Source organism: Carcharhinus amblyrhynchos, chromosome 1, assembly GCF_965287045.1.
Source record: "Carcharhinus amblyrhynchos chromosome 1, sCarAmb.v2.hapA, whole genome shotgun sequence".
NCBI lineage: Eukaryota > Metazoa > Chordata > Chondrichthyes > Carcharhiniformes > Carcharhinidae > Carcharhinus > Carcharhinus amblyrhynchos.
This window is the reverse complement of record NC_137324.1, coordinates 81,944,894-82,460,934: the sequence shown is the minus strand read 5'-3', so window position 1 is coordinate 82,460,934 and position 516,041 is coordinate 81,944,894. Positions and strand designations below refer to the sequence as shown.

General features: G+C 41.5%; 3 protein-coding genes and 1 pseudogene across 7 annotated transcripts; 1 reads left to right on the top strand and 3 right to left on the bottom strand.

The window, feature by feature from the left end:
- Positions 1-50,127: 50,127 nt before the first annotated feature.
- On the bottom strand, positions 50,128-74,415 carry commd8 (COMM domain containing 8). Its single transcript, XM_080188056.1, has 5 exons — positions 74,270-74,415; positions 67,941-68,096; positions 64,153-64,305; positions 58,802-58,957; positions 50,128-52,870 (listed from the first exon to the last, which is right to left on the bottom strand). Exons 1-5 carry the CDS (start codon positions 74,312-74,314, stop codon positions 52,850-52,852), a joined length of 531 nt encoding a protein of 176 aa, XP_080044182.1. The 5' UTR covers positions 74,315-74,415; the 3' UTR covers positions 50,128-52,849.
- Positions 74,416-80,449: 6,034 nt separating this feature from the next.
- On the top strand, positions 80,450-277,697 carry atp10d (ATPase phospholipid transporting 10D). 2 transcript variants are annotated; one of them, XM_080188039.1, is made up of 23 exons: positions 80,450-80,658; positions 161,692-162,026; positions 164,264-164,458; positions 192,502-192,706; positions 200,072-200,157; positions 201,536-201,642; positions 202,471-202,602; positions 206,297-206,424; positions 210,338-210,590; positions 213,193-213,428; positions 214,812-215,000; positions 221,022-221,640; positions 233,208-233,302; positions 242,466-242,592; positions 243,623-243,807; positions 250,541-250,844; positions 253,656-253,732; positions 255,704-255,829; positions 257,727-257,927; positions 263,065-263,145; positions 267,315-267,419; positions 271,925-272,112; positions 273,937-277,697. In XM_080188039.1, the coding sequence occupies exons 2-23, from the start codon at positions 161,743-161,745 to the stop codon at positions 274,484-274,486; spliced, it is 4,473 nt and encodes a 1,490-aa protein (XP_080044165.1). In that variant the 5' UTR covers positions 80,450-80,658; positions 161,692-161,742; the 3' UTR covers positions 274,487-277,697. The 2 variants fall into 2 exon arrangements, with proteins under 2 accessions (XP_080044165.1, XP_080044171.1); XM_080188045.1 differs by lacking the exon at positions 80,450-80,658 and adding an exon at positions 81,425-81,486.
- LOC145354254 (protein CDV3 homolog pseudogene) lies at positions 136,590-137,293 on the bottom strand (annotated as a pseudogene).
- Positions 277,698-283,463: 5,766 nt separating the features above from the next.
- On the bottom strand, positions 283,464-508,060 carry corin (corin, serine peptidase). Of its 4 annotated transcripts, none has more exons than XM_080188007.1 (22): positions 507,949-508,060; positions 505,116-505,260; positions 469,666-470,154; positions 460,603-460,810; positions 412,493-412,671; positions 369,545-369,658; positions 354,676-354,783; positions 351,874-351,984; positions 345,209-345,331; positions 338,715-338,822; positions 338,173-338,404; positions 332,049-332,194; positions 326,510-326,617; positions 316,505-316,618; positions 315,224-315,334; positions 312,323-312,452; positions 307,113-307,235; positions 300,633-300,682; positions 294,704-294,878; positions 292,375-292,646; positions 290,120-290,253; positions 283,464-287,028 (listed from the first exon to the last, which is right to left on the bottom strand). In XM_080188007.1, exons 1-22 carry the CDS (start codon positions 508,015-508,017, stop codon positions 286,852-286,854), a joined length of 3,426 nt encoding a protein of 1,141 aa, XP_080044133.1. In that variant the 5' UTR covers positions 508,018-508,060; the 3' UTR covers positions 283,464-286,851. The 4 variants fall into 4 exon arrangements, with proteins under 4 accessions (XP_080044133.1, XP_080044148.1, XP_080044141.1 ...); XM_080188022.1 differs by lacking the exon at positions 507,949-508,060 and adding an exon at positions 505,820-505,885; XM_080188015.1 differs by lacking the exon at positions 507,949-508,060 and adding an exon at positions 505,689-505,872.
- Positions 508,061-516,041: the final 7,981 nt, after the last annotated feature.

Genomic DNA, 516,041 nt, shown 5'->3' with positions numbered 1-516,041 from the left:
CACCATCCTGACTTGGAAATATTTTGCTGTTTCTTCACCTTTGCTGGTCAAAATCCTGGAACTCTCTCTGTGAGTGAATTTGCAGCACATGGATGGCAGCAGTTCAATAAGGCAGCTCACAATCACATTTTCAAGAATAATAATTGCTGGCCTAACAGTAGGTGCACACATCCCATGAATGAATAAATTTGAAAAAGTATCTGCCCCCATGGAATTCTGCTCTGTACCCATTATTTCTTGGGCTCAGCATTCCGCTTCTCATGAAGGAGTAGACATGATTAAAGAGTTATAGGTGAAAGCAGCAAAAGATTCATCATCCATTGCCTGAACATCTCTCCCCCTCAAGCACAGTTTAGTTCAAGTTGGAAATAAAGATTAACTGCACTTGTTCAGGCCTTATTAACTATTATGAATAAGCAATTAGCACAGCATTCAGAGCTTTGGCGAGGTATCCAAATTTGATAAATTTTTCTTAGGCAAGGGTATCCTACAGAAACAAGCTGGGTAGATGGAACTAAGAGACGGGATTGGCCATGAACTAAATGAATGATGGAGCAGGCTCAAGGAGTAGCATACTCTTCTCCTGTTCCTATACATCAATATACAGGGTATCTGACAAGAGTTCTGGTCTAGCAAAAAGGGAGTTAATGAAAATGAAGGTTTGTCATAGCAGGAGAGTAATAATTAGCATTGGAGATTTGTGATCATATGCATGAGTGTAGAAATCAGGCATATTGTGCTGGTAGAAGAAGGAAAGGAAGGTTTGGAAATGCAGCGGACAAGAGAGGTTCATGGGTGAGAATGAGGATTACTCCAGTCAGCAGGTTTTTCTTCTTGGCATGAGGGTGAAATTGGCAAGGGCATACTTATTGCTCATCACCAGTTATCTTGAGAACATGGCAGTGGGCTTCCTGCTTGAACTGGTGTTGTTCTTGCACTGATGATACTTCCACGATGGTATTAAGTGGCAAATTCCAAATTATTGGTCCTATGACAATGAATGAATGATGATACATTCCCAGGTTAAGATGGCAAGGCAAACAGCCTGGCATTGATCTCTTTGCTCAAGTAAACTCAATTAAGAAATAAATAATGATGTCTTAAGGAGTGTACATATTACAGAGAAGGAGGTGCTAGAAGTTTTAAAGCACGTCAAGGTAGATAAATCCCCGGGACCTGATGAAGTATATCCCAGGACATTGTGTGAGATTAGGGAGGAAATTGTGGGCCCCCTAGAAGAGATATTTGAATCACCGATGGTCACAGGTGAGGTGCCTGAAGATTGGAAGCTGGCAAATGTTGAGCTTTTGTTTAAAAAGGGCTGCAGGGAAAAGCCTGAGAACTACAGGCTGGTGAATTTCACATCAGTTGTGGGTAAGTTGTTGGAAGGTATTTTGAGAGATAGGATCTACGGGCATTTAGAGATGCAAGGACTGATTAGGGAGAATCAGCATGGCTTTGTAAGTGGAAAATCATGTCTCATAAATTTGATTATGTTTTTTGAAAGGGTAACCAAGAGGGTAGATGAGGGCAGTGCAGTTGATGTTGTCTGCATGGATTTTAGCAAGAACTTCGACAAGGTACCACAAAGTAGTTTGTTGCATAAGACTAAATCTCATGGGATGCAGGGTGAGGTAGCTAAATGGATACAAAATTGGCTTGATGACAGAAGCCAGAGGGTGGTTGTAGAGGGTTGTTTTACAAACTGGAGGCCTGTGATCAGCGGTGTGCCTCAGGGATCAGTGCTGTGTCCACTGTTATTGTTATTTATATTAATGAGAATATAGGAGAACATTAATGGTTAGTAATTTTGCAGATGACACCAAGTTTGGAGGCATAGTGGATAGTGAAGAAGGTTATCTCAGATTGCACCGGCATCTTGATCAATTGGGTCATTGGGCTGACAATTGGCAGATGGAGTTTAATTTGGATAAATGCGAGGTGATGCATTCAGGTAGATTGCTCAATTAATGATAGGTCATTGGGGAGAGTTACAGAACAAAGAGACCTAGGGGTACACGTTCATAGCTCCTTGAAAGTGGAGTTGCAGGTGGACAGAGTGGTGAAGAAGGCATTCAGCATGCCTGGTTTCATTGGTCAGAACATTGAATACAAGGGTAGGGATGTCTTGTTGAAGTTATATAAGACATTGGTAAGGCCACACTCGGAATATGTGAACAGTTCTGGTCACCTTATTATAGAAAGGAAATTATTAAACTAGAAAGAGTGCAGGAAAGGTTTATTAGGATGCTACAAGGACTTGATGGTTTGAGTTATAAGGGGAGGCCAGATAGACTGGGACTTTTTTTTCTGGAGCTTAGGAGGCTGGGGATTGATCTTATAGAGGTCTATAAAATAATGAGGGGGATAGATCAACTAGATAGTCAATATCTTTTCCCAAAAGTAGGGGAGTCTAAAACTAGAGAGCATAGGTTTAAGGTGAGAGGGGAGAGATGCAAGAGTTCCAAAGGGGCAATTTTTTCACACATAAGGTGATGAGTGTCTGGAACAAGCTGCCAGAGGTAGTAGTAGAGTCAGGTACAATTTTGTCTTTTCAAAAACATTGATACAGTTACATGGGTAAAATGAGTATAGAGGGATATGGGCCAAATATGGGCAATTGGGATTAACTTCGGGGTTTAAAGAAAAGAGCGGCATGGACAACTTGAGCCGAAGGACCTGTTTCCATGCTGTAAACTTCTATGACTCTATGGCTCTATTCTGTGTAGGTATGGCCAATTTCCAACAATTCCTGAGCCTCTTGGTTCGATCACTTTGCTCAGAAAACAGGCTAAAATTTAAGTTTAAAGGCCAGAAGATTGAGAACACTATAAAAATGGGCGTACTGCCAGCCACAAACTGTGACCTCATTGATCAAGAATCCAAGCAGACTGAGGTTTCAAATCTTCAGGCTTGATAACTTTTCAAAACCTTGGAATCCTGCATATGAACCCTGGGGAACTCCCTGGTGAATTAAACAAAATGCTATCACATATATTCCTCTTTTCAGTCTATTATCAGGGAAAATCTGTAACTTAGAAATTAATGTTAGCGATATGAGTACTATCAGATGGGTACTTGGAGCCCAAAATTCATGAGTCCTGACTTTTTGGGAAGGAGTGTGATTAATAAGAACAAAAGATAAAGAAGCAGCAGAAGACTTGTTCTCTAAGACTGTTCTGCCATTCAACATGATCATGGCTGATCCTCAGACTTGAACCAACTTTTCCACCCACTCCTATCCTTTAATTCTTTGAGAAACCAGAATCTTGTCTATCTCGACCTTAAATATGTTCAATGATAGGACATCTGCAAACCTCTGGGGTCAAGAATTCCAAAGATCCACAAGTTCCTGAGTAAATAAAATCCTTGCATGATTGGCCACATATCCTAAGACCGCACTCCCGTGTTCTAGAGCCAGGGGAAACAACCTCTCAGTGTCTCCCCTATAGAGCCCCATTCAGAATCATGCCTTTCACAAATAAAGGGCTCTATTTTACAAACCCTCTGGAGACAGGCTAGGAGGCAACAAACCATGCAGAATAGTGACAGAGGAAGCTGAAGGGAAGCCCAAGGTCTTCCTGCTGACATGAAATATTTGCAGAAGCGAGTGCAGCAGCGGCATGGCTACGGACTGATCAGAGTTAAGTGGCCAATTAATTCATTTAATTGGCCAATTAACAGTAATTCCCTTCCCTGTCAGCTTTTAACTCTGTTGGGATGGGCCCAGCAGTGTGTGGGGTGACTGTCAGACAAACTATGGTCACATCCGAGTGGGGTTCTTGCAGTGGTACCTCTCTCCGTGGCCTCAGGCAGCTGCCCACATAGCTCTGCAGCTTCTGCTGGAGGGTTTATGTCCCCAGGGCACCAGGACCTGCCTGCCTGATCCTAGCACAGTGAAGTAAGAGACTTGCCTGGACTTTAAGGATGTCTCAACATGGAGGTGTTCTCTCTCTTCTTCTTCCTATCATGGCATTGGGCCCCTCCATTCATGATGCTGCCAATAAGGCTGCAGATTTGCTGGCCTTATAATTGAGCTCGCAGTTCTGGGAGATCTGGAGAGAGAGTGGTCCATAAGAACATAAGAACATAAGAAATAGGAGCAGGAGTAGGCCATCTAGCCCTTCGAGCCTGCCCCGCCATTCAATAAGATCATGGCTGATCTGTTGTGGCTCAGTTCCACTTTCCCGCCCTCTCCCCATAACCCTTAATCCCCTCTCTTATCAAGAACCCATCAACCCGCTTCTTAAAAATATTTAGCGAGGCAGCCTCCACCACTTCAACGGGCAGAGAATTCCAGAGATTCACCACCCTTTGAGTGAAGAAGTTCCTCCTCAACTCCGTTCTAAACCGCCTCCCCTTTATCTTGAGGCTGTGCCCCCTAGTCCTACTGTCTTTTTTGAGCGGGAAGAGTCTCTCCACCTCTATCCTATCCATCCCATTCATCATCTTATACGTCTCAATGAGATCTCCCCTCATTCTTCTAAACTCTAACGAGTACAAGCCTAGTTTATTCAACCTCTCCTCATAGCTCAATCCCCTCAACTCCGGTATCAGCCTAGTAAACCTCCTCTGCACTCCCTCCAGGGCCAAAATATCCTTGCACAGGTGCGGCGCCCAAAACTGCACACAGTACTCCAGCTGCGGCCTCACCAATGCCCTATACAGCTGCAGCAAGACCTCCCTACTTTTATATTCAATCCCCCTCGCTATGAAGGCCAGCATCCCATTCGCCTTCCTGACCACCTGCTGCACCTGCAAGCTGGGTTTTTGCAACTCATGCACAAGGACCCCGAGGTCCCTCTGCACCGTCGCCTGCTGCAGTTTTTCGCCACGTAAGGAATAGTCCTTCCTACCATTCTTCCTACCAAAGTGGACCACCTCACACTTGCCAACATTAAATTCCATTTGCCATTTCCTGGCCCATTCGCCCAGCCTATCTAGATCCTTCTGCAGACTCTCCACACCCTCCGCACAATTTGCCTTTCCCCCAATCTTGGTGTCATCAGCAAATTTCGACACCCTGCACTCGGTTCCCTCCTCCAGATCATCTATATAAATGGTAAATAGCTGAGGCCCCAGCACCGACCCCTGGGGCACCCCACTAGTCACTAACCGCCAATCCGAATAGCACCCATTGACCCCCACTCTCTGCCTCCTATTTGACAACCAATCCTCTATCCACGCTAACACCCTACCCCCAACTCCATGTCCCCTGACCTTCTGCAATAACCTCTTGTGAGGTACCTTGTCAAACGCCTTCTGAAAATCCAGAAAGACCACATCCACCGGCTCTCCTCTATCCACTGCCCTAGACACATCCTCATAGAACTCCAGTAAATTTGTCAGACACGACTTCCCTTTAATGAAACCGTGTTGCGTCCGCCCTATCAAGCAATTCCCTTCAAGATGCCTCGCAATTTCCTCCTTAATGACGGATTCTAACATTTTACCTGCCTCTCAATTAGTATCCTGTCCAGTGATCTGCAGTGCTTGGCATTCACATTTAATCAGAGCATCAGGCTAACCTTTAAAATGGAAAATTTTCAGCCAAGATCAGACACACAATTTGTCAGCTCACAGCTCCGTGATTGCAATATGACCAAATGCAGCTCCCACACTGAGCTACTCTACATTTCTGTGATATGGCCCCTGCACAGTACAGGATGGGTTAGGCTAGGCAGCCTTCCTTCTTTAAGGTGCTGTCCCTATAAAAAAATAAAGTTGCACAATACACTCCAGGATGCTGGATAGTTGGTGTGTTTTGCCAATCAGTGACAAGCTATGGTAAATAAGGGATGAGGAGGGTCTGCCCATGTTGGCCATGTCATCCTGGGTACATTGAAGAAATTGAAGCCAGAAAGGAGGCCATGTTTCTGGTAGGGGCAGGAAGTCCTCAAGACAAACCTTCTGAAGGCAATGGAGCATTTGAAGAGGATGGCCAATGCCAGAACATGACTCCACAAACCTGGAAGCAGTGTCACAAAATGTTTAATACCTCATTGAAATGGTCAAGGTGAGTGAAGTGCCACTGCTCATCATATCTCCCTCTTACACTGCTCAATGCACCATATCCCGCACCCATCACAACATTGTGAGTCAGGACTCATCCCTAACATCCTTACTTTCCACCTCAACCTCACATCACAATGCCCCACACCCACCTTTAACTACCACACACTCCAGATCTTCAGCTAAAACACAAACAGACTGACACACAAGCTCTGACATTCTGTCCTTTTTTTTAAGACAAAGTTCCCACGGAGGAGCACACAAATTCATCTGTTCAGCGCCAGTGGCACAGAGCCACAGCCACGATGGTAATCCTTGCCTTTGACTCCTAATTCTGAAAGGTGCCATGAAATGGAAACTATCAATGGAGTGGGAGTGGACAGCTTGCTTTCTTTCCTTCCCCCATCCCTCATCCCTACCCCCATCTTCAATCTTACTCTCTCCTCAAGTTTTTGTTTGATTTCATATAGTGAAGAACTGCCAACTGCACAGGAAGGCAAGAAAAGGATGGAGAACCTAGGATTTGCACCATTACTTCATCGAACACTCAGCCACAGCTCAGATATTAGCACTGCATGGACATGAGAAATGAATTTAGGATCAGGATCGTCACGTGGTGAGTCACCAGGCACAGATAGGCTGTAGACTGGATAAGGAGATGGATCAGATTGCATGCAAGCGATCCTGAGAACAAGGTTCCAGACTAGTTTTGCTGGGGTGCTGGTGTCAGATGAGGAGCTGCCCAGACGGATTATCTGAAGCTCCTAATGATGCTATTCACGCTGAGGTGCTTGGTGCATCGGCAAGTCTGGCAGGTAACCCACAGTTATTGACTAGAAGCGTGGAGGAATCCGACTGCATCATGACACAGGATAGCATACAAAGCTTGGAGCTCACCCTTTCCACTCTCCGAGTGTTGGGCACTTCATGGCATTACTCTCAGACCGACCTAGATTTGGAGCGTCTGCTGGCTTCTACTGCCACACAGGTGAAGGTGCTCAATCTATCAGTGCTACAGTGGAAGACTAGGTAGGGATCATGAGATCTACAGCCGCTGCCATCCAAGCATAAAAAAGCTAACCTTATCGATGTGGATTATAGTGCTCAAGGGAACCTGTTTGTTTGCACAGCTGTCCAGCAATCTGTCCTCCATCAGATCAAAATTTCATGGGATTGGCAGTAACTCCATAATGCATGAATCCACTGTCCTTTCTCAGAATAAGAGCATTCATGCTGCCACAGCCTCCAGTCTGCCAATGCCTTTGCTGTTGTCTCTCAGCCAGCCAGCCAGCCCAGGCTACTGTCATCCAAGTCAAGATGATGCCATCCAGAAACCAGACCTGTTAGTCCCTGAGCTGCTCAAGGTTGCCCTCCCAGGCCATCTGCAGTCTCCCCCAGTGGAAGTCAGCAGCCTACTACCATCCATGCTGCAGCAACTGGAATAACACCACATAGGAACATCGGAATAGGCAAAGGCACCCAGAGGATAAGCACCAAGAGAATGCAAGAGTAATTAGTTCAGCTTTTATTTAATATAATTGATGTATTACTGGATGAAGCTGTTGTGTGCTGTTCTTTTGCTGTTAGTTTTTATTGAATGATATTGGCCAAAGCATTTTTGTCACATGGAAACTGAAATGGGTGTGTTTGAGAATTGTGGATCTGTGTTGGCGATAAGGAAGAGCCATGTTGGATAAGATATTAATTCTGTTTCTCTTTCCATTGATGCTGCCAGACCTGCTAAGCTGTTTATAGCACTTTTGGTTTGTATTTCTGATTTCCAGGGTCTGCAATATTTTGTTAATATATAAGGGTGAATGAGGAAGTTTCTTTTTAACTGAAGCAAAGCCTGACGAGGCAGTTCCTTCAACTCTGTCCAGTGCACAGGTCGTAAGTGGCCTTCCTCTTCTTCCTCCTCCTCCTCCTCCTGCCCCCAAGGTGGCCTCTAGATCCCTGAGGGTAGTGGCTGGGCACTCATAATTTTTTAAAAAATTCATTTTTCAGGCAATGGGTGTTGCTGGCTGGGCCAGAATTTATTGCCCATCCCGAACTGCCTTCACTTCAAAGCATATTAAGAGTCAACCACACTGCTGAGGGTCTCTGTGGATCTCTAGGGATCTCAATTCCCATGATAGGCGAGGTGGGAAAATTCCACTCATGGGGCCTGATTTTACCATTTTCATTCTAAGTGCTGAATCTGGGTATAATGCAGATCCGACTTAGAAATCTGCTTTCAGGCACCCCCATACGCAGTCAGCCTGAAAAAAAATCACAAATCCTATTTGTGCTGTGAACGGGGCTTAGTGTGGCCAAAACGATTGGAGCTCTGAACTGTGCATGTGCAGTTAGAAAAAAATTTGAAAAAGCTCGCCTGTGTTAGATCGCTCCCAGGCTGCAGAAAGTGGAGAAAGCAGCCAGGAGCAAAAAGCGGGGGCAATGGCCCCCACAGACATCACTGTTCCTCTTATCCATCCCCCCCACTACCCACAAACATCACTGGCCCCCTTATCCACCCCCATCTTGCTACTCACACACATCACTATCCCCCTTATCTACCCTCCCCACTACCCAGACTGATTGCCACCCCTGGCCCCCCACCCCACCGATCACCCGCAGAATGGCAGGGGACTCCCTGACTCTGCCTGCCCCACCAGAGATTCACCTGCCCCCCCCCCCACCAGAAATCCAACTGCCCCCCCCCCAGAGGAAAATCTGACCCACCTCTTCCTCCCTCTCCACCAGACAATGATCGACCCTCTCTCCCCCCGCAACCCCACCCCCACCAGAGATACATCTGACCCACCTCCTCCTCCTCCCCCCACCACCGCCCATCTCCCCCCCCACCTCAAGCAGGCAACGATCTGACCTCACTCCCCTACCCGCCAACCAGAGGATGATCTGACCCACCTCCACCCCCCCATCACCGATCTGAGTCAGAGAGCAGTTCGAAACATTGAACTTGCTCTTCAGCAGCTGGAGCGCCCGATTCAGACTTTTATTTAGCAGGTGCATTACGGCGCAGTTCCGGATTGGCAAATGCCGTGGCAAGAGGGGAAATGCTGATAAAGTTGGGCGATAGTTCATTAACTCAATTTAAATGCGTGCAAATTCATTTAAGTTGTGCCAGTCTTGGGCGCGAATCGAACCACCGCCATTCCCAGGTTTCAGTAAAGTGGCAATCTGCGCGGATGCAGGCGCGGATCACATTAATGGCCTCACACCCAACTTAACTATGTTTCCGTGCCCAACGCAATGGTAAAATCGGGCTCCATGGTGTCTGAAATTGAGCTAAAATAGAGCATTGGAAATCTTGGAAATTCTGCAGAGAAGTCACAGTTCAGAAGGGTGCACAGAAATATTCAAATCTTCTAAAAGTAGCAGGATAAGATTAAGGAAAAATAAATACAAACACAAAGTGAAAGCTGCAAGTAAAATACTGGGTGAGTTAACACGGCTGTAAACTTTCCCCACTCTGCTCTGATAGAAATGAAATGAGGTATGAGATAGAACTGGTGGTTCTCCCAATTGCAATGGCAAAATTACAAACATGCAACAGGTTTAATTAGAAAAATCAGAAAAATTACAAGTGGCCACATTTCTAGCACTGCTGCTGAGGGACTGCTACAACTTGTACCCCATACTATACCTATCCAACAAACAGTGACAGTCGAGATTTTGAAAGCCTTGAACACTAAACATAAAGCCTTTCAGACCTATACACTATTTGAAGAAAAGTGGGTTATTTCCCAAGTATCATGCCTAGTTTCTGTTCTTCAGCCAAAGACAAATTTCATTCATTTTCTGTTTGCAGGATCTCATCGAGCGCAGTTTGGTTGCCAAATTACCCAGTAAGACAACACAGATTTCATGTCAATACAATTAATTGGCAATGGCACAGTGCTAATGATATGAAAGAATGATATTAACACAAGCTTACTTTCTATGAGTAAGACTTACGAAATTGTCCTCGCATTGTGGAGCTTTGACTGTCAGCAGTACATAAAACAGTGGCAAAGTGGTAATGTCATTGGATTAGTAATCCAGAGATCCAGGCTAATGCTCTGGGAACATGCACCGCAATTCTCCCATTGCAACCTGCATCTTTTCTGTCGGGTCGCAATGGGACACGCACGCCTCTGGCCTTGAACAGGGGTTTGTGCATGCACCAGGAACGCATGCGCATCTCCCAGAGCCAGCCAGACCACATTGGAAACCAGCGGGAAGGCTGGTAGGTAATTTAAATCTTTTCTGCATGTATTTTACATATGGATTTGGATAAATTATCAGGACCTTTCAAGTCCTGATTGAATTTCCCACCTCGCCTGGAATCCTTCATTCCAGCGGGGTTCAGACTAGCTCTCCACATTCGGGGAACTAGCAGGAGATCTCGCCAGAATGTAGATGGGCAATCGGGCCCCCCCAGGGGATTGGGCAGTTGGGGGGGGGGGAGAATGCCCCATAGCCATGGGCACCCTGGCAGTGCCAGACTGTGCCAGCCTATGCAAAATGCCCATGCCCAGGGGGCACCTCAGCACTGGGTAGTGCCAAAGGGGCAGGGCCTATTATGGGCGGGACATAGGGGTGTGCAGTGGGGGTGGGGAGTCCCACTGCCACTCTGCATTGGGATCAGTCTGGGATGGAAGGACGCAGTGATTGGGGCAAGCTGGGGGCATGGTCTGCCAAGTGGGACCTGGAGGTTCTGACCACAAGTGGGGGGGCGGGGTGGGTAGGGGGTTAGTGGCAGAGGGAGGGGGGCTGCCAGGCTGAGGGGGGATCGCCACTGCTGGGAATTGGGATCTGGACATCGGGTGTCAGGACTGGCCCAAGAATTGCTGTGGGGACCACGATCAGGCTGTGGGGGGCGGAGGGGGGTGCTGGAGGCGCAGACTGTAGGGGTCCCAGGCTGGCCAGCGATTGACAGATTGGAGCCACTGCACATGTGCAGGGTTCCAGAACTGTTTGGGTCTGGCACAAATACATCCCGTCCCCCGGGATTTGAATGAGATTCCTGACTGGGACCTCTGCAGTGCGCAGAGTGGGGAGATTCAAGTGAGATGACAAATCAGTCAGGATTTAGAACAGTTCTCCCACCAATTCAGCACTTTTGGGAGAATCGCAGCCATGTTTTCAAATCCCTGGTGGAATTTGAAATCAGTTAATAAATCTGGACTTAAAATCTGAGGGCGAATTTTCCCATTCCGCCCCATCATGGCAATCATAGCTGGCGAGGGGCGGACCATGGGAAAATCCATTGAGTTCAGGTGGGGTATTCTGGTTTTGGGGCAAGCGCAGCTAGAAAATCCTGCCCCTAGTCTCAGTAATGGTGACCATGTAGCTAAAATCAATCATGGTAAAACCCTTCTGGTTAACTAACTTTATCCATTCTTCTATTTTTATAACAACATGAAGCTTCTTCATTCTGTCCAACTCTACTTTCAGTTGGTCTCTCAGCATTCCCGATATTTCCTGGGCAGGTGTGTTTTGGGCATCACAGTTTTGTCAATCTCAGTGGGGTGCTCTCCCTTTAGGCAACCAATCCTCTCGAATGCATCTTTGTACCCATTTAGGATGCCATCGGAGGTGACAGTCAATATTCTCTTGATTAGCTTCAGATCTACACATGTTTTGATTCCAAGAATAGGTGTTGCATCATTTGTCACCAAAAGTGCTTAAGACATTGTTATATTTCACTTTAAGTCTGCATTAGTCTTCTATAGCAATTTCATCACTTCTGTAAGCTGACAGTTTCACTTTTGTTTTAATTAACTGTTTTCCTTCACTTATCTAATGATACAAGCTTATGTGAATGATATTGGCTTGTGCACCTGTGTCAAGATTGAAATTCGTCCTCGTGTTGGCAATTTTTAAACCAACTTTCTACTCACCTTCTCTAGAATTTGCTGTTACTGCTGCACCAGTGAAAAGTTTCGATTTAGTGTCTGTGTCAGCATATGCAATCTGTGCACTTTCTTCAATTTACACATTTTAGTGAAATGATTTAGTTAATCACAGTACTTACACTGCTTTCCATGGACTGGTGATAAGTTCTCTGTTCCACATCAACTGCATTTAAGTGTTTTAATAGCAGTTTTATTCTTTTTACCTTTAGACTGTCTATTTCCTTTACTCCAAGCTATTCCTGTTTAGCTGCACCTAATCGCTTGACTGTGTGAGGCTTCTCAGCTTCCGTCATTCAGTTAATCTGGTCTCTTCTGCTCTGCAGATACTTACTGCTTTCTCCATCAAGGGATCCACTCTTCTCAAAAACTGTTCTCACAGAGAATCATTTGTGATCCCACAGATTATTCTACCGCAGATGAATGATCTTTCAAGTTCTCCAAATTCATGTAATTTAGCTCATTTTCTCAGCTCAGTTGCACACTGACTAATGTTGTCACTGCTGTGCGTGCACATAAAAAAATTGTATCTTTAATGCATGATGTTTTTCTTAGGGCTGAAGTAAGCTTTGAATTTTCCAGTTATTTCTTTCGAGTCATTTCATTTCTCATCATTTTCAAACTTGAATGTGTTATAAACTTCTAGGGCTTCTTCCCCTGCTACATGAAGAAAGGTGGAAGACAGGACTGTGGGTCCATCTCTGTGAGGTGGAGGCCAAAGCCCTGCCAGAATCTCCTCCAGCTTTTGGTGTGATTGCCCTCCAAATGCTGGAGAATCTCCTTCGTTGCATTTTGTTTACTCCTGACACTATGGGTGGGATTCTCCAGATGCCCATGCCCCAAGAATGAAAATTCCCACCCGAGCTCAATAGACCTTTGAATGGTCTATTGAATTTTCACTCAATACGGTTCCCACAGTGAGTGAGACGGAGGAGTGTCAGCCCATGCCTTATTTTTATGTTGCAGCCAAACCATTGCTATAAACTAACTTCATTGCTAAAATATTTTCGGGACATGAGTACACAACTGAAAGGCATCTGCAGCCCTGTTACAATCCTCTCTTACCTGTGCAGTCTGGCCATTGAGCTCACCAGGTCAGGTGACCTTATGAAGTACAGACTGTACCGAATTGTATCTAATATTGGAGTCTACTGCTACAATCACTCTACCAACAAGACAAAAAGTAACAGGTGAAGTGAAGACTAGAAAAAGTGTGAGGCAATGCATTTGGGAAGGGCAAACAAGGCAAAGGAATCACAATAGGATACTGAGAAGGGAGATTGGAGTGCACAGGTCCCTGAAAAAAACAAGACTGGCAGGTTAACTGGTTAAGAAGGTATATGGGATAATTTACTTTATTAGCTGAGGAACAAATATCAGGTTGCTAAATTTACTGATGATGTAAAGATAGGAAGACAGTAAGCTCTGAAAAGGAGTCTGAAAAGGGATGTAGGCGGTTAAGTGAGTGGGCGAAACTTGTTAAATGGATTAGAGTGTGGGAAAATGTAAATAACCCACTTCGCCAGAAGAACAGAAAAGCAGAATATTATGCAAATAGAGAGGCTGCAGAATTCTGTGGTATAGAGGAATCTGAAGGTCCTGTTACATGATTCACAAAATGTCAGCATACAGGAACAACAAGTAACTAGGAAGGCAAATGGAATGTTGTGGTTCATTGCAAGGGCAATTAAGTGTAAAAATAGGGAGCGTTGCTCCAGTTGCACAGGGCATTAGTACTGTTCTGGTTCTTTTATTTAGAAGGGACATAAATGTATTAGAGACAGTTCAAAAAAAGGTTCACTTGACTGATTCCTGGGATGACGGGGTTATCTTATGAAGAACAGTTGTGTTTGTATCTATTGGAGTTGAGAGGTGACCTTATTGAAACTTATAAGATCCTGAGAGGACTTGATAGGATGGATGTTGGAAGGATGTTTCTTTCCACTTGTGGGAGACACAGTTTAAAATTATGGGGTCTCCCAGAGATGAGAATTTTTTTTCCCCTCAGAGTATCATTAGTCTGAGGAATTCTCTTCCCCACAGCATAGTGATGCAGGTGCAAATGGTTAAAGGCTCACTCCTGCTCCTAATTTGTATGTTCGTATGAATATATGTTCAAATAGAATATAAGAGCAGACAGATTATGCTGCAGCTGACAACTGAGATATGACGTTGCAGTGATATCAGGGATCGAGCTCAGAAAATAAAGGACTGAGTACAAAACATTTCTGGACACACGATGGTCGGGAAACATAGGAACGGAAAGAAAGAAAGAGGGATGACTGTAATTATTAAGGAGAATATTACAATGCTGGAGAGAGGGTACCTTGGAGAGGTTGAGAACTGAATCTATTTGTTTAAGAAGTAACAAACAACAGAGGTGCCAATACATTACAGCATGTATTCTATAGGCCGCCAAGTAGTAGAAAGATATAGTAGGACAATTTGCAGTGAAATCACATAGATGTCTAAAAGCTATAAAGCAGTGATAGTAGGAGATTCAATTAATCCAGCACAATATAGACTGGGATAGTAAGTGTAAAGGGCAGACAGAAGAAAGAGTTTCTGAGGTTGTCCAGGAGAATTTTCTTGATCAGTGTATTTCTGGCTCAGTGAGAAAGGCGGCATTGCTGAATCTGGCACTGAGGAATGAGATGGGTCAAATGGATTTGTTGGCAGTCGGAGAACTTTTAAGGAAATTGTTTGCAATATGCTAAAGTTTAGTTCACTTTAGAAGGAACAAATAACATCCCAGAAATAATTATAAAGCAAGAGGTGAGAGGGAGGGAGGAATTTGAAACAATTACAATCACCAAGGAAAAGGTATGGAGGAAATTATTAGAACTAAAAGGTGAGAAGTCCTCAGGTCCTGATGGAGTTCGCCCTATGAGTTAATAGATGCATTGGTTTCAATTTTCAAAAACTCCCTAGCTTCTGAAATGATCCCATCAGATTTTGCAACAATATGTTCGGTCCTGTGACCCAAGTCATTGACAGAGATTGCAAGCATTTGAAGCCCAAGCACTGATCTCCGCAGCACTCAACTTATTATATCTTGCCAACCCAAAATAGCCCATGTAATCCCACTATTCAAGAAAGGAACGAGGCAAAAAGCAGGAAGTTACAGACAGGCCTAACATCTGTAATCGGGAAAATGCTGGAATTTATAATTAAGAAACTTATAGCAGGGCACTTCAAAAATCTTAATGCAATCAGGCAGTCAAGATGGCACTGTGAAAGAAAATAATGTTCGACTAATTTGTTAGCATTTTTAAGAAAGTAACAAACAATATGATTAAAGGGGAACCTATAAATGTGGATTTGCAGAGGCAAGATGCTATATCAAAGGTTACTGCACAAAATAAGATCAAGTAGCTTAAGGGATAACATATTAATATGCATAGGGGATTTGTTAGCAAATAGGAAGCAGGAGGATTTTTCATTCATTTGTGGGATGTGGGCATCACTGGCTAGTGTTATGTATTGCCCATCTCTAATTGCCCTTGAGGAATGAGCAAAAATGGGCCATTTCAGTTTGGTGAGTTTATCAAGTGGAGTGCAAGATATAGGAAGTTTGCTCCCCTGCTGGGGAAGGGGAGGGTTCCTTTTCAGTGGGACCAGAAGATCCTGCCGGTGGGAAGGATCAGAAAATTCTTCCCAGAGAGTAAGATGAAGCAAAAAAAGGGTACATTTGACATATGTCAATTTGATAGTACAAATGAGAACCAGGCGAAATATGGGAAGTTCAGAGGAGAAGTGAGAAACCAGAGAGGCAAAAAGTGCATGACAGGACGTTTGAATTGCAAGGAACCACAATGATTTTCCTCTACTTAGGATCATTTTTAAATGAAACAAAATCCAGACTCATTGTCAATTTTATTTCTGTTTAATATCCTAATTATGTTAGGGGTTGTGAATTTTAGCAAAATGAAAAGAACATGGTTTGAACACATTGATCCAAATTAACAGCAACAGATTTATTGAAAGAGATGTTCTCTGCAATGCACAGACTACGGTCTGTACTAGGGGACCCGGGAATTTTCACAGTAACTTCATTGCAGTGTTAATGTAAGCCTACTTGTGACTAATAAATAAACTATAAACTTTACAAACTGAAAGTAAAACAGCAGCCTGTGGCAGCACCCTAATGGCAGCACCATCAAGTCATGATCAGTTCTTAAAGCAATCTAAAGTAAAAGTTTATACCTTAGTCAGATGTAAGGCTTACACTGAGACTGTAATGAAGTTACTGTGAAAATCCCCTAGTTGCTACACTCCAGTGTCTGCTTGGGTACACTGAGGGAGAATTTAGCATGGCCAATCCACCTAACCTGCACACCTTTGGATTGTGGGAGGAAACCGGAGCACCCAGCAGAAACCCACGCAGAAACAAAGAGAATGAAAACTCCTGTTGACCGTCTGCAATGTTTTAAAATATATAATAGAATCTGAAAGTCTGCTATAAGGATTTAAACAGTAAAATGATAGTAAAAGGAAAAGGAGGAATAGGGTTGATTCAGCTCCAAAAAGGGAATTTGCAGCTTTATTTATTTATTATTGTCACAAGTTGGCTTACATTAACACTGCAATTAAGTTACTGTGAAAATTTCCTTGTCACCACACCCCGGCGCCTGTTCAGGTACACTGAGGGAAAATTTAGCATGGCCAATCACCTACCAGCATGTCTTTCAGTTTGTGGGAGGAAACCCACACAGACATGGGGAGAACATGCAGACTCCACACAGACAGTCACCCAAGTGGGAATTGAACTTAAGCCCCTGCTGCTGTAAGGCAGCAGTGCTAACCACTACACCATCTATCAACATGAAGTAGTGGGAATAGCTGAGGTATTAAATTAATACATTGCATCTGGCTTTACATGGCATCAAGTCAAATATGGGCTAGGAAACCTCCTGTTGATTATCAGCTAGATCCACCCACCGACCCCCTCCCCCAGCAAATACTCATCTGATGAATCAGTACTCCTCCATGTTGAACACTTGAAGGAAGCCCTGAAGGTGGCAAGGACACAGAACATATTCTGGTTGGAGGCTTCAATCATCATCACCACTGGTGTCTCTTTACAAGTGCACCTCAGAGTTTGAATTCTTACAACTCCAGACTATACCAAAAATGAGAAGAAAATCCATTTTCCAGAATCATGACTGTGGTCCTGCCACGTAGAAAGCAGTTCCCGCTGGTCAGTTAGCTTTTGAGATTGCTAAATCATTGGATTCAAAAGGTATTAAACTAATTGTTGCATTTCACTGCATTTTTTGTAAGATGCTGATTCATGTGTTTGTGCGGTATTCCTGTGTTGCTATTTTAAAGAAGGTTTGTCCATTTAATTTAAATAGCTGGATGGTTTTGTTAAAATTATAGAGAAAGCAATTTCATACAAATACATTAACAAATGCACTACAATTATCACAACCTGAAGTTAAAACCCCCATGAATGCTTTTATGGCTTCATTAAATTTGATGCACAACTTATAAAGAAATATTGTGTTATGTAATGCTGTAAACATCACTGTCTCCATTCAATGGCCAGGATCTCCTGCCTCTGTTTGTGATGGGTGGATCCGACGATGGAAGTGGAAAATAGCACGGAAATGCACTGCGTTTTACGCCAGCATGGAAGCATTCTGTGATTGTGTTGCGCATCCCACCAACACCCTCCCCCTACCAACACACACACACCCCCAACCCTCCACAGCCAGTGCCAGACCATGTTTCTGACATTCAATATTGGAACATACAATTATCAGGCCCATTGGCCAAATCATTCCCTCCCAGTACACCCTCCCCCTCCACCATCAAAAACCCATCTATTGTGGTATAACATCAGAATGGTCTAAAGCACAACTGGTCTCCAAAGATGTGCACCTGGCAAGCAGACCTCCCAGGGCAGCTCAGGTAAGTGCAACAGTCAAGGGGAGAGGGTCATGCCCAGGTACTGCCCAGGTATTACCCTGGCATCCCTGGCACTACCTAGTTACTGCCTAGGTGCTACCCAGCCATCTAGCAGGTGTTACCCTGGAATCCCCAAGACTGTCCCCAGACAGTTTAATATAAAAGCAAAATACTACAGATCCTGGAATCTGAAACAAAAATAGAAAATGCTGGATAATCTCAGCAGCTGCGGGAAGAGAATAGAGTCAACTTGCCAGAATTTTACCGGTACGCAAGCATTGATTCCGGGTGGGCGAAACTCTCAAAACAGCATTCTTCATTGACCTCGGGTGGGATCTTATGAGCCTTGGACGGGCAACGCAATAAAATTCCTGCATAGATGACTCTTCGTCAGAGCCCACTACCCAGACTGTGCCCGAGTGGAGTCAGCTTGATGTCCAGGCAGTGCCAAGGTGGTGCTGCTGGGGGGGCACCCAGATGAACTGGTTTTCTCACTACACACTTTTAAAAATGGTGCTCCTGATCACCAATGGCAGGGCGGGCAGCTCAGAGGCTGCCTTGCCAGCGATTTGTCAAATGTTCAGAGAGACATTTGTGTTTGAAAAGAAATGTTTCATCTTGAAGAATGAGTAAGAACAACATCCATAAAATATATGAAAGAGTGTGTTTTACGTGTAAATAAAATGGCATGTATTCCAATGCTCCAGGCAATTGCAAATAACTGTATGTTTTCCAATTCGTATCTAACTTGCTGCAATTGCTAACTGTTGAGGCTAATTTGTTATGAAAATGTGACTTTCTGTAAGTGTTCTAAACGCAAGTACAGATCTGATTTTGTTGGCATCCTTTCCATTTCTCTACCGATGGCTAGGGACAGGAGCTCAGTGCTTCTTTACTTTCACCTTTCCTCTGTTTAAACATTCAGTGTGTCGGTTCAGCGAGGAACAGGCAATATTCTTTTGCACGTGTCAGTTTGAATCAACTGTACAGCAACACTGCCTGCAGGATATGTAATTAAGAGTAATGTTCCGAATAAAATCCTTGAGAGTAATGAGCTTTATAAATTATCTATAAGGAACTCAAAGTTTACTGCTCATACTAAATATAGATTTGCTTCAGAACTGTAGTCTTTTTATGACAATACTATTCAAAAAATAAGCACAGATAAAATGTAATATTTTGAATGGAATCTTTGGGAGATTAGCCAATGTTGTATAAATGCTGCATTTATCTTTTGCATTGTATAGATATTTTCTGTTTTTTAAAAGAATCTTTTAAGACACTATGATGCCAAGACTTCTCAAAGATATCTGGTTTGTATTTATTCATTAATCTATTCATCATTTTTCAGCCTTCATACTGTAGGATCAAAAATGAGTGCATATCAATGAAGTGATACCATGCTATTTGTATGACATACAAATGGGGGCAGCATGGTGGCACAGTGGTTAGTACAGTTGCCTCATAATGCCAGGGACCCAGGTTCAGTTTCAGCCTCAGGTGGCTGTGTGGAGTTGCACGTTCTTCCTGTGTCTGCGTGGGTTTTCTCCAGGTGCTTTGCTTTCCTCCCATAGTCCAAAGATTTGCAGGTTAGGTAGATTGGCTATGTTAAATTGACCCATCATGCTAGATAGAGCCTGGGTGGGATTGTTGTCAGTGCAAGTTTAATGAGCCATATGGCCTCCTTCTGCAAAGGACAGGTTCTATGATTGCATGTGCCTTATAACATTCCTGCTTAGAATTATTTTATCAAATATTAGTGCATCACTAAGAAAAGTAGTAAGATGTTACAAATAAATTAAGGAAATTGTATTTTATTCAGTTTATCCTTATTACAATATGATTCAAAATCATAAATTTCATAATACAGCATTGATATTTGCTTCTTATTTATACTGGTGTCTGAATAATTCATTCTCCACGAGATGCTAAAAAGATCTCAAATTGTAATTTGGTTTCATGCGACACCCCAGAGATAAAACAGCATTAAAACAAACCCGGGGTGAAATTTTACAAGGTGTATGCCCCTGCTTGTAAAGTGAATAACTTTAACAGACCCTGCCCCACAGCGATAACACAGTGGGACAGCATTAACAAGTCGAAGGTTAAACTTCTATTCTTCAGTCAAAGGAACTTCTGCCCTTGAGATCTGCTGGCTAATCTGATTGCCCACTGCTCTTGCAGAGCCAGAGCGCTAGAACTGAGTAATGGGCACCTGCGATGAAGAGAACTTGGCTACTGGGGAGAGGTAAGTCTGTATTTGGACAGAGAGGGGTCAGGGAGATTGGGTGGGGTTGATGTGAGGTGAGCGGCAGGTTTTGAAGGCCAGGTGGGGAAGCACAAAGAAAGGAGGATACTTTCTTGGTGGGGAGCTGCCCCTGTTGCACACATGTCCCATTCAATTTGTTGAAAAGTGGCCTGCCCACTCTGGTCCGCCTACCACCACCAGCATATTATGGCAGCAGCAAATCTTTCTTCATAATTGAAGTTCCTCATCCCTCAAACCATTCTGCATCCTTTTTAATACCTTCACATTCTTCCTAAAGAACTAATCAAAATACTTTGGGTGGCACAAGGGCATAGTGGTTAGCACTGCTGCCTCACAGTACCACAGATCCCGGTTCGATTCCTAGCTTGGGTCACTCTCTGCGCAGAGTTTGCACGTTCTCCCCGTGTCTGTGTGGGTTTCTTCCAGATGCTCTGGTGCATCTGGAAGAAATTGTCATGCTAAATTCTCCCTAAGTGTACCTGGAGTGTGCGTGACTAGGGAATTTTCACAGTAACTTCATTGCAGTGTTAATGTAAGCCTACTAGAGACACTAATAAATAAACGTTAAATTTTTCTGTGGACTTTAAACACATTAATTAACCAGTGCTTATGCAGGTTTAACCAAACTTCCTTGCTTTCCTACTCTCCAACATGATGGATGCCACATGCTTTATTAACTGCTCTTTCAACCTGGCTTATGCACATGTACACCCTCTGCTTTTGCAGCTTTGTATCCTCCATTTTTATTATGAATGTGATTCAAACTGCCCTTGTTGAATTATTTTATTAAAACTGATGCATATATTTAATTTGAATTACAGACTTTGGCCAGGATTCTTCCAAAAAATTTCTAAGTTCCCAATATGCGGGAAAATAAGAGTAAATTCCACTCTTTTCTCACCTATTTACCAGAGCAATTCTCCAACACTCTATGCATCACAAAGCGCCTCAGTGTGATTCCCTTTGGAAAGTAGGAGGCAGGGCCCGAGAGACTGGCAGCAGAGCACTGCGCGAGCCATTGTGCATCTGCCAATCTGTCTGCATGGAGATTAATGCATGCACAGTGCCCCCCCCCCCCACCACCATTGCTGGCTTTCAGATTGCTGGCCAGCCCCACAATCACCCATCACTGGCCTTCTGACCCCCCCCCACCCCACTCTGATCCTAACCTCCTGGGCCCCGCCACCCACTCCCTCCCCTTTTGCGAGGCCAGCCCTTATATTGCCCCACCCCAGCCAACCCCAATTTCCTGGTCCCACCCAATCCTGATGAACAGCCCCAATCGCATCCTCACTCCCTCCCTTCCCCACTGATCCTTTTACAGAGTGGCATCAGATCCCCCCGCCACCGATTGCACTCCCCCCCAGCATGCCCACCCCTAGGACCCACCTCCCTCTGGCCCTACCCCTGTCCAGTGGACAGTGCCAGGATGCCCTTTGGACAGTGCCAGTTTGCCCCTTGGGGATTGCCAGGGTGCCAGGCTGACACTGCCCAAGGGGCACCTCAGCTTAACCCTGAGGCAGTTGTCAATGACTTCTTTTCTCTCCATCAGGCTAGGACGCCTGATAATGGAGAGCTGGAGGAAACAACTCCTCCCGGCAGGGGGGAGATGCTAGCGGGCGTGGAGAATTCTGTTCCAGGCCTGCTAATCATGTGGAAATGTCAATCTGAATGACATTTCCATATGATAATCAGCTCCAGGCCGATTTCTAACGTGGAGCTGATGCCAAAAAATGCACCTTCAGAGCTGCACCGAGGCCATGATGCCCAGCGGGAAACCTGCAAAATGGCCTCTGAGCTTCTCGAGTAGCTCAGTGGGCTGGGAGAATCACCCCCCCCCCACCTAATGTTTTCTTTTGCATTTCAAAACGGTGACCACCTCAACCAACACTGACGGCTCATATTTTATAGTCCGTGTTCAACCCAACCCCCATTTGGGAAGGATTTTTCAAAGTTACAAAGGCAACTCATGCAGTGAGATAACAAATTTTGTCTTTAACAGCACAGTACAAGATTAGAAACTGCATTAAATTTATATTTGATTCTATTTTACTTGCTTTTATAATTACAGTTCTCCATTATTCCAATGATCGATTATGACTAATGTAGCAGTATTCTCATTTCAGCTTCATGTCCTGTCATTGTGGACCTGATTTTTCATTCTTCTTCTCATATTCTAGCACAATCTTAATTATTATAAGCCTTTATTTATTATTCCAGGTGTAACTCAGGTGGGTGTAAAAGTGGCACCATTGACTGAAAAATTGTAAACAAGTCAAATTCACAGTGATGAGACAAATAAAGTGAGTGTCACAGGAAGAAGAAAGCTGCCAGCTTGATGGTGAGTGAGGCTTCACACTTATTCAGATGCAGATGGTACTGATGCACAGATTGAGGGGCTGGGCTACCAAAGAAAGTTGATGGGAAAAGTTATAAACACAAGGCAGCTTGTCAGAAATCTCATGCACATCTCATGCACAATGTGGTAGAGTATGGAGGTGTGCAACTCCACTTTTTCTCAAGGTTTTGCAGGGAACATAGAAATCATTCTCCAAAATGGACTGAGTTTTCACATCCATCAGCACAAATTAGTTACCCAGCAGCACAGCGCCTCTCTTAGTGGCTCAAACAGCTTCTGTGACATATACATGTATGCCTTGAAAGTTAAGGCACGAATGATAGCTGCGTACACTCTTGCAATGGAAGCAGAAATGGTTCTCATCTCAGATGCGAGGATCACTGTTGACAGGAGCTTTCAGAATGTCAGATCAATCCTGCATTCTGTTATCCAGCAGAGTTTTAAGGTGTTGTCCCAGGAGAACACCTTTGGCTCAATAGGCAACTGTTGTTTTTTCTCAGCAGGACATCATAGCTTTTCCTTTGAATGTCAGCCCACCAGTGCCCTTTTTCGTGTCACATCCTGCCATCCTATACTACCCTCAACCATGCTGGACTATGTAATATACAATTGATTCATTCAGATCCAGTGCTGCATGAGATAACATACACATAGGAACATAGGAGCAGGAGCAGGCCATTTGGCTCGTCACAATCTCTCCACCATTCAATAAGATCAAGGCAATTAAGTACTCTCAATGGAAGCTCAGCAGTTTCTACTTCTGGAGCTACAGCCATTAGGGAAACGTTTCATAGTAGTACAATAATAGGAAAAATAAACAAGCAGACAAAACAGACACTAAGGGTTTGCACGTGGGTGAATCCAGATTAGATTGTTCATTGTTCAGAAAATAATGGAATGCCATTTTTTCCTAGCATGTTCTAAAAGTACTGCCCTCCAAATAAAAACCAAATGCATACAAGTGCCGATTAAAAAGTATAGAAATTATTGATAATGGCATTGAAACTTTAACATGCCAATACTAAATTAAAATAAATGAATTGATGCCTCCATGAAGACAGCAGAGAGAAGAATTTGACATCAATATGTTAAGTTCTTGGAGTTTAAGTCATCACATTTTGAGTTTCACTTATGGTTTGAAGCTATGCATAATTTCTCGGTCTGTGACACATTCTGAAATGTCTCACTTTATATCATGTTCATTCTTCAATACAGAATGGCACCAATTGTAGTGGTGGCATCCCACAGAAATCTCATCTGTTAAAGGCAGAAGACATAGGGACAGAAAGGCAAGAGACAAATATTAGACTATGAATTACCACAAAGAAAAAACATCCATCACTATAAAGGACAATTTCATATCTGTACTATGTGTCTGTCAGAAATATATAGCCTTACATGCAAATAAAGCTCCATCTTCCTTCTGCACTACCTTCATGCATCGCCATAATTATTTAAATAATTCATTAGGTTGGAATTTACTTTCTTCAGAGAATATTCACCAAGATAAAATTTACTTACATTGAGTAATGACTAATGGGAATTTGCAGAAAGAGCCGCTATTTTGCAATTATTGCAATTTGAAAATTAAACTAAATATATTTTATTTTTCATTTTCTATAACTTTATTTTATGCATTGAACTCAATTACTTTCCCACAGAACATGAAATGAGCCATAATGAATACTGACTGAAGACTGGATGCAAATTGTGGGTGTATTGTAATATGTATAGCGCTGTCACCAGCCCAGGCCACTAAAATTAGAGATGTAACGTACATACGCAGACAACTGCAGGTGTCTAAAAGATTTTTAGTGTGCACCTAGTCAGAGAAAGAGAGATCAGCTAAAATTCAAATGAAATAGCATTCTCGTATCTGCATATTTTAACACGACAGATGTACATTCATGTGTTCAGCGAAAATAAAAGATTGTATAATTTGACTGCATTAAAATAAAAGATTATTTTGAATATGAAAGGCTTCAAAAATTTATTCCATTCTGTACAACTATTACCAATGATGGTTTCACTCATCAATGGTTTGATTAATCTCTGCTTAACTGTGTTATTTTGTTATTTAACCATGTAACTGTACCTGATTCATTAAGCCTGTGGATGGATTTGGAGTAGTAGAGATTTACAGCATGGAAACAGGCCCTTTGGCCCACCTTGTCCATGGTGCCCAGCTTTTGCCATGAAGCTAGTCCCAATTGCTTGTGTTTGGCCCATATCCCTCTAAACCAATCTTATCCATGTAATTGTCTAAATGTTTTTAAAAAGGCAAAATTGTACCCACCTCTTCTACTACCTCTAGCAGCTCGTTCCATACACTAACCCCTCTGTGTGAACAAATTGCCCATCTGGACTCTTTTGTATCTCTCTGTTCTCACCTTAAACAGTGTCCTCTAGTTTTCGATTCCCCTACCTTTAATGAAAGATGTTGACTATCTACCCTGTCCGTGCCCGTCATTATTTCATAGACTTCTATAAAATGACTCTTATGCCTCTTACGCTCCAGGGAAAATGTCCCAGTCTATTCTGCCTCGCCTTATAACTCAAACCATCGAGTCCCAGTAGAATCCTAGTATATTTTCTTTGTACTCTTTCTAGTTTAATCATATCCTTTCTATAATAAGGTGATCAGAACTGCGCACAGTATTCCAAGTGTGGCCTTACCAATGTATTGTACAACTTCAACGGAACATCGCAACTCCTATATTCAATGCTCTGATCAATGAAACCAAGCATGCCAAACGCCATCTTCATCACCCTGTCCACCTTGACTTCACTTTCAAAGAGCTATGAATTTGTACCCCTAGGTTTTTTTTGTCCTAGAACTCTGCCCAGTGCCCTACTGTTAATTGAATAAGTCCTGCACTGGTTAGATCAATCAAAACGCATCACCCCACATTTATCTAAATTAAACTTCATCTGCCATTCATCAGCCTACTGGCCCAGTTAATCAAGATCCTGTTGCAATCCAGATAACCTTCTTCACTGTCCATTGTGCCACAAACCTTGGTGTCATCTGCAAACTTACTAACCATTTCTCCTATATTCTCATCCAAATCATTAATATAAATAACAAATAACAGTGGACCCAGCATTGATCCCTGAGGCACACCGCTGGTCACAGGCCTCCGGTTTGAAAAACCCTCTAGAACCAGCTTCTGTCATCAAGCCAATTTTGTATCCAATTGGCTACCACACCTTGGATCATGTGAGATTCAACCTTATACAACAACCTACTATGCGGTACCTTGTCAAAGGCCCTGCTAACGTCCATGTAGACAATGCCAAATGCACTGCCCTCATCTATCTTCTTGGTCACCCCTTCAAAAAAGCTCACTCAAATTTGTGAGACATGATTTTCTATTCACAAAGCCATGCTGACTGTCCCTAATCAGTCCTTGTCTCTCTAAATGCCTGTAGATCCTGAATCTCAGAATACCTTCTAACAACTTACTCACTACAGACATTAGGCTCACCAGTCTGTAATTCCCAGGTTTTTCCCTACATCCCTTCTTAAACAAAGGCACAACATTTGCCATTCTCCAATCTTAAGGCCTGTGACCAACTGTGGTTTTTTGATGATTCAAATGTCTCTGCAAATTCCTTCCTAGTCTGCCACAACATCTAGGAATACACTTCATCAAGTCCTGGGGATTTATCTACCTTGATGCACTTTGAGTTTTCCAGCACCTCTCTCTGTAATATGTACACTCCTCAAGGCATCACTATTTATTTCCCCAAGTTCCCTAACATCCATGCCACTCTCAACAGTGAATACTGATGAGAAATATTCATTTAGGATTTCACCCATCTCTTGTGGATCTCCACATAGATGACTTTGATGATCCTTGAGAAGCCCTATTCTCTTCCTAGTTACTCTTTTGCCCTTTATATATTTGTCGGAGCTTTTCTGAGAGACAATTCGGGAGACAATTAATTAGAGAACTTCCAGAGAAACATCTGGGAATCTAGCTGAGACTGTGCGAGCAATCCTCTAGGTCTTAAAGTATACAGCAGCCTGGCTAATACATAATAATGTCAGTTTTATAGGGCCAGAATATACATATCCATCAAATGCCAAATAGACATTATATTTGCTTGTAACGCATTTTATAGCCAGGTCTTCAATCAACTAAGTTTAATCAAATTCAATCAAAGTAAAAATAAATTTTTATCTTCATCATTTGGCCAGTAATCTGCTGGTGTGGATCATCTGCTCTTGCAGAAGCTGCCCAATTTTCATTCCATCAGTTATTGAGTTCCACATAGGTCAAGACAATCCACTCCACCAGGAGTCATGTCAAAATAAGTTTCAATCAGATCTAGGCCATCATGTTAGAATTTAATAAGCCAAAACAAAATAATCTTCTTAATATCTTTTAACGCTTTTAGAGGATGTGAGGATTGGCAGCAAGACCAGAAAAATATGAACATTCGACAAATGCCTCATATGTTTGTTTTGCTTGTGAAATATTTTGTAACCAAGTCTTGAATTACTGGAGAAAATTTTTGCAAAAATTGTCATGGATTAAAAATTGCATTCAGTCAGAGATGATTGACACTTTGAGGTTTTAATATTGTTATAACTTTTATACACAGCTAGGAATGTATGCTCTGAGCATCCACAATCCTGTGTCATGCAGGATTATTACTGCAAGCACTGCAACCATCAGAAGTGACATTTTTAATCACTTACCAGTGTTTTAAATCATTTTATATTCTACTTGGAAACTGGAGGAAATTATCACTGTTTCTTCCAATGTCACTAGCTGTGTTAGAGATGGACCATGCTCTCAGCTGATGAAGAGCAAACTAAAATTTATTTTACACTGATTTGGCAGTGTTATTTTTATCATTTGATTGTCACTTTTGCTCTACTTCATTTTGGTGTTACGTATAACAATTTGCATGGTATGCTCACAATCCCAGTAGGGGTTCACTGCTCGATGCCATTTTGAGTTGGGCACGTTAAAAGGTGGCCAAAATCCTGCCCAAAAATCAATGAAGCTGGGGATTCAGGTCTGTTATGGGGGGGATTGCATCCCTTTAAAGGGATTCTTACCTATGTTCAGAGATGTCCCTGTTTACTAATTTCAGCAGATATCTAGAATAAACAGAAAAAAATAGTCAGGGCAATTTTGAGCTTTGTGTTACAATTAGCAGAATCACTGACATGGGAGGAAATCCAGAAAGAATCAGGAAATGTGATTCTCTTCCGAGAGTTTCTGTTTCCAAAACAGAAAATGCCGGAAAATCTCAGCATGCCTGATGGCATCTGAGGAGAGAATAGAACCCATGTTTTGAGTTTAGATGACTCTTCCAAGCTCTGGCAGGTGCCACCTCCTCACAACCACACTCTTGGGGCATCTTTGCCCCCTCACACAACTCACATAAGAAGAACCCCTCCCATGAGGCTACCCTGAGGGCCTACACCTGGCACTGCCACTGGCACAGGTTGGTACTGCCAGGTCCTGGTGACCAGAGCTCTGACAAAGGTCATCTATAGTCAAAACATTGACTCTATTCTCTCCACACAGATTCTGTCAGACCTGCTGATATTTTCCAGCATTTTCTGCTGATATTTTCTAGCATTTTCTGTTTTTGTTTCAGATTCCAGCTTTTATCTTAGGCTCCATTTCCAGATTTGCCAGGCCCCTTGTTGGTGATCCCACAAGATTCACGCCCACCAAGGGCAAGAACTTCATTTTAATGGATTTAAATTAATTTAAATATAACTAGTCGGCCCCTGTCATATGATCCAGTCTGACTGAATATGCAATAGCTTTTTAAAAATGTGATTCAGTTCAGGGGATCCTCTTGGGGCACAAAGGTAAGTGTAGCCACCAAAGGAGAGGGACACATCTGGGCAGTGCCGTTGACACAGATTGGTATGCCAGGTCTGTGGTTGTGAAGGGGAGGGATGTGGGGGCAGTCACCCTAATGCCTGCAAGGGGGCATGGTGGTGAGAGAGGGTCGCTCGTTGGGGGAAGTGCCCCAGTTGTGACATTGTGGTGTGGCAGAGCCTCATCACTATTACTGTGGTGGGGATGGGCGGGATCCCCTGATGCTTGCGAGGGAGGGCCTAAGGTTTATGTGGGGTTAGGGGGATGGAGAGTGGGGGCCATTCTGTGCTGATCTTGAAAGATGGCATCCCAGTCTCTGTGTAGGCATCCTTGCTGACTGTATCAGGTCCCGTCCTGCCAGAGTGAGGGCGCAAAACATGTTCATTGATTTTGTTGTACTCAGAGACACTCCAGATCTGGGGAGAAAACTGGGCTCTGCAGCTGGGGGGCTACATGCTGCTTTTCAGTCTGAGCCTGGCACTTCGGTAAAAAAAGGAAAAGTCCACCCTGTGCATTGATTGACTTTGGGAGGAATTGTGCTGCAACCTCACTTCTGGCTGGTTTAGACCAGAATTTTTGATTGGGTCTTGGAATCAATATCAAAGTACTGCTTGAGTTGGAAATTTTGAAGTTCTACATTTGCATAAATTTATCAGGCACAACCCAAGTTGTAGCAAATTAAAATTTAATCTGAAGCTCATCCATCAATGGAAGTAATGGGATATAATCTTCACCTGTCAACAAACACAACAGCAAGTTGATGTGAGACTAAAGCATTTGTTCCTAAATTTTCGTGAAATATAATAAATGAAGGATGGAGGGGGAGGTTGGAGGATAGTTTTCACTATGAGCTCAGGTGGAAAATTGCATCGACTGACCATTTGGAAAATTGAATAGACAGAATAATTGCAGGTCAGTCAGTTGACCTCGATAGTGGACAAATTATTGGAATCAATTCCAAGGAACAGGATAAACTGTCACTGAGAAAGGAGTGGATTAATCAAGGATAGCATGAATTTGCTAAGGGAAGGTCATGTCTGACTAATTTGTCCGAATTTTTTGAGGAAGTAGCAAGAGGGATTAATGGGGATAGTGCAGTTAATGTGGTTTGCATGATTTTAAATGGCTTCTGACAGGGTCCCAAATAGGAGACTGGTTAAAAAAATAAATGACCATGAAGCAAGCTGAGTTCAAAATTGGCTCAGCGTCAGGAAACAAAAAGGGTAATTGTTGATGGATCTTTTTGTGACTGGAAGGTTGTTTCCAGTGGAGTTCTGCAAGGCTCAGTACTCAGTCCCCTGCCTTTTACATAAGAACATAAGAACATAAGAACATAAGAAATAGGAGCAGGAGTAGGCCATCCAGCCCTTCCAGCCTGCCCCGCCATTCAATAAGATCATGGCTGATCTGTCATGGCTCAGTTCCACATTCCCGCCCTCTCCCCATAACCCTTAATCCCCTCTCTTATCAAAAACCCATCAACCCGCGTCTTAAAAATATTTAGTGAGGCAGCCTCCACCACTTCAACGGGCAGAGAATTCCAGAGATTCACCACCCTTTGAGTGAAGAAGTTCCTCCTCAACTCCGTTCTAAACTGCCCTCCCTTTATCTTGAGGCTGTGCCCCCTAGTCCTACTATCCTTTCTGAGCGGGAAGAGTGTCTCCACCTCTATCCTATCCATCCCATTCATCATCTTATACGTCTCAATGAGATCTCCCCTCATACTTCTAAACTCTAACGAGTACAAGCCTAGTTTATTCAGCCTCTCCTCATAGCTCAACCCCCTCAACTCCGGCATCAGCCTAGTAAACCTCCTCTGCACTCCCTCCAAGGCCAAAATATCCTTGCGTAAGTACGGCGCCCAAAACTGCATACAGTACTCCAGCTGCGGCCTCACCAATGCCCTATATAGCCTCAGCAAGACCTCCCAACTTTTATATTCAATCCCCCTCGCTATGAAGGCCAGCATCCCATTCGCCTTCCTGACCACATGCTGCACCTGCAAGCTGGGTTTTTGCGACTCATGCACAAGGACCCCGAGATCCCTCTGCACCGTCACCTGCTGCAGTTTTTCGCCAAGTAAGTAATAATCCTTCCTACCATTCTTCCTACCAAAGTGGACCACCTCGCACTTGCCAACATTAAATTCCATTTGCCAGTTCCTGGCCCATTCGCCCAGCCTATCTAGATCTGCAGACTCTCCACACCCTCCGCGCAATTTGCCGTTCCACCAATCTTGGTGTCATCAGCAAATTTCGACACCATACACTCGGTTCCCTCCTCCAGATTATCTATATAAATGGTAAATAGCTGAGGCCCCAGCACCGACCCCTGGGGCACTCCACTAGTCACCATCCGCCAATCCGAATAGCACCCATTGACCCCCACTCTCTGCCTCCTATTTGACAACCAATCCTCTATCCACGCTAACACCCTACCCCCAACTCCATGTCCCCTAACCTTCTGCAATAACCTCTTGTGAGGTACCTTGTCAAACGCCTTCTGAAAATCAAGAAAGACCACATCCACCGGCTCTCCTCTATCCACCGCCCTAGACACATCCTCATAGAACTCCAGTAAATTTGTCAGACACGACTTCCCCTTAACGAAACCGTGCTGCGTCTGCTCTATCACGCAATTCCCCTCAAGATGCCTCACTATTTCCTCCTTGATGACGGATTCTAACACTTTAACTACAACAGACATTAAACTATCCGGCCTATAATTCCCTGCCTTTTGCCTGCCACCCTTCTTAAACAACGGCGTAACATTAGCCGCTTTTCAATCTTCTGGCACTTCCCCGGAATCCAGCGACGTCTGGAAAATAACCACCAAGGCATCCACTATCACCTCCGCCATGTCTTTCAGAACCCTCGGATGCATTCCATCCGGTCCTGGGGACTTGTCCACAATCAGCCCCTCCAGTCTGTCGAGCACCGCCTCTCTAGTAACAATAATGTCATTGAGACCCTCCAGTCCTACCACCTTTCCATCTCTAACACCCGGCAAATTATTCACGTCCTCCTCCGTGAAGACCGAAATAAAAAAGTTATTCAAGACCTCAGCCATTTCCCCATCCCCTACCACTAAGTCCCCCCTCTCATCCTCTAAGGGTCTAACGTTCACCCTAGCCAGCCTCTTCCTTTTTATATATTTATAAAAACTCTTGCTTTCCTTTTTTATATTAAGCGCTAGCCCAGCTTCATAGTTTCTCCTACCCTTCTTTATCAACTTCTTTGTCAATCTTTGTTGACATTTAAACCTCTCCCAATCCTCTTCTCGCCCACTACTCTTAGCTACTCTAAATTCCTCCGCTTTTAGTTTAACACTTTCCTTCACCTCCTTCGTTATCCACGGCTTATTACCTCTCCTCCTACGGTCCTTTTTGACCATCGGAATAAATTTCTGCTGAGCACCAAGAAAGATCTCCTTAAAGATCCTCCACTGCTCCTCAGCAGACCTACCTTCCAACGCGCTCCCCCAGTCCACATTCGCCAATTCTTCTCTCATCCTACCGCACTCCCCTCTGTTCAAACAAAGGATGCGTGTCCGCGTAGTATGAATGAATGAATAGTATGAATGAATGATTTGGATTCAAATGTAAGAGGAATGATCGAAAACTTTACAAAATTTGGCTGCGCTGTTGATAGTGAGCAGGAAGACATCAATGACTGGTCAGGTAGGCAGAAATGTGGTAAGTGAAATTAAACCCAGAAAAGTGTGAGGTGATGCATTTCAGGAGGGCAAACAAGGCTAGGGAATACACAATAAATGGCAGAGTACTGAGAGGTATAGAGGAAGACTGGATTAATTGTCCACAGATTCCTGAAGGCAGCAGGAAAGGTTGAAAAGGTGGTTAAGAAGGCATATGGAATCCTGTTGTTTATTAGCTGAGGCATAGATGGTAAAAGAGCAGGGAGGCTATGCTGGAATTATGGGTGCTGGCTGGTGCAAGGAAACCAGCGTGTAACTCTCAGCTGTACAGCTGTGTTTTCTCTTCAGAGTCTCTGGCAGTCTATGCAAAGAAAATCTGGGGGCATAGTTTTCACGGTCACATTAGTGGGGTGGGGGTCTGATAAAGCAGGCAATGCCAGCTCCACATTTTTTAAAAGGTACCCTCAATCTGTGTTAAAGCAACACTGCCTTCCCTGCCCCAAAGATATGGAGGACCCTAGAAGCACTGGGACAACAACCATTCCCTCACAGAAACCAAAGTAACCCCCTCCCCCCATACATAAGGGAAACCCCCATAATCAGGCTCCCCAGAGGGTGGTATTGCCAAGGACAGTGCCAGGATGCTAGGGGGCAATGCCAGGGTACTGCCTGGGCATGTTCCTCCTCCCTGACCTCCTCCCAAGGAACAATCTTAACTTTGCAACCCCAGCAGGCTCCACTCAAATGTTTCACATTGTTCAATACCTGTTGTAAACCTCGTTGATGTGACATTACATTGGCAAGAGGGGATTCTTTATCTGTGAGGGGAGGGTGGGGTACATTTTCCAGGGAAGCCCTATAACCATACAGTAGTTCATTAAAATGAATTTAATTGAGGCTCCCAACCTCATCTGACGTGGACTCAAGATCACCCCTCTATAAAACATTACTTAGGCCACAACTACAATACTGTGTGCAGTTCTGGTCACCTCAGTACAGAAAGAATGTCATTTCTTTATAGAGGGAAGAGAGGAGACTTGCAAGGATGTAGCAAGGACTGGAAAATTGTAGCTAGGAGGGATGATTGGAAAGGCTGATGTTGTTCTCCTTGGAACAGAGGAGGCTGAGGGGAGATTTGATTGAAATGTACAAAATTGTGAGGGGCCTGGTAGAGTGGATGGGAAGAGACTATTTACTTCAGCAGAGAGATCAGTGACTAGGGGGCATAGATTTAAAGTCTATGATAAAAAGATTTGGGGGAGGTGAGGAAAAATCTTTTCACCTAGCTGGTTATGGAGTGTCTGGGACTCCTTGTCTGAAAGAGCAGAAGCAGAAGCCTGCAAATCATTTAAGAGGTGTCTGGATATTCATCTCAAATGCCATAACCTGTGGGGCTGCAGAACAAATGCTGAAAAGTGGAATGAGGCTGAATGGCTCATTTTGCAGTGCTCCTTTTCTGTGCAGTAAACTTTCTACGATTCTATATATAACAGGCTACTGATCAGCAACAGTCATTTTTCCACCCATCGCCACTGTCAGATTGTAACAAGGAGCTTTTAACACAAAACAAGAAACTTGACACAAACAAAAACTTTGTTGATTATTCAGCATAGATATTTTTAATTAAGCTGAACACAAAAATAGCACAAAAACAAGAACATTCGGATGTGAAGCACAGCAGTAGGAAATCCTTCAAGTACCATAACAACAAGAGGACAGTCACGGGGGAAACTTAAAGAGTGCCAATAGAGTTGCAACTGAAGCTAGTTAATGTTACCCTGAAGTATTCACCATAGATTTTAGAGGTAATGTAAACAGATGCGCAACAAGGCAGAGGTTCTAAACAACGTACAGGGCTCTCAAGAGGAACGTGTTCCCTGGAAGAGAATGATCTATTCCAGGATATCACAATTATTGCAAGGCAGCTGTTGAATGCTGGCTAAGTTACTCTAGACTGGAAACAGACTGATACATGTTCTAAAAGGGACACATTTGACGTAAGGAACAACGGACCTATTCATCTTATTTGAGAATGGTTATCCTGAGCAACAGGTGACAGCTTGATGAACATGTGATGAATATGTTAAATTCTGTAAATGGGACAATATTTAATAGAAAACATGTTGATAAAAGATCAGATTAATGTGATTCGTTTAGTAATGAGAAAGAAATTTTGTACACTTATCAAGCAATATATCATAAATCAAGGGAACTACTCCAAAGGTAACAAGTCAGTAATTGGAATTGTGCAGTGAAAACAAAAATCTTCAATTGACTGAGAATGAAATTGGATGACAAGTGTGGGCACAATATGAATGGTTGTGCCAGCATGGACAAAATAGACTGCATCACATCAAGGCTCTTTTTGACAGCACCTACCAAGCCATACCACCCAGAAAGACAAGGGCAGCAGACACATGGGTACAACACCACCTGGAAGTTCTCCTCCAAGTGACTTATTATCCTGTTCCTTCACTGTCACTGGGTCATACTCCTGAACAGCACTGCAGGTGTACCGGCACCACATGGACTGTAGTGAATCAAGAAGACAGCTCATCACCACCTTTTCAAGGACAATTAGAGATGGGCAGTATAACTGCTGGTCTAGCTAGACATGCCACATTCCATGAAACAATATTAAGAAGATTGTTGTGGGAGAAATGAGTTTCAAGCTATGAGGCAATGGCACCAAAAGAGGGAGCTGTATCATTGGAATGTGCACTGGGAACAGCTTTCCGGAGAGTTGAATAACTAGGGCTGTAGTTTAAACTAAATAGTGGAGGGAGGGTTCATTTAAGGGCAGATTTGTGAAGATAAAGAGAAGGGATAAGATAATAGTAACCAGTGTGACAGGATGGGATAGGCATATAAACATGAGAACGTACCGACAAATATGGTCGTAGTAGGAAAAAGTGAACTTAAACTAAAAAATAGGAGATGTAGACATCCAAAGGATAAAAGTTGAGGCAATGGAAAAGTATATCAATGTAGATAAAGACAAGCTGAGTGAGACAGGGAGAGACAGAGAGATTAACAACTGGACACCTGGAATAAGATAGATGAACAAGTACACATAGAGATAAATGGTTTTGATGTAATCACCATTAGAGATACGTGGTCACATGGTGAGCAAGATTGGAAAATAAATATTCAGGATAGAATCCCTACAGTGCAGAAGGAGGCCATTCAGCCCACTGAGTCTGCACTGACAGCTATCACACTTTATCCACAGAATGATATTCTCCCTGATACTCAGGGGCATTTTAGCATAGCAAATCAACCTAACCCGCACATCTTTGGAGTGTGGGAGAAAGCCAGAGTTCCTGAAGGAAACCCACAAAGGAGAGAATGTGCAAACTCCCCACAGACAGTTAACCAAGGCCAGAATCAAACTTCGGTCCTTGGCGCTGTGAGGCAGCAGTGCTAACCACTGTGCTACCCATTTCATGCACGCTAATCTTTTATTTGGGACCTTGTTGAAAGCCTTCTGAAAGTACTAAAAACCACATCCACAGGCTACCCCTCATTAACTCTACTATTTGCATCGTCAAAGAATTCCAGTAGATTAGTCAAGCATGATTTTCCTTTCATAAATCCACACTGACTCTGAACGATTCTGCCATTCTTTTCCAAATCCTCTGCTATTAAATCTTTTATAATGAATGTAATTCGAGAATAGCTCAGTAGAGTTTATACATGAATATCATTTTGTACCTGAAAAATAGGCTGTTTTTCTTGTGTTTGTCACTTCCTGCAAGGTGTTTGGCAAATTGAGTCAAATCCAGAATATTATAAATTATAGCATGATTTGTGAGAGATTGGAGTTTTGTGGAGAAAATAGTTTTGTTTTCCTTTCAATTCTTCTTACGGTTGTAAAGCATTTTGTTGAAGATTATTTTCCTTGTTAAATCACCAGAGACCTTCCAATTTGATTTGAAGATTAAACCCCACTGGAACATTTGTTTCTTTTCATTATCTTCTATAAACTTATTCTCAAAACTGCATTTGCAAGATTGGGTTCACAGAGAATAGGGAGGGTAGGCAGCATTTTCTTTAATTTGTAATCTTCTTTGCAATTATACCTCATTTAATATTTAAATAGCGATGAACAAGAAATCATGTAATGCTGAATGAATAATGCAAGATGAGACTGCATTGAGCACAAGACAAATTACTTTTCCATGTCATCAATATGCTTACAAGGTTCCTGTTTGAAGACTGCAAAATCAAATACTTGTCAATACCTTCAGGATAGATGCTGAGCTGAGAAAATAGCCATGGAAAAAACAATATTGTTACACAAGACATTACATTTGACTTCAACTAATGATTGATGGACGTTACATTGTGTTAAGAACCATGGGTATCCCAAAACCCAGAAGGTACCATAGAGACAGGTCAGTTGACCACATATGTAATAGTGAATATGTTGTATAGTATCTCATACTGGAATCCACCATCACAATCAGCTTCAATCATGGCAGATACTACGTTATCAGTGGGACAATAAGCTACCGAAAAGGAGAGCTCATGGCACACAAGCAGCTCCCATACCTCCAAACCAGAAGTCCGGATTCAAGTCTAACACAAAGATTTGTTGGCCACAGAAGAGAATTCCTAACTTGGTTTGACAGCCTGATTGGGAAAGCTTGGAATTCCTTTCATCACAATTTCCTCAGGAGAAAAAAAGTGGTTTCAAAATAGGAATAAACTGCCAAAAGAATATCGAGGCATTCTGAGTTGTGAGCTTGACCATTTTTTCCACCCAGGCAGATTCAGGTTGGACTTTAGAACTAAGAGTATAAGCGACAAGGTGTGGGTTCATCTCATCCTTTCTGGTTGGATCACAGCTTGGTATGGCTCTTGCTCTGACCAAAACCACAAAAAACTACAAAGGGTCGTAAATGAAGCCCAGTCCATCACGCAAACCAGCCTTCAATCCATTAACTCTGTCTACACTTGCTGCTACCTCAGAAAAATAGCCAGCATAATGAAGGACCCCACGCACCCCTGACATGATCTCTTCCACCTTCTTTGTTGGGAAAAAGTTACAAAAGTCTGAGATCACCAACTCTGGGACAGCTTCTTCCCTGCTACCTTCAGACTTTTAAATAGACCCACCTTATATTCAGCTGATCTTTCTCTACACTTACCTATGACTGTAGCACTGTATTCTGCACCCTCTCCTTTCTTTCTTGCTTATGTACTCTATGAATGGTATGCTTTGTATAGCTTGCAAGAAACAGTAATTTTCATTGTATCCCAATACATGTGACAATAATAAATCAAATCAAATCCTCTGCCTTCAGCATTAAATATCTATGTGAGTTTAGAAATATAATAATAGGAGTTGGCCATTGAGCCTGCTCCAACATTCAATATGATCATGGATGATCTTCGATTTCAACACTATATCCTGTACTCTCCCTACACCCGTTGACACCTTTAGTGACTAGAAATCTATCTATTTCTTTCTTAACTTGGCCTCCACAGTCTTATGTGATAGAGAATTCCGTAGATTCACCACCCTCTGAGTGAAGAAATTTCTCCTTAGCTTTGTCCTAAATAACCTACCCCTGTATCCTGAGACCGTGACCCTTTTTCTACATTCCCCAGTAGTGGAAACACCATCTTTATATCCAGTTGTCCAGGCCTGTCAGAATTGTAGATATTACAATGAGATCCCTTCTCATTCTTTTAAACTCCGGTGAGTATTTGTTTGTATCTACTGCCAAAATATGGCAGCAACTTCCTGACATTCAATGCAGGTCAATGGTAAATGTAAGATTATTCACTTTGGAAGCAAAAAAAAGGCAGATTATTACCTGAATGGCTGTAAATTGGCAGAGGGGCCATGTGCAGAAGGACCTGGGTGTCCTTGCGCACCAGTCACTGAAGGTAAGCATGCAGGTGCAGCCGACGGTAAAGAAGACAAATGGTATGTTGACCTTCATTGCAATAGGTTGAGGACAGGAGCAGGGATGTGTTGCAATTATACATGCCCTTGGTGAGGCCATACCTAGAGCAGTTTTGGTCTCCTTTCCTGAGGAAGGATGTTTTTGCTCTTGATGGAGTGCAGCAAAGGTTTCCAAGCTGATTCTGGGGATGGTGGGACTGATGTATGAAGACAGGTTGAGTAGGTTAGGATTGTTTTTTGCTGGAGTTGAGATGAATGAGGGGGGATCTCATACAGACTTCTATAATTCTAACAGACTTGATAGGGTAGATGCAGGGAGGATATTACCAATGGTAGGGGAGCCCAGAACCAGAATTCACAGTCTGACGATTCAGTGTAGACCATTTAGGGTGAGGATCAGGAGCTCTTTGTTCACCCAAAGAGTGGTGAGCCTGTGGAATTCGTTACCACAGGAAATAATTGATGCTAAAACATTGAGTGTAATTAAGAGGCAGCTGGATATAGCACTTGGGGCAAATGGGATTAAAGGTTATGGGGAAAAAGCAGGATTAGGCTACTGAGTTGGATAACCAGCCATGATCGCAATGAATGGTGGAGCATTCTCAAAGAGCCAAATGGCCTCCTCAAGCTATTATCTTCTATGTTTCTATGTAAGGTAGACAGCAAAAAGCCATTTTCACAAAGCTAGTGACAAAGCAACGCAAAATTGAATATTACCATTTAACAGCAAATACCATTAACAACAATATTTTTTAAATTAGGGGTTGCTCTTGTAGCCCAGGGATGAGGAGAATTTTGTTTTCTTAGAGGGTTCTGCAACTTTGGAATTGTGCCTCAGACGTTGGTGGAAGCAGGGTCACTGAATATTTTTAAGGCAGAGGTAGATAGATTCTCGATGGGCAAGAAGATCAAAGGTTATCGGGGGACAGTGAATATGGAACTCAATGCAAAAAGATCAGCCATGATCTTATTAAATAGCGGAGCAGGCTCAAGGGGCCAAATGGTCCATTTCTGCTCCTATTTTGTATGTTCGAATTTTGACATAGTAATACAGAATTCCAGCAGTCTTAAAACTATTGCCAAAACTTGCAATTTCAACAAGAGTGCGAAATGAGTAATATTAGATCGGCCCTTTACACACCACACATGTTTTCTTTCCATTTACTTTGAAAATTGTGGGCAAGGTCTATAGTAGGTGGCAATCCAGCCTCTCCAAAGGTAGAGGTTAGATCCCTTTGGCAGAATTAAATGGTCCTTTGGAGGCAAGTTTAGAGGCAGCAGTATGAGTGTGTTCAGGTGTCGGGGGTGGGATGAGATTCCACTTGTCTTCAGTTTCCTTCTGATCAAGTCTGGGGAAAGGGAAAGCTTATGGGCAGACTTCCCTCCTGAGGCGGAAGGCCACTTGAGGCTCTTATGTGGCCACTTAAGAAGGAACTCACCCCACACTGGTGGACCAGGAATTTGCTTTGCAGGGAGGTCACCCTACAAACCAAGTCAGGTTTGTCAGAGTGAGGCTGTCCCTTATTCAAGGACAATCTGTATTCAATCATGAGACACAGCACTGGGAAGGGAGCCTACAGGAAACCAAACTCTACTCTTGTTTCCAAGCCCCAAACTCTCCTCATAAACAACCGCACCCAGTGATCCCAAACTCACCAGCATTCAAACCCCCTAGCAAATACTTGTATTTGCAAATCCATTGATGATCCTCTTGGTAGGCTCCACTGTAGCACCGCTGGAACCAAAGAGCTGGTGGCACGATTAGCTGGCAGTTCTTAGGGGCAGTGTTTCTGGCCTACTGGGATTTTAACCTGACATGAGGCCCAACTCTGCCCAAGTTAAGTATCTGATTACTTCAGAATAGCATTTGGCCTCCCAGAGAAAAATGCTTAGAGATTTCACCAGCTGTCCAACCAGGAGGACAGACAGAATCTCATGATGGCACAGTGGTTAGTACTGCTGCCTCACAGTGCCAGGGACCTGGGTTTGATTCCTGGTTTGGGTCACTGTGTGGAGTTTGTACATTCTCCCTGTGTCTGCGTGGGTTTCCTCCGGGTGCTCTGATTTTTTCTCGCAGTTTGAAAGACATGCGGGTTATGTGCATTGACCCAAACAGGCGCCAGAGTGTGGCAACCTGGGGAATTTCACAGTTACTTCATTGCAGTGTTAATGTAAGCTTTATTTGTGATTAATAAATAAACGTTTTTTACTATAGCGTCCTTTTAACATTCATCCTCATTTTTACAGTTGTCTGCTCATAATTGCGAAATGTCTTGTTCCTCTGGTTTTCAGTCCTTTGCATACAGGGATGTGCAAATAGGCAAATTTATTTGAAAAATGTCTTGAGAGTGATAATTGATTCATCTCTTTTGAATTGGAGTCCAATATCTGAAACAGGCAGAACCACAGTAGTCCTGGGTACTGTTGATGTGTGATCCAGCATATTAATATAATCTGAATAGGGTAGATTTAGATTACAGGTTAGGATTATTTTAATGAGTTCCTGAACCTCCATTCCTGCAATTAATCACATATTCATAAGGTGGCTGAATAGGTTGAGTATCAATTTGTAAAACCCTCCAACACACACCAATGGCAGGAGGTGCAGAATATAATGTTACAGTCGTAGCTAGGATGTAGAGAAAGATCAGCTAAATATGAGGTAGATTCATTTCAAAGTCTGATGGCAGCAGGAAAGAAGCTGTACCAGAGTTGGTTGGTACATGAATTGGAGAGTTTCTTGGTCAGTTATGTAATGGAAAGAAGGTTGGAGTCTCTACCATCACTATCCATAGCTCCAGCTACAACATGTAAAAGTACATGATGCCTGATCAACTTGGATTCTGAGTGAATTCTAACATATCAAAAGCACTGCTAAGCAGTTTACTATGGCTTGTTAAACCCTAGTTGTATCTTCTGCACATAATTGTGGATGCCCAAGTCTTAGCACTGAAAATCTGTACTACATTTTCTGAATTTAGATGAGTACAGTGCCCACTGGGGAGGGAATGGGCATCCCTTCGAAAGCATGCATGGATTCTACATACATTAATATATCTTACTTTGGAAACTTGAAAATGGATTATTGTAAGTTAGACCCAGCTAAATCAAGATAATGAATAAACAGATGTAGGCAGCCTCAGGCAGCTCACCAGAAACAGTAAACTAGATTTCAGGCCATTGAGTTACATATAAAGATGTCTGGTAGGTCTTGGGAGTGATTTGATTTGACTTGATTTATTATTGTCACATGTATTAACATACAGTGAAAAGTATTGTTTCTTGCACGCTATACAGACAAAACATACCGTTCATAGAGAAGGAAACGAGGCAGTGCAGAATATAGTGTTACAGTCATAGCTAGGATGTAGAGAACTATCAACTTAATGCAAGGTAAGTCCATTCAAAAGTCTGACAGCAGCAGGGAAGAAGCTGTTCTTGAGTTGATTGGTACATGACCTCAGACTTTTGTATTTTTTTCCAGAAGGAAGAAGGTGGAAGAAACTGAACTGAACTAGCCACATAAATATTGTGGCTACAAAAGTAGGTCAGAAGCTAGGAATCCTGTGGTAACACCTCCTGATTCCCCAAGTCTGTTAGGAATGCAATGAAATACCATCCACGTACCTGGACGAGTGCAGCTCCAAAAATATTCAAAAACTCAACACTGTCCAAGGCAAGGTAGCCCAGTTGATTAGTACCCCTTTCACAAGCTTTCACTCCCTCAATCATTAATGCACAGTGACAGCAGTATGTATTTTCTACAATATGCACTGAAGGAATTCACCAAACCTCCCTCAGCAACACCTTCCAAACCCATGGCCACTACCATTTAGAAGGACAAGGGCAACAGACACATGGGAACACTCCCACCTGGAAGTTCCCACCAAACCACATACCATCCTGACTTGGAGATATATCACCATTTCTTCACTTACACAGGGTCAAATTCCTGGTACTCCCTAACAGCAATCAGTGCACCTACACCATATGGATTGCAGAGATTCTCCCCAAGCAGCTGGCCCAATTTTGGGACGGGGTTCTTAAACATGAAGTTGGGTTTAGACTGTCATGAGACAAGTTAGTTTTACTCTATTGATGATTACAAAGTGTTGTTGCAATAGTAATCCTGCTCAGTACGAGAGGAATCGCAGGTTTGGACATTTAGTATGTGTGCTTGGCTGAGGAGCCAATTGCATGAAGCTACCATCCATGGGATTATGACTGAACGCCTTTAAGCCGGAATCCCGCCTAAACCTCAAACCAATATTAGGCTTTTTATTTGCAAATGCAGAGGATCTTACACATGGGTTTCCTGGTTTCTATATTTACCAGTGAGCAGTAGGTAATAACGTTCAGGGTACAACATGCCAGACTAGTTGCTCTGGTTTGTTGTGCCTGCCACACAGTCTGTTTTAATCCTTATATGGTAGACAAATAACTGTGAGAAGACGTCTTGTTAGTACAATCAATGTCCATTTAAGACACACAATCAATAATCACTCACTCAACCAACAATGACTTAATCTTACAGAAAATACTAGAATTCAAGTCCAATACAAGAACTTGACTTAACTTTGTGTGACTGGCGAGTACCCAAGCAGATATTGGCCTTTATCTGTGCGTTGGTCTCAGTCATCTTCTGCGAGTCCTTTGGTCTGGTCTGGCATTCTGGCTCTGGTCTTCCTTCCTTCTCAGGTGTGGTGGCTCTTCTCGTGTTGGTTGTCGCTGGTGATGGTCGCTGGTATTATAGCTCACTCGTGGGGTCAGAGAGAGAGATCTTCTTCTGTTGTGCAGCAGCTTTTATCCCTCCTTGGTTTCGTGTCCTTTTGTGCGATCTCTTGATTCTTGTCAATCAATCAATCAAGGCTGCCACACCGATCTCTGGGTGTGTACCCAATGGCCATGCCTGTAAGTGCTGGAGGCACATAGGTCACAGGCCTCCCTCCCATATAAGGGGCTAAGGTAAATAAGTCTGTTTGACCAGAAAGTGTTATTGTCTTTGGGATGGCCTATTTCCTGTGGATTCAGTCGTCTGAGCTGTAGCCTGTTTATCTCTCTCTTTTAGACTGCAGCTCTGTCGTTTTAGTTCTTGATGTGGAGATGCTGGGACTGGACTGGGATAAACACAATAAGAAGTCTCACAACACCAGGTTAAAGTCCAACAGGTTTATCTGGTAGCAAAATCTACTAGCTTTCGGAGCGCTGCCCCCTCAACAGGTGAGTGTGAGTTCTATTCACAAACAGGGCATATAAAGACACAAACTCAATGTACAAAATAATGGTTGGAATGCGAGTCTTTACAGGTAATCAAGCCATAAACGTACAGACAATGTGAGTGGAAAAAGATAAAGCACAGGTTAAAGAAATGTGTATTGTCTCCAGACAGGACACTTAGTGAGATTTTGCAAGCCCAGGCAAGACACTAGGGGGATTACAGATAGTGTGACATGGACCCAAGATCGTGGTTGAGGCTGTCCTCATGGGTGCAGAACTTGGCTATCAGTCTCTGCTCAGCGACTCTGCGCTGTTGTGTGTTGTGAAGGCCACCTTGGAGAATGCTTACCCGAAGGTCAGAGGCCGAATGCCTGTGGCCACTGAGGTATTCCCCAACAGGACGAGAACAATCTTGCCCGGATGATCATTGACCGGTGTTCATTCATCCATTATTGTAGTGTCTGCAAGGTCTCTCCATTATACCATGCCTCGGGACATCCTTTCCTGCAGCACATCAGGTAGACAATGTTGGCAGAGTTGCAAGAGTACGTACTGTGTACCTGGTGGATGGTGTTCTCACGTGAGATGATGGCATCCCTGTCGATGATCCGGCACATCTCGCATAGGTTGCTGTGGCAGGATTGTGTGGCATCTTGGTCACCGCTCTCCTGAAGGCTGGGTAGTTTGCTGCAGAGAATGGTCTGTTTGACGTTGTGCGGTTGTTTGAAGGCAAGAAGTGGAGGTGTGGGGATGGCCTTGGCGAGATGTTCATCTTCATCAATGACATGTTGAAGGCTCTGGGGAAGATGCCATAGCTTCCCCACTCCAGGGAAGTACTGGATGACGAAGGGTGCTCTGTCCACCATGTCCCATGTTTGTCTTCTGAGGAGGTTGGTGCAGTTTTTCGCTGTGGCGCATCGGAACTGTCGATCGATGAGTCGAGCGCCATATCCTGTTCTTATGAGGGCAACTTTCAGCGTCTGGAGGTGTCTATTGTGATCCTTCTTGTCTGAGCAGATCCTGTGTGTACGGAGGGCTTGTCTGTAGTGGATAGCTTCTCTAATGTGTGTAGGGTGGAAGCTGGAGAAGTGGAGCCTCGTGAGGTTATCTGTGGACTTGCGGTACAGTGAAGTGCTGAGGTGACTGTCCTCAATGGAGATGCATATGTCCAAGAATGCAACTGATTCTGGAGAGTAGTCCATGGTGAGTCTGATGTTGGGATGGAACTTATTGATGTCATCATATAGTTGTTTCAGTGATTGTTTACCATGAGTCCAATGGAAGAAAATGTCATCGATGTTCCGCACATATGAGGATGGCCTCAACTGGGATCTTGGGTTCAAGTCACACTATCTGTAACCCTCATAACGACTTGCCTGGACTTGCAAAATCTCACTAACTGTCCTGTCTGGAGACACTACACATCTCTTTAACCTGTGCTTAACGCTCTCTCCACACACATTGTCTGTACCTTTAAGACCTGATTACCTGTAAAGACTCACATTCCAACCATTATTTTGTAAATCGAGTTTGTGTCTTTATATGCCTTGTTTGTGATTAGAACTCCAACTCACCTGATGAAGGGGCAGCGCTCTGAAAGCTAGTAGATTTTGCTACCAACTAAACCTGTTGGACTTTAACCTGATGTTGTGAGATTTTTTACTGTTTTAGTTCTTGCCCAGTTGTCCAGAGTGCTTTACAAATCGCCATTTTAGGTGGCCTGTTTGGTCACTGTCCCCCCTTTGATCCTGAATGTGAAACGTGATGGATTACAAACTCTGGCCCAGTATCTGTCAGGAATTCCCCAGTCACTCAACAGTCAAGCAAGGCCCAGGTATTGGCATGCACAGTAATAATAATCCCTACAACATATTGACATTCCAGAAGCTACAGATAACAACACTCTACAAATACAATCAACCACATATTCTAAACACCATTATTACAATAAGCTAATTACAAACCAACATTCAAACAACAAACCATTACAATAAGTATTCATATTGTACTTATACAAGTATAAGTACTTGTATAAGTACTTATAGTTATAAGTACTTATACAAGGTATAAGTATCTTGTGCTTCCGGGTACGTTCCGATATTAAGATTTTCAACTGTCCATTATTGTCCATTAGTGCAAAGTGCAATCTGGTGGGTTCTCTGTAAACATTCTGCTAATGAATTAGAGGGGACCGTGATTCGAGGGCAGACCCCACATCTTGTCATTGTGTCAAACCACAAATAGCCAGGATATGAAAAGTTCATTTTGCTTGGAGTGTCCTGCATGCTTACCCTGATGATGAATCCGATGAGGTAGATCCTAGGTTGCATCTTTGCCTTCATCCATCGTTGTGCTGAGGAGATCAATGTAATTTCTGCTGTTATCGCATTTAATATTTGATGTATATACATGGATTTAAAATGTCCATGCCCCCCGCACCCCCCCTTTTTTTTTTCTGAAGCTGTACTATATCCAGATAATCCACTGGCAAAAGATTTGACTCTCAAGTGGCAACGTTCCGTTCAAAGGACCATGCCAACTGATGAAAGTACAACAAATGACGTCTGATTTTTCAAAATCAGTATACAGTTTTCAAGAATTGAGTTTTAAAACAAAAGACCGTCAGTTTGCTTTCAAAGAGTCTTGCAATAAGTTATAGGAAGAGGCTGCTGTGTGGGGAGATCTTTCATTACTTTTCAGTGGCAAGAAAAATTACTCAAAGGTAATTGGGTACAGTGCTGGCAATATTCAATCCCTCGACAGATGTTCCATGCCAATTTTCCAAATGAAGACATTTAAATTCATTGAAAGTCACATGGCTTTTATTTAAAGAAAGGTTCAATCCTCATAAAGAGCCAATCGAGTCAACAAATGGATAACAAGGTTAATCATGGTGAAAATGGTTTTCTAGCATTTTAACATAAAGACAAATCAAATTTCATCAGATACTGCTTTCTGCAGTTCCAGGAGCCATTTTAGGAAAAAGGTGGGAGCTTGATCCTGAATCTGGCAGAAGTGTTTCTCTTGCTTTGATCAGTCATAGTGCCTGGAAAAGCGGCTTCCATAACCACCACCATAATAGTATTCACCTTGGCCCTTATATCCACCCAAATAGCTATCCCAGTCTCCTGTATCATACCGACCTCCGCCGCTATAGCCACCGCTCCTGTCACTACCCAATAGCCACCTCCTGTTCCTCTCCTGCAGCCACTGTTACTGTAGTCGCCACTATAGCTGCCTCAACCATGCCTGTGGTTGCCTTGAAACCTATTCTTGGCATGACCCACCAGGATCTGACACCCATTGAGGGATTTTCCATTCATTGCCAGTAATGCATCCCTGGCATCCTCTGTGTTTTTGAAAGTGATGAAGCTGAAACCACAGGAGGCCATGGTGTCTTTGTCTTTAATCACTTTCATCTCAACAAACTGCCTGTACTTGGAGAAAACCTCTTCCAGGAACTGTTCGTCTGTGTTGAAGTTTAGGCCATCGACAAACAACTTTCCTGCTTCAGTCATAGTGGTGGGATTGCTGCATGTGAGTGTGTGAAGCTCCAGGAGCTGGCCTAACTGGTACAGCTGGTGTGTTGGGGACTGTGTATGTGGTGGGGTCTCCTATAATCTCAGGCAAAGTGTCCTGGCTGCCCACAATTAAAACATGCCTATTTCTCCCTGGGGCTGCTGTGTAAGCTGGAACTGTACCTCTCTGGTGTTGGGGATCCCTCCCACCCTTGTTCCTCCATACTGGCTAGCCCTCAACAGAAGCATTCTCGCCTCCCTTTCTGACCGTTACAATGGGACTCCTGTTCCCAGGTTCAAGCTAATCATTGGAGTACCCATGCTTCATTGTGTGTGGTCTCTGCAGGGTCAAAATTAGTTTTCTTGCCTTCCTTTGTGGTGTGCGAGATTAATGTCCTAGCCCATTTGGATGAATCAGTTTCATTTAATCTAGCCTGATCTAATTCCCCATATGCTCCCATGAAGTGGATCCACAAATGACCAGCAAAGGCAACCAGATGTTCCCTTTTCCTCTGTCTACATTTATTTAACCCATCTACAGGATCCCCTTTATTAAAACCTACCGTGGTCAGTATCGCTTCCTTAATTTCATTTAAGGTTCCTTATCCAATATTTTGAGGGGCTGACAGGGCAGACCGTACAGACTTGCTTAAGCACATGACTATCAGCTTCGCTTCTTCCCTTTCATCTAGCCTGTGCATTATCTTCTGCTGCCCAACATCCTTACAGAAACTGTTGGATCAGCTGATGGCTCAAAGGTTGTGATTTTATTTGCAATCTCAGCCAATTGTGCCACCGCAAACGGGGTCGTGTATGTAATAGCTGGGCCCTGAGAGTCTCTTATCCAACCTTCAGTCATCACTGGGTCATCAGTACTGGAGGTGAATCTGGGGTATGACTTCCCCTGGGAAAGATGGTGGTGGACCCTATCCCTCGGTTTGCATAACATACAGCTTCCCAATCCGCATTCTCTATCTCCTCCTCCTCCACTTTCCTGAAGGTACACATAAATCCGTTTTGCTAATGGCGATTCCACCCGTGAAATTTCTCGCTGGCATTTGGAGTGGTCAGCGGTTGTCTGTCTCTGCTGTTTACTGGCTTGATGTAGTGCTTTTATTGCCGCCTGCAGATCAGTGCACATAGCTTCCAATCATGCTCCTGCCTGCTCAGCTTCACCTTTGGCCAAGACAGTGTCTTAGTATGCTGATTCATACTGGGTTTGAAAATTGCTTAGATGTAATAAATTTGCCTGGTTGATTCTCTTTAATTCATCTATTCTTCTCTCTCCTTTTTGGCTCTTATTTGCTCTATCCTCTCCTGCTGTTGTTCCTTTAGTCTCTTAATCTCCTCCTGCTTTCCCTCCTGTGATTGCTTCAATTCCTCCAGTTTCTTATTAATTCCTTTCCTGTTCCTAGCAGCTGTTCTAAGCAGCTCTCAATGGCAGTCGCTTTCTCACATTTGCCTGCCCGTTTTCCCTGAATTTTTCTTAAATTATCCCAATACCTTTGTCCTACGGAACCCGGTCCTGTCTCAGTATTGGCATAAGGTTCTGCCCATAGGGGCCACCTTCTCTTCTTAACATATTCTCTGATTTTTGTTTCCCATATGGGACCCTTCTCTGTCTTTGTGCTGTTCCTGCCATTCTATATTCAACGTCAAGGGGTAGGGAGTTGATTGGACTGCTACGTCCCGGTCCTAATCCGTCCGGATTCTAATATAAACCTAAGGAGTTTACCCTATCCTCCTTGTTATTAACAATGTATGCACAATAAACAATTTCCTGAAAGCAGTTATCTACCCAATAAGGAGTTTACACCTGTTGGCTCTGAGTTTTAAATAATCGTTCAATATAGATTCTGTGGGATTCAATATTGGAGTGACAAAGTTACTTGCTGTTGATGTCCCGGCGGAGTCACAATTGTGTGCCTGCCGCGTAGTCTGTTTTAATCCTTATATGGTAGATAAATAATTGCGATAGACTTCTTGTTAGTACAACCAATATTTGTTTAAGACACAATCAATAATCACCCACCCAACCAACAATAACTTAATCTTACAGAAAATAGTAGAGTTCAAGTCCAATACAAGAACTTGACTTAACTTTGCATGACTGGCAAATACCCATGCGGAATATTGGCCTTTGTGTGTTGGTCTCAGTCGTCCTCTGCGTAGTCTGGTCTGGCATTCTGGCTCTGGTCTTCTTTCCCTCTCGGGTATAGTGGCTCTTCTCATGTTGGTCGTCACTGGTGATGGTCGCTGGTGTTATAGCTCACTCGTGGGGTCAGAGAGAGAAAGAGAGCTTCTTCTGTTGTGCAGCAGCTTTTGTCCCTCCTTGGCTGTGTGTCCTTTTGGGCGGCCTCTTGATTCTTGTCAATCAATCAATCAAGGCTTGACCACCTTGTTCGATAAGAGCCCAATCAGGTGCTGCCACACCGACCTGTGTGTACCCAATGGACATACCTGTAGGTGCTGGAGACACAGAGGTCACAGACCTCCCTCCCAAATAAGGGGTTAAGGTAAACAAGTCTGTTTGACCAGAAAGTGCCCGTTGTCTTTGGGATGGCCTATTTCGTATTTGCAGCCTGTTTATCTCTGTCTTTCAGGCTGCAGCCTATCATTTTAGTTCTTGCCCAATTGTCCCAGAGTGCTTTACAAATCGCCAGTTTAGGTGGCCCGTTTGGTCACAGGTTTATCTCAGATTTTCAGTATCTGAAGTATTTTGTTTTTAGTTGTTCTGCTATCAGTTATATGCTATAAAATTGATGCAACATCAGACCCTGTCTTAGGCCTTCGATTAAAAAATTAACAAAAGAGCAGCATTCATATTAATGAGTTGCGCTAAACTGAATATCCTTGCTGCTCAGTAGGACAAGTTAAAATGATAACGTCAGCTGTAGAATAGGTCAGTAAACCTAGGCAATTTATCTGCTATTCACCCAGGTTCCATCATTATTAATATGAATTCAATAGCTAATTGTGCACAGAATTCATTATGAGCAGAATTATTCATCAGTTAACTTTTCTTGTCCTGTCATTCTCCTTCAATGGCAATTTTCATGCTTTAAGTTGCTGCAAATCTCTTCATTATTAAAAACCTGATTTAAATATACTCCAGAAAAAAAAATCATCACATGAAGACAATAGATCTCTGGTGATTAAATTTTGCCATTTTGTCATCTTCCCTGTGGAAACAAATGCAAATTATCACATTAAAATTCAAAGACTAATAAAACAAATGAATAGGAGTATTTACTTTTGCCGAAGATTTTATTCCCCGTATGTACTGAGTAAGCTGATTGCAGAAGTAGCAGCAAAAAGGCTTTGACCACTTTCCACAGATTCTGCCAGACCTGCTAAATGCTTCCAACATTTTCTATTTTTTATTTCAGATTTCCAGTTTCTGGTGTTTTTTTTAAAACTGTAGAGATGCAGTTTGGTACAGAACTTGGCATGACTCCTGTTCCTAATCATTATTTAGCAATTCCTTCTAGACAGGATCAGACTTGGCTCACATGATCACTGCAGCCAAACAACCATGGCACAGTCATGCCTGACATTTGAGGAATGACCACTTTGATAAGAAATGAAATGTTGCATGGTAACCAAACGTGGGAGTCAATGTGTTCACGAGGGGAATTATATCAGATTTTATTCAGACATCTAAAAAGTGAACATTTTAAGACATTCAAGAGGTTAGATGCTCAGCTTCTGCTGCTCCCAATGACAGAAACGTAAGGGGGAAAGAGTTGTAAAAAAAGGATGTTGATTCTCCATGTCTTGCTGAGTCAAGCTAGATATAGCAGATAGTCTTCCGGTTTGCATCGTTAACAATGGGGGAAGGAAGTTTTACTCTCAATATTTTTCTCCCAGCTCCCCAACAATGTGAAATAACAAATAGCAATCAAAAAGAAGTTCAAATGATTCTAAATGTCAACTTTCCAGTTTAATTTGTAACATTTATTCAACAAGATGACAAATATTGAACAACAGGGACTTGTGTTTTGCTAAGCAGTATACATGTGGACAAATCTTTCTTATTATCAGGAATAGGCAGTCTCCATTTTTCAGATGGACATATACAACCAAAATCTGAAAAACTGAAATAGTTTTTTCAATATTAGGAAGATCAGTTTAAGATCCATGTAACACTACAATTTGGAAAACTGCTTGTATGGCTTTCCCTCTCAGAGACATCAGTGCATTTTATGCTAATTCTCAAAATAAAAGTGAGACTGAATTCAGCAGATTGCCTTACAAGGGCAAAGGGTAAGGGTAAAGTTAACTCATTAGTGTAGCAAATGCCTCTAGTTAAAAGGATGGATTAGACCAAGTCAAATTGACAACATCCAGTTTCAGTTGGGACAAAAGGCAGTGAAAAGACCCTTGCACAACAACAGAGTTCAGGCTTTCCAAATGAAACTTTTCTATTACATTCTAGCAAACTCCTCCAAGTTAGAAATTTATTTATGCAGTTTGTCCAGTCAGAAGGGAATAATTGTGGACAAAGAATCACACAGAGTTCTGCTGTCCACAAAGTAGTGGGACACAGATTCAAAGCTAACTTCAATAGTTGCACTGTTATGAGGGAGGGAAGAAAATCAAATACTAGCATGACTCAAACACAGGTACCTCTGACAACCGATTAAAGCAGGATGAGCAAAGACCAGAGAGTAACGACTGTCATCGCCTCTCCGTCAGAGAAAAGAAAACGTCAAAACTCAAAAAAATTTCATCCATAGATTATCCCACTTTAACTTTCTATAAATACCTCACTCATATTTAATTAACATGATCAGGTATCACTGTTTTTATCATAAGATCAAGATTTATTGATTGGTACTAATTTTGACTTAAATGCTAGAACTTTGTCCACAAGTCATGGTTTTATGTTGTAGATAGTTTCAACATGATTATTTCAGGAGCAAGATTCCCTAAATGCTCTCATTTTCCCACAAGAGTTATCATCCATATCCCCAGCTAAACCTTTTTCCCTTTCCTCCCTCAAACAATCTTTCATTGAACCAAACATGTACAAATGTTTTCATTTGTCTGAATTCATGGCCTTTTATACACCGAGGACAAGAGTCCTTGCAGCACAATTCAGTAAGATGGAGCAATTTAGTGAATCGAATAGGGGAAGCATCAGTTGCTGCAGCAGAGACAGTGAGCAAGTCTGTTTACTGCAGGGGAGACAACAAAAATCAGATTGTTCACAATTTGTCAATTTCTGGGTATCAGCTGCTAATGAAGTGTTGGAAGTTAGACAAAGTTCCACTTTCTCTAACAGCCTTTGACTTTAAACTTGCCCATCGACAGGCCATGACTTCTCAAACTGCAGAGGTAATTTACATGCCCTGTAGCAACAGTATCATAGCAGGTACTTCCAACTCTAAAACAGGTCACATTTAGAACAGAATATTCATAGGAAGCAGTGCAAGCCAATAGCAATACAAACAAAACAACTGGCTTAAAATATGTAACTTTAAAAGGGTAAATATTTTACAAATAGAAGAATGAGTGTGCACAGAATATAAATACAGATCTGCAAGATTCTTTTTTCTGATTATATATTTCTCTTCCTATTCTCAAAAGATAATCAATTCTCAAGAAGTTGCAGGATTGTGCCAATTGCAATGTGTTACTAGACAATTCACTCAAAATTAGTAATTGCAGTTTCTTCCTATGCAGAAAGTTGAGTTGTAAAATTTACACGAACAATCATGAAACACCTGATACCACAATCTTGGAAATGAAGTTATTTCCTTAGTTAAAGCTTTCTCTTCAAACCTCTTGAATCAGTAATAAATATATAAAGAAGCTGCAGATCATCACTCAGACTGCAGCGGTTCAAGAGGGCATTCACCAGCACATTTTCAAGGTCTATTACTGCGGATGGGTAAGAATTGCTGGCCTGGTCAGTGATACCCACATCCCATAAACGAATAAAGAAAGACAAAGTAAGAACTTTAATACTGTATATTTCAATTACTGTGGCTAGTTATTGTATCAGATGCTGAGTATGTCCAACATCCTTGGCTCTGCTGAGTCAAAAGCTAACTAAACATTTTAAAGAATAAAACAGGTTTTCAAGTATCTGACAGTTCTCCAGGCTTGACTTTATTCATGGGATCTTGATGATGCAATTATTCTCTTTCACTTCAGTATCAGTGCAAAGCTCCAAGTAGTTCATAGTCTCTTCTGAAATGTTATAGAAATAGATGGCACTGATTACCTCCAGTCATTTTATTTGTAGAACAACCTGTCAAGAGAGAATTTTGTAATTTTAAGGCTGGGACATAATTGAACATGTGCCAAAACAGTTGCTATTTTAAAGAAATACACAGACATATTGCATATACATTCAGGAACTATCATTTTCCACTAATTTAGAAAGTTTACCAATACAATAGTAACATATCTTCATTCAGACATATGGGTGAGATTCTCTGGGCCCCAGCTGTGTTTTTCCTGCTGGCGGGAGGTGGCCCATAGTTTGCTAGTGGCAAGATTCTCTGATCCCACCACTGTCAATGGGAATTCCACTGACATCGCCCCACACCAGTGGGAAACTCACAGACAGGGGTGTGCTGCCAACAGAATTGGAGAATCCCTGCGGTATGAATGGCCGAAGATTTCCAGCTAAGGGTTTTTTGTAGCATTCATTACTTTAATGTCTTCAAGCATACCACCAAAGGAAACATTGGCAAATGTGTTTTGAATTCATTGCTGAAATATTTTAGCGAATCTCGTCAGTGGTACTGCAATTGGTTTGTATGGGGACAGACTAAGATTGCTCACATAAATTTCTTATCTTATCCACAGTTTCCTGCAGCTTACTTAATACCTCATTTAAAATGAAAGACTGCCAACTTAAAAACCAACTTCATTCTGGCCAATGAGAAATCAGGCCAGAAATTACAGGCATATCAGGCAGACCATTACAAATGAGTGAATTCACCTAGCTTATTGGGGAATTGGCCATGCTAAATTCTCCCTCAGTGTAACTGAACAAGTGCTGGAGTGTGGCGACTAATGGATTTTCACAGTAACTTCATGGCAGTTTTAATGCAAGCCTACTTGTGGCAATAATAAATAACATTAAACTAGGTATTGTTCACACATTTCTTAAAGGCTCAAAATCAAAGATATTAGGAAACACAATTGGGAATATAAACCATTACATCCACTTCTCATCAAACATGTAAATGCTGCTTTTGTTCAAATTTTACACTACAGATATTTGAATACCCTCCATAAGATTCTGTATTTAAATAAATTTAAGTTGAAATTAAACACACATTCTATTTTCTCTACATGTTCCCGTTAGTGCAGAGAAGGTATATTACATTAGAAAAACAACTTCCATAATATTAGATGGATATACATTAATCTCACTTCAGAACAGTTACGACAGCTTCTTCAAAAACTAAAGCAAACATATCTCTATTGGTTTTCATATGTGGCAACTGATAGCAAATTAAGATAAACTTCTGTAAGCTTTTTCAAACAATAAAAAGATGACAAGTAAATTATAGTGTAAACCACAGATATTACTCGAATGTGACATATCATAATTTAAACAACAAAAAACAATCTTAAGAGCCCAGATACACCCTAAAAATTGATTTTGCTATCAGAAAAGAACAGGCTTGTTCTTTACAATTTACAAATTATAGCTTTTGGAATCTTATCTTTAAGAAAAGCCTTCATGTGGGACGAACAGTAAAATATTCTGATTGAAATAGCCTTTCAAGGCTTGCAGGATGAATTATGCCTCACTATCTTCTCCTTCCAGGACTGTTTACGCACTGTTGAGAATTGAAGGAGGTCATCGAAAATGTTCAGTCTTTTATCCTCTTTTCAATTATATTGATTTCAGCAACTGCTTTGGATCTTCCTTGTGATAACAATTAATTCATTTAAATGTTTATACATTTTAATTTAATTAGTGTGCCCTGGTAATTAAAATAAAACTGCAAATTAGTCATTGAAATAAACTTTTCTGTTAACTCTTTCTAATACTTCATCTGCAACATGCTTTCCAGTTTCCTTAACATCATGCTCAATTATTAAAAGCTTGCATCTAGTCACAAATGTGACATGTCAGGGTGCCCTTAAAACACTTTACAATCAATGAATTACAGTCAAAGTGCATTCATCATCACACTGGCAATTTGCGAACAGAAAGGTCCAATAACTATTGAGATAAATTATTAAGCCGTTTTAATGGCATAGCTTAAGGAATAAATGTTTGCCATATCACTGCAATAAGCCCAATATCATTTTTTGAATAGCGCCATGAGATCTTTCATATCAGCCTGATCAGATCCTCATTTAATGTCTCAGTAAAAAGACAGCACAGCACTCTCTCAGTACTGACTAAACATTAGCCAAGATTATGGGTTGATTTTTCCAAGGAGTGGCATTCACTGCTTGATTGCTGTCTCACTGCTGAAAATGTAGTAAGAAATTAAGCCATTTCAATTTTTATCAAAATGGGGCACTGAAAGGAACCATTTAGGTATCAACAACAAAACTGGACCACAAATCAAATATTTATTTTATTCCAAATGCTATTCAAATTTGTGGTTTTCTGCCATGCACATTGTGTACTTTTGGATCAAAGAAAGGAGATGCTCATAAAGAGGAAAAAGTGCAAACAAATGTAGAGGTGATGAAAAGAAGCATATGAAACACATACAATGGAAGGAAAACAAAGGAGGAGAGAGTGATAACAAAAATAAGAGCGAGATTAGGAACTTGTGTGATAGGAAATACCTCCAAATTTGGTGAAGCAGGCTACAGGATATCATTTAGTCATTTTCAATAAGCAAAAAGCAATCTCATTTTGAATACCATTAACAATGAAGGTTGACAAAAATCTTTCAGCAAGCTATTTTTCTCTTTGGATCACAGTGCAGACTATACTAATCCCAGTTTCAAGCAGTGAGATTGTTTTCACCTTTGTTGCAAAGAAATGTTCAGTTAGCAAAATGAAAATAAAAACAGAAAAAGGTAAATCCAATTTTCATAGATTACACATTCAGCAATGCTAGTGCATGATTAGGCAGTCTACGAAAAAAGCCTGCAGTGTAATAAGAATACATTTGATGCTAGTGATCAATCCCAGCTCGAAAATAATAACAAAGATTCAAAATTAACTGATCTTGATGTTTCAATCCATGTATGTCTTTAACAAAATGTCCACAATGAGCAGTGTTGGAAATGAACAGTAAAGGTTGTTCTCAGTTTGAATTGAAGGTACTTTGCAATGGCAATGTAGACATAAGTTTATTTGCACACCAAAATGTGCATGATTCATGATTTCACATACTCTTACATGAAAGCAGAAAATCCATCCTCCAGCTAGTTATACCTCACATTGAGGAGCACAAAAGTACATACAAAATGTGCATTACTGAAAATCACAAATTTGAATAGCATTTGGAATAAGTATTTGATTTGTGGTACAATAACTTTTAAAGTAATTAAAATATCTTTTTTCTTAAGACAGACTTAAAAATTAATTTTTACTGTTCAGACTAAGACAATAAAGTGGTATAGACTAAATTTTACTTCAAACAATTTTCTCTAAATTTCAGCATAATTATGGAATTCACTACCTTAATTAAGGATTTTCTGATTTGATTTATTATTGTCACATATATAGGAATACAGTAAAAAGTATTGTTTCTTGTGTGCTATACAGACAAAACATACTATTCATAGAGTAGATAGGGAGAAGGAAACGAGAGGGTGCAGAATATAGTGTTGCGATTATAGATCAGATGAAGAGAAAGATCAGCTTAATCTATAATAGGTCCATTTAAAAGTCTTGTGGCAGCAGGAAAGAAGCTGCTGTTTGACTGGTATGTGATCTTCAGACTTTTCAATCTTTTTCTCGATGGAAGAAGGTGGAAGAGAGCATGTACGTACACTGAGAAAATTATGGCTGTGCTGCAAACAATGCAAGTTGCAGTGACAGAAATGAGACGTAGTATAGGCCCTTTTCCGACTGGAAGACGCACTTGTGCAATTGCAGACTGACATTATTAATGTAGTAGCAATAGACAATATGATTCAAATTTCATTTTTCAGATCTCAAGGATTTTGCAGAGCATCTAAAACAGTCACTAATTGAGTTTTGTCATCAGTATTTTTAATACCAGCCTGGACCAGCATTTGGATAGCATTTCAGACATTCAATCAATATGAATAAACTCAAAAAGCTCAGTTTCTCACACACAGGGCTGTGGCCTTAATTAACAGCACAGCTACTTGAATATAGTAAAGTTGAAAATGACTAGCATTGTGATATATTCCACGCAAAGCAATATGCTGTAAAATTCTTGTTTTAATTCTAAATTTATAACTAAAATATTGATAAAACATGACATAGAATCACCTGGCTTTTTTTTTCCATTCTGTGCATGGATCCAAAAGCAAACGTGAATGAAATAATTTTAAAATAAAGTATTTCAACATCACAACTTCTTTTATTAATTCCTGAACCTGCCAAAATAGGTTAAAATAAATTTTCTATCAATGTTAATTTAGTCTTCAAATCAAATTCTCTCAGTCAGCACTTACGGTGTGGAAGAAAAAAAACTTGGTGCTGTTATGGTTCAGGTCAGAAATTCTGAAGTGTTTCATGAAACCCACCTGAATCATAAGTTTTGCATTTTGAATTTGGTTAGGATAAACATATGTTCCACTTCAGATATGATTCAAGTGGCCCACTAGAAAGCTTTTATCAAACAAACTTTATTTAAGAATATAGTTAACATGTATAGTAAGAAAATTAGCAAGAACTTTTATCAATTACAAACAAGAAACAAATAATCATGATAACCCTTAATAAAAATCTCTACAATGTTCCAATCAAACCAATCCCATAGACAAAAAACCCTTTTCATAGGTTTAACACAGCAGAGACTGATGCTCATGTGATACTGGGCCCAAGGCTGTAAGTTGAATTCTGCAGTAAAATGATCTTGAGACTCAGAACCGTTTAAGAAAAGATAGTTTTCCAAAACACCAGAGACACTCAGGTACAGCCCCCAACAACAGGAGATTTTCACCCTTCAGGAAAACAGGATCTTATTTTCAGCTAACCAACAGAATTTTCAAAACAACAGGGAGAGGGAAAAAATACTTCCTTTTAGCTTACTGTCCCTTCTAAAACTAAAAATTCAAATCTGCAGCTCTAAATTGAAACCCCTGTGACCTGACCTACCCAGAGGTTATTTTTTCTCCTCCCAACAATGACATCACCCAAGGCTGTGAGCATGAATTAAAAATCAAAGGTACGCTAATATCACAGTGCACACAATAATTGGAGTTCAAAAACGGAATATAATTTTGTCTTTAAACATGCTACCAGGTTTGGATCAGCATTGTGTTTCCATATCATAAATAAGCCAATCTTCATTGGCAAGTGTCCCTACTGTTGTTGCAGAGCTACTCCAATCGGAAAGTTTCAACCTCAATTCCCAATATGTACTGTGTCAGCTGATCTCAGCAACTCACCAAGATCCCTTTGACAGCAGCTGTTAAGCTTGTACCCTCTACATTCTAGAAAAACAAAGGCAGCAGATGCATGGAAGCATAATCACCTGCAAGTTCCCCTCCAAGTGACAAACCAGCCTGACTTGGAACACTTCCTTCATTGTTCTTCTTGCATTAAAACAAAAACAGGTCTTTTTTAAACAGTTCAATATGTCTGTGGTTAGTGATGAGGTTGTAAGTAAATCTCAATCAGTCTAGGCTTTCCAATCATTGTAACAACGTGGAGGTTCAAAAAGGCTATTCACTACCATCTTCTCAAGGGCAATTAAGAATGGACTATAAATGCTGGCCTATCCAGCGATGTTCACATCCCATAAAAAAATTTTAAAAATCAATGATTGGTACATTTCCTTTTAATTATATTTACTTCTAACTAAAATAATTAACCTGGATTTCAGGCAAGAATAGAATTATGCCCAGTTATATTATACTTTGGAAGTATGGCTTACCAACATTTACTACTGGATTGATGAAAATAGCCAATTGAAAAAATGATCCTAAATTTAATGGTGCCTATGTACCTCAATTTCAATACAAGTTGCCACATTCAGAAAACAGCAAATTGTGAAAAAATGAAAAATTATCAGGCAGCATACAGATGCAGATTTAATTATGCAATTACCTTATTTGCTGCTTCCAGAGAGTGAATGAGGACTTGCAGTTCTTCTTTGTCCATCTCAATGGAAACTGGCTTCAATACTCCATTTTCCCTGACATCAAGGTCAAGATTCAGTAGCGGTGTTTGAAGAAAGGCAATTTTATCACTCGATAGGGGTAACTGTAAAAAAAAACTAAATGAGCTTTGCAAATTCAAATTTGAATCTCCCCTTCAATTGAATAAAACTGATGAAATCTAAAAACACAATTTGAATATTGCACTTTACTCATGAAAAACTAGTTGATCACCCATAGCCTGCACACATATTCAGCTTCTTGTACAAATATCCAAAACACTTCATACAGCAGGTATGCATCAGCTACTTAACAGCATAATTAATTTACCATTTAAAAGTTCCAACAATCTATCAATTAAACAGCATACCTTGTGAAAATGAAATAGAAGAAGCACTTTGAAGTGTTCACTTAAACAACTACACCTAGATTGTGCTGCCTTATAAAATGGAAATTTCTTGCAGTTGTTTTGATGTCTAATAAAACAAGCAGCTTTAACACGTTAATGTTAAAGTACTCATTGGTTTAAGATATATAAAAAAACATAAAAGTACCTAAAATGACAATACTATTTATTTTATCACAATCCATTTAGGCTTCTTGGGAATGAGACAGAAACATTTAAACTCTATTGCAGCTGCTGAAGTATCTTCAAGAAAACTTGGCTGCTGATTACAAACCAATGTTTTTCACAATTCAGATGGTCTTTGCTCCTATGTTGTTTTCTCTTCTCCCATTTGGCAGACACAACATTTGCTTACCACATCTTTCCTGAATTTTCTAGGGAAATTAATTGTGCTGGCAATTATCAATCTTCCAGCTCTGAATTAAGATACATTACTATACTTTCAAAATAAATTTTTAAACTGCACTTATTCAGTGACATATAAACTTACTTTGTTGGTATACTAAAGAAGCTAAATTTATGAAACACAGCTGGTTGTCTTTCCATTTTTTCCAAGTATAACAGCAGTATTTCAGTTTCCATTATCTCAAAGCAATCAAGTCATAACTCTCTTTAAATTCTAATGATGTACTCAGCAACATTCCTGCTGTAACACATTCTGTCATTGTTCAATATTAGATTAATTAAATTTACTCAAACTATACTGAGTTCTAACCAATAGAAATTCCATTGACTATCTAAACCAACTGCTTATTTGTAATTAGGTTACTTTTAGTGATGTCTATCAGCTCAAAAAGGATATACTGTAACTTATCCAGAACCGAATTGACCCCAAGTTTGACAGAACGGTTTGTAACTAAGTTTTTTGCAAATAAATCTACAATTTTGGGGTTGATTCTTGGGACAGAATATATAGGCGACCCTCCTTCTCTTCTCCACTCTGTGTTTTGTGATAGTACATCTAGTTGCTGTCACTTGTTTGAGACAAAGATAATCAGGAGTCTTATGCGAGTATGTACACATGCATTTGAAGTTTAGAAAGCACTTGTCAATCTCCCTTGACATTGCACTCTACGCCAAGATCAAGTACAGATTAGGGTCAAACATTGTTAAAGGCAAGGTAATGGCAAGAGAGGCGGGGAAAGGACCTCAATAAAGTTTATAAATTTTATCTTACAATTTTCTCCAAATGTTGTCATAGATTGAGATAGAAGCAATCTATTAATTGATTATCTTAAATTTTATTGATATATTCTGGTCAATTGAGCATACTGCACAATTAAGTGGAAGATCAGTCTTCAGCTAATATTCACCACTCTAAGCAAAATATCAAGCCAAGGATCAGGTGTTCGCATAGACATTTGAATAAAATGAATTAAAAAGGCACACGATTCAAAGGATGTATTTAATCCCATTATATAAAGAATCATACAGCACAGATGGTAGCAAATTGATCCATTGTGCCTGTGCTAGCTCTTGTAAAAGCTATTAGTCCAACTCATCTGTTCTTTCCCTATAGAGCTACAACTTTTTCCTTTAAATGCTTACCCACTTTCCTTTAATAACGATGATCAAATCTGCTTCCATGATGATTTCAGGCAGTGCATTTCACATTATAACACATGGCTTAAAAAAGGGTCTCCTCTTTTAATGGAATTTGTTAATTTTCTTAAATCCATGTCCTATGGTTACTGGCCTACTTGCAAGTGGAAACAGTTTCTCCCTATCTATTCCACCAAAATGCCATAATTTCAAAAATGCTGAAGCAAATATCTTAAAATTTTATTTAAAACTCATTTTAAGTAGTAGAAATTTGACTGAGCAAGGTTGTGCCAAATCTTGCTCATAATAGTTGGCAGGTACACTGAACATGAAGGAAACTAATACTAACTCAAGGAGTGATTAAGAGGAATATTCAAAGAGGATGGTTTTAAAAAGAGAAAACGGAGGTGGAGAAATGCAGAAATCCAGGGACAGAATTCCAAAGTGGTCCTAGGCATCTGAAGGCACAGTTACCAATGAAGGCCAAAAATCAAATACAAAATATGTCAGAATCAGAAGAAAAATGTTTCTGATGGCAAAAGGCTGACACATAGGAAGTTACAAAGACAAATGTGGGCAAGGCCACTGCCAAGTTTATAGATAATAGTTTGGGAGACCAGGGATGGTGTAGAGTGAATCATAGAATACAGTGCAGAAGGCCTATCGGCTCTTTGAGTCTGCACCGACTCTCTGACAGAGTATCTTACACAAGCCCTCTCCCCCGCCCTTCATTAATCGAGGGATTGAGTTTAGGAGTTGGGAGATAATGCTGCAACTTTTGTCCCCACTTGGAGTACTGTGCATAGTTCTGGTCACCTCACTACAAGGATGTGGAAGCTATTAAGAGGGTGCAGAGGAGATTTACAAGGATGTTGCCTTGGATTGGGAGGCACGCCTTATGAAGATAGGTTGAGGGAGCTAGGTCTCTTCTCCCTGGAGAGGCGAAGATTGAGAGGTGACCTGAGAGAGGTTTATAAAATGTTGAGAGGTATAGATAGGGTGGATTCTTGGAGGCTATTTCCCAGGGCTGAAATGGTCGCTATGAGAGGACACAGGTTTAAGGTGCTGGGGAGCAGGTACAGAGGAGATGTCAGGGGTAAGTTTTTCACTCAGAGGGTGGTGAGTGACTGGAATCGGCTGTCGTCGGTGGTGGTAGAGGTGAACTTGCTGGGGTCTTTTAAGAGACTTCTGGATGAGTACATGGGATTTAATGGGATTGGGAGTTATAGATAGGCCTGGTAGGTATGGGTATGATCGGCACAACTTGTGGGCCAAAGGGCCTGTTTGTGCTGTAGTGTTCTATGTTCTATCCCCATAACCCCACACATTTACCATCATCTAACCTACACATTTAGAGACACTAAGAAGCAATTTAGCATGGCAAATCCAACTGAGCTGCACCGCTTGGGATTGTGGGAGGAAACTGGAGCATCCAGAAGAAACCCAAACAGACATGGGGAGAATGTGAAAACTCCACAATCACCCAGAATTGAACCCAGGTCTCTGGAGCTGAGAAGCAGCAGCGTTAACCACTATGCCCCATAGATGCAAATAAGTCTGACAATGATGAAAGTAAGAAGTCTCATGACACCAGGTTGAAGTCCAACAGGTTCTCTTGGTAGCACAAGCTATTAGCTTTCGGAACGCTGCCCTTTCATCAGGTGAGTGGGAGTTCTGTTCACAAACAGGGCATATAAAAAACACAAACTCAATTTACAAAATAATGGTTGGAATGCGAATCTTTACAGGTAATCATGTCTGAAAGGTACAGACAATGTGAGTGGAAAGAGGTAAAGCACAGTTTAAAGAGATGTGTACTGTCTCTAGCCAGGAGAGTTAGTGAGATTTGACAAGCCCAGGCAAGTTGTGGGGGTTACAAATAGTGTGACATGAACCCAAGATCCCGGTTGAGGTCCCGGGATCTTGGGTTCATGTCACACCATCTGTAACCCCCATGACTTGCCTGGGCTTGCAAAATCTTGCTAACTCTCCTGGCTAGAGACAATACATATCTCTAAACTGTGCTTTACCTCTTTCCACTCACATTGTCTGTACCTTTAAGACTTGGTTACCTGTAAAGACTCACGTTCCAACCATTACTTTGTAAATTGAGTTTGTGTCTTTATATGCCCTGTTTGTGAACAGAACTCCCACCCACCTGATGAAGGGGCAGCACTCCAAAAGCTTGTGGCTTGTGCTCCCAAATGAACTTTAATCTGGTGTTGAGACTTCTCACTGTGCTTACCCAAGTCCAATGCCGGCATCTCCTCATAATGATGAAAGTATGACTGAGGATGTCAGCAGTTGATGAGTTGAATTGGAGGAGTTGTGAAGGAGAGGATTAGGTTGGAAACGTCTTTAATGACCATCGCCCCATGATTATGAACAGTCTGGTTCAACCCAAGATAGTGCTGGAGATGAGGCTGGAGTTAAAGGAACAAGGTAGAAATGATTGTGACCAAAGATAGTAACTTCAGTCTTTCCATCATTTTACTGGATGGAGTTAAAATTCATCCAAGATTGTATGTTAGGCAATCTGCCAGGATAGACAGAGTGGTGGAGGTGGTGCACAGATACGGCACAATGATGTTGTAAAGGACAGAATAAAGTGGAAGAAGAGAGCTTAGGATAATCCTAGAAAACTCTGGAAACGCATAGCTGGGAAGAGAAACCCCGCTCTATGATCATATGAATAAGACTAAAACCAAGTAAGGACAAACCTACAGAGCCATGGAGCATCTTTGCCTCCGTATCAAAAGTTCTAGGTTCAAATCCTACTACAGGCACTGGCGCTAATGAGCTAGGCAAACGTCACAGTACCAAACCAGAAAGTGCTGCAACCCCTCAGGTGTATGCAAAATATCCCATGGTACTATTCAAAGAACAGCAAGGAGTTCTCATGATGTCCTAGTCTGCATTTATCCCTTAACTAATACAAATTTTCTAATCATTTACTTAATTGTTGCTTGTGGGAGCTTGCTGTGCATAAATAAGTTATCAAATTTCTTACAGGGCAACACTGACTAAACCTCAAAGTACTTCACTGGTTGTAAAGCAACTTGGGTTGACCAGAAAGATGTTACATAAAGCAAGTCTTTTATTTCAACTAAGTATTGTCAGAAGCCATGTTATGATCAGCCCTTTTGAAGGTTATGGAGAAAGATGGATAACATAGAGAATGTTGTTTGTGGCTCTGATTAGTGAAATAATTTAAATACCATGTTAAAGGCTTGACCTGAAGTAATGAATACAATTCCGGGGACAAATTACTATGACAACTGTAGAAAAATTTTAGCTTAAAAAAATGCCGACGGAACATTGTTCCTCTGGTCAGAATCCTTTTAATCTTCTACCTTAAGCTGCCAGTCAAAATCCTGTAGTTGCGCAGACGACATAGCATTTGTTTTCTCAATTAAGGCTGACTTAAGCTCCTCCTTTCTTCCTTTTAAACAGTTAAGTACTACTTCTTGATGGGGTGCACTCAATCCATTCAGCAGCTGGAGAATCTAACAGAAAAGAAAATCCAGTCTGTTTATTGAGCACAAGAAATTTTGATCCACAGTTTATTTTTCAGATTCAAGGTACTTCTAGTGCGTGCATAGAGTATTTCAAGAATTATGATTGCCTTAATATCATCTACAAACACACGCTGGATTAAAAAATGTGCTATGGTTAAAAACAAATTTCTTTTAAATGTGAAAATTGAGACAAACTAGTTTACAGTAAATTCAAAGCTGTTTTATGCTCATAAAATTCTAATTATCCAACAGTTTAATATCTGAAGCAGACAAAAATGCAAGGTAGAGAGTATGTCAGTGGGAAAAGTTTAAGATTGTTCCAGTAATGAGCTGGCACAACCTTTATGGGCCAAAATCCCTCCTTCTGTGTTAGAACCTACCATGGCTGAAATTGCAGCATTATGAAAATGTACATTTGAAACTGTGAAGGGTATACGGGTCGAAGATATATTTAAAGTAAAAAGGGCACAATATGGGCAAATTCAGGATTGAGTTATTGGTCTTATTAGGATGAATCAGGTACAAAAAGAACAATATAAAGGAAATATTAGGAAGAGTGACTATAAACACTAGATTCACCACATTTTGTACAAAGCCTTGCCAATTGGCTTCCAGGTTCGATCCCTGGTGGAAGCCAAAAACTTATTTTTAAAAAACCCTCAACAATATTCAGAAAAATATTGAAAATGGACATGAAACTTTCTTCCATTTGTTTGTAATATTTACTTATGCTCACTAGCTATGTGACAAAAGGAATGAACAAGGCAAGAGCTGAGTGGGGCTAAAAATCAATGAAAAAAAGCGAGAATTCAAAGGAGCCAAGTGGGGGCTAGAGGTCAGTGAAAGAAAGTGAAAATTCAGAGGAGCTGAGCAAGGCTAGAAATCAGCAACAGAAAGCGAGAATTCAGAGGAGCTGAGCGAGGCTAGAAATCAGTGAAAGAAAGCTGGAACTCAGGGCAGTTGGGTGAGACTAAAAATCAGTGAGAGAAAGCGGGAATTCAGAGGAGCTGAGTGGGATTATAAACCAGTGAGAGTTCAAAAACAAAAATTAAGGTGTGACATCAGAGAGAAGTCACACATTGACAGGCTGATGAGAATTGTTGCTTAGGGAATGAGCCTAAATAACTGACAGATTAAAAATAATAGAACTATTAGCTATTAAAAAGAAGTAGCGAATGGCCGATGAGTCTTAAGTAAAATTTATTACTACCAGTCTTGAAAATTGGTAGGATCGATCAGCATTAACAACATAAGGTGCATTCTTATTGGAAGGCTAGTAGTGGCGAGTTTAATAATAGTCATTCTGACTTTCTGAATGAACGTTCTGGGTTATGTAGGCTAACCGTTTGTGCAGGAAATGTCATCAGTTGTCATAATTGGGACTCCGGTTTTCAGAATTTGAGCAACAGCCGGAGTCACTGTGGTGCATGCAAGAGACAGAGAACTTTGTAGATGGCACATTTATGGATGTAATCACCCCACAGCTTAGGGTGGCTCAGCTGTACAGAGGGAGATACAAGGAAGAGAAAAGCAACAATAGTGATAAGTTATTTGATAGTTAAAAGAATAGATATGTGTTTCTGTGAACATAGACTTGAATCCAGCATGACCTGTTATTTTCCTAGAGCCACAGTCAAATATGTCACTAAGTGGATGCAGAGCACAGAAGAAGAGAATAAACAGCCAGCAGTCACAGTCTACATTAATATGAACAGAGGTAGAAAGAGAGATGTGGTCCTGCAGTCAGTGTATAGGGAGTTAGTTAGGAAATTACAAAGCAGGATCCCAAAAGTAGTAATCTCCAGACTACTCCCAGTTCTCCTCATTCCTATGTGCAAATGAGTACAAAAATAGTGATTGGAAAGATAGTGTAGGACAGAGGGCTTTAAATTCTTTGGGCATTGGGATCAGTTCTGGGGGAGATGGCACCTGTCCAGGCTGGGCAAGTTGCATCTATACAGAAGTGGGTCAGAGTTTTGATTATGCTACTTGGGAGGATTTATACTAACCTGACAGGGGTGTGGGAAGCAGGAGATAATATCAGGTAGGAATACCAAGGTACACAAAATAGATAGCACTATAACATGGAATGGTAAATTACTGTAAGGGTGAAAATTAGAAAGTTTAAATTCTGTAAATGCACAGTGTGTGGTAAATAAGATTGGCAAGTTACAGGTGCAGATTACCATGAGCAAATATGATGTTATAGGTATAACAGAAACATGGCTCAAAGAAGGGCATGGCTGGGTGTTAAATATTCCTGAATACAAGATGATCAGGAAGAACAGGAAAGGAAAAAAAGGAGAGGTGGCAGTATTGATTAAGGAGAGCTTTGCAATCCTTGAGAAAGATGTTCTGGGGATCATGACAAAGTTTATTTGGTTAAAGCCAAGGAATAAAAAAAAGTAATTATATTGCTCAATGTTGGTTAGACGCCATTAACTGGCAGGGAGGAAGGAAATTACTGTGAATAGTTAAAATGGTGAATATGCTGGAATAGTAGTAGTGTAAAGGGAAGAGGACAGGAGTTCCTAGAAAATGCTACAGCAGTATACAATTGGACAACATTTACTAAATAATTCTCCGCATGCTAAAAATCTCACTGACAACCAAATTAAGATTTCCAGTCCAACATGAAAGGAGGCACTGCTATACTTAGTTCTTGGGAATGAGGGGAACAAGTGGATTGTGTCAATAGTAGAACATTTAGGGGACACTATGTCATAAGTTCAGTAACAGAACAAAGAACAAGGGTAAACTGATTGGGGAAAAAACAACTTCAAATGAGTAAAAACAGATCTAGATTGTATAAACTTGAAGCAAAGATTGGCAGGAAAAATGGTAGCTGAACAATTGGTCACCTTCAAAGAGATTATTCAGGCAAATAACAAAGGGAAAGGGAAGGCAAAGAAATTCAGAGCTCCCTGAATGACAAAAGAGATAGAAAGTAAAATAAAGGAGAAGAAGCATGCTTATGCCAATGTCAGGTAGAGAAAAAACAATTGAGAACCAGGCTGAAAATAAAACTTTCAGAGGGGTGCTGAAAAAACAAAAGGAGCAGAGTGAACATGAAGAGAGACTGACAGCCAACATTAAAGAGAATTTCAAAGCCCTCTATAGGCATAGAAATAATAAAAAGGTGGTAAAAGGAGTAGCTCAATTTGGGACCAAAAAAGGGGATATACTGCATGGAGGCACAGGGTATAGCTGAGGTATAAAGTGAATACTTCGCATCCATCTTTGCCAAGGAAGAAGATGTTAACCAGATCATGGTGAAAGAGTAGGTATTTGAGGCACCAGAAAGGAGCAATTGGGTGAAGTGCTTTCTCTGCCCCCCACCCCCCCCAAAAGCATTTCACTTGTTGTTTCTAAAAGTTGTGTTCTTTTCAAATACCAGATAAAAAGGTACAGTAGTTGACAGAAAGAACAGCAAATTTATTTACACTGTTGTCTGGCTAAACTGAATATTAATTTGCTGTTCCCAAATGAAGCAAACAGTATTGTTGGCTGGTTATTCTTTCAAAGTTAATGATCTATATGTTATTACACTCTATTTGAAATGTGCTATGTAGAAATAGTTCAAGAAGTGGAACAAAGAAAATTTTATATATATATACACCAACCTCTTCATCTGGTAAATGCTTGCCACTGGCATGTTTCACAAATGCAGAGGTTTCCTCTAGGACTTCCATCCATTCTACCAGACTCCAAACACTTCCATAATCCCGGAATCGAGGGAGTGCGCGTCCACAAATGCCATCAATTACCCTGTGAATAAACTACAGAAAAAGAAATAGAAAGCTTTAAATTTTAAAAAAAGGACACAATATGAGCTTTATTCAATCCCATTTTAAATTGCATATTACCTGCTTGAATAGGCATTTGTAGTGAAGCAAGGCCACTATTTAGAAAAAATATCTAAACACCTTTGTTCTTCTAAAGAAACACTCAGTCTATATTTCCTAGTTTCTCTTTGCCAACCAGCTACAAATCTTTCATAGTGCTCAAAATGTCTATCCATCTCTCCAATAAGAAAAGCCAATTTTTCAAACATTTCTTCATACTACCTCTTCTTCTCAGATTTTTAGTTAATCTTCATTGTACCCTGTAATAGGCTGTACTATTTTATCAAAGGATGCCCAAAACTGCACACAATAAACTAGGATTGTTTTCACTGAAAGGTCTGATAGAGGTCTACAAAATTATGAGATACACAGAGTGACAGCCAGAAGTTTTTTTTTCCCCAGGGTGACTGTGTCAATTCCAAGCGGGCACAATTTCAAGGTGAGGCAAGGAAAGTTTAAGGGAGATATGCAGAAGAAGTTTTTCACGCAGAGTGCGTGCACTGCCAGAGGTGGTGGTGGAAGTAGGTACATTAGCAACATTCAAGAGGCATCTGGATGGGTACATGAATAGGGAGGGAATAGCAGGATACAGACCAAGTAAGGACAGGAAGTTTTTTTCAGTCTAGTTAGGGCAGCACGATTAGCACAAGTTTAGGGGGCCAAAGGGCCTGTGCTGTACTTTTCTTTGTTCTCATACACTTAAATATAGTCTAATCAAATTCAAATTTCGACATTCAAAATCACTTACTCATTTTTATATTCAATGCTCCTATTACAAAATCCAGAAATCCTTTTGCTCAAATTCTCTCGAATTTACAAATTTGACAAGTAATCTAGTCAAGTTGTTTAAAGTAATAAAAGAATTTGATGCAAAATAATTCACTCCAATTGGGGAAGTGCAGAATAATCTTAAAGATTAGAGCTGCCTCATTTAAGAGTGAAATAAAGAAGCATTTCTTCACACAAAGGATTGTAAAAATCTGAAATGTATTAATCCAAATAGTTGTGGATGGATTTTGAATCAATTGTAAGTTTCAAGACTGAGATTGATTGATTTTCTTGGGTAAGAGCATGAAAGGAACAGAAGCAGGTAAACAAAATCCAAGTGCAGGTCAAGTCATGATGTAACTGAATGGTAGAATAGTCTTGAGGGCAGAACAGGCTACTCTTTTCTACATTTCTTAAAGTTAACATGGTTACACATTTAAATCTGTTTCTTTACTCATTTAAAAATCTTACCATTTAGGTTATACTTTCTATTAGCTATTCCCTCCCACTTCCCATAAAAAAAACTTGATACTGATCTGTATAATTGCTTTTGACATCTATTCTACATACTACAAACCCATCTATGGCCTCCTGTATGTACTTGGTTTTAAATGGCCTAGATTTTGGTATCAATCTGCAATATCATCTCATATGCCAATGGCTAACTTAATCTGTTGTCACGCTGCTGACTTAAGGATGCTGCAGAAGCAAAGAAGTTCGTTGTAAATGTATGGAATTTGTTCTAATTCATTGTCAGGCATTTTAAGTACCCAACCTTCTGAGGAAAAAGCATCACAACACTTCAGTATAAAGTTAGAGAATGTTAGACGCACATGTATTGACATTTTTAATCAGATGCAATAAAAAAGCATTTGGGGTGGCGGTCAAAACACCAATGAACAGCATTAATATTATAACAAAACATGAGATATTTGAGCAAAATGAACTCAATGGGTATGTAAAAAGTAATTTGGAAGGACCTTAAAGAGAATGTGTCTTGTAAATTTCTTCCTTTCACTCACAACGCAATACAATGTATGTGGAATACATACGAAAAGATGACTGTAACACAGCAAAAAAAAAACACCACCGGGGAAAAGGTCAGAGCAGCCGCCTTTTGGAAAAGTTGATTCTTCAAATGGCATCAAGTTTTGAGAATTCAGTCTAACTTGGCTGTGCAGAACCTCACTTCTACATCCAACATGAAGGGGCTAGAAAGGATAGCGGGACTAGAGGGCACAGCGTCAAAATAAGGGTGGGGGGGGAGCAGTTTAGAACAGAGTTGAGCAGGAACTTCTTCACTCAAAGGGTGGTGAATCTCTGGCATTCTTTGCCCAATGAAGTGGTGGAGGCTAACTTGCTGAATGTATTTAAGTCACGGGTAGATAGATTTGTGACAGACAAGGGAATTAAGGGTTATGGGGAGAAAGCAGGAAAGTGGAACTGATCCACTTCAGATCAGCCATGATCTTATTGAATGGTGGGGCAGGCTCGAAAGGCTAGATGGCGTACTCCTGCTCCTATTTCTTGTGTTCTTATGTTAACATATCCAAACAAATCATTCAGGTTGATACTTGTTACTGTAATATTTTTATACTCCATACTCAACAACCAAATTGTTGTTAAATGCTAGATATAGCATTGTGTAAGATTCTCATCTTGATCTTACTTTCAAATGGAAAACTAAGTTCAAAAATTTCTATTTAAATTTTCATAAAACAGATCATACTCAGAGTATGATCCTAAAATTTCAAAGCTTGCAGCAGGAATATGTTGTACTAACTTACAAGAGCATTTGGACGTTAGTAATGTTTGCTTTTGTTTCGTAAGGTAAATTGTCAGCTTAATACAATTGCTTGCTCAAATTATTGCCATTATAATCAACAATATTTAAAAAAAATCTACAAATGCAGAAATATTTCAAGAGTGATTTACACCACAAGTTTACTAACACTGATGTTAACTTTGTTATGTAAATGCATTATTACAATTCAACCTGACTTTGGAACAAAGCTAAAAATAAAACTTTTAAATGAGGTTGGGGCTCCAAACATTTGATTTGCATTTGCACTTCTGTTTGTATTTATTTATATTCCACAAACAGCTATGAGGTAAATGACCATTTTGAAAAGCAAAATACAGTGGCTGCTGGATATCTGAAATAAAAACAAAGCTCTGAAGGTGTCACACAGACTCCAAACATAAACTCTGTTTCTCTCTTCACAGATGCTGCCAGAACTGAGTTTTTCCAGTATTTTCTGTTTTTATTTATAAATGTTCATTTACGTTCTTTGTTGGCATTGAGGAAATGCTGGTCAGGACATCAGAATAACTCCTTGGTCCTTTTCTCTACTCCCATTTTCCAGCACTTGGTCTGTATTATGCAATTCAAGTGGCATTTTAAGTACCCATTTAAACGCTCTTAAATGTTGAAGGTTGCCACCTCGACTACCCTTTCAGCAGTGAGTTCCAGATCCCTACCGTGTCCTGGGTGAAAAATTTTTTCCTCAAATTCCCTTTAAATCTCTTGCTTCAGACCTTAAGTCTACCCTCCCTGGTTATTGACCCCTCTACTAAGATGAAAACTTACTTCTTATCTACCCTATGTCCCTCAATTTTATACATCACAATCAGATCTCCTCTCAGCCTTCCCTGCTTGAAGGAAAACAACCCCAGCCTCTCTTCAGAAATGAAATGCTGCAGCACACGCAACATACAGGTGAATCTCCTCTGCACCCTCTCTAGTGCAATCAAACCCTTCCTATAATGTGGTGATCAGAAATGCACAGTGTACTCTAGCCGTGGCCTAACAAGTGTTTTATATAGGTTCATCATAATGTTATTGTTCTTATATTCTATGCCTTGGCTAATGAAGGCAAGTATTACATATATCTTCTTTATCCACCTTATTTACCTGTCCTGCTGCCTTCATGGATCAATGGACATCACCCTAAGGTTCCTCTGGTCCTCTGCATTTCATACCATTGAGTAAGTATTTCCTTGTTTTGTTCAGTCTTCTAATATGTATCACCTCACACTTTAAGGTTGAATTCCATTTACCATTATTCTGCCCATCTGTGTCATCCTGTAATCTAAGGCTTTCCTCCTCGTTATTTAGCATACCACCAATCTTCGTGCCATCTGTGAATTTACTGACATACCCCCTATTTTCACATCTAGATCATTAATGTAGACGACAAACAAGAGATCCAGCAACGATCCCGGGAAAACAGACACAAAAATAACCTTCAACCGTCACCTTCTGCCTCCTGTTACTAAGCCAATTTTGGATCCAATTTACCAAATTGCCCTGGATCTTCTTGACCAGTCTCCCATTCAGGACCTTGTCAAAAGCCTTACTGAAGTGCATGTAGATTTCACCTGCACTGCCCTCATCTACACATCTAGTCACCCACTCAAAAAATTCAATCAAATTTATTAGACGTGGTTTCCCCCGACAAAGCCACATTGAGTGTCCATGGCTAATCCTTGACTCATCAAGTGGAGGAAAATTCTGTCCCTCAGAGTTTTTTCAATAATGTCGCTACCATTGATGTTCAACACATTGGTCTGTGTTAACTTGGCTTTCCCCTGCTTCCCTTCTTGAATAATGCTACCACATTAGTTGTTCTCCAGTCTTCTGGCCCCTCTCCTGTGGCTGAAGTGGATTTGAAAATTAGCGCCAGCGTCCCTGCAATCTCATCCCTTTGCCTCACACAGCAGCCTGAGACACATCTCTTCAGGGCCTGTGGATTTGTCCACTTCTAAGCCTGCTAAAACCACTAATACCTTCTCCCTCCCAATGCTAATTTGTTTGATTATATCACAGTCTCCCTCCCTGATTTGTATATCTACATCATCTTTCTCCATAGTGAATATATGCAAAACTCATTTGAAACATCATCTACATCTTCTGGCTCCACTTTGGTTGCTAATGGGCTCCATACTGTCCCTAGTTACCCTCTTGCCCTTAATATACTTTTAAAACACTTGCGATATTCCTTCATTTTGCTTGCTAGTGTTAGTGTCCTAATTTTTTTTAAGTATCCCAAGTACTTTATATACTTGGAGCTTCACCATTCTAAGCCACCTGTATCTGCCATTAGTCTGCTTTTTCAGACATCGGAATATCTTCACCATCCTACTCAGTTCACAATGCCTCTAAGCTTCACGACATCCACAAGTTTTGTATGTGAAGGTCTGCTTCGATAAAGCAAGGGTCCCAGTATTGACACCGGGGGAAAACAACCACACACTTCCCTCCATCCAAAACACTGTTACTCTCCGTTTCCTGTCACTCGGCCAATCTCATATCCAAGTTACTATTGTCACTTATATTCCATGAGTGATAACTTTGCTCTTAAGTCTTTTGCGCGACACTGTATCAAGTGACTCTTGAAAGTCCATATAAAGGCCATCAACAGCACTGCTCTCATCAACCTTTGTTAGCTCTGCAAAAATTTTCAATAAATTGAACATGATTTTTTTCCTCCTAGCAAATCCAAACTGTCTTTCGTTAATTAATTTGTATTTGTCCACGTGACCATTGACTTTGTCTCTAGCTGTTGTTTCTCGAACATGGAGAAATCTCTAACTTTTCCCTGTTGTTGGAAAGGTCCCAGACTGTGAAACATTAACCTTTTCTTTGTCTCACCACAGATGCTACCAGATTGGCTGCCTATTTACAGCATTTTCTGTTTTTATTATTCCTAAAATGTAGTTTATTTTCACCAGACATGTATGCTACACCTCAAAACACATCATTTTCATCCATGAAAGGAACTGACAAAAGGTCATCTAGACTCAAAACGTTGGCTCTGTTCTCTCTCCAGATGCTGTCAGACCAGCTGAGATTTTCCAGCATTTTCTGCTTTTGTTTCAGATTCCAACATGTGCAGTATTTTGCTTTTATTTAAGCTATTTGTTAACTTGCTTTTTTTTAACTGCCCTTTAATATTCTAATTGGTGCAAACAGTTAAAGTTTATTTATTAGTCACAAGTAAGCTGACATGAACACTGCAATGAAGTTACTGTGAAAATCCCCAGAAACTTCATAATTTAAAAAAAATAAGAAATAGTGACGACAGACCGACAAAGTCGAGGAGAGTCCGGGCAGCGCGCAACTGGCTCGGGGTGAACCTTCAAAAACACTCCCACTCCGGGCAGCCTAATCAATAGCTGAGAGAGCACATACCCAACTGGAGCTCTGGTAGGAAATACCGAGGCTGCAACTGCGGCCTACGTCGGCCGCGTTCAGCTTTCGTTATTAACAAACGCAGGGAGAGGTGAGGAGATGGAGGCTCCTTTCCCTCTTCCTCCTCCCGGCCCATGACACTTACCCTGCAGCAGGCCTCAGCTTCCAGCCTCGCCAGTAACGGCAGCATCGCCTCGCGCTCTGCTCCCGTGCCCGCCGCGCGCTCTGCCGTTAGCCTCGTCAAAGGCCGACCTCGGCAGTGAGGGAGAAATGTCAGTCAAACTCCTCCCCCGCCCTCACCACCACCACCACCAACAACAACAATGTGACTTCTTATGGGAGCCTCCTCTGTGTGGATGTCGGCTAAGACAAGAATCAATCGCTGCTCTTCTGCCTCCAGGGCTCCAACGCCAGTTGATCAGCACTCAAAGGGAAGGTTCAAACATGAAGAATCACCACCACCTGCAAAAGGTACCAGCGGGGTTGCTGTGTCATTGAGTTGTAATCCAGCAAGGACCTGTGCTTTCAGGAGAAAAGGAGATAGATTCGGATAATCAATGAAACAAATTGTCATGAGTAGTTTACTCCCAAAACATTTGCGTCTTTACTCTTGAACTGACAGGCTGTTCAAGACCCACTCCAGGCATTTCTAATTTTCTACTAGCAAACATATTCCCCTCAAAAATAAGCTTTATTCATATCATAACAGCTTCTTCATTGCTCCATCAGACTTTTGACTGGACCTACCTTGCATTAAGTTGCTCTTTTTTCCACCCTAGCTATTACTCTGCACTCTCCTTTCTTTCCCTATGTACGTTATGCATGCGCAAGAAATAATACTTTTCACTGTATTCTAATACACATGACAATAATAAATCAAATCAAATCAGAAATTTTGTGAGGCTGCATTTGTTATTGACGGCTATGCTAAGTTTATAATTGTTTTGACTACCATTGCCTGCATTAGTTTATTCATAGATGCATTGTTACAGATAAACTCTTGTCCTTTCCTATCCCACTGCTTGTGTTTACCTGCATCACTACATTTCTCTATTGTCTTGACTTTTGTTTTTGGACTTTTAATTATTCCTTCACCTGCACACCTGCTAGTTTAAAGCCAAACCACAACTACAGTTATTTGCCAGGAGACTGGTCCCAGTCATGTTTAAGTTTAGCCCATCCACAAAATGCATGCCTCGAATTGTAGAAAACAATTTAAATCACTAACGAGACCAAGTCCCTTGAAGACCACTTAAAGGAAGTAGTTTAGAAATAGTGGATGCATTGAACCATAGAATTCAGACAATGCAGAAAGAAGCAATCTGACCCAACAAGTCTGCACTAACTCTCTAAAACAGCATCCCTCCCAGGTCCTTCCTTCTGTCCTGTCTCCGTAACCCTGTACATTTATCGTGGCTTATCCACCTAACCTGCACATGTGTGGACACTAAGGGGCAATTTTTTAGTATGGACAATCCACCTAACATGTGGAAGGAAACCAGACCACTCAGAGGAAACTCATGTAGACACAGGAAGAATGTGCAAAGTCACCACAGATAGCCGGAATCGAGGGTCCCTGGTGCTGTGAGGCAGCAGTGCGAACCACTGCGCCACCCATTGCTTTTAATCTTCCAAAATTCCCTAGATTCAGGAGAAGACCAACAAATTTCTTTGTTCAAATGCTGCAAACTATATACCAGTTAAGATAATACCTTACATTAGAAAATCATAATACAATTAACCAGAGTCAATTATGAATGGGCAACTGTGTTTGACAAGCCTTTTGAAGTTCTTTGATGATGTAACAAGCAGGATGGATAAGGGATGTAGTATATTTGGATTTTTAAAAGGCATTCGATAAATTGCTACATAAAAGATTGCTGTTGGAGAAAATGAGGGCTCAAGGTGTTGGGGTGAAATATTAGCAAAGAGCGAGGATTGGCTAACTAATAGGAAACAGATTCAGGATAAGTGGAACATTTTCAGGTTGGTGAATTGTTAACTAGTGGAGTGCCTTAGCGATCAGTATTGAGGGCTCAACTATATATGATCTATATTATTGACTTGGATGAAGGGGCTGACTGTTTTGTAGTCATATTGGCTAACAATACAAAGAGATACATAAGAAAGTAAGTCGTGAGGAGAATACCAAGAGTCTGCACATCGATAGGCGTTGGTTGGGGAAATGTATGATTGTCCACTTTGTCAGAAAAAATTGGAAAGCAGAATCAAATGCCCTGCCATATTCCCCAAAAACTACAAAGTTGGTCAGGAGTCCGCCCAACAAAATGCTGGCCGTTTTGCAGCTATTTAATGCTGGGAAAAAGGAGAGAGTCCCAGCTAGCATTGGATGGCAGCTCTGTAGCCCTAGCATTGGCAGGTTCGACCAGAGGCTATTGCTGGCACAACAGGCAATCTCTGAACAAGAGGAAGTTATGGAGCCAGACTTCAAGATAAGTCTGGTATATTCTTGAGGCCTGGCTAGTAGGTGCAAGTGAGGAGGGATAAAGGAATTGTGGAGCTGGTTTGAGAGGTTGCTCCCTCAACTTGAATGGCATCCTGCACCATGATGTCATGGAATATTACCAAGACATTCTACTGTGCTATTCCTTCCAATGAGTTTATCAATATAAACTTTTACACAAATGCAACAGAGTTTCTCTCCCCTTCTTCTCTTGAAGGCACTAATTTCTGTTGGGATATTTTTCCGCGTGTGCTAGTTGCCTTTAAATACGTCATTCAAGTCATTATTTTTGAATGTATGAATGCAAGCTCATTGATTGTAAATAGAATCATAAACAAATTGATTCTGTCCTAAGATAACAACCAAACATGCACTTTCAATTACCTGCCACTAGATAGAAATCAGGAGCAGGAAACTACCTGATTTTTTACTTAGTTCATTGGCATTACAACAAATTATGCTATATCTTTATGCTGCCCTGGAGCAGAGGAGGGAAGGAAACAGATGGGTAAAGAGGTATAGGATCAAGACGAAGGAAAAAAGAATGCTTTGAATTTTCCAAAACAGTGGAATCCTAGGAATCCAACTTCAAAAAAGCTTTAATAAAATCTAGAATGGAAAGTTGCTCCTTATGCTTAAAACAATAAAGATTCAAGTTAAAGCTACAAATTGAAAAATATTAGAAGAAATGTGTTGAGAACTTAAACACGGTGAAGGCTGTCTAACGGCCTTATGGAATAGCAAAACAGGAGATGAGGATAAGCAATGTTTTCCTCACCATAGTGGGACCTGATGCTTTTGAGCTGATGTCTATCCAATGTTGTCTGTGAGACTCCTGTACCATGAAATATTCTGAAATTCTTGAGAATCTGAATTCATATTGCGCTATCATTAGGAATAAGATTGAACTGAGAATCTGTTTAAGAGAGCAATTGTCTCACAATCAGAGGGCAGATTTACAAAGCATTCCAATCAATCAAGAGCACATACAAATTGTCATCAAAACAAGATACACAAAATGACTAAGCAGGCTATACAGTGAAATGATGAGGATGACAACAACGCAAAAACTAAGCAAACACTCTATATATGAACATCAAGGAATGTATCGGCATAGTGGTACCATCAGAAGCCTTTGCTACCATCCAGATTATGTGCCCATATATGCATGGACAGCATGAATTATATGGAAAACTAGATATTGGTGTGAGGGCAAATTTCTTTCCATTTTACATGTAGTAGCCACAGAATGGGACGCTCAGCCACTGCCAAACTGACTGTGTGCAATGACTTGAAGCTTGTGCCCTGACAACCATTATACTTCAGTGTCACTAAAACAATTCTCCCAGCTCACCCCAGAAATTTTATATAGTGGACACCAGAGGTCCGGTGATCACGGGCCTGCTGGCAAATGGGGACCTGCCCTAGGTCACCATTCATGGTATCATTAAGAAAATAATGAAGCCCACAGATAATAGGAAGCACCCTTGGAAATCCTGTGCTTATGCTGGGAAAAGCCAACCTAACTCTGCAACACAGATATGTAACGAACAGGCTGTGCAATATGATCTGAACATAATATGTATCTGAACATAATAATAATTTCTGAACATAATATTCAGAACTTGCAAACTTCATCTCACTGTGAAACCCCTGTAGGATTACTATTCAACAGATAATTGTGAACAATTCTTCTCAGTCTTCATTCCTCAATACTTCCAGGAATACGATAGAAATTGGAGCACCCAGAGGAAACCCATACAGACACAAGGAGAATGTGCAAACTCCACACAGATAGTGACCCAAGCCAGGAACTGAACCCAGGTCCCTGGAGCTGTGAAGCTGCAGCGCTAACCATTGTGCTACCATGCCACACTTGTGTTTACATATCTTCGAAGTTATCATTGTATGTACAAAGAACAAAGAAAATTACAGCACAGGAACAGGCCCTTTGGCCCTCCAAGCCTGTACTGACCATGCTGCCGGACTTAACTAAAATCCCCTACCCTTCCAGGGAGCATATCCCTCTATTCCCATCCTATTCCTGTATTTGTCAAGACGCCCCTTAAAAGTCACTACTGCATTCGCTTCCCCTACCTTCTCTGGCAACGAGTTCCAGGCACCCACTATTCTTTGTGTAAAAAATCTGCCTCGTACATCTTTAAACCTCGCTCCTCACACCTTAAACCTATTCCCCCTAATAATTGACTTTTCTAACCCTGGGAAAAAGCTTTTGACTATCTACCCTATCCATGCCTCTTATGATGTTGTAGACTTCTATCAGGTCTCCCCTCAACCTCCACTGAGATTTGAAGGTAAGAGTATATATTCTTATCTTCGAATAAAGAATCCACATTATTATTTTACCAATTCTTGTTGTATAATTAATATGTTTGGTCTAAACAAAAAATGCAGCAAAATAATGGAGAGGTGGTGACGTGATGGTATTGTCACAGAACTTATAATCTAGAGACCTGGGTTTGAATCCTATCATGGCAGATGGTGAAATTTGAACCTAATAAAAATCTAGAATTAAAAGTCTAATGATGACCATGACATCATTGTTGTAAAAATTTCTCAGGTTCATTAATGGCCCATGTCATTCTAGACCCTCAGCAATGTGGTTGATTCTTAAATGGCCTAGCAAACAACTCAGTTAATGAGAAATTTGGGATGGACACTGGCATAACAAGTGATGCTCACATCCCATGAATTAAAAAAAAACTAGCATTTGGTTATATTCATCTCAGCTGTCCTCTCTGCTGGTGATAGAGGGTATAAATAAAAATGTTCGATAATGGATGGCTGCAGTTGAGCAAGTCTTAGTCAATGCAATACAGAATAGGTTTCAACATGGACAAAAGAAAATCTTCCTTCATATAGTCCATACAGAGTACACTATCTTGGATGTTGCATTAGAGGGCCACTGCATACCCAGCATTTGTTGAACCATACTGTTCTACATTCAGGTGAGACATGATAAGCTGGGCAATGAATCAAAGCAACTAATTGGAAGATTAAGATTCTAACAATTTTGGGACAAGAAATGGGGGCGCTTTTATGAAACATTGTATGGCTATTTTGCAGAACATTGTGTTTGCATAAGAACAGTCTTGCGGGCCTGGTGTCTTTATCTCATTTCATTCTTTACTCTATCATGATGGTATTTATGAGGATGATTTATGTTGTTACATTATGCATTATGTAAACAAATGAAAAAGGTTTGCTAAACATCTTTCAGTTGGATGGTGTTGCTTCAAATATGATTGTTGACATTGAATATTTCATGTGATATTAGATTCTATCACCACCAATCAGCCAAAGTACACAAACTATTAAACATAAATAGAGAAGCAGTCTTATTAGCCCATCTTGACATCCATTTGAAATGTGTGTGGGATAAGCTAAATGGTTGTGTTGCAGCCAAATTGCAACCTGACACCATCTCCTAATGCATGATATTTACAGATACAGTGAACTCATTTTATTTGAAGTGAGAAGAGGGTTGAGACACGGTCTTAGAGGCCGTGGAAAACAATTCGAAAATGTGTACTTGAGCACGCATGCATCTTGAGTAATGGATCCATTATATTTTTATTTCAAAAATAAATTATATATTTTTGATATTTTTCAAGTCGCTGTTTTTCGAACTAGAAATATGCTGCCGTTTGCTGTTTGTAATCAGCGTGTAACTGCATAGAAAACCACCCTTACATCCTTCCCATATTCTGCATCTGCACGTCTTGCAGAATTTTTGCGCTCAGTCCGAGGTATCAAGTTCTCTCTGTGCGATTAAGGTTGCCTGGTGTCTCCTCCCCGCCCCCCCCAAAAAGCTGCTTTCTGAATTGACTGTTGGTCTTATTGGAAGTTGAATTTGAAGATAGTATGTGTCTCGCTGCATTGAAAATATCTGGAAGAAGAAGTTAGTGTTTTTACTGCTAGCTGAATTATTTAAAGGGGGTGAACCGGGCACGGAAATGTTTAGTTTCTCATTGTTACAAAGAAAGGATTTTTGTTGAAAAGACGCTCTCCTGTGGTGTACGTTTTGCTGTTATGGACATAAGTAGCTGGTAAGTCTTAAAATTAATAATTAACACAAGTATGAAAGAACCGTCCTTTCCACCCTGCAAGAAATCAGCAATCATTTGATTCTTTTTCTCAGCCAGAAATAGTTTTCAAAAATCGAGTTGGATTTGTGTCATTTAATGATAAACACAATCTTTGTGAATTGTTTTTATTGGTTAAATGCACAGAAAAATGAAATAACTTATGTTGGCTTTGTCCTTTAGTTAGGTAGACCTAGTTTAGCAATAATTAAAATGACATTTAGCTCTATTTTCTCTTTGCCTTCCCCCCGTCTTTATCACTTTTTTGGTCAGGAGATATTTTTTCTAATTTTGAAACTTTTTTACCAGCGAAGGAACTGGCTTGATTGTATTTGATCATTCATAGGCTTTATGAGTTCAGTTAGTTATTACTGTAGCTTTTGGTATGTATTTACAGTAAGGACTTAAATAAGCGGAAGTAGGAACTGTTATAAAGTTCTTTGGGGACTTTTAGGGGAGGAGTTATATTTCTTAACACTTGAGTGATTTTTCAGGGCTTTCTGAGAACGTTTGGCAAAAGCTTTATAAAAATACAGTTGTCAGTCTAGAAACTAGATCTGTCTGAGTTGGAAATATCCAATCATTATATGAAAATTCCTGGTTAGAAATTAGTCAGGAGCTCTGACGCAAAATGGACGGTATTGGATCAGTTGTCCTTGATGCGCAGCTCCTGAAATTTAATTTCATATGATTAATCTCATACTGCCCGTTTTGAGCCACAGCCTGAAAGCCTGAATTTTAAATACTGGGAACTATTGAGACATTATATGGGTTGTTGTCTGTTTTCCCACAGTAAGTACTTTTGAAAAAAATCAATTTTCTCCTTGCCAGAAGGCATTGCCACATTAAATTATGGTTCAATGCATAGAAAGAGTCGTCTGATACTTTGCCGGGCTACTGTTCTTGCAAAGTCCGAGACATGAATGTCAGCGGACTTTACATCTTTCAGGAGGGCAGTATTTACAGTCAAATCTTATCCTGAAATATCAACCGTTTTAAAAGTAATCAGTAGTAAGATGCAAGAACGCAGAGGCTAGCTTGTGCTTCCCCTTTTGTCTTGCACGGGTTTGAATCAATTAATCTAACAAATCACTAGGAATTTGTGTGACTTATTCGAAGAAATAAATAGTTGCATTTGTGTGATCCTTCTCATGGTCTCGGGTTATGTTAAAGTGCATTACAGCTAATTGAATACTTTCGAAGTGTAGTAAAGCAGGGAGCATGGTAGCCAGTTGACGTGCATCAAAATCCCACAAAGAGCAATGAGATAAATTTTGAGATGAAAGCAAACTACTGTGGGTGCTGGAAACTTGAAATAAAACAAAGTGCTGAAAATACTGAGTAGGTCTGACAGCATATATGGAACGAGAAAAAGAGAGAGGGGCGACATGGTGGCACAGAGGTTAGTGCTGCTGCCTTGTAGCACCAGGAATCCAGGTTTGATTTCGGCCTTGGGTGACTGTGCAAACTCCACAGACATTCATAAGAACATAAGAAATAGGAGCAGGAGTAGGCCATCTAGCCCTTCGAGCCTGCCCCGCCATTCAATAAGATCATGGCTGATCTGTCGTGGCTCAGTTCCACCTTCCCGCCCTCTCCCCATAACCCTTAATCCCCTCGCTTATCAAAAACCCATCAACCCGCGTCTTAAAAATATTTAGCGAGGCAGCCTCCACCACTTCAACGGGCAGAGAATTCCAGAGATTCACCACCCTTTGAGTGAAGAAGTTCCTCCTCAACTCCGTTCTAAACCACCCCCCCTTTATCTTGAGGCTGTGCCCCCTAGTCCTACTGTCCTTTCTGAGCGGGAAGAGTCTCTCCACCTCTAACCTATCCATCCCATTCATCATCTTATATGTCTCAATGAGATCTCCCCTCATTCTTCTAAACTCCAACGAGTACAAGCCTAGTTTATTCAGCCTCTCCTCATAACTCAACCCCCTTAACTCCGGTATCAGCCTAGTGAACCTCCTCTGCACTCTCTCCAAGGCCAAAATATCCTTGCATAAGTGCGGCAACCAAAACTGCGGCCTCACCAATGCCCTATACAGCTGCAGCAAGACCTCCCTACTATTATATTCAATCCCCCTCGCTATGAAGGCCAGGATCCCATTAGCCTTCCTGACCACCTGCTGCACCTGCAAGCTGGGTTTTTGCGACTCATGCACAGGGACCCCGAGGTCCCTCTGCACCGTCGCCTGCTGCAGTTTTTCGCCATGTAAGTAATAGTCCTTCCTACCATTATTCCTACCAAAGTGGACCACCTCACACTTGCCAACATTAAATTCCATTTGCCAGTTCCTGGCCCATTCGCCCAGCCTATCTAGATCCTTCTGCAGACTCTCCACGCCCTCCGCGCAATTTGCCGTTCCACCAATCTTGGTGTCATCAGCAAACTTGCTCCATGTCTGCTTGGATTTCCTCCCACAGTCCAAAGATACACAAGTTAGGTGGATTGGCCATGATGATTTGCCCCTTAGTGTCTAAAGATGTGTGGCCTGGCTAAGATACTCTTTTGAAGGTTCAGTGCAAGACTCCAAACCAAATGGCCTTCTTCTGCACTGTAGGAATTCTATGGTTCAAATATTTTGAGTTGAATATGACCCTGTTCAGAACTGAAGGAAGGATGTTTTTATGTTGTTGAGAGGGGGAAGAAAATCAGAAGGGATAGAGTGAAAGGTGGGAGAGATTTAAATGATAAAGGTGCAATGGAACCAAAGACAAAGGGAGTGGCAATGATTGTAGTAGAGAAACAAAGCATTTGTCCTGAGTGAGTTTGAATAGCAGGCTAACGAACAGCTACATCCAAAAGCAAAACCTGAAAAACAAAATTTTATACCAGCATGCGACACAAAAAGTGTCTCTTGACTGAAATTGTTGAACTCTAAGGTTGGAAGATGAGGTGCTGTTTCTTGAATTTATGTTACGCTTCAGTAGAACATTGCAGCAGACCAAGGACAGAACGAGGTGGAGAATTAAAGTGGCAAGAACTGGAAGCTAGGTGTATGCGTGTGGACCGAGGTGAACTATTATGCAAAACAGTTGCCCAATTTGTGTTTGGTCTCCCCAATGTAGAGGATAAAGCATGATGAGCAACAAATATAGTACATTAAATTGAAAGAAGTATGAGTAAATCACTACTGTACCTGAAAAGAATGTTTAGGGCCTTGAACAGTGTGGTGAAGGAGGTAAAAGAACAGGTGTTATGTCTGACACGATTGCATGAGAAGGGACAAGGTTTTGAGGGTAATTGAAGAGTAGACCAGGATGTCATGAAGTGACTGGTCTGTTTGGAGTGCCGACAGATCTGTTAGATGATGGCATAATGCTGCGTGAAAATGGCTGAGGATGATCCTTTGAATCAGAAGGCTGATGCAGTAGAAAGAGAGGACAAGCGGAACACAATTGCAGTTCTTGGAAGGTGAAGAAGTGTCAGAGCAGAAGTGTGGGTATTGGGTCAATTGAAAGGGGGGATCTTCAACTGAGTAGAAAGGAAGACATATATCAGAAGTGCTGATGTGGAGGGTCAGCAGAGCAGATATGATGGGGACCGGGAAAGTGCCTGACTGTACAGGAAAAAGAGAATGGGGAAGAGTAGTCGAGGGTAGTGGTGTAATCAGCGGACTTAAATTAGTAGCCAACCTATCCCAGGAAATGGAGACGAAGAAGTCAGGGAAGGGAAGGAAATTGTCAGAGATGGATTATGTGAAGGTGTAAGAGGGGTGGAAGTTGGAGGTTATCTGGTTCCAGGCTAAAACAGGAAATTGTATTGAAATTGTCATTAATGCCCTGGAAAATGAGGGGATCTGGGTAGGACTGGAACAAGGAATGTTCCACAGATCCAGCAAAAAGACAGACATAACTAAGGTCCATGTAGGTACCCATAGAAACACCTTTTGTTTGGAGGAGGTGATATAAGTTAAAAGGAGAAATTGTTCAGTGGGAGAACACATTCAGCTGGGGGAGGAGGGTGACATTGGATGGAGAGTGGCTGGTCCTCTGCTCAAGGGAGAAGTGGAGAACCCTTGTACTGACTTGGTGGGGGATATAGGTGTAGAGATATTGGATGTCCATGGTATAGACAAGACACTTAGGATTGGAAATTGTTGAATTATGTTAAATGTTAGCATCAGATGTAGCGAAGAAGAGACTCGACAAGGCGAGAAAAGATAGGAAGAAATAAGTTCGATAGGGCAGAAACAGGCTGAAATGATATGTCTGTGTCCTGTTTGTGGATTTTGGGAAGGAGATAAAAGTCAGCTGTTCAAATTTGGAGGACTGTGAGGAGGGAAAGTCTCCAGAGGACATGATGTCAGTGACTGTCCTGGAAACAGTGGCTTGATTTTTTTTCATTCATGGTACATGGACATTCTTGACTGGCCTGCATTTATTGCCCACCCCTAGTTGCCCTTGAGAAGGTGGTGGTGAGCTGCCTTCTTGAATCGCTGCAGTCTACGTGCTGTAGGTTGACCCACAATGCCATTAGGGAGGGAATTCCAGGATTTTGGCCCAGTGACAGTGAAGGAATGGTGATATATTTCCAAGTCAGAATGGTGAATGGCTTAGAGGGGAACTTGCAGGTGGCATTTACATATATCTGCTGCCCTTGTCCTTCTAGATGGAAGTAGTCGTGCGTTTGGAAGGTACTGTCTAAGAATCTTTGGTGAATTGTTGCAGTACCTCTTGTAGATAGTACCCACTGCTGTTACTGAGCATTGATGGTGGAGAGAGTGAATGTTTGTGGATGTACTGCCAATCAAGACAATTGCTTTGTCCTGGGTGGTGTCAAGCTTATTGAGTGTTGTTGGAGCTGCTCCACCATTCATTTTGATCATCAAATTCAGTATCCTGATCCTGTTCCCCAACAGCACCCCCACCTCACCACCATGCCCCTTGATTCCTTTAGCCACAAGAGCTTCTTCTTGAAACCATGCAATGTTTTGGCCCTAACTACTCTCTGTGGTCATGAATTCCACAGATTCACCACTCCCTGGGTGAAGAAATCTCTCCTCACTTCAGTCCTAACAGGTTTACCCCTTATTCTCAAATTATGACCCCTATTTCTGGACCACTCCCACCATCAGGAACAAACTTTCTGAATTTATCCTGTCTAACCTGTTCGAATTTCGTAAGTTTCTATATGTCACTGAACTGAATAAACCAAGGTTTGTTCCCTATTTCCCTATTCTTATTTGTGTCCTTATTTCATGCTATTGTAGTCAAAGCTATAAACTATGCTTTTGTCACCTGTCACCTGCAAACTCAAATTATCCACTGTACTTCTTATCATCTTCTCAACCTTCACAAACACCAACTTCTTTGGATCTAGCTGTCTGTACTTTGTTTCACAGTGAATTCCAGTCATTCATCTATCCACCCTCATCTAACTACATTCCAATACAATAATTTAAAATTTTCATCTTCTGATCTTTTAATGGCCTTGCCCCACATTTGCTTTGCATTCTTCTTCATCTTTGTTTTCTGTCATGTGCCTTGGTCCTCAAAGTTTGACCTTCTATGAACCCTGCCCTCCTTTACTTCACCATTATGGTAGAACATTCAGTTGCTTCATCCCCACTGGAATGCTTCCTCTAATCTTCTTAAAATCTTCTTAAAGTAATTTTTTTGATCAAACTCATGGCCACCTTTCTAAACTCGCCCATCATGACTCAGTGTTCTTCTCTATAAAGTGCATTAAAAGCTTTATTCATTTGTACATTATTTCTGCTTGATCCTGTGTCTGTACTGAGTTAGTTGACCTCTGTCAGATGGCACTGTAATTTCTACAGTTGCTTTCTGTGTCCCAAGGCTAGGGAGGGGAAAATAAAGTTAGTGATCTTGTTCCTCTTGCCAGTCATTAGCCCCCTGTTGAATTATGCATGGAAGTGACTAAGGGTAAGTCAGGTGTATATCTGGCTGCAAAGGCCCGAAGGGTCAGACAGGCTATCTGGGCTCACATTTGAAGAATAGTCACTTGGGTGAGTTGCCAGAGGCTGTTGGCTCCTTGAGCCCATAATAAGTGCCACTATCCAGAGAGAAGGAATGCATTAGAAATAAGGCTGAGGTGGGGCCATGTGCATTTTGATATCGTTTACATCCCTCCCCAGTGCCTTGTCTCAAGGATCGCTAACCATCATGTGTGAGTATAATATTTACAAATGAACTCCACAGCCAACAATGTTTTGGATAGCAAACTGATTTGAATACTTCTGCTTTCTCTGAGAAGACAGTAAGAAGCCTCACAACACCAGGTTAAAGTCCAACAGGTTAATAAACGCTGGCATCTCCACATCATGATTCTCTGAGAAGAACAGATTGAACTCCACGAATGAATTACTTTTTGAAGCAGTCACCTTGGTGTATTTTGATCTAGTGAGATTTTACTTTGCTTCTGAGAAACAGAAGTTTATGATCATCTGTTTTGTAGTGCTAAATTCTGTGATTATATGTCAGAGTCTCTTCAACCCCAATTGCTGCATAGCAATACACTTCCAGCATGTTTTTAAATAGGCTAATTCTGCAACATCGTTAAATGTTACATTCTGAATGTGGCTTAAAAAACTGCGGTATTGTTGCATTACCCACAGAAATTGCTTTGCATATGTTGGTTGTGTTAGAACTTCATTCAAAGGAGCCTATGAAGCACAGCATTAACTGCAGAATGAGATCTGGCTAGTAGCTTACTAACTGGGTTAGGGCAAAGGCAGCAGGGAGCTAACTCTGAGATGCGCCTAGGCAACAGGGTGCTAACAGGGATGGGCCCTAATCTATGGATTGCTATCTGTGGAATATGACCTAATTGGCACATCCAAATGTTTCTGTCATTCTGCAAGATCTGTTAGAGTGTATGGCCACTCCTATAATATCCTAGTGGGTAATATAACACTAAACATAAAATCCTAGATTTGATTATAATCTAGGCTGAGTTAACTGATCTTATTCTGGCTGCTATGATTTGCCTCAGTGTCCTGAACCAGGGGGAAAAATGTCAGCAATGACTCTTCCCCTTGGAAAGTGGATTTGTATGAATACTGTTTTAGCAGTAATACACTGTAGTTGAAACAGACTTCTGAGACTCACCCTATCTTGGCTTGTACATAAGGAAAATATAAAGATTTGTAAACTAAAATATGAGTGAGTTTCCATGCAATGATGGCTTTAAAAGAGGAAGAGACTATTGTATCATTATATGTCTTCAGTGAATCAAAATCCTCTAACTCCCTGCCTACTGGGGCTGTAATAATATCTTAGAACATAAGAACACAAGAAATAGGAGCAGGAGTAGGCCATCTAGCCCTTCAAGCCTGCCCCGCTATTCAATAAGATCATGGCTGATCTGAAGTGGCTCAGTTCCACTTTCCCGCTTTCTCCCCATAACCTATAATTCCCTTGCCTACCAAAAACCTATCTACCCGTGTCTTAAATATATTTAGCGAGGTAGCCTCCACCACTTCAACGGGCAGAGAATTCCAGAGATTCACCACCCTTTGAGTGAAGAAATTCCTCCTCAACTCCGTTCTAAACTGCACCCCCCCCCAATCTTGAGGCTGTGCCCTCTAGTCCTGCTGTCCTTTCTGAGTGGGAAGAATCTCTCTACCCCTACCCTATCCATCCCCTTCATTATCTTATATGTCTCTATAAGATTCCCCCCTCATCCTTCTAAACTCCAATGAATACAAACCCAGTCTATTCAGCCTCTCTTCATAGTCCAACCCCCTCATCTCCGGTATCAGCCTAGTGAACCACCTCTGCACTCCCTCCAAGGCCAAAATATCCTTGCGCAAGTGCGGCGACCAAAACTGCACACAGTACTCCAGCTACGGCCACACCAGTACCCTGTACAGTTGCAGCAAGACCTCCCTGCTTTTATATTCAACCCCCCTCGCTATAAAGGCCAGCATCCCATTTGCCTTCCTGATCACCTGCTGCACCTGCAGGCTGGGTTTTTGCGACTCGTGCACAAGGACCCCCAGGTCCCTCTGCACCGTAGCATGCTGCAGCTTTTCGCTCTTTAAATAGTAACCCTTCCTACTATTATTCCTGCCAGATGTTAACATTGTACTCCATCTGCCAGGTCCTCGCCCACTCGCTTAGCCTATCTAGATCCCTCTGCAGACTTTCCACACCCTCCGCACAATTTGCTTTTCCACTTATCTTGGTGTCATCAGCAAATTTCGACACCCTACACTCAGCCCCCTCCTCCAGATCATCTATATAAATGGTAAATAGCTGAGGCCCCAGCACCGATCCCTGGGGCACTCCACTAGTCACCAACCGCCAATCAGAATAGCACCCATTGATACCAACTCTCTGCCTCCTATTAGACAACCAATCCTCTATCCACGCTAACACCTTACCCCCAACTCCATGCCCCCTAACCTTCTGAAGCAACCTTTTGTGCGGCACCTTATCAAATGCCTTCTGAAAATTGAGAAACACCACATCCACATCCACAACTGCGCATTATAGTGGTTCAGGATAGTAACTAACCGCCATCTTCAAGGGCACATAGTGGATGACCAATTGAGTCATAGTCATAAAGATATACAGTGTGTAATCAGGCCCTTTGAACCAACTTGTACATGCTGTTAAAGCTTCCTAAACTGAACTAGTCCCATTTACCTGTGTTTGGCTCATTGCCCTCTAAAACTTTCCTATCTATGTATCTCTCCAAATGTCTTTTGAATACTGTAATTATACCCACCTCTACCACCTCTGACTGTTCATTCAATATATGCATCACACTCTTGAAAAAGTTTCCCCTCAAATCCCTTCTAAATTTTTCCTCTGTCAGCTTAATTCTATGCCCTCTAGTTTTGGACCCCTACCCTGGGGGGAAAAAAACCTTGGCTATTCATCTTGTCTACTCCTTTCATGATTTTATAAACCTCTGTAAGGACACCCCCGCATCCTGCTACGTTCCGGGGGGAAAAAATTCCCAGCCTGTCCTTATAATTCAAACATTCCAATCCCAGTAACATTCATGTAAATCTTTTTTGCACCCTTTCCAGTTTAATAACATCCTTCTTATGGCAGAGTGACCAGAATTGTACGAAGTACCCCAAATGATTTGATTCATTATTGTCACGTGTATTATTATACAGTAAAAAGTATTGTTTCATGTGTGTGGCGTACAGACAAAGCATACTGTACATGGAAAAGAAAAAGAGAATGTAGAATGCAGTGTTACAGTTATTAGCTAGGGCATGGAGAAAGATCAACTTAATGTGATGTAGGTCCATTCAAAAGTCTGATGCCAACAGAGAAGAAGCTGTTCTTGAGTCGGTTGGTATGTGACCTCAAACTTTTGTATCTTTTTCCCAATGGAAGAGTGTGTGCCCAGGGTGCATGGGGTCCTTAATTATGCTGGCTGCTTTTCCAGGCATCACCCTCTGACCTCTATCGGCAAGCCAATCTTGTGTCCAGTTGGCTGGTTCTCCCTGAGTCCCATGTTATCTAACTTCACTGACCAGCCCATTGTGCATTACCATGTGGAAGGCCTTTCTGGACAATGCCTACCGCACTACCCTCATCTATTTTCTTGGACACCCCTTTCTAAAAAACATCTATCAAATATGTAAGACTGTAAATACTGACTGAGCTAATAACACCCATAGTCCAAGAATTAATTTGAAGAGAAACTGTGCTATTTGTCATCCTCACTGCTTTAGCCTAAAGCAGGCAACAATGTAAGGACATTTGCATTTATGCAGCATCTTTCCTGTAGTAAATGTCCCAGTGTGTTTCAGCAGTATTATTAAACAAAAATGGCATGCCATGTCATGAAATATAAGGGCAGATGACCAGATATTTGATCAGAGAAGTAGGCTTTAAGGAATACCTTGAAGGAGGAGACAGAAGTGGAGAGATGAAAGGTTTTAGGGAAGGAATTCCAGAGTATGGAAGTTTATTTATTTGTGTCACAAGTAGACTTACATTGACACTTCAGTGAAGTTACTGTGAAACTCCCCTAGTCACCACACTCCAGAGCTTGCTCAGGTTCAATGAAGAAGAATTTAGCATGGCCAGTGCACCTAACCAGCATGTCTTTCAGACTGTGGGAGGAAACCAGAGCACCTAGAGAAAACACACGCAGACACTGGGAGAACATGCAGACTCCGCACAGACAATGACCCAGCCCAGGCCCTTGGTGGTGTGAGGCAAGTGCTAACCCTTGCCGTTGACCGTCTATCCTGTGGTAAAGGAAACAATGACATTTGACCTGTAATCATCAAAAATGGAAAATTGACACTGCTGCACAACTTCATGAACATTTGCATCTCTGCTTGAAGGATCGATTTGTGTCTAAAGACATGCATAATGCAGACAAAATGGACTGTAAGAATTACTCTATTTTGGGTTAAAACTAATCGAAATAAATCAAGCAAACAGAAGGGCAGGCCCTTAAAGGATACTGCCTTAAACAAAACCAATAATTATCAAGGCATCTGATTGATAAGAATTGTGGCAAAGGTCTTTGTATATGTTGCTCTGTCTTGATTGCAGATGCTGACATTGTGCACTAGAACAGGTGCACAGGAGATTCACCAAAATGTTGTCTGAGCTGGGGAGTTTATGGAGTGAGACTGTTTAGGCTGGGGTTGTTTTCCTTAGTTGGTAGGCTGAGGGGTGACCTGATTGAGGTATACAAAATTATGAGGGACATGGATAGGAAGAAACTTTTCCTTTTTTGCTAGAAATTTTCCAGCCCCTTGGTGTACTGAGGCTGAAGGGCCTTAGGCAGTGACCTTTCTCCATTCTGCCATCTCTGGCAGCTGCCCCAAATCCCTCAGCTTGTTGTCCTGGACCTTGGAATGTGCCAGTCGAGGACAACTCTTTACACGGGGAGACCAAGTTTCAGGCAGTCCACAAAGACCGCCTGTCACCAAGTTGATAATCCTCCAGCCATTGTTGATATTTGTTTTTGTGTATACCTGCGAAAAGCCAGTAGAGCAGAGTCCTGTGACACAACCTCTTAGGATGAACCTCGACAAAATAACTTGTGATTTTGCAAAATTTTATGAATATATTTTTGAGGAAAAAATACATCCCCACCCTATCTACTCTAATAGGATGCTTGTGTCTCTTCTAAAGTTAATTAATTTGCTAATATTGGTTCTGGGAGTTTGTTCAATGACTCATGAAACCGATTTTATTCCTTATACTGTAATGTAGGATTGGCTGACTTTATTCAACATTTTTAGTACTTTAAAAAAACATCTGGGGTGAAAATGTTTGTAGAATAAACACCCAATGTGAATGTTAAATGATCTTCATAAGATAAGCAGAGGAATCAGCAGGGGAACATATGCTGTCAGATTCCGGTGCAGACTTAGCCAGAACAGGAAAAATGTTACTCTGGACCAACCTTGCCAGTTGTTCTTTACAAACCTGTTCAGACTAGTTTTTTTTTAAAAAAGCCTTAACTCTGGAATCAGGAAGCAGAAGTTGTCAATACTTGACTTTCTTTCTTCTGAATGTCTAGCGAGGGATAGATATTCCCCCAGAATATGGGAACGGTTTGGACACATACTTGTGGAAAAAAGTCTGCAGTGTTTTTTGAAGCAGCAAACCATCATGATCTGAGAGTGTGCGCACATGTGGCCATCCTTGTCCGAAAGAGCAATTAATCAGGTGCCCTTCTTCACATAATCCTGCACATTCTTCCTATTCAGATAACTGTCTAATTCATTTTTAAATGTTTTGATTGAACCTCCACCACATACTCAAGTTGTGCATCCTCAACTTTAACACTGTGAAGTTTTTTTCTCCTACCACTTTTTTTGCTGCTTTTGCAATTACTTAAACCTGTGTCCTCTCTCTTGATCCTATCTACTATGCCTAGGCACTCACGATTTTGAATACCTCTATCAAATTCTCCTCTCAACCTTCTCCAAGGAAAACAGTTCCATCTACATGCGTACACACATAGAGTGAAACCTGAGTTGTTTATAAATAGTGACTCGGAGCTTGGGCTTCCTTTTCTTTTTCAATTGCTGCTTCTCTTTTCTGGGACTGTCTGTACTTGCCATCTGCTCACCAGGTGACCATCTTAATGTATGGGTGAAGTGTAATTAATGTGGGTGATTTTTTTTAAAAACTGTTACTTGTGTGGGATTCTACTACTGTGCCAAGCATGTCCAAAAATGTGAGATTACCAGTTCAATCCCTGTATTTTGATTTTAAATTATAATTGTACACTTGGTAGCAAAGTCTGGATGTCTGACTCAAATCATTTTCTTACTGGCATTTAACACAAATATCTCAGCAAATTTATGTGACAGAATATTTTGTATAACCCAAGGCTCTATGCCATTTTTTCTGATATATTCAATACATTTTGAGCCATTTAGAATTTGACAATATACTGTTGTGCATTATTTACCTTATTGGGATCCTGAGCTGTAAATCCTATAGCCATAAGTTATTTACATTGCTTATCAACATTTCCTTTGACTCGCAGGGACCAGAGAAAACAACTTGGATGTGAACTCCAAATTGAGGCCTTAATTGGCTGGAGAGAATTTTTGATGCACCCTTTATTGTGCTAAGTAATTGCCAGTTATTCCTGAAAAAAAAATCCCCTGCTTGGTAAAGTCATTCTATAATGAATCTCTACGGATCAGTAAATGCCAGGGTCTAAACTGATCCCAGCTGCAATGACAGTACAGTCAAAACTTGGGTAGCACATTTTATTTAAAAAAAGAGTGAATCCTGAAGCAGCACTTTATAGTGGATCCGAGGATATAGGGCCAGAAATAGAGAAGTCTGTAGAAGATTAGAAAAAGTGTAGTCAAATACAAGTTTTGAGGAGATTTGTGGAGAGGTAATGATAAAAGGATGCCTAAAACTAAAGTCAGAGGAGTGGAGGATACAGGTTGAGAAATAGGGCTGAAGAACAGGGGGGTCAGAAGATTTGAACATGAAGGCCAGGATATTTTGGGGAACAGAAAGTAAAGGTCTCAGTGGGCTCAGTGTTGATGCTCTGACCTGAGTGTTCATGCTCCACTATGCCCACTACTGAAGCTAGAACACATAATCTACAGTACTGTGTAATGCGCTGAGTGCTGTACTGTAGATATGCTACTTTTCAGCTGAGATGTTTACTGAGGCTATACCTGTTCCCTCAGGGCAAAAGTTCCCATGACACTAATTGAAGAAGAAATGGGACAGTTTTCCTGTTTTATGTTTGTCATTTGCTTTGTTGCTGTTTGTGGAAGTTTAGTCTGTACAAAATGGATGCGGCTTTTCCTACTTTAAAATAGTGACTGTATTTAGGAAGTGCATCATTGTGAAAATTTTGCAATGTCTTGTGGTCGAAAAAATGCCAAGTCTTTATTTTCTCCCTAAAGCCAATATTGTTTCCAGAATTGAGATAGAATGGCTAGCCATGGTTCTTGCTCTAGATCACTACTTAGTCATCCTGCTAGTGTTAGGAAATAGAGATAGTTAATAACTTACAATTGCATCTGTGTGTGTGGGACATAAGGTATTGCTATGGGCAAGTGATCAAATGCAAGGGCTCAGATTTACGAGGATTTTTAGAATTTGTCCATGGTATGTGTGTGTAATGCTAGGTCAGTATTTATTTCCTACCACTAACTGCCTTTGAGAAGGTGAGTACTGAGTCCTCTTAAACTGTAGCAGTCCATGAGTTGTAGGTGCACCAACTACTACGGTTAATAAAAAAAGTCCCAATTTTGACCCAGGGATGACAAAGTCCCAAATCAGGATGCTGTGTGACTTTAAGGGGAACTTTCAGGTGGTGATATTCCCATGCATCTGCTGCCTTTGTTTATAGGGTGTAATGGTCATGGGTATGAAAGATGCTGTAGATGGAGCTTTGGTGTGTTGCTGCTTTGCATCTTGTAGATGGTACCAAGGTGCACCAAGGGAGTGAAATTTTAAAGGTGCTGGATGGGCACTGAACAAATGGGCTACTTTGTCCTAAATGATATCAAGCTTCCTGATTGTTGGAGCTGCATTTAGTCAAGAAAGCAGAGAGTATTCCATCGCACTTCTGACCTGTGCATTGTAGAGAATAGGTTTTGGGACTCAGAAGGTGAGTTATCCAGCACAGAATTCACAGCCTCTAACTTTACGGCTATAGTACTTTTATGGCTGATTGAGTTAAGTTTCTCATCAGTGGTTAAACCCCAGGGTGTTGACGGTGGTGGATTCAGCTCTGGTAATATTGTTGAACTTGAAGGATCAACTATCGGATTCTCTGTTGCTGGGGATGTTTGTTGCCTGGCACGTATGGTGCTGTTGTGAAAGCTACATTTGCCTTGTCAGATGCAGGAGGTTGGAACATCTAAATCTGAGAGAACGTGGGGTTTTTGCGCATGTAAGACCTGGAGCGAGCTGACCATGTGCAATTCAGCAATGGACTAAGGACAGATCCAAAAAAGAAAAAGTGTGAAAACTTGTGTCTTTGTGAGACAGGGACAGGGAGAGGTCCCAGTTGTAAAAAGTCTGGCATAGCAAACTTTAAGTGAAGAAGGCTCTGGCGAAACCCTGGGAATTGGGAAGGGTTTGGGAGAAGCGGGGTTAGTTTGGGTGAAGGCCTGGCTCAGTAGAAGCCATGGTGAGACTGGAGTTGGAGGGCTTTGGACGAATACTAAGCATTCTCCAAGGCGGCCTTTAAGACACATGACAACATAGAATTGCTGAGCAGAAACTGATAGCCAAGTTCCGCATGCCTGAGGATGGCTACCACTGGGATCTTGGTTCATGTTACGCAACTTATAACCCCCACCATACTGCCTGAATTTGCAAAATCCTATTAACTGTCCTGGCTTGAGATAATTTGCATCTTTTTAACTGTGATTATTCCTCTCTCCATGCACACTATTCGTACCTGTACAGATTTGATTACCTGTAAAGACTGGCATTTCAACCATTCTTCACATTCCAATCTTTAACTATCTTGCAATTGTGTTTTACCTATGTACGCAAGTGTGAGGTTATCCACTTTGGAATGAATAATAGTAAAATGGACTATTATGTAAATGGTGAAATTACAACATGCTACTGTGCAGGGGGACCTGGGGGTCTTTGTGCATGAATCGCAAAAACTCAGTTTGCAGGTGCAGCACGTGATCAAGAAGGCAAATGGAATGTTGGCCTTTATCGCGAGGGGGATAGAATATAAAAGCAGGGAGGTCTTGCTGCAACTGTACAAGTAAAAGGTGAGGCCGCAGCTAGAGTACTGTGTGCAATTTTGGTCCCCTTATTTGCAAAAGGATATATTGGCCTTGGAGGGAGTACAGAGAAGGTTCACCAAGTTGATACCGGAGATGAGGGGGTTAGCTTATGAGGAGAGATTGAGTAGATTGGGCCTGTACTCATTGGAGTTTAGAAGGCTGAGGGTGATATTATAGAGACATATAGGATAATGAAGGGGCTAGATAGGGTAGAGGTAGAGAGATTCTTTCCACTAAAAAAAACTAGAGGACACAGCCTCAATAAGGGGGAGTCAGTTTAGAACAGAGTTGAGGAGGAACTTCTTCTCTCAGAGGGTAGTGAATCTTTGGAATTCTCTGCCCATTGAAGCAGTGGAGGCTACCTTGTTAAATGTGTTTAAGTCATAGGTAGGTAGATTTCTGATTGATAAGGGAATTAAGGGTTATATGGAGCAGGTGGGTAAGTGGAACTGAAACACTTTCAGATCAGCCATGATCTTACTGAATGGCAGGGCAGTCTCGAGGGGCTAGATGGCCTACCCCTGCTCCTGTTATGTTCCTAAGTTTGTGAACTAACCTCCACTCAACTGATGAAGGAGCAGTGCTCTAAAAGCTTGTGATTCCAAATAAACCTGTTGGACTTTATAACCCGGTGCTGAGAGACTTTTAACTGTGCCTACCCCAATTCAACGCTGGCATCTGCACATCTTAAATGTGTCCCCTAGTTATTGACATCTCTACTAAGAGAAAATGTTTCTTCCTGTACGGAGAACAACTCCAGCCTAATGAGCCTCTTTTCATTGCTGGCATGCTCCAGCCCTGGCAACCTTCTGGTGAATCTCCTGTGCACCCATTCTAGTGCAATTACATCCATGTTTACTGAAGATTTTCAAAATGTTAAGTCTTAATTTAAAAAAAAATCCCTTCTGTCTTTCTCTCAGTCGAATCATTTGTACCTCTCTTCCTCTTTCTGTAACCGATCTTTGATTCTAATTCATTTTTTCTTATCTTTAAATCTTGTTGTATAAGGTTGTTTGCCTCATCATGCACTGATACCCTTAATTATCGGCTCACACTTCCAGCAATTTGCAAAGCAGATCAATTTTGAGTCATAGGATGAGAAGAAAACAATATGTTCCACACCAGCAAATTCTAGGCCATTGTTTCTGATCTATCAGGGTGCCAAAGTGAGCCACTGGATATTTGGAGATTCTTGCTTTTGGCACTTACTGGCTTGTGCACTTAATTCCTTGAGCCCTACATAAATTTCGACTATCCCTTCTTTCACTTGGTGACATTTAACAATTTCCCAGTTGATCTGCAGAGGGATGTATTCAATATTACCCAAGCTAAATTGACCCTAGTGTCAAGGGGATTAGCAGGGTACATATGTGGGGTTATGGGGATAGGGCCTGGCTGGAATTGTGGTTGGTGCAGACTCGGTGGGCCGAATGGCCTTCTGCACAGTAGGGATTCTATGACTAAATGGGAATGAGTTGATGTGATTTAACAAGATGGCCAGGAGCAATATATTGTCTGTTTGTGTCAGTACAATTCCGTTGATTATAATTTTCATAGTTATCAGGAATGCAATGTATAAGTTGATAATTTTATAGAATCCCTATAGTGCAGAAGGAGACCATTCAGCCCATTTAACCTGCACTGACAACAATCCCACCCCAGTCCTATCTCCGTATACCCATGTATTTAAGCTGCCAGTCCCCCTGACAATTGAACAATTGACCATGGCCAATCAACCTGACCCATGTATCTTTGGACTGTGGGAGGAAACCAGAGCACCCTATGGAAGTCTGTGCGGACTCCACACAGTCATCTGAGGCCACAATTGAATTTGGGTCCTTGGCGCTGTGCAGCAGAGTGCTAACCACTGTGCCACCATGCCACCCCTTCATTATATTTTGTTTTTTTACCCTCTTATGTAATGAAAACATAAGAGGCATGTTTACATCAGCTTTACAGTACTAAATATTTGTGTCTTGTTGCAGATGTAGCCATTTCGTCACTGAGAGAACATGTAGATCTGTAACCATATTACTAGTCTGCTTTGCAAGATAATTAGAAGTTGCTAATAATGGAGGAAATATAACAGCATTCCTTGTGGCAGTCAATGCTTGATTAGTTTACTTGTAATACTGGTGTTATTTGGGGAACTCCTGTCCTTTGCACAATCTTCAATTAAAAATCTTTGAGCTAAGCTTCACTCAGGAAATTTCAGAACTTCAACAATGCAGGAAGCAAAGTTTCTTATTGGTTTCATCAGCATTTTCCCAGTAAAATATTTTGAATGTTTGAAGTCACAGACATTGAAATCTCGATGTCTCCTATTTAGTTGGATAATTAATAAATAATAGGGTGACACAGTCATAAGCACTGCTGTCTCACAGTTTCAGGGACCCAGGTTCAATTCTGGCCTTGGATGTCTGTCTAGAGTTGCACATTCTAGAACACTAAGGGACAATTTAGCAAGGCCAATCAACCTAACCCGCACATCTTTGGACTGTGGGAGGAAACCAGAGCACCCAGAGGAAACTACGCAGACATGGGAAGAATGTACAAACTCCACACAGACCGAGGCTGGAATTGAACCTGGATCCCTGTGAGGCAGCAGTGCTAACCACTGTGTAGCCCCGTGAATCCCCTTGAATGAATCTAATTATCTGTACTCCCTCAGACAATGTCAACAGGGTGAGCACGAGATACTTTCTTTTTGAAGAGGAATGTTAACTTCAAAGGGAGGAACGTTCAAAAATTTTATAAATATCATCATGAACAGCTTGATAGGCTGGATTTGTGGATATGTGATGATTGTATAGTGGGTATCTCTAATCCACAATTACTTGCAACTTGAGTTCCTGCTCTATTTGGGAGGATAGAAGATAAAGTGGAATTTAGTTGCAGTATCAATTGATCCATTGTTGCAGCCCTGGAAGCTTAAGGGCAGGTTGCCAGCTACCCCTTTATGATGGACTGGCAAGAAGAACCAAAAATATTGCTTTTAAAAAGAAGTTACCTGACTACATAGGATCACTGATGTTTAGTGTGTTTTGTTGTTGAGTGTGTTTGTTTGATTTTTCACGAAGACTGCAACAATATTAAGTTGTTTTATTATTTCAAAGGATGAGTTGTCTCAATTCTTTATTACTTGGTGTGGGCCATAACACAAATTGCATTGAAGGGGCAATCTGAGTTGGAATGTAATTGAGACTTTTTTCTTTTTCCTTTCTATTTTTAGCTTGTAAAATCTTTGTCTTTGATAATTTGAGGAAGTGTTTAAGATTTTCAAGTATTTTAATTTTTCTTCCTTTCACTGGAATTTTGTAAATATAAATGAAGACAAAAACAGCCAAGTAGCTTTTGTGCCAATCAAATTTAGAATTAATGAGAACATGAAAAGCATCAGGATCTGGGAGTGAAAGAACACCAGTCTTTGAAGGTGGCAAATTGAAAAATAGTCCACTTTAAATGTTTTACACAATCATTGGCTTTACAGTGACATTGAATACAAAAGTTATGGGAGTTGCAGTGATATTCATAAAGGCAAATCCTATGTTCATTTCTCCACACCTTGCACTTTCCTTTTCAATTGGTCATAGCCTTCTATTTTCAATTAAAAGTTACTTAACTTTGTTCTCTTTCTCCCTGGTCTACATCCCTTCCTTCCTTAAGTCATCTCCTTCAGCAAGTACCTTTCTGTATTTTATCTAATACTTCTTTTATCATGGCTTCTGCTTAGTTGTTAAAAATCAATGGTGATAGTAGCTAGCTTTGTCTCACCATATACCCGATTTACGCCAAGTACAGGCTCACCAATACTATCCTGACTGAGAAGTCTGTCCCACTGATTCTTCTATTTCTCTAGCCAAGTCTGATTGCCAACTTTTGCATGTTCACCTGATCAAAAAACTTTTCATGATCTACAAAGCAGTATATAGTTTTATATTTCTTTTACCTAGCACTTTTTATCTGAGGAACCTCAGGAAATAAAGGATAGGTGGAAACAGTTGATCAGAGCTGTGCATGACAAAGATGACAAGTCAACTGAAGTAGAACCAGAGAATGAAGAAGACATTTTTCAGGATGATTTCAGGCCTCATGTTCTGAGTTGTGAAGTATTTAGAGCTACAAAATAACTGAAGCCAAAAAAAAAAGAACAATTTGAAGTTTTTGGAAAGCTTTATAAAAGTGGTTAGGTCCCAGCTGGAGTATTTGAATCAATTCTGGTCCTTGTTTTTGGGAACAATGTTGAAGCCTTGGGGAGGGTGCAGGAGAGATTTATTAGAATGGTACCAGGATGAAAGACTTCTGTTATATAGAGAGACTATGGAAACAGAATATTTTCCTTAGAAAAGATCAAAGTATATTTGATCTTGTGTAAAATCATAAATAGTTTTCAGAGTTAAAAAGGGGAAATTATAACCAGAGTGGACGGATTTGAGGTAATTGACAGAAGACTTAATACAATGCAAATTTTTTTTTAATGGAGTGATGATTTGGAATGCACTGCTTGAAAGGATGCTAGAAACTGACAATGTTACTTTCAAAATGAAAATAGATAACGGGTTCATGGCCAATGGTGGATCAATGATAATTGGGAATGTGAAAGAGACTGGAATTGAAGGAATACAGACATCTTGGAGGGTTGTTGGACTGAAGATTACAAAGATAGGGGGCACAGGACTGTAGAGGGATTTGGAAGTGTGGATGAGTGAAGCAGTGGTGCTCAATGAAACTTGCTACGAATTAGAATGCTGGCAGCAGAGTTGTCTTAACAAGCTTGTGTTTACATGGGGTGGAAAGTAGGAGCCAGGAGTTTGAACATTGGAGTTGTTAGGTCTACAAGAAACAAAAGTATGAATTAGGATGTTGGCAGCAGATGAATTGAGGCAGAGTTGGGGTCAGGTGATGTTACAGAGGTGAAAGTAGGCTTTCTTTTTGGTAGAGAGTCTGCAGGATTGGAAACTTTAGCACGGTGTCAAATGAGATGTCAAGATTGTGAACAATCTGCTTTAGCCTTGTATCAGATGGAGTTGGTGGCTCTAAAATGGAGTTTGTGCTAGAGACTAAAGACCATAGTCTTCGCAACATATCACTGGAGGCAATTTCTACTCATCTGTTCTAGATGTTGAATAAACAGTCTGATATTTTGAAGGTGGTGGGATTGAGAAAGGTGGTGAGTTTGTGCTGGTATCCTGTTGCTTTTGGATAATTTCTTTGAGGGACAGCATGTCGATGAGAAACGTGAGGATGCCAAGACTTGATCCTGGGAGGGATGTGTGTGTGGCAGTTGGTGGGGGCGGGTAGGGGGAGGGGGGTGGGAGCAAAGAATGTTTTGCATTTATATAATATATTTCTTGTCCACTGGGTGTTTGAATGCTTTGCAGCCACCACTGAAGTATTTTTTTGAAGTGTAGCTACTATTTAATGGAGAAATGTGGCAGCTAATTTGCACCAAAAAGTTCCCACAAACAGTAATGTGACAATGATCAGGTAATTTTTGTGATATTGGCCAGGATACCACAGATAACTCTCCAACTCCTTTTTGAAATAGTGATCTTTTACATCCACCCAAAAGGGCAGGCAGATCCTCAGTTTAGCATCTCATCTCAAAGACATCTGACTGTCCTACTATCTCATCTGACAATGCAATATTCGAACGTCAGCCCATATTTATGTGCTCAAAATCCTGGAGTGGTACTTAAACCTCGAACCCTCAGAAGTGAGAATATTGCCAATTGAGCCACAAATGACTCCAGAAGTAACAGTGTGAGACTGAGAAGAGAAGCCAGTGCTTTTCTGGCTGTGATTAGATAGGAATGTAACCAGGTAAGGGCAGTCCAACTGCACAGGAAATGCTATGGAGGAAGATAGGGATGGATCAGGAAGGGTAGGGAGGGATAACTTACCATAGCCACGATTACACATTGAAATTTGTGACTTTTATAAGGGCAGTTTCAGTGCTCGGACAGTTGGAAAATCTTTATGAAACTGAAGAATGTTAATAATCAAGAAAAGTAATTGCAGAGGCGAGCAAAATGCCTAAATGTAGGGATACGTAACATTTTAGAATGTAAAGGACTGGGATAGATTTTCTGTTAATGCACTAAATATGGGCAAGATAAGATGTCTTAGATCACATAAGTAGAAGAAATATTGCTGCAACTTAGCAATACTTAAAAGTGCAGATAAGAATTGAAGGTGAAATGAGTTGTCTTATATATATTTTTTAAAAGGAAGTTGCTTTTTTGTGCTGCTTTCCTTGAACTCCACAGCCATGTTGTCCTCCATGGTCAACTGGGATTAACTATCATGATCGTTTGTACGATATGCAAGGGAAGGGAAAAATAGTGGAAATTCAGCTGCAGCTACTTGTGCATTAAACTAGGGCCTTGTTGAGGCACAATAAAATTAGCTAACTTTTAGTATCTAGGATATGAATATTTGTCATTGAATACTATGTCTATGGCCACTTGAGATGGCACATGCCTATAAAGCCAAAAAAAAATCACAATTCAAATACCACATATATATTACATTGTCAATCAAATATTTGAGTTTCTAAATTAGAATAAATTCAAAATAGCAAAGGATATTTCAGCAGAATATTAAACAATCATATTCCTCTTTATTCCTCAAAGCTATTGCATGCAAATCTGTTCGCCACACTACCAGAAGGATGTGGAAGCTTTGGAGAGAGTGCAGAGAAGGTTCACCAGGATGTTGCCTGGCCTCGATGTTGGCTGTTTTGGTTACATGAACTAAGATTGTTTTCACTGGAAAGACGGAGGCTGAGGGGAGGCCTACAAAATTATGAGAGGCATAGACAGGGTGGATAGTCTGGGGCCTTTTTTTAAGGCTGGAAGTGTCAATTAAAGGGGGCACAGGTTCAAGGTGAAAGGGGGAAAGTGTGAGGGGGAAGTTTTTCACACACAATGATGGGTATCTGAAATGTGTTGCCAGAGGAGGTGGTGGAAGCAGGTACTTTAGCAACATTTTAAGAAGCATCTGGATGAGTACATGAATAGGGAGGGAATAGAGGGATGGACTGAGTAAAGGCAGAAGGTTTTATTTTAGTTTAGTTAGGACATCATGATCGGCACTTTTGGAGGGCTGAAGGGCCTGTTCCTGTGTTGTACATTTCTTTGTTCTTCTTTGTTCTAACTTTCCCAAACTAATAAGCACCACAAAATGTCAGTCGCGTTGCTCATGTAATTTCTTCACAATTATTTTTGCCATTTTTCTTTACTACTGTGTAACAGCTGGTGAATTTTAATGTTGCCATGGAGATGAGCTTTGTAAGGGGAAGAGTTGATGGAAAGACATTGTAGTATCAACTGGATTTTCTGAGATATCACTAAATCCTACAAATGGGTCAGTCTGCAAGAATCTTAGAGAGTGAGAGCAGAGAGATGGAGGCAGCCATCCTTGTTTTTCATCATGCAGAATGCAGCATAGAGCTTGAAATTGGATTGAAGAAACCACTTTGGTGAGGAGTTAAACAAAGCTAGAAGATTTAGTACATAGAACACAGAACATTACAGCGCAGTACAGGCCCTTCAGCCCTTGATGGTTCCACTGGTCAGTGCAACAATCTAATGGCCCTCTAACCTAAACTATTCCAATATTATCCATATGTCTATCCAATGACCATTTGAATGCCCTTAAAGTTGGCAAGTCCACTACTGCCGCAGGCAGGGCATTCCACGCCCTTACTACCCTGAGTAAAGAACCTACCTCTGACATCTGTCCTATATTTATCACCCCTCAATTTAAAGCTGTGTCCCCTCGTGTTAGCCATCACCATCCGGGGAAAAAGGATCTCACTGTCCACCCTATCTAATCCTCTGATCATCTTGTATGCCTCAATTAGGTCACCTCTTAACCTTCTTCTGTAACGAAAACAACCTCAAGTCCTTCCCACCATACCAGGCAACATCATGGTAAATCTCCTCTGTACCCTTTCCAATGCTTCCACATCTTTCTTATAATGCAGCGATCAGAACTGTACGCAATATTCCAAGCACGGCCGCACCAGAGTTTTGTACAGCTGTAACATGATCTCACAGTTCCGAAACTAATCCCTCTACCAATAAAAGCTAACACACCGTACACCTTCTTAACAACCCTATCAACCTGGGTGCCAACTTTCAGGGATCTATGCACACATACGCTGAGATCTCTCTACTCATCCACACTACCAAGAGTCTTTCCTTTCGCCCAATATTCTGTAATCCTTTTACTCCTTCCAAAGTGAATCACCTCACACTTTTCCACATTAAATTCCATTTGCCACCTCTCAGCCCAGCTCTGCAGCTTATCTATGTCCTGCTGCAAACTGTAACATCCTTCCACGCTGTCTACAACTCCTCTGACTTTAGTGTCATCTGCAAATTTACTAACCCATCCTTCTACATCCTCATCTAGGACATTTATAAAAATGGCAAACAGCAGTGGCCCCAAAACAGATCCCTGTGGTACGCCACTCGTAACTGAACTCCAGGATGAGTATTTCCCATCAGCCACCACCCTCTGTCTTCTTTCAGCTAGCCAATTCCTGACCCAAACTGCTAAATCACCCTCAGTCCCATGCATCCGTATTTTCTGCAGTAGTGTACCATGGGGAACCTTATCAAATGCTTTACTGAAATCCATATACACCACATCAACTGCTTTACACTTATCCACCTCTTTCGTCACCTCAGAGAACTCAATAAGGTTTGTGAGGCACGACCTACCCTTCACAAAACTGTGTTGACTATCCCTAATCAAATTATTTCTTTCTAATTTGTTTAGCTTTGGCTAGAGGGAAGAATTTCCAGATCAACCTTCACAGTGAAAGCCAGTTCAGAATTAAAAGTTATTCGGCTGAAAAAGGAAGTAAGCCAGTTGGACTGGTTCCTGGAGAGTTAAGTTTCCATTCAAGAGCAGGTGGAAAGTACAATCATAACATGCGATTTTCAGATTTAAGAACAGTTAAATGAGGAGAATTTTTTATAAGTTGTCTACGTGAATGGTGCTCAGTTAATGTTGCTTTTTGTTTGTTACAGTATTAGTCTAAAAACTTCAAATCTTGTATATCCTTTCTGTAGGTCACTGGAAGTTTAAATTTCTTTTTAAAACTTATCAATCCTAAGAATTGTAATATCGCGTCTCGGCCTTTTGGCTAAGATCTAGTGTAGTATTGACATGCTGCCCTTGGTTGAAGTCATTAGGTTACATTTCAGCTTCATTTGAAGCAATTTTTAAAAGCAGCATCTCGGCCTTTTGGCTAAGATGCAAATGATATCAAGCCTTGGAGGAGGAGCAATGCCACTCCAATCAGCTTGGATCATGTAGATCAAGCCCAAGACAGGAGGTGAGAGCCCTGTCTTGTCAGCTTGGATCGGGAATGTCTCAACTTGTTGAGACTCTGAATTGGACTTGATTGGATTGAATTGGAATAATAAAAACAAAAAAAAATCGTAATATCTGCAAACCACACCACTCCTCCCCTGGCTCCAGGACTTTTGTCACTTGCTTTTTGGGTGACCTCCAATTTTTCCACTGGCTCGCTATTAAAAGTCATGCCTTTGACCTGTACTGTACAACATGTAATTCCTGTACTTGACCTCTCCTTTGGGACCCCCGTATAACTTACCTGTACAAATAAGCTTTTGGTCCCCCCCTGTCAAATCATCAGCTTTGGCTTGGATTATGCTTCTGTCAACTAGAGCAAAGATAGGAAAGTTGAAAAATAATCCCATTTAAAAAGGAAATTTCCATTGAGTCCTTAGCAGAGTCAGCACAGTGCATTTAATGAGACTGGAGCAGAGGATTTGAAAACAGACTGCTGAATCACATAAATCTGAGTGTCAGACACTGTCAAACAACTGAGATGAGATATTTAGGTCACTGCTGGTTGTACTACCTATTTGTGGTCTGACATTAGAATCATAGAATTCCTACAGTGCAGAAAGAGGCCATTTGAGTGCACTGACTCTCCAAAAGAACCTTCCACATAGGCCCTCCCCTCCACCCTATCTCTGTGACCTGCGCATTTACCATGGCTAATCCTCTTAAACTACACATCTTTGGACACTCAGGAGCAATTTAGCATGGCCATTCCGCCTAACCTGAAAATCTTTAGGCTGTGGGAGGAAACTGGATCACCAGGAGGATCCTGCAAAGACACAGGGAGAATATTCAAACCCCACACACAGGCCAGAATTGAACCCTTGTCCCTGGTGCTGTGATGCAGCAGTGCTAATCTTTGTGCTGCCCCGATACCATGCTGATACGCTGTATCATAAAAATGTCTGACTTTTGGTGATTCTCGTGTGTAACCTGCAATTGGAAAAGCGATTACTGAACAAATATGTAAAGCATCCCTAAGAGTGAGGCATTTGGCTTTCACACAAGTTTCTGTAGACTAAAGAAATGTTTTTTCTTGAGTTGGGTGTTTTGTGGGAAGCCAGTCAACTAACAAATTTTCTTGAATCCGTGCCACTTTATCTGGACATTGCATTCCACTTAGCCCACAGTGGCTCAGTATTTGTGTGAATGCAAATCAGGCTTTAGTCACTGTTTAGTCTGTGATATGTACAAAGTATGTCAAGAAAGAAGGGGCAACTATTCTGAAAGGTGGAAGAGATATAGAGAGTTCCTGCCTAGCAACTAGGCAAATTTGTCATCTAAAATTTGAATTGAACTGCAATCAGGAAATCTTTATTTCAATCTGCAACACACAGTAACCTCACCAATCCAGAAACAACAGTTGTCCAGAATTTATTTTTGAGTAGTCCCATGCAGCTGTCAGACTCACTACTCAAAATAGTGAATGTAGTAGCCTTTATAGTTATTCCAATTGTCTTGCTTCTACTGAAAATGAGGAATGAACTTCCAGGCTGTTTCATTAGAAAGATGGGCGAGATGAATGAAGGAAAAAGAAAAGTTGGCTAACTAGTTAAAGACTTAAATTAAAAATCAAAACTCTTCATCCTTGATAGTTCGTTCCAATCTTTCTGGGAAAGGAAATTCATCTCTTTTTATATTAACTGTTTACTAAATAATGATTAGCCTACTTTCTTGAGCCTGAATCTATTGGGAGTGGCAATTCTGGGTCCAGCGTTACACTAACTTGTGTTGCGTTTTCCTATGATATATCACCACGTATCTCTGGTCACCCATGATTTTCTACCCTCTGTCCATTTGGAGCAGTGCTTTCAAGGATGTAGTTTGTATTTTTCTAAAATTATGTCACTTAAGGAAAGTATTAAGTCCTAAGCCAGTTATTTTTAAATTTTTACGACTGCTTTATAATATATTGTCACTTTTATGTCTTGGGTACGTATTGATAACTGCTTCACACACTTGTGGTTAGGCATTCTAGTGTTAACCTAAATCCAGAAATGCCTTCATCCTAAACATTCTGGACTGAAGAACTTCATATTACCAATGAAGAGGTGTAGTCAATTGTAGCGTTGGGGCATTGAATATCTCCTTTACAAACATAACTTTATTTTAAAGGATTCTGATAAAAGATCATCAGTCTTAAACAGAAATGGTTTCCCTTTCCATGGATGTTGCCTGATTTGCTGGATATTTCCAGCATTTTCTGTTCTCATTTAATATAAAGGTGCTATCTTCCATCTCCATTCCTACTATGGCACCACTCTCAAGAAAAGAGTGCAATTCTTCTGCTTATAAAGTGCTACTAAAATTTTACATAACTGACATCTTTCATTTCCTCTGGCAATGTTTGCCTTCTTTGGGAAGTTATTAATTTACTGTTTGACACACAGCATGAAAGGTATTAATAATTCCCACCATAAGGAATTAGGTTGCAAAACCAGTGCACTCCCATTTCGCTGTCATCTTGAACACTTCCAGTTATTTGTTGTTATGAAATTCCTTATGAACTGAATTTAATCCCTTAATGAACTTCTTAAATACATTAGAAATTGTTTCAAATCCATGATTTCTTTAACAGCAACACAGATGGGTACTGATCACGTACCTCGATTTTTGTTAAAAGCTTTCAGTAAATTTCAATCGCCTTTCATAAACTACTAGGGCAATGTGACTGTAGTCATTCTTAATACTGAACAGAAGCAGATATTCCCCTCTGTGGGAAAATACAAGAGGAGACATCCTGTATATATGTTAGGACTAGATTATTTGCTACGATCTAATGTGGCATAAGCAAACTGAGGAAAAGGGAAGTGCCCTTGTACTGGTGCCCCACAAACCAGAGCTCGCTTTTCCTATGCCAATCTTTGAGTGGTACATTAATTTCTCTACTCTTTTTTGTCCTATGCCAATTTGAATGTGGCTCAGGTAATATTCCAGAGATTGTAACCTTTTGAGGTTCTGCTTAGCTCTTCATGCTAGCTATACAGAACCTCTTTCCTTGTCCTGCCTATGTTGATGGTACCTATATGGACTGCAATCACTGGGTCCTCCTCTTCCCGCTGCAAGTTCCTCTCTAGCCCTGGGCAGATGCCCCGAATCCAGGCAGTGAGCATGCAACACAGCCATCTGGATTTTCACTCCTTGCTGCAGAAAACAGTATTAATCTACCGCTGCATTCTGATGTGCTCACCCCACCTGAATAGCTTCTGGGACCATGATGCCATGTCAGTCAGCTCCTCCATCCTGCAGCCCCTGCTCTTCTCCAGCCAAACTGAAGAACCTCAAACCTGTTGAACAATTTGGCTGGCACTCCTGCTCTCTGCCTCAGTCACAGTCTCCTGTCCCTGACCACCAATCAAATCGGAAGACCCTTCATAAGTCCAAAGATGTACAGGCGAGATGGATTGGCCTATTAAATGCAAGGGGTTATGAGGATAGGAAGAGAGGAGGGAGGGAAACTTGGTGAGATACTCTTTTGGAGAGTTAGTGCAGGCTCTGCACTGTAGGGATTCTCTGGTTCTGTAAGTGATGTGACTGCCTCTTGGTATAAAGGATCCAGGTAACTTTTGCCCCCCCGTGTCACAGAGTCTTGTGGCCAAACAGGCCATCTAAAATGGTGATTTGCAAAGTACTCTGCGACAAAAGGGCAAGAACTAAAACGACAGGCTGCAGTTTAAAAGACAGAGACAAACAGGCTGCAACCCTGACGATGAATAAACAGGGTATGGGTCATCTCCAGGGTGAAAGAAACTTTCTGGTCATGCTGGGCTGTTTACCAGATATGAGGGTGCTGTGGCCCCTTGTTTGGGGGGGAAGGTGTAAACTCTATGTGCCCCCAGCACCTACAGGTATGGCCATTGGGTACACACCTGATTGGACTCTTATCGATCAGGGTGATCAAGTCCTGATCAATTGATTGGCAATGGCTAAAAGGGGTGTGAAACCCAACAGGTTATAAAGGGTGCTGCGCATCCAAGAACATAAGAAATAGGAGCAGGAGTAGGCCAACTAGCCCTTCGAGCCTGCCCCGCCATTTAATAAGATCCTGGCTGATCTGTCGTGGCTCAGTTCCACATTCCCGCCCTCTCCCCATAACCCTTAATCCCCTCTCTTATCAAAAACCCATCAACCCGCTTCTTAAAAATATTTAGCGAGGTAGCCTCCACCACTTCAACTGGCAGAGAATTCCAGAGATTCACCACCCTTTGAGTGAAGAAGTTCCTCCTCAACTCCGTTCTAAACCACCCCCCCTTTATCTTGAGGCTGTGCCCCCTAGTCCTACTGTCCTTTCTGAGCGGGAAGAGTCTCTCCACCTCTATCCTATCCATCCCATTCATCATCTTATAAGTCTCAATGAGATCTCCCCTCATTCTTCTAAACTCCAACGAGTACAAGCCTAATTTATTCAGCCTCTCCTCATAGCTCAACCCCCTCAACTCCGGCATCAGCCTAGTAAACCTCCTCTGCACTCCCTCCAAGGCCAAAATATCCTTGCGTAAGTGCGGCGCCCAAAACTGCACACAGTACTCCAGCTGCGGCCTCACCAATGCCCTATACAGCCGCAGCAAGACCTCCCAACTTTTATATTCAATCCCCCTCGCGATGAAGGCCAGCATCCCATTCGCCTTCCTGACCACCTGCTGCACCTGCAAGCTGGGTTTTTGCGACTCATGCACAAGGACCCCGAGGTCCCTCTGCACCGTCGCCTGCTGCAGTTTTTCTCCACGTAAGTAATAATCCTTCTTACCATTATTCCTACCAAAGTGGACCACCTTGCACTTGCCAACATTAAATTCCATTTGCCATTTCTTGGCCTATTCGCCCAGCCTATCTAGATCCTTCTGTAGACTCTCTCTCTCTCTCTCTCTCTGACCCCACGAATGAGCTACAACAACGGTGAACATTGCCAGGGATGACCAGCATGAGGAGAGCCATTACACTCAGGAAGGAAGATCAGAGCCAGAGTACCAGACCAAAGGACTGGACTACGTAGATGACTGCTGAGACCAGTGCACAGATAAAGGCCAATATCTACTTGGGTATTTGCCAGTCACGCAAAGTTAAGTTAAGGTCTCATATTGGATTTGAACTTCAGTATTTTTCTGTAAGATAACTTATAGTTGGTTGGTGATTATTGATTGTGTGTCTTAAATAAATATTGGTTGTACTAATAAGCTGTCCACTTGTAGTTATTTGTCTACCATATAAGTGTTAAAAAAAGTTGTATGGCAGATAAGAGGCAACAGTCTGCAGCTTAATGATTCTGAGCCAAAGTTCCTCAAGCTGCAAACATGTTTGTCCTGGATAATGCTGGTATCATTGAGTTCCCATAGCACATCCTCAGTCATGACCTCCTTTAATGTGTATTTAATAGTTACTTAATTCAATTTTTTTATTACTTGTGGTAGTTTTTATATATTTTATCAACATCACCTCAAAGCTCACTATTTTACAAAATTAGAGATCAGATTAGAACTTGGCTGTTCCCCATATCATTTGATTCCCTGAATGAATAAAATATATAACTATCCCTGCCTTTAATATACTCAGTCATTTAATACGTACAACCACCTGGGATAGGAATTCCCATGATTCACTCAGTGAAGGTATTTATCCTCATCTCAGTTCTAAATGAACAAGCTCATAACCTGAAACTGTCCCAGAAAACGCAGCCAGAGGAAACATCTTCTCAGTATTTACCATGTCAAGTCCTTTCCGAATCTGGAACATTTTAATAGGTACACCTCTCACTCATTTAAGCTCAAAGCATAGTTTACTTAACCTCTCATCATAGGTGGCCAGCTTATCATAGAATCCCTAATATGCAGAAGGAGGCCATTTGGCTCATCAGATCTGCTCCGACTCTGACAGAGTGTCGTACTCCAGCCCTCTTCTCCCATTCTATCCCTGTAATCCTGCACATTCACCATGTTAATCCATCACCTACACATCTTGAGACACTACGGGGCAATGTAGCATAGCCAATCCACCTACCCTGCAAATCTTTGGACAGTGGGAAGCAACTGGAGCACTGGACGAAGCCCGCACAGATATGGGAGAATTTGCAAACTCCACGCAGTCACCCGCCTCCTCCACTATTTAAATACTTCTGAGAGCACGGCACCCTCCCTTGGACACTACACTTAGTTTGTGGGGAGCATGTTACTTGGGGTCACCCTTGAGAGAGTGAGAGCCCTTTTCATTGTAAAGAATTGTTGGGCTCAGAGTTAATCATTGGATGGAATCTGTTCTGTTCTGCTGAAAACATGAGGCTTTGTTCTTTATCTAAATCAACTGAGTGTTTCCATTTCAAATTATTTTTAAACAACTCAACTTTAGTTTCTGAAATTTACATTTTATACCCACTTCAGCTTTCCCTACCCCTCCTTCGCTCCCTTGCTACTCCTTCGCCTACTCCAAGTTGCAGTATGAAAGCCAGCATCATGAACCATTGTAGTCATTTTGGTGTTGAGTTGGAAATTAAAATACATTTACCCATGCAATTGTTGAACTTTCAAGCGGTTATTGGATAGGCACATGGAGCACACCCGAATGATGGGGAGTGGGATGGCTTGATCTTGGGTTCGGACATGGCTTGGCACAATATCGAGGGCCGAAGGGCATGTACTGTGCTGTATTGCTCTATGTTGGCATCCTCCCATCCTCCCATTAAATGATGGACGCGCAGCAAATCAAATACATCAGGCCATGGACATTGTTTCATCAGCACCCCTGCCATAGCATTCAGAAAGCTCTCCTTGGTGATGGTGTCCTTGTTTATTTGTCTATTAGTGTTACAAGTGGGCTTACATTGACACTGCAGTGGAGTTGCTGTGGGGGTCCCCTGGTTGCTGCACTCCGGTGCCTGTTCGGGTGCGCTGGGGGGGAGTTTAGCGTGGTCAATTCGCCCGGCCAGCACATCTTTCAGACTGTGGGAGGACTTAGGTTTATAAGATGTTGAGAGGAATAGATAGGGTGGATTCTTGGAGGCTATTTCCCAGGGCTGAAATGGTGGCTACGAGAGGACACAGATTTAAAGTGCAGGGAAGCAAGTACAGAGGAGATGTTAGGGGAAAGTTTTCCACTCAGAGGGTGGTGAGTGAATGGAATCGGCTGCCGTCGGTGGTGGTGGAGGCGAACTCACTGGGGTCTTTTAAAAGACTTCTGGATGAGTATATGGGATCTAATAGGATTGGGAGTTATAGATAGGTCTATGGCTTAGTAGGCATAGAAGTGATCGGCGCAACTAGTGGGCCGAAGGGCCTGTTTGTGCTGTAGTGTTCTATGTTCTATGTTCTATGTTCAAACTGGAGTTGAACCTGAGACAGCAGTGCTAACCATTGTGCCACCCTAAATTTAGGATGACCAAATGTTGTATAGTCAGAGGTGCAGTGTTTCAAATGAAATGTTAAACTGAGGCCTGTCTGCCCTCAGGTGGCTCCCACAATTCAATTTTGATCATGCCATCAAAATTGCTGGTCCGTTTTTTTTTAATTAGCTCAGGGAATGTGGGCATCGCTGGGCCAGCATTTATGGCCTAGCATAAATCTATACCCAGTCCTAATTGCCTTTGAACTATGGAACTTGTTCATCCATTTCAGAGGGCCATTTAAGCACATTGTTGTGGTTCTGGAATCACATGTATGCCAGACCTGATAAAGACGGCAGATTTCCTCCCCTAAACAACATCAGCGAACCAGCTTGGTTTTTACGACAATCAACAATGGTTTCATGATAACCATTAGACTTTAACTTCTAGATTTTTATTGAATTCTGTGAAGGGATTTGAATCTGGGACTCCTGTGTATTACCCTAGGTCTATGGATTACCAGCCCAGTAGCAATACCATTACGCCATTGCCCCTCTGAATCCCTGGAACCAATCCAGTGAATCATCACTACAGTTTCCAAGACAAGTACATCCTTAGATGTGGAGACCCAAACTGCATGCTCTATTCCTGGAGTGATCTCACCAAATCTCTACAGAGTTACTGACAGTATTTCTTATGTTTGTACTCCAAATCCCCTTGCAATATTGTTAATTTGCAATTCGCTGCTCCCACTGTGGTCTCTTCTACATTAGGGAGAATAAACCCAAACCCATGCTTTGCTCAGTCTGCAAGCATGCCCCCAACCTTCCTGTCTCTTGCCATTTCAACTTAGCATCTTGTTGTCATGTGCACATTTCTATTTTTTGGCCTGCTGAAATGTTACAGTGAAGCCCAGTGCAAACTGGAGGAACAACAGCTCAATTTTTGATTAGGCATATTACAGCCTATTCAACTCAACACTGAATTCATCAACTTTCGATTTTGAACTTTCCCCTATATCTTGATCTTTGTTTCCTTGGTTTGTCCTGATGCAAACCCCCATCTCCTCAGAGCCATTTGTCACTTATTCTTTAGTTTTACTTTCACTGAACAATGACCTTTGTTCTTCTATTAACACTTCTTACCCTTATGCTATTAATAGCACCTTCTTCAGTCCTTAATGCTACCATTAACACTCCCTTTGACAAAGATGTCATGGACACGGGACTGTCTCATCTTGGCTCTGATCTTCTATTCTGCTCTACCTTCTCCACCCCCTCTTTAACTATATGGTCCATTACATTTCTATCCCTTTTCAGCTATGAAGAAGTCATTCAGATTTGAAACATTAACCTTTCTCTCTCCACATTTGCTCCCAGACCTGCTGACTTTATCTTGCAGTTTTTGTTTTTATTTCAGATTTCCAACATCTGCAAAATTTTACTTTTATTTTGAATAACCTTACACTTCCCTAAATTATGCTGCACCAGCTACATCGTTGCCCATTCATTTAACCTGTTTGCCAAATCTCTAACTTTTTGTGGTCATGGGATCCCCTCATGCTTGCATTCCCACCTAGCTAGTGTCACCAGCAAACTTGGAAACATTATTCCCAATATCTTTGGCGAAGGCTTTATATAGATTCAGAATAACTGAGGTTCCAGCATTGATATGAACGTTGTTCCATGAGTTGCAGCCTGTCAACCTGAAAATGCCCAGTTTATGTGCACTGTCTGCTTTCTGCCTGTTAATCAATATTAGTTGAGGTTAATATTACTTCAAGTCCATATGGCCATACCTCACCTACTAGCCTTTTGTGTGACACCCACAAAGTGCATTTTGTATATCAGATTATATCTACTGGATCCCCTTTGCCTAATCTACTAATTGTATCTTTCTTAAAAACTCTAATAAATTTGTCAAGCACAATTTCTCTTTCATATAAGTACTTTGACTATCTGATCATTCTAAGTGTATTTTTAGGTTTGGCAACAAATTACAGCATATTCCCAAGCACTAATATCAGTTAATCCCGGTGTTCTGTCCCTTTTAGTTTGAAAAACATTTACCGATTTTTCAATCCTCTGGAATACCCTATCAAATTACTGAAGGAGCAAAGGGACCTTAGAAATGTAATTGCTACAATGTGCTTAGTCCCTTTAGGGAGACATCTAGTGTTCAGTTCACAATATGCAATTATCGCACAGCGTGTATCCTGCTTTTATTTCTTTTGTGCTGTGGTGCCAAAAATTGAACATAGTATTTCAAATGTGACCTGATGAGTACATAGCAGTCTTAGCATAACCTCCAAGGACTCGAACTTTACTGTTCTCCCTGCAAAATCCAGTATTCTATTTTTATTGTTATTGTACATGGTGTAGGCATACAAAGTGCCAAGCCTACCAATACAAGTATCTTTTCTACATAGAACATAGAACACTACAGCACAAACAGGCCCTTCGGCCCACTAGTTGCACCGATCACTTCTATACCTACAAAGCCATAGACCTATCTGTAACCCCCAATCCCATTAGATCCCATATACTCATCCAGAAGTCTTTTAAAAGACCCCAGCGAGTTTGCCTCCACCACTACCGACGGCAGCCGATTCCATTCACTCACCACCCTCTGAGTGAAAAACTTACCCCTAACATCTCCTCTGTACTTGCTTCCTTGCACCTTAAATCTGTGTCCTCTCATAGCGACCATTTCAGCCCTGGGAAATAGCCTCTGAAAGTCCACCCTATCTATGGATGAAGTATACAGATAATAAAATTGAATTATAAGGTGCATTCTTTTTGACTTGTGCATTTATCAATGTTAAATTTCATTTGTTAAGCCCTTCATAATTGTATAATAGATCTTAACACAAATCTTCTCTTGTATCCTTTGTCTGTTCTCTTCTAGTTAATTTTGTGACTTTCTTGCATTAGGCTGTGACTGTTCAGTTATTTTACATTTGCATTGTACAATGCTTTTCTAACTTCCTGAGTATTGGACCAGCTTTGCAATATTACAAATTATTACAATTATCCAAGTTGCTGGTAGGATTTTTATTGAAAAATTACATGTACTCCAACTGAACTGGACCAGCCACATAAATGTTGCAGCTGCAAGCGCAGGTGAGAGGCTAGGAATCCTGCAGCAAATAACTCATTTCCTGAATCCCCAACACCTGTGTAAGGCAAGGCACAAGTCAGGAATGTGATGAAATATTTTCCACTTGCCTGGATGAGTGAAGCGCCAAACAACACTGAAGAAGTTTGACACAATCCAGGACAAAGCAACCCGCTCGATTGGTACCCCTTCCACAAACATTCACTCTCTCCATCACTAGTGAACAGTGACAGCAGTGTGCGTCAACAAGATGCAGTAGATCTGCCAAGTATAATTTCCTCTTTTTAAATCCATGCTGATTCTGTCCAATCCTGCATTCACCATCTACAAGATGCACTGCAGGAACTCACCAAGGTTCCTTAGGCAGCACCTTCCAAACCTTGACGAACATCACCTAGAAGGTCAAAAGCAGCAGATACCTGAGATTGCCACCACGTAGAGGCTCCTCTCTATGCCATTCATCATCTTGACTTTGAAAGAATGGCAATATACTTCCATATCGCTGACTCAATCTTGGAACTCCCTTCCTAACAGTACTGTAGGTATACCGATACCTCAAGGGCTGCAGTGATTCAAGAAGTAGGTCATCACCATCTTGTCAAGGCCAAATTATGGCTAGCACAAGTGACATAATTTTAAATTGAGGGGTGATAGATGTAGGACAGATGTCAGAAGTAGGCTCTTTACTGAGAGAGTAGTAAGAGCGTGGAATGTCCTGCCTGCAACAATCGTGGATTCGCCAACATTAAGGGCATTTAAATGGTCACTGGATAATTATATGGATGATATTGGAATAGTGTAGGTTAGATTGGCTTTAGATTGGTTTCACAGGTCAGCGCAACATCGAGGACCAAAGGGTCTGTCCTGCGCTGTCATGTTCTATGTTCTAAATAAGGATGGGCAATAAATGCTGGCCTAACCAGCAACACCCACATCTTGTAAATTAATGAAGAAAATGTTAATGTATTTATGTTTATTCCTTTTGGCTCACTGGATCTATGCTGTATTGATGTATGCACTGGAAATTATGTTAAGACATAGTGTGGGAAACGGAGAGAGAAGAGGATATAGAAGTGATCATATTACCATTAATGAGGCACCGTTTTTAACCAAAGTATGTCCCATGTATAATGTGTCCAATACACAACAAAAAACTAGCAATGAGGACAATGGACATTGGCTTGCTAGCCACCCAGGCAGAAGAAATTTACGGAGGGAAAATGTTGGAATAAAAAAGGAAACTTTTACATTTACTGCGGAGACTTGATGAGCTGGGTGGATGTGAGTAAATGATACTCAGTATGCAGAATATAGATGTGGCTGTGATAAACAAGAAGTTGAAGCTTGATTAGGTACCATGTGTGTAAGAAAAATTGAGGTGATTGCTGGACACAATGGTGTGAAGCCTGCATATGGGAAACCTGCTTAAGTGAAAAAGTGAAGGCTTTCAGCATCATGGGACTTTTTGAAAATGGGAAGCAATGGAGTACTATTCTGAGTGTTTTGACTATTTGGCACACAGGCAAACAAAATACCTGATGGTATTATAGTGCCCACTTTCCTGAGCATGAAGGGGAAGAACATTTTTTAATCTCCCCTCTAATTTCTTGCAACCTAAAAAACCCAGCACTAAAGCAAGCAGTTTGTGGGCATTCTGCAAGCACATTTTTCATCGCAACTCCTGGTGATTGCAGAGTGCTTTAGGTTCCATAAATTAAACCAAGAGGAAGGGTAGTTAATCGTGCAATTTGTGTTTAAAAGACTTGCAGAATATTTGTGACCTTGGAGATGTATTGAGTGAAACTATTTGGGACAGATTTGTTTGTGATCTATACAGTGAAGCGACGCAAAAACGTCTGTTAACCGAGAGTAATCTTATCTTGCAGAAGGCCATCAAAATTGTTGTTTCCGTGGAACTTGCTGCAAAGGAAGCTCAGCAATTGAGTTTGTGTACTGAAATGCATAAAACTTCAGCAAAGTCAATATCCAAAGCCATTGAAACTCATACGTGAAACCAACTTGCAAAGTCAGGGCATTCTGCACTTGAATGCTAGTGTAAAGATATGGAATGTTGAAGCTGTGTAAAAACAAAGCACACACAGAGCATGCCTGCAAGAAGGAAAAAAGCAAGCCATGCATTAAAAAAAGGAAGCAAGAACAAACCGAGACAGCATTTAAACAAAACAAAAGAAGAAATGGCCATGCTGTACAACAGGGTCAAAAAAAGTGGAGCTCACAGAGGGGGAGTCATCACTGCACGTGCTCGTCATCACTGCACGTGCTCGTCATCACTGCACGTGCTCGTCATCACTGCACGTGCTCGTCATCACTGCACGTGCTCGTCATCCCTGCTACTTCACAGTTACTGCATTACTCCAGTGCTGGATGGGCAGCCAGTAATGATGGAAGTTAAGACAAAAAAAAGTTTATTTATTAGTCACAAGTAAGGCTTGCATTAACACTGCAATGAAGTTACTGTGAAATTCCCCTAGTCACCACAGTCTGGCACCTGTTCAATGCACCTAACCAACACATCTTTCAGAATGTGGGAGGAAACTGGAGCACCCGGAGGAAATCCATGCAGATACTGGGAGAATGTGCAATCTCTACACAAACAGTGACCCAAGTTCAGAATCGAACTTGGGTCCCTAGCGCTGTGAAATAGCAGCGCTAACCACTATTCTACCATGCCACCCAGTTGACATGGGGGCAATAGTCTTACTGGTTCCAAAGACTATTTACATTGAGAAACTTCAACATATTCCTTTAAGACCATGTAGGATAGTGTTGAAGAGCCACATTGAAGTGGCCGTGCAACTTGATGGCAAACAGCAAGTTCACCCTGCAGGCAGCAAAAGAGTGTAGATGGGTAATATCTGGCTGGAGAAGATTCGACTGAATTAAGCTGAAGTCAACATGATGACCAATGGAGAATCATGTCTTACAAACATCTTAAAGAAGCATAATGTTGTTTTTGATGGAGAATTAGAGAACATGAAGAAAACTATAATCAAACTGAAAATAAAAGAAGGAAGTCATGTGAAATACTTAGTCTGTAGCATATGCTGTAAGGCTGAAGGTGGAGGTTTACTTGGAGCGACTAGTGACGATTGGAGTCCTGGAACCCATCAGCATCAGTGAATGGGCAATACTATTGTTCCAATCATCAAGAAAGCTGGATCTCTAAGCATTTGTAGTGACTTTAAGGTCACCATAAATCTAATGTTATGTACTTTAGCAAAATTGACCTGAGCCGGGACTACTTGCAGAGGAATGTGGACAAGTAACAGGAACTTCTGACAATTGTGACACACAAAGGCTTGTACTGTACCAAAGATTGGCATCTGCTCCTGCATTGTTTCAAAGGGCACTGGACCTGATCCTGAGCATTCTGTGCACAGTCCAGTGCTATCTGGAAAAGTTTAAAAAAAAACACCTTTTGAAACTTGGATGCCTGTCTTCAGAGAATGGAAGTCTATGGTTTGACATTCCATAGGACAAGTGGGTTTTCCAATCCTCCATCTGAGTATTTAGAACATGTGAATGATACCACTGGCCTTCACAAATCATCTTCTAAGGTTAAGGCCAATTATACTCTGAGACCCCTGCACCTCAGAACATCAATCCCAGGAGGAATGTAACTGGTTTTTGAACTATTATGGAACATTTATTCCAAACTTGGCAACAATTCTGAAACCATTATATAATCCCTTGTTCCAGAATGAGATGTGGAAGTGGTTGGAACAATGAAGATGGCGCCAAGATTGGTAGCATAGTGGACAGGTTGCAATGGGATCTTGATCAATGGGGCCAGTGGGCTGATGAATGACAGATGGGGGTTTAATTTAAATAAATGCGAGGTGATGCATTTTGGTAGATCGAACCAGGGCAGGACTTACTCAGTTGATGGTAGTGCAATGGGGAGAGTTACAGAACAAAGAAATCTAGGGGTATAGGGTCATTGCTCCTTGAAAGTGGAGTCACAGGTGGACAGAGTGCTGAAGAAGGCATTCGGCATGCTTGGTTTCATTGGTCAGAACATTGAATACAGGAGTTGGGACATCTTGTTGAAGTTGTACAAGACATTGGTAAGGCAATTGGAATACTGTGTACAGTTCTGGTCACCCTATTATAGAAAGGATATTAAACTAGAAGAGATTTAATAGGATGCTACCAGGACTTGATGGTTTGAGTTATAAGGAGAGGCTGGATAGACTGGGACTTTTTTCTCTCGAGCATAGGGAGCTTGGAAGTGATCTTATAGAAGTCAACAAAATAATGAGAGGCATAGATCAGCTAAATAGTCTATACCTTTTCCCAAAGGTAGGGGAGTCTAAAATTAGAGGGCATAGGTTTAAGGGGAGAGACACAAAAGTGTCCAGAGGGGCAGTTTTTCATTCAGATAATGGTGAGTGTCTGGAACAAGCTGCCAGAGGTAGTATTGGAGGCAGGTACTATTTTGTCTTTTAAAAAGCATTTAGACAATTATGTGGATAAGATGAGTATAGAGGGATATGGGCCAAACACAGGCAATTGCATCTAGCTTAGTGGTTAAAAGAAAGACATGGACAAGTTGGGCCGAAGGGCCTGTTTCCATGTTGTAAATCTCTGACTTTCATGCAATAATGCCTCCGTGCAATCCAAAGAAGCATTACTTAAGCCTGAAGTGCTCATGCACTTTACTCGTATTGTTACCTTGTGATCCCCTTATATTGTCATACCATCATGTAAAGAAAGATCCACTGCTTTTTCTCAAAACTTGATCAAAGCTGAAAGTAACTCTGCCCTGATTGAACAGGACGCATTAAGGTTCATTTTTGGAGTCCAGAAATTACATCAATTCTTGTATGGGAGTTTACTTTGCTCATAGACCGTCGTCTACTCTGCCATTTTTGGACCACACATGGAAAATCCATCAATTACAGCAAATAGAATACAAAGAAGGGCATTGCTTTTTCTGCACATACTTATACAATTAAGTACTGATAGTCAATGCTACATTGTAATGCGGATGGACTTTTAAGATTGCCACTACCAGATATCTTTGGATTGCTCGAAGGGGAATATCTTCTACTTTGAACAACTAGACAATACACTTGTCTCCTCTAGGCAAGTGAGAAAACATACCTAGATCGACCCTGTGCTCTTAAAAGTGATGGATATGGTTTTAAGAGGAAAGACTTTGGAACTGATACCTAATCTGAAAGCCAACTGTCAGTACGGTCAGGATGTCTTCTGTGGGGACTCAGAGTAATCATTCCACCACCATTGACAAAGCAGGTGTTAAGCTACATTAGGGCCATTGTGGAATCATATTTTGGAAAAAAAAAAGCATGTAATTACTTTTGGTAAACTGGACTGGATTAAGAAATCAAGGAGAAAACTAGAACACGTTCTTCCTGTGCAAAGGTGAGAAATCTGCACCACTGCATTCATGGGAATGGCCTAAAGAGGCTTGGCAATGTATGCATGTGGATTTTGCAGCATGTTCCAAAGATCATATGTTCTTCTTAATGGTTGGTGCTCACACCAAATGGTCATATTGTGATGTCATCTACCTCATTTGAGAAGACTATTGAGACACAAGGAGATCAGCTGGTAATAAGAACATAAGAAATAGAAGCAGGAGTAGGCCATCTAGCCCCTCGAGCCTGCCCCGCCATTCAATAAGATCATGGCTGATCTGTTGTGTCTCAGTTCCACATTCCCGCCCTCTCCCCATAACCCTTAATCCCCTCGCTTATCAAAAACCCATCAACCCGCCTCTTAAAAATATTTAGCGAGGCAGCCTCCACCACTTCAACGGGCTCAACAAAGGATCTCGATTTGTCTGGCAAGAATTTGAGAACTTCCTTCAAGAAAACATATTCAATACATTATTTCTGCACCATATCATCCTGCTACTAATAGATTAGTAGAATGCTTCGTCCAAACCCTGAAGCACGTTGTGAAAGTATTAGAGTGCTGGAGCAGAATCCCAGGTTACATTAGGATGCCAGACCAGACTTCACCAATTTTTTGAGGACATGATACTTTCTTCCAGGAATGATTCCAGTTATAACTAGGGACCGTGTATAGTAAAGCAAATTTTATGTGGTAACAGTTTAAGTATAACTTTGACAAATGAGGGAACTTAACTATTAACAGTTGAATAACATTTAAAATGAAAAGAAAACAACTTTAATTCCTAATTTTATCACTGTTTAATTTCCAAATAAGCAACATTCTTCGAAGATGCTTAAATGTCATTTTAAAAACAGTCAACAGCCATAAATATATTTGCTATAATGAGTGTTGTGCACCCAGAGTGTTGTCCTCCCAGAGAATCCTGCAGCAGCTGTGGACTTGCCAACTTTAAGGGCGTTCAAATGGTCATTGGATAGGCATATGGATAATATTGGAGTAGTTTAGGTTAGAGGGTCATTAGATTGGTCCCACTGGTTGACGCAACATCGAGGGCCAAAGGGCCTGTACTGTGCTGTAATGTTCTATGTGTCTATGGTTCTCATCAGTGTGAAGAAGGCGACACCAGAGGTTTGCCATCAACCATTCTGAGAACAATGACCTCCAGACCATCTGACTTCTTAATAGTGACTGATTTATTGGCTATTGTTCACATTGAACTTCTTTTGAAATTGTTTGGTAGCATTCAGTTTAAGGAAGAAGGAAATGTTGTGTATTTATTCATATTCATTCCTGTTAGCTCATTGGAGATATGTTGTATTATGTATGCACTGGAAATTATGTAATAGACGTAGCACAGGAAGCAGGGAGAAAAGAAGATGCCATGCCTTCTTTCGCACCATTAATAAAACTCCATTCATTTTTAACCAAAGTCTGTCCTGTGCATGGCGTCTCCAGTACTCACAACAGACACTAGAGACTGAATAGTTTGTGCTGAGAGAATACCCCAATTAGTCATTGTCACTTTTTACCTGATACTTTCATTGATATGTAAATTTGTCCCGTCAGAATCACATAGTTCAGAAGAGGCCCTTCGGCTCATCAAGTCTGCACTGACACATTAGAAATACCTGAACTCCCACTTAGTCCCATTTGCCAACACTTGGCCCATAGCCTTGAATGTTATGATGTACCAAGTGCTCACCCAGATTTTTTTTAAAGGATGTGAGGCATTTTGTCTCTATCACCTTCCCAGGCAGTGCATTCCAGACTGTCACCACCCTCTGAGTAAAAATGTTTTTTTCCTCACATCCTCCCCCAGACCTCCTGCCTTTCACCTTGAACGATGTCCCTTCATGCCTGACCCTTCAAGTAAGGAGAATGGATGCAGAGTAGCTATTCTGTCCATCTCTCTGAATCAGTTTTTGACAGTTAACTTATAGCATGATCAAGTAGAAAAATGTTTTCAATGCTTTTGCATATTCTTTACACAATACATAACTTGCTACCACTTGTACTTTTGAAAGAAAAATTCCTGGAACCATAGCTGATACAGAGGAAGACAAAATAAGTGCTAAATATTAAGGTTATCCACATTTGCAGGAAACTAGAAAATACATTGTGGTATATTTCAGAAAGCATTAGTTATCTGCTGTTTTGGATTAGTAAATTATTTTCTTATAGCTAAGTGTTTGTGACCTAGGGAAGTGGTTTTTTTTTAAACCATTGACATTAAGTACTCTGAAGATTATAAGTTAAGGAAGTAGTCCTGGTAGCAGATGAGGTTATTTTCCAAAATTCTTTTGACTCTAGACTGGTTCCTACAGATTGGAGGGTAGCTAGTGTAAACCCATTATTCAAAAAGGGAGGAAGAGAGAAAACAGGGAATGTAGATCGGTGATCCTAAAGTTGGTACAAGAGAATTTGCCAGAGTCTGTTATCAAGGATTTCGTTAGCATTTGGAAGGCAGTGGTAGAATCAGACAAAGGGAAAATCATGCTTGATGAATTTTTTGCAATTTATTGATGATGTAACTAGTAGAGGAGAACCAATGGATGTGATTTATTTAGACTTTCAGAAGGCTTTCAACAAGGCTTCATAACAACAGACTACTGTTAAAGTTAAAGAATGTGGGATTGCAGGTAATGCCTTGAGATGGACAGAAAGCTGGTTAGCAGATAGGAAGCAAAGAGTTTGTATAAATGGAGTTTTTATGGTTGGCAAACAATGACTAGTAGATTTCCACAGGGTTCTGTGTTAGGATCCCAATTGTTCACATTGTATATTAATAATTTGGAAGAGGGAACTGAATGTATTATCTCCAGATTTGCAGTTGGTACAAAGTTGGGTGTGGGGGTGAGCTGTGAGGAGGATGCAGAGGTGCTTCACTGTGATTTGCACAGATTGTGTGTGTGTGTAGGCATATGCATGGCAGATGCAGTACAACGTGGATAAATGTGAGGTTATCCTGTTTGGTAAGAATAATAGGAAGATAGATTAATACTTGAATAGGTGTAAATTGAGAGAGGTGGATACTCAGTAACTCCTTGGTGTCCTCGTGCATCAGTTGCTGAAAGTAAGTGCACATACAGCAGGCAGTAAAGAAGGCAAATGGTATGTTGGCCTTGAAGAAAATGTGAGTATAGGAATAAACATGTTTTACTGCAATTATATAGGGCATTGGTAAGGCCAAAATGTGCAGTTTCAGTGTCCTTATCTGCGGAAGGATATATGGAGGGAGTGCAGTGAAGGTTTACAAAGCTGATTTTTGGGATGGAACGTGTGTCATGTGAGGAGAAATTAAGTTGGTTAGAATTCTATTTGCTAGGGTTTAGAGTGAGAGGGAATCTCTCAAACTTGTAAAATTCTAACAGAGTTAGACAGGGTAGATTCAAAACAAAATGTTTTCAGTGATGGGGAAGTCCAGAACTATGTATAATAGTTTGAAGATAAGGGGTAATCTTTTTAGAATGATGTGAGGAGAAATTTCTTCACCCAGAGTGTGGTGAATGTGGCATTCACCATCATTGAAAATAGTTGAGGCCAAAACATTGTCTAACTTCAAGAAGAAATTAGATATGAGGGCAGGGGGATCAGAATATTGAACTCGATGATCAATGGTGGAGCAGGCTCGAAAGGCCTATTCCTATTTCTAGTTTCTATTGCTGAATTGCATATCCTAACTATTGATGGTATTGTTTAAAATGTTGCTTAGTTGCACTTTCGTCTATTTCTCCATGGCAAGAAATTCTAAACACTAGTTAAATAAAATGTTAAGTCTTCCAAAATGTTAAGACGCAGTTGATATTATGTAGTACATATTCATATAATCTGTGTAATGTGAATGTACAAAGAATAAAAATGCTAATAAATGTTTACTTTATTACTTCAGGAAGGCATCGTTGACAAGGCTAGCATTTATTGCCCATTCTCAATTGTCTTTGAACTTAGTAGCTTGCCAGGTCATTGCAGAGGGCAGTTAAGAGTCAACCATTTTGCTGCAGGTCTGGTGTTACATGTAGGCTAGACCAGGTAAGGATGGTAGATTCCCATTTGTTATGGGATAATTTGCTGTCCAGCTGCTCACAGACTTTGTTCCTTACAAGTGACCAGACAATGAATTTCAGAGTTTTAAAATTGATCTTTTATTTCTGCAAGCTAGTAAGGGATCTGGTGCACAAGCTGCTGGTGTAGCAGAGAGCACTATATACAGCATCACACAGACTGATATACTTCCAGATTTGATTACAAGTAATTAGCAAATACGAATCAGTGATGTATACTTGCAAAGAAGTATTTTTGCAAAGAAGTTATCTATATTACTCGCAACTATCAATTAGGTTTACACCATGCATAACATAAGGGTATAATTGCAGGAATTACGACTTGTCTGCCTAATTGTAATATCACTAAGCATGTATTTTTTTTCTACTTGTCTTTTAACTTCCAGACACAATTGTGAGAACTATACTTTTAACCAGTGGCATTTCAACTTCTGTCCCATTGTCTCTTGTTACAACAAACACTGACAAGCCGCACATAATTCAGCGGAGGTCTTGTGTGTATGCTGTGTGATTGAGGCCTCTCATGTAATGTAGTTTTCTGGTCCTTGACTCTTATCTGGGTTTGCTTTAATTTAGATCTGTGGTTTTCTCGTAGCTTTCTCTGTATGACTGAATTTAGCAGATTGCAGTTTAAATGATTTTTAAACTTGTGTGATTATTAACCTTTTCAGTGAGTATGTTTATTAGTATGGCTACTAGCCCCCTTCACCATTCCTGAAGAACATTAATAAACTGGATGGATTTATATGACTATTGATGGTGGTTTCATGGTGATTAGGCTAGTTTACAATTAAATGTAAATTCCACCAGCTGCCATGGTGGAATTTGAACCAGTGTCCTCTGGGCCTCTGGATTGCTAAACCAGTGAACTTATCACTTTACCACCATCCCTGCCCTGCTTTCCATTTTTAGTCTGTGGTCATGATTTTGAAATATACTGTATCTAGATTAGCATGCTGAAGCTTAATTGTTGGGTCTCACTGTCTCTGGCAGGCCTGGTTTTATCGTCAACATATCTTTACTGAAATCAGAAATGCTGGCCCCATGCTCATCAGGTGAGGCTGCATTTGTGAAGTTAACATTTTGGTTCAGTGACTTTTCAACCAATTTGTATTTGCTAATTACTTGAACCTAAATTCAAAGATAACAGTTTATAAAGCAGTAAGAAAAATGAGGAAAAGAAGGGGTGAGATGGATGGGTTAAAAAAAAGCAAAAGAAAAGTTCTGTGCTAAGGCATGAGGCCATGAGAGGTAATGGGACAAGTACAGAAACAAAAGATGGCTCTTGAAATGCAACAAATGAATCGAGCAACTTCTTTCTGAGAAAATGGAGGCAGTGTTATGATCCAAAATTGTTGAATTTAAAGGGGTCTAATTGAAAGATGAGGCACTGTATTTTGAATTTTCATTGTGGTTCATTGGAATAGAAAACAGGAGTCGGTCATAGTGAAAGTAGATCAGACAATTAAACTAACAAGTGATCAGAAACTCATGGTGCTTGTAGAGTTAATGCCATTAGTTGTTTAGCAAAGTGATCACCCCGTCTATGTTTAGTTTGTCCTATATAGAGCAGATTGCATTGAGAGCAGTGAATACCATATGCAGAATTGAAAAATGTATAAACAAACTGTAGTTTTACCATAATTACACCGATGACTTGCTGTCTGCTATGAGTGTTTGGAGCTCTAGACACACACTGGAAGGAGCTTTACTAAATAATTACGGAAGTCTTTCTTTTGTTACAGCAAGTTCTTACCAATGTTTGTGCGAAACTGCTTTGAATAACAAAAAGTATTAATAGGCACCTCAGTTTATGTGCAACTTTGCATCTCTTTATTTTTAAAACTTTGATTCATTTAAGAGTTATGAAGATGTTTGTGCTGCATATTCCATAAAACAATGTGGTTTGATGTACATTTAAGTGTCCCCCTCATCACTACCTCTGCCATCTTAAGTTAACTTGATGCAAAGTGGAAGCTGTGTTCCAATGTAGAAGTTCAAAACCAAAAGCCTATTTGCAGTTATTCCTAGACAAATCCTGGTTTTGTAAAATAAATTCAGAAGCGCCTATCATGCCTGGATAATATGGCAGATTGTTGTTTAATGTTATAAATGCGACATGTGTAGGGAAGTGTGATGTTATTCATGTTAGTTGTAAGAATAAAAACAGGATATTTTTTAAAATGCAAGAAAGTTGTAAAGTGTTGATGTTCAAAGAGATTTGGCGTACTCATACAAGGAATATAGGAAGTTAGCATGCAGATACAGCAAGCAATGAGGAAGGCAAATTGTATGTTTGCCTTTATTGCAAGAGGATTGGAAAACAAGAATAAAGAAATATTGCTACAGTTGTACAGGATTTTGATGCAACTGCATCTGGAGTATAATGTGCAGTTTCAGTTTCCATTTGTACTCTTTGCCTCTGTTTCCTGAACTCCAACCTCATTGAAACCTTCAACGTTCTAAAGAGAATTGATAGGGTAGATGCTGAAAGGTTGTTTTTGCTGGTTGGGAATCTGAAACACAGGGATACTCTGCTCTTAGCACTAGAACACTGATTCTCTACTTCAGAGGATTGCGGATACTCTGTCATTGATTTAGGGCTGGAATAGACAGATTTTGGTGCCTCCAGAATTAAGGGATATGGTTATGAAATGAAGCTGAAGTCCAAGATCAGCTCCGAATGTTTTGAATGGCAGAGTAGGCTTGATGTATGGGCTCCTATTGCTCCTATTTCTTGTGTTCAAAATGCTTTAGGAGAAATCATTTAATACATGTGTATTTTTTTTGACTTGTTTTAAGGAAAAGATCATCTGCCGTCTATTTTTGCATATTGTTGTTCATAACCATGCTAGAAATTTCACTGGTAAATTAATTTTGTATTGTTTTGGCAGTTACCTTTCTAGTAGCCTATCCATAGTAGGGTAATCAGTTTCTACTACCAGTCTTTCTCTTTGTATCCCACCAATTGATTTCATTCTGCCCTCAGCATTAATGCTGGTGATTTTAATAAACTAAGATATTGTACCATAAAGCTTGTTTTCAATCATTGATGATTGTATTTTCTTGTTCATAATTCCCATATAAAACTCCATTATTTAAGAAAGATCAGAGTGAGAAACAAAATAATTATAGACCCAGTAGTCTAAAATCTGTTGTGGGGAAGTTATTGGAATCTAAAATTAAAGACAGAATAGCCAAGCATTTAAATAAATTTGAGTTGATTAGAAAAAGCAAGCATGATTCAGAAAAGGCAGATTGTGTTCAATAGTCACTGGACAATAAATGCTAATTCCAGTCGACTCCCAGCCAATTCAGAAGAGCTGGCAATCCTATCAGCCAATATTTTCTGCCAGTCGGTCCTCCTCTCCAGAGTCTATTCGCCCTTCAACCCAACCCCTCTTTGGACCCACAACCTGCACCAACTGCAGGCCCTCCCCCTCATCTTGGATACAGGGAGAGAGAAAATCCAGCTAGACTACCATTCTTGATTGCTACCAATGATACCTCCTGTAAATAAGTGCATTGGTGAACTGGATGATATTGGGTTTTTACTGCTAGCTTTGGATTCACATTGAATGTAACACTTGTTTCTCTGGCTATCATCTGAAAATGAATGAGATATCGGAGGTTAAGCGGTGTTGTTATAACGATACTACAGAAGTCATGAACTCTGGTGAAGAGAGAACACTGATGTAAAAAAATGTTTTTTGAAGAAGGCCATGGCGGTGTTCTTGATATTGAGATAGAAATGTTGCTGGAAGAGCCTCAAGAGGAGTTAGTGCTTTGCTCCTTTCGAAAACCATGAATTAACTAATGTAACGCCGTTGTTTAAGAAGGGTGCCAGGCAAAAGACGGGGAATTAAAGGCCGGTTAGTTTAACGTCTGTGGTAGGTAAAATGTTAGAATCTGTCATTAAGGAGGAAATTGCGAGGCATCTTGAAGGGAATTGCTTGATAGAGCAGACGCAGCACGGTTTCATTAAAGGGAAGTCGTGTCTGACAAATTTACTGGAGTTCTATGAGGATGTGTCTAGGGCGGTGGATAGAGGAGAGCCGGTGGATGTGGTCTTTCTAGATTTTCAGAAGGCGTTTGACAAAGTACCTCACAAGAGGTTATTGCAGAAGGTCGAGGGACATGGAGTTGGGGGTAGGGTGTTAGCGTGGATAGAGGATTGGTTGTCAAATAGGAGGCAGAGAGTGGGGGTCAACGGGTGCTATTCAGATTGGCGGATGGTGACTAGTGGAGTGCCCCAGGGGTCGGTGCTGGGGCCTCAGCTTTTTACCATTTATATAGATGATCTGGAGGAGGGAACCGAGTGTAGGGTGTCGAAATTTGCTGATGACACCAAGATTGGGGGAACGGCAAATTGTGCGGAGGGTGTGGAGAGTCTGCAGAAGGATCTAGATAGGCTGGGCGAATGGGCCAGGAAATGGCAAATGGAATTTAATGTTGGCAAGTGTGAGGTGGTCCACTTTGGTAGGAAGAATAGTAGGAAGGACTATTACTTACGTGGCGAAAAACTGCAGCAGGCGACGGTGCAGAGGGACCTCGGGGTCCTTGTGCATGAGTCGCAAAAACCCAGCTTGCAGGTGCAGCAGGTGGTCAGGAAGGCAAATGGGATGCTGGCCTTCATAGCGAGGGGGATTGAATATAAAAGTAGGGAGGTCTTGCTGCAGCTGTATAGGGCATTGGTGAGGCCGCAGCTGGAGTACTGTGTGCAGTTTTGGGCGCCGCACCTGCGCAAAGATATTTTGGCCTTGGAGGGAGTGCAGAGGAGGTTTACTAGGCTGATACCGGAGTTGAGGGGGTTGAGCTATGAGGAGAGGCTGAATAAACTGGGCTTGTACTCGTTGGAGTTTAGAAGAATGAGGGGAGATCTCATTGAGACGTATAAGATAATGAATGGGATGGATAGGATAGAGGTGGAGAGACTCTTCCCGCTCAAAAAAGACAGTAGGACTAGGGGGCACAGCCTCAAGATAAAAGGGGGGCGGTTTAGAACGGAGTTGAGGAGGAACTTCTTCACTCAAAGGGTGGTGAATCTCTGGAATTCTCTGCCCGTTGAAGTGGTGGAGGCTGCCTCGCTAAATATTTTTAAGACGCGGGTTGATGGGTTTTTGATAAGAGAGGGGATTAAGGGTTATGGGGAGAGGGCAGGAAAGTGGAACTGAGCCACGACAGATCAGCCATGATCTTATTGAATGGCGGGGCAGGCTCGAAGGGCTAGATGGCCTACTCCTGCTCCTATTTCTTATGTTCTTATGTTAACTGTTTGTTGGCCAGCTTCACCTTCTGATTTTCTCACACCATGTGATGACACAAACCACCCTGTAAAGCTGCATTGATTATGGTTCCATCTGTGTTATCCTGGTTCCAGATAGGCACATGAGAACAACTCCAAATTGGTAATTTTGAAATTGAAAATGGTAAATAGAGAATTTTTTTGTGAAATGGAAACCTCGTGTGCATATTTAAAGCTTTTAAATTTGAACTCAGTATTGCGGAATCATTGGTTTCAGTTCATTGTATTCGTATTAAATTTGCTTTGGGGAAAACAATTCATTACAATGTGAATTCTGTTAAATCAATTATTACAGTTGCTTTAAAAGCACATAATTAATTTTTGAGGCATTCAGCAGTGCACGTTCACGGGAGTTGGGAGATGTTCAGTGCGCTTACTAACCAGGATACAAGTGACAACCATGAAATTAAAATGGCTTTTGAAATGAATCTTTTAAACTTCAAATTGACACTTCGACCAGTGAGTATCAGCAGGAATCTTTAGTTGCAGGTGTAAATGTCACAGGGTGAAAGAGCTGTCAGAAGGCCTTCTCTCTGTTGTTTGAATCACCTGCTGGTGGCTTTGATAGACTGCAGTACCTATGATCTCAACAGCAGCATACAGCAGAGTTATTTATTCGTAACTAACAACCTTTAGTTTGGAGTCCTGAAAAAGCATATTTCTGAATATTTGTCTTTATCTTAGAGACATGGACAATGGGGAAAGAACAGATCCAGTTCAATAACAATCTGATGGGATGTGCACGTGTACCCTATTGAAATGCTAGCTCCAATGAATTGAACTAGAATAAAAAGCTTCACAAAAGAGAGATTCTGAGGATTAGTCTGATTTTTTTTGCCTCTTACCCACTTGTTAAATATTAATGCAAAGTGACTGTAGTAGTAATCTGTAGGGTGGTAGCTGCACAGCCTCTAACAATAGTGTCTCAGGAAACTGCTTGTCTGTTTCTGGTCTGTTAGTTCCATTCAGATGAAACAAGCCAGTAGGCTCTGTACTCAGCTAGATTCAGATAATGTCAGGAATCACATGTTGATGCTCTATAGTATTGCAAATGCCAAGTGAAGGTAAAATAACTGCACAACAAAACAACACACGCTTACCAGTCTGCACTCTAGACTTGTGTTGAAATCTATTTAGAAAAATCTCAACAAATGTTGGCTGTATCTTGCTATTGAATGAAATATCTGCATAGCATTTAATGGAAATGTGTAGATATTTTTAGCAATAATCTTCATTTGAATTAGGTGATAGACTGACATCAACCATGCCTTCAAGCTTATAAAATTGAGAAACCAAGCTGAAGTGAAATGAGTAAGAGGTGGCAGCCTTCAATTTAGATTTTGAAAATCTGATGTTTGTGGGAGGAAACAAAATATGAGGAGGATCAGGAGTTCCAAAGCTTTGAGATTCTGGGCAAGAACGAATTGTGGATCCTGCAACAGAACATGAGGAGGACTGAAGGCCCATCACCAACTTTGCTCCCTTTCCACTTATCCCATTCCCTTCCCCAGCCAAATACTTGGGCTAAATTGGTCCATTTGACAGTCTCATGACATTCTGTATGATCCAGAATTCAGTTTCACAACTTGCATCTTATTCCTCACTACACCAGTTAAATCATCTAGCCCTGCTTCTCTCTACTCCTAAATGAAATACTTAATTATGCATTTGGCACCTCTGGATTTGATTTCTTTAACATTGTTCTCCCTTCCATAAACTCCAGTATGTTCAAAGCAGATGTACTGTCATAAAGCTCCCTCACCTCCATTTCATCTAATCTGTATTCGCTCCCTGTTTCCAAACAAGTTGAATATAAAATCATCATCGTTACTTCCTTTCATGGAATTAACCCAACTGTACTTTGTGCAATCTCTCAGTTGTCTTCCCTTTGGCTTTGTTGGTCATGGCCATGTCCTTTGCCACCTTTTCTAGAACACTTACTCTAATGTGCCCAATCACCCTCTCTTCACTGTTAAATTATTTCTTAACACTCACCATTTTGACAAAGATGTTGGTCATCTTTCCTAGCTGCTCATCAAGGACATTTTTAAAAAAATAAACTATGTATATAATACATAATACAGTGACTACAAGAATAGGTCAGAGGCTGAATATTCTGCGGTGAGTGATTCACCTTCTGAAGCACCCTAAGCCCTTCCAGTGCCTGTTAATGTGGCCCTAGCTTATTGTGTCTAAAAGTTTTCCCACCACATGGATTAAACTGACTGGTATGTAGTTCTGGATTTATCCTTTGCACGCTTTTTTTGAACGGTGGAGGCTACCTCGCTAAATATTTTTAAGACGTGGGTTGATGGGTTTTTGATAAGGGAGGGGATTAAGGGTTATGGGGAGAGGGCGGGAATGTGGAACTGAGCCACGACAGATCAGCCATGATCTTATTGAATGGCGGGGCAGGCTCGAAGGGCTAGATGGCCTACTCCTGCTCCTATTTCTTATTATGTTATGATTATTCAATCCTCTGTCACCATGCCTGTATCTATAAAAAGATAAGTTATAACCACTGTCTCTACGATTTCCATCCTTTATTTCTTTCAGTATTCCTGATGCATCCCGTATGGCCCTAATGATTTATCATCTTTAATTCTCGACAGCTTTTTTAATATTGTCTATTTTAAGCCAATACAGCATCTCAACTAACTCCTCATTCACTATGATTCTGACACCACCTTCTTCCTTGGTAAAAATAGTTGCAAAGTGCTCAACTGGTTATTCATTTAGTACCTCAGCCAAGCCTTCTACCTCCATGTAGAAATGCCTTTTTTGGTTTATAATCAGCCCCAACTCTCCTCTTCCCCCTTTTCCAATTCTGTGCATATCGAAAACCTTGATGTTAGCAGCCAGTCGTTCCTCATTTTCTCTTTTGTGCTTCTCTTCTCTTCTCACACCCTGCCCTTGGTGACATCATACCTTGCCCTTAGTGATGTCTAGCATTTTGAATGCTAAGTAGTTATCACTTAGCCAAAATTCACTCCAAGAATTAATGGACGCTGTCTACTCAGATCAGTATTTAACACTTCCAATTAATATTGCTAAATATGACAATGTATACATTTATAAGTAGTTCAGAAAGTTTCCTGTAAAGTAACACCTGCTCACTCGTGTATAAATTCAGGCAGGCTACAATATAATGTGCAAAAAAAATCAAGATTTTGAAAACAGTTAAAATCCATTTGTATTGTTAAAATGTGAAATCTCTAAACTCAAATTCCATTGTTTCATGCTTTAAATATTATTTAAATATTCTTTCCTAAAGTAATAGTAAAAGTAACCTTAATTTTTAGAAGAAAGTTTTTTATGGAATTTAATCCTGACAAATGCGAGGTGATGCATTTTGGAAGGAATAATGCAGAGAGGAGCTATGTGATAAAAGGTAGACCGATTAGGAGTATAGAAATATAGAGGGACCTGGGAGTGCAGGTTCACAAGTCCATGAAGGTTGCGACACAAGTGGAGAAGGTTGTTAGGAAGGCTTATGGAATGCTAGCCTTTATAGGAAGAGGTATAGAGTATAAAAGCTGCCGTCTAATGCTTCAGTTGTACAGAACGTTGGTTAGACCGCATTTGGAGTACTGCGTCCAGTTCACTTTCACACTTATGCCAACCTACGCTTCCCACACACCAAACTTTGCCTCCATACCAACTCATCTATTATTCCTGTTGCACACTGGGCAGCCTTGACAGTTGTAATGAGTTTGTAAAACATGTATAATTATGTCTAATTCTAGCATATCCATAGATTGCTGCACCTCTTCCAAAGGATGCCAGGATTCTATCCAAAGGGGTACTTTGACTCCTCAAAGAATTCATTAAGTTCAGACATCTTCTTACTTGTAATTCTATGCACATTCTGGGATTCATGAAGCTACGATTCAGAAATTTGAAATAAATGGAAGCAGCTAATGATATTTTGCTTCTGCAAACTACGCATGCAATAACCCCAACCCAAAGCCAGTCCCGCCGCCACAAAGATAAGAAATGCCAGATCCGCGTACAGGACTTAAAAAATTCGACCATTTCCAGAATTTTCACCACAATAGTGAAGTAGGGAAAGGGTTAATGGATTTTGTATCTAGAATATATCACAAACATAACCCTTCCTCGTGGGCTACATTAGGGGTACCATTCACATACACACGGGGCAGGGTAGGTGTAGGAAAATGCTTTGTTGAAATGGCGGCGCGGGCTCGTTGGGCCGAAGGGCCTGTTTCCCGTGCTGGGTTGTTCTTTGTTGTTGTTGGTCACCTTACTACCGGAAGGATGTGGAGTCTCTGGAGAGGGTTCAGAGGAGGTTTACCAGGATGTTGCCTGGCATGGAGGAGCTGGGTTACGAGGAAAGGTTGGAGAAACTGGGACTTTTCTCCTTGGAAAGACGGAGATTGAGGGGGGACATGATAGAGGTATATAAGATACTGAAGGGAATAGATAGAGTCAATAGTGAGAGACTGCTCCCTAGACTGGGTACAAATACGAGAGGTCATGATTTAATGGTGAGGGGGGAGAGGTATAATTTGGATGTGAGAGGAAGGTTCTTTACGCAGAGAGTCGTGGGGGTATGGAACGCGCTACCGAGTAGGGTGGTGGAGGCAGGAACGTTGGACTCGTTTAAGTTTCAATTAGACAGACACATGAGCGAAACGAGGATGGTTATAGTAGGGACTATTAAATAAGGTCAGAGCCTCGGGAGACACTGGAAATGCAGACTTGTAAGTTAACGTTTTTGTCTTTTTATTCCGCAGGTGGATGTCCACCTCGTTATCAAATGAGGGGCATGCACACGGTGGGTCGTGTGTGGGCTGCTCTTGGAGGTTCCGGGAGTGGCCTAGTACTTCGTGTCGGTGTGTGTGCTTGATCCTGGACCAATAGACGGGCATCGCAACAGCTCGGTGACTAGCACTGCTAGCTGTGCAGATACATGGATTTGGGCCTGTGTCTGTGGGAGTTTGCGCATTCTCCCTGTGGTTGCGTGGGTTTCCTCCGGGCGCTCCGGTTTCCTCCCACACCCCAAAGACGTGCTCTTAGGCTGATTGGTTTATCAAATTGACACTATTCTCCCCCGAATCTGGCTAAGTTAGGGGTTCCATTCATAGACACGCAGGGTAGAATAGGTGTAGGAGGATGCGGCGGCGTGGGCTCGTTGGGCCGAAGGGCCTGTTTCCCGTGCTGGGTTGTTCTTTGTTCTTTTGTTCTTTGTTTATGGAAGAGAGTCCAGTTGTGCAAAGACATATTATTTAAAATGATTGGGTCCAAGTGTTCTGTATCCGTGCAGTGTAAGGGTGGCACAGTGGTTAACACTGCTACCTCACAGTGCCAGGGACCTAGGTTCAATTCCCGTTGGGTTGCTGTCTGTGTGGAGTTTGCACATTCTCTCTGTGGGTTCCCTCCAGGTGCTCAGGTTTCCTCCCACAGTGCGGGTTAAGTGCATTGGCCATGTTAAATTCTCCCTCAGTGTACCGGAACAGGTGCTGGAGTGTGGCAACTAGGGGGTTTTCACTGTAACTTCATTACAGCATGAAATGTAACCCTACTTGTGACTAATAAATAAGCTTTACTTTTACAACCCACTGTTTATTTATAAATAGCATTAGAAAGCAAAAGGTGAGGAAAACTCAGAACAAATTAGATGTTAAATTTAAAATCAAGTCTTATCCGGTGGCATGAAGAGGTTGCCTCAGCCTCTGCCCTTTCTGACTGGGATCCTGCTCACCACTTCCTTCATAGACCAGCATTGGTTGATAAGGGAATCAAAAGCTAGTCTGGGAACTTGAGAGGCTCAACATTCAAATAGGAAGCTGGACTATAAGTAAAAAGACCATTTAATGGTTGTATTTTTAATTTTTATCTAAAAACGTCGCTCCAAAAATGGCTGTGATTTCATTAACACCCTCTATCAGTTCCAGCCCATATTGGATGACAGCACCCATGTTGTGCTTCAAGCTTTCAAATATCTGTGATGTGTTGTAGATGCCTTATTTGTATACAAAGTCTATACCAGATCAATTTAAAAAATCTTTCTAGTATTGTGGGGTGAAGACAGACTAGTTCTATGTAGATTACTTACTAGGGATGGAATACAGAGCACCAGTCTAAAATATGCACCAACGTTTACTGCTCCCCAAGAGAAACTGGTTGCCAATTTCTAGCTGAATGGACTGTATTTTTGTATTTCACTGTCTCAAAGGTCTTTTCCATTTCCTTATCTTTTTCCTGATCTCTGCATGTTTTGCAGAAGCTTGTAGGAGTGGCAGTTGTGTATCATTGTAAATCTCTGGTGGTCCTTGTGATAACGTTTTTCTCACATTACCTGATCTGACTACAGGAGGTTGATAAATGCCGGATGGCTTTGATTCTGGGGTTCCTGTAACTCCAGCACCAGTCATTGCAGTTATCTTTTTCCAAGGCCCGACTATCTTGTCACCTTCCCTAAACAAGATATTCTCCACCATCTTCACCTTGACCTTCTTTAATTCTTCTCATTGTCTCCTTCTCTTTCATCACTAATTTGTAATTAATGTTTTCTCAAGCCACTGCAATCAACTTTAGCCCTCTTACACTGTGCTGAATCCCTGAGCCACTGAAAAGGGATGGCACTGAGTGTTCCGCGTCAGCCCAGCCTCAACTTGCTGTTCAATGGACCGCTCCAGGTCAAATTCCTTTTGCTGAAATCAGTCTACTTCTATTCTTCATCCTCCCTGACCTGATCCTGTTGGGGATCCTCTTGCTCTTCACCACCCATTCCTTCTACTTCCATGGCTAACCTGGGAACCAATACTGGTGCAGCTACTGTCATGAGGGAAACTGTGGCAGAGGTGGTGGATGGGAATATGTCCAGAGCCAGAGTGAGGACAAGGGCCTCAGTTGACATGACAACTTTGGCCAGTCAGTGGGAGGCGCTACTTTGGTTTTGTCTTTCTTCTTGTCTCATTTAGCAAAGAAATCACCAAAGCTCTTTCATCCCACTTAGCCATACTAGGCTGGGAGTTGGGGCTGGGCTGAAGCTGGGCACTCATGATCATCCTGGCTCAGTGAAACAGGGAGACACAGTGGTGCAGGACAGACCAGAGCAGCCTGGATAGGGGCATAGAAACCAGGGACAGCATTAGCAATGAATGGTCTGCACTTTTTTTGCCATCTGGGTTGCTGGAATTGCCCTTCTGAAATCTTGCTGGGAAGTTGCAACATCCACACCTTCCCATCTGTTGCCAGTATATACCATGATCCAAGCCCCAGAATTTTAATTGGGGATTGAGTAAAATGTGACTAATTGAGCACAGCACTCGATCAATCAGACTACGATGCTGCTCTGCATTACCTGCTATTAGGCTCATTTTGAGCTTATCAGTAAATGGAGAGCTATCAGGCTTTGACCAGTTCCCCCACAGCTGCTGTCCAGCACGGAGTCCCTCATTGGTGGAGTCCTGTGCCTAGGTACAGCATGTTTCATTGCAAGTCTGCCTTTACCTCTTTTATTTCCTCCTTCACATTCTCTCTGAAATATCAACTGTCAATATTAGCTTGGCTCTCATTATCAGCCAAATAGCTGCCTTATACAAAATTTTCCTGCTTCATCTTGCTTTCATGTCATCCATGGAGCTCTAATTTTGTCAACTTCTCTGCCTCTTGGAAATGTACCTCAAGCAAACCATCTCTGTTTTAAAGGTAGTCATTAGTTATTGCATTTTGCCTGACAATTTTTCATTCTCATTTACCCAGCAGAGGTTTGTATTTAATCCACTGAAATTGACCCTTCTCTAATTTGCCATTTTTACTGCTGATTGACTGTCCTTTTCCACTGCAAATGCAAACCTTGTGATATTATGATTGCTGGTCCCTAAATGTTCTCTTCCTTACACTTGATCCACCTCTTTCCCCAGCAATGCCTCTTTCCTCACACATCACAAAAATTCTACTGAATGCATTTCAGAAATTGTTCCCCCTCTCAGCCATTTGCGCTATGATTGAAGTCCTTTAGTGTTGCTACTCTGTAGTTCTTGAACCTCTCAGTATTTCCCTGCAAATTTGCTCCTGTATATCTTTTCCATCAATTGATGGCCTATAGAATACTCAGTAGCACAATAGTACCTTTATTATTATCTTAATTCTAATCAAATAGATTCCATCTTGTTGGTTAGTTTGGCAGTGGCACTAACAAGTTAAGGTCAAATTGAATAGACATAGACAATTTCATATCATTGATTCCGGGACAGTTCAAATCAAGGCCTTAAGAGGTGAAATGGCATAACTGATCAATAAAATACCTACTGTCCCATCTACTCTTTCCATCCTTTCCCCTCCCCGCTCCCATCCAAAAATCCTTTTTCATTGCAAGTGCAAACCTTGTGATATTATGATTGGTCCCTAAATGTTCTCTTCCTGACACTCGATCCACCTCCTTCCTCAGTAATTATGGCCTTTGGTCATTGACTACATAGTACATTTAGGAGTGCATAGGTTCACAGTTCTCTGAGAGTTATGGTATTTCGTTCATTGCCGCTAATTAATGAAGCAGATTACTGGAAGAAGAAATGCTGCAGCTGTGAATTGAACTGAATTCATTGGCGTGCTGAGATATTTCACATTCTACTACTGTGCATATATCAACTGCAGTTAAGAGAGACGCTTTCATCATAGAATTGCTTGTTTTGGAACAAAGGCTATATGTTTTATATCCTAAAAATTGTTTTTAAAATTGAATGTGAGTAATTTAGCAGAGAATTAAATCCATAATTATTATGACTAGATATAATTTTTTTACATAAGTGTTTTCATTAATCTTCCATCATATTGTGAACAGTATTAATATTCTGGACACTTGCCCTGTTCATTGTGTGCTGTATTCTCAATTAAATTGCAAGTTGAGAATAAAGCTTTGTCACGACCATTATTGAACGTAGCTAATTATTAAGAAAGATAACTCCCGACGTCTGAGGGTGATGGTTGTACGCAAGAAAAAGCATTTCAGCTTAAAAAAAATGGCGAACTGTGATCTGGGAGATGTTAGCACACTCTTCTGGCCGCTCACTAATCTGCATGTAGCTTTTGCTGATTCTACTGCTTTTCTTCAATGCAGGTGGATGTGCAGCAACAACAAAAAGCTTGTTTTTATTAGATATTTCACATGATTTGGCAAGCAATGCCACTCTTTTTATAGCTTGTTATTTCGTGGTTCATTTGTGCAACTGATGTAAAGGGATGCTTCTGCTTAAGTTGTGAAATTTCTTGCAAGTCTGCTTGCATATTTTACTTCCAGAAGAAAAATATTTATTAAAATGATTTGTAACTTTAGGACTTTATAGACATAATACATAATGCAGCATTAGAGCTTTTTTCTGTCGAAATTCATTGATGAATTCTACTTATTTTCCCATTTCAAGTGGATTTCTAAACTGCAAGAGCTTTTGAAATCTGTTTGAGTGAAGATATTGTTAATTCCTTTGATAAAGTTGATGAGTTACCACCTGGATTGTGTTTCAGTGTTTAGATTCAAAAGCCAAAAATAGAAGTTCACATCCCACTGGGGCAGTTTGAGAATTCATTTTTTTAAACAAACCTGTGAATAAACAGCTGGCTTCAGTAAATTGACTTTGAAACTGTTAGATTGGCATCAAAACCAAACTGGTTTAATTATGTTTAAAGAAGCCTGAATTCCTCTCTGTCACACAGTTGTATCAAAAGCAGCCTTGGGACAACTCAGGATTGGAAATAAACATTAGCCTTGCTAGTGGTGCCCACATGTGGATATGCCGGCGTTGGACTGGGGTAAACACAGTAAAATTTTTACTGTGTTTACCCCAGTCCAATGCCGGCATATTAATTTCGAGGTTTGAAGAGCTTAACCTCGAAAGCTTGTGAGTTTACTATCAAATAAATGGGTTGGACTTAAACCTGGTGTTGTCAGACTTTTTACTGTGGTGCCCACACTCAGAGAATGAATATATTGAAAGCATTTTTGCAAATAAAAATGTAGGGTACACCTCATCGCCTGCTTGGAGCAACCAAAACTTGAATGTAGAATTTCTGTGAAAGTCTTTGTTGGAAGGTTAATTGAAGTCGTGGAGAAATGAAAGATTTCTCCCAAACTCTCAACAAAATTACGGTGGGAGTTTCGGAAAGCCCTCATAAGAATTCCAGGTGTTAACATTTAGTGACCTATTTTGAAATGTAGTCATTCTTGTAAATAAAATGCAAAAGCTAATATGCACATAGCAAGATATTTCTAATAAAACAACTGACTGGCTAATCTGTTTTTGTTTTGATAGTGTTGTTTGAAGCATAAATACCAGCCTTGCATAACCCTACCAGGAGAACTGCTGTTTTTCAAATAGTGTAACAATATATTTTATGCTTACCTTAGGAACTGGATCTAGGTTTAATATCTATGTAAAATTGCATCTCTGACAATGAGCGCTCAGTAAAATGTCACACTAAATTACATAAATTACAAACTCAAGCACTGGAGTGGGTTGAACTTTTGAGTAACAGTTGCACACACCCATGCCAGGCAGTGACAATCTCCAGCAAGACAGAATCTAACCATTGCTCTTTGGCTTCAATGGTATTACCATCGCTGAATCTCAAACTACCAACACCTTGGGATCACCCCACTGACCAGAAAATGAACTAGACTGGCCATATAAATATTATGACTACAAGAGTTGATCAGAGAAGAGAAATTCTGCAACCAATAATTTGTCTCCTGACTCCTCAAAGCCTGTCCACCTTCTACAATGCACAAGTGAGGAGTGTCATAGAATATCTCCACTTATCTGAGAGCAGCTCCAGCAACACTTGAAGCTTGACCCATCCAGGACAAAGCAGCTTGTTTCCCTCCAATTCACTCACCATCCTGACTTGGAAATATATCATTGTTCTTTCATTGTCGCTGGGTCAAAATCTGGGAACTCCCTCCCTATTGGCACTGTGAATGTACCTACACCACAGTGACTGCAGTGATTCAAGGCACCAGCTCAGGTTGAGGATAGTACTAACCAAGAGAAACTACACTTAAGATTAATTGTTATTATAAAGCTAAACTAATTCAGTAGCTACCTGAGTCTTAAAGAGGTGACTCAACCACTATAAAGAGATCAGATCAAAACCTCTTTTTAAAAAAACTGTTTGCAAAAAAGGCATGTTTTTCACGTAGGATTTGGGCTTCGAATAACTAAAACTGTAGTGATTTTAATATACACTTGTGCAAAATTGGCCACCTTATCGGGGGAGGGGGAGCATCACGATATGGAATTTGATGATCAGCCGTGATAAAAATGAATGGCGGATCAGACTTGAAGAGCTAAATGGCTTTCTCCTGCTTCTAGTTTCTATGTTTCCTTTACAAGAGATAAAAATATGTCAGGTACTCTCTCAGTTGTGTACATAAAGATTCAAAAAAGTATTTTGTGCTTATTCCTGGCACTGGGACTTCTGAGGTGTTTCTTCATGGGTTCATCCAGTCTGTGACCATCCAGAGATTAGTAGATCTGGGCCATAGGACTCTATTTATCACCAAGCTGGCATAACCTAACCTAACCCAACCACACCACCTGACTCTCTCTCTCTTCACCTCCCCCTGACCAAAACTGATTAATCCTTCCCAACCTGCTGCCACACTTAACCACTTATCCACTTACCTTACCTACATAACCCTCATACAAACTAAATAAGCTTTGGGACACCTAACTCATTAAATACATAATATGGCTGCCACTATCATTTAAAAATAGATTGTAGTTTCTGCATGGAATCTCTCAAACTGTCTCTGAGGATTCCTGCACTGACTCAGTCTGTATAGGTTTGCCCTGAAAAATCAAAAGAAGGTAAAGTGTGCTTTTTTTGTTTGTCTGATTAAGGTTGGAAAGAGGGGTTCCGACTCTGTATACAGTTTGAAATAAGTCAGACTGAAATACTTCCAGTAATTCTAAATGTAAAACCAGAATTATTTTTTCCATCATATTTTTTATGTTCATTTGCTTGACCTGCTTGCGTTACAAGATCACAAGATATGGGAGCAGGGTTACAACATTTGGTCCACCAAGCCTGCTCTGCTATTCGAAAAGATTATGACTGATTGGACTGTGGCCTCAGCTCCACTTTGCCTGTTCTTTTAAATCTTGTTGTTCAAAAATCGGTCCAACACAACCTTAAATGTATTCAATGACCCAGCCTCCACTGCCCTCTGGAACTGAATTCCAAAGACTAATGATCATCTGAGAAAAGAAATTCCTCTTCATCTCCGTCTTTAAATGAAACTTTATCTCCTAGTTTTAGGTTTCCCCAAGAAACACCTTGCATCATCTACCCTGTTGAGCCCTCTCAGAATCTTTCATGTTTTAAGAAGATCACCCCTCATTTTTCTAAACTTGCCCAGAAAGCCTTCTCTGAATTGTTTCCAAAATGAGTTCTGTGGAGACCAAAGCTGACCTCCGAACTCCAGGTGCAGTTTTACCAGTTGCAGTAAGACTTTTGTACTTTGATGCTCAAACCTCCTTGCAATAAAGATCAACATTCTGTTTGCCTTCCTACTTACTTGATGTACCTGCCTGGCGCCTTTTTGATTTGTTTTATTATTGTCACATGTATTGTTATATAATGAGAAGTATTGTTTCTTGCATGCTACACAGACAAAGCATACTGTTCATAGAGTATATAGGGGAGAAGGAGAATATAGGGTCCAGAATGTAATGTTACAGTCATTGCTAAGGTGTAGCGAAAGATCAACTTGTATGGCAGCAGAGAGGAACCTGTTCTTGAGTCGGTTGACACCTGATCTCAGACTTTTGTATCCTTTTTTTGACGTAAGAAGGTGGAAAAGAGTATGTCCATGTTGTGTAGTGTCCTCGATTTTGCTGGTTCCTTTCCTAAGACAGCAGGAAGTGTAGACTGAGTCAATGGACGGTAGGCAGGTTTGCGTGATGGACAGGGCTACGTTCACATCTCTTTGTAGTTTCTTTTGGTCTTGGTCAGAGCAGGAGACCTCGCAAGCTATGATACATCTGGCAAGGACACCATCTGTGGTGATCTGTTGGTGAGAATTTTAGCAGATATGCCAAATTTCCATTGCCTTCTGAGAAGGTAAAGGCGTTGGTGGACTTGCTTAATGATAACATCGGCGTGGAGGGACCAGGACAGGTTGGTGATCTGGACACCTGGCATCTTGAAGCTCTTGACCATTTTCACATCCCCATTGATTATAGAGAAGGCCATGTCCTCCACTATGCTCCCTGAAGTCAATGACAATCTCCTTCGTTTTACAGACATTGAGGGAGAGATTATTGTCGCATCAGTTCACCAGATTCTCTATCTGTTTCCTGTACTGTGTCTCATCATTGTTTGAAATCTGACCCATTACAGTGGTGTCATCAGCTAGCTTGAAAATGGACTTGGAGAGGAATTTAGCCATGTAGTCATAAGTGTATAAGGAGTACAGTCTTGTAAGGCAGTGGTGTTGAGGATAATTGTGGAGGAGGTGTTGTTGCCTATCCGTACTAATTATGGTCTGTGGGTTAGGAAGTCTAGACTCCGGTCACAGCGAGCAGCTGAGCCCAGGCCAGCAAGTTTGGAGATGAATTTTGTAAGGAAAATGGTGGTGAAGATTGAGCTGTGGTCAATAAATAAGTCTGACATATGTGTCTGTTGCCTAGGTGTTCCAGGGTTGAATGTAGGGCCAGGGAGATTATGTCTGCGGTGGACCTGTTCCGGCGATAGGCGAACTACAGCAAATCCAGATAATCTGGGAGACCAGAGTTGACACTTGCCATGACTAACCTTTCAAAGTACTTCATAATGATGGATGTCAGAGCCATCGGGCAATAGTCATTAAGGCATGCTGGCTGGCTTTTCTTTGGTACAGGGATGTTGATTGTTGCCTTGAAGCAGATCAGTTCAAGGTGAGGTTAAGGATGTTGGCGAATACACGCTCTAGCCGTTCTGTGCAGGATCTGAGCGCTTGGCCAGGTACCCTATTCAGGCCATTCATATACAGGAACAGCCAAATCCTTCTATACTGCAACATTCAACAATCCAAGTTTAAATAATATTCTGCTGTTCTGTTCATCAAATCAAAATCCTGCCAAAGGGTACAACCTCAGTTTCCCACATTCTACCTCATTTGCTAAATTTTTGTCTATGCCCTTAACCTATCTATGTAGATTTTCAGACTCCCCTTATCCTCTTTACCGCATGCTGTCCTTCATAGCTTTGTATCATTAGCAAATTTAGCCACAATACAGTCAGTTTCTTAATCCAAGTCATTAATATAGATTGGAAATAGTTGAGGCTGCAGGGTTGATCCCTACAGCACTCCTCTAGTTATAATTAAAAAAAAAATTATCTTGACTCTTTGTTTTTAGTTAACCAATTCTCTAATATGATAATATGTCCTGCCCAACACTATGATCTCATCTTGTACAATAACGTTTGGTGTGTTACCGTATCAATAACCTTTTAGAAATCCAAGTATGTTACGCCTATGGGTTTCCCTTTATCCACCCTGCATGTTATTTAGTCAAACAACTCTAAAGTTCTCAAACAATATTTCCCTTAAAACTTGTCCAGTCTGCCAAATTGTATTGTGATTTCTAATGTCCTGCATCTACCTCCTTTAATAATGGATTCTAGCAATTTCTCAATAACAGATGTTAGACTAGCTACACATGGATTTCTACTCTCGTCTACCTTCTTATGTAAATAGAGGTGTTATATTTGTGGTATTCTATACCTTTACAGAGTAGAGGGGATTTTGAAAGGTTACAACCAATGCATCTTCTACGAATGCAGCCATTTCTTTTAGGACCAAGGATGTTGGCTGTCAGGTCCAGAGGACATATCAGCCTCTAGCCCCATTAGTTTTCCTAGTACTTTTTTCGACTGATCATTTTTGTTTCAAGTTCCTCCCTTACCTTTGTCTCTTGATTTCTTGTTAGTCGTGGGATGCTTTTTGCGTCTCCTACAAAATACTTGTTCGAGTCTCTGCCATTCCTTGTTTCTCATTAATTCCCCAGTTTCACCATCTAAAGGACAAATGTTTACTTCAGTACTAAAAGAAGCTTTTACTGCCTGTTTATATAATTTTGCTAGCTTTCTCTTACACATCTGTTCCTCCCTATATTACTTTTGTAGTTATTTGCTTGTTTCTAAAATTGTTCCAATCTTCTGAGCTACCACTAATCTTTGCAGAAATGTACATATTTTCTTTCAAATTGATTCCATTCTTAACTTGCTTAGTTAGCTATGCATGGTGTATTAAAGTAAGTGTCTTTCTTCATGGAATGTAAATTTCTTGAGTTATGAAATATCTCTTTCAATGTTTGCCACTGCTTCTCTAATTTCTTACCTTCTATCCTCAGTTCACTTTAGACAACTCTGTTCCCATACCTTTTATAATACCTTTAGTTAAGTTCAAGACACTACTTTTGATCCAAATTTCTCCCCCTTGAACTGACTATGAAATTGTTTTGTATGATAATCACTGTTATCCTTTACAATGAGGTCATAATTAATCCTGCCTTATTGCCAGGTCTTAAATAGCCTGTTCCTTGATTGGTTCAGGGCAGGGCAGGTTGAGAGAGTAGTTACTAAAGCATATGATATCCTATGCTTTATTTGTAGGGGCATAATATACAAAATCAAGGAGATTGTGTTGAATTTGCGTAAGCTACTGTTTCGGCTTCAGCGGACAATTTGTAGCCAGTCTGAATATTGCGCTTTAAGAAGGATATGAAGATATATAGAGAGAGTGCTGAAAAGATTCATGAGAATGGTTCCAGAGATGAGGAACTTTAGTTATGAAGGTAGATTGGAAAAGTTAAAACTGTTGAAGTTTATATTGGTAAAAAAGTTAAAACTGCTAAAGAGGGAGAGCAATGAAAGTTTACCAGACTGATCCTGGATCGTTATATGAGGAGAGACTGAGTCAATTAGGATTATGTTCATTGGCGTTTAGAAGATTGAGAGGGGATCTCATTGAAATGTATAAAATTCTAACAGAGTTAGACAGAATTCAAAAACAATGTTGCCGATTGACAGGGGAGTCCAGAACTAGGGCTCAAGGGGTAAACCTTTTAGAACTAAGTAAGGAGAAATTTCTGCACACAGAGTGCTGAGTCTGTGGAATTCGTTACCAGAGAAAATTGAGGCAAAAACGTTGTGGTGTGAATTCAAGGAGTAACTTGATATAGCTCTTGGAGCTAAAGGGATTAAGTGATATGGGTTGGGGGGGGAAATCAGGACATTGAATTTGACCAACCATGATCATAATGAATGGCAGCGCAGGCTCGAAGGGAATGGCCTACTCATGCTTCTGTTTTCCATTTATGTTTCTATGTATGTTTTCCTTGGAGAAGATTTGTTTTATTGTTGTCACATGTATTAGTATGCAGTGAAAAGTGCTGTTTCTTATGTGCTATACAGATAAAGCGTACAATACATAGAGAAGGAAAGGAGAGAGTGCAGAATATAGTATTACAGTCATAGCTAGGGTATAGAGAAAGATCAACTTAATATGAGGTAGATCCATTTAGAAATCTAATGGCTGCAGGGAAGAAGCTGTTCTTAAATTGGGTTAGTATGCCTCCTCAGACTTTGTATCTTTTTCCCATTGGAAGAAAGTGAAAAAGAGTATGTCCTGGGTGTGTAGGGTCCTAGATTATGCTGGCTGCTTTTCCACAGCAGCAGAAAGTCATTGACAGAGTCAATGGATGGGAGGCCAGTTTGCGGGATGGGACTGGTCTTCGTTCACAATCCTTTGTAGTTTTATGCGGTCTTGGACAAAGCAGTAGTCATACCAAGCTGTGATATATCCAAAAAGAATGCTTTCTATGGTACATCTGTAAAATTTGGTGAAAGACTGAGTAGAAATGCCAAATTTTCTTAGCCTCCTGAGAAAGTAGAGGCTTTGGTGGGCTTTCTTAACTATAGGGTGGTGTGGAGAGACCAGGACAGGTTGTTGGTGATCTAAAAACCTGAAACTCTCGACCATTTCCACTTCACCCTATTGGTTAGACAGGGGCATGTCCTCCAATATGCTTTTTGAAGCCAATAACTATCTCCTTTGTTTTGTTGACATTAAGGGAGAGATTGTTGTCATCTCACCAGTTCACCAAATTCTGTTTTTTTCCTGTACACTCCCTCATCGTTGTTTGAGATCCAACCCACTATGGTGGTGTCATTAGTAAACTTGAAAATCGAGATTCAGGGGATTTTGGCCACATAGTCATCGGTGTATAAGGAGTACAGTGAGGGGCTGAGGACACAGCCTTGTGAGGCACTGGTGTTGAGGATGATCGTGGAGGAAGTGTTGTTATCTATCCTTACTGATTGCGGTCTATGGGTTAGGAAGTCCAGGATCCCATTGCATAGGGAGGAGCCGAGCCCCAGGCCATGGAGTTTGGAGACGAGTTTTGTAGGAATAATGGTGTTAACTACAGCTCAGCCTTCAATGAGTAGGAGTCTGGCATACATGTCTTTGTTGTCTAGGAATTCCAGGGTTGAGTGTAGGACCAGGGAGATGGTGTCTGCTGTGGACCTGTTGAGGTGATAGGTGAACTGTAGTGGATCCAGGCGAGGTGGGAGGCTGGAATTGATTCATGCAATCACTAACTTTTTGAAGCACTTTATAATGATGATTTCAGAGCCACCGGGATGATGGTCGTCTTCTCAAAACAGGTAGGGACTTCACATTGGTGCAAAGAGAAGTTGAAGATGTCTGTGAATACCCCTGTGAGCTGATCCATGCAGGACCTGAGTGCTCGTCCGAATATCCCATTTGAGCTGGTTGCTTTCTGTGGGTTGACTTTCGAGAAGGCTGCTCCGACATCTGTGATGCTGACCTCAGATACAGGTGTGCCCAAGGTTTCCAGGATGCTGATCTTGCTGATCTCTTGTTCAAAACAGACATAGAATGCGTTGAGCTCATCGGGGAGGGAAGCATTGTGCCAGCAACTTTATATGCCTTCATCTTGCAGCCTGTTACGTCTTGCAGACCTTGCCATAGTCAGTGGGCATCTGTGTGACCAGCCTGGGACTCTAATTTGGTCCGGTACTGTCTTTTTGCATCTTTGATGAGTCTCCTTAGGTCATATCTGGATTTCTTGTGTCGGTCAGGGTTACCTGACTTGAACGCCTCCAACCTGGACTTCAGCAAGCAATGAAAGAGAAGGTGAGAAGGGATTTGCTAGTACTGTTTGAAGTTATAAGAGGTCTGGATAGGGTTGATATGGAGGACTGTTCCCACTCACAAAAGGATCAACAAATATCAGGCTCAGATATAAAGTATTTGGCAAAAGATGCAAAAATGACGAGCAAGAAAAAATCCTCACACAGTAAGTGGTGAAGGCCTGGAATGCACTGCTGGAGAATGTGTTGGAGCGCAACACCTTCCAGGACAAAGCAGCCTGCATGATTGGCTCCCTATCTACCAGGGTAATTATTCACTTCCTCCATGCCAAGTAAACAGTCTGCGGTGTGTACCATCTACAAGATGCATTGCTACAACTCAGCTAGTTTCCTTCAATGGCATCTTCAAACCGTGAAATTTACCACTTAGGGCAGCAGATGCATAGGAACACCACCACCTCCAAGAATCAGAACATCCTGACTTGGAACTATATTGCTATTCCCTCCCCATTGCTCCTTCAAAATCTTGGAATTGTGGGCGTACCAAACCAGACATTCACATCCCACAAAAGAGTAATGGAAAAAATATTATTTGATGCTGAATGATTAGAAGATCACGTTTTCTAATTATCTACTGTTGCATTCCAAATTGTACTTTTCATTATCACTGTCATTTCTATGGGTTTTGCATATTAGTTATTAATAACGGCTTATTATTCCTACTTCATTGCTTCCTGACATGGCTCTTTCTTAAACGAGTCATGTACTTTTAAATTTCTAAATGTAAAGCCTTGCATCCAGCAGTGAGGATAATTTTTGTTCTTGTTATATTGCACCATCTGCTGGATCACACAAGTTATACTTACTACAGCTTCTTGTATTTATAAATTGTTCGGAGAAGCATTCCTCTGGCGGGTGAAACTAGAAGTAGTAGTCATACCCTCAAAATAAGAGGGAGCAGATTTAGGACTGAGTTAAGGAGGAACTCCTTCAGCCAAAGACTATGAAATTCCTTGCCCAAAGAAGCAGTTGAGAACCTCATTGAATATTTTTAAGGCAAAGAAAGATTTTTGAACAGCAAGGAATTAAGAGTTATAATGACCGGGCTGATAAGTGGGGCTGAGTTCCCAAAAAGATCAACCATGATCTTATTGAATGGCGGAGCAGATCAAGGGGCCAGATGGCCTACTCCTGCTCCAAGTTCTTAGATTTGATTGGCAGATTGTGAGGTGTTTCTCCTTTTTTTTTTGCTCTTTAGGTATCACTTGATGGTCCTGAGTTTTCTGCCTCAAGGTCAGTGCCATGTCCTCCATAACAGTAGGGCAAAGAAGCCAGTCCTGAATCCACCCCCAGCCAGAATGGGGGTAGCACTTGGTATCAATCTGATCCACACTGGGCAGCCAGCCAGCCTGCTGACCCCCACAAGGAGACTTGTGAATCCGTGTTGGAGCCAGAGCTATGGACAGGCATGGCAGAAGCTCCAATTTTCTTCCATCCCATGATTGACCAGAAATCCCCCTCAGCCTCACTGCCTGCCACCAGCATATGTTGGAAGGTGCTATGAAAATGCATGTCTTTTTAAATCACAGCTTTCCAATGTATTGATTTTATTTTTGAAAGGGTTGGTTTATTTATATTTACAATTTCTTTCATCTGAGTGATCCTATTTACAGCTAAGAAAGGGGTTTGACCCTAAGTTTGTTAAAATTGGAAATATACTGTTCTTCATGGGTTCCTGGCCTTGAATCGTTCGAAATGAACCGTTTCCTTGAACTTGCCTCAATTGTCATGAATGACTTCCACTTTCCATATTGTACAATTCTTATTACTAGGTATTGATTTGGTTTTTATTTTTTTTAATGCTGTGATTCAGTTTGAAGTCATGTATACTGGTAGAATTAAAACCCTGACTGCAGCTTCAGCAGTCATTCGGCAATGAGCCAGTGCAATCAATTGACTTGGTCTCCTTTGGATTATTCTTATAGTTTGTTTATTTGTTTTTTTTATTTTATAGCCTTCGGGGGATTCAATGCAATCACAATGTACTGTACTAGCTTTGAAAATGAAATATCTAGCAGCTGCATCGATATTAGATTCTCTCCCTGAAGGTCTGGCTGAAGCTTGTGTAAATCTATGCTATCTTCAGACATTTAAATGAAGCATAAACATGGATCTAGTGGGAACTCTGCAGTGCTCACAAAATATTTCCAGATTGAAGGTTCTTGGTGTTATTTCAAGAATGTTTTTTCCTGTTTTAATTGTTCTACATGGATTGTTTAAAAAAAACTCTTGAAAGACAGCGGTGACTACCTGACTACAATATACACTTTGCTCCCCAAGGAGTTGAATGTGTTTTTGGCCCCTGTTGGCAAAATGCATAGTAGACCCCATCTCCTGTTGGCTTTGCACTGTCCTGATACTTTGCAAATATTTTTAAGATGCAGTGTCAAAATGCAATTACTTGTCTGCCACAGTTGTTGTTTTAGAACATGAACTAATGGAATTTCCCTGGAAAATACCACGTAATTCCCTAGAATTGTTCACCTGTAACTTTAAAGAGCTGTGACCCTCTTTCTCTTTCCCACCCCTCCTTCCTATTCCAGTGTTACAATCTCTGCTACATTTGATGCAGAGGACAACGCTGATCTGGGAAGATGCAAGTATTCCTGGCCTCTGTTTTATTTGGATCCTTTTCTCAGCCAGCTGAACTTTTCATTTCTGCTTGTGTCTTCCAATACTTCTCTAGACAGTCAGCTTTCAAAGACCATCAGTGACTGACTGTCAGTGTCAATCTCTACAATCTTTTTGCCTTCTTTGTAGATATCATTTTCTTGGTAGTGTTGGTATATGGCCATCTGTTGAACATGTCTAAGTTAGTGCTGATGCTGTTGCTGTAGCAATGAGAGTATGCTAATGGAATGAGCATTCTCCAACCCAAGATGTCTGGGTTGATGACCTTTTATATTTCTAAGAAATGCCAATGATGCATCTAAGATAGTGAAGGTGGAAATTGTTCAGCCTTTTCTCCTGCCTAGCATATGTTGTCCAGGTCTTACTACTGCAGAGGGGTGTGCTGAGAGTGCAGGCTTGGAAGACCTGTGGTTTAGTGTTCTCAGGTTGTGGTTGTTCCACACACTCAGACTCAGCTTGGACAGAAGCATCCCATAAACTGCAACTGTTATGTTAATTCCAACATAAGAGTAACTTAGACAGGCACATGAGTGGGTAGGATATGGGAGATTGTTTTAAATAAGGTTCATTAGCATTGGGACGTCCCTGGTAATGTAAAAGGATGTGGTATGATGATAATGTTTTTCTCTTTTATACTCACAGGTTTTAAGTCGGTCCGCCTTGTTGCCCAACAAGGGGCATACACGCGATGGGTCGTACTTGGGCTGCTCTTGAATGTTCGAGAGTGGGCTAGTGCTTCATGTCGTTAGGGTGTGCTGAAACTGGACCAGATGCTGGGCAACACGACAGCTCAGTGACTACCACTGTTTGCTGTGCAGACACATGGATTTGGGCCAGTGTCTGTGGGAGTTTGCGCATTCTCCCCATGCTTGCGTGGGTTTTCTCCGGTTTCCTCCCACACCCCAAAGATGTGCTATTTGGCTGATTGGAAGTAATAAATTGTCCCTAAATTAGTTTCCCTCAATGTGGAATGCCACAAAACAATAGATAAGGGTCATGGGTGGAGGGGGGGAACTGGTAATGTTAAAATGTGGAGCGGGCTCGTTGGGCCGAAGGGCCTGTTTCCCGGGCTGTTTTTGTTCTTTGTAACATCAGGTGACAGATTGTTGGTGATTGTGGAGCTTAGACATGCAAAGCTATCAACCTTCAGCATCATGCTGTCACTGCTTACAGGTGACAGAATGGCAACATCTTGGACCATGACATTTATGTTCCTGATGCTGATGGTCAAATCAAACCCTTTTAATGAGCGTCTATCCATTTTCCACAGCAGATGTTCCTCAGTATGGAGTGGCATTGTCAGTTTAGAGCCACTTTTTGATGAGGACTTAGCGTACTTTTATCTTGGTTCTCAGGCGCAATAGGCTGAACAACTTTTCACCAGTTCTGGTATGTAAGTAGACACCCTCTGTGGTCGGCATGATTTTTGATTTGATTTATTATTGTCACATATATTAGTATACAATGAAAAGTATTGCTTCTCACATGCTGTACAGACAAAATACACTGTGCATAGACTGCATAGGGAAGGAAAGGAGAGGGTGTGGAATGTAGTATTACAGTCATAGCTAGGGTGTAGAGAAAAATTAGTTTAATATAAGGTAGGTCCATTCAAAAGTCTGGCCGCAGGGAAGAAGCCGTTATTGAGTCAGTTGTTCTGTGACCTCAGACTTTTATATCTTTTTCCCAACGGAAGAAGGTAGAAGTGAATATATCCAGGGTGTGTAAGGTCGTTGATTATGCTGGCTGCTTTTCTCAGGCAGTGGGAAGTGTAGGTGGAGTCAGTGGATGGGAGACTGGTTAGCATGATAATCCTTTATTCCCAATCCTTTGTTGTTTCTTGCAGTCTTGGTCAGAACAGGAATCATACTAAGCTGTGATGCACCCAGAAAGGACGCTTTCTGTGGCACATCTGTAAAAGTTGCCCTGAAGCCATGTCATGAAGCCATATGACAGAGTGTTGATTTCAGAACACAATCTCATTTGGCCCCACTGCAGGTTCAAAAGGGTTCTAGTGTTGCCCTGTCAGAGCTGACCTTAGTCATCTTGTTATCATGGAAAAAGATCATATGCAGCAGCTTCATTTTCTCCAGCGACTTATATAGGTTGCCTCTGCTCAGGTGGTCAAATGTCTTGCTGAGATCACTCAAGGGAATATATTGTGGTCTCCTTTGTTTGTGGCATTTCTCTTGCAGTTGCTGGATTGAGAATCATAGAAGAACTGAATTAGTGCAGCACAGAAAGAAGCCATTTGTTTATCATGTATGCATTGCTAAAGAGCAGATCGCTGCCATTCTTCCAGCTTCTCCCCGTAATCCTACACCTTTCTTTTCAGATAAATGTCTAATTCCCTTTTCAATTATTCAATTGAACCTGCCTTCACCACACTGTCAGGCAGTGCATTCCAGATCTTAACTACTTGCTACGTGTAAGAAGTTTTTTCTCACGTCATTTTTGCTTTATTTGCTGGTGACTTTAAATTTGTGCCCTTGCGTTCTTGATCTTATTTCAAATGGGAACAGTTTTTCCCTATCTATATTCTCCACTCATGATTTTGATTACCTCTATCAAGTTTCCTTTCAGCCTTCTCTTTTTCAAGAGAAAACATCCCAACTTCTTCAAACTATCTGTCCTGCCACCTCCAATGACTTAGACACATATGCACTCCAATCTCTCTGCTCTAAATTCCTTTTAGAATTGTATACTTTATACTTTCTCCATGTTCTATTTTTCTCTTTCCTGGGTTGTGGGCAGTGTTGCCAGGCCAGTGAATGTTGTCCATCCCTATTGCCCTTGAACTGAGTGGCTTGCTGGGCCATATCGTAGGGAACTTTAAGCAAATCACATTTCTGTGACTCTGGAACCACATATAAGCCAGATCAACTAAGGATGTGAGATTTCTATCTGCTACTTGCCTGCCCATTCTACCAACTTGTTCGTATTCTTTTGAAATTCTACAGTATCCTCCTCGCTGTTCAATGCTTCCAAGTTTTGTATCATCAACAAATTTTGAAATTATGAAGAATGAAAATATCCTGTTGATTGTAGATCTTCCTGTTCTGAAACCAAACTGGGATTCAGGTTAGATGTGTTAAGCCAGAATGCTGGTCGGCCTGTTGCCTTTATATTTTTGTAGTAATGTCAAACAATACTGCCTACCCAGATATAATCTGACAGCTTCTCAAGTCAATTGAACAGACACTGTGCAACATTCTACAGAGTGCAGAAATGAATTGGAACATACTTTGAGACAATACCTACAATACAAGAATAGAAAAGTGCTATACAATTATTGCAGCACTTTTTGGAGCTTCCATTATCTCTTTTATACACTGTCCTACCGTGTAGTTAAAATTAGGGGGCTTGTACACCACTCCCAAAGTGACTTCTTGGCTTTATAATTTTTCATCTCAACCCAAGGTGCTTCAACATCCTGGTTTCCTGAAATTAGGTCACCCTTTTCTAATGTGTTAATGCCATCACAAATTAACAGAGCCAGACTTCCTCCTTGCTAAATGTCACATATCCTTCAATATTCAGGTCTTTATTTTAAATTTCTATTTGCATTATTAGTTCATCTGTTTTGTTTCAAATACTAGGTACGTTCAGATCTGGAGTCTTAAGTTTTGGCCTTTTATTATTTTTGTAGCGTCCAGCCTTCTCTGATTTATTGTTAAGATTTGTACTTTCTGTCCTTTACATTACAGTCTATTCATTTTTTTACCATATTGCCTTGTTTCTTTGGTGTATCTACATCTTCCCAAATTTGATCTCTTGCCTCCACTATTTAGTCTCAAGCTCCCAGTTTACTTCAGCTGTAAACCATCCCACTTTCCCCAGTACTGGTGCCAATGCCCCATGAACTGGAACCTACTTTTCCCACACCAGTCTTTGAACCACACATTCACTTCTCTAATTATATTTGTCCTGTACCAATTTGCACATGGTTCAAATTATGACCTTTTAAATTATCAATTTGATAATTGCAAATTATGATCTTTGAAATTATGACCTTTTGAGATTCTCAATTTCACACCTGGTTTCTCATGCTGACTATGCAGAACCTTCTTCCTTGTCTTGCCTATGCCATTGGTGCCTATATAGATCACAACCTTTGGATCATCTCACTCCCACTGCAACTTTCTATCCACACCTGAGCAGATGTTTGGAATTCTGGCACCAGGCAAGCAACATAGCAAGGAGCGAAAGTCCAGATGGCTATGGAGAACAATGTCAATCCCCCTCACTATATTATCCCCTACTACTACATTCTTATAAGCTCCTCCCACTTGAATGGCATCCTCCATCACAGTGCCATGGTCAGTCAGCTCATCAACCACGCTGTTTCCATTCTCATTCATGCAAGCTGAAAGAACCTCTATCCTAAGGAGTGTGATTGCCTGAAACAGAACATCCAGGTAACTTTCACCCTCCTCGATGTGTCACAATGTCTACAACTCTGCCTCCAGCTCAGTGATTCTGCAGACATGCTTGCCTTAGATAACTGAGATGAAAAGGCATTTCTTCAGCCAGAGGGTGGTGAATCTGTGGAATTCATTGCCACAGAAGGCCGTGGAGACCATGTCATTGAGTACATTTAAGACAGAGGTAGATAAGTTTTTGATTGATAAAGAGATCAAAAGTTACAGGGAAAAGGCAGGAGAATGGAGTTCAAAAATTTATCAGCTGCTATTGAATGGTGAAGCAGACTCGATGGGCCAAATGGCCTAATTTTTTTCCTATACCTTATGGTCTAATCGTGGTATCCATGAGCCACCACATGCTGCAGCTTTGATGCATCATCCATTAAGTGTTAATTAATTACTTAATTATTTTGTTCAATTATTTATTTTCATTTTAGGTATTTATTAAACTTATCATAAATTCTGGTACTACATCTCTTGGACGTTGCTTCGGGAGTTGCCTATTGCTTCATGTCGTTAGTGTGCTTAAACTGGACCATCTCAAGGGCAACATGACAGCTCAGAGACTATCTCTGTTGCTGTGCGGACACATGGATTTGGGCCTGTGTCCGTGGGAGTTTGCACGTTCTCCCCGTGGTTGCGTGGGTTTCCTCCGGGTGCTCCGGTTTCCTCCCACATCCCCCCAAAGATGTGCTTTTAGGCTGATTGATTGGGTACTAAATTGTCCCTAAATTGGACCTCCCTGATCCTTGCACGTTAGGTATAGACTAAAATCATGAATAGGTCACTGAGACAGTGGGACGGCAGCGCGGACTCGTTGGGCCGAAGGGCCTGTTTCCCGTGCTGTGTTGTTCTTTGTTCTTTGTTCTTTGTACATTAAGCCTTTGGAAAATAGACCTTGACCACTTAGTGGATATTCACCAGACTCACCAACAGTTTACTTCCTCCCCTGTAGTAGAGCAGAAACAGGGTGAAAAAGGAGTTCCTCTGTCCCCTCCTCATCAAACTTCCTGTTTTCACCAAACTTCCACATTTTGTTTGAAGTCACATTATACCAAGTAGTTTCTAACTAAGTCACTTAACGTTTGCCACATCACTGTGCTTCCAAATTCCTCTTTAAAACTCCTTCTTGTACTCACAGACCCCACTCCACAGTGTTCCCTCCAATTGAATAGTTCCAGGGTCTGTTGCCTCAGTGTTATTGTGTCATCAGATATCATCCAGCTTCCTATGTGTGTTCCTGCTCTACCAACTGCTGCTTCCCAATTTTAGCATACTGTTGCTTCTCACACATCAATCCCTGGCCTCTTCTCTCACCCACCTGTGTATCAGTAGCTCCTGATTGGCCTGTTCTTGTCTGATTTTCATGCGCCCAAGCCATGCGTTTTGCCTATCCTCACTGTATACTGTAGACTTAAAAAATGGTTAAGGATGGTGGATAGAAATTGCTTGCACTGACACAAGAAAGTGTGTGAAAGCCAGTGGGAAAGAGTCGGGCAATTTGCAGTTGAGAAAAGGAACAAAGTTAGAATAAGAACCTAAAACTTAGAGAAAAATGGGTATGAACTGTAAAGAGAGAAAAAGAAACTGAACAACAAAGAAAGCATGAGGGAAAGTACAGTAGTTGTAACAAATGAGAACCATGGTTGCAAAACAACGGAGACACTATTGTATTTATTTCCTCAAGGTCTTCATCACGAGAGATAAATTACTTTTTTTTAAAACAAGCAAGCTTCCATTTTACTGTTTCTGTGTAAATTTTAGCTGTGTATAGAAATTATCATTAATTCTGAACAGGCATTTAATCACTGCATTTCCCATCCTACTGTGACGTCAGTGGATTCCTTGCTATTACAGATCAAGTATTCATTATCTAGAATCATTGGGGATGATGGTCTTTCAGATTTCAGATAACTTTTGTTTTTAGATTTCACATATAGGATTAGGCCTACTTAAACTACAACAGCCTAAGCCTTGGCTAGCTATAGTCTAAAATGACTGGAAAAGTAAGATGTATCACTGAATAATAAATACAGGATATCTATAATAAATTCCCACCCTGGCTCCATCTGCCATTCTGCTTGTAGGAGAAGGTTCACAATCTTAACCTGCAAACAACTAGACTTCCCATTCTAAAGGTCAGATGCAGTTGGCAATTTTGGTTTTGATTGTGTCAGCTCAGGTCAGGCACTTCCAATGCTAAAGTTCAGGTGCAGCTGCAAATGGCAAGGTTCGTGTCTGTGTGGGTCAGGGATTTCCTGTGCTAAAGGTTGGGTGCGGCGTCAGCAAGATTTACGTTGGCTTGGGTCAGATACTTATTGTGCTGAAGGTCAAAAATGTGCAGTTTTTGGATTTATGGGTAAAGGATACTTGACCTGTACTGTGAATTGCATTTACGGTTTGTACGGTTGTGATTAAAATGGCAAATAAATTGCTACTAATTTCATCTACCAATATCTCTTAGAATTTAAACACTAAGTTTGTAAATTGGTCTAGCATTATTTCAATTAGTGTATGAAGTACTTTAAAACTTAAGGGATGGAAAATATAAACAGAAATGTCACTGCATTTGAGTGATGAGCACAGGAGAATGGCATTGAAATAGAAGATCAGCAGGATCATATTGAATTGCGGAGCAGGCTTGAAGGGCTAAATGATCTACTCCTGCTCTTATTTTTGGTTTTTATGTTTCTATACACTTATCAACCTATCTTAGCAAAGAGATTTTGTGTATTTTCCTGTCACAGGAGGACTGAGGAAAACTTGGAAAACTACAGTTACTACAAAACTGGGGTACTGAACATTATGTCTGCAACATCTTTATCTATTTTATTTGAATAACTTTCTCCAAAGGTTTTGTTCTCTTTATTCTTTCAAGAGACATGGGCATCTCTGGCTAGAAACAGGGTTTGTTGCCCATCTCTAATTGCACTTTGAGGAGGTGCCGACAATTGCTATGTCCAGAAATATATCCACTGTGCTGTGAGGAAGAAAGTTCTAGGTTTTTGATCCAGCTGTAATGAAGAAACAAAAGTACAGTTTCAAGTCAGAATGGCCCGTGACTTGGAGGGGAACTTGATTGATGTACACTACTTTCCAGCTTAGGACTCGTTTGGTAGCTGATTTCCTCCCATATCTCTGAAACTGGGATGTTATATGTATCCTCTAGGCTACCTTGAGAGCAGGTTCTTTTTCTCTTCCTGACCTCTTACTGCTGTATAACTCTCAGTTACATGTGCTTGTCTCTGACTCACTGCAAAAATAAAGAAGCCAAGCACAATTTGGAATCATAGCTCGCAACCAATTCTAAGTTTGGAGAATCAGACTGGAGTAATAAAAACTATTTATATAAAATAGGAGCAGGTGTAGGCCACTTGACTCCTTTGATCTGAGACCATAACTCCACTTTCCTGCCTGTCTCCCACAACCTCTCCCCCCACCTCCCCTTAGCAAACATCCTGTCAATATCTGCATCAGAATCTTATATGTTTCAATAAAGTTGCCTTTCGTTCTTCTAAACTGCAATGAGTATAGGCTCAATTTGCGCAACTTTTTCTCATAAAACGACCTCAAACAACTTAGTTGCATGGTGGTATTCTAAGATTTAGACGTAGGCTGCACCAATGGAGCTGTGCTAGCCATGTTGATGTTGGCCCACTGTAGCATTTGGGATCACCTCTGAAGACAGGTTGGCAGAGGAGATATTTTGATAGACACTTGATATTCTAAATATCTATGGATCTGTATGTTCCCTTCCCAGTTAATAGTTACGGTTTAACAATGCAGTTACTGACGTTATCATCATCGCTGAGTATCTATTAATCAATTTGTTTTTCACCTTTTCTTCAAAATGTTGGCTCAATATTAAAAAATACTTTCACAGACACCTGCAGTCTGTCTATCTTGTCCTCCTTCGAAGTGCCCATTGCTCATTAAGTGAGCCAAGACATTGTTAGCAGGTGTATTGATTGCATGGTGCATCGCAGCCGAGCTCATCTGATGTTTCACACACATGGCCTTTTGGCACGAGTCATCAGATAGCAACCAACAGCAGAAATAATCACAATTTTCCATCCTACTGAACTGAGGAAAACTGATGCCAATTCCATTTCCCTTCGTAAAACAGATAACAAAACACAGAGAAAAGATTATATTTAGGATCTTCTATGTTGATTGATACACTGGGGAGACCATTAAGAATCTAGGGTAAACATGAAGAAACTTTTACCACTTCTGAGGGAGTCCAAAATAGGAGTGATAAATATAAACTAAATAAATTCAGAAGTAAATTAAAGAGTAACTTATCCAGGCATGAATATTAAACTTGCTTTCATATGGCGTGGTTGAAGAGAACAGCAGTGAAATGTTGTGAGGGAAGCTAGATAATTACAGAGGTGAGAAAGAAACTGGAAGATATGATTGGGTGAGAGGAGGCTTGTGGGAGCATTAATACTGGCAGAAACCTGTTGGACTGAATGGCCTGATAATATGTCATTCATCTTTGAGCTAATGAGCTCTTTAGGATTTTGTACTTTCTGTGCCAGGCTGTTCAAATCAACTGTAAATTCACCCTGGTACCACGAGGGGGTGCCATGCTCTTGCTAATCACCAGTGTTCCTTAGACAGCACCTTTCAAACCCACAACCTCTGCCATCCAGAAAGACAAGGGCGGATGTATGGGAACATCACCTGAAAGTTGCCCTCCAAGACACTCCCCATTCTTACTTGAAGACACGTCACTGTTCCTTCACTGTCATTGGGTCAAAATCCTGGAACTCCCTCCCAAACAGTGCTGTGGTTCTACCTATGCCACATGCACTGCAGCAGTTCAAGAAGGCAGCTCAGCATCACTTTCTTAAGGGCAATTAAGGATGGGCAATAAATGCTGGCCTAGCCAGCCAAGTTCACATTCCATGTACAAATAAAAACAATTAGTTTGACAACTCCAGCAACATAATGTTCCTTTAAAAGAAGGACCAACATCTGAACTTACTGCATGTTGCATATAGTTATCTATGTACAAGTCCATTTCGCACAGTGGTATCATTCTTGCCCCGACTCAAAGTTTTTATTTATTAGTCACAAATAAGGCTTATGTGAACATTGCAATAAAGTTACAGTGAAATTCCCCTAGTCGCCACACTCCAGCGCCTGTTTGGATCAAAGAACCTAACCAGCATGTCTTTCAGACTGTGGGAGGAAACTGGAGCACCTGGAGGAAACCCACGTAGAAACAGGGACAACACATGCAAACTCCACACAGACAGTAGCCCAACCAGGAATTGAACCCAGGTCCCTGGTGCTGTGAGGCAGCAGTGCTAACCACTGTGCCATTGATATCAACTAATATCAAGTCAAGTCCAAGTCCAGAACCATGAATTGAGGCTAACATTTTAGCATAGTATTGAGGTAATGTTTCACAGCGTGTGGAGATACTATATTTGAAATATTTGCGTTATTAGAGCAAAACCATTGTGTAAATAGAAAGCTGTGGTTTTGGATTTGATTTTCTTGTAACAAACGTGACTCTGGTTTTCTGGCATTTTTGCAGGTATCATTTACCAGCTTATTCCGTCTATTGTGTTCTTATATAAAACACTAATCAGTTCAAAACTGCTTGAATTCTTCTTTTCCCACCAATTAAAGACTTTTTTCTTCCTGAAATGAATGACCTTTTTGGTATCTCTGTCCTGAAAAATGGAAGACGTTGTGGTAATAATCAGTTTGAGCAATGATCATTTATTTTTAGTATTAACTTCGAACATTAAGTCTGCTTTTAAAAATTAAAACACTCTTACTTATATTCTTTTATTAACATGCAAAAAAGCAATTGAGGAATTTATTTATTTTGCTTGAAAATTAATTTCTGGAGATTGTGTATGGTTTAAATTCTTTCAAAATTGAATCACTATCTTCAAAGCCATTGTGTTGATTTTGTTGTTCCCCTTTGTGCTTCTTCTAGCTGAGCCCTGGTTGATTCAGAATACTCAGATATACTTGCTGGCTAGGATTTATGAAGATGGCACACCCCATTCAATGGGCACGTTACAGATGGCAAAGAATGCTGTCTACAGTTGGGAGAAGTAATAGATACACTTTATCATCAGTCCCTGGACGGTTCAGACCTTCTCAGCCACAGAAAACTGGATGCAAACGTCGATTAGTAATTCCCTGCTTTGCTGAATTCACTGAAGAATATGAAAAAGTTTTCAAAAATTATATGACCAATAGGATTCAAACAACCAAGTATACTTTGCTGAACTTCATTCCCAGGAATTTGTTTGAACAGTTTCACAGGTACTGTCTATAACTGGAAAGTTGCTTGTACAATATAGCCCAGTGTTTTCCAAATGTTTTCTGGGTGTGACCCCATTTTAATACCTCAGGCTTGTGTGACCATGGGTTGGGTGAATTCGGGAGAAGGAAGATTAGTATGGTGGGAATTGTTTAAATTGAAAAATTCAAAAAAACAAATACTACGTTTTCTCAGAAATATTTTACAGCAGCAAGCAGAAGGTTAGGCCACAGCCACCCATAGGGGGAAAAAAAGGCTGATTTAAAGGGGTCTGGCAGCTGTTAGCATTTGGCCCAGCCTCAATGGAAGCCATTGCTGCCCTGTAGTAATGTAAACCTAAACTTCCCACAGTTTGGGAAGTTTAGATTTAACTTAGTGATGACAATATATTGGAATAATTTTCACTCGCCTGGATGAAAGCAGCTCTAACAACTTTGGCCTAGTGGTATTATTGCTAGACTATTCCTCCAGAAACTCAGCTAATGTTCTGGGGATCCAGATTTGAATCCCGCCAGATGGAATTTGAATTTGATTTTTAAAAAAAATCTAGAATTAAGAAATCATTGTCAATTGTCATAAAAACCCACCTGATTCACTAATGTCCTTTAGGGATGGAAATTTGCTGTCCTTACCCGGTCTCGTCTATATGTGATCCAGAGCCACAGCAATGTAGTTGACTCTCAACTGCCCTCCAAGGGCAAGTAGGGATGGGCAATAAATGCCCATGTTCCATGAATGAATGAGAGAAAATGTCCAGGACAAAGCAGCGTACTTGATTGGTACCCTTCCACAAACATTCATTCACTCCCACTATCACCGTTACACAGTGGCAGCAGTGTGTACCATCTATAAGATGCACTGCAGGAACTTAATGAGGCTCCTTAAGCATCTTCCAAACCCATGAACACTACCACCTAGAAGGTGAAGGGGGGAGTGGAGTTTAGTGATAGCAATGTCACAATGTCAAGGTTAAATTCTCTATTGTTGGACTTGATCATTGCCCGGCACTTGTTGACATTGGTTGACAGGAACAAGAAAAGATCATGGCCATTATATCTACTACATTTCTGTCCTCACTCCTTCTACCTTGTCCCTTCAGGAATACGATAGTGTTCCCCATGTTCTTACCTTTCTTTGCATCAGCCTCCACATTCGTTGGGTCATCCACCAAGAATTTTTATCATCTACAGAGAAATGCTTTGCCATCCATATGGATGTAGGCACTGATGCATAACTTAAGTGTGAAAATTTTTACTGAAGAAATTAATGGCTGTAGGAACAGGAATAAGTCTTTCAATTCCTTCATTCATGTTCTGCAATGCTATGAGATTATGGCTAACCAATACTTACTCAACTTTTATATGTCAGTTAAATCAATGCTGTCATGGGTGCATCATCAAAAGATCCTACTATACTATTTGAAGAGCAGGAAATTTCTCCTAGGTTTCCTGGTTAATACTTATCCATTCAAAATCACAAAAACAGAGTACCTAATCATTTAACTCACTTGTGGGAGCTTGCTGTGCACAAATTAGCTGTTGTGATTCCCTATATTACAGCTGTAATTAGATTAAATACTTTTTTGATTGTAAATTGTAAACATTTATATTTCCCTTATAGCACTGTGAAAATGTTTGAATTAATATTTCTTTCAATCCACTGAAATGTTATAAACCTGAATTTTGACCACTTTTATTCACTTGAGCCATCTTAATAATGTAGAACAAAGTTAAAATACTGAAATGCTGGAAATTTGAAATAAAATTAGAAAAAAAATGAGGGTGGAAAGAACGAACAGTTCTCCCATGAGCTCTCAAGAAAAGGACAATTAATTTATTTGATTTGCGTAGTAGAGAAAGAAGCTAGTGAGTTGGGAAAGGAGAGTGCTGAGAAAGTTGTTTTTTTTGCAAGGCATGGTGCAGGGTGCTGAGTACCACTCCAAGCAGTTTGGACTTGCTGCCATCACTCATTGTAGCTTTATGGACAATATAATTTAGTCAACTCCTGATAATTCAATCTAGATTTGGTGCAGAAGATTAAACCATCGTTGTTTGAATTATGCAATGTAAATACTTCAGCAAAAGGGAAATTACAGGCTAGAAGACTCAGAAAATATGAACCAGTGACTTAGTCATCTATAATTAGCAAACAATTAAAAAAATGTAATTTTGATAGTACTAAAGAATTATTCTGTTGCCTGTTTTATATTAATCTCAATTTCTTCTCTGTATTCCTTCAGGGCTGCAAACCTTTATTTCCTGTTAATAGTTGTTTTAAACTGGGTGCCATTAGTGGAAGCATTTCAAAAGGAGATAACCATGCTACCATTGGTCGTGGTCCTTGCAATTATTGCAATTAAGGATGGAATTGAAGATTACCGCCGCTATAAATTTGACAAACAAATAAACAACCGAACAACTAAAGTATATGACAAGTAAGTCCAAGCATTTCCCTCTTTTCAATTTGCCAGATGCAAAATAGCCCACAACAATTTCAGAAATATAATATTATTAGTTTAAATAATGTCTAGGTATGTTTTTAAGACCTACATAAATTATTTGTCAAATATTTGAAAATGACAGTGTGTATACAAAATATTACAGTGGAGCCTATCAGCACAACAGCTTTATGGAATTACTGCATGCAATAAAATATTCATATGAATTTCAAAATGATTGTGACCAATTCTCTACAGTTAGTTTTTGATGAGATAAGCATTTTATGCAAGTGAAACCTTCAAAACTGAAGCAAGCATTAGTTTGTCAGTGGGAGTCAGCTTCTCCTAATGTCTTGTAAATGGTTTAGAAAGTAACTTGTACCTGATCTCCAAAATTTAAATGAAGCAACATTTTTTCCCCTTTTAGTCTGCAGAAGAGTCATATGGTTGCAAAATATTAACTCTTTACTCTCCCTACAGAAGTTGCCAGATCTGCTGAGTTTTTCAGCATTCTCTGATTTTTGTTTCGGATTCTAGCATCCAAAATACTTTGATTTTATTTAAAAATAAGCCATTGGTCCCTAACCTACTGCAAATCTTTCACGTGAAATAATCAAGTCACTTGATCCATCAGCTTTGCCAACTTTCTGGTAGGAGAAACTTTTTCTACTACTTAGCTGTTGTGGTTAAGATGAGTTCTGGAACTCAGGACGATGTTAACAGAAAAGGATGATTGTAATTTCAGCATTTTTCAATAATTTTTAATGTCATTGGATCATTTCAACTTAAAAGTTTGATTTATCAAAAACCATTTTCCCTAATACGCTGGAAAATACTTTGTAACAGAAAAGGTAAAGGTTTCTTTTTATCGGATGTTACGTTTAATGGGCTCACCAACGTTATTGCATTTAATGATATAAACTATCGGAGGATGTAATTACAGGAGCAGCAACTTACTTCTAATGTGGCAAATGTTCAATTCTCCCTTTCGGCCACAATAATTCTAATTCACAGTAAAATGTAAAGTTGCCAGAGTGCCTGAAGACCAAAGGCTGCTCTCCCCTTTGAGGTGGAGAGGTGACTGGTGGTGATTTACCTTGAGGATCATCATACCTCAGACAAGGGGTGAGGTTCAGGAGGCAGGGCCTTCATGAATAACCTCAGCCAGCATGGGAATTGAACTGGCACTGTTGGCATCATTCCACATCACTCACGAGCCATCCAGCCAAATTTAGCACATTCAACCATTGAAAAGGATTTGGGTGTGACTGTTACAAATAACCTGAAGTTCATGAATCTTGTGGCTCAGGCAACACAGTGGGCAGACAGTGGTTTACAAAAGTGTTTATTTTCGAGTCAGGATGTTGGCGTTCATCCCTAGAAGCAACTAGTACGTCCACATTTGGAAAATGCAATCCACACTTAGAAAGATATACACTTTATAAAGATATGTTACCAGGAAAATGGAAGGCCTGAGGCCAAAATACCTTATGTAAAGCATTAAAGAATTTTTGGATTATAATGTTTAGCAAAGACCAATTTTTGATTTGGTTGAAGTTAATACATGGCTTCACTATCGCTTAGCCTGAAAATTTCTTTATTTGCAATTACAGTTTTTTTTTGTGGTCATTAGCATAAACTACAGATACTTGATGGTCACCATTTTTTTCACACAGAATTGTTGAGACTTGGAGTGCTTTTTTTGTTGTGAATGCTGAAAATATGGTTATTTCTAGAAGAATTGTTCAAAATTTGTGATGCTGTTGCTGCTGTTGTTTTTAATACAGTGCCTATGTGCTTCACACTATAGCAATAATGAAATAAATGGTTATGATAGTAAATAAATAAACCGGGGGGGGGGGGCGGGGTTTAAACTGATTCAGAGGGGGAATGGGAACCTGAATTGTAGCCCCAATGTACAGGAGGATGAGAATAAGGAGGTCATGGATAAGGTTTCTAGGTCGCAGCAGAGTATTGGCAGGCGGGAGGGTGGGTTGAAGTGTGTAAACTTTAATGCGAGGAGCATACGCAATAAGGTGGATGAACTTGCAGCCTGGATTGGTGCCTGGGACTTCGATGTTGTGGCCATTTCAGAGACATGGATAGAGCAGGGACAGGAATGGTTGTTGAAGGTTCCAGGGTTCAGATGTTTCAGTCAGAGCAGAGAAGGTGGTAGAAGAGGGGGAGGGGAAGGTGGTAGAAGGATGAGGGGAGATCTTATAGAGACGTATAAGTTAATGAAGGGGATGGATAGGGTGGAGGTAGAGAGATTCTTCCTGCTCAGAAAGGACAACAGGACTAGAGGGCACAGCCTCAAGATAGGGGGGGGGCGGGCAGTTTAGAACGGAGTTGAGGAGGAACTTCTTCACTCAAAGGGTGGTGAATCTCTGGAATTCTCTGCCAGTTGATGTGGTGGAGGCTACCTCACTAAATATATTTAAGATACGGGTAGATGGTTTTTGGTAGGCAAGGGAATTAAGGGTTATGGGGGGAAAGCGGGAAAGTGGAACTGAGCCACTTCAGATCAGCCATGATCTTATTGAATGGTGGGGCAGGCTCGAAGGGCTAGATGGCCTACTCCTGCTCCTATTTCTTATGTTCTTATGGGAGGCATGGCATTGTTAGTCAAGGACTGTATTATGGTGGCAGAAAGGACGTTTGATGTGGACCTGTCTATTGAGGTAGTATGGGCTGAGATTAGAAACAAGAAAGGAGAGGCCACCCTGCTGGGAGTTTTTTATAGGCCTCCAAAAAGTTCCAGAGATGTAGAGGAAAGGATTGCAAACATGATCCTGGATAGGTGTGAAAGTAACAGGGTAGTTGTTATGGGGTCTTTAACTTTACAGATATCGATTTGGAAAAGCTATAGTTCAAGCACGATAGAGGGGCCAGTTTTTGTCCAATGTGTGCAGGAAGGTTTCCTGACACAGTATGTAGATAGGCCAACAAGAGGTGAAGCTACATTGGATTTGGTACTGGGTAATGAACCAGACCAGGTGTTAGACTTGGAGGTAGGTGAGCACTTTGGTGATAGTGACCACAATTCAGTTACGTTTACCTGAGTGATGGAAAGGGATAGGAATATACCAAAGGGCAGAAGTTATAGCTGGGGGAAAGGTAATTATGAGGCTATTAGATGAGATTTAGGATACATAGGTTGGAGTAGGAAACTGCAGGGGCTGGGAACAACTGAAATGTGGAACTTATTCAAGGAGCAGCTACTGCGAGTCCTTGATAAGTATGTACCTGTCAGGCAGGGAGGAAGTGGTCGAGCAAGGGAAACGTGGTGTACTAAAGAAGTTGAATCTCTGGTGAAGAGGAAGAAGGAGGCTTATGTAAAAATGAGACATGAAGGCTCAGTTAGGGCACTGGAGGGTTACAAATTAGCCAGGAAGGAGCTAAAGAGAGTGTTAAGAAGAGCTAGAAGAGGACATGAGAAGACTTTGGCGGATAGGATCAAGGAGAACCCTAAAGCTTTCTATAGGTATGTCAAGAATAAAAGATTGGGTAGGGCAAGGTTAGGGCCAGTCAGAGACAGTAGTGGGAAGTTGTGCATGGAGCCTGAAGAGATAGGAGAGGCACTAAATGAATATTTTTCGTCAGTATTCACACAGGAATATGTCAGTGTAGTCGAGGAGAATACTGAGGTACGGGCTTTTAGACTAGATGGGATTGAGGTACATAAGGAGGAGGTGTTAGCAATTCTTGAGAGTATGAAAATAGGTAAGTCCCCTGGGCCAGATGGGATTTACCCTAGGATTCTCTGGGAGGCTAGGGAGGAGGTTGCAGAGTCTTTGGCTTTGATCTTAATGTCGTCATTGGCTACAGGTTTGGTGCCGGAAGACTGGAGGATAGCAAATGTTGTCCCCTTTTTCAAGAAGGGGAGTAGAGATCATCCTGAGAATTATAGACCGGTGAGCCTTACTTCTGTTGTGGGCAAAGTTTTGGAAAGAATTATAAGGGATAGGATTTATAATCATCTAGAGAAAAATAAATTGATTAGGGATAGTCAGCACGGTTTTGTGAAGGGTAGGTCATGCCTCACAGACCTTATCAAGTTTTTTGAAAAGGTGACCAAAGAGATGGATAAGGGTAAGGCAGTTGATGTGGTGTATATAGATTTTAGCAAAGCGTTTGATAAGGTTCCCCATGGTAGGCTACTGCAGAAAATGCAGATGCATGGGATTGAGGGTGATTTAGCAGTTTGGATCAGGAATTGGCTAGCTGATAGAAGACAGGGAGTGGTAGTTGATGGGAAATATTCAACCTGGAGTTCAGTTACTAGTGGTGTACCTCAGGGATCTGTTTTGAGGCCACTGCTGTTTGTCATTTTTATAAATGACGTAGATGAGGGTGTAGAAGGATGGATTAGCAAATTTGCTGACAACATCAAAGTCGGAGGAGTTGTAGACAGTGAGGATGGATGTTACAGTTTGCAGAGGGACGTAGATAAGCTGCAGAGCTGGGCTGAGAGGTGACAAATGGAGTTTAATGCGGAAAGGTGTGAGGTGATTCACTTTAGTAAGAGTAACAGGAGTACAGAATATAGGGCTAATGGAAGGACTGTTGGTAGCGTCGACGAGCAGAGAGATCTCGGTGTACATGTGCATAGATCCCTGAAAGTTGGCACCCAGGTTGATAAGGTTGTTAAGGTGTATGGTGTGTTAGCTTTTATTGAAAGAGGGATTGAATTTCGGAGCCGTGAGGTCATGTTGCAATTGTACAAAACACTGGTGCAGCCGCACTTGGAGTATTGCGTACAGTTCTGGTCACCGCATCATAAGAAGGATGTAGAGGCATTGGAAAGGGTGCAGAGGAGGTTTACCAGGATGATGCCTGGTATGGTGGGAAGGTCTTATGAGGAAAGGCTGAGGGACTTGAGGTTATTTTCATTAGAAAGAAGAAGATTAAGAAGTGACCTAATTGAGGCATACAAGATGATCAGAGGGTAGAAAGGATGGATAGTGAGAGCCTTTTTCCTCGGATGGTGATGACTAACACGAGGGGACATAGCTTTAAATTAAGGGGTGGTAATTGTAGGACAGATGTCAGAGGTAGGTTCTTTACTCAGATGCCTGCAGCAGTTGTGGACTCGCCAACTTTAAGGGCATTCAAATGGTCAGTGGATAGGCATATGGATAACATTGGAATAGTTTAGCTTAGAGGGTCATTAGATTGGTTCCCCTGGTCGGCGCAACATCGAGGGTCGAAGGGTCTGTACTGCGCTGTAATGTTTTATGTTATTCTTTGTCATTATTTTGTAATATAGTTACTGTAATGTGAGAAACCTGCTCATGCTTGCAGGCACACTGTCATCTAAGATGCTCATGTATTAACAAAACTTTCTGAATGTGAGCTGCATAATGAGCATTACTGAAAATTGAAACTTAGGATTTCCATAGTTTTCTGTCCAAAGAGTTTATTTCTTGCTGTAGTTGCTACAGATAACAGTACTGTCTTTTGTGGATTCGCCTTTCACCTTCTCACAGGGAATTAAAACGACTTGCCATCTAGGTAAAAACAGATTACTGTAGATGCCAGAATCTGAAACAAAAACAGAAAATGCTGGAAAATCTCAGTAGCTTTGATGACATCTGTGGAGAGAGAACAGACCGATTAACTGGGTGTTTAATAAATCAAGAATAATAATTGTTTGCAGCAAGATGTGAAGAATAGGTAAGTATTCAAAGGAAAAAATTGTAAGATCATGGGGAAAGAGTGGGTGGGAATGCGGATTCATTTTCTCACTCTCAGAAAGCCAGCATGGGTATGATTGATTGAATAGTCTGCTGTGACATAACAGTCTATGATTTTGGACAGCATACCACTGTCTCCATTTTTATAAGCAGACTTTTGATGTCCACTGTGAAAGGCATGGAGTTTGGGCAACAGTTTGAGAGTTAACCGCCTCTATAAGGTAGTTAAGTGTCTCAAGTGCTTCTTTGAATGGATCATTCACAGACAACTATTTGCCCTCAGTCTTTAGAATCATATCATTCCTACAATGCAGAAGAAAGCCATTTGGATCTGCACCGACTCTCTGACAGAGCATCTTACCCGGGCCCTCCCCCTCACCCTATCCCTGTAACTCCACATATTTACAGTGGCTAAATCCATCTAATCTTCACATCTTGGGACACTAAGGGGCAATTTAACCTGTACATCTTTGGATGGTGGGAGGAAACTAGAGCACACAGAGGAAACCCATTCAGACACAAGGCAAAATTTAAAGTTTATTTATTCATGTCACAAGTACGTTTACATTCACAGTGCAATTAATTAATTGTGAAAATCCCCTAGTTGCCACACTCTGGCACTGAGGAAGAATTTAACATGGCCAATGCACTTAATCTGCATGTCTTTTGGACTGTGGGAGGAAACCCATGCAGACATGGGGAGAATATTCAAATGTCACACAGACAGTGACCAACACCAGGAATTGAACCTGGCTGCCTGGGGCTGTGAGGCAGTAGGGCTAGCCACTGTACCACCGTGCTGCCTCATAGAAGAATGTGCAAACTCCACACGGACTGTCACTCAAGGCCAGAATCAAACCTGGATCCCAGGTGCTGTGAGGCAGCTGTAATGACCACTGTGCTAAGGTGTTCTAATCCATGCCTTATTTAAGATTCTGTGAGGAGATGCATTAACTTGGAAAATATGACTGAAAGATGAAGTATATGCTAATTAAGTTATTTGTTATTCAAGGGTTAGCTTGGTGCTACAGAATTAATTTGGACTGCCCTCCCTTATGCACAGTTGAAACTTTGACAGTCAGTGTCCTAGTGTGTTTGTCAGTACTCACTTTCAACAGAAGTTCTGAAGGAAAAGAAATGTGAAATTGGCAGAACAAAACTAAAGAATGCTGAAGAGTGCTAATTGTTTGTAATTAATTTTTGAAAAGGGCTGCAGTTGTGAGACTCAGTCCCAATAAGTTACTTTGTCCCAAGTACAGTTTTCATTTGGAAGTAGACAATGGGAGATATATTTATACTAAATTAACAAATTTGATTTGATTTATTATTGTCATGTGTATTAACATACAGTGAAAAGTATTGTTCCTTGTGTGCTATGCAGACAAAACATACCGTTCATAGAGCAGGAAACTAAAGAGTGCAGAATGTAGTGTTACAGTCATTGCTAGGGTGGAGAGAAAGATCAACTTAATGCAAGGGGTAAATCCATTCAAGAGCCTGACAGCAGCAGGGAAGAAGCTGTTCTTGAGTTGGTTGGAACGTGACTTCAGACTTTAGTATCTTTTTCCCGACAGGAGAATGTAGAAGAGAGAATGTCCAGTGTGCATGGGGTCCTTAATTATGCTGGCTGCTTTGCTAAGGCAGCAGGAAGTGTAGACAGTCAATGGATGTGAACTGGTTTGAGTGATGGATTGTACATCATATTGTAGATTATATCGTACTTATAGATAATACTTACAAATTTAAACATCGTACTTATAGATTTGAGGTTGAAAGGTTTCTATGAAGTATTTGGTATTTGTGCTACTGTGCCTATCTAAAGGAGGAAATTCTTTAAAAAATTCAGCATAATAAAAGTGAAATGGAAAGGAGAGAACAGGATGTTGAAGTCGATGATCAGCCATGATCAAAATGAATGTTGGAATAGGCTCAAAAGGGCCAAATGGCCAACTCCTGCTTTTAGTTTCTAGTTTAAAATAAAAGTAATGTTGCTAAGTGACTGAAACACCTGATGAAAGAGGCAGTGAAAATGGAAAATGAGCCCCTAAATAGCCTCCAAAAATGAAAAGGTAGCCTACACAAAAATCTCAATAAGGTCCCTCAAAAGAAATATTTCACCTCTAGCAGCTTTCTCAATCTTACATGTCATGCTTCTTCTCTTTCATCCAACATGGGAGAATCCAACCATCTCCTCTTGACTTTCAATGGCATTACCTTTGCTGAAACCCCACTAGCAACATCCTGGGGTCAGGGGTTACCATTGACAAGAAATTGAACTTTACTAGCTATGTAAATACAGTGGCTGCAAGAGCGGATCAGGGTCTAAGAATTCTGCAACCAGTAATTCACCTCTGGTTTCCCCAAAGCCTGTCCACCATCTACAAGGCACAAGTCAGGAGTGGGGCATATTCTCTACTTACCTGAATTAATGTGGCTCCAACAACACTCAAGCTTAACCCAATTCAGGACAAAGCAGCCCACTTGATCAAAATGCCATCCAATGCTTTAAGCAATCACCCCTCCATGATCAAGCATTGATATGGTATGTACCATGTACTGGTTGCACAGTAGTAACTCAGCAAAGTTCTTCAGTAGCACCTTTCAAAACCCACAGCCCCTACCACCTATAAGGACAACCTGACGGTCCCTTTCCAAGCCACACACCAAGTGGGAGCCCCAGTTTTACCCTATCGTGCTTGCTGTGTACGTATCAGAGTTAAAATAGTAGTGAAGTATTTACCATTCCATTCTTGTGAGCCCACTGCTGTCATCGTCAGATTTACTACTTTTTACCCTGCGGCTCTTCACCTAGAACAGTGGTAACAGATGCATGAGAACAGCACTGCCTTCAAGTTCCCCTTTCAAACCATGTGTCATTCTGACATGGAACTGTCTCGCACAGTATGTTCACTGACATTGGATTAAAACCCTGGAGCTCCCTTCCTAACAGCACTGTGAGTATACCAGATGGGCTGCAGCTATATTTAAGAAGGCCGTTCGCCCTGGGCAATTAGGGATGAGCGACAAATCTTGGCCTTGCCAGTGGAGCACTCAATCCATGAAAGAACAAGGAAAAAACATATAAGCACTGTAAATGTAATTTAGACATTTTATTCCCTCTCACTCTGACCCCACCTAATATGTCATCTAATGCTGACTGTTTCTAGAACATTGAATCTGTCCCACCAGTACCTGTCCCCATCTTCCCCAGAACTCGTACCAAAATCCTAGGAATCTAAAGTCTTTTTTGTATGCTCTCTCCAGCTATACATTCATCTGATCTGTCCCTCTACTTGTATAATCGCTAGCTCATAGGACTGGGAGCAGTCTGGAGCCTACCACCTTTGAGGTGCTGCTTCTTGGTTTCTTCTCTTCCTCTCAAAAATTGCCCGCAGGACTTCACTCCCTCTTTATATGGGCAGCACAGTGGCACAGTGATTAGCACTGCTGCCTCATAGCGCCAGGGACCCGGGTTTGATACCAGACTTGAGTCACTGTCTGTGTGAAGTTTGCACATTCTCCCTGTGTGGGTTTCCTCTGGGTGCTCCGGTTTCCTCCCACAGTCTAAAGGTGAATTGGCCATGCTAAATTCTCCCTCAGTGTGCCGGAACAGGCGCTGGAGTGTGGCGACTGACGGATTTTCACAGTAATGTTATTGCCATGTGAATGTAAGCCTACTTGTGATGACTAAATAAACTTTAAAACTTGTATCTATGCCATTGGTATCGTTATGAGCCATAATGTCTGGTTGTTCATCCTACCCCTTAGTGTTTGGCATGCGCTGATGCTGGTACCGGGAAAGCAGCTGCATGTCTTGGAAACATGTCTGCAGCTGCAGAAATCCTTTTGAATCTGTAATCACTATTGCCTTCCTGATTATTCTTCCTTCAACTACACTGCTGCTTTCTTCACTGTCTGGTAATCATCTTTCACTTTCCACATACATGCTCTTCAGCCGTGGGGTGACGACCTCCAGTAGTATGCTATGCATGTAGCTCTCAGCCCTGGAGGATACAGAGCAGTGACACCAGCTGTTGTACATGCTGTAAAATCTGGAGCTTGAGCTCTTCCACGTTGTTCTAGAGATGAGAATGCCCTGGAGTCCCCACAATGTCTGATTTGTGTGATGTTTGATTTGATTTGATTTATTAGTATTAGTATACAGTGAAAAGTATTGCTTCTTGCAAGCTGTACAGACAAAGCATATTGTTCATCGAGAAGAAAAGAGAGAGTGCAGAATGTAGAATTACAGTCATAGCTAGGGTGTAGAGAAAGATCAACTTAGTGTGAGATAGGTGCATTCAAAAATCTGATGGCAGTAGGGAAGAAGCTGTTCTTGAGAATGTATGGAAGGACTGACGTATTGTGCCATGCCTCTATTAATTAAACTACCTAAATCTAACATAAATAAAGCAAAGCTCTTCTAAAAGAAAAACACACACCAATCAGTACTTTGTTTTGTGCTAACATAACTTTTAGAATTTTCTTACCATACGGGCGTTCTCTCTCCTGACTCAGCAAGGTGGATAAAGGGAACCTGTAGATGTGGGGCAATTGGATTTCCAGAGTTCACTTGATAAGATGCCACAAAACAGGTGCAGGATGTAACATATTAGTATGAATAAATGATTGGTTAGCTAACAGGAAGCAGAGAGTAGGGATGAATTATGTTAATGTGCTGTAACTGGTGGAGTGCCGCATGGATCAGCACTGGGGACCTCAACTAGTCACAACTTACATCATGATTTGGATGAAGGGACCCAATGTACGGTAGCTAAATTTGCCGATGACACCAAGATAAATAGGAAAGTAAATTATCAAGAGAAGGTAGAGAGTTTGCAAAGGTTAAGTGATTGGGCAAAAACTTGATGGATGGATTTAATGGAAGAAATTGACAGGAAGATGAGAAAACAATATTATAGTTAAATGGAGAGAATTTTCAGAGTTCTGCGGTACAGAAGGATCTTGGTGTCCTAGTACATGAATAACAAGTTAGTGTGCAGGTACAGCAAGTGATCAGGAAGGCAAATGGAATGTTGCCGTTTATAGCAAGACGAATGAAATATAAAGGTAGGGTGGTTTTACAGGGTATTGGTAAAATCACATCTTGGAATACTGTGTACAGTTTTAATCTACTTAAAGGATATAATTACTTTAGAAACAGTTCATAGAAGGTTCACTTGACTGATACCTTAGATGAAGGGATTTTCTTTGGACAAAAGGTTGGGCATGTATCCATGAGAGTTTGGAAAAATGAGAGGTGATCTTGTTGAAACATATAAGATTCTGACAGGAAAGAACCAAAAGAAAAAAAGCTGGAAAATCTCAACAGGTCTGGCAGCATCTGTAAGAAGAGAAAAGATGATCCTTTGTCAAAGCTAAAAGGCATAGAAAGTGGGAGATATTTATATTGCAGGTTGAGAGCATGAAAGATGAGTCATAACCACAGAACCAGGGGAAAAGATTGCTAATAGCTGTCCAAAGAGAGAATAAAGGGTGTGAATGGCCAAACATCAGAGAAGCTGTAAGCTGTGACAGATGGAGATGTTAGGGAAGGTGGCGGTGGGGGTGGGGGGAATGGGACAGAGGTAGAATGTAGAAAAGAGTAAAGTTGGGGGGGGGGAGAAAAGATAAAGGAAAGGGATGAAGTAGGGGAAGGAAAGCATGTGGAGGGGGCAGAGGAAGTGAAGGAAAGATGTTTAAGGTGGAAATGAGATTTTTTTGCTGAAGGCTGCCTCCTTGTATTTCTACATCACTTCAAATGAATTAGTGTTTCTAATTTACTCCCTCTATGCAACTTACCATCTTTGATACCTATTTGGGTCCAACATAATCGCTTTCTTTTATGTTGAATTTCATTGAATTTTGCTGCTTAGGCACATGTACTTCACTCACTATCCATTGAATTGGATGAATACAGCATTTCATAAAAAAGCCCAATACTTTCTGGATTAATATCCAATTTTTGTCAAAAATTATAATGTGAGTTTCTGAACAAATGCTACAATTTGTATTAATGATTTGGATGAAAGGACCATTCTATATTGTAGCCAAATTTGCTGATGCTACAAAGTGGAATCATAGGACCCTACAATGCAGAAAGAGGCCCTTTGGCCCATCGAGTCTGCAACGACCACAATCCCACCCAGGCCCTACCCCCATATCCCTACATATTTTACCCACTAATCCCTCTAATATAAGCATCCTAGTACACTAAGGGGCAATTTTTAGCATGGCCAATCAACCTAACCCGCACATCCTTGGACTGTGGGAGGAAACCGGAGCACCTGGAGGAAACCCATGCAGACATGAGGAGAATGTGCAAACTCCACACAGACAGTGATCCAAGCCAGGAATCGAACTCAGGTCCCTGGAGCTGTGAAGCAGCAATGCTAATCACTGTGCTACCGTGCTGCCCCTAAGTAGGTAGGTAACCAAGTTGTGAGGAAGGAACAGAGTCTGCAAAGTGTGCAAAAATTGAACAAATGGAGTGAAATGCAGGAAATATGAGGTTGTCCACTTCATCAGGAAGCATAGAAATACATAATGTTATTTAAATAGGGAAGGTTTACTGAAAGCTGCAGTACAGAGAGAGCTGGTTGTAAACTAAATTGGAGTCTAAACTAATTGGAGTTTTGAAGAATGGGTGGTGATCTTATTGAAACATACAAGAGTTTGAGGGGACTTGAAAGAGCAGATGCTAGGAGGATGACAACATAAAAATTATGAGCAAAAGAAGCAATTCAGATCGTCTAGCCTGCTCTGCCATTCAATACGGTCATGGCTGTCCGCATCCCAGCCTCATCTCCACCGTTCTGCCTGCTCTCCATAACCCTTTATCCTGCTACTAATTTAAAATTCATTTATCTCATCCTTAAATTTGTTTAGTGTTCTGACATCCATTGCACTCTGGGGTAGAGAATTATACAGATTCATGACTCTTCAAGTGAAGTAACTCCTCCTCATTTTAGTTTTAAATCTTCCACCCCTGAACCTATGGTCTCGCATTCGAGAATGCCCAACAAGGGGAGATAGCTGCTTTTTGTCTACTTTGTCAATCCCGTTTAGTACCTTTGTTTACCTCAAATAGATTTCTCATTCTTCCAAACTCCAGTGAGTATAAACCTAAATTGCTCAATCTCTCTCCATAGGACAAGTTCTTCATCCCTGGAATTAATCCAGTGAATCTTCTCTGAACTGCCTCTAATGTAATTATGTTCTTCTTCAAATAAGGAGACCAAAACTGTGCACAGTACTCCAGATGCTGTCTCACCAATGCCCTTTACAGTTGTAATTCTATAATCTATTCTACTTCAATAATCTATTCTATTAACAATGAATACCAAAATTCCATTTGCCTTCCTTATTACCTAGCACCTAGATGCTAGCTTTCTGTGATTCATGCACGAGAACGCCCAGATCACTCTGCACTGAAGCATTTTGAAGCCTTTATAGCTAGGGGGATAGAATATAAAAGTAGGAAGGTCTTGCTGCAACTGTATAGGGCACTGGTGAGGCCGCAGCTGGAGTACTGTGTGCAGTTTTGGTCGCCGCACTTGTGCAAGGATATTTTGGCCTTGGAGGGAGTGCAGAGGAGGTTCACTAGGCTGATACCGGAGGTGAGGGGGTTGGACTATGAAGACAGTCTAAATAGACTGGGTCTGTACTCATTGGAGTTTAGAAGGATGAGGGGGGATCTTATAGAGACATATGAGATAATGAAGGGGATGGATAGGGTAGAGGTAGAGAGATTCTTCCCGCTTAGAAAGGATAGCAGGACTAGAGGGCACAACCTCAAGATGGGGGGGGATGGGGCAGTTTAGATCAGAGTTGGGGAGGAACTTCTTCACTCAAAGGGTGGTGAATCTCTGGAATTCTTTGCCCGTTGACGTGGTGGAGGCTACCTCACTAAATATATTTAAGTCACGGGTAGATAGGTTTTTGACAGACAAGGGAATGAAGGGTTATGAGGAGAAAGTGGAACTGATCCACTTCAGATCAGCCATGATCTTATTGAATGGCAGAGCAGGCTCAAAGGGCTAGATGGCCTACTCCTGCTCCTATTTCTTATGTTCTTATGTTCTCTCTCTTTAGATAGCAAGTTGCATTTTTATTCCTCCGACCAAAATGGATAACCTCATCCTTATCCACATTAAATTCCATTTGCCAAATTTTGACCTGCTCACATAACTTATCCATACCCATTTGTAAATTTCTTATTTCCTCATTCCAACTTGCTTTCCCACCTATTGTATTGATGTTTGACCATAGTACTATTGATCTCTGTATTCAAATCATTAAAATAGATTGTAAATATTTGGGACCCAACTAGTTACATCTTGCCAACCAGAAAAAAAACTCATCTCCACTCTGCTTTCTGTTGGTTCGCCAATCCTCTATCCAAGCTAACATATTATGCTTAACCCTGTGAGATCTTACTTTGTGTATTAACCTTTTGTGCGGCACCTTATAAAATGCCATCTGGGTTCCATACATGCTACATCTACAGGACCCCAGTTATCCACTTATTAAATCTTTGAAGAATTCTAGCAGATTAACCAAGCACAATTTGCCTTCATAAAGCGATGTTGACTCTGATGGATTGCATTTTGACTTTCCAAATATCTCGTTACTTCTTCCTGAATAATGGATTCCAACAGTTTCCCAATGACAGACTTTAAACTACCTGGTCTGTCGTTTCCTACTTTCAGCCTTTCTCCCTTTTTGATCGGGGTGTTACATTTACCTTTTTCCAATCCACTGGAAGCTTTTCAGAATCCAGGGAATTTTAGAATATTAAAACCAATGCCTCCACTATATCTGCTGCCACTTCCTTTTAAGACCCTGGGATGTAGGCCATCACATGTCTGTCTTAAATCTCAAATATTTTGCTCAGTACTTTTTCCCTAGTGATGGTAATTGTTTTAAGTTCCCTCTTTTCAACAACAAATGCTGGGTTACTGAATATATTCAAGGTTGAATTAGACAGAGCTTTTGATTAAAAGATTATTGTGGGCGGGAAGGGGAGCATAGTTAAGGCCACAATCAGATCAGCCACAATCTTGTTAAATGGTATAGCAGGCTAGATGGGCTAACTGCCTATCCTGCTCCTGTTTCTTTTGTCCTTCTGTTCTTATTTATAATGCATCTGCTTTAGAATTTATTATGATCCCAGCTGATATGACTGGACAAGTCAAATCCCAGGATGGAACCTAGCTGAATAGATCCTAACTTCTATTTTTTTGTTTAGGAATGTGGAGGGTGGCTATTGAACAATTTTTAACAAAAAAAAATTGAACAAGAAAATAACTATTATACTATTCCTTCATCGACAACTATACTTTTACAGACATATATAGATTCATAAGGATAACACAAGTTATAAAATCCATCTTACATTCTAATGTACACAGTATGTTTACAGTCCATGTGAATCAGTAGGTGACTTGTTGGCAGATGCATCACACTCTGGCAGATGCCACCCAAAAATGAGTTTTATGCATCTCTCATTAACTAACTCTAGACAGAAGAGAAAATGCTGGAAAATCTCAGCAGGTCTGGCAGCTTCTGTAAGGAGAGAAAAGAGCTGATGTTTCGAGTCCAGATGACCCTTTATCAAAACTTTGACAAGCTGAGATTTTCCAGTCTTTTCTCTTCTGGTTTCAGATTCTAGCATCTGTAGTAATTTGCTTTTAACTAACTCTAGACAGTTGGCACACTGGGTGCCAACTAGTCTCACTGGAACTCTACCTTTCACACACGGGTTTCCAATCTCCATTCTTGAAGAACATGCCATGGAATCTTCTCCAAATGATGCTTTCTTTCAGATGTCTTTGCTAAAGATCCATCTTCAGGGATTCAACCTCTCCTCCTAGTGTTCCTCTGCCCTGGATTGCCACATGCATTCAAGTTTTGGCTTTCGTATGGGTTCTCAGTTGCTCAGCCATGCTATCACAGCATCACTGTCTCACAGGCCCATAGTAATCTTTGGGTGATCTTGGATCTCTGGTTTCTTACAAGCCCGTGTTTGCCGGATGTGCACCTTGCAGCTCTGTCTTTTAACCTGAAGCCTCTGCTTGTCACTTCTAACTTTAGTTAACAGGACTTTTCCAGATTCCTGTTCTTTCCCTTTGATTAGAAGGTCTCCTGGGAACTTTGTTCTTTCCTCCTCCCTGGTTTTGGGACTTTCCTGTTTTTCAGTTTGGGGGCTAATCTTTGCATTCTCTCTTCATATCCTGCAAGAGAGACTTAAAAAGCTCCCTGCACCGCAGAACATAATTACTAACTGAACTTCTAACTGCGTTCTGATCTCTTGTGGCCCCTCTGCCACTAAGTATTTTATTCTGTGTTTGCTTTAGAGTCATCAAACCTCACTGAAAATGCAGGCATTTTTTAAAATGAAACTAAAACGCAAGTCTTCTTAACACACAACTGCGGAAATATATCAAGCTTGAAGTTTAAACTTAAAGATATACCATATGTCCAACACGTACAACATACAAATATAAATTACGTAAAACTATATCTATTTTCTAACAAAAGGAGGGGGGGTATATGTTTTTGAGCAGGAAAGTTAAATTGCTTGCTTTGCAATTGACTGTCTCAGCCTGACAGCTTTATATTGCACTGATGTCATCTTTAAGTCAAATGATCACAGTGGTTAAATCTTGCAGAAACGAGATATGTCGAAGTATGTGCCATTAATTCTGACTCTATCCAGCAGCTTGAAAGATATTTGCTCTCTAAATTTCTGGAAGTATAATCTGCAAATAGCACATCAGTGGGCAAAGGGACATCTGAGATGTGAGTAAAAGTTAGAACCAACAGAATGTCTCCTTAATGAGGTTCAAGATTGAGGAAGAGACAGGAATGACTGAGGAGGTTGAATTAGGATGGGTGAATTCAGTGTCAAATCAGGAAAGAAGGAGAAGGGCAAGATCCTCTCAGTACAGTTTGCTATCTGACCAAATGAGACTTCAGTTTCAACTGTTCCCTCTCCTAGTGAGAGTGTTTGATATTTGTATTAACAATTATATTGTTAAAAGGATAGTTCTGTTCTTAATTAGGAGACTTGCCAGATTTCCCCTCTCAGTCCAGAGATGTGCAGGTTAGATGTATTGGCCTTTCTAAATTGCCCCTTCATATCCAAAGATGTCTAAGTTAGATGGATTAGCCATGATAAATGTGTGGGGTTACAGGGAGAGGGCCAGGGTAAGATACTCTGTCAGAGAGTCGATGAAGACTCGATGAGGTGAATGACCTCCTTCTGCACTGTAGGGATACTATTGTACAAAGTTTTACTCTCTCAGTGAGAGTATTGGCCAATTAATGTGGAAATCCAGCAGGTTTCTAAAAATAACAAGTGTGATGCGAAGCAAACCGAGTAGCCTAAATTGACCAACGAGTTCTAGAGGTTTTAACTAATGCATACCTCTTAATCTCCAGAATTTTCTGGCCAATTTGCTCATTAGTAACAGTGTGCATCATTAACAAACCATTATTTTTCCAGCAAGATTTAGCACATTAAGGAGTTATGCTTGTACAAAGCTAATCTGCAAATCATTGTGATCCTTGTTTTATTTGTCTCCTGAGTTGATGGGTCTCTAGACTACTGAAATGAAGTACTACTATGTTTATGCCCTCTGTTTCTGTTGCAGCAATGTTTGCTGGTAACAAGGAAATTAAGGCATTAAGCATCACAAATGAGATTGGATTACAGCTCCAAAAGAATTCACACATATGTGTCCAAGGAGTTTGCAGGGGGGTGGTGCATGAAGCAAGCTGAGTCAAATGTACGTTTGATTAACAAGTGAAGGATTGACAACTGTGTAAGGGATTGCCAGTCACATAATAAGAAACTTTCAAAACCATATGGAGACTGGGGCAGCAGGATGTACTGTGCCATGATTGTTTAGACAGAAGGGAACAACTGTGAAACCAGTGTAATGTTAGCAGACTGCATAAATGTGAACAAGGAGATTAAAAATGAAGAAGGGCATCAACAGGGTTGTGACTTCAAATGTATTATATGGAGAGACCACAAAAGGCGTAAACAAAAAATATTTGGGAAATGGGATCAAGACAACGAAGTACACAGTGTGGTCCTTTGTACCTAAAAATCTCTTTGAGCAACTGCACCGACTTGCCAACATATATTTTATCTTCATTGCTGTGCTCAATTTTGTGCCCATCGTCCGTGCCTTTCAGCCAGTGATCAGCCTTATCCCTGTTATAATTATCCTACTTCCAAATGCCATCAAAGATATCTGGGAGGATCACAGACGTTACACTTCAGACCAGAAAATCAATCAGAACTTATGTCTTGTCTACAACAGGTAAAACTTCTTTGAGTCCAGTATTTCTTTGAACCTTAAAACACAAATGGGGAAACATTTCATGATGATTGAATGGAAAGCTGATGAGAGACTTTGGTATCTTTTTCATTGAATCCCTTATATGACTTAGTGGAAAATAAAGTGACGTTAGAAGTTGCTGTATCAAATATAAGATGAGCAAATTAAATCTGTATTGATTTGAATTTTACTTTTTAACCAGTTTGGGGTATTTCCTAGTATTTGCTTTCTGTAAATCAGGGCTGAAAAAGATTATCACAGTACATCTTGATCCCAAAACTCAGCAAATCCATACTTCTTGTGTGCCTCAATCACATCTGCCTGTATCCCTTTCATTCTTGCTATCCTATACACACTGCCACTCTTTATCTTTTACCCTTCTCTCCTCTTACTGTCTATTAATCAAACTCTTTGCCATCTTCTTTTGGTATTGACACATACTTTATTTTACATATCTAAAATCCTGTTACTTTCATATCTTTTGGAAACTTGGAATCAGACATAAGATTTACCCTCTAATAGTCAGTGTCTTGCGATAGGGCACAAGGGCAGAGGCCGAAAATTACTTTGCCAGGTTTGCATAAAAATGGAAAAGTGGAGCCACGGACATTGACAAAGCAATGGTAGGGGCCTGTCAAGGGGTAGCTGAGGAGGCTTATGATTTAATTAACCAATGTTACATAAATTGTAGTAATTACTATCCACCTGGCCATAAAATCATAACCTGTCTAGTAACTGAGGTAACTAATTTCTGCCATATTGTTTCACTACCGTTTTGTACAATAAAAATCATTTGGCCATGAAGTAAACTCTTTCCTAAGCAACAACTAACATGTTAGCAATCTACTGTTTGATCACACTTCTTGTTAAAGGAGGCATAGGTATTTTAAATAATGGGTAATCTGAGACTTAGTTTGGATTGCTGCATGTCAATGGATCAAGTGACTTGATTTTACTGTGCTTTATTTTCTTGAGACTCTTACTGAAAAGGTTAGGCGTGTGTATGCATGCATTTTCTTTTGGGAATATCATGTTATTTTGTGTATAGAAAATGAAGATATGCATTTATATAGTGCCTTTCATAATCATAGAACTTTCCAAAGTGCTTTTCAGACAATAAAATACTTTATGAAGTGTAGACACTGTTACAATGCAAAAAACGCGCAACTAAATTTATGCACAGCAAGCTCCTCCAAACAGAAATTTGCTAAAGACCAGGTGAGCTGCTTTGTGTTGTAGATTGAGGGATAAATATTGGCCAAGGTGATGGTGTGGTATCTCCTCCTTTCATCGCAATAATGTAATGAAATCTTTTATGTCTGTCTGAGAGGGCCTTGGTTTAATGGCTCGTCCAAAAGGTTTTACTAGTTTCTGAGCATTGATGGTAGAAATACGTAATAATCCAGAGAGAACTGAAACAACGATAACAGCTTAATGCAGTACATGTAGAACATCCCAAGGCACGAAGGTGTTATCAAACAGAATTTAACACTGATGAAGCTTTTGGCCATCTCTCCTGCTTCCTCTTCTATTTGTAACTTAGAGAAAAATTCAAAGGAGCATCTTTAAAGGAGATATAGGGGGGGAAAAACAGACAGATTTAGGGAGGGAAATCCAGAACTTAGGGCCTGAGGGCACAGCTGCCCATGCTGAAGCAATTAAATTTTGGAGGCATTATCAGAGGCCAGAATTAGAAGAGCACAGATTATCTCTGAGGGTTGTGTGATTGGAAGAGATCAGGAGTTAGGAGGGACAACACCATGGAGGGCTATCTAGTGTATACTTAAATGTTCTAAAGTTTGTAGTATATATAAATGATCTGGAGGAAAATGTGAGTAGTCTAATTAGTAAGTTTGCAGATGATACAAAGATTGGTGGAGCTGCTGATGGTGCCGAGGATTGTCAGAGGATACAACAGGATAAAGACAGATTGGAGATTTGGGCATAGAAATGACAGATGGAGTTTAATTTGGACAAATGTGAGGTGATGCATTTTGGAGGATCAAATTTAGGTATGAATTTGATTGCAAATGGCAGAACCCTGAGGGACATTAACGTACAGAGGGACCTGGGCATGCAAGTCCATAGTTCCCTAAAAGTGGCAACATAGGTGCAAGGTGATTAAGAAGGCATATGACATGCTTGCCTTCATGAGCCGGAGCATTGAGTACAAGAGTTGGGAAATCAAGTTGTAGCTATATAAAAATTTGGTTAGGCTCCGTTTGGAGTATTCCATGCAGTTTTGGTCACCACCCTGTCAGGATGTGGAAGCTTTGGAGAGAGTGCAAAGAAGGTTCACCAGAATGTTGTCTGGCCTCAAGGGTGTTTGCTATGAGGAGAGGTTGAATAAACCAGGATTATTTTCACTGGAAAGACAGAGGCTGAGGGAAGACCTGATAGAGGTTTACAAAATTTAAGAAGCATAGACAGAGTGGATAGTCAGAGGCATCTTCCAAGGGTGGTAGTGCCTTTTACAAGAGGGTACAGATTCAAGGTGAAAGGCGGAAAGTTTAAGGGAGATGTGCAGGGGATGTTTTTCAAGCAGAGTGGTGAGTGCCATTGTCGGAGGATGTGGTTGATGGAGGCACATTAGTAACATTTAAAAGACAGCATGAATAGGGAGGAAATAGAGGAATATGGACCAAGTAAGGGCAGAGTTTTTTTTTAATTACAGCATCATAATCAGCAGAGGTTTGGAGGGCTGAAGGGCCTGTTCCTGTGCTGTACTTCTTTGTTCTTTGAGTTTAACATGTTTGTGAGACCAGCATGTGTGCACATTGACAGTCATACTTCGCCGTTACGAAAGAAGTAACTCAGTGCTTCAGAGCCTTTTCGAATGCCCTGAAGGTGTGATGGATAGTATATAAATGTAAAGTTTCTTGTTCTTCCGAAGAATATGGCATCCACCAAAATCTCAGTGGTTCTTCTGTTCTGGGCCCTTGTGCATGATTAAAATTAATCACTGCCGTATTTGTGGCTGTGCATTCAGACTGTCTGGGAAGCACTGGAAATTCCTCCTCAAGCCACTCCACCTCTCTCCTTTTACTATATACCTTAAAACCTATCCCTTTCTATGATACTCTCTCCTTATCTGACTTGTAGTCAGATGTTACTTAGTAATGCTCCAATGAAATGCCATGGGATTTTCCTACATTTAAAGGGGCAGCACGGTGGTGCAGTGGTTAGCACTGCTGCCTCAGGGACCCGGGTTCAGTTCCTGGCTTGGGCCACTGTCTGTGTGGAGTTTGCACATTCTCCCTGTGTCTGCGTGGGTTTCCTCTAGGTGTTCCAGTTTCCCACCACACTCCACAGATGTGCGGGTTAGGTGGATTCACCGTGCTAAATTGTCCCTTTTCTGTCAAGGGGATTAGCTAGAGTAAATATATGGGATTATGGGGATAGGGCCTGGGTAAGATTGTGGTTGGTATAGACTTGATGGGTCGAATGGCCTCCTTCTGCACTGCAGGATTCAATGATTTTTATAAAGGGGAAGTGAAAAGAAGAGGAGTCATATTGGACTCAATGTTGACTCTGTTTTTCTTGCACAGATGTTGCCAGACTTGCTGAGTTTCTCCAGCACTTTGTTTTTACTTCAGGCTTCCAGAATCCACGGTATTTTGCTTTTATTATATAGTAATGCAAGTTGTGTTGTTGATTCCGTTATTTTGAGAAAATTAAATCTATAATCTGGAATAGTTGTTGCACTAAGGGTTACAGACAAAGGGGGATGGGGGAGTTGGTTTAGTTTAAACAGCCCTGATTTCTGCCATCACCATCCAGCCATAAGCAGAAAGGTGTTTCTGATTTCCCTTTTTACATGGAGTAGTGTATCTTCCCGAACCCTTTAGTTTTGCAGTGATCCAATCCTCTATTAATAACCCCGCAGCAAACTAGAGATGGGATAAAATCAGATAATATATATACTCAAAAGGCAAGGAAAGGGTTTGCAACATTCTTCCCCTCAACATCCCCATAGACACTTTTGCATTCATACAATAAAAGAGGGATAAGGGAAAGAAAAGGTTATAGGGCAAAGACCACATACAAACTAAGAATTATTCTTTCATGTGAGTGCAGAATCATGAGTCCAATGGTATTCCTTCAGAGAAGTTAGCAGGCTGAAGCTAATGAGAGGTAATAATCCACTTTTCCAGTAATGCTGACTTTATGATGGAAGAAGCATGTAGAGGTGAATTAGCCCGAGTAGAAGGCATTGATACAGAAGTTCAGATACTCCAGTACAAACGGTATGGATGACCACCAGGCAAATTAAACCTGGACAGAGTTATAATTCTGCTCTGAAGAAGTCAGGTGAACTTGTTAACTCTATTTTCTGGCCATGGGTGCTGTCAGACCAGCTGAGTTTTTCAAGCATTTTCTGTTTTGACACTAATTCTACTCTTGTTTCATTGATGGCAAACTGCCTCGTTCAGTTTCACGAGGCAATATTATAGGTTCTAATAGCTTTGGAGGTTTTGCGGGGAGGGGAGGTACAGTCATGTGACATAACCCCCACTACTTCTCCTTGTTTTGGGACACAGATGTATATTCCTAGTCTGTATTCTTGAGATGGTTGATGCATCATCCATCAGTAAGTTAACCAGAGATTTCAGGGAGGGCCCTTTTTCTTTGCAAATGGATCATTTCCATTGGCTAGGGCTTTTTCTCAGAAATGTAAAGGAACCTTTGTGTGTTTCCTTGGAATTTGATTTCTGCTGTCACAGAGGTATTGGCACTCATTTTGAGATAGCAAAGTTGCTGCCGTTTTCTGAAGGCTGGAACAGCTGTTTTCAACCTTGAGAACAATGCAAGTGTGTGGGAATTCTAGGTTCTGGGTCTGGGTATGGGTTTGACTTTGAGCCCCAACACAGTGAATCTGTATAACAGCGGAACTGGGTGCATCATTGTGCAAACAGCATGGAATTGAACACAGCAATGTTATTCTTCAGCACAACTGAATGTGTGAATTTAAACAGCAGAGCGAGATCATTGCGTACTGCAAGAGCCTGAGAAAGATAAAGAAAAAATCTGGGAGTGTGGCATTGAGGAGAGTTAGGAAGAGGGAACTGGAAGTGTGGTGAATCCAGAGGAGTGGTGGTGAGGGGCTGCCAGGTTTACTTTGATCTGTTTTTAGTACCTGCAAAATCTTTTCAATGTCAAAAACAGGTCGTACCATTTGTGAAATTTTAATAGAGTACAACCCTCTTTTTTTGTCTTTTTTTTAACCAGACATTCTTTTCTACAGATAACATTTCTTAATGTTCAAAATAAGGAATAAATAAAATTAAACATTAATAAATTACATATTTTACAATAACATGACATTTAGCCATTGCATTCACTATTGTATCTTTTGAAGTTTCTACTTCAATACTTCACTCTCTGCAAAGTATGGATTTGGACTTGCTATTTTTGCCTACAGTTATGATTCCATGAGCTGAGTACAAATTGCACATTGGGTCTGTGTGGGTACCAATTTCATAGGGTGGATTAGCACCTATTACAGCTTTACTAATACTTTTCCTCAGCCTTCGACTTAGTAGGTCCTCCTCAAATAATCTTAAAAGAACAAGGGGACAAAATTAAATAGTTTTAAATAGATATTGTGTGTTTTGAAGAGACTGGGTGTAAGATTAAATATCTGTATGAAAAACATGAGTGTTCTGCATACTTTAGAAAATTAAGCTGATTAGAAATGAAAAAGAATGGAATGGGTGGTCTTTCTTCATGCTAATAATCCGTTTTGAAAATAAGTCATATTATGAAGTCAGTGAATTACTTCCTCCTGATTTTGCTGTCGATTGAAAATAGTCATTTGGTAGTACAGAACTTGAGTTTTGTGGGGGAAAAAGGTGACATGCTGTTGAAGCTTTTTGTCTTGAACCCATCAAGGCAGATGTAAAAATGTCAACGGGAGCTGCAATTAAACTGCATGAGAAAAGGGTGTTGATTGGTTGACAAGTTTACTCTAGTCAAGCTGTTGCCATGGAGAATGCACCAGGTAACTATTGTATCCCATGCTTTTGTTTAATTCAGAAAAGGTCGCTGACTGGACATATTTCTTTTGCCAATGAATATATCTAACTTCCAGGAAGTGTAAATGAATCACATTGTCAGCCTAATAGTTCGCTGGTGCATTCTCCATGACAAAACCTCAACCATCAGCTTGCCAATCAAGTAACACTGTATGAAACCAACTATACTTGGTTTGAATTCCTCACATGCAATCAGAAGTCAATTATTATGTAAATGTTATGCTTTATATAACTTTATGTTCCTCAAGTTTACTAAGACCTGTTGCTGCCGGCTTATTCAGCATGGACAAGGAATTTAATGCTAGAGCTCTTATAACTTTCTATCTTAAATACTATACCCAGGTAGGGCCTTGGAATCAGTAGGTGGACTCAGCTCTGTGTTTAGCAACATGAGCAATACATTTTCTTTAATTTATTTAAATCCTCTTTCTGTTGATTTTGTGCAATCCTGATTACCATTAATGGGAATGAAATTGTCCTAATAAGCCTCATAATGCTGCCTTACAATTCTGTAAACTTGTGTATGGATAACTTCAAAAAAAATGCTATTTATGGAGCACTTTATAATGTTGTAGCTTGTACCTAAGTTAAAGCTGACACCTTGATCAGTACACATATAAATCGTTATTACAAAGCTTAACTTTATTACTATATATATAGAGCTCATGTGTAGATTGTATTCTGCTCCAGGACAGATGCTCTGGGATTTTCATTTGTCTAAATCCATGACTCGCATGGCACTCTTCCAAAAAAAATCAACATGAGATCTCCAACCAAATGCTTTTATTGTAAAGCAGGTAGAATTTAAATGCACAAGAGAATATCACATATTACTTGCATACTGTGGATACTGGAACCTGAAACAAAAACAGAAAATACTGGAAAATCTCAGCAGATCTAACAGCATCTGTGGAGAAAAATAGATGTTTTGGGTCTGTGGTCATGCGCTCGCACGCTCTCTCTCTCTCTCTCTCTCTCTCTGTACACAAGCTGTCAGATCTGCTGAGATTTGGCCGTATTTTCTGTTTTCGTTTTAAATCAATTTATTTCAGTTCTTGGCATCAGTGATTACATGATGTAGAAGGGATTGATCAATATGCACAAAGTTAGTGTGCAACATATTGTGGAGGAATATGTGACAAAAATATGCATACCTTTGGAACACGCCTATGAATAGGACAACCCGTATCTCTGACCATCACCATAAAATGAACAGATTGGCAACTTTGGGTATTTTTGCGAATGTTTACTTGCAAAGTAACTTCACAGTCCTGCTAATCCTAGATCAGCTGACAGTTCACTTCAGCTTACTCAGAAAATAAAATCAGTTATCATTTATATTGTAAGTTGCTTCTGTTATTACACTATAGTTTTCTGCTCCAGAGGGAGTTTAGGATTCAGTTTAATTTTGTGCCCAGTTAGTTATAGTGAATATTTTATAAAATGCTGCCTCGGCTTGATTTGGAGTATTGTGCCCAATTCTGGGCACCGTACTTTAGGAAGATGTGAAAGCATTGGAGCATGGAGAAAATTTCATGAAAGTGATGAGGGGATTCAGTTAAATGAATACATAGGAGAGCACGGGCTTCTCCTTAGAGAAAAAAAAAACTTGAGAGGTGATTTGATAGAGCTGTTCAGAATCATGAAGGGTCATAAGAACATAAGAAATAGGAGCAGGAGTAGGCCGTCTAGCCCTTCGAGCCTGCCCTGCCATTCAATAAGATCATGGCTGATCTGTCGTGGCTCAGTTCCACCTTCCCGCCCTCTCCCCATAACCCTTAATCCCCTCTCTTATCAAAAACCCATCAACCCGCGTCTTAAAAATATTTAGCGAGGCAGCCTCCACCACTTCAACGGGCAGAGAATTCCAGAGATTCACCACCCTTTGAGTGAAGAAGTTCCTCCTCAACTCCGTTCTAAACTGCCCCCCCTTTATCTTGAGGCTGTGCCCCCTAGTCCTACTGTCTTTTTTGAGCGGGAAGAGTCTCTCCACCTCTATCCTATCCATCCCATTCATCATCTTATACGTCTCAATGAGATCTCCCCTCATTCTTCTAAACTCCAACGAGTACAAGCCTAGTTTATTCAGCCTCTTCTCATAGCTCAACCCCCTCAACTCCGGTATCAGCCTAGTAAACCTCCTCTGCACTCCCTCCAAGGCCAAAATATCTTTGCGCAGGTGCAGCGCCCAAAACTGCACACAGTACTCCAGCTGCGGCCTCACCAATGCCCTATACAGCTGCAGCAAGACCTCCCTACTTTTATATTCAATCCCCCTCGCTATGAAGGCCAGCATCCCATTCGCCTTCCTGACCACCTGCTGCACCTGCAAGCTGGGTTTTTGCGACTCATGCACAAGGACCCCGAGGTCCCTCTGCACCGTCGCCTGCTGCAGTTTTTCGCCACGTAAGTAATAGTCCTTCCTACTATTCTTCCTACCAAAGTGGACCACCTCATACTTGCCAACATTAAATTCCATTTGCCATTTCCTGGCCCATTCGCCCAGCCTATCTAGATCCTTCTGCAGACTCTCCACACCCTCCGCACAATTTGCCGTTCCCCCAATCTTGGTGTCATCAGCAAATTTCGACACCCTACACTCGGTTCCCTCCTCCAGATCATCTATATAAATGGTAAAAAGCTGAGGCCCCAGCACCGACCCCTGGGGCACTCCACTAGTCACCATCCGCCAATCTGAATAGCACCCATTGACCCCCACTCTCTGCCTCCTATTTGACAACCAATCCTCTATCCACGCTAACACCCTACCCCCAACTCCATGTCCCTCAACCTTCTGCAATAACCTCTTGTGAGGTACTTTGTCAAACGCCTTCTGAAAATCCAGAAAGACCACATCCACCGGCTCTCCTCTATCCACCGCCCTAGACACATCCTCATAGAACTCCAGTAAATTTGTCAGACACGACTTCCCTTTAATGAAACCATGCTGCGTCCACTCTATCAAGCAATTGCCTTCAAGATGCCTCGCAATTTCCTCCTTAATGACGGATTCTAACATTTTACCTACCACAGACGTTAAACTAACCGGCCTATAATTCCCCACCTTTTGCCTGGCACCCTTCTTAAACAACGGCGTAACATTAGCCGTTTTCCAATCTTCCGGCACTTCCCCGGAATCCAGCGACGTCTGGAAAATAACCACCAAGGCATCCACTATCACCTCCGCCATTTCTTTCAGAACCCTCGGATGCATTCCATCCGGTCCTGGGGACTTGTCCACAATCAGCCCCTCCAGTCTGTCGAGCACCACCTCTCTAGTAACAGTAATGTCATTAAGACCCTCCAGTCCTACCACCTTTCCATCACTAACACCCGGCAAATTATTCACGTCCTCCTCCGTGAAGACAGAAACAAAAAAGTTATTCAATACCTTAGCCATATCCCCATCCCCTACCACTAGGTCCCCTTTCTCATCCTCTAAAGGACCAACGTTCACCCTAGCCAGGTTTAGGGTCTAAACAGAGTAGATAAAGGAAAAGCCCTTCCCTGTAACATCAGCGTAAGACAAAAGAATCAAATGGGAAATGTGGTTAGGATTTGGGATGCATCGTCTGAGAGTATGGCAGGGGCAAATTAAAACATGGCTTTCAAAAGGAAATTGGATAAGCACCCTGAAGAGAAAATATTTGCAGAATTATTCGGAAAGGTAAGGGAATGCGATTAGCTCCCTTGAAAGGGAGCTAATGAGCACAATAGGCCCAGTGGCTGCCTCCTGAGCCCTTTAAGACCATTAATTGTTACTTGGAATTATTGGAAGATTAATTCATCCCTTTTGTTTTCACTGGAATTGAAATATTTTCCCCCCCACCAACTCCTTCTGGAGCTGTCAATATGTGATTCATTTTGATGGAATATGCCTAATAACAAGTGTTAATTTAGTTCTAATCCAGGGAACCTTTCTTTATTGGTGAGATGCTGTTACATTTTCATTCCAGACATGACAAAAAGTACCTTGCAAAATGGTGGAAAGAAGTTTATGTGGGGGATTTCATCCAATTATCTTGCAATGAGATCATCCCAGCAGATATGGTGCTACTGTACTCCACTGATGTTGATGGGATTTGCCACATTGAAACATCCAATTTGGATGGAGAGACCAACCTGAAGCAAAGGCACGTTGTTAAGGGATTCACAGAGCTGGTAAGATACTTCTGGGATAAAAGTCTCGAACTCTTCAATAATTCCTGCATGCACTGCTAATTCTGTAGTTGTTCAGGCAAAACCATCAAATATCTTTGACTATCTGTTGTTACAATCAGGTGAAGAAGGGTTGAATGGGGCCCCTATTTTCTCCTTCCTCAGTCTTTTTTACAATTAGGAATGCTTGCCAGTTAAATGAGTGTCCAACTGCCTACATGTTATGACCATATGAGACACTAATTTTCTTTTTAAAAAGGTAGATTTTATTGTATTTCCCCGAATTTAAGTTAAATAACAATAATATATGCACGCATGCACATGCACACACATACACAATCCTAAGTTAAGTAAGTTAGAGACCAGTAAAATTAAGACTTGGCAGTCTTCAGGCTGAATTTGGTAGTTCTGCTGCATCTTGGTAATGAAAATCATCAGAAAGGGTTAAAAGCTTGTTAGTTGGATGGAGTGATAGGCAGAAAGAGACAGACAAGGAACACATTTGGGCTCTGTTCCTTTAGTTTCACTGTTGCTTGACCTGTAATGCAGAAAAAAACATGTGCTTTAAACACAGAAAGGGTTGGCTTATCATATGAGGTTCTAGAAACACAAAGTAGAAGCAAGAGTAGGCCATTTGGCCCCTCAAGCCTACACTGCCAGTGAACTAGATCTTAGTTGACTGTATACCTCAACAGCATTTTCCTGCTTTATCCCTGTGTCCCTTGACATTTTTAATATCTCTGATTTGAATTTACTAAATGACTGAACATCTATAGCTCTGTGGGGTACAGAATTCCAAAGATTTACCACCCTCTGAGTAAAGAAATTTCTTCTTATCTCAGTCTAAAATGTCCTAATTCTAACTCTAAAATTATGTGCCCTGATTCTAATCCACCAGCCAGGAAAACATCCTCCTTGCCCTACCCTGCTGAGCTCTGTAAGATCTTTGTAAGTCTTCATATGATCACCCCTCATTCTTCTGAATTCTTGAGAATTTAGGCTCAGTTTCCTTTACAGGATAATCCTGTTAACCCAGGGATCAATCTGATAAACCTTTGTTGCACGACCACCGTGGCAAGTATATATTTCCTTGGGTAAGGAGACCAAAACTGTACACAGTACTCAAGATGCAGTTTCACCAAGGCTGGATACAATTGCAGCAAGTCTTCTTTTCTTGTGTACTCAAAGCCTCTCGCAATAAATGCCAACAAACCATTTGCCTTTCTAATTGCATACTGCACCTGGTATGTTAACATTCAGTGACTTATGAATAAAGCACCCTGGTCCCTTTAGACATCAACACTTCTCAATCTCTCACCATTTAAGAAACATTTTGCATTTCTGTTTTTCCTACCAAAGTGGATAGCTTCACATTTTGACATTATTTTCCATATGCCATGTTCTTGCCCACCCATTTAGCCAGTCTACAACCCTTTGAAGTCTCTTTGTACCCACATTCTCACCTAGATGTGTGTTGTCAGTAAATTTGGAAACATTACAGTTGGTCTTCACGTCCAAATCGTTGATATAGATTGTGACCATCTAGGGCCCAAGCACTGATTCTTGCAGTATCTCACTAGCCATAGCTTGTCAACCTGAGAATCTGTTTGTTTTCACTGTTTTCTGTCTATTAACCAGTCCTTAATCCATGCCAGTACACTATGTCCAATCCCATGTGCTCTAATTTTGCTTCCTGAGCTGCTGTGTGGGATCTTATTGAAAACCTGCTGAAATTCCAAATACACATCAGATTCCCCCTTTATCTGTAGTGTTAGTTATATCCTCAAACAGCTAAATTTGTCAAATAGAATTTTCCTTTCGGAATTCTATGTTAACTATACCTTATCCTATTGTTATTTTCTAAGTGATCAATTATCAAATTCTTACGATAGATTCTTGCATTTTCTCTATGATTGTTAACAAGTCTATACTTATCCATTTTCTCTTCCTTAAATTGTGGGATTCCGTTTACTATCTTCCAATCTGCAGGAATTGTTCCACAATCTGTAGAATTTTGGAAGATGACCACCAATGTATCCACTGTCGGTACAATCACCTTTTTCAACACACTGGGATGTAGATCAGCAGATCCAGGGGATTTATCAACTTCCAGTCCCATTAATTTCTCCAGTTCTCCTTTTTACTAATAATTTCTTTCAGTTCCTCATTCTTGCTAGTCCATTGGTTTTCTAGTATTCCTGATTCTCTAGTATTCCTGATTTCTGGGCAGTTTTGTATCTTCCTCAGTGAAGGTTTCCTGGCTTGGCTGACTGTCTAAGAGGCTTTTGCACATTCTCACCATGTCTGCGTGGGTTTCTTCCAGGTGCTCTGGTTTCCTCCCTCAGTCCAAAAATGTGTGATTTAGGTTGATTGGCCATGCTAAATTACTCCTTAGTGTCAGAGGGATTAGTAGGGTAAATATGTGGGGTGATGAAGATAGGGCCGATGGGCTGAATATCCACCTTATGCACTGTAAGCATTCTATTATTCTCCGCTATTTCCTTATTCTCCATTTATATATTTTCTTGTCTTTGTTAATAGTGACCCTTTGTCTGTTTTCATGTTTTTCACTACTTTCACATTGTATTTTCTCTTTCTTGCTAAGTTTTTTTGGTCATCCTTTGCTATATTCTTCAGTACACCCAATCATCCAGCTTTCAGCTTTTTTGGTTATGTTATCAATCTCTTCTGTTGATTGAAAGCAGTCTTTAACTTCTTGTTAGCCATGGTTGGATTATCTTTCCTGAGCAGAAACTGATAGCCAAGTTCTGCACACATGAGGACGGCCTCAATTAGGATCTTGGGTTCATGTCACACTATCTGTAACCCCCATGACTTGCGTGAACTTGCAACATTTGACTTACTGTCCTGTCTGGATACAATACACACCTTTTTAACCTATGCTTAATGCCATCTCCACTCATATTGTCTGCACCTTTAAGACTTGAGTAGCTGTAAAAACTCGCATTCTAAACAGTATTCTGTAAACTGTGTGCCTTTATATGCCCTGTTTATGATCAGAACACTCACCTGACGAAGAAACAGCGTTCCGAAAGCTAGTGGCGTTTACTACCAAATAAACCTATTGGACTTTAACCTGGTGTTATGAGACTTCTTACTGTGTCACAGAATATGCAGCTTGGCCTCCAGCTAAATGATTCTGAGCCAAAGTTCCTCCAGCCATCGAGAATTATTGCAAATGTATTCCCCTGATCATACATGAGTCCACAAGCTCCCACGTTCTGTACCTGTAACACACCACTTGCCCTGCCATCTTTATAATGGTTAATTGATTAATTGTTATATTGATTACATTTTAGCTAATGTCTCTAGTCCTGCGTGTGCTTGTATTCTTCTTATTTCAGTACACTTGGCCCAGTTGTAATTTCTTAGTTAAGATAAATATGAAATACTGACCTAATAAGCTTTTCAACTTTCAGTAAACATTACTAATAAAACTTTACAATAACTGAAATTATTTGAGCTTTGAAAGGTAAGTGATAAAAATATTCACCAACCAATCAATTACCTTTTTTCCTGTGATATCACACATTGATTTTTCTCAGAATATGGTTGATCTGCCCTGGAACCATGGATTGGACTGGACTGGATAGCTCTTTTAGGTATTGCCATTTATCTCTAGGTCTTCTCCCTGCCCATCTTTCTCCACTACTCAGTGACTTTACTATGACTGTGTGGCCAAATTCCCTTCCAGCTCAATTTTTAAGTTTGCTGATGACACCACCATAGTGGTTGGATCTCAAACAATGATGAGATGGAGTACAGGAAAGAGAGAATCTGGTGAGTTGGTGTGACAACAATAATCTCTCCCTCAAAGTCAATGAAAGGAAAAAGATAGTCATCTACTCCAGAAAACGTAGTAGAGGACACATCCCTGTTTACATCAACAGGCAGAAGCAGAAACGGTCATGAGCTTCAAGATTCTGGGTTCCAGATCACCAATAATCTGTTGTGGCCCCTCCATGCTGACACTATAGTTGAAAAAGCCCACCAATGCCTCCGTTTTCTCAGGAGGCTAAAAAAAGTTTGACTTATCTGCTATGCTGTCACAACATTTACAGGTGCACCATAGAAAGCATCCTTTCTGGTTGTGTTATAGCTTGATGTGGCTCCAGCTCTTTCCAAGACCACAAGAAACTATGATGGGTTGTGAATGAAGCCCAGTCCATCTCACAATCCAGCCTCCCGTCCATTGACTCTGTCTTCATTTCCCACTGTCTCGGAAAAACAGCCAGCATGATCAAGGACCCCATGCACCCTGGACGTACTCTCTTCTACCTTCTTCTATCGGGAAAAAGATACAAAAGTCTGAGGTCACGTACCAACCGACTCAAGAACAGCTCCTTTCCTGCTGCCTGCAGACTTTTTTGAATGGGCTTACCTTATATTTTCTCTACACCCTAACTATGACTGTAACACTACATTCTACACCCTGTCCTTTCCTTCTCTATGCATGTATGCTTTGGCTGTGTAGCCCACTAGAAACAATATATACTGTACACTAATACATGTGCTAATGAATCAAATCAAATATACTCAACAAATTAATTGAGTTACCTTGACTAGTTCATTGCTGAGAATTTCTGTCAGGTTCTCATTAACCAAGTGATTATTTCTAACAGTATATCCAATTAACCAAGTGATTACGTCAAAGTAGAAAGAAACTTGAGCAAGGAGTAAGACGGGCTAAAAGGGATCATGAAAAAGCATTGGCCAGCAGGATTAAGGAAAATCCCAAGGCTTTTTATACATATATAAAGAGCAAAAGGGTTGGCCCACTCAAGGACAAGGGAGGGAATTTATGCGTGGAGCCAGAGGAAATGGTCGCGGTATTAAATGAGTACTTTGTGAAAGAACAGTATTCACCAAAGAAAAGGACTTGGTGGATGATGAGTCTGGGAAAGGTTGTGTAGCTAGTTTGAGTCATGTTGAGGTAAAAAAGGAGGTGGTATTGGGGTTCTTGAGAAACATTAAGGTAGACAAGTCCCCAAGGGCCTAATGGGATATACCCCAGAATACTGAGAGGCAAGGGAGGAAGTCCTGGGGCCTTGAGAGCAATCTTTGTATCCTCACTGGCTATAGGGGAGATCCCAGAGGATTGGAGAATAGCCAATGTTGTTCCTTTGTTTAAGAAGGATAGCAAGAATAATCCAGGTAATTACAGGCCAGTGAGCCTTACATCAATGGTAGGGAAATTATTGGAGAGGATTCTTCAAGACAGGATTTATTCCCACTTGGAAACAAGTGGACGTATTAGTGAGAGGCAACGTGGTTTTGTGAAGGGGAGATTGTGTCTCAGGAACTGGATCAAAATTTTTGGGGAAGTGACGAAGATGATTGATGAGGGTAGGGCAGTGGATGTTGTCTACATGGATTTCAGTAAGGCCTTTGACAAGGCCCCTCATAGCAGCCTGGTGAAGTCGCATTGGATCAGAGGTGAGCTGGCAAGGTGGATGCAAAACCGGCTCGGTCAAGGAAGAAGAGGGTAGCAGTGGAAGGGTGCGTTTCTGAATGGAAGGCTGTGACCAGTGGTGTTCCTCAGAGATCAGTGCTGGGACCTTTTGCTGTTTGTAATATATTTAAATGATTTGAAGGAAAATGTAACTGGTTCGATTAAGTTTGCGGACAACACAAAGGTTGGTGGATTTGTGAATAGCAATGAGGACCATCAGAGGATACAGCAGGATATAGATCAGTTGGAGATTTGGGCAGAGAGATGGCAGATGAAGTTTAATCTGAACAAATGTGAGGTAATGCATTTTGGAAGGAGTAATGCAGATAGGAAATATTCAGTAAATGGCAGAAGCATAGGAGTATTGATAGGCAGAGGGATCTGGGTGTACAGGTACACAGGTCACAAAGTGGCAATGCAGGCAGAAAAGTTAGTCAAGAAGGCATACTGCGTGCTTGCCTTCATCAGCCGTGGTATTGAGTTTAAAAATTGGCAAGTCATGTTGCAGCTTTATGGAACCTTAGTTAAGCCGTACTCGGAATATAGTGTTCAGTTCTGATCACCACACTACCTGAAAGATTTAGAGGCTTTGGAGAGGGTACAGAGAAGATTCAACAGGATGTTACCTGGTATGGAAGGCATTAGTTATGAGGAGAGGTTGGAGAAACTTGGTTTGTTCTCATTGGAGCGATGGAGATTGAGGGGGGACCTGATAGAAGTCTACAAGATTGAAAGGCATGGACAGAGTAGTCAGAAGCTTTTTCCCGGCGTGACTGAGTCAATTACTAAGAAGCATAGGTTTAAGGTGCAAGGTGCAAGGTTTAAAGGAGATATGAGGCAGATTTTTTTAGAGAGAGAGTAGTGGGTGCCTGGAACTCGTTGCTGGGGAGGTAATGGAAGCAGATACAGTAGTAATTTTTAAGGGACGTCTTGACAAGTACGTTAATAGGATGGGAATAGAGGGATATGGTTCCTGGAAGGGTAGGGAGTTTTAGTTAAGCCGGGCAGCATGGTCGGTGCAGGTTTGGAGGGCCGAAGGGCCTGTTCCTGTGCTGTAATTTTCTTTCTTCTAGTTCTATATCCAATTGCCTGTACTCAATTGAGTTTCCTGGTGATTATCTGGATATTTTGCTGATGGGATAAAAAGTGGTCCCATTCATTTTTTTAAGGCAATTGGTCTCTTCTCACTTTGCAAACTGTCTCTATTTCTATAATTTTGGAATGCAGAAGGGGTAGTGATGCATAACAGCAGCCACCTTTGACAGTAATCCCAAGTCATTGGTTTGAGACTGTTTTTAAAAAATCATTTGGGGGTTTCCAGGCTGTAAATTCATAATTCATTTTTCGTATAACATCATTTGACAACATTGCAAACATCCAGTATTGAGAATATGCATTTGAGTTTTGGTACATGGTTTATGATAGTTTACCACTAACCAACTCGTAAGATTTTAAAAATATCTCCTGATTAATTGCATATCAATTTATAGAGGTTAATTCCATGACCTTGCATTCTTAGAAGGAGGCTGCAAATGCAGGGAGCGCAGCTCAGTGCCACCCTGTCTCTTATGAGAGCACAGCTTTCCCAACGGCTTGTGGAACTAACCGTATTGTTATACTTTTGGATTTCCCAGTTCTGTTCCTGCATTTCAATATTCATGGAAAAAAGTATGCCATAAAGGAGAATGTTTAGACTTATCCCCTTCCCCACTATTGAAACTGCTGAATTAATGGCAGAGCAACCTGTTGTATTATAATTGCTATATTTGTATATATTTCAGTGACCATTTCTTGATGCCTACTTACAATACAAAGCCATTGAGATTTTCTGATGTCCTGTGATTGACGTAAACTAAATAAATTGGCTTGTCACTTCATATTTGCTTTTCCTATAGGGCTTTCAAGTTGATCCTGAGAGATTCACCAGCAGAATAGAATGTGAAAGTCCAAACAATGATCTAAACAAGTTCAAAGGATATATGTAAGTGCCCAGTGGTTGTCAACTAACCAAGTATAAGTTTAAGATAAAGGCTTTCAGTGTTGGGAAGCCTATTTCAAAACATGTTCTTGCTTAACCTTGGTGTCCGACTTGACTGAGCTTCAAATCTTCATTCACCGACACCGCCATCTTCCAGCTATAAAATCCTCCTTATCTCACTTTCATTGCACTGACTTCCTCATTCATGTCTTTGTCTGTACTTTGAGTTTCAAATTTTCCAATACTTCATCACTAGCCTACTGAACTGTATGCTGAATAATCACCAACTCCTGGCAACATTGCTACCTGCATCCAGTCCCATACTAAATCTATTCATTGGCAGTATCTTGTCTTCCAGACCTTCATTGCCTTTCCATTTCCTGGTGCATTGACTCTAAAATCTTTAAGTTTGTCAAAAATCACCCCCACTGTTTTGCTGTATTCTCCCTCTCCTCAGACTCTACCACTGGTGATGGAGCCCTGGCACTACGTAGTTCTCACAGTAAAAAGTCTGACAAATAGGTTGGACTAAAAATGTCAGACTTTTTACTGTGTTTACGCCAGTCCAACGCCGGCATACCCACATCATGACTACGTAGTTTTCAGCCTTGCTTTGTTGAAAAATCCATTTCCCTATGCTTGACTTGCTCCCTCTTGGCTTCATGTCCTCTCCCAAATTGTGAAATCATTTAGGATGATTTGCTACCCATGCATTCTACACCATGATCTCTTATTTTGCATAGTAAACTTTTGATGTGGCACCTGGAAATGTCCTTTGGAAATCTAAATACATTCACAGGTTACCCTTCATAAATATTGCTTGTTACTTTCTCCAAGAAATGCAATAAATTAGCCAAACATGATTTTCTTTTCACAAAACTATATTGACATTGCCAAATTGTACCAAGATTTTCTAAGTCCATTAAGGCCATAACTTCCTTAATAATTACATGCTTACCTCCTGCCCCCTATTGTGACACCACCATTAACGCCCTTCGTTAACTCTTGATGGTACATCCTTCCCTTAGAATATCTTTTTCTTCATTGGAATGCATCTTTTCTGAGCTTTCTGGAAAATGTCCTTAAATGCTCGCCACTGCAACTCCACTGAATTATCTCTTAACCTCGTTTCCAGTTCACTTTAGCCAGCTTGGATCCACTCTTTTTTTTCCCTCAAATTGTTATTATTAAGGATGGGTAATTTAAGCAGTCTCATTATACCACATAGCAGTCTTGTATGAATAGTGCGTGTTTGGAAATATGCTTTCTTAGACCGTGTTTCTCTGAAATGTACCTTAATGAATATTTGGAAGAATAATAAATAAACTGGTTTTCCTTCAATAATAATCAATTGTACTGAAAATTGCTGTTTTGTGTGCAGGGTACATCAGAATAAAGATCGGGTTGGCCTCAGTAAAGAAAATCTTTTGCTTCGAGGTTGCACCATAAGGAACACTGAGGCTGTTGTTGGAATTGTTGTTTATGCAGGTTGGTGTTAAAAATGAACCATTATTTAGTGTAAAATAGCATGGTAAGTCTACATGTTTATGATTTTTTTTCTGAATGCAAGTGTTTCACAATGAGTTAGCAGAAAAATTAAAATTTGTTTAATGACGTTGCTGATGGTTTTAAAAAAGGACTCAAGTTGGCTGCCAGAAGAAGAACATTTCAGCCAGTAAATCTGTTGACATCTAGTCTTCTGTCTGGTTTCAGAATGCAAAGGAATATTTTGGTTTTTTATTGTATTGGAAACATGTTTTTATTGGTTCATCCTCATGGTTCCTATGTGAAGTTGAAAGAAATGCTTAATTTGAACACTGTCATATTTTTGTCCCCTTTATTTTGAACAGCGCACTTTGATGACATCTCAGTTGACACTCAACTGGGAAGATTTATTACTTTCGATCAATTTGAAGGAGTTATTATTAATATCAGTCAATACATATAACTTTTGTGCTAATGACAATTAGTAATGTAATTTCACTTCCTATTTACTGTTGCTCCCAGTAACCACACTAATTTTTCTCTATATCTACAGTGCTCTTATTCAAATCTTAGTTCAAAATTAAAAGTACAGTCAAAATTATGTCAGAGATTATGACCATAATGTGAGAGGAATTATGAGCTGGTGACGTTATAAGCAGCAAATGCTTACTCATGCTGATTTGGGCACTACAAATAATTTAGTTGACTAAAGGAGCCTAGCTTCCTATTCCTATTCCTGTTTGTTGTTTAGTTCTAGTAATTAAAGAAAACACTCAGTTTTCCTGTTACATTGGTTTTCAGTTTATTTTCATTATTTTTATCCCAAACCAGGACATGAAACCAAAGCAATGATGAATAACAGTGGCCCTCGTTACAAGCGCAGCAAGCTAGAAAGGAAGCTTAATACAGATGTTCTTTGGTGCGTGGTCCTACTATTGGTGATGTGCTTGATTGGAGCATTTGGTAAGTGACCAAAATATGTATAAAAGAAGTCTGGCCTGACTGTACATTGAGTTAAATATTTCTCCCTGTGCGAAAAGTTGCTCAACAATCCCTCATCAATCCGGAAACATATATTCTTATTGAAACCTGAAGCACAAATTCACTGTTCACATTTAATTAGTCTGTGGTGTAATTTGAATAGTACAAGTTTGGATGCTGTCCCTTGGACAAATTGTTCCTATTAACATTTTTTTATGATCTATCTTATAGTCTATTTTTATGATAATCAATACCTTAGACTTAAGCTTTGAGATCCACATTGCTTTTGAAAAGAGAGAAAATCCATGGATGGATTTGAAAATTGATGTGCTAGAGAATTGGGGGGAGGGGTGCAGTGGCAATGAAGTTGAGAGAAGATCAGGCTAATATGAGTGCAGGACATATTGCAAGCTAGGTAGAGCTTGAGATTGTCATGCCAAGAAGACATGGAAGAAAATGATATTCATATCATTTCAGCTACTTGATATTTATTTTAACATACAATGAACAAATGCTTTACAAGGACTGAACTGAGAGTCTCTAACAGGCAGTCTGGCCATGCAGGAGCGAAGAGAGCCCATTGGGCCCCCCGGGAGGTTGAGGATAAGGTGAGGTGTCCCTTGGGCAGTACCAGTCTGGCACCCTGGCACTGCCCACCAGACATTGGGCAGTGCCAAGGGATCGGGTCCAGATGGGGGCAGGGCCAATGGGGGGGCGCGATTGGTGCGGGGGGGGGGGTGGGCAGATCCATTGCCACAATACCAGAGATCTGTGGGAGGGAGCGAGGGCAATTGGCATGACCATCTGCTGAGGAGTGGGCCTTTGGGGCTGTTGGGTGGGGAAGATTGGGGGTAGCTGTGGGTAGGGGGGGGGGTGCATTCAAGGGGCTGGTCATCGGGATGTGGGAGGGTCATGGGGCTCGGCCGGGGAGGTCTGGGAGACCAACAATTGGGTGGTGGGGCGTTGGAAGGCCAGCAAAAGGAGGTTGTGGGGCTGGCGAATGATCTAGTGGCCGGCAGTGGGGGTAACCACTGCACATGTGCCAATCCCTGTGCTGACAGATCGATGCATGTGCAGAGGACCGCTCAATGCTCTGGTGCTGGCCTCTCTGATGGAAATAGGCCTCGCCCACAGATTTCCAAAGTGAATCTTACTAGGGCTCTTGGAGATGCACAGAGTGCCAGAAATTCATTCTGGAAATCACGCTTAAAAAAAAAAAGCAGGATTTATTCCCATTTTCCCGCATGTTGGGAACTTAGAATTTTTTGGTAGAATTCTGGCCATTACGTTTAAAGATGTATTAATGCCCCCTATGCCTGCAGAAATCAAATTCCAATGAAATGCACAAAGATTTCTTTACATTTCATATGTCACATGACACCCCCCCCCCCCCCCAAGTGAAATGTAACATTGCTTTGTGAAGCTAAAAGAGGCAGTCTGTCATCTATCAACAAAACAACAGCACACCCAAAGCTCTTTTCAGGTTTAAATGTATGGCTCTTATCTGCACTTCAGTCGCTGCTTTTTGAATTTCTGTACCAGTGTCAAGTACAAGAGTAATTCATCTCCACGTCCTTCTTCCATCATGAATTCAGCACTACTGCCAGGAAAATGGAGAGTGATCAATATTTGTATTGTTAAATATTAGAAATAAGATGTAGTTTTTTGTGGGTTTACGTTAGTATTTTTGTAAAAGGAAAGGTAAATCTATAGTTAGATTTACTTTTGACAAAGGTGTTTGCGTTTGGTGCTTGGTTTTGATAAAAGCGGCATTCGTGGCTGGAGAGGGTTATGGTGTGAAAAGTAAACAAACTGTGGAGAGGTTGAAGTAGTTGCTTAGCAACCATAAGCACCATTAGGGTAGGAAGAGTTTGAGTTGAGTTTTTAGCAGGATGTATTGCAGTTCAAGATAGGAAGCCAGAGAGTTAACATTTTAGTTCTGCAAGAAGGATAGGAGGACAAGACAAAGGGACTACAAAAAGGCAGACTTTCCAAAGAACCAAATAAAGTCTAGATGACCAAGGAATTCAGACAGACAGAATGCCTCAGGAAGACTGAAGTGAAGGGAACAGAGACTAAGAAGTTCAACAAGGAGAATTCAAGGGAAAGGCTGATAATGTGCTCTGAGTTAGAGAGAGCTGCTGCAATGTCCATGCCCTCTTGCAGTTTATCACAATACTCCCCATAGGTCATGATACTTCCATGTTTTATGTCATATGCAAATTTTGAAATTGTGCCCTGTAAACTCAAGTCTAGATTGTTAACACAAAGAGAAAAGCAAGGGTCCTAACACCGGTACCTGGAAACCCAGGATATATTTTGCTGCAGTTTGGTGAACAATCATTGACTCACTGCCATAATCAACTGAGTTACTAGAAGAGTCGCCACAAAAGCATTTTCAGTTAGTTGTACACATGTGGTTGATGTGGTGTAGATGGGCTTCGCAAAGATAGAGTGGATGAGATGGTGGTATAGTGGTAATGCCCCTGGATAGGTAATCCAGATTTCCAGGCTACTGCTTTGGAAACACAGGTTCAAATCCCACTATGGCAGCCGACGATTAAATTCAATTGGTCAAAAAATCTGGAATCAAAACCAAGTCAGTGAGAATAAAGCTATCGTTGATTATTGTAAAAAACCTACTAGTTCACATGTCCTTTAGGGAAGGATACCTGATATTCTTACCTGTCTGACCGAAATGTGGCTTGAGATCCACAGTAATGTAGTTGACTCTTACCTGCCCTTTAAAATGGCCTGACAAGCCATTCAATTCAAGGGAAATTAGAGATGGCAAACAAATACTAGCTTTGCAAGTGATGCCTGTATTCCCATGAAAGGATTTTTGTAAAAAGCCTGCTTTCTTTCAATTAATTTCGTATTTCTATCACTACTGTCTCTTTAGTCTATGGGCTCTAATTTTGCCAACAAATGACACTTGATCAAGTATCTTTTCGAAGCCCATATACATCACATCAACCGCATGTGTACAACTAACTAAAAATGCTTTTGTGGCGACTCTCCTAGTAACTCAGTTGATTATGGCAGTGAGTCGCTGTCCCATATACAACCAGGAAAGTCCCAAGTTTAGCCTCAAGTCTGCACACTAAGTTAGTTGATCTGTCAGATTTCCGTTAATCTTTAATAGTATACTTCAAAGGTCCTGTTTTCCCAGAAAATGTAACATTGTCTGCAAGCCTGGATATGCTTCTTTTAGTATCTTTGTTGATGATTTCATAAATATTGTGAATGACAGAATTTTTTGTTCCATTTATTAAGAGTTCATCTGAGCATTGTACCCAACTAGAATTGCAATGATCGAAAATTGGTCCTCAAAATGGTTTGAATTTGCTGCTACGAATTGGATTCTTTACGTAATTGACTTTACCTTTTGACCTGAATAGATTTTTCTATTATCCGTAATGTGCCAGCCTGTATCAAAATGCACACTGTTACCTGAATCTTCTTGATAACTCTTGTGCAGTGTGAGCATTGTGTGTTGTATTTTATGGAGTCACCAAAACTCCTATAAGGCTCCTGTTTCCTGGTATGCTAAAGAAACATTGTGAATAAAACATTTATAAATTATTCCAAGTATTGTAATTTTTCTGCAATGTTTAAAAATAATGTTGTTCAATTTCTTAGATCTCTAATATTAACGCCTCTGTTTTATGATAAGGTCATGGGATTTGGCTAAGCGGCTATTCGCAGATCCCCATTTTTAATGTTCCACAGCCAGATGGGGAACATACTCCTCCAGCTTTGGCGGCATTCTACATGTTCTGGACCATGATCATTTTATTACAGGTAAGGAGGCTGCACATTTTAATTTGCATTGATCCAGGTTGAAAACCTGTCCCCAATTTATAAACGCAAAGCAAAAACATCTTATCAAGGTGAGTATTGTTAATAGTGAGGAACTAAGGACGTTCTCTTTTAGTCTAGAGTTTAATTTGGTGTAATATTCGTAACTTCAAAATAAAGATCAAAACAGTGCTAAATACTGACCATTTTCCTCTTTTATTGTACTGTTATTGCCATTGCCATGACTGAGATCAACTAACTTCGTGCAGACTTGATGCTGAACCTGGGACTTCCCTGGTTGTGTATGAGGCAGCTACAAACTACTGCAGCCAACTGAGTCAGCTGACATAAAAACACTTTGAATAAGTTGTTGTATGTAAACAGTTGATGTGGTGTACAGTAACTTCCAGAAGGCATTGACGAAGTGTCACATAACAAGCTTGTAAGCAGAATTAGAGCCCAGGATTTTCCTTTTAATTTATTCTTTCATTGGATATGGGATTCACTGGCAAGGCCAGATTTATTTGCCATCTCTAATTTCCCATCAATTGAGTGGCTTGCTAAACCATTTCAGAGTGCAGTCAAAAGCAAACCACATTACTGTGGATCTGGAGTCATATTTTTGCCAGGCCAGGCAAGCATAGTAGATTTCCTTTCCGAATGGACATTAGTGATTAAGCTGGGTTTTTACAAAAATCGATGATAGTTTGATGATCACCATTCTGAGACTTAAGCCCAGATTTTTGTCTCCACAGAGTCTGGAGATTTGCCCTTGGACCTTCAAAAGTGTCTGCATGCAGCTTGGGGATTATTGATCGAGAGTTGAGGCTTTTTGGGAAACTGATTCGAAAAGGAGTCAGGGCAGGCAGCCTTGGAACATAAGCAGAGATTGTTGGTGCAGAGGCAGGCTGGGCGTAATGACTGCCTCTCTGCTTTGGCACTTACTTTAAATCATTTTTAAAAGTCACCCCTCCAAGCCTCACTACTCATCCCCCTGTCACCCCACACACACTTTCACACTTATGCCAACCTACGCTTCCCACACACCAAACTTTGCCTCCATACCAACTCATCTATTATTCCTGTTGCACACTGGGCAGCCTTGACAGTTGTAATGAGTTTGTAAAACATGTATAATTATGTCTAATTCTAGCATATCCATAGATTGCTGCACCTCTTCCAAAGGATGCCAGGATTCTATCCAAAGGGGTACTTTGACTCCTCAAAGAATTCATTAAGTTCAGACATCTTCTTACTTGTAATTCTATGCACATTCTGGGATTCATGAAGCTACGATTCAGAAATTTGAAATAAATGGGAGCAGCTAATGATATTTTGCTTCTGCAAACTACGCATGCAATAACCCCAACCCAAAGCCAGTCCCGCCGCCACAAAGATAAGAAATGCCAGATCCGCGTACAGGACTTAAAAAATTCGACCATTTCCAGAATTTTCACCACAATAGTGAAGTAGGGAAAGGGTTAATGGATTTTGTGTCTAGAATATATCACAAACATAACCCTTCCTCGTGGGCTACATTAGGGGTACCATTCACATACACACGGGGCAGGGTAGGTGTAGGAAAATGCTTTGTTGAAATGGCGGCGCGGGCTCGTTGGGCCGAAGGGCCTGTTTCCCGTGCTGGGTTGTTCTTTGTTGGCTGATCTCCTTTAGCTAATACTGCTCCTGGCATTAATATAAGTTATTTGTTAATGTATTACATGCTTTAACTCTCATTTTTATAAAGACAGATAGTTTAATGTGAATGTTATTTTGTAGACTTTGTAAATCTTACCTATTTGTGTTAGTTGGTCATCGTTACACAGATGGTAGTTTACGATACCGGCTTTTGACAAAAAGAGTCCTGCTGGGACAGCCGCGATCTCACAAGTAACTTCAAAGATAGGGATGCCGGTACTGCTGCAGAAGGGTTTTGAATCGTGACCAGATTGAAGACTGTGTCATAACTGCAGCTGCCAGCTGGACTGTGATTCCTGATTAAATCTGGGGCTGAATCACGACCGAGGAAGGAAGACCCGAAGGTCTGGTCGGGATTGGAACTTTGAATCGTGATTACTGCTGGAGCTCATAGTGTATAAATGCCCACTTGTGTTTGTATTCTGTGAGAAGTCTGGTAGTCCTGGTTGGAACCAGTTTCTTCCAAAACTTTGTAATAGAACCACTGTATTTTGACTCACTAACAGTCTTCGAGGTATTATTTTACCTACAACAGAGAGCTGCTTCGTTGTGGTAAAAAATTGAGCCCTGGTTTCAATTCCAAATATTTATTAATTGATTTTAAATTCCACCAGCTGCCATGGCGGGATTTGAACCTGTGTCCTCCAGAATATTAGCTTGGGCCTCTAGTTTATCTGTCCAGGGACCTTACCATTACTTCCTCACTTGAGTGAATGGTTGTTTTCCGGACTGCGCAAGTATCCATTGAGTTTCCAGGTGTCAGTGTTAAGATCCTTCTTTTTCTCTGTATTAATTATCTAGACTTGAGTGTACTGGACACAATTTCAAAATTTGCATACGACATAAAACATGGGAGAATTGTGGCCTGTGAGGAGCATGGTGAGAGGACAAACAGTCTGGTGGAAATGGATAGACATGTGACAGATGAAGAGACATGTGAAGTGATTCCTTTTGGTAGAAATAAGAGGAAAGCCAATAAACTAAAGGATACAATTCTAAATGAGATTTAGAAACTGAGGAACTTTGGTGCAAATGCCTATAAATCATTGAAGGTGACAAGACAGGTTGAGAAAATGGTTAATAAATTATTGGACATCCTAAGCTTTAATAGGGACAGAGAGTTATGATAAATCGACATAAAACACTAATTCAGCTTTGACTACTAATGTGCCCAGTTCAAGGTATCACACTTTAGGAAAGATATGAAGACATTAGTGTAAAAAGATTCACAAAAGTGTTTCTAGAATGAGGAATTTTGGTTATGTGGATAGAAGCTGGAGCTGGTCTCTTTGGAGAAGGGAATATTAAGAGGAGATTTCATAGAGGCATTCAAAATCATGAGAGGTCTTGACAGAGTAGATGGGGAGAAATTGTCCTCATTAATAGTAGAATCAAGAACCAGAAGACACTGATATAAGGCAATTAGCAAAAAAAAATGGTGATCTGAAGAAAACCCATTTTATACAACGAGTGGCTAGGATCCATTCGTAGACACGCTGGGTAGAATAGGTGTAGGGTGATGCGGTGGCGTGGGCTCGTTGGGCCGAAGGGCCTGTTTCCCGTGCTGGGTTGTTCTTTGTTCTTTGATCTGGAATCCAATGTGCGAGAATTTGATGGACGCAGATTTAGTTGAGAATTCATTTGAGAATTGTATAATTATCTGTAAAAAAAAAATTGTAGGCAATGGGGAAAAGTTGGGGAAGTGGGATTAACTGAGTTGCTTTTGCAGCAAGCCGGTATGGACATGATGGACTGAATAGCCTACTTTTGTGCTGTAACAACTCTAATGTTTTTATAATGTTGGCAAAACATTCTAAAAGCAAGCCCATCTGTGATAAAGATCTTGCTGGCTATTTAAAAATAGCCAATTCACAGCATCAGCATCTGGTACAAATTGTGTGGAGTGGAAGGTATCTCCCCAGAGAGACAAGAAAAATCCGACAGTGAGTTTACAATTGCATTGGCTGAACTCTGGGAGCTGGCTCAGTAGCCTTTAACTGGAAGTTCTTAGAGCAATATTTTTAAAATGTGTTTAACTTTACACAAAATATTTGTCAGTTTTGCAATTTTAGAAATAACTGACTCCAAAATAGTGTATTTTAGTATTATGGAAATATAACATTAAAAAATAACTGTTCAAGCTAAAACTTATCCTGAATAACCTGATTATGTGCAAATGGTACTTTTGTTTATACCATCTTGGTTCTTTATTTCTCAGGTGTTGATCCCAATTTCCTTGTATGTATCCATTGAAATAGTAAAGCTGGGTCAAATACTCCTCCTCCAGAGTGACATTGACTTGTATGATGAAAATATAGATTCAACAATACAGTGCCGGGCTTTGAACATTACTGAAGACTTGGGACAGATTCAATACCTCTTCTCAGATAAAACTGGAACACTCACTGAGAACAAAATGATTTTCTGCAGATGTAACATTGCTGGGGTTGAGTATTTCCATGAAGAAAATGGTACGTTCCCATCTTTTTTATGGCCTCTGGCTTTTACTTGCAGATATAATGATTTGCCAGATTTTAAAAGCTTTTAAATATTCGTATGTACTACCTCACAGAACTTATCCAGTAAGTCCTAGATATAGCAACCAAAAAGATTCTAGGTTCTTTCTCAAATATGTGGTGACTTAACTCATCATGAACATAACTTGCCAGCCACACTGCTTTAGAGATGGGGGGGTTGGGTAGCTTACAAAAGGTGAGTGTAAAGTTGTATACCAAGTGATCTCCTGTGGCACGGTGAAACTGGAACCAGCTACCCAGTTGTCTGTGGAAGGTAACCACTTGCTAGCAATTAAGTCGCCACTTGGGTGCAGATTGGTCATGCTGCCAGGATCCTCCTGATGATGGGTCCTCCTGCTGAAGTCAAAGCCCTGCAGATGGCTGGAGGACTAGCAAAGTCTACTGTGAGCCCCCTATTCCCACCCAAGGACCACGATGCTGGAAGTCCACCCTCCACAATGAAGGCAATCAATATATTGTAAACATTAGTGGTCCCAGCACTGATCCCTGTAGAACCCCACTCGTTACAGATCGCCAACCTGAAAAAGAACCCTTTTTCCCCACTCAGTGTTTCCTGCCTATTGGCCAATTCTCTATCCATGCCAACACCATGGGTTCTTATCTTATGACTTAACCTTTTGTGAGGTATCTTATCAAAAGCCTTCTGAAAGTCCAAATATAACTGATTTCCTGCTATCCACTCTGATTGAGACTTTCTCGAAAAACTCGAATAAATTAGTCAGACACGGTTCCTCTTTCATGAAGCCATGCTGATTCTGCTAGATTAGAGTAAGATTTTCCAAATGTGCTGTTCATACTTGCTTAACAATTAGTTCCAATATTTTTCCAATAATAGATTTTAGGGGAATCAGCCTATTTTTACCACCTTTTTGCCTTCCTACCTTTTTGAATAGGGCTTTCACATTGGTGGTTTTCCAATCTCAGTAGTTCTCCAGAAGCCAAGGATTTCTGAAAAATTGTAACCAATGCATTCACTACCTCAGTAGCTATTTCTTTTAGCATCATAGGTTGCAAGCCATCCAGGCCAGGAGTCTTATCTGCCTTTAGCCTGTTAGTTTGCCTAATACTGCTTCTCTAATGACGGTGATGATACTTAATTTCTCCCCTGTATTCTTGAGTATTAATGGGATATTTATGATTTTTTAAATGCATTATTAAGACTTGGTTAATAATAGATTCCAGCATTTTCCCCAAAAATTGATATTAAGCTAATTGGCATTGCTTTTTTCCCCCCTCTTTAGAAAAGCTATGTAACATTTGCCTATTTCAATCTAATAAGTCCTGAAACTCCCTTCCTGACAGCATCAGGGGTGTACCTACACAATATGGACTGCAGTGATTTAAGAACACAGTTCACTATCACCTCAAGCACAATTAAGGATATGCAATGCTGCCCATGTTCCATAAAAGAATAAAAAAAACTCAATCCCCACTCACTTATGCCTACTCTTCTCATTCATACCCACTTACTGATGTTCAAGTTTTGCATCTTTTTAATAAATATTCTGCCTTTTCATTCTTACAACCAAAATAAGTAAATTCACACTTCCCTACATTGTACTCCTCTTTATTGTCCACTCAGTTAACCTGATATCTTCTCCTCATTACGTCCCAAAACGTCCCAAGTTAATTCACTTTTGTAACTGAATTACTAATTTTTTTAAAAAAATAAAAGATGAGATAAAATCCTGCATAATTGACCATAATCTCCTCCTTTAATAAAAAAGGCACTGGAAGCTAATTTACTGGAATGAAATGGGACAGACGTGTTTTGTGAACTTTGTCATTGGGGATATCAACCATCTGCCATCCTTGTCTTTTTGACACACTGTTGAGTTCCATTATGGAAGCAGTATTGTGTTAAGATTTTTAAAAAGATAAATGGTTGCCAAACTAATTTTAATATAATCAGCCAAGCTATGTGAAGATCCCAATGTACCTCGTATACCTGTGTTCTCCATTACATTAGTCAAGCTAGCCACATGTGGTTGACTGAGAATCCTGATGTGGTTAATTGCATTTTGGACAAGGAATTAAAAAGATGAGTAATAGATGCTATTGATGGGCATTTGATTACTATGCTCCTATTGGCACAGCAAATGAATGTGCATTTCAACATTTTTGTGCATTTGTTGGTAAGATAGAAAGCAGAGTGTTTGTCGATCATTGTGAATTCCTTGTTTCCTTAAATACTGAATGATGGTAGATATTTATAAATATACATATAAACCTGTATATTTACCTACGTTGTGAGCTGGAATGCGAGGCATTCACTACCAAATTAGTACACGTGACTAAAACTTGTGTTGGAAAAGCCATTTTACATACACTTGTATTGAAGATTGACTTCAAAACAGCTTTGTGCATCATGCCCTTTAAAGTCTTTAAGCAGGGTACATCTAAAAGAACAGAATGTTCAGCATTAAGTGCTGATGAACATTGAATTATTGTGACCTGCACCATTTGTGTGAAGAGAAAACATGAGAGAGTCCACTACAACTCTTTATATATATCTTGGCTTCTTTTCATCCCTCAGCAAAAAGGCTGGAGTTCTACCAGGATTTTGTTTCTGAAGATTTATCTAATGCTCCTGTGGAATCCGTTTGTAAATGGCACCATTTGAACAGCTGCAGATCACCACCTGTACAGGAGAGCCATAGCTCACTGAATTGTTTAACTGCTAATCGCTCAACACTGAGGAAGGAGGATGCATCTGAAGAGGAACATGAAAAAATTACACATTCCTGTGATGTGGCATTCAGCAGCTCAATTGTGAGTATGCTCACTATATTCTGTTTATTTTGTTTAATGAAGCTTCTCATTTCTTACTCTTGTTCCTGAGCTGAATACATTTTCTAAAATTTGGTAGGACACAAACAAAAGCTGCAGCAAATGTGATCAATGCATATATTCCTGTCTCTTTCAAACATGTAAATAGACTCCATTCTAAAATAAAATAGATTGAATATAAAGTTTTTGAAATCTGTCCATGTGTTTTTCCTCGATACTAAAATTGTGAAACATTTAATAAAGGTAAAACCCAAATTCTAAAGCTCAGCATATTTTTTTCTTAGTTGCATATAGTTCGATCATTTTATTTTAGATATTTATTAAACTTAAAAGGAGCACTCATCTGCATCGGGGAATAGCACAGCATTGTTAGCAGCTTGCTCATCTTCCACATTTTGATATCTATTATAAGGAGAGTGAAGGTAGCTCCCGGTAAATAGAAAATGGAAAATCCAAACAAGACCTATTATAGGTGCGTAAATGAATGGGCTAGATCTGCAAGAGACGTGGGAGTATTTTAATTGAAATCCTTGCAGTATTGAAGAATTATAGGACAGTGGAGGGAATTTCTTCAGTAGAAAAAATCGGAACATAAATTGTTTCATTAAAAATTGATGGGTGGAATTTTACAGTTAATAACAAAACAACAGCAATTGTACTGAACTTAAAGAAAGCTGCCCACTTTGATCTAGTGAGCTCTGTGGCTTGCCATTCCCCTTTCTTGATGGTAGTTTAAAGTCTGTCACCGTGTCAAAGGGATGGTTTGGTGTGCAACAACTGTAATGTCAACAAGTAAATATTTGCCCACAAAAAAATGCACTTAATGCATTATATGCACAATATCCTTCATTTTTGATTTCTTTTTGTAGTTGAGTAAAATATGATTTCATTTAGATGCAAACTAAAATATAAATAAACTTTCGTAAACATTTAGGGGGTGACCTCAACAGTTCACCCTCTGAAGACGTGTTTCCAAACCCCAGTGGTTGTGTCAGTTTCAATAGCAAGTGCTGGAAGTTTTGTTTCATTACAACAAAATATCTGGACCATTGAAGATAAAATGGGTTCTGAGATGTGGAGTCCAAGACTAAATCAATGGAAGTGTTTGATAGTGGGCTGTGTACTTTACAAATAATAATATTGAGAATGTGAAAGAGCAGAACTCGGAATTTTAGAAAAAAGGTAAAACTATGGCAATACAGCAGTTATGGGGGTGAATGTTCTATGAAAGGCCTTCCTTCAGAAATAAAAAATAGCCTAAATGCAAATGGGAAATAGTCAAACCCCTATCTTCTGCCTCCTTAGTTTCTCTATACTGTGAGTTTTAATAGAATCATTGGCCTAATAATGTGTCCTGATTTGCAGGAGAGAGATGTTGCACCAGATTCTCAGCTTCTCAGGAAATTAGAACATATCACATCTTATCCACTGGACCTGTTGGATGGGGCAGAAGAAGGGCTATCCCTGGAATACAAATACATTGTTGACTTCTTCCTTGCTTTAACTATCTGCAATACTGTTGTTGTGTCATCGCTTCATCAGCCGAAGCATCGGGTAAAATGAACATCTATTCAGTGTTTGATAATTTAAAATAAGATTTGCTTAGAACTCTGAAATCTGGATTTAAGTTGAGAACTGAATGATGGGTGAAACTGTCTTGTTTAATTACTTTTAAGTGTTCTACGTGAAATTAGTTGGTATAGTTTCAATCCATATTGGTGATGTGGAGATGGGGGATGAGGACAGGGGGTGATACTCCTATGGCAGCAAAGATGAAGCTTTCATGTTGACACTAGGTCCAAAAGTAGAAAATTGCTCTCCTCTGAGGTTTCCTTCAACTTAAGAAACCATGAAATATATTCTACAAACAATATTTATCTGATTTGATTTATTATTGTTACATGTATTAACATACAGTGAAAAGTATTGTTTCTTGCGTGCTATACAGTCAAAACATACCATTAATAATGAAGGAAATGAGAGAGTACAGAATGTAATGTTACAGTCATAGCTAGGTTGTAGAGAAAGATCAACTTAATGCAAGTTAAGTCCATTCAAAAGTCTGACAGCAACAGGGAAGAAGCTGTCCTTGAGTCGGTTGATGTGTGACCTCAGACTTTTATAATCCTCGCAAAACACTAGAATCTCGGGTCTTTATGATAGTAAAAAGTGTGTTCGTGATAATCTGATACTAAACTATCTTCAAGTAAACAAATACTAAGGTAATTGTGTAATCTGTTTTAATCTGAATAATGGCGACAAAGAAAGATGGGGTTAAAAAGGAAAAGCATCTGATCCACAGAAAATTTACAGCACAGAAAGAGGCTCTTCAATCCATTGTATCTGTCTGAGGGGTGTCTCAAACAATTTAAAATTATGAAATGAGATGGAAGGAACAGAATCAGTAATGTATGGGAAATTAGAGATAATTTCAAATATAGGTTTTCAGAGCAGAATCCTTCCCGTATGGTTAGTACTGATGCCTCATAGCGCCAATGACCAGGGCTCAATTCCAGCTTCAGGTCACTGTCTATGTGGAATTTGTAAGTTCTTCCCATGTCTGCGTGGGTTTCTTCCTACAATCCAACGATGTGCAGGTTATGTTGATTGGCCATGCTAAGTTGTCCCTTGGTGTCAGGGGAATTAGCAGGTTAAATATGTGGGGTTACGAGGATAGAGCCTGGGTAGGATTGTTGTTGGAATCGGCTCAATGGGCCGAGTGGCCTCTGCACTGTTGAGATTCTATGATTCTGTTCTATGATGAAAAGTGTTAAAATTCATATTGTGCCATTACCAATAGTAGGGGCACTACCTAGAGAAAATTATTGTTTTAACAGAATAGAATAAGAAAACAAAATACACCTTTTGTATAGTTATGTATGTAGCTTGTCCCTAAATGTGGTTCTGTGCATTGTAGGAGACTGTATAGTTTTAAAAGCCATTCTTTGGCTGAGATGTTAACTGAGACTCTGTCAGCCTATTTTAGTGGATGGTAAAAATGCATTGAAGAAAGAATGGAATTGTCCTGATGTCTTAGCCAACTTGCCTCCTTTAATCTGTGAAACCAAAAACAAATAAATTGGTAATTCCACTCCCTGCTGTTTGTGGGATGTTGCTATGCATAAAACAAATTGTTGGGCTTTTCCACGTGGTAGTAATTTCATAATGTAATTACTTTATTGTGAAGCATTTGGGCCAATTTGAGTGTTAAGTTCTTAAAATTCCAAATGTTTTAAAAACATGTAGATTTTCTCCATACTATAATTACATTTCCAGCTTTACAGTTCCTATTAACTTGTTGTTGAATGATTTTGAGATGTATTAACTTCCATGGGTTATATTCACAGGAATTCAGAAGAATGAAGGGAATCTCATAAACTATGAAATTCTAACTGGGCTATACAGGGTAGATGCAGAAAGGATGCCCTCGATGGTGGGAGTGTCCAAAACTAGGGGTCACTCTGAGAATACTGGGTCGACCATTTAGGACTGAGAGGAGAAATTTCTTCATTCAGAGTTTGAAAGTCTGTGGAATTCTCTGTCACAGGGAGTAGTTGAGGCCAAAACATTGTATCTCTTCAAGAAGGAGTCAGATGTGGCTCTTGGGACTAACGGGATCAAAGTATATGGGGGAAGATGGAATGGAACTATTGAGTTGGATGATCAGCCATGACCGTAATGAATGGTCATAATGGCTGCAAGAACAGAATGGTCGCTGCCTGCTCCTGTTTTCTATGTTTCTGTGTGAGCTCACAGGTGAAAACAGGTTAGCAACACCATAACCATGTTCAGGACTATTCATGAGTTTGTGGAACGGAACAGGGACTGGACTAAGAATGTGGCAAGGTTAGAGCATCTTTTCTTGGCAAATAGAATTGCAGAATAGACTGAAAAGCACTCAATTCTTCAGAGTGTGTGGGTCGAAGTCTTAAAAGCTAGTGCAAAATTTAGCAACACCCGGAGATTGGGGAACATTGCACTTCTGGACTTAGTTGCACTCGTTCAGAATCGCCACAATCCAAAACCCTCCATGATTGTCTATTGTTTCCAGTTCCATAGTAAGGCAGGGCATTTTGTAATTAACTTAGTTGTGGAATCAAGACAACTGCCTGAACATTGGGAGTTTCAAGCAGTATTGGAGGGCATAAAACATAGGAGCAGAATTAGGCCACTCGGCACATCGAGTCTGCTCCACTATTCAATCATGATTGATATTTTTCTCATCCCCATTCTCCTGCCTTTTCCCCAAAACCCCTGACCCCGTTATTAATCAAGAGCGTATCTATTTCTATCTTAAAGACACTCAATCACCTTGCCTCCACAGCCTTCTGCACCAAAGAATTCCACAGATTCACCATTCTCTGGCTGAAGAAATTCCTCCTCGTTTCTCTTTCAAAGAATCTAGCCTGAGATTGTGCTCTCTTGTTCTAGTTTTTCCCACTAGTTGAAACATTTTTTCCACATCCTCTCTATCAATGCCTCGCTGTATTCTGTAAGTTTCAATAAGATGTCCTCTCATCCTTCTAAACTCCAATGAGTACAGACCCAGAGTCCTCAACCATTCTTCATATGACAAACTCTTCATCCCAGGGAGCATTCTTATGAACCTCCTCTGGACCCTTTCCAAGGCTGACACACCCTTCCTTAGATAAGGGGTCCAAAACTGCTCACAGTACTCCAAATGGGATCTGACTAGATCTTTATACAGCCTCAGGTGTACATCCTGCTCTTGTATTCTAGCCCTCTCAACATGAATGCTAACATTGCATTTGCCTTCCTAACTGACGACTGAACCTGCACATTAGAAAATCTTGAACATGGACTCCCAAGTCCCTTTGTGTTTCTGATTTCCTAAGCATTTTCCCATTTAGAAAATAGTCTATGCCTCCATTTCTCCTTCCAAAATGCATAACCTCAATTTTCTGCATTGTATTCCATCTGCCACTTCTTTGCCCACACTCCTAACCTGTCCAAGTCTTTCTGCAGCCCCCCGCTTCCTCAGTACTACATGTCCCTCTACATACCTTTATCTCATTTGCAAACTTAGCAACAGTGCCTTCAGTTCCTTTTTCCAAATTGTTAATGTATGTTGTGAAAAGTTGTGCTCCCAACACTGACCCCTGGGGCACCCAGCTGCCATCCTGAAAAAGACCCCTTTTATCCCCACTCTGGCTTCTGTCAGTCACAGTAAGAAGTCTGACAACACCAGGTTTAAGTCCAACCAATTTCAAAATCAGTTGGACTTAAACCTGGTGTTGTCAGACTTCTTACTGGATAGGCAATGGATAGAGGTTTGGCTGACCTGACAGCATGTGGAGGTGCCGGCGTTGGACTGGGGTAAATACAGTAAGAAGTCTGACAACACCAGGTTTAAGTCCAGCTGATTTTGAAATCGGTTGGACTTAAACCTGGTGTTGTCGGACTTCTTACTGTATTTACCCCAGTCCAACGCCGGCACCTCCACATGCTGTCAGTCAGCCAAACCTCTATCCTTTGCCAGGATCTTACCCTTAACAATATGGGTTGTTAACTTATTTGACAGTCTCCTATGCAGCACTTTGTCAAAGGCCTTCTGGAAATCTAAATAAATCACGTCCACTGGCTCTCCTTTAGCTTGTTTCCTTGTTACCTCCTCAGAGAACTCAGATTTGTCAGACATGACCTCCCCTTGACAAAGCCATGCTGACTCAGCCCTACTTTATCATGCACTTCCAAGTATTCTGTGATCTCATCTTTAATAATGGACTCTAAGATCTTGCGAATGACTGAAGTGAGGCTAACCAGCCTATAATTTCCCTGCTGTCTCCCTTCTTTCTTAAACAGCGGTGTTACATTAGCTACTTTCCAGTCCTCCAGTGATTCTGGAAAGATCGCCACCAATGCCTCCACAATTTCCTCAGCTATCTCTTTTAGAACCCTAGGGTGTAGTCCATATGGTCCAGTTGACTTATCCACCTTCAGACCTTTCAGTTTCCCCAGAACCTTATCCTTAATGATGGCCACTACACTCACCTGACTCTCCTGGAGCTCTGTCTTCCACTGTGAAGACTGAATCAAAGTAACTATTTAGTTCCTCTACCATTTCTTTGTTTCCTATTATTACTTCTCCAGCCTCATTTTCCATTGATCCAATGTCTATTCTTGCCTCTCTCTTCCCTTTTATATATTGAAAAAACTCTTTCTTTTATATTACTACTAAGCTTACACTCATATTTCATCTTCCCCCTTTATTGCTTTTTTGTTGTCCTCTGCTCACTTTTAAAGGCTTCCCAATCCTCTGGCTCAGAACAGGCAGAGCAACAGAGTACGTTGTAATGCGAGTGAGGGGCACCTGGAACTTATCTATGCTACAGTGGATGTCAATGGAAAACAAATTAAGATGGGGGTGGATATGGAAGCTTCCGTATCTGCAATCAGTGAGGAGATCTACAAGAAGATTTTGGACTCTAAACTGATGGCAGCTGTTACTCAGGCAGGGATCCAACTTTGGATGTACACCAGAGAAGCCATACCATTGCTTGGGGCATTAGAATTGGATATTGCATACAACAGCCAAAAAGCAAGAGCATGGTAAGAGGTAAAGGGCCTAGTTTACTGGGGTGTGACTGGCTCAGTAACATTCTGTTGAACTGGAGTGAGATTAAGCACATACAGGTGACAGAGCATATCGTTCAGAAATAGCCTGAGATTTTCAAAGAAGAACTGGGTAAATTGTGTGGCCCTACAGTTAGGTTGTTCGTAGATCTTCACTCAGACTATGGGGGAGGGAAAAGGGTGTTGTTGCAGTTTTGAACACTGCAGCTGAAAGTTCAGTAATAGATTCTTGTGAAAGATTTCGTCTTGTGATTGATGCAATGCTCAAGATCTTATCCACCCAACAAATTGCAAGCTCCCTGATATAAGCAGTTCATGCAAAATAATTTGCTTCAGGTGGTTGGCAGTACAGTCCACATCAGTTAATCAATGCGAGGAATCCCAAAATACCCTCTGTGCACCCGTGGCCATCCCTTGACCTTAGAACGGATTATAATTAGTTTTGCATTTCCTGTTCATTTGAATGCAGGGGAGAAAAGGATTCACCAAGAAGAAAATTTGACAAGCTTTACAGCTTCATGTAAGATCATCAGATAAACTTGGAGATTTAAGAAACTCACCTTCTCAAGGCAGATAGAGATGGGCAATGAATGCTGGCCTAGCCAGCAAAGCCCACATCCCGTGAATGAATTTTAAAAAACAGTATTTCTGTTTGCAGATCTAAAACAATTTGAACACAGGCAGTCTTTGTCTATTGTTTTGAACATTGTAGCATTGTCAGCAGAACTAGTAAAGTAAACCTTGGAGAAAGTAATGAGAACAGAGGGAATTCTTCAGACAATTACATATGCCTGATGGCTGTTAATTTGTTCTAACTTACGTGGAAGAAGAAAGAAGTATTAATGCTCACATGTTCTTTTTTCAACGTGTAGGAAGTTTTTTAAGAAATTGTAATGTTATCCTGTTGGAGTGAACTAAGTTCATATACATGTGAAAATCCCAAAGCTTTTCTAGTTTTAATGTATTTTTATGTTCATAAAGGTACGAATACCATCAATCAGCAATACTCAAAGGAAGACTCTGGAAGAAATAAAGCAGATGTTTCATAGATTTTCGGTGTCTCGTATGAGTGCTTCCTCGCTTTCAAATGGAAAAGATTTACTTACAGTAAATCCAGGTAGTTTTGCAAACAAACTGTTAGATAGAGTGAAGCCGGCTTCACCCAGTGTACTCGAGGAACAAATTGAAGCAGCTGCTGGATTAACAAAGGAAATCAATGCCACTGGTGACCATTCTCCAGCTGAGGAAAATGTTCAAAATGTGTCAGAAGAGCCCGATGAAACTGCAAACAGTTCACTCACTGGTCGGGGCAGGTCTGCAGAACAACTGCATTATGAAGCTGAGAGCCCAGATGAAGCTGCATTGGTACATGCAGCTCGGGCCTATAAATGCACGTTAATATCCAAGACTCCTAATCAAGTCACTGTGGAACTTGACAAAGTAGGACAATTACATTTTCAACTCTTGCATATATTACCATTTGATTCAATTCGCAAGAGGATGTCTGTGGTAGTCCGACATCCACTGACTAACAAAATAGTTGTTTATACAAAAGGTGCCGATTCAGTCATGATGGATCTTTTGGATACTTCTAACAAAGGTATGTAAAGGATTGTAGTATTTGCATTTACCTACTCTAAGTCTTTGAATTTTAGATGTTTTTGTAAGCATTTTGAAACTGAAACAATGTTATAAACAGGAGCTAAAATACTTTTAAAAAGTTGTAAAACACTTCTTCCTCGTGCACACCATAATCCAATGAAGAAGACTCAAGCAATGGACAAGTCAGAGCCTTGATTCTCTGGATCACATTTTCTAACCTGTACTGTTACAGATGGGTGCTCACTACACACGCATCTCTTGTTATTACAAAACAGGCTCAACCAAAACTTTTAAATATTGGCGAACTTCAAAGGAATGAGAAATGAAGTGATCATAATAAACTGAGTTGTTAACAGGTAAATCAATAAGCAAATAACAAGTAGTCAAGGAGGTATTTGGTACGGTATAAAACTATATAAAGTACATTTGCAGAATTATGTACTGTTAGAAGACAAAAATTCCAATTGTGTAATTAAGTAATCATGGTCAAGCATCGAGGTAAGATTGAGTATTGAACTAAAAGTAATAGTTTACACAAATGTTCTGTTAAGTGGAAATCCAGTAGATTGAAAGAGCTATAAAATACCATAAGGAATAAAACTAAAGTAATAAAAGGTGCATAAAGGAGTTTTAAAAAAAACTGGCAAAAGATATGTGAAAAGAATGACAATGGTAAAAGGAAATATGGCCCATTAAAGACAGATGCAGGCAAGACTAATGGACAATAGGAAATAACAGCTTTGCTAAATGACTACTTTGCATCCATGTTCATAGAGCAAGAGAACAAAATCCTAGCTGTACACGTGAAATAAAAAAATAAGTTCAAGTTAGTGAATTTAACATAAATGTATAAAAAATGAAAGGAGTGACACTGAAATGAGACCTATCTCTAGAACCTAATTGTTTCCGCTCCAGAATATTAAATTCATAAGATATAAGAGCAGAATTAGACCATTTGGCTCATTGAGTCTGCTCTGCCATTCGATTATGTCTGATATGCTCCTCATCCCCATTTTCATGCCTTCTCCCCATAACCTTTCAACTCATTATCAATTTAACCTGTCTAACTTCTCCTTAAATGTACTCACTTCCCTGCATCCACTGCACTTCGGGGTAGCGAATTCCACAGATTCTCAACCCTTTGGGAGAAGTAGTTTCTCCTAACTCTGTTTTAAATTTGCTACCCATTATCCTAAGTCCATGATCTCTCATCTGAGAATGCTCCACTAGCAGGAGCATTCACTCCATATCGACCTTATCCATACCTTTAATAATCTTTGCACTTGATCTTCCCTCATTCTTTTAAACTCCAGAGAGTATAGGCCTAAACTGTTCAATCTCTCTTCATTAGACAAACTCCTCATCCCTGGAATCAATCTAGTGAACCTCCTCTGACCCAACTTTAGTGCCACTTTCTTTAAATACGGGGACCAAAACTATACACAGTACTCCAGGCGCAACCTCATCAATGCCTTGTATAATTGCAATAATACTTCCTTACCTTTATATTTTAAGAAATAGTTGAAGAAATTGCATTCAAGATTTGGTCAAAATGTTCTAAAGTTCACTATATTAGGAAATGTGCTTATGAACTGGAAAATTGCAGTATCATTCTAAAGTGGGACGGAGGGAAGGAGAAACCAGCAAACTATAGATCTGTTGGAACAAAGTACAGCACAGGAACAGGTCCTTCAGCCCTCCAAGCCTGCGCCAAACACATTTATCTATCTAGACCAACGGCTTATATCCCTCTATCAAGATAAGTGTTAAATGTGGCTATCACAATTGCCTCACCTACTCACTTGGCAGTGCATTCCAGGCCCCCACCACCCTCTGTGTGTAAAAAAAAAAATCTTCCCCTGCACGTCTCCACTGAACATTTCCACCCCCCTTATCTTGAACTTGTGCCCCTTGTAACCATCATTTCTGCCCAGGGAAAAAGCTTCCAACTGTTCACCCTATCTACACCCCTCGTCATTTTATAAACATCTATCAGGTCGCTCCTCAGCCTCTGTCTTTCCAGGGAGAACAATCCCAGTTTATTCATCTCTCCTCATAGGTAATACCCTCCGTACCAGGCAACATCCTGGTAAATCTTTTCTGTACACTCTAAAGTCAATTTAACATCAATTTTTTATTCATTCATGTGGGCATCAATAGCAAAGTCAGTAGTTATTGCCCATCCCTAATTGCCTTTGAGAAAGTGTTGTCTTTGTGGGGTGTCAACTTTATCTACAATATTGTTAGGAAGACCATTCCAACTCTTTAGTTGACTCAGTGACAGTGAATAAATGCTGATTATAGTTGCAAATTATGCTAGTATCTGATTTAGAAGAGAAATTGCAAATGTTGGTGTCCCCTTTTTCTTCTAAGTAATAGAGCTTGTGGATGTGGAATGTGCTTTTGAAGTTCTCGCTAGTTGCTGTAGTGCATCCTGCATATGGTACACTCTGTTGCCATTGTGTGCTGGTGGTGGAGAAAATGAATGTTATGATGGTGGACAGGGTGCTCATGAAGGTGGCTGCTTTGTTTTGGGTGGTATTGAGCTTCTTGAATGTTGTTGGAGCTGCACACAGCCAGACAAATTTTCCATCAAATCCCTGACTTTGAGTCACAGAGTTTTACAGCATGGAAAGAGGTCCTTGACCGATTGTGTCTGCACCAGCCATCAAGCACCTATCTATTCTAATTCAATTTTCTAGTATTTGTATGCTATGGCAGTTCATCTAAATACCAATTAAATGTTGAGGGTTTCCGCCTCTACCAGAGTTCCAGATTGCCACTGCTCTCTGGATGAAGACATTTTTGCTCACGTCTATAAACCTTTTGGCCTTTAACTTAAATCTGGCCCCGTGGTTATTGATCCTTCTGCTAAGGGAAAACATTCCTTCATATCCATCCTGATTCTATCCTTCATAATTTTATACACCTCAATCAGGCTCCTCTACTCCATAGGAAACAACCCTAGCCTATTCAGTCTTTCTCGATATGCCTCTAGCCATAGAGTGCAGCTTTGAGCGCAAATCTGGCAAAGCCAACTGGACCAAGGTCTTCAAGGCAGCTGTCACCCATTCCATGGTGACCTGTATGTCAGACAGAATGTGGACAGTCTCCTCCAATCTTTGCTCTAATTTGCTGAAATACTCTCACATGTACGATTGTGTAACCAAATTCTCCTCCAACTCGATTTCAAATTTGCTGATGACACAACCATAGTGGGTCAGAACTTCTTCGCTCGGGGGGTGGTGAATCTCTGGAGTTCTCTGCCCGTTGAGGTGGTGGAGGCTACCTCGCTAAATATTTTTAAGACACGGGTTGATGGGTTTTTGATAAGAGAGGGGATTAAGGGTTATGGGGAGAGGGCAGGAATGTGGAACTGAGCCACGACAGATCAGCCATGATCTTATTGAATGGCGGGGCAGGCTCGAAGGGCCAGATGTCCTACTCCTGCTCCTATTTCTTATGTTCTTATGTTCTTATGAGACAGAGTACAGGAAAGAGATGGAGAATCTGGTGAACTGGTGCAATGGCAATGATCTCTCCCTCAATGTTAACAAAATGAAGGAGATAGTCATTGACTTCAGGGAGCATGGTGGAGAACATACCCCTGTCTACATCAAGGGGAAGAAGTAGAAATGGCTGAGAGATTCAGGTTTTTAGGCTTCCAGATCACCGGCAACCTACCCAGGTCCCCTCATGCTGATTACTATAGTTAAGGGAGCCCACCAACGCCTTTACTTTCTCAGAAGACTAAGGAAATTTGGCACATCTGCTACAACTCTTACCAACTTTTACAGATGTATTTTAGAAAATATTCTTTCTGGTTGACCATAGCTTGGTATGCTTCCCACTCTGACCAAGACCACAAAAAACTACAAAGGGTCGTGAACGAAGCCCAGTCCACCACTCAAACCAGCCTCCCGTCCATTGACACTGTCTACACTTCTCTCTGCCTCAGAAAAGCAGCCAGCATAATTAAGGACCCCACACACCCCAGACATATTCCCTTCCACCTTTTTCCGTCTGGAAAAGATACAAAGGTCTGAGGACCTGTACCAACTGACTCGAACAGCCTTCTTCCCTGCTGCTATCAGACTTCACAATGAATTTATAGTAAGTTGATCTTTCTCTGTATCCCAGCTATGACTGAAACACTGCATTCTGCACTCTCTTTTTCTTCTCTATGAACGGTATGTTTTGTCTGTATAGTGCGCAAGAAACAATACTGTTCACTGTATACTAATACATGTAATAATAATAAATCAAATCAAAATCTCTGCAAGATTTTCTGCTGCCTGCCGTTGCGTCTCCAGCATTGCATCACCAACAGCTCACAGAGGCTCATCATCCGACTGACTCAGTAGCAGTCCTCCAAGTTCCAGAGATCTAATATGTCAACTGCTAACAATTGTTGCAGAGACATCAGTGAGGTGTTCCCCAGAAAGTGACCCCTTAGCCTAGCCTAGAACCATGAGCTACCAAGGTTTGTCCCTGTGCTAGCGGATGGTGCAGGTGAACACAGTAAAGGATGATCTTGATTTTGCTCATCAACATATCCTCTGAGGTGGACTGGGGACTGGGGCTAATGTTGGCATTGTTGGTGTGCTTAAACCTGCTGGTGGTGCGTACAAGCAAGAGAAAACCGATTTAGTTCATGAATAGGCAGAACACAATGTTACATGTCACTCATTGTGAATATCGTGATGTGATTAATTCTGGATGTCTCATTTGTACTACGTTGCTAGGAGAAGCTGATCTCAACTTCTCCACTCAGGTGATCCAGGTCTTCTCTAGCCACTTGATGACGTCCTCATTGAATCTGGTGAACTTGTGATGTTGGCTGCCCCTTTTCCTGTCTGATATCTCTCCCTCCTGCTGTGAGCAATTTTGCACTGCATGAAGACAAAAGGAAGGAATATGAAGAGAGGTGTTGGAAGCACACTTGCTTTCTGTGTGTAGTGACTTCTTCCCAGAAAGTTTGTGCAGGATGATAGCTGAGATAGTAGTGATGTGAAAGTATTCTTGAAACAATCAGTGCTGTTACGTGCCACCACTAATATGGAGATCCCTGAAGGGTGTAGCACTTTTGGGTGCATGCAGCCATGGTGAGAGTGTGATGCTGGAATGAGCCAAAGGCTAACTGGCTGAATAGATGAGATCATGCATTTGCTTCCTCATTGGATTGTGTTGCAGGTGTGGTTGCCAGCCAATTGACAGATTGGAAGCAAATCGAGAGATGTGGATAGTTTAGGCATTGACTAACTGAGATTGATCTGATTTGCTATTGCCTCCCAGGCAGAAGAGCTGTGACTGGTGTGTTTCCTGGAGCCATCCCTCAGGTACAGCGCATGTTGGTATACTCCTCTTAACAAAGCCTTGAGGGGGTTGTGACTCAACCCGGGTGCCGTCTGTTTTTTGTTTGCAGCCATATCTATTGGCCTCCTGAAGAAAGCTGAGTTAGACAGAGTGAAATTTACTCAGTTGGTCTAAATATATAATAGGACAGAGAGTATAGAAGGTGGCAGGAATCTAACCTCAGGCGGAGTTAAAAAGGTGACCAGCATGAGAAGGAAGGTGGTAAACGCGTGCAGGGAGATGGTTTGGGGAAGGATAACCAGTTTGCGACTGGTAGGGACAGAGTGTGCAATCACAAGAACGCACTAATAGGGTCCAGATAAAGACTAGCATAAAGACACTTTACCTGAATGCACATAGCATTCGAAACAAAGACAATGAGTTGAGGGCACAAATCAGTACAAATGGGTATGATCTAGTGGCCATTACAGAAACTTGGTTGCAGGGTGACCGGGACTGGGAACTGAATATCCAGGGGTATCAGACATTTCGGAAGAATAGACAGGAAGGTAAAAGAGGCAGGGTGGTTCTGTTAATTAAGGATAACATCAGGACGATAGTGAGAGACAATATAGGGTCTAAGGAGTAAAATGTGGAATCGATGTGGGTGGAGATAAGGAATAGTAAGGGGAGAAAGTCACTGGTGGGTGAGGTCTGTAGGCCCCCAAATCGTAACTTTAGGGTGGGCCAACCTATAAACAAGCAAATAAGGGATGCGTGCAAAAACAGAACAGCAATAATCATGGGGGATTTTAACCTGCATATTGATTGGTTGACTCAAGTTGGACGTGATGGACTTGAGGAAGAGTTCTTAGAATGCTGTCAGGATAGTTTCCTCGAATAGTATGTTACAGAACCTACAAGGGAGCGAGTTATCTTGGATCTGGTCCTGTGTAATGAGGCAGGTAAAATTAAAGATCATCTTGTGAGGGATCCTCTTGGAATGAGTGATCACAATATAGTTAATTTCTTATACAGATGGAGAGTGAGAAAGTAGGGTCCCAAACCAGTGTCCTCTGCTTAAACAGAGGGGAGTACAATAGGATGAGGGAGGAATTGGCTAATGTGGACTGGGAGCACAGACTAGTTGTAGGACAGCTGAGAAACAGTGGAGGATTTTTAAGGAGATTTTTCTCAGTACTCAGCAAAAATATATTCAGGTGATAACGGAGTGTAAGAAAAGAGATAACCAGCAATGGATAACGAAGGAAATAAAGGAGAGTATTAAGTTAAAAACTGATGCATACAGAGTGGCCAAAACTAGTGGGGAATTAGGAGGTTGGGAAAGCTTTAAAAAAAACAACAAAGAACGACTAAGAAAGCGATAAAGAAAGGAAAGATAGATTATGAAACTAAACTAGCACAAAATATAAAAACTGATAGTAAAAATTTTTACAAATATATAAAAAGGAAAAAAGTGGCTAAAGTAAACGTTGGACCCCTAGAAGACAAGAAGGGGAATTTAATAATGGGAAACGAGGAAATGGCCGAGGCCTTAAACAAGTTTTTTTTTGTGTCAGTCTTCACGGTAGAGGACACAAATAGCTTGCTGAAAGTTGACGGTTGTGGGACTGTAGAAGGTGAGGATCTAAAAATGATCACTATTACTAAAGAGATAGTGCTTGGTAGGCTAATGGGACTAAAGGTAGACAAGTCCCCGGGCCCGGATAGAATGCATCTCAGGGTACTAAAAGAAATGGCAGAGGTAATAGCGGGTGCGTTCGTTGTAATTTATCAAAATTTGCTGGACTCTAGGGAGGTGCCAACTGATTGGAAAACTGTTTAGAGAAGGAGGTAGACAAAAGGTGGGTAACTACAGGCCGGTTAGCTTAACATCCATAGTTGGGAAAATAGCAGGACACCTGGAAAAGAATGGTTCAATCAAGCAGACACAGCATGGATTCATGAAGGGAAAATCGTGTTTGACGAATTTACTGGATTTTTAATGAAGATGTAATGAGTGCGGTTGACAGAGGGGAACCGGTGGATGTGGTGGTTTTAGATTTCCAGAAGGCGTTCGATAAGGTGCCTCACAAAAGGTTGCTGCAAAAGATTAAGGTACACAGAGTTGGGGGTAAAGTGTTGGCGTGGATTGAGGATTGGCTGTCTAACAGGAAGCAGAGAGTTGGAATAAATGGGTGCTTTACCGGTTGGCAATTGGTAACTAGTGGCGTGCTGCAGGGATTGGTGCTGGGGCCTCAACTGTTTACTGTATACATAGATGATCTGGAGGAGGGGACCGAGTGTAGGGTAACAAAGTTTGCTGATGACATGAAGATGAGTGGGAAAGCAAATTGCGTGGAGGATGCGGAAAGTCTGCAGAGAAATTTAGGTAGGCTAAGTGAGGATCTGGCAGATGGAGTATAACGTTGGCAAGTGTGAGGTTATCCACTTTGGAATAATAAATAGTAAAATGGACTATTATTTAAACGGTGAAAAATTACGACATGCTACTGTGCAGAGGGACCTGGGGAAAGATGCAGAGAGCACTCCAAAAGCTAGTGGCCTTTTTTTAACCAAATAAACCTGTTGGACTTTAACCTAGTGTTGTGAGACTTCTTACTATCCTTGGAAGTATGCCAGAGAAGGCTTTAAAACTATTGCTGATCCCCAAAGATGTGATCCCACCCTCTGTCATACAGGATTGAGCCAACAGCATACATGGGATAAAACCATTAATTGCTGGAGGCAGCAGAGACAATGCAATGGATCTTTGAAATACAGTGTGAATGATAGCCATTCTGTTACAGGTTCGGACCTACAGGGTCATGCCTTTCACAGATTAAAGCAATAGAAATGCTTAACATCTAAAGGGAGCCATTTGAAGGTGAAGAGAAGGTCATTGATCCCCTCTGAGACAGGTTGCCTTTGATCTCAGAGGCCTCAATGAAACTTTTGGCCCTCAGCTGTAAAATTCAGGCCCTGTAAGGGCTGAAGGATTGAAGTACACCAGAAAGTCTCCAGGTGCAACCTCTTGATTCCACCTCCCATCTCTTCTACCCTATGTAAGAGGCAGAATTTTAGCAACAGAGCAGATCCAGATTCGGCTTACCACATTATGGAGATGTCAACTTTGGGCTGGGATGGGCACAGTAAGAAGTCTCGCAACACCAAATTAAAATCCAACAGGTTTATTTGGTATCACGAGCTTTGGAGCACTGCTCCTTCATCAGGGGAGTGGATGGTGGTTCATCACCTGATGAAGGAGCAGCACTCTGAAAGCTTGTGATACCAAATAAACCTGTTGGACTTTAATCTGGTGTTGTGAGATCGGCTTACCACAAGACAGCCGTGTTTTCACCCTCATCACGCAAATAGGTTTTATAGGTGAAATGTATTTTCAGTTGCATGTTAATTATATTTTTGTGGAGCTAGCCTCTCTCTCTTTTGTTCAGGAATTGCAGACATGAAACTAGTATCATTTCATTTTGCACACTGGCAAGAGTTGAGGTTCACGGTGTCATCCACATCAATGAAGGAAACCTTGACAGTATATCATATTTTAAATTACGTGTTTGACTACTAAGATATGCCAGTTATTGTTAAAGCAAGTGCATTTGTTGGTGGGATAGAACCACCTTTACTTCTCATGTTACAAGTAAATAGAGGAATTGGATTCATTTACAGTTTCAGCTACCTTGAAAGCAAGGAAGGAAAATTGGTGGTCCAAACTTCAGGGTCAAAGAGCCTCAATATAACAATTTGACAGAATGGTACTTGTCAACTCGGTGAAAAGGAAAGAATGATGAGCTATTACGTAGCCTGCAGTGCATGGCATTTTAAGAAGTCTCACAACACCAGGTTAAAGTCCAACAGGTTTATTTGGTAGTGCATGCTTTCAGAGCCCCTTCATCACACGAATGGAGAGTTGGATTCACAAACAGGGCATATACAGACAGCGACTCAATTATAAGATAATGGTTGGAATGCGAGTCTTAACAGGTAATCAAGTCTTTACAAGTGTAGACAATGTGAGTGGAGAGAGGGATAAGCACAGGTCAAAGAGATGTGAATTGTCTCAAGCCAGGACAATTAGTAAGATTTTGCAAGTCTAGGCAAGTCATGGGGGTTACAGGTAGTGTGACATGAACCAAAGATCTGGGCCGAGGCCATCCTCTTGTGCGGAACTTGGCTAACAGTTTCTGCTCAGTGATTCTGGATTGTCGTGTGTTTTGAAGGCCGTCTTGGAGAACACTTACCCGAAGGTGAGAGGCTGAATTCCCTTGATTGAGGACGTGTAGCCTTACAGGAAGGGAACACTGCTGCCTGGTGATTGTCGACTGGTGTCCGTTCATTCATTGTCGTAGAGTCTGAATGGTCTTGCCGATGTGCCGTGCCTTGGGATATCCTTTCTGGCAGCGCATCAGGTAGACAATGTTGGCCAAGTCGCAAGAGCATATACCATGTACCTGGTGATGGTGTTCTCATGTGAGATGATGGCATCCATGTCAGTGATCTGGCACTTCTTGCAGAGGTTGCTGTGGGCAGGATTGTGTGGTGTCGTGATCACTGTTCTCCTGAAGGCTGGGTAGTTTGCTGCAAACAGTGGCCTGTTTGAGGTTGCACGGTTGTTTGAAGGCAAGTAGTGGGGGTGTGGGGATGGCCTTGGCAAGATGTTCACCTTCATCGATGACATGTTGAAGGCTCCGGAGAAGATATTGTAGCTTCTCCATTGCGGGGAAGTACTGGACGACAAAGGGTAGTCCGTCCACTGTGTCCCGTGTTTGACTTCTTACAAGGTCAGTGTTGTTTTTCGTTGTTCTTACACCCTCGTAAGAACAGGATATGGCACTCAACTCATCGATCAACTGTTCCGACAGGCCACAGTTAGTTGCACTTTTAATGTGATAAAACATCCCAAAAAACTTCATGGGAACATCATAAAACAAAATATAACTCCAAACCACTGAGGAGATATTGGCCCAGCTCATGCCATCAGTGGCAAATCTGCGATTCACATCACTGGCTGCGTTTAAAAGTGTGTTCTGACCTTGTCAGCAATGCCAGGTGTGTGGGGAAGGAGGGCTGAGTGGTGCCAGATGAGGGCTATGGTGGGGATAGTCAGTGTGAGTTAGGGAGTGTGTGAACAGAATCAGGTGTTTGGGGGGCTCCTGAATAGAAGTACTGCTGAGTAAGTCAGTGTAAGTAACAAGTTAAGTAAGCATCAGGCAAATAACTAAGTTTACACATAGACATGTCTCGACAGGACCATCAGTGTGGTAAAGCTCAAGGTTTGGCTTCCAATGTAAGTGAGCTCCCCAGAACTTCTGGTTCCATTTTAATTCATAGTAGTGAATATCTCAGCATTTGCTGTTATTGGGACTGCAAGGTTTGGCACAATAGGTCAGATGCCCAAAAGATAGGTCAAAGAGGTAGGTTTTAAGAAGCATTTTAAAAGAGGAACATGAGATACAGAAGCGGAGAGGGCTGAGAAGGGTATTTCAGAGTTTAGGGCCCAAACAACAGTAGAGCAACTAAAATTGTGGATTCTCAAGAGAGCAAAATTAAAGGAGAACAGATATTTGAGGATTGAGAGGCTGGAAGAAATTACAAAGATAGGGATGTACAAGGCCATAGAGGAATTCGCAACAAAGATGAGATTTTTAAAATCAAGACGTTGCTCGACCTCGAACCAACAGACTGGCTTAACGTCAGACTGCTGCCAGGGAGAGGGATAGAATTGTAGCTATTCAACAAATTTTGTAGTGGAAACCAAAAACAGTAACTTCAGATTTCCAATATTTAATTAGAGGAAATGTCTGCTCATCCAGTCTGATATTTTGGCAACAGTGGAGGAATCAAGAGTTGTAGCAAGGTAAAGCTGGATATTGTCAGTGTATATGTGAAAACTAATACTGTGCTTTTGGATTTTGTAACCAAGATGTAGTTGAGGAAAAAAAGGTGTTGCCCTGGATAGATTTTTAGAACAGAACAGGCCAAACTGTGCATGGGTCAAAAGATCATGTCCCACAGACATTCCTTGAATACTAAAAGGATAACTGTTCCATGTAAAGTTGCAATTCTGAACTGGAATGATGCAGTTTAGAGTGGTTCTGAGATTTCACCATGCCTTCCTTTACCACAGACTGTTTTCAGCAGTAACATGGGTCATGTTTAATTGTACATCAAATGGAATCGAAGATGGCTTCTATCGTACAGAATGTTTGCAAAGTTTTAAGCTAGTTCTCAATTGACCTGTTTTTCTTGCAGGCTGCAGGGAACAGAAGGGCATTCAAGAAAAGACTCAGATTTATTTAGATGACTATGCCAAAGAGGGTCTCCGTACTCTATGCATTGCAAAGAAGGTATGGAAAAAGGAATGTGCATGATGAATATTTTACTTATAAAATAAGGTGTCTAGGGGATGCAAGAGATTGGGCCTCGTGATTGGGGACTCTACAGTTAAAGGGACGGATAGGAGAGTTGGTAGTAAGGGTAGGGATTCAGGGCTGGTGTGTTGCCTACCAGGGGCTGGGGTCCGGGATGTGTCAGAGAGGATATTCAAGACTCTTAGGGGAGAGGGTGATCAACCCCAAGTTATAATTCATGTGGGGACACATGACATAGGGAGGCTAAGGGAAGGGGATATTAAGCAGAGTTTCATGGAGTTGGGATGGAAACTAAAGGCCAAGTCAAACAGAGTGGTTATCTCTGGACTCTTGCCTGTGCCACGGGATAGTTTAGAGAGGAATAGGGAGAGGGAAAGTTTGAACTTGTGGCTGAGGGGATGGTGCAGGAGGGAGGGGTTTAATTACTTGAGCAATTGGGGCTCATTCTGGGGAAGATGGGATCTCTATAAGAGTGATGGTATACATCTGAACCAGAGGGGAACAAATATCCTGGGGGGTAAATTTGTGAAGGCTATGCGGAGTGGTTTAAACTGATTCAGAGGGGGGGTGGGATCCTGGGTAGAGGGGGTGAAAGTGAGGGGGGCATAGAAGGGGACGGCATTGCACGGCATTGTGGGGGTGGGGCGGAGCGAGGTTTGAAATGTATATACTTTAACGCGAGGAGTATTCGCAATAAAGTGGATGAACTTGCAGCGTGGACCAGTACCTGGGACTTTGATGTTGTGGCCATTTCAGAGACGTGGATAGAGCAGGGTCAGGAATGGATGTTGCAGGTGCCGGGGTACAAGTGCTTTAGTCGGAGTAGAGAAGGAGGTAGAAGGGGGGGTGGAGTAGCATTATTGGTCAAGGACTATATCACAGTGTGAGGATTTGTCTGTTGAGGTAGTATGGGCAGAAATTAGAAATAGGAGAGGAGAGGTCACCCTGTTGGGAGTCTTTTATAGACCTCCAAAAAGTTCTAGAGAGGTTGAGGAAAGGATTGCAGAGACGATCCTGGTTAGGAGTGAAAGTAATAGGGTAATTGTTATGGGGGATTTTAACTTTACTAACATTGATTGGAATAGCTATAGCTCTAGCTCATTAGAGGGGTCAGTTTTTGTTCAAAGTGTGCAGGAAGGTTTTTTAACTCAATATGTAGATAGGCCAACTAGAGGTGAGGCTATATTGGACTTGGTGCTGGGAAATGAGCCAGACCAGGTGCTAGACTTGGAAGTTGGTGTGCTTTTTGGTGATAGTGACCACAATTCGGTTACGTTCACCTTAGTAATGGAAAGGGATAGGCATGAACCTCGGGTCAGTAGTTTTAGCTGGGGGAAGGGTAATTATGAGGCCACTAGGAGAGAATTAGGAAGCATTGGTTGGACTAGGAGATTACAGGGACTAGGAACGTCTGAAATGTGGAGTTTTTTCAAGGAGCAGCTACTGTGGGTCTGTGATAGGTATGTCCCTGTCAGGCAAGGAGGAATTGGTAGGGCTAGGGAACCGTGGTGCACAAAAAAAGTTGATTTGTTGGTTAGGAAGAAGAAGGAGGCTTATGTTCGGATGAGGCTTGAGGGCTCGGGTAGTGCAGTAGAAAGCTTTAGATTGACTAGGAGGGAGTTGAAGAGGGAGTTAAGAAGGGCTAGAAGAGGGCATGAGATGACTTTGGCTGATAGGATTAAGGAGAATCCTAAGGCGTTCTATAGGTATGTCAAGAATAGAAGGTTGGTCAGGGCAAGATTAGGGCCAGTTACAGACAGTAGGGGGAAGTTGTGTGTGGAACCGGAAGAGATTGGAGAGGCATTGAACCATTATTTCTCTTCGGTGTTCACGCAGGACGATATGAATGTAGCTGAGGAGGTCACTGGGGTGAAGGGGTGTAAAGTAGAAAGTATTGTAGTTGATACAGAGGATGTGTTGGATATTCTAGATGGGTTGGAAAATAGATAAGTCCCCTGGTCCAGACGGGATTTACCCTAGGATTCTATGGGAGGCAAGAGAGGTGATTGCAGAGCCACTGGCTCTGATCTTCAGGTCGTCGTTGGTCTCTGGTATAGTACCGGAAGATTGGAGGACAGCGAATGTTGTCCCATTGTTTAAGAAGGGGAGCAGAGACTTCCCTGGGAATTATAGACCAGTGAGTCTTACTTCTGTAGTGGGCAAGGTTTTAGAAAGAATTATTAGGGATAGGATTTATAGTTATTTGGAGAGTAATGAATTGATTAGAGATAGTCAGCATGGTTTTGTAGCGGGAAGGTCGTGCCTTACTAACCTTATTGAGTTCTTTGAGAAGGTGACCAAAGAGGTGGATAGGGGTAAGGCAGTAGATGTGGTATATATGGATTTTAGTAAGGCGTTTGATAAGGTTCACCATGGTATGCTTCTGCAGAAAATGCAGATGTATGGGATTGGTGGTAATTTAGGTACTTGGATCAGGAATTGGTTAGCAGATAGGAGACAGAGGGTGGTGGTTGATGGTAATTATTCATCATGGAGTTCGGTTACGAGTGGTGTGCCTCAGGGATCTGTTTTGGGGCCACTGCTGTTCGTAATCTTTATTAATGATCTGGATGAGGGTATAGTTGGGTGGATTAGTAAGTTTGCTGATGACACCAAAGTCGGAGGTGTGGTAGATTGTGAGGAAGGGTGTCGAAGTTTGCAGGGTGACTTGGACAGGTTGCAGAGCTGGGCTGCGAGGTGGCGGATGGAGTTTAATGCGGAGAAGTGTGAGGTAATCCATTTCGGTAGGAATAACAGATGTGTTGAGTATAGGGCTAACGGGAGGACTTTGAATAGAGTGGAGGAGCAGAGGGATCTAGGTGTATGTGTACATAGATCCCTGAAAGTTGGGAATCAAGTAGATAAGGTTGTTAAGAAGGTGTACGGTGTCTTGGCGTTTATTGGTAGGGGGATTGAATTTAGGAGTCGCAGCGTCATGTTGCAACTGTACACAACTCTGGTGCGGCCGCACTTGGAGTACTGTGTGCAGTTCTGGTCCCCACATTACAGGAAGGATGTGGAGGCTTTGGAGAGGGTGCAGAGGAGGTTTACCAGGATGTTGCCTGGTATGCAGGGGAGGTCCTATGAGGAGAGACTGAGGGATTTGGGGTTGTTTTCACTGGAAAGAAGGCGGCTAAGAGGGGATCTTATAGAAACATATAAGATGATTAGAGGTTTAGATAGGGTGGATGGTGATAGCCTGTTTCCTCGGATGGAGAAATCTAGCACGAGGGGGCATGGCTTTAAATTAAGGGGGGGTAGTTATAGGACGGATGTCAGGGGCAGGTTCTTTACCCAGAGGGTGGTGAGGGACTGGAATGCCTTGCCTGCTGCAGTTGTAAATGCGCCTAGTTTGGGGGCGTTTAAGAGATTGGTGGATAGGTTTATGGACGAAAAGGGATTGGTTTAGATTAGTGGGTCAATGTTTTTTTTAAAAATAAGACTGGTCGGCGCAACATTGTGGGCCGAAGGGCCTGTTCCGCGCTGTAATGTTCTATGTTCTATGTTCTATGTTCTATAATATACAACTTGTGCATTACAAACCAGTAACATACAATGGAATGAAAATGAAAGGCATGCAAGAGCAATGCTCAGGATTTATCAACATTTTCCAAAATTGTTACTGATTTAGATGCATCTATTTTACAGTATATTGATAAATATGGTATGATTATTGCCACTGTTTTGATTTGGTGTTTTTGGTTTATTTGACTACAAGGTAACATGGTAGCCAATAAGAAAATGTGAGCTCCTGCTTATATATCAATTGATTCCTGCAGAATAGAATGAACTAATGTAGTTAAAATTCTAAACTACACACATTACACATTTATTTTAATGAATTTCATAAGAGTTATTATGGCACAGAAGGCAGTCATTTTGTCTATCAGGTCTTTGCCAGGTCTGAGTATAGCAACCCAGGCAACCTCATTCTCCTGCCCTAACCCTATAGCCTTCCAAGTTTATTTCCTGAAAATGCCTATCCAGTTTCCTTTTTGAAATTGTTGATTGTCTCCACATCTGCCACCTGCATAGGCAGCAAATTGTAGATTGTTCTTCTTACTACCCTGCATCTCTATGTCATGAAACCAGAAAGTGCTGCAATTGCTTAACAGATCTGGCAACATATCTGGAGAGAAATAGAGTTAATGTTTCGAGACAAATACGATTATTCTCAGAACTGTGAGGATATAAACATGTTGGGCTTTTTGTCATCAAAAGGTCAAATACTGATCCCAGTACTGTTGAGGTGCAACCCATCTATTTTAATGGGTAAGACCCACTCCAGTTTTTCTCACAATGCTCCAGAAGTCTGAAGCTTTCCCTCCTGCACCATGTCTCAAGCATACTTATCCTCCGTATCTTCTCAGACTAGCACGTGGCACTGTGAATAATCTAGAAATTATTACATTTAAGAAGCTACTTTTTAACTTCCTCCCTTGCTCCTGAAAGTCTGACCATAAGAACTCAACATCTACCATCTTGGTATCACAACTTCTGGTTCTTCCCCTTCCCCCTGCAGAATATTCTGTACCCTCTCCATGATATCCTTTATCCTGGCAATGCGCCATGTCTGATTCAAAATGACAGTTACTGAGATTTCCCACACTATTGATTTTCCTATAAAAGCTGCATTTTTGCTCTTTGTTCACTCCTGTACAATCCTCTGCCCATTGGTGCTTGGATTTTAACTACACTTCTTCGAAGTATTGTCACTCCCACCAGTTTCCAGTGCTGAATACCTGTGTGAGAATGGCACATTCTGATCAGAGTGTAAAAATAGTAATCACACTTAAGCAGAAGAAGAAAATAAACTGCTCGAAGTCTCTCTCCAGTTCACTCTGAGGCAGCTGCTCAGATTTATTTGAAGATTGCTCAGCATCCAATTTTCTTACAGTCTGAGCATAGTGAGACCAGGAGAAAAAAAGGCAGTTTAAATAATTTTCTATAGATGTTGTTATGTAACTTAACTTTCAGTAAAACAATTACTTGTGTTCTGAGTTCCCGTTTGTACTAATACCCAGTTTCACTACACAGGAAGGAATGTTATTTCATTATTTCTTTATTTCTTTTCTATACACTATGGATGCTATGGTAAACTTTAATTCGTGAATGGGTGAGTAAGTGGAGCTGTCATTTGGCTGCGAGACTGTTTCCCAGTACTCTCAAAGACAACCTCACCACCACGTGTTTTTTTTTGTCCAATTACTATAAAAGGTTAAAACTTGAGTGTATTGAATGTTTTGGCATCACATTCCAATTGTATAGCAGTACTTCTAATAACTCTATAAAAGTCTCCCTGTACAATTGTAGCACAGCAGGCGCCACTTTCTGCAAAGCCTTGTGGCATGGGGCCACTGAACTGATGCACACAGAGGCATGTCCTGTGCACACTAGAAGTCACTGAACTATGGGGAGGCAATGGCCTAGTAGTATTATCGCTAGACTAATAATCTGGAAAGTCAGCTAATGTTTGGGGACCTGAGTTTAAAGCTCACCTAGGCAGTTGGTGGAATTTGAAATCAGTAAAAAGATATCCTTTAGGGGAGGAAACCTGCCATCTTTACCTGGTCTGGCCTGTATGTGACTTCAGAGCCACAGTAATGTGGTCGAGTCTCAACTACCCTTGGGCAACTAGGGACGGACAATAAATTCTGGCTATGTCCCACGAATGGGTTAAACAAAATACAATTATGCCTCTGATGTCAACAGGTTAATACGACACCAGGTTGCCAAAATTGATTAATAGATGTGCAGGCACCGCTTCCTTATTCAGTCCTGATGAAGAAAGGTGAACCCTGTTCTGGGACTATTTAATGAACAAGTTGCAGTTTGGGTACTTTTGACTTGGCTTCTGCTCAGGCAAGTTGATGATGGCACCGTGGTGAGCTGCTGGAGGAGTTTGGAGGTTTTGGTTGACCACAGAAAGGCAAAAAATAACATTTTCTTGCATAGTTATGGCGACAGTAGTTGCAGTGCCACATATGCATGAGCAGAGCATGCAAACAAGGAGGCAGAGCACAAAACTTCTGAAAAGAGAGAGGTGGCTGAATTTTCTTAGAAGGCCTTACACCTTGAAAGAATCTTCCAGGTGCATCACTTCTGTGTTGCAGTGAGCCATGAGCGGTGCATTAAGAGACTTTGCTTCACGTTGAAGGGAGTGACAGAGATGCGACAACTCCTTTGTAATGACCTGAAATATCAAACCATCAAGACGGTGACTCATACGTTGGCTGTGAAGATTACTATCACCTTTTTTTTAAATGCATTAGGATTCTTCCATATGGACAAGATAACATGAACAACATATTGCAGTTCACTATCCACAGAAACATCAGAGAGAAGACAGCTGAAGGAAGAGAGGAAACTTCATCCTGTTCTCCCAGAAAAGGGAGGAGCAAATTGGAAGGCAACATGGGTTTACCAGGATAGCAAGCTTCTCGATGCTTAGTTACATGCACCTGGTTCTGTGGGTCTTCCATGTTAATGGGAAGCAATTCCACAACCACAAGAGGTACCACTTTTTTGAGTTGCAATTGTTGTGTGACCCTACCAAGAAATTCACCTTGGCAAATGCCTGCTATGGAGGCATCACACATGATCCTTTTGTCCTGCAACAGTCAGCAATTCCCAGTCTTTAGTGCGCTGTAATGGACCAATGAATAACTGGTCAATCACAAGGACCACCACCTTGGTTCATGGCACCCCTCTGCCATCCTGCACATGAGGTTAGAAACCTTCAATGAAAGCCATGGCCCTACCATTCTCTGTAAGAAGTCTGACAACACCAGGTTTAAGTCCAATCGATTTATTTGATAGTAAACTTGCAAGCTTTCAGAGTTTGCCCCTTCGTCAGGTGAATGGAGAGTTCTGGCCTCAGACAGAGCATATAACAGCTGTCAAATAAATTGGTTGGACTTAAACCTGGTGTTGTCAGACTTCTTACTGTGTTTACCCCAGTCCAACGCCGGCGACTCCACATCTTGCCTACCATTCTCTAACAGTGCATATATTTCAGACACAGTATGACAAAGTCACCTTAACCAACATCACCCAATTAAGGATATCAGCAAAAACTGATGTTTCACTAAGAACTTTATCCAGCAATAAATAAATAATATATTGTGCGTCCTCTTAGTCTTGCAGATGATTTTGCTCGACCTAGTGCTACACACAGTGTTACCATAGCAGCTGTTAAAAGATTACCGATTTTCACTGGAAAAAATTACAAATTGCGTATAACTAATTTGATTAGTTTTTCAATTTAGGTAGAAGAGGATTGACAAGTGTACAGTTGATGAAGTGCCACATAGGCTTGTCAGCAAAGTTATGGCTCATGAAATAAAGGAGACAGTAGCAGCATTGATATAAAGTTGGATGTGTGACAAGAAAATATTAGGAATGGTAGTTTTTCAGAGATATATAATGAGGTTCTCCAGGGATCATTGTTGGAATCACTGCTTTACTTCATCTACATTCCAAGTTCTCAACCGCTACTATCTAGAAGGACAAGGGCAGTGGTCACATAAAGAAATAACCACCTGGAAATTCCTGTCCAAGTCACTTTCCATCTTAACTTGGAAATATACTGCCAATTCTGCATCGCTGGGTCAAAATCCTGGAACACCCTCCCTAACAGCACTGTGGGTGTACTTACATCACAGAGGATGCAATTGCAAAACCTGCAAATGACACAGAACTTGGAAGTACTGCAAAGCATGTAAAGAATAGTGATAGACTTAAAGCGAACAGGTGTATAACAGCTGCAATCCTCCAGTCCTATGGCTCTAATGATCAAAGGGGGATTGGAAGATTGCGGCCAGCACTTTGACATTCTTTACTCATGTATTTCCCTCACTAGCCTAGGATGCATCCTAACCATACCAGTGACTTGTCTACTTTGAGATCTGCCAAACTTTTAAATATCTGATCTTGATATTTTTATCTTATTCAATATCACCACTACCATCTCCTTTACTGGAATATTGTCATCATCCTCTTCTCTTGTGAAGACACAGTTTGTACTAAGTGGTAACCAAGACTATGAGACATCAACTAAAGCCGTTTTGATACAGAGGAAGAATATGAAGGAATGCATTCCAAAAGTGGGATGCAAATATCCCTGACTCCTCTTGACATCCTAGAGCTAATGCAGTACCTTTAAATCTGAATACAGTGTGTTTCATGTGTGCGTTACTGGTTGCTTATTTATGTCTTAGTTTGGAACTGATGCTGCTGCTGGTATTCAAGACCATTAAGACTTCACTGCAGAGACTCTGTAGATGTTGCAAAACATATACCTCTATTCATTGGACCCAGTTTCTAAAGATCATATTGCAAATTGAGAAACATGAAAAAAAACAGATATTCATCACTTTGGAATAAAGTAAATTGATATTATAAGACCTAAGAGCAGGAGTCGACAATTTGGTCCCTTGAGCTTGCTCTGCCATTTAATACGATCCTGGTTGATCTCATCGCGACCTCATCTCCACTTACCTGTCCATTCACCATTGCCCTTCAAACCCTTACTAAATAAAAATCTGTCCGCGTTTTCCTTAAATTTACTCAATGTCCCCGCATCCACCTTTCGTAGAATCATAGAATCCCTACAGTGCAGAAGGAGGCCATTTTGCCCATTGGGTCTGCTCCGACTACAATCCCACCCAGACCCTATCTCCATAACCCCATACATTTACCCTATCTGGTCCCCCTGACACTAAGGGGCAATTTAGCATGGCCAATCCACCTAACTGTGGTAGTGAACTCCACAGACCCACGCCCTTTTGAGAGAAGTAATTTCTCTTCATCTCTGTTTTAAATCTGCTGCCCCTTATTCTAAATCTATGATCTCTCTAGATTGCCCTACAAGAGGAAACATCCTCTCCACATCTACTTTGTCAGTCCTCCTTATCATCTTGTACACCTCAATTAGATCTCCTCTCATTCTTCTAAACCCCGGGGAGTAAAAGTCTTGCTGCATTATTCTAAAAATATAAGCAGAATGCGTCAACAGTCATCAATATTTGTAATGAAAAGTTAACCTTACAAATATTTTAACATGTTGATCAGTGTTCATAGATGGACATGATTGGACTTGAGATAGTTAATTCAAAACTCCATATTTTCTTTTCTGCAGGTGATGAGTGATGCTGAATACACAGAATGGCTAAAATTCCACTTCTTAGCAGAGACAAGTATTGATAACCAAGACGAGCTCCTACTTGAATCAGCTCTGAAGCTAGAAACTAACCTAACACTGCTTGGTAAATGCCAATACAAACCATGGAATGTTCTACATTTTTATAGCAGCTGAGCTTGATGTATCTATTTTAGTATTGTGTTTATGGATATTTACAGTTTGCCTGTCTGCAATGTGTCACAGAAGCGGACAATCATGGTTTTGCAAATGCAGTAGCAGAAAACTGTGTTAAAGGAATTGAGATCATATACAATCTCTGGTGAAGCAGGGTTAGAATGTAGGGAATAATTGGATCACTGAACAAAGCTATTTCTCATTTTGAAGTCAGAAATTTTACATGTGTATAATACTTTGATTAATTTTAAGTGGTAGCTCAAAGGTAAATAACAAAACTTATTTTCATTTGGGAAGTAGAATTGGTTAAAGCTGTAAAGGCCAGGGCAACAGATTTTGCTTCTGAAGCCTCTCTCGCACCCCCCATCCTAACTCTATCACCACTCCGCGTGTAACACCCCACCTTATAAAAGTCCCATGAACCGGGCCTATGTTTAGGAAAAAAGCAATCATCTTTGAAAGGTCCATGAACTACCTAGTTGAGAATGCGCCCTCTAGAAAACTGAGAGACTTAAAATTGAAGCACGAGAGCATTCACATATATAATTTGTTGAAGTGCAGTTCCCTTCACAAGTATGGAAAGTTGGTGGCAGGAAGTAAGGTTTTATAGATAGGGAATGCATGCAAACATAAGATTTGTTCATAATGTATCACGTTCAGCAAAAGGACCTATGAACAAACTTGACCCTATCTTCACCTTGTTTATATCCATTTGAAATAGAAATTATTAGAAAGGCAGCAGGAGCAGTTTTTCCTCAGGCCAGCAACTTTGGGGAAGATAATGAAAAGCTGATCAAAAGTTAAATCTTGCAGCCATTTTCATGATGTTTCAGTAGACTTGTAAACATAAGCTCAATTTGAGAATTTTTGATGTGTTTCAAGAATTATGTTTTCTGATACGATCATGTAGCTAATTCTTTGAATTGTTGCATGTGATTTTAAGTGTGAAAATAATAAACAATTTCTAATTCCATGTGTAGGTGCTACAGGCATTGTTGATCGCTTGCAGAAGGGTGTTCCAGACACTATTCTGGCACTTCGAAAAGCAAAAATAAAGATCTGGGTCTTAACAGGAGACAAACAAGAAACTGCTGTTAATATCGCCTATGCTTGTAAACTCCTGGAAAAAGAGGACAGCATTTTCACTCTTAACGCACATAACAAGGTAAATAGAAACCTATGAGCAATGGTAGTGTTGGAAATATAACAGTGGTTATTACTAGAGACTAGTATTTAAAAATTTAAAACTGTGAGCAGAATGAAAGTTTTTATTGAAGATAATTGAAAATATTTTTTATATTTAAGGAGGAATCAAAGTAACTAGAGTTTAGTGCTAGGACATCTCTCTTCTTTTTGCCACAAATTATTTCAGAATTATTTTATTTTTCAGCTTGATCACCTCAAGTTCTTCTGTTGTTCTCTTATAGGAACAGCTTCAAATTCCTGTTTGCAAAAAGTAATCATCTCCAACCACAATACACAGCAATCATTGTGTTCAGTTCTGCTGAGAAGTGCACGTTTTAGTGTCCCAAATCAAAGACATCTGCCCTACTATCCCCAAATCAAAGACATCTGCTCTACTCCCTCTGACCCAAAGCCATCCATCACCCAGCCCTCTTTTTTGATCCCTTCCCAAGTACTTATCTTCCACCTGCTCCATAGCATCTTCTCCATCCCTTCTGCCCCATAAAGAAGTCTCTTTGATTATGCCCACCACCCGCAGCTTCCATTCCTGCCATCCTGATCCCAACTTAGGATCATAAAACCTTTCTCATTCTTGCAATCACTTACACCAACTTATCTCTTATTCTCTGGCTTAAAGTTTAAAATTTAGTTTAATGTTTATTTATTTGTATTACAATAGGCTTACATTAACACTGCAAAGAAGTATTGTGAAAATCCCCTAGTGGTAACACTCCGGCGCCTGTTTGGGTAAACTGAGGGAGAATTTAGCATGGCCAGTGCACCTAACTAGCATGTCTTTCAGACTGTGGGAGGAAAATCAGGAAGAACATGCAAACTCCGCAGGTTCAAGCTGGGAATTGAACCTGGGTCCCTGGTGCTGTGAGGCAGTACTGCTAATCACTGTGCCACCATGCATCCCTACATCAACCCTACGGTACTTGTAATAATTCTCAATCATCATGCCACTCTCCAGAAAACTACAGTCAATTTCTCCATCGTTACCCACTTACTGTTTCATTTCTTAAGTTCTGGAACACAGGCCCACATGTACATCCATTTGAAGCTTTTCAATTAGGCTTCTAATACACCCACTGCTGAAGAAACACTGATCAAAATCACCAATGTAATTTTATGTGACTGTACCTCCTTCATCAGCTGAAATGGAAGTATAATTTATTCTTCCACGTCTGGATGGTTCAATGTTTCTTTATCCCAATGTTTCATCCCTTTCATCAATGACTTGCTATCTTTTGCTGATCTTTAGCCTATTATTTATGGGAAAAGTTCTGGAAGGCAAGAAACAGCTGAGGAAACCAGCAAGCCTGGGACGTGAATTTAATGGTAGAACCTCATTATCATTTTCTTCTTCTGTTTGCGGCCCAATCCCCAGCTAAATTGATAGTTGACAAGTGGGAAGATCAATGGCAAGAGGCTGCAGCAAGGGACCCTCGGGGATGACCACTATCAATGGGAATGGAGGTTGGAATTGTTTGTGACTACAGCTAGGAGAAAGTGGCATCAGAGCTGGATGAGGGGTAGGTCAGCAAATCTACCCAGAAGGTGGTGTGGGGGAGAGAATGAAGTCAGAAATTGGTAAAGGGGTGACAGGAGGCTTCATTGAAGTGGTATTATGTTAAGAACATAGAGTCTAGGTCCAATTTACTCAGCCTCTATCTTAGGACAACCCTCTCATCTCAGGAGCTAATCTAGTAAAATTTTGATATATCACCTCCACTATAAGTGTATCATTCTTTAAATATGAGACCAAAACTGCACATATGACTCCATGTGTGTTCTCACCAAGCCCTGTACAATCGTAGCAAGACCTCTTTATTCTTGTACCCCAATTCTCTTGCAATGAAGGCTAACATGCCATATTTCTTCCTCATTGCTTACTGTATTTCCACACTAACTTTGTCTTCCTGATGTGTGTGTACTTGAGTCCCCTTGAACATCAATATTTAAAAGTTCTCTGCTCTTTAATAAATATTCTGCTTTTCTACTCTTACTACTGAAGTGAATATCTCACACTTCCCACATTATATTCCATGTGCCACTTTGTTGCCCATTCATTTGTCTGAGTATGTATCTTTGCAGTCTCTTTCTGTTCTCCTCATTGTTCATTCTGACTTTGATTTGTATTGTAAGCAAACATTAGTCTTTGTTCTAATATATTTGTCAAAACATAACTTTCCTTTCATAAAACTGTGTTGATTTTGTTTAATCATATTGTGATTTTCTAATTTTGACTCCCTCAATAATAGATTCCATCATTTTCCTGATGACTGAAGCCAAACTAGGCTTCAGTCTAACTGGGTTGGGATTAGAGGGAGCAGGAGATTAATATGAAATTCTCATCTCACATTGATTTTGTTTCTCAGCAATACACATACAAGATCAATTGGGCTCAATATTCAGCTTACATTTTGAAAATTGAAATAATGTGAGGTGAAGAAAAGCTTCATTGTTATTGCCATTGCTGATCCTGATTTCCTGCTTTCTCTTATTTTCTTGCTCACACAATCTCCAGTATTTTAAATATTGGAAATTCAATGATGAAAAAAGTGACATTTAAAGAATAAACATTCAAAAAGCATTTTGAATAACTAGTGGGGCCAATTGGACAGTGTGACAAGTTTTTTAAGAAAAACCTATCACAAATGTGGCATAGAAATTTACCATGGGGAGAAAAAACTGAAATAGAATAGAAGGCATAAATATAACAGCAGAAAAAAAGTCATGGACAAGTAGTGTATGCTTTTTAATATGAAGTCTGGTAGACATCCTGAGATATCCCATAGGAAAGTGACAACTAAGTGCAGTATTGAAGCTTGGCTAGCAAAAATCTATCGTGTCAAATTTAAAATTATGAATTGAGGTAGCATCTACTGTGTCCTGTGGCATTGTAAGATTTCCACAGTACTACTACCCTCTACATAAAGAAGTGCTGCCTAACTTATCTCCTGAATGGATTAGCTCTGATTATGCTCCTATCCTGGACACTCCGCCAGTGGAAAGAAAACTTCATTGTTATTGCCATTGCTGATCCTGATTTCCCTCTTTCTCTTATTTTCTTGCTTACACAACCTCCAGTATTTTAGATATTGGAAATTCAATGATGAAAAAAGTGGCATTTAAAGAATAAACATTCAAAAAGCAGTTTGATTAACTAGTGAGGCCAGTCTCTCTAGATACCCTATTAAAACCCTCAATCAAATTACCCCACAACATATATTCAGGAATAAAAATCAAATTCATGTAATCTGTCCTCATAATTCTAACCATAGGAGTTATCTCTGTAATGTCCTGCAGCTCCATAACCCTCCATTATATCTGCACTCCTCCAGCTCGTCCTCTTGAGATTTCTGATTTTAATTGCTCCACCATTGGCAGCCGAGCTTTCAGGTTCCTAGAGTCCTAAGCTCTGGAAGAGGAGGTGATGAGCACATTGGTGCCAAGCCAACAGTGGTATATGAAAGCATATTTTCTGAGGAGAATCGGTATTTTTATGCTGGAAAATGTTCCTAGGGAGCCACTTGGTTGAGACGAGATGTCTAATGAATGACAAAGGTGAGAAGGCACTCTGGGGAAAAAAAAAAGTTATCAATTGCCTTTCTGAGATAAAATGTAGATTGTGCATTGGTTGTCACCATCTGGAAGTGAAGCATTCCCAAATTTTGGAACTTAACATTACTTTTTACAGGATAACATAGAATTTGAAAGATTGTGAATACAATTATTCCTATTGAGTGGATCTCAGGCTAGGTGGAACTAACAGGCAAAGTGTGACATCGTTCAAACTGATATCTTCAAATACAGGGTCATGTACAAGCGTAACTGGTAAGACCAGCCGTATAATTGATTTTTCCACAAGGTTCCCAGGAAACTTGATGCCTTGTGTTGAAAATCTTACGTATAATAAATTTTTACAGTTTGTGGCAAAAACCCTGCCACTGATTAGATAATGAGTGTTATTTTTATTGAAGAATTATGTAATTATATCAGCATAACGCTCATCACAGGTGAGCTACATACAATTTTTTAATAGGAATATTGTTTTGGATGTGAATAGGGAGAGAAATGAAAATAGATGGCAAATGATTTTTCAGTGCGTTCAAATAGAGATTAGGGTCAACTTGTTCTTTTATGCTGAATCTCCAGGGCCCCCAAAAAATTTATGTAACTGAAAGCACAGTTGTGTAATCTTGTTTGCAATATGTTGACTCATTCAGATTTTGTTTTAAGTGTTCCCATTTGGAATCCTTTTGTGCTGTTTTTGCTATGCATTCACATTTTTCCATGCCATTATCTTATACCTTTCATCACTATTTGTCTTTTTATAGGGGTAGGAAGTAGTTACTAAGTTTGGGCTGTGTACTTCTCCATACTTGCTATCACTGACTAAAAGCAGCAACTGAATGGAACATTTGTTTTTCCTCAATGTAGATCTTTGCAGTGCGCCTTTAAGCAGTACAACCAAGGGTTAAACTTAGTGAAGGCAGCAGATTTCAGTGGCAATTACCCTAGGGTTTGAATTTTCAATCTTCTGATTTTGGAGATAAAGAGGCAACTCTTTTTAAACAGTGAGCCATTGCAACATTTATATTTTTTATGCTCCACAACTCAGTCACTTTAAAGCTTTGTTAAGATAATTAAAAGATCAATTTGGATTAAAGGAACAGTTTTCTATCTGTGTTGATGAAGATGATATTCCAATTCTCCCCAGTTAGGGAAAACCTATCTAATACAATTAGAAATGGGAATAAAAATTTATTACACCATGCAGACCATCATCAACTCTTTTGTTTTGATTTGCTCTTGCTTTTACTTTGAGTGATTGAATCAATGTTGATTGAATGTAGCCAACAATCCAATATGTTTGGCTCCTGTACGCGAGGCATTTGGTGACCTGTTTGTCCAACAGAGTTTAATTAACCATTGTTCAGAGTCAAAACTCAAATGAATTGAAAATGTCATTCTGTCTTTGAAGCAAAATAGTGACAATGTGTACCCAAACTACACTCATTAACGTGATTATTTGCTTTGAACCTTTTCTGAATTGGCACAATATATGCTAATAATAACCTTTACAAATTGGACCAAGTTCTGAATTTGCTTCCAGGAAATCTAGAGTGGAATTTTACTTCTTGTGAAAGAGCTTCAAGTTTCTAATAGTTTTAATGATGAAACATGATACTTTCATAACTTGAATTTTTAATTTCTCTTTTATTTCTGACCCTTACTCTTGAAGAGCACAAAAAGTGCGCAGATCTTAAGGAAATTGTTTTTCCGATATATGTGATGTTTATCAGGAAGGGCAATCTGTTATTTGGTTGTGAAAAAGGTCAGCTGTCCTAAATACTCTTCCTACCAAATGAGTGTCTCAGGCTGGTATATCATTGGTGTGGCTGAGTTGTTTGAAAATGCCATGATAATTTTCAAGCACAGAGTAGAACAACCTCTAGTGGTCAGGACTGTGATGCTGCCTTCTAGCTGCCCTCTTTTGTGACAGCTTAGAATCTTATATATATATATATATATATGTAATATGGTTCTGCCATTTAACCAACTCCTTTTTTTCCCACTCAGGTACATTCTAGATTATTCCATTTATTTTCTTGCATGTGTTTTATATTTTTGTGCTTTTTCCTTTCCCTTCCTTTTTTTTCCCTTTATAAAGCCTCAATACCTCACAGCCACACCCGAAACATTAATTTATCTTTTATCTCCATTGATGCTACTTGACATGCTAATTATTGCCAGCATTTTCAGTTTGTTTTCCACCTACGTAGCTTTTCTCTTGTTTGTTGCTTACTTTCTTCTGTTTCCACATGTTAATGTGTTTAATAGGGTGTAAAGAAAACCTGAGTTAACTGTCATTGTAATTTTTGAAAAAATAAAATTTATATGATGTGTAATCATTAAAGTGCCACTAGCATTAGAATTGAACACAAAGTATGTTGTTTCACACCTACAAACATTGCTTTTATAGTTCACTATAATGTAAAATATATAAAGGGAATGATCATCTTATTATCCTCGATGTGATTGGAAGGCATACATCTACACTGATCATTGTCACTTGGTCATGTCTAGTGATAATTTCCAACAAAGTATTAACGAATAGGAGAGATTAACAGCAACATTTATGAAGACACATCAGACTGTGTACAGAAATGTCCTTATGTTCCACTATGTATCTTCTTTTTATTTCTTCATTAGGTGTGAATATTGCTGGCACAACCATAACTTATGGTCCAATACATATGTTTGAATATTTGTGCCAACCCTTATTGAGATCCTGAGCAGCATGGCCTGGCAGAACCCACATTGAGCATTGGTGAGCTAGAGGCTAGTCATTCCAACACTTGCAGTCAGTGCAAGGGAATGTTTGATAAGTATATAAATCAAGCAGTTTTGATTGTTCTCCTGGCACTTTTTAGCCAACACCCAGAATTCTCTGTTGAGTCCAGACCCACACAGCCATTGTTGGTGTTTGGGTTATTATCAACTGACAATCAAAAGATACCAAAAGATCTTGGAATTGATCCCATATCAAAGCCCTTTCTCCTGCTCCTCATTTCCGCCCCCCCCCCCCCCCCCGCAAAAAAAACAGAATGCCACAATTTTGCATAGCATTCCTGTCTAATATCCTGCTGAGGTTTTTTGTTCCGAAATTTCCAGGAGTTTGTTCATCTGTTCTTCTCTTACAGGAAGCATGTGAAGACTTGATTAATAAGATTACGGCAGAAATCACAGAAGAGGCCACTGCTGAAGGGAGCACTTGTGATGCCAGCGTTCCTCCCATCTCTTTATCTAGAGGGGCCAAGCCTCATGTTGGTTTGGTGATTGATGGAAAAACCTTGGAATTCATACTGCATGAAAGTCTGCAAGATAAATTTCTGGAACTTACTAAACAATGCCGTGCAGTTGTATGCTGTAGATCGACACCATTGCAGAAGAGCAAGATCGTCCATTTAGTGCGTGATAAGCTGAAAGTCATGACTCTAGCAATAGGTAAAAAGTATCATGGTATTTCCCCGAGTAGTCTTTATCAAGTAACTTTGTTATAATAACAGTTCTTTAAAATATGTATGAATGCCAACAGGTGCAATGTCAAATGCAACATTTCCAACTTCTAATATTTCTAATAAATCATGGACTAAGCACTTCCCTGTAGGAAAGAATCACACTTTTCTCCCCTTGCTGTCACCCTCTATATAACAATGTTTAAAATCCATTTTAAATGGTATAGTATTGACAACAGTATAACCATTGGATATGTTGCATTCAATTGTACTTACAGCATTAGAGCAACCTATTCAGTCCAACTGCTCCATTCTGGTGATTAGCTTTCACATGAATTTCCTCCCATCTGCCATCTAATTCCATGCACATATCCTTCTATTTGTTTTCCCCTTGTATACTTAGGATTCTCTTAAAAGCTGTGCTATTTTCCTCAACCACTACTTATGGGAGTAGGTTTTGCATCTACATATGGGTGCATGAAATGTGACTAAAGGTATAGCATTCTGCTACCTACTTTATTTGAAGTATCCAAGGAGTTTATTTTCAAGCATTCCAGCTGTGGAAATGGGGCAGCAGCAACCCAAAAATGATGCACAATGACCCTGAGCCATTTCATCTCAGGACACAGTCATCACCCTGATGCTAATGACATACTGCCCTGGAAGTGTGCAGAGCCTTCCAGCAAAACATTCTGTTGGGCAGCTGACTGAAGTCCACTCGCTGTATTTTAATAAAGTCAAAAGAATGATTTAAAGGGAGCCTTGGCCAATTGTTACAAATGTTGACTGCCCCGAAAGACTCCTACATATTTTGGTTTGTTTTGTTTAAATATATGTACTTAAGCAGGATTCCAACAAGGAGCCCTTTATCATTTAGTCTGTAAGGCAGATGTTAAGGAGATGCTAAATGAGAAGCTCCAGATTTTGTTGGCTTGGCTTGAATTCCTTGGTATTGATATCACTGCAACTAAACTAATTCGACACTGATTTTTTTTATTTATAGTCTCCAGCTCCCATAAAACTGGTGCCCAGTAAATATATCTTTATTTCCCTTGTGCGCAAGTGTGAATATTTTTGTTACAGATTAAAAGAAATGGGAGGAAATATTTAGCTTTGATTACAGCTTTGTTTGTACATCCAATTTTGATATGGTCTCCAGAAAGATCACTTTTGATTGTCTTTTAATAAAATGTTGATTTTTGAGATATTCTCCCTTATATCTTCAAGCACTGTTTGAAGACTGAGAAGATCCACAGGTAGTTTGCTTCTTGATCACTACCAATCTAATGCTTCAGGTCAATGACCTTTCATCAGAGCAATGAAAAGGCAATGACCTGAAACATTAACTGGTTCTCACCCACAAATATGCTAAATATCTCCAATATTTTCTGTTTTTATTGCATATTTCCAGCATCTGCAGTATTTTGTTTTGTACTAACTATGTTGGTGTGCTAACACCTGCAGGGATGTGTGCAACAGCAACTGAGATAATAGAGGGTTAATGAGGGCATTGCATTTGATGCGATGTACAAATGTCCAGAAACGTTTGATAAAGGAGTTGGTGTGCAGGGATGTGTGTTGTGCATGGAACAAGTTGAGTTGCTCTTGCTAAGAGTTGGCACAAGTATGTGATTGATGACCTCCAATACTGTCACTATTCTATCTATGATTCTATCTGTTGTCCAGTGGATCTCTGAAATGGCTGAGAGACGAAGAAACAAAAAGGAGATAGGCCACCTTCTTTTGTAATGACCAGTAATTATATTGATCAACAGAATGATTGATATTTCATTCATATGAAACAAACATGCCTCAAATAGTCTATACTTTAATATAATTGTGTTCTTTGAAGATTTTAGATTTACTTTGTGTATAATGACTTTTACTATCCTGCATTTGAGCTTAACTGTACTTGTATCCACTACATCTTGTCTCCTTTACTCTTCAGGGAAGGGACTCATAAGAACATAAGAAATAGGAGCAGGAGTAGGCCACCTAGCCCCTCGAGCCTGCCCCGCCATTCAATAAGATCATGGCTGATCTGAAGTGGCTCAGTTCCACTTTCCTGCTTTCTCCCCATAACCCTTAATCCCCTTGCCTACCAAAAACCTATCTACCCGTGTCTTAAATATATTTAGCGAGGTAGCCTCCACCACTTCAACGGGCAGAGAATTCCAGAGATTCACCACCCTTTGAGTGAAGAAGTTCCTCCTCAACTCCGTTCTAAACTGCCCCCCCTTATCTTGAGGCTGTGCCCTCTAGTCCTGCTGTCCTTTCTGAGCGGGAAGAACCTCTCAACCTCTACCCTATCCATCCCCTTCATCATCTTATACGTCTCAATAAGATCCCCCCTCATCCTTCTAAACTCCAACGAGTACAAGCCCAGTCTATTCAGCCTCTCAGCCCAGTCTATTCAGCCTCACACTGCAGTCTCCTCCAAGAGCACAGACAATTGTCTGATTTCTCTTACCTTGACTAATTCTTTCCTCCCCTAAGCCCAATGTCCCACTATTGAAAATATACCAAACTTCGACTGACTTTGGATAACATTGTGCTGCACCATGTAATATATTTGCCTACTGTCATGTACTTGATTTTCTGAACCAGCATTTTTTAAGAAAGAAAAATTCAGTGTGTGTGAAAGCATATCTTTATTTCCAATTGTAACATTGCCTTGACAAAAACAGCCTCTTTCTTCTCTATCAGAATAAATTCCTGTTCATGGAATAGTGTTTCTTAAATTAACTGGATTTCTTTTCATCCTTGTTTTAATTTAAACCTGTCTTATATTTTGATGCAGGTGATGGTGCCAATGATGTTAGCATGATTCAGGTTGCTGATGTTGGAATAGGGATTTCTGGTCAGGAAGGGATGCAGGTAAAGCTACAACAATACATGGCTGAAAATAAATATGCAACATGTACAGCAAAAATTCTTCATAGGTTCAGCTTGGTGCTTGTTTTAATAATAGTGAGTATGTACATATGTACTTTAATAATGTAACTTTGACACATTATGAGATCTACATGGTCCCACTTAACTGCTTTGGAAGTTTTAATTTTTACAAACAATTATTTAACTACTCTATTCTTCTGCCAGATTAATCAATTGGAATCATCTTGCCTGTAAACTTTTTAAATTAGTTAAATAAGAAAATACAAATCTTTTCAAATTTGTTTGTTTTCTGCAAACAGCACGCCCAATGCATTAATAATTGAATTATGTTTGCAATATTTGGATTATAATTCTAATTATAATCACTTGCACACCATTTGCAAAGGGCAATATTATTCCATTCTTGCCTGTTAGAGATCAACAACCTGGACAGCACAGTGGATGGCTCTGCTGCCTCACAGCACCGGGGACCCGAGTTCAATTCCTGGTTTGAGTCACTGTTTGTGTGGAATTTACACATTCTCCCCATGGGTTTCCTCCGGGTGTTCCAGTTTCCCCTCTCAGTCCAAAGATGTATGGGTTAGGAGGACTGGCCGTGCTAAATTGCTCCTCAGTGTCAGAGGGACTAACTAGGGTAAATGCATGGGGTTATGAGAACAGGACCTGGATAAGATTGTGGTTGGTGCAGATTTGATGAGTCAGATGGCCTCCTTCTGCACTGTAAGATTCTATGATTCTAACCCAAATGCTGCAGAAAGACATTTTCTGCATGCTTCATAGAAGTACTAAGATTTCTTAAGCAATCGACTTGCTGCTGGATTTTCAAATCTCCTCCGACCACGGATGGTTAGAAACTTCTAGTTCAAAACAGGCATTTCTAACATCTTAGACATAGTCATCTCAAGTCAGAACTCTCCTAGTTCTCTCCCTCTTAAGGTACCATGCTCTAAGAGAGCATTGGCAACAATGGAATTCCATGATTATGCTAATGAGGTGCTACAGTGGTTTGCCATTGCCTTCTGTAGGTTCTAGCTTACAAGGAGACTCTCCTACTCTTGCTACCTTCCAAAAGGTGTATTGGAAGTATTTGCAAGTTAATAATCAACCTTTCGGTTATTTTCCATGGTTATCAAGTTCTAAAGTAAGACTCAAATCCAGAGTTTCTGGTTTTAATTTTCTTCCATTCTGGAGTTTTGCAACTAAATCTCTCTCCCTAGCTTGGTCTATATCAGAAGATCAAGTTGTTTCACAAACACACAAAAGTCAACTTTTTTTTATTCTTCCATTCAATGTGGATATTGTGGGCAAGTTTGGTATTTATTGTTCATTTCTACTTGCCCTTTGAAGTGAGTGGCATGCTAGGCAATTTCAAAAGGCACGTGTGTCAACCACATTGTGGGTCTGGAATAACCGGCTAAGGATGCAAATTTCTTTCCCTAAATGGCATTAGTGAGTTAGATAGGTTTATATAACTATCAACTATCGTTTCATGTTATTATTACTGACCCGAGTTTTATATTCCAGTTTAATTAATTACATCTAAATTCCACCAACTGCAAGAGTGGGATTGAATCCATGTACTCAGAACATTAGACTGTATTCTTGATTACTAGTCTAGTGCCCTTACTACTGTCACTCCTGGAGTTGTTTTATATTCTGCAGCCTGTTCTAAAATCTAAAAGTAAACTGCATGAATACAGAACCATCCCCAGAAATCTACTCAGCCTTAACTTGATCCCTTTCTTCCTTTTGTTTAACTCTGAGGAAACTTGATCACATGATCATTAATTGGCAGCTAGCTGCTTTTTTCAGCCAGAAATCAGATCATACAGAAACCTAGTAATTAAAGGGACCATCAGTCTAACACATCAGAGATTCCTTTCCCCCAAAAGCAGCTTTCCCCGTGCTTATTTATTGAACAAAATTAATATTTTGTTATTAATTGTTTTACAGGCAGTAATGTCCAGTGACTTTGCAATTTCCCGATTTAAGCACTTAAAGAAATTGCTGCTTGTCCATGGTCACTGGTGCTACACCCGACTTGCCAATATGATACTTTACTTCTTCTATAAGAATGTGGTAAGTGTTATTGGCTGAATTGCCAAAATACAGATTGATTTAGTGTTTTAGTCTACTGAAATAGAAAACAGACTTAGGCTGTAGCCTTCAATTTGACATTGTACTAATATTTACTCCATAACTGGGAAAGCCAGTAATATACAGGACAAAGGCTGGAAAAGTTATTCATGATTGTCACCAAGTACTAAACAATCACAATAAAATGGGCTTACGATCTGTTAATTGTTCAGAGAGTACTTCTTATTTGTGGTGTACCTTAGGACACATTTCATCTGTGAAAATCATTTTCGTAATCACACTTTAGGTATCTATTATAATAAATATATATGCAAGTTAATTTAGCCACTTTTGGTCATCCATATACACTCTTTTTTTTTCATTTTGATTTGCTTTCTATTGTTACTTGATTTTGCAGTTCCCCTGACTCTGGCCAGGGAGATGGTCTCATCTTAGACCTCTATCATTGGAATCATTATATCTCAGTGGATGTGGTTCTGGCTTTGATGCCCTTTTATGATTATTCCCAATGATTCAAACATCAACTCTCTGCTTATAGCTTCATGAGATTAAGAAATAGCCACGTGAATAATGGCACAAATAGTGTAGATGTTTCCATAGCTTGACTTCATGCCCACATACATAAGCTTTTTTGTGCTTTCTTTAGCAATGATTGATTTGTCTTGTGTTCTATGTATTGTTGCTTAATCTTTTTCCTTTAAAAGTATCAGTTGTAGTTGTATTTTGGATTGAGTTCAGCAGTCTTCTCTGGACACCATTGGTGGTTTTAATAAACCTGTGGTTTCCACTAACTGAAAAATATCATACAGCTGACAGTTGGAATTCTTGAGCTGATTTTACACTTTCCCAATGGTGGGTTTTAAGGCAGGGGAATGTAAAATCCAGGCAGTTGTCTGCCCTCCATATCCCCCTGCCACCTACACAATTTTGTCAATGATGTGGTGGCATGTGGCATTTGGCATTGCCCACTGGTGGCCAATTCAGGCCCACTTGAAGGAGCACTGGTTCCCCTGCAGGCAAGGGATTCCTCGTTAATGGGCCTTCTGGGGCAATCAGGAGGACTTCCTCCCAAAGTGTTACTAACCACTACCTCTCCAACATTCCCTCAATGGTAATGGCGGGTCTCCGAGTTGGGATTCCTGTTCTTGAAGGGCGGAAGTGCCATCTCAAGTCTATTAATAGCCAATTACTGTTAAGTGTCTTCAGGGATAGCTGTTCCTTTGAGTGGGCTCCTGCCCATTTTAGCCAGGACAGGATATGAGGACTACAACACCCCATAAAATTTAGCCCCCGAATTTCATTTCAAAAGCTGTAGTTTCATGTGAAAAAACAGTTGGATGAAATAAGTTGTTATCCATCAAAGAAAGGCTATTTTTAAAAATAACAACTGAAAACAATGGAAAAGCAGCAGTCTTGGCAGCATCTATGGTGAGAGAAACAGTTACTATTTCAAATCCGTAGGATGGCACAGTTGCACTGTGGTTAGCATTACTGCCTCACAGCACCAGAGACCCAGGTTCAATTCTGACTTTGGGTCACTGTCTGTGTGGAGTTTACACATTCTCCCATGTTGGCATGGGTTTCTTCCGGGTGCTCCAGTTTCCTCCCACAGTCCAAAGATGTGCAGGTTAGGTTGATTGGCCATGCTAAATTGACCCTAGTATCAGGGGATTAGAAGGATAAATATGTGAGGTTACGGGAATAGGGCCTGGGATTGTGGTCAGTGCAGACTTGATGGGCCAAATGGCCTCCTGCAATGTAGGATTGCTATGATTCTATCACTCCTCAGAAAAACATGCTGAATTTTTCCAGTTTTTTTTATTTCAGATTTCTAGCATCCTCAGTATTTTGCTTTCATGCCATTTGTTTTGATTTCTAGGCTTATGTGAATCTCCTGTTCTGGTACCAATTTTTCTGTGGATTGTCTGGTACATCAATGATTGATTATTGGATTCTCATCCTCTTCAACCTCATCTTCACATCTGTTCCGCCAATTATTTATGGCATCCTGGATAAAGATGTTTCTGCAGAGACTCTCCTCGAACTACCAGAACTTTACAGTAGTGGGCAAGATTCTAAGGTGTCAGTGTTTTAATATTATATGAACATTTAGGTTTCTTTATATTAACTGTGTTCTTTCTTCTTAGACTAATCACTGTTTAATGTTTCAAGTCTGGATGACTCTTCGTCAGAGTTGAAGACAATAGAAAATAGGATGAGATTTATACTGTTGTGGTAAGGAGGGAGGGAAGCTTTAGGAGTGGACCGAGAACCATTGGTTGGTGGAGACAGGAGAGACTAACAAAGATGTCATAAATGAAAAGACAAAGGGAATGCAAATGAACATAAGAACTAGAAGCAGGAGAGACCATCTGACCCCACGAGCCTGCTCCACCATTCAATAAGGTTATGACTGATTTTTTTCATGGACTCAGTTCCACTTACCTGTCCACTCGCCATAACCCTTAATTTCTTTACTGTTCAAAGATTAATCTATTCTTGTCTTAAAAACATTGAATGAGGTAGCCTCAATTGCTTCGCTGGGCAGGGAATTCCACAGATTCACAACTTTGTGTGAAGAAGTTCCTCCTCAAACTGCTTCCCCTTATTTGATGCTATATCCCTTAGTTCTAGTTTCACCCGTCAGTGGAAACAACTTGCCTGTTTCCATCTCATATATATTCCCTTCATAATTTTATATAAGATCTTCCCTCATTCTTCTCAATTCCAATGAGTATAAACCCAGTCTACTCAGTCTCTCCTCATAAGCCAACCCTCTCAACCCTGGAATCAACCTAGTGAATCTTCTTTGCACCTCCTCCAATGCCAGTACATCCTTTCTCAAGTAAGGAGACCAAAACTGTACACAGTACTCCAGGTGTGGCCTCACCACACCTTAAAACAGCTGCAACATAACTTCGCTGTTTTTAAACTCCATCCTCTTGCAATGAAGGACAAAATTCCATTTGTCTTAATTACCTGCTGCACCTGCAAACCAACTCTGAGATTCCTGCACAAGGACACCCAAGTCCCTCTGCATAGCAGCATGCTGCAATTTTTTACCATTTAAATAATAGTCCATTTTGCTGTTATTCCCACCAAAATGGATGACCTCACGTTTACCAACATTGTACTCCATCTGCCAGACCCTTGCCCACTCACTTAGACTATTTATATCCCCTTGCAGACTTTCAGCATCCTCTGCGTGCTTTGCTGTGCCACCCATCTTAGTGTCATCTGCAAATTTTGACACACTACACTTGGTCCCCAACTCCAAATCATGATGGTGATCGTGGTTAAGAACAGTGCTGATAGCAGCTGAGACTTCAGAATGTGTAAATGGAAGAATGCCATATCTCTCACAGCATCCCTGACCCCTCACCTTAACAGTATAAATCTCATCCTATTTTCTATTGTCTTCAGTTCTGATGAAGGGTCATCCAGACTCAGAACAGTATTTCTATTCTTTCACCATAGATGCTGTCAAACCTGCTGAGATTTTCCATTTAGTAATTAATATTTGTTGTCCTTTATTTATTGAATGTATTAATGTGGAGCTCAACTCTACTGAAAATGCTTAACCCTTTATGCACTTAGTGATTTAAAATTGATACCTACCTACATAGAGGGATTCCTGAGCATCTTTTATTATTTCATGGGAGTTGACGGTAATTGGCAAGTCACATTGTTCTCCTCTCTTATTGCTCTTGAAAAAGGCAAACTCCATATAAAGTGGTGATCTGTTCTGGTTATGTAAAGCAGTGGAGGAAAACTGGGGAACATGCTTGATCAATTGTATCAAACCAGTTAAGAAGAAGCTGAAAGATTCACCTCTGACCTAGTACAGCCCTGCAGAACAGCAATTCACAAAGCAAACAGAATGATGAGCAATACTGTCCCAATAGTAGCATTCAAATTACTGAAACTACAGTGTTCAGGTTAAGCTGAACCTTGATCGTACCAAACCTCCAGGAAATATCTGGCAAGTGTAGACAAGGCCCATCAGACTGATCCTGCCTGTCAGAACAGAATTGAGGAAAGGTTAAAAACTGTGGACTCTTAAGCTTTCAAAAGATGACAAACAACATTGTCCTTTATAGACTGTTTTGGCTGGTATATTGTAAATGTTTAGAAACGATTGCACTAGCACTTAGACACACTCAGAACACTTAAGAAAGCACAGTGTAAATTTCTAAAGTGCCTGGGAAATCCAGTAGAGGACGTGCTAAGTATTTTGTAAGTCTGATTTAACACAGTGGAAATCATTTTGCAGTAACACAAAAGTAGCAGTGTTACTGCCCTTTTCTGAATGAACTCAATTAAAATTGATTCTGTCTGAAAATTCTTTCAAGATTATGCTTTCCATGACTCTGGGGAAGAGCAGATTTTTGTAAAATAAGGCAGGATCTGGCCAAGGTAGACTAGGACCAGCTACATCAGTTGGGATTGTAGCATTGGGAACCATGGTGTGGAAAATGAATGAATTTTTGAAAAGAAAGGGTTTAAGGGAAAGTGGAAAAAAAGCAGTTTTTTTTCAAGGTGCTGGTACACACAAACTGGGCAAAAATGACTTTCCGTGATGGAACATTTTTTGATTCTAGGTGCAGGTACATTCAATCTCATTTCCAAATAAATTTGAATGAACGCAATTAAAATTGATTCTGTCTGAAAATTCTTTCAAGATTATGCTTTCCGTGACTCTGGGGAAGGGCGGATTTTTGTAAAATAAGGCAGGATCTGGCCAAGGTAGACTAGGACCAGCTACATGTGCTGAAATCTACAGAAGAGCAATGGGGGCAATCAAAAAGGAAATGGGTAGGGTATACACCCAACATGTTCTGTCTAGGGAGATAGGAAGAAGTAATAAGCCCAAAAAACCATGAATGACCAGAGATATTCAGGATAGGTTAAGAAGGGAAAGAAAGACATTTGCTCCCCTTGTGCCTGCTAAATCAACAGACATTAGTGAAGTATAGAAAATGCAGGATGGAGCTTAAAGCAATTAGGAGAGCAAAGAACGGATATGAGAAAGCTCTGGCTAGTAAAAGTAAGGAAAATCCCAAGCTATTCTATAAGTATCTTAATGGCAAGAGGATAACCAAGGAAAGAGTAGGGCCTATTAGGAAGCAAGGAGGAGGACATTGGTAGTATATTGAACAAATATTTTGCACCCTGTCGTCAATCAAGAGAATTGGGTTGAAGATTTGGAACTCAGAGACTGAAGTTCTTGAGCAAATTAACATAGGAAGTGACAAAGTATTGACAGGCTTCACAGTGGACAAATCTATAAGTCCAGATGACTTGGGCAGCACAGTGGTTAGCACTGCTGCCTCACAGCACTAGGGACCTGGGTTCGAGTCCCGGCTTGGATCACTGTCCGTGCAGAGTCTGCACGTGGGTTTCCAATTTCCTCTCAGTCGTGCTGGTTAGGTGCATTGGCCACACTGAATTCTTCCTCATTGTACCCAAACAGGTGCCAGAGTACGGCAACTAGGGGCTTTTCACAGTAACCTCATTGCAGTGTTAATGTAAGCCTATTTGTGACACCACTAAATAAACTTTAAATTATGTCCCAGGCTGTTGTGGGAGGCAAGGGAGGAAATTGCAGGGGCTCTGACCCAAATTTTTCATTCCTCTAGTTGCTCTCCAGTCCTCTGGCAAGAATGTAGTTGTAGGGATAAGCCAGGGAACTACAGACCAGTGAATCTTCTGTCAGCGGTAGGGAAACTATTGGAGAAAATTCTGAACAGGAGCATCTGTCTCAACTTGGAGAGGCAAGAATTGATTAGGAATAGTCAGCATGACTTTGTCAGAGGAAGATCACACCTAACAAATTTGTTTGAATTTTTGAGGTGATGATCAAGTGTATAGATGAGAGTAGTAGTACAATTGATATGGATTTCAGCAAAGCTTTTAACAAGGTCCCACATGGGACACTTAAGACAAATACATGAGATACAGGGCAATATGATGAGGTGGATTCAAAATTGGATTCATCTTAAGAGGTAAAGGCTGATGACAGCAGGTTGCTTAAGTGACTGGAAGCCAGTGTCCAGTGGAGTACCACAGAGGGATCTGTGCTGGGTCCCTTATTATTTGTCATTTATGTAAACAACATAGATTACTGTGTGGCAGGTAGGATTAGTAAATTTGTGGATGACAAAGATTGGCCAGGTGGTTAATAATGAGGTTGAGTGTCATGGGCTTTAGGAAGATATAGGCAGGTTAGTGAGAGATGGAATTTAACTCTGAAAAGAGAGAGATGATACACTTTGGAAGGAGTAATTTGACGAGGAAATATTCAATGAACAGCATTATACTAGGAAGAAAGAGACCTAGATGTGTTTGTCCATAGTTCTGAAGATAGTAGGGCATGTTATTAAGGTAGTTACTCAAGGCATAGATTACAAAAGTAAGGAGGTCATGTTGGAGTTGTATAAAACTTCGGTGAGGCCATAACTGGAGAAGTGTGTGCAGTTCTGGTCACCACATTATGGGAAGGATGTGATTGCATTGAAGGGCGTGCAGATGAGATTCACCAAGATGTTGCCTGGGATGGAACATTTAAATTATGAAGTGTGGGTACACTTGGGTTGTTTTCAGAGAGGACAGAGGGGGTGACCTAATTGAGGTGTACACAGTTGAGCGTTATGGACAAGGCAGATTGGAAACAGCTGCTCCCCTTAGTTGAATGGTCAGTCACAAGGGAACGCAAGCTCAAGGTGAGGAGTAGGTGGTTTGGGAGAATGTGAGGGAAAACATTTTTATCCAGAGGGCAATGATGGCATCTTTTAAAAAGTACATAGATGAGCACTTGGCATGTCATAAAATTCAAGGCTATGGGCCAAGTGCTGTTAAATGGGATTAGTTAAATACATTCAGTGCTTCTCATGTCAGTATGGACCTAATGGCCTCTGTGATTCTGTTTCTTGATCACTAGTTCTGTTAAAATGGGCTGAGCCTCTCGCCATGAAAATTGCCCTGTCAATGAGTTTTAGCTTTAAGACTAAGCCTAAGTGCGAATTGAAAATTGGCCATTTCTTCACCAAGCTCAGAAATACTTATCCACCCACTTACATTTTATTATAGACTTATCATTCTAACTAGTGCTGACTAAATCTCAAGAGTTATGGTTTGATGCATACTGTTCAGAGTTAACTTAATGAACAATTACAATAAAAAATCTACTGACATTTTTTACTTTATTCTTTTTGTAGGCCTACTTATCATCAACATTTTGGATCTGCATATTGGATGCTTTTTATCAAAGTCTCGTCTGCTTCTTTGTTCCTTATTTTGTAAGTGTCTGTATTCAATACCTATTGTATTTTGTTTTTTGTTAAATGTTAATCAAAAAGGGTAAGTGTAAAGGATAAGGTAGATTTTAATATTAAGGAAGAAAAATCAAAAGAAGAGTGTTAAACTGCTTGCGTATGTCATGGTCTGTAAAAGCTTTTGATGACTACCTAATAATCCGGATAAAGGAATAGGTTCAGAACGCTGCTCTAAAAGGCACCTCAATCAAGCTTTTAGTTCTAGCTTTTATGAGTAGAGTGCAAATTCCACCAGCTGTTGTGGTGGGATTTAAAGCTGTGTCTCCAGAGCATTAGACTGGGCCTCTGGCTTACCAGTCCAGTGACATTACCCCAATGCTACCATCTTGTCCAAATGTAATTGGTGTATGTAAATATGCAATATGCCCCAGCGACTGGTGGATCATATCAAACAGCTCATCCTTTGGTCTGTTCAAAATGTACAGAGTACGGACCATACTTGCAAAATTCAGAATGTAGGGTCCAGCATTGAATAGGGTTCACAATTGAGCAGAACTTAACAGCTGGAAGTGTGCTAAGAATTACACAAACAATTAAGTCATGATTGAGTTGGTCTCACAATGGGGCTCACTTCAGAATCCCTACAGTGCAGGACGTGGTCATTTGGCCCATCGAGTTTGCACTGACCACAGACCCACCTAGACCCCATCTCCGTAAACATGTATATTTGTCCTGCTAATCTCCCTGACACTAAGGGTAAATTTATTATGGCACATCCTTGGAGTGTGGGAAGAAACTGGAGCACCTAGACAAAACTATGTAGAGATGGGGAAGATGACACAAAATATCTCGTGTTTGCATGAATCTATGTGTATCCATACATAGGGTCAAGTCCTCAGTAAACAAAAAAAGTCAAAGTATTGCACTGGCTCGTTCAACTAACAAAAGCTTGGGGGACAACATTTCCCAGGGGCTTTCCCCTGGTAACATCCCAGTTATGATGGAGATGTCGGCTTGGACTGGGGTAAACACAGTGAGAAATCTCAACACCAGGTTAAAGTCCAACAGGTTTATTTGGTAGTAAACGCCACTGGCCTCATTAGAAGAGGGACATGGTGGAGAGAGTACCCTTCAATGTCCAGTACTTCCCTGGAGCAGAGAAGCTGCAACATCTTCTCCGGAGTTTTCAACATGTCATTGATGAAGATGACCATCTCGTCAAGGTCATCCCCACACCCCCACTTCTTGCCTTCAAGCAACTGCACAACATCAAACAGACCATTGTCCACAGCAAACTACCCAGCCTTCAGAAGAACAGTGACCACAACACCACACAACCCTGCCACAGCAACCTTCGCAAGACATGCTGGATCATTGACATGGATGCCATCATCCCATGTGAGAAGACCATTCACCAGGTACACAGCACATACTCTTTGCAACTCAGCCAACGTTGTCTACCTGATACACTGCAGGAAAGGATGTCCCGAGGCATGGTACATTGGGGAGACCATGCAGTCACTGCGACAATGGATGAATGAACACCGCTTGACAATCACCAGGCAAGACTGTTCCCTTCCTTTTGGCAAACACTTCAATGGTCACGGGCATTCGGCCTCTGACCTTCGGGTAAACATTCTCCAAGACTGCCTTCATGACATACGACAGCAAAGAGTCACTGAGCAGAAACTAACAGCCAAGCCCTGCACACATGAGGACAGCCTCAACTGGGATCTTGGGTTCATGTCACACTACCTATAACCTCCATGACTTGCCTGGGCTTGCAACATCTCACTTACTGTCTTGTCTGGAGACAATACACATCTCTTTACCCCATGCTTAATGCTATCTCCACTCATTGTCTGCATCTTTAAGATTTGATTAGCTGTAAAGACTTGCATTCTAATCAGTATTCTGTAAACTGTGTGTGCCTTTATATGCTGTTTGTGATCAGGACCCCCACTCACCTGATGAAGGGGCAAGCCCCGAAAGCTAGTGGTGTTTACTACCAAATAAATCTGTTGGACTTTAACCTGGTGTTGAGAGACTTCTTGCAACATCTCAACTAACCAGAGTGCACTTATCAGCAACTGTTTTTATGCAGTTAAATTGTTGATCCCTTTGAAATTTGATAATCTTGCAATTCTATCCTGTTGATTGCAAGATGAAAATCTTCAACAGCATGTCTCTTTACAGCAATACTCAAGTTCTGTACTACCAATCTGCTAAAAATTGTTGTGACCAGCTGAGATGTGGTGAACTGACTCCCCTCTGTTCAACCTCCACAGTTGATCCAACAAATGTTTAAGTTCCTTTTTCATGAGCATGTGCCTTTTCCAAATCCAATTGTATTTAAGTTACATGGGATCAGAGGTGAGCTGGCAAGATGGATACAGAACTGTTCAGTCATAGGAGACAGAGGGTAGCAGTGGAAGGGTGCATTTCTGAATGGAGAGCTGTGACAAGTCGTGGTCCTCGGAGATCAGTGCTGGAACCTTTGTGAGGAAAATGTAACTGGTTTGATAAGTAAATTTGTGGATGACAGAGCTTGGTGGAATTGTGAATAACGATGAGGTGTGCACCATGTGCCTATCCAATAACCCTTGAAAGTTCCTGAAGTGCCCAACTCCACTATCACAGCAGGCAGTCCATTCCACACCCCAACCACTCCGAGTAAAGAACCTACCTCAGACATTCCTCCTATATCTCCCACCATGAACTTTATAGTTATGCCCCCTAGTAACAGCTATATCCATCCGAGGAAATAGTCTCTGCACGTCCACTATCTATCCTCCTCATCATCATATAAACTTACATTAAGTCACCTCTCATCCTCCTCCGCCCCAGAAAGAAAAGCCCCAGCTCCCTCAACCTTTCCTCATAAGACCTACCCTCCAAATCAGGCAGCATCCTGGTAAATCTCTGCATGCTCTTCAATGCTTCCACATCCTTACAGTGAGGTGACCAGAATTGCACACAATATTCCAAATGTGGTCTCACCAAGGTCCTGTACAGTTGCAACATAACCCCACAACTCGGACTCAAACTCAAACCCCCAGTTAATAAATGCTTATACACTATCGGCCTTCTTCATGGCTTTATCCACTTGAGTGGCAACCTTCAGAGATAAGGATGCCAAGATCTGTTCCTCTATGTTCCTCAGAACCCTGCAGTTGACCCTGTAATCTGTATTCAAGTTGTCCAAAATGAATCATCTCGCACTTATCAGGGTTAAACTCTATCTGCCACTTTGCAGCCCAGTTCTGCATCCTATCAATGTCTCTTTGCAGCCTACAACAGCCGTCCACCTCATCCACCAATCTTGGTGCCATCAGCAAATTCACTGATCCACCCTTCAGCCCCCTCCAAGTCGTTGATAAATTTCACTTATTGCAGAAGACCCAGCACTGATACCTGTAGTACACCGCTAGTAACTGTCTCCAGTCTGGAAATTTTCCATCCACCACCACCCTGTCTTCTATGAGAAAGCCAGTTACTTATCCAATCAGCCAAATTTCCCTCTATCCCACACCTTGTTCCAAAAGAGAGCCCAGCCTTCAGCCTATTTACCCTGCATATTTCCCTAGCCTGAAATATTTCACCCATGGTGTACTTCCAATGAATTTTGGGTTGGTCCGCCAGTGGCGGCTGTTGTTTCAATACCTAGCATTTTGCATTTTAATGTCTCTTCCTTAGACAGTGACAAATTTCAATGGTCTCTCTTTCTCACACCCCTGAGGATAATTTGTACATTTTTCACATTCACCTTGGAAGGTGGCTTTGCATTTTTAAGAATATAGTTCTGCCTTATTTCAAATTGCAAGATTCCAGTCAGTCAAAAGATAGAAAAACAACATGTTTTCAAAAGTGACAAAAATCTAGCTTATTTAATTTTCCCTCAGTGCTGGAGGACCTTATTTTGCCCCTCCAGCTTTGAGCTCACCTGCTGTCCATAACTTGCATGTTTGAATTTGTCTTCTGGTCATTTGCAGTGCTAGGGGGAAGGCAGGGATCAGCACCAGGTGAATTGTTCTTGCAGAGCACCAGTATGGACATGGCAGGCCGAATGGCCTCCTGTAACCATTCTATCATTATAAGCTCATAGGCATTCATTAAAATTTAAAATCTAACTTAATGGAATCTTGAGCATGGCTATGATAAGTTGTATTATAAATTAATCCTTTTCTTTTCAGACTTACTTTGGCTCAGATGTGGACATCTACTCATTCGGGACACCTATCAATACAGCAATGTTGTGCATAATTCTTTTACACCTAATGATAGAAGGCAATACATGGGTAAGTATATATTCCTCAACTGGATGTAATTCTACATGTTCCATTTTATAATATCAAATTTATAACTTTCAAAACATTTAAAAGTTTCTCATTCTAATTTTCTAATCCTATTCCTAAGGATATAGTTAGACAAAAACTACCTGAAGCCAAAACGTAACATTCAGAATATCCTTAGAATAATTCTAAATGATCTGATTATATTTTAATATTTGGTACAGAAATTTAATGCAATTTCTCAAAAGAATGAGCATACTCATGATCATGTTCTCATCAATGCCTTCTTCACTCAAGGTTTGATTCCTCTAATGTTCTCCTCACTGGAGTCCAAGCACCATCCTTCACAAAGTCCAACTGAATAGAACTTTGTGTTCCCTGTACTGTCTGCAGAAATCCCCAGTGTCCATCACCCTAGCACTGGTATCCTGTTCAACAGTATTTGGTTTCAGTGTTTTGGGCTAAATTTTAGGAACAAGCACAGAGGCGGCTAGGTGCATTAATTCATGTTGTCGGCTGTCATACCGTTTCCCAGCACCATCCCTTCTCTGGATCCTATTTCTAGAGGCAATTTATGGTGGGACCTGGTGAGGGGATGAAAGTGGGGGCAGTCGAGCTACCAGCCTGCAAGTGGTGGGTAGTTGATTCAACTCCTTAAAGACTTATTGTCAGAGGGCAACAGGAATTTCAGTCTTCCAGTGGCAAACCCACAAGTCAACACTCCACGCAGGCTGAGAGACTCTCCCTCCCCACCTGGTCTCAGGCGCAGCCATAAGCCACCCTATGCTGGTGATCTGGCTCCTGTGGTGTGTTTTCATTTTAACTTTCAAAAATTGAAGAATGGGCACCTCAAAATAGCAGTACCCTCACTCCCTTGCCCACTCCCTGATTTATCAGGGAGAGGGCATGGGATCCAAGGGCCTTTGGCCTTGTGGATCAAGAACTGGCTTGCCTGCAGAGGCAGAGAGTGGTTGTGGATGGGTCTTTTTCTGAATGGAGGTCAGTCACCAGTGGAGTGCCCCAGGGATCTGTTCTAGGACCCTTGCTGTTTGTCATTTTCATAAATGACCTGGATGAGGAAGTGGAAGGATGGGTAGGTAAGTTCGCTGATGACACGAAGGTCGGCGGTGTTGTGGATGGTCTGGAAGGATGGCAAAAGTTGCAGCAGGACATAAATAGGATGCAGGACTGGGCGGAGAAGTGGCAGATGGACTTCAACGCGGATAAATGCGTAGTCGTCCATTTTGGCAGAACCAACGGGATGAACGAGTACACTATCAAGGGCAGGAGTCTTGGTAGTGTTGAGGAGCAGAAGGATCTTGGGGTCCGGGTCCACAGGACTCTTAAATCGGCCTCGCAGGTGGAAGAGGTGGTCAAGAAGGCGTATGGTGTACTGGCCTTCATTAATCGAGGGATTGAGTTTAGGAGTCGGGAGGTAATGCTGCAACTTTATAAGACCCTGGTCAGGCCTCATTTGGAGTACTGTGCGCAGTTCTGGTCGCCTCACTACAGGAAAGACGTGGAAGCTATTGAAAGGGTACAGAGGAGATTTACAAGGATGTTGCCTGGACTGGGAGGCATGCCTTATGAAGTTAGGTTGAGGGAACTGGGTCTCTTTTCCCTGGAGAGACGTAGGTTGAGAGGCGACCTGATAGAGGTTTATAAAATGTTGAGAGGAATAGATAGGGTGGATTCTCAGAGGCTATTTCCCCGGGTTGAAATGGTTGCTACGAGAGGACACAGGTTTAAGGTGCGGGGAGGAAAGTACAGAAGTGATAGAACATAGAACATAGAACATAGAACACTACAGCACAAACAGGCCCTTCGGCCCACAAGTTGCGCCGACCACATCACCTACCAACCTACAGACCTATCTATAACCCTCAATCTCATTAAACCCCATATACTCATCCAGAAGTCTTTTAAAAGACCCCAGCGAGTTCGCCTCCACCACCACTGACGGCAGCCGATTCCATTCACTCACCACCCTCTGAGTGAAAAACTTACCCCTAACATCACTTCTGAACCTCCCTCCCCGCACCTTAAATCTGTGTCCTCTCGTAGCGACCATTTCAAACCGGGGAAATAGCCTCTGAGAGTCCACCCTATCTATCCCTCTCAACATTTTGTAAACTTCTATCAGGTCGCCTCTCAACCTTCGTCTCTCCAGGGAAAAGAGTCCCAGCTCCCTCAACCTAACTTCATAAGGCATGCCTCCCAGTCCAGGCAACATCCTTGTAAATCTCCTCTGCACCCTTTCAATAGCTTCTACATCTTTCCTATAGTGAGGCGACCAGAACTGCGCACAATACTCCAAATGAGGCCTGACAAGGGTCTTATAAAGTTCCAGCATTACCTCCCGACTCCTAAACTCAATCCCTCGATTAATGAAGGCCAGTACACCATACGCCTTCTTGACCACCTCCTCCACCTGCGAGGCCGATTTAAGAGTCCTGTGGACCCGGACCCCAAGATCCTTCTGCTCCTCAACACTACTCAGACTTCTGCCCTTGATAGTGTACTCGTTCATCCCGTTGGTTCTGCCAAAATGGACGACAACACATTTATGTTAGGGGTAAGTTTTTCGCTCAGAGGGTGGTGAGTGAATGGAATCGGCTGCCGTCAGTGGTGGTGGAGGCGAACTCACTGGGGTCTTTTAAAAGACTTCTGGATGAGTATATGGGGTTTTATGGGATTGGGGGTTATAGATAGGTGTTGATGTGATCGGCGCAACTCGTGGGCCGAAGGGCCTGTTTGTGCTGTAGTGTTCTATGTTCTATCTGCCAAAGCAGACTGCTGCTACTTCAGTATTACAGGTTCTCCTATTGTCCCTCCAACTTTGAGGGCCTGCCCTCTGTCAAAAGGAATATTTTTAAGCCTTGCACCTTTTTTGGATGGTGAAGAATTACCTGGTTCAGACTGTCTAAATTAGCTAATTAAAGTTTAATAAACAAACAAGGCACAAGGCTTGAACATGTTCCTTTTGTTTGCAGAGAACCAGTCCCTATGTCTAAATGTATATCCTTCTAACAAGCATATATGAGCCATTATACATGCTCAACTGATTATCTCAAATTTAACTGTTTTGCATTCAGGTTTGTTCAGTAAATGCTATCCAATCACAAAATTACATTCAACAGTAGATGTTTTGATTTGAATTTTGCAAATTGGTTGACTATGTTCTGTACTCTGCCTATGAGGAATAACCAGTGAATCAAATACCATGTTTCAATCAGCTAATTATTGGACTACAAGGCCTACAAACCTGATGTTGCACTAGCATTAAAATTCATGCACATCATTGAACAATCTTTTTGGAGTTTCAGCTGTATCCTGTTGGTGGAAAATACCAATCACACAACCACTGCATAGTAACAACATAAAACAGCTTGCTTAATTTTGTTCAAATTTAAGATACTTTGCCTTTCTAGGGTAATTATTTCCCATAAGCACTTAAGTCATTCCTCTGAAATTCTTTCCATAAAATTTAATATCACCAAACTTTCATTTGTGTTCAAATGCTCAGGCTCCAATTCAAAAGTACCTCACATTTTATTTTGCTTTTGTACAGTAGTATTTTTATATTGTACCAAAAGTGCTATAGCAAATCTGCAAGGTTATAACCCATGTCCACATGTTTTTTTTTCATTCTTCTATTGCTCATAGATTTGATGCTCAGAAAACATCAGTGTGTAATAATGCCCTGACACTATTACTATTGTTATGACATGGAGATGCTGGTGTTAGACTGGGGTAAACACAGTAAGTAGTCTCACAACACCAGGTTAAAGTCCAACAAGTTTAAAGAACTTTCCACTCACCTGACAAAGGAACAGCATTCCAAAAGCTTGTGGGTTTACTATCAAATAAACTTGTTGGACTTTAACCTGGTGTTGAGACTTTTTACTATACTATTGTGCCATTTTCCAAAGTGACTCCGAACCACTCTTTGCATAAAGTTAACTTTAACTTTTGACTGAATACAGCCTAATTTCCAATCTTTTACTTACAAAGGCAACCACCCTTGGCTACCGATGTAAAATTTCAATGGCTTAAAGTGAAAAACAGACTGAAACCAAGTCTTCACCACAGAACTTTATTCATTCAGTAACATAAAGCTCACATTATCTCAGCTGTTTCCCCTTTATATACACTTAGTGAAGTGCTTAGCGAGTTAACCTTCAATCACTGACTTAAACATTCCTTGATAGTTAACTGTTTCCACCCTAACATGCTACAACTTTACCTGTGACATGAAGTTGGACAAGGTGGTTCATTTTTATTATGGTTTAAAAAGAGTTGCTGCAAATTATTAAAAGCAGTATTAAACTTGTGCCTAATGAAAATGACAAACTCATACCTTTTGTCAGTATGCTGCTAAACATAGTAGGAGCTGGGTTTTTCAAAGCAATACAGCTTATTTAAAATCAATTTTTTACCAACTTTTAAGGTTCTGATGTTTTAAAGTGACAACCAGCAGCAGTTAATATACTAATTTATTTGTGTTTCAGACTTGGATTCATTGGATCATAATGGCAGGCAGTGCTTTATTTTACTTTGTATTTGCACTGGCCTTTGGAGGAACTTGTCTAAACTGCAACCCACCCTCAAATCCATATTGGATCATGGAGCAACAGATGTCAGACCCACTCTTCTACCTAGTCTGTATCCTTGCTACAGTGGTAGCTTTGCTCCCCAGGTAACTTGCACTCTAAGTGGTAAGATATCCTATTCTAATATGAAATTTATGTAAAACCTGTTCAAATTATACGGTCGAGGCCTTGTCAGGTGGATGTAAAGGGATCACATGGTACTATTCTGAAAAGGAGCAGAGGAGTTATCTAACCCGGAGTTCTGGCCTATGTTTGTGTCTCAACATCACAACAACAGATTATCTGGTCACTATTAAATTGCTTGGGACGAGCTGCTTGTATGCAATTTGGCTGCCATATTCCCTAAGTTAAAGTGACCACATTTCAAAAATATGTACTTGGTTGTAAAACCTTTGGAACATCCTGAAGTAATGAATGACACTATATAAATACAATTTTTGGTTTTCGTGAATTACAGGTTCCCTTATCGGTATGAATTGCTTTAAATAAATCTACATTGGCTTGATTTAGTTAACCATATTCGCATCCAATGCACTGGAATTAAATAATTTTATAATCAAAGCCACTATTCATTTATGTCCTTCAGATTTCCCAAGCACTTTGCAGCCAAGGAAGTTTTTTTTTTAAAGTTTAGCAACAGTTGTCATGCTAGCAGCGATGATGGTGAACTTAGTAGATATAACACCAGAGCAGCAGTCAAATTTGTAGGAACTTTGAATTGAATGCATGTTACTCAAAATCGTGTGTGCATATAATTTGCCTCTGTTTATATTCATTTTTTTATCAAGGATTAGCATTTTTAAATGGAAGTCTTTTGGAAGTATGGAAGGAAAATTTGAAGGAGGGCCATATGCATTCTAATGACAATTGACCTAAACAATCAGGGCGGCACAACAGTATAGTGGTTAGCAATGCTGCCTTCTAGCACCAGAAATCCGGGTTCAATTCCCGCCTTGGGTGACTGTCTACGTGGAGTTTGTACATTTTCCTGTGTCTGTGTGGATTTCCTCCGGGTGCTCTAGTTCCCTCCCACAGTCCAAAGATGTGCGGGTTAGGTTGATTGCCCCTTAGTGCCCCAAGATGTGTAGTTTATGAGGATTAGGGTATTTTTAATAATTTAGGATAAATTTAGTATTTAGGGTAAATACATATGGTTACGGGATAGGGGCTGGTGGGATTGTTGTCGGTGCGGGCTCGATGGGCTGAATGCACTCCTTCCACACTGTAGAGATTCTGTAAGTAATGTGCAATCCAGAAAACACGAGGAAAGTTGTGGGACTAATAACGAGAATGCGAGAACGGCAACAAGAATAGCCTTTCTGTTCCTACCTCCTCCATAATGTCATTTTCAAATGACACAGGAATGAACTTTGGAATCAGTATTCGTTGTGACTGAAGGGAAATTTAAAAGAATGGAATCACAGAATGGGACAGCAGTACTCATAGGCACATCAAGAGTCAGTGATGGGGTTGGGGTGTTAGAAGGAGATAGAGGTGGGGTGCTAAATGGCAGAGATGCTTTTACAGGTTATCTTCTTAGGCCTGGAAGAAGTACACTTTCCTCTCTTGGCTCATAAGTAGTGCTGTATGGACAATCATGTGACAGATTCAACTGATCTCATTTATTTTTGCCAAGGTTCAGGAAACCCAGCCAATGTGGGTTAAAATAGAAACTAGCAACCTTCTTAAAAGGTTTCAGTGACCAACCTGGCTGCTGAGAGAAGATTAGTCTTCTATTTCTCATACCATCTCTATTAAAAACAGATGTGGGGTTGCTTTGAGCTTAACACAGGTTGGGTCCCTGTTTTAGATGTTTAAGATTTTAATTTTTGCACCTGACCCAAATGACCAATCCTCAATTTAATAAACAACAATGCTGAATAACACTCAGATATTGACTTCATTTTCAGGTACATCTATCGCATTTTCCAGGGAACAGTATTCCCAACTCAACTACTAAAGGCTCGCCAGCTGGATAAACTGAGCGCTGAGGAACGTAAGAAGACAATCCAGGAATGGAACAGCTCTCAGCCAAACTGTGAAGTACCTACTGTGGATGTCAACACCACCACTTCTGTAGATAACATAATTATTTCAAGAAAAAGCTGTTTGGAGCAGGCCACATTTTTATTTAAGGACACAAGTGCATCATCTTTAGCAGCTACACCAGCAAAAGGAGAAGCTGCTATTACTGTGATTCCACTAAATGAAATGCCACCAGAAAATGGCAGTACCTTTGTCCAGACAAACACTGTTTTATTTAAACCAGGAATGGTTGAGAACTCTGACTTGCTGGGAGAGTCACATACAACAAAAGCTGCCTATGATAGTTTTCATTCCCTTTTGCATGCAAAAGAGGACAATGAAGGAGCTGCTTCACAATCTAAGAACAAAACTACTTTCTCTTCTATCTGGAGTGAGACTGATAAGTTACCAGAATTCCCTCCAGCAGAGTGCTAGCAGTGCTCCCATCAGTAAGGATGCCATAAGCTACTTGCTAGATAGGAACGAAAACTATTTTTTTACATAACTGTCTAGGGATGATGACGTAATTTCTTTTGATCAGTATTGCTGTTCAACTTCTTGTTGCAGATCACAATCTGAACTACTGCCTTGCTGAAGAGCTGTTTTCTATAACTCAGAAATAGGTTATGACCTGAAATACTGACTTATAAGGTGGTGCTCTTCAATCCATGTAGAATGAGCTCTGATGCCAGTCGTACCCTTGTGTGCAGTTGCCACCTGGAGTATGCCATTTCCCCCCACAGGACAAATAGCATTTCCTTGTTAGCCTTTCCTGGAGAATAAGGCAAAGAAGGAATATAGCACTGAATTCCTGTTTGCTCCACAGTCAGGCAGCAATTCAGGAAGAAAAATGAAGTTAGGCAAGTCATAAATGGCTTCCTGTGTTGAATTATCGTGCTGCTTTTACCTGTTCATTTACTTTGGACCAGATAGTGTTCATGTATCATGTCCTGATCTATTATAAAAGCATTTTTTAAAGCTGAACTAGGACTGTTTAATGAATCCAATGGAATACAAATGATGGCCCCTTTTAAGGTGGGCATGTGCCAAAACTTTGTGATTTTCAGCTGTAAAAGACTAGACCTAAACTTAAATATCACCATAGGATACAAATAGTCACTTTGGCTTGGAATTTCCAGAAAATATGTGCCTGAAGTTCAACGTAGTACAAATTTCAGCACAGGAGATCAAAGAATTTCTGACGTAAGTCATTCCTTTTTTTTCAAAGCTACATCCAAATTTCCTTGATCTTTATGTCATATCTGCAAAAACTCAGTTATTTATTAAAACATTTTTGTCACCATATAATGATTTATGCCAATTCTGAACTGATCTGAAATTTATACCAAAGCAGAGGTGCAAAATGACTTAAAATTATATTTTGTTTTTATATAAAATCAAAGAACTTTTTCCAATTATTTGTTTTTTTAAAAAATGTCTCCTTATTAAGCCCTATAATGCATTTTTGTACCTTGACTATGTCACTTATAAATTATTTGCATTACCAATTTTAAAAATTTCCATAGGATTGTATAAATAATTGTTTGATGGCTTCAAACTTCAGTTTACATGCATTAATAGGGGCTTGAGGAAAGAATCTGATATAACTTTAGTGCATTCCTCAGGTTCCAATTGCTTATGCTGATGTGCACTTGTTTTACGTTGTTTTTTTACTTTGTTGGATATACTAGTAAGATTCTCAAGAAAAATCAATGTAAATTTCACTGGTTAGACCTTTTCAGGAAATTGTGGGCCAACTTTCATTTCTGTGATTCAATGGTAAAACCATAGTTGTAACTCCACCAACTGCACTATTTGAAATTTCTAGCAATATTATACCAATATAAAACCAGAAAATGCTGGGGAAACTCAACGGTTCTGGCAGCATCTGTGGAGAGAGAGTCAGAGTTAACATTTTGAGTCCAATATGATTCTTCTATGGAACTTTGGGAATTTCCAAAGAATGATCATAGTGAATCAAAATATTAATTCTGTCTCTCTCCATAAATGCTGCCAGAACTGCTGAATTTTTCCAGCAAGTTCTGTTTTTATTTCAGATTTCCAGCATCCACGATATTTTGCTTTTATAAAATTTTTACAGAAGTCTCTCAATGCAACTGTTGATTATCTCACATCACTCGTTAATAAAAAGAATGTGTTCTAAAACTTAGATTTTTCAAATGCCCCAAGGACGTGGGATTTGGGAAATGCCTGCAAGTCAGTTGGACTACTTAATACTGTTGATAGTATATGATATATTAATGCTTACAAACTGTTCCTTGTTTTAATAATTGACACACAATGTCAACATTGATGTATGCGGCTTTGCAAATGCTTGATCTTTTTCCCCCTACTAAATTCTGCATTGTTTGTATTTATCTTCATGGAAACCAAAAACACTGTTGACAAAGGTGATGGGAAAATGATCATGCCTGATTCCACTACCCTACAGTACTACAAAACAAATAATTTTAATATACAAACCATGTAAAATATGTATTGTGCCACTTGTCCTAACATCTATTTTTGTAGGATCCCCAACATGAACTGCAGAAAGAACCCCTCTAGTGGCTCTATACTGCCCTTTGTAACATGTGCTTCTGTTTCTTATGGAAACAGAAAAGAGGAGTAGGCCATTTAGCCCTATAAGCCTGCTCTGCCATTAAGTGCGATTGTGCCTGATCATCCATCTAAACAACATACTGCCCCACTCACCCCATATCCCTTGACACCTTAAGTATATTCAGTGACTTGGTCTCCACAGCCTTCTGTGCTCGAGAATAATATTCCACAAAACTAAAACGATATTTTGAGTCAGATTTCATTGCAAACGTATGTATAAAACTGGAAAGCATATGGAAGCAATTCAATCCAATTAGACTCTAACCTTGATCCGATTCATACTGGCATAGGTGTTAATTGTTTTCGAGTTGCATCTAAGCATTTTCTTTACGTATCAAGCCTGCATATAATCAAAGTGCTTTTTTTTTTGAATAGCATTATAGCAATGACCTTGACAACACTCCGTTGCATTCTAAATATAAGTAACCACCTGTGGTAGGCATGCATTGCATTTTGACCAAGGACTTTCTTTCTGTTCTGCTTGGAAACACTACTGAGGGCATGATATTATACTGTGGTATACTCAGGGTCAAAATGTAATATGATTCTGTATTACGTTGTAATAATTAAGCTGATTAAAAGTTCCCCATATTAATTACCACATAGGCTTTCTTGGCACAGAAAAGAGGTAATCATCAACTTCTCCTTATGCTGAGTCAGCTTGTTGAGATATTCTTCTCTTTCTGCCTCTTTTCATTGAATGGTGTTCTTTGTATTCCATAAAGAGCAATGCGTTCCTCTGTTATATCTGAGCCCTCAGGCAACCGTGTGCAAAGATGTTTCATTTGTTCTTTCAAGTGTTTATTTTTGTCCACCAACTTTGCTGATTGATACAGTGAACTTTTATCATTAAAATTCACAAATCATTCATTAGTAATGATTTGCTTGTCACTTTGAACAGGGAGTTTTATCAAATCAAATTATACTGTTTTTGTAAAATGTCAGTGTTGTCCAAAGCTTTGTCAATTCCAGTATTCATATTGCTGTTAGAATGGACATTATTTTCACAAGTCAATTTACTGGATTAAAGCAGTATTTTTAAAAACAAACACAGCTTTCTGAATGATGCAATAATTAACTCATGTTGGAAGATATTAATAGGGTATATTTTCCTATTATTATTTCAATGCAAACATTACCGTGCTTATAGCAGGCAACTGTTGGGCAATTAGACCCATGTTATTTGTGTTTGATGTTGAGGTTAAAAGTATGAAATAGTTCTTCTGATTTCTTCTCTCCAAAAAAAAAGGTTTCCCATTTTTTTCATGAAAACACTGCCTCTTTGTAAGAAATAGATGGTTAACCCTGCAGCAGCATCAGTTAATCTTATTGTACTGAAGTTTTACCTCAGTGGGATAATTAAACTATTGTATACATAGCTTGCACAATATTTGCAGTTCAATGTCTTCTCAGATATTTTGGCGATACCTGAATTTTTTGTGCTTACAGTATTGTGAACATTATATGTAACCTGGTGAGTCTTTTTTTACTTCAGTTATACACTGTGATATTTGGATTCTCAGGTTTTTGTATTTTGAAAATGTTTCTTTCATATTGGTAATGTGGGCTTAGAAGTATTTACCAGTGCTCTTAGAAAATCATAAGACGAAAATCAAAATGCTTTTACAAAAATGGAATAATGTTTGACAAATTTATTAGAGTTTGTACTTAGATAAGGGGTTCTTAGCTATCATAGAATCCTACAGTGCAGAAGGAAGCCATTCAGCCCATTAAGTCTGCACCGAACACAATCCCACCTGACCCTATCCCATAAGAACATAAGAAATAGGAGCAGGAGTAGGCCATCTAGCTCCGATCCCTGGGGCACTCCACTAGTCACCAACCGCTAATCCGAATAGTACCCATTGACACCCACTCTCTGCCTCCTATTTGACAGCCAGTCCCCTATCCACGCTAACACCTTACCCCCAACTCCATGCCCCCTAGCCTTCTGTAACAACCTTTTGTGCGGCACCTTATCAAACGCCTTCTGAAAATCGAGAAACACCACCTCCACTGGTTCCCCTCTATCCACCACCCTAGACACATCCTCATAGAATTCCATTAAATTAGTCAGACACGACTTCCTCTTATCGAATCCATGCTGCGTCTGCTCTATCAAACAATTCTTCTCAAGATGCCTCGTTATTTCCTCTTTGATGACGGATTCAAGCATTTTTCCTACAACAGACGTTAAACTAACCGGCCTATAATTCCCTGCCTTTTGCCTGCTACCCTTTTTAAACAGCGGCGCAACATTAGCTGTTTTCCAATCTTCCGGCACTTCCCCGGAATCCAGCGAGGTTTGGAAAATAATCACTAAGGCATCCACTATCACCTCCGCCGTTTCCTTCAGAACCCTGGGATGCATTCCATCCGGTCCTGGGGACTTGTCCACCATCAGTCCCTCTAGTCTGTCGAGCACTACCTCTCTAGTAACAATGATCTCATTCAGGCCCTCCACTCCTACCATCTTTCCATCGTTAACTCCCGGCAAACTATTCGCGTCCTCCTCCATGAAGACCGAAGCAAAAAAGTTATTCAAGGCCTCAGCCATTTCCTCATCCCCCACCACTGAATCCCCCCTCTCATCCTCTAAGGATCCAACATTCACCCTAGCCAGCCTCCTCCTTTTCATATATTTATAAAAACTCTTACTATCCTTTTTTATATTTAGCGCTAGCCTAGATTCATAGTCTATCCTTCCTTTCTTTATCAACTTCTTCGTCATTCTTTGTTGATATTTAAACCTCTCCCAATCCTCTTCTCGCCCACTACTTTTAGCCACTCTAAACGCATCAGCTTTTAATTTAATACTCTCCTTTATCTCCTTCGTTATCCACGTCTGATTATCTCTTCTCCTACGATCCTTCTTTACCATCGGAATAAATTCCTGCTGAGCACCAAGAAAGATCTCCTTAAAGATCCTCCACTGTTCCTCAGCAGACCTACCAACCAATCTGCACCCCCAATCTACATTCGCCAATTCCTCTCTCATCCTATCGTACTCCCCTCTGTTCAAACAAAGGACACAGGTCCGGGATCCTACTTTCTCCTCCTCCATCTGCATCAGAAACTCCACCATACAATGATCACTCTTCCCAAGAGGATCCCTCACAACAAGGTCCCTAATTCTACCTGCCTCATTACATAACACCAGATCCAAGATAGCTCGCTCCCTCGTCGGCTCCAGCACACACTGTTCAAGGAAACTATCCCGGCAGCATTCCAAGAACTCTTCCTCGAGCCCACCGTGTCCAACATGGGTCGACCAATCAATATGTAGATTGAAATCCCCCATAATTATCGCCGTTCCATTCCTGCACGCATCATTTATTTGCGCGTTTATAGCCCGCCCCACCTCCAGGTCATTATTTGGGGGCCTATAGACGACACCCACCAGCGTCTTCCTCCCCTTGCTGTTGCTAATCTCCACCCACAACGGTTCCACGTTCTGCTCTTTGGCGCCTGTATCTTCCCTTACTACCACCCTGATACTATCCTTAATCAGCAGAGCTACCCCCACCCCCCCCCCACCACCTTTTTCCTCCCGTCTATCCTTCCTAAACACTTGATACCCCTGGACGTTCAGCTCCCAGTCCCTGTCACCTTGCAACCACATCTCTGTAATGGCCACCAGATCATATCCATTTGTGCTGATCTGCGCCACCAGCTCATTCACTTTGTTCTGAATGCTTCATGCATTCAGATAATGTGCAGGTTAGATTGATTGGCCATGCAAAATTGCCCCTTAGTGTCAGGGGAAACTAGCTGGGTAAATACGTGGGGTTACAGCGATCAGGCCTGAGTTGGATTGTTGTCAGTGGAAGCTCAATGGGCTGAATGGCCTCCTTCTGTGCTATATGGATACTATGATAAATATTGACAATGTAATTAAATATTGACCGCAGGTTAAATGCCCATAGTGACAAGTTAAGTTGCAACCACATTGACAAATTTTACTTGCTTTGTAAATGGAACAATAAAGGCTCAGTCTATTGGTTCCTGGGATGACAGTGTTGACCTAGAAGAGTGGCTGGGTAAATTGGAACAGAGGAAATAGAAGCAGGAATTGGCCCATAAGACTTTCAGCCTATCAAGTCCACCCGTCAAACAGATCATGGTTGATCAGTTACCTCTCATGCCATTTTCCTACGATCCCCATATCACATGATGTAATTGTATCCAGAATTCTATGCATTTCTGTCTTGAACATGCTCAATGACTGAGCTTCAACAGTCCTCTGGATTTAAAATTCCGAAGATTCACCTCCTGAGTGAAGAAATTCCTCTTCACAGTCTTAAATGACCTGTCCTTTATTCTGAGACTGTCTCTCCTGGTTCTAAATTCACTAGCTAAGAGAAACATCGTGTCTGTCATGGCCGGTAAGAATTTTGTAAGTTTCAATGATATCATCTTTACTCCTGTCTCAAATCCCCTTGCAATGAAGGTCAACATACCATTTGCCTTCCTTATTGCTTACTGCACCTTCATGTGAGCTTTTAGTGACTCATGAAGAAGGACACCCAGCTCCCTTTGGATATCAACACTTTCCAATCTCTCACTATTAAAGAAATAATCTGTTTCTGTTTTTTTCTGTTGAAAGTGCTTAACTTTTCACTTATTCACATTATATTCCATCTGCCGTGTTCTTGCCCATTCATTTAATCTATTAAAATCCTCTTGAAACTTCCTTGTATATTCCTCACAACTCTCATCCACAGTTATTTATGTCCCTCAACAATCTATCCTTAGCATCTTCCAATTTCTTATTTATATGCCGCCCCTCTTTGACATCATCCAAAAACATTAGTTTTCCTGAATGCCTCTAATTTGTTAAACTGTTTGTCAGACATTCAGTACTAAATAAGCAGAAATTTCCACCAATTAAATATTTGAAAGACCAAAACCATTGGCTGGAATTCTCCCATCCTACCAATCACTGGAATTCTAGCAGGTGGGGGACAGACCATGTAAAGGTCCATTGAAGTCAGGTGGGAATCGCTGGTTTTCAGGCGAGCACGGCCATAAAATCCTACCCATGGTCCTTTTACCCCCCAAAACAAAAACTGTTCTCCAGACATGATAATAAACATCTCCCAGACAACTGTCTCAGATTGGACCAGACTGTTCACACTACCATTTTCATTCTAAGTGCTGAATCTAGGCGCAATTCTGATCCGATTTGGAAATCTGTTCTCAGGCATTCCCATACGCACTCGGCCTGAAAAAAAATCGCGAATCTGAATCGCACTGTGGGCAGAGCTTATCGCGCCTGAAACAATTGGAGCTCTGAACTGCGCATGCACAGTTTGAGAAAAATTTGAAAAAGCGTGCCCAAGTCACATCACTTTCGAACCACAGAAAGTGGAGAAAGCAGCGTGGGAGCGATGACCTCCACAGACATTAGTGTCCCCCTTTATCCACCCCAGCCATCCCCCCCTCACCCCCCCGTCCCCCCTGCCAGAGATTCATCTGCTGCCACCCCCCCTACCAGTGAGCGATTGGGCCTCCCCCACCAGAGAATGATCCAGCCTCATTCTCCCCCCTGCCCCCCTGGAGAATGATCTGGCCTCATTCCCCTTCTCCTCCCCACCTCCCAGAGGTACATTTGACCCGCCTCCTCCTCCCCACCACCTTACCAGAGAATGATCTGGCCCACCTCCCTCCACCCCCTCCCCCACCAGACAACAATCTTCCCCCCACAATGATTGGGCCTCCCTCTTCCCCTCCCCTCTTCCCGTCCTCTGTCCTCCAACGAGAGAACGAATGGGCCTCCCTCCTCACTCCCCTAACCCCCCATGCCCCCAATTATTGATCTGAGTCAGAGAGCCGTTGGAAGCGCTGAGTTCACCTCCTCAGTAGCTGGAGCGCCCGAAACAGATTTTTATTAAGCATGTCCATTTCGGCGCAATTCCAGACTGGCGAACGCAGTGGTAAAGGGAGAAATGCTGATAAAGTTGGGCGGGCAGTTCATTAATTCAATTGAAATGCACTTACTCCCAGGTTGAGCTTCCCACCATTATATCCACTTATCACAAAGATTGCCTATTTCTATCTGGAACATTGCTCACATCTGCTCCTGCCTCAGATCATCAGCTGAAATTTGACTTCCAAAAAAAATCCTATCCACTCTCGTTTTCCATTCTTCCTAAAATTAAACTCTTCCAAGACTCTGCTGTCAAAATCCTAACTCTCATCAAATTTTGTTCACCGTGGTCCTACATCGGCTCTCAGTTGAACAAAGCCTCCATTGTTTTTAAAAACTTATCCCCATTTTTAAATTTTTTCATGACCTCACCCTTTCCCATCTCTATAACTTCTACCAACCCTACAATACTTTCAGATGGACATAGATGTCCAATCGCACTATTTTATAGAAGAACACTAGTTCTCTTTGTATTTTGGCCAATATTTATCCCTCAAACAATATCATAAGAGACTAGATGATTTGTTTTTATCACATTTTTATTTTTAGGTGTCTGCTGTGTGCAAATTGGCTGTGTGTCCATTTCTTTATAAGTACTTATTGGCAGCGGTGTGCTTTAGGGGGTCCTGAAAGATATATAAATGCAAGCTTTTCTTTGTAATATTTAAGGATGTAGATTGATTAATTTTGCTGTGATATTAGGAAGATACCTTGTTTTCAGCAAATCCAAACCAGTTGCCTATATACACCATCTGAAAGGATAAATAAATTATTGGAGCAGTGTTTAATTTAGAATGCTTTTGTTCCTCAAATGTGTCTGGTAATTTATTGTTTCAGAATGCTAAAGTAAACAGAAGTGAATCATTATTAAGGTACTTTTATTAGTTTTTACATTTAAGAGTACAATGAGGCCACTACTTCAAATAATAGGGAAACTTCAATTGCCAGAAATCTTAAAATACTGAGTCTAAATGATAAACTCACCAATATTCAGGAAAAGAAAAGTATCTAATGCTGACAATTAAGTTCTCCATCCTAAGCTTTAACCACAATTGTGGTGAACATAGCATGTACCTCCATCATTTAGGCATTCACAGCTTTTTCTTACAAAATGACTTAACATAGGTTTGTCACCTTGATGTAAACTTTACAACCGGTCTAGTTAGTTGTGGCATAAAAGTAACTAACCTGGACTGAGAACTAGTTGCCGTGAATTTGACACAATACTGGTGGGATTCTCTGATCCTGTTTGTCCCGTCCCCTCTGCCAGAAGGAATGGAGAATTTAGCACTTAGCCAAAACTCCGTTCAATACAGCAGCACTGGAGAATCCCAGCTGCGCGTGAAACCAGAGATTTCCAGTGAATGTTTTTTGAGAACGGTAATTAATGAATTAATGATTAATTTTTTTTTTAAGTGATTTGTGAATAAGAAATTGTAGTTCTGTATCATTTCTTAGCAAGGGGGAAAAGGGGACAGATCGCTTGCTGTTCCAAGTGCCTGTTAGGAGATGTAAGCAGAGGCTCAGCAATGCTGATTTTCCATTTTTGCAGATAGATGTTCATTCTTCTCAGAAAACAGATCTGTGAGATGGGCATTTGGAGTCAAAGTGACTGTTCGGTAAGTTGCCAACTATCTACAAAACACCAAGCTTGGCTGTATTTGGAGACTACTGTTGGAATCACTGATTCCACCAATACCGTGGTCCGTTCCTTGTCAGCTAGAAGGAAACAATTAGGACAAACAATATTGTTACTCTGAAGGCTGGCATCAGCAGAAATGAGATCTGGAGGACTTGGGTTGATGGAATGGGCAGACAAAATTTAAGGCCAAGAAATGTGATAGGAAGAATGATGAGAGGCAATGTGAAATGATAACATTCTAAAGGAAGTGAAGAAACGGTCTGGGATTCATTTGCACAAATATTTGAAGTCAAAATTACAAGTTGAAAGAACTATTAAGACCTGTGGTATCCTGGGTTTTATAAATAGAGGCATAGAAATCAAACACAAGGAGGGTTATGGTCAACCTTTATAAAGAAAATTGGCTGCACTGCTAATATTCAAATCCTCGTCACGGTCATTGGTTCGACAAAGTTTATGATTTAGGGCTTTCCACCTAGAAGTTTAATTGTGTCTCAGTCGGGGCGATGTGCATGTGAGACAAGAAACTAAAAATGTGGCATAGTTGCTCAAAATATTACATGATGTTGTTTCCTGCAGTTTCTAACCCTTGTCAATGAACTGGGCAGTGAAATAGTGAAACAACATTATGAATGGCTAGATAAATCACAGAAACTCAGAACACACAAGCTAGCAAAGGATTAGGGAATGGCAGACTGAATATTCTGATTTTGATCCACCAAAGCCAGGAAAACGCGTGTTGCTAGATAATGTTTTGACTGAATGAGGCCAAAGTATGTGTTTTTATTTGAACTGGTGCTAACAGTAGAACAAACTTAACCCAAAGTATCCAATTTACAACACTGGCCACTAGCAGTTTGCTTTTGATTGTCATTTACATCACAAAAGTGTAAACACCCAATCTTCTTAAACAACAGCATAAAGTTCAAATATGCACACATTGAAAAAACAATATAAAAATATTTTATAAAATTACAACCATCATATCTTTACATGGAATGTTACATTGAACATTGCAGACATTTCTCAAATGCCTTTGTTTAGAAATCATACAGGAGCAAAGTATATAGCATTATATTGTTGAAAAGTGCCATCACAGTGAAATATTTATTCCCACAGACTCAAACAGCAAGCTGCCACACGAAATTCCAAAGTGAAGAAAAAGTGAGCTGAACAAAACTTTGGCATAAAATAATAATTTCAGTTTGTTTGTTTAAAAAGCAGCAGGATGAGTAATACAATAGCGTAGAAAAAATAAAACTGGAAAACTCACTTCACATTTGATGAATAATGACACTACAGAAACAGACCTCTTAAACAACTACAAATGAGCAGAGCGGGGAAAAGCCCACAATTTAATTATTGTTGCCAAAAAAATTATTAGACCGTGAACTGATTTCCAAGTATAACCTGTCCTCTGAAGGAAAATCAACATTATACAGTGGAAATCTTTAACAATGAAAACGATGAGACTCTCAGCCCAATGGACAGTGAGGGTTCAAAAGGCTGATGTCATAGAAAGTCATTTTAAATCTAGTACACTGATCTCTTTACAGTATGCTTTAATTTGATTTTTAATTCAAACTGCATGAGAAAATAAGGCTTGTTCTTCTCTTGCTCACTCATAGAATCAAGTGCACGTCATTAATTCTTTGTATGGTTGCATCCTGCTTTAAAACTAAACGAAACTGCAACATTCACTCCATTGCAATGTATCATAACTGCAATCAGTGTTACAAAATAAATCCCTGTTTATTTTAAATGCAGCGATCTACAGTAACTAAAATATTTTGTTCTCTTTCCCATACAGCAATAACTTGGTAAGTAAATCTTTTAGGGAAGGAGCTGTTCACTGCCAGAAATCATTTCTTTAACAAATCTTCCAGTTAAATAACCATATACAAGATACTAACTGTATTTGATGTCAACATATAGAAAATATTCCACACAGTGACCAAAGAATTATAAGAAAAGCTTTAGACTGATTGCTATGTAGAAATTAATCTAGCACTCCAATACTTTTGGCTCTGAGTTACACATTGAAATAAAATAAACTCACTCTATATATAGTTCTGTAATATATGAAAGAATTTCTTCCCCTCATAAGCATCCTCTGTGTGAGGCAGTCTCACGAAGAATGCAGAAACAACTTTTCCAAACAGGCCAAGTTAGAGGTAGCAAAAATTCCTCTTCACAGACTGTCTGATCTTACTTACTTACCAGAAGAATTTAATCAGGTCTTACAGTGCGTAAAGCTTTTGAATGGATACGGTGCAACTCTCACATGGGAGCACAATTGACTGATGTACTGTGTAATGGGATAAACATTTTGTTAAAGATCAATGAACTCCATTTTTCTAGGAGTCATGATTCCCATAATAACCCAGGACTCAGCGACACCATCGACTTGAAAGTAGTTTGGTGTCATTATTCTTTCTGAATTGCATTATTAGAGACTTTGGTGAATGGGGAGAGGGCTGTGTTGCAGGGGAAGAGGTATGATTATGTAGATGGTTTTGCAGTCCGTGCCAGCTGCCACATTTCTGCTTCTTGCTATATTTAAGGTTTCATCTCAGGTGCTGTTGTGTTGGTCTTTGAATTATTTATTTATAAAAAAGTGTGGATGTAGATCTGCCTCTCAATCCACTCAACAAAATGAGTTACATTGCTGTAAACACCAGGTCCAAGGAGTTTTGTAAAGCACACTGATCCCCAAGATGTTAGACCAAATAACGTCCATCTCTTGCCAGGCTGTTCACAAACCAGAGGTCCTCCACTGTCACCCTGACCAACAGAAACACAGTGATGTTCAGGCAATTGAAATAGATACTATTAGCAAACCTACAAAAACACCTCCACTTGACCTACTTTAAAACTCATTTGGTCTAACCAGTTCCTTAATGAATGGTCACATGCCCTGATCCTGCTGCTGTTTGAGATTACAACAGCTAAAAGGTACTGCTGGTATGTGGATGCATATGCTGTGTATAATTGGATTTGTTTTATTATTGTCACATGTATTAGCATACAGTGAAAAGTACTGTTTCTTGCATGCTATACAGACAAAGCATACCAATCATAGAGAAGGAAATAAGAGAGTGTGGAATGTAGTGTTACAGTCATAGTTAGAATGTAAAGAAAGATCAACTTAATGCAAGGTAGATCCATTCAAAAGTCTGACAGCAGCAGGGAAGAAGCGGTTCTTGAGTCAGTTGGTACGTGATCTCAGACTTTTGTATCTTTTTCCCAACAGAAGAAGGTGTTAGAATGTCTGGGGTGCATGGGATCCTTAAGGTACATACTCTTGCAACTCAGCCAATGTTGTCAACCTGCTACGCTGCAGGAAAGGATGTCCCAAGGCATGGTACATTGAGGAGACCATGCAGACGCTACGACACTGGATGAATGAACACCATTCGACAAGCACCAGCCAGGAGTGTTCCCTTCCAGTCAGGGATCACTTCAGCAGTAACAGGCGTTTGGCCTCTGATCTTCGGATAAACGTTCTCCAAGGCGGCCTTCATGGCACAACAGTGCAGAGACTGATAGCCAAGTTCTGCACACATGAGGACGGCCTCAACCAGGATCTTGGGTTCATGTCACACTATCTGTAATCCCTACAATTTGCCTGGACTTGCAAAATCTCACTAACTGTCCTGGCTGGAGACAATACACATCTCTTTAACCTGTGTTTAATGCGCTCTCCACTCACATTGCCTGCACCCTTAAGACTTGATTACCTGTAAAGACTTGCATTCCAATCATTATTTTGTAAATTGAGTTTGTGTCTTTATATGCCTTATTTGTGAATAAAACTCCCGCTCACCTGACGAAGGGACAGTGCTCCGAAAGCTAGTGGCTTCTGCTACCAAATAAACCTGTTGGACTTTAACCTGGTGTTGTGAGACGTCTTACTGTGTTTACCCCGGTCCAACATCAGCATCTCCACATCAGGTCAGCACGGCCATATTCTTAACCTGGCAGTGCCAACCTGTGCCTACAGGCAAGGCATGAGGTAGGTCCTAGGCAGAACCTCATGTGTGGGTACTCATCTATTTATGGTGGTAGGGAGTGCAGCCGTGCAAGCGATGATAAGGAGGCCGAAGACCACAGAAACCTCCCTGGGGGGGAGAATTTCTTTTTTTTTCTCCAGTACCTTGAACCCTTTGGAGCTGCTTCCCAGCTTTGAGAGTCCCCTCTCACCTGAGTGGCTACACAAACCGTGCCCACTATTAATTTGCTAATGAAGTGACAAAATCTGGAAAGAAAACTGGCTAGTGAAGCAGGAGAATCCCATGCCAGGTTTCTCAACTGACACTTTGACAAATTCTTGTAAGATTCCTCCCACGATGTTTCAGTGCTTGCGACATTGGTTCCTGCCGAGTAACAAAGTTGGGACTCTCTGGGAGTGTTTCGAGAGGCCACTGGCTCAGCTCAAAGGTCGGTGAACAGCTGTCCTTGAGGTAGTCAGTTTGTTGCAGTCTGCCAGCCAGAAATGTCATAAACACAGAGACAGGAATAGATGCCGTTAAGTAAGTTCAAAGAAATGGGCAGAAAAATAGCCTCCAAATTAAAGAGCTGCAGTTAGCAGACTGACTCTATTGTGTGTGTGGCTGGGACAAAGGTACTCTTTTGGAGCAGTGGTGTTCTGATGGGCAAGGACATGGACATAGATACGAAAGTATGCGTGTAAGCAAAAGTTGAAATCCAGAAAGAAGGAATAATTACCATTGGGAATTTCAACACACGTGACTGATAGGACAGAAGAGGCAGCTAAAATGGAGAAGGAGATTCGGTTTTAGAGAAAAGGGGTGGTACAGTGGTTAGCACTGCTACCTCACAGCTCCAGAGATCCAAGTTCAATTCCAGCCTCGGATCACTGTTTGTATAGAGTTTGCACATTCTCCCTGTGTCTGCTTGGGTTTTCTCCAAGTGCTCTAGTTTCCTCCCACAATCCAAAGATGTGCAGGTTAGGATGACTGACCTTGATAAATTGCTCCTTAGTATTAGGGGAACTAGCAGGGTAAATATGTAAGGTTTACAGGGATAGGGTCTGGATGGAATTGTGGTCAGTGCAGACTCAATGGGCCCGGTGGCCTCCTTCTGCACTGTAGGGATTCTATGAATATTGGAAGTGAAGATTGAAACCCTAGGAGAAGGATCTCTTAAAGCCATCCATGCGGGAGCAACTTACAGAAAAAATTCCAAGGCGAGACCTTCAAAGGTGAACCTGAAAATCTCTCAAGACAGAGTTTGAACAGGATTGTCTGATGTGGTGTTTGATGATGTGTGAATGGATTCCTGCGAATTCTAAGGACTCTGTCTTGGTTGCATCTGTCCTTTACTCTGTAGTATGGTGTCTTCAACCACAGTTCATCTGTTAATTCACCTTTACCTCAAATTTACCCTGAATGTTAAAGTAAAAGATACATATTGTAAACTTTTATCTCTCTGAACTTGCATGTTAAAGTTTATTTTTGTTTATTCAAAACCTGCAGGATCTTGTGGCTTTATTCCAAAAGCAGGTGACTTGCATCTCAATCTCCATCTGCTTTGAACAAAACATTATCAGTCCCTAACCAGATCTTCCTCACGTCCAACGGTCTGGTCAAGAATCATAAGGTCACGTCAAGAGAGTCCCATGCGTTCATTTTTATTGACAAAACACAAGTTATGGGCAGCACTTCAACTAATGTCCTGAAATTTAAAGACTCAGTTACGCCTACTGCTGCCAATGAGATTAAATAATTTTCACAAAGCTCAGTGGTTAAGTGTTTCTGAGTGCATGTTGGAATGATTTTATTTCTAACCTGAACCTTGATGAACAAGTTAACAAAGTGATTCATATAGAATTGGTCTTCATTAACCCGCTTACCATGCAAGAGTCCACTGTTCCAGGTTCATAGCCTGCACATAACATTCGAGAAGTGATTGTTTTAGTATCAAAGTATGACTGGCAACGATCAAGTGAGAGAATGCGGACCTCTCCTTCCTGAAGTTTGAATGGAACTGCGATAAAAGTTGAGAGAATGTTAAGATTTGTAACCTGTTACTATACCTCAAATTTAGAACATATTGTAACTTTCCATTTCATGTGTACATTTCAGTCTGTGTAAATTCTGGCCATAAGCATTTAAAGTGTGAGGGGTTAATTTGTCCAGTGCCCACAGTTGAAGAACAATATACAGTATATTAAAGGAAATAATGTAGAGCTGTTGCTTTTCTGACATATTTGGGCAGAGTTTCTATGGGTGTTTTCCTAATGGGGCAGCCTGATGGTATAGTAGTTAACACTTCTGCCTCAGGGTGCCAGGGAAGTGGGGAATGGTAAGGCAGTAGATATAATTAGCCTGGATTTCCTCTGGTAAGAAAGAACATAACTAGAGGTCATCTATATTTGATAGTTACCAAGAAATCCACTAGGGCATTGAGAAGAAACTTCTTTACCCAACAAGTGGTAAGAAAGTGGCTCTCAAACAGAATGGTTGAAGCCAATATTACAAAACATTTAAGGGAAAATTACATAAGCAGAAGAGGGAGAAGGGATTGGATTGTTACAAAGAGGAAATATTTAAATGAGGAAGGGTGGAAAGAGGTTTGAATGGAGGATGAACATCAGCGTGAACTGGTTGGGGGCAAATGGCCCGTTTTTATACCATATATCCAATATTATCCTATGCATCCACATTGTGGGCTACAGTTTGCATCAGTATTCATAAAGGAGAAGCACATGGTAGATAGTGAGTCTAGAGGGATATTTTGATATTGTAAGGCTTTTGCAAAGCATTAAGACAGACAACTCCCCAGAACCTGATGGGAACTATCCCAGGATACAGAGCGAGATGAGGGAGGAAATTGCTGGAGCCTTGTACAAAACTTTCGCGTTCTATTTAGTCACAGGAGCGTTCCCAGAGGACTGGAGAATAGCCCACGTTGTTCCTTTGTTTAAGAAGGGCAAGAGAGATAATCCGGGAGATTATAGGCTAGTGTGCCTTATGTCAGTGATAGGGAAATTATTGAAGATTCTTAGAGACAGAATTTACCCACATTTGGAGAAATATGGACTTTGTGTGGGGAAGGTTGTGTCTCACAAACTTGATTGATATTTTTGAGGAAGTGACAAATGGGGATAGGGCAGTGGATGTTGTCTACATGGACTTTACCAAGGCCTTTGACAAGGTCCCTCATGGCATGCTGGTACGTACAGAAGGTAAAGTCAAATGGAATCAACAGTGAGCTGGTAAGATGGATACTGGCTTGGTCATAGAAGACACAGAGTAGTGGTGGAAGGGTGTTTTTCGGACTGGAGATGTGTGACCAGTGGTGTTCTGCAGGGATGAATACCGGGATCCCTGTTGTTTGTAATATATATACATGATTTGGAGGAGAATGTAGGTGATCTGATTAGTAAGTTTGCAGACAACACAAAAATTAGTGGAGCTGCAGATAGTGAGGAGGATTGCCAGAGAATACAGCAGGATATAGATAGGCTGGGGACTTGGACGGAGAAATAGCAGATGGAATTTAATCCAGACAAATGCTAAGAGACGCATTTTGGAAGGTCAAATGCAGGAGGGAAGTATACAGTAAATGGCAAAACCCTTAGCAGCATTACCAAACACAAGGATCTAGGCATACAGGTCCACAGTTCCCTGAAAGTGGCAACACAAGTGGATAAGGTGGTCAAGAAGGCATTTGGCATGTTTGTCTTCATTGGTCAGGGCATAAGAGTATAAAAATTGCAAGTTACGTTGCAACTGTATAGAACTTTGGTTAGGCCAAATTTGGAAATATTATGTATAGTTCTGGTTGCCACATTATCAGAAGGATGTGGAGGCTTTAGAGGGTACTGAAGCTTTACCAGGATATTGCCTGGTTTGGAAGGTATTAACTATGAGGACAGATTGGACAAACCTATTTGTTTTCATTTGAACCTCAGAGAACGGTAAGACACATCATGCTTAATCTGAAATAGAGCACCTCCAAATATATAACTTTGCAGTACTGTCCTATAAGCCTGGAACATTGGCCTCAATTCTTTGCTTCAGTCATGGGCATGGGCTTAGCCAACACCCTGCTGAGTCATTTAGCAGTGTGATCAAAGGGTTGGTTTTCATTGATCTTTCTTACCTCTACTGCCTGTGTGGCCCCACCCTGTGATGAAGCAGTAGGTATCAGATTCTGCCACCTGGTCTTTGCTGGGGAGACAGACAGGTCGGACATAGCTAGTTTCAATCACTTCTTCACGTAGTTCCACCACACTGATATCGTAATCCACAAATGCTCTGTTATAGCGTGGGTGTAAGATAATCCGGTTTACTTCTCGGGTCTGCATGGATTCAGATGGATGATCCAGATTGTTGATACCAAACACAACATTCCAGACCGCTGCATTTTCACGGCTACAAGAAAACAGTCAAAAGAAAACAATTGTACAGTTCCACCATGCTGGCTAACTCTCCTAGTTTTTTGTTTTTCTGTTGCTGACTAATGTTCCGAGTGTAAAGACTATTATCATTAAGCAATTTATGTATATGTATGCCTGTGACTAATTGCCTGTTATCAGGACTTTTTAGTAATACTTCCTCATTTTTAATTGAAACTACCAATCTAAACACTTACTTTATAATTTTCAATGTAAGTAATTATCTGTCACTGTCCAGATTCAGACCTTCACCCATTAGCTGGTGAGGTTCTGCCTTCTCACAACCATTTGCCCACCTAATCTGCCTCATGTTTTTCCTGACTTAGCCGTACAACGGGTCCACTGCTGTTTCCTGAGTGGCTGGCAGACATCCCAACTCCCAGTGTTCTCTTTCCCAACCTTCTGCTTTGTCCACAATGTCTGATGCTAGTGCTGTCATGTCCTGAGATCTGCTAGTGCTCCTGCACATTCCCTACCGTCCCTGTGACTACCCTCCATTACTGCCCAGCCCTGTATCTTGCTCTGATAGCTAGCTTTTCTTTCTGTAACCCTAATACCTCTTTATTGACTAAACCAAAATCTCTCTCTCACTGGGTACGCTTTTTGCCATTTTTTTGTACAACATGCCAGGTTCAGCTTGCCTCCTACTGTGATCCTTCAAGTGCATTTGAACATCCCACTGTGGCACCTTTGAGCCTCTCTCTGGATTTAGCCTTCTCTCTGTATCAGACTGCTCTCCACTGGGCTTGCCCCCACTCAGTTTCTCACAAGTCCACCACACCGACAAGAAATCAGAATGACACACATAGCTGAGGACACAGAAAACAACCATAAGTAGCAATAAAACAACACTACAATCGCCAAGATTTGCTTGAAAACCTTACTTGTTTTGTGAAGAGAGAGACAGGAGAAGCACAGCCCGGGCACAGAAACAGATGCGTTCAGATGGAATAAACACATATGAGCCAAAAACAACAAAGGCACGACTATGGGAGAAGAAGAAAATGGAGTCTTAAAATCCATGGACCGTGATCTGGAATTTCTCTCTCAAGTGCCCTAATGTACTGGCCCCAGCAGCGTATGTAGGGTCATTGGGTACACAGCCATGTGATGACTCATGGAGCTCACAAATCCAGTGTTGCACTCCTTTTGGTGGGGTGACTTGCCTAAGTACTAACATCAGCTCTTTAGAACCTTCTCCAATCCTCTTGTATGCAAGAGAAAAAAATCATGATTTACTTTTAAACTATTTTGAGCAGCCTGATTTATGACAAATTTAAAGCTGCGTCATTCCTATGGAAGAAATTTTTGTTGAAGAGCCAGATGAAGTAAAATTTCAGGAATGAGGAACAAGGCTAATAATATAATAATTAGGGAATAATTTCCAGAATTTCAGAATTACTGAATCGTTACAGTGCAGAAGGCCTTTCACTTCATCCTCATTGCACCAGCTCTCTGAATGAGCTTAGTGCCATTCTCCCACCTTTTGGCAGTAACTTTATTCAAATAATCATCTAATGTCTTCTTGAATGCCTCAATTGAAACTGCCTCCGCCACACTCCAGGTAGAGCATTCCAGACCCAACCAAAAAAGCTTATTCTCATATCACATTTGCTTCTGTCGCAAATCACCTTAAATCTGTACTCCCTCGTTCTTCATTCTTTTATGAGTGGGAACAGTTTCTCCCTATCTACACTTTGCAGCCCTCACAATTTTGAGCACCTCTATCAAATCTCCACTATCCTTCTCCTCTCTAAAGAGAATAGTTCCAACTTCCCTCTTATATCTCCATAGCTGAAGTTTCTCATTCCTGGACCATTCTTGTAAACCTCTTCTGCACTCTTTCCAATGTGTTAACATCTTTCCTATAGTGTGGTATTCAGAACTGCATAAAATATTCCAGTTGAGGTCTTACTAATGTCTCATAGAAATACATGTATCAAGTACCCCATATCATGTACACAATTTCACTTCTTAATATTTCATTCATTCACTATCTTTATTTTAGTTTGCAGCTTCAATATCAGGACTTACCCTTCAAAGCAATGTGCCACTGTCAAAACCCATTTTCGTCCGATCAGTACACAGCCACAAATATGCCCACTTGGTTCACTCTGCAACGAGCACTGCCAGGGCCAGCGACCTGGGCGACTAGTTCTGCCTCCGAGAATTCTTTTATTCAATCGAATTGCTGGCCGCTGCCCACAGCCTAGAAAATGTAGATTTCTTTTTTAGATAGATTCATTTCTTATAACTTACAACTCACCTTGAGCAAGGGTTCTTACTCGTTTTGTACTTTTTGAATGTTTCAGTTCAGTCCACCTCAACTCTATCTTGTTCCAACCTCCCCCAAAGTATCAGCGTTCACCAGCCCCCTGGTCATGTGGTAAAATAGTATAGACCTTCATTCCATTACTTTTATCTCTCCTATTAGTCAGTTTTTCTCTATTTAAGGAGTATTAAAGGAATAGAATTGGTACATTTGGTACAAACACTTCCCTTTCCTATTGTGCATGTTTTTAAAAATGGGAAAACAGCCTTTTACAGCAAGAAACATGGTGGCTGGGTCTGCTTAATCATGGGAGAAGCTGCACTGGTCTGGCAGTGGGAAGACCTCCTGCAATTAAGGAATGAATGGGTCTGTAGGAGAAGTTCACCCACTCTTGGCAGGTTGTCAGTTAGGCTCATCATTGAGCTCTTTGACACCAATTAACTCTGAACCCACTAGAATGTAGTGTCTCAGGGATTACATGCCAGTGACATGGCATTCCAGTGCCTCAGGCCACCAGAAAAAACCCTCTGGAGGAGCCCCTCTGTCAAATTCACAGTGCACGATTGACAGACAGGCCACTGAGCAGTGAGATAGCTGTTAAAAGCCATTCTCTATCTTTGCTTCCGAATCCCCCCAACAACACCACCCCTCTCACAGACTCACTCTGTGCGATCCCTACCCCACCCTCACTGACTTGCGTCTGTCAATGATTTCAGACAGCTCCTGGATGCATTACCCACAGCGACAACCTCTTCTGGTGGTGCTGCATATAATGGAAAGCTGCTAGGCTCTGGTTGGCTGACGGCTCTCGACAGGCTGGATTTTCATCCAGGCTCCTGAATCCTGGGGAAGGCGCAATGCTGGCTCGTTGGGCACTCAACAATCTCCTCGTCACAAGCAACATGGGTTCAATTAAATTAAATTCCGTCTATAACTTCTTTTTTTGCATTAACCGTTCAAATCTCATTGCATTAGCAATAGTTTACATTATATTGATTGTTATTCTGGTCAGTGAAGAGCATTATGCTGCAGCTGAAAAAGTCAACTTCAATTAAACACATGACAGAGTCCAACTAACACAGCTGCCTACAGCTTGAGAATCCTTTCACCCCACACCTAGTTCAGTCTGACACCTTGCAAGCCCCTTCGTGTTCAACTCTTTATTCAATACTAAGCAGCAGAGTTTGATCCTCATCACCTGGGCAGTAATCCTGTGCAGTGAATCACCTACCCTTTATAGAATCCATCTGATTTCAACAGAGGAGGACGTGAATAATTTGCCGGGTGTTAGCGATGGAAAGATGGTAGGAGTGGAGGGCCTGAACGACATTATTGTTACTAGAGAGGCGGTGCTCGACAGACTGGAGGGACTGATTGTGGACAAGTCCCCAGGACCGGATGGAATGCATCCAAAGGTTCTGATAGAAATGGCGGAGGTGATAGTGGATGCCTTGGTGATTATTTTCCAAACGTCGCTGGATTCCGGGGAAGTGCCGGAAGATTGGAAAACAGCTAATGTTACGCCGTTGTTTAAGAAGGGTGGCAGGCAAAAGGCAGTGAATTATAGGCCGGTTAGTTTAACGTCTGTTGTAGGTAAATGTTAGAATCCGTGAACAAGGAGAAAATAGCGAGGCATCTTGAGGAGAATTGTTTGATAGAGCAGGCGCAGCACGGTTTCGTTAAGGGGAAGTCGTGTCTGATGAATTTATTGGAGTTCTATGAGGATGTGTCTAGGGAGGTGGATAGAGGAGAGCCGGTGGATGTGGTGTTTCTAGATTTTCAGAAGGCATTTGACAAGGTGCCTCACAAGAGGTTATTACAGAAGGTCAGGGAGCATGGAGTTGGGGGTAGGGTGTTAGCGTGGATAGAGGACTGGCTGCCAAATAGGAGGCAGAGAGTGGGGGTCAATGGGTGCTATTCGGATTGGCGGATGGTGACTAGTGGAGTGCCCCAGGGTTGGTGCTGGGGCCTCAGCTATTTACCATTTATATAGATGATCTGGAGGAGGGAACCGAGTGTATGGTGTTGAAATTTGCTGATGACACCAAGATTGGTGGAACGGCAAATTGTGCGGAGGGTGTGGAGAGTCTGCAGAAGGATCTAGATAGGCTGGACAAATGGGCCAGGAACTGGCAAATGGAATTTAATGTTGGCAAGTGTGAGGTTGTCCACTTTGGTAGGAATAATGGTAGGAAGGACTATTACTTACATGGCAAAAAACTGCAGCATGCGACGGTGCAGAGGGACCTCGGGGTCCTTGTGCATGAGTTGCAAAAACCCAGCTTGCAGGTGCAGCAGGTGGTCAGGAAGGCAAATGGAATGCTGGCCTTCATAGTGAGGGGGATTGAATATAAAAGTAGGGAGGTCTTGCTGCAGCTGTATAGGGCACGGGTGAGGCCGCAGCTGGAGTACTGTGTGCAGTTTTGGTCGCCGCACTTGCGCAAGGATATTTTGGCCTTGGAGGGAGTGCAGAGGAGATTTACTAGGCTGATACCGGAGTTGAAGGGGTTGAACTATGAGGAGAGGCTGAATAAACTAGGCTTGTACTCGTTAGAGTTTAGAAGAATGAGGGGAGATCTCACTGAGACATATAAGATGATGAATGGGATGGATAGGATAGAGGTGGAGAGGCTCTTCCCGCTCAGAAAGGACAGTAGGACTAGAGGGCACAGACTCAAGATAAAGGGGGAGCGGTTTAGAACGGAGTTGAGGAGGAACTTCTTCACTCAAAGAGTGGTGAATCTCTGGAATTCTCTGCCCGTTGAAGTGGTGGAGGCTGCCTCGCTAAATATTTTTAAGACGTGGGTTGATAGGTTTTTGGTAGGCAAGGGGATTAAGGGTTATGGGGAGAGGGCGGGAATGTGGAACTGAGACACGACAGATCAGCCATGATCTTATTGAATGGCGGGGCAGGCTCGAGGGGCTAGATGGTCTACTCCTGCTCCTATTTCTTATGTTCTTATGTTCTTATTAGATTGAAAATTGGGCAAGTTTAATTTCAACATTCTATTTCTTAACACTTGTCCCTCTGCCTCAGTGAAAATCTATCTCCTTTTCTTTTATAGATGTCATGTGTGTTTTCAGATTATTTATTTGCACTACTTTAACTGTTTGATTTCTTCTTAAATCTAAAAATCTTATATTCCAAACCTGGATTAAACCCTTCAAGGCCTTTTGCATTCAAGGGGTTTCTCAATTCAGTAGATGATTTAGATATAGATGAGCTTCAGAAGTAGAAGTATTTTCATATTTGAAAATGGAAGACTCAAATATAAAAGGTAAAACATTTGTACAGGAACAAGAGGACAGCATGATAATTAGCACTGCTGCCTCACAGCTCCAGGGATCCATGTTCAATTCCAGCCTTGGGCAAATGTCTGTGTAGAGTTTGCACATTCTCCCCATGTCTGCATGAATTTCTTCTGGGTGCTACAGCTTTCTCCTGCAATCCAAAGATGTGCAGGTTTGGTGGATTGACCAAGCTAAATTTCCTACTAATGTCCAAAAATGTGTAAGTTAGGGGAATTAGTGGAGTAAATGTGTGGGATTATGGGGATGGGGTCTGGGTAAGATGCTCAGAGTTGGCACAAACTCGATGGGCCAAATGGCCTCCTTCTGCACTGTAGGAATTCTAAGAGCATATTTTGAGATTCTTTGAGACTTCTGGGATTCTTAACGAATTTCAGTGTTTACACAAGGGAAGGAGGGGAAGATAAACATTGAGTTGGTCCTATAACCAGCAGAGGGCCCCAATTTGCATATTTAAACATCATTCTATATGCTTCAGAGCCAAACACCTGTTTAATGGTCTTCCTGACAATTGAATCAAGGGCAAATTGGTGTACAAGTTGAGCAGATTTTTCTCTGCCAATTATTCATTTTTTTAACAATTGAAAGATTCCCCATCTTAAAATGTCAAAATAGGCTCGATAAGGGGAAAAAATAAGAGAACAAGGGCCAGTGGATGGGATTAGGACTATTGCTCAAACAGAGAATTGGGGTGAGAGCAATCTGAACATATTTTTGTGACAAGGATTCATGTCATTATAGCTCTTTTGGGTGTGTAATAAGTGCAAGTGCTTCTGAACCACTTCAAATAGATGGACTTATTTGACTTCAATGGGGTAGAAAATTTAGTTTTCCTTTTGTTTACCTTCTTTGCTGTATAGATTGTAGATCAATGCATTTGCTAATGCGTTTGTTTAAAATCATCAGTGTCCGCAGCATTCAGTGCAGTCAGTGCATGTAACGCAGGATGAAGTCCATACTAACAACAGAACATGACCTTTTTCTGGATTATATACAAGTGAAGAGAAGCAAAGGACTATGGCAGTGTTTTGCAAACTATTTTCCAAGGTGACCCCAATAGGAATGGGTAAAAAGTCCAAAGATGTGCTGAAAAGGTTGATTGGTTTTGCTAAAATTGCCCTAGTGTCAGAGGGGTAGCAGGGTAAAAATGTGGGGATCACAGGGATAGGGCCTGGATGGGATTGTCATCAGTATAGGCTCAGTGGGATGAATGGCCTCCTTCTGCACTCTATGATTCTATGTAACAAAAGCTGGCCTTGTTAGCAATGCCCATGTCCCATGAACAAATTTATATAAAAAACATAACTTTTAAAAACTCACATGACCCCAAGGTCAGCAAAAATAAACAGCAGTAAGGAATTATTGTAACATTTGGTTGGTTATTAAAGTTCACAAAATATATCAACAAACACAGATTTAGATCTTTCAATCAGTCTTGGAGAGGGACCGTTCAACGCTGATCCCTATTTAATCTGCCATTTGATGCTTGAGCCATTCCACCTTCTGATGCCAACCCCAGCAGGAATGCAGGGATGAACACAGCTGCAAAGCAAATTGTCAGATGTAGCTCAGCTCTGTCGTGCCCCCTTTTCTTGTCATGAACTGAAGATACATGGCCTTAAGGTTCGTCTTGAGTTCTAGACTTACATTGTTGAGCTATCAACCCCAACATTGCACAGCGTGCCTTCGCTCTTAATATTTTTAACCCCCCCACCCTCACCTCTGACAACGCTCCCCCTTCACATCCCACAATTTTCACCCTGAAATTGTTCACCTTTCTCCCTTACATTGACAATGTTCACCATCCTCCCTTGCCCCACATCACTGCCCATCCCTCTCCCTCACCTCGCCCCCTTTCTCACCCCCAAAGTTGTTCACCCTCCTTCACCCTACAAAAACACAAAAATGCTCAAACTAGTGCCCACCGCCCCACCCTCTCTGACAATGCTGACATCAGGGATTCTAGAAGGTGAGCTGGGAGGGAATGAGTATTTCCAAATGATACAATTTTTACTGCAGAAATTTTGTTCACTGAAGGCATAATGGGAGAGAATTGACATTTTGGACAACCTTTGCTTTGATTGTTGACTGCTCACTTAGATGTACAGGTCAGATCTTCCACTTATTTTCCTTTATAATCTAATTCTGATCATAATAACAATATTTATTATCAGGTTTACACCCATAAATCAGTTCCTTGTAAAATCCTAGTAGAAAAAGCAATTTGTGCCTAGCTTCTATGAAGACTTATGCCTGCACATCATTTTTAGAACTAGACATGGTTGCAATACATCTCAATTCATAATATACTAATCCCAGTTTCTTACACAATTTTATACAAAGATTTGGCAGCCAGTATAAAATGAAGAGCCTTTTACTTACTTTCCCTGGTGCATTGGAGGGACACCCTGCTTTTACTCCGACACACCTGCCTACAAATAAATGGGGAATGAGGAAACATATATTGGTATAATTTGTAACTCCACAGCTCATTACATTCTTATCTATTAAAAAAGTTTATTTATTAGTCACAAGTAAGGCTAACATTAACACTGCAATGAAGTTACTATGAAATTCCCTTAGTCACCACACTCCGGAACCTGTACGGATCAATGCACCTAACCAATGTGTCTTTCAGACTGTGGGAGGAAACCAGAGCACCCGGAGGAAACCCACGCAGACACATGATGAACGTGCAAACTCCATTCAGACAGTGACCCAAACTGGGAATGAACCTGGGTCCCTGGTGCCGTGAGGCAGCATTCCTAACCATTATGCCAAATATTCTTTGAATTTCTTCCCCACTGCAATCTCCCTGGGGTCATAAGATTATCAAGTTTCATTCCAGAGAGTGAACACAAAACTCAAATTGATACTCCATTGTTGCACTGTTATTTTTCAGGTGGGACATTAATATCAGATCCTATCTGCTGCTTCAGGTGGATGTAATGGATCTCATGACACTATTTTGAAGAGGAGCAAGTGTCAGTGTCATGACCAATATTTATCTGTAAACCAGTAACTAAAACAGATGATCTGGTCATTAAAGTTATTTATTAGTGCTACAAGTAGGCTGACATTAACACTACAATGAAGTTACTGTGAAAATCCCTTAGTCGCCACACTCCAGCACCTGTTTGGGTATGCGGAGGGAGAATTTAGCATGGCCAATGCACCTAACCAGCACGTCTTTCAGATTGTGGGAGGAAACTGGAGAACCCTGAGAGGACCTGCACAGACACTGGGAGAATGTATGAACTCCACAGAGGCAGTGACCCAAGCCAGGAATCGAACACAGCTTCCTAGTGCTGTAAGGCAGCAGTGCTGACCACTATGCCGCCCAGTTATCACACTGTTGTTTCTGCAAGCTTTAAATGCTCAATTTAGCTGCCATGTTTCTTACATTACAACATTATTCTTCAGAAATACTTAATTGATAATGCACTTTGTGACGTCCTGAGGTTATAAAAAGACACTATAGAAATGTATGTTTTTGGAATCAATGATCAATAGTGCCACAGATGTTGTATAAGCTGCAATAGCAGTTCCAGTGTCTGCTATAATGAATTTTAAATTGATATTTTTCAAAGAGACAAGGAATTGAGGTCAGCATCCTCCTCACTGACAATAGGTGGCACCATAGTATCCGAAAAAAGAAACCTGAGGTGCTGATTGCGTTATCTGTAGTCAAAGAAATCACACGTTGTTAACATTGATAACGTTGATAGGAGCTTAAATCTGAGCTGACATCTCTCTCTCATTTAGTTTAATGCCAGTGTTAACCTGTTTGGTTTAAAGGGATTAGCACTTTTGCTACAATCGCAGGTAAAGGAATGCAAGACAACAGTAATGAGCATTTGTCTGCTGTTATCACCAAGAGGAATTAACATTCCCTCCTCTCATGTCAAAAGGTGGAAGATTCAATCTCTGTTTGTGATGGTGTAATTATGGTATTTCAACTTCTAAGGACAATTATTGAAAAGGTAACCATCACTGAATCCCCCATTGTCAACATACGTGGGGTTACCACTGACCTGAAATTCAGCTGGACTTACCACATAAACACAGAGGCTACAAGAGCAGGTCAGAGGCTAGGAAAACTGCAGCGAGTAACTCACCTCCAGACTCCCCAAATCGTATCCATCATTTACAAGGCACAAGTCAGGAGCGTGTTGGGATACGCCCCAGTTGCTTGGATGGGTGCAGCTCCAACAACGCTCAAGAAGCTTGACATCATCCAGGACAAAGCAGTCCGCTTGATTGGCACCACATCTACAAACATCCACTTCCTAGTAGCAGCAGTGCGTACTTGTACGATCTACAAGATGCACTGCAGCAATTCACCAAGGATATTAGACAGCACCTTCCAAACCCACAACCACTTCCATCTAGAAGGACAAGGACAGCAGATAAATGGGAACGTCATCACGTGGAAGTTCCCGTCCAAACCTCTCACCATCCTGACTTGGAAATATATCGATGTTCCTTCGCAGTCGCTGGGTCAAAATCCTGGAATTCCCTCCCTAACGGCATTGTGAGTCAACCCAGAACATGGACTGCAGCGATTCAAGAGGGAAGCTCATCTTCTCGAGGGCAACTAGGGATGGGCAATAAATGCAGGCCAGCCAGCAACATCCACGTCCCATGAATGAATAAAAAAAGAATTCTGACTTCAAACCTTTGAATTGGGTTTCAAGGCCCTTTCCAAATTGGGAACCTGGCTTGTGCTGTGCTGTTCAAAACTTGTCAGACTCGCATCTCGAGAGTTAGCTACAAAGTTAACAATATCAAAATATTCCTCCAAGGATATGCTTTGCATCTTCTAGGAGGTGTGAAACTCATTGGCTTCTGAGAAGGAGAGACAGAAAAGCACTTCAATGGACCTCAACATCATTAACGTCTTTGCCTGGTAGAATAACGATTCATCAGAATTAACACGGCACTCATTTTGTTCTTGGTCATAATAATGACAGCTGTGAAGAACCCCCAGAAAGAGCTCTGAGAGACATAACAAAGAACAAAGAACAACACAGCAAGGGAAACAGGCCCTTCGGCCCAATGAGCCCACGCCACCATTTTAACATTGCGAGTTCCCTCTTCCACCCATGACCCAGAGAAAATCCATGCAAGGACGGGGAGAATGTGCAAACTCCCACAGATACTGGCCCAAATCCATGCATCTGCACAGCAAACAGTGAGAGTCACTGAGCTGTCGTGTTGCCCATCAGCTGGTCCAGTTTAAGCGTACACTAACAACATGAAGCACTAGGCTACTCTCGAAACATCCAAGAGCAGCCCTCGCACGACCCACCGCGTGTATGCCCCTTGTTGGACAACAAGGCGGACTGAAACACCTGTGGATTAAAAGAGAAAAACATCAATAACATGCACATCTTATGCAAACATTCAAGGGAATCCCCAGGAGCTGAAAAGTAAAACAAGTGAGCCAGAAAATATGTTGGAAGGTCCATAGGAATCAATTGATTCCCAGGGACGTCCCAAGGCTCCTGAACCTTATTTAAAACAGTCTCCTATATCCCTCCATCTCTATTCTGCTCATGTGCCTATCTAAGTATCCCTTAAACAACTCCAGTGTGCCTGCCTCCACCACCTTACTTGGCAGTGCATTCCATACCCCCACTACCCTCTGTGTGAAAAACCTCCCTCTAACATCCGAATTATACCTTGCCCCCCTCATCCTAAGCCCGTGGCCCCTCATAATATTTGTTTCTAATCTAGGAAAAAACTTACCAATGTTTACTCTATCTATACCCTTCATAATCTTATACACCTCTATTAGATCTCCCCTCATTCTCCATCTTTCTAAGGAAAACAGCTCCAATTTGCCCAATCTTTCTTCATACCCAGTCCTTCCATACCAGGCAGCATCCTGGTAAACCTCCTCTGCATTCTCTCCAGGGTCTCCACGTCCTTCCGGTAGTAAGGCAACCAGACCTGGACGCAGTACTCCAAATGCGATCTAACCAACGTTCTATACAACTGCAACATCAGACTCCAGCTCTTGTACTCTATACTCCTTCCAATAAAGGCTAGCATACCATAAGCTTTCTTCGCAACCTTTTCCACCTGTACTGCCACCTTCAAAGACTTGTGAACTTGCACCCCCAGGTCCCTCTGCATTTCTATACTCTTAATAGGTCTACCCTTTATCATATAACTCCCCCCTACATTATTTCTTCCAAAATGCATCACCTTGCATTTATCAGGATTAAATTCCATCTGCCATTTATCTGCCCAATATACCAGCCTATCTATATCCTGATGTATTGTCTGACACTGCTCTTCACTGTCCGCAAGTCCAGCCATCTTCGTGTCATCTGCAAACTTGCTGATCACACCACGTACTCCCTCTTCCAAGTCATTTATGTATATTACAAATAGAAGAGGTCCCACTACTGAGCCCTGCGGCACACCACTAGTCATGATGTGGGTATGCCGGCGTTGGACTGGTGTAAACACAGTAAAAAGTCTGACAACACCAGGTTTTAGTCCAACCTATTTATTTGATAATATACTCGCAAGCTTTCGAGGGGTAACCCCTCGAAAGCTTGCGAGTATATTATCAAATAAATAGGTTGGACTAAAACCTGGTGTTGTCAGACTTTTTACTGTGTGCACACCACTAGTGACAGACCTCCAGCTAGAAAAAGACCCTTCCACTACTACTCTCTGCCTCCTATTACCAAGCCAGTTATCAATCCATCTAGATACCTGTCCTTGTATTCCATGAGCCTTAACCTTTTCAACCAACCTGCCATGAGGGACTTTGTCAAACGCCTTACTGAAATCCACATTTTTCCTAGATTGGACATCAACGGCTCGTCCTTCTTCAACCATTTTTGTCACCTCCTCAAAAAATTCTACCAGATTCATAAGGCACAACCTCCCCTTAACAAAGCCATGCTGCGTATCCCTAATCAGATCACAACGCTCTAAATGCGTGTGCATCCTACCTCTAACTTCCCTACCACTGACGTCAAACTCACCGGCCTATAATTACCAGGGTTATCCCTACTACTCTTTTTAAACAACGGTACCACGTTCGCTATCCTCCAGTCCTCTGGGACCTCACCTGTGTCCAAAGAAGAGACAAAGATTTGCGTCAGAGGCCCAGCAATTTCATCTCTTGCCTCCCTAAGCAGCCTGGGATAAATGCCATCAGGCCCTGGAGATTTATCAGTTTTAAGATATTCCATCTACCACAAGGAGTCAAGGAGGAAAGTACTAAGCTTTAAAAATCAACTATTGTTCTGCCAACAATCTGTCAGAACAATAGAACTAATGAGGAACGAGAAACCTTCTCACTGCCCCGTGCTTGACCTGCTGAGTCCACCTGAAAAAGGCAAACACCATCCAGTTGATTTCAGAAGCCATGGTGGTTGCTGAACTGAATTTCAATTCCTTCACTTTGGAAAGAAGCGATTCAAGCAATAGGCCTGAAACAAAGCTTCAGAGACTGATTTAAAACCTCATTTTTTAAGTGCATTTGTCTGCAATTTAATCTTGTAACTATATTTTAGTTAACTTTATCACTTTCGCTTAAGTAACTTTCAGCAGTAATTTTATAACAAACTGACCTTTATCAGGTTTTTTAAACCATTCATAAGTTAAAAGAGAGCGACATACACAAACACATGAATTCTTAGCTCACGGACTACTTGGAGATAACCCTTTGATGTGGCCACGGCCAGATAGTCTCTGGCTCTGAATTCTGCATTGAAATTCAGTGGGATACTTGCACCTGGTGGGTGTGATTGAGCCTATGGAACATGGGAACCCATTAACTCCTCCTGCCGAGTAAGACAAACCATATTATCAGTTAAGAGTGTTGTGGCCATGGGGGAAGCAGTCATGGAGAATAAATAAAATTAGTGCGACTCTCTCTATCAAGCAAGGAGTCTCATAACACCAAGTTAAAGTCCAACAGGTTTATTTGGAATCATGAGCTTTTGGAGTGCTGCTCCTTTATCAAGTGAGCTCCGAAAGCTTGTGATTCCAAATAAACCTGTTGGACTTTAATCTGGTGTTGTGAGACTTTTTACTGTGTCCACCACAATCCAACGCCAGCATCTCCACCTCATGTCTCCCTATCAAAAAACTTTAAATTATTCCTGGAACTTTCTAACAATAGGTCCAATTTGGAAACCAATACTGGATAGTATTTAATTGAAGGGTCATGTATATGTTTACAAAGAACTCAAATGTCTTGTAGTATTCTGGATTATCAAAGTGTGACTTTATTGAATCATTTTCTTGAATATTAATCCTTAATCCTTAATCCTTATTATTAAATCTTGAATATTAATCCTTCTTAGGGATGGGCAATAATTGCTAGTTTAGCCAGCACCTCCCACATCCCATGAAGGAATGAATAAATAAAAAAATCATCTGAAGGATGTTTAATGTAAAGGAATGTAAAGTGCTCAACCTGCATTTATCAAGGGAATTTCCACAGTAACTTAATTGCAGTGTTAACGTAAGTCTACTTGTGACACAAATAAATAAACTTGATATGAAAAAGATGTCTTTTTCAGTTAGGACATATTCAATTAATTTTGATGGATAGAAGCTCAGGAGGAATTCACAGATACTGATTGGAATAAATAAATATGGCAGCAGTTGTTGGATTCAGGGAGAAACAACTGTTCACAAATAATAGCATTGCTAGGTCACACACCTCAGAAAGCCAGGGTACAATTGCATGCATCCATTTTGAATTCTCTACCAACCCAGCCATGTCTTTTCATTTGATTTAGTTTTCTTACATCATTATCATTGAAGAGCTTTATAAAGCTTTCTGAGTTTTCCACTCAAATCCATCATGTATTTTCTGGCTCTTACCCCTTTTGTAATAGGGCCTGTAGATTGGAAGCATTCCTATTTCGCCAATCAGAATGAAGGCACAGCCACTTCCTGCGCTGTGTTTGGTTATATTCTGACAATATTTGAGTGGCTGATGGGCCTCTGTCAATAAAACATATCAGAGTTGTTAAAACAAGGGAGAATAAAAGACAAACTGACAACTTTACTATTTTGTTTAATGATCATTTGACCTGGCCTTGTTTTCCTGAGCATACATGGTGTGAACCAAAAACTTTAAAATCTTTTGTATAACGGTTCCTCTGAATGAGTCTTTCCATTTGTCCAATTTTCTATAAAGTAGAAACTCCTTGACCAGCAACAACCCACTTTCATCAAAACAAATAATTATTGGGTGGTGAATAGGAGGCTTAACAAGGCTCTATGGCCCTGACCTGCTTCTTCCATAGAATTCCTCCAGTGCAGAAGGAGGCCATTCAGCCCATCATGTCTGTTCCGACTCTGACAGAGCAACTTACTCAGGCCCACCCTCTGCCCTATCCTAGTAACACCACATATTTACCCCGCTAAACCCCCTCACCTTCACATCTTGAGACACTAAGGGGCAATTTAGCATGGCCAATGCACCTAACATACATTTGGAGTATTGCGTCCAGTTCTGGTGGCCTTACTACCGGAAGGACGTGGAGACCCTGGAGAGAGTGCAGAGGAGGTTTACCAGGACGTTGCCTGGTATAGAATGACTGGGTATGAGGAAAGATTGGACAAATTGGGGCTGTTTTCCTTAGAAAGATAGAGAATGAGGGGAGATGTAATAGAGGTGTATAAGATTATGAAGGGTATAGATAAACAGTGGTAAGCTTTTTCCTAGATTGGAAACAAATATTACGAAGGGCCACAGGCTTAGGGTGAGGGGGGCAAGGTATAATTCGGATGTTAGAGGGAGGTTTTTCACACGGAGGGTTGTGGGGGTATGGAATGCACTGCCAAGTAAGGTGGTGGAGGCAGGCACGCTGGAGTTGTTTAAGGGATACTTAGATAGGCACATGAGCGGGATGGCGATGGAGGGATATAGGAGACTGTTTTAAATAAGGATCAAGAGCCTTGGGACGTTCCTGGGAATCAACTGATTCCTATGGACCTTCCAACATATTTTCTGGCTCACTTGTTTTACTTTTGAGCTTCTGGGGATTCCCTTGAATGTTTGCATAAGATGTGCATGTTATTGATGTTTTTCTCTTTTAATCCACAGGTGCTTCAGTCCGCCTTGTTGTCCAACAAGGGGCATACACGCGATGGGTTGTACGAGGGCTGCTCTTGGATGTTTCGAGAGTAGCCTAGTGCTTCACGTCGTTAGTGTACGCTTAAACTGGACCAGCTGATGGGCAACACGACAGCTCAGTGACTCTCACTGTTTGCTGTGCAGATACATGGATTTGGGCCAGTACCTGTGGGAGTTTGCGCATTCTCCCCATGCTTGCGTGGGTTTTCTCCGGGTGCTCCAGTTTCCTCCCACACCCCAAAGATGTGCTCTGAGGCTGATAAGTATAACAAATTGTCCCTAAATTAGTCTCCCCTCAATCTGGTTTCCAATGTGGAGTGCGATAAGCATAGACAAAGGTCATGGGTGGAAGAGGGGACTCACAATGTTAAAATGGCGGCGCGGGCTCGTTGGGCCAAAGGGCCTGTTTCCCGTGCTGTGTTGTTCTTTGCTCTTTTGTTTGTTTATGCACTTCTTTGGACTCTGGGAGGAAACTAAAGCACTTGAAGGAAACCCATGCAGGCAAAGGGAGAGTGTGTCACCCAAGGCCGGAATCAAACCTGGGTCTCTGGCACTGGGAGACAGCAGTGCTAACAACTGTGGCACCCCATGGGCTGAATAATATGGTCACCCCTCTGGAAGTACTGTCAGTATGGAGCTGACCTGTTCAATGGAAGTAGTGTCGGTATGGAGCTGACCTGTTCAATGGAAGTAGTGTCGGTATGGAGCTGACCTGTTCAATGGAAGTAGTGTCGGTATGGAGCTGACCTGTTCAATGCCAGCCCGCCCTGCAGCTATAGGGCGGTATGGTGGCACAGAGCATTGCTGTCTCTCTGCGCCAGGGACCTGGGTTCCATTTCCAGCTTCGGACACTGTCTGTGTGGAGTCTGCATGTTCTTCCCATGTCTGTAGGGGGTTCCTCCAGGTGCTCTGGTTTCCTTCCACAGTCCAAAAGATGTGCAGGTTAGGTGCGTTGGCCATGCTAAATTCTCCCTCAGTGTACCCGAATAGGCACCGGAGTGTGGCAACTAGGGAATTTTCACAGTAGCTTTGTTGCAGTGTTAATGTGAGCCTACTTGTGAGTAATAAATAAACTTTACTTTAATGTGCTGTGAGTGGGTCAATGTGTCTGATCAGCAGCTCCATCAGTCCCAGCAGCACAAAGAGTGCATCAGTGGCTGCTTCCGGGATTGCAACAAGAGGAGGAAGGCCCATGGATCCCCGGAGGGATCTTGGGCACCGATGGTTTTGGTAGATCAAGGAAGGAGATTTGTGTTTAACGTTGAGTGGATTAGTATGTGGAAGGCTTCTTCTTAGGCATGGGGTGAAAGTGGGAATATGGCATTGAAATAGAGGAATAGCCATGATCATACTGGTGGAGCAGACTCAAAGGGCAGAATGGCCTACTCCTGTTCCCAGTTATTATGTTTCTATGATGCGCAAAGGCAGCTCTGATGCGCGAACCTTTCCCTTTCCTTCCCACCCTTTGATGTAGTTTAAAAGAATCAGGCTGCCCACTTCCACCTGACTGCCTACTCTAAGCATTTTATGGCATTGGCAGTGTATTATCAGGGTCAACAGGCTTGGTATCAAGCCTGATTCACTCTTAGTTACCTATTTACATATGGTGGGCAGACTGCTGATTTATTATGGGGATGAGTGCATAGGGAGTGGGGTGGACACTCACCAGATTTTACATGCACCTTCACCCTGCCATCCCCCCCATCGCTAGAAACACTCAAAACAAAGAAATGTGAAATGCAGCCCCTCCTCTTTTCCTAGAATGTCATTTTTCCCACGCAGTCCCAGTGAACAATTATCACACTCTAATCTATCATAAAAGGTGGAATGATGTGCTCGTTAAGAGATACTTGGCTAATTAGCAAGATTGCAGAATCACTGCATTTTCATTAACAGAGAGTAGTGAGGCATATAACATTCTGTTGAAATGATTATTTTTGCATTTCTTTTTAGTATAACTTTTTTTTTAAAAAGTCATCAATTTATTGTGCTTCCGATGAAGTCATTTCAAGGGACATTCCAATCGGAAGAAAGCCCGCCAGCATCTTCAAGAGAGGAAAGATTGGTCCTCATTTCACAATCACCAGAATCCTTTAGGCTTTCCCATGTTACACTAATAGTATGAGAGGTCACGTGACACCAGGTTATAGTCCAACAGGTTTATCTGAAATACAAATCACTAATAGTAAATGTTGCTGTTGCATCAGCAAAAGCAACTTCCAAGCATTACCAAAGGCCTTTCAATCATTTAAAGAGTTAAGAAGCATTTTTTTATCCTCTTTTGATTGTGGAAATATTGGATCCTTTTCATTTAGGACATATCTAAGAAAAAATATTGACTTTGCGTTTCTTCTTTAGATGCCAAGTCAGGTTTTGAACTGTGAGAAAACACTTTTACTTTGATATTGGTTGAGGTGCTAACTTGTTAAACCTGGTAACTGTACGAATTCTGAGCTATTCCAGACAAGTTTCACTGGCACCAAGGAATATTTAGGCATGATATTAGCTGCATCATGTATAATATCAATAGCATAAATTGACAACTCTGCCATAGACTTACATTAATGGATAATGGTAAACTAAAACAAGTATACCTCCCTTTCCGAGGTCTGGATAATAAAGACTGCATAGACCAATTCAAAAGGAAATTGCAACATTAGCTGTGAAGTGTTCTGTAAAAATCAGGATGCATCCTGTGAGCCAGGTAGGGAGTAGCGATTTATTAATCAGTAAAAGCAAGGCCTGCAAATGACTGTCCTTTAGAAAAATATACAGGCTTCCTTCATGGTTTCCAGATACAGGAGAAGGAGAAGGTTATCCATGATTCAAATTGATAACAATATTTGAAATGGACTGCAAAATACTCATTGAATTTTAAAATACTTTTGAAGAGTGATGACAAACAGTCCTTCTCCCAGGATAAGGTTAGGATAGCTTAGCTATCTTCTATTGGGCAAGCTCTGATTTGGAGGGTTGTCTTTTTAAGTAGTAGTACACTAATGTTAGAGCAACATCGTAGCAAACCTTAAATAGTGTGTTCCCTATTACTGATAAGATTGTGTTGAAACAACATTTGTCGGCAGTACAGCAGGTTCTCTTCTTGTACAGAAAGAGAAATATCGGTCTTAACAATGGTTAAAATGATCTTGATACAGAAATAGGGAATAACATTTGTTTCAGGATTAGTTGATAGATATTCACATAAGAAAAATGGCCAATTATATAAGGTACTAAAAACCAGGTTGTACTACCAGACCCCAACAAACTTCAGCTCCTTCGAAACAGCAGAGAACAAGAAGAGAATGGGAGCTGGAGGGTAGGAGGTGGGGAGCTAAGTGGAAAGACTGTGGAGGCAATGTCCTGTCATTGCTCATTCAGTACAAGTTCTAGAAACATTCTTCAAAGCTGCATTGCCCTCACTATCTATCAGTGTTAAAACATTCTCCAAAACTTGGGTGCCTGCCCATCACTCCTTCAGAATGCTTTTATTGTTTGACAAATCCATCATAAATTGCAAGGTAATCTGTTTACAACTAAATAACACTCTCAACAAGCTTCTGCTGCAACACATGATGTTTGAAAGTCAAAGTGAAGTCCTGGCACACATCAATCAGAGCTCAGTAAGTACTTTCACCCAGTGCTCCTTCAAATCCTACAGGGATTGATATTTGCTATTTTCATTTGGACCCAGTGAGGGAATATTAATTTCAATTGCAGTATGGTTCCACAACTCAACTTTTCAGCATATTGTCAAAGTGGCCATTTTTTTTTAAACCACAAAGCGACTTTCAGTGAGTTCAAAAGATCTATCATAAAGGAGCACTTATTATGTCAATCAACATATCTGGGTTAAACAGGTCAGATTACTGAGGATGAATTGCAAATGTACTTGAGTGCTGAAAGTGCCCCTTAGTCAAGAATCTCCAGTACTACAAGCTACTGACCTTACCCTAAACCAATCTGCTTGCAGGCCAGCTGGCTGAGCTCTTCCTGCCAATCATCAGCACATACATGATAGTCAGCGGTCGACCTGTGCACAACTAGGTGAGACAAGGAAGCTGCACCATCCGACAGCGACACTGGAAACAAAGCAGAGACAACGATTCTGTTATCACAAAATCATACAGTACTGAAGGAAGACATTCAGTCCATAATGCATGTACTGGCTCTTTGAAAGTACCAATATATAATCCTTCTTCTCAACAGCACTGAAAAATACTTTCCCATCAAATATTTATCCAATTTCTTTTTTGAAAGTTATGATTGAATCTGCTTCCACTTTAGGTAGTTAATTCCAGATCATAACCACTTATTTTATAAACATTAATCTCATCTGCCCTTTGATTCTTTTGCCAATAATCTAAATCTGTGTCTTGTGGTCACTGACCTATCTGCCCATAGGAACCATTTCTCTTCACATGCTCTTATCAAAATCCTTCATATTCTTTGAACCTTCCTTTAGCTTTCTCTGCCCGGAGAACAATCCCAATTTCTCAAGTTTATTGTACTTAACGGTACATTCATAACTAACAATGAAGTTCCCTTGAACTTTTATTAAATTAATAAAACCATTGGTTGAATTTTATGCTGGCAATGGTGGGCTGGCAGGCAGGTGAGTAGAATTTCTCATGGGTGCCATTCCTGCATCTACCTGTTCAACCCTGACCCCAGCCTGCTGAAACATGCCACAGGTAAGGCGTTGGTTGGCCCATATGTTGTTGGGCCAATTGATGCCCTAAAGTGGCCAATTAATAGATGCTTAAGGGCCTCATCCCGCCCCACCACAATTTTTGCCATGGCAAGCGAAGGCTGGGACCAGGTTTGCTGGGATGAGAGAGCTACTGACTTTTTGACTGGTTGGCAATTCTCGTGGGCAGGACTTCCTCCCAACATTTTCACTGAGTTGGTGGTGGGAACCCTGGCAAAATGTAAAGTTCTGCTTCAAAAGTTATATTCCTTTTCTCTTGAAAGGCAGTACCTTCAGGGGATTTAATTATAGCGACATCGCATCCACATTAAGAACATAAGAAATAGGAACAGGAGTAGGCCCCTAGTTCTCGAGCCTGCCCCGCCATTCAGTAAGATCGTGGCTGATCTGATAGTGGTTCAGTTCCACTTACCTGCCTGCTCCCCATAACCTTAATTCTCTTATTGGACAGAAATCTATCTACCTGTGACTTAAAACACATTTAACGAGGTACGTCCACTGCTACAATGGGCAGAGAATTCCAAAGGTTTGCTACCCTCTGGGAGAAGTAGTTCGTCCTCAGCTCTGTTCTAAATTGACTCCCCCTTATTTTGAGGCTGTGCCCTCTAGTTCTTGTTTCCTTTCTAAGTGGAAATAATCTCTCTGCTTCTACCCTGTCCAGCCCATTCATTATCTTATATGTCTCTATAAGATGTTCCCTCAGCCATCTAAACTTCAACGAGCATAGGCCCAGTCTACTCAATCTCTCCTCATTAGCTAACCCCCTCATCTCCGGAATCAAACTGGTGAACCTTCTCTGTACTCCCTCCAAAGCCAATATATCTTTTTGCAAATAAGGGGACCAAAATTGCACACAGTACTCTAGCTGCGGCCTCACCAGTACCTTGTACAGTTGCAGCAAGATTTCCCTGCTTTTATACTCCATCCCCCTCACGATAAAGGCCAACATTCCATTCGCCTTCTTGATCACCTGCTGCACCTGCAAACTAAGTTTTTGCAATTCATGCACAAGGACCCCCAGGTCCCTCTGCACAGTAGCATGTTGTAATTTTTCACTATTTGAATAATAGTCCATTTTACTATTATTCCTTCCAAAGTGGATAACCTCACACTCGCCAACGTTATACTCCATCTGCCAGATCCTTGCCCACTCACTTAGCCTATCCAAATCTCTCTGCAGACTTTCTGCATCCTCCACGCAATTTGCTTTCCCACTCATCTTTGTGTCATCCACAAACTTTGTTACCCTACGGTCCCCTCCTCCAGATCGTCTATTATATGGTCAGGGCCAACAAGTACTTTCTGTGGTGGGAGTTCCTGAACTGTTGTCAGATGTGTAAGTTCTGGCTGATCTTTTCTTCTTCATAAGACAGGATCATGTTGTCACATTGGCTTAAGTCAGCAAACAAAGTGGACTCCGAACTAAAGGCCTTCTTATTCTGTGTGGCCTAAGTTCACACCAGGCAGAGAAGTTAACAAATATGCTATACCATATGGATAAAAGCAAATTACTGCGGATGCTGGAATCTGAAAAGAGAAAATGCTGGAAAATCTCAGCAGGTCTGGCAGCATCTGTAAGAGAGAAAGGAGCTGACATTTTGCATCTGGATGATATAACTTGACAAAAGGTCATCTGGACTCAAAACATCAGCTCTTTTTTTTCTCCACCAATGCTGCCAGACCTGCTGAGATTTTCCAGCATTTTCCCTTTTGGTTTAATGCTTTATCATATGTAGGTCTAGCTGACAAGATCAGCTTCAAATACCTACTATCGAAATCTTGAATTCTGCACTAACATTTCTAATCTTAAGGGGCTGGAAATATACAGAGTACAAGAGTATTGCTTACTATTGTGGATTTAAGTGATTCCTAACCACCTAAAATTTCCTTTTGCATTAAATAATGGAGAAAATATAATGTTGAACTAATTCTCTGCAATTATTTCCCAGAATTCAGAGTTATCCAATTTCAGTAGTTACAGTGCACCAGGTTTAAAAAGAGCAGTATCAATAATTAAAAGATCGTATAAAACACCGATAGCAGAGTCTTAATCCAAGATCTTGCAATTACTAACACTTGAAGCCTAGCTGATGAACTAAGGTTCCTGTCCCAATCAACCAGAAAATACTACGCAACACTCACCACAGTTCCATTCATCAGAGCCATCAGGGCAATCTCTCCTCCCATCACACCAAACGTGATGAGACACACAAGCATGGTTGTTGCACACCACCTCATTGTCATTACAGGATGCTGGAAAGAGGAAAAGACAAGGAATCAGGAATAATTTTGTTGGAAGGCATAAAATACTCAGTCCTATTGTTTGGCAGTGCAGAACAATTAAAAATTTAGAACAAAATAAGCCTAACTCACGAGAAAATCCATACTAGACTAGTGCTTCACTCAAAAATTCCTCCGGTATGACTGATTTGGAAAGAAAAGAAATAACTCCAAGTGTAAAAGCAGATTTTAAATTTAAAAATATCCTGAGTTTTGTTTAATCAATTTGATTCCCTTTTGAATTTTACAAATTTCAGATTTTTAATTCAAAACAAACTTTCTACAATGTCCACTTAAAAAAAAATGTTCAAAGACATGTCACACTGTGCTGTGAAATATTCTGAACAATCCTCATAAGATGCTGGTATGTCCTCAGCGAGTGAGCTGGGTGAAAGATCAACAATCAGTCTTGCACTCCTGTCAGATATCTAAGAATAGCGGCTCCTTTGAAAGTATGTGGCTATACCTACGTACCTCTCGCAGTGTGCAATGCTGGACTGTTGTCTCCATTGAGAAAATAACCTGAAGTTCTGAAAATTACGTTCTAAGTAATTTTATTGTTTTTGGATGGATAGTTGATCACTATGAAAATGTGGCATTAAAATAAATCACAGCAGGACATGCCATTCAGCAACAAACTTCAATAGAACAAATGTAGATTCTCAAAATCCCAATAGTGTAAATGCAGTAACAGATGCTACACATTGAGAGGTGAATTATTGAAGGCAATTCACTCTTGAAAAAAAGTTCAGTCACACTTCTGTCTGTCACTGATGACTTATGGGTTCACTGCATGGTTCAAACGGCCCAGTAATTCACAGTTACCAGGGTAGCCTCTATAGTCATATGATGGAAACTTTTGATTTTGTGTTGTGCACATGCTCCCAAATCCCTGGGTGATATGGTGTTGTTGCGGAGGAAGCACATTGCCAGAAAGCATGATGCTAAGTCGTCTCAATGCATTGAGTAGCTACAGAGATATGATAATATTTACCAGCCAAGATATGTAGTTGCAACAAGTCTGGATCAGAAGGAAGGTTTTGAAAGCAGAGCATCACTAAACACTTTAGAAAAAAAACATGCGCTGAAGCAAAACAACTCAAATTGGCAACAGGAAAATAGAGAATGCCAGTAATGAATTACAGCAATTCTTTTCATCTGCTTTGTCAGTACAGTCCTGGAAACCATCACAGATCATTGTATGCTTGATACATGTCTTGTCAATCGGGCATTCCCAGAGGCCTCTCTCACTACAACCTGAAAAGAGAAAGAAAAGAAGTCTAGAGCTTTAAAAGGGAATAAGTAAATTGATTATCAATTGTTGTGGAAAATTAACAAAGAAAAGTAACAAGTAAATCTGTTTGCGCTATTACGCTTTACAAAGAATGTATAATAATAATCATATTGTTATCTTCTCAGCAGTGTGTCTTAAGATTTCCATGCTCAAGGTATTCCGAGGTCAAAATTAGTGTCCTGGCTAAGAGCTAGTGGTGTAATCTGATTGCAATGTGCCTATCAGATCACAGGATCTCTTCATATCTTCCTATTGTTCTTAACTTTTGCTCGCTATTCTTCCACAGTTAGAGAATGAAGCAGAGATACCTGTCTTAATTTATCCCAGTATAGGAATATTCAAATTCCTCAACATAACAAAATGTATTCAGTTCCACCTAAAGTCCAGGTATGCAAACAACACAACTAACCCAAATCCTAATACAGTCCATAGTTTTGTTTATTGAAACCCACTGCTATTCTAACAAATAGAAAGAGAATAGTGGAAGCATCCATCAGGTCAGACAGCATCTATGGAGAGATAAACAAGTTCCTTTTTAGCTCAATTATTTTTTCATTCTGTTTCCCTACCTCCAGCTGCTGCTTGACCTGCTGAGGCATTTTCTCTTTTTGTTGTGGCTTCCCAATATCCACAGTATTTTGCTGCTGAATTTCTATTCTAAGGAATCTTTCCAGTCACATAAACTGGCTGTTTGACAGAAAGTAAATTTTCCTATAATGTTCTAAACATGAGGTTTGCAAATTATGATGTTTTAGGACTGTATCTTTTGTTTTTTAAGTTTGGGACTATTGCTTTAAATGTAGGGTAAATAAAGGATCATGTGACCTGCAGTGGAGCCTGCCTGACATTAAGTCTGGGTGTTTTAGTTCTTAGAGATCGGAAGAAGACTCATGTTGTGTAATGATTGGGATGTACATGGTAATAATGCTGAGAGACAATGGGCAGGATTTACTGAATGTGCGTTGTGCTTCCCAGCAGCAGAAGAGACTGGCCATTGGCTGCCAGTGGGATCTTCTGGTCCCATTGATGTCTATACCATTTTGCATTGCTCACTCCTTCCACCACTAAGGAACCCATCGTGGGATCACCTTTTGCAGGACTGAAAGATCCTGCCAGTACGGAGGGTTGGAAAATCCCACCCAATATCAGCACTTTCTAAGTTTACTGTGAGAAAACCTTGAGTCTTCCAAAGTTCCAGAACAGTGCTATAAGTATCTAGTTGTAAACAGTTGTGCTGTGAACTTCCCTTTTTATCTCTAAGATGGAAAGGAGTTGAAATGGAATCATAGAGATATACAGCATAGAAACAGGCCCTTTGGCCCAACTTGTCCATGCCGACTAAGTTTCCTAAGCTAAACTTGTCCCATTTGCGTGCATTTGGCCCATATCTCTCTAAACCTTTTCTATCCATGTACCTGTCCAAATGTCTTTTAAATGTTATAATTGTACCCACCCCTACCACCTCCTCTGGCGGCTCAGTCCATACATACAACACCTTCTATGTGAAAAAGTTGCCCTCAGGTCCATTTCCAGGAAGACATTATTGTCTCACCAATTAAACTTTCATTGTGCTATATCACTAATGTACCTTCAAATACCACCACAGCCACAGCAATGCAGTATCTTATTCTTGTCATGTATATTTCACAGGGGTCAGGGATTTTGTAGCCGAGACCAATGGAGCAGAAACCGGGAAGTGTTGTGGGTGTTACAGGAAGCACAATGTCAGCATGTTAGAAATTACTGGTGCAGCTACAGTGTCAGGATTAGCAGCACAAACAACTGATTATTTTTATTGCAGATCAGCATTTCTGCTTAAATGCAAAGCTAATATGATTCCTGCTGACATGGGAAAGAAGGTAAAGGAATCTATTTTTGAGATTAGGTTACAGGCTTTCCAAAAATCCATAAATATCACAGGCAGCCAGGGCTTTTTGCAGTTTTGCTTTGTGTGGTCTACTGCCATCTGAGATGCAAGATAGAAATACCAGGCTCGTACCCTCAGCAGAGAAAATGCCAGTTCTATCGTTCACCATGTACAGCGTAGGTTGGAGCATACAATCAGATTAAAGATTGGTCGTCTCATTACAGGAAGGATGTGGAAGCCATTGAAAGGGTGCAGCTGGAGGTCTGTCACTAGTGGTGTGCCGCAGGGCTCAGTACTGGGACCTCTTCTCTTTGTAGTGTATATAAATGACTTGGAAGAGGGAGTAAGTGGTGTGATCAGCAAATTTGCTGATGACACAAAGATGGCTGGATTGGCGGGCAGTAAGGAGCAGTGTCCGGCAATACAGCGGGATATTGATAGGCTGGTTGATTGGGCAGATACATGGCAAATGGAGTTTAATCCGGATAAATGTGAGGTGATGCATTTTGGCCGGAATAATGTAGGGGGGAGTTATATGATAAAGGGTAAGCCCATAAGGAGTATAGAATCGCAGCGAGACCTGGGGGTGCAAGTGCACAAATCTTTGAAGGTGGCCGTACAAGTGGAGAAGGTTGTGAAAAAATGCCTATGGTATGTTAGCCTTTATAGGAAGGGGTATAGAATATAAGAGCTGGAGTCTAATGTTGCAGTTGTATAGAACGTTGGTTAGGCCGCATTTGGAGTACTGCGTCCAGTTCTGGTTGCCTTACTACCGGAAGGACATGGAGACTCTGGAGAGAGTGCAGAGGAGGTTTACCAGGATATTGCCTGGTATGGAAGGACTGGGGTATGAGGAAAGATTGAACAAATTGGGGCTGTTTTCCCTTGAAAGACGGCGACTGAGGGGGGATCTAATAGAGATTATGAAGGGTATAGATAGAGTAAACAGAGGTAAGCTATTTCCTATGTTAGAGACACACACTACGAGGGGCCATGGGCTTAAGGTGAGGGGGGAAAGGTATAACACAGATATTAGAGGGAGGTTTTTCACACAGAGGGTAGTGGGGGTATGGAATGCTCTGTCAAGTAAGGTGGTGGAGGCAAGCACGCTAGAGTTGTTTAAGAGTAATTTAGACAGGCACATGAGTGGGTTGGAGATGGGTGGATATAGGAGATTGTTTTAAATAATGTTCATTAGCATTGGGGCGTAAGGTAAATGGATATGGTATGATAATAATGTTTTTCTCTTTTCATTCACTGGTTTTAAGTCGGTCCGCCTTGTTGGCCAACGAGGGGCATACACGCGATGGGTCGTACTTGGGCTGCTCTTGGTTGTTCGAGATTGGCCTAGTGCTTCATGTTGTTAGTGTGTGCCTAAACTGGATCAGATACTGGGCAACACGACAGCTCAGTGACTATCACTGTTTGCTGTGCAGACACATGGATTTGGGCCAGTGTCTGTGGGAATTTGTGCATTCTCCCCATGCTTGCGTGGGTTTTCTCCGGGTGCTCCGGTTTCCTCCCACACCCCAAAGATGTGCTATTAGGCTGATTGGCAGTAATAAATTGTCCCTAAATTAGTTTCCCTCAATGTGGATGGCCATAAAACAATAGATAAGGGTCATAGGTGGAGGGGGGGCCTGGTAGTGTTAAGATGGCGGCGCGGGCTCGTTGGGCCAAAGGGCCTGTTTCCTGGGCTGTTTTGTTCTTTGTTCTTTGAGATTTACAAGGGTGTTACCTGGATTGAGTGGCATGCCTTATGAGGATAGGTTGAGAGAGTGCGATCTTTTCTCCTTAGAGAGATGAAGGATGAGAGGGGACCTGATAGAGGTGTATAAGATGATGAGAGGTATTGATCAGTGGACTCTTGAGGCTTTTCCCCAGGGCTGAAATGGCTGCCACAAGAGGACACAGGTTTAAGGTGCTGGGGAGTAGGTACAGAGGAGATGTCAGGGGAAAGTTTTTTACTCAGGGGGTGGTGGGTGAGTGGAATTGGCTGACATTGGTGGGTGGTGGAGGCAAATTCATTAGGGTCTTTTAAGAGACTTCTGGATGAGTATATGGGACTTAATAGGATTGAGGGTTATAGGTAAGCCAAGTAGGTAGAGATAAGATCAGTGCAACTTGTGGGCCGAAGGGCCTGTTTGTGCTGTAGTTTTTCTATGATTCTTTGATTCTAAGATTGATGATCATTTAAAGGGAGCTGTAAGATTTACCTAGCTCAGAGCTACAGGGATTTAAGCATAGTCCCCGCAATGAAAGACAATTCCAGAATTAGACGTTACTCGGCTGTGAAAGCAAAAAAGCAAGCCATTGGAGCTGTGTATGATGTTAGACTGGTTCTTTGAGGATGTAGCACCCATTTAAGGGACAATATGACATATAACTTAATTGGAGACTTTGGGTGAGATTCTGTGGCCTATCCTCAGTGTTTTTCTCAGAAGCAGGAGGTGGCAAGCCATTTGCAGGTGGCAGGATCTTCTGGTCCTGCTGCTGTCAGTCAGAATTCCCATTGAAACCATCTCACGCCACCAGGAAACCCATGGCAGGGGGTGCACCACCGGTGGAACTAAAGAATCCCACCAGCATGAACAGCCAGAGAATTCTGGCCTTTAATTCATGCAATAAATGGGGATCTTTGTTCTATATTTCAAAAGTATAAATGGCCTACAAAAAGAGAGTAGTTTTTAGTCAGTAGTATCTTTTTTCAGTTGGTATAGTAAAAATTTAAAAATGTCAAACCTTGATGTGTCATTCTTCTTATTAGTAGCTTTGAAAGAGAAATTCAAACTTTGAGTTAATAGTTTCTACAGGGATCAGAACAAGTGTCCTGTGGTAAAGTTAGCAGTGGTGGTCACAATTCTCATTCAAAACAGATATTTTTAAAATGTCGTTTAGCACGCAGCAATTTTATCAGGTAAAATTTCAAAACAATTTCTGTTTACATCATTGACAGCCATAATGATCAATTGTGGAGCCATCACTGCACAATGCAGCACTGAAACCAGTGAATGAGTAAACTGAGTCAAGAAAAGAAATTCACCAAATATAAAATATTTAGTCTGGTGATTAATAAAAGCATCTTTCTTTCCATACAGAGTAAAACATTTCTCCTTGTGGTCATTGGTTTGAGTCTTTACAACAGATACCCAGAAATTAGAAGAGGTTTTTATTCTTCTCTTTCTGAGTAACTATTGGTATAACACTGCCAGAACCATCTGAACATTAAATTGCATTTTCATATGGTTCTCAAGCAGGGCTTTTGCCCAGAGGAAACTGGCACTTCTAGGCAATTGCGGTGCAAAATCCTTACAATTGAGGTTCCAAAACAGGTTCCCCAGAGCACTTTTGGGGAAGTCCTCCTCAATCTGGCTCAGAGGTTACAGCTCACTGTCTTCCCTCAGATCTTGAGGAAATTTTCCTTTCATAACTGCACTTTCTGCATTAGAATTTAACACAGAAAGCCTTCAAAGTAACTTATCTTTCAATCTGTATTACATGTAAGAAACAATGGCTGGAACTTTCTGGTCCCTCACACCGGCAGCACACCCCTGCCATGGGTTTCTTGGTGACAAGGGGTGTGTTCAACCCAGTTGATAACGGCAGAACCAAGATCCTGCCATCAGCCAGTGACAGGCTGTCTCCATGGACCATGTGGTGGTGGATTGAGTGGTAAATCCCGTCAAATGCTACAGTGGTTTACAGAGAAGCACACACGCCAAATGCTGGCCAGACACATTCTCTAAACTTTTGTGCCTTCACACTCCTCTTCCTTAATAGGATCATAGCATCCCTACAGTGCAGGAGGCGGCTATTTGGCCTCTCAAGCCTGCACCGACAACAAGCCCACCCAGGCCCCATCTCCATAACCCCATGTATTTATCCCGTTCGTGTCTCTGACACTAAAAGGCAATTTTAACATGGCCAATCAATCTAACCCGTGCATTTTTGGACTGTGGGAGGAAACTGGAGCACCCAAAGGAAACCCACGCAGACATGGGGAGAATGTGCAAACTCCACACAGTGACCCAAGCCTGGAATTGAATCCAGGTGCGTGACGCTATGAGGCAGCAATGCTAACCACTGTGCTACCATGCTGCCCTTCTAGTGTGAAAACTCATCTCTTTGACCAAGCTTTTAATTTTCCTTCCTCATGTTTAATTCTTTGGCTCAGCATTCATTGTGTCTGATTATGTTACTGTGAAGCAGCTTGGGATGTTTTACTATTTAAAGATACTATGCAAATGTGAATTGTTGTTTCATTCAGAAAATGCAACTAACAAACTTAAAATGGGTCAAGATGAACAGGCACTTAATGCATTTTTAAAATGTTATTTGAAGTTGCTATCTGCAAAGATACCTTTTATCCAAGGTTAAACTTTAGTAAGCATTGCATGAATCTATGGAAGGAAACATCACTTTGAATTGATACTTCAATCTGTTCTAGTGAGGTCAAATGGACTATTGAGTGGGACAATCTGTTGTAACCATGTTAGATTGCTGTTCTATACAAAGGTCAGTGCCATGTGAACACCAGATTACACTAATGGTTTTAGAAACTCGCTTCTTGCATATTTTCAGAAAAACATTTGATAAAAAGTGGCATTCCTAGATACGTAAACCTAAACTTAATTACTATCAGACAAACTAGAAGTGGGATGTCAATGAAATTCAGAAAAAATAAAGAACAAAAGCTATCACAGTAAGTCTACGTGACCAAAGGTTCAGTATAGTCTGAGGAAGTTGCGCAAATTTATGCTGATCTATCAGAAGACAATAAAATTCATGCATTTACATGATTTGTAAATCATGCAGGAAGTGCATGATTTGTACATTTTTAAAATAACACACTTTTTGAATAATGCATTTTGGGGTGGGACAAATCTTTCACTTCCTGCAAAATCAGGAGTCAAAATAGCCCTGAATCCAAGCTACCTATCTGCAAGCAGAATCAGAAAGCTGGGACCATTTTCAATCATGGGTTTAGTTTCGATGCAGCCAGGAAGCTGCAGGCATTAAGAAGGTGCTCCATTACAAGTGTGGTTGTGGATGGGCGGGTGATTGGTCAACCCTGATTTTGACCAGTGGGGAAAAAATGTTAGTTGTTCGACAGCATATACTCCAATCCGCCAAAATGTTAACTATGCAATGCACTTGGGCGAACTGTGTGTGTCTAGATAGAAATGTAAAAAAGTCTTCACAATAACTTTCAGATAATCAATTTGATATAAATGATTTACGGAACTAGCCAGCACAAAGATTGCCTGATAATGAATAGCTTTCTTGTTCAAAAATATTGATATGTTAAATCAGACACATCACCACTCATCATAATTATCAATTACATCAGATATGTTAATGCAGCCAAGTTTTTTATTTTTCATCCAAACTTGGGATAAAGTAAGCACTCTTTGCAATCTTGTCAGTACTTTAAGAGACTGGTTAATAGACTATTAGAGGGAGGATTTAACATTAAAGTGGATATTGTCATTAATTCTCAAAATCTGTAATTCTCAGATGGATAATGACCTGAACCTTGGTTCTTCTGGAAAGTTGTCCTCTTCTTTCTTGACAGTTGCATACCAATTTGGGGTTTGGCCAGCATAGAGCCTGATTGTGATGTTCCATGCAGGGCAAACACACAACAAGCTGGGGGTGGGGTAAAGAAGCAGGCAGGACCAGATTTCAGAATTGCTCCCCCCCACCCTCCAACCACCATATATCTCATGTGGTACTTTTAAGGACATGCGATAAGGGTGCAAGTTTACACAGATAAATTTAAAAGATGTTGCTAAGATTTTAGGTTGAGGGATCATTTTAAAGGGATTAAGTAGTACAGGAGTTAATCATCTGCCTCAGTTAAGCAAGTTAGGGGATACCCGTGTCATAATTTCAAGTTGAGTAAGGCCAAATCCAGGTTATATGTCAGGAGATGGTACTTTGTGCAGAGAATGGTGGATCTCTGGACAGACAACCAACACATGAGCAGACATCAATTTGTTAAATGAGACCTTTATCACCTGTTTCTAGCTAGGCAAAAATCATTCACATAAAAGGCAAGTACAGCACAGAATTACCTGAGTGATCTCTTGAACTAGTTTTAGGAAGTTAAAGAAAAATTTGCTATATTATTTTTTTCCCAAGCAGGCCTTTATTTTACTCTCCCAGAATATCACCTGATTTTGGTTGGGATAGGAGTGTATATGTTGAGATAAACGAAGTTTCACACTGGTATGTGACAAGCTGGATAGACCAACGGGTCTTTTCCTGAGAGTACACAATCTTGTTAAAAACATAAATCATAATTTTTGTTTGAAAATGCTGGACTGTGGAGAAGGACAAAGCAAAAAACCATGGAGTCAAATTGACTCAACTAGTTTCTAAAACTGACTGCTTCGTGCGTCAGACCCCTAATATATTACTGCCTGCCATGGATCGCAGACAACCTTGTGTACTGATTGTTACTAGGAGCTACTTGTTTGTTGATTGTTCTAGTGCTCACATCATCAACAGCAACCTGACAAGTTATCAGTTTAATGATTAAGAATTTAAAATCTGCTGCTGCAGGGACATCTACAATAAACTTTTCAAAGTGCTCTTAAAGGTCAAGTGGAGAATAGATTTAAGAAGTTGGTGCTCAACAGGGACTCTGGAATAGAACTCCTGCCATTTCATGAAACCAAGCATTCCCCAAGTCAGGTATAACACAAGCAGATGCAAAATAAAGCTCTTTCCGCTCTGTCCCAACAATATACTCAAACTTCAATCTCATAGGAGCAGGCCCAATTACAGCACTGTGAAATTTCTGTTTCCCACACCGGTGGAGAGGTGATTTAATGGGAGTCATGCCTGCAGGCAGGAGAGCCAACGAGAGTACTGCATTGCCTTGGTTCAGGAATTCCCCATTCAGGCACACAACGGGCAGTAGTGGGCCTTCCTGGCAATCTTACACCTGGCAGTGGCTGAAAGCTGCCAACCTGAGGACAGCAGCTTTTAACAGTAGATAAAGGTAAAGTTGCCATAGTCCCACACGACCATAAGCTGTTCTTCCCTTTGAAGAGAAGAGCTGACTGGTGGCGATTTGACCTGAAGATCACCATACCTCAGGTGAGGGGCAAGATTGAGAAGGTGGGCTTTCATGAGTAACCTCAGCCAGTATGGAAGTTGAACCCACACTGTTGGCATTGTTGTGCATCACTAACCAACCATCCAGCCAACTGAGCTAATTGACCCTGGGGAAACAGTGGCTGGTGGCTGTACATCATATACCCATAAATATCATTGCTGGATCCCAGGCTACAGATGAGGGATGGTGGGAATGGGTCACAGGGAAGGGGGGAGTGAGTGGATTCACCAGCAAGGGCAGAGGGTGGTTCTCCCTTCCTGATGCTAGGTCCCTTTATCAGGCACTTGGGAGCTCAAAACCAACTAGAACAGGGTTTTCTTGATATGCTCCCTGCATGGCAAGTTCCCTGCCCACCGCTGGGTTACCACAAACAGCAGCAGGATGAAGCTCATCGCAAGCCTCAATTGGCAACAAGGCATGAAGGCCGTCCGCAGGCCTTTCACCAAAGACATAATCAAGGTGGAAGTGGGAAGGTGGCAGAGTCCACACACGCCATCCTCCTGCCTAATTAAATGCCACCAAACTCACCATGGGGAAAGCATTAAATTTCACTCTGGTTAACCTGTAACCTCTCAAGTGAAATTGCCAATTATTGCCATATGAGGGACAGTTCTGTGCGACAAGTCCACATCCACTAGGAACCAGATGAACACTGCCCAAACTCAAATCACTGCCAGCATATACAGGAGACAGTAATCCTATCAGTTAGAACTGGATTTCACCTTGGGTTGTGGAGATGAATGCCTGGTGCCTGCACCCCAACAAAACCTATTTTATGTACAGCCCTTGGAAAAATGTTACTGTTGCTTTCTGTAAAATGTGACAAAGGGCCTTCACAGAAGAAATTTAAGCAATACCTACCACATTCTTCCTCATCACTAAAATCATCACAGTCTGGTCGTCGATCACACCTTTTTGATGCCAAGACACATCTCCCTGAGTTGCACTTGAAATGACTTGGGGAGCACTCTGTGAACAAAATATTGAATCATTCTGTAAATGCACTTTCATATGGCCAATTTTAGATGCAGGCAGGCCAATTTTTCAATCCATTATTTTACTGCTTTCGTGACCATTAAATTATTGAGAATTTTCTCTTGTTGTGAATTTATTGTTAAAGGGAAAAATATAAACGGTGAAAAGTTATTTATATGAAATCATTAATATTGAATAAGACCTACATCTTCCCCAGGTTTATTTGTGGCTACAAGGTATGAGGCTGACTTAATGAATAATATGCAACAGAATTTGGTTTTACAACATTTAAAAGGCTACTGCTGTTCGCCTACTTCTATGATCATCCCACTGTGCCATAGCCCACTGATTGCTGAAACTCATCCATGCTTTTGTCAGCTCGGCACTGAGTGATTGCAATACTGTCCTGTTCAGCCTGAAGTCCTCCACTCTTTATGAACTTTAGCTTGTCCATATTTCTCTTCCCAGATCCTAACTCACACCAAGACCTATTAATCCAGAACTCTGCGCTTGTTAACCTACATGGACTTCCAAATGCCCACAATTTGGAATTCTTACCCTTCTTTTCAAACCCCTTCATGATCATGACCTCCAGCCTCACAACTCTGCCAGAACGCTGTGTTCCTTCAACCTTGCCTCTTCGGCATTTCCTCCTCCAGTCGACATACAGCTGCTCTATGTGCCATTAGCCATATAGAACAAAAGCGCTGGAATTATCTCCCTAATCCTCTCCACTGCGCTCGCTTTCCCTTCCATACCTTTCTCTAAACCTACATTTTTGATGAAGCTTCAAGTTACTCCTCCTAATGTGTTCTTCTGTGGCTCTGATTACTGTGCAGTGCTTTGGATGTTTTAGTTTGTTGTACAAATGCAAGTTGTTTGTTCAAAAGATGCAACAGCCAAGCTGAAGACAAGAGTCTAAGATGAACAATAATTGCAAGTTATTCTTGTTGCTGCAGTAAATATGATATGAAGTGTCACAAGCTTCATTTACAATTGATGCTGAATTGATTAATCCCAGCAAGAGCAAGTATGATTGTATTAGTCAGCGGAAAATCAACAAGGTGTCAAACTTTCAATCCTGTACCATGAGGTCCACCTGAAAGGATAGGTGCTATTCAATTATCATCTTTATTTGGGTTATAATCTGGCAGTTTGCCTTCCTGCTATGAAACCTATTTAACTTTCATTCCAATTTAAATCAATCTGAATATCCAAAAGGCATTTTATAAGCTGTCATAAAAGTTAACTGTGTTGCTGGTGATAATATTAGCAAGAATATAGGACTGGATAACTGATAGGAAACAGGATAAGTCTGTCATTTTCAGGTCTGGCACAGTAAGTAGTCTGACAAAACCAGGTTAAAGTCTAACAGGTTTCTTTGGTAGCATGAGCTTTTGGAGCGTTGCCCCCTCATCATCTGATGCCGCCCCTTGATGAAGGGGCGGTGCTCCGAAAGCTTGTGGCTTGTGCTATCAAATAAACCTGTTGGACTTTAACCTGATGTTGTGAGACTCCTTACTGTGCTTACCCCAGTCCAACACTGGCATCTCCACATCACAGCATTTATTGTCCATCACTAGTTGCCCGAGGGTAGTTGAGAGTCAACCACATTGCTGTGGCTCTGGAGTCACATTTAGGCCAGACCAGGTAAAGACAGCAGATTTCCTTCCCTAAAGGACATTAGTGAGCCAGGTGGATTTTTCTGACAATCAACAATGGTTTCATGGTCATCAGTAGATTCTCAATTCTAGAGTTTTTTAGAATTTGAATTCCACCATCTGCCATGGCAGGATTTGAACCCAGGTCCCCAGAACATTAGCTGAGTTTCTGGATTAATAGTCTAAGGATAATACCACTCAGCCATTGCCCCCCAGAACCAGGGGTCGTAGTTTGAAAGTTAGAGGTAAATCTTTTAGAACTGAGGTGAGGAGAAATTTCTTCAGAGGGTGGTGTATGTGTGGAATTCACTACCACAGAATGTAGTTGAGGCCAAAATGTTGTCTGATTTCAAGAAGAAATTAGATATAGCTCTAGGGACTAAAGGGATCAAGGGATTGGGGGGATCAGGTTATTAAATTCGATGATCAGCCATAATCAAAATGAATGGTGAAGCAGGTTCAAAAGGCCAAATGGTCAACACCTGATTCTAGTTATGTTTTATTATTTCTATATTATTCACATTGACAAAGACTGCAGAATGCTGTAGTACAGAGAGATCTGATAGTCCTGAATCACAGAAAGTGTGCGGGCACAACAAGTCATGGAAAGCAAAGGGAATGTTGACCTTCATTGCAAAGGGGATGGAGTTTAAAATTATGGAAGTCTTGCGACAACTGTACAGGGCAATGGTGAGACTGCACCTGGAATATCATGTACAGTTTTTGTCTCCTTACTGAAGGAAGGATATAATTGCATTGGAAACAGTTCAAAGAAGATACAATAGGTCGATCCTTGGGAAGAAAGGGTTGGTTTACTAGGAAACCCTTTGTGCAGGTTAGTCTATACACGTTGGAGTTTAGAAGAATGAGAATTGATCTTATTGAAACATACAAGATTCTGAGTTGACTTGAGAAGGTAAGAAAATGTTTCCTCTCAGACAGGAATCTAAAACTAGTGGCACAGTTTAAAAATAAGGGGTCTCCCATTTAAGACAGCGATAAAGAGAAATTCTCTACCTCCGAGGGTCATTCACCTTTGTAATTCTCGTCTACAGAGAGCAGTGGAAGCTGAGTCATTGAACATATTCAAGGCTGCATTAGGCAGATTTAATTGAAAAGGAGGGACAAGCAGGGGAGTAAATTTACAGCCACAATCAGATCACCCATGATCTTACTGGATGTGGGAACAAGCTCGATGGGCCAGATTACTGGGATGAAGATAAAAATTTGTCTCTCACCATTTAAACTTTCAGATATAGAATGGTCATTTAGGCAAGGTACTGAAGTCAGCTGACACCCAAAGAACGCTATTCTATTTAGAACCAGTTTCTTCAGGAAAGAAAATGGGCAGAATCATCCCAAAATGGCAGAGTGTTGGATAAGGTGAGAAAAGTGGTGTAAAACTCAGTGGCTTCACAGCTGGCTTTTCTCACCTGACTTAACAGCACTTAGTAACTGACTTCATTAGTAAGTGTGTAGAAGACACATTGTGTGTCAAAGAAGCAAATCTGTGTGTTTCCCAACTGGAAACCATGGATGAACAGAGGATATCCATTCCTTGCTGACGTCCAGGTCTGAGGTGTTCAAATCAGGCAATCCTGACCTATACATGAAATCCAGATATGATTGATGGAGATCCATCAGAGATACCAAAAGAGAGTACTGGACTAACCTAGAGTCCCAGGCTAGCTGCACGAACACCTATCGACTATGCCAAGGTCTGTTAATAGCTACAAGATGAAGACATGCAAAATTGCCGGTTCCAACGCACCCCTCCCCGATGAGCTCAATGCATTCTATGCTCGTCTTGAGCAAGAGGTCAGCAAGACCGTACCTTCTGCCCCAGAAGCCTCGGCAAACCCGTATCGAAGGTCACCATCAAAGACGTCAGATCAGCTTTCTTGAAAGTCAAGCCACGGAAAGTGACTGGCCCAAATGCGGTACCCCGATGAGCACTCAGATCCTGCACAGACCAGCTGCTGGAGGTTTTCACAGACATCATTAACTTCTCTTTACACCAATCTGAGATCCCTATCTGCTTCAAGAAGACGGCCATCATCTTGTACCAAAGAAAAGCCAGGCAGCATGCCTTAACGACTATCATCCAGTGGCTCTGACATCCATCATTAATGAAGTGTTTTGAAAGGTTAGTCATGGCATAAATCAATTCCGTCTCCCAGATTACCCCCACTATTGTTTACCAATCACCACAACAGGGCGACAGCAGACATTATCTTCCTGGCCCTACACTCAACTCTGGGACACCTGGATAACAAAGACACCTATTTATTGATTACAGCTCAGCTTTCAAAATCATTATTCCTGCAAAACTCATCGCCAAACTCCACAGCCTGTGGCTCAGCACCTTCCTCGGCAATTGGATCCTAGAATTCCTAACTCACAGACTGTAATCAGAAAGGATAGGCAACAACATCTTCTCCACGATCATCCTCCACACCAGTCCCCCACAAAGCTGTGTTCTCAGTCTCCTACTGTACTCCTTATGCACCTATGACTCCGTGGCGAAATTTCCCTCTAACTCGATTTTCAAGTTTGCTGACAACACCAAGTAGTGGGTCAGATCTCAAACAATGACAAGACAGAATACAGGAATGAGAGAGAATCCAGTGAACTGGTGCGATGACACTAATCTCTCCCTCAATGTCAGCAAAATGAAAGAGATAGTCATCGATTTCAGGAAGCCTAGTGGAGGACATGCCCCTGTCTACATCAATAGGGATGAAGTGGAAATGGTCAAAAGCTTCAGGTTTCTAGGTGTCCATCACCAACAAACTATCCGGGTCTCCCCATGCCAACACTATAGTTAAGAAAGCCCACCAACTCCTCTACTTTTTCAGGAGGCTAAGAAAATTTGGCATATCTGCTACAACTCTCAACAACTTTCACAGATGCACCATGGAAAGCATTCTTTCTGATTGTATCACAGTTTGGTATGGCTCCTGCTCTATCCAAGACTGCAAGAAACTACAAAGGATCTTGAACAAAGCCCAGTTTTTCATGCAAAATACCTCTCACAGCCTCAGAAAAGCAGCCAGAATAATCAAGGACTCCATGCACCCCTGACATACTCTCCTCTATCTTTTGCTGTCGGGAAAAAGATATAAAAGCCAACCGACTTAAGAACAGATTCTTCCATGCTGCCATCAGATATTTGAGTGAACCTATCACACATTAAGTTGATTTTTCTCTACACCCTAGTTATGACAGTAACACAAATTCTGCATCTTCTCCTTTTCTTCTCTATGTATAGTATCTTTGTCTGTATAGTGCACAAGAAACAATACTTTTTTGCTGTACATTAACATGTGACAATAATAGATCAAATTAAATCTGTGCAATGTCAAAACGCTGATGAGGATCACACAGCCAGCTGGAGGGCCGGAGTCTAAACACAATGGCTACAGACACCTTTGCACCTTTGCTTTTGAAAACCAGTAGTGATTCATACCGGTGTGACGTTACGCCATCAAGGAGTAGGATACATCATGAGTGGCCATTATAGTGTCAAGTCCGGTAATTATAAATTAATATATTAAAATATATGGAAATCAGGTTCACACCCTATGATCATATCACTGGTAGTGGGTGGGGAAGTTCCCATCGGTGTAATTTCCATTTTTGGCAGCTTGTGAGATTTAGCAGCTGTTACAGGATTTGCACCTGTGGCTCTATCGTGGCCAAGATCTTTCCTTTTTGACTGACACTTAAGGTAGAATTGCAGGTTAATATTATTCAATATTCACCTTCCACATTCTCATCAGGCATCAGACACGTCTTGTTATCAATGATTTCCCTCGGGAACTGTCTGCAGTCTGTGTCCTCTGGCCACTGCAATCCAACCATGCTCAGTACGTTCTCACAGTGTTCTTTGGAGTCTTCACATAGGGATCTTATTAGAATGATAAAACAATAATATTAAACATTAAATTAAATATTATAAAAAGGAAGTATAGTTAATTGCATACAAAATAAGAATGATTTTCTCATGAAAAATAATGGAGGTGATATTTAATTAATACCAAATGGGACAATGCATTTTTTTCTTCTGTGATGAGTTGGATATTTTGTCTCAGTTAAAGATTGACCTAGATACTATTTTGGTGGACAATCATTTAGTTAACCAAGTTTGTTCTGCAACTTTGCAAGTGATGACAGCCCTTCCTTTACTGCATGTCCTTTAGCACTCTTGCTTTTCAACTAAGTATCTTTATACCTCAATTGATGGCAAAGAAAATTTCTGGCTTTCAAGCAAATTCATTTTGCTGATACAGTAACATTTAGCAACTCAAGCCTGCTGCACCATTCAGTAAGTTCAAGGTTTGGCGGCATGGTGGAACAATGGTTAACACTGTTGCCTCACTGTGCTAGGGACTCAGGTTTAAAGGAGAGAGATTCTTCCCACTCAGAAAGGACAGCAGGACTAGAGGGCACAGCCTCAAGATAAGTGGGGGGGGGGCAGTTTAGAACGGAGTTGAGGAGGAACTTCTTCACTCAAAGGGTGGTGAATCTCTGGAATTCTCTGCCCGTTGAAGTGGTGGAGGCTACCTCGCTAAATATATTTAAGTCACGGGTAGATAGGTTTTTGACAGACAGGGGAATTAAGGGTTATAGGGAGAAAGCGGGAAAGTGGAACTGATCCACTTCAGATCAGCCGTGATCTTATTGAATGGCGGGGCAGGCTCGAAGGGCTAGATGGTCTACTCCTGCTCCTATTTCTTATGTTCTTATGTTTTTAATTCGGCCTCAGGTCACTGTCTGTGTGGAGTTTGCATGTTCGCCCCATATCTGTGTGGGTTTCCTCCGAGTGTGCTGGTTTTCTGCCACACTCCAAAGATATGCAGGTTAGTTTGATTGGACTTGCTAAAAATTGCCCCTCAGAGTCAGGGGGATTAGCAGGGTAAATAAGTGGGGTTACAGCAATAAGGCCTGAGTGGGACTGTTGTCAGTGCAGGCTTGATGGGCCAAATGGCCTCCTTCTGCACTGTAGAGATTCTATGATGTGATCCAATTGTGGCCTCAACACCATGCTCTCATCTAACCCCAACAGCCTTTGACACCCTTGTTAGTCAAGAATTTATCCAGCTGCCTTAAAATCATTTAATAATCTTCTACCAGTCTCAAGGGAAAAGAGAAAACATTTCTCCTCATCTCTACGTTAAATGGGAGATCCCTTATTCTTAAACCGTGTCCCTTCATTCCAATTTCTCCCACATGGAAAAAATCCTTTCAGCATTCACTCTATGAAGCCACTGTAGAATTTTAAATGCTTCAAAGGATTACCTCTTAATTTTCTAAACTCCAATGAATAGAGGCCCAAAGTGTCCAGCCTTCCTCTTAGGATAATCCCTTCATCTCAGGAATCAGTGGAATGAACCTTCTTTGAACTGCTTCTAATGAAATGATGTCACTTCTTAAAATAAAGCGACCAAAATTGTACACAATGCACAGTGGTCTCACCAGTGCCCTGTACAATTGTCATAAACTATCCCCACTTTTATATTCCATTAAAAAATAAATAACAACATTCCATTTGCTTTCCTAATTACTTGCTGCACCTAAATACTAACTTTTTCCTGGATGATTCATGTACCAGGACACCCAGATCTCTCTGAACCTCAGTGTTCTACAATCTCTCTCCATTTAGATCATATGCTGCTTACAAGTCCACTTTCTCCTGAATTATATTCGATCATCCAAATTTTTGCACATTTAACCTATCTATATCTCTTTGCAGATCCATTATGTCTTCTTTACTACTTACTTTCCTACCATTGTGTCATCTGCAAATTTAGCAACTGTACATTTGATCCCTTCATCCACATCATTGATTCAGATTGTAAGTAGTTCAAGTCCCAGCACTGATCCTTGTGGCACTCCACTCACCACATCTTGCTAACCTGAAAATTATCCATTTATGACTACTCTCTATATCCTGTTAGCTAATGAATCTTCTATCCATGCTCATATTTATCCTCTACACAATGAGTTATTATCTTGTGCAATTATCTTTGATTTAGTACCTTGTCAAATGTCTTCTGGAAATCAAAGTACACCACATTCACAGAGTCTCCTGTATAAGAACATAAGAAATAGGAGCAGGAGTAGGCCATCTAGCCCCTCGAGCTAACCCCGCCATTCAATAAGATCATGGCTGATCTGAAGTTGATCAGTTCCACTTACCTGCCTGCTCCCCATAAATGGCATCTATACCATTTCCTAAAAAATTCTAATAAATTAGTCAAACATGACTTCCCTTTCACAAAACTGTTTAGAGTTTGCCTGATTACATTGGCATTTTCTAAGTACCCAGCTGCAATCTCCTTATTAATAGATTCTGATGTTTTGAAAGAACAAAGAAAAAAGAACAACACAGCTCAGGAAACAGGCCCTTCGGCCCAACAAGCCCGCACCACCATTTTAACATTGTGAGTGCCCTCTTCTACCTATGACCTTTGTCTACGCCTATTGGACTCCACAATAAAGGAATTATAACCAGATTGAGGGATGCCTAATGACAGATTTTATGCTAACTGGCCTGGAGTCTCCTGCTTTTTGTCTCCCTTCTTTCTGGAATAATGGAGTTACATTCACTATTTTCCAGGCTGATGTGACATTTCCAGAATCTGGGGAATTTTGGAAAATCAAAACAAATGCATCTACTATGTCAACACCACTTCTTTTAAGACCCTATAATGAAGTCCATCAAGCCCTGGGGACTTGTCAGCTTTTAATTTGAATAATTTCCTCAGTACCTTTTCCCTGATGATTGTAATTGTTTTAAGTCTCTCCCTCTCCTTAACTTGTTGATTTACTATTATTTCTGAGATGTCATTTGTACCTTGTAAATTGAAGAAAGATGCAAAATATCTGTTCAATTCATCTGTCATTTCCTTATTTTCCATTATTAATTACCCTGACTCATTTTCTGAGAATGTTCACTTTACTTAGTTTTCCATTTTAAATACCAATAGAAACCCTGACTATATTTTTTATTTCTAACTTTCTCGTGTACGCTAATTTCTTCCACTATATTATCCACTGTTGTTACCAATCTTCTGTTCTGATCCTACTCCTTGCAGAATTGTATGTGTTTCTTGCAATTTGGTATTATTTTTAACTTCCTTAGTTAACTAAGGCTTTGCCTCCTTGTCCAAGGGCCTTTCTTTTTCACTGGAATATATATTTGCTGAGTATTAGGAAATATCTCCTTAAATGTCTGCCACCACGTTTCTACTGACCTGTTTCTTAACCTAATTTCCCAATCTTCAAAATCTCACAATTGACCCTATTTAAGTTTAAAAAAACTACCTTTGACCCACGCTTCTCTCCCTCAAATTAAAATGAAATATCACGTTATGATCACTGCTGTCTAGAGGCTATACCATGAAATAATTAATTAATTCTGTTAGCCTCATTATACCAGATCCAGAATAACCTGGTTGGCTATAGAATGTGTTGGTCTGAGAAGCCATCTCAAATGCACTTTATAAACCCATCTTCCAGGCTACCCTTTCCAATCTGATTCATCCAATCTATATTATTGAGTCTGCACCACCTCTCTCACAGAGCATCTTACCCAGGCTCACAGCCCTGTCCCCCATCCTATCTCATAATCCTGTATATTTACCCCACTAATCCCCCTAACCTGCACACGTTGGGACACTAAGGGGCAATTTAGCATGGCCAATCCACATAACCTGCACATCTTTGGGCTGTGGCGAGAAACCAGAGCACCTGGAGGAAATCCACGCAGATGTGGGGAGAATGTGCAAACTCCACACAGTCATCCAAGGCCAGAATCGAACCCGGGTCCCTGGCACTGTGAGGCAGCAGTGCTAACCATTGTGCCCCTGTATATTAAAATCATATATGATTATTGCAATACCTTGTCACAAGTCCACATTATTCATTCCTGTAGACCTCATCCTACAATGTGGTTACCTATAGGGGTTTATAAGCCACTCCAAAATGTGAGTACTGTTTCTCATCTCTACCCAAAACTAATTCCATATTTGATATTTAGAACTAAAGTCACCCCCAGTGTACCAATGGCATTCTTAATTAATAGCGACTTCAACCTTTTCCTACCTTTCTGTCCTTCAGAAATGTCATGTACCGTTGAATATTCAGATCCCAATCACTGTCATCATGAAGCCATGTCTCTATAATGACTATCAGGTCATACATATTTATTTCTATTTGCACTCTCAATTCATCCATTTTATTATGAATGCCATATGCACTTAGCTACAGAGTTGTTAATTCTATCCTTTTACTATTTGTGCAATTTCTAGCCTTATGTGCTAGCCCACACTTAAGTTTGTATGTTCTGTCCCTTCCTGCCATGCTTTGATTATCATTTCCCTTGATGTTACCATACTATCTTACTTGATCTCTCCTTAATTTATCACATCACTCCACACTTGATTTCTTAGAAATCTCACTATTTAATTCAAAGCCCTCTCAATCATCCTGATGATGTGACTCACCAAAATACTGGCCCCAGTATGGTTCAATTGAAAACTGTTCTAATGATACATCTCCCACTTCACCCAGTATTAGAACTCAGCGTCCCATGAATTGAAACCCATTTCTCTTACGCCAATCTTTGAGCCTGCATTTTTCTCTAGTTTTATTTACCCTACACCAATTTGCTCATGACTCTGCTTTTTAATTTGGCACCAACTGCTCATGCTCCCTCAGCAGAACCTTGCTCCTAGCCCTAATGTCATTGGTATCCACGTGGACTACAACAACCGGATCCTCCCCTCCCATCCAAAGGCCCTCTCCAGCCCTGAGCAAATGTCTCAAATCTTGGCACCAGACAGACAACACAGCCATCAGAACTCTCACTCTTGGCTGCAGAGAATTGTGTCTAACCCTCAGACTATGCTGTCCCCTACTGTCACTACATTACTATTAACTATCTCTGCTTGAATGGCTTCCTGTACAATGGTGCCAAGGTCACATCCACCCTGCAATCTCTACTTTCATCCAAAAAGGCTGCAAGGGCCTCTGTGATAATTGCAACTGCTGTGATTTCTCCACCGTACCTTCTTGATCCTTTTACCTGCCTCACTCACAGTTACTCCATCCTCTCCTTGATCACTGAACAAATCAGAAGATTATTTCCAAAGGGGTGTGGCTGTCCCTTGGATCAAAGTGTCTAGGTAAAAAAAGTTTATTTATTAATCACAAGTAGACTTACACTCACACTGCAATGAAGTTATTGTGAAAATCTCCCAGTTGCCACACTCCAACACCTGTTCAGGTACATTGAAGGAGAATTTAACATGGCCAATCCACCTATCCCACACATCTTTGGACTGTGGGAGGAAACTGGAGCACCCAGAAGAAACCCACGCAGATGCAGGGAGAATGTGCAAATTCCACATAGACAGTGACCCAAAGCCAGGAATCGAACCCAGGTCCCTGGTGCTAAGAGGCAGCAGTGCTAACCACTGTGCCACCATGCTGTCATAGGTAACATTCCCCCTTCTTGATGCATCACAGTGCCCGTAGCTCAGCCTTCAGCTCAATGACCCAGAGCCAAAGTTGCTTAAGCTGCAGACACTTGCTGCAGATGTGTTTGCCTTGGAGCCCACTGGTGTCCATGAACTCCCACACTCTGCAGCAGTACATTGTTTCATTTACTCCAGCAGTTTGTTCAGATTGTTAATGTGACAGGCTTAGACTACTGTTGTGAGAAAATATCGGGTGAAAGCTACAAAGAGAGAAAAGGTGACACATTAACACGACAACCCTGTCTATTGTATTGTTACAGAGAGTTTTGCTAGAATTCTTGGTTGAAATTGTCAATCATATTTTCTGATGTGTATTTTTCGAATAGAAGACATTCTGCATTACCTACAAGGTGGGACCCGTTGATTAGTCTCATAGTCACACTTTGGTACAAGGATGGTGCATGCAAAGAACATGAGGTACTTGTAACAATTAGTTTGAACGAGGGTTGGAAAGAGCGAGAATTCCCAGCTGATAGATGCCTCTTTCTGGTTTCGGTGATTCAGGTAGTTAGGGTAGATGGTGGAGTTGTATGGCTGATTCATACACAGCTCAAGAGTTATGGGCTCACATTTACCTGCAAGAGGAAAAACATTTAAGTGGAATTTCTTTGCAGATGCTCGAGATTTAAATTTTGATTCTGGCAAACTGATTGGAGATTAAATGTTAAGATAAATTGACTATAGTTTGTTTGCAAGCTGAAAACAAAAATCAAGCCAAGCTAGCTTTACAATGAAACCAAGATCTACAGATATGTGAGGCATTGGCCATGATGTATGCATTTTACAAACTTTAGTTTTTCTCTGGTTAAAAGTAGGTTATGGTATGCCACAGTGAGCTGCACATCTGTCAGTATAATTTGATCCAACAGCACATGTCTAACTTACTGCAGTTTATTCGACTGTTTTGAGCCACACAACTGGAGCTTCCATTGCACGTGTCAGTACAGGAATTTTCAGCACAAGCTAAATCCCCTTCCTTACAACGGTTCTGATCTGCAGAAACAAGCAGAAAACACATGATCATTGTTTTTAATGCTCCTCCTTCCCAAAGTAAATCCTTGTGTATCCTTTATTAAGAGTTCAAGTTGGTCCACTCCATTCACAGTCACAGCTACTCTTTGACCAAACCACCTCAAACCAACAGCATGAGCACAGAAAAAAAACACTATTTTCCCCTTTTTATTTCAAGCAGCTGTTGAGGGCTGGGGGATTTAGGAATTAGAGTCATAGAGTTTACTGCATGAAAACAGACCCTTTGGCCCAACTTGTCCATGCTCCCTTTTTTTTTAATGACTAAGCTGGTTCCAATTCTTGCATTTGGCCCATATCTATCGATAGCCATCTGACCTATGTAACTGTCTAAACACTTTTTAAAAGACAAAATTGTACCCTCCTCGAATGCTACCTCTAGCAGCTTGTTCCAGACACACCCTCTGTGTGAAAAGTTGTTCCTCAGGACACTTTTGTATCTTTACCCTCTCACCTTAGACTTTTGGCCTCTAGTTTTATACTACCCTACCTTTGGGAAAAGAAATTGACTATCTATCTTACCTATACCCCTCATTATTTTATAGATGTCTATAAGATTACCCCTAAGTCTCCTACGCTCCAGAGGAAAAAGTGTCAGTCTATCTTTATACTCAAACCATCAAGTTCTGGTAGCATCCTAGTAATTTTTTTCTGCACTCTTTCTAGTTTAATAATAGTTTCTATAATAGGGTGACCAGAACTGTACACAGTATTCCAAGTGTGGCCTTACCAATGTCTTGTACAACTTCAACAAGACATCCCAACTCCTATATTCAACGTTCTGACCAATGAAACCAAGCATGCCAAATGCCTTCTTCACCACCCTGTCCACTGATGAGTCTACTTTTAATGAGCTATGAACATGTACCCCCAGATCTCTTTGTTCTATAAGTCTCCCTAATGCCCTACCGTTAACCAAATAAGTCCTGCCCTGGTTCGACCGACAAAAATGCATCACCTTTCATTTATCTAAATTAAACTCCATCTGCCATTCGTCAGCTCACTGGCCCAATTGGAGATAACCTTCTTCACTGTTCACAATGCCAAATAACAGAGGACCCAGGACTGATTCCTGAGGCAAACCGTGGGTCACACGCCTCCAGTTTGAAAAACAACCCTCTACAACCATCCTCTGGCTTCTGTCATCAAGTCGATTTTGTATCCATTTGGCCACCTCACCCTGGATCCCATGAAATTTAACCTTATGCAACAACCATATGATACCTTGTCAAAGGCCTTGCTAAAGTCCATGTAGACATCAACTGCACTAACCTCATCTACCCTCTTCGTTATTCCTTCAAAAAACTCAATCAAATTTGTGCGACATGATTTTCTCTCACAAAGCCAAGCTGACTGTCCCTAATCAGTCCTTGACTCTCTAAATACCTATAAATCCTGTCTCTCAGAATACCTTCTAACGACTTACTCAATACAAATGTGAGGTTCACTGGCCTGTAGTTCCCAAGCTTGTCCTGCAGCCCTTCTTAAGCAAAGGCACCATATTTGCCACCCTCTAATCTTCAGGCACTTCACCTGTGGCCGTCGATGATTCAAATATCTCTGCTAGGGGACTCGCAATTTCCTCCCTAGCCTTCCACAATGTCTTGGGATGCACTTCATCAGATCCTGGGGATTAATCTACCTTGGTGTGCTTTAAGACTTTCTGCACCACCTTCTCTGTTATATGTACACTCCTCAAGACATCACTATTTACTTCTCCAAGTTCCCCAACTTCCATGCCTTTCTCAACAATAAATACTGATGAGAAATACTCATTTAGGATCTCACCCCCATCTCTTGTGGACCTGCATGCACATAGATGACCTTATTGATCCTTAAGAGGCCCTACTCTCTCCCTAGTTACTTTTTTGCTTGTTGTGTATTTGTAGAATCTCTTTGGATTCTCCTTTGCCTTATCTGCCAAAACAATCCTGAGTTCCCTTTTTGCGCTCCTGATTTCTTTCTTAACTCTATTTCTACACCCTCTATACTCAAGGGATCCACTTGATCCCACCTATGCATGTCATGTGCCTCCTTCTTCTTTTTGACCAGGGCCTCAATATCCCGAATCATTCAGGATTCCCTACTTTAACCAGCCTTGCCCTTCACTCTAAGAGGAATGTACTTACGCTGAACCCTGGTTAATACATTTTTGAAAGCCTCCCACTTACCAGACGTCCCTTTGCCTGCCAACAGACTCCCCCAATTAACTTTTGAAAGTTCCTGTCTGATACCATCAAAATTTGCCTTGCCCCAATTTAGAATTTTAACTAATCTCCTGCAGAATTTGCCTAAGATTGTTGGCCAGGAGAACATTGTGTTTAAAGGTCAGTCTAAACTGGGAATATCAGATGCTGACATTTGATGCAAAAAATACTAACACTTTCCACCTCAGCATTGACATCCACAACTTTAACATGCACAATAATTCATTGCAATTTCTAACTTAGAAAATAAGGTCTTAATAACATCTAAGCTATAGGCGATGTTAGGCTGAATTTAATGAAGGCAGCATACTAAATATCAGATACCAACGCTGGTGGCACCCCAGCTGACCTTATCTCCAGCAGCCTGGAAGGAAGTGGCAACAGGCACCAGGGCTCACAGCTCTGTAGGAAAAACCCAGCCTTAAGGGCTACCAGGCAAACAGACACCAACAGCTCTCCATAACTAGCAGTGTCATGAGGAGCAGTGGTTGTTGTCAATAGTTCGCTTAGGCTATTGGCAAGGTTCATTGTAGGATCTCTGGAGAAAGGTAAGCAATGGCAGGTTGGTCATTGCAGGAAGGGGGTCATTGGTGAGGGCAAGGATGAAGTCGGTTCGAGGGAAGTGTGACTCTCAGCCGGCCCTCGATCAAGCATCTCTGAATGAGGAGATGAGACAACCCTACCCCCCCAACCTTCCTCCCAACAATTCAATAGGCTGCAACTCAATTTGCTTGTTGGTGACCCCCAGATAGTGAATCGCTCCCTTTTGCTGATTGAAGACCTCAGATAGTCGGCTGAGGACTTGAAATGGATGTCAATTGCCCACTTAAGAGCCTCAGCTGGCATCCACACGAGAAGAAAATCCACAATCGTTCCTGCCCTGGGATTAATCAGAGGCGGAGGGTGGGTCAAGAGGTGGAAGGGTCTAATTTCATATCCGCCTGATTGATCAAGCACATGTGCTCCAATTCGTGCGCCCCCCACCTCCCCCCCCCACCTCCCGACTTTCTCACCACCAACCCTCCCCCGAACTGAAAATTCCAAACAGGCTGAAATTAAATTCCATCCAATATTCCCAACAGTGCAATATACTAATTCATAACAAAATCTGGCTTCCATACGGCACAATAGCAGTGTTTAGCACTGCTGCCTCACAGCGTCAGGGACCCGGGTTTGATTCCCAGCTTGGGTCACTCGCTGTGTGGAGTTTGCACTTTCTCCCTGTGTCTGCCTGTGTTTCCTCTGGGTGGTCTGGTCTCCTCCCATATTCCAAAGATCTGCGGGTTAGGTTGCTTGCCCATGGTATATTGCCCCTTGTTGCTGAATATACTAGCAGGATAAATGTATAGGGTTGTGGGGATGGGGCCTGGATGGGATTGTGGTCGAAGCAGACTCAATGGGCTGAATGGCCTCTTTATGCACTGCATGATTCTAGTAAGACAATGTTTTGGGAAAATATTAAAGGAAAATATTAAAGTTAGCAACATAAGTGTATTCAGAAAGAATTTCTCATTCAGTATGTGGGTGGCCGACTAGAGAGGGGGCAAAACTTGACCTCCTTTTGGGAAATAAGAGCAGCTGACAGAAGTCTTAGTGAGGGATCACTTTTGGACCAGTGACCATAATTCCTTTAATTTTAAGATAGCTATGGAGAATGATAGGTCTGGCCCAAAAGTTAAAATTCTAAATTGGGGCAAGGCCAATTTTGATGGTATTATACAGAAACTTTCAACAGTTAATTGGGGGAGTTTGTGGGAAGGCAAAGGGACATCCAGTAAGTGGCATGCTTTCAAAAGTCTGTTAACCAGGGTTCAAGGTAAACACATTCCTCTTAGAGTGAAGGGCAAGGCTGGTAGAAGTAGAGAACCCTAGATGACTCGGGATATTGAGGCCCTGGTCAAGGAGAAGAAGGAGGTGCATGACATGCATAGGCAGCTGGGATCAAATGGATCCCTTGAAGAGTATAGGGGGTGTAGGAGTAAAGTTGAGAGAGAAATCAGGAGGGCAAAAAGGGGACATGAGATTTTTTGGCAGATAAGGCAAAGGAGAATTCAAAGAGCTTCTACAAATACAAAAAAGGCAAAAGAGTAACTAGAGAGAGAGTAGGACCTTTTAAGGATCAACAAGGTCATCTATGTGTGGATCCACAAGTGGTGGGTGAGATCCCAAATGAATATTTCTCATCAGTATTCACTGTTGAGAAAAGCATGGATGTTAGGGAACTTGGGGAAATAAATGCTGATGTCTTAAGAAGTGTAAATATTACAGAGAAGGAGATGCTGGAAGTCTTAAAGCGCATCAAGGTAGATAAATCCCCAGGACCTGATGAAGTGTATCCCAGGACACTGTGGGAGGCTAGGGAGGAAATTGCAAGTCCCCTAGCTGAGATATTTGAATCATCGATAGTCACAGGTGAGGTGCCTGAATATTGGAGAGTGGCAAATGTTGTGTCTTTGTTTAAGAAGGACTGCAGGGAAAAGCCTGAGAACTACAGGCCAGCGAGCCTTACATTTGTATTGGGTAGATTGTCAGAAGATATTTTGAGCAACAGGATCTACAGGCATTTAAGTAGGCAAGGACTGATTATGGACAGTCAACATGGCTCTGTGAGTGGAAAGTCATGTCTCACAAATTTAATTGAGTTTTTTGAAGGGGTAACCAAGAAGGTAGATGAGGGCAATGCAGTTGATGCTGTCTACATGGACTTTAGCAAGGCCTTTGACAACGTACCATATGGTTGTTGCATAAGGTTAAATCTCATGGGATCCAGGGTGAGGTGGCCAAATGGATACAAAATTGGCTTGATGACAGAAGCCAGAGGATGGTAGTAGAGGGTTGTTTTTCAAATTGGAGGCTTGTGACCCACAGTTTACCTCAGGGGTCAGTGTTGGGTCCTCTGTTATTTGTCATTTATATTAATGGTGTGGATGAGAATTTAGGAGGCATGGTTAGTAAGTTTGCAGATGACACCAAGATTGGTGGCATCGTGGACAGTGAAGAAGGTTATCTTGGATTGCAACTGGATCTTGATCAATTGGGCCAGTGGGCTGACAGATGACAGATAGAGTTTAATTTAGATAAATGCGAGGTGATGCATTTGGGTAGATTGAAACAGGGCAGGACTTATTCAGTTAATGGTTGGGCATTGGGGAGGGTTACAGAACAAAGAGATCTAGGGGTACATGTTCCTAGCTCCTTGAAAGTGGAGGCACAGGTGGACAGAGTGGCGAAGAAGATATTTGGCATGCTTTGTTTCATTGGTCGAAACATTGAATACAGGAGTTGTACAAGACGTTGATAAAGCCACATTTGGAATACTGTGTACAGTTCTGGTCACCCTATTATAGGAAGGATAAAATTAAACTAGAAAGAGTGCGGAAAAGATTTACTAAGATGCTACTGGGGCTCGATGGTTTGAGTTATAAGGAGAGGCAGGATAGACTGGGACCTTTTTCTCCAGAGTGTAGGAGGCTTAGGGGTAATCTTATAGAGGTCTATAAAATAACGAGGGGCATAGATCAGCTAGATAGTCAATATCTTTACCCAAAGGTAGGGGAGTCTAAAACTAGAGGGCACAGGTTTAATGTGAGAAGGGAGAGGTAAAGAAGGGTCCAGAGGGGCAATTTTTTCACACACAGTGTGGTGAGTGTCTGGAACAAGCTGCCAGAGGTGATAGTAGAGACAGGTACAATTTTGCCTTTTAAAAAGCGTTTAGACAGTTACATGGGTAAGATGGGTATAGAGGGTTATTGGCCAAATGTGGGCAATTGGGACGATCTTAGGGATTTAAAAAAGCATGGATCATTTGGGCTGAAGGGCCTGTTTCCATACTGTAAACCTCTTTGATTCTATGACTCTAAGTGTTTGGTTAATTCTGGGGGGGTTTAATTTGACACAAATGCAGCAACACACCACTAAAACAAATTAAACACTCTAAAATGACTCTTTCCACAAGCACTACAATCTCATTTGCACATACAATCATCAATTTATTTGGCTTTCAAATCAAATACATTTAATTGTGGAACCATTTAATTTGTCAATATTAAACTCTGATGTACTGCGTGATTGAATTCATACTTTCAAGTTATGGAAATTCCAGTTTTATTAACTGTTTGTATTGAATGAAGAAGAATTACAAACCATGAGTTTTGGAACAGTTCAGTTCGTCACTCCAGTCTTCACAGTCATTTTCGCCATCACAGTGGAAAATGCTCGGAATACATCGACCATTACTGCATTCCATCAAGCCTTGGCTCTTGCAAGCTGGAAAGCGATTTTAATAATTTTAACTTTTTAATATAATTGTGTTGAAATGAAATTATTTTTGTAAAATTTAAGGATCCTTTGTTCCTATTTGAAATAAAATGAAATCTGAACTCCTGCATGAATACGATTGAGCTCTCACGATGTTGAACAAGTGTCCAGTGTGAAGTGGGAAATGTGTACAGCGCTGAAGGAAATCCCAAGGCATAAGTGACCTTGTTGATATCGTTATTAAAGAATAGATGAATTGGTGCTAGATGACCGATGGGACCGCAGGGAACTTTTGTGGCTATCGTTGTGGGCATGCCTGAATATGCATCTTGTTTGGTTAGATCTTTTCAAAGAAAATTCAGGTTTATTTAAGGAAATAACATATTCCAGAATGAAGAAATGCCAGGAAAAGGAAATACTGCTCAAAATAATTTGTGCAGGCCAAGATGCTCAAATGCCAAACCCTCTTAACACGAACCCGAGGATGTTGAAAAAGTGAGGCAGAAATCAAAGTTCTGGCCACAATTTTTCAATCCTTCTTAGACATGTTGTTTTCAATTCATTCATGGGACATGGGCATCGCTGGCTGGCCAGCAGTTATTGCCCATCCCTAGTTGCCCTTGCTCAGAGGGCAGTTGACAGTCAACCACATTATCATGGCTCTGGAGTCACATGTAGGCCAGATCAGGTAAGGATGGCATATTTCCTTCCCTAAAGGATATTAATGAACCAGAAGGGGTTTTCCAACAATTGACAATTATTTCATGGTCATCAATAGATTCGGAAACCCCAGAAATGAGGTCAGGAATCCTGGAAATAGAATCTGCCCTCCATTTCTAAAGGGTTCTAGAATCATCCAGCTCAGCTGCAGTGCAACATTTCAAGTTTCCTATGATTTCTTCAGAATTGAAGCATGTAGAAATTTGATAGATTTTATGCAGTTGAAAGTAGAGTTGGGGGACAAAGAACAAGAAGGGTGATCTGAGACAGGGTACAGGGAGGGAGAGAGAGAATAGATGACAGTGATGTCATGAAGGAAAAGACAAAATGAGTAGCAATGGCTGTAGTTCAGAGACAAAACATTAGTCCACAGTCAGAATAAGAGTGGCTCTGTCTGAAATCAAGAATGTGAAAAACAAGCCAATAGCAAAAAAAAACCTGAATCAAAATGAGAGAACAGAGCTCATGGTATGAAATTGTTGATTTCAATGCTGAGTTCAGAAGACTGTAAAGTGTCTAATCGGAAGATGATGTGCCGTTCCGTAACCATGCATCCAGCTTCAGTGGAATGCTTCAGCAAGTCAAGAACAGAAACGTGAGCGTGACAGCAATGTGGCAAATACTTCTATTTTTGAAGCCCAAGATCTTACATACATTCCGAGCAGCTTTCTCAGTCTTGTGCCTTTCAAAGATCCATGTATATTAACTCTCAAGTCCTGTACACTTTTTGGAACTGTGTCATTTAACCTATATTGCCTCTCCCTATTTCTTCTGCCAAAATTCATCACCTCACACTTTCTGTATTAAATTCCATCTGCCACTTGTCTGTTCATTTTGTTAGCCTGGCTATGTCCTCCTGTAGTCAATTTGTATCAACCTCACTATCAGTTACACTTCCAATTTGCTACCACCATCTAAATTAAAAACAAGCAGGTCTTCCTGTTTTCCGCCCTTAGGCCAATTTCTTTATCCAAGCTGACACTGACCCACCTATTCTATGAGCATAAATTTTGTTAACAAAGATTTGATTTGGTATTTTGTTGAAGGATTCCTTAAAATCCACATAAACAATGGCTGTGGTTCTGAAAAAATCTAAAAGTGCACATTGCTGGCGGTAATCCACAAATTACTCCCTTTGAGGTTCTACTTTGAAATTCTTCCTCACTCTGAAAACACTGCAAATAAGTGTGGTAATACATTTTGACAGGAAAAACAAAGAGTGGAATTCTCCTGTCCCAATCACAGTCGGTTTAGTGATGGGTAGGAGTGAAGAATCTAATGGGATCGATTGCAATTCTCCCAATGGTGGCATGAATTCCTTTTGCATCTCATGAATGCTCATTAAAACAGCTGCCTGCTACTGTCTCATGACACCAGCATGAAATTACATTGGTCTGAAAACCAGATTGCTAAAGAGTGGAGTGCATAAGGCAGTCCATAGTTCACAAAGGATTTTGAGGTGAGTGCAACAAAGCCTTTTTGCCTCGGTGCTGCACTGCTCCTGATGCACTGTTCGCCATTCTGCTGAAGCAGACTGCTTCCTGTTCTCTATCTCGATGCTGAGATGGTCTTCATGGACATCACTGTGCTGCTGGACCCCTGAATCTTCCTGTGTCAGTCACTGAGTCAGATCAGGACAGCACCTGAAGTTGGGGAGTACAAGACTCCCTTTCTCCTAGTACACACCAATGACCATCTGGACAATATTGTGCTTTGGGACCCATGCTGCCACCACAGCAAAGGTCCAAAATTTGACCTTGGATGGAGTGCGAGATATTAGCATTCTAACCTGAGTCAGAAAGCTGATAGTTTAACTACCAATCTCAAACATGATTGCACAATGTTTGCCTTTATGAAATGGGATTCCCAGTGGGAAATCTATTCTGTTTTGAACACATACTGGGACTGTGCCAGTGCCTTGATTCCATAAAAAGGGAAAATATTTGAATATCTCATAATTTTGTGCAAATTTCTTAAAGTATATAGGCATTTTAGAGTAAATATAAATTTCTTGATTTAAGTACATTGGATGGAGCATATCATTGCTATATGAAATTAACTTGTTTGTCGTTTCCATTTCTGAAGATTTACTCTCTTACGTTATGCAAGATAGAATCACAGAATCCTTACAGTGCAGAAGGAGGCCATTCGGCCCAATGAGTCTGCACTGACAATCCAACACAGCATTTTATCCGGACTCTATCCCGCTAATCCCAAGTATTTACCCTGTGAATTCCACTAACCCACACATCCTGAGACACTAAGGGGTAATTTAGCATGGCCAATCCACCCAAACTGTACCCAGAGAAAATCCACACAAACATGGGAGAACGTGCGAACATAAGAACATAAGAAATAGGAGCAGGAGTAGGCCATCGAGCCCTTCGAGCCTGCCCCGCCATTCAATAAGATCATGGCTGATCTGTCGTGGATCAGTTCCACTTTTCCGCTTTCTCCCCATAACCCTTAATTCCCATGTCTGTCAAAAACCTATCTACCCGTGACTTAAATATATTTAGCGAGGTAGCCTCCACCTCTTCAACAGGCAGAGAATTCCAGAGATTCACCACCCTTTGAGTGAAGAAGTTCTTCCTCAACTCCAGTCTAAACTGCTCCCCCCCTTATCTTGAGGCTGTGTCCTCTAGTCCTATTGTCCTTTCTGAGCGGGAAGGATCTCTCTACCTCTACCCTATCCATCCCTTTCATTATCTGATACGTCTCTATAAGATCCCCCCTCATCCTTCTAAACTCCAAGTACAGACCCAGTCCATTCAGTCTCTATTCATAGTCTAACCCCCTCACCTCCGGTATCAGCCTAGTGAACCTCCTCTGCACTCCCTCCAAGGCCAAAATATCCTTGCGCAAGTACGGCGACCAAAACTGCACACAGTACTCCAGCTGCGGCCTCACCAGTGCCCTGTACAGTTGCAGCAAGACCTCCCTGCTTTTATATTCTATCCCCCTCGTTATAAAGGCCAGCATTCCATTCGCCTTCTTGATCACCTGTTGCACCTGCAGACTGGGTTTTTGCGACTCATGCACAAGGATCCCCAGGTCCCTCTGCACCATAGCATGCTGCAGCTTTTCACCCTTTAAATAGTAATCCCTCCTACTATTATTCCTGCCAAAGTGGATAACCTCACACTTGCTAACATTGTACTCCATCTGCCAGGTCCTCGCCCACTCGCTTAGCCTATCTAGATCCCTCTGCAGACTTTCCACACCCCCCGCACAATTTGCTTTTCCACTTATCTTTGTGTCATCAGCAAATTTCGTCACCCTACACTCAGCCCCCTCCTCCAGATCATCTATATAAATGGTAAATAGCTGAGGCCCCAACACCGATCCCTGCGGCATTCCACTAGTCACCAACCGCCAATCAGAATAGCACCCATCGATACCAACTCTCTGCCTCCTATTAGACAACCAATCCTCTATCCACGCTAACACCTTACCCCCAACTCCATGCCCCCTAACCTTCTGAAGCAACCTTTTGTGTGGCACCTTATCAAATGCCTTTTGAAAATCGAGAAACACCACATCCACCGGTTCCCCTCTGTCTACTGCACTAGTCACATCCTCATACAAATCCAATAAATTCGTCAAGCACAACTTCCCCTTAACGAATCCGTGCTGCGACTGCTCTATCAAACAATTCTTCTCTAGGTGCCTCGCTATTTCTTCTTTGATGACAGATTCAAGCATTTTTCCAACTACAGACGTTAAACGAACCGGCCTATAATTCCCTGCCTTTTGCCTGCTACCTTTTTTGAACAGCGGCGTAACGTTAGCTGTTTTCCAATCTTCCGGCACTTGCCCGGAATCCAGCGAAGTTTGGTAAATAATCACTAAGGCATCTACTATCACCTCTGCCATTTCCTTCAGAACCCTGGGATGCATTCCATCCGGTCCTGGGGACTTGTCCACCATCAGTCCCGTTAGTCTATCAAGCACTACCTCTCTAGTGACAGTAATCGCATTCAGGCCCTCAACTTCTACCATCCTTCTATTTTCAATATCCGGCAAACTATTTGCGTCCTCCTCCGTGAACTTCCCACAGACAGTCACCTGAGGTCAGAATCAAACCTGGATTCCTGGCTCTGTGAAGAAGCAGTGTTAACCACTGTGCCACCGTGCCATCCATGTTGTATTTATGCCCTGGAACTTTTTTTTCATTTACTTTTACTGGGTAGGAAGATACTTTTGAATTTGTTCTTCTTGCAAGTTTTGCCTGTGGATAGTTCAATGGAAAATACTTGCTCATCGGTTATGTCACATCTTATATCTTCATGTTTATAACACAAAAGAAGGGATGAAATAATGGAAGAGAGCATTATTATTACTTAGTTTATAACAATTTGTCACTTCATATTGTAGGCAATTTAAACACGGGGCTAAAATAGTTCAAATAATTGTGTATAATGGAAAAATTGTAAGAGTCATCACAAATCATCTTCAGCAGGAGATGTAGAACGTAAGAGTTGCCTAAGTGCGTTATGGTAAATAGACAATTTGTTCCATGTCATTTCTGTTCGCTACATTAGTTCACTGCTATTCAACAACTCATGCTGGAAAGTGTAGCTCTTGTTTTTTAATGTAGTTTTTGCAGAAAGGTGATGGTTAAAGAATATGAAGGGGAATCCAGATTTCCTATGCCTTCGCCCTATTTTACACCCGCTAACAATTACACTGGAGGTTAAGACAGATGGTTCTTCTCCACACGTATGCTCAGCGATGATTATGCTGAAAAAAATTGAACTAGTCAAGCAATTAATTTACCTTGGTTTCCCCAACAGATATTCAAACATAGTTTACGTATCAGGACTAAAATTTGTGGAAGTAAGAACACAAAAGTCAATTTGCTTGTAGTAATTGATTGCCATTGCATAAGTAGAAAATTTAAATTCTTCTTTCAATTGCTACTAGCTCAATCAATTCTGGAAATGCAGCAAAAAGCTGATGGAGTAACATTCTTCACTCTTACTACAACAGACAGCAATGTTGCACCAAAATGGTGCAAGCATCAATCTGAAATATGGAGGTACAGCTAATTCCAGCATTTGGACACTGTTTGCAGGCATAAGGTTTTCCCTACCACATTTCTGACAGCCTGTGATCTGACAGAAATTTGAGGGCTCAAATGTCAACAGCATTTGGCTTAGCTTTGGCACCCTCTCAAAAAGTTCACTGCCACTCACTGGTTAGGTTTTCACATGAAGAACGGCATACCCAGCAAGAAAGGAGAAAATTGGGCAAAATATGCAATATTGACCCCCTTGAAAAAGAAACTGAGTAGTTTTTTCTTTAATCTTATTTGAGGATGTATTATTTGCTCACTTTTGTTTTAATTCAAAAATGCACATCGAGCTTCTGTTTACAACATTTCGTTTCAACTGACATCCTTAAACTTGCACTTTCCAGCAGGAAGATACCAATCAGCTCAATATTTTGTCTAGGAAGCACGTTCTAATTAATCAGTGACCCATGCATGTGTATACATTAAGATGTGGTGTACATTTAACCCAGTCTGAGATGTTTGTTTTTTCATAGCTTTTGAATGTCTGTTCATAGAACATGGTTATAGATTTAATTTGCATTAATATTCTGTTGCATGACTACAAATCCAGAAAATAGGTTAAAACATTGCCTGCACAATGTTAGTTATAAATTTTTGTTCTTCAGTTAAGATGTTCCTGTAAAACAGTTCAATTCACAAATCCTTCCTTATGTACCACCAGAGACCATGAGGGCTCTGGATACATTTTCCAATCTATTCCCAAGTTCCTGATTTGCTGATAAGCTATAAGGTTCAGTGTGAATTGATGACTTACAGCAGTTAACCTCATCAGACCTGTCTATGCAGTCATGGTCCCCATCACAAACCCAGGACATTAGGATGCATCTTCCATCTCCACATCTGAAATGGTGCTCCAGGTTGCACTCTGTAAAACAAGTGGTCAAGAAAGAGAAGAAACTGTAACACAGGTCATTGCAAACTAACTTGGGGTGAAAGCTGAGCACCATTCCATTCCAAGCCAGACTACTCAATGAAAGTTATTTTGTTCAGCACCAGATCTTTACAAAGTTTAAATTACATGGCAAATTTTACAGATTAATTGCAGAGCCTATATGTCTTCTCCTGAAGTCTTGTTATGTTACAGCTCTGATGATACCAGCAACATTCCGATTTGTCAACCAGGTGGCTTTTCATACATGTATGCAAAGGTAGTAGATGCCAATAAGCAATTTCACCATTAACAGCATCCTGTTAACATCAATGTAATCTGCACTTTCCAGCAGAGTTGGTGGATGGTAATTAGTTCAGCTTCAAATTAAGTTGTACAATTTGAAAGGTCCCGGATAGTCCCTCTTTTCATTTATTTAGCAGGTTCTACAATTGCCTACACTGCCATTAAGCTAGAGGGAGGAAAAGAAATCAGACCTTTACCAACTATACTATCAAGGGAATACATGACCCACATTTAATACATTTAAACTCAACCCAAGTCAGTAAATGTATAGAGAAGGATAGAAAAACCATTTGACCTGATGTATCTCTGCTATTGATTCACCTGCAACTTCCTGTTGCTAAGAAAGTGAAGTTGAGACCAAGATTGGATCAACAATCTTCGATTGTTACATCAAAGATCAGGACTACATTCAAGCCTCCAGCTAATAAGTAGCGAGATTTGCAACACAAAAATGCCGGGCATTGGCTGTCTCTAATTAGAGAAAATCACCTCTTAAACTCAATGGAATTATCAAAGCTGAAATCCCCACCATCTGTGGATTAGCATTGATCCAAAACTTATAGGACCCAGTCATACAAATATTGTGGCTATAAGAGTCAGAGGCTGGGAATTCTGCTGCGAGTAACTCACCTCCAGACTTGCAAAGCCCATCCACCGTCTACAAAACACACAGGAGTAGGGTGGAATTCTCTTCATTTGCCTGGATGAGTGCAGCTTCAACAATAGTCAAGAAGCTCAACGCCATCCAGGACAAAAGCAGCTTAGTTGATCAATACCCAATCCACCAACGACGCACAGCAGCAGCAGTGTATACTATTTACAAAATGTACTGCGGCAACTTACCAAGGCTCCTTTGACAGCAACTTCCAAATCCACAAATTCTACTATCTAGAAGGACAAAGGCAACTGGCAAAGGAAAACCACCTCCTGCAATTTCCCTTCCAAGCCACAGACCATCCTGACTTGGAATTATTTATCTGTTCCTTCACTGTCGCTAGGTCAAAATCCCGGAACTCTCTTCCTAACAGCACTGTGGGTGTACCTACATCACGTGGACTGCAGCGATTCAAGAAGGTGGTTCACATTCCATGATGGAACTTTAAAAATCCTTTCAAATTATATTATGTTTCTTAGTCAAACTATTGATGAAGTATTATTTTATTAATCCCATTATATATTTATGACTCCAGTGTAAAAAAATCTCTAGCTTCTGTTTTTCATTCTTCAAAATGATTAATTTGTATCCCTTGATTCAATCCATTTCTACATAAATTGACTGATACTGTAACACAAAATCAAATGTCACAAAGGAAAAGAAACTGAAATCTTTTAGCTAAATATTTGCTCAGAATTTGGTTTGGGCCTTTTTCCTTGGAATGAAAATAAGGCTGAGTTACAAGTTGCTTTGTTCCACAGTAGACTAACAAGTCAGAATATCTGGCTGTATGGTTTGTTGATTTGTGAACTGTTGATGTTCGTTATTTTTAGGACATAGTAGCGATTGCTTTTATTCTCTATTTTTGCAAAGTGGCAAAGGTCTGTTAGTTCTCAGATTTTCAATGTCAACCAAAGCATATTTGTTTCTTTGTGAATTCAGTACTATGCATCAGTTAATTTTATGCCTTTACCTGAATTCATGCACCAATTAGAGTCCCAGTAGATTAATTTCTGTGTGCGCTGATGGGCCCAATTCCCAGACCTCTTCAGACAGCCAATGAGAATATCAATGCACTGGTGAATGGGGCATGGGCCAAAAACCGGAATTCCAGATGAGCGGGAGGGCTCTTAGGATTCACCCGACCCATTCCACTGGCCCCAATGTGATTCCCACCTCAAAGTGGAGGTGGATAAATATTTCATTGCTTAAGGAATAAAGGGCTATGAGGAAATGGCACAGAAACAGAGTTGGGGCTGGCATAGATTAGCCATGATCATATTGAATGGTGGGGCAGTGGCCTACTCTTGCTTCTACTTCTTGTGTTCAATCAGCAGTCAAACAGCACACATTCAGAGTTGCAAGTACAACCGCCTTCAAAATTGGTGAAGGTCAAAAAAAAATCCACGTACAATACCCACACTAGGAACAGATGTTAGGCCCCATGTTTGCATGTGCAAAGAACTTAATACTTATTCGAGATCCCCATCACGAACATTTGCCCAGAAAAGTGTGCTGCATTCAGGCTGGTTCTTAATGCAAGGTTTGTCTGAATGGTCTGTTGCTGCTATGCTATTTACAATATAATTCTAAATTATTTCACTACAAAGTGACCAATATGAACAATCCATTGTAACCTACAGCATGTATAACAAGTCAAACAGTCAAATTTAGTGATAGCATATTTCTGTTTCAAAATATAGCTTTTCATTCCATGTTCTACTTACCACAGTTCAGCTCATCGCTCAGGTCCCCACAGTCATCATAACCATCACATGTGTCATTGTAGTGGATACATTTGCCGGTGCCACAGTGAAACTGCCCTTGACTACAGGCTGCAACAGCAAAGCAAAGGTATAACCAGAGGTGAAATGGGAAACATGAATGAGACAACGGCTGAAAAAATACATGTCTTCCAGTCATAAAATGGTAAAGGTGGTACATGCACATTCGGAGCCAGGAGCATCCACCTGTCTATAATCAATCTAGTTTGAGCTTGCAGCAATTTCTATGCCAGCATATTTCAATTTTGTAGAAATTGCACATCATTATACACAGCAGCCAGACTATGTGCCACAATAGCTCTACAACAGCAACTTAGATTGGTACGGTGCCTTTAACTCAACCAATCTCCCTCCGTGCTGTTAGATATCCCACTAATAATGTGTTAAACTGCATAGGTGCACAGCTGTGCAGTGTATCACACGGGCCTTGTTCTACGATAAATGCTGCGCATGGGCCGTGCTCTGAAAATCTGGCTACGCACAACTACAGTTCAAAGGGAATATTGTATATTGTATCTTTTTAGTTTCCCTTGGATCAGAAGAACTGGAAGTAACCTCAATCCCACAAGGAAAACTATGGCTTCTTCTGCTCTGGGTTCCCCTCCCCTCCCATGAGCAGGTTCATCTGCTGGAACACTTACCCTATTCTGGGTACTATTCCCTTAGGTTCCCAGTAACAACCTCTTATTGCCTAATTGTAATGGACAGGCAGCTGCTTCCCACCAACGTACTGTCAATTTAGATCAAGATGTTGGCAAGCTGCATTTTAATGAGACCCAGCCATTGGTATCAGTTGAAACCTCATATTGTACTTCAACTTCCATGAGAGCCAAACACTTCTTTGCCATGTTCCACTGTAGAAGTGAGCTCAAACCTAAGATAAGTGTGGACCAGTGGATGTGGTGCATTTGGATTTTCAGGAACATTTCAATAAAGTCCCAAAAAAGGGGTTTGTGCGCAAAATTAAAGCACGCATGAGATGGAGGTAACATACCTACCTGGCTACAATAGGGGTACCATTCGCATACACAAGGGGCAGGTTAGGTGTAGGAAAATGCTTTAAAATGGCGATGCGGGCTTGTTGGGCCGAAGGGCCTGTTTCCCGTGCCGGGTTGTTCTTTGTTCTTTTTTCTTATATCGGCATGGATTGAGAATTGGTTAGCAGACAGAAGGAATAAATGGGTCTTTTTCAGTGGCAGACAATGATTAGAGGAGTCCAGCAGAAATTAGTGCTTGGGTCCCAGCTATTCACAATATACTTTAATGATTTGGATGAGGGGACCAAAAATAACATTTCCAAGTTTACTGATGACATGAAAGAGATGAGTGGTGAGGAGGGTATTCAGAAGCTTTAAGGTGATTTAGACAGTTTGGGTGAGTATACACATGGCATACACACTATAATTTGGATAAATGTAATGTTACCCACTTTATAAGGAGAAACAGAATAGCAGAGTATTATTTAAATGGTAATTGATTGGGAAATGCTGACACACAAAGGGGACTGGGTGTCTTTGTACACCAGTCACTGAAAGCAAGCAGGCAGGAACAGTAGGCAGTTAGAAAAGCAAATGGTATGTTAGCCTTTGTTACAAGAAGACTTGAGTACAGGGGCAAGGATGTCTTACTGCAGTTGAACCAGGAGCACAATAGATGTCTCGGTACTCTACACCAGCATTCCCTCCCACCACCACCACCACCGCCCGCCCCACCCCCGATGATGGCATTGCTGCAACTGCCTCAGTACTCAACCCCAACAACTGTCAATCTCCAGATGCAATTCTACAACTCATTCGCTTTGTCCCTGACCACAATGTCTTCACCTTCAGCAACTAGTTCTTCATCCAGACACAAGGAACAACCATTGTGACCAAATTCACACCTCAATATGCCAACATCTTTATGCAAAAGATTCGAACAAGGCCTCTTCACCGCACAGGATCTTCAACTGATGCTATACACTAGATACATCGATGACATTTTCTTCCTTTGGACTCATGGCGAACAATCATTGAAACAACTATACGATGACATCAACAAGTTCCATCCCACCATCAGACGCACCATGGACTACTCTCTGGAATCGGCTGCATTCTTGGACAAATGCATCTCCATCAAGGATAGTCACCTCAGCATTTCACTGTACCGCAAGCCCATGGATAACCTCACGATGCTCCACTTCTCCAGCTTCCACCCTAAACACATTAAAGAAGCCACTCCTACAGACAAACCCTCCGTATTCACAGGATCTGCTCAGATGTGGAAGATCGCAACAGACACCTACAGATGCTGAAAGACTCCCTCATAAGAGCAGGATATGGTGCTCGACTCATCAATCGACAGTTCCGCGAAAAACCGCACCGACCTCCTCAGAAGGCAAACATGGAACACGGCGGACAGAATACCCTTCACTGTCCAGTACTTCCCTGTAGTGGAGAAGCTACAGCATCTTCTCTGGAGCCTTCAACATGTCATCGATGAAGACGAACATCTCACCAAGGCCATTCCCACACCCCCACTTCTTGTCTTCAAACAACTGCACAAGTTCAAGCAGACTATTGTCCGCAGCAAACTACCCAGTCTTCAGGAGAACAATGACCACAACACCTCACAACCCTGCCACATCAACCTCTGCAAGATGTGCCAGATCATTGACACAGATGCCATCATCTCACCATGAGAACACCACTCACCAGGTACACAGTACATACTCTTGAAACTCAGCCAATGTTGTCTACCTGATATGCTGCAGGAGAGGATGTCCCAAGGCATGGTATATTGAGCTGACCATGCAGACAATGGATGAATGAACAATACTCGACAATCACCAAGCAAGAGTGTTCCCTTCCAGTTGGAGAACGCCTCAGAAGTCATGGGCATTCAGCCTCTGATTTTCAGGTAAGCGTTCTCCAAGGCAGCCTTCATGACACACAACAATGCAGAATTGCTAAGCAGAAACTGATTGCCAAGTTCCGCACACATGAGCATGACCTCAACCGGGATCTTGGGTTCATGTCATACTATTTGTAACCCCTATAACTTGCCTGGGTTTGCAAAGTCTCACTAACTGTCCTGGCTGGAGACAATAAACACGTCTTTAACCTGTGCTTAACCCTCTCTCCACTCACACTGCCTGTATCTTTAAGACCTGTAAAGACCTGTAAAGACCTGTAAAGACTCGCATTCCAACCATTATCTTGTAAATTAAGTTTGTGCCTGTATCTGCCCTGTTTGTGAACACAAGTCCTCACTCACCTGATGAAGGAGCAAGATTCTGTAAGCTTGTGCTGCCAAATAAACCTGTTGGACTTTAACTTGGTGTTGTGAGACTTTTTAACTGTGTTTACCCCAGTCCGACACCAGTATTTCCACATCATTACCGCAGCTGTGCAGGGCCTTAGTGAGACTCACCTGGCAGTTTTGCCTTGTTATCTAAGAATGGATAAGCTTTCCACAGAGGAAAGTAGGAGCAAAAATAGGAGCAGTAATAGGCCATCTGAGCCTGCTGTGCTTTTCAACATGATCATGGCTGGATCTCTACCTCAACACCATAATCCAGCACTCTCCCAACACCCAGAGATAGTTTTAGAGATGAGAAATCTTTCTATTTCCTTCTTAAATATATTCAGTGATTTGGCCTCCACAGTCATCTGTGGTAGAGATCTCCATAAGTCCGCCATCCTCTGAGTGAAGAAATTTCTCCTCATCTCAGTCCTAAATGGCCTATCCTGTATCCTGAGACAGATTGATTCCTGGAATGGCAGAATTGTCATATGAGGAGAGATGAGTCAACTGGGCTTGTAATCACTGCAATTTAGAAGAATGAGAGGGGATCTAATTGAACTGTATAAGATTCTGACAGGGCTAGACAGACTGGATACGGGGATATTGTTTCCTCTGGCTAGAATAAGGAGTCACTGTCTCAGGATACAGGATCGGCCATTTAGAACTGAGATGAGGAGAAATTTCTTCACTCAGAGGATGGTGGACTTATGGAAATCTCTACCACAGATGACTGTGGAGGCCAAATCACTGAATATATTTAAGAAGGGAATAGAAAGATTTCTCATCTCTAAGACTATCTCTGGGTGTTGGGAGAGTGCTAGATTATGGTGTTGAGGTAGAGATCCAGCCACGATCATTTTGAATAACACAGCAGGCTCAGATGGCCTATTCCTGCTCCTATTTTTGGTATTTCCATGGGCTGGATTCTTGACCTCACCCACAGCTGTGAATCTGAGGTCCTGTTGCAATGAACAGAAATATGGTTAAGTGCCAAATTTTCCATTCTCACTGGCAGCGATGGCAAGGTGAAATCCAGCCTACATCAGTTTTAAACAGTCATCAGTGTTTTAATGTGATGGCTGGCTGTATGAATAGTGGCCACTTCGATGAGGTTCTGGAGCATGTGCAAAGCCTGAGTTTGTAAATCCCAATATTTAATCATCGAACTCAGCAGGCCCATGACTTAAACTACTCAAAAGGCTGGGGCTTTGTAATCCAGCTACTGGTGAGTTTTCAGATACTCCATGAATGGTTCATACTGGCACCCTGAATACTGAATGCCGATTTGAAATTTCAATGCTGTAAACTTTGAAGCATTAACTTATCATCGTACTAAACCTTGAATAGTTTAGAACTAAAACAAAACCAATAAACTGAAACATGCTGAAAGTCTGGGTTTTATATGATAGCCAAGGTCAGGTAGCAAATTAAATATATATTTATGAGAAATTGAGAGAAACTTTGGGTAATAATTAATCATAGTCATAAAAGGCATAAAACAAAAAGGCAGAAAATGATGGAAACGCTCAGAAGGTCATGGGTTAGGGTTCTTCCCTTTACAGATCCTACCTGATCTGTTGAGTGCTTCTGGCATTTTGTAATTTTTAGGGCCTGCTGTATTTTGCCTTTGGTGTGCATACATCAATGTAATAATATAGTTCTTATTAAATGAAAATGGCTGAAGCTTCAGGTTGGGGTATTGATATTAATAATTGTGATACAAAGAGTATACCTTTTCCAGTTACAGTATTGTGAGAGATTGTAATCATAGCCTGTTCGTGGGACAATCCCAGATCAGGGCTGCACTTCAAATGATTGCTTTCAACTGTAGGTTGAGAAAGACTGATCCCAAAATGGCTAAGTGTATCTAAAGGACTGCTTCATCTCTTCCCAAATGAAGGAAAGAAGCCAGCCAAGAGTATTAACACCCTCCAGATAGCATTTTATCAAGATTAAAAGAGTTGATAATTTGAGTATTGCTGAAAAATACTTTAACCAAAGCTTTTAGTTTTGCACTCATCAGGACAATTGCAAGGGAAACAATAAATTTAATGTATGAAAATGCTGATTGGTCGACAAGTGGACTTTGACTGGTAGCGGTGTTGTAATGGAGAATGCACTAGTCAATGGTGACTGACAGTTAACCATCAAAGCATTGTTTGAAAATTTAAATCAAGCAGCTTTACTCTGAAGGCGTTGCCCTGAAGAATAAACCAGCGAACGGTTCACTTATTTTGTTTAGCTGAAACAGGTGCAATGTGTGTACATTTTTTTGTCTCAAAGAACAGGGCCTTGTGTATTAATATATGTAGCCTCCATTACGGACAATTGTGCCACACTGCAAGCCTGACAGACAATCTTAAGTTGCTTTGCTGTTGAGTGCAAGACAAAAGACTTTGACAAAATGTCTTTTTCAGCAAAACAATTACAGATTGAATGGCAAATTCAGAGCTTAGATGTGAAACAGTTAAGAGAAATGGAAGAATATGATGGATACCATGGAACTTGGTGGCAAGTTGCTTAGGAAAACTTATGAAGGAGAATGTGAAAGATGATCAGGAAGGAGAAAGGCTGGAAAAGCAACTTGGTGATGGAATCAAAAGGTAAAAGATGAGTAAACGAAAAGGAACTGTTCAGGAAGCATAAACAATCTGGTTCAAAGAAGATAAAGACCAGAATAGAAAGACAAAAAGGAATGCAAAGAAAGTGATTGCTGGAGAAAGATCCCTAGCAATGGAAGAAACATATGGACATCTGGAGACAGCTTAATGAAACAGTGGGGATACAAAATCAAGGATGGGAGGAAAGAGGATGAATTCCAAAAGATGTGCAGCCAATATTTAACTGTTTTAGAAATGAAGAAAACCCTGAACAGAGAGAGGAGTTAGTTACAAATCAAAGAATAACAACTCACATCAAATTGAAAGAAATCATAAAGCACCTAAAGAAATGAAAAATGTCAAGACAGTAGGACTCAAAGAGATCCCAGCAGGAGTATGGAACTGTGCAGGTGAATATAGAGTCTAGGCCCTGAACAAACCCTTCAATTATGTTATGATAAGAGAGAAAATCCCGAAGTAAGGAAGCAAAACAGTGAGGTACCAATATACAAGAGAAGGGAACATTCAAGAATGCAAAAACTACTAAGGGATCAAAACCTCATTGGGAGAGAGTCATGGACTTGAGATTGAGGAAAAATTGTGGAAATCCATGAAGATTCATACCTGGAAGAGCACAATGATATCAAATCTACTTTGAGACAAATTATGGAAAAATATTGTCAAGGCCATTGTGGCATGAAAATTGTGTTCATCAATCTAAATACCTTGGATTTACATCTGGAAATGTCCTAGGATTCATGAAGTCCCTGTGAAGTGCATATAACTATGAAAGGACATATACAAGGAACGCCAGACAAAAGCAAGAAGCAATGAGGGAGAGTGAAAGTTTTGAAGCCAAAAGGCTGGATTAAACCAAGGATCGGCACTGAGCATCTTCCCAATTGTCAGGACATTTTATCTGAGCAAGTGAGACGGAAAACATCGTGGTCAATGTTGTTTTCAAATAACTTTGAGCTGTAAGGGTGCGGTTAATGAAAACGTGACCAAATATTAGAGAACTAGAAGAACGTACAGGGGTACATACAGAGATATGAAGATCAGTAGGTTATAAATCCAATTTATGGAGAGTCAGTTTGAGGCCAGGGAAGAGGACCAAGTGAAGGTGTAAAGGTTATGGGTGAAATACCAACCTTGTTATAGATTGCAGAAACTTGAGCAACATTAAAGACAAATAGGGATGGGCAATAAATTCTGACCAAGCCAGCAATGCCCACATCACATGAATGAATAAAAATACATTATGGAACAATTCTATCAGAATTTGGCAAAGTGTCAGGACCCTCTCCATCCTTTTTCACAGGTCAAATCAAACCCTGTAAAACTTATCATTCTGTTTGACCTTGAACTTGGTTTCAAGTGCCTTAACCTCACACCAATAAGTTCACTTACTTCCACCTGCACACATTGCACTACTCCACCTCTTCCCTCTCCCACTGGAACCCTCATTCATGCTTCTTTTACATGCAGACAAATATTTTCCAATATCCTTTCATTGTGCATCATTCATCTCCGAACTCACCTTCCCCAAATCACCTTCCCTAGATCATATTCCACATTAAGTGCTGTTTCTCCATCATCTTATCCTTGCCTACCAGCTGCTGACCCCAAAGCATTACATTTAAACTCCACCTCTTCATTATTAAATCTGCCCAAAGAGCGGCACGGTAGCACAGATGTTAGCACTGTTGCTTCACAACTCCAGGGACCTGGGTTCGATTCCCAGCTTGGATCACCATCAGTGTGGATTTTGCACATTCTCCTTGTGTCTGCGTGGGTTTCCTCCGGGTGGTCCAGTTTCCTCCCAGAGTCCAAAGATGTGCAGGTTAGGTTGATTGGCCATGTTAAAATTGCCTCTTAGTGTTCTGAGATGCTTAGGTTAGAGGGATTAATGGGCAAATATGTAGGGATATGGGGGTAGAGCGTGGGTGGGATTGTGGTTGGTGCAGACTCGATGGGCCCAATGGCCTCTTTCTATACTTTAGGGTTTCTATGAAACTATGAAACTCAACACACCCTACCTCTCAAAGCTCTCCTCTTATACTGTCTTGCATTATATCATCTCAACTTATATCCTCCTGCATGCTTTAAGTTTTACCATGCTGGCCTTTTGCACATCCAGCATACCCCTTTGTTACCTCGAGTCTACATCTGAAATTTCTTTCTTAAACTGTTTCACTTCTCTCTCCACCTTTAGCTTTACTATCCACTGGTGGCAGCTGGAATAGTTAATTAAAGAAACCATCTTGAGATGGTCTTTGCTACATCTGGGCTCAGCTAGTCCCTTTGCTCAGAACACATAAATTTAGACATTCTCAGAGCAATCAGCATTGGCGTTGTCCTCAGTGGAGGGAGAGACTTTGGTGAGGAGAGGAGAAAAGTGATCCTTTGCTTCTTCTAATCTTTCACCCTGTTCACTGGTTTGTGCAGCCAGAGAAGAAACTAACTGGTGAGTAATCGGTAAGTGGTCAAAGTCTATTCTATACACAGGATTAAAAGTAGTGCAGCAATTTGTGTTATGCTTAATAAATATAAAGAAAACAAGAGTGTCATTTTGCAATATTTTATCAAAATGTTGGTTTCAATGAGAATATGTTCAGTATATTCAGCCAATTTAAAAGGAAAACATTTTCACAAGTCTTACATCGTGCCTATGGCAGCCTGTCTCTGACTTGTTAACCCTGTCGTGACTTAATCTCTGCAATCATTGGAACACACTATTTAAACACCTCCCTGGCACTGCCCAGCGTTTGTTCCAAGTGCAATCAGGGGAATGCCTGCCAGAAAGACTGCACCACACTTCACCAAGCTTCTGGATGGGGTCGAGCAGGGACACGGAACCCTCTACCCACGATCGGGCAGACACCAGCCTGCAAAGTGACCAAGTCCACCTGGGAGGCCATGGCCACAATTGTGAGCACAATCAAGGATTGCAGAACTGACTAAATTGGCACAATTGACCCATCAAGGGAGGATCAGGGAGCTGATCTGTCAACTGGTAGACGAGGCACACCTACTTATGTTTATACCTTCATTCTTGGATGGCACCCCCATTCCCCCACCTCTCATGGGCTGCACCTTCGATATCCACTTTGGAGGCGAGGCGGCCAGGTTCTCGTTATTATACAGCATGTGTAAATCTCAATGAACATTTAGTGAGGAGGGAATTCCCGGTGAGAGGGCTCGCTAATGATAATATAATGCATTTAAATGAAGTTCTCAAACTCCTTGGGCAGGAACTTAATCAGCCTCTTAATCTGCATAACAGGTTTGAGGTTCTTGCTTCCAGACTGGACGAGAACAAGGCAGGTGAGGTTGGTGAGCGAACTGCACACGGTACAGTGCTGCAGCAGGACATAGGCAAAGAGAAAGGGAAAAGGAACGTAGTAGTGATTGGGGATAGTGGGGTGAAGGGTATTGACACTGTCCTTTGTCACAATGACAAAGTGCACAGAAGGGTGTGTTGTCTGCCTGGTGCTCGGGTACAGGATGTCGCATCTGGGCTGCAGAGGAACCTGGAGTGGAAGGGTGAGAATCCGGTCGTTGTGGTACATGTGGGTGCCAACAACGTAGGCAAAGTGCGGACTGAGGATCTGGGGAGGGAGTATGAAAAGCTGGGAATGGAATTAAAAAGTAGAACCAACAAGGCGGTTATCTCTGGGCTACTGCCTGAACCGTGTGCAGACGGGCGTAGGGTTGACAGGATTAAGGAAGTGAATGGGTGGCTCAGGGATTGGTGTGGGAGGAATGGGATCGAATTTATGGGGCATTGGCACCAGTATTGGGGTAGGTGGGACCTGTTCAGGCGGGATGGGGTTGGTCTGAACCGTGCTGGGACCAGAGTGCTGGCGAATCGAGTAAAGAGGACTGTAGACAGGGCTTTAAACTAATTGGGGGGGGGAGGGTGCGAGGGTAGGTGACCTTACGAGGTCTAAAGTTAAGGAGAGTGTACATGTAAGGGAAGAGGCCGAGGATGTCCCAATAATAGAGGGAGTAGGGGGCGTGAGTATAGTTGGTGGCGTTGCGGCAAATAGGGTCCAGGTGAAGGCTGGGATGAAGGCACTTTATCTAAATGCACGAAGCATTCGGAATAAAGTGGATGAGCTGATGGCGCAGATCGACACAAATGGATACGATCTGGTGGCCATTACAGAGACATGGCTGCAGGGTGACAGGGACTGGGAGCTGAATGTACAGGGCTATCAAGTGTTTAGGAAGGATAGGCAGGAGGGAAAAGGGGGGGGCGTAGCTCTGCTGATTAAGGATAGCATCACGGTGGTAGCAAGGGATGATATTGGAGCAAAGGAGGAGAGGGTGGAATCGTTGTGGGTGGAGATTAGGAACAGCAAAGGGAGGAAGACACTGGTGGGTGTCATCTATAGGCCCCCGAATAATGATCTGGAGATGGAGCGGGCTGTTAACGCGCAAATAAGTGCGGCATGCAGGAATGGGACGGCCATAGTTATGGGGGATTTCAATCTGCATATTGATTGGTCGACCCATGTTGGACGTGGGGGGCTCGAGGAAGAGTTCTTGGAATGCTGCCGGGATAGTTTCCTCGAACAGTGTGTGTTGGAGCCGACGAGGGAGCAAGCTATCTTGGATCTGGTGCTATGTAATGAGGCAGGTAGAATTAGGGACCTTGTGGTGAAGGATCCTCTTGGGGAGAGTGATCATTGTATGGTGGAGTTTCTGGTGCAGATGGAGGAGGAGAAAGTGGGTTCCCGGACACGCGTCCTTTGTTTGAATAGAGGGGAATACGGTAGGATGAGAGAAGAATTGGCGAATGTGGACTGGGAGAGCGCGTTGGAGGGAGGGTCTGTTGAGGAGCAGTGGAGGATCTTTAAGGAGATCTTTCTTGGTGCTCAACGGAAATTTATTCCGATGGTCAAAAAGGATAGTAGGAGGAGAGGTAATAAGCCGTGGATAACGAAGGAGGTGAAGGAAAGTGTTAAACTAAAAGCGGAGGAATTTAGAGTAGCTAAGAGTAGTGGGCGAGAAGAGGATTGGGAGAGGTTTAAATGTCAACAAAGATTGACAAAGAAGTTGATAAGGAAGGGTAGGAGAAACTATGAAGCTGGGCTAGCACTTAATATAAAAAAGGATAGCAAGAGTTTTTATAAATATATAAAAAGGAAGAGGCTGGCTAGGGTGAATGTTGGTCCTTTAGAGGATGAGAAAGGGGACCTAGTGGTAGGGGATGGGGATATGGCTAAGGTATTGAATAACTTTTTTGTTTCTGTCTTCACGGAGGAGGACGTGAATAATTTGCCGGGTGTTAGCGATGGAAAGGTGGTAGGACTGGAGGGTCTTAATGGCATTACTGTTACTAGAAAGGCGGTGCTCGACAGACTGGAGGGGCTGATTGTGGACAAGTCCCCAGGACCGGATGGAATGCATCCAAGGGTTCTGAAAGAAATGGCGGAGGTGATAGTGGATGCCTTGGTGGTTATTTTCCAAACGTCGCTGGATTCCGGGGATGTGCCGGATGATTGGAAAACGGCTAATGTTACGCCGTTGTTTAAGAAAGTGCCAGGCAAAAGGCGGGGAATTATAGGCCGGTTAGTTTAACGTCTGTGGTAGGTAAAATGTTAGAATCTGTCATTAAGGAGGAAATTGCGAGGCATCGTGAAGGGAATTGCTTGATAGAGCAGATGCAGCACGGTTTCATTAAAGGGAAGTCGTGTCTGACAAATTTACTGGAGTTCTATGAGGATGTGTCTAGGGCGGTGGATACAGGAGAGCCGGTGGATGTGGTCTTTCTAGATTTTCAGAAGGCGTTTGACAAAGTGCCTCACAAGAGGTTATTGCAGAAAGTCGAGGGACATGGAGTTGGGGGTAGGGTGTTAGCGTGGATAGAGGATTGGTTGTCAAATAGGAGGCAGAGAGTGGGGGTCAACGGGTGCTATTCGGATTGGCAGATGGTGACTAGTGGAGTGCCCCAGGGGTCGGTGCTGGGGCCTCAGCTTTTTACCATTTATATAGATGATCTGGAGGAGGGAACCGAGTGTAGAGTGTCGAAATTTGCTGATGGCACCAAGATTGGGGGAACGGCAAATTGTGCGGAAGGTGTGGAGAGTCTGCAGAAGGATCTAGATAGGCTGGGCGAATGGGCCAGGAAATGGCAAATGGAATTTAATGTTGGCAAGTGTGAGGTGGTCCACTTTGGTAGGAAGAATGGTAGGAAGGACTATTACTTATGGGGCGAAAAACTGCAGCAGGCGACGGTGCACAGGGACCTCGGGGTCCTTGTGCATGAGTCGCAAAAACCCAGCTTGCAGGTGCAGCAGGTGGTCAGGAAGGCGAATGGGATGCTGGCCTTCATAGCGAAGGGGATTGAATATAAAAGTAGGGAGGTCTTGCTGCAGCTGTATAGGGCATTGGTGAGGCCGCAACTGGAGTACTGTGTGCATTTTTGGGCGCCGCACCTGCGCAAAGATATTTTGGCCTTGGAGGGAGTGCAGAGGAGGTTTACTAGGCTGATACCGGAGTTGAGGGGGTTGAGCTATGAGGAGAGGCTGAATAAACTGGGCTTGTACTCGTTAGAGTTTAGAAGAATGAGAGAAGATCTCATTGAGACGTATAAGATGATGAATGGGATGGATAGGATAGAGGTGGAAAGACTCTTCCCGCTCAAAAAAGACAATAGGACTAGGGGGCACAGCCTCAAGATAAAAAGGGGGCGGTTTAGAACGGAGTTGAGGAGGAACTTCTTCACTCAAAGGGTGGTGAATCTCTGGAATTCTCTGCCCGTTGAAGTGGTGGAGGCTGCCTCGCTATATATTTTTAAGACGTGGGTTGATGGGTTTTTGATAGGAGAGGGGATTAAGGGTTATGGGGAGAGGGCGGGAAAGTGGAACTGAGCAGCGACAGATCAGCCATGATCTTATTGAATGGCGGGGCAGGCTCGAAGGGCTAGATGGCCTACTCCTGCTCCTATTTCTTATGTTCTTATTATGTTCTTATGAACTTAATTATGTGATTGGCAAAGGGCGTGGAAAATTGGCAAACGCCATCTGGCCAGCAAGCATTGTGTTTCCTGACTCTTGTGGTATTTGGTATGTGACCTTGGACTTTTTCCCGATGGAAGACGGTGGAAGAGAGAATGTCCAGGATGCACGGGGATCCTTGATGCTTTTCTGAGGCAGCAGGAAGTGAAGACAGAGTCAATGATGAGAGGCTGTTTTGCGTGATGGACAGTAGGCTGGTTTAGGTGACCTGAATCATTGGGACAGTGTACACCTGAACTTTACAAGGGAAATCCCTTCCTCAAAAGATGGAAGGAACAGAATCTTTGAATTGTTTTAAGGCAGAGTTAGCTAGATTCTTGATTAAAAGGGGCAAAGTGTTTTTGGAGTTAGGTAGGTTTCAATCATATCACCATCATCTTGTTGAATGGGGTGCAAGCTTGAAGGGCTACGAAGTCTAATGCTCCTAATTCATATATTTGCACGTTCTTTTAAACAAAGCTCTACATTGGTCTCGATGGATCAGCATCTATTCCTTTAATCTATTTTTCCTCTCCCGGTAAAGCACTTTGGGGCGTTTTCTACATCAAAGGCACAATATAAATTCAAGTTGCTTTTATCTGTGATATTTAGGAAAATCAGCAGCTACTCGGTACACCACTCCTAAGCCAGGCGAACTAACTCAATCCAAAATTAGATACTGTTTGATCCTAACAAAGCAATAGTGACAGCTTCTAGGCTATTTAATGGATCATCCAGTACGACTGTATCATGAAGTATTTCATGAATCTCAGATCAAAAAGCAAGGTATCATCAGAAACGTATTATTACAGTGATGCATACAGTTCAGGAAAGTAGCAAAGACATACATGTTATATTATCCCACACCTCCATTAATGGAGGTATTGACATCATTGTCTGTGGAAAGAGAAAAATCCATTTGACCCATTGAGTTTATATCGGGGATTAATGCTGCAGGACCAGACTGTGGTCGAAAAATGGTTCAACCCATAGAAATCATCCAACCTCCTCAGTTACCACCACAGATCCACCATAATATTGTGTTGCGGCTTTTCTTCATTCTGGATTGGTTCCCTTTTAAATGGACAAGTGCTACATCTACTACATCAGATTTAACTAAAGCCTGGTTAAAATAATTTACCCTTTTTTACAAAACTCTTTGATTCATTAAAGGCACAAATTAATAGTTTTCTTTATGTATGAACACACTATACACCAGTCCCCAAAATAATTGCTTACAGACAGGACTAAATGACCACAAGCTCCAGATTGTTCTTTATCCACAACAGTCAGCACTTTCATATCATAGAATCATAGGGTGATTACACCACAGAAGGAGGCTATTCAGCTGAGCAAGTCTGTGCTGGCTCTCTGTAAATAACAGGGTCCACGAATAAGGAATCATGTAAACCAATCCCTCGCATTTATACCATTAAATCCAACTTCCTTAATCTGGCGGCAAATGTGGCAAGTTCTCATTGATCAATGTGTCTGCCATCAAAACATAGAGCTTGATTTAGAAGCATAAGAGCTGGGGACTGGCTCACAGAGGCTGGTGCTCTGATATCCTGATTAACAAATTGCCCATATGTCGCCATTGTAATCAGATAGTGGAACACTGTTTTTCACGAAAAGCTTCTGATTAAGGCAGCTTCCCTGACAATAATCAACATAAAATTGAGACTACTAAATCAACAAATAATCTGATATTGACACCAGATGGGGCGTCATCCAAAAGCAAAACGGAGTGCTCCAAATCTGGCACAAGATACATTTGGGCCTATTATTAGAAAAGCCATCATCGGCGATGTCGCTAGGTTTTACATGCACTGATGTTTAAGCACACAGACTTAACCCATTACACATTAAGTGTGCAATCATTGCCTGCAGTCACTACAGAGAGAGAATTAAAGGACATACTGCAGTCTGCTTCATCACTCCAGTCATCGCAATCATTGTAACCGTTGCACAGCAGTTTTTTTTGAATACAGAAGCCACTGCCACACAAGAAATTGTCTTGGTCTTTGCATGATCCTGCAAGGAAAAAAAATCAAAAGATATTTTAAAAGCTGCAGAATCCATTATGTGAGTTATTACATCAGATGAATATCACAGCTAAACAGCATGGACAATATACTTTATTAATATCTTTTAAAGCATGATAACTTTGCCCTAAATGTCTCTTGCACCTTGAATGAAATTGAGGCTTAGTGACAAAATACAGTTCAACTTCATTCCTGTAGGCATCAAGTATGCTCATTGAATTAAGCAAATATAACTTTCTTTAAACTCCATTTTCTGTTACATCTAAACATAAACAAAACATTTTTCCCCCAGAGAAACATTTTGGGTGGAATTGTCCGCCCTAGGCAGAATAATCAGGAATTGCAGAGCAAACCCCTTCTGGGAACTTCTGCGAGGAGCAAGGAGCTTGGCAAAACTGAGTTCAATTGAAGTTAAAGTGAAAAAACCCTAACAGTTAGAGTTATCTGTGATACAATGGAAAATGGCTGAAGTTGCTCAAGAACAGTTCTTACAACTCTGTTATCAATACACAATTCCCACAGGGGGGTGGCCTTGGCTCAATCAAGCTGCTTCACCAGTGGCCTTCCTTCTGTCAAAGTCAGGAAGGGAATTGTTCACCAACAATTTTACAGTATTCAGCTCCCACAGCAATGAAGCAGAATATGCAAGTCCTGGATAATATGAAAAGTGGGAACATTCACACCAGATCAGTGCCATGCTACAACTGTTTTCAACAAAGACACATCAATCTCTTCCTGAAGTATAATAACATCACCTATCATTAAGATCCTGAGAGCAGGCACAGTCATCACTTATTAAAACTGAATGCAATTAACAATATCACCATCAAGGGTGTGAAAACATGACCAGAAACTGGCTTCTCTACAATGAATGGTTTACCTCCTGACCTTTCAAATCATTTCCACTATCTTGGAGGCTCAGGTCAGAAGTGTAATAAAATAATCATCACTGAATAGATACAGATTCAACAAAATCATCCAGGACAAAACAGTCTGCAACCTTGGTCTGCAACCACCAACCTTCACTAGATCACCATCAAACTTCCCTGCTATTTATTCCTTGTTGCTGGGTGAAAACATGGGAGCACCATCAACACACAGACCACAACAGTTCAAGGAAATAGCCAAACTATCTTTTCAAGGCAACTAGAGATGGACAGTAAGTGTCAGCATTGCCTACATCCTGAGAATAAATTTAAGAACTCTGAAAAATTTAACCTGTGCCCAAAAGAGACGAAAAATTGAAGACCCTGAGTCCTGAGCCAGTTTTGTCTTTGACCATAAATAGTGCCATCAAGCTGCAGGCACTGTACAGATCTCCACTATAGCTTGTCAGGCAGGTTGAAAGATATCAGCCACCTACTACGCGGAATAAGAAGTCTCACAACACCAGGTTAAAGTCCAACACGTTTACTTGGTATCATGAGCTTTCAGAGCATTGCTCCTTCATCAGGTGAGCCAGGCAGTAGGTTGTCTGAACAAAGAATAAAGGACAATATAGCACAGGAAAAGGCCCTTTGGCCCTCCAAGCTTGCATCAATTATGTGTTCCTAACTAGACCATCCGTTTGTATCTCTCTATTCCCAGTCTGTTCATATGGCTATCTAAATAAGTCTTAAATGATCCTAGCGTGTCTGCTTCAACCACTTTGCTTGATAGTGCATTCCAGGCTCCCACCACCCTCTGTGTAAAAAACGTCCCCCACATATCTGTATTGAACCTTACCCCCCCTTACCTTGAATTTGTGACCCCTCGTGTTTGTCATTTCTGACCTGGGAAAAAGCTTCCAGCTGTTCACCCTACCTATGCCCTTCATAATTTTATAAACTTCTATTAGGTTGCCCCTTCACCTCCATTTTTCCAGGGAAAACAACCCTAGTTTACTCAATCTCACCTCAAAGCTAATACCCTCCATACCAGGCAACATCCTAGTAAACCTTTTCTGCACTCTCTCCAAAGCCTCCACGTCCTTCTGGTAGTGTGGCGACCAGAACTGGACACAGTATTCCAGATGTGGCCTAACCAATGTTCTATATTACTGCAACATCACATGCCAACTTTTATACTCTATGCCCCGTCCAATAAAGACAAGCATGCCATATGTTTTCTTAACCACCTTTTCCACCTGTGCTGCCACCTTCAAGGATCTGTGGACTTGCACACCCAGATCCTTCTTTGTGTCTATACTCCTGATGATGCTGCCATTTATTGTATAGCTCCCCCCCTGCATTAGATCTACCAAAATGCACCACTTCACATTTATCTGGATTAAATTCCATCTGCCATTTCTCCAACCAATTTTCCAGCCTACCTACATCCTGCTGTAATCTCTGACAATGTTCATCACTATCTGCAACTCCAGCAATCTTTGTGTTGTCCGCAAACTTACTAATCAGACCAGCTACATCTTCTTCCAAATCATTTATATATATCACAAACAGCAGAGGTCTCAGTACAGAGCCCTGCAGAACACCACTAATCACAGACCTGCAATCAGAAAAGACCCCTTCACTGCTATCCTCTGTCTTCTATGGCCAAACCAATTCTGTACCCATCTCACTAGTTTACCTTTCATCCCATGAGATTTAACCTTTTGCACCAGCCTGCCATGACGGACCTTGTCAAACGCTTTACTAAAATCCATGTAGACAACAGCCCTTCTGTTGTCAATTTTTTTTGTCACCTCCTCAAAAAACTCAACCAAAATTGTGAGGCATGACCTCTCTTGTACAAAACCATGTTGTCTGGTAAGGAGGTACTGCTGTGGACAGGGAGGGAAAGTGTTTCTGCGAGAGAACACCTTTGGGATAACAGGTGTGCTCTTGTTTTCAGCAATCTTCCCTATTAAGGATCATTGGTTGGGGCATTCAATTTCTGTCCGTTTGAACCCATGTTTTACATTAAGGATTCCACAACTAACATAGGAGCCCAGTTTGCCTTTTTAAGGAGCCTATCACCCAATTTTGGCCATGATGCTGAACAACAAAATATTACTTGAGTTTTGGTGGGACTTCTACCTGCCTCCTTCACCTGCCCCGAACTAATTTCCCAGGAAGGATTAATTAAAGATGTATAGTCGGCTTCCAGTCAATTACACCAGGAGCCTGCTACAGTAAAATCTTAGAATCGCACTGGAGCTTCAGCTGAGCCTATAACATTTCCTCAATCAGAACCCCAGGAATTGGCAGTAACATGAACAGAAAGAAGGGAAATCCAGCAGCTGACCGAGGACCATGCTGCCCTCACCATTATTTGAATGTGACAATAAGGGGGAAATGCCCAGTAACTATCCTGGCATTGGGAATAGGGAAATCCTGATCATGACAGTGAGGATTTAACAGTTCAATTTTCTGCTTTTTTCACCTTGACTCCTCCCAAATTTTGTATCTTAATTCTATCAATGACATCCTATGCAATGTCCTATCAAATTCCTCCAAGAAATCCATAAATGCTACACACAATCCATTTCTTTTTAACAGTATATTGTCTAATTTTGAAACTTGTAATTTTTGCTTTTTGTTTTATCTCATTCCATCATGAGTCCCAGTATTAGGCTGACTGATCATCTTGCTAATCAGGCATAAATCAGGATTTGTAATACTTCTGGTGTAGTTGCTGTGGCTTCCAAAAGCTAGCTACTAACAAGTACAGAGAAATATGATTTTCTAGAATGAGTTTAGAAAGAATGGCTCTGGCCGCTCAGCAACTTTGCTGAGCCTCTCTTTCCAGCTATTCAAAAAGCATTCTGTCTGCACGCTAGTTTCTGTTGATCTCATTGCTTAATTAATGAAGGTAATTTCCTAATTTTCTGTCCTTAGTCAAACGCTCATGGATCCCTTTGATATATGAGCTGCAAACAATCCCCTTGTAAGTGAAAAGGAACATGCATTCTAATCAAATAGAACTGATTATTACAGCTTGCTACAAAGAACTTCAACTTCAACAAAAGAATTGCCAACTTCAAAATCAGTTCAACTGCATGAGTCAAAAAATGATCATAAAAAACCCTGATAGTACACAGATATTAAACATGTAATACAAATTAAACACTAAATACTGACTTGATAGCCTCTCCACAAAAACTTTCAAGGAAACTACCATTATGAGTTAATACCAAGTGAAAGATTAGGGCTTGTGAGCAGATGAAAATGATGTGTGATTGAGTCACACATACACCAAGAAGGTCCCAGGTTCAATTCCTGGTCTACCCTGAGTTGACTGATTTCAAATGCAGGGTGTAGATGGAACAACAATGCTTCAACAGCCTTCGGTATTCTAACAAGGAGCACAAAAAATTGGCTTCAGTTCCTGATTGCTCTTGATTTCTGCTAACAGCTTCTGGCAGCCCAAAGCTGCAAAAATTAAATGCATCATTTACTCTCAAAAAGAATGTGCTTGAACAATAAGAAAACAAAAACTGGATCATCCAAATTGCTGATCTAGAAGTAAATTATGGAAAATGTTTTTACATTATTGAAAATATTGCACATTGGTTCACTAGAATTTGTCAGGGGGGTGGGAAAATGAGATGTAGTCCAAAAGCCAGTGTTGAGGATCGTGTGGTACTGAGGAAGGTAGCAAGGTCGCAGGAATGTACAGGCAGACAGGATGGTGGGTTGAAGTGTATCTATCTGAAATGTGGAGTTTTTTCAAGGAGCAGCTACTGTGGGTCTGTGATAGGTATGTCCCTGTCAGGCAAGGAGGAATTGGTAGGGCTAGGGAACCGTGGTGCACAAAAAAAGTTGATTTGTTGGTTAGGAAGAAGAAGGAGGCTTATGTTCGGATGAGGCTTGAGGGCTCGGGTAGTGCAGTAGAAAGCTTTAGATTGGCTAGGAGGGAGTTGAAGAGGGAGTTAAGAAGGGCTAGAAGAGGGCATGAGATGACTTTGGCTGATAGGATTAAGGAGAATCCTAAGGCGTTCTATAGGTATGTCAAGAATAGAAGGTTGGTCAGGGCAAGATTAGGGCCAGTTACAGACAGTAGGGGGAAGTTGTGTGTGGAACCGGAAGAGATTGGAGAGGCATTGAACCATTATTTCTCTTCGGTGTTCACGCAGGACGATATGAATGTAGCTGAGGAGGTCACTGGGGTGAAGGGGTGTAAAATAGAAAGTATTGTAGTTGATACAGAGGATGTGTTGGATATTCTAGATGGGTTGAAAATAGATAAGTCCCCTGGTCCAGATGGGATTTACCCTAGGATTCTATGGGAGGCAAGAGAGGTGATTGCAGAGCCACTGGCTCTGATCTTCAGGTCGTCGTTGGTCTCTGGTATAGTACCGGAAGATTGGAGGACAGCGAATGTTGTCCCATTGTTTAAGAAGGGGAGCAGAGACTTCCCTGGGAATTATAGACCAGTGAGTCTTACTTCTGTAGTGGGCAAGGTTTTAGAAAGAATTATTAGGGATAGGATTTATAGTTATTTGGAGAGTAATGAATTGATTAGAGATAGTCAGCATGGTTTTGTAGCGGGAAGGTCGTGCCTTACTAACCTTATTGAGTTCTTTGAGAAGGTGACCAAAGAGGTGGATAGGGGTAAGGCAGTAGATGTGGTATATATGGATTTTAGTAAGGCGTTTGATAAGGTTCACCATGGTATGCTTCTGCAGAAAATGCAGATGTATGGGATTGGTGGTAATTTAGGTACTTGGATCAGGAATTGGTTAGCAGATAGGAGACAGAGGGTGGTGGTTGATGGTAATTATTCATCATGGAGTTCGGTTACGAGTGGTGTGCCTCAGGGATCTGTTTTGGGGCCACTGCTGTTCGTAATCTTTATTAATGATCTGGATGAGGGTATAGTTGGGTGGATTAGTAAGTTTGCTGATGACACCAAAGTCGGAGGTGTGGTAGATTGTGAGGAAGGGTGTCGAAGTTTGCAGGGTGACTTGGACAGGTTGCAGAGCTGGGCCGCGAGGTGGCGGATGGAGTTTAATGCGGAGAAGTGTGAGGTAATCCATTTCGGTAGGAATAACAGATGTGTTGAGTATAGGGCTAACGGGAGGACTTTGAATAGAGTGGAGGAGCAGAGGGATCTAGGTGTATGTGTACATAGATCCCTGAAAGTTGGGAATCAAGTAGATAAGGTTGTTAAGAAGGCGTACGGTGTCTTGGCGTTTATTGGTAGGGGGATTGAATTTAGGAGTCGCAGCGTCATGTTGCAACTGTACACAACTCTGGTGCGGCCGCACTTGGAGTACTGTGTGCAGTTCTGGTCCCCACATTACAGGAAGGATGTGGAGGCTTTGGAGAGGGTGCAGAGGAGGTTTACCAGGATGTTGCCTGGTATGCAGGGGAGGTCCTATGAGGAGAGACTGAGGGATTTGGGGTTGTTTTCACTGGAAAGAAGGCGGCTAAGAGGGGATCTTATAGAAACATATAAGATGATTAGAGGTTTAGATAGGGTGGATGGTGATAGCCTGTTTCCTCGGATGGAGAAATCTAGCACGAGGGGGCATGGCTTTAAATTAAGGGGGGGTAGTTATAGGACGGATGTCAGGGGCAGGTTCTTTACCCAGAGGGTGGTGAGGGACTGGAATGCCCTGCCTGCTGCAGTTGTAAATGCGCCTAGTTTGGGGGCGTTTAAGAGATTGGTGGATAGGTTTATGGACGAAAAGGGATTGGTTTAGATTAGTGGGTCAATGTTTTTTTTAAAAAATAAGACTGGTCGGCGCAACATTGTGGGCCGAAGGGCCTGTTCCGCGCTGTAATGTTCTATGTTCTATGTTCTATGTTCTACTTCAATGCAAAGAGCATCAGGAATAAGGTAGGTGAACTGGAGTGTGGATTGGTACTCGTGGCAATGATGTTGTGGCCATTACGGAAACATGGTTAGAACAGGGACAAGAATGGTTGTTGGCAGTTCCAGGATATAGATGTTTCAGTCACAGTAGGGAAGGCAGGAGAAGAGGTGGAGGAGTAGCATTGTTAATCAAGGATAGTTTAACGGCTTCTGAAAGGCATTTCAAGGGCAATCTGCCTACTGAGGTAATATGGGCTGAAGTTAGAAATAGGAAAGGATTGGTCACGTTGTTAGGAGTTTTCTATAGGGCCCCACACAGTAATAGAGATGTGGAGGAGGAAATGGCAAAGCAGATTATGGACAGGTGTGGAGTCACAGGGTAATTATCAGAATGACTTTAACTTTCCAAATATTGATTGGAATTGATTGGGTCAAATAGTTCGGAAGAGACACTTTGTGTACAGCGTGTGCAGGGGAGTTTCCTGACACAATATGTGGATAAGCCGACAGGAGGTGGGGCCACATTGGACTTGGTACTGGGTAATGAACCAGGCCAAGTGTTAGATTTGTTTGTGGGAGAGCACTTTGGAGATAGTGACCGCAATCCGGTGTCCTTCAGTATTGCAATGGAGAGAGATAGGGTCACGCTTAGGCAAGAATTAGGGGGCATAAGATGGGGGCAGAAACTGTCAGGTATGGGCACAAATGAAAAGTGGAGCTTTTTCAAGGAACAAATACTGCGTGTCCTTGATAGGTATGTCCCTGGCAGGCAGGGAGGAAATGGCCGAGTGAGGGAGCCATGGTTCACAAAGGAGGTTGAATGTCTTGTCAAGAGGAAAAAGGATGCGTATGTAAGGATGAGAAAACAAGGTTCAGATGGGTCGCTTGAGGGTTACAATGTAGCTAGGAATGAGTTAAAGAAAGGGCTTAGGAGACTAGGAAGGGGCATGAGAAGTCCTTGGTGGGTCGGATAAAAGGGAACCGAAGGCTTTTTACTCTTATGTGAGAAATAAAAGAATGACCAGGGTAAGGTTAGGGCCAGTCAAGGATAGTAGTGGGAACTTGTGCATGGAGCCAGAACAGATAGGCGAGGCGTTGAATGAATACTTTTTTTCAGTGTTCACTAAGGAGAGAAGTATGTTTTTGAGGAGGAGTGCGTGATACAGGCTGATAGGTTGGAGGAGGTAGATGTTCTGAGGGAAGATGTATTAGCAATTTTGAAAAACCTGAGGGTGGATAGTCCCCTGGGCCAGATGGGATACATCCTAGGATACTTTGGGAGGCAAGGGATGAGATTGTGGAGCCTTCAGCTTTGATCTTTGGGTCAGAGGACTGGAGAGGCAAATGTTGTTCCTCTTTTCAAGAAAGGAAATAGGAATGACCCTGGTAATTATAGGCCAGTTAGTCTTACTTCAGTGGTCAGTAAGTTAATGGAAAGGGTCCGGAGAGATAGGATTTATGGCCATTTGGAAAGATAGTCAGCATGGTTTCGTGAGGGGTAAGTCCTGCCTCACAAATTTGATTGAATTTTTTGAGGAGGTAACTAAGTGTGTGGACAAAGGTAGAGCAGTTGATGTCGTATACATGGATTTTAGTAAGGCATTTGATAAGGTTCCCCTTGGTAGGCTCACGAAGAAGGTAAGGAGGTGTGGGATAGAAGGACATTGGCCGATTGGATAAGTAACTGGCTGTATCATAGAAGACAGAGGGTGGTGGTGGAGGGAAAATTTTCAGACTGGAGGCCAGTTATCAGCGGTGTACCACAGGGGTGAGTGCTGGGTCCTCTGCTATTTGTGATTTTTATCAATGACTTGGAAGAAGGGGCTGAAGGGTGGGTTAGTAAATTTGCTGATGACACCAAGATTGGTGGAGTAATGGATGAGGTGGAGGGCTCTTGCAGGCATTGCAGGCAAGAGACATTGATAGGATGCAGAGCTGGGCCGAAAAGTGGCAGGTGGAGTTTAACCCTGATAAGTGTGAGGTGATTCATTTTGGTAGGACAAACTTGAATGCAGATTACAGAGTCAATGGCAGAATTCTAAGGAATGTGGAGGAACAGAGAGATCTTGGGGCTCATACGCACAGATCTCTGAAGGTTGCCACTCAAGTGGATAGAGCCGTGAAGAAGGCTTATAGCGTGTTAGCGTTTATTAACAGGGGGTTTGAGCTTAAGAGCCGTGGGGTTATGCTGCAACTATACCAGACGTTGGTGAGACCACATTTGGAACATTGTGTTCAGTTCTGGTCACCTCATTATAAGAAGGATGTGGAAGCATTGGAGAACGCGCAGAGGAGATTTACCAGGATGCTGCCTGGTTTGGAGGGAAGGTCTCATGAGGAAAGGTTGAGGGAGCTGGGGCTTTTCTCTTTGGAGCGGAGGAGGATGAGAGGTGACTTAATGGAGGTTTATAAGATGATGAGAGGGATTGATAGAGCAGACATGCAGAGACTATTTCCTCAGGTGGACGTAGCTGTTACTAGGGGGCATAACCATAAGGTTCATGGTGTGAGATACAGGAGGGAGGTCCGAGGTAGATTCTTCACTCAGAGAGTGGTTGGGGCATGGAATAGACCGTGGTAGTGGAGTCGGACACTTTACGAACTTTCAAGCGGTTATTGGATAGGCACATGGAGCACTCCAGAATTATAGGGAGGGGGTAGCTTGATCTTGGGATTGGACATAGCTCGGCACAACATTGAGGGCCGAAGGCCCTGTACTGTGCTGTAATGTTCTATGTTTCTATGTTCTATGTAGAACAGATTCAGCGATTAGTTACTTACCCACAAAACAACTTTGTGGGTTTTGAACCCTCATTCCCACTTTGTCAGTAAACTATAGACAGCTGCATCTCTTCACCACCTTGGAAGTTTTGATTTGTCACGCTGCTTATTTAACCTCCAGTAGTGAATGCGGAGATGTTTCTTTCAAATGTATATTGGGAAGGCTGAAGCCAATGCCTTTGGTCCCCATCACAAACTCATCTGCTGACCTCAGTTTCCATCCCTAATGACTGTTCTAAGCTGGGCAAAACGTTTGAAAGATTGGTTTTGTGTTTGAGTTTCTGACCAGTTATCTGCATTATATCCGCCTACTTTCAACTTTGAAACTTCCCTCAATATTCCCCTAACTCATTTACAGCTGAGATCCTCATCTATGCCTTTGTTACCTCTGAAGCTGTCTATTCTAATTCTTTTCTGGCCAGCCTATCATTTTCTCTCCTACTCATCCAAACCTCTGCTGCCCAATTCTTAACTTTTTTCAAATCTCATCTGTGCTTGCTGACCTTTACTGTCCCCCCCCAACCCCCGACCCCCGTTCCAAAACTTCTCCCTTTTAAAATCTTCATCTTTATTATCAAATTCTTTCATAGCCTCATCACTCCCTGTCTTTGCAACCTGCTCCAGATCTACAAACTTTTGAGAAATTTCCTGTGCCAACTCTGATCTTCTTAGCATTCCTGATTATAATCACTCCACCGTTCTCGCCATATTTTCAGCTACAATGGACCGAAGTCCAGGAATTTCCGTCCTGAACCACACTGCCTTTCTACTTCTCCTCTTTTAAGATCCCACTAAAACTCAACCTCTTTGATTAAGCTTCCTTCCATGGCTCAGTGTCAAACAATGTCAGAAATATTTCTATAGATTTTGCTGTGTTAGAAGTATGGTATAAATATGAATTATTGTTGCTGTTAATAATATCTTAATAATGTCATCCAATTTTTAAACTATGTATTAACAACCAGACAGACTGTAAGCAGCACAGTGGCACACTGGTTAGTACTGCCGCCTCACAGGGCCAGGGATCTGAGTTTGAACCTCAGCTTGGGTCACTGTTTTGTGGAGTTTGCACATTCTCTGTGTCTGCATGGGTTTCCTTTGGGTGCTCCGGTTTCCTCCCACAGTCTAAAAGACATGCTTATTAGGATATTGACTCAAACAGGTGCTGGAGTGTGGTGACTAGGGGAATTTCACAGTAACTTCATTGCAGTGCTAATATGAGCCTTACTTGCAACTAATAAATAAATTTTACTTATAGATAGTTCCCTACAAAGTTTTGCATATTACATTGATCTCCCCAACATTAAAGTTAATTAGGATTGGGAGAGGTTTACCTGCCTCCCTGTCCTTTCTATAATCTAGGAATATTCACCGGGGGCAAGAAATCACAAGTTCTGGTGGAACATTCTCCAAAACACATAGTGCAAAAGAAAACTCGTACAGCAATCACTAGTAGCAATGTAGGAGTCTCTCAAAATCATCAGTTTCAATTAGTAAAACATGGATTTTTATAATAAAAGTAAATCTAAAAACAGAAAGCATTGACTCGAAGAATCTGGCAGCATTTGTGGAAAGAGAGTTAATGGAGTTCCAAAGAAGAGTTATTGGATTTTTGTAAAACTGGATAGTTTGTTATGCTCATTTACAGAAAATGGGATAATGAAATAATGGCGTAGTGTGTTTATTAAAGCATGATATTATTTTTGTTTATGTATATTGGATTAAACAAATGGTTGAGAAGTCATACTAGTTTTGAGCTCCTTTAGTTGTGGCCAGCTCTATTCAGGCACATTTATGTTGATCCTGAGAATCTTCCACAAACTGGTCCTTGTAGCTTTCACACAATTCCTCTTCCTCTCTTCTTGCTCCTTCTTAAATAATAAATTTCTCTTCTTTTATTTCTGTACTTTAACTTTCTCCAGTGAACCTCCTCAAGTATAAAATGTCACATATTCCTGCTAAAGAGCTAACTACTCACTTTAATTAGGCAGCACTATCTCTGGATCTTAAGGTCACTGTGTCCCTATCTGTGTCGCTATTGCTCAGAAAATGAATTCAGCAGACCACATGCAGAACTTTGGCTGAGGAATAAAACTGGCACCCAGTTTTACTTCCATTCTTTGTCTTCAATGAAAAGAAAAATCGTGAGAGCGCATAATGGAAGACCGGACTCATGCCCCCTGTTACATGCTCTCACTAAGACTGAAAGTTTCTTGTTGTCTTGTTTCTTTGCTGGAAAATAAGTCAAGGGCTTGATCTGTCAGAACTTTATGTTCAGGGAAAGGAGTGGGCAAGTCACCTGTTCCTTTTCAATTGACTCCACCATCTAATTTTTTTTACCTGAACTTTAACCCAAGCCAGGTTAACTGGATGGCTCACAAGGAAGAAGCAGCCTCCTGTCTGGATGGAATCAATAACTATTAATGTCCTGAGTGAAAGCAATCTGTGAGATAGTACCTTCCACAAATTGGTCCTTACAGCTTTCATACACATCCTCTTCCTCCCCTTTGACTCCCTGTGGAGGTTTTAATTTCTTGCCAGCTAAATTAGGATATCATTTTAACATAAATTTTACTAAATACCTTTGATGGCCAAATGACCAATATTCTTGCAACATGACACGCTCCCACTGATGAATAATGTGTTGATGTTCATAGGGATAAAATTTACAGATCCATTAATGGTGGAAAATCCTACAGGGCTCATTGGCCTTGTGCCTGAATTCAGGAATTAATGCCGTCCGTGAAGCTCCAGACTGAGTGTAAATCTGTAAAGTCTCCCCCACTGTTCATCTCATAGATGGTGGATGGGCAAAGCACAAGAAGAACTGTTCCCTGTAGGTACACTGTTCGGTGGAGGAAAGAGAAAGCTAAATACAGAGAGAAAAACATGAGAGTTTGAATATGCTTCCTGCCACTGAGCTTTTTTTTTGGATTATGCAGAAAACTACAAATCTGAATATTCACTAGCGCTTTGATTTAAAAATAAATCTGTATTCGACATGACACCGCGCCCCCTAATCACCACAGGTTTGCCCTCCGCATAACCTGCTTTCTCATTACCAGCCTTTCCTCAATTGAATTCTTTAAACTTCCACACTTTCTTGAGTCTTTTCAAAGCTGAGAATGCTTTGAAAAGCAAATGCTTTGAATCGCAAAGTAGTAAGACATGCAATTTGCTCTAAGCTGTAAACAAAATGAGACTGAAAAAGATCTCAGTTCATTCTCGCTCACTGAGCTAACAGGTTTTGTTAACATTTTGAAATTTTCCACTTGGAAAAAAGATGCACGGACCCACTTTATTAGTGTTTGGTAACCAGGATTTCAGATTTTACGCATTAGCTGTTGTCATGGAGAACGTACATGTTATTACTGCATTAGTTTAATTACTTACTCAACCATCTGTCATTTTGCAAGTCAAAGTTTTAAAATTTGGAATATATATTTTAGACCAAAAAACTTTCAGATTCCATCTGGGTATTCTCTTACCCACCGTTTAATTCTACTAAAATTTACTTAAAGAAGAAAATAGTAAACATAGCTAGATTATGGATTAGGGCATCAGTTTCCATTAACTAAAGCATTTTACATTTTAACTATTAGCATGGCAATAATTATATGACAATCAACCTGAATGAAAATATAAGCACCAACTTTTGCAACCATCTTCAGTCAGATGTGCCAAATGGATGATCCATCTCAGCCTTCTCTTAAGGTCCAAGCATTACAGATGCCATTCTTCAGCCAATTTGATTCTCTTCACATGAAAACCACTGAAGGAACTGGAAATTGTAAAGGTATTGCTCCTTTTGCAACCATACAGTAAAACAGGGGCAGAGAAAATAATTATTTATTAGAGCAGGGATCACAAAGAAAGGAAATGGTGTTTCACATGGGTCCCAGAGTCCAGAACTTAACTCCAATGAGGAATTCTTTCATGGAGATCAGCAAGCTGAGAACCCAAGCTGCGTAATTCACTTTTCCGGTGGAGTTGACGTCACACAATATGGTAGTGCAGAGCTGAATCAGTTCTGTAGGAGATGGTGCAGAAGTTCCAGCAGAAACAGTGTGCATGGGACCAATATTCAAACCTGGGGAATGTCCCTTTATTGTGAAGTTGCTTGAAGGATGGGTAAACAGCAGATTGAGATTTAGCAGTGTAACAAGACAATATTATTGGTTACATAAGCTAGAGGTCCACATTGTCTTTGACAAGGGATGTGTATCCCTCATCTGGGGTGGTTAAATGTCCAAACCAATAAGAATTGAAAAGAAGGTTGTGACCTTTTGTCCTAGCAGACAAGCAAACTCCAGTTGACTAACCAGGGTTATGAAAGGCAGATGGCCATTGTATTTAGTCTTTGAATTTAGTCTTTGCAGCCCACAGGGGATCAGGAGTGTCTCTTCGGTGATAACAAGGTGCAAGTTTTTTCGATACTACCATGGTACTTCCTTTGGTTCAAGTGTCACGCACAGATATAGCTTCAGCCATTTTATAATGTTTTTGGCCAGGTTTGAAAATTTTAGAAATAGATATCTATGAGGATATTTATATGTACTTTATGAAAAATATACAGGTTGAAGTGTGACACCATCCAGAATAAAGCAGACCTTTTGATTCCCTCTACGCCCCCACAACCTTCAACATTCATTCCCCCAACCAGCAGTGCACAGTGGCAGCTGTGTGTACCATAAGAACATAAGAAATAGGAGCAGGAGTAGGCCATCTAGACCTTCGAGCCTGCCCCGCCATTCAATAAGATCATGGCTGATCTGTCGTGGCTCAGTTCCACTTTCCCGCCCTCTCCCCATAACCCTTAATCCCCTCTCTTATCAAAAACCCATCAACCCACGTCTTAAAAATATTTAGCGAGGCAGCCTCCACCACTTCAACGGGCAGAGAATTCCAGAGATTCACCACCCTTTGAGTGAAGAAGTTCCTCCTCAACTCCGTTCTAAACCGCCTCCCCTTTATCTTGAGGCTGTGCCCCCTAGTCCTACTGTCTTTTTTGAGCAGGAAGAGTCTCTCCACCTCTATCCTATCCATCCCATTCATCATCTTATACGTCTCAATGAGATCTCCCCTCATTCTTCTAAACTCTAACGAGTACCATCTGCAAAATGTACTGCAGAAACTCACTAAAGCTCCTTCAACTACACCTTCCAAACCTACTATCTAGAAGGACAAAAGTAGCATATGCATGGAAACACCACCAACTGCAAGTTCCCTTCCAAATCGCATACCATCCTGCCTGGAATCTATTTTGCCATTTCTTCACTGTTGCTGAGTCAAAAATCTGGAACTCCCTTCCTAACATCACATGTTTCAAGTGGATAGCTCACTCCCACCTTAAGGGCAATAAGGGATGGGCAATAAATGCTGGCCAGGCAGCAATGCCACACCCTGTGAAAAGCTGCTGTTTTTCCAATGACATGACGAACAAGTATAATGTAGGTGATAAAATGGAATTAGTTATTCAGAGGGCAACGGTAAAATAGTAAAGGTGAGACTGGCATTTAAAAAAGTTATAATTAAAAAAAGTTGAAGTTTATTTATTAGTCACAAGCAAGGCTTACATTAACACTGCTATGAAGGTATTGTGAAATTTCAAGACAACTGAAGAGAACCATTAAAGTCAGAAAGAAATTGAAAGTAGATTGTAATTCTAATTATTTCTAAATAATCGTGGTAATATTGACTTGCATAATATTTTAAAGTAACACTAATATATCACAACCCATATACATCTCTCAATTCTTATTTCTGTTAATAGCAAATAGCAATTAATAGCAAATAAAAACCGATAGAGATATAAAGTGGATTAGTGATTCACTGCAATTGTTTTACACTATTACACAAAGTCAACATGACCCTCTGATTTAGACAAGGGTACTGTAAGTAAAATCTCCTTGTTTGTAGATGACAGCAAAATAAAAAACATAGCAAATGATTTAAGTCTATGAAACCAATAGAATAGTGCTTTATTGTAGGAAAGAAATTGTTTGCAGAGTAATAGAGTTCAAATACACGCACACTTTTCTGAGCATGGTGACAGACAATCTCTGTCTGCAGTGGTGTATGTAGTCCTGGTCCCCTTGAGGGGATACAGAGAGATGGGCAACATAGAATGTCAATGTGTGGAATCAGCTAAATTAAAAAAGATGAAATAAAATTGGCCATGCGCTCCTTAGAAAAGGGGAAACATTAAAATAGCCTTGCTGGAGTTCTTGTGAAACAAGGAGGGCCACTGAAATTAAAGAACAAGCTTTTAAGGGGCAAAATTGAGGGATTTGCCAAGAGTTTATTTATTAGTGTCACAAACAGGCTTACCTTAACATTGAAATGAAGTTACCGTGAAAATCCCCTAGTTGCCATATTCCGGCACCTGTTTGGGTACACTGAAGGAGAATTTAGCATGGTCAATGCATCTAACGAGCAGGTCTTTTGGATTGTGGGAGAAAAACCCATACAGACACAGGGACAATGCGTAGACTCCACACAGAATATATGATCCTATATATTCTATGTCTATGATCAAGTGATAGACGAAAAGAGAAGCGTCAAAATTAGCTCGTCACCCTACTATCCCTGTATGATTATTCTTTGACCCCACACTTGTTTTCCTTCTTCCTCAACCCTCAAAATCAAAACTATACTTCACAACACTGCTTTCGAGAAAAGCCTACTGCTTTGCATTACAATGCTTCTCTTTAATCCATTCTTCTAACCACTGAGGGATGTCCAACCCCCTACTTTGGGATGTTGCAGCCATCCAAACCTGGTAGAGCAGCACATACATTTTCACAAGGGAAAGGTATATTAAAATAGATGACAGATTAAATTTTTTTTCTCCAGGCTGGTGATGATGGATTCCAACAATTTTCATAACTAGAGCAACAGGGGATGTTAATACAATTCCTGTTTTGGAAAGCCTCAAGTTTACAGAAATGCAGATTTCAATTTTGAATCAGACTGTGCAAGCTTTACAAAGCTCCTGTTGCTTTGAAAGACCTCAGAAGCATTCAGATTTTATCGCCCCTAAGCCTGCTGTATTGTAGTGTGTGCACCCATTCTACGTGAATGAGGTCAGGAGATGGTTCCAGGTACTGAAGTCCAGTTCATTCTGCCAAACTGCATTTGGTGGGTAATGAATTCTGACTTGTGAATGATCGACTGACTGAGTTGGGGGTTTTCCAAACATGGCAGCTGTGAATTTGATGCTCCAGCGTCACACCAGAGAAGAAAGCAGTGGTATCTCCAGTGTCCAGTTGCAACTCAATGGATTATGCAACTCCCAGTCGACCCACTCTTGAAACAGCTCAGGGAGTGGGGGAGGAGAAGGTCATGAGTGTGGTAAAGGACACTCCCGATTATTTTTGTGGAACGTGAGAAGCCCTCCTGCTCCACTGTGTCCAGAACAAGTAATTCCAATCTCAACTTTACAGCTCCTCAGCTTTCTTACCTGTGGAAGTGACAGCCTGTATAGCACATTCTGTGACCAGCTTCATCCAAAATAGGCAATTCAGGTGCCAAGATCCTGATTCATATTTTAAAGCAGGCTGACCACCTGAAACCTGCTGCCTAGCAGTACAGCCCTTTCTAAATGGAACCAACTACATATTATTGGGGTTATGGGATGCTAAAGCTACTAACATCATGTTTAGGGTGTCATTGTTGCATTAAATCCTCACAGAACTAGATAAATTGAACCTCCCTTTATTTTACAAACAGAGTCCTTGATGAGATTACATCAAGTCAATGGGAAATCAGGCAACTGGATTATCAATTCATGCAGTAGAAAAGGTTCTTCGTCACAGTGCATTTTCCCTTGGCAGGGAGTGTAGGACAGCATGAGAAATTGCATTCAGCAGTTCCAGTTGTCAGAGTTGTTAGAGACAATAAACTACTCAGTACTGATTAAAAGTGGCTCAACCTTTGACCATGGTGTTTAATCAAAGCAGAAAGGATATTTCTTGTCAGAAGCTCAACTGACAAATGAAGGTTACCAGTATAAACATTATGGTGACTGCTCCAGCACAAAAGCTCACGGCATAAGTGACAGCTAGGGACAATTTTAATGTGATGTATGTGGGCTCTGGTCCCTATTCCAGCACTACATGCATGTTATTCATTGGAACCAATTCAATAGATGAGAGGGAATCATTTTAAGATGCTTCTCTCTCAGCTTTCCTTCCTGCCAAAGATTGTCAGGAGTCAGATAGACCTTTACCCATCATGTACCGACAAACTGCATCAGGATAGAGGAAAGGGCTTTGATGTCAATTGGATTATGTGATAACACTCTTGCAATTGAGTCAGGTAGTGAAATTCTCCCAAGTGTTGCCTTTGGCAGCGTGATTCCCTCTGGAAGGGTCGGCATGATCCAGATCGCAATCTGCCCAGAATTAGATGACTCTTTGGAGCTTGGAGTGATTCCCGCTGGGAAAGAGATGCACGAAACCTGAAGACGCTGGCACACCCAGGTCCTCAGAGATTGGGGCACCATTTTCAAAGGGCACCCTGATCTCCAAACAACCTGCAGAGCAACTCCACCCCCATCCTATTCACCAGCAAAGACCCCCCACTCGCTGGCATCAAGTGCAATCATTGCAATCATTGCACCATCCCACCATCATTGCAATCAGTGCCAACCCCCTGCCGTGTTGTTGCGAAAGACCCCCCTTTCAGGCCTCCCTCTCATACCACCCCAGATTCTGTCCCTTGGCAGAGCCAGCCTGGTAGTTCCAGGGTACTGATCAACCATATCCTTGTATCCTAATCATGATTTTTTTTTTATAGTACTTTACTGGGTGCATTTTGGAATGTTTTTATGTCCTTATTGCACACTTCAGCTGACCGAGAAAGATCAGATGAAATATCACTTTGCCTCCGTGTGCAAACATATGTCTACACAAGGACAAAGTGCAGGTTACTATATCATCAGACACATTCCCAAATGAAATATGAGTGTCTTTAATTTTCACCTTTAAGTAGGTGCTGAAGCAACAGCTGACAACAGTGAAGAGATCCTAGTAAAAACTGTTATCTCAGTACAGAACATAAAACTGTGTTTCAAGTAAGCTTGTCCTTTTTTGTGGTACAATATGTCCTTGTTGTCAAAAATATTACCTCTCTGACAATATAAACATGTTAAGCCTGCAGGTCCTGTCTTTCATCGCACTCTACTGCCTTTTACTGTTAAGGGTTGTCGCCACTGTAACTTTTTTACATGCTTTTTTGTGGAATTGCTTTATTGCCATTGCTAAAACCTCAGAACGGTATGTGGGTAGCCTCCAAAGTTGGGGTGGAACTTTGGTGCTATAAAATGTGTTTTATTTTCAAAGATTGGCATTGTTATTCCAATACATGCGGAGGATTTAGATTTTTAATTTATCGTACCCTCAACATTAACAAGGTTACAAGGGTCGATTCAGTGCAGAATGCAAAATATTCAGCAGCCAATCATCATAATTTCAATAGACAGCCGCAAGGTCAAACAGCATGAGCAGTAAGAGCTGCTGATTATCTGAGCTGAACAGCAGATTCTTGAGTCCCAAGACAGCAAAGTGGGCATGTGACATTTGTATACTGCTGTTCTGACCTTCACCATGAAATTCCACAACTGCTGAGGCAAAAACGTTTGCCTCAATCGTTCCTGTAATAAACAATTAGCACCATTTTTAACATTTCATCAAAGAGCCTGGAGTTAGGAACACAGGGGCAGGCCATTCAGCCCTTTCAGCCTGCTCCATCATTCAATGAGCTCATGGTTGATCTGGATATGTTTCATCTTAACTTTGCCATCTGCACCCCCATAACCCTTCCTTTCTGTTAAAAATCTGCCTAACTCAGCCTTGAATAGATTCAATAACCCACCCTCCACAGCTTTCTTGAAAAGAAAATTTCACATACTAATGATCCTTTGACAGAAAATAAATTTCCTCATCTTTGTCTTAAATGGTAGATCCCGTATTCTTTAACAGTGTTCCCTGGTTCTAATCTCTCCCACATCCTCCCATTATCCGGTCTTATCAAATCCGCTCAGGATCTTGTATGTTTCAGTAAGATCACTTCTCAAGGGTATAGGCCCAAGCTGTCCAATCTTTCTTCATAAGACAAGACTCGCATCACAGGAATGTGTCAACTAAACCTTCTCTGAACTGCTTTCAAATAAGGAGATCAAAATTGTACACAGTACTCCAGATATGGTCTCAGCAAGATCTTGTACAGCTACAGTAAAACCTCCCTATTTTTATATTCCATTTACCTTCCTAATCACTTGCTGTACCTGCATATCAACCTATTGTGATTAATGTACCAGAATGCCTAGATTCCTCCGTACCACCAAGTTCTGCACTCTCTCTCCGTTTAAATAATACCACTTTCCTATTCTTGCCAAAGCAGGTAAATTCACATTCTCTCACATCATACTCCATCTGCCAATTTTTTGTTGGAAAAATTTGTAGTAGATTAGAGAAATTTCAAATAATCAAGGATTTAAATCATTAATAAAACTACCAGCAATACATCAAATGACCTCCGATCAGACTCTCAGTCTAACACACGAACTGTCTGCATGAAGATGATATGAACACAGGAAGAGATTTAAATAACTATGGGATTTGAAAAAGTATTTCTGACTTAAACATGTATTTTGGATTTTAAAATGTATTTTAGCTGTATTTTTAAAGTAATTATATACTTTAGCCAAAGGCAGACTGTTGCGAGGCATCGTGGGATGAAGACTTAGCAGACAAACCATATCCTTTGGAATAATGAGACCACAGATGTGCATAGTTTTATCAAAAGTTACAAATAGCATGTTTCGCAACGCCACTTTATGAATAGTGTTCAAGTTGTCCTGATCAGATAATTCTTCTCAGATGCGAGAATGTCAGTTGTCTGGTTTGGCCATTAACATGAATGAAAATTGATGGGATCAGTAACTTTGACCTTTGTAGTTAAGCATCTGGGGTTGCTAAGTGACAGGGGAAAGACGTATCCAGATTTTACGGACCAATGAAATCCCATGATATCAGAGGGTAGAATGCATTTGGCTAAGGTATATGACAACTATTAACAATGATTGATTTGTACGAATAATGATTGGTTCATAACTACGGAAAAAGTAAAACTTGAGAAACGTATTATTGATCTCTTTGATGCATTGTAACTTCAGAATGGTATTGGAATGCTTAAGGTTTTCTCTGGACTGCCCACAGCTAACCTCCCCCGTCGATCATTGGTCAAATAATGGCATGTCTTTAACCTGGACAATAGCTTCATAGAATCTCTACAGTGCAGAAGGAGGCCATTCGGCCCATTGAATCTGCACTGACCACAATCCCACCCAGGCTCTATTCCCGTAACCTCTCACATTTACGCTGCTAATCCCCCGACACTAGAGTTAATTTAGCATGGCCAATCAACCTAACCCACATATCTTTGGACTGTGGGAGGAAACCGGAGCACCCAGAGAAAACTCTCAGACATGGCGAGAATTTGTAAACTCCACACAGTGACCCAAGCCTGGAATTGAACCCAGGTCCCTGGCATTAACCATTGTGCCACCATGCCGCTGAGTCTTTGAATTAGCTGACGTTTTTGGTGGTACCAAGTCTCTGAAAAAAGCCCCAACATCTCAGATTATACTCCATCTGTCAATTTGTTCCCATTCACATAATCTCTCTATACCTTTCCAGACTTTGCCACCTCTTGGCAACTTACCTTCCTACCTATCTTGATTTATTATTTATTAGGCTTATGTCAGGATGAGACTTGAGGGCTCAGGTAGTGCACTAGAAAGCTTTAGATTGGCTAGGAGGGAGTTAAAGAGTGAGTTAAGAAGGGATAAAAGAGGACATGAGAAGACTTTGGCTGATAGGATTAAGGAGAATCCTAAGGCGTTCTATAGATATGTTAAGAACAGAAGGTTGGTTAGGGCAAGATTAGGGCCAGTTAGAGACAGCAGTGGGAATTTATGTGTGGAACCGGAAGAGATTGGAGAGGCATTGAACCAATATTTCTCTTCGGTGTTCACGCAGGGGGACATAAATGTAGCTGTGGAGAACACTGGGTTACAGGGTTGTAAACTGGACAATATTGCAGTTGATAAGGAGGATGTGCTAGATATTCTTGAGGGTTTGAAAATAGATAAGTCCCCTGGGCCGGACGGGATTTACCCTAGGATTTTCTGGGAGGCAAGAGAGGCGATTGCAGAGCCTCTGGCTCTGATCTTCAGGTCGTCGTTGGTCACAGGTATAGTGCCAGAAGATTGGAGGATAGCGAATGTTGTCCCATTGTTTAAGAAGGGGAACAGAGACTTCCCCGGGAATTATAGACCGGTGAGTCTTACTTCTGTTGTGGGCAAGGTTTTAGAAAAAATTATTAGGGATAGGATTTATAGTTATTTGGAGAGTAATGAATTGATTGGAGATAGTCAGCATGGTTTTGTGGAGGGTAGGTCATGCCTTACTAACCTTATTGAGTTTTTTGAGAATGTGACCAAAGAGGTGGATGGGGGTAAGGCAGTTGACGTGGTATATATGGACTTTAGTAAGGCGTTTGATAAGGTTCACCATGGAAGGCTTCTGCAGAAAATGCAGATGTATGGGATTGAGGGTGATTTAGGAAATTGGATCAGGAATTGGCTGGCGGATAGGAGACAGAGGGTGGTGGTGATGATAAGTATTAGTCATGGAGTTCAGTTACGAGTGGTGTGCCTCAGGGATCTGTTTTGGGGCCACTGCTGTTTGTAATTTTTATAAATGATCTGGATGAGGGTATAGTTGGGTGGATTAGTAAATTTGCCGATGACACCAAAGTCGGAGGTGTGGTAGATAGTGAGGAAGGGTGTCTTAGTTTACAGGGAGACTTGGACAAGTTGCAGAGCTGGGCCGAGAGGTGGCGGATGGAGTTTAATGCGGAAAAGTGTGAAGTAATTCACTTTGGCAGGAATAACAGATGTGTAGAGTATAGAGCTAACGGTAGGACTCTGAATAGTGTGGATGAACAGAGGGATCTAGGTGTATGTGTACATAGATCCCTGAAAGTTGGGAATCAAGTAGATAGGGTTGTTAGGAAGGCATACAGTGTCTTGGCGTTTATTGGTAGGGGGATTGAATTTAGGAGCTGCAGCGTCATGTTGCAACTGTACAAAACTCTGGTGTGGCCGCACTTGGAGTATTGTGTGCAGTTCTAGTCCCCACATTATAGGAAGGATGTGGAGGCTTTGGAGAGGGTGCAGAGGAGGTTTACCAGGATGTTGCCTGGTATGGAGGGGAGGTCCTATGAGGAGAGACTGAGGGATTTGAGGTTGTTTTCATTAGAAAGAAGGCGGCTACGAGGGGACCTTATTGAAACATATAAGATGATTAGAGGTTTAGATAGGGTGGACAGTGATAGCCTTTTTCCTCGGATGGAGAAAGCTAGCACGAGGGGGCATAGCTTTAAATTAAGGGGTGGTAGTTATAGGATGGATGTCAGGGGTAGGTTCTTTACCCAGAGGGTGGTGAGGGATTGGAATGCCCTGCCTGCTGCAGTTGTAAATGCACCTAGTTTGGGGGCGTTTAAGAGATCCATGGATAGGTTTATGGATGGAAAGGGTTTGGTTTAGGTTAGAGAGTCATTGCTTTTTAACTGGTCGGCGCAACATCGTGGGCCGAAGGGCCTGTTCTGCACTGTAATGTTCTATGTTCTATGTTCTATTATTGTCACATGTATTAGTATACAGTGAAAAGTATTGTTTCTTGTGTGCTATACAAAGCATACCATACATAGAGAAGGAAAGGATACAGTGCAGAATGTAGTGTTACAGTCATAGCTAGGGTCTAGTGAAAGATCAACTTAACGTGAGGTAAGTCTATTCAAAAGCCTGATGGCAGCAGGAAAGAAGCTGTTTTTGAGTCGGTTGCCATCAGCAAATTTAATTACCACATATTTGTCCCTTTAGCCAAATCATTGACGTAGATTGTAAATAGTTGAGCCCCAGTACTGATCACTGTCGCACTCCACTTGTTATATCTTTCCATCCTGAAAAAGACCTATTTATCTTTTCTATCTACTTCCTGATAGCTAACCAATCATTTATGCATACTAATATGTTACCCCTTATACCATGTAATCTTATTTTGTTTAGTAACCTTTGATGTGGCACCTTAGCAGATGCCTTCTGGAAATCCGCATACACCACATCTACAGATTCTCCTTTATCCACATAAGCAAAAACCTCTAAGTTTCAAAATATCTTTCAAGAGATATGGTTTTCACTGGCTAGGCCAGCATTAATGCCCATCCTATTTGTTTTTGAGAAGGTGGTGATCAGATGTTTTCTTGAAATATTGCTGTCCATTTGATGTAGGTGCATCCACAGTGCTATTAGGATGGGAGTTCCAGGATTTTGACCCAGCGACTACGAAGGAACAGCAATGCTCTTCCAAGTCAGGCTGGTGAGTGGTTTGAAGGGGAACTGTCAGGTGGTGGTATTCCAATGCATTTGCTGACTGTGTCCTTCTAATGGTAGTAGTCATGGGTTTGGAACGGGGTGTCTAAGGAGCCTTGGTGAGTTCATGTGGTGATAGTATACACTGCCACTACTGTATGTTGATGGTGGAGGGAATAAGCGTTTGTCGACTGGGTGCAAATAAAGTGGACTGCTTTGTCTTGGATATTATCTGGTGTGTTGTTGGAGTTGCACTCATCCAGGCAAGTGGAGAGTATTCCATCTGACTTGTGCTTAGTAGGCTGAGGACAACTTGGGCATTGGAATTCTACCGCCCTGTCCACCATGGAATCGGTGCAGGCGAGAGGCGGACAATGGAAATGTCCATTGACCTCAGGCGCGATTTTCCAATCTCACTTGAGCAAAGCTGTAAAATCACGCCTGGAGAGTCAGGAGTTGTGACATGATTTCCCTTTCACAAAACCATGGGCAGAATTTTCCGGCCATGCTTGCCCCAAGGCTGGAAATTTCCACCTGAGGTCAACAGACCATTGCATGATCTGCCCCGCCTGCTGTGATTCCCATGGCGGTCAGGATGGGAAAATTCCACCCCATGTTGACGCTGCCTGATCAGGTTGTGATTTTCTATGTGTTCTGATGCAACTTCCTTAAGAAGGATTCCAGGAATTTCCATATGACAGATGTTAGGCCAGCTGGCCTGTAATTTATTGTTTTCTGCCTCCCTCCTTTCTTGAAGAAAGGTATTACTACAGATATTTCCCAATCCACTGGGACCCTTCCAAGAAATTTTGGAAGGATTATAACCAATTACTTGTTTACAATTAGATGAATTACTTAGCCATTTCAGCACATGTACAAAATCTACTTGCACCTGGATTTTATCACCGGAAACAATTCTGACACCAAGTAGATTTTGTTGCTTGACCACCTTTAGAATGGTTCAAATAAATTTAACCTTTCCCATGATCTGCGGTTGAATCTTTGCTGGTTTCATTTACATATGTTAGAGAGAGGGCTGGTGGATTAACAATGTGAATTTCCTAGGTTTTCCATTTCTGACATATTCAGCAATTAGTGAGGTGAAGCAGCTGTCAGGATCACCTGATAGACACAGAAGTGAGCAATTCTTGATGCAGAGGACAGTGCTAATTTCTTATATATATTTCTACACCAAGAGGTCATGCAGTGGAGTGAGTGGGTAGCAGTCCTGCCTCCAGCTTTAAGTCCCATTCCAGGATTTGATGGCCAAGCAACGTGCAAAACAGTTTCAGTATCAAACTGGAAATCCTTCCAACAAACACCAATGGCAGTTAGTAACAGCAGGCAAGATTCCTTGTCAGCCATGTGGTGGAAAGAAAATTGGAGCTTCTACCATCACTGTCACCAAATTACAACATGCATGTTGCCACAGCAATTCGGAGTCCGTGGGATGCCAGTTACATTACACTGGAAGATCAGGATACCCGTGCGATAGTGCCTCTAGAACTCAGCATCCAGCCTCATAGGCGAGCTGAGATTCCACCCTCCCCCCCGTTGGTGAGATTCACATTACGGCCTCCATATTGTATAGAATGCCCTAGATTATCATTACTTACCTCGCTGAAAATAGTGTTAAAACCTCCTGTTTTCTCACCCATTTCAGACTCAAATTTTTTTGAGAAAATTTGGCCCATTGTCTTTGGAAGGTTGAGAAGTCTAAAAATGGATATGTCCCTTCAAGCCTATGGCGGGTGGGGGGTAATGTGTAACAATTTGTCCTGCAAGATGAGTGAACAAAGTACAAAGGGCAACATGGTGGCACAGTGGTTAGCACTGTTGCCTCACAGCTCCACGGACACAGGTTCAATTCCAGCCTCAGGTCACTGTCAGTGTGGAGTTTGCACGTTCTCCTTGGGTCTGCATGGGTTCTCTCTGGGTGCTCCGGTTTCCTTTCACAATGTAAAGATGTGCAGGTTAAGTTGATTGACCATGAAAAATTACCCCTTAGTGTTACTGGGTTTAGCAGAATAAATATGTGGGATTATGAGGATAGGGCCTATGTAGAATTGTGGTCAGTTCAGATTTAATGGCCTCCTTCTGCACTATAGGGATTCTATGATTCTATGAAAGTAAAGCCAGTAGTTTAACAGTGTATGCCAAATGACATGGGAGAGATGAAGCAAAAGATGTGGTATGAAGCTGCTAAAAATGAAAGAAAGAGCTTTAGAGTTCTGAATACAAGTCCTGCAGACATCACCGACACACAATGATAGCTATATGTACCATGAAAGCAACTCACCAAGGCTTTTGAATGGCATCTTCTGAGCTTGTGACCACTACTGCCTAGAAGGACAATAGCAGCAGATTTATGGGAATACCACTACCCGCCAGTTTCTCTCCACACCATACCCGATTCTGACTTGGAGCTATATCACCATTCCTTCATTGTTGCTGAGTCAAAATCTTGAAACTCCCTAGCTAAGCGGGATGTTCCAAAAACACATGGAATGTGTGGCAGATCAAAAAGTTGGCTCACCAGCACCTTCTAAAGGGCAATTATGAATGGACAATAAATGCCAGCCGATCCACCTATGCCTATGAATGAATAAATGAATAAAAATTGCTACGAGGGGAAATGAAGTAGCTGTTTTGAGCCACTTTTAATCAGAGCACAGAGTGTAAGTGTTGTCTTCAGTGAATGATGACTGTACTACTACATAGAGTGAGCAAGGAGGAAAATGAGAGTGTCCAATGCATTGCATTGCAACCTGTTAAGATCTTCAAACTATTTGTAACACAATTCTGCAGTCCTGGGGAATGAGGAGTTGGCATTGACTGCTTGTTCTTTTTCCCAGTGAGAAGTAGGAATTGCATTTCTGGGTGGCTTGGTGGCATCTATAACTAGCAGCCTGTGCCACCCAGCTTTTGTTTTCCTCAACGAGATCTTGAAGGTATGAAATTCAGTGTGCTCTGTTGCTCTCCAATTCCAAATGGAGTCTGTGTCATTATCTTGCATAAATAGATTGCCAAGATATTCAGTCAACTTATTTAAGTGAAGAAACTAAGTACTGTTACTATCTGACCTCTTTGGCCCCTCTGTCTGTTGAAAAACAGGACAAGCAGAACAGCAATTTGAAAGGCTGCACAGAAGTTTCCAGATGGTATTTAAATGGACTTTATGTCAGGTGACTGCACCAACGGAAATATAAATGAGCAGACCCAGGAAACCTGCTTGTAACTTCCTCTACTTGACGCCAGGAGTAAAAACAATTAAAGGGGCAACAACATCATCACTTATTTTGAGGAAATCCTATGCCATATCATTGCCCATTTTTAAGTGGAATAAATAAAAGTCTTGCAAAGTTTATTTTGGAAAGTCTAATTGATGGGATGGTCTCCTTTGACCACAGCCCTATTGTAAGTAAAACACAGCATAGAACAAAGACAATTCCCCAGTAGTTCCCTCAACAACTATAGAGCCTTTAATGCAGAAAAACAGTCCAAAGTCCTTTATGAGTGTTTGGCACAAGCCAAAGGAGGAGATATTAGGAAGTATGACTAAAAGCTGAGTGAAAGAAGTACAATTAAATAAGCATCTCGAGAGAAGGATAGAGAACTGAAAAGCTGGAGAGGTTTGGGGAGATGGGGTGGGGAATTCCAGACCTATCTGATTATGTAGCTGAAGGTAGGTGAAGACAGTGAGGGAGACAGGATTGTTTACAGCTGTAGAACTGAGAAGAGTTACAGAGAAGGAGTTCTGAGTATGAACCAATTGGAACACAAGGATTTGAATTGTAATGCCAAGACAATGGTGGATCAGGAGTCAATGTAGTCAGCAAGCACAGGAGTGATGGATGAACCTGGTATGAATAGGATACAGGTTGCAAATTATCTGCATGAGCTCAAGTTTATAGAGGGCAGAATTATAGAAGGCATTGGAACTGTCAATGTAGCAGTAACAAAGAGTTCTTCTGCTTCATTGTGGATAAATTATACTTGCAACAATTCTCTAGATTTTGGTAGATAGATATCAGTTTCATAGCTACATTTGAGTAAACTGGTTAGACAGCAGTTGAAAAAGTGCCAAGATCTTTGGCACTACATCTAGAAGGTGGGGGCCTCAAGAGAGGGGCAGGGTGTGATGGTTTTGAAAACATTTTATCTTTGTCTCCTGTACAAGCATGCTGAGATTGCTAGAATGGAGAAGGAAAGATGACATCAAGGGAGCCTTCTCTACCCATGGATTAACATTACCAGAATTTCTGTATGGGTGCCTATTTCTCATTCACTGTAGCCAGTGGAGGAACAATCAAAACCCTATAAAAACAGTGCAAACAGCATTTACATCTTGTCTACAGGCTTATTGCAGATCCTCTGCCGAAGCTACTACACATTAACTGAAGTACTCTGCAGAAATTAATCTTCTGACATGCAAACATTGTAAAAGTAAACTCAACAATTGATCTCCTTGCATTGTTTACTTTAGAGGGCAGTGCTGCAGTAACAAACAATGGATCTGCCATGGAATCAGCTCCAGAGGAAATGCCAGGCATGATATAATCAACATGTACTACTGCTGATAAAAGACACAACCAGAATAAGCAGATTCAGAGAATGGCCATTGTGTAAAATATAAAGCACGCATTGCACACAAAGATTTCTCACTAAGAACATTCAATATGACGTTCAGCACTCCATATTAAGGTGTGTACACAATATGGCATTACACAGAAACTAAAGGCAGGAGTAGGCTACTCAGCCCTTCGAGCCTGCTCCACCATTCATTTTGGTCATGGCTGATCATCAAATTCAATATCCTAATCGTTCCTTCCCCCCACATCCCTTGAACCCTTTAATCCCAAGAGCTATATCTAATTTTTGTCTTGAAATCGCACAATGTTTTGGCCTCAACTATTTTCTGTGGTAATGAATTCAACACATTCATCACTCTCTGGGTGAATAAATTTCTCCTCACCTCATCCTAAAAAGTTTAGCCTTTATCCTCAAACAATGACCATTATTTTAGACTCCCCCACCATCAGGAACATTCTTTCTGAATCTATACAGCCTGGATTTTCCAATGATTACTGTCAAATTTTCAGAATATATCTGGTCACATCATCATCTCTGATTTTAAATTGCTTCAACATTGGTTCAAACTGCCTAAGCTCTGGAATCAGACCCCAAGCTCTGGAAATGCTCCTGAAACCCTGCTGCTTCTCTATTCCTCTTTATTCCTTTAATTCACTAATTGAAACCTTCTCTTTTGACCAAGCTTTTGATCATCTCGCTCAATATTTCTTTATGTGATTTGTTGTCAAATTTTGTTTTATAATGCTCCAATAAAGTGCTTCGAGATGTTTTATTACCTTAATGGTGCTAATTAAATGTAAGTTGCTGCTGTTGTAGTTGGGAGAAAAGGTCAATGATCTGATGGATCCTTCTGTTTATGCCTACACAGATTTCCAGCAAATGGCAGAAATCGGCCACCTTGAGATTTGTGGGGATATTTAAATTAAATAGTAATGACATGGCAATTTTCTATCATTACCACATCTGGGATAGCTGCACCCATTACACACACAGCCAATATTACAAGGCACCTTGACAACAGAGCCTGTGCTTCACAAAAGGAAGACACTGATGGGTTATGTCACAGACAGGAATGCAACACAACCCTACATTGTCAGTAGCTGCAAAAATAAAAAGGAAAATGCTGATACCAACCCCACCTGCATGCTTTCCAAAGGATTCAGGCCCCAATGCAGACGTTCACCTCCGTAGTGAACTCCAGATCCAGCATTTGGCAGGCCAGGATCTGAGATTTCATGCAACATTGCTTACAATAGGGAATATGCTTTATAAAATACTTCAAAGGCTGTAAATCATTGTGGGCAACCTGGTGATTTTAAAGATGTTACATAAATGTAAGTCTTTCTTTATTTCAACCCATGGTTGTCTGTCCAGGGTAGGGTACAAGAGTTTGTCATGTGGGGGGGGGGGGGGGGGGGGGGGGGGGGTCCTACCCCAGCTATGTCCTTACCCTCAATGCTGTCCTTGTTTAGAGTAGGACACCATCAGAGTTAGAGTGGGAGTGTTTCAGAATATTCTGTCAGTCTCCATTGGAGTTATAGTGGGAGACTAATAGCATGCCTGTGGAACCTTAGGATCAATGGGCAGGATTTCCCTACCACGTTTGCGATCCTGCTGCCGGGGTCCGGGGAAGTGCCGGAAGATTGGAAAACGGCTAATGTTACGCCGTTGTTTAAGAAGGGTGCCAGGCAAAAGGCGGGGAATTATAGGCCGGTTAGTTTAACGTCTGTGGTAGGTAAAATGTTAGAATCTGTCATTAAGGAGGAAATTGCGAGGCATCTTGAAGGGAATTGCTTGATAGGGCAGACGCAACACGGTTTCATTAAAGGGAAGTCGTGTCTGACAAATTTACTGGAGTTCTATGAGGATGTGTCTAGGGCGGTGGATAGAGGAGAGCCGGTGGATGTGGTCTTTCTGGATTTTCAGAAGGCGTTTGATAAGGTACCTCACAAGAGGTTACTGCAGAAGGTCAGAGGACATGGAGTTGGGGGTAGGGTGTTAGCGTGGATAGAGGATTGGTTGTCAAATAGGAGGCAGAGAGTGGGGGTCAATGGGTGCTATTCGGATTGGCGGTTGGTGACTAGTGGGGTGCCCCAGGGGTCGGTGCTGGGGCCTCAGCTATTTACCATTTATATAGATGATCTGGAGGAGGGAACCGAGTGTAGAGTGTCGAAATTTGCTGATGACACCAAGATTGGGGGAACGCCAAATTGTGCGGAGGGTGTGGAGAGTCTGCAGAAGGATCTAGATAGGCTGGGCGAATGGGCCAGGAAATGGCAAATGGAATTTAATGTTGGCAAGTGTGAGGTGGTCCACTTTGGTAGGAAGAATGGTAGGAAGGACTATTACTTACGTGGCGAAAAACTGCAGCAGGCGACGGTGCAGAGGGACCTCGGGGTCCTTGTGCATGAGTCGCAAAAACCCAGCTTGCAGGTGCAGCAGGTGGTCAGGAAGGCGAATGGGATGCTGGCCTTCATAGCGAGGGGGATTGAATATAAAAGTAGGGAGGTCTTGCTGCAGCTGTATAGGGCATTGGTGAGGCCGCAGCTGGAGTACTGTGTGCAGTTTTGGGCGCCGCACCTGCGCAAGGATATTTTGGCCTTGGAGGGAGTGCAGAGGAGGTTTACTAGGCTGATACCGGAGTTGAGGGGGTTGAGCTATGAGGAGAGGCTGAATAAACTAGGCTTGTACTCGTTAGAGTTTAGAAGAATGAGGGGAGATCTCATTGAGACGTATAAGATGATGAATGGGATGGATAGGATAGAGGTGGAGAGACTCTTCCCGCTCAAAAAAGACAGTAGGACTAGGGGGCACAGCCTCAAGATAAAGGGGGGGCGGTTTAGAACGGAGTTGAGGAGGAACTTCTTCACTCAAAGGGTGGTGAATATCTGGAATTCTCTGCCCGTTGAAGTGGTGGAGGCTGCCTCACTAAATATTTTTAAGAAGCGGGTTGATGGGTTTTTGATAAGAGAGGGGATTAAGGGTTATGGGGAGAGGGCGGGAAAGTGGAACTGAGCCACGACAGATCAGCCATGATCTTATTGAATGGCGGGGCAGGCTCGAAGGGCCAGATGGCCTACTCCTGCTCCTATTTCTTATGTTCTTATGTTCTTATGTTCAATGGGGGTCAGAAGCTGTGTGCCAAACAGACAACTAGTTATGCTTTCAGTTATGAATCGGTGAATTAATGGCCAGAGGATCAGCTTGTTGTCCTTAACAGCAGGCAATAGTTGGGCCTTCAGCAGTGAGGAAGCCGCAGACATCAGGTGCATAAGCTTTTTCACTCATTCGTGGGGCATGGGCATCACTGACTGGCCAACATTTATTGCCGATCCCTTGTCCAAGGGTAGTTGAAAGTCAATCATATTGCTGTGGCTTTGGGGTCACAGGCAGGCCAGACCAGGCAAGGATGGCAGACTTCCTTCCCTAAAGGTCATTAGTGAACCAGATGGGTTTTTTAACAATCGACAATGGCTTCATGGTCTTAATTAGAACATAAGAAATAGGAGCAGGAGTAGGCCATCCAGCCCTTCGAGCCTGCCCCGCCATTCAATAAGATCATGGCTGATCTGTCGTGGCTCAGTTCCACTTTCCCGCCCTCTCCCCATAACCCTTAATCCCCTCTCTTATCAAAAACCCATCAACCCGCGTCTTAAAAAAGACATGCTCTAAGATGGAGGCAACCTCTCTTCAACCTTCTCCTTTAATTTGAGAAATGCCCTCAGCAGCCTTCATGAGATTGTGAGAAACCCTTCCATGAGGTGACCTGCAGTTGCAACTGAAGGCAGGCAAGCCCAGGCAGGCAGGGCTTCTAAGGCTGGTTGGAACACTGGCCTTCTCTCTCTCTCCCTGATCTGCCATTGGGAGGCTGCCCTCAGATCGTGTTGATGCAAACACGAGATGTGATTGTCCTCTTCCCCCCAACCTCCCATCATTGATGAAGAACAAATGTGTAGTGGTCCATTTTGGCAGGACCATTGGGATCCAGAAGTACAATATCAAGGGTTCCCCAACACCTCCGGGGGCCATCTGAAAAATAAGCCTTAATAGTTCTCTAATGAGGTCAATTAGCTACTCATGCTGCCCCTGGGAAATAGCCTGAGGATGAAACAGAGCCATGAAATTCATATACCACCCAGTGGCATGAATTTATGTGCCTGCCCATAATGGGGCCGAATAGAATCAACCACATAGAATTATAGAATCCCAATAGTGCAGAAGGAGGCCATTCAGCCCATTGAACCTGCACCAACAACAATTCCACCCAGGCCCTATTTCTATAACCCCACATATTTACCCTATTAATCCCCCCATGTTTTCAGTGATTTTCTCATTGGACAATGAACGTTGTCTTCTCTTTCAACATAAAATAAACTAAATGTAAGCAGCAAAAGATTGACAGGAAATGATGGAAATACTTGGCAGATCCATTGGTATTTGAGAAGACACTCCATAAGAACATCTCTGTCCAAAATCTTCACCAAATCTTTGATTTTACAGATTCTGTTGTATATTTCTCGTTGTTTCTGTTCCATATTTCAGATTTTAGTTTTTTTGCTTTTCTCTCCCTCTTCACCTTTTCTGAGTAACATACTTTAAAGACAGGTTTAAATAAGGATATGGGAGCATGCCTATCTTAAAACTAAGCCCAGCCCTTATAATTCTGTAGGGTTGCGTGCGTGCCTTTCACAAACTGCAATATAGCAGTTTATGGCAGCTTTTGCAGCCTACAGTATATTTTATAACCATTTTTATTTGCATTAGAATGGTTCCCTGAATTTCTTTGCAGCACAACACAGGTATTAAACAGAACACTATTAATGATTTTCTTTTAACCAGTGTGTGTTTCTCGATCCATATTATGCCTGACATTGTGTGCAAGAATCTGATTACCATCAGTGTACCATAAACATAGAACATAGAACATAGAACATTACAGCGCAGAACAGGCCCTTCGGCCCACGATGTTGCGCCGACCAGTTACAAAAACAATGACCCACTAGCCTATACCAATCCCTTTTCGTCCATAAACCTATCCAGAGATCTCTTAAACGCCCCCAAACTAGACGCATCTACAACTGCAGCAGGCAGGGCATTCCAATCCCTCACCACCCGCTGGGTAAAGAACCTACCCCTGACATCCGTCCTGTAGCTACCCCCCCTTAATTTAAAGTCATGCCCCCTCGTGCTAGCTTTCTCCATCCGAGGAAAAAGGCTATCACTATCCACCCTATCTAAACCCCTAATCATCTTATATGTTTCAATAAGATCCCCTCTTAGCCGCCTTCTTCCCAACGAAAACAACCCTAGATCCCTCAGTCTCTCCTCATAGGACCTCCCCACCATACCAGGCAACATCCTAGTAAACCTCCTCTGCACCCTCTCCAACGCCTCCACATCCTTCTTGTAATGCGGGGACCAGAACTGCACACAGTACTCCAAGTGCGGCCGCACTAGAGTAGTGTACAGTTGCAACATTACACTGCGACTCCTAAATTCAATCCCCCTACCAATAAACGCCAAGACACCGTACGCCTTCTTGACAACCTTATCTACTTGATTCCCAACTTTCAGGGATCTATGTACACACACACCTAGATCCCTCTGTTCATCCACACTATTCAAAGTCCTCCCGTTAGCCCTATACTCGACACATCTGTTGCTCCTACCAAAGTGAATTACCTCACACTTCTCCGCATTAAATTCCATCCGCCACCTCTCGGCCCAGCTCTGCAACCTATCTAAGTCTCCCTGCAGACTATGACACCCTTCCTCACAATCTACCACACCTCCAACTTTGGTGTCATCAGCAAATTTACTAATCCACCCAACTATACCCTCATCCAGATCATTAATAAAAATTACAAACAACAGTGGCCCCAAAACAGATCCCTGAGGCACACCACTCGTAACTGCACTCCATGATGAATATTTACCATCCACCACCACCCTCTGTCTCCTATCTGATAGCCAATTCCTGATCCAACTTCCTAGATTACCCACAATCCCATACATCTGCATTTTCTGCAGAAGCCTACCATGGTGAACCTTATCGAACGCCTTACTAAAATCCATGTATACCACGTCAACTGCCTTACCCCCATCCACCTCTTTGGTCACCTTCTCAAAAAACTCAATAAGGTTAGTAAGGCACGACCTACCTGCTACAAAACCATGCTGACTATTTCTAATCAATTCATTACACTCCAAATAACTATAAATCCTATCCCTAATAATTTTTTCTAAAACCTTGCCCACAACAGAAGTAAGACTCACCGGTCTATAATTCCCGGCAAAGTCTCTGTTCCCCTTCTTAAACAATGGGACAACATTCGCTATCCTCCAATCCTCCGGGACTACACCAGAGACCAATGACGACCTGAAGATCTGAGCCAGAGGCTCTGCAATCACCTCTCTAGCCTCCCAGAGAATCCTAGGGTAGATCCCATCCGGACCAGGGGACTTATCTATTTTCAGCCCCTCAAGAATTTCCAGCACATCCTCTTTATCAACCGTAATACTTTCTATTTTACACCCCTGCGACCCAATGTCCTCCTCAGCTATATTCATGTCCCCCTGCGTGAACACCGAAGAGAAATATTGGTTCAATACTTCTCCAATCTCCTCCGGTTCCACACACAACTTCCCCCTGCTGTCTGTAACTGGCCCTAATCTTGCCCTGACCAACCTTCTGTTCTTGACATACTTATAGAACGCCTTAGGATTCTCCTTAATCCTATCAGCCAAAGTCTTCTCATGTCCTCTTTTAGCCCTTCTCAACTCACTCTTCAACTCCCTCCTAGCCAATCTAAAGCTTTCTAGTGCACTATCTGAGCCCTCCAATCTCATCCGAACATAAGCCTCCTTTTTCTTTTTAACCATCGACTCAACTCTTTTAGTGCACCACGGTTCCCTAGCCCTACCAAATCCACCATGCCTGACAGGGACATACCTATCAAGGACTCGCAGTAGCTGCTCCTTGAAAAAATTCCACATTTCAGATGTTCCCAGTCCCTGCAATCCCCTAATCCAATCCATGCTTCCTAATTCACTCCTGATAGCCTCATAATCGCCCTTACCCCAGCTAAAATTGCTGACCCGAGGTTCACGCCTATCTCTTCCCATCACTAAGGTGAACGTAACCGAATTGTGGTCACTATCACCAAAATGCACACCAACTTCCAAGTCTAGCACCTGGTCTGGCTCATTTCCCAGCACCAAATCCAATATAAACATTTGAGAACGGATTCCATTCTCCAAGGGCATTGGTCTCATTTCATCAAAATAAAAATTTACTTAAAGAAACACAATGGAATTTCATTCATTAACCTCCTGCTAAGTGGCGAATGCAGAGCTTGTTAATATAAAGTTCTAATTAAAAGCTTCTTAGTGAGATGTAGAAACTTCTTCCAAAAATATTCTCTCAAGTGACCTCCCTTATTCAAGAATAAAGCCCTGGTGAAGTGAATTGCTTTTTTAAACCTTTTTAGTCACTATTCTACTCGAACAGATTCCTTAGACATCACTTACTATATGGCAATCACACCATGGTAAGTAATTATTTATTTCAAAAACTGTAGGTAAAAGAATCCTCATAGACTGATTACAACTATTATATTTTCAGAGCTAATACAGAGGAGACATGGCAATTTCTTCACCTTGCCTTACATTCATCTCTTTATTCACTCACTTCTTTACATTCTCCCCGGGTGCTCTAGTTTACTCCCACAGTCCAAAGATGTGCAGGTTAGGTGGATTGGCCATACTGAATTGCCCCTTAGTTTCAGGGGGACTAGCTTGGTAAATGTATGGGGTTACAGGGATAGGGCCTGGGTGGAATTATGGTTGGTGCAGACTTGGTGGGCTGAATGGCTTCCTTCTACAATTACGATTCTATTCTATGATTTTCCTTTCTGTTACAGGCACTTCAACACAAAGAGAGACTGATGCATTAGCTCCACATCAAAACTCTTGCATCCCATTTTTTGAGACATTTTTTCTATTCCTATATTTGTTTTGTTCCCTCAATTCTTTCAATAACAGCTCGCATGAAAAATAATTCTCTAAGTTATCCATTGGGCGTGATCTTACCGACAGTTTGCGCCACATTTCCACTGCAGCGAAGTTGGAGAATTTGGCGCCCAGTCAAATCCCACCAGCATGAACAGCCATAACATTCCAGCCATTATGTTTTATTCCCAATTCTGAGGTTATACTATTTATACTATTGTATGATCAGGAAATCTAGAGGCGAGATGAAAAAATTGCCATGTCTCCCCGGTACTAGATCTGAAACTTCGGCCAGGAGTTTCTACTCCCAATCACCTTCGTTTGGTGACAGGAGTGGAAAATCTCATGACAGCAGCCAAATTACAGATCGTGTTGACGCAAACACGAGATGTGATTGTCCTCTTCCCCCCACCCCCCCCATCATTGATGAAGAACAAATGTGTAGTGGTCCATTTTGGCAGGACCAATGGGATGAACGAGTACACTATCAAGGGCAGGAGTCTCAGCTGGGTTGAAGAGCAGAAGGATCTTGGGGTCCAGGTCCATAGGACTCTTAAATCGGCCTCACAAGTGGAGGACGTGGTCAAGAAGGCGTATGGTGTACTGGTCTTCATTAATAGAGGGATTGAGTTTAGGATTTGGGAGGTAATGCTGCAACTTTATAGGACCCTTGTCAGACCCCCACTTGGAGTACTGTGCGCAGTTCTGGTTGCCTCGCTACAAGAAGGATGTGGAAGCTATTGAGGGTGCAGAGGAGATTTACAAGGATGTTGCCTGGATTGGGAGGCATGCCTTGTGAAGGTAAGTTGAGGGAGCTAGGTCTCTTCTCCCTGGAGAGACGAAGGTTGAGAGGTGACCTGATAGAGGTTTATAAAATGTTGAGAGGAATAGATAGGGTGGATTCTCGGAGGCTATTTCCCAGGGCTGAAATGGTCGCTACGAGAGGACACAGGTTTAAAGGTGCTGGGAAGCAAGTACAGAGGAGATGTTAGGGGAAAGTTTTTCACTCAGAGGGTGGTGAGTGAGTGGAATCAGCTGCCGTTGGTAGTGGTAGAGGTGAACTCGCTGGGGTCTTTTAAAAGACTTCTGGATGAGTATATGGGATCTAATGGCATTGGAAGTTACAGATAGTTCTATGGTTTGGTAGGTATAGATGTGATCTTGTGGGCCAAAGGGCCTGTTTGTGCTGTAGTGTTCTATGTTCTATGTTAACATCATTGAAATAATTAGCATATAATTATCAGGCCTCAACGCTGGAATCATCCTACCCCCAACCTGTCGGAAAACTATCCACATTGGTGTCACAGCAGAATGGTGCAAAACCCGACTGCCCCCTCTCCCCTCCCCCACAAGTTGTGCAGAGCTCCCCAGGGAGGTTTCGGTGAGAGTATTGATCGGGGTGGGGGTGGGGGTCATGCCCAGGTGGTGTCCGCTGGCATTTGGGAGTTTTTCCCTGGCACTGTCTGGGCAATGTCAGGGAGGGTGCGGGGTGATCCTAGGGTGAGCTCCTTTAAAAACGGTGTCCCAATCTTGCCAGTGATATGTTGTAAGGCCCGCTCCTTGCTTTTTTTTCCCTAAGTGTGGGACTATATGATGGAGAAAGCTGGCATGGTTTCAGTGGCTTCAATGCCACTTTTCCCACCCATTATCGCCCATTGCTGATTTCTGGGAAAATTCTGCTCTATATTCAAAATAAAGTGATGAATAACAAAAAGTTTACTTGTGACCATACAGAAACATTTTCAATGCAGAACAGAAGCAGAGTACATTCATTCTGTGCATCATCTGAGCAAGCTGTGTGCATCAAGTTAAATTAACAAGCCAAACGTGGATGGGCTGAGACTGGAATGTGGGATGATGAAAGAATGTGAGTTGGCCTGACACATATTTCTGAAAAGTTGCTGTGTGCAGTGGATTTTTTTTTTAAAAAGTGTTCAACATCTCAGTTCTTAATGTTTTTTTGTCACTACCACTAGATTTATCGATTTTTTTTCCCCCCTGCAGCAAAACATAATGAGGGAGTCAAATGTATGCACAGAAACAATTCGAAACAGGATTATGTCAAATCACTGGAGCAAGCGGTGCCACCATGGGTCATTACATATGCAGCCCATGCTGCTTTCTTCAATGGTGTCAGTGGAAACAAGAAACACTCATAGGAAAGAATTTCTCCCCACTGGCTCTAACTTTCCTGATGTAGTTCTCCTGACGTCTGTCTGCAACTTTAGTGCAAGATCAGTGAACCCCCAGAGAGAAAACATAATTGGCCATTTTCAACTTGTTGATGTTACTTTGCTGATTATGCCAAAAGATCAGGAGAGAGTGACCCTTGGGAATTTGGAATAATTATTTAACCCTTTCGGTGTCCACTGTAGTTCTTCCATTCACAGCAATCGGTGCCATTCTTGAATGAAATTAAAAAATTAACAATGAATCTAAGTTCTCTTAATGACACAGGGTAGAAATTTCAATTTTGGAATCTAAATGCAATGGTTGGCGGATTCCACAGTGCCTTTCCCACTCGTTGAAGTGTTAGGAAATAGTGCCCAATGTGGAATTGGGGAGATCATTAGTTATGCACAGGCGAGTGTCTCTCAACACCTGGCGGGTGGGGAACATATTTCTCCATCTCGCTAGTCCCTAATGAGATTCAAGGTCTGCGCACTATATTTAAACACCACCAATGTATACACATTTTACTCTCTTCAATTTAGCTGTCTTCACGAGACATATAGAGATGGCTGCAAACAAAAAGGAGGAGGCTGCTCCCAGGTTTAGTCACGGCTCCCCTGAGGTGTTGATGCAAGTGGCAACATCAACACGTGCCGTGGCCAAGGGATGGCTCAAGGAAGCCCCACCTCTTTGGTCTGGAACCGATGGCAGGGCAGGTCAGTGCAGCTGGCAACTGCCCCCCACAGCACTGTCCTGTGTAGAAAGAGATGAATGATCTCAATCCACTCCATCACAGTAAATGAACATGCAGCTTACTCTAATATCACACTCACATCATGCATGCAAAGTGCTACAATTTTCAGGGATCTCACACAATATCTGTGGAGGACACATATTGTGTCACTGATACTTTCACATCACTATCATGTTGCATAAATGTCATCTTCACACAGGGCCCAACACACACGAGGCAAGCATGTGCTCTGCTCCATCCCTTCTGATCACATTGTCTCCTCTTGTCATCATGCATACCACGCTTGCCCGCAACACAGGGGAGAGATCCCAGACAGGAGGCAGGATGGCCAACATAACAGAGTTCACTAGATTCAAAGAGGATGCCGGTGAGCTGTCTGGGGTGGGAGGGGGATGGGGGCAGTGATCGCTCCTGTGGGGAAAGCAAGATTGACTTCCCTCAGCAGCCAAGTATGAATGAGACCACCCTGAGTTCATCACCTCTTCACATTTACAGTGAGTCGCACGCAACTTTGTCTGATTATACTATGCTTTCCAAATGCTGTGCTATGAAATACTTGATAACAGACTCTAGCAGCTTCCATATTACCGACGTTAGGTTCACTGATCTATAGTTTCCTGTTTTCTCTCCGCCTCCCTTTTGAAATAGTGGGCTTATATTAGCTATCCTCCAATCTGTAGGAACTATTCCAGAGTCCAAACAACTTTGGAAAATAACCACCAATGGATCTATTATTTCCAGAGCCACTTTCTGAAGTATTCTGGGATGAAGATTATCTGGACCTGGAGATTTACCCACCTTCAATCCCATCAATTTCCCCAAAATCATTTCTCTTATACTGATTTCTCTCCGCTCCTCATTAAAACTTGCATTTTTCAGAACTTCTGGTACATTATTCATGTCTTCCTTTATGAAGACTGAAGCAAAGTACAAACTTAGTTTCTCAGCCATTTCTTTGTTCCCCATTGTGAATTCACTCATTAAATGTTAATCATAGAAACCCTACAGTGCAGAAAGAGGCCCTTCAGCCCATCGAGTCTGCAACGACCACAATCCCACCCAGGCCCTACCCCCATATCCCTACATATTTTACCCTCTAATCCCTCTAACCTAAGCATCCTAGTACACCAAGGGGCAATTTTAGCATGGCCAATCAACCTAACCCACATATCATTGGACTATGGGAGGAAACTGGAGCACCGGGGGGAAACCCACGCAGACACAAGGAGAATGTGCAAATTCCACACAGGCAGTGACCCAAGCCGGGAATCAAATCCAAGTCCTGGAGCTGTGAAGCAGCAGTGCTAACCACTGTGCTACCATGCCACCCTAAACATTTAAACATTTATTTTAGTCTTTACATAGCTGTTTACTTTCATATTCTTATTTTCCCCCTTCTTAATTAATCTCTTGGTCTAACCTTGCTGATGTTTAAACTGGTCCCAATCCTCAGGTTTATTGCTTTTTCTCGCCAATTTGAATACTTCTTTGAATCTAATACTATCTCTAATTTCCCTTGTAAGCTTTGGTTTGACCACAGTTCTCTTTCCACTCTTGTGCCAATAGGAATAAACAACTTTTGGAGTTCACCCATTCATTCCTTGAATGCCTGCCTGTCCACTGTCTTTCCTTTCAGTAATGTTTCCCAGTTCCACCATGGTAAACTCAAGCTTCATGCCACCACACTTACCTTTATTGAGATTCAGAACCATGGTCTCAGAATCAATAACCTGACTGTCAACCTTGATAAAGAATTCTACCATATTATGGTCACTCATCCCCAAGGATTCTCTCACAACTAGATTGCCACAGAATCTTTTCTCTTTGCACAATACCCAGTCCAACATGGCCTGTTCCCTTGTTGGTTCCTCAATACATTGGTCCAGAAAACCAGCACAGAGCCATATATCTTGGTGAATCATTATTGTAGATTAAGCTCTAGGTCACTTTCTGGACACCTCATTGACACATCTCCACAGCAGTCAGAGGCAGTGACAGCCAGGTCTCTAGAACTCAGAGGAATGCTGGAGATCAGACATGTGCTGGGTCCAAGTCAGATGCTGAGTCTCCTTGACATAATGCTGGCGATATGGCAGGCAGCAGAACATCAGGGAGATGTCACGAGACTGAAGGGTGGGATTTGGATCTGTGTTCTGTCTGATGTCATGACTCTGACCATGAATGCCTCCTGGTCACCATGGGAAGGGTGTGACCACCTTAGAGGCTTCGGGCTAGCAGGTTTTGTCAGAATTGCTAGTGGCTAGGCAAGAGTAGAGTGGGTGTTCAGCCTTCCATAAAGTGGACCTTCTAGTAAAGGAATCATAGCAGGCACCCACATGGAGGATGTTCCTCATTCAAGGACCACCCTTGCCTCAACACAGGGCCTGGCATCAGGAAGAGGGATGCCCCACAGAAATCTATCGCACCCCTGTCCTTGCTTCTAACCCTCCTTGCCAAGGACCCCCATCCCACCTATACCCATACCTATCTGGTCCATCACGGATCCTCATTGTAAGTCCCACTTTGGCAGATGGTACTTCCAGTTCTGGAGTGCTGTCAGCCTCTGATTTCCATTCTACTGGGTGTTTTATCCAATGGGAGGCCCAATGCTGCTGAAATAACTGCCAGATTACCTCTGAGTAGCATCCAGCCTGCATTTGACTCCCATTGGCTCTCTAACTAGTGGGTGAGACCACAGTCATTCACATTAAATCTGGAGCTATCTTTGCACATATATATGTCAGCACAACAGGTGATGAGAGAATTGGACTCAGATACTATGCCTTCATAGGTAAAAGTGGTGCCAATACTCCCATTCTAGACTCACATATGATGAACAACTGTTGTGATGAGGGTGGCTGCTGTTTATGTCACCATAAGATTGCATTGAGTCACCTTCATCACAGAAGGGAGGAATTAGGAAGCAAAAGATGATTATATGAGTTCAGAACATAACCAAATCATTCACATTTAAAAAAAACAGGGATTTGCTCCTCCTTCTGGATAAAAACAAGTTTTTCCCCCAAATTTGAGAGAACTACATCAAAGGAAAGAGTAGGGAAAAACTGAAAAAATGTACTTACTGGTCAGAGTTAAAGTTAGATGGGATAAAGCTAGTTAGATTTTGAAGGTCTATTTGAATTGGATGTACAAAGTATTAGGTATAAGGTGCTTTAATATTTGCAATTTCAAAATCTATCATTTTAAATCTGGCAATCAAATAAATCTACCACAGGGATCTGAGATGTTAATCTTGTGATGTAGGGGTGAACTCCAATTAAAAGGCTGCATTGAAATCAAAAGTGGTGATATGTAAATAATATTCAACTTACTTTTTGCTTCCTCTTGCTGTGGCGAAAAGCATATCCTGCTGGTATTTTCCATTCCTGTATCGTTGACAAACCTGGAGCATTTGAGGAATTCTGGCCATCCAGCCTCCACCTGTTGCAATAATGGTTCACAGCCCTCCTTTGCAGCCTCACAGAATGACATGCATGGTAGAATTACTGCTCTAAATAAATAAACAAGATAATATGTTGACATGAGTAGAAAAATGAATTAGAATTAGAATCTCCAGAGTGTAGAAAGAAGCCATTCGGCCCATCGAGTCTGCACTGACAACAATCCCACCCAGGCCCTATCCCGTAAGTCTACATTACTGAACAAATTCATCTTAATTAAAGTTTAGAAAGCATTGTGTTGCCAGTCTACTCTCAGTAGATTTTAAAACTTGCAAACAAAGGAAATAGTTCGAAACACGTGTACCAGTTAAAAAGAAAATCAGCTCCACTCCTCAAAATACAGGCTCACACATCATGGTGGCTAGCGGAAGAACATATAGGTTATGTAAGTCACTCTGCATTACCATCAGTGCAGGGAGGTGGGAGTGGCAGGGTGTGGGGCAGGGAGGGGATGGGGGAGAAGTATAAGGCAAACCAGCAAAGATGCCAAGATGGAGTCCATACAAGTACCCTGAATGGGTATTTGGAGAAGCGGTGAACAATACCTGGAGTAGTAGAACAGATCGGATTTAAAACCTGCTGTTGCCTAAAGAGACAATGCAGCGTTAAAAGGAAACAAGCAATCTAAATAAGTAGGAGGCAGCAAAAGAAGTCAGCGAATCTGACTTGGAAGTACGCCTGGTAGAAATGTGTCTCACAACACCAGGTCAAATGAGTCACCTGATGAAGGAGCAGTACTCCAAAAGTTCATGAGTCCAGATAAACCTGTTGGATTCTAACCTGTATAATGAGACTTCTTACTGTGCCCACCCCAGCCCAACGCCATCATCCCCACTTCATAGAAATATGGTTATGTTTTTGGTCACAGACTGGAGACGTGTTAAGTATATAATTGATATTCATGGAGCAAAAGTGATGATGCAAGTACACCCAACATCCAAGGACCCTTTGGAGAGCAAGAAACTATTTTGTTAATGTGATCAGAGAAACCAAAATCAGTCACCTGCTTCCTCAATCATACCTTACCGTATCTTTTTATCTGCATGTAACCTCTCATTCATTATTCTCATGTTGTTCTAGGATTGGATTCTGAACCAATAATTCCTTTCTTCCATCCTATTTCAACTCTTAACTACAAGCACATCTTTTTTCTCAGTGTCACACTTAGCCTGTTTCCTGTTCCTCTTTTCACCTCATGTTTCAAACTATTCTAAAACTTTCTGCACAGCCTTGACTGCAATGCTTATGTACTCTCAGGTAATTCCAGATCACCACCTACAGAATTACCCTACTCTCTCAGGTAATTTCAGATCACCACCTTCAGAAGGCCTTCCCATTAATTTGAAAGCTGTATTCAAGGTTCTGGGAAGCCATTCAACTAAGTCTTTGGAAACATGGATATAGGAAAGCCCCCATTTGTATCTGTGCATTTGTTTGGGATATCTGTATCACTAGAGAACAGACACAACAGAAAAACAATGATATGGCAGCAAAAATTACAGAGGAACTGTCTGTGCAGTTCCATATCATCTCACATCTCTTCATTTTCCCTTGCTCTCAATAACCAAAGCAACCAGGTCTAAGAACATAAGAAATAGGAGCAGGAGTAGGCCATCTAGCCCTTCGAGCCTGCCCCACCATTCAATAAGATCATGGCTGATCTGAAGTGGCTCAGTTCCACTTTCCCGCTTTCTCCCCATAACCCTTAATTCCCTTGTCTGTCAAAAACCTATCTACCTGTGTCTTAAATATATTTAGCGAGGTAGCCTCCACTACTTCAACAGGCAGAGAATTCCAGAGAGTCACCACCCTTTGAGTGAAGAAGTTCCTCCTCAGCTCCGTTCTAAACTGCTCCCCCCCCACTTATCTTGAGGCCGTGCCATCTAGTCCTGCTGTCCTTTCTCTGCGGGAAGAATCTCTCTACCTCTACCCTATCCATCCCCTTCATTATCTTATACGTCTCTATAAGATCCCCCCTCATCCTTCTAAATTCCAACGAGTACAGACCCAGTCTATTTAGTCTCTCTTCATAGTCTAACCCCCTCATCTCCGGTATCAGCCTAGTGAACCTCCTCTGCACTCCCTCCAAGGCCAAAATATCCTTGCGCAAGTGCGGCGACCAAAACTGCACACAGTACTCCAGCTGCGGCCTCACCAGTACCCTGTACAGTTGCAGCAAGACCTCCCTGCTTTTATATTCTATCCCCCTCGCTATAAAGGCCAGCATTCAATTCGCTTTCTTGATCACCTGCTGCACCTGCAGACTGGGTCTTTGCGACTCATGCACAAGGACCCCCAGGTCCCTCTGCACTGTAGCATGCTGCAGCTTTTTGCCCCTTAAATATTAATCCCTCTTACTATTCTTCCTGCCAAAGTGGATAACCTCACACGTGCTAACATTGTACTCCATCTGCCAGGTCCTCGCCCACTCGCTCAGCCTATCTAGATCCCTCTGCAGACTTTCCACACCCTCCGCATAATTTGCTTTTCCACTCATCTTCGTGTCATCTGCACCTGTAGTGAAATTCACTCTGTTTCTCTCCAGATTTTTCAACCCCACTGGAATGGCCTGGAGTCTCTGGAATCCGTACCAATTTCCCTATGGCTATTGAAGACAATCCAGGAGATTTTAGAATGTTATTTTAAGCAACTAAATAAATATGCACAGTAACTCATTCACGGAAGCTCATCATTCATTGTTAAATAATGATCTGATGGTGCAATAGGTTGCGTGATGACATAAAATGGAAACTGGTACTGTCATGGCCTATTATATTTAAATTATACTTAGAATCATACAGTGCAGGAGGTGGCCATTCAGCCCATTGAGTCTGCACTGAACCAATCCCACCCAGGCCCGATCCTGTCATGCTCATAGCTCATAAACAGAGTTGCCTGTTTTTTCCCGCTGAGTTTAAAGGCTAAGCTCTCACTTGTAGTTGTGGAGGTGAGTATGCATGAGTAACAAAATGTTGACTACTGTGTCTCTGTGTCCTGGTCTGCTAAGTGCTTGGAGGTTTGTTCAGTATGTGCCGCTGGCCTGTGAGTGCACTGCGAGCTGGCATGAAATCAGTTGTTCAGCATTGGGTGTGGATGTTGCCAGTCAGGACAGTATTTATTGCCTATCTCTAAATGCCCTTGAAAAGGTGCTGGTGAGCTTCCTTATTTAATTACTGCACTCCATGTGTTGTAGGTACATCCACGGTGCTGTTATGGAGTGAATTCCAGATTTTGACCCAGAGGCAGCGAAGGAATGGGGATATATTTCCATGCCATGCTTGACACCTTTGCGGAAGCACACCAAAGAATTGATCTCAGCCTCAACCTCAAGAAGACTCAAATCCTTTACCAATACACCCCAAGGCAAGATCTGGACTCTCCCTCCATCAAGATCAATGGAGAAACACTCCCAAATGGGGAACATTTCCCCTACCTGGGAGCTACCTCTCAACCACTACTGACATTAGATGGGGAAATCAAACATTGTATCCAATCTGTGAGCGCCACCTTCAGACACCTAAGGATGAGAATCTTTGATGACCATGATATCCTCGTGTATAAGGCAGTCATCCTCCCAGCAATTTGATATGGCTCAGAAACTCGGACTATGTACCCTGAAGGGGTACAATTGATTGTGTCTGAAATGGATTCTCTGCATCAGCTGAGGGGACAGGTGTACAAACATCAGCATCCTTGAAAGAACCAAGAGCACCAACACAGAGACCATGATCATCCGAAACCAACTCCACTGGGCCAGGCTCGTGCTTAGGTGCTGAATTCAATTTACCAAATACAATCTTCTTCATTCAGCTCAAGAAAGGCTCCCAAACAAGAGAAGGGGAAAGGAAGCACTTCAAAGACGCTCTGAAGGCTCTCCTCAAGAAATGCAACATAAATGTCAACACCTGAGAGACCGTGGTTCAGAAGAGACCTACTTGGAGGAATCTTCTGATTGAAGGGACAGACTTCTTTGAGGATACCTGACAGCAATAGGAGGCCTGGGAATGGAGCCTGAGAAAGAAACACCAGTGATCTAGAGTACAAGGACCTAACCCACCTCCTGGGAACACCTGCTAAGAACATAGAACATAGAAGGTAGAAGCAGGAGGAGGCCATTTGGCCCTTTGAGCCTGCTCTGCCATTCATTACGATCACGGCTGATTGTCCCACTCAGCAGCCTAATCCTGTTTCCTCCCCATAACTTCTGAACGCATTCGTTCCAAGCGCTAAATCCAGCTGCCTCTTAAATGCATTCAGTTTTTTGGCATCAACTACTTCCTGTGGTGAATTTCACAGGCTCACCACTCTTTGGTGAAGAAATGTCTCATCTCCATTCTAAAATAGTCTACCTATAGCCCACGGATGTGAACTCCTCCACCATCAGGAATATCCTCCCTGCATCTACCCTGTCTGATCCTGTTGGAATGTCAGTGTGTGGGTGGAGATGTGGCTCTAGGATTGGCCTCATCAGCTACACAAGGACACACAGGGCTGGTGACCAGTGACATGGAATTTCTTAGGTGGACAACCATCCTTATTAATGAGTGATCGCCAAAGCAGATTTCAAGTCAGAATGGTGAGTGGTTTGGAAAGAACCTCCAGGTGGTGGTATTCCCATGTGTCTGCAGCTCCTGTCCCACTAGGTGGTAAATTTTGGACAATGCTGATGAAGGAATTTCTGCAGGAAGCAGGGGCAAGGCCATGGTCCTGGAGTGGAGTGTGCACAGGTAGCTCACTCTGTCCAGGCACGGATTCCATTGAGAACAACATTACAACTGGGAGCAGCGAGCGGATATGGAACAGGTCAGGGCTGTCACTGGCTGGAGAATGGAACCCAAGGCAGCTATTTGTCCTTCAGCAGCTTCTGGGTGTTTTTTATGTGCCTGGGAGCAGACAGAGAGACCAGAGCCTGAGCTCAGGTTGGGGTGAGGATTCAGCAACAGCTGCTTTAAAGGGCCATCGCCTGATCAGTCTCAGCAGGCACTCTGGGTGCAGCAGTGTCCGACAAGCCATTTCTAAACAAGGATAGTAACAGCAAGGCTGTGATTTTCCAGCCCCTCCACGCGGTTGGAGAGGTGGGGGAGGGGTGGGGTGAAAGGGTGTGGGTTTCCAGTGATGGAGGTGGCTTGCTTTTGGCTTCTGGGAGGACTGAAAGATATCACTGCCAGGAAAGGTTGGAAAATCCTGCCCAAATTACTTTTGTTCATTTAGATGCATCAAAGAAACTCATCCCTTACCAATAAGGTCCACCTCTTGGATTTTCTTATATGTGCCGACATCTCCTGGAATATGTCCAGCAGGAGTTAGCAACCTCATTAGTCACTGGTTCGGACAATTCCATCCAGGGAGATACAGAAAATTCTAAACAGGGTTTTGCACTGAGGAATAGATAATCGGAAGTAAACGTGGGACCAGTCAGTAGGGAGGCTTTGCAGGATGTAGCTGCTGACTCCAGGTCATACAGACTCGGATCTCCCTGACAGTGCATACAATTGGATGTTGGGTGAGTATCTTCAGCACCTGAAATAGTCGAAAAGGGTCACAGCAAAGTTCAAAACTATCCAAACTGCCAATACAAAGAATGAAGAACAGTACAGCACAGGAACTTCAGCCCTCCAAGCCTGCACTGATCATGTTTGCCTATCTAAACCAACCGCTTATATCCCTCTATTCTCCGTTTGTTCATATATCTATCAAGGTAAATCTTAAGTCTGGCTAACGTAACTGCCTCAACCACCTCACTTGGCAGTGCATTCCAGGCCCCCACCACCCTCTGTTTAAAAATTTCCCCGCACATCTCCACTGAACATTTCCCCCCTTATCTTGAAATTGTGTCTCCTTGTAATTGTCATTTCTGTTTTGGGAAAAAGCTTCCAACTGTTCACCCTTTCCATATCTCTCAATTTTATAAACTGCTTTCAGGTCATCCCTCAGTGTCCATCTTTCCAGGGAGAACAATCCCATTTATTCTCCTCATAGCTAATATCTGAAAAGGATGGAACACAATGCGGTGCTACCTACAGCAAAGCTGGGATCCCTTCCATCCTTTGAGAAAAGTTTCTGCTGTGATTATGCAAACAACTGAGATCTCCCACAGGACCATGTGAAGCATTTTAACAGAGATTCTGATGGTGATAATTCAATGTTCACATTCCTTTTTCATAAGTAAACCTAGTGATTCTAACAAGGCAATTTCAAGGTATGTTCAACATGTTTGATGAGTCCAGTTTTCTAGGAAAGGTAGCAAATCAAACTAAGAAAAATGAGACATTTCAAGAATCATCTTTGTTGTAAGGAAGGAGGAGATAGAGACAAGAAATATTATTAAAGTCTGGTTATAGTGATGAAATACTTCAATTATATTCAACCAGTGACTGTTTATCAAATTCATAACCTTAGTCTTGGATTTGAAATTCTAGCCCAAAAATCTTCTTTTCCTAAGTCTGCTGAAGGCTGAACTGGAACATTAGAGGTGATGATTTTGTCATCTATATCTGCCTTTGTCAAGGGGAGACTAAAGGTCATAGTTTACCGAGTAGCTTTAAAGTTTATTTTAAAGTTTATTTATTAGTGTCACAAGTAGGCTCATATTCGCACTGCAATGAAGTTACTGTGAAAATCCCCGCATTGACACACTCCAGCAGCTGTTCGAAGTACACTGAGGGAGAATTTAGCATGGCCAACATACATGACCAGCACATCTTTCGCACTGTGGAAGGAAATTGGAGAACCCGGAGGAAATGCACACAGGTGTGGGAAAACCGTGTAGATTCCACACAGACAATGATCCAAGCTGGGAGTTAACCTCAGATCCCCGGCACCGTGAGGCAGCAGTGTTAACCATTGTGTCACCTTGCCGGAGTGGTAGCAGTGGTCTCTGTGCTCCTATATGCTCTGGAGACTTGAACAACCTACAGAAGGCATCTGAAATCACAGGACATGTACTATCAGCAGTGCCTTCACGAGATCCTCCAAATCCAGTGGCACGAAAAACAGACCAACAGTAATGCCCTCTCCAAAGCCAATTTACCGAGCATCGAGGCTCCATTTGCTCAAAACCAGCTTTGCTGGGATGGGTTGGGGTCAAATGCCTTAGACGAGTTTCCTGAAACAATAGTCCCACTTGGAACTCATTCAGAGCAGGAGATTCCCAGGGGAGGGGGAGCGGAAATGCTTTAGGGGGTACCCGAAGCATCCCTAAAGTGATCAAACATCCCAGTCAACTCATCGGATTCCCTGGCTTGTGACTGACCAAAACAGAAAAGGGCTAATCAAGAAAGGCAATGACCACATTGAGAGATTTCATGAGGAGTATACAGGGGGTATGGTCCAGGCAAAGTCAGGAAGAACACACAGAGGATCTGCAGGCTCTGCCACATGCGGGCCAGGTCGTGCTTGAACGTATTCAGTCCACACACAGATTGCACATTGGACTCATCAACCATCTCAGAAACCACTGAAGAATGAAAACAAGTCATCTTCAATCAGAGGGACTGCCAAACAGGTAATTTATCAAAGACCAGAAAAATATTAGTTCTGCAATGTGCAATAGTTATGAATAAATTTGTTTTAAAAGAGCCCGTCATCACTATGAAATAGTCTAGAAACCTTTCCATTCAAATTGATAAACTTTACACCAACAGAGGTCGAGTTGAAAAATAAGCATGCTGATAGACTTTGACATTTTTATCTTCCTTCCTCAAAGCATACCCTTTAAATCAAAATTTATGTGGTCAATAAGTTCATTTTTTTCCCTTCACACTGAAAGGAATGTGAGAGTACCTACGTAGTGATGGTGCATAGGGGAAGGGGAATAGACAACTTCCAAGAAATTTATTTTTGATTTACATTACAATCCCTGTCATTGCTTCATACCTCAAGAATATTTATCAAAACTTGAGTACTTATAGTTATATATGGGTTATAACTAAACAGGTCTTGCACTTTCTCTATAAACATTTAGGCTTTGAAATATTATTTTCTAAACACAGCTGTGACTTGTTGATAGAGATTGTCTTTAGAATCCCATTGTGATCTATCATGGATACTGGTATAGAACCCATGACATTAAGAAAAAGGTGTTTGGGATTATCATGCATTCTTGGACGAACTGCTTAGTACAATCTTAGAGAAGCTTGACCTTGGTGCACATTGTTTGACCAAAGTGCCACTTAATTTGCCCTTAATTGACTTTTTGTCTGGATTCCTCACGATCAAGTCATTGGATGACTAAATCGATAGGGGTACCCGACTGGAATGCAAAGTACAAGCATCCAATCATCTTTTACTAATAATCTGTAACTTAAGTCTTGTGTCATCAACAAGACTTTACCATATAACTGAAGTGGTTTAGAAGTTTCCCAATTTTGCTGAGAGATCTATCACAGTGATGGTCAACTCTATGTTAAATATTGCCTGGTGTGGCTCAGGAGACCTACTCTGGCATGGCAGTCTCTGCAGTCTCTGGGCTGAGAGGGTACACGATTCGCTGGCTTCTCTTTTCTCTGGGGCCCTCTTAACCAGGTAAGCTTTCATTTTCTGCTCACCTGTTCCAATGACCCTCCAAACTGTCAGCCTCCAGAGGTCATGGCTGTCAGAGACTGTCTCTCAGTTGTCAGTGACAATATATAGTATCTTCGTATCTCACTCGCAGGTGTCCTTATAGCAGTGATATGGGTCACCAGCAGGCCATGGCTAGTTCACTGTGCACAAAATCTTTGGAAAAACAGTCGTCATCAGCTGATGTGATCACGCCAGTGCAGATGTCACTGGCTTTGCAATAACTGTATGGTGATGGAATTCACAGAGTCTAGAGACATCAATGTTATTTTGCATCATGGACAATTTCCGGAAAAAACTATCAAGAGGGTTTGAATGATCGTCTGCTCATTCTAGGACACAATAGTTTAAGCAATTCAATTTGCCCCCATTTTGAAATACTGTAATCATGTACTATAGAGCCAACAACTCTTCATAAAATAATTTTAAAAAACACATACCAAAGTTACTGTTATGGTGCATGACAATTAACTATAGATTATCAAATGTAAAACAATTTGAGAAATGTACAATGATCCCAAATCCTGCAGTTCCACTTCAACAATGTTAATGTAATTTTTGTGGTGCAGAAGATATTATTGACATGCTGTTTATTCCAGAAAATTAAAACATAAGTTTTAAATTTTGATATTTTACTGTCAGTGATAGGTGCTCCAATTAGCAGGACCAGTTTTGGATTTGAAATGTCAGCTCTTTTCTCCCCTTACAGATGTTGCCAGACCTGCTGAAATTTTCCAGCATTTTCTCTTTTGGTGGCAGTTAGATGCTAACATGGTTTGGCACCCATAACTGGATGCAGGGTTTATATATTCACTCAACCAAAACAGCTGCTGGAAAAATATAACCCCGTTGTATGTTAGCGGCCACAAACGTCATTCCTGGGTTTTGGTCTGTCTATTTTAAGTCTGCATGTAACACAGATGCAACACAGCCACATTTTAAAACTCAACACCTATGAGAAAAAAAACAGATAATACAAATAGCAATATTTTGGATAAACGGGGGCGGGGGAAGGGATTATCTGGTGCAAAACTTTACTCGACAATATCTAAAGCACTTCAGGGGTTGGTTTTTACCTTAATTTAAACCAAAAGGATAAAGATTTCTTGTCCAAACACATAAAATGAAAAATATTCTCAGAATTTTTGATTTATTGCACAGTGTCTGCGAGTCCACAACAGTTCCAAAATCGGAATTGTTTGGCATTGGTTCAGTATAAACCAAAGAGGTTTTTCAAGCAATAGAAAAGTCACATTGGGACCTGATATGGCATTTAGTCTGTGGTGGAATTACATCACACAAACAAACACACATCTACCAAACATCCTCTACTGCGACATTCCCTTGCATAATATAACTTCACCACCACTTTTGGAATACTCTTGCACATTATGCTTGATGATTTATTGTACATTCATGCCTGACCATTGGATACAAATAAGTTTAGTTTTCTGAATAAAATTATTTAAGAATACCATCAAAATGTATGATTTCCTGTTGAAGGTTTACAAGGGCAGGTTTTCCTTCCATTCTGCGGCATGTTTCATTGTGATGGGAGATGGCACGCTACTCACTGATGGTGGGATCTTATGGTCCTGCCGTTGTCAATGAGGATTCCTGTTGACTGCATCCCTTGCCACCAGGAAACCTGTGGCAGAGTTGTGTCATCAACAAGACTGTGTGATCCTGCCTGCGTAAATGGCAGCAAGATTCCAGTGACTATAGTAGATTTCTAGAAGTTTGCTTTTGAAATAAAAATTCCAATCAACCATAAAATGATTTCCAATTGATACTTAAAAATGAATATTTTATATTTATAATAAAAAAACTTTAAAATTGTAGCTGATATGACTTGTAAAGGGCAATTATAAAGAAAGATCTGCATTTATATAGCATCTTTCAAGAAATCAGGATGTCCCGAAGTGCTTTACAGCCAATGAAGTACTTTTGAAGTCTTGTAAAATAGGAAATGTGGCAGCCAATTTGCAAATAGTAAGGGCCTGCAAACAGCAATGAGATAATGCCCAGACAATCTATTTTCAGCTGTTGATGGATAAATTTCAGCCAGGACACTGGGGAGAACTCCACTGTTGTTCAAAGTATTGTAATGGTATCTTTCACATCTGTCTGACAGTGCAGTCCCAAAATGAGTCAATCTTGACTCATAGAACAATGTAGCCTCTTAAAGAAAACAGCAAATGTAATATTTTGGTAGGAAATAATTGAAATTAAAGCTTTTTTAAAAAAGATATTTGATTGGTACCGCCTATCTTATACTGCAGCAATATGCTGCTCTACAGTTGCCCCCTTTGTGCTGCCAAGGTGAATGCCCAGTATTATTGGAAGTCACAAAGGCATCCACTCAGGATGTACTAGAGACTGCCACACTCGGGATGTCAGATAGGAGCAGCAGCAGTTCAGTGAGGTAAGCCAAAGCTACACTATGCACCAAGAGGGCCAGAAGGGACATTTCTAGCCCCTTGTACGTGCAGTGGAGAAGAGTAACAACTCAAATGCTGGTTTAACGTGCTTCATAAAGCTGTTTTCTCAATTTCTTACCACGGTACAAGTATGATAGATTATTGCACCACTTTTGTAATATTTGCTTAAAAAGAAATTTCCTAAATGTGTGTTTATATGAATGCTCAGCATCCTATTGTTATGCTAAGTCCCCTGGGCCGGATGGGATTTACCCTAGAATTCTCTGGGACGCTAGGGAGGAGATTGCAGAGCCTTTGGCTTTGATCTTTATGTCATCATTGTCTACAGGAATAGTGCCAGAAGACTGGAGGATAGCAAATGTTGTCCCCTTGTTCAAGAAGGGGAGTACAGACAACCTTGGTAATTATAGACCAGTGAGGCTTACTTCTATTGTGGGCAAAGTTTTGGAAAGGATTATAAGAGATAGGATTTATAATCATCTAGAAAGGAATAATTTGATTAGGGATAGTCAACACGGTTTCGTGAAGGGTAGGTCGTGCCTCACAAATGTTATTGAAATCTTTGAGAAGGTGACCAAAGAGGTGGATGAGGGTAAAGCAGTTGATGTGATGTATATGAATTTCAGTAAAGCATTTGATAAGGTTCCCTGCTGTAGGTTATTGCAGAAAATACAGAGACGTGTATTGACATTGAGAGATATTTAGCGGTTTGGATCAGGAATTGGCTAGCTGATAGAAGACAGAGGGTGGTGGTTGATGGGAAATGTTCATCCTAGAGTTCAGTTACTAGTGGTGTACCGCAGGGATCTGTTTTGGGGCCACTGCTGTTTGTCATTTCTATAAATGACCTGGATGAGGGCATAGAAGGATGGGTTAGAAAATTTGCGGATGACATTAAAGTCGGTGGAGTTGTGGACAATGCGGAAGCATGTTGCAGTTACAGAGGAATATAGATAAACTGCAGAGCTGGGCTGAGAGGTGACAAATGGAGTTTAATGCGGAAAAGTGTGAAGTGATTCACTTTAGTAAGAGTAACAGGAATACAGAGTACTGGGCTAATGGTAAGATACTTGGTGGTGTGGATGAGCAGAGAGATCGCAGTGTCCCATATGCATAGATCCCTGAAAGTTGGCACCAGGTTGATAGGGTTGTTAAGAAGGCATATGATGTGTTAGCTTTTATTAGTAGAGGGATTCAGTTTCGGAGCCATGAGGTCATGTTGCAACTGTACAAAATTCTGGTGCGGTCGCACTTGGAGTATTGCATACAGTTCTGGTCACTGCATTGTGGAAAGGATGTGGAAGCATTGGAAAGGGTGCAGCGGAGATTTATGCAAGAACGTTGCCTGGTATGATAGGAAGATCTTATAAGAAAAGGCTGAGGAACTTGAGGCTGTTTTCATTAGAGAAGAAGGTTAAGAGGTGACTTAATAAAAGCATATAAGACGATCAGAGGATTAGATAGGGTGGACAGTGAGAGCCTTTTTCCTCAGATGGGGATGGCTAGCACGAGGGGACATAGCTTTAAATTGAGGTGTGATAGATATAGGACAGATGTCAGAGGTAGGTTCTTTATGCAGAGAGAGTAGTAAGAGTATGGAATGCCCTGCCTGCAAAGTAATGGATTCGCCAACATTAAGGGCATTTAAATGGTCATTGGATAAACATATGGATGATGTTGGAATAGTGTAGATTAGACGGGCTTTAGATTGTTTTCACAGGTCGGCGGAACATCAAAGGCCAAAGGGCCTTTACTGCGCTGTAATGTTCTATCTTCTATGGGTAACGTCCCAATTAACTTCAGGTTGTTTTTCTAGAAATGTTTCCAGGTAAGCATCTTTGACAGGATTTTCCATGCCACCTGCCATTTCAATATTTTATGGTTATTGGCTGTGTGCCAAGATAGCGCAAAGGCCCATTTATCAGGGTAATTTCACCTGTTTAGATGGTTCATTCCATCCACAGCCATTACAGAATGGAACTCATTTAAGCTGAATGCTTCTTTAAAATCTTGAATCATTATTGCAGCTAGCTCTAATGGTTTCTTGGTATAATTTTAAAAACTGGTCTTGACAAGAATTAGATCAAGAATTTTCTATGAAGAAAATAAGAAAGCATGTATAAAAGGCTCCCATTCCATAGCAAATTTAGCCTCTAGAAAAATATGAAAACAACATTAAGAAAAACAAAACACACTGCTGCCACAGTTCTGCTCCCCTCCACCCTATCCCCATAATCCCGTACATTCATCAAGGCCAATCTACCCAACCCACACATCTCTGGGGACTAAGGGACTATTTAGCATGACCAACTCCTGCATATCTTTGGACTGTGGGAGGAAAATGGAGCACACCAAGAGGACACCCATACAAACACAGGGGCAACATGCAAACTCAACGTAGACAGTCATCCAAGGTCAAAATCAAACCCGGGTACTTGGCACTGTCAGACAGCGTGCTAGCCACTGTGCCACTATGCCAGTCTCTGTGCCATCATGTCCTTACAGCAGAGGTATGAGTTCTGCTGTACCTGCATGCTAATTTTCTGTGCATCTTGTTTTAGTACACCAAGGCCTCCCTGAAGTCCAGCCTTTCAACCAAAGTGGAAGACCTCACACTTCTCCACATTATAATTCCATGATATTGACCACATAATTAACCTGTCGCAGCCTCTTTGTGCTCTCTTCACATCCCGTTGAAGTGGCCTGCACACATCACTTCTCAGGCTTACAAAGTCATCATGAAATTCAATGAAGAATGGTATCAATTGATTGGTCCCTGCTGCCATAGTTTCTTTCAAGGTTTAAAATAATGAGTTACTACCTTAAAATAGTGAATAAGAAAAAGTATTAAAACCACAAAGGTAATATTACAAACAGTATTTCCATAAGCTCTAGTGTTTTATAGGCAAATGCTTTCCAAAGAATTGGGCTTTGGAGTGGTAATTATATTTGCTTGCAGAATTTAGCATGCAGATCTTCCATACAAACTGATTAGAAATGATCTGCATCATGCAGCATCCATCTTTTGTTCTTCTAATCTGACCACCACTCATATTTCATTCAAATGTTGACATTAAAGTTTCTATTGGAATCAGGTTGGCATTATCACTTAGAACACATTTCATGAGAGCTCCACATGTACGCTGAGAGAGCCAGAGTGGGAATAAATGGGTTATAGCAGTACTGAAAAACTAGAGTTAACTAGCTAATTAGTTTGAATTTTGCAGTTACATGTAAGGTAAAAGTGTATCAATTATGTTAATACTAGTTCAAAAGCAAAGAGCTGTGCTCACCTGAGAGTTCAGCATGTTAAACCATGAATAACTGAATTATATAGACCAGCGATAATCCAGATTTGCTCTGTAGTATGTGCTGATTTAAGCATGAATGCAGGACGGGTGTTACAATTCTCTTAATGCCATGGGATTAGGGGAGTTGCTGGAACATGTGCAACTATACCCCAGCTAGAAGACATCACCTTCAAAACAGGAAAGCATGGGAGAAAGCTGGCAGAAAAGGAGGATGAGTTTTTTTTAAAAAAACCCTGAAAATACATAAATTTTATTGCAAACACGATTTACGTTTGAGAAAATGAAACCAGAGGCTTGGGCAGTTGACCAGCTTAATTATCTGTTTTTATATAGTCGCTTGGTAAATACAGCTGCAAAAAGAGACATGTCAAAGTTTTTAGTCTTGCACTCATCAGGACATTACACAAGGATACCAATATAAGAGGAAAACAACAATTTATATTACATGAGAAGAATGCCACTTGGTTGGCAAGTACACATTTGCTTCTGTTTGAAAGTTGGAAAAAGAGACAATGAGAAATGTTTCTTGTGCTAGCTTTGAAAGTTCATAGAATCCTACAGTGCAGAAAGAGGCCCTTCGAGTCTATACCGAACACAATCCCACCCAGGCCCTACCCCCATATCTCTACACATTATACCCACTACCCAGTCCTCCAACTGTGAGTAATCTGATTTAAAATAATTGAAATGACTTTTTTTAAAAAAAGCTTTACTAAATTATTTAATATTTTGATTGATATGTATTGCTCAGTTTCTTAGTAAATAGGATATATATTTTTTAAATGAATAAACATTTAAAACATACCCATTGGTGTCTGTATGCTTATGAATCAATTTGTAGGGCTTTCCCAAAAAAAGTGCCATCAGCAATCTTGCAATGATAATCTAGATGTGTAGCTGGCATTGTAGTCTGGGCAAATAAGAACATAAGAAATAGGAGCAGGAGTAGGCCATCCAGCCCTTCGAGCCTGCCCCGCCATTCAATAAGATCATGGCTGATCTGTCGCTGCTCAGTTCCACTTTCCCGCCCTCTCCCCATAACCCTTAATCCCCTCTCCTATCAAAAACCCATCAACCCGCGTCTTAAAAATATTTAGCGAGGCAGCCTCTACCACTTCAACGGGCAGAGAATTCCAAAGATTCACCACCCTTTGAGTGAAGAAGTTCCTCCTCAACTCCGTTCTAAACCGTCCCCCTTTTATCTTGAGGCTGTGCCCCCTAGTCCTATTGTCTTTTTTGAGCGGGAAGAGTCTTTCCACCTCTATCCTATCCATCCCATTCATCATCTTATACGTCTCAATGAGATCTGCTCTCATTCTTCTAAACTCCAACGAGTACAAGCCCAGTTTATTCAGCCTCTCCTCATAGCTCAACCCCCTCAACTCCGGTATCAGCCTAGTAAACCTCCTCTGCACTCCTTCCAAGGCCAAAATATCTTTGCGCGGGTGCGGCGCCCAAAAATGCACACAGTACTCCAGTTGCGGCCTCACCAATGCCCTATACAGCTGCAGCAAGACCTCCCTACTTTTATATTCAATCCCCTTCGCTATGAAGGCCAGCATCCCATTCGCCTTCCTGACCACCTGTTGTACCTGCAAGCTGGGTTTTTGCGACTCATGCACAAGGACCCCGAGGTCCCTCTGCACCGTCGCCTGCTGCAGTTTTTCGCCCCGTAAGTAATAGTCCTTCCTACCATTCTTCCTACCAAAGTGGACCACCTCACACTTGCCAACATTAAATTCCATTTGCCATTTCCTGGCCCATTCGCCCAGCCTATCTAGATCCTTCTGCAGACTCTCCACACCCTCCGCACAATTTGCCGTTCCCCCAATCTTGGTGTCATCAGCAAATTTCGACACTCTACACTCGGTTCCCTCCTCCAGATCATCTATATAAATGGTAAAAAGCTGAGGCCCCAGCACCGACCCCTGGGGCACTCCACTAGTCACCATCCGCCAATCCGAATAGCACCAGTTGACCCCCACTCTCTGCCTCCTATTTGACAACCAATCCCCTATCCACGCTAACACCCTACCCCCAACTCCATGTCCCTCGACCTTCTGCAATAACCTTTTGTGAGGCACTTTGTCAAACGCCTTCTGAAAATCTAGAAAGACCACATCCACCGGCTCTCCTCTATCGACTGCCCTAGACACATCCTCATAGAACTCCAGTAAATTTGTCAGACACGACTTCCCTTTAATGAAACCGTGCTGCGTCTGCTCTATCAAGCAATTCCCTTCAAGATGCCTCGCAATTTCCTCCTTAATGACAGATTCTAACATTTTACCTACCACAGACGTTAAACTAACCGGCCTATAATTCCCCGCCTTTTGCCTGGCACCCTTCTTAAACAACGGCGTAACATTAGCCGTTTTCTAATCATCCGGCACTTCCCCGGAATCCAGCGACATTTGGAAAATAACCACCAAGGCATCCACTATCACCTCCACCATTTCTTTCAGAACCCTCGGATGCATTCCATCCGGTCCTGGGGACTTGTCCACAATCAGCCCCTCCAGTCTGTCGAGCACCGCCTTTCTAGTAACAGTAATGTCATTAAGACTCTCCAGTCCTACCACCTTTCCATCGCTAACACCCGGCAAATTATTCACGTCCTCTTCCGTGAAGACAGAAACAAAAAAGTTATTCAATACCTTAGCCATATCCCCATCCCCTACCACTAGGTCCCCTTTCTCATCCTCTAAAGGACCAACATTCACCCTAGCCAGCCTCTTCCTTTTTATATATTTATAAAAACTCTTGCTATCTTTTTTTATATTAAGCGCTAGCCCAGCTTCATAGTTTCTCCTACCCTTCCTTATCAACTTCTTTGTCAATCTTTGTTGACATTTAAACCTCTCCCAATCCTCTTCTCGCCCACTACTCTTAGCTACTTTAAATTCCTCCGCTTTTAGTTTAACACTTTCCTTCACCTCCTTCGTTATCCACGGCTTATTACCTCTCCTCCTACTATCCTTTTTGACCATCGGAATAAATTTCCGTTGAGCACCAAGAAAGATCTCCTTAAAGATCCTCCACTGCTCCTCAACAGACCCTCCCTCCAACGCGCTCTCCCAGTCCACATTCGCCAATTCTTCTCTCATCCTACCGTACTCCCCTCTATTCAAACAAAGGACGCGTGTCCGGGAACCCACTTTCTCCTCCTCCATCCGCACCAGAAACTCCACCATACAATGATCACTCTCCCCAAGAGGATCCTTCACCACAAGGTCCCTAATTCTACCCGCTTCATTACAAATGAATCTAGAACCAGGATAAAAGATGGAGGAATTCAAATCTAAGTTGTTTTGAGCCTAACTACTTACTTTTCAAATAGCCTAATCTTTTCCTCTGGTTTGGCTGACTGCCGCTAATTGTGCTGACATAACCAATGGAAACAAGTGGAAACTTGATCCTATAATCTTTAAAGCACACAGTCATTTTAAGGTCAGGATGTGGAACTGAAGCTATCTGAATATTTTGTCAGAGGATCATAACTCTTCAATGATTTAGAGTATGTGAACTACAATGGACTGGATTTTCCATTTTAAATCTTATTACCATTTATAAGATCTTGATAAGTGATATTCTATATGTGGAGAATGGGCAATAATAGCTGTTCTGTTCATAGCAGTATTTTCTAGAAAAGGCATAAGTATACTTAAATTAGTTTAAAATCTAAATTATTCCTAATAAAACTGATGGCCTAGTTCAGAATTTAATTTGAAACTTATCCTAGGATAAAATAAAACATACGGCAAATAGGAAATATTCTATTTATTATTGCAACATATCTTATCCACACATATAAGCAGCAAAATGACATAACCACTGCAGCGGCTGTATACTTAAAGCTTATAAGCACTTAACTCTTAATATGTCTCATTCCAGTTGTGTTCTCAGTTCTAACTATTCCAGTAGTGAAGTAGTTAATTGGACTACTAAATGAAGTTCCACATTGAAAAGAAATAGGCCATTTCAGGATAACAGTTATAGCCCACAGCTCTCTACTTCTATCCTATTTTCTCACCTGAATCCGTTACATTAAATATGGGTACAAGGATGACCACTTATAATAATCAAATATTTGGATAAAATCAACAGGAAGAGAGCTTGGAAGGAGAAGAAGAAAAGAATGATAGCAGGGACAAAGTTTTACTTAAATACAAATTGTTATCACCAAACTTTGCAAGCTAAATAAAAATACCGCAGCCACACTGATTGGCAGCAGAATATATGCAAGTGTTGCAAATGTAACATTTTTCTGTAAAGGAACTTTGATTAAATCTGATTAAGACTTAGCAGAAGAACAACTGAAAAGTCATTCAAAGATGGAGCAAAATGATTTGACTTACAATTTAAAAATATACATCAGTCCAATCTCTTTACTGACACCACCAGGATACCAACTGGAGAGAGCACTCACATCCTTTTAGCTACAGTGCAAAATGTTTGATTTCTCCAGAGGTAGAACAGCATCTACAAGCTCTGTATGATAAAGTCTTGTCTTCTGGATTGAGGTGCACTGCTCTTCAAAAAATGACTGAGGTTTAAATCAATCCTTGTCATTAAAAACTCAGTGTGATTGACAAAGTAATTCTCAAAGTTTCATTGTGTAGACACTTGAGATCTGTAATGACAATGGAGGTACAATTGGAACCAGGAATGTGTGATTTGTCACAATTTGATTAATCTGTAAATGCTCAATGCATTAGATAGACAAGGACAACTTCAGTGTCACAATTTAGGATTCCAGTCATGTTCCAGAATTGCCATGCAGCAGGGCTTCACCCAATGCTCATCGCTACTACTGAAGATCCGTGATTGAGTCAAGTTTCCCTGAACAGGGATTGATGTGCATGTGCAATTGTTTCACAATATCACAACAAGGAAAAAGGATTTCTGAGTGCCACACTGTTGGTTACTTAAACAAACTAATGCAGCTTTAAGTGTTGCCTGACTGAAGTCCAACATGAAAGAGAGATAAAAACCCACAAGTGCCTTTGGAGACATCACAGCACATCGTGTGACTAATCACACAGAAATGCATTGCTTTACAATACATGACAGGGACTAACAATCAAACGAATAGAATATCACACGGAATACTACATATTGATAAGCTAAAGGGCCCAATATAGAAATGTTGATACAAAGGAGTGTCTACTTATTATAATCATAATCCAGCAAGAAATTAACACCCGGGCAGTGATTTAAATGTATGGTAGGATGTTTTCACAGAACTAAACTATAATATATAATTTAATACTACTTCAATCACATATGCAAATTTTAACAGTATTGATGAACAAGTTATCAAAATATAGCACCTTTAGTATCATGTCAGATTCTCCGACCTTGCATGCAATTGTGATCTTGGGTTCCATTGCAGTGAGTAAAGATTTGGCTGAGCACAAATTCTCCATTCTCGCTGACAGTGACAGCGGTGTGTAAACAGCTAAAGAATTCTGGCTATAGTTAAACACTTCATGTAGCTCCACAGGAGCGTGTGCAGTAAAACAAAATAAAACCTGAGCAACATAAGGAGATATTAGGTTAAATGACCAAAAGCTTAGTCCAAGAAGTGAGTTTACAAAGTGTCTTAACTAAGAAAAGTGGAATAGAGAGGCAGAAATATATAGAGAGTGTGATGCTACTGTGTCTTTAAGTAATGTATTTGCGTCATGTTTCTTACACAGGACTTGTTTTATCAGTCAGTTCGATTAATGGTACCACTTTGTCTGCATCTGGCAGTCAATGTTGTTATTGCAGCAGCATAATTGATCTTAATAGCTGGAATGTTTGTTTTAGTATGCACTAATGCAGGGTTGTTATTTTAGTTTTTTCTTCGTAGGGCTTTTCAAAGCGGGGTTTGACAGTTAAGGTCATGTGATGGGTGGGACTAGGCTTACAGAGTGAAACCCTATTGCTGTTTGGGATCTGTAGAGAAATGAAATAGCTTTCTGTCTGCCTCTTCTCTCTCTGGATTTGGAGGCTGGGCTCTGCCAGAATTAGGTCTCTTTCTCTGAATTTCTGTTTCTTGAAGGTAGATCTTTCTCTGGAAGCTGCTGTGTTGGAGTCAGAAGACGAATATCTTTCTGTATCTGTCCAGAGGGTTAAGGTACTGGAAATCTAGCATCCATATGAGCATATCTGTTTTTGGTTAATTGGTGCTGAAGTAGGATTTATGTCTATGGGGATATTGCTTAAATTACATAGGTACATAGAACAGCAAAGCGCAGCACTGGCCCTTCGGCCCTCGATGTTGTGCCGAGCTTTGTCAGAAACCAAGATCAAGCTATCCCCCTCCTATCATTCTGGTGTGTTCCACGTGCCTATCCAATAACCGCTTGAAAGTTCCTAAAGTGTCTGACTCCACTATTATAGCAGGCAGTCCATTCCGCACCCCAATCACTCTCTGAGTAAAAAACCTACCTCGGACATCCCTCCTATATCTCCCACAATGAATAGTTATGCCCCCCAGTAATAGCTACATCCACCCGAGAAAATAGTCTCTGAACGTCCACTCTATCTATCCCTCTCATCTTCTTATAAACCTCTATTAAGTCGCCTTTCATCCTCCTCCGCTCTAAAGAGAAAAGCCCCAGCTCCCTCAAACTTTCCTCATAAGACCTATCCTCCAAACCAGGCAGCATCCTGGTAAATCTCTTCTGCACTCTCTCTAATGTTTCCACATCCTTCCTGTAATGAGGTGACCAGAACAGCACATAATATTCCAAACGTGGTCTCACCAAGGTCCTGCACAGTTGCAGCATAACTCCACGGCTCTTAAACTCAAACTCCCTGATAATAAACGCTAACACACTATAAGCCTTCTTCATGACTCTACCCACTTGAGTGGCAACCTTCAGAGATCTGTGGATATGAATCCCAAGGTCTCTCTGTTCCTCCACATTCCTCAGAACCCTGCCATTGACCCTGTAATCCAAATCAAATTTGTCCTACCAAAACGAATCCCTCACACTTAGCATGATTAAACTCCATCTGCCATTTTTCGGCCCAGCTCTACATCCTATCAATGTCTCTTTGCGGCCTACAACAGCCCTCCACCTCATCCACCACTCCACCAATCTTGGCATCATCAGCAAAATTACTAACTCACCCTTCAGCCCCCTCCTCCAAGTCACTGATTAAAATCACCAACAGCCGAGAAACCAGCACTGATCCCTGTGGTACACCGCTGGTAACTGGTCTCCAGTCTGAAAATTTTCCATCCATCACCACCTTCTGTTTTCTATGAGGCAGCCAGTTACTTATCTAATCGGCCAAATTTTCTTCTATCCCACACCTCCTTACTTTCTTCATGAGCCTACCACGGGGAACCTTATCAAAATCCACACATATGACATCAACTGCTCTACCTTCATTGGCACACTTAGTTACCCCCTCAAAGAATTCAATTAAATTTGTGAGGCAAGACTTACCCTTCATGAATAGATGCTGACTATCCCAGGTTAAGCTGCATCTTTCCAAATGGTCATAAATACTATCCCTCAGGACCTTTTCCATTAACTTACCAATCTCCAAAGTAAGACTAACTGGCCTATTAATTACTAGGGTCATTCCTATTTCCTTTCTTGAACAACATTTGCCACTCTCCAGTTCTCTGGCACTATCCCCATGGACAGTGAGGACCCAAAGGTCAAAGCCAAAGGCTCTGCAGTCTCATTCCTTGCCTCCCAAAGAATCCTAGGATATATCCCATCTGGCCTAGGGGACTTACCCACCCTCAGGTTTTTCAAAATTGCTAATACATTTTCCCTCAGAACATCTACCTTCTCCATCCTATCAACCTGTATCACACACTCATCCTCAAAAACATAGCCCTTTTCCTTGGTGAACACTGAAGAAAAGTATTTATTCATCACTTCTCCTATCTCTTCTGACTCCATGCACAAGTTCCCACTACTATCCTCAACTGGCCCTAACATCTCACTGGTCATTCTTTTATTTCTCACATAAGAGTAAAAAGCCTTGGAGTTTTCCTTGATCCAGTCCGCCAAGGACATCTCATGCCCCCTCTCTTAGCTCTCCTGAGCTCTTTTTTTAGCTCATTTCTAGCTACCTTGCAACCCTCAAATGACTCAACCGAATCTTGTTTTCTCATTCTTACATACACTTCCTTTTTCCTCTTGACAAGACATTCAACCTCCTTTTGTGAACTGTGGTTCCCTCACTCGGCCATTTCCTCCCTGCCTGACAGGGACATATCTATCAAGGACACGCAGTATTTGTTCCTTAAACAAGCTCCACTTTTCATTTGTGCCTTTCCCTGATAGTTTCTGTTCCCATCTCATGCTCCCTAATTCTTGTCTAATCGCATCATAATTACCCCTCCCTCAATTATAAACCTTGCCCTGCCATATAGCCCTATTCCTCTCCATTGCAATAACGAAGGACACCGAATTGTGGTCACTATCTCCAAAGTGCTCTCCCACAAACAAATCTAACACTTGGCCCAGTTCGCTATCCAGTACCAAGTCCAATGTGGCCCCACCTCTTGTCGGCCTATCCACATATTGTGTCAGGAAACTCTCCTGCACACACTGTACAAAAACTGCCCCATCCGAACTATTCAACCTATAAAGATTCCAATCAATATTTGGAAGGTTAAAGTCACCCATGACAACTACCCTATGACCTCCACACCTGTCCATAATCTGCTTTGCCATTTCTTCCTCCACATCTCTATTACTGTGTGGGGGCCTATAGAAAACTCCCAACATGATCGATCCTTCCCTATTTCTAACTTCAGCCCATATTACCTCAGTAGGCAGATCCCCCTCAAAATGCCTTTCAGCAGCCGTTAAACTATTCTTGATTAACAATGCTACTCCTCCACCTCTTTTATCACCTTCCCTACTCTTACTGAAACATCTATACCCCAGAACTTCCAACAACCATTCCTGTCCCTATTGAAACTATAGAGAGAGAAAGTTGGTAAGAATTATACTTGGTCATATTTAATAATTTAAATTGGTATAAGTAATGCTAATTCTTCGTGTCACATTCAAACTGTGTTCTTAAATAAAGTTTCTTTGAATAAAAACAACCTAAATCAATAGAAACATATGTGGAGTGAAACACCTCATGCTCACATTAAGCCAAAATTAAATAAAGTTGGGGTCTGGGCTAACTTCCATTATATACCTTGAAGTTTTGGAGCTGCTGCCTAACAAGTGGCTATCCTAGAGCTTGGGAGCTAGACAGTGGTGGAGTGGTTAAAATCAAGGATGTTCATGAGGCCAGAATTAGACAAATGGAGATATCTTGGCAGACTGAGGAGGAGATTACAGAAATAGGGAGAGGAGAAGCCATGGAGGGATGTGAAAACAAGGACAAGAATTTTAAAATCAAAATCTTGCTTGACTGGGCATAAGTGGAAGTCAATGACCATGAAAGTGATGGGTGAATAGAAGAGTTATGATGATCTGAAGTTTACGGAGGGTACAATGTGGGAGACCAGCCAGGAATACATTGGGATAATCAAGTCTAGAGGTAACAAAGACATGAATGAATGTTTCAGCAGCAGTTGAGCTAAGGCACAAGTTAAACTCAGTAATGTTATGAAGTCCTTTCTCGAGTTTTTTTTAGAATATGCATTCATTTACATGTTGCCAAGCAACCTGTGTACCAGTAGTGAAACTGGATGTGGGAGATGCCGCCAACAGGAACTCCCACATGGCTACAGGCACAGCATGTATGAGCATTAGAGTATTTAAATAATATCAGATATGATTAGGTGCTAGCTAAGATGGCATATGGTCTGTAGCACAGAGCAGCATGTTGGCACAATTGTTAGCACTGCTGCCTCAAAACATCAGGGACCCAGATTCAGTTCCAGCCTTGGGTGACTATCTGTGGAGAGTTTGTATGTTCTTCCAGTGTCTATGCGAGTTTCCTCCGGATGCTCCGGTTTTCTTCCACAGTTCAAAGATGTGCAGGTTAGGCTGATTAGCTGTGCTAAATTGACTCTTAGTGTCAGTGTCAGGGCAATTAACAGGATGGCTGCATTGGGTTATAGGGATAGGGTCTAGGGCTTGTTGTCTATGCAGGCTCAATGGGCCAAATGGCCTTCTTCTGCACAGTAGGGATTTTATGATCCATTGATTTTTGATGGGGGTATCGCCAACAGCTGGTCAACTGCAATGCTGGTTTGTCTGACAAGTGAAAGAAAGTCCAAGCCAATACATTACAAAACATAATCATGTTTAGGCACATATTCAACACTGCTAGTCAGAAACCCAGCGAGTCGGTGTAGTTATACACCTCAACAGTGAAAATTCTGGCAAGAAAGTGCAATTTTCATGCTTTCACTGACAAACTTTAATGGAACACAGTGACAATGTGCGGAAATGGTTGTTCCTTGAGAAAAACTTAACATTTGAATCTGCTATTAATATTTGCATGTTGAATGAACGGTCCAAGTGGAACACTAATGAACTGACAGAAGAAGCTGAAGTTTTTTCAGTATATAACCCTGCTCCAAATGCGGCAGACAGTACCCACAAAAAGAAGCATATGCTTTGCATTTAACAGACGCGATAATAACTGTGGTAAATGGGGTCACTTTGCCAAGTGTTGTAGATCAAAGCCATATCACCCAGCTACTATTGCAAGACATGTTGCAGCCAGTACCTCTCCAAAGCTCAGATTGTAAACAAAGTCAGCTGGAGACAAAACAAAACCTTGAGACCCTGGAAGCATTTCACTGTGTATCTGCTGACCTGATCACTGGAAAGGGTGAAATATCCACAATGCTCAAGATTACTCACAACAATGTCAAACAAAGTCAAAGTTGAGACTGGGGCAAAATGTAATATTTGTTGAAACTGCTGCTGAAGAAAATCGAGTCCTATGCTATTAACCTAGTGAACCACATTGTATACAGTAGACAGACCACATGCACAGAAGCACAGTTACCTTGGATTGCATGTGGGGCAAGTTCCAAATTCATGCGGTCAACCAGGATGTTAGACCACTGCTGCATCTCCTTAGCAATATTGTACTAGGACCAGGGCTGGGCATGCATGCCTTACAGCAACAAGCACCTGAGGTGCAAGGATCCAGGAATCTGTTTAACTATGATATTATTGGGCAGCTGCCTGTTATCTATCTTACGAGGCTGTGAGATTTACCCACTGTCTGTGCTCCAAGGGTGCCCCTAGTCATTAAACAGAAGGTAATGGACAAACTAGACACACAGACAAGACTTGTAGCCCTATAGATGAGGCCATGGAATGAGGTTCTGTATTTGTAGGTGCAGTGAAGAGAGATGGCAACCAGAATTTGTATCAACCCAGTTCACCTAAACAAAGCATTTCCGAGGCCTTACCATCCAAAGACATTCAAACAGGTCATAGCAGACATGCCCAATGCCAAGAGCTTCAGCATCTTGAATGCAAAATGCAGATTTTGGCAAATCCCTCTCAATGAAGAATCCTCTCAGCTTGTATATTCATAGCTCCAGTAGGCAGATACAGATTCCTGCGTGTGTTCTATGGTATTTCCACTGATGATGAAGTTTTGCAAAGGTACAATTCTTTGCAGGCCAACCTTGTGAAGTCAGCATTGATGACATCGTAATTTGGCTACACTCAGTGGAGGAGCACGGTGAATGTCTATGTTTGGTCCTCAAAAAACATCAGAAGCTTATAGTTGAAACTCTGCCAAAAGTAATTTCAGAGTTAGTGAGATCCCTTGCATAGGTCACTTACTGACTGCCACGGATGTGAATCCAGACAATAAGTACAAAGGCTATATGATAGATGTCCACTCCTGATGACAAATAAACACTGCAGTATTTCCTTGGCATGACAAATTACCTATCAGAGTTATTCCTTGCTGGAATGAAGTGATTGCACTCCTGCGCCAGCTTCTCCACCAGGATGTGGAATGGTGCTGGCAGGAACACCACAACACTGTACTCAAAAGACTCAAGGACCTGCTGTTAACATCTCCAGTGTTACAATACTTCGATGTCTGAAAACCTGTAGTGCTGTCAGCAGATGGAGCTCAGCACAAGCTTGGAGCAGAGTGCATTCAGAATGGCAGACCAGTGGTTTTTGCAACAAGGGCCTTCATTGACATTGAAACTCGTTATGTCCAGATGGAGAGAACATCTCATCCTTGTCTTTGCCTGCCAGAAATTTCATGATTTTATTTCTAGATGTTTAACCACTGCTGAAGCTCATCACCAGCCAATCATCACCATTCTCTAAAAGCTCCTCCATACTGCGTCTCCATGCCAGCAGAGAATGATGTTCCAGCTCCAACAATGCAATCTAAGTGTGATCCATAAGCATGGGAAGGAATTCTACATGGCAGATGTCCTTTCAAACGCTCACCTGCCCACCATTGAGCATGCTGAGGGCATCGACATTCGGACAATCCAAGTGCTGTTGCCATGGAGAACAGAAGAATGTAAAACTGCCCTGTCCATGGACTACACATGCAAACAACTCAGCAATAATTTTGTGAAGAGTTGGCCTGTAATGGTGAAAGAGCTTCTCCATGGGATCCACACTTTTTATGACATGAAAGAGGAGTTAAAAGTGCAAAATGGACTGCTACTGCACGGCCAGAGCTTCGTAATCCTTCACTCCCTACAGAAATACTACAGCTAGCTGCTCCACCGAGGGCATTCAGGGGACAAAGCAACCAAGTGTAGGGGAAAAGAAACAATGTACTGGCCGTTAATGTATGACGACATAGAGAGGGAGGTGTCCAGGTGTGTGCATCATGCAATGCACTCAAACCTCACCAAACTAAAGAATCTTCTTGAGGTTCCAGACGTTCCATGGTCCCTCAGCACAGCAGATGTATTTGACTGGGATGGAATAGACTGGAATGTTAATTCATTCTTAGGGTGGTATTAAGTTGCTTACTTACCTGACATGAAGGGCACTACAATAATCTGAAAGCTGAAGAAACACTTAGGCATTCTACAACAGCTAATCTTGGACAATGTCAGTCAGTTCATGTGGAGCCAGCTCAAGAACTTTGTGCGCACACAGGACTTTGAACATGTTCCAAACAGCCCACTCTATCCACAAACAAAAGGCTTGGTGGAGAGTGCAATGCGTTCAGGAAAGCACCTCCTCGAAAAATGCCTCCGTGACAACTCAGACTTTTATGCTGCATTGCTTAATCTGCATAACCTGCCAAGGGAAGGTCCACCTTCACCAGCATGGAGAATATTCTCCAGATGCACCAGGATCATGATCCCTGTTGCCAAAAACACTGCTGCAGCCTAAAGTGAAATCAAATGTGAACGAAGACTGTGTAAGAAACAACTACAAAGAGGGAAGTGCTGCTATGACTTCAATGCCTGCAAACATTGGCCTCTGGAACCAGGCTAGACAGTCAGAATGCAAATTATGTGGGGTGATGACAAAGTGGCTATTGTGCACAGCCATGCTCCTATACCCAACAGCTCCATGGTGAACTCACATGGTGCCCTGCATGTCAGGAAGCAGCACCATCTGATTCAGGTACCTGAACTAATCCCGCTAACTGCCACAGAAGCTGATGTACTGAGTTTGCAATCTATGCCTTCCACACCAGCTGTGATGAATGCCCTTGTTGCTACCAATGTAACATACCCTGCAGCTATAATGCCTATCCCAAGTTCACCTGGTACTATCTGCCATATAGAAAATAACCTGGCTGCCACCCAGGGCAAGCTAACTATGTGCTCAGGGAGACCGAGTAGACCAACCCCCACTCTCACACCCTGTCTCCCAACCCTCAAGTTTAAAACTATGTAACTGCCTAAATAGGCTGTTTCTGAAAAATAAGGGAGGGATATGTTTCGGCTTTGTGCAAGTTTTAGCTGAAGTTCATGTTCTGTGCATTCAATTTCTCCATTTTTACTGCCATTTCTGATACTATTCCTTCTTCTTGCACCTACAGATTGTTCTAACTAAAGTGAGGAAAATGTAGAATATGCATTCACTTACATATCGCTAAGCAGTGTGTGCACTGGTAGTGACTTGGGACATGGGGAGAGTGCCAGAAAGACACACCAACATAGCTACAGGCACTGTATGTAACAGCAGTAGAATACTTTAGTAATAAACCATTGAAGCTACTAACTGTGTCCTCATTCCCACACAACCAGACAACATTACAAGTACAAATGTGTGCTCAGAAGTTCATCTTGGGGTCAGATGTGCACGATTGTGAACATACGGTTAGGCTGTTGCTATGGAGAGAGTGGAGTCAGTGGTCGGAAACAAACTTTGGAATGGAGACCAAAAACAATGGATTCTCAATATTTAATTTCTTGTCTTCCAATACTGGATGTCAAATAAGCAGTCTGATAATTTAGGAATAGTGGAGGAGTTAATTTTGCAGTGGTGGTGGCGGAGCATTCAGTGTGGATGCGAAAACAAACTGTACTTTAGAATTATATCACTGAGGGGTAGGATATGGACAATCAGAGGTGTCAAAGATTGATCCTTGGGAAACACCAAAGGTACAGGATCAATAGAAACCATTCCAATGACACTCTGGCTACAATTAGATAGATGAGAATGTAGCCAGGTGACAGCAGTCCCACCCAAACCCACAACATTATACTGAATTATACTTCAAATAAACCCTAGATGCTCAGCTTGATTTAACGTCCATAAATAATTGAATTACTCAAATAGTAAAATGAATGCGAAACACCTTCTAAAAGAGGAAACTATATTTCATAACAATTTGCATTTTATCAGTGGAGTTTCTAAGGGCCCGTGAAGTAGAAAGAGGAAAAGGCCAGCCAGTTCTATCAGCCTGCTCCACCAAAATGTATTTGAAAGAAAAGGTTTACAATTTATGAGGAGAGCATCTATGAAATATGTTAGGTTCTCAAAAGAAAATCAGAATATTAACAATAAACAAAATATGCTGGCCATTACAGCCCTACTACATCAATCTATCATCACATACATCTATTTTCTGGTGTTTGAAATAGTTTTACCTTCAATAATTAGAAGTTTTCTTCAAACTGCAAAACTGAAGTCTTGTTTTCCAATTAAAGTTTAAATCTGTTTACTATGGTGAGGAAAGGAAATTAATTCCATACATTTATTCAGGGTCCAACATTACTAGACCATTTATCAGAGTAAATTTGGTGAGTATTTATGAAATATTTTCACTTGTCATTCATTCCCTTATTCATGTTTTTGCACTGAAAAATCTGCCCGTTAAGATGTGATTTCATTATCTATCACTGTTAGCTAAATATTGCCTTAACTACAGGATTTTGGTAAAGGAATGTAGGAACATTCAAATGACGATATTTGCTGTTTTCATATACTCCCCTGTTTCACAACCACCAACGCTCCACTAACCATGGATGAATTTACACAGAACTTCTGACCCATGCCATGGCACATTAATCAAGTATATTCTGCCAGCCCAATGCAAAACCAATCCTCAAACAGGATTTGTAAAATCAAAAGCTCAAATCTGATAATGTAAAGAATTTTTAAAATAAAACTTAAAATCAAAAATGGAAATGATAGAAGGCTATGTATTGTTTATTGGCCTTAGTTCTTTATGGACTAGATTATCAACAAAAATAATGTGAATATGCTGCTGAGCAAGAAATAAATTACAGGACATTTCTTCATTTTTTACTCCTATTCACAGTTAATAGATTTGTAAAAGTTAACCTCAGAAATAAAATAAATGCTTGTTAAGGATTCACAAAAATACAATTTAAGAAAAGCTTTTCTTAGGATGGTAAAACATGAGGTGATCAATGATCTAAGATCACATAGATATCAAAATAACCTATAGACTCAGATGCGAAAGGCATAACTCTGACCATTAGCCAGGACCTACTTGCAGAGGAAGTTCAAATGTCATCAGCCAACTAGTCTGGAGAAAATACTGCTCCAGAGTTTCAGGTCTGGGCTTGTGATATGTTTGTATATTTCACAGACATGACAAAAAATGTAGCTATGTATCTACGCACAAAAACAGAAAATGCTGGAAAATCTCAGCAGGTCTGACAGCATCTGTGGAGAGAGAATAGAGCCAAGGTTTTAAGTTTGATGACCCTTTGTCAGAACTGAGTCATACTATGCATCTAGTTAGCCAGGCAGAAATGTTTCTTCATGACCCCACTGCTTATCTATTATTCATTTACTGGGTGTGCGCCCTATTGACAAGGCCGGCATTTATTGGCCATCCATGGTTCCCCTCGAGAAACATTCCAGTTACTAATGCTCAGCACAGATGACTGAACAATTTTAAGTCTGGAGCTTCACTGGGGGCCTAGCTGAATCTGGCAATGGCTATTCCCTTTGCTTCCTTTCTGACATCCACGTATTACATAGTATTGGCATCAGATCCAGGGAAGCATAACAACTGATGCTGTACAGAGCCTTGGTCAGACTGCATCTTGAGTACTACAATCAGCTTTGGGCACTGAGCCTCAAGAAAGCTATCCTGGCCTTGGAAAGTTACAGCACAGATTTACCAGAGTCATACACGGAGGACAGGTTGCACAAATGTGGTTTGTACTCCTTTGAGTTTAAAGAGGGGTGAGGGGATGATTTGATCAAAATCTTTGGAATGATTATGGAAATCGTTAGGACGCATAAAGGATGCATTGGATCCGAGAAAAAGGGGAGTGGAAATTTGAATAGACCACACCAAATGCTACGGATAGGATCGGTTGAAACTTTCAAGACTGGGATTGATATGGATTTTTTTCGGTAAGGATATTAAGGGATATAAAACAAAGACAGGTGAACAAAGATGAGGTTCAGATCAGCCATAATTTAACTGCACAAGTAGGTGAATGACCTTTTTCTGTTCTAACAATACTGCGATGCAGTGGTCAATAGTTTGACATACCTTTGTTTTCCAATTGTATTATCTAATGTTGCTGGGAAACACTTGGAACACTGACAGTTTAAATTGGGCGGCACAGTGGCACACAGTGCCAAGGACTCGGGTTCAATTCCAGCCTTTGGTGACTGTCTGTGTGAAGCTTGAATGTTCTGCGTGGGTTTCCTCCAGGTGCTCCTGTTTCCTCTCACATTTCAAAGATGTTAGGTGGATTAGCTATGCTAAATTGTCCTTTAGTGTTTCAAGATTGTTGGTTAGGAGGCTTAGTGGGTTAAATATTTGGGGTTACGGGGATAGGGCCTGGATAAGGTGCTGTGTCGGTGGGTCAATGGACCAATAGCCTCCTTCTGCACTGTAGAGAATCTATGATTCTATGAATTTCCTCGTCAAGGCTTGACAAGATGCTGGTTCTAAGGCAGAGAAAGACTGCTCAGAGTGGCAAAACTAAATGCTGCAAATTATTGGACAGGCAACTCAAATGAAATATTGGTAACCATGGAGCCTTGGATCAGGTGTTTGTCATTGCTGATAGGGTGGACCCCACACATCAGATAACGCAGGTAATAACTGATGCAACAACTTGCATTCGTGCAGCACCTGTTAATGTGGTAAAATGTCCCAACGCACTTCAGTGGTATTAAGAAACAAAATTTACCAGAGAGTCATACAATGATGTAAAGACAGGTGACGAAAAGATTGATCAAAGAGGTAAGATGCAAGGAGGAGAGAGGAGCAAAGATGTTCAGGAAAGGAATTCTAGAGCATCAAGTCTTGGCACCTTAAGGTACTGCTGGAGAAAATAAAATTGGGAATGTGCAAGATGCTAGAATTGTAGGGCTACAGAGCTCCAGAAAGTATCTAGGGCAGAGAAGTTTACAGAGATAAGGGTGGATGAAGCCTTGGAGAGATTTGAAAACAAAATTGCAGTGTTCAAAGGCCAGAAGCTAATGCAGTTGAAAAGAATGTGTTTCAAATTAGGATACAGGCAGCAGTGATATGGATGAACTTAAATTTGCAGAGGATGAGAGGCCAACTGAGAAAAAAATTGCAATAATCAAGCTTAGAGGTAACAAAGGTTTGGATGGGGGTTTCAGAAGCAGCTGAGCTGAGGAAGGATGGAGTTGAGGATTGTCAAGGAGGTGGAAGTAGGCAGTTGTGGTCAGAAGCTCATCTCAGAGTCAAATCGGACACCAGGGTTAGAGTCTGTACACCACTAAATGGGATCCAATTAAAGAACAAAGAAGGCCCTTTGTTAGAAGAATTTAGAATGGTACGTAAAGCTTCATTGAAACACTGAAGAAATCCACAAACATTGATTATGATGCAACATATCATGGCGCTAAGAGAGTCGTCAAGGAGATGAAGCAGAATTTCCCAAGGGTGTGTAATTGCACAAAAATAATACTAAATCATCTAACCATTGGTTAAAATTCATCATCAGCTTTCAAAGATTTCCGTTTAGTGCTAGTAACTACCTCCCCATCACCACTCCAGACATCAGCTCCCTCAAGTCCATTTGCCCCCCATAAGCCTGCCTTCTGCATCTGGCCTTTGCTCCAACCTTTCACTCCACCCTTCCAACATTCGCCTGCTTCCCTTTCCCAGCCTTGATTCAGTGCTTGCTAATGGTTCTTGAGTGCAGTTATGCCAGGTCCCAAGAAGGAGAAAGCAACATCTAGCGGCTTAAAGTCATGGAGGAGATAAAGCTCACCAGGCGCACTCCATTTATAAACAGTTGTAAAACTGAACATTCTAAATTCTCGCTTTCAAGAAGCCTAATGTGAAGGCTGAACTTAATTCAGGTGAGGTGGCATTTTAATTAGCATACATGAAAAGCTAATACATGCAAATAGGATACATAACAGAAGCTTGACACGCAGTTAATCAGCTTTGAATGTTGGGAATAAAAAATTCCAACAATTAATCCCACCCTTGGGAAACTGCTATTTTGCCTCCTGCCAAATTTAGTGCCCCTGCCCACCACAGTTCCGCTTCTGGGAGGATCATAATATCCCCCAGTTAGTTTGACAACGGAATTCCGGCCAAGGAAGGAATGTGCCCAGATGTAATCTAATCATATCAAACGGGCAGTCAGAATCCGCCAGCCATGATCATATTTGGGTCACTGGACAGGGAGTCATGTGACAAACCAGCTAACGCTTTGTATGTTTAAGCGCCTGTTTCTTCTGCATTTCAGACTGCGAGCATTTATGATGCTGACGAAGCAAGACCCTGAGTGGGTTCCCACTCTCTCTTCTCCCTCCCTTGATCCAAACTTTAGTGCTGTTTAACTATTCATTAACAAATCAACTTAACAACAGCTGTCTTTAGAACAAGACATAACTCAATCATCAACATTTTCACTGCTTCAATACCAAACTGAAAGACCATGAGTTCAACCTGAAGCCAGCCTAGCCACCGATTTATGATCTATCTATCCCTTTAACTGAACTGGATTTTAAAATGCTTAATTTATCCTCCCACTCTGTAATTTATTGTGTCTGTGTGTGTAAACCGAATATGTGTATGTGTAAAAGTTGGGCTTTTATTATTTTACTGTGAGTGGATTTTGTATAACAAATATGGTTCTTTTTCCTTTTTTAAAACTTAAGGAAATGTAAACAGGTAAACACTCATTGAAGACTCGCTTGTGTGCTGTATACCATGGGAGCAATTCTCCAGCCCGCTGAACTGCTTTTGTAGCGAAGCGAGCTGGGAGACTCTCGACGAGGCTGTTTTGTGGCATCCCCGCTGGGTGCCATGGCCTCTGCGTGTCTGCAGCAGCTGGATTTCCATCAGCTTCATAATTTATTTAAATTAGCATCCCCATACAATTTTTATATCAGGACTGAAGTCTCCAGTCCTGCTAGCCTCTCCCCAACACCCCCACCCCACCCTCCACGAGCAGGGTTTAGAGTAGCACCCTACTTGCAGGGAGCTGGCAGCCCAACTCTGCTGGAGTGAGGGGGGAGCAATCAAAGCCAACCAGGGCATCAGATACTAGGGAGGTGCCTCCAGGCATTGCCATCTTGGCAGTGCCAGCCTGGGCCTCGACACTGCCCAAGCAGCAAATTGGCAATGCCCACAGGGCATTTTGGCACTGCCCATCGGGCATAGGGCAGTGCCAAGGGGGCAGGGCCTAATAGGATGGGACCTCTGGGCGGCGATCTGTGGGTGTGGTGAGTCTTGCTGCCAATCTGCATTTGGGCTGAGTGACAGAGGGAGGGAGGCCAATGATCAGGGCTGGCCATCGAGATGGGGTGGAGGGGGTGGGTCAGGGCTGCTGGTGTTGGGGTGGAAATCAGGGCAGACTGGGGTTGGGTAGGGATCGAGGCTGGCCCGGGCATGTCTGAGGCATCAGCGATGGAACTGGCCAGAAATCAGGAGGCCAGCTGACAGGGGCCACTGCACATGCACCTATCTATCTCGGCACTGACAGATCGGCGCATGCTCAGTAGCCCATTCAGTGTGCTGATTTCAGCCTCTCCAACAGGAATAGGCCCCACCCACCACTTTTCAGAGTGATTCACGCTAGAAACCTCTGCGGTGCACAGAGTGTGGGAGATTCATTTTAAAACTCTCTCTGAAAAAAACCAACGGGATTAACTCCAGCAAATTCAACACTTACAATTTTTCAGGAAAAATTGACCCCCCTATTTAAACATTTTAAACTCTGAAAGCATGTGTTTCTCTTCCACTAATGACATATTTGAAAAGGTAGACTTAATTAATAAAATCACAGTAGCCAGGGCAGAAGGAGGCCATTCAGCCCATCGAGCCTGTACTGACAACAATCCCACCCAGGCCCTATCCCTACAACTCCATGTATTTACCCTGCTAGTATCCCTGATACTAAGGGGCAATTTACCATGGCCAATCAACTTAACCTGTACATCTTTGGACTGCGGGAGGAAACCGGAGCACCCAAAGGAAACCCACACAGACACAGGGAGAACATGCAGACTCCGCACAGAGAGTGATCCGAAGCCAGAAGTGAACCCAGATCCCTAGCACTGTAAGGCAGCTGTGCTAACCGCTGTGCCAGTAAGTTTTTTAATGGATATGCAACTGTATTAAAACAAAGTTCCTGATGCTTGTCATCGGGAAGCTCGATCTGCCATCCCTTCAATTTCATATTTCATTCTGGTGTCAGGAAGTTGCTTTCTAGCCTCCCACACAATTAAGTACCTCCGCGTCCCCGTCCCCACCTCAATTCCGAGTCGTGGGAGCTTTATGAGGTTCCGCTTGACATTGCAGCGCCTGAACTCCCGGTAAAGCAGCTGTTGCAGAATGCATTCACACCTGTTCCTGAAAGCTGCTCTAAGTTAGAAAAGCTAACTTACAAAATGGGCTTGAAGTGCAGTGGTTAGGAATTACAAATTAACATTGGAGCCCTCCTTCTGAGACAGGTGAATAATCAGGTTGAGAAAGCGCACAGTGTGATTCCACTTCACAAGAAGGGCCTAATGAGCCTAAACATTTATTAGGCAGTTTGCTGATATCTGAGAGTCATACTGTGATTCTTTGGAGTATCACAATGCATTGGAAGGAATAGGCAGGTTTTTGTTATGAAGAAATTTTAAGGACAGGTTCTAGATTCATACGAGATCACCAAAAGCCCAATTCTCAGGGAAAGCCTAATTTTCCACTAGCTTTTGACCTTACAAATGTACCAATCCACAATCTAGGGACATATCTAAATACAAAGGGATATTAGGGCTTATTCAATGATCCTGGCCGAAAGCCACCAAGACCATGCCAAGGGGCCCAGATTTTGTGCTAGCAAAGTGAAAGATTGGCTTGTCAGATGCTGGCTATTGAAAGCAAGCAGCACTTGAAGACTAGTACTCAATAAAAACAGACACACCATGACAAAGATAAGGAGCTATGTATTACAATGTTGGAGCCTTTTCTGAAGCTTCAAGGATAATTCATACAACTTTTCAGCCTTTGTAAAGGGTGGGACCAGTATGGGAAAATAATGATGGTATAAAGTAAAAGAACATAAATATTGAGGTATGAAATACAGTCTGCGGACTCAAGGCAGAACTCAACTGACCTAAGCTTCACTTTTACAGCTTGTAAGTAAAGGTTGGGCAGCACGGTGACAACGTAGCTAACACTGTCCCTCACAATGCCAGAGAGCAGGGTTTGATTCCAGCTCAGGTGACTATGTGGATTTTGTACGTTCTCCCTGTGTCTGCATTTTTCCTCTGGATGTTCCAGTTTCTTCCCACAGTCCAAAGATGGGCAGATTAGGTTGATTGGCCATGCTAAATTGCTCCTTAGTGTCCCAAGATACATAGGTTAGTGGGATAAATACTTGGGGTTACATGACAAGCCTGGGGAAGAGTTGGTGCAGATTTGATGGGCCGAATGGCCTCCTTTTGTACTGTAGAGATTCTATGACTGTGAGGAAGGTTACTTTTTTGAGAACTACTAGCAATATCTTCAAAAGAACAAATGACAGGGAACTCTGGCTGGCTGGCAAGCAATACCAAACTTAATTTTGTCAACTGGGCATGAAATCTCCAGCCAATGGTGACCATGTCAAGCACTAGCAGTGATTATGAATTGCCACAGGTGGCAGTGCTGCAGTTCATACTGCTCTGCCCTTAAGCTCATAGAGGCAGTTTTCTTTGATCACTGGCAGTTAGTTTTACAGAATTGGTCTAGGACCTGCAGAAATCTATTTTATCTTTTATCTAGTACCAATTAAAACATTAGACCATAAGACATAGGAGCAGAATTAGGCCACTTGGCCCATCGAGTCTGCTCCGCCATTCAATAATGGCTGAATGTTTTCTCAACACCATTCTCCTGCCTTATCCCCATAACCCCTGATCCCTTTCTCTGTTGTGAATATTAAATATTGTATTTAAGATGTTTTAATAACAAACTTAATTGTCACTTAAGGAATTACAAATAATTGGACTTCTAATTTATTTTTTAAAAGCTACTAATACAAGATGTGAATAATATAGAAAGAGATTCTAAAAATACTACAAATGTACTGTGATCACTGCAAAATGACAAACAAGCACAAATTAAGAATGCCTGAGGTTAGACAGCTTCTCCTGCTTTCATTATAAATGGAGACATGGAAAAAGAGAAAGGCCAACTTAAATTCTGTTGCATTTTACAAATCATTCAAATTAATATAGCACATTGTAGGTGGTACATACCCTACCACATCATAAGAACATAAGAAATAGGAGCAGGAGTAGGCCATCTAGCCCTTCGAGCCTGTCCCGCCATTCAATAAGATCATGGCTGATCTGTCGTGGCTCAGTTCCACTTTCCCGCCCTCTCCCCATAACCCTTAATCCCCTCTCTTATCAAAAACCCATCAACCCGCGTCTTAAAAATATTTAGCGAGGCAGCCTCCACCACTTCAACGGGCAGAGAATTCCAGAGATTCACCACCCTTTGAGTGAAGAAGTTCCTCCTCAACTCCGTTCTAAACCGCCCCCCCTTTATCTTGAGGCTGTGCCCCCTAGTCCTACTGTCTTTTTTGAGCGGGAAGAGTCTCTCCACCTCTATCCTATCCATCCCATTCATCATCTTATACGTCTCAATGAGATCTCCCCTCATTCTTCTAAACTCTAACGAGTACAAGCCTAGTTTATTCAGCCTCTCCTCATAGCTCAACCCCCTCAACTCCGGTATCAGCCTAGTAAACCTCCTCTGCACTCCCTCCAAGGCCAAAATATCTTTGCGCAGGTGCGGCACCCAAAACTGCACACAGTACTCCAGCTGCGGCCTCACCAATGCCCTATACAGCTGCAGCAAGACCTCCCTACTTTTATATTCAATCCCCCTCGCTATGAAGGCCAGCATCCCATTCGCCTTCCTGACCACCTGCTGCACCTGCAAGCTGGGTTTTTGCGACTCATGCACAAGGACCCCGAGGTCCCTCTGCACCGTCGCCTGCTGCAGTTTTTCGCCACGTAATAATCCTTCCTACTATTATTCCTACCAAAGTGGACCACCTCACACTTGCCAACATTAAATTCCATTTGTCATTTCCTGGCCCATTCGCCCAGCCTATCTAGATCCTTCTGCAGACTCTCCACACCCTCCGCACAATTTGCCGTTCCCCCAATCTTGGTGTCATCAGCAAATTTCGACACCCTACACTCGGTTCCCTCCTCCAGATCATCTATATAAATGGTAAAAAGCTGAGGCCCCAGCACCAACCCCTGGGGCACTCCACTAGTCACCATCCGCCAATCCGAATAGCACCCGTTGACCCCCACTCTCTGCCTCCTATTTGACAACCAATCCTCTATCCACGCTAACACCCTACCCCCAACTCCATGTCCCTCGACCTGCTGCAATAACCTCTTGTGAGGTGCTTTGTCAAACGCCTTCTGAAAATCTAGAAAGACCACATCCACCGGCTCTCCTCTATCCACTGCCCTAGACACATCCTCATAGAACTCCAGTAAATTTGTCAGACACGACTTCCCTTTAATGAAACCGTGCTGTGTCTGCTCTATCAAGCAATTCCCTTCAAGATGCCTCGCAATTTCCTCCTTAATGACAGATTCTAACATTTTACCTACCACAGACATTAAACTAACCGGCCTATAATTCCCCGCCTTTTGCCTGGCACCCTTCTTAAACAACGGCGTAACATTAGCCGTTTTCCAATCATCCGGCACTTCCCCGGAATCCAGCGACGTCTGGAAAATAACCACCAAGGCATCCACTATCACCTCCGCCATTTCTTTCAGAACCCTCGGATGCATTCCATCCGGTCCTGGGGACTTGTCCACATCAACCTTGACAAAACCAATAACTTTTATTTCCTGCTTTGTGAATTGACATGGTCAGTCATGTGATGTCAAAGTCTTTTCATAACCTCCCTCATTCCATTCCTTGACTTATTTTCTTCATAGGCATCCTGGCACTGCATGGATCACGTTTGATTGATTGATTGGAGTACATGCATCTCCTTACTTTCACTGATCTTGTTAACAGATCAAAGATAAAAGCATTACTTATATACTTTGTTTCTATATATTCCTTCAAATCAGATAAAAGAACAGCTTATTGTATTTAACATTCAATAATTCCACAATTTTACAAAGTCATTTCTTTCGTGTATTTCTTTAAACCTCATAGTAACGTCCAAGTCAAAACAGGATAGTATTCTTATCAAATCTTTTAAGTCATTATATTTCTATTTCTACTTTCTATTTATGTCACTAATAAGTCACTCATGTTATTTCTTTACACCTAGCTACGGCTGTAACACTACATTCTGCATTCCTTTCCTTCTCTATGTACAGTATGCTTTGTCTGTAGAACATAGAACAGTACAGCACAAACAGGTCCTTCGGCCCACAAGTTGCACTGATCATATCCCTACCTACCAGGCCTATATATAACTCTCAATCCCATTAAATCCCATGTACTCATTCAGAAGTCTCTTAAAAGACCCCAGCGAGTTCGCCTCTACCACCACCTACGCCAGCCGATTCCACTCACACATCACCCTCTGAGTGAAAAACTTACCCCTGATGTCTCCTCTGTACCTGCTCCCCAGCACCTTAAACCTGTGTCCTCTCATAGCGACCATTTCGGCCCTGGGAAACAGCCTCCGAGAATCCACCCTGTCTATACCTCTCAACATTTTATAAACCTCTATCAGGTCGCCTCTCAATCTTCGTCTCTCCAGGGAGAAGAGACCTAGCTCCCTCAACTTATCTTCACAAGGCATGCCTCCCAATCCAGGCAACATCCTTGTAAATCTCCTCTGCACCCTCTCAATAGCTTCCACATCCTTCTAGTCGTGAAGCAACCAGAACTGCACACGGTAGTCCAAGTGGGGTCTGACAAGGGTCTTATAAAGTTACAGCATTACCTCCCGACTCCTAAACTCAATCCCTCAATTAATGAAGGTTAGCACACCAATCGCCTTCTTGACCACATCCTCCACCTGCAAGGCCAATTTAAGAGTCCTATAGACCCAGACTCCAAGGTCCTTCTGCTCCTCAACACTACTAAGAGTCCTACCCTTGATATTGTACTCCTTCATCCATATATACTGTATAGTGCATAAGAAACGATACTTTTCACTGCATACTAATACATATGACAATAATAAGTCAAATCGAAATATTTTTGATTTACATCTCCTGGTATATTTGATGGTCCACGCTTAGTTGAGTTGATCAATCGCACACTGCTATGCTGTTTGAGTGCAATAAAGTTAGAATCCTAGAAAGGTCACGGTGCAGAAAGAGACAATTTATTCCAATGTGTGTGTGCTGGCCATAAAAGAGAAGAAAAGAAACTAGCTGTACATTTTAATCCCACTTTCCAGCCTTGCAGGTTACAGCACTTCTGATGCACATCCAGGGTTAAATGAGTTGAGCATTTCAACCTCAATCAACAACTTCCGCAGTAAACTCCAGGTGCCCACCATCTTCTTGCTGTCCCCTCTAATCCTTCTACCCATCACCTTAAGTCTACGTACCCTGCTAATTGAGCCGTCAGCTTTTGCCCCACTCCCATCAACCAATACATATATGTGGACACAATATGTTGATTTAGGTTCATTAATTTCTACAATGTGAGGAAAAATGATTATTAATGAAATGAGACAATATACACACAATTATTTGTTATAAAACATAAGTTCAATTCATAATGTTTGAATCTTAGAAATTAGAATAATACAAATTACAGTCAGTAAATTTATATAAATGTTTAATATACTTTGGCTAAATTGCTTTCTCCAATATTTTAAGAGATGCCATTCAACCTAACATGAACACATTTACCATAGAATTCCTACAGTGTAGAAGGAGGACACTTGGCGCATCAAGTCTGCACCGATTCCCCCTAAAAGAGCTCGCCACCAAAGGCCAACTCCACCACCCCCCTCCACACAACTCCACATTTCAATCATGATCAATCCACCCAACCTACACATCTTTAGACACTAACGTCAATCCACCTAATCTGCACTTCTTTGGATTGCTGGAGGAAGCCAGAGCATTCGGAGGAAACCCACACAGGCCCTTGGAGAATGTGCAAACTCCACACAGACAGTCACCCAAGCCAGGAATCGAATCAGATCCCTGGCGCTGTGAGGCAGGAATGTTAACCACTGTTAGAACATAAGAACATAAGAAATAGGAGCAGGAGTAGGCCATCTAGCCCTTCGAGCCTGCCCCGCCATTCAATAAGTTCGTGGCTGATCTGTCGTGGCTCAGTTCCACATTCCCGCACATTCCCGCCCTCTCCCCATAACCCTTAATCCCCTCTCTTATCAAAAACCCATCAACCCGCGTCTTAAAAATATTTAGCGAGGCAGCCTCCACCACTTCAACGGGCAGAGAATTCCAGAGATTCACCACCCTTTGAGTGAAGAAGTTCCTCCTCAACTCTGTTCTAAACCGCCCCCCCTTTATCTTGAGGCTATGGCCCCGAGTCCTACTATCCTTTCTGAGCGGGAAGAGTCTCTCCACCTCTATCCTATCCATCCCATTCATCATCTTATACGTCTCAATGAGATCTCCCCTCATTCTTCTAAACTCTAACGAGTACAAGCCTAATCTATTCAGCCTCTCCTCATAGCTCAACCCCCTCAACTCCGGCATCAGCCTAGTAAACCTCCTCTGCACTCCCTCCAAGGCTAAAATATCCTTGAGTAAGTACGGCGCCCAAAACTGCACACAGTACTCCAGCTGCGGCCTCACCAACGCCCTATACAGCCGCAGCAAGACCTCCTTACTTTTATATTCAATCCCCCTCGCGATGAAGGCCAGCATCCCATTCGCCTTCCTGACCACCTGCTGCACCTGCAAGCTGGGTTTTTGCGACTCATGCACAAGGACCCCGAGGTCCCTCTGCACCATCGCCTGCTGCAGTTTTTCTCCACGTAAGTAATAATCCTTCCTACCATTATTCCTAATACCTCTGATTAAAGAGTAGGAAAAGGAATTTGTTGTGAATACTTTAACAATATTAATGTTCATCTCTGTCTTACGTATAGGTTATAATTGTATACCAGAATCTTCACTATTTATTGTATAGAGGAGGATTTCCTGGATGATTCACAAGTCATCTTGCAGATAATTTCAGAGTTCACTGACTAGGTCATATCTGGAGTATTGCAAAATAGCAAATTGAGAAAATGTGCAACAGATGAAATTATAAGCCTGAGATCTTTACTTCCACTGTTTAAGTATCACATAGGATAATAAAGGGGGGAATCATGAAGGGTATTAGCTAATCCTAGATAATAAGTAGGATTTGGGAGTGGATGGTTACGCTCAACTAACTTTTAGATCTCTGATGAAATGAAAAATTTAATAAATATGATCTATTAGAATTTTGGGAAGGTTTTTGACACAGTCCCACATAATGGACTATTAAGTAAGTGCCTGCATTTCACTCCCAAATGGATGCACAGAGTTGGGAAATTTTCCATCTCCGCTTTCAATGATCAGAGACGGCACCTGTGCCAAGTTGGCATTGTCATGTTGGCATTGCCAGGTCAGCACTGCCACTGTGGGATAGTGCCAACCTGGCAATGCTAACATGCCAAGGAGGCAGTGCCAGGCCACTACCTGGCCATATCCCTTTCCCTTGGGGGCTATAGTCACCTTGACATCTCCAGGAGGATCCCCATGACAGGTTCATGTCTGGGTAAATAGGATTAAAGAGATGAATGGGTTGCTCAGGGATTGGTGCGGGAGGAATGGGTTTGAATTTATGGGGCATTGGCACCAGTATTGGGGCAGGTGGGACCTGTTCAGATGGGATGGTCTTGGTCTGAACCATGCTGGGACTAGAGTCCTGGTGAATCATATAACTAGGACTGTAGATAGGGCTTTAAACTAATTGGGCGGGGGGAGGGTGCAGGGGTGGGAGAAATTACACTGTCTAAAGTAAAAGAGAGGGTATGGGCGTGGGAAAATGTTGAGGATGTCCCAATAATAAAGGGAGTAGGGGACATGAGAAAGGTTGGTAGCATTCCTTCAAATAGGGTCCAGATAAAGGCTGGGATAAAGACACTTTACCTGAATGCACGAAGCATTCGGAACAAAGTGAATGAACTGGTGGCGCAGATCAGCACAAATGGATATGATCTGGTGGCCATTACGGAAAAGTGGTTGCAGGGAGACAGGGACTGGGAGCTGAATGTCCAGGGGTATCAAGTGTTTAGGAAGGATAGGCGGGAGGAAAAAGGGGGGTGGGGGGCGTAGCTCTGCTGATTAAGGATAGCATCAGGGTGGTAGTAAGGGAAAATATAGGCTCCAAAGAGCAGAACGTGGAATCGTTGTGGGTGGAGATAAGGAACAGTAAGGGGAGGAAGACGCTGGTGGGTGTGGTCTATAGGCCCCCAAATAATAACTTGGAGGTGGGGCGGGCTATAAACAAGCAAATAAATGATGCGTGCAGAAATGGAACGGCGATAATTATGGGGAATTTCAATCTGCATATTGATTGGTCGACCCATGTCGGACACGGTGGGCTTGAGGAAGAGTTCTTGGAATGCTGCCGGGATAGTTTCCTTGAACAGTGTGTGACGGAACCAACGAGGGAGCGAGCTATCTTCGATCTGGTGTTATTAACGAGGCAGGTAGAATTAGGGATCTTGTTGTGAGGGATCCCCTTGGGACGAGCGATCATTGTATGGTTGAGTTTTTGATGCAGATGGAGGATGAGAAAGTAAGGTCCCGAACCTGTGTCCTCTGTTTGAACAGAGGGGAGTACAATAGGATGAGTGTGGAATTGGCGAATGTAGATTGGGAGCGCAGATTGATCGGTAGGTCTGCTGAGGAACAGTGGAGGATCTTTAAGGAGATCTTTTTCGGTGCTCAGAAGAAATACATTACAATGGTAAGGAAGGAATGTAGGAGAAGGGATAATCAGCCGTGGTTATCGAAGGAAATAAAAGGAGAGTATTAAATTAAAAGTTGATACTTTTAGAGTGGCTAAAAGTAGTGGGCGAGTAGAAGAATGGGAGAGGTTTAAAAATCAACAAAGATTGACTAAGAAGTTGATAAAGAAAGGAAGGATAGACTATGAAGCTAAATTAGCACTAAATATAAAAAAGGACAGTAAGAGTTTTTACAAACATATAAAGAGGAGGAGGCTGGCTAGAGTGAATGTTGGACCTTTAGCGGATGAGAGGGGGGATTTAGTGGTGGGAGATGAGGAAATGGCTGAGGCCTTAAACAAGTTTTTTGCCTCGGTCTTCACGGAGGAGGAGGCAAATAGTTTGCCAGATATTAAAGATAGAAGGATGGTAGGAGTTGAGGGCCTGAATGCGATTACTGTCACTAGAGGGGTAGTGCTTGATCGACTAGCGGGACTGATAGTGGACAAGTCCCCAGCACTGGATGGAATGCATCCCAGGGTTCTGAAGGAAATGGCAGAGGTGATAGTAGATGCCTTAGTGATTATGTACCAAACTTCGCTGGATTCCGGGCAAGTGCCAGAAGATTGGAAAACAGCTAATGTTACGCCACTGTTTAAAAAAGGTAGCAGGCAAAAGGCAGGGAATTGTAGGCCGGTTAGTTTAACATCTGTTGTTGGAAAAATGCTTGAATCCGTCATCAAAGAAGAAATAGTGAGGCACCTAGAGAAGAATTGTTCGATAGAGCAGACACAGCACAGATTCATTAAGAGGAAGTCGTGTTTGATGAACTTATTGGAATTCTATGAGGATGTGACTAGTGCGGTAGACAGAGGGGAACCGCTGGATGTAGTGTTTCTTGATTTTCAAAAGGCGTTTGATAAGGTGTCGCACAAAAGGTTGCTTCAGAAGGTTAGGGGGCATGGAGTTGGGGGTAAGGTGTTAGCGTGGATAGAGGATTTGTTGTCTAATAGGAGGCAGAGAGTTGGCATCAATGGATGCTGTTCTGATTGGCGGTTGGTAACTAGTGGAGTGCCGCAGGGATCGGTGCTGGGGCCTCAGCTATTTACCATTTATATAGAAGATCTGGAGGAGGGGGCTGAGTGTAGGGTGACGAAATTTGCTGATGACACAAAGATAAGTGGAAAAGCAAATTGTGCGGAGGGTGTGGAAAGTCTGCAGAGGGATCTAGATAGGCTAAGCGAGTGGGCGAGGACCTGGCAGATGGAGTACAATGTTAGCAAGTGTGAGGTTATCCACTTTGGCAGGAATTATAGTAGGAGGGATTACTATTTAAAGGGCGAAAAGCTGCAGCATGCTACGGTGCAGAGGGACCTGGGGGTCCTTGTGCATGAGTCGCAAAAACCCAGTCTGCAGGTGCAGCAGGTGATCAAGAAGGCGGATGGAATGCTGGCCTTTATAGCGAGGGGGATAGGATATAAAAGCAGGGAGGTCTTGCTGCAACTGTACAGGGCATTGGTGAGGCCGCAGCTGGAGTACTGTGTGCAGTTTTGGTTGCCACACTTGTGCAAGGATATTTTGGCCTTGGAGGGAGTGCAGAGGAGGTTCACTAGGCTGATACCAGAGATGAGGGGGTTAGACTATGAAGAGAGACTAAATAGACTGGGTCTGTACTCGTTGGAATTTAGAAGGATGAGGGGGGATCTTATAGAGATGTATCAGATAATGAAAGGGATGGATAGAATAGAGGTAGAGAGATTCTTCCCGCTCAGAAAGGACAACAGGACTAGAGGGCACAGCCTCAAGATAAGGGGGGACAGTTTAGAACGGAGTTGAGGAGGAACATCTTCACTCAAAGGGTGGTGAATCTCTGGAATTCTCTGCCCGTTGATGTGGTAGAGGCTGCCTCGCTAAATATATTTAAGACACAGATAGATAGGTTTTTGGTAGGCAAGGGAATTAAGGGTTATAGGGAGAAAGTGGGAAAGTGGAACTGAGCCACTTCAGATCAGCCATGATCTTATTGAATGGCGGGCAGGCTCAAAGGGCTAGATGGCCTACTCTTGCTCCTACTTCTTATGTTCTTATGGATGAACCTGTTATATGTTTGAAGTTATTAAACTGGCAAGGTGAGGGCTCAATATCTGGCGAGTGGGCGGAGGGGTTAATTAGATACAAATATACTAAAATGTTTTGAAATCAGGTTCATGTCCATTCTGGGCAACACATGTCACAGTGGTTAGCACTGCTCCCAGCTCCGGGGACCTGGGTTCGGTTCCCACTTGGGTCACTGTCTCTGTGGGGTTTGCACATTCTCCCTGTGTCTGTGTGGGTTGCCTCTGGTTTCCTCCCACAGTTCAAAGATGTGCAGGTTAGGTTGATTGGCCATGCTAAATTGCCCACAGTGTCCTAGGATATGTAGGTTAAAGGGATTACTGGGGTAAATGTGTGGGGATAGGGCCTGGGGTGGGATTGTTGTCAGTGCAGTTTCAAAGGGCCAAATGGCCTCCTTCTGCACTGTAAGGTTTCAATGGGTATATTGAATTGCTAACCCAGGAAATGACAGTAGTTGAGGAAATTTTAAAATTACATCTACTCATTTTAATGAAGGATAACTTGAATGGACAAGCAGAAGGAGAAGAATATTAACATGTTTTTTCTGGGCAAAGGATCCATGAAAATTCAGGCTGATTAGCTAAATGAGAAAAAAGGGATTGCTTTACAGGTAAAAATAAATCTTGAAGATCAAAAGAAACTTGCGGAACATAATTATTATTTCTGATCAATTTAAAATGAAGGATGCAAAATTGGTGATCATTGGTCACTCTACAGCTTGACTGGGGCTGAGAGAGAATGAACGGGATTATTGGGCTCAAGGTGCAGTCATCAAAATTATGTTTACAGGAGATGTTCTATGTAACTGATAAAGTGGATAAAACTCCAAACTGAAAACTTGCATTCAAATTAAGAAGATTTGTTAGGTAAGGGAGATAAAAACTTGCCAAAGATGTTGCGCGCAATGTTACCTTCCGTTCACATCACACTCCTGCTGAAGCGAGGTCAGAGAATTTGGCAGCCAGTCAAATCTCCATTCACCGCACCAGGATAGGAAAATTTACTAACCACTGTGCCACCCATAATGGACAGGAACCTGATTTCAATATATTTTAGTATATTTGCATCTAATTAACCCACCTATTCCCCCCCCCCCAACCCGCCAGATATTGAGGCCTCACCTTGCTAGTTTAATAATTTCAAACTTATAATAGATTCATCCTGACATGAACCTGTCATGGGGATCCCCCTAGGGATGTGAACGGTGGGAAGATTCCAGCCACTAAATGATTGAATAATGCAATGAAAATCCAAAGCACTACAGAACGTACATTCAGTTTACGCATAATAACTTTGTTGAATGAAGAATGTTGCAATGAGGTCAAGTTCCTGTCCTATTGTGGACAAGGGGTGAAGGTGAAAAGGAAATAGGGAAGTTGCCAATGGTTGTATCTACTGGCAGCCTCACACAGCAGTATGAATGAACAATCTGTGAGTCGATCAGGTAATGGTTCAATGAACAATGACCTTTTCTTACTGCACACATTAATGATTTTATTCATTCAGCATAAACCAATTCTATCAGAACTTAACTTTTTCCCCAAATCAATAATTGTCAGTAAACACTCAGATAATTTGGAAACTATGTCGTGTGGTAATTTCGCACAAATAATTCATGTGTTCATTTCAAATTTCGCTACTATTTTAATGAAAGCTTTGAGCTATTTATTCCAAATGTCTCTATTAAACTAGCAAGACAAAATCAATTTCATTAAAGAATATTAATTCATAAGGAATATTATTCCATAGGGTCATTACCAAGCTAGTGGATACCTTCAATAAACACAGACAGGATGCCTTCAACTCTGCGCACCCATGGCTTTCAGGCTCACATACCTCTCAGTGCTGTTGATACACTCTGGAAGAGCAATGCTGCAGCCAAAGAGCATGATATGTTGATAGCAGCGCAAGAGATTAAGCTGACTGAAGAAACGGATGAGCATTTCCATGTCCGGGATGCTGAAGTTTGAAAGATAGGATGGCACAGCAGTCTGATTATAGGGCAGCATTTCACACAGGCCGTAACTTACATTGCTACAGACACCTGTAAGGCATAGATGGACAATATAATCAAGAATTACACTTTTCACTTTCTTAAAAGATACCTTATGCAAGAATCACATTTGAAGATGAAGACTCTCGGACATTTTTTGGCAAGATGTGCAAAATTATATGTTAAAAAGTTAACTAATGAATAGAGGCAAGCAAGTTTTGTAAACTGGCGGTTCTCAACTCTGTTAACAGACTTTCTGGAAGCCATCATTCTCAAAATGCAAAACTTATATTTTATTTGAATACATTCTAAATGGTCAACCAGTTCCAATATGTTCCTTGTGACAATGGAAATCATTAACTTGGAAACTTTTTTTTATTTCAATGGAAGTTTAACAACATACCTTACTGACCAATTAGAACTAGACTCTAATGGATTTCAATATGTAAGACAATTGTCAGAAATCTGCAGTTTCTAAAACACATCCTCTATGTATACATGTTACAAAAATGTACAGTAAATATTGAAAAAAGACAGCTCCATGCTGATTAGATAATAATAAATTGAATGCCCCCAATAATTGTTTTGAATATATGTTGATTAATGCATGCACAATTCTGAAATTCTGGCCAAAATATTAAAGTTATGAAAAAAAGATATACAATTAGTAGTACCACCAAAAATAATACCAATAAATTAACATCACAGATAATGTGAAACAGCCGTTCCTCTACTTGTTATCGTACCATGTTCATGATGATGAAATTAGCAGGGATTGTTCACTACACGGAGGTTGAATTTGTGTAGAGAAATTATGCTGTAACAGAGTAAATAGTAAATGGATTGTGGCAAATTTCAGGAGACATAAGCTGGAATTTTACCATCCCACCAGCCACCAAAATTGGAGTGGGCAAGGAGCAGACCGTGGAAAGGTCTGTTGACCTCGGGCAGGATTTTCCGGTTTTGGGGTGAACAAGGCCAGAAAATCCTGCCCACAGAATTTAATCCAGATAAGTGCAAAGTGATGCACTTAGAGAGAAACAACATGGACAGGCAGTATAATTTAAATGTAAATTTATTACTTTGAGGAAGATACAAGACCAAGGGACCTGCAGATGCATATTCACAAATTAGTTGATAAGGCAGTTGAGATAGAAGGCAGGATTTTTAGTTTTGTAAATAGGGACAATGAATACAAAAACAAGAAAGTAATATTAAGCCTCAACTAAAGGACTGCTCTACATTTCTGGGCACCATACTTTAGGAAGGATGTCGATGTTTGGATGAAGGTTATCTGGATAACATTAGGGATGTGAGACTTTTGTTGGAGAAACTTAGATTGTGGAGGAGAAGGTTTCCAAAAGGACAATTGGAGGGTATGGAAAGGTTCTTTGACAAAGAAAGATAACGTGTAAAATTGTAAGACTGAGCGCAAGGCAAATTAGATTTTAAAGTATTGAGCAATCAGATAGGTTTCCACCAGAGTCCCAGGTTTTCAAACTGGGGACAAAAAAGATATGAAAAATCACAAAGATAGATTCATCTAGAAACACAACCTGATATAAAAAGAGTCCAGAGTTAAACAAACTAGATGTTTAATAAAAGCTTTTTTAAAAAGTCTTGTCAGGTTCCCTGGATTTGATAAGAAGGTTGGCTGGGCTAAATACCTTTATTTCACAGAACAACTTTCTCCCAAATCCTCCTGAAACCTGACCATTGTTCCTGCAACTTTCTTAATCTGACGGTTCATTGTCAGATTAAGAAAGCTCCTGGCAGATTCCCCATGAATGCAAGTGTAATGACTTCAATCAGGCCATTGAGGTTGACCTATTGGAATATGAGCTCCTGGATGAAGGAGTCATGGGCCGGTTAGCTCAGTTGGTTAGAGCGTTGTGTTAATAATATTAATGTCGCGGGTTCAATCCCAGTGCTGGCCACACAAATAGATATCCCTGATTAAGGAGTAACTGAAGGGCCTATCAGGAAGTCTTTTCCTTGTATTTAATCAGGAGTGTCAGTTCCTCTGGCATTCCTAAAAGTAGACAGCTGACTTCTAGCACTCTGTGTACTACTGTTGGAATTGTAAATAAAGAGATTTTGGTAAAGGGACCTCTGCCTCCAAAGACTTATCGCAGGAAGCACATGAGTTCTGGCCAGTAATTTTTTTGAGTGCCAGAGCACTGCTAACCAAAAGGAGCTAGATATTTAAAGAGACAGAAGAACTCAAAACGGCATAAGAAAAATTACATTTAGGCCACAGCCTAGGAAAAGTTTACGAAGGTGAAATTTTGGGATGAAGGAGTGTGATGAAACCTCACTTTGGAGTTTTGGAGTCATTGTCCTGGACCAGGGAGGGATAAGAAAGGCAGGTGGGAAGGAAATAGATCAAGAGACTGACTCTGCCACCCAACTGGGATGTGTATGTGGCCAACAGAAAGAAAGGAGCAAGCCAACAAAGGACATTGAGAGGGGGTGAGGATAGGGCATTGATTCAGCAGGAAGGGGGAGGAGGGGCAGAGATAGGGCATTGGTTCAACAGGAGGTCTAACCATTCCATTGTCCCACCATTTCTGCTGCTATCCCAGTGACTTAGAGTGATATAATGGAGGAAGTTACAGCCAGTTATGTCTTATTTATTAAGTAATGGTGTAAAAACAGTAACTCAGGAAAAGATCTGCTCTGGTTACACTATGTCTTGAGATGAGCTAAAATCTAGCTGCAGGTTAAGTTTGGAAAATTGTTTTATTTTGCCAAGAGTTATTTTGTCAGATTCAGATGAAGAAGTTCAGTGTGGCTACTTTTAATTTATTTAATCAAAGCAGTGTTAATTTAAGTAGACCTTGACTAATTTAAATCATCAATTCAGTTAAGGGGTTTAATATTGCATCAGCAATTCAGATTGTTCCAATTCACCAAGAATCCAAATCAAACACTTATGGAACCGTTAGCCTTGAGAAGCATATAACCAGCCTTATGACTACAATTGCTGAAGTCTTTTTCATTGCTGACACTACAGTACATTTGCCAATCTTATTGGATCAAGTACATAAATATGAATCCTGGCTTAAAAAAGATCTATTGAACTAGCTGCTCCACAGAGTTTGTTTACAACTGGTAGCACAACATAGTGGGGATGTTGTGTGTAGTTAAACTGAAAAAGTGATTCAATTTATGCAGTATTTCATCATCAGTGAAGGTACTAGTTAAGCTTAGATAGATCTGCAAATTTTTATTGATATACCAATATTTTTTGAGAATAATCACAGATTCGGTATCTTTTTAAAGTTACAGTTATATATGATAACCCCGATAGTTTCCATAGAATCGCTACAGTATAGAAGGTGGCCATTCGACCCATCAAGTTTGCACTGATTCTCCAAAACAGCGTCTTACACAGGTCCATACTCCTGCCTTATCTCCATGACCCCATGCATTTACTTTGGCTAATCCACCTAAACTATACATCTTTGGACACTAAGAGGCAATTTAACATGGCCAATCATCTAACCTGCACATCTTTTCATAAACTTAAACATACTTTAACTTGATACACATAATTAGAAAGCAATGCCTTTACTGTTTGTGAATAAGTTGATTAATAGGCAATATATTCGTTATCATTTTTTGCTGGCAGGTACAAGTTGGAAGGTATCCAAGGAAGTATTGAGCCAGCAAAGGTCATTTGAACCATCAAGCCTGCTCCTACCAGAGCCTTTTTACAAGCCATCCTGTCAGGAAAAGAAAAGCTCTGCTGCAAATTCTTCTAACCCAGAAGATATTTCAGCTGAATGCTACAGTCTCCAAATTAAAACCTGGTTAGTTAACTTCCACAGTTAACATTTCCAAAGGCTCAACAGCTCAAACAGCCATTGCACTTCATTCCTTTCATATTTTAAAAACTTAGATCATACCTTTTGGTTTTATGAAATAGTGGGCCAGATCTTGCTGGAAAGGGACCTCAAGCAACAAAATGCTGTTAGTCAGACTCCATCCTGCACCTTTCAACTTGAAAATCTTTGCACCATAACTTGGAGGAAATGCAAATTAATAAAGATACCATGCAGGATCTTAGTGAATAGTGGGATTAACTGTGTGCCTTAGGGTTTGAGAAAGTAATAGAAGAGAATGGAATATGGAATAAGAGGGTGAATTGTAGTCAAATCAAGTACAGTAAGAAATAGAGGGAAATAAAGAGTGAATTATGAGAGAGATCAGACAGAAAGGAAAGTAGGATTATTGTGTTTACATATTCAAAATATCTGAAACTAAATTATTCCCTTTCTAGGTGAAAGAAATTCGTTAGCATTTTGTTAAGAATTATCAGGTTATTAACAGGTGCTTACACTGTTTTTTTGCAACAGGTCTAATAGACAACTCATGTGCAAATCTAGTATGTTCTTGAAAATCATGATGAAAACTATGGCCTGGATTTTAGCCCAGAGCTAAGAGCAGGGCAATAAGTAATGAATTTGGAAAACCTGGAAGAGTGGATTTCCCAAATGTCCTTTTAACTTCGGAGCTTATTTAAGTTTCTTTCTGGTAGTTTTTGATTATAGGTTGGGGGATTTTCAGGCAGGAAGCCAGCAGCATAGGGTCAAAACCTAGATCAGGTTGGTTTAGTGGGGGGGGTGCTGTTAACAGCAAGGGATGGGATAGAGTGGATCAGCTGGTTGTCCAGTTGGAGGAGGGGAATCAAATGATGGTCAGGGGAGGCACATGGTGGTCAGCTGGGAAGTGTCAAAGATGTTTGAATGGGGACCAAAACAGTCCAGAATATTCCAGGTCTCACCAAGGCTCTGTACAATGGCAGCAATCCCTGTTTACTCTTGTGCTCAAATATGAAAGACCATTTGCTTTCCTAATTGTTTGTTGCACCTGCATGTTACCTTTCAGTGAACAATACCCAGGTCCCTTTGGACATTAATGTTTCCCAATCACTCCCTATTTAAGAAGCACTCTGTCACCAAAAACCTCCTTCATCGTTTACAGCTGGGCTTCTCCTGTGCTGTTGAGAGTGCATGGAGTTTTGGCTGGAACACTGAATTCTCCTTTCTCATTTGCAGCAAGGTGGAATCCCATCCTGTATTTCTGTTTTTCCTACCAATGTGGATAACTTCACATTTTTCCACATTATAATCCATCTGCCATGTTCTTGCCCACTCACATCTTCCTGAAGCCTCTTTGCATCCTCCTCATAACTCATATTCCCACCTATTTTCGTGTCATCAGCAAAGTGTCACAACTGACCCAAGTTATTGATATAGATTGATCAACTGGGGCTAAAGCATTGACCCTTGCAGTATCCATTAGTCATAGCCTGCCAACATGAGTGTGACCCATTTATGCCTACATCCCGTTTTCTGTCCATATGGTCATCTGTCACATCCTACCTCCTTTAAAAGAGGACTGGGTGGATTGGTTTCCTGATTTGGAGTTCCTTGAATTTTAGCCTCTGACCTGACACTAATCCACCTGTTTTTGGGAGTTAAGCTCTAAGACTTGCTGTATGTGCAAATCAACTGTTTGAACAGCATACATCTAGCAAGTTCTGGACATTCGCAATTTATGGTGAATCTCTTAATGCTCTGAATTTGCTGGCTGATACTACGGCATGCATCATTAACATGCAATTATTTTTCCAGCAAAAACCAGCCCAATCTGCTTCTGATTTTACAGTTATAATTTAATGCCAAAGTCCCAGAATCATCTGAGTCAAACGTTTCGGAAATAGCTTCAAAGTTTCATGGCTTTAGGGTAGCATTCCCAAAGATTGACTTGGAGTTTTTGGTTGATGTTTAGCACATCCACATATGGTATAAAATTTACACCTAGACACACTGTGTTGATTTGCTGCTTCTTAGTGCAAGTATGCAACTGAGGTATTTTAATGTTATAAATCTCCCTCAAAGTCATCACCTGAACACATAACTTGGTATGATCAACAAATTTTATAAGAACTAACTACCCTCTGTATGTAAATACTGCATCAAGAACTAAACTGGGACGTCACTTTATCTCAGCTACAACTTTTGCCATTTATCAGCACCTTCTGCCTTTAATCCAGTTAGCTAATCTGTAACTCATTGCATAAGTCTTCAAGCTTCTGGCTATCCAGAAATCAAATGGATCCTTTAACAAATGTTTTCTGGAATTCATAGTAAGTTATATCCACTGGCGTTAATGAGTTTAATTACTCCCTCAAATAACCATTGACAGATAATTTAACTTTTTCCTAAATGCAGTTGTGTGTTGATTATCCATCGTGGCCACATTCACAGGAACACATCCTGGAAAATGCATTTTTACTTTGTTTCCCACCCACTACCAACATTAGGCTGATTAGTCAATAATTCAGCTTCATTCCTTGCTGCCTTTTTGAATATGAAGACAAAATCAGCTACATTCCTACCTTCAGATACAGTTACCACATTTACAAAGCCCTTAAAAGTGTCAAACAATTCTCCCTCTTTCTCAAATTCTCAAGGATTCTAGATGTCTTCCAAAAAAATTTAGTTGTCTTTCAACCTAAGCATTAGAATTGAGGATAGATTTCATTTTTGCAATGTCTGTGTTAGTTGCATTCCCCAGGTATAGTAAAGAGCAAAAAGAAATGGAAATAGATTACTTATGCTTTCTTCCCTCACTGTACTGTGCCAAGATTTCTTAAGAGTAACAGATGATGCGCAAGCACCTCACTGAGACAGAAGGATATTTCCCACCCTCCAGTCTCACTTTCTTATAAATCACCTTTGGAAGCCTCAGTCAAGACCCAGCAAAGAAATCTGGTGCAATGCCATGCACTGGGTGCCTTTCAGCCTGTGGGACTGGCACTACCCTGGCACTAACAACCTGCAGCCATGCTTTGCAGTGTCAAGATGAAAACATACACAACTCAAAGGCAGTGCATGTTTTGTGCCCAACAGGGAACCATAGAATAAAATCTATCCTACTGTTTTTACAACTTAAGAATACACAAACAATTCCCATGAAATCTGTAATCTCTGGTTTGGGTTCAAAATGTTGAAGAGTGTTATGATGTAGGTGTTTAAAATTTTGAGGTGGCTTTGTAAATGAGAGATGTTTAAATGGGAATTACTGGTATAAATAGTATGAATAAAATTAGTAAGTGTAGAGTTGTTTAAAAAGAAGAAAGCATGCTTTACTACAAATGTGGGCATGCAGAAAGATGCCCAGCAAAAACAGTGATGATGAAAGTTTTCAAAAAGGTTTTGTGAGTAGTTGGCTAAGGATACAGCTGAAGAATATAATATTACAAAAACCTATGGCAATGAATAACATTCCATTCAACACAAAGATGAAAGATTTGCCATGGTAGGATAGAATACCAATGTTACGGAATCTGATAACTTTTCCAAGTTCGCTTTATTTCCGCCTTTAGGAGAAAGTGCGCATCTTTCTTCAGATTAGATGGGTTAGATAAAGTTTTGAGATACAACATATAAATGTGTAGTTTGTTGAGGAAATGAATTTTCATTTTCCATCTTTGTTCTTAATGTTAATATTGCAAATTACACATGGATCTGCCAAGAGCTACCAGGTTATAGAACAGCCTTGGTACTCTGCCTCCCTTTTCTTATACATGCTGATATCTTGCGACTGTCAACAAGCAGAATATTTTCTAACATTTTCATTAACATATAGCATATCAGAGATTATGAAGCCCCTGATGCAATGACCTAAATTTTGTGGTAAGAATAATGCTGAAGCTAACAGTGTCCCTGTTATTAAAGAGTAAATGGTTCTGCAACATTTACAATTAATCTACAAATAGGAAGTCTGTGTCTGACTTGTCCTAATCCTTCAGGAACTCCACGGTAATAGTATTCCACTGAAATAAATGGATTGGCTTAAGTTGAGGTACTTGTATGACATGCTCACCGAACCCACTAGAAACATATAGGGCTTGTCCGTTCAAACGTAAGTGAATCTTTTGATCGTACAGACCCTAATTAATGTTATGCAACCTCTCCAGCACAGTACAAAATTACCTCCACAAGTATGTCGCATTTGTTCAGGTTTTTATTATTGCTAGAAATGTGTTCTAAAAAGTAAATTAAAAATGTCTTTTCACTTAATCTTTCTCTTTTTCCATTCTTCTTTCTCTTTCTTGGTTCACGTTTTGTATTACATTTCACATTAAATGAAATGTTCTAATTTACACTTCCTACTTTAGCCTCTGAAGTTTAGAAATTTGTCTTGGGTGGTGGCACAAAATAGGTGGCAGTGAACGGCCACAGGTCCTACACAGCATATTTGTTTAATTCCATTAACCGCAATGGAACTGAATATCAGCCACTGTGTAATATAGCTGGGCACAGGTGGCATGGTGACACAGTGGTTAGCACTGCTGCCTTATACTGCCAGGAACTGGTTTAAATTCCAGGCTTGGGCCATTGTGCGGGGTCTGCACGTTCTCCCTGTGTCCGCATGGATTTTCTCCAGGTGCTCCAGTTTCCTCCCTCTGTTCAAAAGACGTGCTGGTTAGGCGGATTGGCCATGCTAGATTGTCCCTCAGTGTACTTAAACTGGCACCGGAATGTAGTGACTAGGGAATTTTCACAGTAACTTCATTGTGTTAATGTACGACACAAATAAATAAACTTAAATGCTGGTTTTGCATCACCTCCCAAGGTAAATTTCTAGCTATGTGTGACTCAGTGATGATTCTTCAATCTAATTGGCAGAGGAGATGCATTTCCACTTGTCCTGTTCACACAGACACCAGATGCCCTTTAGCGAGTGCTGAATTTCTAATTATCACAAGTTTGAATGCAAAACCCATCGAAATTTGTGGGCAAATGTAGGCATTATGAATGGCTCATCTCATTCACTTATTACTGACTGCAAAATTTAGGCCATTGACTACAAGCTAAATAAGTTCTTACCAAAGCTGGCGTCAAAATGTACAGTTGTGTGTCTTGTGCCATTATCAGTAGCAGTACTACTGGAGCTGAGGCTAGGAAAAGGAGTCTTGAAGAGTGAAACTTTTGTAGGTGGCTCGGAAGAAGAAAATGCTTCATCCATCCTCTGAGCAAATGAACTTGTTTCCTCCACATGCAGGAATGAGACTGTACTGACATCTTCAAAACTGGGTGATACACTGTGTGTAGAAGGCAGCAAACTGTCCTCTTGCATATTTGTGAAGCTCAACTGTTCTTTATTCAAATCAATCAACTTGTTTTCACCATTTAGGCCACCAGAAGTTGAGATATTTGTTACTGCAAAAGGAGAAAGTGTCCCCATGTCTATTTGTTGTGGCATTCCCGAACTGTTTCCAGTGATGTCTGTATAAGGAGTATCAGTTACATGTCCAGTCCCACTGGCGGCAAACACATCATTTCTCCTCTGATCAAAAAAACCATCACCGATAACACCTGGTGAAAAATATGCAAAGAAAGTGTTAATGCACCAAAAACTGAGAAAGTTCATAAAAACATAAGAACTAGGAGCAGGAGCAGGAACAGGACATCTGGCCCCTCGAGCCTGCTCACCATTCATTAAGATCATGGCTGATTTTTTCATGGACTCAGCTCCACTTACCTACCCCTCACCATAACCCTTAATTCCTTTACTGTTCAAAAATGTATCTATCCTTGCCTTAAAAACATTCAATGAGGTAGCCTCAACTGCTTCACTGGGCAGGGAATTCCACAGATTCACAACCCTTTGTGTGAAAAAGTTCCTCCTCAACTCAGTCCTAAATCTGCTCTCCCTTATTTTGAGGCCATGCCCCCTAGTTCTAGTTTCACCCGCCAGTGGAAACAACTTCCCTGCTTCTATCTTATCTATTCCTTTCATAATCATATATGTTTCTATAAGATCTCCCCTCAGTCTTCTGAATTCCAATGAGTGGAGCCCCAGTCTACTCAGTCTCCCCTCATAAGCCAACCCTCTCAACTCCAGAATCAACCTAGTGAATCTCCTCTGCATCCCCTCCAGTGCCAGTATATCCTTTCTCAAATAAGGAGACCAAAACTGTACACAGTATTCCAGGTGTGCCCTCACCAGCACCTTACACAGCTGCAACATAATCTCGCTGTTTTTAAGCTCCATCCCTCTAGCAATGAAGGACAAAATTCCATTTGCCTTCTTAATTACCAGCAGCACCTGCATTCCAACTCAGATTCTTGCACAAGGACATCCAGGTCCCTCTGCACAGCAGCATCCTGCAATTTTTTACCATTTAAATAATAGCCCATTTTGCTGTTATTCCTACCAAAATGGATGACCTCACATTTACCAACATTATACTCTGTCTGCCACACTCTTGCCCACTCACTTAGACTATCTATATCCCTTTGCAGACTTTCAGCGTCCTCTGCACACTTTGCTCTGCCATCCATTTTAGTGTCAGCTGTGGATTTTGACATACTACACTTGGTCCCCAACTCCAAATCATCTATGTAAATCGTAAACAATTGTAGTCCCAACACTGAACCCTGAGGCACATCACTAGTCACTAACCGCCAACCAGAAAAACACCCATTTGCCCCCACTGTTTGCTTTCTGTTAGTTACATTCATCAAGAGCAATTGTTAAGTTGTGTATCATAAACCAGGCAGCATAAATTTAAACAAGGATTAGAAAGGAATTGAGAAGAAAATATTACATCCAGTAGGCGATGGGAATCTGGAACTCACTGCCTGAAAAGGTGGTGGGACAGATGGAGACGGAGACCCTCACCACATTTGCATGCACTCAAAGTGCTGTAACTTATAGAGCTGCGAAGCAAGAGTAGGAAAGTGGGATTAGGCTTTATCAATGTTTTTTAGCTGGCGAAAGCACACTGAGCCAAATGGCATTCTACTGTGCTGCAAATCTTCTATGTTTCCATATGACATGATGCAATTTTGTAAACACCCAGCTCAGCTCAAGAATATGTGTTGTTAAGGGTGGCATGGTGGCACAATGGTTAGCACTGCTGCCTCACAGCGCCAGGTCCCAGGTTCAATTCCAGCATCAGCTGACTGTCTACATGGAGTTTGCACATTCTCCCTGTGTCTGTGTGGGTTTCCTCCAGGGGCTCTGGTTTCCCCTTTCACTCCAAAGACATGCAGGTTAGGTGGATTGGCCATGCTAAATTGCCACTTAACGTCAGAGGGATTAGCAGAGTAAATACATGGGGTTTCAGGCCTGGGTCAGATTGTTGTCAATGCAGGCTTGATGGCCCCCTTCTGCACTGTAGAAGTTCTATGATTCTGTTGCTTGAATATGTATCATTTTGGGTACCCTTTGATCAACTCAATTCCCCTGGCTTCCAGTCTTGAGTGACATCGTACCCCCTCACATAAGGAGGGGGATTGCAACACGAAAGCTCCTGGATAAGGTTTACATCAATCCAAACCTGCTGCTACTTAAGGACTTTTCCAATCTACCTGCTGCTCGCCTCAAAGCATGCCAGCCTGTACAGCTATGACAACCATGCTGTAAAATAGCAGCAGCAGCCCTGTGGCAGCAGGAATAGAATCAACACACTACCATTAAAACTATTTCCTCATCACAGATCCCACTGTCTGCCCCCACCCAGCTTCAACCTGCTATGCCAACATTGGGCATTTCCCAAGCATTTCTGCACTACTTTTGTGCAGCAAACTGGCACATGTGGAGCCTTGCAGGGAACCTGGACTGCAGTTGTAGTGCAGCCCAATCAACGACTCATATCATTGAAGACTGCTGGGAGGCAAATTCCAGCAGTAGGCTCCGAGGGGTTCATTTAGCCGTGACAGAGGCTATTGCCTGGCTTGGCAATTAATTCACACAGAAAAAAACATACAATTGGAATCTATTTAGTTTTAATAAAATAAAACACTCAGTCCGAAATTGTTCCATTTGAATGTTTAACGTATTGGTCTGTGATTCCTCTGTCCATGAGCAGAGGCATTAGGTTACTTACAATAAATGGGTCAACTTCAGAACCCTATGAATACTATCAGAGCCAGGAAACAGCTGAAGACTCTTCAGAGTCAGACACAGTAAATAGCTTAGGTTCTTTGTGACCTTGTGTGATTAGTCAAACATTACACCTCTCAGTCAATAAAAAAGTATTTCTTCTTCTTGAACTTTATAACTATTTGCTTCTGTTTCTTCAATTTCACTTTAGTTTCTCTTTTTGACTGTTTACTACCATTCATATAATTTTCCTTGTAATTAACCTTGTTATCTTTGCATCTTTTTATCTGTATCTTCTATCTGACTCCTCTGTGACTCCAATTGCCCAACTACGCTGTCGCATATTTTTTCGCTCTTTTTATCTATGTTGTTAATATTTCCTTTCTGGCTACAGGATTGGATGTGATGTCACCACTTTCATGTGTTTTATTTTGCTCAGTTTCCAACACTTATTGTTTAGTGATGAGCTGCAGCTAAGGAAAGCTTTCATTAAAGTTAGCAAGGTAGATTTTTATGTCTGGCGCATGATGTTATAATGAGATATTACACTGTAAAGGTCTTTACAAGTCTACAGCAAACAATTACAAATTGACTCCACATGTACCTGTGAATTTAAAAAGCGACATTTTATAATCTTCACTTCATCTCTCAGTGATAGAATAGCACTTCCATTTTACAACCCAACACTCCCATTTGACCTTGACATTCTCTCAAAGTCTGAACAGAAATTGTATTTTCACATACACAAGAGCACAATAAAGACTGTTTAATTATTCTGAAGCTAGTTGGTGAAGTAGGGAACTAGAGACCAATCTTTTATTTAATTCTAGATCTGCATTTGCATCTAGAGTGGCACAGTGGTTAGTACTGCTGCCTCACAGCACCAGGACCTGGGTTCGATTCCCAGCTTGGGTCACTGTCTGTGTATGGTCTATACATTCTCCCTGTGTCTCATGGGTTTCCTCTCACAATCCAAAAGATGTGCTGGTTAGGTGCATTGACCATGCTAAGTTCTCCCTCACTGTACCCAAACAGGCACTAAAGTGTGGTGACTAGGAGATTTTAACAATAACTTCAACGCAGTGTTAACATAAGCCTACTTGTGTCACTGATAAATAAACTTCACAACTTTAAACTCTTCCCTAACAAAAAAAGCTGTGTCATAAGAACATAAGAAATAGGAGCAGGAGTAGGCCATCTAGCCCTTCGAGCCTGCCCCGCCATTCAATAAGATCATGGCTGATCTGTCGTGGCTCAGTTCCACTTTCCCGCCCTCTCCCCATAACCCTTAATCCCCTCTCTTATCAAGAGCCCATCAACCAGCTTCTTAAAAATATTTAGCGAGGCAGCCTCCACCACCTCAACGGGCAGAGAATTCCAGAGATTCACCACCCTTTGAGTGACGAAGTTCCTTCTCAACTCCGTTCTAAACCGCCTCCCCTTTATCTTGAGGCTGTGCCCCCTAGTCCTACTGTCTTTTTTGAGCGGGAAGAGTCTCTCCACCTCTATCCTATCCATCCCATTCATCATCTTATACGTCTCAATGAGATCTCCCCTCATTCTTCTAAACTCTAACGAGTACAAGCCTAGTTTATTCAGCCTCTCCTCATAGCTCAATCCCCTCAACTCCGGTATCAGCCTAGTAAACCTCCTCTGCACTCCCTCCAAGGCCAAAATATCCTTGCGCAGGTGCGGCGCCCAAAACTGCACACAGTACTCCAGCTGCGGCCTCACCAATGCCCTATACAGCTGCAGCAAGACCTCCCTACTTTTATATTCAATCCCCCTCGCTGTGAAGGCCAGCATCCCATTCGCCTACCTGACCACCTGCTGCACCTGCAAGCTGGGTTTTTGCGACCCATGCACAAGGACCCCGAGGTCCCTCTGCACCGTCGCCTGCTGCAGTTTTTCGCCACGTAAGTAATAGTCCTTCCTACCATTCTTCCTACCAAAGTGGACCACCTCACACTTGCCAACATTGAATTCCATTTGCCATTTCCTGGCCCATTCGCCCAGCCTATCTAGATCCTTCTGCAGACTCTCCACACCCTCCGCACAATTTGCCTTTCCCCCAATCTTGGTGTCATCAGCAAATTTCGACACCCTACACTCGGTTCCCTCCTCCAGATCATCTATATAAATGGTAAATAGCTGAGGCCCCAGCACCGACCCCTGCAGCTTTTCCAAGAATAACAATAGTGAATAAATTAAAAACGGCACGGGTGACAATCCCTAGTGGGGGACTGCAACTAAAACAAAATATCAAATGAAACTTAATAAACCAAAATGGGATGGATGGGGGGAGCGGGGTGGTGAAGAGTCTTTCCTTATAAATGCTTAAGCACTTAATCAATGTCCTTCATCTGTGTATCTTTACCTTGAAAATACAATTGGCATACTATTAACAGATTCTCTTTTTTTCCTTGAATTAAACAGAACAATACTTCAGAACAAATTTTAGAATGATTTTCCATATTCTGCTTATCACTTCATAGCATTACATCTCCCTCTTCTAGAAAGTCCAATTATATCTTTGTGCAAGCATTCCTTTCTGCAAAGTAATTCAACAAATGATGGCTTGCATCAACCCATTTTATCTTAGAAATTTCCTTTCTTTCTAGCATCACTTTTATAGCTGCAAGGTCAACTTTTAACCTTTCTTCAGTTACACTGAATGTCAAATGCTTATGATTCCGCAGAGAACAATAGAATTGCCTCTAAAATGTTCAATAAGTGAAACCCCATCTCTATTGTTTCTCCAAGGGCTAGTGTTTCCATAGCTAAAGCACTTTTTAACCATCCTTTTTATTTTCTTAGCTTCCCATGACAAAGGGTCAACATTTTCCATTTTCACGTGCCAAGAATATTAAAAAACCTGCTGTACTCGAACACCCATCTGAAAGGTCAGTATCAGAAATATTAAAAGGGACTAATTTTATGGCCAGAATTTTATGCCACAGCCACTACAGTTCTGTGCTTGCATAGAAGTCATGATGTGGGTATGCCAGCGTTGGACTGGCGTAAACACAGTAAAAAGTCTGACAACACCAGGTTTTAGTCCAACCTATTTATTTGATAATATACTCACAAGCTTTCGGGGTTAGCCCCTTCGTCAGGTGAATGAAGAGTTCTGGCCTCAGACAGAGCATATAAAGCACAGACAGTTTAGAGATTACTGATTAGAATACGAATCCTTACACCTAACCTGCTGTTCAAGACCTGAAGTGGCTGATAATGTGAGTGGAAGGAGCACTGATCACAGGTTAAAGAGATGTGTATTGTCTCCAGACAGTACAGTAAGTGAGGTTTTGCAAACCCAGGCAAGTCACAGGGATTACAGATAGTGCAACATGAACCCAAGATCCCTGTTGAGACCGTCCTCATGTGTGCGGAACTTGGCTATCAGTCTCTGTTCAGCGACTCTGCGCTGTCGTGTGTCGTGAAGGCCGCCTTGGAGAATGCTTACCCGTAGGTCAGAGGCTGAATGCCCGTGACCACTGAAGTGTTCGCCAACAGGAAGGGAACAGTCTGGCCTGGTGACTGTCGAGCGATGTTCATTCATCCGTTGTCGTAGCGTCTGCATGGTCTCCCCAATGTACCATGCTTTGGGACATCCTTTCTTGCAACGTATCAGGTAGACAATGTTGGCCAAGTTGCAAGAGTAGTTACCATGTACCTGGTGGATGGTATTCTCACGTGTGATGATGGTATCCATGTCGATGATCCGGCATGTCTTGCAGAGGTTGCTGTGGCATGGTTGTGTGGTATTGTGGTCACTGTTCTCCTGAAGGCTGGGTAGTTTGCTGCGAACAATGGTCTGTTTGAGGTTGTGTGGTTGTCTGAAGGCAAGAAGTGGGGGTGTGGGGATAGCCCTGGCGAGATGTTCGTCTTCATCAATGATATGTTGAAGACTCCGGAGAAGATGTTGTAGCTTCTCCGCTCCGGGGAAGTACTGGACGACGAAGGGTACTCTGTCCACTGTGTCTCGTGTTTGCCTTCTGAGGAGATCGGTGCGGTTTTTCGCTGTGGCGCATCGGAACTGCCGATCTATGTGTCGAGCACCATATCCTGTTCTTATGAGGGCATCTTTCAGGGTCTGGAGGTGTCTGTCACGATCCTCCTCATCTAAGCAAATCCTGTGTATACGGAGGACTTGTCCATAGGGAATGGCTTCTTTAACATGTTTAGGGTGGAAACTGGAGAAGTGGAGCATTGTGAGATTGTCTGTGGGCTTTCGGTACAGTGAGGTGCTGAGGTGACTGTCGTTAATGGAGATGCGTGTGTCCAAGAATGCAACTGATTCTGGGGAATAGTCCATGGTGAGTCTGATGGTGGGGTGGAATTTGTTGATATCATCATATAGTTGTTTCAGTGATTGTTCACCATGAGGCCAAAGGAAGAAAATGTCATCGATGTATCTAGTGTACAGCATCGGTTGAAGATTCTGTGCAGTGAAGAAGTCTTGTTCGAACCTGTGCATGAAGATGTTGGCATATTGAGGTGCAAATTTGGTCCCCATGGCTGTTCCATGTGTCTGGATGAAAAACTGGTTGTTGAAGGTGAAGACATTGTGGTCCAGGATAAAGCGGATGAGTTGTAAAATTGCATCTGGAAACTGGCAGTTGTCAGCATTGAGTACTGAGGCAGTCGCAGCAATGCCATCGTCGTGGGGGATGTTGGTGTAGAGCGCTGAGACATCCATTGTGACGAGGAGTGTCCCTGGTTCAACTGCTCCATGTGTGCTGAGTTTCTGTAGGAAGTCCGTAGTTTGCAAAACCTCACTTACTGTACTGTCTGGAGACAATACACATCTCTTTAACCTGTGATCAGTGCTCCTTCCACTCACATTATCAGCCACTTCAGGTCTTGAACAGCAGGTTAGGTGTAAGGATTCGTATTCTAATCAGTAATCTCTAAACTGTCTGTGCTTTATATGCTCTGTCTGAGGCCAGAACTCTCCATTCACCTGACGAAGGGGCTAACCCCGAAAGCTTGTGAGTATATTATCAAATAAATAGGTTGGACTAAAACCTGGTGTTGTCAGACTTTTTACTGTGCTTGCATAGAAGTACCAGGGTGGCAAGGTGGCACAGTGGTTAGCACTACTGCCTCACAACGCCAAAGATCCAGGTTCAATTCTGGCCTCGGATCATGTCTGTGTGGAGTTTGCACTTCTTGCATCTGTGTGGTTTCAATCAAGTGCGTGGGTTTCCTCCCACTGTCCAAAGATGTGTGCGTAGGTTGATTGGCCATGCTAAATTGACCCTGGTGTAAGGGGATTAACAAACAGGGTGAATGTATGGAGTTATGGGAATAGGGCCTGGATGGGATTGTGGTCAGTACAGACTCGATGGGCTGAATGGCCTTCTGGGATTCCTTTATGTCCCATCCATAAGAATCATAAGAATTAGGAGCAGGAGTCGGCAATTCAGCTTCTCGAGGCTGCTCCACCATTTAAGGCAACCATGGCTGATCTCATCTTGGCTTCACCTCCACTTACCTGCCCGTTCACCATAGCCCCTCAAACCCTGACTAATTAAAAATCTTTCCCTCTTTTCCTTAAATTTACTCAATGTCCCAGCATCCACCATGCTCTGGGGTAGTGAATTCCATAGACTCATGACCATTTGAGAGAAATAGGGGGCAATTCTCCCAACCCGCTGCACTTCTAAGTGAAGGCCATGTAACAGGCTTCCTGCTGAGCACCAGGGCTTCCGCACATCTCCAGCTGCTGGATTTCCGGCATAGTCAGCTCCACACCAGAAATCAGCTCAGAGCTGATTTTAAATTCTAATTTTAATATCATTAGCGGTCCCAAGTCTGGAGTCTCTGGGCCCGCTAGCACCTCCCCCTGCCGCCCCCATCCTCTAGCCAGGAGTGGGCTTGCTCCAGCAGGGTTTACAACAGCACCCCACTAATGGGGGCGGCCCAACCCCTCTGGAGTGAAGGGGGGCTATCGAGACCTTCCAGGAGATCTGGAGTAAGGGGGTGCCCACTGTGATCCACGTTAAACTCCATCTGCCACATTTTGCCCCATTTCACTGAACCTATCCATTTGTAAATGTTTTATTTCATTTTTGTAACTTACTATGCCACCTATTTAGTGTCACCTGACCCCCGGCATTGCCCAAGATGCAAAGTGGAATACCCAAAGGGTACCTGGGCACAGCCTACTGTGCATTGGGCAGTGCCAAGGGAGCGTGGCCAGAGGAAGACAGGGTGGTTAGTGGAGGTGGGGGGCTCCCGCTGTCAGTCTGCAGTCAGGATCAGTGACAGGAGGGAGGATGGAAAGCAGTCGGGGCCAGCCATCATGGTGAGGGTGATTGGGGATGTGGGAAATTGAACCGGGCCAGGAGGAAGTGGGGTCAGAGCTGGCCTGGATATGTCCGGAGGCCAGTGATTGGGGACTGGGGGGTTTGCATAGCCAGCGATGTGGTGCCGTGGGACTGGCTAGCGATCGGGAGGCTGGCAGCGTGGGGCTAATTTGCATGTGCTGATCTCCGCTATGACAGATCGGCGCATGCGCAGTGGCCTGCACAGCGCTATGCTGCCAGCCTCTACAGTGGGAATAAGCTCCACCCACAGCTTTTCATTGAGATTCACACAAGGGCATTCTGTGATGCATAGTGTGGGAGATTCATTTCAAAATGATCACCAAAAAAAAGCTAGTGAGATTTACTCCAGTTTTTATGCACATTCAGCACTTAGAATTTGTTTGGGAGAACACGGCCATAATTTCTCCTCATCTGTGTTTTAAATCTGCTACTCCTTATTCTAAAATTATGACCTCTTGTTCTAAGTTGCACTATAAAAGGAAACATCCTCTCCACATCAACTTTGTCAATCTCCTTTATCATCTTGGACACCTCAATTAGGTCTCCTCTCATTCTTCAGAACTCCAGCAAGTAGGGGCCTAAACTGCCCAATCCCTCTTTATAAGTCAATGACTCCTCTAGAATCTATCTAGTGAACCTCCTCTGAACCACCTCTAATGCAACTACATCCCTCTTTAAGTAAAGGGACCAAAACTGCATACGATGTTCAAATACTGTCTCAATAATGCTTTGTACAGAAGCAGCAACATGTCACTACTTTTATATTCTATTCCTTTAGCAATAAATGCCAAGATTCAATTTGCCTTTCTTGTTACCTGCTGTACCTGCATATTAGTTTTCTGAGATGCATGCTTGAGAACACTCAGATACCTCTGCACTGAAGCAAGACAAAGTTTCTCTCCATTTAGATAATAATTTGCCTTTGCATTTTTCCCACCAAAATTGATAACATCACCGTGATCCACGTTAAACTCCATCTGCCAGATTTTGCTCATTCACTTAACCTATCCATTTGTAAATGTTTTATTTCATTTTCGTAACTTAGTATCCCACCTATTTAGTGTCATCTGCAAATTCCGCTATAGTATCTACTATCCCTACATCCAAATCATTAATATAGATTGTAAAGGGTTTGTGCCCGAGGAGCAACCCTCTGGCACCCTACCAGTTACATCTTGCCAACTCAAGAATGGCCCATTTATCCCACCTCTCTGCCTTCTATCAGTTCTCCAGTCTGCTATCCAAGCTAATAAATTACCTAAATCCATGTGAACTAACGTTGTGTCACCTCATCAAATGCCAGGTGGAAATCCAGACATGCCACGTGTACAGGATCCCCACTATCTACCTAGCTCGTTACATCTTTGGAGAACTCAAGTAAATTAATCAAATATGATTTACCCTTCGTAAAACCAAGCTGACTCTGATGGATTGCATTTTGACTTTCTAAATGTCCTGTTATTACATCCTCAATGATGGATTCTAACAATTTCCCAACAACAGATTAGAGCATGAAATGGCAGTGGGCCTGTTGGAGTAGCTGGGAACGTGTTCCCTACTAACTCTCTGGATAACCGGCACTGAGCATTTGCTATTCTGGAAATTCAGGCTCATGTCTTTTGGGTTCCATAAGGCTGGAAACCTGAGTGAGCATTTCTCAGCATGTAATTTTTTTAATGTTCTTTTTGACCTTGAAACATCTTTAATTGTGACGTGTTTCATGACAAGACTGAGTTCCAATTCATCAAACTGGCCTTGTCTGAGTTCATTGCCAATTCAACTGTCGAATCAAACTTCTTAACGGTGCTGCCAGTTTGGTCCCAGTCCATCTTTTCATGATTTTATGAAAAATCACCCCTTTGTCTTACCATGTATTACTATAGAAGAACTGAATCTGGTGACCACATCTATAAAATCTAGGATTAAATTATTTCTGTTCTTGTCCCGCATCTTTAAATCCATGGTTATTATTTCATCCAAGCACAATGGAAGACTTAAGAAATAGACCAAGACAGTGTCCTACAATGCTTTTTGCATAAGTCACATTTTCCCCTATTCTTTCTAATGACCTGCATCTTCACCCACACCTATATCCTTTAGTAGAACTTTATATCTGTGACAAGGAGGATGGGAAAATTGTTCATGTAACTTTTTTAAAAAATTGTTTTCTTCCCTCAGATTTTTTTCCACCTTGTGCCATTAACACCTCTGATATTCTGACTGGAAATGCCAGCTTTTGTTAAGGAGATGCAACAATGCCCTGAACTGCAGATCACTCACCGACTTTCCAAAAACAAAAGTTTCATCATGTTTCATGTTTAGTTTCCTCTGTGCCTTTTTCATGGAAGTTTGATTATCAGCAAGGCTAGCTCACTAAAGAATACGTATGTGCTAATGAAGTGGCTTAGTCCAGCTACTTTGCATGGAATCACTCTTTCCAGTATCCTCAATGTGTTGTCTTCCTCAAGCCTGAAACTACAGGAATTTTCACACTCCCTGAATGTACTTTGATCCTTACGATGATTCTAACTAATGAATGAATCTATAAATTTTTTAACCTATCCAACATTGCCAAGGTACAACTGCTAGCTAACATGGCATAGAACCTTGAATCCCTACAATACAGGGGAAGGCCATTTAGCCTGCACCAACAATTCCACCCAGGCCCTATCCCTGCAACTCACGTATTTATCCTGCTACTAAGGGGCAATTTAGCATGGCCAATCCACTTAATTTGGACTGTAGGAGGAAACCAGAGCGCCCAGAAGAAACACACACAGGCATGGGGAGGACATAAAAACTCTACACAGAGAGTGACCTGAGTCCAAACTTGAACCCAGGCCTCTGGCGCTGTGAAGCAGCTGCACTAACCGCAGTGCTACAGTGCCGTCCCTAGTTAAATAAATTCACGACTAATCGGCTCATTACTAGAATAAAGCTTCTTGTGACTAGAACAATACCCTCAGAATGATCACAACCATCATCTTCAGCTTTCAAATTCTGTGTCACGTGTCACTTCAAACACTCTGCTGTTCAGCTTTGGGCTATTCATTGCATATTTGCATAAATGATGATTAGACTCACATCTGAAACACCAGTTAACTGTTCCCCAGCCATTTCTGGGATTCAATCACCTAATATTATCGTGTGGTCTGTCAGATCTGCAAAAACGTCATTATCCTCTTTCCTTTTATCTGGAACTTGTCTTCTGTGTTTCTACCTGTGCTCGTATTGAAATGTTCTTTGCAAGGTCACGATCACTGAGCCCTCCAGTCTTTGTGACACAGTGAAATATTCTGTTTGCACTAGCAAAGCTACTGGAAATGATTGCTTCTCCAGAAATGTTTCTGAAAACAGCAGACATTTCATCCAAAAGGATGTCTTTTGCTAAAAACTAAAATGCTAATTGTGACTGAAAATATATCCATGTGTGACACTTTAGCACAATCCATCTTTTAAATGTGAGCACTGAGTAAAGAATCTTCAAGTTGAATTTCTGCCATCTTTTATACAATCTGGTAAAGTCTGTTTTTTTTAATGGCACTTTCCTCCATCTTTCAAAATCTATTAAAGTCAGACCTTACCTCACAGGCATCTAACAGAGCATCTTTCTTGTATGTTTTATCCATAAAGCTTAATGGAAGATCCAAACCTTCATCAGAGTCCAACTGCAGGTATCCAGCTCACAATATATTCTGCTTCTGATTTTACTTTTGTGAGGAAGCAACATCATCAAGGTCATACCTGGGATGGCACGGTGACACAGTGGGTAGCACTGCTGCCTCACAGTGCCAGGGACCAGGTTCGATTCCCGGCTTGAGTTGCTCTCTGTATGGAGTTTGCATGTTCATCCCATGTCTTTGTGGGTTTGCTCCAGTTTCCTCCCACAATCCAAAGATGTGCAGGTTAGGTGAATTGACCATGCTAAATTCTCCCTCAGTATAGCCGAACAGGCACCCAGAGCGTGGCGACTAGGGGATTTTCACAGTAACTTTATTGTGGTGTGAACGTAAGCCTACTTGTGACTAATAAATAAACTTTACTTTAATTTTATACCTCATTCTTTCTAGGTGAGGACACTGCTATGCCTACATGTCCACTTTATTTTCCCACTGGTCATGAGACTGGATTGAGAGAACATTGTTGGGTAATCATACCTAACAATTTACACTTGTTTTCAGCCATTCTTCGCAAAAGTAATTCAGGTTACAATCTTCTGTCTGAAAAAAAATCTTAGTTTCCAACCTTCACTTTTAGGCAACTAACTGCTACCATGTAAATTCATTCTGAAGTCAGTGATGCAGTAGGAAACTGGACACCATCTTTTCCTTAATACTGGATTTATCTGCAGAATGCTACATTACAAATATCTGCCTCTTCCCTAGCCTGTGTCCCAGATTTCTTTCTTTATTATTTAAAGAAACTAGAGAGTTAAACAAATATTCAACCTCTTTTGAAATGGGCAATGTAACATTAAAATCTCTTCAGTGCTCAAAGTTCTGAATTGATCAATGCCCTCACCTGTGTATTCTTAACCTTGATAGTATAAAAAAACATACCATTAACATGAATGTCAGCTTGTCACAAAAAGTCTGACAAGAAGTTTATTACTTTTAATGAGTACATGCAATGTCATTTACTTTTGTTCTGTAAATGTTTCAATGGTGCGTAAATGGAATTGAGGTAAATATTAGCTATGATCCGATTGGAACAGGCCCAAAGGTTGAATGGTCTACCAATGTTTTTCTCTGCCAGTTCAGACAACCTAACCCAACACTTTGAAATACAAAAGATTGGAATATGCCAATGGTTCCTTAAGTCTTTTGCAATCCTACCTTTCAAGAGCAATGGTCATAACACATAAAACTATAAGACATAGGAGCAGAATTAGGCCACTCAGCCCATTGAGTCTGCTCCACCATTCAATCAGCCCTTTCCCCCGAGTCATGAATAGAGGAATCTTTTGAGTTTTCATCAGAACTTTTATTTTGCAGCTTTTTTTTTGATTGAGGGAGAAAAGTTTGTTTGGAGAACACACCTGAATAACTTCAAGGATGCTCTTTGTTAAAATTAATCTTTTCAGTTGTAAGTTTCTTCTCATTTCTGACTAGAAGGCTCCTACTTTAAATATTTTTATGTAGTCTCAGTTCACTTTTCTTACTGAGCATAAAGTAACGGCAAGCAAAACAAAGTGGGAGCAAGGCAGAAAATTAAAATGACTGGCTACTGGAAGTTTGAGGTCATGCTTGTGGACTGAGCAGTCACAAAGTCTGCATTAGGTCTATCCAGTGTAGAGGACACCATATTGTGAAGAGTGAATACAGTCTATTTAATTGAAAGAAGCACAAATGAATTGTTGTTTCACCTGGTAAAAGTGTTTGGGGCCTTAGACAGTGAGAAGAGTGGAGGTGAAAGAGCAGGCTTTGCATCTCCTGTGCTTGTACGGAAAGATGTGGTAGGAAAGGGAGGATGTGTTTGTGATGGCTGTGAAGTAGATCAGTGTGTTATGGAGGAATTGTCCTTTCAGAATGCTGAAAGGGGGAGGGTATGATGTGTTTGTTGCTGGTATCATGGTGAAAATGGAGGAGGATGATCAATTGAACATGGAGGCTGCTGGGTTGGAAGGTGAGGACAAGGGGAGACTTCTCATGGTTCTGAGAGGGAGGGCAAGGCATGAGAGCAGAAGTGCTGGAAAGACAATGGGAGGGATCAACTACAGGGGATGAGGGGCTGGGAAATCCTCAGTTGACAAAAAGGAATTGATATTGGAAGCATCAAATCAGAAGGATGCATGGTACAAACACGTAGTGAATTTGGACAAACTTGGAGAATCCTACAAGGAAGCTGGGTGTTAGGAAGTGTAGTAAAGGGAGCTGTGGGGGTCAATAACCTTACAGTGAATGCTGGATGATAGCTTAGCCCCAGAAACATCAAGGTAGGGAAGAGAAGAGTGCAAATTGAAAGCTAACAATGTCAGTGAATGTTCCCAGTTCAGGGTGAGAGCACAAAATGACATTGATACAAATATCAGTGTAATTGAAAAAGAGGAGAGGATAGTGGTCCAATAGGATTTAAAAAGGAATGTTTCACGTATCCCATTAAAAGACAGACAATGATAGGAATCATGCCTTTTCCATTTTGTTGTTGTTTTCATTCTTCCCTGTTGCAGTTGCTCAAAACCAATTAAATTTCCAACTTTTTCCAGTTCTGATGAAGGTCACAGACTTGAGAACATAAAAAATAGAAACTGAGATAATCGCATAGCTCCTTGAACCTGCTTTGCTATTCAATATGATCATGGCTGATCTGCTTCAACTCCAATTTCCAGCCTGCTTCCCTTTAGCCCTCGTTTCAATGCAAGGCCAGAAATCACTCAGATTTAAATACACTCAATGATAGATTATCTATAACCCTCTGTGGTAAAGAAATCCAATGATTCACAACTCTCAGACAGGAAGTTTGGCTTTACCTCAGTCTGAAATTATAGGCTTTTTATCCTGTGACTACACAGGGGACTCCTCAACTTACTGCCTGCCAACTTGAAAATGGCCTGCTTCCTTGTCCTCTGTCCATGTTAACTTATAACCCCAAACTTCATGAGCCCTTACCTTGTGTATTGACCTTTTTCATGGCACCTTATCAAAGTTTTCTTGGACGTCCATTACATCTACTGATTCCCTGTTGTCTATCCTGCTAATTGCATCCTCAAAAAAACTCTGACAGGTGTCTCAAACATGAATTTCCTTTCGCAAAACCATATTGACTTGATTTAATCATACTGATGTACTTAAACTGACAGGCTACGGAAGCTCAAAGTCATGCTCGTGGACTACATAGAAGTGTCCACAGGACAGTCAACCCAATCTGCAATCGGTCTCCCAATGCATATGTTCCTCTAAAATACAACGCTGGGGAAAAATAACTTTCATATCACATAGTTAACTCCAATGCCACATCCCATTAAATGTAGCCAGAGCATGGGGTCAATCTAAATTCAGAGGACAGCAGATAATGCAATTACATCACTCAATCAATATAACTGGCATGAGGCCAGTCATTTTGCGAGTCAAGTCTCATTTATATCAGGCCAGCAAGCACTGTTCCAGCAATCACACACAGCATCCCAGTCGAGGGGGTAGGAATTCTGGCAGCTCTGACATGGAAACAAGGTAGGAGTTTTATGCTCGGGGCAGGTATTAGACATACTTAGATACACAGATGGGCAAGTAGCAAGCTGAATGATTCCACGGGGCCAAGGGAAGGACTTATGCAAAATTAAATAAGAAAAGAAACATATCTACTGTCGAGTTTCTTTAAGTTAAGCCACTCAACCCTTGGCACCAATGGGAGGATTGTGTACAGTGCAAATTCTAAGAATTGCAATCTGACACCACGATATGACAGGACCCTAACTTGAACATTGAAATGAGGTTCCCATCTGAAGCAGATGGACAGTTGGGCTGCCCATACAGAGCTGTCTATGAAAAGGGTGGTGGCTGGGAATGAGGCAGGAAGTACTGTTTCTGCCTTGGTACCAGCCAGTTCCCTCCCAGCAGTGTGACTTCAACTAGGCTGTCAATAACATGAAAAGAAATGCGAGTGTTATGAACGTATGTGGAAATTAACTAGCTATATAATTGCCCTGCACATCACTAGTGCTTTATCTATGTTGCTCCAGAAAAGAAGAAAAATATGGGAAAAACATTGTCAATACAAATGCTGCCCAAGAGAAAGTTCTATGATTAGCTTAGGTTGTTTCAGTTCAAGGTCTTCAAATTTGAGCATTTATGGGAAAAGCTCATACTCAAAAGGTCATTTGTCCTGGTAAATAAACTTCAGTGCAAAGTGCTACCCTCGCATGTACTATTTCCAGTTTTGTATTTAAAAGTCATGCTGATTCAGTCACGTATGTGGGCTGGAATCAAATGTTTTTGCTGTTTCATGACTCTGTGCATACTGCCAAGGGTAGTGTGACATAAAAGAACTACTGCAGAGCAAGAAAATCTTTCTTGTTTGTAAGTGTATATTAGATTCATGCCTAAGACCACAAAACCTTTGAAATATAATACTATTAATGTGGGAAACAAGACTCCAAGCAAACAATCAACTATTAATTGGATAGTGGTATATACTTCAATATCAGAGGTACAGTGAATCTGAGAGCACAAATACTTGTAAGTGTCATATCATAGCTATTACTGATAGTAAGTCGTCTCACAACACCAGGTTAAGCACTCACCTGATGAAGGAATGACACTCTAAAAGCTCGTGCTACCAAATAAACCTGTTAGACTTTAACTACTTACTGTGCCTACCCCAGTTCAACACCGGCAACTCCACATCATAGCTATTACTGAAACATGGCTTAAAGAAGGTCATGAATGGCACTTCAATATTTCTGTTACAAGGTTCTCAGATATTTAGAGAGGACGCGAGGTGGCACGGTGGTACAGTGGTTAGCACTGTTGCCTCATAGCGCCAGAAACCCGGGTTCAATTCCAGCCTTGGATGACTGTGTGGAGTTTGCACTTTCTCCCTGTGTCAGCATGGGTTTCCTCCAGGTACTCTGGTTTCTTCCCACAGAGCAAAGATCTGCAGTTTAGGAGGATTGGTCTTGCTAAGTTGTCCCTTAGCGCCCCAAAATGTTTATGTTTGGGGCAATAATGGGGTAAATGCACTGGGTTATGTGGGATGAGCCTGAACAAGATGCTCTGTTGGAGAGTTAATGCAGACTCAATGGACCGAACAGCCTCTTCCTACACTGTAAGGGTTCGATGATATTGATTAAAGAAATCACAGCTGGGAGGAGGAATATGTTAGGGGGAGTGTCAAACAAAGATATATAGATTGAACTCTGATTGTAGGTAGAGCTTAGAAATCAGAAAAACAAGCAACCATATTGTTTGATGTTTATTATAGACCCCAGATAGAGGAATATTGAGGAGCAAATATGTGTTCAGTTTGTAGAAGTGTGTAAGGACAATAATAGACTAATAATATTAGGTGATTTCAACTTTCCTAACATTAGCTAGAGTATACGTTGTGTTAAGGGCTTGTCTGGAGTAGATTTCCTGAAATGTGTACAGGAGGACTTTTTAAATCAATGTGTGGAGGGTCCAACAAAGGAGGAAGCTGTGCTGGACCCGATTCTGAGGAATGAAGCCTGACAAGTGGTTGAGATGGTGGTGAGGGAGCATTTTAGTGATAGCAATCACAACATGGTACATTTTAAGCTTGTTATGGACAAAGAAATAGATAAGCTGCAAAAAGAAGTTTTGGATTCGGAGAGAGTGAATTTTACTAAAATAAGATCCAAGTCTACCTTGGCTAGATTGTAACAGCTACTAATGGCTTCTTCTATGGTGTACGATTCTATAATTCTATAACTAAGGAACAAAAGAAAGGGGCAATCACACTGCTATAGACGCCCTTAACAGTCAGATGGAGATAGAAGTGCAAATATGTAAGCAAATTGCTAAGAAATGCAGAAATAATAGGGCAGTAATATTAACTAGGATAAATTAGATATAAAAGGCAACGAAGACTCAGGGCAGGATTTTCCAGCTATGCTCATCCCAGGATCACAAAATCCCATCTGAGGTCAACGACCCTTTGCATGCCTGCTATAATTCCCGTAGCAGGCGGGACGGGAAAATTCCACCCTCACAATTCTTAAAAGTAACTTAGAATAACATTTTTTTTAAACGAGCCCAACAACAGAAAGGGCGGTTCTAAACTAGTCTAAGGGAATTAAGCTGGGTGGATGGAGACTATTTTGGTAGTCACGATCCAAATTGAATTAGATTTAGACCAGTTGGAGTAATAAGAGTTATTTAAAGAGGGGATGAAGTGGTTTCAGAACAAATGTGTTCCCACAAAGAAATATGGTGCCATTCCAAAATCTGGACGCCCATTGGTATCAGAGAGAATATAAAATAAGAAAAAAAACATGTCGGATGCCAAGAATTCAATACTGCTGGACCTTGATGGATTATAAAAAGTGGCGGGGTGAACTTAGGAAAGCAAAGAGAGGACATAAAAACATGTCGGCAAAAGGCAACATGTTTAATAAACACATAAGGAAAAGAGGGATAGCTAAGGAAAAGTTAGGGCCAATTAGATACCGTAAAGGTAATTTCATGTGGTAGCACAGGATGCGGGCATGGTTTGAAATGACTACTTGGGACTGGTTTACATAATAGAAGGGATGAAGCAGTATAACTAAAGGGAAGGACTGTGAAATATTGGATGGGATAAACACACTGGAGGAGGAAATATTAAGGCTTTTAGCTTCTTCTTAAAAGTAAATAAATCACCAGGCCAAGATGAAACTTATTTCAGGCTAAGAGAAGTGAGAGGGAAAAGAATATTGGGAGCACTGACCATCATTTTACTTTCCATTCTGACTCAGGGCATTCTGGCTGGAGGACACTTAATGCTGTACCTGTGTTTAAAAATGCAGCATGTAATTACAGGCCAGTCAGCCAAAACTCATGGGCAAAGTTTTACAAAAAAGTCTGAGCCAGTATAAATTATCATTAAGCAAGGATAGTCAACATGAATTTGGTAAGAGAAGGTTATGCCTGGCTAACCGGATTTGAATTGTCTAAGGAAATAGCAAGGAGAGTCAGTGAGATTAGCACATTTGATACAGTTGCCTTGATTTTAACATTAGATAGATATAGATAGCATTGGATTTAAAGATACTGGCTTTAGAGGCAGTCCAGTGGAGGTTCACGAGGTTGATCCCAGATCTGGAGCGATATTCTTAGGAAGAGAGGTTGACTAGGTTAGGCCTGTACTCATTGGAGTTAGAAAATGAGAGGCAACCTTACTGAGACATATAGGATTCTCAGGCGGCTTGACAAGGTAAATGCTGAAAGGTTGTTTTTCCTTGTGGGAGTATCTGGGACCAGAGAGCATAATCTCAGAGTAAAAGATCACCCATCTAATATAGAGATAAGGAGGAATTTCTTCTCTCTGAGGGTAGTGAATCTGTGGGATTCTTTACCATGGAGAGCTGTAGGAACTGGGTCATTAAGTGTGCTCAAGGCTGAGATAGGCAGATTTTTAATCAGCAAGGGAATCAAATGTTATGGGGGTAAACTGGGAAAGTGGAGATGAGGATTATATCAGATGAGTCATGACCGCATAGAATGTTGGAGCAGAGTCAACAGGCTGAATGGTCTACTTCTGTTTCTATGGCTTACGGTCTAAGGCTTATGACAGTGGCCCACATGGTAGAATGGGTGAAGAATTGACAACTCATGTAATCTAACAGCAAGTGATAATTTAGATCCAAAATTAACTCAGTGGCATGAAGGAAATGGAATAGTCAATGGGTATGTTTGTGATTGGGAGGTTGTTTCCAGTGATGTTCTGCAGGGCTTAGTACTGGGTCCCTTGCTGTTCGTGGTATATATCAATGACTTGGACTTAAAAATAGGGATCATGATTATGAAGGGTGCAGATTTTACAAAGAATTGGGGTGTGGCTAATAGTGAGGAAGAAAGCTGCAAGAAGATAGGTCAAATAGGTAGAAAAGTGGCAAATTGATTTTGAAGTAATGTATCTGGGGAAGATAAAGAGACATTAAAAAATACAATGCTCCTCACTTAGAGCTGTTGCTGTGTTCCTAAACATAGCAACTTGAAGTGAAACAACTTTAAGATTTTCCCATTAAAACTAATGTAAAAGCTGTAGTTCGGTTCAGTAGGATCTTTCCTAACAGAAAAAAAATCATTAAAACATAATACCCTGCAAGTGGGAATATTTTATATTGGTAAATGAAGTAACTCTTAAAATAAAGTCAATTAAAAATTATTTTAATAAAAGGGTAACTTTCTACCTACCTTCCATTCATTGCCAATCCTGCTCATCACTGATTCTACTTCCCCATCTTTCCACTTATCTTAATCCCCAATCCTCTCACATACGACCTATCATGTCCCCCCAGCTCATCCTCTTGCTGCTAACCTTCTGACTTGAGGCCTCAGCTATGACCTGACTCAACCTCAAAACAAAACCATTCATCCTTGACCCTCCTGCTCACTGCTCCACTTGCCTGAAACTGCATTCTTGTTTAAGATCCAGATTCGATTCAAAGTCTGAGCTCTGGGCTTGTGAAAATGTGGGTCCCAATGGTGATGAAATTATAAGTTGGGACTATGTTTTTTCTAATCCTCCTGCTCACCGCGAGCAAAGGCACTGGAGGTGAACAGCAAGAGACAGGAGTGGTGGGGGGAGGAAATGTTGAAACCACAGTGAGAAGTGATGGAAATGTATGCATCAGACAGTGATATGGTACAAAAATAAACTCATTCCTGATTTCACATACTATTGTATGCATTTTAAAAAAAACATTGATTATAACAGTCCCAGCTCATCACTCCTGCACTGCACAACCACAGAGTTCTAGCTTCAGTTCAGATGTGGATCAGGAGTTTGGACCTTGTTTGTACAGGAACGTAGGTTCTGGAGAGGGAAGCAGAAAGTAGGAGGGTCAGGGCACAGCAGAGGCCACAAGTCAGGGGGTCAGCAACAGCAGAAAGGCTCACCCCACCTTCTTAACAACAATTAGAGTGGACAATAAATGCTGGCCTAGTCAGCGATATCCACATCCTGTAGACAAATAAATAAAACATCAAGGAGTGGGAGAGGTGACTCCAAAATGGTGGCGATCGGGTCATGTGGACCAATGTCAGACTAGCAGGAATGAACTTTAAAATGAATCTTGCTTCACTGAAAGGGAAACCAAAACTTGACCTGAATCTTTCAAGCAGTGCCCGCAGAGATTCTCCCAACCTGATGTTGCTGCATGTTTCTTCCAGGATCTTGTGATCCCACTTGTCAAAGACACAGCACAGCATCCCCAAGCCAATACCATTGGAGCAGATTAGAGTTGGGGAAAGAGAGGACATACCTCCTTTTATGGCACTAGCTTCCATATTCCAGTAAGTAAATGATGGGCCAGTCTTTTAATGAACATTGGTGAGTGAGTGAGTGGGTGGTGTTGGTAAGTAGATCATTGGTCAAATCAGGGGTAATGGAGTGGTCAGAGGAGTAGTCAGGTCAAGTTGCATGGATAGTCAGAGGATCGAGGATTAGTTGAGTCTGGTCGGTAGAGTAGTGGGATCTGTTGGGGGGGGCGGAGGCAATAGTTGGGTCAGGGGTTAGTTAGATGGTCAGGGGGTCTTTGTGTCCAATCAGGGAGGTAGTCGTGGTGGCGAGGGTGATTGACTAAGTGTATGGCAATGAGGGGATTTTCACAGTAACTTCATTGCAGTGTTATTGTAAACCTACTTGTGACTAATAAATAAACTTAAATTTAAAGGGGATGATTTTCCCAGGCCACTGTGCTGCACTAGCAGCACTGTGGGCTGGGAGACAACAGTGAAGACTGTGTAGCGGGCTTTCCGCTAGACACCATGATCTCCGTGTGTCTCTGGCTGCCAGGTTTTCAGTATTGTCAGTTCCGCACCAGAAATCGGCACACAGATGATAAAATAGGAGGTCGGCACTGGTCCGGAAACGTCCAAGAGGCCAATCGGGCCGGGGGGTGTCAGTGGGGCAGAGCTGCAAGGTCACAGGCTGGCCAGCGATCGAGCAGGATTAGGCCCCACCCCCAGATTTTTAAATGACATTCACACTATGGCGCTCTGTCATGCACAGAGTATGGGAGATTCATTTTGAAAATCCCATTGAAAAAAGCAGTAGGATTTACTTCCGTTTTTACACAAATTTGACACTTAGAATTCTTTTGTGAGAATCCCATTCAAAGTGCAGACAAGGTTTAAACTACCTAATATTTCCTGGGCAATGATCCAATGAAGTTCTGAAGGTCTGTTCAAAATCTCTGACAACAAATCAAAGTTGGAGACATTCGTGGGGGGTCTGGTGGAGCAGGAGAATTGACCAATTGAAATTGAAACTTCCCAGGAAATTTGCACACAGGTCCAGGTGTCAGGCTTTCCACAGGTTCCTGACCCACATCTTCCATCAGCACACTGGAAGATTTAGACTCTAGATAGTTGGGAATTTGAATGTTTGGTTATAAGTGACCTGAAGGAGAGGTTTTATTTGGGTATTGTGCTTAAGAAAATGAGATTGGAAGAAATTAAGTGATGGTGAGAGGTAAAAGGAAGTGATTTCAAATGGCCTCATCAGTGATTGAGACCTTGCGAACGGTGAAATCACAGAAATGAATTCAGTGCTGCTTTTTATATATTGTTTTGCATTAATAATGTAGTAAAATATACCAAAGCATTTCACAGCAGAATTACCAAACAAGATGTGACACTAAGCAAATAGGGAGACATAGGCAAGTGGCCAAAAGGTTGGTCAAAGTGGTAGGTTTTGAAATGTGTCTTGAAAGAGGAGAAAGGAACAGTGAGATTTAGTTGGAGAATTCCAAAGCTTTGGGTCCTATCAGTGGAATGCACAGCCACCAGTGGACAAGTGAAGAAAATTGGAGTGTGTGAAAGGCCAGAATTGGAAGAGTGCAGAAATTCTGGAGGCAGTTACAGAGATAGAATGAACCAGGGGCATTGAGACATCTAAAAATGAGGATAAGAATTTTAAAATTGAAGTTGCGGCGGGCAGGATGTCAATATATATATAGTGAGTCACATGTAATGGTTGACCATAGACTATTTTCCTTGTTCAACTGTATTCAAGACAATGTACAAAAGTGGTTTTTTGAGGAAATATCTCACCAACTTTTACAGATGCACCATACGAAACATCCTTTCTGGTTGTATTACAGCTTGGTATGGCTCTTGCTCTGACCAAGACCACAAAAAAACACAAATCATTGTGAATATAGCCCAGTCCATCATGTAAACCAACCTCCTAATCTATGGATTCAGTCTACACTTCTCTACCTCGGCAAAACAGCCAGCATAATCAAAGACACCACGCACCCCGGACATTCTCTGTTCCATCATCCTCCCTCGGAAAACAGTACAAATATTTGATATCACAAAACAACCAACTCAACAATAGCTTCTTCCCTGTTGTCATCAGACTTTTGAATGGACTTACCTTATATTAAGTTGATCTTTCTCTACACCCTAGCTATGACTGTAACACTACATTCTGCACTCTTTCCTTTCCTTCTCCCCTATGTACTCTATGGATGGTATAGCTTATCTGTATAGCCCACAAGAAACAATACTTTTCACTGCATACCAATACATGTGACAATAATAAATCAAGTGTTTTTGATTTCTTTCCTCCATTTTTGGTCTTGACCCTGAACTGTCTGTAATGTTGGTTATATAAATCCACATGTGAATAAAGGGAACTAAACATACATATACTGATTTACAGATGTACAGAAAGTTAACATAACGGAGCCAATCAGTGGAAGTGGAATAAAGATGTTCAATCTGGGTGCTCGCTGTTTCGCGCCTTCATTTATATCATGCAGCATTTTAAATTAAGTCAAAAGTATTTGTATTTTGTGGGAAATCTAAAATGCTGTTGCTTAGGAACAATCAAGGAGGAATCAGGCATGGAAAGGGTTGCATACAGACCTGGAAGAGGCATCTGGCAGAGTTTGGAGAGGGGGAGGCAAGTAACTATGGCAGCACAAATCCTCAAATTAAGGTTTAGATTGCAAGCATTTGAGTCCAGACTTGCACATGGCTTTATATTTACATCTGTTTTTCAAATATGAAATTGATATTGATCTAAGTACAATTAAATAAAGCCAATAGAATGTTGAACAACATCGCCAAAAGAGCAAAAAAGGATTTGTGACCAAACTGTAAAGAGTGACAAGACCGTCTAAAGTATGGCATATAATTCCAGTCTCATAAAGAAAGGAATGCATTTATAAGCACTTTACTTTGGAATTATGGTAGCACAATGATTAGCACCGCTGCCTCACAGCTCCAGAGACCTGGGTTCAATTCCGGCTTTGGGTGACTATCTATATGGAGTTTATACATTCGCCCCGTGTATGCGTGGGTTTCCTCCGGGGGCTCTGGTTTCCTCCCATAGTCCAAAGATGTGCAGGCTAGATGGATTAGCCATGGGAAATGCGTGGAATTACAAGGATAGGGTGGAGCCGAAGTCCTGGGTAAGATTCTCTGTCAGAGAGTCAGTGCAAACTCAACGGGCTGAATGGCCTCTTCTGCACTGTAAGGACACTGTGATTCTAAGAGAATAGCCATGGTTGCGATTTTTGAAAATATGAAAGCCAATTTTGCAAAGGAAGATCCCAAAACAACAATAAGGTAAATAGTCAGATAATGTGTTTTACTAATGATGATTGAGGGATAAATGCCTGCCTGGAGACCAGAGAGAATTCATATTATCACTTTATAATAATGCTATTGGATCTTTTTTCATCTACTGAAGGGAAAACGATGAGGTCTCAGTTTAATATACTTTCCAAAAGACAGTAATTCTGATATTGCAGTACTGAAGTAGTGTATCAGCCTGTGTTTGATTCTTTGGAGTACAACTTGGAATCACAACTCAATTACTTCTTTTGACCTCTCTCTGTAATCTCCTTCATTTCATACAAACCTTCTAGATCTTTGTACTCCACTTACTCTGATCTTTTCAGTATTCCAGATTTTAATCATTTTATCATTGGCAACATTGCCTTCAGCTTCTTGCTTCTCTTTCCTCCTTAGCCCCAAGCTCCAGAATATCCTCCCTACACATCTCTGCCTCTCGACTTTGCTTTCCTCCTTTAAGGCATTCTTTTAAAATCTACCTCTTTGACCAAGCTTTTGATCATATCTAATTCCTCTCACCTCAGCATCACATTGTTTGATAACACTCCCAGGCAGCTCCTTGGGATGTTTCATAACATTAGAGTGTTATGAAAATGTAAATTGCTGTTGTTAATACACCCCTTAAAACCTACCTCTTTGTTCAAGATCTTTTAAAGCACTTTGGGATGCTTTATTACTCTAAAGGAATTATATAAATGCAAGTTGTTGTTGCTGAGAGTATTATTACTGAGGCAAGATTAACACAAAGAAACATTGAAACACTGAAGAACCATGAGAGTGGATAACTAGTATCAAAGGTCTGAGTTATGAGGTTAGACTGGGTTGTAAGAGAGACATCAAAGAGATTGTTTTATAGTCTATAAAAATAGTTTTTAAGGCAATGAAAAATGTAAATCTGGAATATCATTTTGAATTAAATTACAATAATATGACAAGTGGGCGCTGTTTCAAACTACTGGAAGATAAATTCAGGACTAATATCAGGAAATTCTTCATTTTTATGTCTGCCTTCATTGAGGGAAGGCTCCCATGATACAAAAAAGGAGGTAGACAAAGAACGGTTAACAACAGGCCAGTTAGCTTAAATTTTGCACTAGGGAAAATGCTGGAAGCTATCATCAAGGAAAAAAATAGCAAGATATCTGGATATAAATTGTTCCATGGGGAAGACACAGCATGGGTTCATGAAGGGCAGGTCATGTTTGGCTAATTTGGCAGAATTCTTTGAGAACATTATGCAGTGCATGGTGGACAATGGGGAACTTGTGGATTTGGGGTATCTGGATATCCAAAAGGCATTTGACAAGGTGATGCACCAAAGGCTGCTGCATAAGATAAAGGTGCATGGTGTTACAGGTACTGTATTAGATGTATTAACAGAAAGCAAAGAGTGGGGGTAAATGGGTGTTTTTCTGATTGGCAATTAGTGACTAGTGGTGTGCCTCAGGGATCACTGTTGGGACCGCAATTGTTTAAAATTTGCATAGATGATTTGGAGTTGGGGACCAGGTGTAGACTGTCAAAATGCACAAATGACACTAAGATGGGTAGTAGAGCAAAGTGTGTAGAGGACATAGATTATCTATATCCCTTTGCAGATTTTCAAAGTGAGTGGGCAAGGGTCTGGCAGATCGAGTACAGTGTTGTTAAATGTGAGGTCATTCATTTTGGTAGGAATAACAGCAAAATGGACTATTATTTAAATGGTAAAAAATTGCAGCATGCTGCTGGGCAGAGGGACCTGGTTGTCCTTGTGCATGAATCACAAGAAGTTGGTTTGCAGGTGCAACAGGTAATTGCTGTCAGACCTGCTGAAACTTTCCAACATTTTCTGTTTTTGTTTCTTCATTGCTAGAGGGTTGGATTTTAAAAACAGGAAGGTTATGTTGCAGCTGTATAAGATGCTGATGAGGCCACACCTGGAGTACAGTGTACAGTTTTAGTCTCCTTCCTTGAGAAAGAATATACTAGTCTGGAGGGGTTGCAGAGGAGATTCACCAGGTTGATTCTGGAGTTGAGGGGGTTGTCTCATGAAGACAGACTGAGTAGACACTCATTGGAATTCAGAAGAATGAGGGGAGATCTTATAGAAACAAAAGATTATGAAGGGAATAGATAAGATAAAAGCAGAGAGGTTGTTTCCACTAGCAAGTAAAACTAAAATTAGGGGGCATGGCCTCAAAATAAAGAAGAGCAGATTTAGTACTGAGTTGAGGAGAAACCTCTTCACACAAAGGGTTGTGAATCTGTGGAATTCCCTGCCCAGTGAAGCAGTTGGGGCTACCTCATTGAATGTTTTTAAGGAAAGAATAGATAAATGTTTGAACAGTAAAAGAATTAAGGGTTATGGTGAGCAGGTGGGTAAGTGGAGCTGATGTACAATCCAAATATACTTAATTATTAAAGACCTTATTTTAAGACATGCAAAATTCACATTAAAATCATACTGGTGTTAATTAAAGGGGACATTTCATTTTCAAATGATGTTGAATGGCAGAGCAGTCTCGAGGGGCCAGATGGCCTACTCCTGCTTCTAGTTCTTATGTTCTTAGGTTCTTATGTTAAAAAATTATCTACATTTCCCAGAATCATGCAGTTGATCATAATCGGTGGGGAAAAGTTTTGTGTTGTGGGAGCAATCACCCATTATTACATCTATGCTTGCTGACCTACAATGGCTCCCAATAAAGCAACATCTTAATATTAAAATTCTCCTTCTTGTTAATAAAATTTTTGCCACCCACCGCCCCCCCCCACCCACTCCTAGCCCCCAATTTCATCTTCCCACACCCATCTGAGATATCTGTACTCCACCAATTCTGACCTCTTACACACCCCCAATTTTAATCATTCAAGCATCAATTAATAACTTCGAGGTGACTTTTCCTTTAAGTATCCAGTTGCAGAGTAAGGGTCACATGAAAACTAATTGGGGAGTAAGGTGGGGGGGTTCACCCTGGTGAGCTCCAGTCTCTATTCCAGAACCTTTTCAGAAACTGACTGGCAGCCATGAGCTTCAAGCATCTGTATAGATGCCTCTGCATTTTTATGTTAATAAATGCTGTCGTCGTTATTTACTTAACTGGTGAACACGAACTTTTACAGGTAAAAGCAAAATACTATGGGTGCTGGAATCTGAAACAAAAACAGAAAACGTTGGAAGTCTCAGCAGATCTGACAGCATCGGTGGAGAGAGAATGGTGGTTACTAGATCATGAGAGATCGGATGAGTATGTGTTGAAGAGTGGGGGTGAATGCGTGTGTGGGAGGGGGTGAATGTGTGCGTGGGAGAAAGGGAGTGACTTTGCATGAGAAAGGGGGTGACTTTGTGCGAGGGGGGCAAGAGAGAGAGGGGTGAGGGTGTGGGTGTAAGAGGGGATGGTGGTGCAGGTGCAAAAAAGGAAGGGGATGGGGGTGTGGGTGCAAGAGAGAGAGGGGGGTATGAGAGAGAGAGACAGAGAGAGAGAGAGAGAGAGAGAGAGAGAGAGAGAGACAGAGAGAGAGAGAGACAGAGAGAGAGAGAGACAGAGAGAGAGAGAGACAGAGAGAGAGACAGAGAGAGACAGAGAGAGACAGAGAGAGAGACAGAGAGAGAGACAGAGAGACAGAGAGAGACAGAGAGAGAGAGAGAGAGACAGAGAGAGAGAGAGAGAGAGACAGAGACAGAGAGAGAGAGAGAGAGAGACAGAGAGAGAGAGAGAGAGAGAGACAGAGAGAGAGAGAGAGAGAGAGAGAGAGAGAGAGACAGAGAGGGGCTGTCCAATACGAGTATCAATTTTCCAGCATAACGCCTCCCACTAAAAATGACAAGAAGAAAACTTGTTTGATTACCCACTCCGAAAGACTTCCACTGATTATTGTTGAGGACAAGGGTGCTTTAGCAGGATTGTGAGAGGGTCATGTAGCTGGTGAATGTGTTTGTGACTCTTCTAATTTTCTAATACATGCATAGATATAGCTAGAAAAAAAACTTGCTTACATTTGATTTCTGTGTTTGCACCTACTAAAAGGACAAAAATAAACAGGGTGACTTTATGAGAATGTTTCCCCGATGGACTTGGGAGGTCACTAGGTGTTCTGTGGTTCAGAAGGTTTGGCAAAGCCACTCTAGTACATTAATCAACATAAAGAATAAGTAAGTATTTGCAGAACTGAAAATCATCCTTATAGTAAATGCCAGCAATAAAAATTAATTCATGACAAACAAATGGAATTACTATAAACAGATAACATGAAACATCTACAGAATTAGTAAAGTAGACTCTTCTGAAGTTATCGTGAAACATAATTTTGACATAAGTGTCATGTACTGTTAAAATGATCATTTTTATTTGAAAAATGTTCAAAAGTTCTTGCCTCATAGAGTTTGCCTTTTCAAAAAAGACAATACCTTTAAGTGATTGCCTGCAGTTTTCTCCTTAGCATCTTAGCTTTCTTTGAGGAGATAACTAAGTGTGTGGACGAAGGTAGAGCAGTTGATGTGGTATACGTGGATTTTAATAAGGCGTTTGATAAGGTTCCCCATGGGATTGGTTTAGGTTAGTGGGTCATTGTTGTTGTTTTTTTTTAACTGGTCGGCGCAACATCGTGGGCCGAAGGGCCTGTTCTGCGCTGTAATGTTCTATGTTCTATGTTCTATGGTAGGCTCATGAAGAAGATAAGGAGGTGTGGGATAGAAGGAAATTTGGCCAATTGGATAAGTAACTGGCTGTATCATAGAAGACAGAGTGGTGGTGGAGGGAAAAATATTCAGACCGGAGGCCAGTTACCAGCGGTGTACCACAGGGATCAGTGCTGGGTCCTCTGCTATTTGTGATTTTTATCAATGACTTGGAAGAAGGGGCTGAAGGGTGGGTTAGTAAATTTGCTGACGACACCAAGATTGGTGGAGTAGTGGGTGAGGTCGACGGCTCTTGCAGACTGCAAAGAGACATTGATCGGATGCAGAGCTGGGCCAAAAAGTGGCAGATGGAGTTTAACCCTGATAAGTGCGAGGTGATTCATTTTGGTAGGACAAATTTGAATGCAGATTACAGAGTCAATGGCAGAGTCCTAAGGAATGTGGAGGAACAGAGAGATCTTGGGGCTCATATCCACAGATCTCTGAAGTGCCACTCAAGTGGATAGAGCCACGAAGAGGGATTATAGTGTGTTAGCGTTTATTAACAGGGGTTTGAGTTTAAGAGCCGTGGGGTTATGCTGCAACTATATCAGACATTGGTGAGACCACATTTGGAATATTGTGTTCAGTTCTGGTCACCTTACTATAAGAAGAATGTGGAAGCATTGAAGAGAGTGTGGAGGAGATTTACCAGGATGCTGCCTGGTTTGGAGGGTAGGTCTTATGAGGAAAGGTTGAGGGAGCTGGGGCTTTTCTCTTTGGAGTGGAGGAGGTCGAGAGGTGACTTAGTAGAGGTTTATAAGATGATGAGAGGGATTGATAGAGTGGACGTGCAGAGACTATTTCCTCGGGTGAATGTAGCTGTTACTAGGGGGCATAACTGTAAGGTTCATGGTGGGAGATATAGGAGCAATGTCCGAGGTAGATTTTCACTCAGAGTGGTTGGGGTGTGGAATAGACTGCCTGCTGTGATACTGGAGTCGGATACTTTAGGAACTTTCAAGCGGTTATTGAATAGGCACATGGAGCACTCCAGAATTATAGGGAGGGGATAGCTTGATCTTGGATTTGGACATAGCTCGGCACAATATTGAGGGCCAAAGGGACTGTACTGTGCTGTAATGTTCTATGTTTCTATGTTTCTTTATCATGAATGAAAGTACATCAGCATATCATGGAAACTGCCTTTTACTTATGGGGTTAATTTTCTGCATCTCAACTGCTGATGGCCAGAAGTTTGGGCTTGCCCTTCCCCATGATGTTGATATCCCTGTTATGATAACATTTGCAATGTGTGCTATAAGCAAGTGAAGCTACGTACTGGCGGTGCAAATGCATGAAGTTCTCGTTCATATTCTCAAGTCTTATTGACCACAGTTCATGAAGCACAAATTTTGGACCCATGACTTCAAACATTTGCATGCACGCAAGTACCAGGAAATATTTCTGGCAGTAAATTAGAAGTAAATGTAAGTTTGATATAGCATACCCATGGCTATACAAAAAAAAAATTGCATCCAGAACAATAGAAAGCAAATAAAGAAATTGTTTTGACAACACATATCGCTCTCTGATTACAGCCATGTAGTATCTATGATGCCAGATGGATGATCCATCTCTCGGCATCCTCCAGAGGTCCCCAGCATCAAAGATACCAGTCTTCAGCCAATTCATTCCATGTGGCATCAAGAAACAGCTGAAAACATTGGATACTGCACAGAATATGGACCCTGAAAATTTGTGCTCCAGAACTGGCCATGCTCCTGTTTCAGTACAGTGACACAATTGGTATCTATATGTTGTGGTTGTTGGAGGTCAAGCAATTCACTCCTTGGACATCACTGTAGGAGTTCTTCAGTCAAGGTCCAATGATCTTCGGATGCTTCATCAATGACCTTCCCCCCATCGTATGGTCAGAAGAGGGAATATTTGCTAACGATTGCATAATGTTTAGCACCACTTGCGACTCCTCAGATACTGAAGCAGTCGGTGTCCTTATTCGGCAAGACCTGGACAATATTCAGGCTTGGACTGGCAAGTGGCAAGTAATATTCCCAACACACAATGACCACCTCCAACAAGAAAGAATCTAACCAACTCCCTTGATATTCAGTGGCATTATGGTCGCTGAAACCTCATCATCAACCTCTTGGGGGTTACCATTGACCAGAAACTTAACTGTACTGGACAAATAAATACTGTAGCTACAAAGCAGGTCAGAGACTGGGATTTCTGCTGAGAATAACTTGTCTCGTAGCTCCCCAAAGCCTGTTCACTACCTACAAGGCACAAATCAGGATTATAATGGAATGCTCTCCTCTTTTCTGGATGAGTACAGCTCCAACAGCATTCAAGAAACTTGATACCCAGGACAAATGAGCCCACTTGATTGGCACTCCACCCACTACTCCTGACACAAGTAGTAAGGTATACCATCTGCAAGATGCACTGCAGGAACTTATCAAGGCTGCTTCAACAGCACCTTCCAAACCTGCAACCTCTACCACCAAGAAGGACTAGGGCTGCAGATGCATGATTACACCACCACCTGCAAGCTCCCCTCCAAGTCACACACCATCCTGACTTGGAACTATAATTGCTGCTCTTTCACTGTCTCAGGGTCAAAGTCCTGGAACTCCCTCCCTTTCAGTTCTGTGGTTGTTTCTACAACACATGAGCCTCAGTGGTTCAAAAAGGCAGCTCAACACCATCCCTCTCAAGGGTAATAACAGATGGGCGATAAATGCTGCCCAAACCAAAGATGCCCAAATCCCATAAATTTTTTTTTAAAATGCAAAATGATAAAGTTCTGAAGTGGTGAATGCATGGAACTCAAAAATGATGAATGTCTGTGTTTCTGATGCAGTTGACAATAAAATGCAATCATTTCAGTTTAATAAAGTGGCTAAATGAATGAGGTAAAATACTGTTTAACAATAGACTTAAGTACTTATTATCTTGAACATAAAGTTATGCATTTTGTGATTGTACTAATTCAAAGCTATTATACTAAATTATTTAAATAGTGAACATTTATCAATATAGAATCTAAAGTGACCATAAAATATTGCAATCTTGGCTTAAGAAAACTTCCTAATAACAAACTTGTTCAGAAATTTGGTAGTTGACACTTTGATTCACTCATGTTCAACACATTTCATGGAAATAAACAGTACATCATGCATGTACACACCAGTGGTACCTTAATTCTGGAATTTTTCGACAAAATTTTTAAAGTTTTATCACAAATAAACCTGTTGGACTTTAACCTGGTGTTGTGGGACCTCTTACTGTGTCCATCCCAGTCCAACACTGGCATCTGTACATCACAACTTTTATTCAGAAGTGGAAGATGGTTACCATATTAAGATAAGAAAACTGAGATATTGTGTTATTAATACGGGATTCTACAAGACAGCTATGTTTTAAGATGCCTCCATTAACTCAAGGTGAAACAGAATGTTCTGAATGCTGGAAACTTCAGCCTGGAGCCAGGCTCATGTGATCTGGTCGCCATGAAAAAAAAACCCAAACTGACACCAATTCAAAATTTTAGTGACATTTTTTGCATTTTGACACAGAAAAGGGACAGCTGCTTTTGGATACAGAGACAGCAAGATGGAGAGACAATGCAGCTACAATGAAGAACAGGGAAACATTGTTTTTGTATTAGCAACCAAGCAGGAGGCTGCTAGAGCTGGTTCTGTTTGAAAGAGGGTGGAGCAAATGGGCTTCTGGAGATTTAAGGCTGAGGTGGTCTTATGGAAATTGGATTGGAGAGTGGATTGTCTTTCAAAGGACGCTGGAAATTACAGTTTGGAGTAACAGGAAGAAGCAAGCCTGCTGAAAAGCTGAGAATAACGAGGGACTTATTCTTCTCATGCTATATTTCTACCAGAAGTCTGATGCACAGCAAAAAGGAGTTGTAAGATATATCCTGAGTACATCAGTTAGTTCAGTTAAAAGTAGTTTTCCTTTATTTCAATAAGTTAGTGCCTATTAAGTAATGTTTGATTTATGCTGATTGTAGTTTGTTTGTTACAATAAAGTCCGAACATGTAAATCTTGTCCTTTGACTTATTTTCACTGGTCGCTGAACATTAAGTTAATTTTCCTATTTGAAAACATATTCCTGAAACTATATATTTAAATCCCAGAACTTAAATATTTCTGACTTTCAACAGCAGTTATTGTGTTTTACATTTATGATGTTGCAAAGTTACATATCATTATAACTTGGGGTGACAAGGTGCACAGTGGTTCGCACTGCTGCCTCACAGCACCAGGGACCTGGGTTCAATTCTAGCCTTGGGTGACTCTCCATATGAAGTTTGTATGTTCTACCCATGTCTGCATGGGTTTGCTCTGGATGCTCCAGTTTCCTCCCACAATCCAAAAATGTGCAGGTTAGGTGGATTGGCCATGATAAACTTCCCCTTTGTATCAGGAAGATAAATATACGGAAATAGGGATGGATGGATTTGTTGTTGGTGCAGACTTGATGGACTGAATGGCCTCCTTCTGTACGATAGGAATTCTATGATTCTAACCTGCTCTCCTTAATGATCTATGCAGTCCACTCTGAGATACATTAGCAGACATTTTTCAGCAATGTAAACATTGAGAATCAAGGAAGAAATATATATAACATTATAAAACATAGCAAATGGGAAGGATGCAATACAGATTCTTTTGTTTGTTGGTTTGGGAATAAAGACATCAAGAAAGCCCTGGACACGTGGCAGCTCAAATCAAACACAGTTTATTTTGTTCACCTTCCTTTATTTCACTATTTGTGGGGTTTGGTTCATCGAAGTCTCACTTTGCGGCTTGAAGAATTAAAACAGATTTCTCACAGACCCGCCAAGGCTGCCCCACAGTAACGACAGGTTCAACAAACCCTCCAGTAAGTCTGCATGTTACCTTCCTGGATTAAACACCAACGAGTATATAAGTTTGGATAGGAATAGTACTGTATTGTCCACATAAAGCAATGGCATTGGGACCACGATTAATTAGAATTTATGGACTCATGGACATTGAAACACATATCTAAACATCAAAACTAAAGCAAATAACTCGCTGTAATTGAGTTTCCTAATTTACTAATTCATCTTTTTCATCATTATATCGCGTTGATTGCGGACTGGAAACCACACCAAGGATATACGCATGCTTTACATTCTCACATGCACATAGACACTATACATAGTCACCGGCAAATATTGAAAGCACCTTACCTACAAACGCCAAAAGGATTACCAGCACACAGATGAAAGCGCAGACACATGGAATAAGTATTAACGGTAGGAGGCGGAGGTGCCTGACTGATCCCAGCTTCTGAGGACAAGCATCCCCCATGTTGTCTTCATCTGTGCCCAACACCTGCTCCAGTTAGAAAGAGTAAAGGCATTAGTAAATTCAACAAGCTGCAAGTTCAGAAACATCCAGCTCAAAAGAAACTCAAGCACTGCTGATATTCCGTGCGTTTTGGCTTCAACTGCACAATGGTCAGTGAGCCACAATTATAAAGTGATGTTCCAGTCAGTATTAGTGTAAAACAAGCAAAAAAAAGGGTTTTAATCATTTGAACTGGCAAATGATTAGTAATTATAATGAAGATACACGGGACGGGAAAAGATCTGTGTAGTTGAAACATCGACAATACAAGACCCAGTTAGAGATTAGTTAGACAGCAGAATGATCTGATTTTCACGGTGTCAGTAAAATGTGGATGAAAGAGCCAGTTTTTAAATTCTGCGCTGCTCTCTTCCAGTTGTATCACATTGTCTCCTCATGTCCCCTGTCTCTACCTTCCTCTCTCCAGCTGCTGGGAGCACACACCAATCATTCCAGGAACTTCTCCGGTAGTTAAACCGATCACATTAAAGCTCAGGATGCTTCTTCAAGCGAGCAAGACATCATTGAACTGCTAACGACCTACGCGAACGGAAGATCTGATAAAGCGACATTAGTTTTTCAGTCCCCAGTGAGAATGATCTGTTTCGCCTCAATTCCGAAGTAGGACTCTCACTCCCAGCCAGCGCCACCAGCAGAGCAGCCAGCTGGAGCACCCCGCATGGTCCTAATGCCGGAGGCAAACTATCCAAATCTCAATGAAAACCATCCAGCTCTTATGGTCAGCAGAATGGAACCTGGTTTCAGAAATTAAACCTCGCTTCGCCATTAAATAGAAAACCACGCGCTCCTTAGTTCATGTTGTACACCGAATGATGTGATCTGGATCACGTATCTTTTTAACATTCACCCACAGAGATTATAGATGCGAACTTGTCAAGATGCCCACTTTAAAGGCACACACACAAATATTCACTAATGTGGCAAAATCTTTTGATCAGGGACATATGGCAAGAATGTTTTGCCGAAATCTGGCGTTAATTCTTCGCTATCTCCAAGTTTCCCCCTCCAAGCCTCACACCCGCTTGACCTAATTAGAAACATATCTTTCACTGTCACTCTGCCAAAATCCTGGAGTTCCTTCCCTAACTGCACTGAGAATGTGCCTACACCACATGGGCTGCAGCGGTTGCAAATTAGAGATGGATAATAAATTCTGATCTTACCAGCAGCCCCGGAATGAATTTAAAATGTCAAATTACTGACTGCCTGTTTAATAGCAGCGCTTCCTGCCTTCAGGTTGTCTACAGCAGCAGATTGTCAGGAATTTAACATGGAGCGCAAATTGCGTTACTTTCTTATATTTGAACCATGGTCTTTTACGGTCAGACATTGGGGCAAGCGCTCGGCTGGAGAAGCCTAGTGGGACACCTCATGGTCAAAGAGGCAGTGTGCAGGGGCAGCTGGAATACCAGGCTGCCAGTGCCACACAACTCCAGGAAGGTCCAACATTTCTCACCACTGGGCGAATAGAATGTAACATTTACGGATGAACGCGCGGGACAGAGGGAAAAAAATAACAGGAAGTTTGGTTGAAAAACTCCCGAGAAAGTTTATTTCAAACATAGATGGAAGAAATAATTCTGACGCACACTGTTTCCTTCGGACAGAAGTACACGGGATCATAGTGGTGTTGGTTGAATAAGACACAGTGGAAAAGAGCTTTCAGAGAATGTGCCAACTTCTACTCCTCAAGTCCCGAATACTCTGGAGATCGAGCTAAATTTACATCTTAAAGAGGCAAAGTTTGCACAAAAATAAAGATAACTCGGACAAAATAGGAATTCAGAGAGTAGACTATCACATCAGGTCTTGTTTTTAAAACTTGAAACTTATAGTGGGACTCAAACAGTCACAGTAGAAAGTCCAATACTGATGCCGACGTTAAATCTTTTGCCAAGTACTGCATCCAACCATACAGAACACGGGACAGAGCAAGTTTTGGTGTTTTAAATGCGGGTTGATGCTGTTCATTCCACTGTCTGATGTAAATTCAGATACATAAACATACAAAATAAAAGTCGAGTTGTTCGTCACATTTTAAACCACATTTTGGTCTACTTACATTCCTCCCAACGAGCCGAGAGCCCAATAATCCTGGATGTTGGTCTGAAAGTGTAAGGCAAAGCCGCAGCACCACCTGTTAACAAGGCTGAACAATTGCTAACCAGAGGAATACACTCATTCACAATGAACCGCCTTATCCAACCCCAACAAACTTTCACTTGGTCCACTTGAAGATTTTCTGGACCTAACGTTACATTTTACAGAGTTTAAAATGTGTATCTGAATCTAACGCGCCAGTTTGGCCAAAATCATTGAACTTGCATGTACAATTTATATCTGATTCTCGGTTACAGTTCCTCCCCAATCTAAGTGTTTAATAAACGTTGCGCCTCCCGATCGAGCAAAAGCTAAGGCTGCTGGCACTATTCACTTTATTTCAACAAACAACAAACCATTAAAACTCAACTGAAGAAAGTTAAGCCGTTTCATTCTCTGCCAATTCAACAAGCCTACTAATTCCCAGTTACTGTTGAATTGCGGTGGAACCAACTGACATTTTAGCAAAGTAAAGCAGACACACAGAAACCCAGGGCAAAGTAGCTCAGCATTGTGCCTGGTGCTTGCTGTGCCCCTGGGTTTGTCCCTTACCCTGGTGGTGCTGACTTGTTGGTACTGCTCCTCAGGCTTGAGTGCAGAGCGTTGTTGCGCTGACAGCATTGTAAGATAGGCTGTATCCTGCGATCACAGGTTCCCTCTCCTCATTAGACTGCTTGAGAAGTCTCACTTGTACTCGATTTCAATAGGCTCACGCTGAGCTCACACAATACTCGACATTTCGGGACGTAAAAAGAAAACGAAACCCCTCCCGCGACCTTCCTTTGGCAGCGCCTTAAAGCAACACTGCACTGGAAAAGGCTGAACAATAGTCAGTGCAATACAGGTACCCTTCAGAGTAACATGGTCTGTCAGATCAGATTGAAATGCCTGCCACAATTACATATAGGTTTTTTTCAATATTGTTTACTTTAACAAAAAGCAAAAGACGGGAAATGTTTCTAGAATCCGGAGCTATGATGAAATTGAGAACAGCTTCTTTCGTTTGACAACTGAATACACATAAACTCTAGGGTACTTTGTACAAAGTCATAGTATTTTCCTTGGTGTAGAGATTTAAAAGTGGTAATTGAGACAAACTTTGAAAAATTGGAATATTTGGCATTATTTATGTAAACCTTCATACAGTGGGAGCACTGAACTCTTGGGGTCAATGTGTTCAAAAATAAAAGCAAATTACTGCGGATGCTGGAATCTGGAACCAAAAATGAAAATGCTGGGAAATCTCAGCAGGTCTGGCAGCATCTGTAAAGAGAAAAAAGAGCTGACGTTTCGAGTCCAGACGACCCTTTGTCAAATTCCACTCGGAATTTAGACTGATTTATAGTGTCGTAGTGTCAGAACACCACATCATCAGGGACGTACGCCAAAATCTTGCCTCCGTTCACAGGATCTTACGGTCCCGCCAATGGTGTAACCATTGCCACCGGCTTCCCGGTGACGAGGGATGCATTCAGTAAGAAACTCTGTTGGCAACAGTAGGACCATAAAAACCCACCACCAGCTAGCAGCACGCCGCTGCAAAACATGCCACAGAGATGGAAAAAAATTCCACCTGTAATTTCTTAGCTAAGACATAATTTCATGAGGCATCGAAGTTTTGATGAGGGTAATACAGTTGATGTGGTGTATATGAGCTTCCAAAAGGCATATGATACAGCAACCTTGTCAACAAAAGTAGAGCCCAAGAAATAAAAGGAGAAGTAGCAGTGTGGATATGAAATTTGCAGAGCGAAGGGAAACAAAAAAAAATAGTCGTGAAGAGTTGTTTTTCAGATGAAGAAAGTTGGGGCTCCCTAGGAGTCAGTGACAGGATTCCTGTTCTCCTGCTATATGTTAGTGACATAGACCTAGATGCACAGGGCAAAATTTCAAAACTCATGACACAAAATTTGGAAGTATTGGGTGGAATTTTCCTCGAATTTGTTAGAGTTTTGGACTCCATCTGAAAACTAGTAAGTATCACTCCAGGTGCACAGTTGAGTTTTCAAACCGGATCTTTATTCACTTTGACAAAAAAATTAGGGGTATGATTTATGCCAGTCTGTGCCAGGGCATATCCTCTCTCCCACAAGGGAGATACTTCCATCTCTAAAAAGGACATTAGTGAACCAGATGGGTTTCCTCCAACAATTGACAATGGTTTCATGGTCATTATTGGATTCTTAACTCCAGATTTTTTTTTACTGAATTTAAATTCCACCAACTCCTGTGGCGGGATTCAAATCTAGGTCCCCAGAACATTAGTTGAGTTTCTGGATTAAAATGGAATGTGGGCATTGTTAGCAAGACCAGCGTTTATTGTTACCATGAAAGAGAGGTGAGTTTAAGTAATTAATATCTGTGTTTATGGATATTAGAAGTTATTATAGCTTTGAGAAAGTTTAATTTTGTGTTTTTGTATTTGAAAGGGTTAATTCAGAGGCCTGCATTGTAATGGTGGTTTATAACATTAAGCAAATACAAGGGTATAGAAAAAACAGACTGTTGCTTAGCAACCAGGGACCACACTGGGAAAGCAAGGACTTTTCAGTTAGTTATATGCTTGTACCAAGAAGGGCTGGGCAACAGAAGGAACTACAGGAAGCAGATTTCCTAAAAGTACAAAAAAGAAAGTCCCAGAAACCAGGGAAATGGGACAAAAAAGTGAGTTCCAGAAAGACCGTGAAGTCAAAGTGGGGAAAAGAAACAGGAATTTGAACAAGGTGCTGTTCAGGGGAACTCAAGGTGAAAAGTTAATTAAAAAAAAAGGTCTGAATTAAATAGACAGCCATGGTGTGGGGGTGCTGGCGTTGGACTGGGATAAGCTCAGTAAGAAGTCTCACAACACCAGTTTAAAGTCCAACAGGTTTATTTGGTAGCACAAGCCACTAGCTTTCAGAGCACTGCTCCTTCATCAGATGAGTAGTTCTGTTCACAAACAGGACATATAAAGACACAACCTCAATTTGCAAAATAATGGTTGGAATGCGAATGTTCACAGGTAATCAAGTTTTAAAGGTACAGACAATGTGAGTGGAGAGAGGGTTAAGCACAGGTTAAAGAGCTGTGTATTGTTACCAGCCAGGACAATTAGTGAGATTTTGCAAGCCCAGGCAAATTGTGGGGGTGATAGACAGTGTGACGTGAACCCAAGATCCCGGTTGACACTGTCTTCACGTGTGGGAAACTTGGCTATCAGTTTCTGCTCAGCGATTCTGCATGCTCATGTGTCATGATGGCCGCCTTGAAGAATGCTTAAATCGAAGATCAGAGGCTGAATGTCCGTGATTGCTGAAATGTTCCTCAACAGGAAGAGAACACTCCTGCCTAGTGATTGTCAAGCGGTGTTCATTCATCTGTTGTCATATCATTTGCATGGTCTCCCCAATGTACCATGCCTCAGGACATCCTTTCCTGCAGCGCATCAGGTAGACAATGTTGGCCGAGTTTGTACCTTGTACCTGGTGGATGGTGTTTTTGAGAACAAAAACAGCAGTGTATCTGTACACGAGAGTGACAGACCTTGACATCAAGGCCACATTTGACTGAGTGTAGCATCAAGGAGCCCTAGCGAAATTGGAATCAATGGGTATCAGGGGGCAAACTTTACTTTGGTTGGAGTCAAACCTGGTACATAGGAAGATAGTTGTGGTTATGGAGGATCAGTCATCTCAGCTTCAGGACATCTCTGCAGGAGTCTCTCATGGTAGTGTTCTTGGTCCAACCATCTTCAGCTGCTTCATCATTGACCTTCTCTCCATTATAAGGTCAGAATGGGAATGTTCGCGGATGATCGCACAATGTTCAGCACTAGTCATCAGATACTGAAGCAGTCGTCAGATACTGAAACAATCCGTGTTCAGGTGCAACAAGATCCGGACAATATCCAGGCTTGGACTGACAAGTGGCAAGTAACATTCATGCTACACAAATGTCAGAAGATGACCATCAACAATAAGAGATACTTTAATCACCACCCCCTGACATTCAATGGTGTAACCATCATTGAATCCCCCACTGTCAACATGCTTGGGGTAACCATTAATCAGAAAGTCAACTGAACTTGCTGCCTAAATACAATGGCTACAAGGGCAGGTCAGAGGCTAGGAATACTGCTGTGAGTAACTCACCTCCTGGCTCCCCAAAGCCTGTCCACCATCTGCAAGGCCCAAGTCAGGAATGTAATGAAATACTCCACATTTGCCTGGATGGATCAGCTCCAACAACACTCAAGAAGCTTGACACAATCCAGGACAAAGCAGCCTGCTTGATTGGCACCACATCCACAAATCCACTCCCTCCACCACCAACTCTCAGTAACAGCAGTACGTACTATCTACAAGATGCACTGCAGCAATTCACCAAAGATTCTTCGACAGTACCTTCCAAATCCATGACCACTTCCAACTCAAACGATGAGGGCAGCAGGTACATGGGAACACCACCATCAGCAAGTTTCCCTCCAAACCACTCACCATCCTGACTTGGAAATATAGCAACTGTTTCTTCATAGTTGCTAGGTCAAAATCCTGGAATTCCCTTCCTAAGTACATTGTGAGTCAACCCACAGCACATGGACTGCAGCAGCTCAAGAAGGCAGCTCACTACCACCTTCTTAAGTGTAACTAGGGAGGGGCAATAAATGTTCACCAGCCAGTGACGCCTATGTCCCATGAATGAATAAAAATAAAATACACACCACTGTCGGAAGTAGTATATTTAGAGTGTGATGTAATAAGGAAAGAATGTGTATGAGATGATTTCTGAGACATAAAGACAGTTTTTTTTTGGAATGCAAAGAAACAGCCTGGACAGACTTATATTGAATGCAAGAGGTCAAAGCAAGGTAATTTTGAATGTTGGATATGGCATTGAAGATAGGGATAACATATGAAACACCTAGGGAAATAATTCTCCTGGAAGAAATTAAAGAAGCATTTCCTTCAGCAATTAGAACCCTGTTTAAGGACAGAGGGTTAAACAGCTTGACAGGCAGCCAAGATGGCTGACTACTGTGAGCTGGTCCATGGGCCCAAAGCTTTTTCCTCATCATCCTTATCAACCAGAGAGATAGAAAGTGGGAAGATGAAAGGAAGGCAAAGTAGCTGTAGAAGGAAGCAACAGCAGTTGGGAATGGTCAAGAAATTTCATCCCAGACCAGAAAGGAAAGTGTTGGAGGTGGAATTAGCATACACCAACCTCATTGTTTCCATTATACTAAGATGGACCATAGTAGGGCAGATTGATGGAAATGAAACCAATATCAGTAGCAGAAAAGACAGCAGCAGACAAGGAAATGGTTGTTAAAACTGTTGCAGTGGCACAAGTGTAATAGAAATCTACAAGAAAGGAGGATAGGGCTCAGGATAGTTCAGAGAATTCTTTGAGTACTAGTGAATTAGGGCAAGCTATTAGAGACATGCATGTTTTGTCTTGAAGGAAGAAATGTTCCTGTACTCTTTCAGCATTAGAAATAAGCAAATCTAAATTTTGAAATGTACTGGGGCAAATCATTGATGGCAGCTGATGATAAAACTATTCAAAACACAAAATGAAAGAAACAAAAAGTATTAATATGGGACATTAATCAAAAGTATAAACCCATCTGTGTAAAGTCAGTTTAAGAAGTGCCTTCATAAATGGGATTGATACAGTGAGAATTTTACCTAAATCACCTATTGAAGGGGAAGATTTTATGATGGGTAATGATTGGGTAGTGCAGACAGTAATTCCAGCAAGTCATGAAACCATTGTCAATTGTTGTAAAAACCCATCCAGTTCACTAATGTCCTTCTTGAAAGGGAATCTATTGCTCTTACCTGGTCAGGCTAAATATGAATCTAGACCACAGCAATGTGGGTGACTCTTAAATGGTTCCTCAGGGATAGGCAATAAATGTTGGCCCAGCTGATGACATCCACATTCCATGAACGAATAAAAACAATTGGATTGCAGCTGATAGTTGATCATGTTGATTTAATTAGCTCTTGAAAACTACTGTGGTCAAAAGTGAGACACTTATTGCAGATAACAAGCTATTGAAGGAAAACCTAATTAACATAGAAAACAATTTTACACCTACAGGAGGAATTTGCTAATGAATTGGTGAGAAGAATTGAGAATCAATCATGGAAAGTGGAACATGTGATTGAAGACCTGAAATGTTTAAATGATAAACTTGTTAAAGCAAACTTAACAAAGGTTCAGCTTTGGTTAAAACTTGATGAACTTCAAGCATCATAAGTCTCCATGAGGTGTCATGGAAAATGTCTTGGAAAAAGAAAGGAAATTGCTGGTAAATTAGAATGTTAAAACTGGTGAACTGCTAGAACTTCATCGTGAAAAGAGTAATTACATTCTTGAATTTCAGAGTAAACTGAAGAAATGGAAGACGAGTGGCATGGTTCTGAAGTTGTTCCTGTGAGTAAAAACTCACAGTTGTGATCTAGTTGATCAAAAAATTGTAATGTCCTAACAATAGAATCATAGAATACCTATAGTGCAGAAGGACGTAATTCGACCCATCGAGTCTGCACTAAGAACAATCCCATCCTGGCCCCACCCATTTACCCTACTAATCTCCCCCTGACACTAAAGGGTGATTTAGCATGGCCAATCAATATAACCCTCACATTTCTGGGCTGTGGGAGGAAACTGGAGCACCCGGAAGAAACCTATGCAGACACAGGGAGGATGTGCAAACTCCACACAGACAGTGACCCAAGCTGGGAATCGAACCTAGCTCCCTGGCACTGTGAGGCAGCAGTGCTAATCACTGTGCCATTGTGCTGCTATGTTAAGAGCTGTTGGTTTTGTACAAAAATAAACAATGTAGTTTGCACAAGTAGATTCAAATTAACAACAGATTTATTCTAGGACAAAAAACAAATAAAGTAAAATAGCAGCTACTGCAACACCCTTATGACAACCTACAACCACTTAAATTAACATCCCTCTCCCTTTGCTTCCATGGTCATGACACCAAATTCCTATGATGCTATCCATGGAATCAATAATACTTGAAACAACTGAGTATAATATTATACTGTGTAAATAATCATTATACACAGTCAATAAAAAAGCTAATCAGGAGGATGTCTATTCCTCTTTGGTTGTATACAACTTTCTAGAATTTGATTCTCCTCGACCCTAGAAATAAGACTTGGAACTTTAGTAGATACTTCTTTGCTTGGGATTAACTCTATCATTCTCACATGGTATAGTAGTATAGACACAATCATCAGGCAACTCAGATTCAACTAGATCTTTCATGGTAGTATTCACAACACTAGGGGTTAAAGTAGTTGGTACTTTTGGAGATGATTCAGGTAAATCATTTTGAGATGATAACAATTGGTCAGCATTGTGTCACGAAACTACTTCATCTTCAGTTTGACCTGTGTAAGAAATTGGACCTGTTTTTGCCAAAACAATAGCAGGTACCCATTTCGCACCTGTGGCATTATTACATGCCAACATTTGATCTCCTTACTGTCTCTGACGTTTCTGAGGGTAATGACAAATGAAACACAGTTCTCAACATTCTCTTTAAAAGTAGTAATGCAGGTGAACTTTGAGTAGTCGCGTGAATAGCACTCCTATAAGATGTTAAGAAGCTTTTGACATGATATGATAATGAAATTTGGGGGCTGGGTGAGGGAGGGGCCATTCTCCCAGCTGGGAGATCCAAGCAGAGACTATTTCGCGGGCATCCCGCTGGGCGCCATGGCCTCCGTAAGTCTCCGGCAGTCTGATTTCCAGTGCCATTACCTCCACACCAGAAATCAGCGTGGAGTTGCATAAATTATTTAAATACCCATTTAAATATATTTAACATATAATTAGCAGAGACTGAAGTCTCCAGGCCCGCTAGCCTTTCCCCTCTTGCCAGGAGCGTTTCACTCCAGCGGGGTTTATGATAGCTCCCCACTTGCAGGGAGCTGTTGGCTCGACCCAGCTGGAGTGGAGAAGGTCATTGAGGCTCCTCAGAGTGTCAGGAGTGTCCCCTGGGCATTGCCAGTTTGGCAATGCCAGCCTGGCCCCTGGCACTGCCCAACAGGCAAAGTGCCAATGCCCAAGGGGCACCTTGGCTCTGCCCACTATGCATTGGGCAGTGCCAAGGGGGCATGGCCAAAGTGGGGTGCAGTCAAATGGGAGGGCAGGGCCATTGATGGAGATCCTGCTGCCATTCTGCATTTGACTGTGACAGAGAGAGGAAAGTCAGGCTGTGGTTGGGGGAGGGGGGAGAGATGGAGGTGGGCCAGATGGGGAGGGGTTCAAGGGTGGCCCAGAAGCCAGTGATTGGGGAATGGGGGAGGGTGAGAGGGGCAGCGATATGGGGGTCACAGAGCTTGCCAGCGACCATGCTGGCAGTGCAGACAATTGCTCATGCCCTGATCCTGGCGCTGACAGATTGGTGCATGTGCAGTGGCACACTCTTTCCAGTGGAAATAGGCCCTGCCCACTGAATTTTCGCAAGATTCACTGTGCAGAGTGTGAATCAGAGTGCACGCTGCAGTGCACAGCATGCGGGAGATTCATCGTGAAAATCCAACTAAAAAACCAACAGGATGTACTCTAGTTTTTACACAAATTTGACACTTAGAATATTTTTGGGAGAAACACCCCTTTGCTCTTTTGAAGAT

Excerpts from the sequence above, each read along its gene's own strand:
- commd8 (XM_080188056.1), bottom strand. The coding sequence starts at position 74,314 with ATGCTGCCGTTACTGGCGAGGCTGGAAGCTGAGGCCTGCTGCAGG. Across the intron at positions 64,306-67,940 it reads AGCATTTACCAGATGAAGAG|ATTCTCCAGCTGCTGAATGG; the intron begins GTTGGTGTATAT and ends CTTTTCTGTTAG. Across the intron at positions 58,958-64,152 it reads ATTTTGACTGGCAGCTTAAG|TTACCCCTATCGAGTGATAA; the intron begins GTAGAAGATTAA and ends TTTTTTTTACAG.
- atp10d (XM_080188039.1), top strand. The coding sequence starts at position 161,743 with ATGAAGATGGCACACCCCATTCAATGGGCACGTTACAGATGGCAAAGA. Across the intron at positions 192,707-200,071 it reads TTAAGGGATTCACAGAGCTG|GGCTTTCAAGTTGATCCTGA; the intron begins GTAAGATACTTC and ends CTTTTCCTATAG. Across the intron at positions 255,830-257,726 it reads ACTTCTTCTATAAGAATGTG|GCTTATGTGAATCTCCTGTT; the intron begins GTAAGTGTTATT and ends TTTGATTTCTAG.
- corin (XM_080188007.1), bottom strand. The coding sequence starts at position 508,017 with ATGCTGTCAGCGCAACAACGCTCTGCACTCAAGCCTGAGGAGCAGTAC. Across the intron at positions 351,985-354,675 it reads GAGCGATGAGCTGAACTGTG|AGTGCAACCTGGAGCACCAT; the intron begins GTAAGTAGAACA and ends CTTGTTTTACAG. Across the intron at positions 338,823-345,208 it reads GAACTGTTCCAAAACTCATG|ATCAGAACCGTTGTAAGGAA; the intron begins GTTTGTAATTCT and ends TTGTTTCTGCAG.